A 491270-nucleotide genomic window follows, 5' to 3' on the forward strand; every position below is an offset into this window, starting at 1 on the left:
TAAATAGAACATTATGATGCTACACAGACATTATAAAGTTAAATACACTATAAGACCAAAGTATACAATACCAAAAATATCTATCACAAGAAGGTAGGGGACAACCCGTGCAGGTTTCCCAGCTCTAGAAATAGTTAGAGACAGTTGTTAGCTGCCATGTGGGTGCTGGGAATGAACCTAGGTCCTCTGAAAGAGCAGTCAGTCAGTGCTCTTACCCACTAAGCCATCTCTCCAGCTCCTCCTCTCTTTCTTTTTTGCAAGGTCTCCCCAATGTAGACCAGGCTGGCTGAAATTATAAGCATATACTATGGTTGCCCAGCTTGGGTCTCCTTCTCTCTTGACTTTTTTCAATTTTTTGACAGTAGTTTTACTGGTACTAATTTGATTATTCACAACTATGGTTGTGGCATGAATAAAATTAATACACATTGAAAAGTGTTTAAGTACTAAAAAAATTCAAGGTAGTTCATTCTGATCTTGCTTATAATCCAGATGTCAAATCTTTTTCCATAAATATGATTACCTCACATGGCGAAACTTGAAAAAATAAACAAATAAAACACAAGTGAGGACAGAATTACACACAACTTTTTGTTTGTTTTTTAATATCTGACATGCACCAGGCACTGTTACTACTCTGATCAGTAAGACTCATAGTTCTTGTCTGCAAAATATAGAACAAGTAGCTGGGTGGTGGTGGCGCACGCCTTTAATCCCAGCACTCGGGAGGCAGAGCCAGGGAGGCAGAGCCAGGCGGATCTCTGTGAGTTCGAGGCCAGCCTGGGCTACCAAGTGAGTTCCAGGAAAGGCGCAAAGCTACACAGAGACACCCTGTCTAGAAAAACAATATATATATATATATATATATATATATATATATATATATATATATATATATATATATATATATATATAAAGACAATAGTGGGATTTTTTTTCCTCTGACAACAGAACACCCATATTAAAATAATAGAAGAGGCCTGGTCTCCAAAGCGAGTTCAGGAAAAGCGCAAAGCTACACAGAGAAACCCTGTCTCAGAAAACCAAAAAAAAAAAAAAGAAGAGGAGGAACTTTTATCTAGTAGGAATGAAGATGTTAGAACCCTCAAGAGGCTACTGTAACATCTTAGCTAAGACCTGATGCATACAGTTAAACGAAAGAAATATGGTCAATTAAAAGGAACTGCCTATGTAAAGATCCAAAAGTAAGACCAGGTAGAGCTTTAGGAGAAAGTAGCTGGGTGCAGTATAATGTCCAGTCAGTGGGAAAAGAGAACGGGACAGTGTGGTGGAGAAATCCAACCTCAAGTAAAAAGACCTAACTTCTCATCTTTGCCATTCAGTAGGTGTTTAACTTTGGGGCGAGTCATTTCACGTCTGAGCCATTTCCTGATGATTAAAATGAGGTATTATCACATTTCCCCTCAAAAAGAGAGCTCTAAGATCAAATTTTTAAAGACACACGACAAAACCATAACAAGAAAGTGTGATTTAAAAATTGTTTAGCATGCCGGATGGTGGTGACGCACGCAGTGGTGGCGCACGCCTTTAATCCCAGCACTTGGGAGGCATCGGCAGGAGGATCTCTGTGAGTTCGAGGCCAGCCTGGGCTACAGAGTGAGTTCCAGGAAAGGCTCCAAAGCTACACAGAGAAACCCTGTCTCGAAAAACCAAAAAGAAAAAAAGAAAAAAAAATTGTTTAGCACAATGATGGCACACAGCACCTATAAGGCTAAGTCAGGAGGATCACCATGAGTTCAATACCAATACAGTGATACTGAGACACTATCTCAAAATTAAAAAAATAAAAGAAAAAGATATGTAGTCAACGAATTCCAGGAAAGACTAAATTCTACAGAAAGGTGACCACTTACCCAGACACACAAGAAAAAAGAGAGGAGGCATCTACCGGTTAAGAAAGATTTCAGTACCTTTAACACCAGTGCACACCATTAATCCCAACACTAGGGAGACAGAGGCCAGTGAATCTCTGAGTTCAAGGCCAACCTAGTCTACAGAGCAAGCTCCAGGACAGCCAGGGCTATACACAGAAACAGAGAAATCCTGTCTCGAGAAGAGAGACAGGCAGACAGACTGAGTAAGGCATTTATCAACAACCCAGGATAAGTAGATAGACCCTGACCTCTGATTTGAACCAACCAACCACTGCAAAAGCAGCAATTGGAGAGATTTGAGCAATGGAAATATTTTAAACTGTTCTGTTTACCAGTAATAATAGAATTGCTTTTAAATAATTTTTTAATCTTTTATGTATATTGAGTGTTTCACTGCATGTATGTTTGTACACTATGCATGGTACCCCCAGAGGCCAGAAGGCAGCTCCCGTTGCCCTCGAACTGTAGTTACAGATGGTTGTGAGCCACTGTGTGGGTTCTGGGAATAGAACCCAGGTCCTTGGCAAGAACAGCCAGGGCTCTTAACTGCTGAGCCATCCCTGCACCCCGCCCTAGAATTACACTTTTTGTTTTGTTTTGCTTTTTGTTTTTCAAGACAGGGTTTCTCTCTGTAGCCCTGACTGTCCTAGAACTCCAACTGTAGATGAGACCTGCCTCTGCCTCCTGAGTGTTGGGATTAAAAGCATACACTGCCACACAGGCTGAATTGTGTTTGTTGTTGTTGTTTTTCAATGAAACAGAGGGGTTTATTTGAAAGAGCTTAAAAAAGATTTAAGCACAGAAATTAACACAGAGTGCTCAGTATGTGTATAAGCATCTCATGATAGTTGCTTGACTGTGCTAATACACATTACCTCCCCGCCCCAACACACGCACCATTTTTTTGTTTTGTTTAAAATCCAGAAATGGCCTGGCGGTGGTGGCTCATGCCTTTAATCCCAGCACTCAGGAGGCAGAGGCAGGTGGATCTTTGCGAGTTCGAGGCCAACCTGGTCTACAGAGCGAGATCCAGGAAAGGCACAAAGCTACTCAGAGAAACCCTGTCTTGAAAAAAAAAACAAAAACAAAAATCCAGAAATGGAGATGGCTCAATGGCTAAGAGCTTGCTGTGAGGACCAGTCTGGATTGCAGCAATGACCTAACAGACTGGGTATCCCATGGTACATTCAAGTAGAGATTAAGGGGTAGGCACAGGACAGAAAGATCCCTGACATTTTGCTGGCTACCAGTCTAGCCTAGAAAATGCAAAGCTCAGGTTCAAGGAGAAACTCTACCTCAAAGGAATAAATGAACAAAGGACACCTCAGGCCAGGCAGTGGTGACGCACACCTTTATTATTCCCAGCACTTGGGAAGTGGCTTCCAGGACAGCCAAAGCTACACTAAGAACCCTTTCTTGGAGGGTGAGGGGGAAGAAAAAGAAAAAAGAGGACATCTCTTCTGGCCTCCATACATCCCTACATACATGTGCATACTCACACAAATAAATCTTAAAAGAAATCCACTGAGTTATTAGGAAGCTTCTGAGGTGGGAACTATTCCAGTATTTTGGGTGGGATTTAAGAAAAGGTCTCCCTATACAGCCCTGCCTTGTGTAGCACTGACAATGTAGCCAAGGATGATCTTGAATTCCTGATCCTCTTCCTTTAGCTACTTGAGTGCCGGCTGGAGTTATAGGCCCATGCTCATGCCCAGACTACAATGCCAAATCTTGATTGAGTGGCAGTGACACAGTATTGATATTTTTTTGATTACTTACTTAACTATATGATGTTTCATGTCCTTTTTCTATGTGTGATACTTCATCCAAATTATACTTCTGTTCAGAAGCTGAACAGAGACTATTTCACACCTAAGCCAGAGCTAATAAAGTCGTTCAGCAAACAGACCCAGCAATGCCAAAAAAGATATTTATGAAAGAATAGATTGATAAACATATGCAAAGTATTCAGTGCTACCTATGAAATAAAAGTACCTAGAACTGATTTCAAAATATTTTAAATGAAATGGAAAATGTAGATGAAAAAAGTTTTGCATATGATGGCATCTGAGCTAGTGATGGAAAAGACTTTCGGAGTATCTTTGAATTTTCCATAGTTTTTTCAGAATATTCACAACTTTAGTATACTTTTAGGAATGATAGGGCTATAAGATAAAAACAAACTCACTGCCACTGAATTTTTTCTTTCTTTCTTTTTTTTTCCCAAACAGCTTCTTACTATGTTTCCTATACTGACCTAGAATGCTCCAATTTCCTGCCTACGCCAACTTGATACTGGAATTATAAGTGTTGTGTCACCATGCCTACTTATGTTTTGTTTTCAATGTCCTAATATTTATTAACAAAAGAAATAAGCTCTAGGAAATGGCAGTATAACTTTTTATACTTTTTCACATGTGCTTTTAATGATATGGAAAATTACTATAAACTGCAAGACAGCATGTAAAACTCCAAACTCCCTTGAATGTATGGAGAACAACTGGAAGGGAACCGGCTAAAGTGGTAACAATGACTATACTTTAGATTTGTTTTCTTTAACCTGGAGTGGTAGCATACTTACAATCAGCTTTCAGGGGGCTGAGACAGAAAGGGTCCAAAGTTCCAACCTGCTCTACACAGAGACCCTGTCTCTACACACACACACACACACACACAAAAAAAATTCCAGGCCAGACCCGGTCCCCAAAAATCAAAACAACAAACTTTCTAGTATTTATACAACCAGTGTATCTAACTATCTAACTTTCATTACTGGGGATACAGGAAATGGGAAATCCTTTTTAATCTTCTTCCAATTAAGTTGCCATAAAGTTTTATATATATATGTGTGTGTGTGTGTGTGTGTGTGTGTGTGTCTTACCAAATTGATGGAAGGGAGCAAGACAGACCAGTGCTGGCCACAGTGGCACACACCTTTAATCCCAGCACTCTAGAAGAGGTATATCTCTGTGAGTTCAAGGCCAGTCTGGTCTACATAGGGAGTTCCAGGCCAGCAAAAGCTACATAGAGAAACCTTGTCTCACAAAAATAAGTAAATAGCAACAGACTAATTAGCACAGAGAAAAAGTAAATATAATTACAGCCAATGAATATTTATTTGAATTTCTTTGAAGTCCCATTTTTTGTGTATTGAAGAATGGTCTTTTTAGGGGCTGGAGTGGTTAAGAGCATTTGCCACTAATGCAGAGGACCTGGGTTTGATTCCCAGCACCCACATGATAGCTCACAACTATCTGTAACTCAAGGGGATCTGATGCCCTCTTCTGATCTCTGAGTGCACTGCGCATGTACAAGGTACACACACTATTTTATTTTATTTTATTTTTGGTTTTTCAAGACAGTGTTTCTCTGTGAAACAGTCCTGGCTGTCCTCCTGCCTCTGTCTCCCAACTGCTGGGATTAAAGGCGTGCGCCACCACCACCCAGCCTGTTATTTTCATTACGTGGTCCCTGATCCCATTATCTGGGAAATAGGTAGAAACAGAATGCTCGGATCTTGTGCCAGACTTAATCAGAAATTCTGGGAATGGAGAGCCAGCAATCTGGCTAAGGTTGCTTTCAGGTGGTTGTTTTTTAATAATTATAAGTTATATCCCCTAAATGTTTCCTTTTATGGAATCCATGTGGTCATTCTAATAATATATTCAAAAAAGTCCCTACGTATGTCTGTGGATCCTGAGTCAAACTGGAACTTGCAAGGGCATTAATGAACCAAGAACTCCACACTGTGGCTCACAGCTAGCTGTTAACTCCAGTTCCTCTTCTAGCCTCTGCAAGCATATGAAAGCAAAACACTATGCACATTAAACATTTTTTAAAATGTTTACTGAAGTAGAATTTAGGCAGACATGGTGGCTCATGTCTATAATTCTATCACCAGGAAGCGGAGATTACCATGAGTTTTAGGCCAGCTTTGGCTACTAAAGAGCTCTTATCTTAAAATGGAAGAAAGAAGGCTATTGCAGAGGACCCAGTTCAGTTCCTAGGATCTATAAGGCACTTACAGAGGTCCTTAACAATTATAAGGGATCCAGTGCCCTTTTCTGGCCTCTGAGGACACCAGGCATGCATGTAGTACACTTAAACACATGCAGGCAAAACACTCATACACATAAAATTAAATAAATAAATAAATAAATAGATAGATAGATAGATAAATAAATAAATAAATAAAATGTAGATTCTGGTAAGGACCAAGCATAAAAGGTATTCTATGCTATAAGAACTTAATAGGAAGCTCTGACCTGGGGGAAGACACTGTCATAGGGCTGGAGAGATGACTTGCTTAGTAAAGTGTTGGGGAATGGAGGAAGCCCTGAGTGAATGTGTAGAAACAGGTAAGTCCTGAGTTAATGTGTATTTCTGACATGGCATTGCCATGTCAAGAACCCAATGCCTCAGATCCATGGCATGGCATGGCAAAGCTCCTTCTCACGCCCCAGTAAGGCTCAGAGGAATGACAAAGCCTTCCTCTGGTCAAGTTTGAATGTTGAAAAAACTAAAAAACTCAGCTCCTTCCTCCAATTTTCCCCCCCAGACAGGGTTTCTCTGTGTAGCTTTGGAATCTGTCCTGGAACTCACTCTGTAGCCAAGGCTAGCCTGCCTCTGCCTCCCAAGTGCTGGGATTAAAGGCATATGCCACCACCGCCAGACTTTAAAATAAATCTTAAAAATAAAATGCTTAACTGGGCTTGGTGGCATACTCCTTTAATCCCAGCACTCGGGAGACAGAGACAGGAAGATTGCTGCAAGTTTAAGGATAGCTTAGCCCACAAAGTGAGTTCCAGGTCAGCCAGAGCTGTTACACAGAGGAAACCTGTCTCGAAAAAACAAATAAATAAAATAAAATGCTTACTGGGCATAGTGATATACACTTTAATTCCAGCACTGGGGAAGGCAGAGGCAGACAGATTTCTGTAAATTCAAGGCCAGCCTGGTCTACATAGTAAGTTCCAGGACAGCCAAAACTACATAATGAGGCCTTGTCTTGAAAAAGAAAAGATTTTTTTAAAAGACTTATTTATTTATTAAGTACACAGTGTGTTCTGCCTCATGTAAGCCTGAAAGACAGTAGAGGGCACCAGATCTCATTATAGATGGTTGTGAGCCATCATGTCGTTGCTGGGAATTGAACTCAGGACCTCTGGAAGGGCAGCCAGTGCTCTTAACCTCTGAGCCATCTCTCCAGCCCCCCCAAAAAATTTTTAATTTAAAATAAAATGAAAATAATATTAAAATAAAAGCATTCCAGAGAAAAAGTTAAGTAAGCATAAAAGATAATCCCATAGCCATCCATATACAAATGCAGAAATAGGAGAATTCTTGCTCGTAATAGAAGTGTTTACAGATTAAATTACTGTTAAATTGACATTGTTTTCTCTTTTAAAGTAAAAGGGAAGATCTTGGTAGACTAGCATTCAGCTCTGCCATACCAAAAGACTGCCAAATTAATGTCTTCGGGATGTCTTATACCGTAGTCATGCATGCTGCTATCTAGGGAAACCATTTTCCAGCATCAAAGAACCAGGGTAACCAAACTACTTATGACAGTAAACTGGAGAACATAGTAGCATTAGCAAAGGTAACTCAATGGTTCAAGGAACATGAAACAGTCTGTCTTTCTCTGCAGAAGTGAAGAAAAAAGACATAACAAGTTATCATTCCTTGGCACTTCCCTTCCCTTTGACTCTTTCCTGAACACCACTCTCTTGATAATTATAGTACTGCCACCAGCACTTTACCACAGACAGATTAAATTAACTGTGTTACATTCTCGTTTGTCCTTGGTGTATTCAGTTAACCATCCAGTAATGAGAGTTTCAATGATATAAATGGTACCATGCTATCTATGTATATGCCATGAAAAAGAATCATGCTTGGCTGTAGTAACATACTACACAGACAAAACTGAATTTTCTTTCAGTTAGATACCATGAAGCACAGGCAAAACAAGGACCCAAGAGGTTGCCTTCAATATATAATTACTGAAAATTGACTTTTAAGAGAATAAAATTGGGCCTGGTGTTAGTGGCACACATCTTTAATCCCAGCATTTATGAGACAGAGGCAGGCATGGATCTCTGGAGTTCAAGGCCAGCCTGGTCTACAAAGTGAGTTCCAGGACAGCCAGGGCTGTTACAGAGAAAACCTGTCTGAGTGGGTGGGGGGATAAAAGAAAAAAGTAAAAAAGTGTACCCTATCTTAATGAATCTTACTATAAGCCATAAAGGAGGAATCCTGGGAATCACATCTACACCTCCTTTACATTCACTCTGAAAATATCTAATAAATGAAAAACGTATGATGCTTTCAGTAAGCATTTTTCAAATCATTCCCTTGAATTCTCCTATCAGCTCTCAACAATCCCATACCAACATATTGTTTGAACCACTGCAGTGTCCTAACTGGTCACAAAACCATTCCTGCACTCTTCCTTGGTTTGTCTTAATTTAGCAATTCCAATTCTTTCTGTAATTCAGTCACAGATATTATAATCTAAACATACTATACCCTGTTGAGTTTCTGTCTTCCCACAACATTCATAATATTTTGTCAATATTTTAACTCCTTCACTTACATCTCTATAGTTAAACAGACCTTTTTAGTGTTTTAACTTCTTGAAAGGTCTCTCAAAAAATGTCAAATCCTTTCCAGTTTTGGGACTCTTTGTGTGTAATAATCACTCCTCCATTTTGCCTAGTTATCTCACCTCATTCAGGTCTCAACTCTAAACACTCTTAGCAAAAGTATCTCCTGATACTTCAGCCCCATTACTTAGTACAGACTAGATTAGGTTACTATTGCAGACTGCCTCCTGTATTTCTCTGTAGCCCTCTGCATAACCATAATTAACATGACTAGTACAAGCATTTGTTTAATGTTTGACTCACCAAAGTAGAGATCCCACGGCAAACAGACCATGTCTACTTTGCATATTACTCTACCCTAAGAGCCTCTCCATACAGTCTGATACATGGTTAAATGTTACTGATACTTTCTCATTTAAGACTTTCAATTAAGTGGTTCCACAACAGTAGCTTCAGATCTCAATATAAAATGCCATCTTCTCAGAGAACCTTTCAGTGACTACCCAATCTAAAAAAGTGTTCCTGACTCTACAAACATCTCATTACCCTTATAATTTCCTCAAAGTATTCAGCAGTACCTGACACTACAGTATTTGAAAATTTAAGTGTCTGGCTCAGCATAAGCACTCAACAAATAAATATTTAATTGAATGAATCTCCTGAATGAGAAAGATACTTTGGTAAATACTTGAAATTCATTCATCAGCAAAACATGAAAAAGTACCACCAACAAAGTTGAACAGTTTAGTAGAGCTTAACCAGACTGCCAACTCTGAATTCTAGCTCTGTCCCTTCTTAGCTAGATAACCCAGGACAAATTACTTAAGGCATTATGCCTGTTCCCAAATCTGTAAAAGGCAACATAGAATCTACCTTATTAGCTGGGCAGTAGTGGTGCCAGCCTTCAAGGAGTGGAGGGGTGGGAGAGGGCACAGGCAGGTCTCTGAGTTTGAGGCCAGACTGGTCTACAGAGTGACAGCCAAGACAACACAGAGAAATCCTGTCTTAAAAAACCAAAAAGCAAACAATCCACCTTAAAGGATGCTGAAAAATAAATTAGCAAATCATTTTGCTTTACTTAAAGACAAAGATACTCTTTAAAAAAAGATACAATGAGAATGCACTCTGAAGTAGGTAATTTCACATCACAGAGCACACTTATACAGACATAACCCACTACTTGACTAACTCATAAGATAGGTATATAATACACGTGGTATGTTTGTCCTCAATGTTATTATGACACATCACTGTAATCATTAACTGTATTGTATGGAACTAATAACAAAGATGTGTGTACATGGTCAGCACAGACACATTCTCTTTTCAAGTGTTGGTGGACCATGGCTGGTTGAATTAGGAACTCATAAAGGACAACTGCATATTCAACTAATGTGTGCTACTACTATCCAGTAATAATGAGCTATTTTTCCTATCACACTGTGATACTTCTTTTATCTTTATCTATAACTCTTTAAGGACAAGAAAGAATAGAATCAGCATTTTTACCTTTTTACATTTATTTATTGTGTGCATGTATAGGTGTAACGAGTAGCATGTACATGCAAGAGACCATGCAGATCTTAAGAGGGTATCAAAACCTCTGGAACCAGAGTTATAAGCAGTTGTGAGTCACATGGGGTGAGGGGGACCGCTAGGAACTGAACCTTCACTTAAATCTTAAAACTCACTGAAAAATATAGTATCTTGCTGGGCGACGTGGTGCATGCCTTTAATCCCAGTGCTCAGGAGGCAGAGCCAGGCAGATCTCTGTGAGTTTGAGGCCAGCCTGGTCTATGGAACAAGATCCAGGACAGGCACCAAAACTACAGAGAAACCCTGTCTCAAAAACAAACAAACAAACAAACAAAAAAGCCAGGCCATGGTGGCGCACGCCTTTAATCCCAGTGTTCAAGAGGCAGAACCAGGCAGATCTCCGTGAGTTCGAGGCCAGCCTGGTCTACAGAGTGAAATCCAGGACAGGCTCCAAAGCTACACAGAGAAACCCTGTGGGGGTGGGGAGAGAGAACGGCACACAAACCAAACCAAACCAACAACAACAACAAAAAACCAGTATCTTACTTAAAACCCAGGTAATAGTGCCTGCAATCCCAACACTCATGATGGAGGGAGAAGCAGGATCACTACAAACTTGAGGCCAGCCTTATCTACATAGTAAACCCTATTTTTTTAAGACAAATGTTAAATATATATTAATTTCTAAAAGTTATGTATAAGGGCCTGGAGAGATGGCTCAGTCGGTAAAGTGTCCTGCAAGCACAAGGACCTCAGTTTGATCTCCTGCACTCTGGTAAAAAGCTGAGTGAGCAAGGTGGATTATGTCTGTAATCCCAGCATTTAGAGGTAGAAGGTGTAGCATCAGTTCAATGTCATCCTCAGCTATATACAAAAATATAAAAGGTCTTAGACCAAGCTGGGCTACATGAGACCCTATCTCAAAAAAAAAAAAAAAAAAAAGGGGGTGGTGGTGGTGGTGGAAGATGGCTCCAATGTGAAAATAGCTGAATGTGGTCATGAACCTCTGTAAACACAAGGCTAAGGGAGGCACAAACAGGCAGTCTGGGAACTTGCTGGCCAGTCAGTGTAGCTGAAACCCCTTTACCAAAAAAAATAAAAACAGTGAGGACAGCGAGGAAGACATTTCAATGTCAACATCTGGCCTCCACACTTACATTCTAGGTGAGCACAACCGAAAAATATGGGTATGGGAACACACAAAATAGACAAAGCTAAGTGATCCAGGCCTCTACATGCAAGCATATACATGTACACAGCACAAATGTACACAAATACAAAAAATGTTCTTTATGGAAGGCATTTATAATTGAGATAATTTTGACACTGATTTAGAAAGGAAGAGCCATCAGTCACTCTAAGCCTCAAAACTATGTAAAATCCTAAGGAAGATGCTCGAAAGACACAGTATACTATTTTACTTGACACTGCAACAGTTCAGTCTAGTCTAAGAAGAGATATACTACACTAGTAAGGTGGCATGCCACGGGCAGAAATCACCTTACATAATTAAAAAAAATCTTACCAGGACACAAGCCACAAAACCTCTAGTTAGCCTTTCCACAAGACTTCTCTACTTTGCTAAAAATGTGAGAAGTTTTGTTTGCTGAAAAGGCTTTTCCTTTTCAACAATTCTATAAACTTTAAAAGTTAATTCCACAGGCTAGAGATGGCTCAGCAGTTAAGAGCACCTGCTGTTCTTGAAGGAGACCCAGGATTAGTACACTGCACCTACACAATGGCTCACAAAAGTCTGAACTCCAATTCCAAGGGATCCAGTACCCTTTGCTGGCCTCTGTGGTATTTGCACGCATGTGGTACACATACATACATGTAGGTAGATGCTTATACACCTAAAATAAAGCAAATCTTTAAATTTATTTTAACTATATGTATTTATATTTATGAATAAATATTTGATCAGGTGTGGTAGCACATGCCTTTAATCTCAGCACCCAGGAGGCAGAGGGAGGTGGATCTCTGAGTTCAAGGCCAGCCTGGTCTACAGAGTTGTCCAGGACAGCCAGGACTACACAGAGAAACCCTGTCTCGGGGCAAAGAAGAAAAAAACAAACACACACACACACACAAAATAAAATTTAAAAAAAGAAAGATTTTTATCTATGTATTATACAAATATTTATTTATATAGGTAGGTAGGTATTAGATAAGTAAATAGACAATATACATATACATATATATGTGTGTGTGTATATATGTGTATACACACACACACACACACACACACACACACATACACAAAATTTTTTTTCTGTGTAGCCCTAGCTGTCCTGGAACTCACTCCTGTAGAACAATGCTGGACTCTAACTCGGAGATCTACTTCTCTCTGCCTCCCAAGTACTGGGATTTAAGGCATGTGCCACCACCACCCAGCATAAAATCTTATAAATGGATATGGACTTACAGATATAAAACAAATCCCTGAAATACAGCTGACCAGAACATATGCATGTTAGATACATGCCAATACATGTCAAACCATTAAAAACTAATTATTTTATTTTGTGTAAATGTTTTACCTGCATGTATGTTTGTGAATCTTTGTGCTTGCTACCCAGATGATTAGAAGAGGATATCAGATCCTCTGGAACTGAAGTTACAGTTAGTTGTGAGCCTTCATGTGGTGCTGGGAATTAAACCAGGTCCTCTGCAAGAGCAGCAAGTGCTCTTAACCTCTGAGCCATCTCTCTAGCCTTCCACATCAAATCTTTTTAACAAGAACATTAAAGAAAAAGCCAGGGTTGGGTATTTAGCTCAGTGGTAGAGTGCTTGCCTAGAAGGCCCTGGTTTCGGTCCTCAGCTCAAAAAAAAAAAAAAAAGCCAAAGAAAGCAGGCAAAGCAGTTCACACCAGACATCCCAGTATTCATGGGGTTGAGGCAGAAGGACTGCCACAAGCTGCAGGCCACCCTAGGCTATGGTGTGAGAATGTATCTCAAAAAAGCAAATAAAGGAAACCTATAGCCTTTTCTCTAAGAGTGGAGATCACCAGAAAATGAATTAGGGAACTATTTACTCACTTTTCTTCCAAACAGTCTAAACACAGAGCCAAATAAAACCACATAAATTTTTCAGTAATATTCTAAGCCTTTCAGTTCAGCAGATTTCACATACAATTTTGTGGCTCTCCTCCTACCCCATTCTACAAACACAAATTCAAATGTTCAAAATAAATACATGGTGAATAATACTAATAATGGTCTCTATGACTAAGGAGAAAAAATAAAAACAAATTCTTAAACTCCAACAGAGAAACCCTGAGAGGAAAGCAGAAGTAAAAATATCCAAATGCATGTACAAGCTAATCCCTCCAAACTATGACAAAATTTTCTTTCCGTAATATATCTCATAAATTCCTTCCAAAAGCCAGGCGGTGGTGGCGAATGCCTTTAATCCCAGCACTCGGGAGGCAGAGGTAGGCGGATCTGTGAGTTTGAGGCCAGCCTGGGCTACCAAGTAAGTTCCAGGAAAGGTGCAAAGCTACACAGAGAAACCCTGTCTCGAAAAAAAAAAAAAAAAAAAAGAAAAAAAAAAAAAAAAAAAAAAATTCCTTCCAAAATATTAAGACACAGAACTTTATCAGCATCCAGTATTGTCCTCAATCAATCCCCTCAACAACCCTCCAAACTTATCAAACTGTTAACTTATTGAAATACCCACTGTTAACGTACCAAAAAAAAAAAAAAAATCCATAACTTATTAACACACCAGCTCAAAAACTACAAATTTTAAATAGTCAAATAATACTAATACTAATATATTGAATAAAACTATCCTTCTTTGGTTTGCTCCTAAAATTTAATTTTAATATAATACATTCAATTAGATTTACTACAGTATCAGTATTATCAAGTTAAGAATCTTACTTGGGTTTCAATCCACAAAAACCTTTGATTTGTAGATTTGCAATGATTTCTATAAAAGTTTATTTCAAAACAGGATGAATTACTACTTGACAAAAAAAAAAAAAAAAAATCCCAAGGTATTATTATACCCTCACCGGTCCTGTGGTACACAGAAAAGTCATCTAAAATAATTACTTCTAAAAGAAGGGAGTTGAAAATACTAACCAGTCTCTGGCTGTAACGAATCCTTTCTTCTTCAGGTTCCATCTCTCACTCTTCTGATGAAAGGTCTGTAAAGAAACTGCTCTGGGGCTGCCTTCCTCTTCCTTCTTAGGAACCAAACTGTAAAGGAAATGAACAGAAGTAAGAACTCATTCTCAAACTTACACTTTATTCTCATTAAGTTACAGGCTGAGAATCCTTTTCATGTGTTTGGAACCTTTACCCTCTTGGGCAAATGGTACCACACCTTCTCAACAGTAATCACATCCCAACTACAGAAGGTCTAAGCAAAAGGAGATTTGGTTTCAGTTCCTTAGGACCTGGTCACATCTTTGTTTCTACCCATAGGATCACAGTTAGCAAAACTCTCCTTCCTGGCAACATTAGCAATAAAGAAATAAGTAAGCAAATAGAAAGAAGAAAGAAAAAAAAGAGGAAAAGGCTCAGAACTTTTTTTCCCCCCTTCTGTTTTTTGGGTTTTTGTTTTGAGACAGGGTCTCTCTATATACCCTTGGCTGTCCTGGAACTCACCATGTAGACCAGGTTCACTTCAGAGTCACAAGAGATCTGACTGCCTCTGCTGAGCGCTGGGATCAAAGGCACGGGCCACCAAAACCAGCAAGGACTTCTATTTCTAAAGCCTGAGCGACCAATTGGAAGTACACACAAAACTAATCCAGATGCTAATCAAATGAGTTCTCAAACAAGTAATGACAAACTATGAGCACAGAGGGAGGGCAAGAAAAACTAGGTTTCATAGAGAGACTCCAAACCAATGTCCCATATCCTTCTAGTAGGGCTGTGCGCAATTGTTACCTTCCCAGAACTACCTACCCTCCACCTCAACTCAAGGTGTACAACTCGGAAACAAATTTGAGAGTTGCAATACGGAGGCAAAAACACCATCTGATCTAGATGGGTAAATAATAAATGAAACGACTGAAACATCTACTAAATAAAGACAGGCTGGCGCGTCAATCAATCCATAATACCAAGCAAGGGTTTTCATTTTTCTAAATATTCTTTCTCCCGGATAATGGCTTCCATTGGGAATGCAAATGCTTCCTCTCATAAGTACATTACGGCCACGTTAACGGAATCCTTTCAGAGGACCCGATGACATAGTTTGCGAGGGACACAGCCTGACCCCCTGGACCAGTGCCGCCGCCGGGGCTGGACGGGAGAGCGGCACACCTCTCCTGCTGCCCCGGGGAAACGCCGTTTCCACGGCTCACCCCTTGCAAAGAAATAAAAACTTTACATCCAGTCTTTAGATAAGACAGGGAACCAAACTTCCCAGGGCGGGGGAGGGGGGAGGGGAAATCTCACCGGGGATTTTGTTCTGGAGTTCTTGTCCAAGAGGGAAGAAGATTCCAAAAACAGAAAAAATTAAATCCCTAACGTCGTCTTCGGTTTTCCTGTGTACTAACTCAGAATCCAGAAAAGGGTCAGGGCGACCCGGAAAAGAGGAAACAGTTACTGAACCAAACCTCCTCTTCTGGCTTTACAGACTCGGCGTCCGAGGCGTTAGGAGAGCAAGCCCACTCGGCGACTCCCCCGGGCCGGCGGTCAGCAGCCCCAAGCCCGAGACCCGGGCCAGCCCGGCCGCGAGGAACAGCCTCCGCTCGGTGCCCGCGGCCGGCCACAGGCGCTCCCCAAGCCCAGGAGCCGCGGCCGATCAGCTGAGATCCACCCGGCCGACGCTCCCCGCGCCGCCCGGCCCCCCGGAACGCGGGCCCCGGCCCCGGGGGGCGGAGGGGGCGGGAACAGCGAGGCGCTCCGGCTGGGGGGCCCCCGCTGCCTTTGCGTCGTCCCCTAAGCCGGGGCTCCGCGCTGCGGGACGATCCCCCCCACCCCCGGCTACTCCCCAGTCGCAGAGGAGGGACTCCGGGGGATGGGCCCCCTGTCCTTGTCCTTCCACCAGAAGAGCCCCGTGCCCGGGAGAGAAACAGCTGCGACAGGCCCCGGAGCTGGAAAGGTGCTCTGCGACCCGCCGCCGCCGCCGCCGCTGCCAGGGAGGGGTGTTGTTTCCCTCACACAGGAGGATCCGCTGAAGCAGCCGCCGCCATTTTGAACCCGTCAGATTCTCACATACACACAGCTCCTCCGGGCGCACTGCGCAGGCGCCGTCCCCTCGCCGCCGCCCCCCCCCACGCCCGCCCCCGTCGCCTCTCCACCCCCACCTCCTTCGAGCCTCCCAGCGCCTCTTACCGCTCTCCGGGACACACGTGAACGCGCACGCGTCACTCCCCCCCCCCCCCCCCCCCCCCCCCGCCCCCGTCGGGCGCGGACACACCGCCGGCGCGCGCACGCGCGGACGCGTCGGCCTCGAATCGCCCGCGCCCCGCGACGCCGACGCGGTTCCCCGCCCTCCCCACCTCGCGTCGTCAGCGCGTCAGCCCGCCAGCCCGCCCGCCCGCCCGCCCGCCCGCCCTCGGGGCCGGCCTACCGCCCCCGCTCCCCGCCCGCCTCCTTCCAGGTCCCCAGCAAGCGCGGCGGAATGCCGGCGCCGGCGCCTGCGCGCGAGCGGCGAGCCGCCTCCGCGAGCTCCCTCCCCCCCCCCCCCCACCCCACACACCCGCACTCCCTGCACGCACTCTGCACACACACGCACACACACATGCACACACACGTGCACACACATGCACACACACACACACACACGTGCGCGCGCGCACACACACAACTTCGCCTGGGGCCCCGCCCAGCGCCGGCCAGCTGCGCCAGCCGCCCTCCCCCACCACTCTAGCGAGGGCTGTGACCCCCGACCCCCACAAAACACGACACCCCCCCACGCGCACCCCGACAAGCAGTAGGAAGCCTCTCCCCCGGCCCTGCAGGCGGCTCTGCCCTCGGCCGCCAGGCAGGCAGGCAGGCAGGCAGGCAACGCAGGGCCAGGCGGCCTGGGCCAGCGCAGCCGTTGGCCGTCTCTACGCGGGGTCCCCCCGGGGTCATCACCCTGGGAGCCCGGCCGACCCGGGCGCCGCGCTCCGGCCTGCTCAGACCGAGGGCCGCAGAGAGGCGGCGTCTTCCCGCCGGGCGCCCTCCCTCGCGCGCCGGCCGGCGGCCCGAGGCCCACCTGCTCGCCATCCCCGCGTAGGCCCCAGCACCCCCGCTGCAGGGCCTGGCCGGCCTGCGCTCGGGGGGCTGCTCGGGGCAGCGACCCGGGTCCGCCTCACCCACTCGCCGCCGCTCCGAAGGGGCAGGAACCGGGAGTAGGAGCATGTCTGTCCTGGGCTCGGCTCCCCCAGGGCAGCTCCCGACGCTTGACAGGGGTGTCCACAGGTGCTGTGCGCGAGAGTGGGATCCACGACGGCTCGGGGGCGGCGGCGGCCACGGGCGCCCGGGGAGGCGGCCCGGGAAGCCCCCGCTGCGGGCCACGCTCAGGTTTCCGTGGCGCCGGTGCCCTCGGCGGCCCGGGTGGGACGTGACCCCGCCCCCGGCGAGTCGGGGCGCCCCCCACCGAGAGGGGCGCGGGCCGCCCCTAACCCCAGGGCCGCGGCGTGTACGGGAGGCCCAGCCGGGAAGATGTCTCCCGTCGGTGTGCGCGGCTTCGCGCGAGGGTCAGCGATGGGGCAGCGGCGGCCCAGGCTGCCCGGCCCTGCCCACGAACGGGTGCCCGCGGCTCGACAGCTGCCCGACGGGCTAGCCGGCTCCGGACGTCGACGGAGCCCAGCCGGAGGTAACCGAGCAATGCCATGCGAGCAGCCCGACTGCGCTCAGGGCAGTTCCCCAGCCAATCTCGTGCTTTGAGGCCCGTTTAAATTGTAAATCCCACAAAGGACGGTGGCCTGGACGCTACACATCCAAGTGCCTGAGGTTGGCACCTTCCCCTTGCTGAGTGGTGTCACGCCAGTCGTGTTCTCCCTGCCTTGGTTTCCGATCCCGAAGAGTCTGAAATGGAAGAGGAAGAGCCCGGTGTATCTATCAACAAACGTTCACAAACAGCCTTTTAGGTCTTAGGAAGACGTTAGTGATCGACAGTTGGGGAAATGATAGGTTTTCCACCACAGTTTGAACTGGGGTAAAGACACTCCTTAAACCCAAAGTATTATTTAATAAAGCACAAAGTTTTGCTAAGGCACCCAGGATTTTTACAGACATTCTCTGCTTTGTTTCACATCTCTACTAGACAAGGGAAAGAGCTTTGTGTTTTTAAACCTGTTTAAAGATAGACAATTGGAGTATAAGGTTAAACCGCGGGCGTGACTCCGGGGAGAAAGAGAGCCGCAGCTCTGCAACTGTCAACAGAAACATCTCACAACAAAAACGATTGGTTAGCATGGGTTCATCATGCAGCCAGTCACTGGGCAAAGCCATTCTTTATTCTGATACCAGTTGCTTTTCAGGCTTTAATTTTTTAGGGCATTGCTAAGAGATAATTGCTGAGACTTTACCAGATTTAAGGCCTCTTTTAGTTTCCCAGGCTATAGTTAAGTATGTTTCAAAAGCGCTGTTCTTACCCAACTGTGGTGACTAGAGGTATTGCTAGGACTCCAGAGGCCGAGGCAGGAAGATTCCCATGAGTTAAAAAGCCAACATGGTTTAGATAATGAGTTCCAGGCCAACCTGGGCTACATAGTGCAACCTTGTCTCAACAAAAGGCAATAGGCTTTTACATCCAATGCCAGGTATAGCCCCAAAGACATCTGACTTTCTGTCACTATAAAACAAAATCTCAGCCACTTGTTTTAAAAGAAAATTTGCTTCTATCAGACTAGCTGACTGTTGGGCCTCATTGCTATTTGCTTTATTTAGTTCTCTTTATCCAGAAAATACTTAATACTTGGAGGCAAAAATAGAAAAGAAAAGAGAGGCCCCACATGGTACATATACCTATAATTCCAATACTGGAAGGTGAGTGATGCAGAAGGATTGTCAGTCTGAGCTATATAATGAGTTCAAGGCCAACATGGGCTATATAGCAGGACCCTACCCGAGAAGGTTAGGCTCTCTAGCTGTAACTCAGCTGTATCTCGCCCTTGTAGGGACCTTTGGTGAGTTTAATCCAGGTGTACTGAAAGAAAAACAAGGAAGGCTCTAGAACAAACTCAACCCATAGTATTTATTTTGAACAGAACTACAAGAACAAGGCTGGCCAGATTTCTTCCCAACTCCTTCCAGTTGAAAACCATTTGTTAACTACTCTGCAATAGGGAGTTGACTATCGAAACAAATACATCCAATGGTGTCTCTACAGGCTGGCTTTGTAACTATACCAAAGCAGATGTGCAGGGTACAAAATAGGCAGATGGCTAGTCGTATCCCCCCAGATCGTAGTGGCTCTGATGGGTATGGGAAAATCTAAGAGGACTATTGTTTAAAGAATCATTCTAGGCCGGGCAGCGGTGGTGCACACCTTTAATCCCAGAGCTCAGGAGGCAGAGCCAGGTGGACCTCTGAGTTTGAGGTCAGCCTGGTATACAGAGCAAGATCCAGGACAGGCACCAAAACTACACAGAGAAACCCTGTCTCAAAAACAAAAACAAACAAAAAAGAACCATCCCAGAAAGTCCAGAGCTAGGGCAATTCCCCAAGAAGGCCACTAGATCTTTGAACTAGATAGCTTCAACTGTGGCTAAAGGAAGATGAGATAAGTGGTTTGTGGGAAGGAAGAAAAATATTATAGAAGTCTTGAGAAAATGGTCCCTGTTTGGAATAACCTGGTGTCTTAATCTGTAAATTCATTTCTGCTTTTTATGCACATATGTGCCAATGTCTGTGTCTGCATTTGCTCATAGAAAGTAAGCACACCTACACACACACACACAATTACCTGTGAGTGTATGTGTAGAGTCACACAGGGGGTTGGGGGTTTAGCTCAGTGGTAGAGTGCTTGCAAGTGCAAGGCCCTGGGTTCGATCCTCAGCTCTGAAAAAAAAAAGTCACACAGTATACACTAGACCACAATCCTCAGTGCCGTTCCTCAGGGGCCATATACATTTTCTCTTTCTTCTTCTTCTTCTCTCTTTCTTCTTCTTTTAAAGACAAACTCTCCCACTGACCTGGAACTCCCAAGTAGGCTAAACTGGCTAACCTGGGAACTCTTAAGGATATGCTTGTCTATGTCTCTCCACCACTAAGATTACAAGTGTTCACTATGGCCCATCGATGGTGGCACACGACTTTAATCCTAGCACTCCAGAGCAAAGGCAGGTGGATCTCTACGAGTCTGCGGCCAGCCTGTTCTACAAAGCTAGTTCCAGGACAGCCAGGACTGTTGCACAGACAAAACCTGTCTCTAAATAAACAAGTGTTCACTATGAACACCCATCTCTTCTTACGTGGGTTCTGGGGGTCAAACACAGGTAAGCACTTTACCAACTAAGCCATCTTGCCAGCTCCAGTGTCTTTTTGTTTGCTTCCTTGCTTTTGAGACAAGATTTCTCTGTGTAACAGAACCCTGGCTGTCCTGGAACTCCTCTGTAGATCAGTCTGGCCTTGAACTCTCAGAGATCCGCCTGCCTCTGCCTTCCCAGTGCTGGGATTAAAGGTGTGTGCCACCAGGCCTAGCTGGCTACTATTTTTCTTTGTTTTTTGTTTTGCTTTGTTTTGTGTTGTTTTTTCATTTGAGACAAGGTCTCATTGTGTAGTCCTGGCTGGTCAAGAAGTTGCTATGTAGACCAAGGTTGCCAAAACTCAAAGAGATCTGCCTGTCTCTGCCTCTGAAATACTGGGATAATAGATGTGTGCCACTATACGGTTTTGTTTTCACAAGAGTAACACCCAGTAAATGCTGGTAAGAACATGTACCACTCTTGCAAAGGACATGGGCTTGGTTCCCAGCACCCATGTTGGCTGGCTCAAGACAACCTGACAACAGCTTCAGTGTGTCTTTACACCCACTTGGCCTCTACCAGTAACTGTACGCATATACACACACCACCCCCCAAGACACAGAGGCATCCAGATAACTTTTAAATCAATTAATAAAAAAAATCTGCAGGGCAGTGGTGGCGCACGCCTTTAATCCCAGCACTCGAGAGGCAGAGGCAGGCGGATCTCTGTGAGTTCGAGGCCAGCCTGGTCTACAGAGTGAGTTCCAGGACAGGCTCCAAAACTATACAGAGAAACCCTGTCTCAAAAAAAAAAAAAAAAGAAAGAAAAAAGAAAAAGAAAAAGAAAAGAAAGAAATCTTAAAAAATACCCAGGCCACCCACGTTTTTGTGTGTATTTGGGGAAACGGGGTTTAAGTACAAAACAAAAGCTTTACTTTTAACTGTATTAAACTATTTCCAATTTATTTTTAAATTTTAAAGAGGAAACAAGGCTGCCCTCAAAACAGTAGATCTGAACCAGAACAGAGAGGTGGTCTTGAGGATTCCCAGGAGGCAACATGATCATCAGTGGTTCAACAGCTCAGAGACAGAATGGCCACCCTGTGGTTTTCTGATACTCCTTCCTAATGAGCCCTGCTAGGTCTCAGTTGTGAAATGAATAACCTCTTGAAGTTTAGTGTCTACCACATAACAACTACTGTTCTTTATCTCTCTTTGTCAGCTAGAGTATCACCATGGAACCAAGACTGGCCCCAAAGTCCTAGGTTCAAAAGGTCTTCCTGCCTCAGCTTCCTAAGCAACTAAGGTAACAAGCATGTACCTTTTACTTTAATTAGATTTTATGTGTGTGTGTCAAGGCATGCATATGGAGACAAGGACAACCTTCCCCACCATGTGGGTCCCACAGAGGGAACTCAGGTTGACAAGCTTGACACCAATCACTTTCACTGAAGCCATGGCTGCCCTAGAACTCATTATGTAGACAAAGCTGGCCTGAAAACTCCTGGAGAGCTAACTATGTAGACCTCTTGAGTGCTGGATTAAAGGCATACACCATCACACTCAGCTTCTTTTTTTTTCTCCTCTTGGGGGTGAAGAGGTCTTGTATGTCATGGGTGTGTGTGCAAGTGTGTGTTTGTGTATGTGTGTAGGTTAAAGAATAACTTAAAAAGTCAGTTCTCTCATTCTGTCATGTGGTATGGAACTCAGGTTGTCAGGTTGACAGCAAACACCTTTACCCATTTAGCCATCTAGGAGGCCCTGTATTTTTGGCATCTAAATTTAAGAATAGTTTGCGAATTTTTGGCAGAGTACTTGCCTAGTAAGTAGAGTTCAAAGTTCCATACTAGCACTTTGTAGAACAGGGCAAGGTGTTGCACAACTATAATCCCAACACTCAGGAGATAGAAGCAGGAAGACCAGGAGTTCAGGGTTGTATTGCCTATATAAAGAGTTCAAGGCCAGCCTAGGCTACATAAGACCCTATCTCAAAACAAAAACAAAACCAGCGTTGAGTCAAGATGTTAGGCATTAAAGCACATTGAAGAGCGTTCACAGGATGTACAAGCCTTTCAGAGCTCAAGTTGTGACTTAGTCACAGCTGCTCTTCAGCCCTAGTCTCTCTTTCCTCCCCACACAGTGTGTCTGGTCTCTGTTTTCTCTTCCCTGCCATCCTTCTTCCCATCATTCTGTGCTATCCCTGCCTTCCCTGTCCAACATCTGACAGGCCTGTGTGCCTACTCTCTTTTACTGTGCACTTAAACAAGTGTTCTTGGGTTGGGGATTTAGCTCAGTGGTAGAGCACTTGCTTGCCTAGCAAGTGCAAGGCCCTGGGTTCGGTCCTCAGCTCTGGAAAAAAAAAAAAAAAAAACAAGTGTTCTTTAGGTTTGTCATGTAGTGAATACCTCCCTCTTATCTTTTTCTACCAGACAAGCTCTTTTGGGGGGTTAACTGAGCCACATGAGTATCATTCAAAGGCATCTGAAATCAATGTTACTATTAACACTAGGTGACCTAAAGGAATAATGGGTAATTTTCTTTTGCATCTGAAAAAAAGAATCTAAAAGGATTGGGGAGAAAGAAGCCAAAAATGCCCTGTATCATTGAACATGGATGACACTTTGTGGTGGTTTGGATGAGATTGGCCTCCTTGGGCTCATATATTTTCATGCTTATTCCCAGCTGGTAAACTGGGAGGATTAGGAGGTGTGTGCTTATTGAAGCAGGTGTACCACTAGGAGTAGACATTGAGGTTTCAAAAGCCCTTATCAGGCCCAGAGTTCCTCTCTTTGCCTGCCAATCAGGATGTAGCTCTCAGCTACTTCTCCAATACTATGTGCTTGCCACCTTAGCCATGTTCCCCACCATCATGGTAATGGACAAACATTTGAAACTGCAAACAAACTCCCAATTAAATGCTTTCTTTTCTAAGAGTTGCCTTGGTCATTGTGTCTCTTCACAGCAATGGTAACCCTGACTAAGACACACATGAAACTCATAAATTACATGGGATATAGTTGATAATTTCCTTGAGATCATGAGACTTCAGCTCTCCCTGGCCCAGTGCCTCTCTGCTGGTATTTGGCCTTTTCTACAGATTAGCCTCTCTTCAGTAGTGGATTGACTTTGGCTGTTGGGGCAGCTAGACCAGCATCTGAGATCCACCTGATATTTCCAGTTTTAGCTTCAGAACTAGGCTATCCGTACTTCCCGTTTCTAAGAGAAGTGCTACCCGCCATAGACCTGAGAATCCTGTATTAGCCATATCCCCTAAAGGCTACTTGTGCAGGTGCTTATCTGTATCTAGACCCTCCTAGCAGGTCAGACCTTTGTGTATCTTCTTCAAGGGCACAGACCACCCCTCCTTAGCTGCTTTTCAGGGACAGCCTACCTGTTTTGTGTTTTTAACCTCCTGCCCTAGCCTCAGTTTCCCAGAGTAAAACAGATTGCCCTATTTCCTTTTAGTATCGTTGTGGAGTCACTAGACAAAGACATGGCTATCCACTGTAATCTGAGAGAACATGTTTAAAAGAATTGCTGGTGGCCGGGTGATGGTGGTGGTGCATGCCTTTAATCCCAGCACTTGGGAGGCAGAGGCAGACAGATCTCTATGAGTTCAAGGCCAGCCTGGGCTACAGAGTGAGTTTCAAGAAAGGCTCCAAAGCTACACAGAGAAACCCTGTCTAAAAAAAGGAAAAAAAAATTGCTGGTGTTTCCTTTTTTGGATGCTAGGGATCAAGCCTAGGAACTCCTACATGCTAGGCAACTGTGAAACACCCTCAGCCTACGTGTGACACACATCCAGCCCTATCCTCTAACAAACTTTAGTTATTTATTTGAGACAGGAATGGAAATCTAAGGAGATGCACCTCATCAACAAGACAACAAGGGCAACAGAAGCAGATCCAAAGGAAGGCCAAATCAAAATAGGAGCTCCAGGCTGCAGCAAAACACTCATAACTGCAAAAACTGCGATATGAAAATCTTAGCTTGAACACAGTCCGTACTGTCTTGCAGTCACTTGCAGTCCCACCCAGAGAGTGGGAAAGATAGACTGAGCTAAAAGTAAAGACTTGAAACAGTTCAGAGTTGGATCACTTAGCAAGCGATTTTGTGTGTGTATGGGGGAGTGTCATTTATATACTTTAAATATAATGAATATTATTAATTAAGAGGAATTTTGGGGGGGAAATGTCTATAGAGATACAAAGTCTATACTACCACAACAAAAGCCATGTTCCGGGTTAGGGATGGAGCTCAGCTGGGAAGAGTGCTTACCTGGCATGCACAAAGCTCTATGTTCCATCCTTAGCACTTCATGAAACTTGGTGTGGTAGCACATACCTGTAACCCAATGCTCAGGACACAGATGCAGGAGGATTACAAGTTCAGGGTCATCCTCAGCCATGTGCTGAGTTTGAGATTAGACTGGGGTACCTGAGACCCTGTCTCAAAAAACAAGGCTGAGCATGGTGGTGCATGCCTTAATCCCAGTACTAAAGAGGCAGAAGCAAGTGATCTCTGAGGTGCAAGGCCAGCCTGGTCTACAAAGCCAGTTACAAACCAGCCAAGGCTACATAATGAGATCCTGTCTCAAACAAACAAAATAGCAAATGCTATGCTCTAAGGGGCTGGGGTGCAGCTCAGAGGTAGTGCTAGCTAGTATATTTGAGGTACTGCATAAACTGAGTGTGGTGGCCCACACCTGTAGTCCTAGCAGAAAGAGTTTAAATAAGGCTGTCCTCATCCACAAACCAGTTTGAGGCCAGCCTGAATCACTTGAGATCCTATTTTAAAACTCAGAAACAACAACAAAGCTGAGTCTTTGGGCTGGGGACTAGCTCAGTAGTTGAGCGCCTTCCTTGTATGTCTGAGGCCTTGGGTTTATTCCTGGGTACACAGAAGGAAGAAGGGCTTTGGTGTAGACTTTAAAGACTGACATTTTAAGACTAAATCAGGAGAAAAGCTGAGATAGAATGACAGTGGAGAACTTGTCCTCGGGGCTAGAGAGATGGCATAGTGGTTAAGAGCATTGTTCCTGCAGGGTACCCAGATTTGTTCACCAGCACCCATATGATGGCTAACAACCTGGATAACTCCAGTCCCAGGGCATTCAGCACCCACTTCTGACCTCCAAGGGCACCAGGCAAGCATGTGGTATGCAGACAAACGTGCAGGCAAAACAAATACATAAAACAAATTTTTTATTTTGGAAAAAAATAAAACTTGGCTGGCCTAAGATTCCCAAGCCCACCTCTTGGCTTGGTTTGCAGGAAGAGAGCTTCTGGTTGCTGACAGCTTTCCTTCTGCAGGCCGCGAAGGAACAGTTTCCTTGGAGAAACAGTAGTACATAAACCCTGTGCTCTACAACGCAAGTGCCTCTCAGACTATAGCCGATCCACACAACCTTGCAGGTAGGTGTTCAAATCCCTCCACCTTCATGCTCCTCCTGTCTTGCTGCTACTTTATGCATTTGTTTCTCTACAGTCAGGAGTAAGTATCTGCTCTGCCGGGCACTGGTAACAGTGGGAATGCATCCATGAACAAAACCTCTTCCTCCCCATGAGGCTTTCATTCAGATCAATTCCTTGTCCAGTTCTTACTAATTATATCAGTTTCCAGTGACTCCTTACAATGATGAATGTTCTCAAAGTGTGTCACATCTGATCTACAGAGTTGCAGGCCACCCAGCGCTACATAGTGAGACAATTTTACTGTGTAATGGGAGGGAGTGTCCTATTTCTACACCTCACTTTTTTATATTTGGAGCTGATTACAGGATTGATCCATCTATTTTGTGACTATATATGAAGCTGTGAATAAAAATGTATGCTTTACATAAATTGTGTGATATTTTGTTTGTGTTCTGACAAAGCTTGCCTGGAGATCAGAGGTGGAGCTAGCAACTAGTTAACTATAGAAGTCAGGCGGTGGTGGCTCACACCTTTGATCCCAGCACTTGGGAGGCTCACATCTTTAATCCCAGCACAATTAGGAAGTGGAGACAGGATCTTGGGTCCCCATTTGGTCTAAGGATTCATAGAGGTAAGAAGTCTCAAGCGGCTGCTGCTCTGCATCTCTGGTCTTTCAGGTTATTACCCCATATGACTCCTGGTTTGAATTGATAAGACTAATTGGGATAGCCGGGTGGTGGTGGCTTTAATCCCAGCACTCTGGGAGGCAGAGCCAGGTGGATCTCTGCAAGTTCAAGGCCAGCCTGGTCTACAGAGTGAGATCCAGGATAAGCACCAAAACTACAAAGAGAAACCCTGTCTTGAAAAACAAAACAAAACAAAAAAAGACTAATTAGGATCACACTTCAGTAAATATCAATTTCTATAATACATCTTTGTATTTATTTTTCAGATGGTTTTCCTAAAATAAATTATATATAAATTATAAATATAAATTATATATATAATATATACTTTAAAGATTTATTTATTATGCATAGTTTTCTGCCAGCATGTATGCCTACATGCCAGAAGAGGGCACCAGATCTCATTACAGATGGTTGTGAGCCACCATGTGGTTTCTGGGAATTGGACTTGGGACCTCTGGAAAAACAGCCAGTGCTCTTAACCTCTGAGCCATCTCTCCAGCCCCACTAAAATATATTTTTAAGAGTTTTTATAATCAATAAATTCAGAAAAGCATGTACAGGGTGTGGTGGTGTCTATCTGTAATCCCAGCTATTCTGGAGGCTGAAGCAAGAGTGCAGCCATTTCAAAGCCAGCCTTTGAAGTCCTTGTCTCAAAGTAAAGTAAAAACAAGCTGGAGGCTGGGTGATGGTGGCACATGCTTTAAATCCCAGCACTTGGGAGGCAGAGGCAGGCAGATAGATCTGAGTTCAAGACCAGCCTGGTCTACAGAGCGAGTTCCAGGACATCTAGGACTACACAAAGAAAAACCCTGTCTCAAAAAACAAAAATCAAAACTAAACACAAAAGGTGGGCTGGAGATGTTAGCTCAGTGATAGAACACTTGCTAATGTGTGAAGGATTGGATGTAACCCCCAGCTCTCCTCCTTCACTCCCTTCAATTTTGTCAGAAAAGTAGACATTCATAGGTAATTACTAGAGAGAATCTGTGGGACTTCTCTTTTCTGAACGCAAGTGACCCCTGGAGACTGTTCCCTCCTGCCCGTGCAATCACAGTCTGAGGCCTAGATGTTGAGAATCCTGGCCAAGGTCAGGCAGCTAGGTTAGTGTTGCAGTTGGGATCATAAACCATGTCTTGATAGCTGCTGCATTCAACTACTGCTGCTCCTCAAACTGATTTCATTTTCTCACCCACAGACCAAATATTCATTCATTTGGGCCAGATGGGGTGGCATAAGACTTTGAATCCCAGTACTTGGAATGCAGAGGCAGGAGGATTTCTGGGAGTTTGAATCCAGCCTGGTTTACAAAGTGAGTTCCAGGCTAGCCACAGCTGCATAGTGAGACCTTGTTTCAGAAAGAAGAAGAAAAAAAAAAAAAAAAAAAAGGTCAGGTGGTTGTGGTGCATGCCATCAGCACTGGGGAGAAAGAGGCAGAGGCAAGCAGATCTATGAGTTTGAGGTCAGCCTAGTCTACAGAGTGAGGTCCAGGACAGCCAGAGCCAAAGAGAAACCCTGTCTTGAAAACAAACTAACAAAACAACAACAAAACAAACAAACAAACACAAAACAAAAACCTGAGCTTAGTTAACTTGGAGAAACTACAGCCAATGATTGGGTCTGTAAATCTTACCAGGAAACTGACAGTTTATCTGAGGCAGAGACGTCTGGAGTTGAAATTGTATGACAAAAAGGAAGATTGGGGAGAGAAAAGGCACTGGTACACCCAAAAGGCAGCAGGCCGGGAGTAAAGTGGGGGAAGGAAGCAGTCCTGCGAGCTCCCTTGAGGCCTGACCAGGAGGCTTGAAGGAAACTTGAAGAGTGGACCCTCAAGGCAGAACCACCCATGCTCTTAGATACAAGGAAATGACAAGGTCAAGTTATGTCTCAGAACTCTGATACAAAAGCAGAGTGTAGCAGGAAAAGGTCTGTTCTTCCCACAAGCAGAAAGTGGCCCCACACAGGAGAGTAAAAGGAGAAGGGAAGAAATAAGATCCTGACATTGACCAGTGCCAGGAGGATACTGAGCCCAGGAGTTTAGGGTCAGCCTAGGTAACAGTGATGCGGGGAGAGAGAAGAGGGAAAGAAGAGGACTCAGCGAGATTTGTCCACACAGATGGGCAGTGGTGCACACACCTTTAGGGTCTCTGTGAGTTCGAGACCAGAGCAAGTTCCAGGACGGCTATAGCTACACACAGAGAGACCCTGTCTTGAAAAACAAAAAACGAAAAAATTGTCCACACATTTGTTGTATACAATGTGAAGGAGAGCCGGGCGTTGGTGGTGCACGCCTTTAATCCCAGCATTCGGGAGGCAGAGGCAGGCGGATCTCTGTGAGTTCGAGGCCAGCCTGGTCTACAGAGTGAGTTTCAGGACAGGCACAAAGCAACACAGAGAAACCCTGTCTTGATAAAACAAACAAACAAAAAACAAAAACAAACAAAAAAGGTGAAGGAGGGGGAGGGGAGGAACATGGGGACAGCTTATACCCAAAGGACAAGGTCACATGTGTGTGTGAGGGACTCTGAAACACCTGTTGGTTTTCCAAGGATTGGAAGGAAAAGAGTTGAAGGTTGGAGACAGCATCAGCAGGTCAAAACCACAGGAGACAGAAGGCCTGTAAGAAGGCCAGAATCCTGGGGGCTCTGGACGGGGCCGCAGAGCCCATTGTAGATGCCCTGTAACTGCTTGAGGAATTCATGGATATACACAGTGGCCACCAGAGGAAGCGGAGCCTGTGTGCTGGCTAAGAAGGAGTGATCAGTGAGGTAGAAGAGACAGAACCTAGAGGGCAGGGAGGAAGAGGGAGTGTGGGGATAGACGGGAACAAGTCTGGGTGTAACGGTTGTGGCAGCACTTGTGAAATCCCCCAAGCTGGAGGGGCAGGGTGTGGTGGGTGACACACTCCTTTAATTCCAACAGAGGCAGGTGGATCTCTGTGTTCAAGGTCAGCCTGGTCTACAGATGGAGTTCCAGGACAGTCGGGGCTTCTTAGACCCTCTCCCAAAAGAAGAAGAGAAGGGAGAAGAGGCGGGGGGCAGGGGCGGGGTGGGGAGACAGGGAGAGCAGCAGCAAGAGGAAGCCTGAGTGAGAAGAGGAGGAACATGAGCTTTCTGTTGAGGAGCTTGGCCGTGAAAATCTGAGGGTCGGGGATAGGGCCGGAAATACTTGCTGCTGCAGCATATGGAAGAGTTGGGGGCCCTGAGGTCCAAGAGTAGCATCAGCTAAGAATGGACAAATTGTCCTAGCTCGGGAGGAGGTTGCCATGGCTAGCAAAGGAGTTCATTTTGAAGATAATGGCATAGGAGACTGAAGGAATTTATACTTGGAAGCCTCTGTCTAGAATATTCCTAGATCAGTGTCAGGAAAAGGGAGTGAACTTACTCCTTTGCCCTGTTCTGCCATGAAAAGATGTGTCAAGAAGACCTTCGGACTTCCTGTCCTCTAGAGCTGTGAGGAAATAACTTCTGTTCTTTATAAAGCATCATGAACAGACTGAGACAGAAGGAGAACACAGTTGTCTATGTCTCCCCCTGACACACACACACACACACACACACACACACACACACACGTCACAAAACAAGATTTCTCTATGTATCCCTGGCTGTCCTGGAACTTGCTCTGTAGACTAGGCCTTGAATTCAGAGATCCACCTGCCTCTGCCTCCCGAGTGCTGGGATTAAAGGCGTGCGCCACCATGCCGGATGGAGAATGCAGTTGTATTCTTTGTGTGTGCCTGAGTATGTACCCTGTGCCCGTTACAGAAGCATGGAGCCATCACGTGGGTGCTGGGAATTAAGTCCAGTCCTCTGCAAGAGCAGTGGAAACGTAACTGCTGAGCCATTTCCCCAGCTCCGGCAATTCTCTTCTCTACAGCCATGTCATCATCACGTTGGGTAGCGTCCCACTTTCTGTCCACAGTCTGTGGACCCCGCTGAAGTGAAAGGCATGGGGAGATTTGAAACTCGGTGTAAGGGGTCACAGGAAGCTTACTGTCTCTTCTGCTCATGTCAGAGGTTCAGGAAGACTTGGGCAGATCCAGGCAGTCTGGAGGGACCCCAAACAAGAAGGAGAGCTGAGTTCAAAGCAGGATTTCCTAGCTCATAGCAACTGATGAATAGGAATTTATGTCTCCCTCTGGCCCAGCCTGTACCTTTCTGCCTATAAGCTTTCTACACAATCTGGTTCTCATCCCTATATTCTTGGTCCAGTGAAATCATAGGATTCTCACAACTTGTGACTCCTGCACCTACCATTATTTCTCCACGTGGTCAGATGGAGAGTCCCTTGGTCTCTGTGAAGCATGGGCTCACCTACACTCACCCTTCACTACCTACAAACAGGCTTGGGCCACTCTCCACCCATTCCTTCCTCTTCCTGCAAACATCAGCCCTCAGGCCTGCTTTTTTGTGTTCTCCTAGCCCTGCAGAGCCATCCTCCTTAGTGGCATTTGTTGCTGCTTTCTTGTTTTTGTTTTTTTAATTTTATTTTTTGTATGTATGAGTGTTTTGCCTGTATGTACTTCTGTGCACCGCACATATGTAGTGCCTGCAGAGGCCAGAATAGGGTGTCAGAGCCCCTGGAACTGGAGTTACAGACAGTTGTGAATTGCCATGTGGGTGCTGGGAATTGAACCCTGGTTCTCTGGAAGAACAGCCGGTGCTCTTAACTGCTGAGCCATCTCTCCGATCCTCTCTTGTTTCTCAAAGTCTGATATGCCCCATACCAAGTATTTGCATCTGAGCAGAATGAAATGCTGGAATGGTGAACTCTGGGTGACTGTTGGGAAGGGCCAACCAATAGGAACTAAGTTGGAGGAAAAGGAGAAAAGGTTGAGAAGAAGGAGCTGGTGGGAGTTGAAGTTCAAGATGGAATAGATTGGTCACCAATGGCCTCTGCAGTCTCTAGAAGAGACGGTCTCATAGACCGAAGGCAGGAAGTGGGAGAAGTGGGAGTGCTGGCCACTGGCAGGCCTTTGCTGGGGTGGAAGAGGTGCTAGTGAGCAGGACTAAAGGAACTAGAGTGAGACAGTGATGGAGATGAGCCTCCAGCTGGGGCAGAGACTCGGGGTAGCAGAGGACTCAAAGTGAGGCAGCTGATAAATCAGTATAAGCTTTGCCCTGTGATCATAAGGAAAGGATGGGGTTAGAGAAACAGCTCAGCTGTGAAAAGCACTGGCTTCTTTTGCAGAAGACGCAGATTCCTTTCCTAGCCCCCACACGATAACTCACGACTGTCTGTAACTCCAGTCCCAGGGCATCAGACACCCTCCTCTGGCCTCCAGGGGCACCCAGGCACATACATGGTGCACAAACAGCCATACATGCAGGGAAAACGAACACTGACATTGTAGACAAAAGGATAAAACTGGTGCTTGCTTCTCAGTCCCCGTCAACACCAGTCAGTGGTGCAGTTCCTACATGTGCCCAGTTTCTCTCTTGCAAAGGCATCCAAGATGACGCTGGCAGAATTTAGTCACCCCTCTCTGTGTAGGTTAGAAAGCCAGCTCCTCTTGGCCTTACCTGGTACACCTTTCTGGACACTAACTCACAAGCAGGTGGACTATAGGAAGTACGAAACAACAAGGATCCTATCCACCTAGTAATCAGATTGATCCTACTAAGCCATCAGCTGTGGAACTTCAGAGGTCCCTGGCTTTCCGCCTATGCCCACCACAACCACCACCATTACCACCATCACCACCACGACTACTACTGTTATTCCACATTTCAGACTGAGGAAATGCTGAGAGGTTACCAAGGGCCCGAGGTCATGTGGCTTTCATAGGGAAAACTAGGATTTGAGCCCAGGTAGTGGGGTTCTCAGGCTTGAGCTCCCAGGAAAGTTATTGAAAACTTTAGTTGGAGGGAATGCACCTAGGTTAGAGTGCTTATGTTGTGTGCATGAAGTCTGGGATTCAATCCTCAGCACTGCATATAAAAACTGGGCATCATAGCCAGGCTTAGTTAGTAGCACACGCCTTTAATCCCTGCACTAGGGAAGCAGAGGCAAGTGGATTTCTAAGTTTGAGGCCAGCCTGGTCTACAGAGAGAGTTCCAGGACAGCCAGCTAGGGCTACACAGAGAAACCCTGTTTTGAAAAACAAACAAGCAACAATTATGTTTTTTCCTCTATTAACCTACAGAAGGCTATGTGTGTTAAATGAGTGACATAAGAAAAATCTCACGGAAAGAGTTGGGGCCGCTGTTGTTCTGAGCGCCGGGTTGGTCTGAGTGTTGTTCTGAGGGCTGGGTTGGCTAGATGCAGGTTGAGGGCAGGGGTTCACACTAGGAAGAAGATTCCCTGGGCACCAGACTGGAACAGAGCAGAGCTGAAGGGGATGAACACAGCTGCTGGCCAGGAAATGAGTTGTCCCATATGAAAGGGTGGGGTGCCAGAGGTGGGAGTCCTCCTGTGCTGGGCACCACCAGCACTGTGTGTGAATAGCAGGAAGGTGTGGCCTCTTCAACTGGACCACAGTCCTGAGCAAGCTGGGATGACTGCTAGAGATAACAGTGCTTCCTCTCTGAAAGCTGTCCAGAAAAACCTGGAATCACCTTGCCAAGCCCTGAGACCGGTTTATTCCACTTAAATTCGGTTGCTTTGGCAATGGAACCCCACCGGCCAGCTCACACACCATTTCCCTAACCCACTCAGAGATCGTACCTGGTGGGCCAGGGATCGCAGGGGGGCAGGTTGTCATCCGGCAGGTGCTGGAGGGTAGCCATGCACAGGAGTTAATCCCAGCGGATTATAACGACACTAAACCCTCTCAATGGGAGCAGTTTTGAGAGAGAGAGAAGGCAGAGACAACTCAACATTCTCCATGCTCTAGACCCTGACCGGCCTTCAGTCTGGCGCAGAATGGAAGATCCCCCATCGGAGCAGGACTGCAAGTGTGTCAGGCTCTCTTCCATCCAGCTCTGCTGCCCACCTCACACACATCTGGTTATCCTGTTTTACGCTCAGCCCTGCTTCAGAGCTCCTGCAGTATGCTTCTGCCTGGCTTGGTCAGCAATCTCAACTCCATAGCCACCTTCCCACCAACCATCTTGGAGCCTGGCCCTTCCACAGACGACCGTAGACTTCACACAGGGATGCAGGGATCCACCTCAACCTACTGTGTGCTCAGATTACAAGTCTGTGCTACCACACTGCCTTATATGTTGTGCTGATCCAACTTGGCTAGGCAAGTGCTCTAACCACGGAGCCACACCCCTGGCCTTCACCGAGACACTTTTACACATGCGTGTAATGTATTTTGATCATATTCACCCTCCATTACCCTGTGTTACCCACTTTTGCCCTTTAGTGGGTTATTTATTTATTTATTTAAATATTTGAAAGCTGAGCATGGTGGCACATTCCTTTAATCCCAGCACTGGGGAGGCAGAGGTAGGTAGATCCCTGAGTTCTGAGTTTGAGACCAGCCTAGTCTACATAGAGGCTAGATAGTAAAACCCTGACTCAAAAACAGGCTGAGAGATGGCTCGGAGGTTAAGAGCACTGGCTGTTCTACAAGAGGTTCCAAGTTCAACTCCCAGCAACCACATGGTGGCTCACAACCATCTGTAATGAGATCTGGCACCCTCTTCTGGCTTTCAGGCATACATGCAGGCAGAACACTGTATACATAATAAATAAATCTTCAAAAAACAAAAAGCAAACCCAGGTGGTGGTGGCGGTGGCGGCGGCGGCGGCCTTTAATCCCAGCACTCAGGAGACAGAGGCAGGTGGATCTCTGTGAATTCAAGGCCAGCATGGTCTACAGAGCAAATGTATGTATTTTCAGGGTTTAGTGTGTGCACCATCCCATAGCACATCTGTGGAAATCAGAGAGTACCTTCAAGTTCTCTTGTTCCACTATGTGTCCTTCTGGGTGTGGAACTTGGGTTGTCTGGCTGAGCCATCTCACTGGTTTTCCGGCAAGATTTTCAATACCTGTCATCATTTATTCAGCTAATGGCAGGATTTGATAAGAGGGCCACTACTCTTGAGAAGGCCCTGGGAACTGTGATGCCAGCAGCCCAGAACCCCAGGGCTCTATCTAGACTGTCAGCCCTTGGGTAGGACAATGCCCCAGGGCTTCAAATTAAGCTTTTTGGAATAGATTGCTTTGGTTTGAAATCCTGGAAATGTTAGACAGCCATTGTTGATTCCAGGAGAAAGGAACCAGGATGGAGAATGAATGATTGAGCCCACTGGGGTTATTTACATCTCTATTATTTGTTTACATCTCAGTGACTGCTCCTTCACACCAGCTCCAGTAGGTAGCAGCCTGCTCCAGGATCAGACTCCCAGCCTTAGCATGCATAGTCATGTTGGCTGTGGGGAACTGGGCAGAGCAATCATGCAGCATTTAGTATTTGCTTTCTATCTATGTTTCTAGGGTCCTTGGTTTTCATTTTTTTTTTGTATTTGGTTGTTTTGAGGCAAGGTCTTTGTAGCCCCTGGTTGGCCTGGAACTCACTATGTAGACTGGGGTAGGTTCTTAGGTTCCTGGGCCTATCTCTGCCATTCCAATGCTGGGATTAAAGACCTGTGCTACAAAACTCAGCTCCAAAAAAGTTCTTTTTAAAAATTCAACAAGTCAGGAGAAAGCTTCATAGTAGTCAGAAGAAACCCCTTGGGTTGGTTTGTACTCTAGCTCCTCCTTCTGACCCATTCATGTTAATGTTCCTATTCTGGAGTGGGCCTTAAGGGCTGCCACACCCGTGAGGGAGAGGCTTCCACAAGAGGATCAGGGGGCTGAGGGGCTAGTGCTTGCCTAGCATATGTGAGGTCCTTGCCTAGCATTTTGAGGTTTTATTTCAGCACTGTAAAAGATAAATAAATGAATAATAATTTTAGGATAGTTTCATTTGTTTGTTGATTGTACATGAGCACACATTGGCTGAAGTGTGGAGGTCTGAGGACAACTTGTGGGAGTGGGTTCTCACCTTCCACGGCGTGAGTCCTGGATTATCAGGCTTGGCAACAAGCACCATTAGCTGAGCCCTCTTGCCAGCCTTGCGGACTTTTTTGGTTCATCTTGGCTGGCCTGGAACTCACTATATTTCCCACAGACTGGTCTGTGGGAAAAGTCACATGATAGAGACCAGCCTCTGCTTCTAGAGTTATCTGCTTTTTTGAGGCAGCAGCTGTATAACCAGGACTGCCCTTGACCTTGGCATCCTCTAGCATCAGCCACCATGTCTGGCTTTTCCTTATTTTTGCACTTAATATTTTCCTCTGTCCCATCATTCAGTTCTGGCACCACATCACACTTTGCTGCATGTTTGTTGTTTGTTGTTTTGTTTGTTGTTTGTTTGTTTTGGTTCCTTTTGTTTATCACAGTTTCTCAGGCTTGGGATTTGTTATTTTTCCCCTCATGTTTGTTGGTGATGAGAAAAGTCTTTGTGTAGGCCATGATGATCTTGAATACTGCACCTCCCAAGTGCTACACTTCAAAGCACCTACCGTCACACCTGGCTGACTCAGTTTGGATGACCTTGACAGCTCTAAGCAGGGCTTGTTTGAAATTTTTTTCATAACTGGACAAGGCTCTTGGAGTTTGGGGAGGAAGTTGGGTTTTTTGTTTGTTTGTTTGTTTGTTTTTAATTTGTGGTGAGACAGGGTTTCTCTGTGTAGTCCAGGCAGTCTTGGAACTTGCTTTGTAGACCAGGCTGGCCTCGAACTCAGAGATCCACCTGCCTCTGCCTCTGAGTGCTGGGATTAAAGGCATGCGCCACCACAGCCTGTCAAAGAAGGGAGATTCTAACACAGGTCAAGTGCTTTGTCAAGTTATTTACAAAGTTGTTACTTCTCCTTCCTCCTCATCCCTCTCTTTGACAGGGTCCCACTGTAACCCAGGCTGGTCTGGAACTCACTCTCCTTCTCTCACAAGCATAGCCCATCACAGGCACAAAATACCCTTCAGGCTATTGGCTGATAGAGCACAGAGTCCCAGTCAGATCTCTGAGCAGGGAAGGCATGGTGGTACATAGATGTAAACCCAAATCTTAAATGGCCATCCTGTAAATCCTGTCCCAAATAGGCTTCAAGGCTTGGCAGTAGTGGCACAGTCCTTTAATTCCCAGCACTGGGGAGGCAGAGACAGGCCTGGTCTGAGTTCAAGGCTAGCCTGGTCTATACCAGGACAGCCAGAGTTACATAGAGAAACATTGTCTTGAAAAACCAACCAACAAACAAAAAAAACCAAATAGGCTTCAAACATCTAACAGGCTAGTTTCAGCAGAAAAAAAAAAAAAAAGAGGTCTAAGTGGGTGTAGTGGAACACACCAGTAATCTTAGCAAATCAAGATCAAAGTCATCCTCTGGCTATATCCAAAGCCAGTCTGGGATACATGAAATTCTGTCTCCAAAAGGGAAGAAATGAAAGACTAAGCTGTGTGTGGACCTGCTGTCGTCTCCCGGATATTTTATCATGGTCTGGGACCGTCTAGGTGGGGCTTCCAATGGTGTTACACTGACTTGGAACTGATAGCAGGGTAATAAGGGTTCCATTGTGATCCTGCTAAAACCTCCTGAGATTTGAGCACAGGTCCAAACTCATGGGCCAGGGGTTTGGGGATAGTTGAGAGGAGTGGCGACTTTATCAGAGATGGACCTAGGGAGCGTGACAGTGACAACAGTACTCTACCAGGACATTCTTTTTTGACTATAGCAGGAAGGACATAGTATGGTGAATGCATAGTGTCGGAAAAGTGGAGGCTTCTGAAGTGGCTGACTATCGTAGGGCCAGATGAGAAGCATCACCTCCCGGCATGTTCTTTGCCACCGCTGGTGGGAGTATAGGAAGAGGAACATTCATGGCCCAGCCCAGGGGACTTTTTCCAGCAGCCCACATAGGTCTGTGTGGTGCTGGGAATTGAATCCAGGACTTTAATGCATTTTACCAACTAAGCTACATCCCCTACCCAATACAAATATTTCAATCATCTCCCCAAACTATGTCTCAGATGCTGGGATGGGTTGGGAGCAGGCAGGACTAGTGGCCCTCAGTCATTGCTCCCCTAATTTACATTAACAAAATCAGACTAGTCTGGATTACCTGGGGCCTATCCGTAGTAGCTAAATGCGAGGTTCAGATTCAAATAAGACTGTAGACTTAGTACAGCATAATGTTCAATCTGGGTTCATTCTAGACCGGCCAGATAGTCAACTCACAGGACCACGCTGGAGCTTGGGTGGTTTTCTTCAATAAAGCCTTACCCCTCGGGTGATAGCCAGTGGGGATAGTGTGCTATGAAATGAAATGCTGGGGCAAATCACACCTGTACAGGCTGACCTCCTGTAGCCAAGAAATGCTGCTCTCCTGGGCCTTGCTGCCCTCTACTGGTCCAGGTCCAGCTACAGTGGCTGAGACTCCCTGTCCAGTCCAAGCACCCAGCTCTAGCTGACCCCACACTGCCTTTGATACTTACTGTTCATGGTCCCCTGTAAAGAAATGTGGGTACCAATGGAGGCAGGAAGGCAAAGTGTCACTGAGATTGCCCGGCCAGATACAACTATAACACTCTTCTGGAGACAAATAGGAATAGCAGCTCCAGAGCAGCCCTGTTGCAAGTACAAGGTCTTTCATTCGGTAGAAAGTACCTCCAGTCCATCCTGTGGATCTTAGTGCCACAAGGCAGCTGTGCTGTGGACTGCAGAGCAAATGTCATGTCACAAGTCCTGCCAATTGTGATCTTGTCCACAAAGCTCTCATGCAGGACTGAAGACGGGCTTGGAGGACAAGGGATTGCTGTCTGTACTGGCATCCCCATCACAGTCAATGCTCAGTAGCCGTCAGTGCTGGTAGCAGGAAGGAAGGCTTACATCCTCATGTCCTCTCCTCTCAGAGGCTCCAGGAGGGCCGGAGTGCCCTCTCTCCTAGGTTGAGATGAGGAGACCAGCCCTGAACATACTCATATGCTTGCTGTGGTTTCTGGTTTACAGAGCCAGCAGCAACCTTGCACAATAAATAATTACATTTATTTTGCATTTCATAACTAGTTAGCAGTGTACACCAAGTGAATAAGTAAACAAACACTATTAGCATTAACTTAGATATTTTTTAACATGTATGGGTAATGCCTGCATTCAAGTCTGTGCACCACATGTATGTCTGGTGCCCACTGAGACCAGAAGAGGGTGTTTGATGCCCTAGAACTGGAGTTACAGATGGTTGTGAGCCTCCTTGTGGATACTGGGAATTGCTCTTCCAGAGAACCAGTGTTCTTAACTGCTGAGCCATCTCTCCAGCTCCACATTAACTTCTTTTGAGATAAGGTGGCTCTGTGAGTCAGACTGATACTGAACTCCAGATTCTCCTGCCTCAGCCTCTCAAGTGTTGGCATTACAGGTGTATGCGGCTATGCTGTGTTAACTCTTAATTCAAGCAGCCTTAAAAGAAGGAGAAGAAGCAGCAGAAGCAGAAGCAGCCAGTAGTGGTGACACACACCTTTAATCCCAGCACTTGGGAGGCAGAGGCAGGCAGATCTCTGTGAGTTCGAGGCCAGCCTGGTCTACAGAGTGAGTTCTAGGACAACCAGGGCTACACAAAGAAACCCTGTCTCAATGCCCTCTCTCCCCAAACAGGTACTATTCTTGCCTACAGTTAGAAATAAGGGGCTGACAATGGAGAGATGTGGATAAGGAAACTGAAGAGAACCTTAGTGACTGTAAGTTAAGAGCTAGAGTTAAGTATGGCTGCAAATATCTGTAATCCCAGTGCACAGGAGGCTGAAGCAGGGGGTTCTTCGCCGTTCAGGACAGGTCTGAGCTACACACAGTGAGTCTGTATCTCCAAACGGGGGGGGGGGGGGGGGCTAGAGAGATGACTCAGTGGTTAAGAGCTTGGGCTATACAATCAGAGTTTGGATCTCAGGGTCCACATAACAACCAGATGTCTCACATACACCTGTGACCCCAGGTCCAAGAGGGGACAGAGACAAGAGGCTATCTGGGGCTTTCTTGCTTCCCACCTAGCTGAAAACAAAAACAAACAAACAAACAAACAAAAACCCTGCAAATCCCAGATTTAGGGAGAGATATTACCTGAATGGAAAAGATGGCAAGTGATAGAGAAATGTCCTAATATCCTCTTCTGACCTCAGGCACATACATCCAACATATGGACACATACACAGGCATGCATAAGTAAATAAATCCATCTTAAAAAACACAGGAAAGCCCCAACAACAACAAAACACAAGATAACACAAGCAAGGTTACACAGTTGGTCAGCTGAACAATTAGGAGTTTTAAAAATTTTGTATTTGTGTGTGTGTATTTGTATATATATGTGTGTGCATTTGGTTGTATATATGTGTATTTATGTGTGTGTATTGTGTGTGTATATGTGTGTATGTGTGTTTGTAATTGTGTTTGTATATGTGTGTATGTGTGTGTATGTGTGTTTGTATTGTGTGTGTGTGTGTGTGTGTGTGTGTGTGTGTGCGCTACAATGTTGGAGATCTGGGATTTGGGGGTCATTAGCCTTGGTGGCAAGTGTCTTTACCGTCTTTCTGGTCCCTCTTTTTTTTTTGAGACCAGGTCTCACTCTGTACCCCCAGTTAGCCTCCAGTTTGTTACATAGGTAAGTGGACAAGGTGAGCTTTGAACTTGCAGCTTTCAGTTTCTGTCTCTCATGTACTAGGAGTATAGCCCTGTGTTAGCATGCTTGGCTCCAGAGCAAGGATTTAAAACTAGGAAAACCCCTTTCCTTTACCTGTCTAACTATTTCCCAGAAGCCTCTAACTGGGGGTCAGCACCCCCACTCTGCCAGTGTAGAGGGTGGAGCTGGCTGCTCCCATTTAAATCTCACTGTTCTCTGGCCTGGTCGCAGGGTGGCTCCCTGGCCTTCAGCTTCAGAATGCCTTCCTGGGTCTGGGAGTGCTCATCCTGGGAGGTGAAAGGAGGCCGGAGAGCAAGGAGGGGAACATGATCCGCACCTGTTACTTAGGCTTGGGCAGAGAGCTTTATGACTCAGTGTAGGCTCTGCCCTCTCCACCCAGAGGATGCCAGGGAGTGGCCTGTCCTGGAGGAGATGACTTGAGGTCTCCACCCCTGCCCCCTGCCTTCCAGCAGACAACCCGAAGGCCGGGCTGAGGAGCTGTGGTTTGTGCTCTTGGCAGCAGGGCTGGGTTCGGGGCAGTGTCTTCCCAGGTTGGGCCCTACTGTCAAGCTCCACTTACGCCGCCAGCTGGTTGTAGGGAACTAACTGGAGCGGGGTGGAGGAATTGGTGGGTGGGAAGCAGGACTTCCCACATCTCTGCCACATTCTTCCCCAGTCCTGCTGTCACACATGGGATGCCTGTGTGTGCTTGGAGACCTGAGATGCAGATCTGACGGGGAGATGTCTCCATGTTGAGCTCATGGCGGGACTTCTTTTTCTTTTTTGGTATTTCTCACCTCAGGGAGAGGCCACATTCTTCCCCATCTCACTTTTCCCACCCTTTTCCCAGGCCACTGTCATACGTGGCTTCCCAGCCCAGAAGCCGCCAAGCTCTGACTTGTCCCTTCAGCCTGGATGGCTGCGGTTGCCCAGCTTGTCTCCTGGCATCTCCCTCCACCCTCCAGACACTCTGCCAGAGCTGTCACCTTAGGGGATCCAGGATGGGAAGAAAGGCCCAGAATCCTTAGCAAGGGAATTTGCAGAGATCACACCAAGTGCTGGCCTGTGAATGTGTGCTCAGAGCGGGGAGTGAGTGGCAGGGCGATGACTTCTTGGAGAAAATGGTGTCTGAGTTGGGAACCGAAAGAATTTGGTGGTAGAAGGAACTTAGGACTGCACTACCTTGGTACGTCATGACTAGGAGGATGTGGGGGCAGCCTGGTCAAAGGCTTAGAGGTCAGTGGCCTGTGGGTGTGGCCCTGTGTGTGCAACTGGAGTAGGTGTGGTCCGGTGCTCTTGGGATAAAGCCAGAAGGAAGTGGGCTGGAGCCAGATCCAGAACAGCCCAAGGCACAGCTGGGGACTTTGGGTCTTCTGTGGGTGGAGAGATGGTGCAGGGTTGGTGCGGTGTGGCTTCTTGTCTGGCTTTTATGCTTCTTCTGGTACAAGCTTTGCCCTTTTGAGGAAGAGGAGAAAGGTGAGATTGGGAGCTGAGGGACTTGGCATGCCCCAGGCCACAGGAGGCAAAGGCTGGAGGAATGCTGCTCCACAGCATTCTTATCACCGTCATTGTAGTAGACGTTAGTGATGGGACACAGCGGGGCATGGTGGCACAACCAAGCCTGAGAACACCGCTCTTCCAGAGGACCCAGGTTTGATTCCCAGAATCCATTACGGCAGCTCACAGTCAGCTGTAACTCCAGTTCTAGGGATCCAGTACCCTCTTCTGGCTGCTATGAGCATCAAGCATGCACACGGTACACAGTCATATATGCATACAAAACACCCCACACATAAAAATAATGATGTTTTCTTAAATCTTAAAAACCAACCAACCGGGGCTGGAGAGATGGCTCAGAGGTTAAGAGCACTATGGCAGCTCACAACTGTCTGTAGCTCAAGGGATCAGGCACCCTCAAATAGACATGCATGTAGGCAAAACATCAATGCACATAAAAATAAATAAATCTTTAAAAAAAGACAACCAACCAAACAACAACAACAAAACTGGGGGGTGATGCACATCTGTTTTCCCAGCACCTTCAATGCAGAATAAAGGGGTGTAGAAGTTCAAGGTCATTCTAAGTTATATAAGTAGTTTGAAATAAGCCTATATTACATAAGACACTGTCACAAAGCAAAACAAAAAACAAAACAAACAAAACAACAACAACAACAAAACCTCAAGAGTTGGGGGTTGTAGTTACTGGTGGAGTGCTCATCTGGCATACCAAAAACTCTGGATTCCATGTCCAGCAGAGCATAAACTAGGTGATGGTGAACATTTGTAGTCCCAATACTTTGGTTATAGAGACAGAAGGATGAGAAGTTCAAGAAACTGGAGAGGTGGCTCAGCGATTAAGAACACTGGCTGCTCTTCCAGAGGACCCAGGTTTGGTTCTCAACACCTACAAGGCAGCTCATAATGTCTGTAACTCCAGTTTCCGGGGATCTGAATCCCTTTTCTGACCTCTTCAGGTACTGCATACAAGTGGGGCACAGACATACATGCAGGCAAAATACCCCCACACATAAAGTACTAAAAAAATATTTTTCAAAAAGTAATATATCATGAAGAACTTTGAGGACCAGGGATCTGAGTTATCAGGGATTCCAAATAACCCAGCTTGTTGTACTCTGGCTCCAAAGCCCTGGAGCCAGGTCATTCTCTTTCCAGTTCATTTTCATTTTCTTTCTTTCTTTCTTTCTTTCTTTCTTTCTTTCTTTCTTTCTTTCTTTCTTTTTTTTTTTTCTCGAGACAGGGTTTCTCTGTAGCTTTGGAGGCTGTCCTGGACTAGCTCTGTAGTCCATGCTGGCCTCGAACTCACAGAGATCCACCTGTCTCGGCCTCCCGAGTGCTGGCATTACATTCTTTTCTTAAGTAGATATAACCAGGCACCTCATCAGCCCAGAACCTGGGGTTGGTAGAAACCTGGTAAATTCCAGCCCACTCACCCCATTCCTACTAAACTCCTTGGGCATGGCCAGAACTGCTTTGTATTTTGGGTTTCTTTGTTTTTATTTGTTCATTTAGTTTTTTGTTTTGTTTTGTTTTGTTTTTTTTCAAATTACATTTCTTTGTGTGTGTCCACATGTTTACTGAGGGCAAGCACAAGTCATAGCATGCATGCAGCAGTCACGGAGTTCTCTCTTTCTACCACGTGGGGGTGGCAGTCGCCTCTGCCCACTGAACCATTTAGATGGTCCCCGATTTTTTGTTTGTTTGTTTTGTTTAGGAGACAGGCTCTTGCTTGCTCTGTAGCAAGTTTGGTCTTGAACCTGAGACAATCCTCCTATCTTCCTGGTGTGGGCTCAGCAGATGTCTCTCTTTTTTGGGAGGGTGGGGATATTGGGAATTTTTTTCCCCCTTTGGTCTTTGAAGAGAGGATTTCTCTATGTAATAGCCATGGCTGTCCTGGAACTCTCTTTGTAGACCAGGCTGGCTTCGAACTCACAGAGATCTGCTTGCCTCTGACTTCTGAGTAGAGTGCTGGGATTAAAGGTTTGCACCACCACTGCTCAAGCATGTCATGCTATTTTCTAGGCCCCTACTTCCTGTTCTGCCCCTGCCCCAGACTTTTCAAACTGGCTGGTTCTGGGTCCAGTCACCTGCTCTTTCAAACATGTCCCCAAAGTGGCTATGGTGACCCTGGAGAGCAACAGGAGCGAGGAGGCTGAGGTGAGGCTCTCTCAACAGAAAAAAAGGCAGTTTTGGAGTTTTTCTCCCTAAACTGTGAGCTCCTTGGGGTCAAGACACATTGGTATAGGCAGGGCCCAAGGTTGGGGTCCAGGGTAGACAGCTGAGGGCCAGGGTCCAGAGATGGGGTTGACAGATCTGATGTAGGTGTATTGGACAGTCCTGAGCGTAGTCCTAGCCCAACACTGTCCCCTCTGTGAGGTGGATGCAATGTGAGCTCTAACTTACCTACCCATGAGCTTTACATTGGGTAGTAGGTATATCATAGAAAATGACTGTACTGGTGTCTGGCACATGCTAAGGTCTTAAGTAAATATGAATTTATTATTATTATTATTATTATTATTATTATTATTATTATTTACAACTAATTCTGCAAGAAAGTGCTTTCCAGATAGCACCGAGATGCCTGCAAGGGCTGAAGGGGATGCCAGGGCCTAGCTGGAATGAGGTTTGAGCTCCTTCCGATCTCTTCTCTCACCTGTTTACATGTTTGGCTTGAATGAGTGATTCTCATGCTTGAAATCTTTTCTGAACCAACCATGAAACAGCAGCCAGAGCGACACTGGTCTGTTTTCCGTCCAGGTGCTCTGGGCTGAAATTGGAGTTTCTTCTGTTGTAATCTGAGTCGGTCAAAGCTTTTGGTAAGCTCCATCGACTAAATCCAAGCACGTATTTCTTAATGTCGCCAAGCCCTGAGCTGGAACAGACCCGGAACACCACATTATGTCGTGAACCTGAACCTTGGGTTGACACATATGATACTCAGTGAGAACAAGCCACCACCATCCAGTTCAGCAGCTCCACTGAAAAGCCCTCCAGGTGAGGGATCACAGTTCAGATAACAGGGCTGAGCCACAGCAGGTGAGTAGTAGTGGGCTCATGTGGAAAAGCCCACTGGGATGACAGGCTCCACTTTGGTTTTTCAGTCCAATTGCTCAGCTTCTAGGGCTGGGGCTATAGCTCAGTGGTAGAGTAATGCCTAGAATGTATGAAGACAAAAGTTTAGTTCTAAGTACTGCACACGTATAACCCTCCTCCCAAATCCACTGTCGGGCTACGGACGTGGCTCCTTCTTTCATCTTGTTTCAGCCTCTGAAGTCATTGTGATCACGAGCATACATCATGCCTGGCAGAGTTTTGTTGTAATAGAACAGCTTTTGCCTTACAAGTGTGACGACCTGAGATTGATCTCCAGAATACACATAAAAGTAGGAGAGAACCAAGTCCACAAAATTGACCTCTGACCTCCACACCTTTGCCATGGCAATATGTGCCCACATACACATATACATACACACAATGTTAACAATTAAGTTGATAAGCATATACAGAATAAACAATAAAAACAAAAAAGATGTGGGGCTGGAGAGATGGCTCGGGTTAAGAGCACTGGCTGCTTTTGCAGAGGACCTGGGTTTGTTTCCCAGCTCCCACATGCAGCTCACAACCATCTGTAACTTCAGTCTCCAGGGGCACCAGGCATGCACATGGTGCACAGACATACCATGCAGGCCAAACACTCAGACACATAATAAAAATAATTAAAATTTAAAGCTTGGCAGTCACAGAGTGGGTTTCAGAACAGTCAGAGCAACACAGAGAAGCCCTGTCTCTGACCTGCTGAGAGCCTGCTGGGGGCTGGGCCCCTCGGTGGCAAAAAACAAATTTTAAATAAAAAAATAAATAAAAACAAAACCCATTTCTATTAAAAAAAAAAAAAAAAAAAAAGGAATAGATGTGCTTATGTTTAAATTGGTAGACTTTGGGAGCCAGGGAGACAGCTCAGCAGGAACAGGCCCTGCTACCAAGCCTGAGAACCTGAGCTGAACTCGGACCCACACAGTGAAAGGAGAGAACGGATCCTTTCACATGTGTCATGGCATGTTCCCTAGCCCCACAAATAAATACATGAGAAAATAATTCTAAATTGGTAGTCTTTGAACAAAGCAGGTGGCACTCAGTATGTGTGGGCCTCGTGGTTTCCTGACAGATTCTGAGTTAGCAACCCAGAAACCCTGCCTGAGTTTCCAGCCCACGGCCCTGCAAATTCAGACTCTGGATTTCAACACCGACTCATTTGCCTTACAAGCATCAGCCTTACCAGACCAGACCCCGAAATCACACCAGTGTGAGCAGGTTCCTTAAAGCATAAAGTGTGTGTGTGTGTGTGTGTGTGTGTGTGTGTGTGTGAGTGTGTCTGGACAAACCTGACTAATATACTAGATGAATAAGATTGTGCACCTTGCCTGGTACCTGCCAAGCTCTTTACATGTGTCAGTCCTCATGACTACTTATGCTTGAGGTAATTTCTGATTGGCCATTTTACAGATGAGGCAGCTGAGGCCTAGAACTTTCCCAAGGTCTTAGAAGCGATGAAGTCAGGATGTGATTCTTAGCAATCTAGTCTAGGTGGCTGGGCTCTTCCTTACCTAGTAGTGTGTAAAGATACCCTGAAGCAAGAGTCAGGACACAAATAACAAGTGATGTTATTTTAATTGTCACACTTATCAGTAAGATGACCAGGGAAGGAGCAGGGTGTTGGCCCTGGCAGGATGGTTCCGAGAACCCTACGTCCTGTAGGGACAGCTCAGAGAATAGCCACAAGGTGGCGCCAAACCAGACTGCGCAGACCCGACTCAGGATGCAAGTCCAGGATTGGACATAGGGAGTCTATTAATGGTTCCAGAGCTAAGGGGTCTGGGAACCTTTTTTTTTTTTTTTTTTTTTTCTCAGTCCAGGGTTCCTAGGTCCAGAGGCCAGGCCTCAGTGGAGCCCATCTGTGGAGGTGTGTTTCTACCGGCTCAGCCTGAGGACTAGGTCCAGCCCAGTCAACCGAGCAGGTCAGCTCCTGGGTCTTTCTCCAGCTGAGGGAAGTGGGAGGCAAGGTGGGTTCCAAACCAGTCAGGTGACCAGGCAAAAACTGCGGGTAATCCGCCGCCAGAAGTTACGGCTGCGACTGCTCAGAGCCACCTCAGCCGCTTCCTGGAAGACGGCTTCCACGTTGTCATGGAGCCGAGCCGAACACTCCAGGTAGGTCACTGCTCCCACAGACCTTGCCATATCATGGCCCTGCCAGGGAAAAACAGGAGCTGCTATGAGTTGGGGGTGCAGGATGGAACGAACGCACATTTGGTCTCCTGGCAGCCTTTACGGGCATGCCAGGAACCTTGAGGACAAAAGTGGGAAGTGAGGCTTTTCGAGGGCACCCACAGTGGGCAACTAACCCGTGTGCTGCAGAGGAGGATCCAAGACCACATGGACCTCAGGGGCCCCGTTTGTGCTATACATATTCTATTCCTTCTTCTGACAGAACCTTCTAGAGAGTATCCTGCTTTCTGCTTCCAAGTGCTGGCAGTTCCTGACTGCCGACATCCTCCATGACCCCTGAGTGTGCTATACACCTGGCACAGTAAAGCAGTATCTTGAGTTTCCCTCCCCCGAGGCCCTCACCCCAAGGGCTAACTTCCTACCCTGTGGTAGGTCACAGGCTCCAGCCCATTCTTGCGAAGCTTGTTCACCAGCACCTTGTCCTTGCGAAGGTCTGTCTTGCAGCCCACGACAATAATAGGCACTCCTTTGCAGAAGTGTGTCACCTCTGGGTACCACTGCAAGGGAAGGAGTTGTGTGTGAGTTCTGACCCTCAGTGGGACACTCTTGGCTCTCTCAGTTAAAAACTCCCACAAGGACAATGAACAGAACTAACACTTAGGAGCAAGTACTCAGTGTAGTCTCTCATTTAAAATTTTCCGGGTTGGGGATTTAGCTCAGTGGTAGAGCACAAGGCCCTGGGTTCGATCCTCAGCTTAAACAAACAAACAAACAAATCCATGCCCTGCTTTAGGATGTAGCTCAGTGGGTAGAGTGCTTGCTTAGGCGTGCTCAAAGCCCTGGATGTTCAGAACCATGGCACTGCATAAACCCAGTCTGTAACCCCAGCACCGGGAAAGTGGAGGTAGGAAGATCAGAAGTTCAAGATCATCCTCTGCTACACAGAGGGTTCAAGACCTGAGACAAGAAAACATAGGGGTGTGTAAATAATTTTCTTTTCTCAATTTATTTTTTTAGGTTTTTCGAGACAGAGTTTCTCTGTGTAGCCCTGGCTGTCCTGTAACTCACTCTGTAAGCCAGGCTGGTCTGGAACTCACGGAGATCTGCCTCTGGGGTGCTGGGATTAAAGGTATTTGCCACCACTGTCCAACATCTTTCCCTTTCTTTTTTCTTTCTTTTTGAGACAGAATCTCTCTACCTATCCCTGGCTGTCCTAGAATTCACAATGTAGACCAGGCTGGCCTCAAATTCATAAATCTGCCTGTTTCTGCCTCCTAGGTGTGGGGATTAAAGGTGTGTGGTACCACACCTGGCTATAATTTTCTTTTTAAAAAAAAGTTTTATGTTGTACAGGCATTTTGTCAGCATGTATATCTGTGCAACATGTGTGCCTGGTGCCCTTGGAGGTGAGAAGAGAGCGTCTGATGCCCTGGAACTGGAGTTACAGGCAGTTGTAAGCTGTTATGTGGGTGTTGGGAATCAAATCCTCTAGAAGAGCAGCCAGTGCTCCTCCAGCCCCCGTGTGTATTTTTAGTCCCTCCTAGCAGGTTCTGCAGTTGAGCGCTCTGTATATATGCAGTCAGTAAGGCATAGAGGGTTTTATAATTTATCCTTGGTCACGTGATTGGAAACGGAGGGATTTGAGCCCAGGATGTGGGGCCCAGAGTCTAGCTTCTCTCTCCATCCCTAGCAAGGTAAGAGCTTCTTTGGCTACCTTCCAAAATGGGCCAAATATGCATTAATTAAAAGTAAGTAAGCCAGAGGTGGTGGCACAGGCCTTCAATCCCAGCACCTTGGAGGCAGAAGTATGATCTCTGTGAGTTCAAGGCCAGCCTGGTCTACCAGCCTAGCCTACATAGTGAATTCCAGGATAGCCAGGGTTAGCCAGATCCTGTCTCAACAAAAGAAAGAAAGAAAAGAAATTGCTGGGTATGGTGACACACTTTTAACCCCATGAACCCCAGTACTCTGGAGTCAGAGACAGGCAGATCTCTGAGTTATAAACCAGCCAGAGCTACATAGAAGACCATAAGTTTGCCTCAACAGGAGGGAAGGCCCCTAGAAGGCCACTAGGGCTGAGTTATTTTAGACTTGACCACACATCTGGGGCACCAGGGATTCAGAGGAGGTTTTTCATCTTCAGGAGTATGTGGCTGTTTGGTGGGCTACTTAGGAAAAGCTGCTAAAATTCTCTGGGTCCTAGAACTTAATGTGGCCGAGGTAGAGGCTCTTTATACCTCACTCACTATCCACCAAGTCTGTTTTAGGGAAGGGGCTACTGGGTGGCTCCATGAACCCAACTGTGAGACCTGGGCTGGGCTGGGCCTGTGGGAACCTAGACACCAGGCTCACCTCCTTTGTAGCAGTCGGCACTAGATCAGGACCTGTTCTTCCGGCTCTCCCGGTTCGTCCCATTCTGTTCCTCCTCTCCCACCAGCCTATGGTCTCCTCTCCCCTAGCTGGTCTGGCTCCCTGGGTGGCCTCCTCAAGTCCTTTGGCTGTACCCTACCCAACTGGCTAGCCCCACACTCCCTCCAGGGGACCCACAGATTCCATCTACCATAGGCCTGTGACTCGCCCCACCCCAGGCTGCTTCTCATCCTGGGGAAGTAGTGACTCTGCTTCCTGCTTGTTCTGGTCCAACTTCTCTCTCATCCATCAGCAAATCCTGGGGCTCTGCCTTCTAGGAGGATTTGGAGTCTACCCACTGCTACCACTGCATCCGAGGTACCAGTATCTCTCCTCATCCCTCATGCCCATAACAAGCCTGGTCCAGAGATGTGCTCAAGCAAGAGCTTTGAAGGAATGCATGTGGCCACTGCCCAGGCTCTGGCCCCAGAGTTGCTACTTTAATAGCAAGTGATTCAATCCAAGAATGACAGTATCTTGACTCTATATGGTTGTCATGAAGGTAATTGAACAAATAAATCCATGTACATGCTAGAACAGTGCCCACCACACAGCAAGTTCTTTTTGTTTTCCGAGACAGAGTTTCTCTGTGTAGTTTTGGTGCCTGTCCTGGATCTCCCTCTGTAGACCAGGCTGGCCTCGAACTCACAGAGATCTGCCTGGCTCTGCCTCCTGAGTGCTGGGATTAAAGGTGTGTGCCTCCACTGCCCAGCCTGCAAGTTCTTAATAAATGTTGTTGTTGCCATATCCTTATTTCTGTCTTTGCTTTCATTGCCCAAGGGAACGCTTGCTTCTGTGGAGGCCTCGGCAAGCAGTGGGTGAAGGGCTGTGCCGTGGCTGGGCAGAGGAACTCAAAGTATTGACCCTTGAGGGTAGTTTTGGAAACCCCTCTTGATTCTAGAGCATCATGAGAGGCTGCTATCAGCAGTAGAAGACATGGAGTGGGGTGCTGAGAGCTGCTAGAATTGGACTTTATAGTTCACGTGACCTCCAGCAGGCCCAGGCTAGGAAGACAGCCTCTGAGTCATCCGGCATTCTCAGCAGAGTCAAAGGGAAAGAACCAGTGTTTATCCTGTAGCTGAGGACAGGCCACATTTCTATGTGACCCCAGACAAGTTGCTGCCCTGTTCTGGGCCTCACGTTATCTATGTATATATCAAACCCAGCAGACTCATCTAGGGCCTGCCAACCTTTTTTTGTTGTTTTTGTTTTTAGACAGGGTTTCACAGTCTGGCTTCAAACTCCTAGAGATCTGCCTGCCTCAGCTTCCTGGGTGCTGGGATTAAAGGCGTGTGCCACCATGCCTGGCACTTTAAAAATTTTTTTCTCTATGTGTGTGGATGCTGTGCCTGTGGAGGCCAGAAGAGGGCATTACAGTTATAAACCACCTGGGACAGGAATTATAGTTAGAAACCACCGTGTAGGTGCCAGGAATCGAACCAGGTCCTCTAGAAGAGCAGCCAGTGCTCTTAACCTGAGTCATTTCCAAGCCCCAGCACTTAAGAAAAAATTTAGTATAATTTATATGCATGAGTGTTGTTTGTTTTGTTTTCTCAACACAGGGTTTCTCTGTGTAACAGTCCTGGCTGTCCTGGACTCGCTCTGTAGACCAGGATGGCCTTGAACTCACAGAAATCCCCCTGCTTCTGCCTCCCAAATGCTCTGATTAAAGGTGTGTGCTGCCCCCTCCATATATGAGTGTTTTGCCTGCATGTATGTGCACCACATACATGTCTGATGCCCATGGAGTTCAGAAGGTGTCTGATCCCCTAGAGCTGGAGTTAGGGATGGTTGTGGATGCAGGGAACTAACCCTGGGTTTTCTGTAAGAGCAACAAGTGCTTTTTATTATTTATTTATTTTTGTTTTTTTATGACAGGGTTTCTCTGTGTAGTCCAGGCTGGCCTCAAACTCAGAGATTCACTTGCCTCTGCCTCCCGAATGCTGGGATTAAAGGTGTGCGCCTCCACTGCCTGCCTCAACCAGTGCTCTTAACTACTGAGCCATCTCTCTAGCATCTTTATTATTATTTTAATTTATTTATTTATAATGTATACAATATTCTGCCTCCATATATGCCTGCAGTCCAGAAGAGGGCACCAGATCTCATTACAGATGGTTGTGAGTCACCATGTGGTTGCTGGGAATTGAACTCAGGACCTCTGGAAGAGCAACCTCTGAGCCATCTCTCCAGCCCCCCTCTTTATTATTTTTAAAAATAATGTATGTGTATATGTATGTGCCTGTATAGTCCAGAAGAGGGTGTCAGAGTCCCTGAAGCTGGAGTTCCAGGTGGTTGTGAGCGCTCTGACATAGGTGTTGGGAACTGGCTGTCTGCACAAACAACACATGCTCTTTTTATTTTTTATTTTTTTCTTTCTTTTTTTTCTTCGAGATAAGTTTCTCTGTGTAACAGCTCTGGCTGTCCGGAACTCACTCTGTAGACCAGGCTGGGGCCTCGGGGGCCTCGAACTCACAGAGATCTGCCTGCCTCTGCCCTTTAAGTGCTGGGATTACAGGTGTGCGCCACCCCCCACCCCCCAGATTTTTTTTTTTTTTAAGACAGGATCTCATTGTATTCCCGAATGGCTTGGAACTCACTATGTAAATCAGGCTGGCCTCTCAAACTCACAGAAATACACGTGCCTCTGCCTCCCTGGTGCTGGGATTCAAGGCACATGCCCAGCTTAGTACGCCCTCTTAACCACTGAGCCATCTGTGCAGCCCCAGGCCTGCCAAGCTTGGACAGCTGGCAGGGTAAAGGGTGATGAGCAGGGGCCTGAGGAGTGTTGACATTACGCTTCCCTCCCCAGCACCTACCCTGTTGGAGACATTGTCAAAGCTGTTTGGACTGGTCACATCGAAGCAGAGGAGCAAGACATTGGCATCAGGGTAGAACAAGGGCCGGAGACGGTCATAGTCATCTTGCCCTGGACAAAGGAGAGGGGTCACCCTGGTCTTCCTTCCCGCGCTCAGCACCTCCCCAACATCAGGGAGGGAACCTTAGCAGACCCGGGCTTTTAGAGGGTAGAATCAAGCTTTGTACATCAGGTGCATGTCCCCTGGGGTGGCTCGCTCTTGGCTTGCCTGTGAGATGTGGCAGCCTTGGCCTAGAGAAGTCCTTGCTGGAAAACCCTGTTCACTGAGGGCGGGCGAGGTAGAGGCCAGGCTTAGGAACCCACTTTGCCTTGTTTGTGCAGCGAGGGCAGGGGGAGATGTGATCCCAACAAAGGGGTTTTAGCAGGTCGACTATAAGAGGGCTTCTGGGTCTCCTTGAGTTTAGTTTTGAGTTAATCAGCCCATGTATGGGCAAGGCTGGGAGGCTGGAGGGCACAGACCAAAGTCAGGGGGTCTTAGAGAAGCTAAGTTCAGGGTACAAAGCTTGGGGAAGTTGGCACATAAAGGTGGAGGGTTCAGGTTCCTGGGGCTCCTCCTGATGCCAGGGCCTGTTTCCTGGAGCCTGGCTGGCCTCCCCGGTTCGGAAGCCACTGGGGATTCGTTTCTCTTTCTTGCCCCTCCTAAAGCCCCATACCTACCTGCTGTGTCCCATATTTGGAGGTGCACAGGTTTACCCTTCATTTGTAGAGTGACATTATAGCGCTCAAACACCGTGGGACTGTAGCTCTAAAGAAGAAGGGGGACAGTTAAGGAAGCTTTTGAGGGAGTTGGGGCAAGCCAGACCCCGGGAATACCTACATACAACCCCCTCGTTGTGGTTGTTTCTGACAAGGCTCCCAGTGTCACAGCGACCAGCCTTGGGGAAAAGCTTAGAGCCTGGTGTCACGAGCGTCCTCATCTTCCCTGGCCTTGTTTTCCTTGATTATAAAGGGAAAGATGAAGTCCTTGTGGTAGGGGCAGAATATTGCTACAAGGAGTCGATGAAATGATCCAGGCAGAGTACTTGGCACACAGCCTGGCACAAAACAAACACCCCATACACGCTGGCTACTGGTGTTAGCTTTGTCCTGTGTCCACGCGTGAGCTTTCATGTGTGTGCACCCCTTCTCCCTGGATGGCATTAACCCACACCTGCTTCTTCCCTTGTGCATTCATATATCCATCTAGCAAACATAAAGCCTTTCTCTAGGCCTAGTTCTGGGCACTGAGGATCCTAGACTAACTAAAAAAGACTCAATCTGTCTTGGGGAGCTCAGTCTCTCAGTTTCTTGGGGTCTCCTTTACTCCCCCCACCTCATTTTAGATAGGTTCTCATAAAACCCAGGCTGGGTTTGAATGTCTGGTTTTTCCATTCATAGTACCTATGTGTTGGGTTTAAAGGTATGCAACATCCTACCACCCCTGACTTGTTTTCTCCCTTTGGTTTGGGGTCTTGTTAGCCTAGACTACCCCTGAACTAATGGTAATCCTCCTGGCTCAGCCTCTTGAGTACTGGGATTACAAGCAAGCACCACCAGGCCTGCTCTTTCTTCCTGCAGGTCCAGATGTAGACCTCTCAGCTACTTCTCCAGCATGCTGTCTGCCTATGTGCTGACATGCTCCCCGCCATGATGATAATGGACTAAACCTCTGAACCTGTAAACAAGCTCTCAATTGAATGCTTTGTTTTGTAAGAGTTGCCTTGGTCATGGTGTCTCTGCACAGTAAAAGAACAATGACTAAGACAATTCCTTAAAAATTTTATTTGTTCAGTACAATTGATGTAATTAATATCATAAATATAGTTATTGAATGAATAAATGTAATCAATGAATAGCACAAATGTAATTAATATCATGAGTGTAATTAATGAGTATCATGAGTGTAATTAATATCTTGAATGTAATTCATGCCACTGAATTGTGAACTTAAAAATGGTTACAATTGCAAAAAAAAAAAAAAATTTGTTTATTCATTTATTTTGAGATGGTCTCTCAACATATCCCTGAAACTCACTATGTACATCCATCTGCCTCTACCTCTCAAGTACTGGAATTAACATGACCGGCTCCTTTATTTTAAAAAAAGATTTTATTGTATGTGTGTGTTTTTGCCTACATGAATGAGTGTGTACCGTGTGTGTGCCACATGCCCACGAGGTCAGAAGAAAGCAGATCCCCCAGGAACTAGAGTTACTGACAGCTGTGAGCCACCATATGGATTTGGGGTCCTCTGCAAGAGCAACGGGTCCTGAACCATCTCTCTAGCCTCCTTTTTTGAGCTTTTGAGACGTGGTCTCATTGTGTGACCCTGACTTGCTTGGAACTTGCCCCATAGACCAGGTTGGCCTAGAACATACAGAAATCCACCTGCCTTTACCTCTGCAAGCGCTCTACCACTGAGCTAAACCCCCAACCCTTTTTCCCGTTCTCTTTGAGTTGGGATCTTGCTACGTAGCACGGTTTCACTCAGAACTTAACAATCCTTTGGTTTTGCTTCCTGAATACTGGAATTAGAGACATATCACCACGTGTGGCTCCTCTCAATCTCTAAAATCCTAACAGACTCCTGTCACATACTCCTTGTCTCAGCCTGCCTTTCCTAATCCCTCCCATGCAGGCTCTGTTGTGTCCTCTCCTGAGTGGGTCACCCAGGGCACAGTGTCTGTGAGGGCTGGTCTTATATCAACTTGACCCAAACTAGAGTCATCTGAAAGGAGGAGCCTCGATTGAGAAAATGCCTCCATGAGAACCTGGAACTCGCTCTATAGACCAGGCCGGCCTTGAACTCAGAGATCTTCCTGCGTCTGCCTCCTGAGTGCTGGGATTAAAGGTGTGCGCCACCACTGTCCTGCAAGAGCAATATGTACTCTTAACCACTGAGCCATCTCTCTAGTCACGTTATAATTTTTTAGGTCAGAGTCTAATTTTGTAGTTCAGGCTAGTCTGATGGGAGTACAGGTGTACACTACTGTGCCCGTCATAACTCTTGGTGTGTGTATGTACGGATTATTGGGTTTTTGTGGGGATCATTTTTGTTTTCTTGAGGTAGGGTCTTTGTAGTCTTGAAAGATACCCTAGACTCACAGTGTACCCTTCAGCTCCTTATCTTCCCATGTCTACTTCCAGCTGATGGTGTTGTAGGTGTGCAGTACCACACCCTGCTGTTTTGCAGTTTCTTTTCATTTTTTTGTGGAGCTGAGGATCGAACCCAGGGCCTTATGCTTGCTAGGCAAGCACTCTACCACTGAGCTAAATCCCCAACCCAGTTTCTTTTCTTTTTAACATTTAGCGTGTGCACACGTGTCCTGGAATAGAAGTCAGAGGATGATCCACAAAGGTTGATTCTGTCCTCTCACCATGCAGAGGACAAACTAGGGATTAAACTCAGGTCGTCAGGCTCCATGGTTGGAACCTGTACCTTCTGAGCCATACATATCTCCAGCCCTTGTGCTTTTTGAGACAAATTCTTATTCTAGCTCAGGCTGGTTACAAACTCAGTGTGATCCTCCTGTCTCCAGGCGGTGGCGGCACACGCCTTTAATCCCAGCACTCAGTAGGCAGGCAGATCTCTGAGTTCAAGGTCAGCCTGGTCTGTAGAGTAAGTTCCAGGACAGCCAGGGCTACACAGAGAAACCCGGTCTTGAAAAAAGCAAACAGGCTGATGGTCCTGGGTTCTATAAGAAAGAAGGCTGAGCAAGCCATGGGGAGCAAACCAGTAAGCAGCACCCTCTGTAGCAGCTGCTGCCCCAGATTCCTGCTCTGCTTGAGTTTCTGTCCTGACTTCCTTTAATAATGAACAGTGATGTGGAAGTGTAAGCCAAATAAATCCTTTCCTCCCCAACTTGCTTTTTGGTCATGATGTTTCATTGCAGTAATAGAAACCCTGAATAAGGTAGTCCCCAATCCTATCCCAGGTCTGTCCCTTGCAGACTGGCTGGTCCCCCTGATTCAGAAGGCACTGGGGCTCCTTTTCTCTTTCCTGCCCCCCCCAAATCCCACCTACCTGCTGTGTCTCAGATTTGGAGGTGCACCCTCTCTACAATGGCTGAAGAGTGGACTGACAGGTTTGAGAGCTAGATGAGAAGCTAGGAACCTCTGCAGAGTGGGGCCTGAGCCTCAGTAACGACATGGGCCTAACTGCTACATCTGCAGTCTTTGGCTGTGAGCGGCCCTGGACCCCCTAGTCTTGTTACCGCTTTATGATTTGAAGCAGGGTCTCAAACAGCCAAGGAATGCTTTGGACTTATGACCCCTCTTGCTTTCAGCTCCTGAATGCTGCAAACACAGACAAGCTTTATGTAATGGTAGGGATTGAACCCAGGACTTTATGTGTGCCCGGTGAGCACTCGCCAACTGAGCTCTATCCCTAGCCCCTGATTGTTTGTCTTAAATTACATTTATTTATTGGGGAGGGGCACACTTGCCAGAGTACCCATGTAGAGCTCAGAGGACAACCCTCAGGAGTGTGTGATCTCCTACTAAGTGGGTCCTAGGGATGGAACTCAGGTTGTCAGGGTTGGTGGCAAGTGCCTTTACCTGAGGAGCCGTCTCCCACTCCCTCTCTCCTCTATTCTTCCCTCCCTCCCCTCTCTTTCTTAGACAGGTTCTTACTGTGTAGTCCAGGATGGCCTGGAACTTACTGCAATTTTCCCGCCTCGGCCTCCTGAGTGCTAGGATAACAGGCTTCACCTCTTGTATTGGACCCCTTACACTTCTATCACTTAGCTAGGGCTGGCTGGTGGGGTCATGTGGGGATCCCTAGTCTCTTCCTTTCCCATGTTGGGCAGGGGCTTTACCTGCCTATGACTCAGGAGGACTTCATGCCTGTCTCTCTGATGGCCAGAGTGCCTGCCAGTCCTCTGAGTCAGGCCCTGGCCAGCTGGGAGGGGCAGTCATAGTGACGGGTCAGTGTGTTCTCTAGGGCACCTGGGAGGTCATGCAGTAGAGGGTAGAGTAGTCACCTGGGGAAAAATGGAGAAGTCGGCACGGATAGTCTGTCACCCCCATACCAATAGGAGTGGACAGGAACAGACAAGGGCCACGCTGCCTTCCTGTCCCTCTTTACAAGCTTGGGTCCCTCCTCCCTTGGGCATTTTTCCTCCTGGAGGGGAAGAGAGCGTGAGAGCAGCACTGGCTTTGAGATCAGATGAGCTTCGTTGAGGACCGGGCCCTGATAGCTACCAGCGCTGTGTGGCCGTGGGCCTGCACCGTCACTGGTTAAGAGAGTGTCACCTTGGGATGCGAAGGGAAGACCTGGTCCAGCATGGATGGTCACTACTTACTGGTTGGCAGTATCCACACCAGCCCTATCCATCCCTCTGGCTGTTCCCTTTCCCATCCCCACCTGTAGCTTCTGGCCTGTGCTCTAGAGCAAGGAGCTGTCACTGTGGCGACCGACACTGACCCCTGCATCAGAGACCCCAATGTGGTCACCCACATACCATCCATCATAATAAATCAATGTAATTAAAAACAGACAGACTCGGGCTAGGGGATAGAGCTCAGAGCTGAGCTTCAGGATGACCCCTAACAAATCTCTTGGGAGACACAGGCCAGTGCTTCACAAGCCTGTGAAGATGGCCCCAGCCCACTGCTCCCTAAGGCTCTTCTCTTGGACTCCTACAACCTCAGCAGACCTCCAGAGGCTCTGAGGAAAGTGACTTGCCTGCCATACACCAGCTGGGCTAGGCAGAAGCAGAGCTGTCTGTCTTCAGGGGCTACACCAGCCACCTGCCTCTTCTGAAGTCACCAATTCTTGCTAGGGACATCAGACAGACCAGATGTGAGATGGAAGGGGCTGTTACCTTGTCACTGAGAAGTGTCACCGCCCCACCCCTTGCTTCGGAATGTGACTTTATCTCTACTTTTTGTGGTGTTCTTTGACCCCCCAAGCAGAAGTGCCTAATCTTATCTGTTCAGTTTTGCTCGGTCAGAGACATAAGCCCTGGCCTAGACTGACCCAGGACAGAGATGACTCAGCCCCGGGCCTGCCCTCTGGGGTTCACAGACAGGTGACCATTACAGAGGAGGACAGGGTTCCCCGGTAGGACGCCCACGGAAACTGGAGCAGTCTGAGAAGGACTTCAGACCTGGCTGGTTCTGCAGGCTGGGTGCTCTCTCCCACCTCCTGGCCCAACCTTGAAGGTTACTAGGAACGGTTGCTTTCTCAATGCCCGCTGAGACTTCTTGGGGACTGATGTCTCTCCCTGCCCCATAAGCTCTATTTTGCCCCTTCTGCCTTGAACTTGAAGTTGGGTCACAGCCAGTGAGGGTCCCAGAGGCTGCCCCACACTTCCAGCCTGTTCTCTGCCCTTTGCTGCAAGCCTGGAAGACAGGACCCTAAGCCTCCAGGCCGCTTGCTCCCTGGGCTTTTAGGGCTGCCTGAGGCAGAAGAGGCTGGGGCTGGGTCAGTAGACAGTAGTGGTGGCTTTAGAGGTCATGGAGTGCCCTGGGGATGGCAAGGCGACCTGAGCGCCAGTTCAGAGCTACCCCCATGTTCTGCTCAAAAGGTGCGACCTGTAATCGCAATACTTGGTGGCACCTTGGCTACATATTGAATCTGAGGTCAGCCTGGGCTACTTGAGCCCTTGTCTCAAAAAACAAACCAGCACTTGGGAGGCAGAGGCAGGTGAATCTCTGAATTTGAGGCTAGCCTGGTCTATAGACGGAGTTCTAGGATGGCCAGGGTTATATACACATAGAAACCCTGTCTCAGAAAGACAAACAAAGACACAACCAGAAGTAGTGGTGTTACACACCTGTAATCCCAGCACCATGGCAGCAGACGCAGGAGGATCATTGATTTTAGATGAACCTAGGCTACATAGAGGGATGTTGTCTCAGACAGAACAAAACTAACTTGATAACTAACTAAAAGTAACTAAGAAGGGCCTGCTCTCTTGCCAGGGACCTCCCAGATAAAGGGAGAATGAGGACAAAGTTGGTCGTGTCTGTCCCGTCCGGTCCCGTCCGTCCGTCCGTCCCCCCCCCCCCCCCCCCCCGTGACATTATTCTGCTCTTCTGTCACGCTGCTGTGCCCTGTAAAACATAGTTCACGGACTTAAAGGTGTTTCCATATGAAATCAGTATGGGCCCTGCGGTCAGCGTCACAGAATGTCTGATCCGGGACAGTGTTGCTGAGCCCTCCTCCTCTGTCTTGAGGTGCCCTCCTCTGATCGATGGCTGCCCAGTAGTTTCCATGGGCAGCACCTAGAGACCTGGAAACTATCTTCACTTCAAAATATGGTGTAACTGGTCAAAGGAGGTGATGTCAGCTTTGCAAACCACAAAACCAAAGGCTCTGAGCTGGGTATGGTGGCACATACATGCAAACCCAGCAACCCTCGGGGGCGAGAGACAGGAGGATTGAGCATTCAAGACCTATACAGTAACATCCTGTCTAAGAACAAAAACATAACAACCAACAGCTCACTGGTATAGAGTGCAAGCGAGCCCTGGCGCTGTTTGCCAGGTTCTCGGGAGGTTAGACTGCTCGGCTCTGCACAGTGCCAGAGGCTGGAAGGGACAGGAAAGGAAGAAGCTGCTGGAGGCAAACTCATGAGCACCTAGAAATCCCACTCCTCATGGAGGCCCAGGAAGTGGGCTCAGCCAATGAGCTTGTCCTGGAGGGCTCACAGTGACAAGCCCAGAGAGCCAGGCCGTACCAGGTACGGCACTGAGCTGTCCATCCCCTTCTGCCTCACCTTCCCAACTCTCTTCCCTCCTGGAGGTTGCTCTGAGAAGCCGAGACTTAAGAGTCAAAGCAAGCCATGAGTCGGACAGGGCTCTTCAGAGAGAAGGGTCTACGTTCCCCATCTTCCTCTCTAGGGAGAAGCATGGGATTTGCACCATAGTGGCCAGGGTTGGAGAAGAGCTGTGTCTCCCGAGGGACATCATTTATCAGCTTTCAGTGAGTCCTTCTTGCATGCAGACTTGGAGCTGAGCTCTTGACCTCTATCCACTCGCTCTCCTATGAACTCAGGTAGGGACTGTCAGTCCTAACTAACATGCAGTTAAGGAAACAGGCACAGAGAGGGTAAGGGACTTGACCAAAGGCACACAGCTGTAAGAGGCAAAAAGGCTTGGTTTGGCTGCTGCCAGTCTGCCTCCAAAGTCCTCACTCTCTTTAGCCCAGTTGTGACACATAGTGCTCTCTTAGGATTCGCTATTTCCCCAGGTGGCCTAATTCAGTCCCTGTGACACCCCTCCCCCAAGTGCCATTAGTCCCACTTCGCCCCTACTGGCTAAATCTGAAAAACTCTGCCTTCGACCCCAGGCACTGTTGGGGGACCTCCCCTCCCCCAGCGCGCCCCAGGAGGCTGGAACTGGGTAGGTATCTCGAAGGATTTCTTGGCAAACCCGCACACCAGCGCGCCCCAGCGCGGGGACAACGCAAGGCCAAGGGTGAGGGCACTCACCTCCGGGAAGGCCCCGTCGGCGAAGACCATCATCAGCGAGGTCTTCCCGCAGCCCCCGTCCCCCACCAGGACCACTTTGACCGAGCGCCCGCTCAGCGGCGCCTCCTCTCCCGCAGCCTGGGCCGCCTTCATCCCGGGCTGGCGGGCGGACAGCCGAGCGCAGAGCGGCGGGTGGTGCGCGGCGGGCTGGCTGCGGCGGGCGCGGGGCTGGCCCGGCGGGACAGGAATGTGGAAGGGGCGGGGCGGCGGGAGGAAGTGGGAGCGGGGCGGCCGGGGCAGGAGGCGGCCCGGGGGGCGGGGGACACCCAGCTCAGGTGAGAGGCTCTGACCCGGAGGGGGTGCCTTAGCCGGCCAGGCGTGCAGCGCTCCTGGGGTACGGCCTGCTGGCGTCCTGTTTGGTCATTCAAGAAACACTTTTGGAGCACCTACTGTGCGCCGTCACTGAGGCCACAGGGGTGGGCGGAGACCTATGCCTCCAGAGGGCACCCAGGGCTCCTGGGAGAAAAAACAAGGAGACCGGTAGTTGGAGAGGGGTTGGGGACCCGGAGGGAAGCAGCACCTGGCCTGGCCCATCGGTCATGGGAGGGAGGTGATCTTTTACGAGTGAACGAACGAACGAACGAACGAATGAATGAGTTTCTGTGCTTGGAGACCTAACAATCCAGACTTCCTCCAGATAGATGGAGGTCAGATGAGAAGGGAGTGGCCCGGGCATGCCCTTGTGGGTCGCTGCAGGACCGCTTGGGCCAGCACCAGGAGTCTTCAGTGAAGGTGAATTACTATTGTATCTCACCCAGGCAGGCAGTGATCTAGGGAAAATCGTGGCACCTTCCACCTATAGCGCTCAGAGCAGGCTCTGGCATGTGGCTGATGCCACGAGTGGTTCTTAGTATAATACTTTTAAATTTTGTTTTTGTGTGGATGGGTGCTTTATCTGCGTGTATGTCTGCGCACCACATACGTGCCTTTTGCCCTCTGCCCTCCGAAGTCTCGGAACTGGAGTTAGAATTATGAGCCACTACGTGGGTGAACCTGGGTCCTCTGGAAGAGCAGCCAGTGCTCTTAACCTCTGGGCCATCTCTCCAGCTCCTTGGTAAAATATTCAGTTAACCCTGATTGGTCTTCAGTTTCCGAGAGTCTGGGGGCCCTGAACTGTTCAAAGTCAAAACCTCTACTGTGAGAAGCCTAGAATGAGAGGCGGGAGGCCATCAGTGTGAGAACCACCTGGGCAGGGAGACAGGAACTCCTCACCTGGGGTAGACAAGGAGGACCTTCTCACGGGAGAGGCAGTCTTGAAGAAAAAGTGACAGAGGTGTTTCAGAGAGAACAGAAGAGGCTGGCCTAAGGCAGTCCCGCCCCACCTTCCCGGCGACGGGATAGAGGGCGGGGCTTGACTGAGGGGCTGGTGTCTGGATGGTGGAGCATTTTGGATTTCAGGAATACATCCAATATTGAACTGGAAACTTACTGTCCTCTAAGTCCCGCGTCCTTCTTTATGGTCGTACATATTTTTTAAATTTTTAGTGGGCATAAGTAGACTGGGAATGTAGCTCTTTGGCTAGAATGTTTAACTAGCGCGCCTGGGTTCCGGCCCCACTAGCGCACGAACTGGATTTGGAGGTGCAGGCTTGCAATTCCAGCGCCGGTGAGGTGAAAGTGGGAGGTCAGAAGTTCAGTCAGTGTCAGCTTGGCTATTCAGAAAGTTTAAGGCCAGCCTGGGCTAGATACCCTGTCTAAAAGAGGGGGAGAGGGGACTCCCTATCTCCCCAGACCTTGGGGCTGGGTGCTTACACGGAAGCTAAGTGGAAGGGTCAGACGTCTTTGGGTTTCACCTCCCACTCCGTCACTGGTCATGACATCATCCTCTACGGTATTCAAAGTCAGGTGAAAAGAACCTTCAGCCCTATTTGATCCTCGCTGTGTCCGAAGGAGGCAGTTTTCAGTTTCCCTTAGGGCGGCGCCCCGAGGTCAGCGGAATGGAGGGAACCTCCCCAAGACAGCTCCACCTTCTGGATGCCCCTTCCCCGAAACTGCCACAGGGCTGGGCAGGACTTGGCATGAGGCTGGGTGTGTAGCTGAGCAATGCCCAATCCGCGGAGTGGTGAGGAGGGGCCCTGTTCCCCCAACTGCAGTCAGCTGTCACCAGCCTGGGAGGCAGGTGGAGCCCCACCAAGGCTGGGGAGCTGAGAGTCAGGCAGAGGCGGTTGGCTTGGTTGCTATAGGGATAATCACTCTAATGACACACTTGACAACTGTCACACTTTACAGTTTCTCTGTCTACTCCTAAATAATAACAGCACCCACTGATGGGTGGTGGTTGCTATACAAGGACTGTCCACCAGGAGGCAGGAATTGCTAGCTCCATTTTACAGAGGAGGAAACTGAGGTCTAGAGAGGGTAACTCCTTGTTTAAGCTCCAATGATAGCTAAAAGGCCGATGGCACATGGGCCCAGGTAAGACCCTAAAGCTGCCCCCCAAATCTTACTTCTTGTACATTATTGCTGTCAGCTCTCACACTGTGAGGTAAGTTCAATGGATGGCCCTACATTTTGTTTTGCAGACTTGAGGGCTGAACCCCAGGGGGAGGCCTCTGCTTCGATTAGGCCATTAAGACCCAGAGCCAGGACTTGGTCTTCCCCATGTCGGGCCCAGCCTCATCATCACTCTGTGCTCAGGCTCCTGCAAGAGGCCTATCAGTCAGTCAACTGACCCATGGCCATCTGCCCTGGTGGCCAGGAATTTCCCCAAATCTGACATTGCTGGACTCTGGACTGCACTGTTTTCCTGAAGTTTATTTTTGGAGTGGTGAGGAGGCCTAGGCCACACAGTTGGCCTCACCAGGGTGCTGTTTGCTGTTTTTCTGTTTACTGTAGCTGCCGCTGACTTCCGGCCTGTGGGTGACTCAGCCCCCTCCAGGCCCCATCAATCCTGAGCCCAGAATTCTTTGTGAACCTTGTGTAACATGTGACTGCCCTGCAGACTTCAGCAGAGCAGAGGGGGTGGGGCCAGCATCCCTCTGGAATGTTGTTCTTGGTGATGCCGGTCTCCAGCAGAGCCGTGACCACCTCAAGAGCGGGACCGACCGCAGCTGACCCGTTTCTGTACCCCAGACTATCTCAGGCTGGCGCCAGCTGTGGTTCCGGATATTATGTCTAATTGACAGCCTGGCTGGACGAACACAGGAAGAGAAGAAAGGACAGAAGGAGGGGATTGAAAGAACCAAACTGGCCAAAAGGCTGTAACCCTAGTACTCAGGAGGCAGGCGGTTCTCTGTGAGTTCAAGGCCAGTCTGGTCTACATAGCAAGTTCCAAGCTAGACAGGGTTTACATAGACCCTGTCTCAAAAGTAAACAAATAAACAAAGAAGAGATGAAGGATAAATACTTATAGCATGTGACCAGGGTATTCTGCAGCCTCTACTTGCTCCAAGGAGAGACCCCCTAACTTTTGGCTCCATTTACTCATCCACCTCTACCCTCCCTGGCAGCTGGGCATCTCAGGCTGTTCTGATTCTTTGCTGCCACTGTGTGGCCGCTTTGCTCCCTGCAGGTTATTACCGGGGCTTTTCCCTGGGGTTCCTGGTGTGGGGTGCTGGGTGTTTGTGGAGATGTGGCCGTGCAGGGAGACCCGGGGTGCAGTTAAGCCCTTGTTTATGCACTCATGCCCCCCCTCTTAGTCCCAGCCGTCCGAGTCCAGAAGTCCTTGGATTCAGCCCAGACTGTACCACTCAAAACTTTGCCCTCACATAAACTGAGCACCTACTGTGTGCCCTCACTTGGTGCACGTCATTTCACTCTGCCCTTTGAAGTACATGATTCCTATGCACCTTTGAAAAATGAAGAAACAGAGGCCCAGAGAAGAGAGAAATTTAGCCAAGGTCTAGTTGGCAGTTAGATCTGGACATTGAGTTCCAGAGTTCATCCATACAGAACCCTCAAAAACTGTGCCAGGGTGGTGGCAATGGCTGTATTACAGCATTTGGGAGGCAGAGGCAGCAGAAACAGGAGTTCAGTGTTATCCTCATCTACAGATTGAGTTTGAGGCCAACCCAGGACCTGTGAGTCCCTGCCTCTAAACAAAAGGGCAGGGGGCAACTGGAGAGATGTTTCAATGGTTAAGATACTTGTTGCTCTTTCAGAGGACCTGGGTTCGGTTCCCAGCACCAGATAGATGGGGGCTCACAGCCAGTAAGTCCAGATTCAGGGTATTTTATCCCTCTTCTGACCCCTGTAGACACTGGGTACACACATGGTACACATACATTCATGCAAAACACTCACTCTTCATATAAAATAGGTTTTTAAATTAAAAAAAAAAAAGTCAGAGGTCTGAGGAGTGTTTTATGGGCCAACTTTGTCCAACACTTTATTTTTCAGTTGGAGAAACTGAGGCCCTGAAAGTGGAAGTAACTTCACACAGCAGGTGAGCAGACCCAGGCCTATGTCCAGTAGAACTCGGAAGGTGCCCCCTCCCAATCATCCTGTGGTGGGGAGTCCAGCTTCCCCAGCTGCACGGACCTCGGGCTTGGCTCTCTCCCCTTGCCTTGCACTGTTGGGCTTTCCCGCTAGGGAGGGCGAGCCTTACCTAATTGGGTGAACTGAACAGGAAGGAGCACTGTGGCGCCATCTCAGTGCTCATTAGACCCCAATTAACTCACTTTGGTGTCTGCAGGCACGGATAGGTGGGCTCAGGCAGGAGAGAGGGGGTAGGGCAGGAGCTGCTGTCATCGGTGGTGCCGAAAGGACTCGCCTTCCTCTTCCAATGGGCAGGCCTGCCTCCATTATGTTAATATTGCGTAGTTATTGACAGCCACACCTTTCCTCTTGGGTGAGTTCTGAGAGAGAGGGCCCAGGACTCTGAAGGCAGGCCCATAGGCCTGGGCAGGAGGAATAGGGGAGAGGAAAGGGTGGGAGCTTAGGGAAGGGGTCAGAGGGGTGGAGACAGGTAAAGAGTCATGAAAGGGGATAGGGGTGGAGGCACCGCCTCTGCCAGCCTCAGCCAGCCTGCCTTCCCTCCAGTAGCACCTTGACTTTTTGGGTGGGGTTGTTAGTTTCGAGACAGGGTTTCTCTGTGTAGTTTTGGTGCCTGTCCTGGATCTCGCTCTGTAGCCCAGGCTGGCCTCGAGCTCACAGAGATCCACCTGGCTCTGCCTCCCGAGTGCTGGGATCCGCCCGGCAGAAAGGAAGTGGAGGACTCCAAGTATGCTGGGATCCAGAAAGTTCCCAGCTGCCTTTCAGTGACTTCTGAGGGGTGGGGAAAAGGGCAGTGTGTCCTCAGGTTCGAACCTCAGCTTGCGAACCATGTGCCTGAACTTGAATCATAACTCTGTGACTTTCTGGCTGTGTGATCTTAGGTCCGTTCCTTAAGTCCTCTGAGTTCTGGCTTCCACATCTCTACAAAGGGAATGCCACAGTTGCCTGCCTTTAAGTGCTGCTGGACTGCAGGCTGAGCATCAGTTCTCAACAGCCTTGTATGGAAGGCCCTTTATCCCTCTCTGGCCTATGCTCTGCCTCCCTGATCTTCTGTCCCTCCCTGAGCTAGCAAGGCAGAGAACTCTGCCCACTGTTTGTCTCTTCCTGCCCTCTTCTAATGTGCTTTCCACTGGGCATGCTTTTCCTGCCTTACATATTGAATACTCAGCTAAGTGCTGCCACTAGGAGCCTTCCTTGACTTCTCCATCCCCATCTTTCCCTGCCAGGACTGGTACTGGAGACCTCTCTTCAAAGCTTGCCAAGCAGATCTATGATAGCCCCCTTGCCAGCAGCGGGGGAAGGATAGCACACAGCACCCCTGTGGGGCCCAGGGTCTAGGAGGTTCCCAGTGAAGATAATAAAATGACTCTAGGCTGAGCAGGGCTCCCTGTAAGCCCCCTTCCTGCTCCAGCTTTATTTTGGTTCAAGAATCATTCCAGTCAGCATTCTTGGTCAGCACCACAGCCATCCGGGCACACTGTCAACGTTTCATGCAGTACAGAAGGAAGGAACAAGGGGATGGAGGTTGGGGGATGTGGTCTGCCCTGCAAAGCCACTGGATTAGAAGGAGTCCGGGGCTTCCAGATGACAAGGCCTGGTCCAGCCACCAGTATTCACCTCTTACTCTTAGCCACAGGCTGAGAAGCCTGGCTCCAGTGGGGTCCGGTTGTGGCAGATGTCCTGCCTCCAGTCCTATTGACCTGTGTCCCAGTTCTAGCCACCCTCCCTTTGTTGTTGATGGTAAGCGATTAGACCTGGGTCTCCACGGTTCCTGACTGGATCTGAGTATCCATGATTCATTAGGGCCAAGGACCAGAGTCAGCCATCTCCTCCTCCGCCTCCTCCTTCTTTTTCTGAGACAGGGTTTCTCTGTGTAGTTTTGGTGCCTGTATTGGATCTTGCTCTGTAGACCAGGCTGGCCTCGAACTCACAGAGATCTGCCTGCAGAGCCCTCTTCTTATTACTCCCCATGGCCACTCTCCTTTTAAATCTGCAGGTGTCAGAGAGAAGAAGCCAAAAACCACCACTGTTCTAGGACTGACTACCATTACCAAATGACATTTATGACACCTAGAGAGAGATGATAACCCCTCTAACTCTGACCAGGTGGGAGTCAATAATGATTCTGGTGGTGAAGTACAATCTGACCCTTGGTTTCTGAACACCATTTCCCCAGAGTTTCTACTGGCTCCAGACTAAGGCTAAATATCCCTGAAGTCTCAGTGTTAGGGAACTTGACCTAAGATGCCCAGTATTCCTAGCGTTGAATTTAGGCCAGGGAGCTTCCTTTCAAGAGAGGCCTGGGCTGGGGGACATCAGCCAACACTGGTGGGTCTGTGCTGATTTGCATTGGATTCAGCATAAGGGCCTGGATCTGGGCCCCTGGGGACTTCTGGTTCTCTCAGTGGAGGGTCAGGATAGCCTTCATGTGGCCTATGGGCTTCTGTTGAGCCTGGTTTCCTGGCCTTTTCTTGTCCCCACTGCAGTGGGCAGAGGCTGTGTTTGGGATGGGCTAGTTCACGTCCCTTCTATTGTTTAACTGTTTACCACAACCCCCACTACCCTCCCCGCTAAATCTGGATGCTGTTTACTCCCTAACCCTCAAAGTGCAGCTACTTCCTTGTCTGAGAGAGCTTCCCTGTTTCCCCAGACTCCAGGGCTCCTTCCCAAGTACATCTGGCTGAGTGGTTACTTGATCAGCACTGAGCTGAGCAACCAGGATGGGAGAGGGCCATCTTGACTTCCTGGCATGGTGTCCTGGGTGCTATGTCTTATTAATGTTAGCCTGTCAGTACAGGGACTAGTCCCTCAAGACTTAGTAACAGCTAGCCTCTAAGAGAATTGCAGAAGGAAGGTCGGCCAGCTCTGAAGCCCATGTACCTCTGTAGACTAAGGGACATACTTCATTAGGCTCTCTAGTACACAGTTGGTCAGTCTGCTGGGTCCCCAGCCAGCTCCAGGTAGTCCTTAGTGGGGAAATTACCCGAGGTCCCCAGGTGAATAGTCATATCCATTCTTCTATGACAGTCTGAACAGAGGATCCAAGATGGCTGATGAGGACCCCCTGGGAGGTGGGGCAGCCCCGGTGTTCATAGCTCCAGCTGACTATGGAGAGGGCATCACTGGATAGAACTGAGATAGTGCCAGGTTCTGGTGGCTCTGCTGCCCATCTGGCCTGCCCTGGCTGCTAGTTTCGCCGGACTGGGTGCCACATAGACACAGGCCTACGCAGCGTGGCCAGCATCTGGTTCCAGTGTGTGGTGCCCATGCCGCTGGCTGCTGGCCCAATGATGACATGCCCCACGTTGTCCCCACGGCCATCACTGCTGCTCTCAGCCACTGTCACTCGGAGAGACAGGTCCTGGGAAGAAGGAGACATAAGAGATTGGGACCAGGAGCAGCTGAAGGGGCCTCCCTGGTTCCAGGGTCCCAACTTGTGCATACCAGGCCCTGTGAGGTGTGTACAGCTCTCGGAATCTTCCCACACAACTTGGGAGTGGAGGCTTGTCCTAGTACTTACAGATGGATAGCCAGCTATGATGTGACTTTGCTAAGTGCTAGAAGTGACCGTGGCAGCAGGATTTAAAACCCGTCCCTCACTTCTTTGTCCCTCAACATTTTTTCTTTAAGATTTATTTTAGCTTTGAGTTTGAAAAGAGGAATCAGCAGTGAAGTACACTTGCCGTTCTTGCAGAGGACTCTGGTTTGATTCCCAGCCCTCACATGGTAGTTCAGTAACTCCAGTTCCTGGGTATCTGAACCCTCTTCCGGCCTTTGTGGGCACCAGGTGCACTTGTTATGCACAGACAGATATACATGCAGGCAAAATACTCATACACATCAAATAATATAAACCCTAAAACATTTTATTTTAAATATGTATGCCTATATGGGGGCTGGATGTGCATGTGAGTGCAGTACCCACAGAGGTCAGAAGAGGGCATTGGATCCCTGGAGTTGGAATTACAGGCAGCTGTGACCCATCTGATGTGGGTGCTGGGAACAGAACTCCCTAAAAGAAGTATGTACTCTTCACCCCTGATCCATATATCCAGCCCTACTTGTCCTTGAGAGTGAGTCTCATGCAGACCAGGCTGGCTTTGAACTTGCTATGTTGTTGAGGCTGTAATTGAATTCCTGATCTTCCTGCCTTGGCCTCCCAAGTACTAGGATTACAAGTGTGTGCTCCCATATCAGGCTTAGAACTTAGGCTGTTTATATTTATTTATTTATTGTTGGTCTTTTTTTTTTTTTTTTTTTTCGCCTTTTTTTAAAAAAGGTTTTTATAGATAGGCAGTGGTGGTGCACGCCTTTAATCCCAGCACTTGGGAGGCAGAGACAGGTGGATCTCTGTGAGTTCGAGGCCAGCCTGTGCTACAGAGTGAGTTCCAGAAAAGGCTCCAAAGCTACACAGAGAAACTCTATCTCAGGAAAAAAGAAAAAAGATTTTTATTATATGTATATGAGTGTTTGCCTGCAGGTGACTATGTGCATCACATGTGTGCAGTGTATATGAGTGTTTGCCTGCAGGTGACTATGTGCATCACATGTATGCAGTGCCCAGAAGGGCCAGAGGAGGGCTCTGGGTCCCCTGGAAATGGAGTTACAGATGGTTGTTAGCTACCATGTGGGTGCTGGGAACTGAAGCCAAGTCCTCTGGAAGAGCAGCAAGTGTACTTAAATGCCGAGCCGTCTCTCCAGTCCCTTGCTTTGTTTTCTTTTTGTTGTTGTTTTTATTTGTTTATTTGTTTGTTTCTGAGGCAGAGTTTCTGTGTATAAGTATAATAGCCTTGGCTCTCCTGGAACCAGGCCTGTTTCTGCCTCCCACGTACTGGGATTAAAGGAATGTACTACCTGGTCCAGCTCCCTTGCTTTGTTTTTTTTTACTTTATTTTTTTAAGACAGACTCTTACTATGTAGCCCTTGTTAGCCTGCAGTTGCAGTTCTGCAGATCTGCCTGATCTCAAACACATAGAGATCAGCCTGCCTTGGCCTCCCGAATGCTGGAACTAAAGACGTGTGCTGCCATTGCCACCTTATTATTTATATTTATCTATAGTTTAGGCTGGCCTCAAAATCCCTACAGAGTGGAAGATGACCTTGAACTTATGATCCCCCTGTTTCCACCTCCTGAGTGAGTGTACCACCATGCCTGGTTTATGAGGTGTGTGTGTGTGTGTGTGTGTGTGTGTGTGTGTGTGTGTGTGTAACCTGTGTGTGCTGAACAAATGCTCTAGCATCTGGGCTTTGGGACTTGGGCCTGTGCTACCTGCTTCTTGGTCTCTAAAATGTGACAGCGTTTCCTACTCCATTGGGCTGTTCTGGGAAGAAAATGAAGTAAACATGTAAGTGGGGAGAAAAACCTAAAAACAAACCTCGTGACTCACTGCTGGCTCATCAACAGAGCACTCACAGGGTCTCACTGTCACAGCATCCTCATGTGAGGTCACAGCTGAGGGGTAAGGTTAAGTAGGAACATATTTGAGATGCTGGCCTGACTGTTCCTACCTCGTCCCTCAGCAGCTTCGAGGCTGGAGGGAAATGGCATTGTGTGTGACAAACAGGCCACAGGAGGGGGCAAATAGGTGGACTGTCCAGTAAGGGACAAGGTTATAATCCTAGGACCAGCCGAAATGCTGGAATGTTGCCTGGATTCCTAGATTTGGGACACCCAGAGTGAGGCCAACATCCAGCTTTTAAATCTACAGGGGCTGGCAGGGTAGCTCCATAGTCAAGTGTAAAGTGTTTGTGTAGCATACACAAAGCCTTGGATTCATCATCAGCACTGAAAAACAAAGAAATCCCCAAGAGCATCCCTAGGAGGGGACTAGGTGAGCCCATCCAGTCTCTCGGCTGCAGGGCAGACTTCAGTACAAGGACCAAAGGACTTTCTGATTGTTAGGCGTGCCTAAGGACAGAAAGGGACAGTGAGAGGAGGGGTGAGATCCCCACTCTGACTGGTTTGGCTTAGTTCTTTTCTCTGTGGCTCATTCCACCACCCCAACCCGTAGCCTGTGATAGCCCTGCGTGGGAGAAAAGATTGTAGTGAGGTCCTTGAAGTAGGACCTCTGAAGGTTTAGGCCCTCACCCCCGGCTCTGGGGTCACCTCTAGTTCATCTTCAGGCAGTGTGGTTCCTCAGAGCTCCTGCAGGAAGTCTCCCCTGACTACTAACGCTGGGGAAGGCTGCCAATGGGGTTTACAAAGTCTGGGGACCTCCCCACCTGTCCTTTGTAGGCAGAAAGCCTACACCACAGGCTGGCATGTAGTGGTGGGCTCAATCAGTGATTAGGAGGAGGTTGGCTTGAGGTCCCATGAGGCAACGCTGGAGGGATGCGTGGCCCAGAGTCCTGTGAGGACCCGGCACCTCTCACCTGTAGCACAATGGCAGGTACCGAGAAGATCATAGCTTCGTTGAACACTGGGTTGGGGTCGTCCCGCTTCACAGCCGTCTTCTTCTTGCTCATTTTCCTCCCGTCCTGCAGCAGGTACACTTTGACGAAGGGGTCTACAGGCAGGCATGTGGGGAGGGTCAGTAACACGCATGCTTGGTGTGGCCCTGTCTGCTCTGGCTCCACCCACTCCCTCTGATTCCCTGACCCTTGGCTATTGCCATTATCTCCAAAGTCCACGGTTTGGTATTTACTTATTTATGTTAAGAAATGGAGCCGGGCACGGTGGTGGTAGCAAGGGATTTTAATCCCAGCACTTGGGAGGCAGAGGCAGGTGGAACTCTGTGAGTTCAAGGCCAGCCTGGTCTACAGAGCGAGTTCCGGGAAAAGCAAGTCTACACAAAGAAATCCTGTTCTGTGGGGCTGGTGAGATGGCTCATTAGTTAAATGCACTGGCTGCTCTTCCAGAGGTCCTGAGTTCAATTCCCAGACAACCTGTAATGAGATCTGGTGCCCTCTTCTGGCCTGCAGGCATATATGCAATAGAGCACTCCTATACATTAAATAAATAAATAAATCTTTAAAAAAAAAAAAAAAAAAAAACCCAAATCCTGTTCTGAAAGAAAGAAAGAAAGAAAAGGAAAGAGGGTTGGGGATTTAGCTCAGTGGTAAAGCACTTGCCTAGCAAGCGCAAGGCCCTGGGTTTGGTCTTCACCTCTGGCAAAAAAAAAAAAAAAAAAAAAGAAAAGAAAAAGAAATGTAGCCATGCAGTAGTGGCACATGCTTTTAATCCCAGCAACTGGGAGGCAGAGGTAGGCAGATCTCTGAGTTCAAAACAAAAACAAAACACCCTCTCCTCCCTCCCCAAAAAAGAAGTTGGATCTCATTATGTGTTCCAGGCTGGTTCTAAACTCCTGAACTTAAGGGATCTTCCTACTTCAGACTCCTGAGTTGCTGAGACGAAAGTTGCAAACTACAATGACTGGCTTGATATATCATATTTTTATCTATCTATCTATCTATCTATCTGCCTATCTATCCATCATCTATCTATCTATCTATCTATCTGCCTATCTATCTATCCATCATCTATTTATCTATCATCTATCTATCTTCTGTCTATCACCTATCTATCCTCTATTTATCTATCTTCTATCTATCTATCATCTATCAGCCTATCATCTATTTATCTATCTATCTTCTATCTATTTATTTATCTATCTTCTATCTATGTATCATCTTTTTATCTATATCTATCTATCATCTATTTATCTATCCTCTATCATCTATCAGCCTTTCATCTATTTATCTATCATCTATTTATCTTCTATCTATCTATCTATCTATCTATCTATCTATCTATCTACTTATTTTTGGGTCTTTCAAGACTGGTTTTGAGGAACCGGGTGGTGGTGGCTCACACCTTTAGTCTCAGCACTTGTGAAGCAGAGGCAGGCAGATCTCTGAGTTTGAGGCCAACTTGATCTACAAAGTGAGTTCCAGGACAGCCAGACCTGTTACACAGAGAAACCCTGTCTGGAAAACAAACAAAAACAAAAACAAAAACAAAAAACGAAAGACTGGTTTTGTGCCACCACCATCTGGCTTATTTAAGATTTACTTTTAGGGCTGGAGAGATGGCTCAGAGTTTAAGAGCACTGGCTGCTCTTCCAGAGGTCCTGAGTTCAATTCCCGGTAACTACAGGGAGGCTCACAACCATCTATAAAGAGATCTGGTGCCCTCTTCTGGCCTGCAGTGCAGGCATGCGTGCAGACAGAATACTGTATACATAATAAATAAATAAATCTTAAAGAAAAAAGTATCTTGTGTGAAAAAAAGGGTTTACTTTTATTTTGATTTATCTATTTAAATTATGTATATAGTCAGTGTCTCTGCATGGTGTGCACCCTCTGCATGAGGGTGTCAGAGAGCTGGAGTTACAGGCAATTGTAAACCACCTGATGTGGGTGCTGAGAACCAAATTCCAGTCCTCTCCAAGAGCAGCGAGTGCTCTTAACCCAGGAGCGCTCTCTCCAGCTCTGTTTATTCTGAGAGAGCGTCTTGAATTTTTTTTTAATTATTTTTCATTTTACATACCAACCACAGTTCCCCCTTCCTCCCACTCTCCATCTACTCCTCAGAGAGGGGCAGGCCTCCCATGGGGAGTCAACAAAGCCTGGGATATCAAGTTGAGGTAGGACCAAGCCCCTCTCCCCTGCGACAAGCCCATAGGGAGTGGGCTCCAAAAAGCCAGTTCATGCACCAGAGATAAATCCTAGTCCCATTGCCAGAGGCCCCACAAACAGACCAAGGCACACAACTGTCACCCACATTCAGAGGGCCTGGTTTGGTCCCATGCAGACCCCCCAGCTGTCAGTCCAGAGCTCCCACTAGCTCGGGTCAGCTGTCTCTCTGTAAGCTTCCCCATCATGATCTTGATTCCCCGCCCATATAACCCCTCCTCTCTCTCTTCAACAGGATTCCCGGAGCTCAGTGCTCGGCTGGTGCTTGGCTGTGGGTCTCACTAACTTGTTCCTATCTCTTTCTTCCCTTCCCCTCAAAGAACAATGTGCCTAGGTGTGCACAGGGCTCATTACAGGGTGTTTAAAACACTTCTGTGTAGCACAGCGCTCACTCAACAAGCATAGCAGAGAGCTGAGCTACTCTTCAAAGATGGAAAAGTCACGTTTCCCCCACCCCCAGGGATGGGGCACATTGGTAGGCGAGATAAGAGCTAAAATCAAAGTCTCAGTTAATTGTTCTACGAGAAAACATTCCTCATTACAACCAAAAGCCTAAGAGAGAGGAGCTTCTTTACAAAGAAGGTAGAAGCTGGGTGTCAGTAGGAGGCACTCTGAGAGGAATGACTGGCTACTACCCAAGAACCTTCGGAAGGACAAGGCCTTTGTACTCCTAGTGCCTCACCCCACAGAATGCTAGGAGCCACCATGCCTGGTTTGCTATTGGGCACAGACTGACTGATACTAAGAGACAAGGTCTCACTATGTGTTTCAGGCTGGTTCAGACCTCCTGGGCTTAAGTATCTTCCTGCCTCCGCCTCCTGAGGAGCTGGGCCTGGAAGTGAACTCCACTGTGCGGAGCTGGATGTTGTCTTAAGGATGACCTTGAGTTTCTGATTCTCCTGTCTACACCTCCTGAGTACAAAGATTATAGTTGTGTATTACAATGTTGTGGTTTTTGTTGTTGCTTTGTTTTGTTTCAGAGACAGGGTTTCACTGTGTTGCGTAGCCTTGGCTGTCCTGGAACTCACTTTGTAGACCAGGCTGGCTTCAAACTCACAGAGATCCGCCAACTCTGCCTCCTGAGTGCTGAGATTATAGGGGTGCGCCACCGCTGCCGCAGCCGCCTCCGGGACCCAGGTTGTGTTTTATGAAGTGTGATTAGCTTCATGCATGCTAGACAAGCACTCTGTCAAGGGAGCTACATCCCCAGACCCGTTTCCCAGGTGAGAAACCCAAGATCTCATGGCCAGTCAAGAGAGGGCAGCCTACTGCAAATTTTCCTCCCCCCGTATTCCACGGAAGGTGGTAGACCAGATGCTTCTTTTTCTATTAGTGGCCTGAGCGCAGATAGCAGACCTGAGTGACTGAATTCCAGCACAGCAGAGCCTCACAGTGTGCAGTTCTGAGACACCAAGTCTTCCTGCTGCCTGGGGCCCTAGGCAGCCAAGTCCAATAGGTCCCAATAGGGTGTTTGATCCCACATGGCACCCACCCCAAGGGTTGGGGCACTGCTCCCCGTCCAAAGTCTAGGTTGCTGCTCTGTCTCTGACAAGTTGATGCCGACCCTCCGTTTCTTGTCTGGTCACAGCACCAGTGATGACTCCTGCCCTCAGAAACCAGTGCTTTCCCTTTTACTGGTACTCCACACCCAGGGCTGCTTGTCACCCTCCAGGGTGCCCATGTTTCTCCAGCGGAATTAACCTTTCCCCACCATGCCTGGCTCCTGAGCCTAGCTGAAGCCACAGGGCCCTGGCCCTGTGCCCAGTATATGCTCCCCCTGAGCCACATGGAGGAACTGAGAACATAGGCCCTCACCTGCTGTGGTCTTGTCATTGGTCCAGATAAGATTCTTGGCTTTCACCACAACCACAGTCAGCCGCTCAGCTGTGGGCAGGTAACTGAGGGACAGGAGGATCTCTCCCACAGCATCGGCAGCCTGTAAAAATAGGCATGACTCAGGAGTCTTCTGCCCTCCAGTGTCAAAGGGTCTAGGGAAAGGTGGATTCTTCCTTCTCCACTGGAAAGTCGCTGCTTTCGGGGTAACTCTTTTTTTGGGGGAGCTGAGGATCGAACCCAGGGCCTTGAGCTTGCTAGGCAAGTGCTCTACTACTGAGCTAAATCCCCAACCCCCTGGGGTAACTCTTAAACCTAGGCACCAGGCTGGCAGGATTAAAAGGACAACCTCCCCACCCCTGCCACACCAAGGAGCATGCACAGCCCCTCCCTTGCTCCGGATGTAGACCATGCCTTGGAAGGAGGCCCAGAGGTGGCCTGTCAAGCTGCCTCTCAAGTGAATCAATCAAATGCAGTTTTGTTCCCCCACTGGGGCCAAGGAAAACCTTCTAGGATTAGTGTAAAGAGATCCAAGTTGACAGCATTTGCTGGAGCAGTAGTGTTCCCTAGCATTGCTACAAAAGTAAGCTTCAGGCTGGCCCCTGTCTGAAATAGCCCGCCTGAGGGCCAGGCCTATGCATCCCTAATAGCAGCTTATAGAAATAGAACCTCTGATGATGTGGAGTCAGCAGAGATGAGGGGCTGGAGATGACTCAGCAGTTAAGAGCACTGGCTGCTTTTCCAGAGGCCCAGGTTCAGTCTCCAGCACCCACAATGCAACTCACAACCATATATAACTCCAGTCCGGGGGATTGGACATCCTCTTCTGACCTCCATGGGCACACACACACACACACACACACACACACACACACACACACACACAGACAAACCAGGCAAACACTCATAAGATTAAATGAAACATAAAATAAAAATAAATACTAAAAAATAAAAAAAAAAGAAAACTGAGAAGCAGGCTAGAGAGATGGCTTAGTGGGTAAAAGCACTTGCCATTAACCCCAGTGACCTGAGTTCAACACCCATAACCCACATGGAGAGAACCCAGAAGACAAAGGATCTCCTGACTTCTATATGTGTGTATATGCATGCCCATGCACACGTGCACACAGAAAACACAATAAATAGATAAATAAATACAATGTTAAAAATCAAAGAAGAGCTGTAAGCAGTGGTGTGCATAGGATGTTTTTGCTACCACATGCAGTGAGTTGTTTCCCGAGAGTGTCCAGGTCGAGGGACAGGAAAGTGGCATCTCTCTCGGGAAGTGGGTGTGTGTATTCTCTCCTTGGGTGGACCGGCAGGCCAAAGTGGGCGATACCTTATTCTGGTCCTGTAAGTATAGCCAGCCACTGAAGGGCTGCAGCAGGAGATCCAGAACAGACAGCTTCAGCTCCACCACACCGGTGCTCACGTTCCGCTCGTCCTCATCGATGCCGAACACAGAAAACCGAAGGCTCTTCTCCTCCAGGGCTGTGGGATCCAGGGGGACAGAGAACTTCTCATCGAAGAAGATGGAATAGGCATTCCTCTGGATCTACAGAGAGAAGGGACCGTGGAGGGGCTTTCTGGTACCCACAGTCCAATTCTGGTCCTCCTTCTGTGTTTAACCTTCCTTAAACATTTGTTTCCTTGCCTGGTGGTGGCCCACACCTTTAATCCCAGCACTCGGGAGGCAGAGGCAGGCAGATCTCTGTGAGTTCGAGGCCAGCCTGGGCTACAGAGCAAGTTCCAGGAAAGGCGCAAAGCTACACAGAGAAACAAACAAAATGATTTGTTTCCTTAATTTTGTTTGTTTTGAGACCGGTTCCCAAATAGCTCAGGATGAACTCCTGAGCTTTCTGCCATTAATTCCATGATGCTAGGATTACAAGCATGATCCTCCATATTGTACCTCCCCCTTTTTTTCATTTCTGAGACAGGAAGGATCTCACTATGTAGCTCTGGCTGTCCTGGAACTCACTTTGTAGAGCAGGCTGGCCTCGAACTCACAGAGATTTGCTTGGCCTTGCCTTCTGAGTACTGGGATTAAAGGCATGCACCACCACCGCCCGGCTGTTTGATTGAGACAGGATCTCATGTAGTCCAAGATGGCCTCAAATTTATTATGTAGCCAAGGGCAACCTTGAATTCCTGATTTCTCTGTCTCCGAAATGTTGAGGTCACCTTGAAGGTTTAAAAGCCTTAATGTCTCCTCCTTGGATATGGTCAACCCACAGGCCTGGCATTAGAAGCTTCCATAATTGAGTCCCAGTAATCCTCATCCTCACAAGATGCTGTGGCTGCACTGGCCTCTGTCTCTCCTGTCTGCCCAACTTAGCACAGCCATGGGGCAGGCGTACCGTGGGAGCCAGACAACTGTCTGTAGATAAACAGCCACTAACACCACAGCCCCCTGTAAACCCTGGCGAAGACTTTCTGATTGTCATAGGCTGGATGGATGAGTTGACAGATAGACAGATGGATGGAGTGACTAGGCAGGGCTGGGCATGCTTCATTCCCCAGCTCACTTCTGCTTTTGGATGCCATTGGCCTCCTCCCAGGAAGCTGTGGGCAGCCCTCGGGGAGGGGCATGTGAAGCTCTGCTTGCCCTTCCGTGGGGGGCGTCTGAGTCACTGCGCAGTGGTATTTAGAGAGCAGATCTCAACCCTGGCACCTTCTCTGAAGCTGAGGGGGATGTTTGACCTGGAGGCAACAGCACCCCACCCCCACAGTGAGACTGCTAGGCTGTGATGTCATGAAACCTATCTTCCTAGGAACAAAGTAGCCTCTAGTTACTTTGTTCTCACCCTTCTGTCTCTGCTGGGCTCTGGAAGGTTCTTCCTGTAGTCACTCTAGCCCAATGCACAAACCTGGAGCCATGTTGCCGCACAGAGCTCTGTCTCAGACTCTCCCAAACTTCTGTCCACCAGTGTCCCTCCTCAAGGGGCATGTCCTGAGTCACTCAAGGTCTTTCACGTGGCTCAGGACAAGAGCAACATAATGTGCATCGGGCTCAACAGCAGCTCTTCATGGCCTGAGAACTGCTCCTGACCACCTAACAAGGACTGAGCCCTTCTTCCTAATTGTGATGCTTATTTGACAGATGGGGAACTGAAATCAGCTGCTTTTAGTGACTTGCTCAAGGTCACACTGCCGGGCAAAGGTGGAACTTGGATTTCGACCTGATTTCTAACTACCCACTGCCACTGTACTGCCAGTAGAAAATCAGACCCTTGGTACCACATGTATAGAGAGCTGGTGGTTAGTTCTAGAATCTTCTAAAGTTACAGGGGTACTAGGGAGGGATGGGAGTGGAATATCCACCCCGGAGAGACAGCTAGTTAATGTTCGATGTGGCAAGTGATTGGACACATGGGTCTCCAAGAACTCAGAGACCCTTGGTTGACCTGGCCCATCTCAGAGGACTCGGGATCTGGACACCTACCAGCCTGCTGCTGGCCAGTGGGTATGGCTGTCAAAGTGTGGCACCTTGGAGGTATCCTGTGACCTCCTTGTTGGGTCCATCCCCTTCTTTCCTTTTGATTGCTGACTGTCAAGGGCTGTCAGCACGTTCCCTTGGTCTCTGACTTCCAGCAGGGTGAGCCACTGGGGTCACCAGAAGGAAACAGAGATCAGAGGAAGGATGAAGTTTCCCTGGGGCCAACCACACCCTCTCACGAAAGAACACAGGCCCTTTCATTTGGGGCCCAGAAGCTCCCTTTCTTCTCATGGTTTTTTCAGTCCCTGGGGTGGGCCTCTCTTCTTGTTCACAAACTCATGGAACCATGCCGATACCAAGGCCACTCTCCTCCACCCACTCCAAAGCAAATAGCAAATGAGCCTGTCAGTGAGTTCTCTCCTAGATCAGTCAAATGGGCAGGCCATCTTTCTTCTTGCCAAGACTCCATGTTGACAGATGTGGAAGTGGACAGTTACTCACTGTCCTTGAGTGATAGGAAGACTGGTACACAGCAGGGACACAAAGCAGGTTCTATGCCTGGCCCTTCCACTCTGGAGCCACAGTCCGATCTTCTCTCCAGCGCCCCCTGTCATCCTGTCTGGTACTGCAGATCTGCCCACCAGCTCAGATGTCAGCTTCCCTGGAGGACTTCAGGGAACCCAGCCCCACTTACCCGGGAGATGCCAACAATCTGTTCATCTGGCAGCAGACTGACGCGCATGAAGCAGGACTCGAAGGTGGCCTCCTCGCGCTCCAGGAGGTCCTTGCCTTGCAGCACTGCCACGTGGAGGGTGTGGGAGGCTGCATCATAGTCCATGCTCACCTCCACCTGGCCCAGTGTGAAATCCTGCCCAAAGGTGTTGCTCACAGAGGAAATGGAGTTCAGAGAGTCAGCCGACTGTGACTTGCGGAGAGTACCATAGGGGGCTAGGTCCAGTTCCCGGCCCATCAGCTCCAGGGGTCCCAGCTCACTGATGCTCTCAAAGGTGTCCTCGATACTGAGGCTGCCTTTGCGGCTGGATGGTCCTCGAGTGTTGGCCCGCTGGGCATTCCACTGAGGGGCTCTCTGTGGGTGAACAAAAGGGACAGAGAAGCATCACATGGGTCACAGGCACCATCTCTAGGAGATAGCACAAATGACCTTTGCATGTTTGTTCAAGGTACCCTGGGCTCTCCTTTCTCAAAACCAGCCGAGGGGAACTATTACTCGGCCACTTTGTTTCTTTCTCTCTAACACATTAACTGGCTACACACCTCAGGCTGGCCTGGGACTCCTGACACTCCTGCTTCAACCCCTGAGTGCTGGGGTCAAGCATCAACCACATCTAGCTCAGTTTCCTCTCCTTAACAAAAATGAAAGAAAGCATTTTCTTAAACTATTTATTTGTTGTGACAAAATTCCATACATAAAAATGTCAACTGCAATGACATTTATAAAGAGGAAAGCTGCTGCGTGTGGAGGAGCACATATACAACCCCAAGATTTGGAGGTGGAGACAGAAGGATTAGAAGTTCAAGGTCAGCCTCAGGTCCCAGCGATCTGGTCTCTAAACAATCACACAACAACAGCAATCTAAGTGTCCAAAAGAAGGGGTTAAGAGTCGTGAGTCACACCAGGCGGCGGCGGCAGTGCACTCCTTTAATCCCAGCACTCGGGAGGCAGAGCCAGGCGGATCTCTGTGAGTTCGAGGCCAGCCTGGGCTACCAAGTGAGTTCCAGGAAAGGCGCAAAGCTACACAGAGAAACCCTGTCTCGAATAACAAAAAAAAAAAAAAAAAAAAAAAGAATTGTGAGTCACAGTCACTTCACAGATGGCTGAGGAGCCTCAGAGAAAGATTATAAAAAACATAACACAAGGGCCAGTGAGATGACTCAGAAGGTATAGGTGTCTGCCACCAAGCCTGATGTCCTGAGTTGGACTCCCAGTGTCCACACGATGGAAGGAGAGAAATGTCTCCTACAAACTGTCCTCTGACTCCCACACACGTACCTGTATAGCCAAGGACAGCCTTGAATTCCTGATCTTTATGACTCTGTCCCTTGAGTGCTAAGTGTGACAGGCTGTGTCACCACACCCAGCCTCAGCTTTCTTTTGTTTTTTTTGAGACAGGGTCTCACTAGGTACTCCTGACTGGCCTGGAACTCCCTGTGCAAACCAGGGTAGCTTTGAGCTCACAAAGATCTGCTTGCCTTTACTTCAGAGTTCTGGATTTAAAGGCATGTGCCACCAACGAGCAGCCTTCAAATAGCTTTCTTAAAATCCTGACTCAGAGGACAGTCCTTTTGACAGTTTTCAACGTGTGTTGCCAAAATGCTTCTTGGGAAAGTTGTCCAATTTACACTCCCCCCAACAGAGTAGCAGGAGCCCACCAAATGAGTGAGCATCTGATCTGGTAACGGAGTCATGCTGTGCTCTCTGGAACTGTATGTGATGCCTGGAAAATCCTCAGCCAAGTATTAAATGATCTCAGACTCAGCAGTATATATGAGAACCTTAAAAATAAATCTTAGGGCTGGAGACACTGGGTGGCTAAGAGCACTGACTGCTCTTCCAGAAGACCCAAAGGTTCAGTCCACCTAGGACACCTGGTGGCTCAAGACCACTTGTATGTCCAGTCCCAGGGGGTCTGAGGTCCTCTTCTGGTCTCTTCAGGCATCAAGCATGCATGTGGTGCACAGACATATATGCAGGCAAAACCTTTATCTTGACTTTTTTTTCAAGACAGAGTTTCTCTCTGATACCCTGGCTGTCCTGGAACTAGATCTATAGACCTCAAACTCAGAGATTCACCTGCCTCTGCCTCCCAACTGCTAGGATTAAAGGTGTGTGCCACCACCATATGGTAGGGGAGGAGGATTTTTAAAAACCTTAAAACAAACAAACAAGCAAAACAAAAAAAAAAAACAAAGAAAAGAACAGCATTCCAAATGATGAAAAATTTTTATACATTACAGAGAGGCAGAGGCAAGAAAAGCATTACAAATTCAAGACAGCCTAGCCTGCATAGTGAGTTCTACAAAGACATGGCAAGACAGTGTCTTAAAATAAATCCTTAATAAATAAATAAGTAAAGTAGTTAATAGTTGGGTAGTAGCATTTGTGAAAATGTTTTTCTGTGTATTTTTCTCTATTTTTTACATGACAGTCTTAGAATTTTTGTTACATTATATATATATATATATATGTATATGTATGTGTGTGTGTGTGTGTGTGTGTGTGTGTGTGTGTGTGTGTGTATGAACCACAGCTTGTGGGAAGAGTCTGTTTTCTCCTAACATGGTCCCAGGGATTGAACTTAGGTCATCAGGTTTGGTGGCAGGTGAGCCTGTCACTTTGTCCTCTGAACCACGTCCCTGGCCCACATGAAAAGTCTTTTGAGACAAGATCTTACTGTGCGGCCTAGAGCTCACGGCTGTCTTTGACTCCTGATCCTGCTGCCTGAACCACCAAAGGTCTAGGATTATAGGTGTGCACTACCACATCCAGTCTCACATGATACAGGTGTGTCACATCTCACACAACAGAGGTATAAACTGTCACACCTTGTCTCATATGATAGGGGGTTGTTTTTAAGTTTTTTTTTTTTTGTTTGTTTTTTCTTCTTGTTTTTTTGAGACAGAGTTTCTCTTTGTAACAGCCCTAGCTGCTCTGGAACTCGCTTTGTAGACCAGGCTGGCCTCGAACAGAGATCCTCCTGCCTCTGCCTCCCGAGTGCTGGGGTTAAAGGAATGCACCACCTTTCCTGGCTAAGATTTTTTTTTCATTTAAAAAATTTTATATAGCCAGGCATGGTGGCATACAACTTTAATCCCTGTACTGGGGAGGCAGAGGCAGGTGGACATCTATGAGTTCCAGGAGATTCTGGTCTACAGAGCAAGTTCCAGAATAGCCAGGGCTATTACACAGAGAAACCCTGTCTTGAAAAACCAAAAATAAATAACAATTAAAATAATCTAAACAAAATTATATGTTATATGTCAGACATGTATGTGCCTGTGAGTGCAGGTGTCTGCAGAGACCAGAGGCATCAGATCCCTTGGAGCTGGAGTTATAGAGGATTGTAAGCTAACCTACACAGGTACTGGGAACCAAATTTGGATCCTCTCTGCCCACATGATAGCTTTTAAAAAAAAATTATATTTATTTATTTAGTGTGAATGTGTGTAGACACTTGCACCATAGTCTGTGAGTGTGAAGGTCAGAGGACAACACTCAGGGGCCAGCTCTCTTCTTCCATGCAGATCTCCAGGCTCAAACTCAGGTCATCAGACTTGGTGATAACTCCCTATTCACTGAGCCACCTCACCAGCCCAAGTAATAGATTTGTTTGTTTGTTTGTTGAGACAAGAGTTTCTCTGTATAACAGGCTGGCTTGGAACTTGCTCTGTAGACCAGGCTTGAACTCACAGAGATCCTCCTGCCTCTCCCTCCTGAGTGCTGGGATTAAAGGCTTGTACCACCACACCTGGCTTCAGCTGTGGTAGTTTTTAAAACTGTGATCAATCACTTACTCAACATCATTTATTCAACAAGCACAGAGCTAAGAGTTGACAATATGCAGGGGTATAAGATTGATGTGTTCCGCATTCACAGAGGGGGCGAGGCCTGGAGGCTGACCCTCAGAATGGATGGTGGGATGCAGATCTACAGGAGTGGAAACCTCACCTTCAGTTTAGCCTCCACGTAGGCCTCTCCATATTTTTGCTGCAGGTACCTGTAGTCGTAATTAGGGAACGGAGAGGGGCTGGGGAAGCTCCCTGATGTCCAGAGCTTCCACAGACTCACAGCTGCGATTCCAAGCAGTGCCAGGGCCCCTGCAGCGTAGACACCCACCTCCCAGCCTGGGGGGCTCTTGATGACTGCAACACAAGGACAGCCTGTCATTAGTGGGGTACAGTGATCACCAGGGAAAAAGTTGATTACTTTTTTTTTTCTGAGACAGGGTTTCTCTGCGTAGTTTTGGTGCCTGTCCTGGATCTCGCTCTGTAGACTAGGCTGGCCTTGAACTCACAGCGATCCGCCTGGCTCTGCCTCCTGAGTGCTGGGATTAAAGATGTGCGCCACCACCACCCAGGAAAGTTGATTATTATTGGTGGTACTTACATATTTTCTTTCTTTTTTTTTTTCTTCCTTTTTCCAGAGATGAGGACCAAACCCAGGGCCTTGTGCTTGTTAGGCAAGCGCTCTACCACTGAACTAAATCCCCAACTGGTACTTACATATTTTCATGTTTTATGTGCTTGTCTTTTTTTATTATATGGCTATGCATGAATGGGTGTGCATGAATGGGTGTGCATGCACATGTGGGTGTATGCACATGGAGGCCAAAGGTCAACCTAAGGTGGTGTTCTTCAGAAGCTGTCCACCTTGTTTTTGATACAAGTTCTGCTAGCTGGCCAGTGAGCCCCAAGGATGCCATGTCTCTGCTTCCCCAGTGATGGGATTACAAACACATGCCATCCTGACTTTCACATGGATGTGGGGAACAAACTCAGGTCCTCAAACTTGCATGGTAACTATTGTACTGATAGAGGCACCACCTCCTAAGGTCCTGTTTTCTGGTTTTTGGTTTTTTTGTTTTGTTTGTTTTTTTGAGACAGGGGTTCATGTAGCCCAGGCTGGCCTCAAACTTGCTATGTAGCTGAGATGACTTGAGCTCCCAATCCTCCTTCCACCGCCCAGGGCACCACCTACCTAGAGATACTTACTAAACACATTGCTTTGCTTTGGTTTTTCGAGACAGCGTTTCTCCCTGTAGCTTTGGAGTCTGTCCTGGATTTCACTCTGTAGACCAGGTTGGCCTTGAACTCACAGAAGTCCTCTTGCCTTTACCTTCCAAGTGCTGGGATTAAAGCTGTGAACCACCACTGCCCAGCCTAAACAAGTCTTATTTTTTAAAAAAGTGTGTGTGTGTGGGGGGGGGGGGGTCGGTGGTGGTGCACGCCTTTAATTCCAGCACTTGGGAGGCAGAGCCAGGCGGATCTCTGTGAGTTCGAGGCCAGCCTGGGCTACAGAGTGAGTTCCAGGATAGGTGCAAAGCTACACAGAGAAACCCTGTCTCGGAAAAACCAAAAAAAAAAAAAAAAAAAAAAAAAAAGCGAGGGTACAGCAAGATGGCTCACTGAGTAAAGGTGCTTGCCACCGACTGATGACCTTTGACCCCTGAGACAGCCTATGGGGAAGAACATAACCAACTCCCATAAATTGTCCTTAGTCCTCCATACAGGGGCCATGGCACTCCTACACATATACAAGCCATAATTAAATGAGTAAATAAATGAATATGCAGTAAATAAACATTAAAAATGAAAATCAAAATTTGTATTTAAAAAATTTTATTTTTTGCTGGGCAGCGGTGGCATCCAGGAACGAGCCCCTGTGGACACTGAGGGACAACTATGGAAGAACTGTTTAAGAGGTTGGAGAGATGGTTCAAACAGTAACCGGCCTGTTGTACAAGCACAAAGACCCGAGTTCAGATCCCCAGCACTGACATAACAGCCAGGTCTGGTGGCTGTGACAAAGGACCTGAGCCCAGGGGGAGGGAGAGAACAAGGCACCGAGGGCCAGAAGGGCTCCTTGCCTCTGCTCCCCAAAGTCCCACAGTCCGAAGGTCAGGGCTGGACCTTCAGCCAGGCATCCTCCAGCACTTACGCTGTCACTGATGAAAAGTCCCACAGCTGAGACACGCACCATCTGGGTTCAGGTACCTTGGCTGCAAGGTATATCATCACCATGTCACCAGCCTCTCTGAGCTTCAGTGTCCTCACTGAGAGAGTGTAGGTGACAAACGTCTCCCATTCAGTGGTCCCACCCCAGAGGATGTATTATTTGAAGGGGAAAAAACCCTAACACGTGTTATGTCTAGTGTGAGTCAGCCAGCTTATTTATAACAGAGGAGCTCTGAGAACATCCTGAAGGTCCCACCAAAGGAGCTGCTGGGGGGTGGCTGTTCTGTCATAGGCGGGGACATCATTGGCTTTTGAGAATGTCAACTTAGGTCATTAGGATGCAGGTGATAAGGGACATTACTAGCATTAAGAAAAAAATAAAATCACTCTCCAACATGATAGATTTCAATGTAAAAATCACACAGCATAGGGACAAAGGTTTGTAGACCAGGCTAGTGTTTCAATCAGTGTGTGCCAGGTGTAATTGCACATGCTTGGAATCCCAGCACTTGGGAAACGGAGGCAGGAGGATCAGGAGTTCATCTTCAGTTACATAGAGTTGAAGGAAATGTAAGCATAAACCCTTACTTATTCTAGATTTTTCCCTGTGATATAATAGAATTGGGGAGCCAACTGAAACCACAACTAAGACACCTACAGAGGGGCCCAGGCCCAGGCACATCAAGATCTGGAATGTCCTCAGAGTCTACAAACATGGGGTGAGATGGGAAAGTACTTGGTCAGCTGGGCCACAGCTGGCCAGGCAGGAACAAGGAGCTGTCTAAAGTTCCAGAAGAGAGGCCCAAGGTCCCAGGAGGATTATGGGAATATCCAGGGGCACAGCAGAGTCAGGCACCCCTGCATGTGAGGGTCTAGGTGCTGTACTAAATCTTCAGTGCTAGTCGGCAGAACTGGGGAGAGCTAGGGGTGGCAGAGGTAGAGTCAGGGAAAAATCCAGGCAAGTGACATGGAATGACAATTAGTCCACGTTTATTGACTAATTTTATGAAATTGCAGGAGGGACAGTGGGTGTGTCAATGGAAGTGAAGCCTAATCTAAGCCTACACATGAGGGGAGGGAGGAGAGGGACTCTAACAATAGCCCTGGCTGTCCTGGAACTCACCGTGTAGACAAGGCTGGCCTCGAACCCACAGAGACCCACCTGCCTCTGTCTCTGGAGTACGGGGATTAAAGGTGTGCACCATTACACCCAGCCTAGCAATAGCTCCCTCATCTTGTGCTAATCACCACTTCCAGGCTTTGCTTGAGCTCTTCCCATTGGCCCCTGAGTCCTGAGAACCATGACATCCCCATTTTTCAGATGACGAAGCTGATAGCAGAGGAGAATCTACTGATTGTCTGGCTCTGGATCTGCACTCTGTAGATTTCCACCTGAGACACAAGGGCTCAGCCAGGCAGAGCAGACAGTCACATCCAAGGAATGGTACAAAGTCTGGGAGCTGGGAGAGCTGTGTGACATTGTCAAAAGGCCACACCACCCTCTCTGTGTGAGGACCAGCGGGGCTGTAGATGAAAAGTGAGACTCTGGTTGGGGACTGAGAAAGGTGGCCACTGCCCCATCCTGAAGTTCAGCCCTGAGCCAGTGGGGCCCTCGCTGGAGTGAGAGCTGGTGTGATAGAGAACGCTGGACTAGGGAGTTAGGACATCTGAGATCACATCCTGACCTATTACTGTCCCTTTGCTCACTAAGGCTCACTCCTCTCATTGTGAATTGGGGGAGGGGACATCTGGAAGAAAGATGGCAGCCATGTATCAGCCATGACATCACCCACCACCTGGTAGCAGGGCTGTGGGAGTCTGACAGAGTGTCCAGGTCATCTCCTACCTTAGGACTATGTAGAATCATTGGAGAAAGGCAAGGGTGAGTCCCAGATTCTCGGCATCCTTGAGCTGGGCGAGTGTAGCATTGTCTAACATGGACAGATTCCAGGAGGGGCCCCAAAGGAATGGATTCTATGCCACAGACTCATCCTCAGAGAATGGTATATCAAGGGTCTCCCTGGGAACCCCTCATCTCAGACAGAGGGAACCTTTTAAACAGAAATGTTTCTTGGTGTGGTGGCACAAGTCTGTAATCCCAGCACTCAGCAAGTAGAAGCAGGTGAATCTTGAGTTCAAGTTCACCCTTGGCTACACAGAGAATTCAGGGCTGCAGGGCCGGGAGACGGCTCAGTGGGCAAGACACTGTGCAAGCGTGAGGGTGAGAGTTTAGATCCACAGAGCCCGTACAAACGCTGGTGTGGTGGGCATGACAAATGCCTGTAACTCCAGCCTTGGAAAGCAGAGACAGGGATTCCCCAGGGAGACTAGCCGAATCAGCAAGTTCCGGGTTTCGCTGAAAGACTGTCTGTCTGGACAAATGAGGTGGAAGAGCAGAGCAGTGATTCCAGACATCAACGGTGGCCAACGGTGCCACACACGTGCACACCACACATGTGCACAGACATACTTCCTATGTATGCCCACACGTAGTCAGTCACACACACACACACACTGCAAAACAATAGTTTTTTGAAGCCAGCTTGGGCTACATGAGACCATGTCTACAAAACAACAATAACAAAAACACACAAACCAAACCAAAGCAATAGAAAGAATCCACTGTAGTGAAAAGATGAGCAGACCCCAAATGGGCCCCCAGATGTTGTCCCCATGGCTGTGTGGCCTAAGAGAGAAGGCTGCCATTTACATCCCACTGACACCTCCCACCCCAGGCCTGGTGCGATTGCCTGAGGCTGTGTCCTTGGAAGTCTCGTCTGGCAGACTCACCGCTCAGATGATATTCTGTCACGTCCACGGCCATGATGTTCTCTGAAGTGACAGGGACTGAAAGGGAAAATGGAATCAGCCGTGAGCAGGTTCAGAGCATCACATTCCTAACTCAGTGGTGTGCCTGTCACATTCAGCTGCTCAAGAGTACTTGCCAAAATAGTTGCTACTCTGCTTCCCCATCCTGTGTCCCTTCCTCTTCTTAAGATTTATTTATGCCAGGCGGTGGTGGCGCACGCCTTTAATCCCAGCACTTGGGAGGCAGAGGCAGGCGGATCTCTGTGAGTTTGAGGCCAGCCTGGTCTACCAAGTGAGTTCCAGGAAAGGTGCAAAGCTACACAGAGAAACCCTGTCTGAAAAAAAAAGAAAGAAAGAAAGAAAAAAGATTTATTTATTATTGATCCAGATGTAGTGGTTCACAACTTTAATCCCAGTACTCTGGAGGCAGAGGAAGGAGAATTTCTGTGTGTTCAATGCCAACTTGATCTACAAAGAAAGTCCCAGGCCATCCAAAGATACACAGTGAGATGTTCTTCCTCTAAAATTTAAAAAAAAAATTAATTTTATGTGCCTTAATGTTTTGCCTGCATGTATGAAATACTGTGTACATGCAATACCCAAGGAGGCCAGATGAGGGCGTCAGGTCCTCTGGAACCAGTCACAGATAGTTGCTAGCTGTCATGTGGGCGCTGGAAACTGAACCAGCGTCTTAACCCATGAGCCATCTCTCCAGTCTCCTCCTCCCCTCTTTATTTATTTATTTTTGTTTGAGACAAAGTTTCTCTATGTAGCCCTAGCTGTCCTGAAACAGACTGGTCTGAAACTCACAGAAATCCACCTGCCTCTGCCTCCGAAGTGTTAGGATTTTAAAGGTGTGTGCACCATGTCTGTCCCCTCCTCCCACTCCATTTCACCCTCTCTCCCTCACCTCTCCCTTCTCCTTCTTGAGACTAGGTCTTACCAGGCTGGCATGGAACTCTCCATCTTCTTGGGATTACAATCACGTGCTACCATTTCCAGATCCAACGGTGCTCTTGTTCATGGTATTTTCAAAAACAGTGGATAAAAGCAGACCAGGCGGGCATGGTCGTATGGACTTGTAATCCAAGAACTCAGGAGGTTGAGGTAGGAAAATTATCATGTTGAGGACAGCCTGGGATATATAATGGAACCCTGTCTTAAGCAAAATGGTATTTTAACCTTTTGGGGAAAGGGGCTGAAACAGGGTCTCATGTAGCTCAAGCTGGCCTTGAACTTGCTAGATCGCCAAGGTTGGCTTTGAACTCCTGATCTTCCTGCATTTACCTCTCAAATGCTGGGCTTACATATGTGCTCCATTATGTCTGGATATTAAAACCTGTTTTTGAATGTGTGTGCAGTGTATGTTATGTGCGTATGTGTGTGGAGGTACACTAACTCCCGTGAGTACGTGTGAAAACCAGAGAGGTTAATGTCAGGATAGAGGCCTGGGATCCACCTGTCCTCTTTCTGTCTTTGTGTCCTCTGTCTCCCCTCCTCCGATCCCCTCCTGAACTCCTCCTCTCCCTCCCTGTCAATTACAGACACAATACCACATCCTGCTGCTTTTTGTTTGTTTGTTTTGTTTTTCAGGACAGTGTTTCTCTGTGTAGCCTTGGCTGTCCCGGAACTTGCTCTGTAGTCCAGTCTGGCCTTGAACTCACAGCTCCGATTGTCTCTGCCTCCCAAGTGCTGGGATTAAAGTTGCATACCACCACTGTCTGGCCACATCCTGCTTTTGCATAGCAGACACTTTGCTCCACCCCTACCCTTGAGTGGGGGGCTATCTATCTCCCCAGCCTCCCAGAGCCTCCTTTAAAGCATTCTAAAACTCATTTGGAGTTGTTAGATAAAGCACAGGATACCCATGGGCACGAAAATTTCAGATTCACTTTTAGGATAAGGTCCAAATACTCATGGGACATATTTATGTTAAAAATGATCCAGTGTTTATCTGAAGCACCAGGGTTAACAGGTGTTGGTGTTTGCCAGCCCTGCCTCTGCACCATCCTAAAGCAACAGCTGGGAATGGAGACTGCTCCTTAGGACAGGCCACAGTGCCTCAACTCAGGTTCCATGCAGCTTGGAAAGAAGTCAAAAGGTTGGATTCCCTCAGTACTCTACTGTCGACCCTCCCTGAGTGGGAGGCTTTCTTCTCCATCCACTCTTGTCTTCCGGGTTCTGTGAGCCACTGGGGTCTATATTATTCTAGGTTAAGACCTGGGAGCTCATACAAGCCATTACCTGGACTCAGATGCCGGCTTATTATTTCATTATTATTGTTGCTAAGAAGTTAATCTGGCTTGGGGATGTGTTTAAGTGGGTGGAGAGAGGAGGCTCTGGAATAGGAGACTAGAATGATCTGTACTCAGTTCTTTTTTCTTTTTTTCCCCCAGCATAATATTTTTATTATTATTTGGGAGTTTCACATAATGCACCCTGGTCACACTTACTTCCCAGTCCTCCCAGGTCCATCTCCCTCCTTGTGACTCACCCCCCAAGCAGAAGAAAAGAAAAAAATATGTACCAAGTCCAATTTGTGTTGCCCATATATTTACTGGAGCATAGTGAAACTCCCAGTGGCCAGCCCCTTAAAGAAAACAGTCTGGAGCCGGGCGGTGGTGGCGCACGCCTTTAATCCCAGCACTCGGGAGGCAGAGGCAGGTGGATCTCTGTGAGTTCGAGGCCAGCCTGGGCTACTAAGTGAGTTCCAGGAAAGTTGCAAAGCTACACAGAGAAACCCTGTCTCGAAAAACCAAAAAAAAAAAAAAAAAAAGAAAAAAGAAGAAGAAGAAAAAAAGAAAAAGAAAAAGAAAACTGAGTCTGGCTGGGCAGTGGTGGCGCATGCCTTTTAATCTCAGTACTCAGAAGGCAGAGGCAGGCAGATCTCTGAGTTTGAGGCCACCAGCCTGGTCTACAAAGTGAGTTCCAGGACAGCCAGGGCTAAACAGAGAAACCCTGTCTTGAAAAACCAAAAAATAAAATGAAAGAAAAGAAAAGAAAACTGAGTGTCTCCCCCTCAAAACACACACACCAGAAGCCATCAGCTGTGAAGAGCTACACTTCAGGTTCCCTATCACAATTTTTAAGAGTTCTCTTCAGTGACTTCCTGTCTAAATTGTTTTTCTTTGGGGAGGGGCTGTACTCATTTCACTCAAGGGTAAAGAAGGCTAAGTTACCTTGCCCCACTGCTGGGTTCCCAGTTCATAAGTGCGGGACACCCCTTACCTCTCCCCTGCCCCCAAGCCCCAGGCAAAGTAAGTGAGGGTGAGGTCAGAACCAAAGAAGTTTTTCTTGGCTCAGGGCACCTGTCTTCCCTTTCCAGCAAGAATTCTAGTTAGGAATGGCTGGCTCTTCTTAGAGTTTTATGTCAACTTGACACAAGCTGACGTCATCTGAGAGAAGGGAGCCTTGATTGACAAACCACATGCACAAGACTGGGCTGTAAGCAAGCCTATGGAGCATTTAAAAATAATTTATTATTCTTATTTTATGTACATTGGTGTTTTGCCTACATATTTCGGGGCGGTGTGTGTCAGATCTTGGGGTTACAGACAGTTGTTAGTTGCCATGTGGGTGCTGGGAATTGAACCTGGGTCCTCTGGAAGAGCAGTCGGTGCTCCCAACCACTGAGCCATCTCTCCAGCCCCATGGAGCATTTTCTTAATTAGTGATTGTTGTGGGAGGGCTCAGCCCAGTGTGGGTAGTGCCATCTCTGGGCTGGTGGTCCTGGGTTTATAAGAAAGCAGGCTAAACAAGCCATTTGGAGCAAGCCAGTCAGCAGCACCCCTCCATGGCCTCTGCATCAGCTCCTGCCTCCAGGTTCTTGCCCTGTTTGAGTTCCTGCCTCCGCTTCCCTCAGTGGATTGTGATTCATGATCTATAAGTCAAACAAACCCTTTCCTCCCCAAGGTGCTCTGGTCATGGTGTTTTATCACAGCAACAGGAACTGCATCTCTTTAAAGACAAGCCAGACAGGGGCTGGAGAGGCAGCTCAATGGTTAAGAGCACCGGCTGCTCTTCTAGAAGACCTGGGTTTTGTTCTCAGCACTCACTTGGCAGCTAACAACTGTCTGGAACTCCAGTCCCAGGGGATCCAATGCCCTTTCTTGACTTCCATGGGCATCAGGCACACATGCGCTACACATACACACATGCAGGCAAAACACTCATACATATTAAAGAATAAAATAAATCTTAAAACATTTTTTTAAAAGAAAGGCCAAAAATATTGTTTGGAAAAAACCTTAATTTTTAATCACATTTTATTTAGTTAGTTAGTAAGTTAGTGTGTCTGTGCGCATGTGCAGAGGTCAGAGGACAACTTACTGGAGTCAGTTTTCTGCTTCCACCAGTGTGGTCTCCAGGACTGAATTCCGGTCCTCAGGCTCGGCAGCAAGCACCTTCACCCCTGAGCCATCTCACCAGCCTCCTGTTTTGTGACAGAGCCTCACTCTGCAGTCTAGGGGGCTCCAGCTCACTATGTAGCCAAGGACTACCCGGAACTCCTGACCTTCCTGCCTCTACCTTGCAACTGCTAGAATTACACCTACTAAGAATTATACAATTTATTAACTAACTTTTTGTTGAGACAGTCTCACATGCCAAGCTTGGCTCAAACACCATATGTAGCTGAAGATGATCTTGAACTTCCAATCCTCTGTCTGCACCTCCTGAGTTCTGGGGTTACAGATATATGCCGCTACACTAACTTTTCTTTGATGTTAGGGATTGAACCCAGGACTTCAAGCCTACAAGGCAAGCACTCTACCACTGAACGACACCCCCAGTGCTCACTAGTTTTGAGACAGGGTCTAGCTATAGTGCACTGGTTGTCTTTGAACTGCTAGGCTCCGCTGGTGCCTGTGGAAGAGTTGGGACTTCAAGCACACACCCAAGTCTAGTGTGTTGACTTTTAAGTGTAATCAATTCACACGCACAAAGATGTCCACACGATTCAGGCACATTGGGCCTTGGCTCACCAGCCCTTCCAAGCATTCTGTAGGCTTTCTCTGGGACCAGGGTTCAGTGAGAGAGTGAAGCAAACTTTAGGCATGGGGGTGGGGGTGGATCTCTCCAGCCTGTGGCTTTGGAGCCAGGAAGTTGGTCCTGCACACATAGGTCCTAAGGTATGCGGTCTTGTGATGCAGGGCAGATGTTGGTTTGTAGCTGGCTTCTGGTTTCCTGATGTTGCTCCCGAGTTGATGAGATAAGAGTTGTCATGGTGATGGGAGGCAGTGCTAAGACACAAAGACTTCACCCATCTTGGCTTGAGTGAGCCCTGGGCTTGAGATCATAATAACAGCCAACCTCCCGGGGCATATCTAAGCACCACGCACAGTTCTAAACATTTATGCATATACGACCTCATTTAACCCTCTTAACAAGGCATCAAAATGGGCACTAGAATTATGTCTGCTCTGTAGACCAGAGTGCTGTGGAGTTAATGTGCCACATAGCTAAGAAGTACTGAACCTGGGCTGTCTGGCTCTGAGCTCCTAACCACTGTGTCTTACTGAAGCTAAGCAAAGGCTTTCCAAAAAGTTGTCTAAGAACTATAGGTTCCAAATGGCTTGCTGTAGAAGTCTGGGGCTGCCTAGGCCCCCAACAGAAGTGGCTTTGGACAGCAGTAAACACAGTGTGTACACATGTGCATTCCAGTCTGCCCCAGAGTGGCTGTGATTCTGATAATGCCTCTGTGGCACATCTGGCACAGGCTGGTAACAAAAAGGGAAGCCTAAGCAAAGCATGACACGTGCTTTACGGTGTGCGTGGGGCCAGCAGAACCTCAGAGGGCGCCAAGCTTCTGGCTTCTGTATGTGTGTATATGTGGAGGCTAGGGGTCAATCAGTGCTGCCCAGCTCAGACTCCACAATTGCCATGGGAACCGTGCTATCTGGGAAGGGATCAATGACCACTCAGCATACCCCCAGATAGAGCTCCCAGCTTTGCCCTGCCACAAAGAGCTTAAAGTCAGGGCACATCTGCTTAAGTAGAGGGAGGAAGAAATAGGGAATGTGCAAGATCCTGCAGGGGATCAGCCGAAACCCCAGGTTTGTAGTCAGCTCTGAGTTTCAGATTAGCCCTGATGCATGACTTCAGACAATTTTTGTAGTCTCTCTCTCTCTCTCTGAGCCTCAGTAGTATCATCCATAAAAGGGGTTCATGACTGGACTTGGAATGTAGATCTGTTGGTAGAGTGCTTGCTTAGCATGCAAGAAGACCTGGGTTTGGCTCTCCAGCACTGAACAAAACTGGGAATGGTAGTAGCCACCAGTGGTCCTAGCACTCAAGAGGTGGAGGCAGGAGAAAGTTCAAGGTCATGACCACCTAGTGAGGGTGACTGGAGGGTGGAATGAGAGGCGAAGGATGAGATGGCTTGGCAAATATTAGCTGTTACTGGCCTGGCCAAAGCACAGAAAGAGGCCCTGGCTCCCAGTCTGTGCAGAGCTATTTATCATGGGAGCAGGGCTGCCAGTCTGCCCATGTGCTGTTTAAATTAAAATGAATTGTACACTCTGCGTGTGCGTGTGTGTGTGTGTGTGTGTGTGTGTGTGTGTGTGTGAGTGTGTACGCGCGCGCATGTGCGCGCGCTTGTGTGTGTGGGCGTTTTGCATGTCTGTGTATTGTATGTGCCTGATATCCACAGAGGCCAGAAGGGGGCCTCAGATCCCCTGGAACTGGAGTTATGGGCAGTTGTGAGCCATCTTGTGGATGCTGCAAATTGAACCCTGATCCTCGGGAAGAGCAGCCAGTGCTCTTAGTCTCTGAGCCATCTCTCCAGCCCCTAAATTCTATTTTGTATGTGTGTACACATGATTGTGTGTGGATGGGAATATGTGTGTGGGTAAGTATGGAGGTCAGACGGAGGTCAACCTCAGGTTTCCTTCCTTGGGAGCTGTCCAACTTGCTTTTTGAGAGAGAGTCTCTTACTGGCCTGGGGCTTGAGGATTAGGCTAGGCTGTGTGGCAAGTCAGCCCCAGGAACTGCCTGTCTCTGCCTCCCTAGTGCTGACTTTTTATGTAGGTGCTGGAGATCAAAATCGTCTTTATTCATTCTTGCAAACGTTTTACTAACTGAGCTATCTCTCAAGCCCATGTTTTTCAATACAGGTTCTCACTATGTAGCTCTGGCTGTCCTGGAACTCACTCTGTAGACCAGGCTGGCCTCAAACTCAGAGACCCACCTGCCTCTGCTTCCCAAGTGCTGGGATTAAAGGTGTGTGCCACCACCATCCAGCTTCAAAATATGTTTGTTTTTTTTTTTTTACTGAGAAATTTTCATTTAAAAATGAAGTTCAGGTTGGGCGGTGGTGGCGCACACCTTTAATCCCATCACTTGGGAAGCAGAGGCAGGCGGATCTCTGTGAGTTCGAGGCCAGCCTGGTATGCAAAGCAAGTTCCAGGACAGGCACCAAAACTAAACTGAGAAACCCTGTCTCCAAAAAAAAACAACAACAACAACAACAACAAAAAAAAAAAACGGGGTGCTAGGTGTGTAGGTCAGTGGTAGAGTGCTTGTCTAGTGTGTGTGAGGTCCTTGGTTCTACCTGGGTGCTGGAAGAGAGGAAGGGAGAGGAAGGGAGAGGAAGGGAGGAGGCGTTTGCTACCTTCCTTGAACAGTGGTAGAGTACATGGGTCTGCACTGTGCTGCCTGCCCCGGTGGTGGCAGGTGTTCTGACAACGATGATATATATAGTCTCACACTCCTGGGTTCAGACCTGGCCCCTCCCACCTGCCATTCACTTTCAGAACCTGCTGGAAACATCCTTATTCATAAGCTAGACTTGGAATGAGCTCAGAGCGGTTAAAAGACTTGCCCAAAGCTAGCAAGTGTGGGTGTCTGTCTTGGGCTTCTGCTTCAGCAGCGACAAACCCCTTCCCAGAACTTCCTTCCCCATGCCCCCCAAATACTCTGGGCAAATCTTGTTATAATCCCTACTTGGTGGAGGAGCATGGAGAGGCTCAGAGAAGGAGGTGAGTGGGTCCAACATTGCCCAGCCACTGCCCAGGGAGCTGACAGTGTCCCAGGTCTGCCTCTGCAGCAAGTGCCCTTCTTAATGGCTTTAGTCATGACCCCCAGAGGCCCTTGGCTCCATCTCACCTCAGGCAACACCAGTGGGTTTCTATTGGCAGACCAGAGGTTGCGGCTTTGGCTAGGGCTAGGATGCTGACGAGGCATTTGAAGGCCAGGGCAGCTGGTGGCCAGAGCTGCCACTTTTGATACACAGCTGGGGCCAGCTGGGGTTGCTCCAGGTCCTCATCTGAGCTCTGTGCACCCTCCTCCTTGAGCGCCCCTCCCTACTCAGCCTACAGTCAGTCCCAGCATCCACTGCAGGGAGCAGTGTTCATTGAGAGGAGCTTCACAGTTCTGCTTAGTATCCTTCCCAATACCTTCTCCCAACATCGTGCACTAACGAAGCCTAGTGCATAATTGGTACCCACCAGACCTGGTGACTGAATAAATCACTGCATCCTCGTTTCATAGATGAGGAAGATGGAGGTCACACGCATCCCAACATAGCCACTTTGGGCCACATATCAGTGAAGAATAGCTCTGGGCCTAGAGGCACTGAGCCACCATGCTGCCTGCTGACCAGGCCTTGTGGGCCACTGGGATGGCTGGGAAGCACCAACATTCTCCTATGCTGGAATCTGACCACGCAGAGGCTCCCTCCTGAGCCTGTCAGAAAAATGGCTTTCCAGGAATTCTGTGTGAAGAACCAGGGACCCTGAGCTGAGTCTCTTCTACACCTCTTGCCCACTGCCCTCAGAACATGACCAGCACGGTGGTGGCTCCCTTTATCTCTACCTTGACACCAGCAGATAAAAAGAAGGATGGGAGGGACTGGGTGGGGAGGGGAGAGGGGGGAGCCTCAATCTTCTGGGCTGTGAGTTTCTTCAGGGACCTTTAGGTTTCAAAACCTTCACAAGTGCATCCCTCCCCCACAACACTTTCTGAGATAACCACATCCTGGTGCCATCCCCCAGACACCCGCAGAAACCACAGTACAGACTGGCTGGGGGTGGGTGGCGGCTGGGGGTGGGCACCTACTGTGTGCCAGCATGATACCAAGGGCTTGAATCGGGTTAGCTCAGGAGATCCCCCTGCAGCCCTGGAAATGGGGGGAGGGGTGGCCCAGCAGCTGAGGCTCCAGCTTCGCTAAGTGTGAGAAGTGACTTGCCCAGGGTCACTAACAAGCACTTAGTAGGTTGAGGCCAGGTTTGGACCCCAGGCTGGGAGCCACCACTCTTCGGGGCTGCTTGAGAAAGATTTCAGATCACCCTATGTGAGTGGGGGTAATTGTTATGGTAGCCTTACTGGGCCGGCTGTGTTAGTACCTAGGTGGGTCTCCTTGTCCCGTTTCTAATAAGAGCTCTTCAAACCCGCCACCCTGGCTTGACAGTCCAGGTGCAAGTTTCCCAGGGTCTTGCCTAGGATGTGGACTCGCCGACCTTTTGTAAGCGGAGACACAGTCACTTAGCAGCACCGTGGCCACCAAAGAGACAGGCTCAGGGTCCCTTCACCCACAGTGCAGTTTGCGGCCCCCATGTTCAGCCCCAGTCTACACACAGCCTCAAGGAAGCTGAAGATCCCTTTAGGCTCTTTTCGCAGCCTTCCTTCCCGGGCCTCCAGGAGATGAGATGCGACGCGCTCCCTACGGGGATGACAGTTCCTACCGATCCTCACACCCCTCAGGATATCTGGGGACTGGAAGTTGAGGAGGGAGGGACTGACCAGGGACCCTCCCCCCTCAAAGGGATGTAAGGCCCAGGCACGGGCAGTTAGGACAGCCAAAGTGCTGAGTGTGAGAGTGAGGGGTGTGTGCGGTGTTCGGGCTCAGGAGAGGCGTGTAAACAGCGGGGTGAACCGCGTGTGTGCACACGGGGGCCGGGCGAGCCGGCGCCAGGCGATGCGCAGTGTGCGGAGTGGCTGGGCCGGGCAAGGGCGCCCCGCGTTGCTCTGTGTCCCGCGTTGGTGTGCCAGCGCGGCGTGGGGGTGCAGACGCACGGAGTGTGAGGGGCCCTGGGTGCCGGGCGCAAGAAGAGGGACTGCGCGCGTCCGTCCGTGCCCAGGGCGCGTGTGCCTGCCGCGCTCTGGGGTTGGGCTGGGGTGCGTACTCACCCCGGGTTCCTCTGCTGGGGCCGCGGGTCCGACTCCGGGCTCTGGCTCTGCTCGGCTGCTCCAGTGCCGGCCTCCCGCCGTTGGCTAGCACAGGCTCGGGACCGCCAGCCGCTACGCCACCCCTGCAGTGTCGCAGGCACCCGCCTGGCGCTGGAGCCGCGCCTCACAGATCGGGGGCTCGGCGGGGCCCCGCGGCCGAATGGAGCAGCGCCGCAGTCCGGGCACGCTCCCAGGAGCCCGCCGCGCGCTCCCTCGCGCTCGCCCGCCTGCCCGCCCGCTCCTGCTTGAATTTAAAGTGACAACCCCGAGCGCTCTCTCTACTCCAGGGAGCCGAGCGGCGCTGCGAGGATCTGAGTCGGAGATCCCCAAGCGCGGGAGGGTCTTGGGGGGCCCGGGGGGGCGCGACCAACCCCGACCTCGCAATCGCGAGCCCGTGGACGTGTGATGGGGACCCTAGCGTGCCCACCAGCGGCGCCCCCGCCCCCTTTATATTGTTCTCCTTGTAGGCCTCAGTTTCTTTATCTGTAAAACGGACTCAAGGGAGCCACAAGAAAGCAGGCCAGCGGGCAGAGCAACAGTGTCGACACCAGCAGTGTCGCCTTCTCCGAATGGCTAGTACTCCCTTCCATGATTGAATTATGATTCTAGGCTATACTAGTTCAGCTTACCGACATCATCTCCTGTAAACTCCGCAAAGACCTCATCCGTGAGCACTCCACTTTTTTTTTTTTTTTTAAGGTAAGGCCCAGGGTGGATACCAAGGTCACAGTGCCAAATGTCAGAGCCAGAACTTAAACCTGAATCTTTGTGACTTCATAGTCATTCTTTTCTTTCTATCTTTTTGAGACATGATCTCTCTATATAGCCCTGACTGTCTCGGGATTCGCTATGTAGACCAGGCTGGCCTCGAACTCACAGAGATCCACTTGCCTCTGCCTCCCAAGTGCTGGGATTAAAGGCCTGTGCTATCACACCTGATTCAAAGTCTTCCTTTTTTAACCTCTTAAGGGTCATACTTTCTCTTCCAGAGGAATGAATGAATCATTCAGCGGTTATTTATGACGCCCTCACCCAGGCTCTCGGCACAGCGCCAGGCGTGGGCGATCCTCCATCTTCCGGGAACAAGGGACAGGTCCCTTCCCTGCCCGCGCAGTCTGGCAGGGAGACAGGTCGGGTATTAGGAGGGGCTGGGTGGTGCTGGGCGGGGAGGGGCGGGGGACAAGTGTTCCAGACACAGTAACCAGAATAGCAGGCTGGAAAGGCACCTAACTAGGCCTCAGGGAGGACCTGGGGTCTAGTAGAGAAGCTGAGACTCTCCCAGGAGAGCCAATATGGGAAGGCTGGGTTGTCTGTGAGCTGTGTGTGTGGGCACTGACTTCCCAGTGGAGGCTAGGATTGTGGTCTTTGTGGAGAGCAAACAGACAAGCTTGGTCCAGAAGACCAAAGAGAGGTTGCAACTTCACCCTCACCTGTAGGGGGTACTATCATTTCCAATATCTGAAAGAAAAAGTAAGGGCCATGGACGTTTGGGGCCATTTCTCATTTAACTAATTAATCTTCATGGCTGCTTGCAGCTTTGCTAAGACTGAACTCATGTTCTTTTTCTTTTCAATTTTAAAAATTATGTGCCAGACAGTGGTGGCACACATTGTAATCCCAGCACTCGGGAGGCAGAAGCAGGCGGATCTCTGCGAGTTCAAGGCCAGCCTGGTCTACAGGGTGAGTTCCAGGACAGGTTCCAAAGCTACACAGAGAAATCCTGTCCTGGAAAAACAAAACAAAACAAAAAACCATTATTCTATGTGTATGTTTGTGGCTGGATGTATGTATATGTACCCCATGTAAGCAGGGCCCTGTTCAGGAGGCCAGAAGAAAGTGACAGGCCTGTTGGAGCTGGAGTTGCAGGTGGTTGTGAGCTACCCCAGGTGGATGCTGGGAACTGAACTCTGCTTCTCTGCAAGGGCTCCTGAGTCCATTTTCTATGAAAACACGAAGGCCTAGCAAATAAACAACTAGGTCACTGCTTTGGGAGGGACTCGGGACTTAGGCAGACTTAAGGGCTTCTGTTGGAGGAGCCAAAGGTAAAATATCTGGTTCACTTCTGGTATAACTCCAAGGGGGCTGCTACACAAACTGAAATGACCTTGAAATGAAATCTTGTTTAAAAACCTTCATTAACCACAAACACATCCACACACACACCAAGAAATAAGACGAGAATGTTGATAGCAGCTCCATCCAAACTGGAGACCGCAAAAGCTCACCCACAGCTGTGTGTGCAAAGACACGGTGGTACAGCACCACCGTGAAGTACTGTGTAGCAAAGAGAAGGAACAAAGCACTCCACCAGTGACCGTGAGGGACTGACAAAGTTTTGTAAGAACACATGGCTGTTAGAGTCCATTTATATGATGGTTACAGACAGTAAAACTGTCCTCTGCTTCTAGAGGCTGGGAAGAGAGTTCCCTTGGGGCTGGTGATGCAGAGAAACTTGAGGAGGCTGCTAGAGTTTGGATATGGTTTGAGTGTGCTCCTCCAAAGGTTCATGTGATGGAGCTTGGCCTCCAGTATGTTAATATTAGGAGGTGGTGGGGCATATAAGAGCTATGGCCTGGGGGGCGGCTGATAGATGACTGGGGGTGCTGCTTTTAGAAGGGATTAGGTGTTTCTCAGGTAGAGCCTGCTTAGTTCTTGTGGTGGTTTGAAAGAAAATGGCCCCCATTCGCGCAGGGTGGCACATTAGGAGGTGTGGTCTTGTTGGAGTCGGTGTGGTGTTGTTGGAGGAAATGTGTCACTGTGGGGACGGGCTTTGAGGTCTTCTATGCTCAAGCTGCACCCAGTGTGGCACACAGTCTCCTTCTGCTGCTTGGGGATCAAGACGTAGAACCCTCAGCTCCACCTCCAGCACCATGTCTACCTGCATACTGCCATGCTTCCTGCCATGATGATAGTGGACTGAGTCTTTGACACTGTAAACCAGCCCAATTAAATGTTTTCCTTTATAAGAGTTGCTGTGGTCATGATCTCTTCATAACAATAGAAACCCTACCTAAGACAGTTCTCTTGGAAAGGTTATTTATAAAATCACAAGGCCTGCCCCTACCTGGTCTCCTGGGCTTTCTATCTTGCCCTGTAATCTCTCTGTCCCACAGCATGACATCACTTGCCATGATGTGACTAGTAGGCCCTCACCAGAGACAAAATCAATGGTGCCATTCAATTTCGATTTTTAAGGGTTTTTTTTCCGTTTTTATTTCATGTACATTGGTGTTTTTGTCTTCATGTATGTCTATGTGAGAATGTTAAATCCCCTGGAACAGGAATTACAGACAGTTGTGAGTTGCCATGTGGGTGTGGGAATTGAACCCTGGTCCTCTGGAAGAGCAGCCAGTGCTCTTAACCTCTGAGCCACCTCTCCAGCCCTCAATCTTTTTGTTTGTTTGTTTTTTGTTTTGTTTTTCGAGACAGGGTTTCCCTGTGTAGCTTTGTGCCTTTCCTGGAACTCGCTTTGGAGACCAGGCTGGCCTCAAACTCACAGAGATCTGCCTGCCTCTGCCTCCCGAGTGCTGGGATTAAAGGCGTGCGCCACCACTGCCTGGCGTTTTTTCTTTGTTTGTTTATTTTGTTTTAAGATGTATTTATTTATTTATTTATTTATTTATTTATTTATTTATTTATTATATACAGAAGAGGGTGCCAGATCTCATTAGAGATGGCTGTGAGTCACCATGTGGTTGCTGGGAATTGAACTCAGGACCTCTGTAAGAGCAGCCGGTGCTCTTAACCTCTGAGCCATCTCTCCAGCCCCAGTCTTTGAGTTTTTAAAATTATGAGCAACCCCCCCCCGCAGCTACTTTCCTCTCTCTTCCTTTTATCTATTTATTTTATTCACTTGCTTATTCATTTATTTAGAGCAGTGACTCTTTACCTTCCTAACGCTGCGACCCTTTAACACAGTTCCTCATGTGTTGACCCCAACCATGAAATGATTTTCATTGCTACTTCATAACTGTACTTTTGCTACTGTTATGAATCATAATGTAAATATCTGATATGCAGGATATCTGTTATTCCACCCCTGGACTCTAAGGGGGATCACAGCCTACAGACTGAGAACCACTGATCTAGAGAAAGGCTCTTACTATGTATCCCTGACTGGCCTGGAACTCACAATGTAGATCAGGCTGTCTTCAAACTCACAGAGATCCTTGTGTCTCTGTCTCTTGAGTCCCAGGACTAAAGGCATGTACCACCATGCCTGGCATACATATAACTAAAAATAAAAACAAACATTTAAAAATAAGAAATACAAGGCCAGCTTGGTCTACAAAGCAAGTTCCAGGACAGCCAGGCAGAGATATGACACAGAGAAAACCTGTCTCAAAAAAAAAGAAGAAGAAGAAGAAGAAGAAGAAGAAGAAGAAGAAGAAGAAGGAAAGAGAGAGAGAGAAAGAGAGAGAGAGAGAGAAAGAAGAAGAAAGAAAGAAAGAAAGAAAGAAAGAAAAAAATGAAATTGCATTTTTGTTTACAGTGAGTGTTTATGTGCATGGGTGCCATGGCATGCAGGTGGAAGTCAGAGAACAATTTATGGGAGTCAGTTCCCTCACTCCACTGTGTAAGTTCTAAGGTTCAGACTCAGGTCATTGGGCTTGGCAGCAAGTGCCTTTACTGATAACCAACTCACTGGCCCTCTCCTTTTTGTTAAGGCAGGGTCACAGCTCAGACTGGGCTTGAACTCATGATCTTCCTGCTTCAGCCTCCTGGGATTACAGTCATGTGACACTGCTTCTCAGCACCAACTCACATCTCTCTTATGCATTGCTGGACTAAGACAGAGGATCCTGGGGTGCTATTCCCAGCTTAGATCTCAATGCTAGTCTCCCACATGTGTTCCCCATGTGAAATCCCATGGCACCTACACTTTTCTGCATGTGTGATATGCTCCGACCTGGTGTGGCCACAGGGCTACACTGGAAATAGAAACTCCTTTTGTGGTCCACAAACCCTGGTGAGCTGCTCCTGCTGATCTTTCTCACCCACCATGTGCCATCCCTCTCACCTACCAACTTCCCACCTCCCAACCCTTCTGTTCTTGACACCTGCCAAACCATTTTCTGCCTCAAGACTCAGCATGCTGGTCACCCTCTCGGCAAAGTGTTTCCCTGGCTCTCACTGAGTTCTCTGTCTTGCTTTGTTTTGTTTTTAAACAGAGTCACTCTGTAGACCAGGCCAGCCTCAAACTCAGAGACCTGACCAGGCTGGCTTCACACTCATAGAGACCTGCCTGCCTTTGCCTCCCGAGCAAAGGATTAAAGGCCACACTCTTTCTTGTTTTTGTTTTTTTGAGACCTGGTCCCCACTAGCTGGGGCTGTCCTTGATCTCCTGATCCTCCTGCCGCACCTTCTCAGTACTGGCATTATAGGTGTGTCCTCCACTGCTAGCTAGAGTCCCTGTGCCTAGTTCTGTGCTTGGACCGACTTTGATGGTCTTCCTGGTAGAGCTTGGGGCACCCCCTGGCGTCTGAGGTAGCGCTGAGCATGGACTAGGTTCACAGTGGATGCTTGGTAAATGGATGAAGAGCTAGAGGAGAGAGGGGTGCTTGGACCCCAGAGTGGACAGCAAGAAGAAGGGATGGAGAAGTACACAGGTCGAGCTAATGGGGACACTGGGGACTTGAGACACTGGGAATTACACACAGTCATGCTCAGCACCAAGCTCTCACCCAGGGCCTAGAAACACCTCTTCCACTGCCAGGTGCACAGGTTGTTCCCAGAGGGCACTCTGCCTGAAGGATCCACACTCTGCTTGGGTCCCTGAGTGTAAGCTCCCTGGAAGCTCTTCATCAGTGCTTAGATTATGATGACCTTAGAGAAGGTGAATCACCTCTGACCAGGCAGGGACTCTGTGCTTTTGCAACTTCTTCAGCAAGAGGAGGTCCCGAGGGACTTGAGAGTCTAGGTTGTGGCTGGGCAGTGGCGGCGGCACATGCCTTTAATCCTAGCACTTAGCAGGCTGATCTCTGTGAGTTCAAAGCCAGCCTGGTCTACAGAGTGAGTTCCAGGACAAGCACCAAAACTACACAGAGAAACCTTGTCTCAAAACAACAACAACAGCAATAAAAACGAATCCAGTTTGTGGGCTGGGCAATGGAGCCAGATCACTGTGTTTCATTCCAAGCCCATCTTGTGAAAGAATCTTCTGACCTCCACACACTTAATTTGGCACACACCCACACACATAAACACAGTCACACAAATTAATAAATAAAATGTAATAATGACAAAAATAGAGTCCAGGTTGTGAGCCGGATGTATGGTGGGTCAGGCTTCTCAGACAGTGTAACCAGGTCCATGAAGAACAGGGGCACCACAGGTGAAAAGGGCCAAGGGGCTTCTTGTCAGACCCGTGGAGCTGTTGTGTGGGGCTGACCTACAGAGAAGACAGACTAGCCAAACCAAGCTCTGGAGCCCTGACTGGAATGTGGGCTCCAAGGTCAGTGCTCCGGTAAGCAGCTGGCCATTCCTAGCTCCTGCCTTAGCACCTGGGGCCACTTGTCTTCCGTACAGCCCTTGATGGCCCAGCTTTACAGTTTCCAACCTGACCTCTCAGATCAGGCAGACAGGAACTTGAAATTCCACGCCAGGGAGTTCCTGACTCAATGTCTTAGGGTGAAAGGAAGCTGTTGGGAGTGCTCACAGGCGAGAGGTGAACTGAATGGGCTTCTCTTCGTGTTTCCTTTGAAACAATAATAGTGAGATTTAGGCGTAGAGTGTGGCAGCACACTCTTGTAACCCCAGCTCCTGGAGGCAGGAGCGTCAGGAGTACCAGACGTTCAAGGTCATCCTGACCTCAGGGAGACTCCATCTCGAAACAAAACAAACAATAATGAAACGTATATAGCGTTTGCCTCTGTGTAAGGCTTCCTAGGTCATTATTTCACGTAATTCTCAAACTACTCAGGGTGAGCTATTTCCAGGCAAGTGTATAACTGACCCTGACACTGTGGAGCCCACAATCCTGGCTCAGAACCTGCCCCACTTTGTCCCCAATATGGCCTTTAATTCACAGTAAGCATCAGAAAGCAGGACGAAAATGGTGACATTTAGGAAATCTCCTAAAATTGTGACAGGTGTCATCTGCAGGTGTCTGGGCAGCCAGTTAGCCAAGAGCCAGAAGAAGCTTGGCAAGACAGAAGGGCATGAGCTCATGGCTGAGCTCAGGAGACTCTAGGGTACCAAGGCTCAGGTACTGCCCAGTTCCAGCTCCATCCCAATACCCTGTCTGTACACTGTCCACCTTTGGGCTCTAGTCTGTCCTGCACATCAGAGCTGGAACCTAGACTTAGGAGGTGACCACTCCAGAAATTATGGTGTCATCTTTTCCCCATGAGCAGGGGTTGGAAAGTTTCCATGGTGGAGGAAAGAAAGAGGGCCTGGGAGATAGCCCAGTGGGAAACATGCTTGGAGAGATAGAACATGTACTTCATCTCCTGCCTCAAGAGAACCTGATTTTGGTTCCAGCACCCACTTTGTTGGGTGGCTCACAATTTTTTTTTTTTTTTTTTTTTTTTTTTTAGCTGAGGATTGAACCCAGGGCCTTGCACTTGCTAGGCAAGCACTCTACCACTGAGCTAAATCCCCAACCCGGCTCACAATTTTTTCAAGTCCAGCTTCTGGGGACTACCTCCTCTGGCTTCTACAGGCACTTGCACTTACTTGTACACTCCCACACATACATACACATTGTTTGTTTGTTTGTTTGTTTTTGTTTTTCGAGACAGGGTTTCCCTGTGTAGCTTTGCACCTTTCCTGGAACTCACTTGGTAGCCCAGGCTGGCCTCAAACTCACAAAGATCCGCCTGCCTCTGCCTCCCGAGTGCTGGGATTAAAGGCGTGCGCCACCACCGCCCGGATACACATAATTTAAAAATAAAAAAATAATAAAACCAAGATGGAAGACTGGGCTGAGGAATAACCGCTGAGGCTGCCCCTGATCCCCTATGTTACGCACACAGGTGCACATACATGTATCTGCACATATAAGCATACACATACATGTGTGCACACACAAATCACACACACACACACACACACACACACACACACACACACACACATATTTGGGAGAGTCCTCCTGATGGTAATCCCTAGGGTTCTGTCATTTCTTTTTCTAGCCTGAAGATAACAAAGCATTTTCTCTCTATCTGGGTAAATAGTTGCATCACACTCCTCACCTGTCACTCAACATCACCATCCCTCAGGCCATATGTTTGAAGCTTCAGCCAGAATGCCCCACTCACGGTTCCCTAGACACACTGAACCCTTCCCTGGCTCCACACCCCACTCAGTGTAGTTCCTTCAGCTTGAGATTTCCTCCGTCTGCTTTTCCCCAGAGACCTCACACTCTTCTCCACCCTTCAACACCTTGTGTGTGGTAGCACACGCCTTGAATGCCAGCAAAGGCAAGTGAATCTCTGAACTCAAGGCCAGCCTGGTCGACAGGTCGAGGTCCAAGACAGCCAGGACAACACAGAGAAACCCTGTCTCAAAAAGACCAAGGGGGTGGGGGGGAAGAAAGAAAGACAGAGACGCTGTCCTCTGAAGCCTTCCATAACTGCTCAGACAAACACTTCTTCCGTCCTCAGCAGCATCTGTACCTCCTGCCAGCACAGTCATGTACACTGTCTATTCCGGAGTTATTCATTCTGTGCCTACTCCTACTGGATGCTGGGTATGTGAAGAGTTGATGTCATGTCTTACTCATCTCTAGGCTCCGGCATGTAGCAGGTGCTTGGCCAGTATTTTAAGACCAGAGCCAGGCATGGTGGCACAAGCCTTTAATCCCAGCACTCTGGAGGCAGAGGCAGGCAGATCTCTGAGTTCAAGGCCAGCCTGAACTACATAATGAGTTCTAGGTCAGCCTGAGTTACGAAGCCAGACCCTGTCACACACGCACAAAATCAAGAACCCGCACACCCACACCCAAAAAGTCCTTATGCGCCAGGCAGAGTTCTGACTCATTTAATCCTCCCAGCGTCCCCATGACAAGGTTTCCTTGAACAGCCCCTATTTACACGTCAGGAGCAGAAGCACAGAGACTAGGAAGTATGGCCAAGAACAAGCACTGGCAGATGGCAGAGGTGGGATTCAAACCAGTGACAACAGTGTAATGAGTAAGAAGCTGGTGAACAAGCATACCAGGAGAGGAACTCAAAGCATGAGAAAGCACAACGAGGGACCTTTGAGGTTGCTCATGGGGCAGGGGGTTGCTGCCGATCTGATGTCCTGGCTTTGATCTGTGGAATCCACACGGCAGAAAAAGAGACCTGACTCTCAAACGTTGACCTCTGATGGCCACACGGGCACCACCTCTCCCTCCCTCCGACTAAATAAACGTTTTCTAAAAAATGCAAAGGGTGCAGTATTTCTTCTGGATGGGGGAGGAAGTGCCCGGCACCTCTCCCTGAGGATTGAGAAGGAAACCCCTCCATCTAGACCCAGGCTTTTCATAGAGAAGCTGTCTTCCATCTCCCTCTCCCACTCTCTCTTATTACCGCCTCCCACTCAGGAACTGAGAACTCTGTGTAAAAATAGAAAACCTGGAGGAGTTTGAAGGGAGCACTGGGCAGAGAGCCCCACCCAGTTGTGACCCCCCCTGAGGGTGGTTGGAGCTGAGGTCCCATAGCACCTGATGGGGGGTGGGGCTCTGGCTTGTCTTGAGGGTGGCTCCTTTGGGATCATGGTGCAGTGTGTCTGGGCTTCCTGCTGGGTGCCTTTCTGTCTTCTACCTAAGGGACCACATCTGCCTCTCCACAAGCCCAGGTCTCAAATCCAGCATGCCTCTTTTCATGCCATGTGGCAGTGTGCCCCGTATTTCTTCTTCCTCCTTTGCACCCAGTTCATTTACTTCCTGGGACTCTGCTCTGGCTCACGGGAACCTAGTCCCTGCTGATACTGCAGCATGAATTCAGATGAGACACAGAGCGAGGTGTAGAGAAGCCAGGCAGAGTTTGTTACAGGATAATATGAGGTGCTCTGCAGGCTGGGAGTGGATAGTGATCAGAGGGGTCATTGTGGAGGAAAACACTTTTTTTTTTCTTCCCAGAGACAGAGTTTCTCTGTGTAGCCTTGGTATCCTGGAATTCTGCTCTATAGACCAGGCTGGCCTCAAACTCACAGAGATCCACCTGCCTCTGCCTCCTGAGTGCTGGGATTAAATGTATGTGCCACCACCACCCAGCTAATACTAAAAGTTTGGGGACAGAAAGCTTTCCTGAAGAATATTTTCCTGATCATATAATTAACAGGCCCATTTGAGTTCATTCAACTTATGGAGGAGCCAATGGTTCGTCTTTATTCTTTACCAGAAAGCTTCCTACTATAGTAATCTTAAGATCTTTGGACATAAAGTCATGTGTCCACCCACCTAAGGACAAGATGTAGCTTTCACTCTTTTCTCCAATAATCAAAGCCCTGTGTTTTCAGGTCCTAGTTTTACAAGCTGCTGATTATAAGGGATTCTATTATTAGGATTAATGACCTTCAAAGTATGCTAATGTCTGACTGGCTACCCGGCAATTTCCCCTACTTCTGCTGAGCCATCCCTAACCCTGAAAGAATGCCAGAATTCCAGTTAAAGCTGATTGAACCCACATAGTAGGTTTAGCAAAAACCAAAAACACCAGATAGCTATAAAGAACAGGGTCAGAGGTCAGAGACTGTCATGAGCGTAAGTACCATTCAGTCTCTCCTTTTCTATCTGCAGCCCACTCTAAAATAAAAATGCCCACACAGAACTGAAGAGCACTGGCTGCTCTCCCAGAGGACCCAGGTTTGATTCCCAGCACCCACATGGCAGCTCACAACCACCTGTAACTCCAGTCCAGGGGATCTGACACCTTCTGGGTTTTTTGTTTTGTTTTTGTTTTTGTTTTGTTTTTTGAGACAGAGTTTCTCTGTGTAGCTTTGCGCCTTTCCTGGAACTCACTCTGTAGCCCAGGCTGGCCTCGAACTCACAGAGATCCACCTGCCTCTGCCTCCCAAGTGCTGGGATTAAAGGTGTGTGCCACCACCGCCCGGCTCCTTCTGGGTTTTATTAGAAGTTAGTTCGGGGTCACAAAGAAAGAGATCACCACTCCAACTAAAGTGCTCGGCAGGGCAAACTTCATTTGTGATCATGAGGGTCTGCTTGGGAAGAGTGAATTGCCAAAGACAGGAAGTTCATTTGGTTTTTGTTCTAACTCAGACAGCATCTTCTCCCCATTGGCTAATCACACCTCACAGTCTTAGTTTAATTGGCTAGTCTGAAAAGAATTGGCACCCAGGAAATGAAGGAAAGAGAAAGGGATCGCCGCTCCAGGCCATCAAATTCCTGGAATACAACCACGGACCTTTGTGTAAACAAAGGTTTTACTGTGTGGAGGCATTCAAATATTTGCATAAAAGTCTCACCAGGTAGGGGAGAAACAAAGATTTGAAGTGCTCATCCTTTACACAAGTTTTATAGTATTTAATAGAAAAGATTCATACCTGATATTTCTTATACTTCTTAAGTCACTGCATACACATGGTGGACAGACATACATGCCCGACAAAACACCCATACACATACAACATCAAAATTAAAATTAAAAAAAGGAAGAAAGAAAATGCCCAAATCCAGTTCTCTCAGTTAACATCTAGAAGTCAGTCTGTCAGTGTCAAGAAAAGGCTCTGATTGGCTCCTCCAGAGATTGGTCCTGGTGTGATTAGAATGCCTGAAAAACCAGGATCATGTGACATGAACATGGCCACTGAAGGGCTCCAGCATGGCAAATACGGCTCTGGCAGGCCTTGCCCTCCCCCACTCCCTCTGCCTTGCTAAACTGTTAGATCACATCCCTAAAGCTAGCCGGCTAACTAAAGGTCTAGTCCCTTATTTGGCCACTTCCTCCTCCTGAGGCTGACTACCAAGGTCCAGCTATCAAAATATTGAAATCCAGCAATCAAAAGCCCCCTTGTGGGTGCCCTGATTAACATGTCCAACCAAAACAAACCAGCTCTGAGTGTCCCCTTTCCCTTTATAAACTGCCACTGCCCACGGGCCATGTCTGTCTCCTCTCTATCCAGAGACATTCCTTTGTTCCTCTGGGGCAAATAAACCTCCTTTGTGCTGAGAACTTGGTCCTGGCGTGTCCTGTGCCAACTTCCGGTCCCTTTGGCCACCACACAGAAGCCTAAATGATACTGATGGAAAGAAATACTTCCTAAAAGGTGCCTCTGTTTGGGGTGGTGGCCCACACCTTTAATCTCAGCACTCTAGAGGCAGAGGCAGGTGGATCTCTGTGAGTTCCAGCACAGTTAAGACTGCCTCAAATAAATAAATAAGTAAATACAGACAGACAGACAGACAGACAGACAGACGAAGGTGCTTCTGACACCTGCTTGTGCACCATCTTGCTCTTTTTGTACTTACTGAATGCCTTTTAAAACCCTGTTTGCACTCTCATCAAATTCGGCTCACTGTTTGAACTAGTATATTTGCTCACCTCTGCTCAACCAGCACATACCAGCCAGCATTCCACACATGCGTACCTGAACACACCAGGACCCCAGCATTCCACACATGCGTACCTGAACACACCAGGACCCCAGCATTCCATGCATGTGTACCTGAACACACCAGGACCCCAGCATTCCACACATGCACACTTGACTGCTTCAGTTCAATGCCTCAACCCAAAAGCTGTTTTCAGAGCCTGTCTTCTAGGTGTGCAACCTGTGTTCATATTTTTTGTGTGTGTTTGGTTCTTTTTTTGTTTGTTTGTTTTGTTTTGTTTTTCGAGACAGGTTTTCTCTGTAGCTTTGGAGGCTGTCCTGGAACTCACTTTGTAGACCAGGCTGGCCTCGAACTCACAGAGATCCACCTGCCTCTGCCTCCCAAGTGCTGGGATTACAGGCCATAAATTTTTTTATTTGTTTGTATTCTCTCTGTCCCACAACGTGACATTCCAGTCAGGGCTCCAGAGTTTGGTTTGGCTAGTCTGTCTTCTCTGTAGGTCAGCCCCACACAACAGCTCCACGGGTCTGACAAGAAGCCCCTTGGCCCTTTTCACCTGTGGTGCCCCTGTTCTTCATGGACCTGGTTACACTGTCTGAGAAGCCTGACCCACCATACATCCGGCTCACAACCTGGACTCTATTTTTGTCATTAATTTGTGTGACTGTGTTTATGTGTGTGGGTGTGTGCCAAATTAAGTGTGTGGAGGTCAGAAGATTCTTCCACAAGATGGGCTTGGAATGAAACACAGTGATCTGGCTCCATTGCCCAGCCCACAAACTGGATTTGTTTTTATTGCTGTTGTTGTTTTGAGACAAGGTTTCTCTGTGTGTAGTTTTGGTGCTTGTCCTGGAACTCACTCTGTAGACCAGGCTGGCCTCAAACTCACAGAGATCTGCCTGCCTCTGCCTCCAGAGTGCTGGGGTTAAAGGTGTGAGGCACCACACCCCATTTTCTCATTTGTGATTTTGAACACAGGTGTTCAGCATTTTCTTTCTTTCTTTTTTTTAAAGATTTACTTATTTATTATGTATACAATGTTCTGTTTGCATGTATCCCAGTAGGCCAGAAGAGGGCGCCAGATCTCATTACAGATGGTTGTGAGCCACCATGTGGGTGCTGGGAATTGAACTCAGAACCTCTGAAAGAACAAGCAGTGTTCTTAACCTCTGAGCCATCTCTCCAGACCAGCATTTCCTTTTTGTATTGCGTTCTGCATATGGCTGACCCTACCTCTCCTCTGTGCTAATCTTCTGGGGCTACTGGAACAAAACACCCAGCACTGGGAGGCATAAACAGAAATTGATCCTCCCACAGTACTAGAGGCCCGAAGGCTCAGGTTGGGTGCTGCGGGCACTGACTTCTGGGTAGATAGCTTCCTTATGGGTCCTCATGCGGCTCTTTTGCCTGTTTTCTTCCTCCTTTGAAGGTACCAGTTCACTCTCCCTCCCCTCCCTGTTTTGGTTGTTTGTTTTGTTTTTATTTGTGAGATAGTGTCTCATTGTATAGCCTGAGTGGCCTGGAACTTGCTATGTAGATGAGGCTGGGCTCTAGCTCACAGAGGTCATGTGCCTCTGCCTCCTGTGTGCTGGGGTTTGGAGGAGGATGCCACTATGCCCTGACTGCTTGGGTTTTATGAGACAGTCTTCCTAAGTGACTCAAGCTAGCTGACCTCATTGTACCCAAAGACACTGTTTCCAGGCACAATTCATGGGGGATTTATTCCAAGACCACTGCTAACCACCGTCTGGGCATCCAAAGACGTAGACTCTGGTTTCTTATATAAAATACCACACACTTCCTCCTGTGTGCTTTGACTCATTTTCAATTACTTACGTTACCTACACAATATAATATATATAAATACTTATAAATGGACACTATGCTGTAGTTTCTAGAAAATAGTGACAAGAAGGTTTGACTGTTCAGCACAGATGCCATTTCCCCTTAATATCCCCCTGGGTACATGTGTGTGGTGTGTTTGCTTGTATATGCATGTTATGCATGTTCACGTGTATGTGGGCATGTATGTGCACTTGTGTCTGGAGGCAGGAGGCAGATGCCAGGCGTCTTTCTCACTTTCCACTTGATTTAGTGAGGTAGGATTTCTCACAGAACCTGGAGTTCACCAGTCTGGCTATTCCAGCCAGCCAGCTTGCCCCAGGGAACCGTATCTCTGCTTCTAGAGCGCTGGGATTACAGGCAGGCTGCCTGGTTTCTGTGTGGGTTTTGTGGATCTGAACTCTGTTCCCCACATGTGCATGGTAAGTGCTTTGTTCATTGAGCCATCTCCCTTGATTCCCTTCCTGCCCAGTATTTTCATTCTGTAGCAGGTTGAATCCACACACAGACCATCTAGAGCTGGGACTTGCCTGTACTGTTGTCACATTGGGACAGAGTTTGCACAGCATGAATCCTCGTCCCTTAAGGTTGCTCTCTGGCTGCCTCCTCACTTTAGGTTCTTTATTTTAGTTTCTGTTGTGTTGGAGGAGACAGGATCTAACTGTGTAGTCTAGACTGGCCTTGAACTCTTGATCCTCCTACCTCGGCCTCCCAAATGCTGGGACTATAAGCATGTGCCCCCATGCTTCAGATGCTTTAGGTTCTTCAACCTGGGCAGCACCTTGTTCTACCCAGTCTGTCAGGACCTGTCTGTCACAGCCCTTGAGGACCATGGGAAGATTGGGTCACTGTTTTCCTCCACTATGAAGGACATTTGCATACTCTCCTGGAACACTATCTGAACGTCTTGTGCCAACAGGCCTGATGGATACTCCTCTTTTGGAACTTGGCTGCGATGCTTCTTGATCCCACATACTGTTTCTACATTGTCCCACGGCTGGCTTAAGGCTTCCCTCCTATGAATGGGATCTTGTGTTATCCTACAGATGTACCTGTATCATGATGGCCCTTTGTTGGGCCCCAGGCTCCTTTTATGATGACAGGGAGACTCATTAATTTTTGTATTTTTTAATTTTAATTATACACACACACACACACACACACACACACATATATATATATGTATGTATGTATTTTTGTCTGTGTACCACTTGCATGCCTGGTACTTGAGGAGGCCAGAAGACAGTGTTGGATCCCTTGGAACTGGAATTACAGATGGTTGTGAGTGCCTACATGGAAAATCAAATCTGGGCCCTCTGGGAGAGCAGTCAGTGCCCTTAACTGCTGAGCCATCTCTCTTAGCTCCTCATTTAATTTTTTTTTTTCTTTTTGAGACAGGGTCTTTTTATGTAGGCCTGATTGGCCTGGAACTCACAGCCTAGTACCAGGCTGGCTTCAAACTTAGAGAGATCCACTTGCCTCTGCCTCCCACATGCATGTACTGGGATTAAGAGTATGTGTCACTATACCTGGCATCCTTATTTTAAAATTTTGTGCCAGGCAGAGGTAGCACATACTTTTAATCCCAACACTCGAATTTGAGAGGCAGGCAGATCTTTATGAGTTCTAGGCCAGCCTGGTCTACAGAGTAAGTTCCAGGACAGCCAAGGCTACACAGAGAAACCCTGACTTGAAAAACCAGAAAGTAAATAAATAATTTTTAAAAACCGTACACTGTTTCATATAACCCACACATATCCTTCAGTATACATCCTTAAATCATGTCTAGATGATTCACAGCAACAAATACAATGGAATGCTACATAAATAGCTTTTATTATGTAATCATTAGTGTGTGTAAATATGGGAAAATACATGTGTGTAGGCCAGAAGGCCAATAGTGGGCTTCTTCTCAATCACTCCCCACTTTGTTTTCTTCTTATATATATATTAATAAATTAATATATATATATATATATATATATTTATTTATTTATTAATATATATATGGGAGGCAGAGGTAGCTCAGTGGTTAAAAGCACTGTTGCTCTTGCAGAGGTCCTGGGTTCAGTTCTCAGAATCCACCTGGTGGCTCACAACCATCTGTAACTCCAGTTCCAGGGGATCTAACATCCTCTTTGGAACTCCTTGTGTAACAGGTATGCATGTGATACATATATATGCATGCAGGCAAGCACTCATATATGCAAAATAAAATTAATCATAAAAGTATTTAAAATACGTTTATTTATTTGCATGCAGCTATATAGATGGGGCTATGCATGCCAGGGTGTGTGTGTGTGTGTGTGTGTGTGTGTGTGTGTGTGTGTGTGTGTAAGCTGTTTGACAGTCAATGTTCTCTTTCCACCTTGTTGAGTATGGTCTCTCCTGTTTTTGCCACTGTGCCTCATCCTCCAGGCTAGCTGGCCAACAAGCTTCTGGGTGACTTTCCTGTCTCCACACCCCATCTATGTGGGTTCTGAGGATCAGTCCCCAGTCATCAGGCTTACCAGGGTTAGCTCTTACCTGCTGAGCTGTCTCAGCCTGACCCTCCACTATCAGGGACTACAGGGGGCCAGCCCCTCCATAGTCCCCTCCCAGGGTCTGGGAAGAATCTACAACCAGCTGATAATTAATCTTTTATGAAAAGAAATGAATCCATGTGCAGGAAACTCCTTAGTCCATACACTTTATTCTACTGTGTCAGTTCTCTCTACACAGCCTCTATTCTGCTCTCATGCCCAGCTCCTTTCTTGCCTGATTTCTCTCTACATTTACCCACTGTCCCCTCTAGGTTCTATCTTAATTCCTTCATCTAGTTCTGTCCCTTCTAGATTCTCATCCACCTTGTTCTTTCCCCTATCAGCTCCTCTCCCGTCTCCTTCTCTCTCATCTTGTTCTTCCCCATCTGGCTCTTCCTCATCTTCCATCTCATTCCTCTAGTTCTCTCTTCTAGCCCTTCAATCTAGTTCTTCCCCATCTCAGTGTGTTCCTCTCAAGTTCTTACCCATCTAGTTCTTCCATTCTCTTTTCTCTTCTCCGTGAGGTTCTCTCCCTGTCTCCCCAAAATACCTGCCTTTTCTTTCCTTGGGCACGCGGTTCCCTGCCTCCTCAGGAATGTTGTTTTATCTCTCACCTTGATATGTGAAAACCTCTTTTGTTCTCAATCAAAGTGCTCTGGAGAACCACTAGGCCTCCTCAAGGCCAGGGGATGGTCTGAGCTTCCTTAGCACAGGAAACAAAGCTAGGCGGCTCCCTCCAGCTTGTCTCCTAAACTCTGCAGGGCAGTTAGTAACTTAGTAGGTTCAGCAGGTCAGGGGAGCTGAACTGTTTGCTAATTGGTCTGGGCATGCAAGATTTCATAGCAGAAGACAGCTGGAATATTAAAGGCTGGGTAACACCAAATATTCATAATAAATGGCTTGCCTTTTGACAGGCCCTTGGCTGGGCAAAGTTCAGCTTTAATACACAGCTGAATCTCTATGATATATTCTTGCGGCCCACAAGATTCCACCTTATGTTTTGAGACAGTGTCTCCACGGAACCTGGAGCTTTCCAATTTGGCTAGCCTGGCTGTCCCTACCTTCCCAGCTGAGTGAGTATAGGTGTGTGCCACACAGCCAGGGTTTTTTAATGTTAGTGCTGGGGACCAAACTCAGGAACACTTGCCAACTGAGTCAGTTCCCAGACCCTTTTCTTACTCTTCAGGGGAAAAGGACAAGGAAAAGAGTCTGTGCATGCTCAGTTTGGATGGTTATTTTTTGGATCTTTTTGATTCTCAATCCATTAACTTTGCATATGTCAACCCCGCCAATAAGGAGGGCTGACTGTGTATTCCATGGTATCAAAAACAAAAGACTGTAAGCATTTTTTAAACTTTTAACAAAGATGGCCATGAGAATGTAACTCTTCCTACCTCTCTAACAAGTGAGCTCAGCTCATAGGCCTGCAGTTCTGCCCAATGGTGGGCAAATCCTTGAGGTTGTCCATTCAACGTAGGTTACTTTCTTTTTACTTGGACTTCAGTCTTTTTTGAGTAGACCAGGCTGGCCTGGGACTATGTAGACCAGGCTAGCTTGGATTCAGAGATCTACCTGTCTCTGCTTCCCTAGTGCTGGGATCAAAGGTGTGGGCAAACCTATTTCCTGACTATTTCCTATTCCATCCTTCATTTTTGTTTTATTTTATTTTTGCATTGTTATTTTATTCATGTGTGTGCATGTGCATGTGTGTATACAGAGATACAAATGGAAGTCAGAAGACAATTTTTGGAATCAAGTCTTTCCTTCCACTCTGGTATTCAAGGACTGAGAGACCAAACTCAGGTCCTCATGCTTGTTCAGTAAGCACTGTAAACCCTTTCCACAGCCGACTCCTGGTTTCTAGTCCAGTCTAGGTTGTTTCATTTGACTACTTTATTCATCAATTGATTTTTTTAAGACCTCTGATGGGTCTTGAACCAGTTTGTCTCCTCCATTTTTTCTTAAAAAATGAAACAACCCCCCCCCCCCACACACACACATACAGACATTTGGAGCTGGCTGGAGAGGTGGCTCAGCAGGAAGAGAACACACTATTTGCTCTTGCAGAGGACCTGGGTTTGGTTCCCAGCACCCACGCGGTGGCTCACAACTGCCATAATTCCTGTATCAGAGGCTCTGACGCTGCTTTCACTTCCTTAGGGTGTGAGGGTGGTAAGGGGAGCCCTGTGGCTTTCTGAGTTTCAAGAGCCCAGATCCAGCCTCCCAATCTGTCTAGTATGAAATTAGACCCATCTAAGACTCTCCTGAAGCACCTCCCCAGGCACTGTGTGTTCCTGGGGAGGTACCAACCGAGACGGGCCTGTGGGGATGTGGGCTTGGGAGCATACCAGGCCACCTGGCAGCTGGATATAGGGAAAGGTGCCAGCCTCTCCACACACCCACTTACATTCCCCACCCCTGGCCAGCTGCTTCAAATCTTTGGCAGTGAGCCCTCTGTGGCTGCTGCCTCTTGCTTTCCATCAAAGGCTCCGATGGAGGCAGCTTGTACTCAAGGTGTTCTTGTTTGGGCATGGTAAAGTCTGGTTTGGAATCCAAAGGTAAATCTGGTCCTTCAAAGGTTCACACAGGAGTCAGTGAGATGGCTTGGCAGGTGGAGGTACTTGCTGCCAGGTTTGATCCTTGGGACTCACAAGGTAGAGGGAGAGAATCATCTCCTGAAGTTATCCCCTGATCTCCACACATGCACCGTGGCACAAAAGTGCTCCCCCACAAATAATGTAGTTTAAGAAATTAAAAAACCAAAACCAAACAAACAAACAAAAAGAAACAAATGGGCGCAGAGAAGGCTCAACAGTTAGGAGCCTGTGCTGCTCTGGCGGAGAACCTACGGCTAGTCCCCAGCACTCATGTTGGGCGGCTCACAACCTCTAACCCAGCTCCAGAGGATCCACCACCTTCTTCTGGACTCCCCAGACACCTGTATGAGTGCAAACAGACAGACACAGACAGACAGACAGGCACGCGCGCGCGCACACACACACACACACACACACACACACACACACACACACAAGTGCACGCATGCACGCGTGTGTGCGCACTCGCCACACCTCTCTAAAATGAAAAGTAACAAACAAACCCACATTCCAATGTCATGTCTCACAGCTTTAATCAAATTTTGGAGTTAGACACAGGAGAACTGAAGCAAGTTCAAAGCCAGCCAGGCCTACATAGTGAGACTCTGTCTCAAAAAGCAACTAACCGAACGAATGAAGGAACAAACCCCAAAGCAAAAGAAGCCACAAGCTGAGCAATGACTCCTCTCTCCCCTGGACCCAACTTCCCAGGAAACTGCAGACAAAGGCCAGGCAGGTGGCAAGGATGTGAGTGTCAGGTAGGTGGGGGTTCAGGGCAGAATAAAATGAGGAAACCTCAAAATAACTACAAATCAAAGGCACATTCGCCTACACAGCTCAGGCAAAGGCCCTATCCATCCTGTACTTTGCCCTGGAAAGGGAAGGTGCTTGCCAGGTTGTGGGCTGGAGCTCTTTCAGATATTCAGTTGGTGTGTGTGTGTGTGCGCGCGCGTGCGTGTGTGTGTGTGTGTGTGCGTGCGCGCGCAGCCCTCTGCATCTGCAGCATCCACACCCATGACTTCAGCCAATCAAGAGCAAACATTGCCTCATTGTTGATGTGAGCTATGGAGTGAGACCTGAGATGCTTGCATCTGTACTGAACATGTACAGCCATTTTTCCTTGTTATTCCCTAAGTAGAACACATCTGGACAGGACATGCCTTGCCCATGGAAGCCTGACGGGTTTCTTCCTTGCCCGTTACTCCTTTCTCATCTAGGGACAGTAAGTGGTAGCAGTGGCAGATCCGAAGAAGCCAGCACTCCTCTCAGAACACAGTTTATACACAGATCTTCCCTGTGACTCCTTATGACTCCTTAAAATAACCCACTGGCTTGGTCCTGCTGTCTCTGTTTCAAAGATAAGAGCAGAATCTTCTAGCATGAAACACACTAGGGCAGGCAAGACCAAGTCAGGAGAGATGCATTCCAAGTCTATCTGACCCTGGCCTAACTGCGTAGATGCAGAATACTTGTTCTAGCCAGGGACTCTGCCAGCACCCTCTCTCTGGCCACTTTTCCCTTTAATTTACTTTTATTTTATGTTCATTGGTGTTTTGTCTACATGTGTGAGGGTGTCAGACCCCTGGAACTAGAGTTATAGACAGGTATTAGCTGCCATGTGGGTGCTGGGAATTGAACCTAGATCCTATGAAAGAGCAGACAGTGCTCTCGTGGCTCCCCAACCCCCTGGCCAGGCCATTTTAAACACAAGTCTGCAGTGGTTTTCCTCTCTGGTTTCAGTTCTCATCAAACAGCCCACTCCTGACCCTCCAGGGTGTTTAGTACCCACAGGGGAAGTGACCCAGACTTCCCAGCAAATAAACCTGCCCACGGATTTCCATATATACAGAGGCAACTGTTTCCTCTTCCCACTGCTGGGAAGGGCTGGACTCTAAGCATCCCAGCCTGCTTCAGATCCTCCTGGTGGTGGGATCTAGGTCAGGAGTCCTGCGGAAGACAAACCTGCACTGTGGTGGGACAGAGCAGATGTAGCAACACAGAGTGACCGCCTGAGTCCCACCCACAAGTCTGGTCTGGGCACATGTAGTTTAGCTTTTTGCAGTGCTGGGATCAAACCCAGGGTGTCACACATGCAAGGCTAGCTGCTCTAGCACTGAGTAACTTCTGCTGCCCGGATGCTTTGGTTTGTTTGGTCTTAGTTCTTTTTGCTGCATGAGTTCTTGTAACGGGGGTTAGCCTCCAACTGACTGTGTAGCATGAATACCTGACTTTCCTATCTCTACTAGCTTACAGATTTTTGCCATCAGGCCCACGAGACACATTTTCTAAAAGTTATTTTATTTAGGCCAACCGTGGTGGCCCACACATTAGTCTCAGCACTCAGAAAGCAGAGGCTGATGGATCTCTGTGAGTTCCAGGCCAGCCAGGGCTACATAGTGAGACCCTGCCTAGAAAAAAAGAATTAGTATATGTACTTGTGAAAAACAAATAATCTAGGGTTCCTAGAGAACCATTTGGCTTATTTCACACTTTCCTAGGCAGGTGCTCTCATGGTGCGTCCTCTAGGGTTCTCTTTCTCAACAACACACTGACCTTGCAGTTTCTTGACTTTTCAAACTTGGACATCCCGTCACCTATTGACTTCACACTGTGGAAGGTAAAGACTTGTGCCTCATGTTCGCCTCCCCAACATACACTAGAATGTTCTTTCCCAGCCATGTTGACAGTTACACTAGGATTTGGTGTAATAAATGTTCACTGATTACATCATTATTATTATTATTTCAGGTTTATTATTTGTGTTTGTGTGTGCATGTGCGTATGCATGTGTGTGTGTAGGCCAGAAGAGGTCACTGGATTGATTCTCTGGGATTAGAGATACTGGCAATTGTGAGCTGCTGTGTGGGTGCTGAGAACCAACATCTAGTCCTCTGCAAGTGCTCATAACCACTAAGTCATCTATCTCTCCAACTATTGTTCTTTTTCTTAAATGACAACTATCATTATTATTATTATTGGAGAAAACACTCTTCTGAGCTCCACCCTCAGCTCCTGGAGACCCTAATCTGGAAAACAGAAATACAAGCACTTCTCACTTCTCCCAGGGGATTTTCCTTCCATCATCCTCAATGGGCAGCCCCAGGGAACCTTTCCAAGCTGGCCACTCCAGAACAGCCTGCTGTAGCTCCCCTGTGCTTCTCAAGAGAGACACTCTCTGTCTTCCCTTCTCTGGGTACCTCTGCACCCTCAACCAGCCAGGGGTACCTGCTTGCTTCATTCTCAGGGAGTAGATCTTCGAGGGGAGCTTGGAGTGGGCTTTGAGGGGAGCACTGTCTCTCATCCTGTCTGAGATTCTCAGTGCTGGGTGAGCCTTGGAAGTGTAGGGGTGTGTTGACTGCTTGTTCTGGAGCCATGGTGGGGCAGGATGATCAGTGGCAGGCACAGTGGGGAGGGTGCAGAGAGAAGCCACTGTCTGCCTTTCTCTCATACCCATTCCCGCACATGCATTGAAGGCAGACTCCTCCTGGGAGGTCCAGAGCTGCCATCTGGTCTGCAGCCTGCTGGGCCCACTCTCCCAGATCCTGAAAGCTTCTCCCTGGCACCGGTAGTCCTGCCAAGGCCAGGCACAAGGCACAGCCAAGGTGAACTGAGGACACATGCCAGGCTTTGAGTGCCAGACTTCCTCAAGGCATGCCTAGGGCAGGCACTCCCAAAGGCTGGCCCTGTGGGGCACAGCGTGTGCCCTGGCCCATTGCAACCCCAGGTGCCTCCAGCCAGGAGCTATTATAAAACTTATTTCCCAGAGGTGGATGGGAATTTTAGGAAGTGCTCTTGCCCTAGTTGTGTGTGGAGACCTGTCTGGAATGGGTGAACCCTGAGCTCATTAATGGCTCTGATGTTTTACATTTTACACTCCAGGAATCCAAGGACCCTGGGGGAAGAGATGGCTCTTCCTTATATTCAACAGATAAGGAAATCAAGACACAGAGAGGTTGAATGACCTGCTTGTTACTCAGCCAGCAAGGAGTAGGAACAGAATTCACCTTCCATCTGGCAGTGAGTGCGTGTGCGTGTGCGTGTGCGTGTGAGTGTGTGTGTGCGCGTGTGAGTGTGTGTGTGTGTGTGTGTGCGTGTGCGTGTGCGTGTGTACACGTTCATCTGTCAGGGGTCAACTTCAGGTGTTGTCCCTCCCTCAGGGGCCATCACCTTGTTTTTTGACACAGGGCTGCTGGTTTTTTTGTTTCTTTGTTTGTTTTTTTGAGCTGAGGACTAAACCCTGGGCCTTGCACTTGCTAGGCAAGAGCTCTACCACTGAGCTAAATCCCCAACCCCCATCCCCCCTTGGCTGTCCCGGAACTCACTCTGTAGACCAGGCTGGCCTGGAACTCACAGAGATCTGGCTGCCTCTGCCTCCTGAGTGCTGGGGTTAAAGGTATTCACCACCACATCCGGCTGACACAGTTTCTTACTGGGACCCATGGTTCATTTATTAGGCTAGGCTGATTGGCCAATGAGTTCCCAGGATCCTCCTGTCTCTGCCTCCCCAGTACGGGGATTACAAGCACATACCACTGCACCTGGATTTTTATGTGGGTGTTTGGGGTTGAATTCTGGTCCTCATGCTGGCATAGCAAGCCTATTACTGACTGAGCTATCTCTCCAACCCCGACCTTGGACATTTTACACACTTTGTTCTCTAACTCGATGATAAGGGCAAATTGGGTATATGTAAGGGTTCTCTCTTGGGATATAGAACCCCAAAGGATCATCATGCCCATTTTACAGAAGAGACAGTTAAGACCAGAGGAGGGTGGGCTGATGAGGTTCATTGTGTAGAGGTGCTTACCATGCAAATTTGGCAACCTGAATTCGATCCCTGGAACCCACATAATGATGGAAAGAGAAAACATACTCCAGAAAGTTGTCCACTGACATCTACCTGTGTGCTGTGTCATGTGTTCACACACATATATCATGCACAGAAACATGAGAGAGAGAGAGAGAGAGAGAGAGAGCATGCAGCAGGAGTGGGGAGTGAGCTCTGAAGGGGGGAGTGATTCTTCTGCTCGAGGTCAAGCTACCTGCAGGAAGGAGGGGCTTGGACTGTAGCTTTGACACCAAGGCCCTGGCCTCCTCAGCTCCTCTGACCGTCTGCCCACACTGCATCCCATTGTCTCCCTCAGAGAGGAGTTTTGGACATCCAGCACAGGCGACATAAGCTCTGACCTGGGAGCAGCAGCTCTGGCCCACTGTAGCCTCTCTTTCCTCCTGTAAGATAAATAGCCTTGTCCAGATCCACAGCCCTGCCCTGAGAGATGCGGGGGACACTGTTTTCTGTGTGCCTCACTGCTTCTCCATTAGCACAGCTGCGAGGCCCCACTTCCCCAGCAGGATTTCTTCCCCAGACTGCTGCCAGCCTTCTTCCTGGCAGGAAGCCGAAGAAGATGCCCAGTCAAGCCCAGAGCCCAGCCCGAGTGCAGGAATCAGGCCTCCTGGGTCCCCATGCTGCCCCCCGTGAATTCCGTTTTGTAGCAGAGCATCCGGCAGCTGTCTGTGATCCAGAGCCACACTGTGAACTGCTTGAGGACAGGAGCACTGATGGAACCCTGCTGGAGGAGGAATGTGTTCCCCAGAACTGAGCAGACTGAAAAGAGGCTGCTTGAGGACTGGGAGGCAAGCAGGGCAGACTGGAACATAGCGGAGTCCCAGCCCATCCGCTGTAAACGGCAAGAGCCAAGAGCCCTGGACATTGGCGCAGTGGCTCTTTCCACAGAAGCCAGAGGATGTAGAGCTTAATCCCAGCACTCGGGAGGCAGAGGCAGGCGGGTCTCTGTGAGTCCGAGGCCAGCCTGGTCTACAGAGCCAGATCCAGGAAAGGCTCCAAAACTACACAGAGAAACCTTTTTTGGGCGGGGGGGGGGGGGGGGGGGGGGGAGGATGTAGAGCAAGAAAGCCAGACAGATGCCTGCCAAGGGCCGTGGGCGTATACAGCAGGCAACAACTAGTGTTTGACAGTCGACCCACCAGATGTCTAATTCCCTGATGGGGAGCCCACCTGGCAAAGCTGTGGGTCCCTGGCTGTGGAAGCTGGTTGTTCTCTGTAACTTTCTCAGGGGCCACTGTGTGCCTCCCTAAAAAGAACAGCTGTGGGCTCCTGCCACAGCCCTTGGGTAGTGTGGGTTTTTGTTTTTGTTTTGTTGTTGTTGTTTTTGATTTTCGAGACAGGGTTTCTCTGTGTAGCTTTGTGCCTTTCCTGGAACTTGCTCTGTAGCCCAGGCTGGCCTCGAACTCACAGAGATCCGCCTGCCTCTGCCTCCCGAGTGCTGGGATTAAAGGTGTGTGCCACCACCGCCAGGCAGGTAGTGTGTTTTTATATCTTTGGGCACACATAGCTGTGGATGTTTAAGCTGTATAATTTTGATGTATAGAAATAATACTGGAATATTTTACATTACTCAGACTGACATAGGATTCTCAGTCTCAAAGAATTTTGCAAAGACCTTAGAACTAGTCCAAAACAGACTGAGCTGCCTCTACAGAGGCTAATCCCCAGGTGTTGTCTATTGCTAAATCAAGGCCAGATTGTTTACATCAAGACATAGTCCTTGCAGTAGCTCCCTTTCTGTGCATATCCTGACACAAATCTGTCTATGTCTGGGACCCCTTACCAACTTAGAGCTACGTGCGAGGGTCGATGTGGCATGACTGGTCTAAGAGAAACTACATGACTTATCCTGGGTTTTGAGAGTGAGTAGGGCCCTGAAGATGCTGTCAAACAGTGCAGGAGCGATGGAGAGAGGGGCTGAGGAGCAGCAGCAGAGGAGAGCAGGGCAGCGGTGGAGCAGAGAGAGCGGGCAGAGGAAGGTGTAGAGACAGATGTGGAGGCAGTGGAAGGGAGTTGGAGAAGCTGCTGAGTAGAGAATGGAAGGGATGAAGAGCTAATGAGGAAGCTGTGGAGAGAGGTTTTTTTTTTTAAAGATTTATTTATTATGTATAATTATATTATATATTATATTATTGTATTTATTATGCATACAGTATTCTGCCTGCATGTGTCCCTGCAGGCCAGAAGAAGGCACCAGATCTCATTACAAGTGGTTGTGAGCCACCATGTGGTTGCTGGGAATTGAACTCAGGACCTCTGGAAGAGCAGTAGGTGCTTTTAACCACTGAGCCATCTCTCCAGCCCGAGAATTTTTCAAGATGAAGTAAAGAGAAAGTCACCATGAGAAAGTGTCTGTGTTTCTTTATTTTGCCTCAGTAGAAAAGGCCTAGCCCTCAGACAAGAATGTTTCCTAAGGCCTTGCTACTCGGACATCTTCTTTTTACTACCCTGGAACAGATTGGGAGCTGGACTCTCGGTCTGTGGCAGATGCTGTCTGAGGGCAAGTGAGTGCCAGGCCCTGGCATGTGCCTCTGAATGGCCATGCTGACCATTACACGGGGAGGCCTTTGGAGGCCACAACCTTCACGTGTGCCTACACTGACGTAGAAGTCTACAGGTGGAGAATGTGTGTCCTTCATGAGGTAGCCAGCTAATTGGTTAGGAGCTACCCCCACCACAGCCAGCTTTGCCACCCCAGCTCTCTTTAGTCAGATTTGAGCCCAGCCTGACCAAGGTTCTGGTCCAATTCAGTATGGTCCCTATGCCTCCTCCTGGCACCTCATCAAATCTGGCAAGGTAAGGTTGTCATCTCCTTGGATGGATGGGAAAACTGAGGCTTCAAGTGCAGGAGAGTTTAGGCAGCTGTTACAGAGGCTGGCTTGAGGCTGTGTGGAAGTGAAGGACGGGCAAGGCACGAGGCAGGCACATGGAGGCAGGGGGAGGCAGGGAAAGGAGTCATTTGCAGCAAACACACGCGGTGCTTGAGCCAGGGGCATTGCTGTGTCTAAGACCTTTGCAGCAGCTTGTGCTTCCGAACTGCACCATAGCCTGTCTGATCTCCAGCCTTTGTCCATGCTGATCCATGCGCAATAAACATCCCCAGGGCACCTACAATGTAGCCAGCACCATCTGAGAAGGGACTTGCACAGTAAATGCAAGGAGAGGCAGCCTTGCCCTGCTATGTGCTTTTAGTCAGGACAGGCTGTGGCTGAAACCCCTATTCCCTGGCCAGTGATTCAGAGTGATAATGTCCCGTCTTACTGGGTGGCAGTGAAATCCCCCAAACACCCGAGATTGCTATGTCTTCTGTAACAATGACCCCAAATCCGAAACCTGAAAAGCTGTTCCAGGGGCCAGGCCAGAAGGTCGAGAATCAGGTGTGTGCAACTCTAGCACCTGGGAGGGAGAAGTTGGAGCATCTGGAGCACAAGGCCGGCTTTGGCATTCTAGTGAGTTTGAGGCTATAAGATATGCTGCCTCCAAATAAACAAACAGAGCTGGCAAGATTGCTCAATAGTAAAAGCATTTGCTGTGTGTCCTTGATGACCTGAGATCCAACCCCAGGACTCAGTGAAAAGAGTGAATCAACTCGGAAAGTTGTCCTCTGACCTCCACGTGTGCACTGTCATGAGTGCACACCCCCACACACACCCCACCCCACCCCCACCTCCACACACACGGATACAAATGCAATATTTTTTTGAGCTGAGGATTGAACCCAGGGCCTTGCGCTTGCTAGGCAAGTGTTCTACCACTGAGCTAAATCCCCAACCCAATTTTTAAAGTTTCAAAGCCAAGTTCCCAATGGCTGCCAAGGACACATATTGCCCAGGACCTCTTTTGTGCTTGGGTAGTCTTGCCAGGTTTCTAAGCTCTGAGAAAACAAGGAGTCCATCACTGTATCTCCTGGACTTAGCCAAGCCCTCAGTGGACCCTGTGCCAAGACATCAGGCTGGAACCTGAAGAGCTCACAGGACCCACCCGAAGGCCTGACACCTTTCAAAGAGCTCAGACCCTCTCCCGTGTGGTCCTAGGAGATCGCTTTGCCCTCTCAGAGTGAGACCTTGGACTCTGGACTCCTGTTTCACAGGAGTTGGAAGAGGTTCAGAGCTTACTTGTTAGTCACTAGGCAAATAATTTCTTCAGTTCAGTGGCTTTATTAATGTGTTCAACCTGTGTCAGATACTGGGTGTGTATATATAGGCAGAAGGTTTCTTCCCTTCTCTGGGCCTCTGTTACCTTCTGTCACACAGGGAGGGAATACTTCCCTGCTTCCTTCATCAGGATACAATGAGGCCCAAGGCAGCAATATGCATGTGTGGGCTTCTCAGGCATACAGCAGCCATAGTGAGGACAGTCCAGATACGGTCCTAGCCTTGGCAGGCTCACTGTCTGTGAGGGAGATCTGAGTCTTGGCCTCTTACTTGCAGGCCAAGGTGGAGCTTGGTCCTGTGAGCAGGCGATATTCAAGAAATTCTCAGCCGTGTGTGGCTTCACTGAACTTTGTCCTAGGAGTGGGTGGCTGGTCTGTGTAGGCTCAAGAGTGTTGCTGATACTCTCATTTCTGTGTGGGTCCCTAAGACCTTCATACCTGTCAGTCCAGGAGGCAGAGAGTTGAGTGCCTTCTCCTCAGCTCTACTGAGGTCTTTGTTAAGAGCTAGCTGCCAAAACCAAAAAGGGCAGCCACACAAGGCCTTGAATGATCTAGTGACAGAGACCTCCATGGGTCACATGACAAAGGTCGGAGCAGTTCAGAGTACAGGAAAGCCATGAAGAAGCAGATGAGGAGACCCAGGAGTGCAGCCGGTGGAGTGAGGGATGGTCACAGCAGCTCTATCTGTTGGTGTCCAGCAAGGTCTCTGGGGAGGTGGGTCGATTCAGGGTCACAGTAGGGAAGCTGGCGACAAAGCTCCTCCACCTTCTCCTCACCTGCTGGAAGACCCAAGTAAGGGAAATGACAACATAGGGGTGGGCTTCAGATGCTGTTCCACGCACAGCCACCAGGTGGGGGTAGATCCATGAAAGAGAGGCTCAGCTCCTGGTTGGGGGTGGGGGACTCTTCCCCGGGAGGCAAGGCCAGGAGGGGTGGGGAAGGCTACTCTTCTTCCCTGGACAGAGAGCAGACAGTAGCTTGCCAGAAGTTGCACTGGCCAACCTTGCCTCCTGCTCTAGTCACCGCCCAGTCCAACATAGTATTACATTATTCTTCTCAATACAGCTCTGAAAGGCTGGCATGGTGGTACATGCCTGTATTCCCAGCACTCAGGACACAGGAGGATCAAGAGTTCCAGGCCACTCTGAGCTAGAGTGAGACCCTATCTCAGACACACGGAGTTCTGACCATACCCCACCCGGGCCCCATTCCATCCTTCCTCCAACCCTCATTGATTCCCCAGTGCTCACAGAGAAAATCCTAGCTGCTTTCAGAAGCCCGGGTATTTTGCTTGGCTTTCTTCAGGGCAGCTGTGCTCTTAACCCTTTGCTGCCCCGGGTCCCCACTGTCCCCCATAGAACTGATAATTCAGTTTGAAGCCGCACCTGGTGGTATTGCCTCAGCCAGCGCTGGCTGCCTTCTCTCTGGGTTTGGATCAGCTGCTCCGTGTCTCCCAGGGTCCCTGGCAGCCGCTCCTGAACAGGGACCTCCAGCCCTTCTGTGCCATCAAGGCCCTGCGATCTGGACTTCTCACGGCCCTGTCTGAGGCTCAGTGCGCGGTGGAGTCGGCCCTCCAGGGACCTCCCCTGGGCCTCGTGGAGCTTCCCATAGCAGGGCCGGGATTCTCGAAAGGACTGACTGCGCAGGCTAGTCCCCATGTTTCCAGAGGCTATAACTGCTCTGTAAGCCACTAACTTTGTGAGATGGCCCGGTGCCTCCCCTCTTAAGGTGGAGGCAAAGGTCAGCACTGCTGAGGTGGCGGTCATAAACCAAAGGGCAGGTCACAAAGACCAAACACCTCTGAGTCATTTCCCAGTGGTCTCCTCACCCTGTGGGACTAGATAGCCCAGGCTGGCCTCAAACATATAATCCTCCTGAGGGCTACACTAGCTCCTACTGTCTGTCCTCTCTCTACAGGAGGCAGCCTACCCTTGGGGACCTTGGCCTCCTCTGCACTTGGCCTTGGCCATCTGGACCACTCAACTCATTGGCATTAAGTGAAGATGCTTCCACAGCAGAGCGGAGCACAGGACACCTTCAACCTGGATCTGTCAGATCATAAATACCAGAGTGAAGTTGGGTAAGGCAGTGGGCTGGAACAGCGGACAGTGCCTGTTTAATGGCTACAGACTTTCAGTTTTACAAGGTGACAAGAGCTCTGGAGGTCAGTGGCACACAGAAAAACCATGCCCCGTAGGGGCTGGGGAGACAGCTTATCATAAAGTGCTTGCTGAACAGGATCTGAGTTTGGCTCCCCGGGCCGGTGTGGAAAGGTGATGTGCAGCACACACTGCAATCCCAACACCAGGGAGAGACAGCAGCCTCCCTGGGGCCTCCTGGTGAGCTCCTGGTTCAGTGAGAGGCCCTGACTCAGTAAGGTGAAGGCGGTCAAAATGGATGCCTGGGTAAAGGCATTTGCCAAGCCTAACAACCTGAGTTTGAGCCTTGGGACTCATGGTGGAAGGAGAGAACGGACTCCCACAGGCTGTCCTCTCTCCGCTACACATGTGCTGTGGTGCTTACACTCTGGCTCTCAAGAACACACAACAAACAAACAAACAAACACATGTAATTTAAACATCTAAAAAGGTGAAGCCAGGCCTGGTGGCACATGTCTTTAATCTCAGTGCTTAAGAGCTACAGTCAGGGGAAATCTTTATTAGTTTGAGACCAACCTGGTCTACACAGCTAGTTCCTCACAAAACAAAAAAAAAAAAAAAAAAAAAAAGTAGAGAATGACAGAGAAAGATACCTGATAAAAACTTCTGCCTCTACCATGTAAGTCCCTCACACACATATACTACACAGAGACACAGAGAAAAAAAGATTCATAGTAAATATTATTTCACTATACCAGACTTTTGTTGTTTTAGACAGGATCTTATGTAGCCCAGACTGGTCTCAAATATGTCAGAGGATGATCTTGAACTCCTGACCCCCTGTTTCCACTTCCTGAGTTCTTGGATTACAAGTATGAGTCACCATGCCTTGTGTAGATAGTGATAGGGATGGAACGCAGATCCTTGTACATTCTAGGCAAGCACTGTACCAACTGAGCTACATCCTTAGCCTAGGAGAAAAAAAAAATGAAGAAAAGAAACAGGACAGCTCCTGGAGGTGTCAGGAGGCCTGGATTTTTCCAGCCTTAGCTTTGCCCTCAATATTCGAGCAAAGCACATGGTTAGGAGCTCAGGCTCTGGGGACCACTGTCTTCTGAGTGCACTGCAGTCTCACTGCTGGAAGCTCTGTGACCTTGGGTTACATCCTGCTCTGCTCAGTCCCCTCAACTGTAAAGGGACAAAGAACCCAGGCCATCGTGTGGACTAACTGGGGTGCACAGGTCTGGGACACTGCAAATGCTCAATTAAAGTGAGTTGGTGGCATTCATTCTTTTTTGTTGCTGTTGTTTTTGGCTTCTCTGTGTAGCTCTGGCTGTTCTGGAACTCACTGAGCTCCTCTTCCTCTGCTTCCCTCTACCTTCCTCTGCTTCTTCTGGCCTCAGCAGGCACAAGTGCTGGGATTAAAGGCGTGCACCACCACCACCACCACCACCACCACCACCACCACCACCACCACCACCACCACCACTAGAGCTCATGAGTGAGCTTGAATGCAGAGGACACTGGACAACTCTGGGGTGCCAGTTTTCTACTTGTACCAAGTGAGTCCTGGTGGCCCCTCTGCAAGTATGGTTGTTTACCCACCGGACCATTTCTTCAACTCATATATAAAATTTTTAGAAAATTCAAAGTGAATCCCTGACCTTCAGCATCAGCCTGTCCCACAAACCTGTTCTGAAGTGGACCCAGGCTCTTGTTACTGCTCCTCACTGTGTAGCCCTGGCTGGACTGGAACTCACAGAGATCTGCCTGCCTCTGTCTCTCGAGTGCTGGGACTAAAGGGGTGTGCTGCCAAGCCTGGCTACTGTGGAGACAGGATTTCCTGCAGCCCAGAATGGCCTCACACTTGAACTCCTGGTCCTTCAACCTCTACCCCTTAAGGGCAAGGATTACAATTGTGTACCATACACCTCTTTAGTCCAATATACCTATGCCCCTAGTGTTAAACCGCTCACACCCCTTTTCTGGTTTAAAGACTTCAGAACCATTAGCACCTTGTCCCAGTACATGTAGTCAACTCAGATCTCCAGTCTTCGGTCACACCCACAAGACTCTGGGGGGGTGCCTTTTGGAGCTGTTCCCTGCATAGGAATTCAGTGAGCCAGCTCCCCTCCACCCTGAGAAGCAGGGTGGGATGGTTCAGACCTGATGCTGTCTTTCTCCTGCCAGACACCCAGCTGAGTACACATTGTACCCAGGTTTCCCCTGCTAGATGCCAATCCTGCCACCCGCCAGTGGCCACCTAGCCTCTCTGGATCTCGGTACTCCCCTGCCTGTATCGTGGTAGGAAAAGAGGAACTGCCCGGGGAGGAGGGGTAAAGAGCTTTCCTGGAGTGTGCCAGGCCTGCCTTCTAGCCTCTGCCCCACAGAAACTTAGGGCTGTGGGACTAAGGCATGATCTGAGCTCAGAAGGTGCTGCTGACTCACTGGCTCCTACATCAAGCGCAGAACTGGAGAGTACCTCCTTGCTAAAAGTTTGGTCATTTTTGGTTTTTTGAGACACAGTCTCACACAGCCCAGCTGGAACTTAACTAAATAGCCAAGGCAAGACTTTGAGACTTTGAAAGTTTTTGAGACAAGTCTATGGAGCCTTGGCTAACCTGGAACTCATTATGTAGACCAAGCTGGTGTCAAACCTGGAGATCCGCATACCTCGACCTCCCGAGTGCTGGGACTAAAGGTATGCACCACCATCGATGGCTCTTTACAACATTTTTCTTTTCTTCCCCCCCCCCCCCCCCAGACAGGGTTTCTCTATGTAGTTTTGGTGCCTGTCCTGGATCTCGCTCTGTAGACCAGGCTGGCCTCAAACTCACAGAGATCCGCCTGCCTCTGCCTCTTGAGTGCTGGGATTAAAGGTGTGCACCACCACTGCCCGTGTTTTTTTTTTTTTGTTGTTTTTTAAGACTGTCTCACAGACCTGTTTGGCTTGGAACTCACTCTGTAGCCCAGGCTGGCCTTAAACTCACAAAGATCAACTGCCTGTCTCTCCAGTGCTGGGACTAAATTCCTGCACCGCCACTTTCTGCCCTCATTTGGTTTTTACGCATTATCTTTCAGGCAGTTTTTGCTGCTTCTGGAGCTAATCCCTCCATGGATTTCATCTAAACCTCCGGAGAGCTTAATGAAATTTAGTGGCTTAAAACAACATTAGTGGCTTAAGACAGCACACCGTTATTATCTCTTTGTTCCTGGGGGTGGGAGAACTGGGAGTGGCTGAGCCCGGGGCTGGCCTCTCAAGGGCTCCCATCAAGGTCTACAGTGCCCCCCCAGGTGCCCCTGGTGGCCCTGTGCTTCAAGCTCACTGACTCCAGGGCTGTTGACAGGCTTCTGCTTCCGAGGCCAAGGGCCTCAATGTCTCTTTGGCTGCTTGATCCTCTTCAAAGAGCCCTCACGACAGAGCAGCTTGCTCCAATCGGAGCATGCGTGAGTGAGGGCTGGAGCTGGGGCCACGACAGAAGCCAGGCTCTGGGCTGTAACACTGGAAGTGGTACTCATCACTTTCTGCTAGATTCTGTTTCTTAGAAGCAAGTTGCCGGGCCCGGCCTGCTCTCAGTGGGGAGGGCTGCACATGGAGGCTGTGCTGCGTAATTATTTTTAAATTTTTTATTAAAATTTAAATATAGCCAGGTGGTGGTGGCGTATGCCTTTAATCCCAGCACTCAGAGGCAGAGCCAGGTGGATCTCTGTGAGTTTGAGGCCAGCCTGGGCTACAGAGTGAGATCCAGGACAGGCACCAAAACTACACAGAAAAACCCTGTCTCAAAAAAACCAAAACACAAAACCAAAAAAATTAAAATATATATACAATATATTTTGAGCATATTCTTTCCCCTCCCCCAACTCCTCCTAGAGCCTCCTACCTGCTGTGGATATCGCTCTGTATAAAGAAAATGCTGTTTGGCCAGTGGCCAGGCAGGAAGTATAGGCGGGACAAGAGAGAAGAGAATTCTGAGAGGTGGAAGGCTGGGGGAGAGAGATGCTGCCAGCCACCACCATGACAAGGAAGATGTCAGGTAATGGTAAGCCATGAGCCACGAGGCAAAGTATAGATTAATAGAAATGGGTTCATTTAAGATAGAAGAAGTAGATAACAAGAAGCCTGCCACGGCCATACAGTTTATAAGCAATATAAGTTTCTGTGTGTTTACTTGGTTGGGTCTGAGCGTCTATGGGCCTGGCGGGTGAGAGAGATTTGTCCTGACTGTGGGCCAGGCAGGAAAACTCTAACTACACCTACCCATTCAACTTTATGTTCTTTCTCTTTCTTAAAAAAAAAAAAAAAAAGACCAAAAAGAAAAAAAAAAATCAAATTTAAAAACAAAACAAAACAAAACCAAGGAGTCTGTTTTGTATTGGCCAACTACTCATGGGCCTGGCCTGCTCTGGAGTGCAGCTGATAGATAGATCCAGTAACTAGTTCTTTGGTTTTGTCAATTTAGCACAAGCTAGAACCACCTGAGAAGAGGGAATCTAAGCTACAAAACACTTCCATCAGATTGGCCCGTGGGCAAGTCTGTGAGGGCATTGTCTTGATTAGTGACTGATGTGTGTGGTGCCATCCCAGAACAGGTGGCCAGGGTTGGATAAAACCAAGCTGAGTGAGCTGTGAAGACCCAGGCAGTTAACAGCGCTCCTCCACGGTCTCTGCTTCAGTTCCTGCCTCTAGGTTCCTGCCCTGACTTCCTGTCACGATGGGCTGTGATCAGGATGCATTAAGTCAAATAAACCATTCCTCTCCAAGTTGCTTTCTGGTCATGGCATTTGTCATGGCAATGGAAAGAAAGCAGACTAGGACAGCGGGGAACATCAGCAGCCTGGGGTCACAGGGTCATCCTGGAGAGTCCACTGCAGGGGCTTAGAACTCCAAACCCAGGGCACTGCTGAAGTCTAGGGCCTTGTTCTCTTTTGTTGCCTAGGCTGCTCTGGAACCGTGTAGCCTCAGTCAGCTTCAGACTTGCACAATCTTCCTGCAACCATCCTTCAGGGAAGGGGACAATTCTAGAGAGACACTGTGCTATCAGCCCATCACGTAACAGACCCCAAAGAAGAACATTTCTCTAGGAATCTCATGTTGGGCAGAAGGCAAGGCTGAAGGCCAGGTGCTAGCCAGAGGAGCAGCCTGCCTCCCAGGAAGAGATTTCGCTTAGCTTTGACAGTTTGTCTGACCAGTCTTGGCTCGGCCTCCCTAGTGCTAGGATTACAGATGGGAGCCACCGCCCAGCTAGGAGGATTCCAGTTTCCTTAGTTCAGACAACTGGTCTACATTTTTTTTTTTTTTTTTTTGGTCTGTTTGTTTGTTTTTTGAGACAGGGTTTCTCTGTAGCTTTGGAGCCTGTCCTGGACTAGCTCTGTAGACCCGGCTGGCCTCGAACTCACGGAGATCCACCTGCCTCTGCCTCCCGAGTGCTGGGATTACAGGTGTGCGCCACCACTGCCTGGCTAGTTTTTGGTTTTTAAATGCTCACAGAAAAGCTTGGATGGTTCTCAGGTTCAATACCACCTTATTACTTGGTGACAAGTGCCTTTACCCACCAAGTTTCCCACAGGTAAATCAAAGCGAATAGTAAACAATCACACTTGTACTGAAAAACTATTGCAAAGCTTCCGGGAACAGAGCACTTGGTGCATAAAGTTTCCTGTATGGGAGGGAGCTGAATTTACAGAGCCAAGAACACAGCATGTTCAGATGGGCAGGGGCTGATGTGGGTATGCCCTGCCTCCTAAGCTTCTTCCTCATCTGGAAGCCCAAACTCCCTCAGTTAACAAGCACAAAGGCATGCCCTGCTGCAAGCCCACTGCAGAAACAGGTCTGGGCAGAGGTCAGAAAAACTATCTGTACAACCAGGTCCCAGGCACTCCTTATCCTATGGGAGATCTTGGAAGTGCATTGTTCAAAGCTCTTCTAGGTTTAAGGCTGTGTCCTTAAAGATGCAAATGTCAAAACAAAGCCCTTTGTTTGACATCTGAAGTCTACACTTTTTTTTTCTTTTTCTTTTGTATTTGAGACAGGGTTTCTCTGTTGTTTTGGTGCCTGTCCTAGATCTCACTCTGTAGACTAGGCTGGCCTTGAACTCACAGAGATCCACCTGGCTCTGCCTCCTGAGTGCTGGGATTAAAGGTGTGCACCACTGCTGGCCGGCTTGAAGTCTATACTTTTTTACCTCATATTTCTCCAGGTGACCCAAGGTGACTGACTGATGGAATAAAAAAAAAAAAAAAAAAAAGCACAGCCCAGGAGTCCCAGGCTGTGGGATAGAGAGAGAGGGGTCACTTCTGTTCTGGGAGCCTCAGTGTCCACATCTGTCAAATGGGCACAGCATCCCTTCATACTTGACAGGGTTACTAGGTCAACCAGAAGGGTTGTGTCTCTGAGTAGGTTGGAGATTCATCCCTCTCCTCCATCTCATCCTGTGGGCAGTTACATGGCTGTGGTGAGGTGTCTACCACAGGCTTTGTGTACTTGGGCATTGAAATAGCAATGTGAGGGCAGAAATTTAATGTTCACTGTGGCAAAGGAGATGTTATGGTCACCCCCAATAAAATTGGGAGGCACTTTGGAAGTTACTGTCCATCCCTTTGCTTGTTGGGGGTCATATATTCAGAGGAAAGAGAGAGGATCTCAGAATCAGCAGAGACGTTTACAACCAAGGCTTCCCAGGGCTGGCAAAGGTGAGGGCAGGCGTGGTGGGGATGAGGATGGCAACAGGGTTAAAGGAACCTAAAAATCACAACAGGGGAACCATTGAGGTTTAAGTTCCTTCCAACCCTCAAACTGTCCCCAGGCAAAGGCATAGTCAGCCCTGCACAGCCACACAGTTTGCACACTGCACAACTGATGTACACTTGGGCAGGTGGGAAAGGCAACCTAAGCTGAGGGGCTCTGCAGGTGTCAGGAGGAGAAAGGAACCACCAAGAGGTGAGGATGGAAACTCGGGTTAGATTGGCTTCATCAACCTGGATCAAGACTTCTAAAAAGTCTGATATCAGAGCCAGGCACACCTTTAATCCCAGTACTCAGGAGACAGAGCCAGGCAGATCTCTGAGTTCCAGGACAGCCAGAGCTACACAGAGAAATCTTGTCTCAAAAAAGCAAAATAAAAATAAGAGCCCGATATCAGGTGGTTGAATTCTCAGCAACCACATGGCAACTTTTTTTTTTTTTAGGTTTATTATTTATTATGTATAGAGAAGAGGGCACCAGATCTCATTACAGGTGGTTGTGAGCCACCATGTGGGTGCTAGGAATTGATCTCAGGACCTCTGGAAGAGCAGTCGGTGCTCTTAACCTCTGAGCCATCTCCCCAGGCCACATAGCAATTTATAAACATCTGTAACTCCAGTTCTTGGGAATTTTTTTGCCCTCTTCTGGCTTCTGAGAACACTAGGCAAAACAGTCATCTACATAAAATGATAATAAAATAGTGCTTTAAAAAAGAGAGAAGAGGGTTGGGGATTTAGTTCAGTGGTAGAGTGTTTGCCTAGCAAGCACAAGGCCCTGGGTTCGATCCTCAGCTCCAGAGAGAGAGAGAGAGAGAGAGAGAGAGAGAGAGAGAAGCTCTCTCTCAATGGCTCCCCTCACATCAGCTTGCTTGCCCACACTCCAGCCTCAACCTGGACTGTAGCTGGTATTGGCTGTAGTTGGGCCGCCCTTCTTCAGTAAAGAGGTCTAGATATTCTGTCCCACGGGCCTCTGAGCCTTTGGGCCAGTTTCATTTACTCTAATCCATTGAACTTCTTATCATGGGCTAGCTTCTCTTTATCAGGGAACTACTGTTTGTCAAACTCAACTCTTCAAGAGGCTCTATTCAAAACTGATCAGGGGGTTAGAAGACAAAACCATATTACCCTCCAGAAGATGGACACACAAAAAAGCAAGATCCTTACAGGAGCCCCTGAGATGCTGAACACACTTCCCTCCCTCCCTGTCCTGGGTCCATATTCTATGTATCACGGCCAAACTCCTAGCCAAACCTGCCTCAGCTAGGCTCTGCCCCTTTGTCTGCTCTTGCTTTCTGTTGAAATCCAGGATTCCAGCCAAGTTCCCCAAGAACTCAACAATCAGTTGTGGGTTGGTCAGAAAGTGGGGGAAAAAAATCAGTAAAAAGTTTTCTGGGCTCCACCCCAGATTTCCTGGCACATAATGTCTAAGAGTGGGTGTGAACCCAGAAGTCAGGTTAGTTTTGTATTTAAATGCACCAGGAAGGTTCTTTTTTATGATTTATTTATTTTTATTTTATGTGCATTGGTGTTTTGCAAGCATGTCTGTGTGAAGGTGTCAGATCCCCTGGAACTGGAGTTACAGACAGTTGTGAACTGCCATGTGGGTGCTGGGAATTGAACCCAGGTCCTCTGGAAGAGCAGCCAGTGCTCTTAACCACTGAGCCATCTTTCTAGCCCTACCAGGAATGTCTTATCACCTCAAGAGTCTAGAAAATACTTCTGAGGTCTCTCAGTGTATCTCAACATTCACAAAAGACCCATCTGGAGAGCTTCTAAATGAGCATGGAAATATATGGGCCCTCAGTCTCTAGGGATGGCTTGGGTAATGCTGTTGGTGTTTCTTTTCTTTTTCTTCCTTCCTTTTTTTTTTTTTTTTTTTTTGGTTTTTCGAGTCGAGACAGGGTTTCTCTATGTAGCTTTGTGCCTTTCCTGGATCTAGACCAGGCTGGCCTCGAACTCACACAGATCTGCCTCTGCCTCCCAAGTGCTGGGATTAAAGGGCGCAAACCCTGTCTAAAAAAAAAATATAAAAAAATAAATAAAATTAAAAAAAAGAACTCAGCCGGTTATGGCAAAGCCACTACCTGAAGGGATCAAGGAATTCCTTCAGAGGAAGCCAAATTCCAAGAAGCATTTGGTGCTATTTGGCTTATTATATATCAGCTGTCTTCGGTTATGAAAATCATGTGTGCCTTCATAGTTTTCCCAATTGATTTTTCCCTAAGAACTGCTAACAGTGTGGACTGACCACTCTTTGGGCATATACATTCAAGGTATTTGGAGAACAGCCTCAGGAAAGGCTTCCTTCCCCTCAGCCCATCCATTTCTCCCCTTTCAGCACTGGAATAAGATATCTCCCTTAGCCACATTCAAGGACTAATAGAAATAACAGTCCAGACCACCACATGTTAGTCTCCTGATTTAAGGTAAATTTCACAAGGAGGCACCGCCTAGGTCAAGTGGACCTTAAGTAATAGCTTTGCACAACTTAGCTTGGACACTCCTTTTCTTACAGCCTTACTAACTTTATAGAACTCTAACTCCTTACCTAACCACATCTAGGAATATTTAGATAACCTTCTGTTCTGACGGCTATGCACAGCCAGAACCCCAGTTCAAGCCTCCCTGAAATTATCATTGGCAGCATCCAGGCAGGTCCATCCCCAGATGGAGGAAAATACCTTATCAGAGGTACCTCTGCACTCTCTAAGAACAGACTTAAGCATACAGATTACCTGTTTGAGAAGGCCTGGCAGATGTGCTAGTTAAGCTTAACTTCCTCCTTTCCCAAATCTTACCTCTAGTTCCAGATCTCCCTTTAACTATCATCAGAGGCATCTAGCTGTACACAGGTTGCCTAGCGACCGAGCACACTTCTCCCACACTGCAGAATAGCTTGGAGAGATAAGGGTCAAAGGGATAAAGAGGCAGTTTTATTTTCAGAGAGAGATGGAACTTAGAGGTATGAGGAGACAGAGAGGAAGAGAGGAGTGAAGAGCTTGAGGACAGAGAACTGAGAGGGAGAAGGAGGATTTTGACCGGAGAGAACGTGTGGACGAGATGGAAGATGAGGAAGAACCAGATGGGGAAGCACTAGCTGGGTAAGAACGAGATTAGAAGGACCTAGATGAGGCAGAATTAAGACAAGAGAATTAGGATAGAACTTAGAGGGTACTGTAGATAAAGTTAGAGAGAAATCAGGCAGAAAGGAGCTAGGCGCGAGAACAGAATTGAAGCTGTGTAAATAGGATTTTATTCCGGAGAAATAAAAGCAAGTGGACTAAAAAGCTCGGTGTGCTGAGATTCTATTTCCTGAAAAAAGTCCTCTCCTGAGCCCCTGGGAAGTATAATATTAAGGCTGTTCTTTTAATATGATACAAGACACTCACTTTCAGGTTCTGTCTTCATCAGTTTCTCTGTTCAGGTATAAGTCATCTGGGGTGGATGCAGGTGTCATGTGACCCTTCCAGGGACGACAAGTCATTGGCTCAGACCTCGATGTTCATAGGAACCAAGCAGAGCGAGTCACACTCTTACTCAAAGACCCTGTTGCATGGCCAGATAAACCTTTCTGAAGGACACAGGGATCCATACCTTATGTGTATGTAGTGGAGATTAGGTATAGACAGGAAGTGAAGAAATGATAGGTATTCATGTACGAGAAGAGTAATTAGGGCCAGTAATTAAAAGACTCAGTCACCATTAAATGCAATCCCTTTTCATGTGGAAATCCAGGTAGAGAAGGAGAGGCCTTTGCCCAAGGCCACACAGCTTTTAACTCTTTTCCTGACTTACAGAAAAAAAAGTTACAGGGGTTGGACATGGCTCAGTGGCTGAAAGCACATACTGTTCTTGCAAAGGGTCCGAGTTCGATTCTTAGTACTAATCTCAGTCAGCTCACAACTGCCTGTAACTCCAGCTCCAGGTGAGCTAATATCCCTCTGTCTTCATATGAAGACATACACGTAAGTAATGATAAAATAGTTTTTAAAAAGTTAGAGACTGTGTGAAGTAATGTGGGTCTCCAATCATAGCACTTAGAAGGTAGAGGAGTTTGAGATTAGCCTGGGCTGAATGGTAAGTCTCAAAAAACAGAAAACAAAACAACAACAACAACAAGAAGATATGGTCTTGAACTTGATCATTCAATAGAATAGACCTCTTGGGGTTACGTAAGGAGCTCTGAAGCAGCCAGTATAAGAAGCTCATCCATAAGGGCAATATGGGACCCTGTCTGAACAACAAAGAAGTGAGCTGCTATTCTTTGTTTTGGGGTATTGCTTTTTTGTTTGTTTTTTTTCTGAGGCAATTCTTAGGTAGCTCAGGCTGGCCTAAAACTCCTGATCCTCAGCTGAGTGTGGTAGCACACACCTTTAATCCTAGCACTCAAGAGGCAGAGGCAGGTAAATCTTGGAATTCCAGGCCAGCCTGATCTATATAGTGAGTTCCAGGTCAGCCAAGGCTACATAGGAAGAGCTTGTCGTCTCAGACAAGCAACAAACAAACAAAAAAACCCAAACCCAAACTTCCTGACCCTCCTGCCTTGGAGTGGCCAAGTGCTGGGATTGGCGTTTTGTATCATTATACCTAGCTTTTTGGTCACTGGTATTAGGAATATGAAGACTTTGATGCAATGGTTGAGACTGGCTCTTGCCCACCACTTTCTCTAGCATAACACCAAGTGCATACTAAGTGCTTAAAAGGAATATGTGAATCGGAAAATTGTAATTTAAGTCCATATCCTTTCACTAAATAGCTGTACCGGATCCATTCAGGGTAGGGGTCCTGCAAGACAAGATGAAAGGACGATCGAGAGGTTGGAGTTTTTTTTTTTTTTTTTTTTTTTTTGGGAGGACACACTGCAGAGGCCGACCTCGAACTCAAAATCCTCTTGCTTCAGTCTTCTAAGTGCTGGTATTCCATACCTGTGCCAGCTTGCCCAGCAGCCCAGTGGCAAGCTCTACATAGCAGAATCAGAGTCAATAAGCAATTATTGTTTAACGCGATGTTCTCATAATTCTTGATTGTCCTGTCAGGAAGTGGTTTATTTTTCTCTTCTTGGCCTTGAATGATGATGGACTATAGATTGTGTTTATTGTCTGGTCTCCTGTCACTGGAAGGCAGGACTTTCGCTTTGGTGACTTCTCACTCCTGGTTTGGCACAGAGCCCACATTATGAAGCTTTCCTTTCGTTAGTTAGCCAAACCTTCTAGAAAGTTAACCTTTAAGATCTGAGCTGCCCGGCTTTACAGATTAGGGAACGGAGCTCAGAGACGTGAAGCTGCTGCTCCAAGGTCACACAGAGGCGGGCTCCTGACCACCAACCCCACTCACGCAGCTACTACAGGACGCAGACACGCAACCGCGAGTGGTGCCCGCGCTTTCTCCTTCCTCACGCCCTTCCCTAATGCTTTTCCTGCGACCTCTTCTCTATCCGCTAACGTGTACCTGCGTCTGGCAGCGCTGCCCCAATCCCCGTGCATCTGTTATGATTGCGGTTCAAGAGACACGTGCTACCCCAGTGAATGAATCGCACGTCCCCACCCCCGCCACAGCCAATCAGGAGGAGCTGAAGCCGGACCACTTCCGCCTATTGCGGGCTCCGGCCACGCCAGACGGCCCACGTGAGGCTTACGAGAAAAGGGTGTAGGCGGTGGCGCGTAGGGGGTGGGCTCTCCACGCCTCTTCACCAATCAGCAGGTCCTCCGGAGACGCGAGGGGCGGGGCTGATGTGAGGCGCCAAAGCTTGAACCAGAGGGGTAGGTGGGTGCAGGGAGGAGTCCTGAAAGGGGGAGCGGTGAATGATAGACCCATTCATCCAATCCTAGGAGGGGTTGGGCTACATCGACCAATAGGAAGTCTGATGGGCGGGGCCGGCGCTGCAGCAAGTTCGGTTGCGCGGAGACCGCAGCTGTTCCCTGTCAGTGGAGGCAGAGGCCGTCAGAGGCGGCAGCCACGGTGTGCGGCGGTGGGGCGGAGGTGAGTGTCCGCGGCGCTCCGCACCTTCCTCTTCCTGCTGCAGGTCGCTGTGGGTGGGGACGCGCCGGCGCCGAGGACGCTTATGTAAGGGTAGCGCGCGCCAAGGCGGCGCGGGCTCCGCAAGTGACTGCTGGGGGAGACTGCTGCGGGCTGTGCGCGACGCGGCGCGACACGACGTGCTCAGTCCCTCCCCCTCCCCAGGCACCGGGTCGGCACGGGCCCGCCCCCCTCCCTTGTTCGGGGTGCCCGGGAGCCCGCAGCTGCTGAAGCATCCTTCAGGCGCAGGCGACTCGTCCCGCCCCCCGGTGGCTCGCATTGATTGGCCCTAGTCCTGCTCTCAGGGGCCCATTTTCCAGATGGAGAGACTGACGCTCCAAGCCCTAAAGTGCTTCGCGCCAGCTTCCTGAGGGCGCGAACTCCAGGCTGTCAGAATGGGGCGCCCTAGTTGTTCCCGGTAATACCAGATGTGTGAAACCCGTGCAGGGAACGTCAGAGAGACTTTTCCTTGCTCCAGAAGTCTGTACCACGTCTCCCAGGGAAGCTCCTGAGAGCCCCTGGGTTCCAACTTGGGTTCGGGTGTGGAAGAAATTCTGAGGCTCCTAAGATGCAGTGAGGTGTGCCTGGGCGCAGCCCGTTATTTCTATAGCTTACAAAAGGTTATGAAGTGCGTTTGGGGGGTGTGGGCACGAAAACCCTGGCTGTGAGGACGTGTGCTCCAGGTTCCTTCCAGAGTTACTTGCCCTGCGCTCTTTGAACGACTTGTTTTACCTTTGCAGGGCTCTTTCCTCACCTCACAAACTTAAGAGTCAAGCAAGATCTCTAGGTCTCTGGCAGCTTTGAAATTCTTAAAAACCTGAAGGTCTCTTAATTTTAAGAAAAAGGTCGGCCAAGGTTAATTACTACCATTCTCTGAGAAAACTGAGGCTCAAAGAGCCAACTAGCCGGGCGGTGGTGGCTCACATCTTTAATCCCAGCACTTGGGAGGTAGAGGTAGGCGAGTCCCTGGGTGTGAGGCCAGCTTGGTCTACAGAGTTCGTTCCAGAGCAGCCAGGACTATACAGAAACCCTGTCTCAAAAAACAAACTAGATACTTACTCCCCGGATCTTTGCCATGAGCCTTCCCAGTTGCTCCCTCACCCACTGCCTCCAGCAGTCCTGGCTAGCCTCCTGCATGTCACCCTTTCCCTGTATATGATGCAAATACTCATGCTGGGGGTGGGCATGCTGAGTCTTCTTGCAGCTAAAGCTTGTTGGTTTATTGTGCTTCACTGTTAATTCTCAACTTTTTTTTTTTTTTTTTTTTTTTTTTGGTTTTTCAAGACAGGGTTTCTCTGTGTAGTTTTCGTGCCTGTCCTGGATCTCGCTCTGTAGACCAGGCTGGCCTTGAACTCGGAGATCTGGCTGGCTCTGCCTCCCAAGTGCTGGGATTACAGGTGTGTGCCACCACTGCCCGGCTAATTAAAAATTTTTTTTGAGACAGGTTTTTTTTTGTGTGTGTAGCCCTGCTGTCCTGGAGCTCACTTTGTAGACCAGGGCAGCCTCGGATTTACAGAGATCTGCCTGCCTCTGCCTCCCGAGTGCTGGGATTAAAGGCGTGCACCACTCAGTCCCAGTGGATACTTTTACAAATCACTCTTGCAACTAAGGTTCTGGGAACATTGTGGAAGAGGAGATGGAAAGATTGCAAGAGCCGGAGGCAGGAAGTTTGCTGTGAAAAGATTGTGTTTCCTAGTAATTAATGCCAGAAGCTACACCATAAAATCTCGGCAACAAGCTGGGCAGTGGTTGTACACGCCATTGCTACACAGAGAAACCTTGTCATGAGGTTTAAAAAAAAAAAAAAAAAAGCCAGCCGGGCGGTGGTGGTGCACGCCTTTAATCCCAGCACTTGGGAGGCAGAGCCAGGCGGATCTCTGTGAGTTCGAGGCCAGCGTGGACTACCAAGTGAGTTCCAGGAAAGGCACAAAGCTACACAGAGAAACCCTGTCTCGAAAAACCAAACAAAAAAAGCCAACATGTGTGTATTTGTGTGTACATGTATGTGTTGGTGTGTGTGTATTGCCCCTCTGTGATAGGGACTTTGCATACAGAGGGGTGACACAATTCAATCATCCAAGTAGGAATGGCATGGCTGGAACTAGCCCTGGACTCAGGTCCTGCTGGCTGCCTCTCATGTTTCACCCCACTTTTGCCTTCTAAAATTGGTCTGTAACCGCTTATTGGCACTTTTTGGGCAGATCCTGTGCCTTCTGGCATGGATCTCTATGCAAGGCAGTAATCAGTAAATGTTGTATTGAATTAAATGCCCCAAACATTCTATTTCCTTTTGACATAATCGATCACGGCAACTGGCTCTGTGGACAAGTGAGATTCCTGGTCTGTGGCTCCTATTTTGCTGTTTATTGACTAGTAGCCTGAGCTGCCCACAAGTGAGTGGCCTTTGGAAAAGTACTCTACAGAGTCTCCAAAGTGGCTACATACTCCCTGCACATTCCTGGGGTGGGGGCTCTTAAACAGTGGGGTGTGCTCTTCAGTATGGCAAGGAGGGGCCTCAGCAAGAGAGGATTAGAGGAAAGTTGGGGGTGGTGGAAATAGAAGATGCACGGCAGGTCACGTAGGCCTGTGCTTCATTAGTGTCAAGTTGCACAGTGAGATAGGCCAGCATCAGAAAACCAGGAGCGCAGGTAGCGCTTGAAGGTTAGACACAGCTGCCTGGAGAACGTGCATCTGGAGCTGGAGGAGGGAAAGAAAGCACTCTGGAGGAAACAGAAACTGAGTTTTTGTTCTTTCATGTGGTTGCAGACAAGGGTTTTCCTTAAACGCTTATTGCATGTTGGCCCTTGTCAGAGTACAGAGCATGCCTTTTTCCTCTTTTAGTGCTGGGGGGATTGGGCCTTGGGTCCCATACATACTAGGCAAGTGCTATACCACTGAGCTGCATCCTGGTTTTGTTTATATTTTACATGTTATGGACGTTTTGCCTGCATGTATATGTATGTATTTGTACCACGTGCATGCTTAGTGCCCATGTAATGCAGAGGTGTCATATCCCCGGGAATTGGAGTTACAGAAGGTTGTGAGCTGTCATGTGCCTGTGGGAAGGGAACCTGGGCCCTCTGCAAGAACAAGTGTCTTACCACTGAGCCATGTTTTTTACTTTTTGAGATAGACTTTGAATCTGATTCTTCTGCCTCTGTACAGGCCTGTGTGCAACTCCAGTCTGAGGCAGAAAAACCACAGGTTCAAAGCCCCTATCTCTCTCATCAGTTATTGATGTTGCCCCACATTTTATAGACGATTGGGTGGCAGAGTAGCAATGCAGGTAGCAAGGTAGCCTTAGAGAACAAGTGGTTCTATGGCTCCCAGTGTTCCTGACACTCCTAGGTTCTCTGGGGAGCATCTGGAGAAATGAGAATAATATTTTTTTCCTCTTCTTTCTCAGCTAGCATCTGCCATCTGGAAAGCTGACACCAAGGGTGAGTTCTGAGCCTGAGCCCAGGCCATCATCCCATTGTATGGGGGTTCTCAAGACTCTGCAATCCTAGTACACACTCGTCTTTCAAGTTCAGTAGGTACAAAAGGCCACACTCTTGGCTTTTGGAAAATCTCCACTGCATCTTGATCTTTGAATTTGTTTCTGGGTTTTCACAGGAAGGTGACATCTGGTTCCCTGCAGACTCCAGTTGGCAGCTGGCCAGCTGCAGCAGGAGGCCCTTTTTTCTGGAAGGGTGTGGCTTGGGAAACTGGGCTAGGGATGGTTGCACTGACCTATAGGAAGCATCCCTTCTGTGCAGCCCTTGAGAAGACCCCATACTCAGACAGGCATCGTGGTGGCACTCAGCTGTTGAGAGCACTGGCTGCCCACTGAGCCTGGAGATGTATGCCGCTGATGGCGGGAGAGGTGGCTTTTATCCGCTAGTTGTAAAAAACACTTGGCCCACTTCTCTGACGCCTAGCAGTCACAAGGACAAGGGTAAAGGCAGAATTGTCCTTTTTTCTCCCCACCTACTATTCAGCAGCATTGAGCACTGTCCTCTATAATCTGACACTTTCTCTGTATAGCTCTGGTTGTTCTGGAACTGGCTCTGTAGAGCATGTTGGCCTGGACTCAGATATCTGCCTGCCTCTGCCTCCCAAGTAAAGGTGTGTACCATCATGCCTAGCAGACCTGACACTTTTTTTTTTTAAGTATTTATTTATTTTGTACACAGTATTCTGCCTGCATGTATCCATGCAGGCTAGAAGAGGGCACCAGATCTCATTACAGATGGTTGTGAGCCACCATGTGGATGCTGGGAATTGAACTCAGGACCTCTGGAAGTGCAGCCTATGCTCTTAACCTCTGAGCCATCTCTCCAGCCCCAAGACCTGACACTCTTAAAGCGTCTACCTTGGGGCTTTCTCTAGGTTATGGGTTCATCCTGAATTTTAAGGCACTTGGTTGGACCACACATCCTTCTCCAGTCCAGTCTCTGATTTGTAAGAAGAGATATTCTTTCCCTCCCTCTGAAGGTAGATGTGCTGCTCTCCCTGTTTTATAGCTAGGGACCCTGGGGACTTCGTTTCTTAACTTTCTCCAGTGCTCATGTTTATTGTGGAGTAGAGATTCTTTTGGACGGGGATTTTTCTTGGCTTTCTACTCATTGTACAAAGAATTTTCTGAGGGTATTCTCTCTTCTCGACCCATGAGTGGCCTCTCAGATTTTGTGTGTATGGGTGTTTTGTCTGTGCACTACATGCATGCAGTATCTGAGGAGACAGGAAGGTACCATATCCCTCTGGTTGTGTGTTGGTGCTAGGATCCAAACCAGAGTCCTCCGGAAGAGTAGCCAGTGCTCTTAGCTGTTGAGCTGACTCTCCAGCCTAGAACTGATCACTTTTGAGATCTTCCACATTTCCCTCGTCCTGCACCTTGGGTCAGTAGTGGGTGTTTTCAACTCTGCCAGAGTCTCCTTTGAAAGTCCATGGAGAAAAGGCAGACAGACAGGTACCTATTGGAAATGGTCTGTTCTGTGGATCTGTGACACACTCTACCATGTTTTCCATTCCATCCTCTTCTCTTTCTGCCTCTGTACACTAATTTTTTTTCTCTCCCAGAGACAGACTTCACTGTGTTTCATAGCCCTGGCTGTCCGGGAACTCACTTTGTAGACCAGGCTGGCCTTGAACTCACGGAGATCCACCTGCCTCTGCCTCCTGAGTGCTGGGGTTTAAGTTCTCGGTGGGCTACCTCCACCACCCAGCTACTAATTCTTAGTTTGGGGCCTAGTATGTAAGAAAATGAAGCCCAGAGAAGGTTCATGAGCCAAATCCAGGATGCTGATCCTGTGTTTGTTGTTTTTTCCCTTCATTTGTTTTTAAGGCTTTCATCTTTTATGGATGACAAATCCATCCCAAATCCATCAGTTAGAACAGAAAATTAGTCACCAAGAAAGGGCTACTCCCAGGTCATTTGGGTTGTCAAAGCATGTTCTGCTTCTGGGTTCCCAGGACCCTGCTACTTCCCGAGAGCTTTCCTTAGTTACTGTAACCAAGACTCTGTCATCTTAGCTGGAGCCTCTCCGCCCTGCCCTGCCGCTTTCTCCTTTCTCCGGGGGATCTCAGAGGGAGGTGGGTGTGGGCTGTTGTGATTAAATATCCAGCCAGAAGGCAAAACCCAAGTCTGTCGACCCACCTCAGCCTGCAGCTTGCACGTCGCTCCTCGTCTTAATTTGCCACCAGGGCTGGGGCCCAGGCCTGAGGTATGGCAAGGCTTCTGGAGGTACACTGCTCCAGCTGTGAGTGTGGGGTGGCCAGAGACCTGGCAGCTCTCTCCTGACCGACATGCAACATGACATCCCAGGCTGAGGCTTCAGGGAAAATTCCACCAGCCGGCTGTGCTGAGTCATGCTTCAGTCTCCTGTCTCCCTGGTCAGCCCAGGGTCTGTGCCACCTGCCTGACTAAGAGGATCAGGCTGTCACTTCTTATCTCTGCACTTGCTTTACACTTCCGAGTGTTTTCCCCACTGATGTGCTGTCCATCGATAAGGAATTTGTTAATAATGAAGTAAATATAGTATTTATTTTGAGAGACAGTCCTTTCATGCATAAGAGAACTGAGATTCCGAAAGCCTCAGTGTCTTGGTGAGCTTTGTGAGGTGGCAGGTGAGTGGCATGTTTGGGTGAGATTGTAGGTGCCATACTCTATCTGACCCATGGAGCTTTGAGTAATGCCAAATATTATTCATAGTGACTTTGGTTAAAAAAAAATTTTTTTTTTTTTGAGACAAGGTCTTGCTGTGTAGCCTTGGCTGGCCTCAAACTCCCAGAGATCCATCCTCCTGCCTTCTGCTGGAATTAAAGGGTTTAAACTTTGAGTTTTGATTTGTTAAAATTTAAAACTCTAGTTCTTCCTTTTAAGGACTTTTAAGTTTAATTTAAGTTTAAGTTCTGAAACTTTCCATTCTAGTTATGAGTTTAGAAAAACTTAATCACTTTGAAGGGCCCTTTGATTAATGTTGGTTTCTTTTGAATAATTCATTAAACTTACTTGAAATTTTTAAATTGAATTTATAAATTACAGTCACCTTCCCTTAATTATTTTATTATTTCTTCCAATTGCCTGATTAAAAACCCCTTAATATTTTAATTGCTCCTATAAATCTAATAAATTAAGCCAAATCTTAAATTTTTCTTAAGCATATTCCTGTCAGGCTTTATTTAATTATTTTTTAGTTTTGAAGTTTTCTTTTCTTTTTTTTTTTTTTGAGACAGTATTTTGCTGTTGCCTGGAATTTACCATGTAGCCCAAGCTAGCCTTGGTTTGTAGTGATCCTGTTTCAGCCTCAGGATTGTTGGAATTTACAGGCATGGAGTCCCATTGCCAACCCTGGGTGTTGGTGGCACACACCTTTAATCCCAGCACTTGGGAGGCAGAGGCAGACTGTGAGTTTGAGGCCAGCCTGGTTTACAGAGTGAGTTCCAGGACAGGCTCCAAAGCTACACAGAGAAACATTATTGGGGGTGGGGGATGGGGTGGGGTGGGTAAAGAGGAGAAAAAGAAAGAAAAAAAGGTATTGGGTGTGTGTGCACATGGGCTTGTACGGGTAAACAAAGAGTCAGATCACGCTGGGGCTGGATTTTCCGGATGGTTGTGAACAACTCCACATGGTGTTGTGAACCAAACTTGGGTCTTCTGGAAGAGCAATGCTCTTAACCATTGGAATATCTCTGACTCCTCCAACCCCCAAGTAACCACAAAACTGCTTTCTGTTCCTGGATATTGGTCTGCATATTTCTGGAATTTTCCATAGGTAGACTGTTGCAGGAGTTGTGTGTGCGCACGTGTGTGTGTGTGTGTGTGTGTGTGTGTGTGTGTGTGTGTGTGTGTGTGTGTGTGTGTGTGTGTGTGTGTGTGTGTGTGCGTGCGCGCTCGTGTGCGTGTGCGTGTGTACACAGGTGCGTGCACGCGTGTGCTGGTCAAGCACTCCACAACTGAGCTACATCTTCATACATCTGTTCAAGTCTTTTTTATGGGCACATATTTCTTTGCCTAGGAGTGGAGTGGTTAGATCACAGGTGCTGTTAGAGCCTTCCAAAGTGCTTACTCTATTTTATATTCCCATCAGTAACAGAGAGTTCTAGTCACTTTCCACCTTCCCCAGCATTGGCAATCACCAATGTTTTCTGTTTTCACTCTTTAAAATGTATATTATGGTAGCTCATTATGGTTTCAATTTAGATTTCCCTAATGACTATCATAATGTGGAACATTGTTTGCCATGTGGTCTTTTCTTTTTCTCTTGAGACAAGGTTTCTCTGTATAGCCCTGGCTGTCCTAGAACTCTTTGTAGTCAAACTCACAGAGATCCACCTGCCACTGCCTCCCATCTTTTTCTTTTTTAAGACATGTCTCACAGTATAGTTCAGGCTATGTATCCCAGACTGGCTTTGAACTTGTGATCCTCCTGCCTTTGCCTCCCAAGTGCCTGGAACTCACTTGGTAGCCCAGGCTGGCCTCGAACTCAGAGATCCCCTGCCTCTGCCTCCCGAGTGCTGGGATTAGAGGCGTGCAACACCACCGCCCGGCATGGAACTTTTTTGTTTATTATATTAAAAGGGTGCAGCATTAGGAATATATTATTATATTAAAAGGGTGCAGTATTAGGATTATTTTTTCCTGTTTTTATTATTTATTTATTTATTTTAAATGTTGAATGCCCTATATTATTAAAGGAGAGAGGAGGTCTTAAATACAGGTTTACAGCACAATGGGAGAACCCCGGAGGGCAGAAGTTCGCTACTGATGTTTTACAATCTTGCATAGAAGCTGTTAACGCCCCATATGCTAGATACAAAGACAAGGAGTTTCCCTTAAGCATTCAGGAGGGTGGAACCTGGCAGAGAATTAGCATAGGGAGGATATCAAGGTCAAGGTCAGCAAGCAAGGCAACAGTTACCCAAAATGGGGGCCAGGGTCCTACAGATCCCCCCATTTCACTAAAAGATGAGCTTCCGATTCACACACAGAGATTCCTTTTTTCCTTCCTTCCTTTTTTATTTTTGGTATTTTGAGATGGTTTCTCTGGGTAGCCTGGCTGGCCTGGAACTTGCTCTGTAGATTAAATTGGCCTGGAACTCAGATCCACCTGCTTTTGCTTTCCAAATGCTGGGATTAAGGCATGCACCACCGCTGCCGCTGCCTAAGCAAGATTACTTAACGCAAAATTAGTACTACCATGGCTTTAACTTTTTCAGCACATATGTACTTAATCCTAAATCTTTCTGGAATCTAGAAGCTCCCTAAATAAGGAAACAATTCTGAGATGCACATTACTTTCCTAAGCAACTTTTAGTACTTACTCTGCAAGTGCCTATTTTCCTCATAATTCAAGGACCCCTGGCCCAGATGAAATTAGGTCTTAGCTTTTCAATCTGGCTGCTAAGCAGATCTATGATTCATTGCCATTTTGACTCAGATAGGGTGGTTTTAAAGCCCTTGTGCCCTGCACAGAAACACTATTGCTAACTTCCCTCTCCACTTCTCTACCATGCTGAACCCTTGTGCTGGATCTGATTCATCTGCTTATGGTCTCACATCCTACAAAATAGGTAGAGCTTGGGTTCTGTGTAGCTGTCAGGGAGTCTGTCTGACACTGACCAGTTGCAAAATTCATGTCAGTGACTAGAATCTGGGCCTTGGTCTTTTAAGTCCAGGCCTGGCATTCCCTTCACTATTTCATACATATTTTCTTTTTTCCCCCAAAGAGAAAGAGAATGTGGAACTTAAGAATTCTTACTTTTTGGTCAGTCAGGCTTGGTCACTGAGAAGTCTTGGCGACTGGAATCTGGGTTGCCTTCAGTTTCTCTAGCTGTAGTGGGGATAACGTGGCCTCTCCCAGACCTCCCAGTGCAGCTTTACCAGCCTGTTGGAAGGGGCTATTACCATCACATTCTCATTAGAGATTGGAGCTGAGATGATAAACAGATGTAGGATTCTGTCTTGGTTCTTGAGTTGGTCTCAGGAAACTTGTGGGAGTGGAGGGTGGACCTGCCTGAGAATTATTTCTGCAGCTGTCTCTCTCTCCATGTCTGTGCTTTGTGACCTCATGTGGTTAAGTATGGAGGTCTACAGAGTTCTCAAGAAAAAGACCTTTGAGCTGGGGAGAAATTGGCAGGATTGCATTATAGATTCCTCAGCAGGATTTCCCCACCATAATTTGAGTATTTTTTTTGAAGAAATGTTTATGTATGGTTATTTTGCCTGCCTATACATATCTGTGTACCATTTATATGCCTGATGCCTGAGGAGCTTTCAACTTTCTGACTTTCTTGGGTGCCAGCAATGCACATACACACATAAAATAAACCTTAAGAAAAAATCATTGTCGGGTGACATTTAGCCTATATCCTTCTAAGAGTTTTGTGGTTTTAGGCCTTGCTTTTAGGTCATGGATCCATTTGAATTAATTTTTCTAGCCAGGGTTTTGTTTTTGACTGAGTTATCTGTGGTTAACCTATTTCCAAAAAAACATTAAGTGTAAAATTCCATAAATAATTTGTTACAAATTACCCACTGTTCTAAATAGCCTGACAAAGTCTCTTGGGTGTCCTAATCCTCACTGCCTAGGACACAAATTACCCCTTTGCTCAGTAAACCCATACTATAGGAAACCCACCTGTCAGCTACTTCACAGCCATCTTGGTCTTCAGCTCAATTGTGCTGGAATGTACAGAGCTTGAGCAAGTGGCCCTGACACTTGTATAGAAGCCTTAGATTATGCCACAATGCCTGTGCTGTCTAGTTTGCTTCATTCATCATGTAGATTTCACATTGTGTGATCTCACACCAGCACAAGAAAAGTGAGATCAAGCCAGGTGTGAAGTCGGGTATTGCCACCACCATCCTGGTGATAGTTCACACTTTTTATTTATTTATTATGTATATACATCATGTTTGACTGCAGGCCAGAAGAGGGCACCAGATCTCATTACAAATGGCTGTGAGCCACCATGTGGTTGCTGGGAATTGAACTCAGGACCTCTGGAAGAGAGGTCAGTGCTCTTAACCTCTGAGCCATTTCTCCAGCCCAATAGTTCACACTTTTAATCCCAGCTCCTGGGAAGCAAAGGCCAGCCCTCTACATAGTTTCTGCCTAGCCAGAGTTACCCTAGCTCAAAAACAAAAACAATGCAAAACAGGACCTGGAGAGATGGCTCAGCAGGTAACAGTATTTGTTGCTCTTGCAAAGGACCCTGCTCTGGTTCTACGCAACCATATGGCCGCTAAGAATGTCTGTAACTCTAGTTTCTGAGGATCTGAAGCCCTTTTCTGGCCTCTGCAAGAACTGTGCACACACAATTGCACAAAAATACATGCAAAATACCCATAGACATAAAAAGTAAAACAAAAACAAAAAGCTGTAAAACCAAACAAAAAAGATAAGCACAGTATAAGTTATGAGAAATTATTATTTTCCTAGCAGTGTATTATTCTAACTTCTATTTTACTAATTATTACTGTTAATCTTTTATAATGCCTAACCTAAAAATTAAACTTTATTATACTAGGTCTCTGTATAGGAAAAAACAGTTCAAATGGGGATCAGTACTTTCAGAAGTTTCAGTCATGCACTGGGCATCTTGGAATGTATCTCCATGGACAAGGAAGAACTAAATGGTGTTAGGGCCCAACTCCTGCAGGAATTTTAAACATAGTCTTTCCTTTCCTATGATTCGGTGTTCCTCCTTTAAGTAATGTAGGGATACTATGATTAAAAAAAAAATGTATGAGTGAAAGTGTGGGGAGGGACCAGGCATCGTGGTGTATGACTTTAATCCCAGGACTTGAGAGGCAGAGGCATAGGCATGTGTCTTTCTCTGAGTTTGAAACTAGCCTGCTGTGTTGTGAGTTCCAGGCTAGACAGAGCTACATAGTAAAACTCTGTCTTCCCAAAACAACAAAATTGTGTGTGAGGAGGGGATGGCTTGAGAGATGGCTCAGTGGTTAAGAGCATTTGCTGCTTTTGAGAGACTTGCCCACAGTGGGTGGCTCACAACTGCCTGTAATGCTAGTTCTAAAGAATCTCATGGCCTCTTCTGGCTTCCTCAGGCACTGCACACACATACAAACACATTTTTTTTTAAGTGTGTGAGAATATAGTTGGCCTTCCATGTTTTGGGTCCCACATCTGTAGATTCAGACAGGTTCTTTTCTTTGACATTATTCTCTAAGCAATATAGTATAGTAGCTGTTTTCATGACATTGATGTTGCCACAGGCATTATAAGTAATCTAGAAATGAAGGCAACAAGAGGATGTGTGGGGGTTACATGCACATATGCCCTTTTATATAAGGAACTTAAACTTTTGAAGATTTTGATATTCAAGATGGGACCTGGAGTGAATTCCTCCTCAAATACCTAGGGGTGACTGTCACTAAGTGACAGATTTTCTTCATAAAAAAAGAGAGATGTGCTATATCATAAGACAGGACATTTAAATAGAAGGAGGTAGAGATTAAAACTTAAAAAATATAAAACAGCAGTCTAATTTGAAAAGTGCAATCGGAAGTGTAGTAGATCAAATGACTGTTCTTACAGCAGAAATTGGGAAGTCACCAAAATGTCCACCAGAAGAAAGATGGTTGTTCTATATGCAGTCTGTTTGGAGTCATGTGATGTTGCCTTTAAAAATAGCTCCTGTACCCTAATCAAACTGTCATTCCAGTTTTATTACCATAGAACAAGACCTATGAAACTTTCACATAAAATGGGCTGTAAAGCAAAATCTACACCATGTCTAGTTTGGTTATATTATAAGGCTTCACTGAATGTTTTTCTGGACTTTCAAGTCTTTTCTTTCTAGTGTGCTTTAGTTTAGTTTTGATTTTGAGGTGGGGGGGATTGAACACAGGACCTTGTGCGTCCTAAGCAAACTAACTAAGCAAGCATTCCACTACTGAGCTGTACCCGAGCCCATTTTAATTTTTAAATAATCAACTCAAAGTATTTTTTATTTTTAAATGGAGAATATTCCTTCCTTTCTCTTTTTGTGATTTATTTTTATTTGATATGCATTGGTGTTTTGCCTGCATTTATGTCTGCATGAGGGTGTCAAATCACTGAACTGGATTACAGACAGTTGAGAGCTACCGTGTGGGTGTTGGGAATTGAACCCTGGTCCTCTGGAAGAGCAGCCAGTGCTCTTAACTGCTGAGCCATCTCTCCAGTCTCCCCCACCCCCTCACTCTCACTGACAGGGTTTCTCTACATAGTGCTGACTGTCCTAGAACTCACTATGTAGACCAGGCTGGTCTTGAATTCACAGAAATCCAACTGCCTCATCCTTCCACTATGCCAGGCTGAGAAAATTATTACTTTGTAATAGTACTTGGAGTTTAAGATTGAGTACAAAGTACTTTCAAGTTTGGCTTTTTAAAAAATCTGTTTTCTCTAAAAGTTTGTTCTGGAGACAACCCCCCTTACCCTTTTTTGTTTTGCAAGACAGAGTTTCCTCTGTAACTCTGGTTGTCCTGGCACTCTCTCTGTAGACCAGGCTAGCCTCACAGAGCTCCAGCCCTGCAGAAAAACTGTTTTTCTAAATGCCGCATAAGGTATTGTTCTCCAAGGAGCGGTAGAGTAAGAATGGTGAATTTGGTGAAAAATCTTTCCATTTAGAACTCTCTGGAAGTTAACCAGAAATGTGCAACAATTGAGGCACATTTATCCAAGAAAAATGACTGAAATATGTATTCATGTTTTCAACGAAAAATTATGAGACACACTCAAAAGAAAGAACCCATCAGAAGAAAGTGTCCCCAAGAAAGCCCAGGTAAGCCAGGCGGCGGCGGTGGTAACTGGTGATGCATGCTTGTAATCCCAGCACTCGGGAGGCAGAGCCAGTCAGATCTCTGAGTTTGAGTCCAGCCTGGTCTACAGAGTGAGTTCTAGGACAGGCACTAAAACTACACACAGAGACCCTGTCTTGAAGAAAAAAGAAAAAAGAAAGCCTAGGTAGTAGACTTTATAGACCAGTAAGTAGTTCTCAACCTTCCTACTACTGTGACCCCTTAATACAGTTCCTCACATTGTGGTGACCCCCCCCACCATAAAATTATTTCTTTGCTACTTCGTAACTGTAATTTTGCTACTGTTTTGAATCATAATGTAAATAAATAGCTGATATGCAGGATATCTGATGTGTGACCCCTAAAAGGGTTGTGGCCCACAGGTTGAGAATTGCTGTCTAGACAAAGGCTTAAAATGCTCCATTTTGGGCTGGAGAGATGGCTCAGAGGTGAAGAGCACTGACTGTTCTTCCAAAGGTCCCGAGTTCAATTCCCAGCAACCACATGGTGGCTCACAACCATCTGTAATGAGATCTGGTGCCCTCTTCTGGTCATACATGCTATATACATAATAAATAGACAATTAAAAAAAAATGCTCCATTTCAAATAAATCAAATAAAGGAAAATATGAAAACAAAAATCAAAAGACGGTTCTTTGAAGAGAGATTACCAGCATATGTTAGACTGGACAAGAGAACCACATAGGTGCTCTGGAGCCGAAACTGCCACTAGAGGGGATCCACAGCAGAGCAAGAAGATGCAAGAACCAGCAAACCCAAGAACAGGCCGATGGAGGATCAGGAAGAAAGATGCCTGGAGGGAAAGGAGCAAGACCTCAGGCAGGCAGAACACCATCAGAAGGGCATGTGAACCAACACACGGCAGGAATTCGAGAAAGACAAGACATGCTCAGACTATTGAAGAAATAATAATCAGAAACTTTCCAAATTTGATGAAGAATGATCTGCACATCTAAATAACTCAGTGGACTACAACTAGGATCAACTCAAAGGGCTCCACCCAGGTGTACCAGAGTTAAACTGTGAGGGGAAAGTGTAACTCAGCATGTACAAAGGGCCACCAATAAGTTCATTAGCTCATTTCTTCCCATGAGCCAAAGGGGCTGAAGGTAAATGTAAGTGCCTTATGAGGAAAAACTTTCAGCTATGATTATTTCATTACTTGAGTTGTAGATGGTCTGGACCTCCCATCTTTAGTAATGATTTGTTAGTTGGCATTCTAATAAACAATAGGTTAAACTCCCTTACATTTTTTTGTGGTGCTGAGACTTGAACCTCAAGGCCTTGTGTATGCCTGGCAAGCTTTCTAGCACTGAGGTGCATCCCTAACCTTTATTTTTTATTTTTATTATTTATTTATTAATTGGTTGGATTTTTTGAGACTGGGTTTCTCTGTGTAACAGTCCTAGCTGTCCTGGAACTCACTGTATAGATCAGGCTGGCCTTGAACTCAGAGATCCACCTGCCTCTGCCTGGTATTAAATGTGTGTGCCACCACTGCCCAGCTAGTAGTCTTTTTGTTTGTTTGTTTGTTTTGCTTTTCTGAGACAGGATTTCTCTGTGTAGCGCTTTTCCTGGAACTCACTCTGTAGCCCAGGCTGGCCTCAAACTCACAGAGATTCACCTGCCTTTGCCTCTGCCTCTCGAGTGCTGTGATTAAAGGCATGCGCTACCACCACCTCAAGAGGAAGAGACCAAATGTAAGAATTTAACAATGGCAGGTTCTCCCCTGACTATCAGCCATCCAAGTTCAACCAGATACTGGGATTTGAGGTCAGCCTGAGCTCCCCTAACACCGCCAATGCAGCTGGCTGTTTCCGTGTTGGTGCTAGTCTCTTAGTGTGTGTGATTTTATGGTTAGTGTTGTTTCTTGGAGCAGATCTCACCAGGATTGGTGAGAGCTGTAGTCTCTCTCTTGTTGATAGACCTCAGGTTCAGAGAGATTAAATGACTCATCTTTACTAGGCAGAAGCTCTCAGGGGACAAAATAATAGTTAAAGACTCTTAACTGGTTTTCTTTTTGATTCAAGAACCAGGCAACACTTAATTCTACAAAATAAATGTTCCAATGAGCCAGTGTTGTTTTTGTCTCTTTTTGGGGGCCCCGCCACCCAACTCCCAAATAAATCACTCACTTATTCTTACTTATGAATGCCTGGCCTTATTTTGGCTTAGTTTCTTGCCAGCTTTACTTAACCTAACTTATCCCATCTACCTTTTGCCTCTGGGCTTTTCCGTTCTCTTACTTCTGTAAATCTTACTCTGTCGCTTGCTGTGTAGCTGGGTGGCTGACCCCTGGAGTCCTCCTTCTTCTCCGGCTGCTGGATTCATCTTCTATATTCCTGGATTTCTTCTTCTATATCTTCTCTCTGCCTGTCAGCCCCGCCTATCCTTTCTCCTGCCTTGCTATTGGCCAGTTCTTTATTAGACCCTCAGGTGTTTTAGACAGGCACAGTAACACAGCTTCACAGAGTTAAACAAATGCAGCATAAGCAAGAATAACACACCTTAAACTAATATTCCTCAACAAGCCAATCTGGGGAAATTGGTTTATATACAGAAAAATGGCTGAAGACAGAAGAAACAAAAACCAAAGGCAAACTGGTCACTTTCAGTTTTCCTTGTGAGGTGGGGCCTTGGGACAGAACAGTAGAAAATAAATGATTGGTTACCATTAGATTTCTGGAGGAAGGCCAAGGGAGCCTCAGGGTTATTCCTATTGAAGCTGGTCTGTTGGCAAAATTTACTGTTAGTTCTCCAATCCTGATTGCTCTGAAGGTTGGGTCTGCGGCTTAGTTTTAGCTTAATGGAGCCTCAACACGAGGGATTCCATTTTGATTTTTAGTCAGTAGTCTTTGGGACCCAGTTCAGGAGCTTAGTTCAAAGCACTGGTTTCCTATCATTTTTTTCCCCCAAGACAGGGTTTCTCTGTGTAGCTTTGCGCCTTTCCTGGAACTCACTCTGTAGCCCAGGCTGGCCTCGAACTCATAGAGATCTCCTTGGCTCTGCCTCCTGAGTGCTGGGATTAAAGGTGTGTGCCACCAACGCCTGGCTTCCTATCATTTTTATTTAATGTGTCAGAACCAAATGTCTTTTTTCTTGAGGGTCTTAGCTGGCCACAGTTTACCATGTAATTGAGGATGGCGTGAGCTCCTGATCCCCTTACCTCAGCCTCCTATTTTCTGGGAATACAGGCATGTACCACCACACTTGGTTTAGCAGTCCAGATTTGTTTGCTTGTTTGTTTTTCAAGACAGGCTTTCTCTGTGTAGCCCTGGTCGTCCTGTAACTCTTTCTGTAGACCAGGCTGGCCTTGAACTTAGAGATCCACTTGCCTCTGCCTATTGAGTGCTGGGATTAGAAGCATGCACAACCACACTTGGCTCAATCCTGATATTTTACATAGGATTCTTAAAATATGTCACGTCTTTAGGGACATTGAGGTCATCCTTATGTGATTGTTGGAAGAGATCAAATGAAATAACTCATGTGAAGTGTTATAAAATTATGCCTTTACTTCTGGTAAAGTCACATTGGTGACTGTGTGAAAGGTCCCAGTAGGAGAAGCTACCATGGGAGACCCCATGGAGAGTAGACTGAGTACAAGGATCTGTGGGCTCAGGGTTATCTGGTGAGTAAGGGTGCTCAGGAAGAGAAGGCCCTTGAACTGTTGTCACAGTGGGGTGAGGAAGAGAGCAGGGCCCCTGGGCAGTGGCACCCTGGGGGAAGACATGCCAGCCTTGCAAACTGGGTCAGAAGTTCAGGCCATCATTGGCTATAGAGAAAGTTAGTTGTACATGAGCCAGCCTGGGCTACAGGAGACCCCGTCTTTTTTTGTTTGTTTGTTTGTTTATTTTTTTCTTTATTATTATGTGTTTTAAATTTTATACATCAGCCATGGGTTCCCCTGTCCTCCCCACTCCCACCCCCTTCCCCACCTTCCTCCCAGTCCCTCCCCTCCATTCCCATGTCCTCCAGGATCAAGGCACCCCTGGGGATTCATTTAAACCTGGTGGATTCAGTACAGGCAGGAGACCCCATCTTTAAAGACTCAAGTGTGGACCTGAAAGTGTTGGAAACCCTACAAAGGAAGAGGCTTTTCTTATGTCAATGCAAGAATACAGCTCTTATCTCAAGTTTACTCTGGAGCCTAATAGGAATGAGCGACTATGGCCCAGGAACACAGAAGAGGTTACACCAAATTCCATTTTCTAATGTGGAGCAATTTCACAAAGTTTTCATAATAACAGACAAAGTCATAAATCAAGACAGCTTTCAAATACACTGGTCGACATGTCAGAGAGACACTTATCAGTAAAACAGAAACCTAAGGCGTTGTCCCCTGCACATGGAAAAAGAGAAAAGAAATCTGAGGTGTAGACCTCAAATGCTTTCTATCTGATGACATTCTTAGTATTTAGGTTGGTGGAAGGTAGTAGTCTGCTAAGTTAATACACTCCAAAAGGGACAGGTGGAAGCAGCACACACCTTTATCCCAGCACTCAAGATGCAGAGGCAGGTGGAGCTCTGAGTTTGAGGTCAGTCTGGGCTACAGAGTGAGTTCCAGGACAGCTATGGCTACATAGTGGTGAAAAACCAAACCACCAACAAAAAAATACATTCCAAAATGTTTTTAATCTGTGAGTCATAGAATGTTAAGTCTGACACACAGGTGGACAACTTAGACTACTTAGGGGCGAAGGGTAGCCTGAATAAATTGTAATCAGGCTCTGGACCTGCAACCCTCCAACCTTACCACGTCATTGCATTTCTAATCAGTCAACCAGCCTTTGCAGATACAGCTTCTTTCCAGGAATTCTCTGTTAAGCTCATTACTGTATAGCACTCAGGAGGCCTTAGAGAGTGGTGCTGCTGTGGGGTAGCAGGTGCCAGGGCTGGTGTACATGGGGTTTGGGAAGCTTTTTTGGCACTCTACCACTGAGGGACATCCTCAGCTCTCATTTATTTATTTGTTATCTATCTATCTATCTATCTATCTATCTATCTATCTATCTATCTATCTAATTTATTTAGACAGAGTCTTTCTACATAGTCCTGGTTGTCCTGGAACTCACTATGTAGATCAGGCTGGCCTCAAACTCACAGAGATCCCCTTGCCTCTGCCTTCTGAGTGCTATGATTAAAGGTGTGCGCAACAACTGGTCCAACTATTTTAATAATGAATGTGGTTCAAACCTAGCACCTTGAGCTTGTTAGACAAGTGCTCTGCCACTAAGATACATTTCCAGCCCTTTAAAAACTTTTTTATTAGGCCAGGTGTGGTGGCCCATGCCTTTGATCCTAGCAAGCACTTGGGAGCCAGAGGCAGTGGCATCTCCTAGTTCAAGGCTTGGTCTATAGAGTGAGTTCCTGGACAGCCAGAGCTACACAGAGAAACCCTGTCTCTCAAAAACCAACCAACAAACAAATAAACAAACCCCACTACTTTTTTTTTAATTGATTTAACTTTTTAACCTTCATTTTTCATTTGTGTTCATATGTGTCTCCATGTGTGTACATGTATGTGGAAGTCACTATGTAGGAGCTGGTTCTCTTCTACCAAGTGGGATCCAGGGACCAAACTTAGGTTGTCAGTCTTGGTGGCAAGTCTCTTTTCCGGCTGAGCCATCTTGCCAGCTTCTGCTGCTTCTGCTTCTGCTTCTTCTCCTTCTCCTTCTCCTCCTCCTCCTCCTCCTTCTTTTATAGCCCTCTTTCCTATTTTTCTCCCATTTTATTCTTGATTTCCATGGTTTCTGTGCTGGGGATGGGAAGGGGGTTGGTTAGCTGAAATGACAGGTGGGTCATCAGCTGTCACTTTGAGACCAAAGTCACAAACTAGGCTATATCACCTGCATCTGGCCTGTTTGGCAACTCTCTCTCTCTGGCTGACTTGATTCTCAACTTAAGGGCATTTCTGGGGTAAAGGGCAAATGAGGCCATTCTTTACAGACTCCTGCCCACCTGGAAGAGTTCTCCAGCTCAGCCCACCCTTCAGGGCCCAGGAGACCTGTCACTTGTACAGTCCAAGCAAGAAGTCTCTGAGGGATCCTGGGCTTGGTTGGAGTAGAGTTTTGCTTTCTGGGTAGTCACATGAGATGGTGGAGTTGCCTCCACTCTAAAAACTGGTGAGACCAAGAAGCCAGGATGGCCCAGGCTAGTATTTCAATGACACCCTTGAACCTAACTGTAGTAACAGGTTAGTTACCAATGGTGGTTCAAGCAGTGTTTAACTTTTAAAATGTGTCTGATTTTTAGCTGAGTAATACTTAAATCTGGAATAAATATCTTGATGTATCAAACAAGTCCTCCTTTTGTTCTCCTTAGGGAGTGATTCAGTTCTCCCTATAGGCTCTCTGGCTGAAATGATCTTCTCCAGTCTTTTAGAGACATGTATCTGTTTAAAATAGAAACAGCAGCTGGAGAGATGGCTCAGAGGTTAAGAGCACTGGCTGCTCTTGCAGAGGACCCCAGTTTGCTTCACAGCACCCACATGGTGGTTAACAACCATTTAAAGACAGTTCCAGCAGATCTAACACCCTCTTCTGGCCTCCAAGGGCATTATATACATATAGCACACATAGGTACATTGAGGCAAACACTCATACACAAAAAATAAATCTTTAAAGAGATAAAGAAGAGATGTGGTTCTTTTTGCTTTCCTCCTTCTTCTCTCCTGCACATTCTCTCTGCTGAGGACCCTTTCTTTTATCGAGACCGTGGACGTGTTCTTTTCGAAACTCACTCACTGGGTGTGCCACCCTTTTCCACTGATGTAGGCTTCCCACTCTACTCCGGGGTATTTTGATTGGTCTTGCCGAGGAGCCCTTTGGCTTTTACCTCCTTTTGCTCCTAGCAATGGTACTTTTGTGAAATTCTTGTCCAGGGCTCCTAATTTGTGTGAGCAAGTGTTGCTCCAGGATAGAAGTTAGGGGAGAAACTGCTGGCCCACCTCGTCTAGGTTGCATGGACTTCTTCTTCCCACCAGCAGTGCACAGCACTCAGTATTTTGTGGTCTCCCAGGTGTGGGATTTGGATCTCAGAGCCATGTGAGAGGCACCTTGTAATCTCAGATTATTGGGTGAGTTATTTTCTGTCTCACTCATTTTCTGTGAGACGGATCCCAGTTGATTTCCCTGCAGATAGTTTGAGGGGGGGGGAATAGATGAGGTTTACTTCTGGCAGACTCTCACCCTGAGGTGTATCTTTTGGAAATCCCAACTGGACTTAGAGTAAGCTCTCCTTAGATTTCTCATCTTGGCTGGGCACTGGGGATATGCCCTGTGTCTTTTGGGGCTTTGAAAAAACCCAAAGCTCGGGTTTCCCTGGTTCTGCAAAGGCCCCAGGATAAAAGTGACAGCAGTCACCTGCCTCTGGATTTTTACCTCCTCTTATCTTCTGCCTGAGTGGGCCTGATTTCCTTGCTGACTTGCTTATACTTTTAAGAAGTATATGTGGTGTGTGCCCCTCCTCCTCAATACATATATTTTACCCACAAGTAGATGGACAGTTTAGTTTACCCTTCTGGGAAACTTCTTGCTTGCCTTCGAAGTCTATGGGCCCTGTGTCTTACAGCTCTGGCTTCCTTCCCAGGAGTCTCCAGCTCACAGCTAAATGGTGAGGCAGCCTCATCACAGGGACATGGTGGAGGCAGCTTGCGCAGCTTCTACTCAGAATTGTATAGAACTGCAATGTTTGGGCCTGCAAGTCTGATTCTCATGTGTCATAGATTTCTGAATTATATGAGAATTGGGGTCTTTGGATCCATTCACTCCTCAGGTTTGAAAGTTCTGTGGTTGATCCACTTGGCCTATGTTCCTCTGGCCTGGCCTTGGGGCTAAATCAACTCTAATTTTGGCTAGTATGGGCAGATTGCTTAGAGAACAGGCTAGTACAAAGGCAATGATTAGCAAGTGTCTGAGGGGTTTGTTTAATGAGATATCAAACCCTATATCAAACCCTGATCCCTCTTGTCCTTTGTTGTAAAGTCATAGTGATTTTTCTTTACAAATATTTTGCTACCTTAGCCTTTTGATTTCTGAAATTCCCAGAATTCCCATATTTTTTTCATTCCTGGGTGAAACCCATTATTACTCTAGTCATTATTATTTTCATTCTGGTCTCAGTAGAATGTTTTCTTTTTTCTTTCTTTTTCTTTGGTTTTTTGAGACAGGGTTTCTCTGTGTAGTTTTGGTGCCTGTCCTGGATCTCACTCTGTAGACCAGGCTGGCCTCGAACTCAGAGATCCTCCTGGCTCTGCCTCCTGAGAGCTGGGATTAAAGGTGTGCGACACCACCGCCCGGCTCATTCTTGTTTTCTAAAAACAATTTACATTGTGCTTACATCTGCTACCAAAAAGGCTTCCTGTTGTTTTCTATATACCTCCAGATGCCATCTTTTGTGTGTAGCCTTCTGCCTGTGATCTGGTTCTGGGCTGTTGTGGTTCCACATGGGTGGACCAGGCCACAGTCCAGAGAGGTTCAAAGACCTGCCCATTAGACACACCAGAACGAGGGGCAGCTTTTGCTTCCCATGTTTTTCTCAGGGAAGGAGGCAGTTTGGTTTGTCCTCTGGTTTGTTCTTAGGATCTAAATATTACTTCCCAGTCAGTGTTCTTGTTTCTGTAGAGTTCTGCATACTGATGATCACCGTAAAACAACGAACCAGCTTTCTTCCAGAATGCCTGCTGCTTCTCCGTTGTATTCTTTTCTCATGGTCCTTCCCCTTCACTTTTCCCTGTGCGTTTTTATTTTTGCTGTGTGGTGTCTCCTGTATATACACTAGGCTAGCAGGCTCGCACTATACCACTGAGCTGTATTCTCCGTTGGAATTAAAAACTATTTATTTCTGCCTTTCTATAAACTGCCTTCTGAGTCCAGCAGTTGTAACCATCCCCTTTTAGCATGTCCTATCTGTTGTGCTGCTCTGCCCAGTGCAGGCATCCATCAGCTCCCCTTGTCCTGCCTGCATGGTCTCTGTTCCCCTTGCCAGGCCCCTGCTCTCGACTTACCCTCTCTTCCCAGGGAAATGCCCTGGAAGGGAGGTAAGCCCCAGGCCTTCCTGACTTTTCAAAGATCTACCCCCTGCCCTGAGCTAGTTTTGATATCAGCTTGTTATTCAAGTTAGAGCAGAACACTGCTGCATTGCAAATTGATAGCATTAAAAAAAAAAATTATAGCTCCATGTAGTGGTTCAGGCCTTTAGTTTCAGCATTTGGGAGGCAGAGGCAGGTGGATCTCTGTGATGTAGGCTAAGTATACATAGTGAGTTATAGGACATAGTTACATAGTGAGAGCCTGTCTTAAAACAAAAACAAAAACCAAGCAAAACTAAAGTGTGTGTGTGTGTGTGTGTGTGTGTGTGTGTGTGAAGTCACAATGCCTGTGGAGGTCAGAAGAGTGGTGGCACAGATGGCATTGGAGCCGTAGCTGAGAGCTACAGCCTACAGGCCAATCTGATGGAGTATTTCCTCAACTGAGATTCCTGATAGAGTTGTAGCTCAGAGGTAAAATATGTGCTTAGTATGAAGCAGACCCTGAATTCAATGCTCAGCACTAAAAAAAGTAGATATTTAAAATGTAATACACATGTGAGTATTCACAGCATCATCATTATTACTATCGTCCCCAAATGGAATCGACCTGAAGGTTCATCACCTGATGAGTGGATTATTATTCAGCTGTAAGAACTGCCACTTGCTGCAACCTGGGTGAAGCTTGAGAACACGGCTGTCACAGGGGCCAGGCACAAAGGCCACATGCTGGATGACATTTCTGTGTAATACTAGGATGGGCAGAGAGCTAAAGCAGTGATTTCCAGGGTTGTCTGGTTTTTTAGTGTGTGTGTGTGTGTGTGTGTGTGTGATGAAAATGTTCTGAAGGAGATATTGGTGATGGTTACACAGTATTGTAAATCTATTGAAAGCCACTCAGTTGTGTACTTACAGTCTCAGTGGTGAAAACGTAACTTAAAGCACTTAACAGTAGTAGCAAAGTCAAAGTGTAACCGCCTCCCAACATACTTGTCTTTGTAAGCCATCTATGGTCATGTGTGTTCTTGTAACTAGAGTAAATGCAGTTTTGGTTGTTTTTTGTTTTTTACATTTTTTATTTTTGTTTTTTACTAGACAGGGTTTCTCTGTGTTACCCTGGCTGTCCTGGAACTTGCTCTATAGACCAGGTTAGCCTCGAACTCACAGAGATCTGCCTCTGCCTCACAAGTGCTGGGATTAAAGGCATGGGCCACAGCCCAGCAGTATAGCTTTAAAAATTTCTTCCTCCATTATGCCAAGCACTTAAAAAGCACTCTATAAATACTTATTGAGTTATCTGTGTTTGTTATTTTCTATTCATTAGTGTAGACACATTTCAGACTAGTTATAATTACCTATTGTTCTCACAAAAGGCAATATTCTTTAAGTGATGTGCTTTTTGGTACAGGCTGTCTATTTTTACATGTATAAGCTGTGTATATATTTTTTTCCTAGATGGAAAATAGCTGGCTGTTTTGATCACAAAGGCAGTATCTGGCAGAGATGTTCGGCTCTAGCCTCTCTGGACTGGCCTTTATCTTTCAGAGGTTTCTAAACAGTTCCACATCTGTACAGGATCCTGCTTCTTACTTGTTTGCCTGTTGTTCTTGTTCCTGTCTTCTGTGTCATCATTGGCTTCCCATTGGCTTCTGGGATACCTTCTCTTAGGCAGGAGCCCAGGATGGCATTGTTCTCTTATCCAGGAGTCATGTCCAACTGATTTGCAAATAATGAGGGAAAAGAGTTGTTGATATTTGATCCATCAAATCAGTATCCTTGATTCTTAACTCTTCTCATTTTTGCCTCAAGGTTTTCCAACATCCAAACCTGTCTGTTTCCTTTACCAATTTAAAGCACTCAGCTATTGCATATCTCTTGTGGGAAAGGAAGTAATGGGATTCTAGGACTTTTCCCTTTGCTGTGGTACTTAGTGTACATCTAGGTAAGATATGCATGGTTGCTGTTGTTTGCTTATAAAGCAAATGTTACTGACTTCTCTTTTTGGAGTTAATTGTTCAGGAATGAGCATCATTATCTGAACCCCCTTTGTAGCTAATAGCAAGCTTGAATGGGTATTTTATCTGAGCCAGGGGAAAGCTCAGGTAGAGAACTCTTCATAATGGTCTTTGCGTGATGATGATTGTTTTATTCATTGTTCTATCGCTGTGAAGACACACTATGACCAATGCAACATTTATAAAAGAAAGCATTTAATTGTGGGCTTGCTTACAGTTTCAGAGAGTTATTTCATTATCATCATGGTGGGAGCATGGTGGTGTGAATGGCACTGGAGCAGTAGCTGAGAACTACATCCTGATCCACAGGCAGAGAGAGAGAGAGAGAGAGAGAGAGAGAGAGAGAGAGAGAGACTGACAGACTCTGAGCCTGGTGTGGACTTCTTGAAACCTCAAAGCTCACCTTGAGTGACACACTCCTCTAACAAGGCCACACCTCCTAATCCCTCTCAAGTAGTAGCACTCCATAATGACCAAACATTCAAATACATGAGCCTATGGGAGTCATTCTTATTCAGACCACCACATCGTACTTTTTTGGCCTCCCTAGGCTTGTAGCCATATCATAATGCAAAAATGCATTCAGTTCTTCTTCAAAAGTCCCCATAGACTCTTAACTGTAAACCCCTGGAAATCAAAATCAAAAAGCAGACCATATACTTCCTACATAAATGGCACAGAGTATACATTACCATTCCAAAAGTGAGGAAATACTGGACCAAAGCAAGATGGAAAACCAGCAGGGCAAACTCCATTCTGCATCTCCAGGTCTGCTGTCAAAGCCTTCTTTAGATCTCCAGCTCCTTCCAGCATTGTTGACTGAAACACTTTTTTCTCTTGGGCTGCTTCGGCACTTGTCTACAGCTCTTTTTGGTGGGTATCCCATGACTCTGGCATCTCCAACATCTTAGGGTCTCCAACACAACCCAGGGTTCACCTTCACAGCTTCAATGTGAACGATCTCTTTAGGCCTCCATGTAGGGACATCCTTGACACATTGTCTGGCCTCAGTGGCTTTTTTTTTTCTTTCTAGCTATGAAAGGAGATTCCACAGCCTCCCCCTGCTCTTTCTCTCTCTTTTTGGTTTTTCAATACAGGGTTTCTCTGTGTAGCCCTAGCTGTCCTGGAACTGACTCTGTAGACCAGGCTAGCCTCAAATTCAGAGATCCACCTGCCTCCCAAGTGCTGGGATTAAAGGCCTGTGCCTAGCTAACAACCACTCCCCCTTTTTTGGGGGGGCGTGTGCCACCACCGCCCGGCTTCCTTTTTTGTATATTCCTTGACTCTATAGCCAGAACCATGGGGCTGGAACTTGGCCCCCTCCTTCAATTACATTTGCATCAGCTTTCTGTTGTTGATGGTTACCTTCACTGCTTAGCTTTAATTTCTTTTCACAAGTTGGAAGCTTAGCTGGATGGGGATCTTGCCAGAGCACTGAACTTAGCTCCATTATACTTTCTGGGCTCCTTTGCTCCTCAAATTGTACATTTTGTATTTCTCTTTGTGTAGTTTGCTCCTTTTCATTATATATTGGCATAAGAGTGATTACTAACAACCACATAACAAAGTCAATACTAGGCTGCCTTGAAATCTTCTCTGCCAATGCTATTAAATCTAAAACTCTTCCATTTAGCCTTAGGTAGATTTTTTAGGACAAGGGCAAAAGCAGCTACATCCTTTGCCAAAATATAACTAGATTTGTCTCGAGGCCACTTACCAATGATAAGCTTCTTGAACTGGGCCCCACAGTCCATCCTCAGCACTGTCTTCTATGCTCCTTCTGGGATGGCCCTGTTTCAAGCGTCCAATCACTTTTCTAGTCCAAAGTCCCGAAGTCTTCCATATTCCTCCAACAAACAGCATGGTCAAGACTATCATAACAATACCCTGTTATGGAGTTCAAATCCACTGGGAAAAGACCACAGACTTGATTCATATTATAATTAAATTAACTTATTAATTACTGCTATTGGGCCAACAGCCTTGAAGCCAAACGAGGTGTGTCAGGAGAAGAGGCTAGAGGAAGGGTTGTTAAAGGCGGGCACCACAGTTATCTCACTTGTGTGGATGTGTAGCTGAGTGAGCAACTGCTTTTACCCTTCTCAGCTGTGAGGAGCTGTCCCTCCCCCGTATATAGCAGTAAAGGAGCTGTCTCATTTCCGTACACGGCGATAAGTGAGTTACAAATTGGTTAGCTCATGGAAGTTTTAGAATTTGGAGGAGGGGCCAAGGAGGTAGAGTTGCTGGGACCTTGTCTTTTAGGAATTTAGACTAGGTATCTAGCACAAGATGGAGTTTTCCTTAGCCATCACAACCTTGGTTTCTGGTACTAACTCTGCCTTAGACATTGTTCTGTTGTTGTGAAGAGACATCATGACCAGGGCAACACTTATAAAAGAAAATATTTAATTGGGGTTTTGCTTACAACTTCAGAGTGTTAGTCCATTATCATCGTGGTGGGAGCATGGTGGCATGCATGGCACTGGAACAGTAGCCAAGAGCCACATCCTGATCTGCAAGCAAAGGGACTCGGAGAGAGATAACCTGGGCCTGATATGGGCTTTTTGAAGCCTCACCTGAGTGACACACGTCCTCCAACAAGGCCACATCTCCTAATTCTTGAAATAAAGGCTTGAAATCCTTGCATAAAGCCTTGAGTTCACTCCTTGATGACCAAGCATCCAAATATATGAGCCTATGGGGGCCATTATTTTCAAACCACTATGGTGATGTTCCCCCTCCAGCTTGTCCTATAGCTCTGGGCGTCCTTGTGTATAGTAATGTGCAATAGTAAAGTAGAATAATCCTGACAGCTGTAAGTAAGAGCAGTGACTAATTCATTCTGCTGTCCTGGGCTCCCTCCTCTCCCTTCTTTCATCCCCTCCCCACCTTTGGCAAAAGTTTTATGTAGTCCAGGTTGGCATCAAATTTTCTGTATGGCCAAGGATAATCTTGAACTTCTGACCCTTCTGCCTCTACCTCCTAAGAGCTGGGGTTACAGGTGCACCATCACAGCTGGTTTCTGTGGTACTTAGGATTGAACTCACGGCTTTATGCAAGGCAAGCACTCTATCCATTCTTCTTCCCAACTTTTAATTAGTGAATTAAAGACCAAGACTGTGTTGCCTAGGCTGGCCCTCAACTTATTCTGCAGCCTATTTTGGGCACAAACTTGTAATTGTCCTTCTGGCTTAGCCTCCCAGTGTTAGATTTCAGGAGTGCTCTGCCATACCTGGCTTTCCTGGTATTGCTTCATATAGTGTCTCTACTTCAAACCCAGGACCTTTTCACATGCTAGGCAAGAAGTCTACCACTGAGCCACAGCCCAGTCCTCTGCCTCTGCTTTCTTTGTTCCTTCCTTCCTTCCTTCCTTCCTTCCTTCCTTCCTTCCGTCCTTCCTTCTTTTCTTTTTCTTTCTTTTTGGTTTTTTGAGACAGGGTTTCTGTGTAACTGACCTAGCTGTCCTGGAACTCACTCTGTAGACCATGCTGGCCTCGAACTCACAGAGGTCCACCTGCCTCTGCCTCCCGAGTCCTGGAATTAAAGCCACCTGGCCTGCCCTCTGCTTTCTTAAACTGTCTTAGAGGTGTCACCTTGAGGAAACTGACCCTTCAAGGGGAATGCTTCTTCTCCAGGATGTGTCAGAGTTCAGACCTAGAATCTCTGACACTGTGCCAGCACCAAGCCATCCCTTTACCATCCTGCCCACAATGGTGACCAAACAAAGCATTCCCACCGCTGAAGGCCTGAGCTTGTGCCAGTCTCTGAATGGCAGCTGTTTCTCTGTTTCTGTGCTTGTATGCTTTGCAAAGCCTGTAAAGCTCTTTCTTCTCCCCTCCCCCGCCTACGTGGTGCCTGGAGGACAGGACAGGCTTTGCCGAGGTGCTTTGCTTTTTATCCATTTAGATGTTATCTTTAGTCTCTGTTCTTTTTTCATTTTCTCTCTAGAATGCAGCTTTTTGTTTGTTTGTCTGTTTGTTTGAGACAGGGTCTCATGTAGCCCAGGATGGCTTCAAATTTGCTATACAGTAGATTACTTCCTTATGTTGGGATTGTAGGTATATGCTATACACCCAGCTTTAGAATGTTCTTCTTAAGGACTATAACACAGTAAAGACAATCTTGCCCAAGGGTTTGAAAAAAATACAAAGGAGTTTTTTTTTTTTAGCTGGTGGCCGAGTTTCTTCTAAGGCTGTTTGCACACTTCTAGCTGTTCAGTGAAAGTGGGTTGTTTTCCTCACATGCACAGGAAAGAGGGTATAAATGGGTACAGTCTTCTGGCAACCCAGTCAAGGGCCAAGAAAAGGCATCTCCTCCTTAGCTACACTTCCTGTGCTACACACTGGTGTTTCTGTGCATTGAACAAATTAAGTTTGGATCTAGGCCCAGCTCTGTTGAGGAGAGAATCCTGATGTTGAGTAGAAGGAAGGGGTCAAAGGGCATGGCTACTTGAGGAGTGTGGAGAGAGAGGAACAACTTGAAGAATCAGGGTTGAGGCAAGCCCCTGCTTAGATCTGGTGTGTTGTCCCTTCCAAAGGACAGGCCTTCCAGTGATTGCCATTCCATCTGGGTCTTGCCCATTCTCCTGTCCGTCCATCTTCCAGAATTGAGTCTATGTTTATGGTTTTCCTTTCTTCCCAGCTATTAGGCAGAAGCCTATGGCAGGAGAAAGAAGACAGACCCTTCTGTTACACACTCTGCTTATAAGGAGTAGAACTTTCTATAGGTTTCTTCGGAGCCATTGGGGGGTTTGTGGAATCTGAGAACACCACGCCCTTGCTCTTTCCCATTCCACCCCACCCTTACTCTGCTCTTCCCTATCCCAGCAAGAAGCATGAACATGGTATGTTGTAGTCACCCTTACACACACACCTTTTGCCTGTCTCTGCCAGTTTGATTACTTTAGACCCAACCAGCCTTATTCTAAGACCATTTATTCATATATTCACTCAATAAGCTGTGTGTGTGTGTGTGTGTGTGTGTGTGTGTGTGTGTGTGTGTGTAGCTGAGGACTGAACCCAGGGCCTTGCGCTTGCTAGGCAAGCGCTCTACCACTGAGCTAAATCCCCGACCCCTCAATGAGCATTTTTTATGCAGACGTTGTTGTAACCTACATCTTCAAGACTCCAAACTGCTATTACTAAGCTGGTATCACTTGTCACTGATGCCCAGTTTTCATAAACCCAGGTATTCATCTTGAGTAGTAAACTAACTCTATTCTAAGAATTGTGGCCTGGATTTGGGTTCTGCTATAACACAGAAGAGCCCTGGATCAGGCTGTTCACTCCCATTCCTCATGCTTTCATCCCCTGCCTTGTTACCTAATTGCTCTTCTTAGCACATATCCTCAAAATGGTTCATTCACTTCTTCTGGCCCGGGACCCATTCTATTGTTCTCACTGCACTGTCCCACTCCAGACATCTCAGGAGTGTGTAGCATTGACCTGGGCCCTACAGAGTACTCTTTGAAGGCGAATTTTCAAACAGTTTTTTCCCCTTCCATTGTTCCTTTTGAGACTGCTTCTCAGAGCATGAGTCAGTCTACCTGGGCTGATGGTACCAGGCTTGGGAATCTATTCAGGAACTCCCTGACAGCTTCTTGATAATATGGGCGTTGGAGCCTCACTGGGCTTTGGCTGGCTGCTTCTCAGAGCTGCCCTCCTCAAGGAGCTCCTGAGCAGAAGAGCACTTCCTCCAGGCAGATGTTCTAGTGTTGCTGAGGTTACTGCTTCAACATGGCCGGAAGGGGGAATCTTTTCTTCAAGTATTCTCTCTCTCTCTCTCTCTCTCTCTCTCTCTCTCTCTGTGTGTGTGTGTGTGTGTGTGTGTGTGTGTGTGTGTAGTAAGAGACAATTTGTTAGAGTTGATCCTGGAGATCAAACTCTAGCTGTCAGGCTTGGCAGCAAGAGCCTTTTCCTGCCGATCATCTCCTCAGCTGGAAAGTTTGTTCTTTATTCTTTTGCTTCTGGTTCCCCTGTCTGTCTAATCCCCAGACCGTGTTCCCAAAAGACATGGTTAGAAGTAGACTGCCAATAGTGGAGTTGGTTTAGAGGGAAGTCATGGAGGTTGTTCACCTCCCTGCACAGGAGCTCCGTGGGTGGTGAGTGTCTCACTGATGCAGTTTTCTTTACAAAGCATTGTTGGGAGAATAAAAGAAAATCCCACTCATTGTTTCTGTCACATCATAGAGAGGATATGGGCTTCTGTGAGAGGATGGACTTGAGTACTTGACCAGAGATTTTACAATTGATTGTGGCTGCTCCATCTTGGACAGTAAGCAGCCCTTGGAGGACCTTCCGTGCAGCCTGCCCTGGGCTAGGAGTGGTGCTGCCAGGAACCCTGAGGCTGGGTAGAGGTGCCTGTCAACCCAGGTCACCTTAGCATAGTCCAAACAAATATCTCCTTTAGCGCTGAGAGTGCCAGCAGGTATGTGCTGATGAAGTGTTGGTGTCCTGAGCTGAAGTTTGAGGCAAAGCCCAGTGACAGTGGACAGCTGTTCTCACTCACTGGAAACCAGAATCAGGCTTCCCTGGCCTGGCCCAGTCTTCCTTAGAGCTTAGTTCTAGAATTCTACACTTTACCTCGTTTTCTTAGTTGCTAGTTCTCACATCCTCAAGTTCCTTTATCTTAGGTAGGAAAAGGAGAAGGCTTTCTGGAAACTTATGCTGATCTGCAGAGACCCTTTTCCTGAGCAGACCATTCCCATATGCATTCCTGTGGGACTAGGAGTTTTGCATTGTAATGGTTTACTGGAAGTCACAGAGGGCCAGGTCCATCGTGACTTTCTGCAATACCATCTCATTCTCCCTTTAGGTTTATTCCCATAACTATTTACCCAGTTGGAATTGACAGAAGAGCCAGCAGAGAACCTGCCCCTGCACAAAGGTCATTTCTTTTTGCCAAGCCCTGCCAGCCATAGTGTGCGTGCCAGCAGAGCTGGTGGCTCAAGTGCAGGCTGGCGGACTTGTTTGCGGGATGAGGGGCAGAGGACAGGACACGGGAAGGCTGTGGAGAGCTGTGAGGGGGAGGGGGAGACAGGGTAGAGAGTGCTTAGCTTGAAGTGCGGGAAGATGACAACAGTTGCTGGCACCAGGACTAAGAAGAAAAGAGACTGCCCCAAGTGGGGCCTTGGGCTGGAACCAGGCGTCACCCACCAGTGCGTGCTTGTCAGAGCCGGGACTGCTGCTTGGTTACCCTCTCTGCTCCTTTAGCACGAGACTTTGAGATGTGTAGTGGGAACCTTAGAGCCTGGCATCCTGCCCCCTGAGGTCCCTGGCCCATTTCCCCAGAGTTCCTCTGAGGGAGGCCACCAGCATAGCCTTTTGTGGGGTGGACTTGATCACTCCAGACCCTGATCTCTGTGTATCTGCCTGGCATGACGTGCTGTGCTGTCGACCTGGCTTTGGGCACTGCTGTGTAGCTGAAGGAGTAAGTTTCAGATCCCTGTGGGGAACTGGAGGGAAAGAAGGCCATCTCCTGTCATCAGAGAGGCAGCCAAAGGCCAGAGCCTGTGTAGTCACTGCTGGGATCGCACTGTGGGGACCAGCGCAGTGGCTCCTGAGCACACCCCAAGCCCAGGAGCGCCTCCAGGGGAGCCTCCCTTCCCTATAGCTATCTGCCTCCTGCAGCTGGCAGCTTCAGACCCGCAGCTTGGCAGGACACTTGAACCTTAGGCACTTTTCAAACTCAGTTTTCCCTCCCTGTGGAGGGAAAAAGAGGAGGCTGAGCAGCTCCTCCCGTTGCCTGCTGGGCCCATTGCTGCTGCTGCCTGGTGAGCTGGTGAGACTCTTTTCATTGGCCCAGCCGGAGGGCTTGCGGGCCTCCTTTTACCAGCTCTGGGTGGTGTCCCTATGGGTGGCAGAACTGCCCGAGGGGACTGAGCCTGTTTAGAGTTGAATTCAGCACTTCAGCTGTGGTTACCTTCCTGAGAGTTAGTTATCTGGGTTTGCTCTCAATTCATGTTGCCTGATCCTGGCCTCTTAGTGAAGTCTTCCTATGACTTTCTTCCTGGCACCTCACCTGTGGGCCTGACTGAGGGGTTGCTCCAGTAAGATGCCACACTCCAAACAAAATACCCTGTTCCTTAGTCGGAGTGGGCAGTGAAGGCCCAGGCACTCACTGAGGTTTGGTGTTTCCCAGGTGGCTGGATAAGTCCAGCGTGGGAACAGGAAGTACTTAGGCTTTGAATTCCTAACTCATTTTTGAGGACAGTCCTCATAACCCTTCAAACCCATGATTGTTGACTATAGTTTTAGAAGTACCACCACTGGCCTGAGAGTGGTTCCTGGCCCAGGCTACAATTCAGGGCACACTTGGAGTTTCTTCCTCCAAATGCTCTCAGTTCCCATCTTATGCCCTTTTGGCACATCGACCCTTTGGGATGCTCTGAGTTGTCCACCTGTGCAGGGATAGCTGTCCAATTATTGTGGCCTGTGTCTAAGCTCAGTCCCAGGTTGTGAGATTTTCTATATGGACCCTGTGTTACTGGGCTATCAGAATTGTATTGGCATAGTAATATTGAGTTCTTCGTGTGTACAGATCACAAAAAAATGTTTGCCTGGCGCCCCATACTTCTAGGGGTACCCTGTTCAGGGGCTGCCCATTGTGTCTTCTAGTTCTGCTCAGCAGCTCTGGGCCTGGACCAGGAAAGAGGATAAGGGCCTATTGTTTGTCCCTGGGGCCTGAATGGCACTTTGTTTTCCTCCTTCAGCTCTAGCCAAGTGGCTTTACTGTGGCTGCGGGTGCTGATATTACAGTCTCATCTCAAATAAGAAATCCATTCCCAGCAGACCTTACGATGCCTACTGAATATTATGGGCTTTGAGCCAACGAGGGGCCTTGTGCTGGTGGCTGCTGGGTAAGGGCCCATTATAGAGCCAAGAGAAAGCATCTTCCCTATCAAGTGCCTGGAGTTATTAACAATGAACCTGGGTCTAGGTGAGAGAAGTATTTGCAGGGAGGGCATGGTGAGGCCTGGGGGATGGACCAAGCTGGGGGCAAAGGCCGGAAATATGGGCTGTGCTTCCCCTTCCCTCTCTGTCCTCCTACCCTTTGTCCCTAGCCAGGTACTGTAACGCTGGTCCTCTAGTTGGAGGTACCTGTTTTGAGTGGAGGTCAAAAGAAGAGAAAGGTTGCGCAAGGTAGGGTGAGCTGGGATCGTGCTGTTGGATTTGGCAATCAGGGAGCAGCCTGTTCAGCCAGCTCTATGCTTGAACACCGTCCTGCAAGTGCAGGTCAGCTCCCACCTGGCCCTGAGAGCCACATCTGCTCACTGCCCTTCATAAGTCACACAACCGAGCTGGCTGTTTGCTTTATTTACTACCCCAGGACAGTAGGGAGTGCTGTTCTCACCCAGTGGTTCTTAGAGGGCTCCCCTGGCCCTTGCAGGTCCTTAAGCCCAGTTGAAGGGAGTCTTCAGGGCAGAACAGTTTTCCTAACAGTACTGACACATTCATTTTCTTTTCACCAATGATGTAAAATTAGGGGAGGGGAAACTACCGACACTCCTGCAGGAATCAGGCTACACATAGACTGTCCGGCCATCCCAGACCCTTGCCCTCCACCTCATGTAACATTAGCCTTAAGGAAGCAGTGAAGCAGATTCATTTAATCAACATACGTGCTGTGCTTGGGCACATATTCTTACCTTTCTGTGTGATAAAATGGGAACTAAGCATTCTTTTGCTAGCCATGGGGATTGTGTGGGAAGAGCGCTCATCCGAACCTATAAGTTGCACATTGAACTTGATGGGTTTTTAGAATGCACTGATGTAAAACTATGGTTACACAGATTTGAGTGCTTTCTAAACTTTTGTTTTTCCCCAAAAGTGAGCATTGATGAGTCTGTTGTTTCAAAGGAAACAGCTAACAATATATGTGGCCTGTGGTGAAGTTAGAGCTTGCAAGAACAAATTAGACTTTGTCTGTCCTGAGCTGGATGCCTCTAAAATACCTAAAGGCTTTTCTGATGACATTGACCTTGGTGGTGATATTATACAGGTGGCATTCTGTTAATTCATTTCAGTCTGTACTGTGTTCCTGTCTAGAAGAACAGCATAATTCAGGGAGCCAGTATTTTCCGGATGAGCAGCACATGAGATTACAAAATCATGTTGAGCAAAAAGACCTATTTAAAATTTGAGACAGGCCAGTGAATTTTAAAGTCACAGAGTAGGAAAAGTTCATGAGATTTGAGATTCCCTGTCATAGTGAACTGCTTGTCTATTGAGTTTGGATGTAATGTCAAGGGAAGTAACCTCAGTCATCAAGAGGTTATTAAAATATCTCTCTTTTGCAACTACATTTCTGGGTGAGTCTGTTTTCCTCATAGTCAACATCACAGTAGATTAAACCACCAGTACACATGTGGTAGGTGCTGGGGATTGAACGCAGGACTTCACACAGTTAAGTAAGTGCTCAATCTTCATTAAAATTTTGGTAATTTTTTTTTTTTTTTGTGGTGCTGGGGGTATAACCAGGGCCTCATATATGCTAGGTTAAGTGCTATACCATAAAATTAAACTAAAACCCTAAAATTTCTTTCTTTTTTTAAACAGCTTTATTGATATGTAATTTATATAAAATTTACTCTGTCTCTCTCTCTAACTGTTTTTTGAGACTAGGTTAGAATCAGGATTGTACAGGGAATGTACATTTAGTCTTAGCTATCTATTTTTTTGAGGCAGGGTCTCACTCTGTATATCAAACTGACCTGGAACTCACTAAGAAACTCAGGCTGGCCTCAGATTTGTGGCAGTTTTCCTGCCCCAACCTCCTGAGTTGTATGATTGTGGACATGAGCTACCATACACAGCCCTCCCACCCTCTTTTGATACAAGGTTTCGTTATGTTGTTCAGGCTGACTGATCTTGTACTCAAGAGCTCAAGCAATCACCCTGTCCCAGTCTCTCAAGCAGCCGGGACTGTAGGTGAAAACCACTGACTAGCTAGAATTCACCGCCCCCCGTCTGGTTTGGAGACTTGAACTTGCCATCCCACATCTCTGTCTTCCAGGTGCTATTATTACAGACTTGACTGGCAAAATTCAAGAGTGTGTAATTCAGTAGTTTAAAAGTCAGTGGTTTTAGTATTTTTATAGTGTTGTGCGGCCATCTTCACTATCTAATTTTAGGACATTCTTATCACTCCACAAGGAAACCCTGTGCCCATCAGCAGTCACTCGCTGTTCATCTCCCTTCCTAGCTTCTGACAGCTAGTATGTTCTTTATGTCCCTGGATTTGCCCATCTGGACACTTCATTTAAACTGGTGTATTACTTGTGCCTCTTTGTGTCTGGCTTCTTTCACATAGGTTGTTCTTAGGGTTCATCCACTTTGTAACAATATTTCATTTGTAAGTGTCTGAAATATTCATTGTGTGGCTGTCCGATATGTGTTAATCTTTTAGTAAGCTGATGGATGGATTGAGGGTTTCTACCTTTTGCCTATTATGAACAATACTACAATACTGTTATGATCATTTGTATACAAGTTTGGGGGTGGACTTATATTTTCTGATAGCTTGTGTATCTAGGGGTAGAATGGCTGGCTCACACAATAACTGCGTCATTGAGGGGCTACCAGACTCTTTCCTAAATGGCTGTACCATTTCATTCCCCGACCAGCAGTGCAGAAGAGTTTCAGTCTTCCCAGGTCCTCACCACCACTTACGCCTGTATCTTTACCATACTGATGACTGTGAAGTGGCCTCTCAATTTGTTTGATTTGTGTTTCCCCTGTGGCTAGGGATGTGGAGCATCCTTGTATGTGTTTATTGGCCATTTGTATATATCATTCAAAGAAGTATCTATGAAGATCAGCATGGCACTGATCTGTAGATCAGTTTAGGGTGTGTCTCCATAGTCATCTGTGAACATGAACTTGTTTCCTTTGGTTCAGACCTTTCATTTCTTTCTTTCTTTCTTTCTTTCTTTCTTTCTTTCTTTCTTTCTTTCTTTTGTTGGTTTTTTGAGATAGAGATTCTCTGTAGCTTTGGAGCCTGTCCTGGACTAACTCTGTAGGCCAGGCTGGCCTCGAACTCACAGAGATCCACCTGTCTCTACCTCCTGAGTGCTGGGATTACAGCCACCACCGCCTGGCCCTTCCATTTCTTTAAATGGTGTATTGTAGTTTGCAGTGTGTAAGTCTTCTTGTGGTGAGTCTATTCCTCAGTATTGCAGTGTATTTGTGTTACTCTGTTTAGATTTCACCTGCGCTGTTTGGCCTCCTCCTTACTTTGACTCTTTCTCAGCTAGCCTGAGGACAGTACTGGGTCTCCATAAGGCCTAGTACCTTGTAGCATGATGCCTCAAAGTAAGTAGTCCAGAGTTTATTTTTGTTCCTATTGATTCTGTGAAAAAGTCACCTTTCAAGCCAGAAGGTAGGGGCACACACCTTTCATCCCAGCACCCGGGAGGCAGAGGCAGGCAGAGCTCTGTGAGTTTAGTGCCAGCCTGCTCTACAGAGTGAGCTACAGGACAGCCAGGGCTGTTAGAGAAACCCTGTCTTAAAACAAAAAAACAAAAAACAAAAAACGAAAACAAACAAACAAAAAAACCCACCTTTTATCTACCGATGCTCAGGATGGTGGGGCGACTTTCCTTGAGACTGAGTTCTGGCTGATGGAAGCAGATGGAGAACAGAATTTTGATTTCACAGCCACTGCTCCCCCAGCCATCACCCTGCATAGGACTGTTGTTCTATTCTTAGACCCCTGGGGCTTGTGTCTAGGTCTCTGTCTCTTATACATTGTAGCCCCAAGCATGATGGAATGGCTGATATCACAAAGACTGGCAGGTGTGGGGGTCGCTGTGCTGGGCATCTGTAATGTGCCAGTCTCCCAGATATTGCAGAAAGCACCCTACACTGAGTAGTTCTCGTGGCAACTGCATAAAGTTATCTGATTGTTTTGCTTCTGTAGATCAGGGGACTGAGGCTCAGCAGGTGCCAGACATTCCCGAGTTGGTCAGGCAGTGGTGGCAGGTGGATCTTACTGTGTTCGAGGCCAGCCTGGTCTACAGAGCAAGTTCCAGGACATCCGGGGCTACACAGAGAAACCCTGTCTCAACAAGCCAAAAGGAAAAGAAAAAAGAAAGAAAAAAAGGAAAAGAAAAGAAATTCTGAAGTTGAAGAGCAGCTTAAGCATTGAACTTGTATTAGTCAGGGCTCTCTAGAACAGTGGTTCTCAACCTTCCTCTAATGCAGTCCTCATGTGGTTTGGTATATTAGTCAGGGCTCTCTAGAACAGTGGTTCTCAACCTTCCTCTAATGCAGTCCTCATGTGGTATATTAGTCAGGGCTCTCTAGAACAGTAGTTCTCAACCTTCCTCTAGTGCAGTCCTCATGTGGTAGTGACCCCAGCCAGAAAATTATTTTAGTTGCTACTTCACAACTGTACTTTTGCTACTGTTATGAATAATAATATAAATATTTTTGGAGGTAGGGTTTTCCAAATAAGTTGTGACCTATAGATTGAGACCAGGTGCTCTAGAGGAACAGAACTGATAGGATGAATATGTATGTATTAGAGTGGCTTGGCAGCAATGGCTATGTACCAACGGGAAGTCCAAGAATCCAACAGCTCAGTTCATGAGGCTGGATGTCCCAGCTGGTCTTCAGTATATGCCAGAATCTCAGGGAAGTAGGCTTTGATACCAGAGAAGGAATGGACTTACCAGTGATAGTGAGGGCAAGCAGGCAAAGAGCAAGAGCTCCCTTCTTCCATGTGCTTTATATAGACTGCCACCAGAAGGCATGGCCCAGATTAAAGGTGTATCTTCTCATCTCAAAAGATCCAGATTAAAGGTGAACATTCCCACTTCAGATGATTAATCCCAGCACTTGGGAGGCAGAGGCAGGTAGATCTCTGAGTTCCAGGCCATCCTGGTCTACAGAGTGAGTTCTAGGACAGCCAGGGCTACACAGAGAAGCCCTATTTTGAAAAACCAAAAAGAAAAAGAAAAAAGAAAAATACCTCATAGGTGAGGCCAGCTGAGTGGGTTTTAGTTAGTTCCAGACGTAGTCAAGTTGATAACCAAGAAATAGCCATCCCAGAACTGCATGCAGTTAGGATGATTCCGAAGCTCAAGCTGTGGTGCTGGGAGAGGGGAATGGTGAGTCCATATGAGTGGTCTTCAGGAGGCAGGGTTGAGGACTGGAAGGGTATGCAGAGGCTCTGTCAACACCAGTTGGGTTAGATCAATCTAGAAGCCTTTGTTCCCCGGCCTAAAACAATCACTGCTTGTCTAGAGGCCCCCTTCTTTGGATAGTGACACAGCAGAGGCCTGGAAGCCTCACCAGTGACCCCATTGCCCTGTGGTGGTGGGCTTGGCAAATGTCCCTGTGGTGACAAGCTGAGGGTGGAATGGCGCTGTGGTGCTGGGCTGTGGCAGTAGACACTCATTTGCACTTGCAGGGCTTGCCTCTGTCAGCACATGGTGAATTTGTTAAGTGTGGGCATCTTTGCTTTCTGTTTCTCCACAGCACATGATGTCATTTCTGTCCTGTAATGGAGTCTTCCAGACAAGTTCTATAAAAGAAATTCTCCGTCTTCTACACAGAAGTCATACCAGTTCAGCACCTCTTGGCTGGATTGGGGTGATGGGGTAGGCAAAGAACGTTGTCAGTAGAGGGTCCGACTGCCTTGGTAGAATGAGCAGCTTTTATAAGATGGACCTGACCTGGAGTGAGGACAGGAAGGCTTGGGACAACTACAAACTCTGTCTCTTGTCAGTGTTTTCATCCCTGGAGCTGAACTGGGATGTCTCACTCCTCACTCAGAGTCACCGACTGGCTGGCTGTGCCTGTTACACCAGTGTTGGCAGTATGAACATCTGAGCAAACACTTGCTGAGCAGCAGGGAATGACCTGGCCTCCCTTTCATGAAGCCAAACACATCCCTTTGTGTTTTTTTCAGAGATGAAGAAACAAACACAAAAATCCCCAACTACCTGAACTGTCTGTCTTCTGTATCCATGGCTTCTGCATTTAAGGGATCAAAAATATTGGGAAAATATGTTAATGTTGGTACTGGTGTGTAGTATGTTGTTAGTCCTGTGTTGGTTTCTGGCTGTGTCTGTGTTGAGCACACACAGACTTTTTTGTTATTATTTCCTAAACCATACAGCATGACACCTATTTGCATAACATTTGCCTGGTGTCAGGTATGAGTCATAGAGATGGTTTGCATGTATGGAAGGTGGCCAGGGAGTCACAGACGAGAAGCACATAATTTTTTGCAACCAGGTTTTGGTATCTGAAATAGTCTTGGAATCAGTCCTGTTTTGGACGATTGCAGTATGTTGGTGTTTTAGGGTATTTCACAGTTGGGGGAAAGGATTTGTTTATTTATTTATTTGCACGTGTGCTTGTGCTTTTATGAGTTTGTGTACCACGTGAGAGTGGGCACTCACAGAGGCCAGAGAGGGCATTGGATCCCTGGAACTGTGCTGTGTATGAGTCACTTGGTGCAGTTTTGGGGCTGGAACCTTGGTTCTCTCTAAAAGCACTAAGTGCTCTTAACTGCTGAGCCATCCCTCCAACCCCATATTATTTTGGGGGGTGGGGAAATGCTAGATTTTATGCATCAAAATTGAAAACAACAGAATGAGTGTTGGGCCCCTTTCTTCCCTTCCAGCCTGGTGTGCATAGTTTTGGTCCATCTGCCACTAGAACCAGAATATTACCCAGGTTGAGCCTGAGCATTGCCGGTATCCCGAGAGCATCCTGGGAAAGGGATATCTCCTTCTTGCCTGAGGCCTATTCCCAACCCAGAGAGACTCACCCTAGAGCTGGTTCCTTTTCCCAGCGAGATTGAGAGAATCAAGTCCTTTAGATTTGGACGGCAGGCATAACTAATGTTTATGCTCATGAGGTTCTCAACTCTTCCCCTCAGTGCAGTGAGGGTAATGTCCCATCCTATATTTTGCCCATGGTATGAGAATGAGAATGTTGTTGTAACATATCTAAAGGAATTCTCAAGAGAGTAGCCAAGATCTATTGTAGAAGTGTTTCCTCAGCCATCTGTGGTCCTAGGCCTTGCTCCTGGGTGGTGCTCAGGCTCTAGGTGACCAGACCCTCCAGCTCCGCATCCACCCGGTGACTCACCCCCAGCAGCAATTATCACAGGCCAGAGCAGCATTAGGAGCAGGGCTACTGTGGCTTCTCAGTGGAGCTTTCTAGATGTTCCTCTCATCTCATCTTCCTGGCTCAGCTCTGGTTTGAGTGACTAAGGCTCACCTTGCAGAATCAATGCTTTCTTGGCTTTGTCAAGATTTCTTAGTGGAAGCACTCTTCCTTGGTGGACAGGAAGGGAATCGGAGCTGATATTATCAGTTCTAACAAAAGATGAGAAAAGGTGGAGGCTTGACACTGCCAGGCAAGTCCTGGAGGGTTCGGCTTCCACTGGCTCTTCAGGAGACTGGCATCCAGACTGTGCCCACCTAGGACCCTGGCCAGGCTCAGGTCAACTTGTATTTTATCAGCAGTTTTTCTGGAAGTGGCCAGAACCAGGCAGGAGCCCTATTTGAGCACATACCCTTCAGTTCAGGAGGCCCCACAAAAGAGAACAGTGGGATGTTGACTGTGCTGCTGCCCCAAGGAACCTTGTCAAAGCTCAGCTGGGTGCTTTGTTTTTTTGTGATGGCTCCATGCCTAGTGGGAGGGCCCTTCCTGTCCTCGCTGAGTGGTCTTAGGGCCAATACCACAAAGGCAATCTTTGTAGCATGTAGCCTTTAAAAGGCTACTTGTTAATGAAATCTGGTACAAGCTCACAGGCCTCAGGTGACGTGGCCTGGTGAGGGATCGCCTCCTGACCCCAATGGGAGAAAGGACCATCATGTCATCTGTTCCCAGATGGACAACCTGAGGCGACATTCAGTCTCAGCAGGAAAAAGGAAGCTCCTTTCAGTCTTTCTTAGCCTTTTAGCTCTTTCTTAGTCTCCTCTGCTGCTTCTCCTGGACCAGCTACCTCATCTCTTTCCTAGCTAGATTTCCCAGTCCTCCTGCCTTTGAAAGTTCAAATGTCATTGCCCTTTACTCCTTTCATGGGAACCTACTGCCCTTTGGCAGCTCTTCTCCACCTGGTTTTGAGGCCTCTGTGTACACACACACACACACACACACACACACACAGCCATTGTTACTCTCCCTCCGGAACAGGTAGCTTTCTAGCAGGAAAAGGAAAGGAGATACTCTGGGGACAGGTTTTAGAGTAAGAGGTTGGACTAGATCATGGCTCGAGAGCCTGTGGGAACATCTGGGGTTGGAGATGTCAAAACCCAGCTTTGGGCAGAAGGAAATAGACTGTGGATTCAAAGCTGTGGGCCAGTCTGCCTTCGTGTAGTGATTGCTGTTGGTGGAAGGCAACAAGGGTCCCTTATGGAAATGGTAAAGCTGCTGAGGTCAGGGGAAGGTCTGTTCTCAGTCTAGCTCCAAGTCAGGGCCACCTGGGCTGTGAATAGAGGAGTCTGAAGCCCAACTTTGAGCTGGAGGGCAAAGGCCGGCTTTCTAAGGCACGAGGCCTCCTGGACAGCATTGAAAGTGCTGCCACAGGCCTGTGAGTAACACTCACTGCTCCATGTAGGGTGAGAGAGCTCTCCAATTTGCTTGGGAAGAAACCTTTCCCTCAGTTCAGGAGGAGGAGGAGCAGAGCCGATAAGGCCCCATGGCTTCTGGCTCTTTATCTAAACTGCAAACAGCCCAGATGCCTGCCAAGTCATGGGGTACAACTCAGGAGGTGGGAGGCTATGTGTGTGCATGTGTGTTCAGGAGGCAGATGAGGGTGGGGTGGAGGCCAGCATACCTTAGTTGTTTTCCTCTCTCTGTCCCCAACCCTTCCATCAACACTTTCTAGGGACTGTGTCTTTTCTCAGTGTGGGTTAGATGGGACATGAGATGTACTCCCATGGCTTTGTGCTCTGTTCAGGAAACCTATCATTAGGAAGGGGGTCTGAGGCAAAGATATAGTCTGCATTAATCTGAGTTAATCTGGAATGATCTTTTTGTTTTCCCCTGGAGACTGGACCAGTGACCTCATGCATGCTAGTTAGGTGCTGTCACTGAGCTACATCCTCCAGCTAGAATGATGCTGATTAGAATGAAATGTCAGTTTCCTACGGGCCCTCCTTTCCGAACGGTTCATCTCCAGTCCTAACAGGCCTCAGGTTTTGTGCAACGCTGTCAGGACTGAATGAATGAATTCTTCCCACTTTTGTGCCTGTCATTCCCTTAGCCCTGTGCATCTTCTGCTGGTACCACTGGGGCCTCTCACCACTTAGCGTCCACCATCAGCTGCCCTTTCTGTGGCTGAGTATTCCCATTATTACCTAGGGAATCCTGTTACCTGACTCAGATTTTTTTTTTTTAAAAGCTCTTGCCAGGTGACACTCCCGCAGTATTCATTTGCCCCTCCTCAGCCCACCTGGTTTGTTCATGCTGTGGTTTTTCCACCTGGCATTTCTGCATCCCATCCCTGGCCTTTGCTGTTCTAGGGAAGGTTTTGGGGTTTGTTTCTGTTGTTATTGTTGTTTGTTTTTGTTTTTGGACCAGAGCAGCTGGCAGAGAAAAGCTGTGAAGGGCCTGAGTACTGTTTTCACAGAGAAAGAACGGTTGTGGGCTTGAGAGCACGTGGCTCCTTTCCAGCTTGCCAAGAGCCAACTGTCTGTCATGGTTTTGCCTGTTACCTCTATGCTGATCCCTCACTGTGGCACCCCTTCGTACGGAGCTGATGGTCTTTCCAAGTCTGGCCCCAGCCTGGAAATCAGGCTTTGTGATGTGATTGATTATTAGTTGGTAGCATGTTTTATATCCCTGCCAAGTGCAGTTTACATAGATTCTCATATTTAATCTTCCCAAATGAATATCTGGGGTTGAGTTATTCCTGTTTTTCAGTTTCAGGCAAGTGAGCTTCCCCCCAGGCAACCTGGTTTATAAACACTGGGGGTAGGGATTAGGATTTGCTGGACCCTGACCTGACTCCTGCACAGGAGCTGTTGGGGGGTTGTTTTCTCACTCTGGTGCACTCGCTGAGCACGTGTTAGTGTGCTGTGAGCCATTGTGAGCCACGGTTTTCTGCAGTGGCCCTCCCTCTGTGACCCTTTGACCCTCCTCAGCTACATCACAGCTTCTTCAGCTCTTGCTCCTTCCACAGTGGTAATGAGGTACTTTCTCATGGACGAGTTGTTCAAACGTCTGACCATTGAGACTGTAAGTTTCTCGGAGACAGAGGCCATGCTTCATCTTACTCTCTATCCCAAGTGTGATATTAGCAAAAGGGCTCAATAAGATGGCTTTGATCACATGGAAGCTAGTCATCCTTTGAGTATGAATTATCATTTACAGCTGATGAAGAAACAAGACCAACAGCCAGCAGATGGTTTGAGATTTAATTTAGCTCAGTGGTAGAGCATTTAGGCCTGGATTTAGTTCCTAGCTTGGGGGTAAGGATGATAGACAGACATGGAGAGAAAAGATGGGACAGCAGGCAGTGGTGGTGCATACCTTTAATCTCAACACTAGAGAGGCAAAGGCAGGTGGATCTCTCTATGAGTTGAGTTCCAGGACAACTAGGGCTGTTATACAAAGAAACCTTGTCTAAAAAAAAAAAAAAAGCCCCCAAGAAAAAAATATGAGACAAAATCACAAACAGCAAGTTTATGAGAAAATGCTCAACATCAGTATTCACCAAGGAAATGTAACACGTCTACTCTCAAGAATGAAAGCTATCAAAGGGAAATAAAGCTGGTCATGTAGCGACACGCCTGTAATCCCAGCACTTTGGAGGTAGAGGCAGGAGGATTTGGAGTTCAAGGCTAGCCTTTACCACATAAAAAGTTCTAGCAGTAAAGGCATCCACTACCAAGCTCACCTAGCTATTTATTTATTTACTTATTCTTTACATTTATTATATTTATGTTTATTGGTATTTTGCCTGCATGTATATCTGAGGATGTCTGATCTTGAGTTACAGACAGTTGTGAGCTACCATGTGTGCTGGGAATTGAACTCAGGTCCTCTGGAAGAGCAGTCAGTGCTCTTAACTGGTGAGCCATCTCTCCAGCCTCTAGCACTTTATTTTTTAATTATTGCAAATTTTGGTAAATTTAAGATTTTTTCCATTTTGACCTCAGAATTAAAAAAAATATATTAAAACTGTATATTAAATGCATAAGAATAATTAATACATATAATACAATTTTTTTCTTTTTCCCCCTTTTTTTTTTTTTTTTTTTTTTTGGTGTTACTGTGTACTAAACTCAGAGCCTTACATGCATCAGGCAGGTGCTGTGCCATTGAGCTCTAACCATACCATGTGTGTAATGTATAAATCCAGTTACATATATCTACCTCCTCAAACATTTCTCATCTCTTTAAGGTAAAAACACTGAAAGTCCTTTCTAGATCTTTGGAATATTTAATGCTAAATTGTACTGCTGTAGCTACACCATTCTGGAACCACACAAGATTGCTTTTCTCTCTTCCAGTGTAGCCCAGCATCCACTGACATCTCTCCAGCCCTCCCCACTGTTTTCATCAGCCTCTGGAAGTCTCAACTTCCAGGAAGTCAGTTTTTCACCAGTATAGACTAGTCTTTTTGTGCTAGTTTATTTCACATAGCATAATGTCCCCAGTTCTATGTTGTCACCAGTGACAGGATTTCATTACTTTTCATGGCTGAATAATCTTCTACTATGTGTATGTAGTGCTGTTTTTATCACATTCCTCCACTGACCGACACCTAGGTTGTTCCCATGTCTTGGCTACTGTGAAGAATGCTGCAGCACACATGGAGTGCAGCTACCTCTTCTGATTTCATTTCAGAATCCAGTAGAGAGAGTGCTGGTTCAGACTGTAGTTCTTTTGTTCGTTTATTTTGTTTTTCTGAGACAGGGTATTGCTATGTAGTTCTGACTGCTCTGGAGCTTGCCATATATACAGTCCAGGCTGTCTTCAAACGCAGAGATCCTCCTGCCTCTGCCTCCTGAGTGCTGGAACTAAATGTGAAGGCCAGTGTGACTCGCCATAGTTCTGTTTAGTGTTTTAAAGCCTCCAGCATTGGTTTTCCTTGTCGTTGCACTGGTTGACATTCTCACTAACAGTGTGAGGGTCCCCTCTTCCCACACCCTTACCAACACTTCTTATTTTTGTTTTGTTGTTGTTGCTCTTGTTTTTCGGGAGGCAGAGGCAGGTGGATCTCCGAGTTCCAGGCCAGTCTAATCTGTAGAGGGAGTTCCAGGACAGCCAGGAATACACAGAGAAACCTGTCCTGAAAAACAAAAACGAACAACCACAACAAAAGCTGCACATTTTTATGCTCAGCTGGAGAGATTGTTAGCTGTTAGGAGCACTTACTGCTCTTTTAGAGAGTCCTGGGTCTACAAGGGGAAAGAGCTATTCCCTGCGTTCACTTCCTGTTCTCTGTAACCGTTGCTGTAACAGTCTCTCAAGCAGCCGGGACTGTAGGTGAAAACCACTGACTAGCTAGAATTCACCGCCCCCCGTCTGGTTTGGAGACTTGAACTTGCCATCCCACATCTCTGTCTTCCAGGTGCTATTATTACAGACTTGACTGGCAAAATTCAAGAGTGTGTAATTCAGTAGTTTAAAAGTCAGTGGTTTTAGTATTTTTATAGTGTTGTGCGGCCATCTTCACTATCTAATTTTAGGACATTCTTATCACTCCACAAGGAAACCCTGTGCCCATCAGCAGTCACTCGCTGTTCATCTCCCTTCCTAGCTTCTGACAGCTAGTATGTTCTTTATGTCCCTGGATTTGCCCATCTGGACACTTCATTTAAACTGGTGTATTACTTGTGCCTCTTTGTGTCTGGCTTCTTTCACATAGGTTGTTCTTAGGGTTCATCCACTTTGTAACAATATTTCATTTGTAAGTGTCTGAAATATTCATTGTGTGGCTGTCCGATATGTGTTAATCTTTTAGTAAGCTGATGGATGGATTGAGGGTTTTCTACCTTTTGCCTATTATGAACAATACTACAATACTGTTATGATCATTTGTATACAAGTTTGGGGGTGGACTTATATTTTCTGATAGCTTGTGTATCTAGGGGTAGAATGGCTGGCTCACACAATAACTGCGTCATTGAGGGGCTACCAGACTCTTTCCTAAATGGCTGTACCATTTCATTCCCCGACCAGCAGTGCAGAAGAGTTTCAGTCTTCCCAGGTCCTCACCACCACTTACGCCTGTATCTTTACCATACTGATGACTGTGAAGTGGCCTCTCAATTTGTTTGATTTGTGTTTCCCCTGTGGCTAGGGATGTGGAGCATCCTTGTATGTGTTTATTGGCCATTTGTATATATCATTCAAAGAAGTATCTATGAAGATCAGCATGGCACTGATCTGTAGATCAGTTTAGGGTGTGTCTCCATAGTCATCTGTGAACATGAACTTGTTTCCTTTGGTTCAGACCTTTCATTTCTTTCTTTCTTTCTTTCTTTCTTTCTTTCTTTCTTTCTTTCTTTTGTTGGTTTTTTGAGATAGAGATTCTCTGTAGCTTTGGAGCCTGTCCTGGACTAACTCTGTAGGCCAGGCTGGCCTCGAACTCACAGAGATCCACCTGTCTCTACCTCCTGAGTGCTGGGATTACAGCCACCACCGCCTGGCCCTTCCATTTCTTTAAATGGTGTATTGTAGTTTGCAGTGTGTAAGTCTTCTTGTGGTGAGTCTATTCCTCAGTATTGCAGTGTATTTGTGTTACTCTGTTTAGATTTCACCTGCGCTGTTTGGCCTCCTCCTTACTTTGACTCTTTCTCAGCTAGCCTGAGGACAGTACTGGGTCTCCATAAGGCCTAGTACCTTGTAGCATGATGCCTCAAAGTAAGTAGTCCAGAGTTTATTTTTTGTTCCTATTGATTCTGTGAAAAAGTCACCTTTCAAGCCAGAAGGTAGGGGCACACACCTTTCATCCCAGCACCCGGGAGGCAGAGGCAGGCAGAGCTCTGTGAGTTTAGTGCCAGCCTGCTCTACAGAGTGAGCTACAGGACAGCCAGGGCTGTTAGAGAAACCCTGTCTTAAAACAAAAAAACAAAAAACAAAAAACGAAAACAAACAAACAAAAAAACCCACCTTTTATCTACCGATGCTCAGGATGGTGGGGCGACTTTCCTTGAGACTGAGTTCTGGCTGATGGAAGCAGATGGAGAACAGAATTTTGATTTCACAGCCACTGCTCCCCCAGCCATCACCCTGCATAGGACTGTTGTTCTATTCTTAGACCCCTGGGGCTTGTGTCTAGGTCTCTGTCTCTTATACATTGTAGCCCCAAGCATGATGGAATGGCTGATATCACAAAGACTGGCAGGTGTGGGGGTCGCTGTGCTGGGCATCTGTAATGTGCCAGTCTCCCAGATATTGCAGAAAGCACCCTACACTGAGTAGTTCTCGTGGCAACTGCATAAAGTTATCTGATTGTTTTGCTTCTGTAGATCAGGGGACTGAGGCTCAGCAGGTGCCAGACATTCCCGAGTTGGTCAGGCAGTGGTGGCAGGTGGATCTTACTGTGTTCGAGGCCAGCCTGGTCTACAGAGCAAGTTCCAGGACATCCGGGGCTACACAGAGAAACCCTGTCTCAACAAGCCAAAAGGAAAAGAAAAAAGAAAGAAAAAAGGAAAAGAAAAGAAATTCTGAAGTTGAAGAGCAGCTTAAGCATTGAACTTGTATTAGTCAGGGCTCTCTAGAACAGTGGTTCTCAACCTTCCTCTAATGCAGTCCTCATGTGGTTTGGTATATTAGTCAGGGCTCTCTAGAACAGTGGTTCTCAACCTTCCTCTAATGCAGTCCTCATGTGGTATATTAGTCAGGGCTCTCTAGAACAGTAGTTCTCAACCTTCCTCTAGTGCAGTCCTCATGTGGTAGTGACCCCAGCCAGAAAATTATTTTAGTTGCTACTTCACAACTGTACTTTTGCTACTGTTATGAATAATAATATAAATATTTTTGGAGGTAGGGTTTTCCAAATAAGTTGTGACCTATAGATTGAGACCAGGTGCTCTAGAGGAACAGAACTGATAGGATGAATATGTATGTATTAGAGTGGCTTGGCAGCAATGGCTATGTACCAACGGGAAGTCCAAGAATCCAACAGCTCAGTTCATGAGGCTGGATGTCCCAGCTGGTCTTCAGTATATGCCAGAATCTCAGGGAAGTAGGCTTTGATACCAGAGAAGGAATGGACTTACCAGTGATAGTGAGGGCAAGCAGGCAAAGAGCAAGAGCTCCCTTCTTCCATGTGCTTTATATAGACTGCCACCAGAAGGCATGGCCCAGATTAAAGGTGTATCTTCTCATCTCAAAAGATCCAGATTAAAGGTGAACATTCCCACTTCAGATGATTAATCCCAGCACTTGGGAGGCAGAGGCAGGTAGATCTCTGAGTTCCAGGCCATCCTGGTCTACAGAGTGAGTTCTAGGACAGCCAGGGCTACACAGAGAAGCCCTATTTTGAAAAACCAAAAAGAAAAAGAAAAAAGAAAAATACCTCATAGGTGAGGCCAGCTGAGTGGGTTTTAGTTAGTTCCAGACGTAGTCAAGTTGATAACCAAGAAATAGCCATCCCAGAACTGCATGCAGTTAGGATGATTCCGAAGCTCAAGCTGTGGTGCTGGGAGAGGGGAATGGTGAGTCCATATGAGTGGTCTTCAGGAGGCAGGGTTGAGGACTGGAAGGGTATGCAGAGGCTCTGTCAACACCAGTTGGGTTAGATCAATCTAGAAGCCTTTGTTCCCCGGCCTAAAACAATCACTGCTTGTCTAGAGGCCCCCTTCTTTGGATAGTGACACAGCAGAGGCCTGGAAGCCTCACCAGTGACCCCATTGCCCTGTGGTGGTGGGCTTGGCAAATGTCCCTGTGGTGACAAGCTGAGGGTGGAATGGCGCTGTGGTGCTGGGCTGTGGCAGTAGACACTCATTTGCACTTGCAGGGCTTGCCTCTGTCAGCACATGGTGAATTTGTTAAGTGTGGGCATCTTTGCTTTCTGTTTCTCCACAGCACATGATGTCATTTCTGTCCTGTAATGGAGTCTTCCAGACAAGTTCTATAAAAGAAATTCTCCGTCTTCTACACAGAAGTCATACCAGTTCAGCACCTCTTGGCTGGATTGGGGTGATGGGGTAGGCAAAGAACGTTGTCAGTAGAGGGTCCGACTGCCTTGGTAGAATGAGCAGCTTTTATAAGATGGACCTGACCTGGAGTGAGGACAGGAAGGCTTGGGACAACTACAAACTCTGTCTCTTGTCAGTGTTTTCATCCCTGGAGCTGAACTGGGATGTCTCACTCCTCACTCAGAGTCACCGACTGGCTGGCTGTGCCTGTTACACCAGTGTTGGCAGTATGAACATCTGAGCAAACACTTGCTGAGCAGCAGGGAATGACCTGGCCTCCCTTTCATGAAGCCAAACACATCCCTTTGTGTTTTTTTCAGAGATGAAGAAACAAACACAAAAATCCCCAACTACCTGAACTGTCTGTCTTCTGTATCCATGGCTTCTGCATTTAAGGGATCAAAAATATTGGGAAAATATGTTAATGTTGGTACTGGTGTGTAGTATGTTGTTAGTCCTGTGTTGGTTTCTGGCTGTGTCTGTGTTGAGCACACACAGACTTTTTTGTTATTATTTCCTAAACCATACAGCATGACACCTATTTGCATAACATTTGCCTGGTGTCAGGTATGAGTCATAGAGATGGTTTGCATGTATGGAAGGTGGCCAGGGAGTCACAGACGAGAAGCACATAATTTTTTGCAACCAGGTTTTGGTATCTGAAATAGTCTTGGAATCAGTCCTGTTTTGGACGATTGCAGTATGTTGGTGTTTTAGGGTATTTCACAGTTGGGGGAAAGGATTTGTTTATTTATTTATTTGCACGTGTGCTTGTGCTTTTATGAGTTTGTGTACCACGTGAGAGTGGGCACTCACAGAGGCCAGAGAGGGCATTGGATCCCTGGAACTGTGCTGTGTATGAGTCACTTGGTGCAGTTTTGGGGCTGGAACCTTGGTTCTCTCTAAAAGCACTAAGTGCTCTTAACTGCTGAGCCATCCCTCCAACCCCATATTATTTTGGGGGGTGGGGAAATGCTAGATTTTATGCATCAAAATTGAAAACAACAGAATGAGTGTTGGGCCCCTTTCTTCCCTTCCAGCCTGGTGTGCATAGTTTGGTCCATCTGCCACTAGAACCAGAATATTACCCAGGTTGAGCCTGAGCATTGCCGGTATCCCGAGAGCATCCTGGGAAAGGGATACCTCCTTCTTGCCTGAGGCCTATTCCCAACCCAGAGAGACTCACCCTAGAGCTGGTTCCTTTTCCCAGCGAGATTGAGAGAATCAAGTCCTTTAGATTTGGACGGCAGGCATAACTAATGTTTATGCTCATGAGGTTCTCAACTCTTCCCCTCAGTGCACTGAGGGTAATGTCCCATCCTATATTTTGCCCATGGTATGAGAATGAGAATGTTGTTGTAACATATCTAAAGGAATTCTCAAGAGAGTAGCCAAGATCTATTGTAGAAGTGTTTCCTCAGCCATCTGTGGTCCTAGGCCTTGCTCCTGGGTGGTGCTCAGGCTCTAGGTGACCAGACCCTCCAGCTCCGCATCCACCCGGTGACTCACCCCCAGCAGCAATTATCACAGGCCAGAGCAGCATTAGGAGCAGGGCTACTGTGGCTTCTCAGTGGAGCTTTCTAGATGTTCCTCTCATCTCATCTTCCTGGCTCAGCTCTGGTTTGAGTGACTAAGGCTCACCTTGCAGAATCAATGCTTTCTTGGCTTTGTCAAGATTTCTTAGTGGAAGCACTCTTCCTTGGTGGACAGGAAGGGAATCGGAGCTGATATTATCAGTTCTAACAAAAGATGAGAAAAGGTGGAGGCTTGACACTGCCAGGCAAGTCCTGGAGGGTTCGGCTTCCACTGGCTCTTCAGGAGACTGGCATCCAGACTGTGCCCACCTAGGACCCTGGCCAGGCTCAGGTCAACTTGTATTTTATCAGCAGTTTTTCTGGAAGTGGCCAGAACCAGGCAGGAGCCCTATTTGAGCACATACCCTTCAGTTCAGGAGGCCCCACAAAAGAGAACAGTGGGATGTTGACTGTGCTGCTGCCCCAAGGAACCTTGTCAAAGCTCAGCTGGGTGCTTTGTTTTTTTGTGATGGCTCCATGCCTAGTGGGAGGGCCCTTCCTGTCCTCGCTGAGTGGTCTTAGGGCCAATACCACAAAGGCAATCTTTGTAGCATGTAGCCTTTAAAAGGCTACTTGTTAATGAAATCTGGTACAAGCTCACAGGCCTCAGGTGACGTGGCCTGGTGAGGGATCGCCTCCTGACCCCAATGGGAGAAAGGACCATCATGTCATCTGTTCCCAGATGGACAACCTGAGGCGACATTCAGTCTCAGCAGGAAAAAGGAAGCTCCTTTCAGTCTTTCTTAGCCTTTTAGCTCTTTCTTAGTCTCCTCTGCTGCTTCTCCTGGACCAGCTACCTCATCTCTTTCCTAGCTAGATTTCCCAGTCCTCCTGCCTTTGAAAGTTCAAATGTCATTGCCCTTTACTCCTTTCATGGGAACCTACTGCCCTTTGGCAGCTCTTCTCCACCTGGTTTTGAGGCCTCTGTGTACACACACACACACACACACACACACACAGCCATTGTTACTCTCCCTCCGGAACAGGTAGCTTTCTAGCAGGAAAAGGAAAGGAGATACTCTGGGGACAGGTTTTAGAGTAAGAGGTTGGACTAGATCATGGCTCGAGAGCCTGTGGGAACATCTGGGGTTGGAGATGTCAAAACCCAGCTTTGGGCAGAAGGAAATAGACTGTGGATTCAAAGCTGTGGGCCAGTCTGCCTTCGTGTAGTGATTGCTGTTGGTGGAAGGCAACAAGGGTCCCTTATGGAAATGGTAAAGCTGCTGAGGTCAGGGGAAGGTCTGTTCTCAGTCTAGCTCCAAGTCAGGGCCACCTGGGCTGTGAATAGAGGAGTCTGAAGCCCAACTTTGAGCTGGAGGGCAAAGGCCGGCTTTCTAAGGCACGAGGCCTCCTGGACAGCATTGAAAGTGCTGCCACAGGCCTGTGAGTAACACTCACTGCTCCATGTAGGGTGAGAGAGCTCTCCAATTTGCTTGGGAAGAAACCTTTCCCTCAGTTCAGGAGGAGGAGGAGCAGAGCCGATAAGGCCCCATGGCTTCTGGCTCTTTATCTAAACTGCAAACAGCCCAGATGCCTGCCAAGTCATGGGGTACAACTCAGGAGGTGGGAGGCTATGTGTGTGCATGTGTGTTCAGGAGGCAGATGAGGGTGGGGTGGAGGCCAGCATACCTTAGTTGTTTTCCTCTCTCTGTCCCCAACCCTTCCATCAACACTTTCTAGGGACTGTGTCTTTTCTCAGTGTGGGTTAGATGGGACATGAGATGTACTCCCATGGCTTTGTGCTCTGTTCAGGAAACCTATCATTAGGAAGGGGGTCTGAGGCAAAGATATAGTCTGCATTAATCTGAGTTAATCTGGAATGATCTTTTTGTTTTCCCCTGGAGACTGGACCAGTGACCTCATGCATGCTAGTTAGGTGCTGTCACTGAGCTACATCCTCCAGCTAGAATGATGCTGATTAGAATGAAATGTCAGTTTCCTACGGGCCCTCCTTTCCGAACGGTTCATCTCCAGTCCTAACAGGCCTCAGGTTTTGTGCAACGCTGTCAGGACTGAATGAATGAATTCTTCCCACTTTTGTGCCTGTCATTCCCTTAGCCCTGTGCATCTTCTGCTGGTACCACTGGGGCCTCTCACCACTTAGCGTCCACCATCAGCTGCCCTTTCTGTGGCTGAGTATTCCCATTATTACCTAGGGAATCCTGTTACCTGACTCAGATTTTTTTTTTTTAAAAGCTCTTGCCAGGTGACACTCCCGCAGTATTCATTTGCCCCTCCTCAGCCCACCTGGTTTGTTCATGCTGTGGTTTTTCCACCTGGCATTTCTGCATCCCATCCCTGGCCTTTGCTGTTCTAGGGAAGGTTTTGGGGTTTGTTTCTGTTGTTATTGTTGTTTGTTTTTGTTTTTGGACCAGAGCAGCTGGCAGAGAAAAGCTGTGAAGGGCCTGAGTACTGTTTTCACAGAGAAAGAACGGTTGTGGGCTTGAGAGCACGTGGCTCCTTTCCAGCTTGCCAAGAGCCAACTGTCTGTCATGGTTTTGCCTGTTACCTCTATGCTGATCCCTCACTGTGGCACCCCTTCGTACGGAGCTGATGGTCTTTCCAAGTCTGGCCCCAGCCTGGAAATCAGGCTTTGTGATGTGATTGATTATTAGTTGGTAGCATGTTTTATATCCCTGCCAAGTGCAGTTTACATAGATTTTCATATTTAATCTTCCCAAATGAATATCTGGGGTTGAGTTATTCCTGTTTTTCAGTTTCAGGCAAGTGAGCTTCCCCCCAGGCAACCTGGTTTATAAACATTGGGGGTAGGGATTAGGATTTGCTGGACCCTGACCTGACTCCTGCACAGGAGCTGTTGGGGGTTGTTTTCTCACTCTGGTGCACTCGCTGAGCACGTGTTAGTGTGCTGTGAGCCATTGTGAGCCACGGTTTTCTGCAGTGGCCCTCCCTCTGTGACCCTTTGACCCTCCTCAGCTACATCACAGCTTCTTCAGCTCTTGCTCCTTCCACAGTGGTAATGAGGTACTTTCTCATGGACGAGTTGTTCAAACGTCTGACCATTGAGACTGTAAGTTTCTCGGAGACAGAGGCCATGCTTCATCTTACTCTCTATCCCAAGTGTGATATTAGCAAAAGGCTCAATAAGATGGCTTTGATCACATGGAAGCTAGTCATCCTTTGAGTATGAATTATCATTTACAGCTGATGAAGAAACAAGACCAACAGCCAGCAGATGGTTTGAGATTTAATTTAGCTCAGTGGTAGAGCATTTAGGCCTGGATTTAGTTCCTAGCTTGGGGGTAAGGATGATAGACAGACATGGAGAGAAAAGATGGGACAGCAGGCAGTGGTGGTGCATACCTTTAATCTCAACACTAGAGAGGCAAAGGCAGGTGGATCTCTCTATGAGTTGAGTTCCAGGACAACTAGGGCTGTTATACAAAGAAACCTTGTCTAAAAAAAAAAAAAAAGCCCCAAGAAAAAAAATATGAGACAAAATCACAAACAGCAAGTTTATGAGAAAATGCTCAACATCAGTATTCACCAAGGAAATGTAACACATCTACTCTCAAGAATGAAAGCTATCAAAGGGAAATAAAGCTGGTCATGTAGCGACACGCCTGTAATCCCAGCACTTTGGAGGTAGAGGCAGGAGGATTTGGAGTTCAAGGCTAGCCTTTACCACATAAAAAGTTCTAGCAGTAAAGGCATCCACTACCAAGCTCACCTAGCTATTTATTTATTTACTTATTCTTTACATTTATTATATTTTATGTTTATTGGTATTTTGCCTGCATGTATATCTGAGGATGTCTGATCTTGAGTTACAGACAGTTGTGAGCTACCATGTGTGCTGGGAATTGAACTCAGGTCCTCTGGAAGAGCAGTCAGTGCTCTTAACTGGTGAGCCATCTCTCCAGCCTCTAGCACTTTATTTTTTAATTATTGCAAATTTTGGTAAATTTTAAGATTTTTCCATTTTGACCTCAGAATTAAAAAAAATATATTAAAACTGTATATTAAATGCATAAGAATAATTAATACATATAATACAATTTTTTTCTTTTTCCCCCTTTTTTTTTTTTTTTTTTTTTTTTTTTGGTGTTACTGTGTACTAAACTCAGAGCCTTACATGCATCAGGCAGGTGCTGTGCCATTGAGCTATAACCATACCATGTGTGTAATGTATAAATCCAGTTACATATATCTACCTCCTCAAACATTTCTCATCTCTTTAAGGTAAAAACACTGAAAGTCCTTTCTAGATCTTTGGAATATTTAATGCTAAATTGTACTGCTGTAGCTACACCATTCTGGAACCACACAAGATTGCTTTTCTCTCTTCCAGTGTAGCCCAGCATCCACTGACATCTCTCCAGCCCTCCCCACTGCTTTCATCAGCCTCTGGAAGTCTCAACTTCCAGGAAGTCAGTTTTTCACCAGTATAGACTAGTCTTTTTGTGCTAGTTTATTTCACATAGCATAATGTCCCCAGTTCTATGTTGTCACCAGTGACAGGATTTCATTACTTTTCATGGCTGAATAATCTTCTACTATGTGTATGTAGTGCTGTTTTTATCACATTCCTCCACTGACCGACACCTAGGTTGTTCCCATGTCTTGGCTACTGTGAAGAATGCTGCAGCACACATGGAGTGCAGCTACCTCTTCTGATTTCATTTCAGAATCCAGTAGAGAGAGTGCTGGTTCAGACTGTAGTTCTTTTGTTCGTTTATTTTGTTTTTCTGAGACAGGGTATTGCTATGTAGTTCTGACTGCTCTGGAGCTTGCCATATATACAGTCCAGGCTGTCTTCAAACGCAGAGATCCTCCTGCCTCTGCCTCCTGAGTGCTGGAACTAAATGTGAAGGCCAGTGTGACTCGCCATAGTTCTGTTTAGTGTTTTAAAGCCTCCAGCATTGGTTTTCCTTGTCGTTGCACTGGTTGACATTCTCACTAACAGTGTGAGGGTCCCCTCTTCCCACACCCTTACCAACACTTCTTATTTTTGTTTTGTTGTTGTTGCTCTTGTTTTTCGGGAGGCAGAGGCAGGTGGATCTCCGAGTTCCAGGCCAGTCTAATCTGTAGAGGGAGTTCCAGGACAGCCAGGGAATACACAGAGAAACCTGTCCTGAAAAACAAAAACGAACAACCACAACAAAAGCTGCACATTTTTATGCTCAGCTGGAGAGATTGTTAGCTGTTAGGAGCACTTACTGCTCTTTTAGAGAGTCCTGGGTCTACAAGGGGAAAGAGCTATTCCCTGCGTTCACTTCCTGTTCTCTGTAACCGTTGCCCTGGCTCACTGGCCTCTAGATCTTACAGCATGGGAAGACCCTGGCTCCAGGAGAACATTTGCATTTTAATTCAAGTTTATTTTGGTTCAATTAAGTATGTTTGGAACCTACACCAAAGCAGGCACCAGGCCAGGTTCTTTGGGTGGGAAAACAGGGGCTCTGACATTGAATGGAAGTAATGATTCTGGAGTTTCCTACTTCCTGTGGGTCCCTCTGAGCCTCATTTTTTTAATCAGTAAAATTCGAGTTGATTATATCCCCATGGGATTATGGGGAAAATTAAACGAGCTAAAAGATGCCTGGCTTAGAGAAGGCAGGAAATGAGAGTTCTTCTGCTGTGCCCCTGGAGCTAGCTGTGTATGCCACATTTACATGACAAAGATGAGGGGTGTAGCTGGGCAGCAGACTCCTCATCCTTCAGATGGCCCAGGAGGCCTAAGTTCTCATAGTACCAAACTCTTACCTCTACACTGCACTTTAATACGTCAGGCCCAGCAGAAATCAACAATAATTGTCATAGCAAAACTTGTGTACGTGAGTGTGCCCGCTCTCAAAACATTTTGGTTTTGCTCTTTTTGTTGTTTTGAGACAAGGGCTAGTCCAAGCCTAGAACTCCAGCTCTTCTGCCTCTGGATCCTAAGTGCTGGAAGTGTCACACACACACACACACACACACACACACACACACACACACACTCTTCACAAGCTCCCACTGTACTCACTCTCCTTGTGCTGCTGTCAGATGACACAGACCTAGTAAAACAAGCCACTTACAGCCCTGATTTTGCAGTTTGAGGTGCAGCAGCAAAACTTGCTTGAATTTCTTTTTTCTTCATTGTTTCACAAATAGAATATCTCTTGCCAAAGATCTTAGCAATTTCAGCCTATGATTTTTTTCTTAATAAGTCAAGAACTGTCACTTAAAGGAAGCATACCGAGGCCTCTCACCGCCCTTGTACTTGGGGCCGTTGGTAAGTAAGTGCTGTGCTACTGGGACAGCCTTTGATAATTTAGACTGCCAAGTGACTAGCAGGCGGGTGACATATGCAGCATGGATTTGCTAGACAAAGGGATGATTCAAGTCTACCCAGGGCCAACAGGACCAAGAGAAATATTACTCAGAATGCACTGATTAATAACTGAAGAATTGCCAGCCGGTGGAGGTGCACACCTTTAATCCTGGAGCTCAGGAGGCAGAGGCAAGTGGACCTCTGAGTTCGAGGCCAGCCTGGTCTACAGAGTGAGTTCCAGGGCAGTCAGGGCTACACAGAGAAACCCTGTCTCAAAAAACAAAAATAAATAAATAAATAGCTGGAGAGATGGCTCAGCAGTTAAGTGTGTATATTGATTTTGCACAAGATCCAAGTCTGTTTCTGTTATCCACCTCTGGCAGCGCACAACCACCTGTAACTGTAGCCTCTAGGTGATCAGAGGCCAAAGCATCTTCAGGGACCTTTATTTATGTGCACATGCCCACAAATACCTACTCTGTTACTGCTCCCTTGTTGGAGTAGGGCCCACCCACAGCAGCTTCTGGGGAAAGTGGTCAGCCATGGTCTTACTGCACTTATTTAAGAGACATGGTTTTGCTATGTTGCCCATGCTGGCCTCCAGAGTTTCCCCTGCTACCGTGTATGTGTGTGGTGTGTGGTGTGTGTGTGTGTGTGTGTGTGTGTGTGTGTGTGTGTGTAACACAGAGACACAGAGAGAGACACAGAGCCTGGAACTTACTATGTGGACCAGGTTGGCCTAGAACACTCAGAGATCACTTCTGCCTTCACAAGTGCTGGTAACAAAGCCCTGCACCACCACCCACCACATCAGGTACACTTCTGCCTCCAGTTTCCTTCTCTCTCTCTCTCTGTCTCCTTCCTTCCTCTTTCTTTTCTTTTCTTCCTTCCTTCTTTCCTTCCTTCCTTCCTTCCTTCCTTCCTCCCTCCCTCCCTCCCTCCCTCCCTTCCTCCCTTCCTTTATTTCCTTACTTCCTTTTTTCCTTTCTTCCTTTATAACTCTGACTGTCCCATCCTGGAACTCACTCTGTAGACCAGCTGGCCTTAAACTCACAGAGATCCACCTGTCTCTGCCTCCTGAGCACGAAGATTAAAGGCGTGAGCCACTAACTACCCCAGGATGCCTCCGGTTTCTTAATCATTCCTCTGAGCCTCCTGTGTACTGGGATAGACAGGTGTTTACTGCCGCACCTGGCTTACTTTTTATCTTTGTTGTTTTACTTTCATACATGATCTGTAGTTAGATGGAGAGGAACATTCCAGATTGGAAGTCATTTTTATATGACAAGTTTGAAGACATGCTTCGTACTTTTGTAGCTTCTCAAATTGCTGAGAAATGCCAAACCTTTCTGATATATGATTGCTCTGCCTGCCTCGGCACATCTCTCTGTCTACCCCGGGAACTCCTTGAATTGTTACTATTGTGTTCTCTGTATTCTCACCACTCTTTCTTTATGAAACTCACGTTATTTAGCTTTTGGATCTCTTGAACTGACCCTCTCATTTTACCCCATCCCTGGCTTATGTGCGGTTTCTTTGTCTTTTTTTTTTTTTTTTTTTGGAGCTGAGGATCGAACCCAGGGCCTTGCGCTTGCTAGGCAGGCGCTCTACCACTGAACTAAATCCCCAACCCCAGTTTCTTTGTCTTTTTGCTTTTAGTTTCTAGATTTCCTTTCATCTTAGCATCCCAACCCTTCTATTGATGTTTTTGTTTGTTTCCAACATACTTTTAATTTCCTAGTGCCCTTTTTCCTGAGTAGTTCTTTAAAAACACATGTAAAATATCCCATTGTTTCAGGGATATGCTCTTATTATTTCCCTGAGGATTTTAATGATGTGTTTTTTTCTTCTCCCTGCATAGACTGCTGCCTCTAAATTGCCTTTTTTTTTTTTTTTTCCTGCAACTTTCTTTCCAGAGTACAGGGGACTGTTTTGTCTTACAGTAGGTGACAGGGTGGGCTGTTTGTGGGGTCTTACATCCAGAAGTCTTTACTCTTACTGGTGTTCTAGAAATGGTATGCAGTATGGGGCAGGATAAGTCACTTACCCCAGCCTCATTTTCACAAGATTTTCAGCCCCTCCACTATGCCTTGTGTCCCAACTCTAGTCAGGGACTCCTTCTTTATCTGTCCAGAGGGTGAGTTCTGTTCTCCCTGGGGTGATTAAGAGAGTGTAGCTGTCTAACTGTTGGTTGGCTTTTACTCCATCCCATTGTTTGACACCTGCTCCTTCCCTGGTCGTCATGGAGTATGGGGTTGGTGGAGTAATCAGACTTTGGGGTTGTGAGGTCCATGAACCTGACCTATCCTTCCTGATCACGTTACTGGTATCACCTCTCCTGTTATCTCTGTCCTTGAGTGGTTTCTATCTTTAAGAAAATCTGGGGCTGGAAAGATGGCTCAGTGGTTAAGAGCACCATGTTCAATTCCCAGCACCCACATGGTGGCTCACAACCATCTGTAATGAGATCTGGCGCCCTCTTCTGTATGCATAATAAATAAATAAATCTTAAAAAAAGAAAGAAGGGTTGGGGATTTAGCTCAGTGGTAGAGTGTTTGCCTAGCAAGCGCAAGGCTCTGGGTTCGAAAAAAAAAGAAAGAAAAGAAAATCTGCTAGTTACAGTGGTGAATACCTATAATCTCAGGAGAATGGGGTGGGGAAGAAGACCTCAAATTTGAAGCCATCTTGGATTACATAGTAAGACTTTGTCTAAAAAACAAAAATCTCTTTCCTGAATTGTGTTGGGACTTCTGGAGGGAGAAGCATTGGAACATATAACTCAAACCCCAACAGCAGTCATGCAACAGGGAATGGAGGGACCATCTATAGGGAAAGAGGATAGTGATTTAAAAAAACAACAAAAACCATAGAGTAAAGATACAGGTGGGCTGGATGTACAGGATTCCAGAAAGTGGAAGGATGGTGGAGACAGGCTAGAAAGCAGGTTTGTGTTATCGTGAGCACAACCCAGAACTGCCAGAAGGACATCTTACCCATTATTGGCTCCTGGGTTGATGGTTACAAGGATCTTACAATAGTTCAGGTCATCAGAAGAGGGTAATGCAGGGGAGGTTTCAGAAATGGAAGGCAAGAAGATTGTGAGGTACTCAAGAGGTCCAACAATAGCATTTCTTGAGTAGATGACGGGGGGGGGGGGGGGGGGGAGGGCTGAAGGTGATGTTAGAATTCAGTCCTCGAGGAGATGGTGTTGAGAAAGACAGAGGGGCTGTTTGGCCTGGCTTATGTACTTGTAGGGACATGATGAAGGAGATGACGGGAAGGCAAGTTCAGCTACAAAATAGACAGATGTTTGTACATCAAAAAGCTATAATTTTAAACCCCCATACTTCAACTTGCAAAATCCTGTGGCTGGGAGGGAGCTATCAAGGGTAGAACGAGGAAGTTAGTCTCTTAGAAGACAGAAGGACAGTTTTCAAGTTGTTAAAAATGATCATCAAAACATTTTTATTTTGTGATGTGCTCAGGCTAATTAGCACTGCCGGTGGCTTCTGGGTACCAAATGCATCTACGCGTTGACAGAGGCCTGTCTCCCACCTTCGTTAGCTCTTCGCCTGTTTGACTGAGTCAAACCCTTTGTGTTCTAGGCTCTTCTGTAGAGAAAGGAAATTCTTTGTATGAATTCTGTGGTTAAAAGGGAAGCAGAGAAGGGGCTGTGCTCATTGGCCTGGCCCACTGTGGAGGTGTTCTGTCAGTGGTAGATAGGGGAGGTTGAGGAAAGGGCACTGCTGAGAGGGTTTGCTAATTCCTAGGGAATAAATATACCAGCTGTGGCCACTTTCCAGCTACTGACATGATGCCATTGAACATGGAGCCAGAAAGCAGTAGCACAGTCAGGTAGGCCAGTGAGAAGAGCAAGACCAGACCCATGGCTCCCTATTGGCAGCTGGTGATGCCAGCAGGACCTTGTCTTTGAGATGGTCTGACTTTCCTGAGCAAGGCTTCTCCCTGCTGCAGCCTCAGCCTCTCGAAAAGCCTCTGCTTTCTTCCCCCACTTCCTGCCTCATGCTACTTTGGCAGCACCACAGATCCAGCACTCACACTCAGCACTACTCCAAGTACAAAGAGCCAAGTGAAGGCTGACTGTGTGACAGGCAGTGGCCTAGGCACCTACATGCCTCAACTCATTTGATCCCTCTTTACCAACCCCAGAGGTAATTACTATTAACTCATACTTTATAGGTGAAAAAATTGAGTTTCAGAGGTGAAGCAGCTTCCTCAGAGTCTATAGAGCTGATTTCAACCCAGGCAGCTTGACTCCCAAGGGCTTAGGCACTGTGTTGGCCCTGCCATGTTACTAGTTGGGAATTCTCTCCACTAGTTTCTTGCACTGTCCCTGTAGGACCTAAACTCCAAAGGCCTGTTAGAGTTGCCAGACAAACTATAGGATACCTGGTCAACTTAAATTGTGATTAAACAACAAATAATTCTGCAGTATAAATATACCTTAAGTATTGCATGGGATTTACTTATATTTTAATGGTTTTTTTTTTTTTTTTTTTGATGTTTGTCTGAAATTCCTTTGTTTTGGCAGTGCTGGGAATGAATGAATCAGGGTCTTGCTGGTAGACAAGTACTCTGTCACTAAGCTACACCCTCAGCCCATTAAAGCCAGATTTCAGCCAAGCAGTTTACAGTTTATTTTACTGCTTCTGCTGTGGCCTAGCACATGTTTGTCTGTTTAAGATAGGGTATCATAAAACCTAGGTTGGTCTCAAATTTACGAACAACTAGCTGCGACTGGCCTTGAACTCCTGATCCTCTGCCTTCCCCTTCCTAGCACTGGAAAACTGGTGAGGTGTGGGCGCCACAGTGTGCTGCCCAGTCTCTGGCTCAGTGGCACTGAGCTTCAAACCTCTGATTCTTGGTACATTTTAAACTAGAACAGACCAAGTGTCTGACCCCCAACTCTTGTTCTTTGTCTTTAAAGAAAGGTGGTGGTGGCACACGCCTTTAATCCCAGCCCTCAGGAGGGAGAGCCGGGCGGATCTCTGTGAATTTGAGGCCAGCCTGGGCTACAGAGTGAGATCTAGGACAGCTACAAAGATACACAGAGAAACCCTGTCTTGAAAAACAATAACAAAAAAACAGAAAGAAAGAAAAAAAAAAAGAAAGACTATTAGGCCCAGGGATGCATGTGAAAATGGCTTGCCCTCTAATCCCAACACTTGGGGGGCAGAGGCAGGAGGAGCACTGCAAATTCCATGTTAGTCTGGTCTGCAAGCTCCAGACCAGCAAGGGCTGTGAAGTAAGACCCTGTCTCACAATAACAGCAACAGCAACGACGATGACCACAGCACTATATATAAACATGGCAGAATATAGCCAGAAAAGTGCCATGTGTCCCTCAGCAAGACAAGACGGTGACCACAGCAGAGATCTTGTCTGCCATTGGTCTTTGCTTAACACAAGTCACTTGACCTCAACCCATTCCTTTGGAAAGTGAGTTCCTTAAACTCCCTCAGAGGCAAGTGCTGCTGCATCTCTAATCTCTGTCTTTTGCTGGTCTCCACGAGCCAGATGTTGTCTTCAAGTTTGATCTCAGTGCGGCTTTTCCTCGTTATCCCTGCTCTTGGAGCAGCTGTGGCAGCAGACGGCTTACAGTGGGAGGCCACACCGTCTGCTCATGGGTCTGCCTTGGGCTGCTAGTCTTTCTGCCTTTTGGCTGTGCCTCCTGGACAGCGACACCTGTGCCTTGGCCTGGGTGTCAGAGTTTTCAAAACCGTGTCAGTCACTGGGTGATGCCCCTGGCCAAATACAGGGATGTTTTACAATTGGGACTGTCCCAGAAAACCTGGGCATTTGTTGTTTTGAGGAGGTGTTCTTGTCTTTTACCCGAGCCTGGAACTTGCTCATTTCTTATCTTCGTTCTCCTTCAACTCTTCCTTTCTCCTAATACTTGCTGGACATCTTCCATATAGGAAGGAGTTGCCACAGAAGTAATGGAGACTGTCTGGAATAGCAGCGTAAACATTTATTACAGACAGCAAAAAGAAAAGGACAGACAGGTCAGTGGAAACGTGGGCAAGTGAAGTGAACAGGCAGTTCACCAAAGAGAAAGGCCTCAAGAGGTGTCCATGACCGTGAGACCATCTTCAACTTCTCTAGTAGAGAGCACTGACAATGAAAGCAAAAGAGGAGGTTGGGGTTCAGTGACAGCGGCAGTGCGCCTGCCTGGCAAACATAAGGCCCTGGGTTGAGCTCCCAGCACACACAAAAATGAAATGATAAGACTAAAAATATAAAGAGAGTATCATTTTATACCTACAAAGTTGACAGAAGTCAAAAGTCTGATGTTGTAGGAGTCAGTAGTGACTTGCAGGATATATAGGAGTCCTGTTGTATGTACTTTAGAGGTTCTGCAAATTGCTAGAACATAGCTTTAGAGAGAGAGATTGCAATATTGACGTAGAAGATATACCAGTTTTCTGATGCAGCAGTTCCAACGATAAGTCTGTTTCTAAAAGAAATTTTTACATTCCTTTAATGGGGGTCAAGGCTTTTCCTTTTTCCTTATAAATTTTATTTTATTTTATGTGTATAGATGTTTGACTTCATGTATATCTGTGTACCACATGCATGTCTATTGCCTGCTGAGGCCAGAAGAGGTGGTATGATCTCTTGGGGCTGGACTTAAAGATGGTTGTGAGCTGCCATGTGGGTGCTGGGAATTGAACATAGATCCTCTGGAAGAATAGCTAGTATTCTTAATGCTGAGCCATTTCTCCAGCCACGCTTTTAAAAACTTTTGGTTTGTTTTGAGACAGGGTTTCGTGTAGTCCAGGTTGGCCTCCAACTTGTTATGTAGCTGAGGATGGCCTTGAACTTCTGATTGCCTGCCTTCTCCTTTTGTGTTGGAATAACACCACCACAGCTGACCATTTTTTGACATTTTTAATTGATTCTATTATGACTTTTCAATCATTCACAAAAACAGCAGATAGTGTATTGGATTCAGTCTGCCTGTCACCCTAGGTTTAACAATTAGTCTTATCGATCTGTGGGCTGTGGCTTTGGAGCTTTAAGAAGAAGCAATGATGTGTTGGCACTGTCGTGGTCTCTGTGAGACAGTCTACTGCTGTTAATAGCATAGACACCATGGTGTGAGCAGTGGACTTTGTTCTCACTTCCTAGAGTCTGGGGAGTCCAAGCCTAAGGTGTCTATATGGCTTCGTCTTGGTTCTTACACCAGTATTCTTATTACATTCAGGAGCTGTGCCCCGAGGACCTTTTCACCTTCCAAAGGTCACACCTGCTAACACCATCATGCTGAGGTATAGAGTCAGTCACTTTCGAGTGTGGGAGGCAGACAGAAATATTCAGTCAATGACTAGTGAGTGGGTCCTCATTTGATCATGACTCAAGTCTTTTATATAGAGTAGAATACAGCCACTGAAATTAACAAATTAACAAGAGGAAAATGAGAGCTGGGGGATCGTTCAGTGGTTTAATCCCAGCATAAAATAGACAAACCTAGTAATAATGATAATGACAGAACACTGTGTGTGTGTGAGAGTGTGTACGTGCGTGCCTGCTTGTATGAGAGATTGTGGGCTGGAGGTTGACGTCAGGATGTCCTACTCTGCTGCTCTCCACTTTGCTTTTTTGAGACAGGGCTTTCGTTGAACCTGAATTCCCCATTTCAGCTAGACTGGCTGAGCACCTGGGATCTTCCTGTCCCTCCCCACCGAGAGCTGCCATGCCTGGCTTTTTATGTGGGTGCTGGGGATCTGAACTCAGCCTCTAATGCCATTCCTCAGGAGCCATCCATCTCGTTTTTTGAGACAGCATCTCTTCCTGGCAGCTGAGGCTTGCTGATTAGGCTAGGTAGGCTAAGGAGCCCAGGTCCACTTGTCTCCACCTCCTCAGCGTTGGCATAGAAACCCGCCACCACATCCAGCTTTTAGACGGGCACAGGAAGTCAAGCTCAGGTCCTCATACTTTCATGGCAAACACTTTATCAACCAAGCTTTCTTTTCTTTTCTTTTTTTTTAGGTTTTTCGAGACAGGGTTTCTCTGTGTATTTTTGCGCCTTTTCTGGATCTTGCTCTGTGGACCAGGCTGGCCTTGAACTCACAGAGATCAGCCTGGCTCTGCCTTCCGAGTGCTGGGATTAAAGGCGTGCGCCACCACTGCCCGAAACCAAGCTTTCTTGACATCCAATTCATGAAAGATTTAGTTCATGTACCACTCCCCTCAGTCCCAGATATGTACCCCTTCCTCTCCCTGCAACCTTCCAGCATGGTTATAGGCATACTTTTTCATATTTTTAAATTATTCGCGTCAGGTAGTCACATCTGAAAGTGTGTGCTGTGGTAGTATTTCCTTGTCCCCACTGTGTTAGAGTGGGTTTGCAATCCCCCATCAGCCACCTGCTCTTCTGCTGTCTAACAGCCGCACACGGGGACACCTGAGCCTTCACAGTCTGTGACCTTGTAAATCTGCAGGTGACTCTGGAGGCTTGCTGGGCAGTGGCCCGGACTCACCAGTGGTTCCCTTTGCTCCTTCTGGTGGCAACCAGGGACTTGGCATGCCTGAGATCTGTATTTTATAGACATTTATTGATCGATTGAGACAAGATAAAAAGATGGAAAATTAAGGGGACATGGGAAGTGAAAAAAACCTCTCATTCCAGAGGCTGAAGTCTTTCACCAACCGAGAGTCAAAAATTACAGCATAATTTGCTGTTGAGGTGGTCTACATAAACACAATATTGTTTTGTTTTTTTTAAATAGAGATAGTTCAAATGAGAATGTTAAAATAGTAGTGAACTTAAGGCCTAACTGCATGTGGCAGGGGCAGCCTCTCTCCTTTCCTACCTGATATTTTCTGAGAATTTCATAAACAAGACTAGAAACTTTTATAAAGATAAAAATTAAAATTAAAGGGCCTTGGAGAGATGGCTCAGTGGTTAAGAGCACTTGCTGCTCTAGCAGAGGACCTGAGTTCAATTCCTAGGGCCCACAACTCACAACCGTCTGTAACTATTCCAGGGGGGTCTGATACCCTCTTCTGTCCTCCAAAGGCACTGCATACACATGGTGTATTTACATGCAGGCAAAGCACTCATACACATAAAAAAATAAAAATAAATAAACCAAGACTAGAAACTCCATTTACAGTAAAAGACATAAGACATGTCGTAACCCCTTGTGACCATGGTTTTACCTTATCAGAGTGTATTACCCTACCCAAAGTACTGAGGAACCAACCTTTGAACTCATTAACCAAAATGAGAGGAAAAGAAATTCCTTGAAACCTTTTGAATAATGGAGTTCGGGGGTTGGAAAGATAGCTCAGTGGTTAGGAGCATTTGTTGCTTATGCAAGGGACCTGGATTTAATTCCCAGCACCTACATGGCAGTTTACAACTATCTGTAACTCCAGTTCTGTGGAATTCTCTTCTGCCCTCCATGGGGCCAAGCACACACATGATGCACGTACATACATGTAAGCAAAACACTTATACACATAAATTAAAATGAATAGATCTAGCTTGCCTTTAATTCCAGCACTTGGGAGGCAGAGGCAGAGGCAGGTGGGTCCCTGTGAGTCTGAGGCCAGCCTGGTCTACAGAGAGAGTTCCAGGACAGCCAGGGCTACACAGAGAAACCCTGTCTCAGAACACCAACCAACCAACCAACCAACCAACCAACCAATGAATAGATACATCTAAAAACAAGAACAGTGGCATGTTAAGAACCATACAGTAGGAGTCGTGGCAGTCACTGAGACACTGAGGTGCGTCTCTGTTGAGAAGCCCCACCTACACTGCAGTGTGTACTGCTCTCCTCTGTGTTAAAGCCCATCTTGGTTTTTCTACTTTCTACCAGCTCATCCTGAAATTCTTCTCTGCAGTGAAGTCAAGAATTCTGGCTTCATCTGAGTAGAATTCTCAGAGAGCAGCCACTCCAGCTGCCACAGCTGGAGGCATGGAGTCCTGGCCCATGTCCCACGGCCACAGCCACGGATGGGGTGGTCTGACTGGGTGGGACGTCCCAGGTTGGAAAGGGCTTCCCTCAGGAAATTGGAGACTTTGGTCCAGGAGCCTGCAGCATCCCTGTTGAAGACTGTTCTATGCGACCTCTTTCCTCTCTGCTCAGAGGTGTTTTAGTATGCAAGACACCCACATCCCTAGAGATATGAGGTCTTAAGCTCAATGTCACCTTAAAAGAGGCCTCAATATGTGGATTAAGGACCTTGACAGGGGACAGGCCCTACATACTATTCCAGGGGTCCTTAGGAGAGAGAGATACACCAAGAAGGTGATGTGGAGGCAGAGGCAGGCAGACATTGAAGTGATGTGGCCACATGCCAAGGAGTCCCATCTGCCACCAGAAGCTGAAGAAGCAAGGGATGGGTCCTTTCCATAGACCTGCCCAGAAGCAGATTTCATCTAAAACGGATGCTGAGTTTCTGGCCTCCCAAACTGCAAAAGGATATATTCCTGTTGTCCTCAGACTTGAGGTTTGTCTTCACTTGTTACCACCGCCCTAGGAACCATTCAGCAGAGTGGGTCACAGAACTCTTTTGACATGGGAGGAAGTGGGTGACCTTCAGCCTCCCAGACTGCCCTAGGTTGTTCCTCGCTCCCTAGTTTTCTTCCTCTTTGGGATTCTCAAGTAGCCAGATAGTGGACTCTGTGGATGAGTCCTTTATTTTCTCCTGTTTTCCATAGGCTAGCCTTTCTGTGATGCTGTCCTGAACCGTCTTGTGATCCCACTTGTTACGTTAAAAACCTTTCTGTAGCTCTATTTTTAATTTCCTAGAGCTCTCTCTTGTTGCTTTTTAAAATAACTGCCGCCTCTTAATGGATGCAATCACTTTTCTTATTTCTCTGAGGAGATTAATTATAGTTTTTCTACGTGTCTGTTCTCTATATTATTTTTCTCTTCAAAATCACCATTAAAATATTCCCAACTTTGTTTTGGTGATTTCCTCAAGTATCCAGTGACATTTGGCTGTTCATTCCTATAGAAGACTGCAACCCCACAGTGTCCTGGGAGGTGTGGTCAGGTGAAGGTTGGAGAAGGTTATAGGTGTGGACAGTGGTCTTCTCTCTGGGGATTCTGGGTAGGCTCTTTCAGACATCTGCAGCAGTGGGACTGGGTTGGCTTCTGTCACCATAACAACTTAGAAAGGCAGTGAGCTTAAGAGAAGAGGTCTACTTCAGCTCATCCTTTCAGAAGTGGTCCATGACCTGCTGGGCCTTATGCAATGGGAACATGTGGCAGAGAAAAACCAGCTATCTCATAGCCAGGAAGGGAAACTGGGAGACCAGAGTCTCAGGATGCCTTTTGAGAACACCTCTAGGTGACCCAGCTTTCTACTGGACCCCACTTCCCAGAGACTCTAGCACAGGGGTTGTCAACCTCTGGGTCAATGACCCTTTCACGAGAGTCACACACTAGATGTCCTGCACATCAGATATTTACATTACAATTTATAACAGTAGGAAAATTACAGTTATGAAGCAGCAAAGAAAGCAACTGTAAGTTGAGGTCCCCACACCATGAGGAGCTGTCCAAGGGGCCCTAGAGTTAGGAAGTGCTCCAGCACTTCCATAGTACCACTCTGGGGGTCAGCCTTTCACACATAGGCCTGGGGACAGAGAGATCCAAGAGAGGAGCCTTCTGGCTGGCGACCCAAGAAGGCGCCTGCTTAGCGCTCTGTGCAGTTGTGGGGCTGCTGTCTCCATCTCACTCCTTGGTGGCGGGAGTTGCAGCTTCTCCAGGGACCAAGCCTCCCTCCTATCTTCAGAGAACACTGTTACCTTGGGCCAACAGCAGGACAGTGGGTTCCCATCACCAAGCTGTGCACTCTGGCCCTCACATCCTGGCGGCATTCCTTGGGCATGGAGCTCAACCTATGCTGCCAAAATGTCTGTCTCCACAGCTCTAGACGTGGAAGCAGAAGTGACCGGTGGTTCCGTCAGGCTATTGTGTGGGGCCAGAGAGTGAATGCAAAGAGCACTCAGCCACACAGGCACATAGGTGGGGTATTTGCTTTTACTGTTACTCCACTGGGGACTGGAGTGTCCCAGGCTGTGTAGGGAGAGACATTTGAGTATTCTGAATCCCTCAAACTTCAACTTGTCTGTGTTTGCATAGACCTTCCGAGTCACCAGAACAGAGTGCTGGGCTTTCCAGGGTCTGCAAATTCTCTTGCTGGGAGGGACTTTTCTTGAATTTGTTCTCTATCCCCTGCATCATGACCGGTAGTCAACATGCTGCCTGTCTTGTAGAACCCAGCCTCTGTTGTCCACTTAGTCTCTGTCTCTTGTGCTCTTTAGGAAGGAAGTCTCAGAGAAGGCATATGGATTACACTATAATCCCAGCCCTTGGAAATCTGAGACCGTAGGGGTTTGAGGCCAGCCTTGGCTATTAGTGAGTTCCAGGCTAGCCTGGACTACAAAGTAAGACACTGCTTCAAAAACAAACAAACAAACGTGCAAAAATAAGCCAGTCCTCATTGGGAATAGAAATAAACCCTCATGTTTGAGTTCTTACATCCTACTAGATCTTTCTGTGTTTTATTGAAAAGGAAAAGTCTTCTGAGCCCAGTGGGCCTTCTAGCTTACCTACCTTTCTCTTCTCTCCTGAACTTTCTGAAAGTTCTTGTTGAAACTTTAGGAAGCTTGATGGAGGCTTGACCTCCTTAGCTTTCCCCTCAGCCCTGCCTTCCCTCTCCTGACCCACCCCCTCCTACTCTCTAAGACAGCTCAGGCCATCAGGGAGCTAGCTCTGTGGTGTGGAATCTGGTGGCTGGTTTTCTCTTGCTTCTCAGAACCCCGTGCCTCAATTCTGCTCATCCCTCTTCTTTGGACCCCTCTTCCTCCCAGCAGCCCCTTGCTGGGTGTTGGCTATCTTTCTGTGGTCTCCTCTCTCTGTACCAACCCTGTCCACGGGTGTTTCCACACTGTCTCACTGGGGGCAACTCCCCCAGCTAGCTCCTGCCGAGTTCTCTACCCATTTGTCCTTTCCACCTGGAAACTAGCAGTTAACACCAGCCCTCTGGGCTCTGCAGTGAGCTCCCAGCTTCTACCTCACCTGCTTCTGTGATCTTTGTTGTTGCCATAATCCATCTTAACAGGAGCCCAGAGTCTGCCTTCCTCCCTGCCTCTTTGCTGCTCACCTAACAGGTGCTGTCGGTTCCCCTTTGTTTCCTGTCCAGTCACACTGCCTCTGTCCTCCCTGCTCCCACCTGCCTGGGCTCCTTACTCCCTCTCACCAGCTGTCTGGTCCCTCTCACAGGCATTGAACACCTTTCCGACTTGCCACCCACTTCCATTCTTTCCTTCTCAAACCCAGCTTCCTCAGACCCTGCAGACTGGTACTTGCCAATAGCCACGCTTCTACTCCTCCCTGCCAGGAAGCATCCCCTGAGGTGGGGGACAGCCCACTTTCTCTGCCAGCATGCAAACTCTTGACTTAGATAGAACTCAGGTGTCTGCCCATGGGCTCCTTTTTAGCATCCTTGTTCCCTGCAGTGACTAGGACACTGGCTAGGAGATTTACACCTGCTGCCCCCATCCCCACCCCAGCCTCCTCCCTCCCTCCCTCCCTCCCCCTGGTCTCCTTCCTCTGACATTCTTATCTCCCTTCATTAACTCCTCCCCCCTCCCTCCTTCTCTTCCAGGGCTGGTCTGTGATGTCTTTGCCCCAGAGGCCTTCCTGCTGGCTCAGCCCAACTTTCCCAGCAGCCTCACACAGCACAGCCACAGTCAGTCACTGTTCACCTCTCTTTTTGCTGCCTCCCACTCACCTTCCCCAGCTGAGCCAGTCCTAAATAGCTACATGTTCTAAAACCCAGCTGCAGCTGCAGCCTGCAGCAGGATGAGCAGAGGAGAGAAGGACACATTTGTTCTATTGGATGTGTTCCTAGCCCAGTGTTAGAGTCTGCAAGAGGTCTGGCCACCTGTGGGGACTCTTCGTTGATTTTCCAGGGTCATCACAACTAAGGACCAATTCTGGAAAGCTTAAAGCAACTGAGATTTTGGCTCTTAGATTTGAAGGCTAGAAGTCCAAAGTCTTGGCATCAACAGGACCATATCCCTCTGAAAGCCTTGAGTTCTTTTCTGACCTCTTCCAGTTTCTTATGTTTGTCACTGACGTTTGGCTTCCTAGGCTTGTAGACCTATCACCATGGTCACATGGCTGGATGCATCTTCATATTGTCTCCCATCTGTGTGTCTCACAAGAACACCAGACATGTATGGGCTAGGGATGATGGCATCCAGGGACTGTCAGAATTCCTTGGAAAGATTCCAGTTGTAGATGAGGTCACATGCTGAAGTACAAGGTATTTTCAAGGGACACAATTCAGTCCATGTGTCCTGAGCTTACCAGGCCCCAGAGCCCCTGAAGGCTTCTGAGAGTCCTGCTCTTATCCAGCCAAGGCCTTTCACCTTCCATCTTAGACCATGAAAGAGGAGCATATGAATGGAGAGCAAGCCAACATGACTGTCTGGAAACTTCCATCTGCCAACATCTGCTGTCCGCCTTGCCTTACTGCAGACACGGTCCAGTGAGGCTTTTTTTTTCTTTTTTTTCTTTCTTTTTTTTGTTTGTTTGTTAGTTTGTTTTGTTTTGAGACCTGGTTTCTCTGTGTAGTCCAGGCTGTCCTGGTCCTCACTCTGTAGACCAGGCTGGCCTCGAACTCACAGAGATCCTCCTGCCTCTGCCTCCCAAGTGCTGGGATTAAAGGTGTGCGCCACCACTGCCTGGCTGAAACGTGCCTTTCTTAGTTCCCACCTTTAGCCTGTGTCTGAGTCCATCTGGGCCACTTTAAGAAAATGCCGCAGGTCAGGGAGCTTGTAAACAACACACGCTATTTCTCCTAGTCTGGAGGCTGGGAAGTCTGAGGTCAGGGTTTCGGCATGTGGATCTGGGGCAGAAACAAACATCCAGTCTGCCAGGTGCTCTCTACTGCCTTGCCCTTTGTCCTGCCAACAGCACACTGAGCTCTAAACTTTGTGGAGGGGAGACTTGTATGCACTGTTAGCTTGGGTATACTGTTCCCAAAAGGAACTGTGCCTTATTAGTCTTCACTAAGTGCACCATGATATTTTTGAATGAATGTAAACTGCTACACTATTTCGCAAGCTTGCTGTATGGCCCGGAGTATTCATTCCTTGATTCATTCATTCATCATGCATTCATTCTTCATTGCCTGCCTCAAGCATATATTTAATTTTGGTGCCAGGCACTATGCAGAGTGCTATGGAGAGAGTAGAGGGATAGATAGGCCAAGAATATTGTGCCTGGGGTGCTCACAGTGCTCAGAAAAGGAGACAGATGGGTCAGCAAGTTGTAACATTAAATGCACCTTGCTAAGGATGTAGATTCATCCACAGGGAGCTGGCCTCAGCAGGAGCTCCATGGGTGAGAATGGGACAGCTGAAGGGAGATGGCTGACCAATCAGGGCTGCCTGAGCCGCTGGGGAGATGGGCGTCCAGGAAGACCTTTCTGTTCAGAGTCCTAAAGGATGTGGAGAAATCAGGGCAAGTGCCCTTTCCTGTTGGGGGGGGGGGTGGGCAGCAGGTTGGCAGTGATGGCTCCTTGCACCAGAGGGCAGTGTTGGCCCTGAGTTTGTTACCTTCCCTAAGGCCTGGGATAAAGCGGCTATCTCCATGCCAGCAGTGCCCTGTGCCCTGTGCCCTGTCCCCTTGTCCCCTTCCTGCTGTTCTCCAGGCCCTTTGAGATACCTTCTTACCTCCTATCTCTGAGTCTTTTTGCATAGATAGAATGTCCGTGTAGTAGCAGATCTTGGTCTTGCTCTTGCTGTAGCTTTTGAATGGAAGCTTGCTGAACACTGCTGGACCACATAGCCATTGGTGAGTGTAAGTGGCCCAGCTCTGCCCAGGGCCTTTTAGAGCCCTTGGGGCTCAAGCTGCCACAAGGTTCCAGTGTTTTGCTGAAGCTCAGAGGCCCTCCAGTGCCTGCAAACTGAGTGTTCCTGTTGTGCTGTTCTCCTGTCTTCTCTGTTACTTGTGACACCCCCTCAGCCCTACCCTCCTGCCCTCCATTCCCACTCCCCAGGGATCTCAGCCTCACATTGTCCTTTCCATGGTGCTTTGGCACCAGCTACTGTAGCCTAAAGCCAGACGTGTCCTCCTTTCTTCTGTCCCTTTGGCTGCCGGTTCCTGGGCCCCTAGCAGACATGTTTAGAATACTATGGAACAGCCTAGAGAGAGCAGCACATCCACCAGAGGATGGCAGCCAGGAAGGAATGCTCTGCCAAGACTTTCTGGTCACCCAGTCTGCAATTGCTCACAGTGGCCCAGGATGCCTGGGGTGGGCTGAGCTGGGGTCTGGGAGGAGGGAAACAGGCATCCTTTTGTTGGTTAGTTTGGGAGACTAGGGCCTGTTTCTGAGTTGTCCTTTCTTCTTCCTGCACAACTGGCTGCTTGCAAGCACGCTTGGGTCAGCACAGGTGTCAGGACCCTGGCGGTTCAGAAGCCACTTACTACCAGTGCCTCAGGCAGGAAGTCACCTGTCCTTCCTTGTGACCCTCTGCTAGTTACTCTGTGAAAGCAGACATAGTTAAGATCAAAGCCATGTAGTTTCTAGAAGGAATATCCCAGGGCCTAGCATTTGACTGCAGCACTGACAGGCCGTTCTGCCCGTTCCCCAGCCAGGCTGTTCTGTGAAGCAGCACCTCTCTTTGGCAGCACAGTGGCCATGTCACCTGCACCCAAACTGGCCTGACATGGACTTCTGTGCTGCTTCTAGATGTAGCAGAAAGTCTGCAAGCTAAATTTTAGGTTCGAAGGAGTGGGATTTTTAGGGCCTTCGGTGGTTTGCTGGACAAATTGAAACAGCACTGGCATTTCTAGGACACATGACCCTGGCACAGTTGCTGTCTTTGACGTCCAGCACAGAGTGCTGGTGGTGGCCCTGCGCTGTAGGTTTGTTTTAAATCATAGGTTTTCTAGTTTGGGTATTCTTGGTGTGTAAGTGTCTGTCATCTGTGTTCCTGATGGAGTCACAGCTCAGTTCCATAGTTGGGACTTAAATCCTATCATGTCAGTTGCTGCTCTGGAGGGCAGCATTCATGTTGGACCCAAACATGGCTGGTGTTAGTTAACCCTGAAGCGCCTGGTTAATGATCTGTAAGGAAGCCTCTTAAGGAGTGGATCCCTTAGAATCACCTGCTGGCACTGGGAATTTGGCATTTGCTTTGCACTGGAGAATCCTCGAGGGCAGCACAACAGATCCTGTCTAGAAGCTTCAGGCTTATGCAAACTCCAGGTGCATTGGTGCCACCAAGTAGGAGGGCTTTCCCTCAGAGGGTTTAAATCAGATTCTCAGTCACATTGTCAACCATAAGGACTTCATGTAACCATTCAACCAAGTACTCCCCCAGCAGGACACTGTGGGCTAAGTGGAAGCCTGCCTCCTGTTCCCACTTCTCTGCTCATGCCATCATTTGGAATGAGAGTGACAGGAGACACATGGAACAGTGCCAGCCTGAAGGGCTGAGTCTAGAAACACCTTCTGATAGGTGATAGGCTATTGTGAAGAAAGAGGTTAGTCACATCAGGATGCCAGGGCTTGGGCTTAGACAGGTTGTGTCCCCATTACTGCCCAAAGCAGGGATTCTGGGGAACCTGGAGGGCATTTCATGCCTTGGTGCCCATCCAAGGTCTTCTCACTATCCTGGGTATTCTGCTTCTCTCCCACCTGACCCCCAAGCTTTATGACATCCCCTGGGCTGTGCAGACGGTCCTGTCCCTTCATCTTGGGTGATGTGGTGAGGCTCAAGCACAACTTGGTCAACCTTGTTAACGGCTCTCTGGGACCATCTCAGACCCTCAAACTCAACACTCTAGTTAGCTATCAATGGGTCTCTGAGGGACTCTGATGGGACACTGTCCAGTGGACCCACAGCTTTCCTGCAGCAGGGTGTCTCTGGCTGATCATGATTCTGAAAGGTCTTGGTTGTAGGCCTGTGAGGGCAGTGGGATTCAGTGAGGGAAAAGATAGGTTAGCAATGGAGATGCTTCAGGAGCAAGGTGGTGTGTTCCCTTATCTGTGTTGGCAAGGCCTTGTCTTGTGTCTAGCATTGTGTTGAACTGGGGAGAAGCAAGTTGAAGCAGAGGTCTCCTGTGATTGTAGTGAACCATCCTTCAGGGCAGTGTGACCCTTGCCCTCCATCATGCCCAGCACAGCCCCTCCCAAGCAGCCCTCCTAGGCACCATTCTACCCTCTGGTCGACATTTTTGTGCCTTGAACTTCAAGTGGCAATATGTCCTAAATCCACCACATAAGTCTGCAGCTGCTTTCTAGCATTAGAATACTTGTCTTGTAATCCTGCCTATCCCTGTGGGCCCAGGGAACAGGCTCTAGGCTACTGCTCATCTACTTTCTGCATGACCCACTGCCCCGCCTCCCTAGTCCGGCCCTCCCAGGCAGCCAGTGGCCCATGATGGCCTCAGGAGGCGGCGCCCCTTCCCCTGATTTCAGTCTTGGCTAAAGCCCAGGCCTCCAGCAGCCTAGTGCTGGAGAACTTTGTATTCTGGGGCCAGTGACCTCAGGTGGAGCAGCCGCTGGCTGTGGGTCATCTACCACGTCTTCTGTGCAGCACGCCTAGGTGCTTAGCTGGTACCGGGTGACTGTTCCAGAACAGGTGCGGCTCTACAAATCTGACTCAAGTTCTGGGGTAGGTTTTTATATATGGTGAAAGCATGCTGTGTGCCTGAGGACTGGATACTTTGTGCTGTTTGTGTGTGTGTATGTGTGTATGCAGGCATACATGGGTATGCACACGCAGGTGTGACTCATATCAATGTCCTATTCAGAAAACCACAGAGGGATAGGAATGCCTTGGGGCAGTTAGCAAGAAGACCTTGGTGTGTACACATGTATGTGTGGGGGTGCTGGTGTGATCTGTATAGGGCTCTGGGAAGGTTGGGAGGATTTCTTCTCTATCCCTGCGTTCATGTGGAAGGAAGAAAAGACAGTGAGAAAGATTGACAACTGGCTTTTTGTTTGTTTGTTTTGTTTTGTTTTTTTTCCGAGACAGAGTTTCTCTGTATAGCTTTGGAGCTTGTCCCAGAACTCACTTGGTAGCCCAGGCTGGCCTCAAACTCACATAGATCCACCTGCCTCTGCCTCCCCAGTGCTGGGACTGAAGGCGTGCGCCACCACCGCCCGGCTACAGCTGGCATTTCTCTCTCTCACTCTTTTTTTTTTTTTTTTTTTTTTGGTTTGTTTTTATTTTTTCTGAGACAGGGTTTCTCCGTAGCTTTGGAGTCTGTCCTGGACTAGCTCTGTAGACCAGGCTGGCCTTGAGCTCACAGAGATCCACCTGCCTTTCCCTCCCGAGTGCTGGGATTACAGGCGTGTGCCACCACCCGGCAACAGCTGGCATTTTTAACCCAAGGTCTAGTACTTCAGGTGCTCTGTCTCAGTTGGACCTGAAATGACCTGCCTGGGTTGGAAGGAAGTGGCACCTGAATTTACAGAGGGCCAAACCACAGTGCTGGCAAAGGGAGAGCTGGGTCTAGACCAGGCAAACAGTGCAGGCAGCACGGGCCTCCTGGCCACTCACAGCCCTACTGAGAGGGACCGCTCCCACTTGCCCTGCTGTGACGCCATCTGAAAGGGCCTCACCTTTTCCTGCCTGTGAACATCTGCCAGGTTTGCTGCCAGCCCTGGCTCATGCTCCCCAGTGGCCAGTCACTCCGGTCTCAAGTTCAGGCTGTTTTTGCTGCCCTCTACAAGCACACAAGGGCTCAGAGGGGCTTTTTCCTCCCCACACACTCTACATGTTCTTTGTGAAGTGGGCTCGCCAAGGAGTCCCTGGGCCACCAAGATCATTTGTGAGAAGTAATGTTAAGTGTGTGTGTGTGTGTGTGTGGACTAGATGTACAGTTCAGTCTTCCATCATTGGGTGTAGTAGAGAGTCAGCCCTCTAAGAACTTGCCAGCTCTTCCCACAAAGTGACCAGCCTTTTGACACAAATCTAAAGTCTCTTTCTTTATCTGAAGAAGGGACTGGGGATCCTGTGTGGTAGAGAGAGGGGCAGGGCACCCAGATGGCCTGTTTGCTCACAGGATGAGAGTCAAGTGCTCAAGTGGTGGCAAGATCAAGCCACCAGGTGAGGGGCAGGAAGAGCCCCCAGAAACAGCTGAAACTTCCCAGGCAGTTTGAGAGCCTGGGTGCCGCTGGCAGACTGCTTGCCTCGGATCGGGTGGATCCAGCTGGGAAAACAGTATGGAGGCTCATGCCCAGCACTTGGGACATACCAACCTCATCTTGCTACCAGGGGGAAGCCCAGGGACTCCCCTTGCCCATTCTGAGCAAAGGTCTGCCTTCTCTACCCCCTCCTTCTTTCTTCTTCTCACTATGTAGCCAAGCCTTGAACTTGAGATTGTCCTCCTGCCTCAGCCTCACAAGAACTGGGATTACAAGTATAGTTTGTATTTAAAATGATTTAAAATTTTTCTTTACATTTATCTATTTTTGGTGAGGAGTGGATATGAGTGCCGCAGTGTTTGTGGGGGTCCTCTCCCCACCATGAGGGCTCCTGAGATTAAACTCAGCTTGTCAAATTTGGCAACAAGCACTTTAGCAGCTGGGTTATCTCGTTAGCCCCATTTCCTTTTCTAATTATAAGTAATATGCCCCCAACCTGGTCCCTAGCCAGCAGCCGTCTGACCTGTTGGTGGCCTGGAACATCATATCTTGGAGTGGGTACTCAAGATGAGTGAATGATAAGCCAGACTTGTCAGAAGTGGAGAAGTTTGACAAAGTAAAATTGGAGAAATTAAAAGTGAAGAAAGCTCATACTGAACTAATTCTTCCGTCAGAGAGAACTAGACAGCAGAGGAAGAGTGTTTAAAGAATCACGATGCGAGAGTCCTTCCTCAAACAACCAACACTGTCTGACAGCCCTGGTTTTAGGCTTGCTCCTAGAAACTGTCTGTAGACAGTTAAGACAGTCGCTGATGGCTTCTCTCTTCTGCTGCATGGTTAAACGTAACCAGGATCCACCAACCCCTTTGTTTGTTTAAAACTTACTCATTGATGCATAAATGCCAGACGCAGATGCTGACAGTATCTCACCGCTGATGACCACTGTGTTTATAGTCCTTGTGCCCCCCAGGAAAGCCAGCTTTAGCCTATGATGGAGTGGCTGCGTTGCTTTGCCTTTGTCCTGAGGTTACATGTTTTTGCAGCTTCTAATATGTATTTTCATTTCTAATGTAGCAATAAAATAAGTATAGTTATTAGTTTAGAAAATAATGTGTTCCCATTGGATAAAATATGGAGATTTTTGCATATAGAAATATATAGACGGATAAAGAAGAAAACACACACACTGCAGCCATTTAAGCCTATGGCAGTGAGGTGGCCCCCTGGCACGATCTCACCAGCTGTCACCCTTGCTCCAGAAGAAAAAGTCATGAAATGGTATAGTTTATCTTTCATTTTCAGCTCCACATTGTATCACAAACACTTTCCATGTTGTGAACACCCATGCAAAGCCATCACTGATGGATTGGTAATGTCTGTCCAGGACCTTCTTGTTTGTTGTTGTCAATGGTGCTGTTCCAAACACATTCATATACACATCTCAGTCCCTGTTTTGGAATATGGATATTCTGGGTTCCTAGGTTAGAAATGATCCAGCCAAGGAACAGAAGACCTACATTTTAAAAAGAAATTTTAACTTTATATTTTGATATTTAATATATTTGTATAACATATCTTGATCACACCCATCCTCACTCCCTTCCACTTTCCTCACACTCTCCCAACACTTCCTCTCTCTCTTTTGCATGCTTTTGTAGGTATTGTAGAAGCTTTTGTTTTAAAGGTAGGCATGGTGGCCCACACCTATAATCCAAGCCCTTGGGCTGCTGATGCAGGAGGATTATACAGTAAATTCAAGTGACCCTGGGCTATATTGTAACAAGACCTGGTGTCAAGAAATGAAGGAAACCAGCCTTTTGCATTGTAACCCAGACTGGCCTTGAACTCTTGATCTGCTTCTCTCAGTCTTTGAAGTGCTGAGATCACCAGTGTATATATATAGTAGGCCTGGCTTGAAGGCTCTGGATAGATTAAAACAGGGCTTCCAGAGTAGCTGGACAGGACCTGTGGGTGAGGCCTGTGGGTTTTCTGAGTTAGCAATAGTCTCCTTTGTGAAGCTGTAACTTCACAGGCCAGGGCAGCACCTTGCTGTGTTTCGGTGTCTGGATATCTGGTAAGGGCGCGAAGCCTCGTGTGCTGGGTGTTTGTCGCTGTCAGAGATTCTCCTAACCACTGACCAACAGCAAGATCAGGAAGTGTTTAAACTTCGTCAATGGTCCTTTATGTCCTTGTGCCCTTGTTGGAAATAGAAGTCCAGGGTCCAGTCAGCACCTAGCTGTCTTTTCGGCTCCTTTCATCTGAACTGATCCTGGAGTCCATGTCCCATATGAACTTTTACATATTTGTCTTTTGTTGTTTTTTGAGACGAGATCTCTCACATAGTTCTGGCTGCCCTGGAACTCCATCTATAGACCAGGCTGGCTTCAAACTCACAGAGATCCACCTGCCTCTGCTTCCTGCATGATTAAAGGTGTATGCCACAATGCTTGGCATTTTTCACATATTTTTCACATTAATTTCACATACTTGAAGCAATAAAAATAGTTATTATCTTGGGAAAAATAGTGTGCTCTCCCCTCACTGAACCAAATATGGGAATTTGGTTTAAGTTAAGCCTGGGTTGTGTATCTGAGGCAAGGCCTTGTAGCACTGTGGTTCCCATCTTGGTGGATAGCTTCAGGAGGCACCAACCATGTCAGTTTGGTGCTGGTGCTGGACCTTTATCTCTTAGTCAGTGAAGAGCTGGCCCAGTCTGTCCACACGGTGGTTAGCATTTGGCTCCACCAATTCCTCAATTCAGTTATCCATGGAAGATTGAGGTCCAAAAATATTAAATGGAAAGTTCCAGAAATAAACAAGCCATAAGTTTTAGGTGGTATGCTGTTCTGGGTGTGTAATGAAATCCTGCCGCCTCCCACTTCCTCCTGCCCACATTGAGAATTACCCTTTTGTGCAGAGTCTCCATGCTGTATTTGCTGCCTGTTTGATAGTTGGTGAGTAGTGTCTCAGTCATCATTGACTGCTGTGGAACTGCTTGTGTCTGGGTGACCACGGTTTTACCTTAGCGGCCCAAACACAAGAGAAACGAGACCGGCAGCTGAGATTTGCCAGGGGAAAGCTATTTGCGTTGTTTAAGTGAAAAGGTGAAAGTTCTTGAGTTACTGAGGAGAAAAATATATGCTGAGTTGCTGAGATCCACAGGAGAGAACCGAGAGAGAGCACACTCCATTCACATAGCTGTGTTACAGCATTTGTTACAGTTCTATTGGATTATTAATTCCCGTTAATCTCTAACTGTAATTTCTAAGTTAAACATTACTATGGAACATACATTAAAACAAAATTGTTGCAGCCAAATGTGATAATGTATTCTTATAATCCCAGTGCTTGGGAGGTAGAGGCCTGAGGATCAGGAGTTCAACTGTTAATGGAGTTTGAGGCTAGCCTGGGCTACATGAAACTTAAAAAAAAAAAAAAGCCATAGCTGCCATGGGGTTTAGCATCATCCAGATGAGACACCACAATTACAGTAAGGTCAAGATATAAGCTATTTTAGAAAGACTGGGACCTGGAGTCCAGCAAGTTGACCCCCACTTTTGAAGCCTGGAGCTTAGCAAATTGACCCCCAACTTTCATGTAGGTGAGTTAGATATTCCTGCCAGCCCTGGGTGCTGTGTGCTACCTGGGACAGACACAAGCTTGAGGACTGCCTCAGAGTCATCTTATTCTGCCTCTGGGAGGTCATGGCTGACCCTGGCTGACCCCACTGTCCCAGGCCATGAGCTCTGGCTCAGGACTGACACTAGGCTCCTGGCCTTCCTCCTTGTTCCTGAGCAGCTGTCTCTTTGTTGGCTCTCCCTCCTAGTCTAGTCGTAAAGGCAGGCCAGGGCCTTTTTGATCTGCAACATCCTCAGCTTGGATTCATACATTGCCTGTCATCATGCACCAGGTTTTCCTCCCTTGCTCTTTCCTTGTCCATGAGCTTCCTTCGCACCTAACGCTGCCCATGCCTCTACAGCCTTTCTGTGTTGGCCCATCCACTGGACAGGCTTCTTGCACTCCTCAACTCAACGTAACTCTTAGTGAATGTTGCCTGCTCTACCCCTACACCCTTCCCTGACTCCAGCCTGATCCCATGGCCCCCACCCTTAGTCAGAAGCTCTGTGTCTCTCCTCAGCCTCCAGGATGGTCTGATGGGACACCCTCTGTCTGTCCCTATCTCTGCCAGGATCTTTTCCAATCCTTTTAGATCTGCTCATGGTCTGAAGGAGGCAGTGACTATCATGTCTGTCCATGCCTTAAGTCTTCCTTCATGCAGAGCTCCTTGCCCTCCAGCTCCCGTCTGTCCGGCTGTCTGGCATGCTTTATTGTGCCAAGCTTGTTCCCTCAGGACCTCGGCGATCTCAGTGATAGTTAAGAAGCCACCTCTTTCTCCTTGGTCAGGTTCCTGCTCCTGTATTCCCTTCTCAGAGAATCATTTCTGATACCCAGCTGCAGTGACCATCTTTCCTCCAGGATATTCACAAAACACGCCCTTTGAGGCACGTGGTCACCACTTCTTTGATCTGCCGCTCTTTGCCGCAGGACCTCATAGGAGACCGGGCCCCCATGCCTGCCACTGCTGCTCTCCTCGCTTGCTCTCCTGTGGAAGACGCCTTGTTCACGTCTCCTAGTACCTACCTCCTCTGTACTGCGGGCTGTCCTGTGACATCAGGGTTCTTGCAATGTGTGTCTTAGTTACTGAGTATGCTTTTAAGTTAAAAAAACAAAACAAAACAAAACAAAACAAAACAAAACAAAACAAACACATTTACCTTTTACTAAGAACCAAATCATTCAGTTACAGAAAGGCCACAGTTTGAGTGGAAAGGCCAGATGCAGACTTGGGCCCTGCTCTGTCTTTTCCTTCATTCCTGGGCCTGGCTCTCTCTCCCTTCCCTCTCTCCCTCACCTGTTTCTCCCTTCCCCACCTCCATAGCTTTCTTTTGTTTTCGTTTTTGGTTTTTTTTTTTTTTTTTTGAGGGAATGGGTGAAGAATCACACTGTAGTTCAAGCTGTCCTGGAACTCACTGTGTAGCCAAAGATAGCCTCAAACCTAGTAATCCTCCTGCCTCAGCTTCCTGAGTAGCTGGGATTTAGAGGTGTGAACCACCACATCCAGCTGTGTCTTTCATTTATAAAATGAGTAGTCAGCTATGACACCTGTTTTGTGGTGTATAAGTTGTCTTCAGTTGATTTTAAAAATTAAGTTGCTGTATAACACACAATGCTGGGTTCCTGTCTCACCCAGTGCACAGTTCGTGGCTGTAAGTCAGTTCACGGCCACCATCGTCTACATCACTCTGCAAATCACAGGCCTGTAGCTGTGTCCCTGTTAATACAGCTCCCTACCCTACCTTCAGCTTGGAACAGTGCCCTCTCTCCCTCTTCCCCAGCCTGTCATACTGTCAAAATCACTCTAGGACCTACTGTTGGTGGAATCCCAAGGCATGTGTCTCTGTGACTAGCCTCTTGACTTGCCCTTTGAGGCTGTCATGAATATTTTGCAGTAGAAAAAGGTCCAGGCCTCTGTTTGAAGAAAGCTGTGTTTTAGCTGAGAGCCAAGGCCACCTCCTGAGAGAGCAGGTTAACAAGAACAACACAGGGAAGAAGTCTATATTGGATGTTGGTAGAGAATGAGGGTAGTGAGCCTGGGCACAGAGCATCAAGGTGCATACCGGGCCTGCCTGCCCAGGGCCACTCTGTAGCCTCTGAATGTAAATGTATCAAGTCTGAGGCTATTAAGTTGAGCTGAGCTCCACTGGGTTCGATTTGCTTGCTGTCCAGAGCTCCACCACAAATGGAATTAGAGATGGTATTGTCTTCTTGGTTGTCTTCTGAGGGTTGGGGTCCCTCTATCTTTCTGGATTTGGGGTGCTCAGTGCCTAGCCTGCTCTAACCTGGATTCTGATTACTCCTTCTCAGATGCTGAAGTTCCAAACAGTTCGAGGGGGCCTGAGGCTCCTGGGTGTCCGCCGCTCCTCCACTGCCCCTGTTGCCTCCCCAAATGTACGGCGCCTGGAGTACAAGCCCATTAAGAAAGTCATGGTGGCCAACAGAGGTGAGTACTACCATTATTCAGGGTTTGGGGTCAGCCTAGCCTGGCCTCCTCATCATTCTGTGCTGCCTGCCTGTCTCCTTTGTGTTTTCTCTGGACCCAGGAGTCTAACTGCATACCCTGCTTGTCCTAGGTGAGATTGCCATCCGAGTGTTTCGTGCCTGCACAGAGCTGGGCATCCGCACAGTGGCCGTCTATTCGGAGCAGGACACAGGCCAGATGCATCGGCAGAAAGCTGATGAAGCCTACCTTATTGGTCGTGGCCTGCCTCCTGTGCAGGCCTACCTGCACATCCCAGACATCATCAAGGTGGCCAAGGTAGAATCAGCTTAGCTTAGGAGATGCCAGGCTTTCCTGAGGCTGGGCAAGATACTGTGCTGTGCCCTGCACCCCCACCTATCAGTAGGATGTGTTCAGGGGCTGGAGGTGGAGCCCAGCACACCAGGTGTTTCTCCCACCACTTACAGGAGAATGGTGTGGATGCTGTGCACCCTGGCTATGGATTCCTCTCAGAGCGTGCAGACTTTGCTCAGGCCTGCCAGGATGCTGGAGTCCGGTTCATTGGGCCAAGTCCAGAGGTGGTGCGCAAGATGGGAGACAAGGTGGAGGCCCGGGCCATTGCCATCGCCGCAGGTGACACACAGCTCCTCCTGGGGCAGCAGAGAGGGGCCCTGTGAGAGTTTGTTTCCCTGACAAGATGTAGTAGAGATTTAGCCCGTTACAGAGACCCTATACCCTTCCAACAGGTGTCCCAGTGGTCCCTGGCACTGATGCTCCCATCAATTCCCTGCATGAGGCCCACGAGTTCTCGAACACCTATGGCTTCCCTATTATCTTCAAGGCTGCCTACGGAGGTGGGGGCCGTGGCATGCGGGTTGTGCACAGCTATGAGGTGAGCAGGACAGCACCTATGCTAAGGGCTGGGTGCCAGGCAGGCACCCCCTGTAGTGGGCTCTGGGAAGTGTGCAGAGGTGGTCACAGAGGGTACAGAGATGGTCCCATTGTCTGCCTGGCCTTGCCTGCCCTCCTAGGAGCTGGAGGAGAATTATACTCGAGCCTACTCTGAGGCCTTGGCAGCTTTTGGGAACGGGGCACTGTTTGTGGAGAAGTTCATTGAGAAGCCACGGCACATCGAGGTGCAGATCCTGGGTGAGTGGGGAGTTGTGTGAAATTGGAGAAGCCTAGATTTCCCTGGTTACAGCAGCCACCGTTGAGACAGCCAGTACCCAAGGGGCCAGAGGGCATGTAGGAGGAGGCACTTGGATTCCAGGAAAGACTGAATCCAGTTTTTTTGAATGCTCAGGAGACCAATATGGGAACATCCTGCACTTGTATGAGCGTGACTGCTCCATCCAGCGGCGGCACCAGAAGGTGGTAGAAATCGCTCCTGCTGCCCACCTGGACCCCCAACTTCGCTCACGCCTCACCAGTGACTCTGTCAAACTTGCCAAGCAGGTGAGGACATGCTCCTGGGGACATGAGCTCATTTTTGCAAATTTTCTTGGTACCTCTGTCCAGATTTTCTCATGGCTTAGGGGTATAGGCATTCTCTGTTGAAGGGAGAAGGAAGGCTTTGCAGGGAGGAAAGGGGCAGACATTCTCTTGAGGAGGAAGCAGTGCTTGCCATCCTCAGTGATAGCAGAGGTGCTTGGCTCCAAAGGAAGGTGTACTGGCCATTCCCTCTACTCTGCCTATATAGACTACCTTTTCTGTGGCACCAGCTCACCCTGGTCACTGTAAAGAGAACGAGAGTCCTTGGATTCTGGCAAAATTATGTATGGCATGTCCTCATTGCTGGCTCCTAACCTCCGCTGCAGCATAACCCATTCCCTCACTGAGGTATCTCTGCCAGTCTCTTCTGTTCGGCTGGTAGAGTGGATTCTGGGTATGGAGGTGGGAGATGTGTCCATAAGCAATGGCCTGCCCCAGTCTGGCCTGGGAACACTGGCCATGGCAGCAGGGTACCACCTGTGCCTTCCCACCACAGACTTCCCATCTCTGGATAGTCACACTGTCCCAGGTTGGAGCCCAATGGCATCCAGGTGCAGGCAGCCAGTGGGAACAGAGTGGTCTGAGACAAGGCTCAGCAATGTGAGCAGAGGCACTGTCGAGGTCTAGTAGAGCTGGGGTTGCCTCAGAGGAGCAACCTCACCTTGGTCTTGCTCTGTTCTTCAGGCAAATGCCATTAATCGTATCAGCTCAGACTCTAGGGAGTGGGTGTGTTATTCCGGAAGGACCAGAAGTGGAATGGAAGTAGGGTTGCAGTCCGAGTTAGCATCACCATTGCTAGTCCTCAGAGTGGCATCACTTGAGGTGATGGCCAGAGTGAGGACACTGGTCACAGATGACCGCAGAGTAGCACAGGAGGGAACTTCCTGAAAAGCCTTCTGTAGTGGGGAAGTGGACTGGCAGGCCCAGGACTTCAGGTCTGAGGGAGGAAGCAGCTTCAAACGCAACAGGGGAGGTCTAGGGTGGGTTGGGGATGTCTTCACCCAGACTTGCTGGTGTGGCCTGGCCTTAGTAGCTTCAGTGGAGCTGGAGCCTGTAGAGTGTTGAAGCGGAGGTCTGTGCTGGTTCTGGGTGCTGGCCACTGCAGGGGAGCTGATGGTAGGTGGCTGAATTGCTACAAGCTGTTCTGTTCCAGAACCTGTGTGCTGGGCAGACTTGTGTGGCACAGCCCTGCCCCCAGGAACCTCTATTTATGGGCCACCTCTGCAGGTAGGATACGAGAACGCTGGCACTGTGGAGTTCCTGGTGGACAAGCATGGCAAGCATTACTTCATCGAGGTCAATTCCCGCCTGCAGGTGGAGCACACGGTCACCGAGGAGATCACAGAGTGAGCACTGGGCTAGGCAGGGGTGAGGTGGGAAGGGGCTCTAGAGGGCAGCCCAGGCTTGCTTACTCTCACTTCAGTGGACCTAGGGACTCCACTAAAAGAATAACACGTGGCTATCGTAAAAAACCAACACAAAATAAAAACAACTCAGAGCTTACCCACCCCTCACAATAAGGATGCTAGGTGCTACCAGGCACTCCATGGGGCCCTCCTGGCTGTACTTGTGAGGAAGGGACCCATCACCCCATTTTTCAGATGAATGAACCAAGCCTCAGGGAGGAAGAGAATTATACAAGTCCACACAGTGGACTCAGTCTCTCCAACCTGTCTCCAGCACTGTGACATTTCTTATGTCTAGGCATAGCCTTTAGGTATTTTTTCCATCTTTGTTTATTATATAGTTTTATGCTGATTAGACATTTATATGGACTTAAAACAATTTTTTGAGATTTGTTTTTATTTTAAGTGTATGAATGTTTGTCTCAATGTGTCTGTGTATCACGTGTGTATAATGCCCATGGAGACCAGAAAAGGGCATAGATCCCTCAGGACTGGAATTACTGATAGTTGTGAGTGCTATGTGCATGCTAAGAATTGAACTCAGGTCCTCTGGAAGAGTAGCCAGTGCTTTTAACTGCTGAGTCATCTCTCCAGCCCCTTAGATTAAAAAAAAATTATATATTTTATTTTTATATGTATAAGTGTTTGCCTATATGTATGTATATTCCCCACAAGTGTGCCATATGCCTGCAGAGACCAGAAGATCCCCCAGAATTGAAGCTACAGAGGATTGTGAGCTGCTATGTGGGTGCTGGGAACTGAACTCACTTCTTTAGCAAGAGCAGCCGGTGCTCTTAGCTGCTGAGCGACCTCTCTAGTCCCTAGAATTTTTATTCTCTTTTAAAACTTGCTGTTTAGCCAGATGTGGCAGCAGCAGGGGCAAGCAGATCTGGCTAACCTGGTCTACGTAGTGATGGGTAGCCAGGGCTATGTAGAGGAGACCCTGTCTCAAAGCAAAACAACGAAAGGGTTGCTGTCTGTTGAAGGCATCCCCTGACCATTATTCTTTGTGAATACTTTCACCATCTGTACATGTAATAATTCTATTGTCCTGTTTTCTGTTGGACAGTGTATTGTTCTGGCTTTTGTGGTTCAGATTATGTCTATTAACATCTGTCTAAATTTGAGCCACGGCTTCCTAGAAAATTTGTACCAGAGTATTCTCCCACAAGCTTTGGATATAGACTTAGAAAATCTACTTATTTTTACAAACTGTGAAACTAGTTTTCATTATTCCAGGATACATATTTTGAGCCCTTTAAGTAGTAACCTTTGGCATTGGACCAGTTTACCTTCCATGGAACATTCCTGATCCAGTTTCCTCCTGGCCCCACTGAAGACAAATACCGCTGCCCAGTAGCTGCCTTTGCCTAGCGCATGTCCAGAAGCCCACACACTTCTGGCTCCCTAGTGGAGCCAGAGTCACAGAGACTCCAGCCACATTCCCTGGTCTATGCCTTGGTGCTGCTCTGTCAAGGACTTGCTTGCTCAGGTGTCAGGGCCCCAGGGCTTGAGCCATGTGCAGGTTGGGCTAGCTGTGGCTTCTCTGACCCTCAAGCTCTTCTGATGGGGGAGTACTACCATGGAGATCTAGCATGCAGGCAGGGTCAGTGGCCTGCAGAAAGGGTGCCATGGTGACCATCATCACCACTCTGCTTTCGCTTTCACAGGTGACATGGAGTATGCAGGCCAGTCTGCCAGTAGAGTACTGGCCACGAGCCCCAGACCCAGTGCATTAAACCTGGAGGGCCTTGTGGTAGCATTCTTTTCTTTTTTTGGTTTTTCAAGACAGGGTTTCTCTGTAGCTTTGGAGCCTGTCCTGGACTAGCTCTGTAGCCCAGGCTGGCCTCGAACTCACAGAGATCCACCTGCCTCTGCCTCCCGAGTGCTGGGATTACAGGCGTGCGCCGCCACCGCTCGTCTTGATAGCATTCTTAAGAGTGGCTGTTGTGCTTAGATGCAAGATTGTAAAACATCAGAAGCGAACTTCTGCCCTCCTGGGTTCTCCCGTTGTGCTGTAAGCCTGTATTTAAGACCTCCTCCCTCCTTCAGTAAACGGCATTCGGCATTAAAAAAAAATATTTCCAACCTACCAAAAAAAAAAAAAAAAAAGTGGCTGTTGCTAGCCGGGCGCTGGTGGCGCACACCTGTAATCCCAGTACTTGGGAGGCAGAGGCAGGCGGATCTCTGTGAGTTCAAGGCCAGCCTGGTCTGCAGAGTGAGATCCAGGACAGGTGCAAAGCTACACAGAAAAACCCTGTCTCAAAAAACTGAAGAGTTGCTGCTGCTCAGGCTAGGTTCACAAACTATGCAAACATGGAGAGCCTTCTGCTCTGCATGTGCCTGGGGAACATAGTGTCCTGACTATGTCTAACTTTGCAGGCCTCCAAATAATACAGCTCCCTGTTTTTATTTGTTTGGCTTTGGTTCTGTTTTGCTTTGATTTTTTTTTTTTTTTTAAGATGGGGGTCTCCTGAGGTCCACATTGGTCTCAAGTTTGCTATATAGCCAAGGGTGACCTTAGACTTCTAATCTTCCTGCCTCTACCTCTCAATGCTGAGATTACATACCTGGCCTTGTGATTCTCATTTTGCAACCAGCCCTCCCTTGCATACACAATGTAGCCCCCATGCTCCAAGAGTGGGTGTTCCAACCCTGTGACCATGACCTCTGCCTGCACTTCCAGTCTTGGTGTCATGTGCAAGCAGGAGTTTGCACATCTTAGGGCAGGGGCAGGCAAAGGACAGGGCTGTTGGAAGAGGCCATCAGGAGGGTGAAGGGCAGGTGGATATCTGTCTTCTGGAAGCTTCTTAGGGGGCTTGGGCAAGCAGGGCAGGCTGTAGGACCACCAGGTAGAGGACCCCAGGCTGTTTGGGCTAAGAGGAGGATGCAGCAGCATTGGCCTGTGTGAGTTACAGGACCCCTCCTCCCGGCTTCTCCTCATTCTCCTCCTTCCCTGGTGTCCTCCTCATTTGCAGCGTGGACCTGGTTCATGCTCAGATCCATGTGTCAGAGGGCCGGAGCCTGCCTGACCTGGGCCTGCGGCAGGAGAACATCCGCATCAATGGCTGTGCCATTCAGTGTCGAGTCACCACTGAGGACCCTGCACGCAGCTTCCAGCCCGACACTGGTCGCATTGAGGTAGGTGACTAGCAAGTGTGACACCAGCTCCAGCCTGGGTTGAGATTCCTCACAGCCTCCCATGGTGCCTAGGTCATTACCCAGGGGTCCAGGTGCAGCTGCTTAGAGCACATGGGAGCCCAGGACTGTCCTAGAGTGAGGGAAGACCATTCCACAGAAAGCTAGCAGAAAGCCATTCTGGGAATGGGGACAGCTGTGGGCCCCCAGATGTGAAGCCTTGGCCCTGATGCCTTGCTGGTCTCTATCCTGCCTTCTATCAGGTGAGAGGGGTGGCTGGCAAGGCAGGACCTTGTGGGGAGCAGAGGATTGGGATCTCTGTAGCAGGGTGAGCCGAACAGGAGGCCCCTTGGGAGAAAGCAAAAGACTTCTTTGGAGGGCAGCACTGAGGCATGGGAAGTTCACCTCAGTTCTGCCCATTTTCCCTCAGGGTTGGAGCATTTGAACTCAGGTGCTTGTCCCTTGCATTCCTTGTCTGTGGCTCCAGCCTGCTCCCTCTCCCTGCATGTCAGCAGCACTGCCTACCCGTCAGGGGATACAGGACACCAGAGGCACTCAGGGTTGGCACTAGTATCCAGGGTACAAGGGCAGCAACAATGAGCAGGAGCCAGACTCCAGAATTGCAAAAATGTCCAAAAGTAGTACGGTTGAGTGTGGAGCAGGGCTGGAGTGCTGGGTCAATTCTGACGGCCTTGAAAGCCCAAGGGCCACCATAGATGACCACCATGTTCATTTCTGAGTCCCTAGGGGGGTATCCCTGGGCTCGTGCTGCCTTATAGCCCTGGCTCTTTTGCCCTTGTCTGGGAAGGGGCAGCTGATGGCTTGGGGCTCAGAAGCGGCTGCTGGGCTTGCTCCTCTCCACCTCCACCTCCACGGCCAGGGGCTGGCTTTAGAGCCGGTCACCACAAGGTATTTTTAGCTGGTGGTTCCTGCACACAGCTGAGTGTCCACCCTTAAATATTGCATGAAGTTCTTTATTGAACACAGCTTGTGCCCTTAGCAGCCGAAGGGTGATGCTGAGGGTGTTCCCAGGCCAGTCCCTTTGGCCTCCTTCTCTCCCTGGATTTTTTCCCCCACCTGCCCCCTGCCTGTCCTGAATGAACACTCACCTGTGAGTGCAAGTCTAGCTACCCCAGACACCCGACCCCATCTGTGTCTGCCATTTCCCCTCTGCGTGTCTCTCTTGGGTTTCCTGGACGAGCTCAGGTGTTTTCTTCACTGTGCGTGTTCCCTCTCCATCTCCTTCCTTCCCTCTCTGTTCCTTCTCCCACCCTCCCTTCAGGAAGAGGGAATGTGGGTGGATGTGAGTCTTCCCCTCCCTCTCTCTTTAAAAACAAACAATAAACCAAGCTGGGCGTGGTGGCGCACTCAGAAGGCTGAGGCAGGAGAGTCATCCTAAGTTCAAGGCTAACCTAGGCTACATTGTAAATTCAGGCTGGCCTGAGCTACATAGTGGTGTTTCAAAATCGGAAAATGAACCATCCGAAGCCTTCCTTGGTCAGCCTGCCCGTCTCCTTTTCTTGCTTGTGGTCCTGTGGTCTGTGTACTTCTGTCTGTCCCAGGGCTGTTTGGTCAGGGATTGCTTTAGCTACTTCTTCCCCAGGGAGCAGCCGGCAGTGGTCATTGAGTGCTGCTCCTGGAATGATGGTGGACAGAGACTGGGTCTGCAAGGGGGGAGGGTGGTCAGGCAGGTGGTGGAAGGCCAGTGGGATGGGGCCCCTTCCTTCCCACCTGGGCTGCTGACTGGGCTGTGCATGAACCAGGAGCCTTTCCGGGCATTTCCTCCTCTGCCCGGCCTTGCTGCAGCACCAGAGCAAGCATGGACTCAGAAAGGCTGCGGCCTGCGTCTGTTGACGGAAGTAGGAAGAAACTTGACTGGTCAGGGATGGGCTCTCTGGATAGCCTTGAGCTCAGCCTTCGGGGGGGCCATGCTGGGAGCCCAGCTGACCTCCAGTTTCCATCCAGCTGCTGATTTGTACTTCCTTCTGGTGACAGGTTTTCCGGAGTGGCGAGGGCATGGGCATCCGCTTGGACAATGCCTCTGCCTTCCAGGGGGCTGTCATATCACCCCACTATGACTCTCTGCTTGTCAAAGTCATTGCCCATGGCAAAGACCACCCCACGGCTGCCACCAAGATGAGCAGGGCCCTGGCTGAGTTCCGTGTCCGAGGTGTAAAGGTGAGAGGTTGCGCCCTCCCCTGCCTTTGCCCACTGTGGGCATTTGGTCACATGTCAGGTGTGTGGCCTGCTTTGTCCTTGCCTTGCTTTCCTTGAGGTGGCTCTTAGCCTCAGTGACACAGAAACCTCTCTTAGCTGTTCTCAGACTGCTGGTGCCTGGACCCTGCTGGGTCTCTGTGTAAATATGGATCCCTGGGCAAAAGCTGTAGCCCTGATGGATGAGCTGAGACCATCTGCCAGTTCCCAGCTCTCCTGGCCTGGCATCTGGAGTGGTAGGTGCTTCAGTGTACCGAGAAATATATGAGGGACTGGGCCCTGGCCACAGTGGCTGCCTGACGGCAAGGGCCTCGGCGTGCCCATTACCTCCTTGTTAGGCTCCGCTTCTAACTAGTTTCTGCAGCTGAAGACACATCACAGCCAAGAAATGCTGTTGTCTTTTGAAGCCAGCACCTGCTCAAGTATTCTATGGGGCACCCTTGGGCATGGGCTTAGGCCCCCAGCCCGCTGAGTTCTTCCCTCCACTCCCAGAGGCCCCCAGAGGTGCTCGGGCCATGTGGGCAGTGCTGGTGCTGACCTCCTAGGCTTTGTGACCTCTTCCAGACCTTGACGGCTGTTAAAGCTTGCTGGCTCCCAGGCCCACTGTGAGGGCTGTCCTTATAATGGCCCGTCATCTTTCTCACCGTTCACAGGTCCTCTCAGGGACATAGTGGGCTTCAAGACCCATTGGAAAACCTTGTGGGAAGAAGGGATGTTTCAAGCCTGTCCCCACAGCCCATCTTAGGAGGGGGTCAGTGTTTTTCTAGAGGCTAGGGTCTGCATTCTGCTGTTTAGAGCTCACAGGCTGTTGAGGTCCATGTCACCCTGGGGGCAGAGGTATGCTGTAAAAATCAGCTCCCTACATCCTAGATTCACCGGCTCATGCTCTGGGGCCTGTCTTTCTTGTAGCTGACCAGGGTCGGAAGTGGTTGTTGGGTATACACTGAGCTGTCCCCTGTATCTGGTTGTGCCCTGATCTCTCTGCTTATTTTTTCCACCCTTAGCGCCAGGTACCCTGAGCACCACCTTATATCCCTGTCCTATATTCCAGTGCACTCAAGATCCCAGCATCCTCTTCCAAGGATGAGAACAGGGACAGCAGAGTCCATGCCCACAGAACAGCAGCAGGATTGGGGGCCTGTCTGTCCTTCCTGTGTACCTCCTACCTTATGTCTGCCCTCTCCTATGTCTCCAACTCTTGCTTACTTCCCTCAAGGACCTTAAAACAGCATTTCTCTAGGTCATGCCCAGGTATGTTTTGGTGTCAGGAGCCCTGGGTGTGTGTAAGCTTGGCTGCACACTGTGGACACAGCAGAATGTTCCTCAGGCTGCTTGGCAGGTCTGGGATACCAGTGTCTACTTCTAACTTCCATTAAGCACGTAGGTGCTTATATAAGACCCATCTCAACAGTGTGGCTCCACGGGTGTGGGAGGGCCGAAGCAGCTTGATATCAACAGGCTGTGGGGCCCAGCCAGGCATCACCTCACCCAGCAGGTCAAAGCCAGCTTTCCAGGAAAGCCCAGCATACAGTTGTGTATCTTCGAACAGCTGGGTGGTGCCATCTCACACAGGACCTTCCTGATGGTCCTGGACTCATGCCTGCCTTCTGGCAGGGCCAGCAGACACCAGCTCTTGACTGCTGCCCTGGGCTTCCCCTATAGGCTGGCTGCGAGTCTTGGACTAGGAGGACCACCTCTGCTGGGCCCTGGCAGCTTTAGCCTTGACACCAGTACTGGTCTATGTGCTTCTGATAGCCTCCCTCCCTCCCTCCCTCCTTCCCAGGGACCAAGCAGAATGAGACCAAAGACCTACACTGAAGTGTCCCCAACAATTTTATTATAAATAGAAACAAGACTCCCTCTTGGTGGCTGCAGCCCCTGCCTTGGTGGCTCTGAGCACCTGTTGGTGGGACCTGTCCCTTTAGTCTGGAGGCCAAAACCAAGGAAAGGGCTTGCTGTCCCACCAAGTACTTGGGGAGCCTGAGGTACTGAGGATAAAAAGCAGAGTGGGGCCCAGGGCCGTGCTGCCCACCCAGGCTGGGTGCTGCCACCTGGGCCCAACAGTGGCACTGCTCCTTCCTCAGGGCACAAAGAGGCTGCCCTCTTGTCACACCACACTCTCCTCCAGACGCTCTGTACTGCCCCCCATCCCCCGGCACCCAGCTCCCAGCAGACCCCCATGTACAGAGTGACTCCGCCGGGCCCAGGCTCCTCCCAGGCGCCTGGCATACCCGTAGCACCCACCAGTGTCTCCCAGGTCCAGGGAACAGCTGCGCTGGGGGCGGGGTGGAGGGCTCCTTGGTGGGTGGCTCTTGGGCATGGGGCTGGTGCCACCATTGGTCTGGGATTGGACATGGCTAAGTTTGAGTGGCAGGCGGCCATTCCCAGCTCCCCGGCCCCGAACCAGCAAGGCCACAGTGAAGACCAGTAAGGCGGCCACTAGGACCCCACCTACTGCCACAGTCAGGGTCCCGCCCAGCACATGGGCCTGTAGGGCATGGCACAGGGGTGTGGCTGGTAGCGTGGAGAAGTGGGCACAGCCCAGCAGTCTGGTGGCCGTGAGGTCGGAAGGCCCAGCAGCAGGTGACAGGGCCAGCAGGCAGAGGTCGTAGTCAGCACCAGGAACCAGGTGCTTCAGCAGGAAGTGGTGACTGGAGGCTGGTACGATCCTGCAGGCAAGGGCAGGTGGTCAGAGCCCCAGGGTGGGGTACAGCCCCCATTCCCATCTCTCACGTTTGCCCTAGACAGCCCCTCAGGCCTGAAAGGCCCTGTCAACACACACAGGCCTGTGCTCCCTCAGGAAGGCAGAGACAACAGGCATCCATATGTAGGATAGTGTCAGCGCACAGATAGGTGTATGCACTGACAGGCCTCAGGCAATAGGAGTTGGGGCGGGGTGGCACCAAGCAGACAGAAGTACCCGAGGGCGGGAGGCAGGTGCTTCAGCAGACACCTACACTGCCATTACTGATGGTCAGGAAGGCTGGCACACACAGCCGCACCTGAGACCCCCTTCCTCTGCCCCAAGCAGCTGGCTCAGCCATGCTCCGAGAGTGTAGAAGTTTAGAAGGAGGGCAGGCACAAGCCTGGAGGGGACAGGTAGGACTTGGGGACACAGGGCCAGCAGGGAGGCCTAGTGAACAAAGCAGGCTGAAGGGCATGTGCAGGGCCCATCCTCACCGGTAGATGAGGGTCTCGTCCTCGCTGCTGTTGTACTGGATTTGGAACATCCACACGGGGTCAGATGGCCGCCCCGGGCCCCAGCTCACCAGGCCGGAGGTGGCAGTCACCTCCGTCACTTGCACGACCGGATCAGACTCTAAAGTCCCCTCGCCCTCGGCAGCAGTTCTAGCAGAAGCAGCGATGTCCGAGGGCCCGGGACGGCCCCCCTCAGCACTGGTGTTCCCACCATGGGGCAAGGCCAACACCCGGAGCTCCACGCGGGCTGTGGCCTCACCAGCAGGGTTGGTGGCAATGCAGGTATAGGCTCCTGCATCTCCTGCGCCTGTCACCCCAATCTCTAGAGTGCCGTTGGGGAAAGCCCAGGCTCGTGAAGAGTTGCCAACCAGCCGGTCATCAGGGCCAACCCAGTGCATGGTGGGCACAGGGTCACCAAGGGCCCTGCACCGTAGAGTCGCCCGCTGGCCCTCTAGCACCCATAGGCGCTGTGTGTGACGAGCAATCAGTGGAGGCTCGCAAGAGAACTCTCCCTCAGGCACTGCCCAGAAGTAGCGTCCCGCCAAGGGTGGTGGGGAAGCGCAGGTTTCCAGGTCATCCGGCCGGGCCAGCCGCCTCAGCCACAGCAGCTCACAGTTACAGTGCAGTGGGTTCCCGCTGAAGCTCAGCACCAGGGGGGAGGGGGAGGCCTCAGCATCCCGACCTCGGGAGAAGAGTGGGTCAGGTGCCAGTGTGGCCAGGCGGTTGGAGGTGAGGTCAAGGCGGGAGAGCTGGCTAAGCTGGGCAAAGACACCTGGGGGTAGTGCATCGATGAGGTTATGGTCCAGGTTAAGGGTATGCAGGGCAGGCATGGCACCTATGCCAGCCCAGGGAACCTGGCGGAGATTGTTATAGGACACATCCAGGTCCTCGAGACTGTCGAGGAAGTCATCAAAGGCCCCTGGCGCAATGCGGCCCAGCTGATTGCCACTGAGAATGAGGTGCTGCAGGTTGACAGGCCCCCGTAGGCTGCTGCTGCCCAGCTCCACCAGCCTGTTGCCATCCAGATGCAAGGAGCGTAGGCTCTCCAGGTCTCCAAAGGAGCGGGCCCCAATGCGGGTGATGGCATTTCGAGACAACGTTAGGTCCACCAGCCCTGTCATGTTGCGGAAGTCAGGTGGTCCCAGTGCCTGGATGAAGTTGTCAGCCAGGCGCAGTTCAACTGTGCGCCGGTCCACGTTGGGTGGCACAAACAGCAGGCCTCGGTGGGCACAAAGAGTGCTGAGCGATTCCGACAGGTTCTGGCACACGCAGGGCAGCGGGCAAGCGGCGGCTCCACTGGCCAGCAGCAGCAATAGGAGTGGCGGGGCCATGGTGAGCTCCCTGTGGGAAAGGGCCACAGCCCCGGGCACAGGTGGGGCTGGGGCAAGTGCCCACTTGTGCCCAGGGCACGGTCCCAGGAACCAGTTTCCAGAGTCTGGACTGGGGAAGGGTTGAGTAAGAGGCTTAAGGGGGACCCCAGGGAGAAAAGATGGCTGGGGCTGCAGGCTCAGGCCCCCCAGAGTAAAGGTCACATTTCCCCAGCAGTTGAACAGAATCCAGGTACCAGGGACAAGGTGAGGCATGAGGCAGGAAGTGGAGGAGGGCCAAGAGCAGGGAGGGTCCCGGAACTTCCTTCAGGCATCCTCTGGAATGGGCAGCCCCCTCCCCCTCCGTGCCTTCCCCTCCGTGGCTGCTGAGGACGGCGATCCCCCAAATCCCTGGCGTGCACTGTGGCTCCTCCCCGGGCGGGCCTCCCGCTGTACCCTGCCGGGGCGGGGGAGGGGGGCTCACCTGGTGTCCATCGTTCAGGGGGCGCGGGCCGGCCTCCCCGCGGGCCCAGCCGGCCTCTGCCGACTCCAGGCCGCTCTCTCGCGGGGGGGAGGCCCAGCCCGCCAGCCGCTCGCCCTCCGGCCCATGGCGCTCGGGCCCTCGGCCCCGGCTCTCTCGGCTCCCGGCACCTTTTCTCCGCGCCGTTCGCGGTGGCGGCGGCGGCGGCGACAGGCAGGCGGGTGCGCGCGGGCGGACACGCGCGCCGCGGACACGCACGTGGAGGGCGGACCGGGAGGGGCACGGGGATCCACCCGGGCCCCGGCCCGGCTCCCGAGGTCACGGGGACACGCTGCCACCGCAGCGCCCACGGGTGGCACTCAGTCACGCCCGAGGCCCGGCCAGGCCCGTCGCGCTGCCCCACGGCGCTGCCGCAGCACACTCACCCTGGCACCGGCGCGCGCGCCCCCGGCCACCCTGGCGCCCAAGCATCCTGCGCTGCTCAGGCGGGCGCCGCGGCTCTGCAGACAACCAGACAAAGCGCCAGCTCGCAGGCCCTTTCACCATCTCCCAGAGACGGGTCTCTTGTCACATGTCTCTGGGCACCCTCCCCAACACGCCCACATATGCTCACACACCCACACGTTCCCGCACCCCGGGCAGGGCCGGGCGCAAACCCGCACGGTTGCTGGGACCCTCGCGTTTACAGACACACACTGAAGGTCACAACCGTTCTGCATCACCGAGTCACGTGAAGGATCCCCCCACAGGCCCCGGCCCGGGGGGCTCGGGTGGCGCCCCGAGCAGGGCTTCTGCGGGTGGGGCCTGAGGGCTCGGCCGCGGGACTGGCGTCGCGCCCCGCCCCACCGCGCCCCTCCCTCCTCTGCTGGTCTCCCTCCGCCCTGCCCGGCGCTCCCCAGCCAACCGGCCTCCGCCTCCGGCCGGATTGGTCTGCGCTGCGCGCTTTCCCAGCAGGCTGGCGGTGGCACGCTGTTTGAAGCTGTGCGTCAGTGGTCCTCCCCGAGTCGCTGCTCCGCCCCCCGTCCCCGCGGTGCCTCTTAGGGAGTGTGGCCCGAACGGTCTAAACTGTGAGGTGGCTTCAGAGCCGGGCCTTGGATGAGAGTGCTGAAACTCAGAACCAGGTTGGGCATCGCGGTTCTTGTTTGTCTCCACCTTCAAGAGTGGTTCATCTAGTTGGCATGGGGAGTTGTCACCTCCTACGGGGCATCTCAGCCCCTAGACTACCTGGGCCCTTCTTCCTCTTCCTTTTCCTCTGGTTCTCAGGAGCTTGTGGGTGGCAGGAATCCAGGGAGACAAAGGCTGGAGTCTAGTCCTGCTTGGTACAGCTGCGCAGCCTTGAGCAAGTTACTTAACTACAGAACAGTTTCCTAGCGGAGACCTAGGGCTGTTAATTGCCCGTATTATTCACACCTAAGGGAGCAGGAAACCGCGCGGCTTGAGGGGCTTAAGTTCTTGCCGCTGGAAGCCACTGCCTGGATTGTTGCTGTTGTTGGGACGCCTCAACTGTTATAAACAATTTGGATCTTTAGTCTGCTCAGCTGTGATGTGAGGCAGTGTCAGATACCTTTTCTTCCCCCAAAGAGTTCCCTTCACTCCAAACATACACGAGTTCTAGCATCTGCCATGTGTTGCCCTGTGCTGGGAGCCAGGTGGTTTCTGGCTCCGTTCCTACCACTCTGGAGCTTCCAGTAGAGGCGATGGTGGTGGGACGCTCTGAGGATCCTGGCTGGGTTCTTCAGGTGCTCTGGTCTCTATTGTTTTAGGGCATGGGCAAGTTTACAGGAGACAAGCAGGTGCAAGGCACTGATAACTGGGTCCTGCTTTGTAATCGTTAGTGACTTCCAGTCAGAAGCTGGTGGGCAAGGCCCCCCACTTGTCCAATCTGTTGGGCAAAGGTGGCAGTGTTGGGGCAGCTCAGGGGAAAGGTGTGGGCTGAGCAAAAGAGATTAAGAGTCTAGGATTTGTCATGGGACAGAGGTCCAGTGTACCCAGTCACACAGGAAGCTGGGGAGCCAGGGTAGAAGACAAGGCCTCCATCTACCAGATATTTGGGGAGCATGGGATCCAGGGCTCTTTGGGGGAACGTGGAGATGCTGGCCACCATTCCACCTAGCTCCAAAGACAGAGGCTCTCACCACGGGAGCAGCAGGTCCAGATCAGGGCATCCTAAGGACAGTGGTGTGTGAGAAGTGGCAGAGTAGAGGGGTCAAGGAGGAGTGTTTGGGTGGGCGCTGTTGACAGGACAGCAGGAGGCTGCTGTTGGAATCAGGAAGAGGGGATCTCATGATAGTGGGTTCAAAAAGCGTGGCTGGTGGGGGTTAAAGAGCAGTATGTGTGCTGATATAGGAGAGGCAGAGCTAGGTTCTTTGCTTTGGGGGGTGTTAGATCTTTGTAGACCCAAGTTAGAGGGGTGGCATTGGCATATGTTCTGGGGTGAGCAAAGATGGAGACACACATCTGGCCCCTGGCAACTTGAGGCATTGCCGGAAAGATGGAGATGAGGGAAGCCATAGTTCAGGGTAGTCTCTTCCCTCCCTTGAGCTGCACAGTGACCCTCTGCCTTTGTCTTGCAGACCAACATCCCCTTCCTGCAGAATGTCCTCAACAACCAGCAGTTCCTAGCCGGCACTGTGGACACCCAGTTCATTGATGAGAACCCTGAGCTGTTCCAGCTGCGGCCCGCACAGAACCGGGCCCAGAAGCTGCTACATTATCTCGGTCTGCCCACCCTTCCTTCCTCCTGACTGTTCCTTGTCTCCCGCCCCATAGCCCTTCCTTGTTAAGGCCCTGTGCCCTCATTTCTGTCTACATGGCCCCTAATAGGTTTCCACTGCCTGGACCCAAGAGGCCTGGGTGTCCCGGGGAGAGCCTCTATCCCAGAGTCTGCCTGCTCACTGCCCTTGACTCACTCTGCCCAGCCTGCCTTGACATATTGCCCACTTCCTCCCCAGGACATGTCATGGTGAATGGCCCTACCACTCCAATCCCCGTCAAGGCCAGTCCCAGCCCTGTGGACCCTGTTGTTCCTGTGGTGCCTATAGGTAGGTGAGATCCATTTTTACCAACTCAAGGGAGTGATGGGAGATTGCAGGGTGGGCATCAATGTTCTTGTCTGCCTAGGCCCACCCCCAGCTGGCTTCCGAGACATCCTTCTGCGAGAGGGGCCAGAGGGCTTTGCCCGAGCTGTACGGAATCACCAAGGGCTGCTGCTGATGGACACAACCTTCCGGGATGCCCACCAGTCACTACTGGCCACTCGAGTGCGCACACATGATCTCAAAAAGATTGCACCCTATGTTGCCCACAGCTTCAACAGGCTCTTCAGCATGGAGAACTGGGGAGGTAGCTAGAGGGGGGCTGGGCTGTTGGACAGTGCTAACTGAAATGAGTGCCCAACCCAGACGTCCCAGGACACTAGGGACAGAGGGGCCGGCAGTGAGACCATGAGGATGAAGGCTGTGTCCCACAAGACCCAGCTCCAGCCAGCGTCTGCGGAAGCCCTGGGCTCGAGGCTGCAGGGCGGATGGAGAATCCCAGCAGAGCCCCACAGCATCCAGGGGCCCGGAACCAAGAGCAGCCTCTCCTCTCCATCCTGGGTCTTCAGCTTCCTCCCTCAGCCCCGCCTTGTGGGCGTGACCATTCCCGAAGCCTCGGTGGGGGTTGGAACTTCCAGGCCAAGGCTGGGACGGCTCCCCACTGCAGGAGACCCTGTCCTGAGCAGTTTGAGGGGCACAAATGAGCCTGAGTTTCCCTGAGAATCGGTGGAGGGAGAGGCTGGTAGGGGCTAGAACAGGAGGAATCCTGGAAGTGAGCAGGCTATGGAGGGCATTGTAGGGTCCTTGTGACATATGGAGTGAGAGCAGCTTCTCTGTTCCTGTCCAGGAGCCACGTTTGACGTTGCCATGCGCTTCTTATATGAGTGCCCCTGGAGGCGGCTGCAGGAGCTCCGGGAGCTCATCCCCAACATCCCGTTCCAGATGTTGCTGCGGGGGGCCAATGCTGTGGGCTACACCAATTACCCTGACAACGTGGTCTTCAAGTGAGCCTGGGTCGGCTGGGACCACACAGCAGTGGGCTCCCAACTGCCTGACTGTGCCCTACGGCAGCTAAACACAAGATCGCAGAGGCAGAGCAGGCAGGGCTGCTGGGTCTCCATGGCAGCAAACACTGAGGGAGATGACATATCCCAGGAATCACTGCACAGAAGTGGGGCTGGAACCCAGGCCTTAGGGCCCTGCCCAGTGTCCCCATCAGCTACCTTTGCCAAGAATCTTCCTAACCCTCCAGGCTCAGTCAGGCTGGTCAGCTCTGTCAGCGACTATCGCCTCCTGGCCCAGGCTGACCTGGAAAAGGCTCTACTCCCCTGCCAGTCCAGCCTTCATTCCCAGGAGCTAGCAACTAGAGGGGACGTACAGGTAGGGTTCACCTGTTTTCTCACCTGCCAGGTTCTGTGAGGTGGCCAAGGAGAATGGGATGGACGTCTTCCGAATCTTTGACTCCCTCAACTATTTGCCAAACATGTTGCTGGGCATGGAGGCAGCAGGCAGCGCTGGGGGTGTAGTGGAGGCTGCCATCTCCTACACTGGTGATGTGGCTGACCCCAGCCGCACTAAATACTCGCTGGAGTACTACATGGGCTTAGCTGAAGAACTGGTGCGAGCTGGCACACACATCCTGTGCATTAAGGTACCAGGTCTTCTCTCTCATCTCTTCCTCTTGCCCTCCCACCATACCCACCATGGCCGACAACACAGGAACACGTCACATCCCTCCTCACCCTATTTCCTCCTCTTCATTTTTTAGGACATGGCGGGGCTACTGAAGCCCACGGCCTGCACCATGCTGGTCAGCTCTCTCCGGGACCGATTCCCCGACCTTCCGCTGCACATCCACACCCATGACACATCAGGAGCTGGGGTGGCAGCCATGCTGGCCTGTGCACAGGCTGGGGCTGATGTTGTGGATGTGGCAGCAGACTCCATGTCTGGGATGACTTCACAGCCCAGCATGGGGGCCCTGGTGGCTTGTACCAAAGGGACGCCTCTGGACACAGGTAGGATGGAGCAGCCCAGGGTTGTGCCCCTCTCAAAGCTGTAGCCGAAAATAATCCCAGCAGAGCCTGGGACACAAAACCCAGATGCCTCACCCTGCTCCCACCCGAGTTTGAGATGGGGTCTGGGCCAGGCCTGAGTCCTGGAAGGAGCCCAGCTCTCCTGACTCTGGCTGTCCTGCAGAGATACCCCTGGAGCGTGTGTTTGACTACAGTGAGTACTGGGAAGGGGCTCGGGGACTGTACTCAGCCTTTGACTGCACGGCCACCATGAAGTCTGGCAACTCGGATGTGTATGAGAACGAGATCCCAGGCGGCCAATATACCAACCTGCACTTCCAGGCCCACAGCATGGGGCTTGGCTCCAAGTTCAAGGAGGTCAAGAAGGCCTATGTGGAGGCTAACCAGATGCTGGGGGACCTCATCAAGGTGAGCAAGGCCCTTATTAACGCCCTGTACACTACACTCCTGCCTCTGTGCCTCATATTCTTATGAGCAGAGATCTTTCCTTTTCAGGTGACACCATCCTCCAAGATTGTGGGGGACCTAGCCCAGTTCATGGTGCAGAACGGGTTAAGCCGGGCAGAGGCAGAAGCTCAGGCCGAAGAGCTGTCCTTCCCCCGCTCCGTGGTGGAGTTCCTGCAGGGCTACATTGGTATTCCCCATGGGGGTTTCCCCGAGCCCTTTCGCTCCAAGGTAGGGAAGGCGCCTTATGGTGTGAGGCAGGGACTGAGCACAGCACCCGGCATGACCCTCTCTGCTTTGCTCCTCAGGTGCTGAAGGGCCTGCCAAGAGTAGAGGGCCGGCCTGGAGCCTCTCTCCTTGCCCTGAACCTGCAGGAGCTGGAGAAGGACCTGATTGAGCGGCATGGGGAAGAGGTGACCCCAGAGGATGTTCTCTCTGCAGCCATGTACCCCGATGTCTTTGCCCAATTCAAAGACTTCACGGCCACCTTCGGCCCCCTGGATAGCCTCAACACCCGCCTCTTTCTTCAAGGACCCAAAATTGCAGAGGAGTTTGAGGTCAGTGGTTCTTGTGTTTGCTCACGCTCAGCCCCCAGGTCTACAGCAGCCCTGCCAGAGAGCCCCAAACTTGGTTCTCACAGCCTTGTGAACTTTAGAGCAGAAATGGTCCTTGTGTGACCAGTGGCTAGGCCTCTCTCTACACATAGAACTAAGATCCAGTGCATAACTTCCCTGAGTCGGGGCCCAGGGCTGCTCTCCTGACTTTCTCCCCAAATCTGGTCTGCTACCATTTCTGCAGGTGGAGCTGGAACGGGGCAAGACGCTGCACATCAAGGCCCTGGCGGTGAGTGACCTGAACCGGACTGGCCAGAGGCAGGTGTTCTTCGAACTCAATGGGCAGCTTCGGTCCATTCTGGTTAAGGACACCCAGGCAATGAAGGTACAGTGCACCAGGGCCTGCCAGGTGGTGGGACTGGGCCTGACCTGCTGTCTGATGTCACCTCTGTCCTGTCTGCAGGAGATGCACTTCCATCCCAAGGCTCTGAAGGATGTGAAGGGCCAGATCGGGGCCCCTATGCCTGGGAAGGTCATAGACATCAAGGTGGAGGCAGGAGCCAAGGTGGTTAAGGGCCAGCCCCTGTGTGTGCTCAGTGCCATGAAGATGGAGACTGTGGTGACTTCGCCCACGGAGGGCACTATCCGCAAGGTTCACGTGACCAAGGACATGACACTGGAAGGCGATGACCTCATCCTAGAGATTGAGTGACCTTGCTTCCGACTGGCAGCCTGGCCAACCCTACCCCAAACCTCCCAACAGAAGCTGTGCAGCCAGGGCAGGCCCAGGCCAGCCAGGCCCTGAGAGTAGGAAGGCCAGGCCCTTGAGGCCTGTCCCATGGGACACTACCTGCAGTGGCCCATTCCCTTTACTGTTCGTTCGTGCTTTCCTTATGGGCAGGCAGCTGCTCACATACTCATCTCTTGCCAAATCGGGTCTGCTCCTGTGGAGACTACAGGTGTGCAGCAGGTGGCTTTGGGACCTGGGGGAGGGGGTTTAGGGGTTCTACCTCTGGGGGTAGGGGGAGACCTAATTCGCAGGTCCTGGGAAATTTGCTCAATAAAAGTGGCCTTCCCTTGCCCTCCACACTAGGTCATGTACAGTCTACCCCATCCCTAATGCTGTCCCCAACCCGGGGCAGTATGGGTGCAATTCTCTCAAATTCTCAAGAGAGCCAAGTCAAATCTGTTTTCCTTTTTTGAAATAAGCTTCCTGGATTTCAGGAAAGTGGACCCCTTTCTTCCCAGTGTTCTCAGGGTCTTGGCATGTGACTTTGGGTGAGGACAGTCAGTGGGGCCTAGGCTGCATCCTCTCTGGACCTCAAGATCTAAATGTACTACCTACCCCCTCACCTCCCAACCGCCAGCTTCTTCCCAGGCTGGAGAAGAGCTCCGCAGCTGGGCAGGTGTGTGACCGATTCTCCCTCCACAGCTGTGAGTGTGGCTGTGTCCGTCAAACTGGGGTGGGGCCGGGGGAATCACTGGGGAATGACTACATGCCCATTTTCTCTCCTCAATCACCAGCTCAGGGAACAAGTTTCAGAACAACCTTGAACATGGGAGACTTAAAATGACATTCACAAATTAAAAAAAGAGCAAAAGGAAAAAAGGGCTAGTCAGGAAAACAAGAACCACTGCAGAGCGTGGTGAGCAGGTACAAGACTGGGGTCCTAAAGAACCTTGAGGTGCTGTGTTGCTTGACAAGAGTCCTTGCCATGCTCAGGGCTCGGACCTTGGTCCTGGGTGAGGCAGAAACCCTACTCCTGGGAGTGGAGAAGGGTCCTCTTGTGCTCACAGGGTCAGAGCTGTGGGAGCAAAGGTGCAGGCCCCACAGTGAGATGGCTCCACCTGATACCTGCTAACTCAGCCACAGTGCAGGAAAGAGTGAACCCAGCCTTGGCAGCTAAAGGCCCCACCCTATCCTTTGCTGTTGGGACTTGCTTGCCAGGCTCACCTGTCCAGGTTAGTAGTGTTCAAGGTAGCCAAGAGAGGAGGTGTACATACTCCCAAGTGTTGGCCTGGCTCCTCACCAAGATCCAAGTACATTCCCAAAGGTTCAAGACCATGCTACCCAAGTTAAATCTCTTTAATATCCCAATACAAAGTCTTGATGCAAAAAGACAATGAGAAAACCCTGGGAAGTTGGGAGGAGGGGTTTTATAAATAAACCCACCGAGCAGCTTTTCGGGGGCGGGGGGAGAGCTAAGAGGAGCAGCAGTCCAAAGAGAGAGTGCTCCTAGGATCTGTCCTTGTCCCTCAAGTCCAGATGCTCCTCAGCTCCTCTTTGAGAGGCTGCACCCTTTGGATATCTGCTCCTTTCTCTTGGTCCCTGGGGTTCAACTAGCTCTGGCTTCAATCCCCTACAAAAATTCCTGAGATCTCGGGGACCCCAGCCAGCCCCTCCCCTGCAGTATTTCTTGATAAGGAGGGGCTGGAGAGCCCATCAAGAGTTCACTGGAGTATGCACAAGAGTGATGGTCAGGAGCACAGCAGGGTCTCTGAGGCTCCTGTCCGTTCCAAAAGCACACACAGAGGAAGGCTGCCATAGAACTTGGGGTCCGTCAGGGGCTGAAGCAGAAGCAGGAAGAGTCCCACGCCAAGAGCATAGCCTGCCAGCAGTGGCCACTTCTGTGGATGCTCCAGGGCTGCACACACGGCAGGGAAACCCATGTAGTTGCAGAAGGAGTGGCAGAGAACAGGCCCTATCAGGTGTCCTGGAGACAGGAGAGATGCAATGTGTGAAGCAGCCCCACCTGGAGTTAGTGACCCTTGTCCCCTCAACAGGACTCAATGACACCCCCCCCCCAACTCCACACATTCATGTGCCCCATGTCATGACCTCTGCTTCTACCCTTCAGACCTTAAAAGGCTGAGGGCCCTGGCTTAGTCTGCCTCAAGGACTGGTAGAGCAAACTGTCACATCCACAGTATTCCCTTCTCCCACCCACATCTGTGGGCCCCTGGAGATCCAGGAAAAACCGAGGACCAACCTGTGCGGATGAAGAGGAAGGCCGTGTAAGCACCAAAGACAGCAGTGTAGGAGAACTGGAAGGCTGGAGATGGAGGCCGTGAGTGACCACACATGCGCCCACCCTGCCCCAGCACTGCACATCCCATAGCTAGAGACCACCCTTTCCCCTCGGCAGTGGCTGCCTGGCCACCATCTTCTCTGTACCCACCTCCAATGCTCAGTAGTCCCCATCCAATCTTAGAGCCCTGTGTTTCCAGCCCTTTCTGTAGAGTGGCTGTCAGGGATATCACACCCAACCCCCAACTGTCCCGGGCAAGCTCCCCAGGCTCACCTGCAGACAAGAAGATACTCCCCACACTGCTTTGGCGGAAACGTAGCTGCTCAATAATGTGATGAAAATGGGCTGGGAGGAAGAGGAAAACCACACTGTATTCCTCTGGCCGGCTATTAGCTCCCCCCTCACCCTAAGCCCCATGTTTAGACCTCATGCTGGGAACATCTTTGCTGGACCAGTTAAGACTCACCAACTCCAAAAAAGAGTGGGCAGGTGAACACAGCAGGGCCCAGACCTGTGCATGGCGCTAACATGGGCAGCATGCAAGCCCGGAACACCAGCTCCTCTGTCAAGGGTGCAATAACTTGGTTCCGTAGCCAGCGCATGTCTGTGAGGCAGCGGGCCCAAGAACGAGGGGCTAGGGTAAATATTCAGGATAAGTAATGTGATGAGTGCCTAGTTACTGAAAACAGAGACCCACCCCCTGGGGGCCTCTCCACAGATTTACTCTGGCCAAACTCAGGTCAGGAGTCCTGAGAATCAGAATGGGAAGGGAGCAAGCCTTATCAGACCGAATTACATACAGCATCTTCAGACAACGGTAGATGGGGAGTCATGGTAAATTCTAGAGACACCAAAATTTAACCAAGGACAGTCTCTTTTTTTGGGGGGGGGGGGTTGAGACAGGATTTCTCTGTGTAGCTTTGGAGCCTGTCCTGGAACTTGCTCTGTAGCCCAGGCTGGCCTTGAACTCACAGAGATCCACCTGCCTCTGCCTCCCAAGTGCTGGGATTACAGGCGTGCACCACCACCCAGCCCCAAGGACAGTCTTTAGGGAAGCCAAAGGATGGAAAAGTGCTGTCTGACCCACATCAAGTACTGTTTTGGGTCCTGAGAGACCTCCTTAAGTATCAAATTTATAAGGTACCCAGCGATATGATCCATTTTATTGCTGAAGAAGCACACCCAGAGAGGTGACGTCTCACCTCTTCAGTCCAGATCACACCATCTCACTGACTCCTTTCCCCAGTGTCCTGGACTGCCTGTGCCTACCTTTTCCTCAGTCTTGAAGACTCACCCAGGACAACCTTCAGCCCATCTGTCAGGTCACACGGGCAATCCATAGAGAGCTGCATCAGTGGACCCAGGAAAAGGATCTGGGGGCGGAAAAACAGATCAAAAGAATGACCACAACCCCATGACCTTGCTCACACCAGTGCCCTTGGTCTGCCTCATGAGACCTCAGGTTTCCCAGCCATGCACACCAGGGAGCTCAAGGACCATATCCTAATTCTTGTCTGCCATCTGCCAAAGGCTGGACACAGGGGCATTTCATTTAGTGACAACTGAATAGGAAAAAATGAAGCAGAACTCACCATAGTTAGCAGCAGGGGCAGCAGAGCTGCTGGGAAAATGCCCTCCAGCCTGAAGCCCATCAGAGTGAGCAGTGATGTGCCTGGCTGAGCCACAGGAAAAGGGGCATCAGTGATGTTCCCTCCCACAAAAAAACGTTGGATTCTTTCCCTGATTGCCCTGTGCCCCGCCTCCTTCGCACCTGGATGCCAGTGAGTTCCCTCCAGAGCAGCACGCAAAGAGGGGACAGGCTGGAGACCACCAGGACACTGGTGAAGCGCCGCTTGATGACAGCAGGGTGGTCCCTAGGAAGGGAACAGTAAGTTCAGGGGGCCCTGAGCAGCTACTCATGTGGTCCCACCCCCGTCCGGCCCAGGCCCCGCCCACAGCCCCGCCTCGCGGGGGCGCGGATTCCGGCCGCGCGCGCAGCCCCCGCACCTGGGCAGCTCGCTCTTCCACACGTAGAGGCTGCCCACGTAGGAGCAGGCGAGGCTGAAGCAGGAGAACACGGACACCCAGCAGCACAGCCCCGGGCCCAGCGCGGCTGACTCGGGCTGCCGCTCCGGCCGCGATACCGACAGTAGGCGCAGCCCGTCCCCGCCCAGCGCCGCCATCACGCCCGGACTCGTGGCGCACAGCAGTGACGCGCTGCGTGGATGACGTCAGGCGGCGGCGCGAGCTGCCGGCTCCCCGGGGCGGCCCTCCCTTAGCACTGTGGTCCGCACGCTGTGCTTGCCGCAGCTTTATTGAAGCCCAGAAGGCATGACACACGTGTCCCGGGCTGCTTTGGCCCGCTTCTGTGATCCTCAGTAGCGGGCTCTTAGAACCTGCGCCCCGGACTCAGCCACTCGGACAGATTGGAGACCTCTTGCAGCCACAAGTCCTGCGGGAGCAGAGGAGACAGTGGTGAGGACTCAGCGGCAGCGGCCCAGGCCCGCACCCACCCCGCGCTCGCCGTAGTACCTCCAGGCCGCCGGCAGCGCTCGCTGCGTCAGCCGCCCGGGCCCTGCCGTGCGCCGCTTGGGCCTGCGATCCTCCGGCACTTGGGGAGGCCACGGTGGGCTCGTGGTGACCTGTGGCAGACTCTGGAGGGCTCAGATCCCTGGCGGGGCACAGAGCTTGCGACTCTTCCCTGCCCTGGTTAGGGCTTCTCTTGAGCTTCTTGTTTTCTGCTTGCCCGCTGGTCTCTAGGAGAAGACAAGTCCATTTCATCTTGCTCCCGCAGCTTTGTGCTAGTGCTACAGAGAGTCTTCAGGCATAGTTCTAAATGAGATCTCCCATTCCATCCTTCCAGAGAAAATCTTTCAGCGCCCAGCCTTCCGTTAGCATTCCCAACCCCTTAGCTGGACCTTGACAGCGTGCATCTGTAACTTTCTGCAGATTGTGCAATATGAATTCCAAGCTCCGATTGCTTCAGGCTGAAAGCACCTCAGTCTCTCTGGTGTTGTACTAGGCAGTTGCTAGAGGCAGCTTTTTGTTTTTGATATTTAAACAAGCTCTCATGCCACCAAGGCTGGCCTTAAACTGATCATCCAGCCTCTATCTCTCAAGCTGGGATTACAGACACGTGTCAACATGCTTTAGCCCAGTGATTCTCAACCTGTGGGTCACAACCCCTTTGGGTCAAACCGCCCTGTCACAGGGGTTGCATATCAAGTATTTAATTATGATTCATAGCAGTAGCAAAATTACAGTTATGAAGTAGCAATGAAAATCATTTTATGGTTGGGGGGGTCACCACATTAGGGTTGCATTGCAGATTTAGGAAGGTTGAGAACTACTGTTAGCTTATCCATAACAGGTCCACTTGTGGAAGGGGAGAGGAATCAAACTCAGGTCTTGTCAAACAGGCAAGCACTCTGCCACTGAGCTACACCCCCAGCCACTCAGGTGCAAATTCAGAGTGTCTTTGCCTTGGCCCATTCCTCCTGAGCAGGTCCTGGGAATGTTGGCCAGCAAATGCACTTTTCTTTAGAAAAAGCTAATGTGCACACACTAGTAAGTACAACGCACAGACTTCTAGTAGGAATACATGCTGCTGCTCAAGACCCAGGGCACACCCAAAAACCTGGAGCCTTACCTACAAGGGACTCCAGGCCGATGTTCCCATGCCAGCCTTCGGTATTCTGGGCGGAATGCCTTTTCTCTGGAGTTGGGTGCTTTAACAATTAGAAATTCCAAGTGAGTTTTACAGAAGTCTGAATGAGCCATAGGAGACATGTGCCTGGTGGGTTGATTTATGAGGATGTTCTTCACCTGGAACTCCCTTTTCTCCTAACTCAGCAGTCTCTACTTGGCCTCCAACTTTCAAAGCATCCTGCTTCTGTGGACCCTTGGGAACTCACACGCTAGCCATTCCCAGCATATCTGTTCTTCCCTGAACTTCAGATACCCGCTGACAGTCTGCCTCGTCTCAGGCTCTGAATTATGGCATTGTTCATCATTTTACGTGCATGTGTCCATCTTTCTACTCAAGATTTATTTTTACATATCTGTGAATATGTACATGTCAGAGGCCAAGAGAGGGCCGTCAGGGCCCCTGGAATTGGAGTTCCATGTTTGCGAGCTTCTGATTTGAGTGCTGGAACCCAAACTTGAGTCTGCTGCAAGAGCAGCATGGTTCCTCTTAAACACAGCCATTTCTCCAGCCCCTCTTTATGTAGTCTTGGCTGTCAGGAACTTGAGAGGCAGATCAGGCTAGGCTCAAACTCACAGAGATCCTCCTGCCTCTGCTTCTTGAGTGCTGGGATTAAAGGCATACATCATAATGCTTGGCTATGTCTATTTTAAAATAAATAATCGGGGGTGGGGGTAGGGGACAGGGTCTGACCTTGAAATATCTGATCATCTGTCTCTCCTTATATATACATAATTAAAAGGAAATCATGAAAAATGAGACCTTACATAGCTCAAAAAGTGCATGAGAGCTCCAGGTACAACCCTAGCACTACATAAAGCAGCAGAGCAGCACACACACAGGTAATCCCAACACACAGGAGATGAAGGCAGAATGAGTTCAAGATCATCCCCGATACATAGGAAGACAAAGGCCACAGAAAGATAGAAGTCTTAGATGCACGAGACCCTGCCTCAAAAGCAACAACACAACCCCCACCTGCAATTTCTACTTCAGAGAACACCATGGGGAGAGTGAAAAGTGAAACAAGAACTGGAGAGCGGGCTGAGGCTCAAAGGAGAGGGAGGCTGGGGCTGACTGCAGTTCAGTGGACACAGGCTTGCTTCCAGTGGGAGGGAGGTGTCCTGGAGTTTGGTGGAAGAGGGACCCAGCACCTTTAAAGTTGAACGCTTTAAAATGATAAGTCTTAGCCAGGCAGTGGTGGGGCACTCGGGAGGCAGAGGCAGGAGGATCTCTTGAGTTCCAGGACAGCCAGGGCTACACAGAGAAACTAAAAAAACAAAACAAAACAAAAAACACCACAAAGGTAATCTCAGCTAAGAATTATGTTACGTAAAGTACATTCTATAATATACTGCTTCCCCCCCCCCCCCCAAGCAGTCTCACTGTGCAGCTCTGGTTGTCCTGGAACTCACTCTGTAGGCCAGGCTGGCCTCTGTCTCCCAAGTGCTGGGTAAAAAGTGCGCACTACCACACCTGGCATCCTCATCAAAATTTTTTATGTCATAGAAGCTGTGCAGTTACAATCCCTGCTTATCATTTCTGGAGGTGGGTTCCACAATCTCCCCCATATACCAAAATCCTTAGAAGTGTGTGCCACCATTCCTGGCCCACATCGTTTGTTTGTTTGATTTTTTTTTTTTTTCCCCCTGAGACATGGTTTCTCTGTGTAGTTTTGGAGCCTGTCCTGGATCTCGCTCTGTAGCTCAGGCTGGCCTCCAACTCACAGAGATCCGCCTGCCTCTGCCTCCCGAGTGCTGGGATTACAGGCGTGCGCCACCACCGCCTGGCTCCTACATCGTTTATTAACCCAGTTCTAACCTGTATAATTACGTTCCCAGGAACACACGAAGGACAGAGCGCCCCAGAGACAGTGTGCAGTTTCAGTTTGCTCTAGCCCGGGAAGTCTTGTGTAACAGACACATCTTTCTCCTTTGCAAAACTGGTTTTACGGAGGGATGACCCACCTGAGATGGAGAGCACTGGGAGAGCCTTGCATACTGGTCGACGTCTGGGCCCTGAGAGGCAGCCTAGTCCTCAAAATACAGCTCCTTGGATTTAACACTGTGGAGCATTCAATTCTAGTCTGCACCCTAGAAAGCCAACCTTTCCTTAGAGAACTGCCTATTTCTCCTTAAACTATAGATGGGTTAATTCTATATTAGGTGAGTTGGCTAGTTACCATGGAAACAAAGTGAAGGCCCACAAATGGAAGAATCTGACCTAGCGCCTTGATCATGTAGTTTATAGCTGAAGCCACTGGGTGCCACTGTTGTGCCAGCAGTGAGTCATCACAAAGAGGCTGGTGCTCCAGGGAAGGAGTCATGACAGGATCTAGGTGCGCTCTTCCCTGGCCTTGCCACTCAGTCCTACAAAGGCACAGCGGTCAGGCTTTGCAGCCCTGCCGGCTGTTAGCTGGGTGACTGGCAGGCTAAGTTTCACAGTTACGTTATGGATAAGATGGAAAACGAAGACCTAACTTAGAACATCTTTGTGCAGAATGAGGTGGAAATACAGATTAGGTGCCCTGTAAATGCTCCTTTCTGCCAAGGTCATTGAGTTCCCTAGCCATCTGCCAAGTTAAGTGGGCTATGGATGGCCCTGAGGCGGTGGGCCATCACTAGAGCCAGACAGGGTAAAGAGGTCAGACAGATTCTCTGAGGTCTCACTGGGATGTCAGGTCCACACAAAAGCTCTTCAGAAGCAGACACACACCTAGATCCTGAGGGGTCTTTCCGGGTGCTGATGATGGCTCATGCCGTATTCTCAAGATGTGCCTGGTCGCAGTGACCTGGATTGTGCCCCTTCCCCACATGTCCACACCCTAACACCAAGTGCCTGTGAATGTGAGATTATTTGGAAAAAGGGTTTTGACAGGTATAATCAAGGATTCAGAGATAGGACCACACTGCATGCTGGATTCAGGGCAGGCCCTCCTAAAGCCGAGAAACAGTTGGGTAGAGAAAGGCTAGGTGAAGATGGAGAACTGGAGTTATGTAAGCCACAAACTAGGAAACCAGAGAGAGGATTCTCTCCCAGTGCCTCTGAAGGAAGCACAGCCCTGCTCACACCTTGATTTTGGACTTCTGGCTTCCAGAACTGACAGAATAAATGATGTTTTAAGTCGTAAGTTTCTGGTAATGTCTTTCGGCATCGCTAGGAAACTAATAAGTAGTTATGAGGTTTACATGCTTGAGGTGCGGCCATTGGCTGCAGACAAGTATGACGAAAGTTGTGAAGGGAGCAGTCGAGCCCCACTGAAGAGAAGGGGGGCAAATCCAAGAAATCTCAAGATCCTTCCATGCCCGAGCACCTACATTCCCTGCCCAGCCAGGCAGACCGAGGTACAAAGGGGAGAATAACAGAGGGCACGCTGAAGGTCCTGTCCTTTCAGAAGAGAAGGAAGAGAGAGATGGTACAGTTTGAGGGTTGGAGAGAGTGCAGCAGGGAAGGGCGCTTGCTCCTCTTGGAGAGGGCAGGACCACATGCAGCTCCAGCTCCAAGGAATCACGTGTGAATTAAGTCCTCCCTTTATGGTTGAGCAGAAGCCGACACACTCTTCACACATCCACCATGGTGATACACATGGCGATACTCAGGCTGCTTGGCCACCAACCTCTAGACACAAGATTGTTCCCAGCTTGGGGTTCCAACAAACAAAGGTACTATGCACAGGATGCTCCAGATACTGTGACATAATGGGGTAGCTAGGGCAGATGGGTATATATGTAACTTCTAAAGAAACTGCCAAATTGCCTTCCAAAGGACTTCCCTACCCTGTCTTTTGAGACAGGGTTTCACCATGTTGGGCCTAGGCTAAATGATCCTCCTACCTCAGCTGCCAGAGCAGAGCTGAAGCTACAGTCGCATGTCACCATGCCCAGTGGCCTTTGTATTCTCAATATCTATGGCATTTGAATTTTCATACTACTAATAATGAGCTTATGGATTTATTTGCAGTTTAGATGTTTTGTATGGGAACTTTTATTAAATGTGTGTTCACTAGAACTCTTAAAATATATTCTGGAGTCCATGGCCATTTTTTTTAAAACCAGAAATATGATTTCTTCCATAGGATTATCCTGTGTCACAGAGGTATTTACTCTTAATGAATTGCCCATTTCATCACTTTATGTCAAATGTACGGCCAAATAGCTGTTCCTTCCTGATAATTAAAAAAAAAAACAACCCAGATGCCATATCACTAATTTCTGATAGTAGCATCTTATGGCTTAAAAAAATCCAAGGGGAGGCATTCTTTCTTCTTTCTCTCTCTCTCTTTTTTTTTTTTTCCTCCGAGACAGGGTTTCTCTGTAGCTTTAGAGGCTGTCCTGGAACTAGCTTTGTAGACCAGGCTGGCCTCGAACTCACAGAGATCCACCTGCCTCTGCCTCCCGAGTGCTGGGATTACAGGTGTGTGCCACTACCGCCTGGCCAAAAAGGCATTCTTGCTATGCAGCTCAATTTGGTCTTGAATTCACTATATAGTCCAGGCCTGCCTTAGTCTCCATGTTCCTGCCTCACCCTCCTGAGTATGAGGATTACAGGTGTGCACGACACATGGAGCCTTCTCTTTTTATTCTGGTTTAGCTGGTTACCCCTTTATTAATATTCTCAGTGCAGTATACCTGTTAGTCTCAGTGTTTTTTCTTTGTTTTTAGTTCATATTAATCTCCACTTGGCTCTTTATTATTTCATTTCCTCCATTGTGCAGCTTGTTCTTCTCATCTAGTTAAAAGCACTGGAAGGTTGCTGGGTTGAGATTGTTCTTTCCTTCTAGGTATTACAACATTAGCTGTAGTCCGTTAATTTCAATCATTTGCATTTCACTTAATTAAAATACTTCTAACTTTTTTTGCTTCATGTTTACCTCATTTATCATTTATTTTCTAAACACTTTAGAATCTTCTAGATGTTTTTCTGTGGTTAGTTTTATTTTAGTAGTTCTAATGTGGTCAAAACATACTTAGAGGCTGGTGGTGTCACTGAGTGTATAAAGAGCTTGCCACCATGTCTGGCAGCCTGAGTTCCATATCTTGAGCCCAGGTAGGAGGGCCCTGATTCCTGCAAGCCAGCTCTCTGATTTCTACATATGCACTGTGGCAAATGCCACAAATAAATGTTAACACACACATACCACAAACTTCAGAGCAAGATGGTTCACTGGGTAAAGGTACTGGCTGCCAAGTCTGACTACCTGAGTTCAGTCCCTGAAACACACATGGTGGACGGAGGAGCAGCTTCTGCAGGCTGTCCCCTGATCTCCACACATGCACCACAGCATACATGCATCACACAAATAAACAGACGGAGTCAAAATAGAAAGCTTTGTGATTTTAAATTTGTTTATATCGAGAGATAGCTAATGGCTGGGAATGTGGTCTTCTGGTTTTGATATCTAATGATGGGGAATATGATCTTATCTGATACAGAAGTATGTAATGGCTGGAATATGCACTGTTGTGATTTAGAAGTATGTAATGGCTGGAATATGCACTGTTGTGATTTAGAAGTATCTATTTGATAGAATATGCTTTATCCTGCTGAATGTATTCTATGTTCTTCCATGGTTGGACAGAGTACTTTCATGAACATCAATGAGGTCAAATTGATTGATAGCACTATTAAAGTCTTATACAGACTTACTGATTTTCTGTCTGGCCGTCTTATCAATTATTGAGAAAAGTATGTCAAAATCTCCAAGCATAGCTTGGATTTAGCTCTGTGTCTTTAGAGTTACTTCATTTTGTTTCTTGTATTTCAAACCCTTCTTAAAAGGTCTGTGCATGTTTGGGACTGCAGACGGCCCTGGGCTACGGGGGTTTGGCCTGGGCTTCACAATGGTGGGAAAGCACCTTCAGACGGCCTTGTCGTTCCCCCTTTCTTTTTTGTTTTTCGAGACAGGGTTTCTCTGTGTATCCCTGGCTGTCCTGGAGCTCACTCTGTAGCCCAGGCTGGCCTTGAACTCAGAGATCCACCTGCCTCAGCCTCCTGAGAGCTGGGATTAAAGACATGTGCACCACCACTGCCTGGCCCACCTCCTTCAGTATAGCATTTAGTATATTCCATGAGCTACTGTGTAAAATTGGCCTTGTGTTTAGATGGTTTTTCCAAGATGGAAGCTGTTGTAAGTGTCTGAACACATTTAAGTTAGACTGGGTTATGATAGTCAGCTGTATTAAATGAAATTTTACTTCTGATGATTTTAACTTATCATTGTAATGTAATCCAACTGTAAGTTGAGTAGCATCTATAGTGTCTTCAGGACAAACATTTCATCGGCATGCAATTGTAGGGAAAAGGGTCTGGCTAGAGAAACCCACCCTGACCCTGGAGCCCAGAATTAGGGAAGGATGGCTCAGATAAAGCCAGTGAGAGAAACACAGTTTAGTTCAGATCAGAGCCATCTCTGCCCCTGTCCAACTGACTTGTGAAATCAACCAATCACAGAGCAGGACAGCAGAATCCTGGCCCTAGGGCCCAGGACCAGGGAGAGAAACATAGCCTGTGTTTGGGACCTGAATGAACACTTTATCCCCAAACCCAGAACCCAGGAAATATGCCCTGACTCTGAAACTAGTACCAAAATAACACTCTTGGCCCCTAGAATCAGAGTCAGTGAAAGAAATGTGCCTTGGCCTTAGAAGTAATATCAAAAAGCCAAGAAAGGCCAGTGAAAGAAACACAGTTTGGCCCTGAAATCAGGGCCATCTCTGCCCCTTGCTCACAAAACTGGCCAATCCCTGGGCAGAAAATAAACTAACCAATCACAGTTGACTCCACCCCCTAGACATCCTATATAAACTGCCCTGCCCAGTCAGTTGTGAGCTGTTATCTCCCTGGTAGAGGCAGTTACTCTCCTGGACTCCTCCTTCCCAAATAAACCTCTTTCTCAAAAGAGTATTGGGTGAAGACCTTCATTGACTGGTGAACAGAATGAGCAAGGGGGAGCTGAACAGAAGATCCTTGCTGGGATGTCCCATAGTGGACTGAGCAAGAGGGAGATCTGGGATGTCCCATAGTGGACTGAGCAAGAGGGAGATCTGGGATGTCCCATAGTGGACTGAGCAAGAGGGAGCTGAACAGAAGATCCTTGCTGGGATGTCCCATAGTGGACTGACCAAGAGAGAGCTGGTAACACTGAGCCAGAGATTGTGGCTCTCCATGAGAGGAGCAGGATTGCTGTGTCCTGCAGGGAGACCATACTGGCCCATCACACCACATATATCCTGACTTTCCCAAAGAGTCAGGATACCCTTCCTTGCTGAAGCAGTTCCAGGCCTGACTCTCTTAAGAAGTCAGAAAAACCTTCCTTTCCAGTGTTGGGCTCTCTCCTTGTAGTCCATCACAGCTGTGCTAAACAGCTCCAGGTGTCTTGGACACCTTCAGGGCAGAGCTCTTGTTCTAAGTAGCTCAAGGTGTCCAGGATACCTCGTCCTCTAGGGCTGAATTGTCTCCTTACAGTTTCAGCCATCAATTTACTAACATTTTGGTGCCACAACCCAGGACACCAAACCCAGAGTTTTTGCAGTTTACTTACAGAAATGACCCTCTTTATGAGTATGTGTGTGATATGAGTGTGAGCATGTGCATGCCACAGCATGAATGTGGAGGCCTCCCTTGTGGGGAGTTCTCTCCTGCTTTATTTTGAAGGCAGGGCCTCTCTCTCACTGTTTCCGCTCTGCTGTGTCCTACTCCAGGCTAGCTGAACCACAAGCTCCCAGGCAACTGAGTCTCCCGCCTGTACCTCCCAGCTTGCCATAGGAATGCAGAGATCACAGATACACTACCACAGAGGGCTCTTTACATGGGCTCTGGGAATGACTCAGCTCTCCAGACTTTCTCAGCAAGAACCTGAGCCATCTTGCTGACACTGAAAGGACCCTACTTATCCCGCATAATATTTTCCACTCTGAAATTTACTTTGTCTGATGTTGACAATAGCCTTTCTAGCTCTACTTTGTGTTAATATGGTGTACATTTTCCTGTGTGCACATGCCCATTCGTGTGTGTGTGTGTGTGTGTGTGTGTGTGTGTGTGTGTGTGTGTGTGTGTATGTGTGTGGGGGGGCATGGTGGACTCGTCAGAGCTGATAAGAACCTTGACTGCTCCAATTCTCTTGCTTCCTTTCTCATTAGATGCTGGGCCTTGCTGTCCATACTCTGTAACCACCAGAGTTTTAAGCACCTATTCTTAAGTATTCTGCCATAGCAATGTCAAATGGACTACAGCAGTACCCGTGGGTTTCCTCAGGCAGACGGCTAAGCTTTACCTGGACTGCCTCCCTTATTTGATGGCCTCCATACTCTTCTCTAGATGGTGTGTTGGGGTAATCATTATTTTGTTTGAATAAAAAACATTTTTTTCCAGTTGGGCCACGGTGGTGCATGCCTTTAATCCCAGCCCTCTCGAGGCAAAGGCAGGCTATCTCTGAGTTCAAGGCCAGCCTGATCTACAGAGTGAGTTCCAGGACAGCAGGGCTATACAGAAAACCACTGTCTCAAAAAAAAAAAAAAAAAAAAAGAAACAGAAAAAAAAATTTCCCCAATAGGATATGGTGATACACAACTTTAATCCCAGTACTCAAGAAGCAGAATCAGTCAGATCTCTATGAATTCAAGATTAGCCTGATCAACACAGAGTGCCAGGCCAGCCAAGGCTATATAGTAAGACCCTGTTCTTAAATTTTTATTTTGCTTTCCATTTCTCAGAAATGACCATTCCATTTATTGCCTGATGTTAAGGAGCCATCCTGACAATCCCTCCCTCTCTCCCTCCCTCCCTCCCAGAAGTGACAGTGTAATGATTTAATCTTTAGTCTCTTTTGCTTATTCAATTTATATTTTGTTTTTAAAAAAGTCAAAAGAAGCCGGGCCTTTAATCCCAGCACTCAGGAGGCAGAGCCAGGTGGATCTCTGTAAGTTCGAGGCCAGCCAGGTCTACAGAGTGAGTTCCAGGACAGCCAGGGCTACACAGAAAATCCTGTTCTGAAAAACTAAAAGGGAGGGAGGGCTAGCCAGAAAGGTGGGCTTTAGTTGAACAGTTTATTACCAGCTACATCTGGAATGAAGGCACACAGAATTTTCTAGCTAGGATCTCTCCTTGCTAGAGGACCTGTCACCAGAGGTGCTGGGGTTCTCTCACCTCCTTGAGAGTAGAAACTTCAACTGCTCTAGACCTCCAGCATGCAGAAAGGAGAACTGCTAAAGGTAGATTTTTATTAAACAAAACTTCACAACAGTGATCTCAGGTATGCATTATTATTATTTTACTGACATAGAAACCAAAGCTCACAAAGGTTAAATCATGTTTGTAATGATGCCAACAAAGAGTCAGTGGTAGAAATGGAACACTGTAGCAGGAATTGTTAGAAGTGCTTATTAATAAAATCAAACCCAGAGCCAGGTACTGGGGTGAACGCTGGAAGATCAGAGAAGCAGACACCTCGTCAATTCCTCAGCTGATCCTGTTTCCTCAGACTGGAAGCCTCTGAGTCCTCATCCAGAATGGGTCTCAGCTGAACTGCTGCTCAAAGCCTAAAAGCTTAACCAAGGCTCTAGTTCATGATTTTCACACCTTATACACCTTTCTGCTTCTGCCATCACTTCCTGGGATTAAAGGTGTGAGTCACCATGCCTGGCTGTTTCCAGTGCAGCTTTGAACTCACAGAGATCCGGATGGATCCCTGCCTCCCAAGTGATAGGATTAAAGGTGTGTGTGTGCCACCATTTTCTGGCCTCTATGTCTATCTAGTGGCTGTTCTGTCCTCTGACCCCAAATAAGTTTATTAGGGTGCACAATATTTTGGGGAACACAATATCACCACAGAACTCAGTATCCTCCATGCTCTTGGCTTCTACAGAGCACTTGGTTCTGGAATATTTCTCTGGGCCAAGGCATTTTTGCTGAAAGGCCAGCAGCCATACAATCTGAAGCATTTGTACTCATCTACCCTGAATTAAGGGTTCCCACATCAAAATGGGAGATTTCCACTAGAATATTGAGTATTATCATTACACTTACCTGTTCTGTGTCACATGAGCAGTGGTGCCAAAGTCGGTGCTGGGTGGTATCATAAAATATTCTATGCAGTTTGGTCCCAAATTCCTGTGTGTCAGCTGCCTGAAATTCATGAGAAATAGAAGGTTCTGAATTCACCACTGGAAACCAACTGGGAGGCACTGCAGAGGCCGAGGAATTCACCACTGGAAACCAAAGGGGAGGCACTGCAGAGGCCGAGGAAGGCAAGAGATGGGTGTTCTCTGTATTTACAGCTCTGTCTCTATGGAGCATGGAAAGGCAGAGAAGGGCCTGAGATACTTGGTATGTGTCTCCCATATGTCCTCCCACTTAGCAAGATCCTTCAACCAAGATAAACATCCCAGAGATCCCTCTATCTCATGACTGGGTTGTCAAAGATTCTCTTCCATAAGATGATCGAGAAAGCAGTGATTCCACTGAGGCTGTGGAATTCCTCAGTAAGGCTGAGGAAGAGGTAGGAGGTCTTCCTTGGAAGACAAGCCTTCTGGAGAGAAGAGAACCAGAGAACACAGTCTGCATCAGGGCGTATGGATCAGCCTTTGATGCTTTAATACAGGACTGTAGGATATCAGAGTTAAACACGAGGAATCACCTGAAACCATACAGTAATTAAAGAAATTTATCCTTATGTGTGTTTGCATGTTTGTAAGCCATGTGTGTGCAGGATCCTGCAGAGGCTAGAAGAGGTGTCAATTCCCCTGGGGATAATGTGGATACTGGAACTAAACTTGGGTCCTCTGGAAGAACAGCAAGTTCTTTTATAACAGCTGAGTCATTTCTCCAGCCCCTAACACATTTATTTTATAGACAAGAAATTGAAATTCAAAAAAGTGAACCACTCAAGATCAGGTAGGACAAAGCCAGGGCCACTCCTTACCCCAGCACCCACATGCCCAAAGATGAAGTCATGACTCAAAGGCATTTGCTTATGAAGGCATTATTCTTTGTGTCACTAGTTCAAAGCACTTAATCTAGGAAACAAGTGTGGATAAAACAAGATATCACATAAAGCATTAACTGAAGCACTATTTATATACAGCAATAAATGTTTCCAACTTAGATGCCCAAAATTAGAAGATTAAATTACTAGATTAAGTAATGAAGTATACTATTTATTAACCAAAGCAAATTCTAACCCTTTTGAAGTTGGTAAAATGCTATTTTATATACAAAAATAGTTATTTGGTTTTAACTATGAATATGAGATGTACAAAAATTAAAATTATAGTGATACATACTAGCATTTAAGTTTTTCTATGTGTTATGTTATCTTTCAAGAAAAAAAAAAAAGCACATAAAAATGAAGGAACAGCCAGGTATGGGAAGCAGAGGCAGGTGGAGCTCTGGGAGTCAAGACCAGCCTCATCTACACAGAGTTCCCGAGCAGCCAGAGCTTGTCTTGGGGAAAAGACAGCATCGACAAATAGGGAGTCTGTGATCTGCTCCCAACCGGTCACCATCTAATCCCAAAGGGAGGAAGGGAACTAACACATGCTGAGAACCCATCACACATTTTGTATTTCCAGTCTCAGTTGCTCGGCCACTACAACAAACTTTCATAGACTAAGAGGCTCACAAATGCTACAGGTTTCTTTTCCACACTCTTGGCTATCTGAGATCATGGTATGTGATGGTGACTGTTAATGTTAATCGTCACCTTGACAAAATTTAGAATCACCTGGATGAAAGGCCTCTGGACAGACCAGTGATTATCCCGATTACAGTAACTGATGTGGGAAGACCCTTTTGTTTTGTTTTGGTTTGGTTTTTCGAGACATGGTTTCTCTATGTAGCTTTGGAGCCTGTCCTGGATCTCGCTCTGTAGACCAGGCTAACCTCGAACTCAAAGAGATCAGCCTGGCTCTGCTCCCAAGTGCTGGGACTAAAGGCGTGCGCCACCACCTCCCCATGACCCTTCTTAATTGTAGGTGGAACTGTTGGTTCCTCATCAGGAGATCATGAACTGTATGAAACGGGGAAGCGAGCAGAGTACTGGCATGCACCCACACATTCACTGCTGTGTGTCTTAGAGTTTCTATTTCTGTAGTAAGACACCATGACCAAAGCAACTTGGGAAGAAGATAGTCTGTTTCATCTTCAACTCTCAGGTAATAGCCCATCACTGAGGAAGCCAGAGCAGGAGCCATGGAGGAACACTGCTTACTGGCTTTCCATGGCTTGCTCAGTCCACTTTCTTATATACCCCAAGACCACCTGCCCAGGGGTAGCACCATGCTATCACATCAATCATTAATCAAGAAAATGTCCCACAGGCTTGCCTACTGAGCTGCTGTTTTCTCAGTTGAGGCTCCCTCTTCTCAGATGACCCCAGCTTCTGTCAAGGTGACCAAACACGAACCAGCACACTGTTACTCTGACTACAGATGCAGGGTGATCAACTGCTCCGAGCTCTCGCTGTCCTGACTTCCATGATGAACTGTAAGCTGAGGTAAACCCTTCTCTCTCAGGTTGCTTCTGTCAGAGCATTTTAGCACAGCAGTGTTAGAGACCAAGGTCAGGTCTCAGCACAGTTGGGGCCTTTTCCTGTGTCCCCACACTGCAGAGGGTCAAGGGTTTCTTTGGAGCCTCTTGATATTTTTTTTAAATTTACTGGATGGGGTACCATGATGCATGTGGGTGACAGAGTACATACAACCTGTGGGAGCTGATTTTCTCCCTCCACCGTGTAGCTCCCAATGATCAAAGTCAGTATGTCAGGCTTGGTAGCAAGTGCCTCTACCCATGGCCACCTCACCAGCTCGTGAGGCCACTTAATTAAGAATTAGTCCTGGCCAGGTAGTGGTGGAGCACATCTTTAATCCCAGTGGCAGCAGCAGGTGGATCTGTGTGAGTTCAAAGCCAGTCTGGTCTATGGAGTGAGTGCCAGCCAGGGCCACACAGAGAAACTCGATTACAAAAAACAAACAAACTAATCCTGTTGTGGGGTATTCACAGAAAAGACTGCTCAGACATAGGTGTAAGCCAATAGAAAGTCTTTATTAGCTGGCTGGTGACTACACTGGGTGTTCAGGATCCCAGTGTAGCACTGAGCCTTTTTCAGGGTGGGCACACAAACCATGTTCTGGACTGACATACTTCAGTTAACAGGAACAGTTAGCCAGAGGCAGAACTACAGAAGCTTAAAAAAAACAAAACAAAAAAAAAAAAAAAAAAAAAAAAAAAAAAACCCACAAGGCTAGTACTTTGAGAGATGTCACCAGAAGTCTTTCATTAGGTCTTTGCTTTAGTTTTGACAGATGGTGCTGTCTATGTGCTGAGCTTTATAGCCTGAATGGTACTTCTACCATGGAGTCAGTTGTGCTAAGGTCTGGTGCCTGTTACAATCCCATTCATATGACCACCTCTCAGAGAACAAAACAGCCAACTGAAAAGCACAACCTCAACTCTTAGAAGTTTCCTTTAGGCTGCACACCTTTGATCCCAGTACTTGGGAGGGAGAAGCAGGAGGGTATCAATGAGTTCAAAGCCATCCTGGTCTACGTAGTGAGTTCTGGACTTTTTATATAGACCCTGTTTCAAAAAGAAAAACATTTGCTTTGTATGCATGTGTGTGCACACAAGCATGTACAAGTGCACACCTATACATGTACAACCACAGAGTGCATGTGTGGAGTTCAGAGGACAATTCCAGGAGTTATTTTCTTCAACTATATGGGCTCCAGGGATCAAACTCAGACGCAATCAAGTTTGGCAGCAGGTACTTTTACCTGAGATATCTTGACGGCTCCAAAAACTTAAAAATATCTTGAGCTAGGTATGATAGCCTAAGACCACCACGTTGAGGGTTAGGATTTCAACATGTGAAGTCTGGAATGATACAAACATTCAGACTGTAGCCTACATTTCGCCACCAACCTATGAGGGGCTCATATTTTCCCCCAACTTTTAAACAAGTTTCAGAGAAGTTAAATGTAGACCTAACTCCACATAGCAAGGAAATGAGTCAAGGATCAACTGACCCTCAAACTCTGATGCCGAACTACATCACTCACTCACATATACACGGCACTATGTCTGCTCGGTTATGTCTGTGTACTGTGTCACCATGAGGGAGTGGGGCATTCTTCCACAAGGTTGAGCTGGGAATTAAGGGTCTAATCTAGCTTTCTCTGAGCTAGTTGTGTGATCTAAAGAAAGTATAACTTTCCTCATTTATAAAAATGGTATATTTACCACTATCCTTCAACAAATTTCTTTCTTTCTTTTTCTTTTCTTTTTTTTTTTTTTTTTTTTTTGAGCTGAGCTAAATCCCCCATCCCCAAATTTCTTTTTTAAATAATTTATGTTTTGAGACAGGGTTTCTCTACATAGCCCTGGCTGTCCTGGAAATCATTCTGTAGACCACTTGAACTCAGATCTGCCTGCCTCTGCCTCTCAAGTACTGGGACTAAAGGGTGCACCACCATGGGTGTTCTGCCTGCTATCTGTCTGTGAACCACATGCATGCCTGGTGCCTAGAGGCCAGAAGAGGGTATTGATGCCCTGAAACAGACAGTGATGAGCTCCCATATGGGAGCTGGGCATTGAACCCAGGTCTTCTGGGAGAGCAGCTCTTTTTTATTTCGGTTTTTCAAGGCAGGTAGCCTGGCTGTCCTGGCCTAGGCTGGCCTCAGAGAGATCCTTCTACCCCTGTCTCCTGAGTGCTGGGATTAAAGGCGGACACCGCCACTATCTGGTAGGAGAGCATCTCTTAACTGCTGAGCCATCTCTCCAACCCCAACAAATACCCGGAAACGCTCAAAGCTGGTACCAGCTGGGAGAACACTCTAGGTGTCTCTCTCAGCACTGCAGGTTGTAGGCCTGCTGCAGTATCACTCAGCAGTGTTGACCCCTCTGCATTTGCTAACCTCAAGAGCCTGGAGGCATGTCTTCCTGAAGCTGCTGCAGGTGCTTCCAGTCAGCACACTCATGATGGAGTTCACAGCCACAGAGAGGGATCCCTGCAGTCTCTGATGAGCCTGGAGTAAGGAGGAAACATCAGTCCCAGAGCACTGGCTCCGAGAATGCCAAAGGGGCAAAGATTGCAGTTGAGACAGAGTACCAACAGTTCCATCACCAATATTAATAAGATAATGATGTTGTTCTCTGTTGTGACAAGGACTCAACAATTCAAAAGACCCTCTTCCATAGAGATGGCTTATGATTTGACACTGGGTAGTAATCAGGGAACGTAGCTCAGTTGATAGAATGCTTGCCTAGCATGCACGAGACCCTGGACCAGCACAGAATAAATCAGGTGTGGTAGCACACACCTGTAACCCCAGCACCCTGGAGGTGGAGGCAGGATGGTCAGAAAGAAGGTCAAGGGCTGGAGAGATGGCTCAGCGGTTATGAGCACTGCTTGCTCTTCCAAAGGTCCTCTGAGTTCAATTCCCAGCAACCACATGGTGGCTCACAACCATCTGTAATGAGATCTGGTGCCCTCTTCTGGCCTGCAGGCAGAACACTGTGTACATAATAAATAAATAAATAAATAAATAAATAAACCAACCAACCAACCAACCAACCAACCAAACAAACAAATAAATCTTTAAAAAAAGAATTTATTTTAAAAGAAAGAAAGAAAGAAAGAAAGAAAGAAAGAAAGAAAGAAAGAAAGAAGGTCAAGGTCATTTTCCACTATGAGTTTGAAGCTAGCCTAGACTATTCCAGTCCCTGTTTCCCAAACAAACAAAACAATGAAACAGATATTTGGCACTGGAGAGGTTTGGTTCCCAGCACCTGTCAGGCAGCTCACAGCCACCTAACTCTAGTGGCCTCTATCCACACACAAACACAGAATAGAAACACTTTGCATGTTTGTTTCTATGTGTTATGACAGGGTCTCACTGTGTAGCCCTGGCTGGCTAGGAACTCACTATGTAGACTGTTAGGATCCTGCCACTCCTCCAGCTATATGACTGCACACGCACAGGTCAGTAGCCAAGCAAGGGGACTTACGTCTTAAGTCATCCACGCACAGCATGGTCATTCGTGGCTTAGCGCTGTAAAACCACCTGCGCATGTGTAGGGAAATCCTTTAAAAAGCCGGTCACAGACTCCTCCCCCTCCTTCTCTCCCGGCACGTGTCTTTCACAGGCCTGGTCATTCTCTTTCTGCGCTCCCTCCCCCCAATAAAGCTCTGATACTGGGTTTTGTTGTGCCTCGTGACTTTTCTTGCACGATACCAAGTGCCATATTTAAAACCAACATAGACCAGACTGGCCTTGGCTTCAGAGACCTGGGATTAAAGGCATGTGCCACCACACCCGACTTTTTTTTTTTTTTTTTTCAAAACAAGGTTTCTCTGTGTAGTCCTGGCTGTCCCGGAACTCACTCTGTAGACCAGGCTGGCCTCAAACTCACAGAGATCCACCTGCCTCTGTCTCCCAAGGGCTAGGATTAAAGGCATGTGCCGTCACTGCCCAGCACACCCGACTTTTATTTATTTTTATGTATATGGGTGTTTTGCATGAATATTTGTGTACCACATGTGTGCCTGGTGCCAGCAGAGGCCAGAAGAGGGCACCAGATCCCATGGAACTGGAGTTACAGACAGTTGTGAGCTGCCTCGTCGTGGACGCTGGGAATTAAACCAGGTCTTCTGGAAGAGCAGCCAGTGTTCTTAACTGCTGAGCCGCCTCTCCAGCTCTAAAAACAAATATTTCAATGTTTGCTTTAGACTTATTGTTTGAGTGCATGATCTGTGTAGGTTGCACGTGTCGCAGTGCATGTGTGGGGGTCGAGGAACAACTCTGGCGAGCTGCTTCTCTCACTCCACCTTTGTGAGTCTCTGGGATCAAATGCAGTTGGTCAGGGTTGTGTGGCAAGTGCTTTGAGGCAGAGTCATCTCCCTGGCCCCTTTGTGGCAGGGTCTCACACTACTGTTGCTACATGACTGCACACGCCCTGCTCAGTAGCCAAGTCAGGGTCCTTACGTCCTACATAATCTGCCTGCTGCGTGATCACACAATCTACACACATGAGTGGTGTAGCTATGTGAGCCCATATGTGCATGTGCAGGGGAATCCATAAAAAGCAGGTCACAGACTCCTCCCCCACTTCTTCCTCCTTCTCCTCCTTCCTCTCTCCGCACATGTCCCTCAAACAGGCCTGAGCACACCTGTCCCCCTAGTAAATTCTCATAGTGGGCTTTGTTGTGCCTTGTGGCTTTTCTCTCACGGAAAACAGTGCCACTTAATGAATAATATTGTGCTGCTGCATAAAGCTAACAACTAGCCAGGCGGTGGTGGCGCATGCCTGTAATCCCAGCACTCGGGAGGCACAGGTAGGTGGATCTCTGTGAGTTCGAGGCCAGCCTGGTCTACAGAGCTAGTCCAGGACAGGCTCCAAAAGCTACAGAGAAACCCTGTCTCGAAAAACCAAAATAAGTAAATAAGTAAGTAAGTAAGTAAGTAAGTAAATAAATAAATAAATAAATAAATAAATAAATAAAACTAACAATTATAGCCTAGGCTGGCCTAGAAATCACTCTGTAACTCAGGCTGGCCTTGAACTTTCAGTAATCCTGCCTCAATCTTCCAAGTGTTATGATTACATACAGAAGCTACCAGATCCAGCTCAACTTAATGTTGGTTGTTTTTGTTGTTTTTAGTTTTAAACTTTGCTCTTCAGTTGGCTGTTTTTTCTACATGGGGTAGGGATAGGAAATAGGAAATGCGTTACCAAAAGTGCACAGATTGGAAGAACTCAGTCTGGGCAGAAGCAAGTGGGACATTATGAAAGAACTGGGAAAATGAGGAAAGAGGGTAAGGTTTACTGAAACAGCTCGAGTATATGTGGGATCAATATGCAGTAGTGCATGCTTATAGTCCAGCGCTCAGGAGGCAGAGGCAGGCAGATCTGTGAGTTTGAGGCCAGCCTGGTCTACAGAGTAAGTTCCAGGACAGTTAGGGCTACACAGAGAAAACCCTGTCTTGGAAGAAAAAAAAAAGTAAGAGATATGGTAGCCATGTTTTTTTGTTATTTCTGTGGCTGCTCAGGCACACACTGGTCACTGTGGCCTAAGTGAAAGCTTAACTCCCTGTGCAGATGCAGCATTAGGACCTCACTAAGGTGCAGAATAGAATCGAGGGAGACTGTGCACTCCCCACTTGACGTTTATTACCTGGGCAGCCTGGCGATGCCGCTCCAACACCTGATCCACGGCTGACTGGATGGAGTCTTGCACTGTGCTGTGGCTCTCTGAGAGGATGGCACTGAGATGAGCTGTGAGCAAAGTATGGAGTCCTGAGAGGATGAGAATGTTGGGATCCATGAATGAGGATGACACTGTTCAGGACTGCTGTCCACATGCTATGTGTTAGGACTGGGGCTGGGGTAATGCCTCTTCAAGGAGCTAATTCCACCTCTCTACAAATCACTGATTTTCAGAGACAGCCCCTCTCAACTCCCATTTGCAAATAAAAGCAAGCTTAGCTTAAGAAAATTAAAGTGAGTTACATTGCTTTTGAAGAAACAAATGCTTAATCCACGCTATGAGCCATGGCAGTGGTGTCTTCCAAAGGAGGAGGAGGCCTCTAAGGGGGTCTGGCCTTCCATTCCTACTCAAGCATCACTGAAGTGAGCTGCTGCTGTCAGCAGTGTGTCATTTCCTTCCAGTGTGGTGAAGAAAAGGCTAAAGCTTTAAAAAATGATTTAAGTTAAAAAAATTTAAAAAATGGAACCGGGCGGTGGTGGCGCACGCCTGTAATCCCAGCACTCGGGAGGCAGAGGCAGGCAGATCTCTGTGAGTTTGAGGCCAGCCTGGTCTCCAGAGTGAGTTCCAGGAAAGGCGCAAAGCTACACAGAGAAACCCTGTTTCGAAAAACTAAAAAACAAAACAAACAAACAAACAATTTAAAAAACGGGATGAGGGCTGGGATGCTGTTCAGTTGGTAGAGTGCTTGCCTAGCATGTAAATAGCCCTGGGTTTGATCCCAGCACCACAAAAACTGGGTATAGTTCCAGCACGTGGGAGGTGGAGGCAGAAGGATAAGGAGTTCAAGAGCATCCTTAGTTGTCCAGTGAGTGGGGCGGCCTGGGGACATACAAGACCCTGGCTCAAACTAATTAAAAACTAGGTGAAGTAATCATAGTCACCTCTGCTAGCCTCACTCAGAAACCGGCATGTGGGGCTGGAGATGTGGCTCAGTAGTTAAGGGCACTTGCTCTTACAGAGGACCAGGTTCGATTCCCAGCACCTACGTGGTGACTCACAACTGTCTGTAACTCCAGTTCCAGGGGATCCAACTCCTGTTCTGGGCCTTTGGCCTAAGGATGCTACACACCCATGTGGTATATATACATACACAAAGGTGAAACATTCGTTCATACACAACACACACACAGATACACACATACAAACACAAACACACACACACTTTAAAAAAAAAAAAGTCAGAAGGAACAGTTCCTATCACAAGGCATCACAATGCTCTCCAGGGAGAGAAAGTTATATATGACTTAAAAGGAATCTGGAACTAGAAATAAGTGAACACAGATTAAAGGTCATTTTTTATCACCAACTAGTGATGATGAGGTAACTTCACTCTTCTTGCTTCTGTGCAGAAAATAGCTTTTCTTATATGTTCTCTCAGATATGGTGTCTACACAAACTGGGGTCATGTAAAATGAAGTATTCTGAAATACACACGCAATGTTCAAAGGGGAATACTGCTGTTGCTATGGTGATGAAACACGCAGATTCTATTTTATATACTCTGGACCCAAGAAGAACCCAAGAAAAATGAGAAGTTTTTGAAGGCAGACATTTAATTAAAAAAAAAAAAAAAGTTATTCCTAAAACTGCTCCTACCACCAGATGCTTTTGGCACTGTGGCAAAATAAGGAGTTAATCATAGAAGTTACCATGACAAGGTGGGTGGGAGGCCAGCCGACTGATTTTTTTTAAAGACACATGAACACAGACTAATTCTGCACAATCTGTTGCCTAAAGCACAGAGCTCTGGAGAAGGCATTCAAGGAGGTGAGGAAGGACGGGAGACAGGTCAAACTCACCCTTGCTGTCTCTCACCGTGCCTCCTGCAGGGGGGTTAAGTCACCTGCTCTAGTCACCATGTAGCAGTTCTTAAAAATTTATCATTTTTTTAAGATTCAAAACTTCATGTTTATATATATATGTATGTATATATGTTATGTATATATGTATACACATGCCTCCAGGTGCCCACAGAGGCCAGAAGAGGGTGTCAGATCCCCTCCTGGAACTTGAGACACAGGCACTATGAGCCACTTTACACAGGTGCTGGGAACCCTGGTCCTCTGCAAGAGCAGTACTAGCTCTTGACCACAGAGCCATCTCTTCAGCCCTAGCAGTGATTGTCGTTCTGAGACAGGGTTTCACTGTGTAACTCAGGCTGGCCTGGAACTGGCTGTGTAGACCAGGATGGCTTCAAACTCACAGTGATCTGCCTGCCTGTCTCCTAAATGTTAAAATGTATGCCACATACTGGGTGGTGGTATTGCAAACCTTTAGTCCTAACACTGGGGTGGGGAGCAGAGGCAGGCAGATTTCTGAGTTTGAGCCCAGCCTGGTCTACAGAGTGAGTTCCAGGACAGCCAGGGCTACAGAGAGAAACCCTGTCTTGAAAAAAAGAAAATAACAAAACAAAAAGCATGTGCCACCACACCGGATTTTCTTTATTTTATTATGTTTTTAGCAGTGAATTTTTAAGGTGTTTTCCCCTTGGTTGTTGTTCTTGTTTAGAGACAGGGTCTTTCTGTGTAGTCCTGGCTGTCCTGGAACTCACTTTATAGACCAGGCTGGCCTTGAACTCACAGAGATCTGTCTACCTCTCCCTCCCGAGTGCTGGGAGTAAAAGTGTGTGCCACCATTGCCTAGCAGTAGTGAATTTTTAAATCTAAAACTGAGTATAACTACTGGGAAGTTGCAAGCCTGTAGAGATATGCTACACAAAGGTGTATAAATTATCCCGGTACAACAAAAATGATAAGTCACACTGTTTTCAAAGCATCTGAGTTCTTTGGGTATGTTCAATAAGACTCGGAACATGGTGTCAAACTCAAATTATCCTCTGGCAAGCATTTTAAAAATACCAGAAAGTAACAGATCTTAAGTCTCAGGTGGGCACTTAGCCTCTGAAGGGCCTTTGATATCACCTAGTTTAACAAGTCATGTTAAAGATTGAAAAGGGAGGCTCAGATGATTTATGTGACTTGATTTTCAAACGTCTCTGAGGAAGCTGGAATCAGAGCAAACAGGAAAGCCGGATGTCCTCTCCACTGTTTGCCCGTGCACACGCCCCAGAATCCTCACCAAACTCCCCTCACCTGAACTTCACAAACACGGGCCTCTTTTCTTTCCCATTCTCTTCTTCTTAATCAGTGAGGCAGGGGCACCAAAGAACCTTGGCTTCTCAGTTGACAGCCTGAGCCCAGGAAAGCAGTGCTTCCTCCTCAGGGTACACACACACCAGGACAGCGGGAAGAGGCTTGGAAGGTAGGCAGGATCAATCTCATATCTGACAGCGCTTCTCACTGCATTATAATCAGTCTTGTCTCACCCACAATGCAGTGGAAACTAATGCCACACCACAGGAACACAACGAGGGCAGAGCCCCACAGCTCACAGAGCAAGGGGTACCTAGAAGGAGGGGTACAGGTCTTTCCGGAAGCGTGTCTAGGTGCCATTTCTTGTAACTTTCCTCAGTTTAGGAATGTGTTATTAACTCTTAAAACTGACTTCCCAGGAGGCTGGAGAGATGGATGGCTCAGTGGTTAAGAGCACTGGCTATTTTCTTCCAGAAGACCTGGGTTCAACTCCTAGCACCCACATAGCAGCTCACAATTGTAATTCCACTTCCAGAGGACCCAGCACCTTTATACAGACTCATCAATGCAAATAAATAAATCGTTGAAAATAAAAACCTTACTTCCCAGGGGCTCCTTGGATTAAAGCATGTGATTAAAACACTCAAAGGCTTCCAAATTTTACCACATCTGAAGATCACCTGAGAATCAAGTTATGGAAATATATGTTTCAATCATTCTAGATTTTTATAATATATAGCAAAAACAATAAATTAATCTTGACCCAGGAAGCTGTATATCTCCAAATAACCTAGGTGATTCAGATATTTGTTTCGTGGCCCACAAACTGAAAGCACCATGCTACCCATAAGGAAGAGAACCTTTCTGATAACAGGTTACTGTGCACCTAACAGACACATATCAAAGCACCCCTAACTGCACTTGAACAAAAACAGGCTTCTTCCCTTGACTCCATCTAGAAAGGCAGTGATAATTCTTTTTTTTTTTTTTTTTTTTTTTTTCCTGAGACAGGGTTTCTCTGTGTAGTTTTGGTGCCTGTCCTGGATCTTGCTCTGTAGACCAGGCTGGCCTTGAACTCAGAGATCTACCTGCCTCTGCCTCCTCAGTGCTGGGATTAATCAGTGCCCGGCTGATAATTCTTTACAGATTACACAAACACCCAATTTAGGCAGATATATGCATTATGCATATAGCCCTTTTTTTATCCACTTAGCACTTGGCACACCCAACCTGGCTGCTGCATTTTTCTACACATACCCCAGATTTCCACTTGCTGGACTGGAAATTCACTGTGGAAATCCACAAATAGGAAAAGTAGCAGAACCGGTCCCTTTGAGTCCATATCCTGAGACTGATTCCCCTCACTGGATTCCACTTGATAACTCACATCTGGAAGTACCAAATCTAAATAAAAAGACAAAAGAGAAATTTGCAAGGTAAGCCCCTTATACACTAAGTGACCCAGAACCTTATCCTGACCAAGAAGGGACTACTAGGCCTAAATTCAAACATTCAGTTCCTCTCTTGAATCTGCTCCTCTACCCACATTATGGAAACAAAATAATAATGACTTATATGAAGAACATTAAAATAGCCATGTGTGTAAAATACAAAGGAAATAGCACCCCTGTGCTTTTGCTATGGAAGCATTACATAATAAATTCATTTATTTCTTGTATAACTTGTTTTGTTTTGAGAAAGAATCTCACCATGTAGTGCTGGCTGGCCTGAAACTTGATATGTAAACCAGGGTTTGAACTTAGAGTATTCACCTACCTCTGACTCTAAAGTGTTGGGATTAAAGGTATGGACCACCATACTTGGCCTTGTGGACTTTTCTTAAAATAATTTTTAAATTTTATTTTATGTGAATTGATGTGAGGGTGTCAGATCCCCTGGAACTAGAGTTGCAGATAGCTGTGAGCTACCATGTGGGTGTTGGGAATTGAACCCAGGTCCTCTGGAAGAGTAGCTAGTGCTTTTAACCATGGAGCAACCTATTTAGCTCAAAAAAATTTATTTTATATATCAGTATTGTGCTTGTATGTATGTATATGTATCACATATGTGCAAAGCCTGTAGAGATCAGAAGAGGGTATCAGATCCTCTAGAACTGGAGTTACAGGCAGTTGTGAGCTATCATGTAGGTGCTAGGAACTAAACTCGAGTCCTCTGCAAGAGCAGCAAATACTCTTCACCACTGAACCATCTCTCTAGCCTCTTCCTGTGGACCTTTCTAAGGTAGGTGTGGCTAGTAAGAGTCAGAGAAACTTGTCCAGTATGAGCTTGTGAATGGCAGAACTGAGTGGTAGATCTAGCCAGATCAACTCAAAATCTGTGTTCCTAAGTACTAGTCACACCCTTTAAGGTTCCAAAGGGTAGTCCCACATCCAGATCCACAGTGGAAAGTATCTCCTGTGGATCCTAGTTCTGTCCTTTGAGAACTGAAGGAAGGAGCATGGTGTGGGAGCATGCTCCTATAATCTTAGTACTTGGGAACCAAACACCAGTACAAGGAGGGCTACAGCAAGTTGAGGACAGCCTATGCTATGGAATTTGACAGTGTGTGACCCTGTCTCAAAGAGCAAAAAAGAAATGGATGTGAGAAACGAGGGGAGTTTTCTGTATTTATTCATTTGCAGAGTTAACTGACCAAAGTTACGACACAGTGAACTGTAGAAACAATGGAAACCAGCAAAGTCTAAGAATGAAAGAGAGCAGCAAAGAGTGAATGAAGGCTGGGGCTGTAGCTCAGTTGGTAGAGTGCTGCCTTGCATACATAAAACTGAGTTCATCCCCAGCACTGTATAAATCAGGCCTAGTGACACATGCCTGTAACCCAGCACTTAAGAGGCAGAAGCAGAAGGATTAGAAGTTTTCAGGGTCATTCTTGGCTTCGCATCACGTTGGAGGCCAACATAGGCTACAATAAAATTCAATCTCAATTGTTTTTAAAAGTAAGATCCCAGAAATCCAGTTAGGTCTCCCTTCTAGTCAAGACCCATGACACCCCACCTGTTAAGACTGCAAATTGTTTCCTCTCAAAACTACATACTTCCAGAGACTGTCCAAGGATGCTTCCTCTCATCCCACTCTCTGGATAACTGTGTTCTCAAGGACAAAGACCCTTCTCTGGAGGCTGATTTCTTAGATACCCTCAAGATGCTACCTTATCCCAAGATGCAGCAATCTTTTCATGCTAGTAAAAATCCTAGAACATCCCTTTCTCTACTGGCCATTTTCTATAGGGCTCAAATACTCAAACTCAGAACTGTAAACCTCCAAGACCGTCACCATGGTTGCAGCTGTATTTATTGATCCAGTTATTAACCATTCACTTTCTAAAAAGTATGCTAATTGTCTTCTGTGTATGTGTTGTGCATCCATGTGCCATGGTGCATATGTGGAAGTCAGAAGACAACTTGCAGGGTAGATCTCTCCTTCTACCTTGTGGATCCCAGGGATAGAACTCAGGTCGTTAGGGCTTGATAGCAGGTACCTCTGAGCCATCTTGCTGGTCCTAACCCTTCAACATTTAGTACACTTACCCAAAATTAACTTGGTTGGACCCTACATGAGTACCACAGCCAGCTTTCTAGGTTTCATGTTATTAGAGCTGGTGTTTGTGTTGCATTTGATCTCTTCTAAGTAGTTTCCTGTGCACTAACACTCATTTAAACAGACATGACTTCTCTTCCACATACAGAAGAGTCTTTGTCCCTCATCTTCTGTCCTAAAGCTTCCAAACGGACAGATGAAAGTACAACGTTTGCTCAAGAAGGGCCCTGGGAAAAGCATGAGAAAGAGAGGTACCAGAGGAAGTGAGAAAAGTGTCAGACTCCATGACAAAGCAGGCTCTCAGTGAGCTATGTGTGGGACACACTGCCTTGTTCTAAGTGGGCTCTCAAATGCGGTCAGATCCCCATTCTCTTGTCAACCAACATATTACTAGGTCCTATTTTCACAGACATCTGCTTAGATATTCATTTCTCTAATTCTTTGGGTTTCTAAATTTTGGTGCAAAATGTAGATACATACCTGTATCCAAATTGAGATCCAAACTGGGCACCATAAACAAATTGTGTTTCTTCCAGTCAATGAAATAAGAAGTATCTCTGAAGACAGTGGTACTTGGCTGCTCCTGATCTGATATCAGAGGTAGACCCAAAGGTCCATACAGAAATATGTATAGCTGCTAAAGAAAACTGTCAAACTTTTCTTACAACTATGTACTCATATAAAACAAACTTACATACTGGCCTGGTTCACACTCCTAGGAATATACACATATGCTATACAATTGCATATTTAGCTTTTACCACAACAAAGACAGGCATGATGCACTGGAGATCTACCAGAATCCTCAGACTTACTTTTGCAGGGTATTAATGAGTGACAATTTACTGATTCATCTTAGTCAGCTGATCATAAATTAGAATGGTACTACAAGCTAAACACAATGCTAGGATCTGGAGGTATGAAGATGAGGAATTAGATTCAGCATCTGTGCTCAAGTTTTACTACATTTTAGTATGGTAGACACTTAAAACCTAGTAAACTTCAGTACGAGGTAGAGCATGCTTGGGTAGGACTGCATACAAAGGGGTATTTTCTAGAAAAGAACTGAGTGCATTTGGATTGAGGGAAACTTCCTCTCACTTTTCCAACCCTACTTTGCACTAAGACAAAGCCCTGGAAATAATCACTCTCCTCTGGATTTTTTTTTTTTCTTCTGAGACAGGGTTTCTCTGTGTAGTTTTGGAGCCTGCCCGAGATCTTGCTCTGTAGACCAGGCTGGCCTCGAACTCAGAGAAATCCACCTGCCTCTGCCTCCCGAGTGCTGAGATTAAAGGCATGCGCCACCATCCTGGCAACTTTTGCTTTCTTATGCTCATGCCCTGAATAGGGTTTCTCAATATGTATCAGCACTTGACACCTGGAGGCAGATGTTCCTTGTTGGGCAGGGGCTGTCTATATACTATAGAATAAAACGTTTTAGAAAGTCACAGAACAAAGGGAGGCTGAACTCTCAAAGTCTCCTTCACAGACCCCAGCAGGCATTAGCACAGGAAGTGAGGCCATCACACTCATTGTCCAGCATCAGAGGACCTTTGAGTTGCTTCACATATAATGTGAAGAATTTTAAAAAACAGAGTTTCTAGAGTCCACGCATATGGTTGTCTTATGATTGGGTATTTTTTCTGCATATCCCTGGCTGTCCTAGAATTCGCTCTGTAGACCAGGCTGGCCCTCAACTCAGAAACCGCCTGCCTCCACCTCTTGAATGCTGGGATTAGAGACATGCACCATCACTGCTCAGCTGGTGTTTTACTTTTTTTATTTTTTAGCTGAGGATCGAACCCAGGGCCTTGCGCTGGTGTTTTACTTTTAAAAATCATTTTCACTTTATTTGTATGGGTGTTTTGTCTGCGTGCTATTTGGCTCATGCATGCAGTGCCTGTAAAGGCCAGAAAGGGCATCAGGTCCCCTGGAACTGGAGTTACAGACAGTAGTGAACTGCTATGTGGGAGCTGGGAATTGAACCCAGGTCCTCCGGAAAAACTGCCAATGTTCTTAACCACTAAGCCATCTCTCAAGCCCTACCTTCCTTTAAGGCAGGGTTTCATGTAGCCTAGTCTAGCCTCAAAACTATGTTCATAGCCAAGGATGGCCTTGAACTTTTGATCCTGTATTCACCTCCTGAGTGCTGAGATTACAGGTATATACCACTATGCTCAGTTTATGTAGTACGGAGGTCCAAATGCAGGGCTTTGAGCATACTAGTCAAGCACCCTACCGACTGAACTATATTACTAGACCTTAACTGGACACTTAAAACCATTTACATTTAATATGAACACAGCCATGGTATTAAATCCCCTTGTTAAATGTTTTCCATTTGTTCTCTTTACTATTTTTGGACTCTATTTTGGATTGAGAATTCTATCTCAAAAAAAAAAAAAAATAAAAGAAAGAAAGAAAGAAAAAAAGGAAAGAATAAAAGCTTTTGATCAAGCAATGTCAAAAAAAAAGAAAGAAAGAGAATTCTTACTCTGTTTTGACACATTTGTCATGACTCATTGCTTTAGGCTTTAAAATTTTAACAGAAGTCAACAGTTGACATATATAGAAGAATCCAACAATACACTTCCATTTCTTCCGGATTGGCTCCATGTTATTGTTGTCAAGTAAGATTTGGAGGTGGGATATATATTTTTTATATATATATATATAAATATATATACAATATATATATATATATATATATATAAAAACATGAAATTGTCAAAGAATACTTTGTCTTTTGGTTTTTCAAGACAAGGTTTCTCTGTGTAGCACAGGCTATCCTGGAATTTACTCTGTGCTGGCCTAGAACTCACAGAGATCTGCCTGCTCCCACCTCTTTAGTGCTAGGATCAAAGGTGTACATCACCACCATCTGGCTACAAAATAAGAATTTTAAAGGATTTCATTAAGCATTTTTATAATACTGCTTGTTAGTGAATTCTTGACTCTTTTGAATGCCTGAAAAAGACTTAATCTTGAATTCACTGGTTTTTGTTTGGAGGTGGGAGGGTTCTGCGGGGAGGTTCTCACTCTGTATCCCAGGCATTTTCCAGCTTCAGGATCCCATGTTCTGGAATTATAAAAATGAGCCCTCGACGGGCATTGGTGGAGCACGCCTTTAATCCCAGCACTTGGGAGGCAGAGGCAGGCGAATCTCTGTGAGTTCGAGGCCAGCCTGGTCTACAAAGTGAGTTCCAGGAAAGGTGCAAAGCTACACAGAGAAACCCTGTCTTGAAAAACCAAAAAAAAAAAAAAAAAGCCCTCAGGACCAGTCCTTGTCTTCACTTGTGTGTTTGTGTGTGCATGTGCAGGTCAGAGGACAACTTGGCTGTCATTCTTCAGATACCATCCATCCTGTTTTGAGACAGTGTCTCCCTTGCCTCAAATTTGTCAATTAATTGAGGCTGGACAGCTCGTGAGCCCCAAGGATCCACCTATTATTCGGGAAAATTCAATGTGATGCCAGGAGATGCAGATTTCTCCATTTAGCCTAATGGGAGGGACTGTCCTGGCTTTGTGTAGGCCAGCACTGCCTGCGGAGCTCTGAATCTGTGCACTTCTCTTCAGTTTCCTTGTAAGCTCTGGCAGCCTGGCTCTCAAATCATCTCCTCTCAGATCCCCCAGACTCTAGGTGAGCATACCTGCCTGCTCCACAGCCTGGAGGTTCTCTCTGGCAGTCTGGAAAGGCAATCTAAGTTCTCTCTTTAGAACACTGTTCTACACAGCGTGTTATATAACAGCCTTATTATTTGCCTTGACAAAAGAGTGGTCATCTACTTTGGGTTGAACAATTTTTTTTCACCCATAATTTTGGGGTTCTGTTTTCTAAGGTCATTGTAGAGATCACACTGGGATTAAAATAATGGTAATGGAGAAAAGGACAGCATTTACTTTTATCATAAAAATTGGCTGATAGGAAAATAGACAGCAAAGCTTAGGTCTTTCCACATCTTAGCTGCTTATTGACGTGTCCTTTGCCTTACAGAAACTTTTCACTTTCATGAGGTCCCATTTATTAATTTCAACTTTTGTGCCTGTGCTATTAGTATTCTGTTCAGGAAGCTGTCTCCTGTGCCAATATATTCGAGATTATTTCCCCCTTTCTCTTCTGACAGGTTCAGTGTATCTGGATTTATGTTGAGGTCTTTGATCCACTTGGACTTGAGTTTTATGCAGGCTGATAAATATGGATCTATTTGCAATCTTCTACATGCCAACATCCAGTTATGCCAGCACCATTGTTGAAAATACTTTCTTTTTTCCATTGTATAATATTGGCTTCTTTGTCAAAAATCAGGTGTCCATAAGTGTTTGGATTTATGTCTGGATCTTCAATGACGTGAGAAACAAAGGGCTGACTGTAAAGCATGGTGGGAGACTGGTGAGGCACAAAGGAGGCGAGGAAAGACCCCCAATAATCAAAACTATGTGAATAACATTAAACACCTATGGTTTGCAATGATAAGTTAAAATATTATTGCCAATCAGTTCTAGTAGTGGTGATATACACCTCTAATCCCAGTACTTGAGAAGAGGCAGGTGGTCTCTGTGAGTTCAAGGCCAGCCTGTCTGCAGAGCTAGTCCACAACAGCCAGGCTACATAGAGAATCCCCGTCTAGAACACATGTAAATACTGATAATCAGAATTTCACTTGTCAAGTCACCGAAAGCCCATAATGTCTGACGGTGCCAAGCTGACTATCTGCACATGGAAGGTCACCTGGAAGCTGCACACCACCACAAAATTGAAGCCATTCATGCCTACACAACACACACACACATTTATTTTGTATGGTAGTGCAACATGATGTGGTCATCTACAAAATTCCCATTGTTACAAAAACTTAAAACTCATGATGTTTTAAGTAAGTTTCCAACTTTGTGCTGGGCCACATTCATAGCTACCCTGGGCCACATGACATTATAGTCATGGGTTGGACATTCCTGTATGAAGAGCTTCATATGGATTATAGTTCTCCACAAAGCAGGAGAAAAAAAATCAACCCATGAGATACTTTCATCTTTACTTTAAAGCTGAGGAAGCAAGAGCAAGGCTGGTTAAACCAGTTGCTTCTATCACACAGCATTGCCACCCCCATGTCCCAGTCTCAACAAGACACTATAGAACATTTTTACTCATGGGATAAACCAGGGGTGGTGGTTCACATCTATAACCCAAGCACTTGGGAGAAGGAGGCAGAAGGATTGTAGTCTAAGGGCATCCAAAGCTACTGAGTTTGAATCCGGCCTGGAATATACGAGATCCCATCTTAAAAACAAAGAAGCAAAACCACTCCTTCTCCAGGCTCTCCCACTTCAGTAATGAATACTGGTTTCCTTAAATTAAGTTCTTCAAGCGTTAACTCTTGCCTTTCTACACACGTAGTTTGAACTCAGGACTTACTAGCTCTTATTCCACTTCACTCACATGTTTGGTAGTCACGACTTTTCTCCTACAGCACTCTGAACAGGCTCTTGCCAAATCCTTCAGTGTTTCCCACCGTAGAGAATGCAGGTCACATTACTTAGTAAGGCATACAAGACCCACCACACTGGATTCCAACCATTTTTTCTGGTGTCATCTCTGCCTTTCACTATCTGTTGTATTCAGTTCTTTGGCAAATACTTCAAGCCTAGCATTCACACTGGGTTATACTTTTATACAGTCATATAGGGTTACAGATATATAACTCATATATAAATACTTGCCTAAAATTAGAATTAAAAACTCATCTTCAAAGGCAATTGGGTAGAACCTGTCCAAAGGATATGGAAACTGAAGCAATCCTGTTCAGTTGGCTGGAGAAGCTCTTGGGGCTGGGGCACAGAGCTGCAACCGGAGTCAGTGTCAGTTTGCCCACTGACGCCGCGTTGGCCGTGCCGTCAGGGATGGACAGCACTGCTGGATGTCCGAGCACAGGGTGGATTCTGCTGCAGTGTGACCCACTGGGACTCAATTTTGGCTTACTATTAAAAAACATATGAGACAAATTTGACTTTTTCTTCAAGAAATTATTTAATGGGCATTTAAAATTCCTTAACTGCTCAGTATACACATAGCCATACGCCCTACCACATTATCTTATCTGTAGAAGATCAGAAAAAAATGGCATTCCAAAGACTACATCATGGCTCCTGCTTTTGTTGTCTCTCATGATAGTTTCTTTGTCTCAAATTGTATTCTCTCCATTGCAATTATACTCTATGGTTCTAAGCATATATTTCCAAAACCATTCAAAGATCAGTATTGTGTGTGATGACTATGAGCAAATGGCCTAAAACTGGCCCATGACCCTTCAGAGGCTGCCTCTGGGCACACTACACGTTCCTCTGTGTAGGTCAGAGGTTGCTGTCAGGTAAGAACAGCGAGAAGAATTAGTCTCTCATCCTCTCCAACAAAGAAGGTGGTTGATTTGCTCCCCCACACGCACACAGGTCTCTTCTAAACAAAAGATGAGAGGAGGGGGATTGGAGGGAGGAGAAAGGGAGAGAAGAGGAAAGGAAAAGGCAAGGAGACCATTTCCAGCTTCTACCTCACATAATGCTGAAAGTCCACAGCAAGAGTGATGCCATTGGACAGTCTCAAAGTCGGCTCGTTCTCTACCCTGCAAAACAAAATGAGGTCACCTCTCCACTCAGTCTCTAGTTGGCTCATGACTACTACCACCCCGAGATCACTGGAACTCAGCAACCAAAGACCAAAAGGAAAACCACACTTTCAAGCTCATTCCCCTCAGTGAAAGGGAGAAACATGTAAGGTTAGGAGAAACATATTTGCTTGTTAAAAGCTAGTATAGAGGCTGGAGAGATAGCTCAGTGGTTAAGAGCACTGACTGCTCTTCCAGAGGTCCTGAGGTCCTGAGTTCAATTCCCAGCTACCACATGGTGGCTCACCCTCTTCTGGCCTGAAGACATACATGCAGGCAGAACACTGTATACATAACAAATCTTTAAAAAAAAAAAAAAAAAAAAAAGCTAGTATAGAATAAGAAAATGTGAGGGTTTCAGGATTAGTTTCAAAGAGATTTTGGACTAAGAAATCAAACTGTAAACCTGTTGTAAACACAGGGTAATCATGCTTAAAAATCATTTAGAGCCATAAAATCATTTACAGACCCAAAGATCTCTGCAGAATGGATCCCATTCACCGTTAAACTGAAATTAAACTTGAGCTGCAAAACAACAAATGAAGGATAAGATTTCATACTAGTCAGGACAGCGATTTAAAAAAAAGTCCACACACCCAACCTGCAGGACCAAAATAGGCCTCAGTGGAGTGCAGGGATCTCAGGGAACCACCAGAAAAGGATTGAAAACCTCTCCTCCCCCACAGGCCAGAACCCACCAACACTGAAGCTTCGGAGACCAAAGCCCCTCCCACTGGCCCCCACAGCACCACACAGAACCTGAGAGTCAAAGGGAATCTGAGAACTTCATTTACCACTCAGCACAGTTATGCAAGCAATTCACTCCACAGACGCGTACTTCTTACTTTCTGTTATTTCTCACACCTGCATGTATGTCTTGGGATGCTTTTGCTTTTGTTTGTATTGGTCAATTTGGTTTTGGACTGTTCATGCGTCTCCCTCGGCTTACCCCCAGGCATGCGTTACGATGCTCTTCACCTGCACCTCCTCTTATGTCCCTCTCAACTCTCTTCCTCTCACCCTTATCTTCTCATTGCACATCTTAGCTGCAATCTCCCAGATCTACAACCCCAACTCCCCTCCAGCTTCTTCACCTACATCAGTTATTTCAAGGTCTCATCCTTAATTCTGATCCCTTCCCACTCTCCTTTTCTCCTACTTCTAATCTTTTGAAAATTGACTTTAAAGTTTGTAATGATTTTTATATATCCATACTGGTGCAGTGACACCAGAGGCCAGACAGGGTGTCAGATCCCCAGGGGCTGGTTACAGGTAGTTATGAGCCACTTGATATGAATGCTGGGAACTGAACTCAGGTCCTCTTGTAAAAGTTCATACTGCTCACCGTTTTACAAAAGATTAGAAGTGGGAGAGAAAACAATGTGTGCTTAACCACGGAGCAATCTCTCTTGCTCCCAAATCATCATTTCCTGACGAAAATCTCAGTAGAATCCATACTATTCTTGGTTGTTTATCTCTAGCAATTATGGAGTAAGGGGCCACTGTTGTTAACTGGCTAGAATGGCATTTGCACAGCAGTATAAAGCTGTGGTTGCTCTTCCAGTTAATATCCAAGAATATAGACTCATGCCAGGCACCCCTGAGCTACTGGACTAGGTACTAATCTCTGAAGTACATATTGAACTCTATCACATCCAAATCCTGCTTGAAGCAATATAGCTGATTTTAAAAAAAAAGCAATGAAATAACACCAGATGATAAATCCCAGACAGAATGACTATAAGTGCTCAAAGACACAGAGGGATGAAATAAGAACAGCAATGGATGACATAAAAGAGGGATTCCACAAAAAGAAACACTGAAGGAAAACAAGCTGACACTGGATAGAAAAAATCATAGCAAGTCAAATAAAAGAACTCTGGGAAGTCTCTGCAACATAATGGGTCATGGAGAGACAAAGTGGAAGAACTGGAACAATTAATTCAACAAGGACAGAGGTAAAAGGAGAAGAAAATACCATCAAATAGCCAGCCAGCCAGCCAGACAGAAACACACACACACGCACGCACGCACACACGCACGCACGCATGCACACATAAACCACACCAGAGTAACAGTTAAGCAAGAGAAGAATAGGAAAAACAAATACTACAAAATCAATGAAATGGCAAGAATCAATACATACTTCTCATTAATAACTCTGAATATTAATGACTTTAATTCCCCCCCAAAGGAAAAGACTAGTAGATTGGGCCAAATCTAGGAACCATTTATTTGTTGGCTCTAAAAACTTCACCTCAAAAGACAGATACTGCACCCTTAAATTGAAGGACAGAAAAAGGTGTTCCAAGTAAATGGACTTAGGAAACAAACAGGTGTTGCTGCTATAACATCTGACTAAACAGACTTCAAACAAAAATTAGAGAGAAAGCCGGGTGGTGGTGGCACACACCTTTAATCCCAGTACCCAGGAAGCAGAGGCAGGCGGATCTCTGTGAGTTCAAGGCCAGCCTGAGCTACAGAATGAGTTCCAGGAAAGGCACAAAAGCTACACAGAGAAACTGTCTTAAAAAAAAACAAAAAACAAACAAATAACTAGTGAGAAAAGACACATGAAGCCACTGATTAAGGAAAAAAATATGTCAGGAGATTATAACAATTTAAACTTGTATGCTCCAAATACAGATGCACAGGATTTCATACAACAAATGTAACTAGATGTAAAGTCACAGATTAACTCCAGCACAATAGTGGTGGGTACAAATGACATCATAGACAACAAACTTAACAGAAATCTACAGGATATTCAATACTCAAAATTGCAAGATACAGAGCAGCCTATGGCCCTTTCTCTGAAATACAATATAGGTTAGGATACAAAGTCTTAACAAATACAGGAAAACTGAACTAATTCCCTATGTTCTATCTGATCACAATGGACTAACACTTCACACCTACAAGAAAAACCTAGAAATACAGACTCATGAAGAGCGGACAACACACTACTGAATGATGAATGGCCCTTGAAGAAATCAAGAAGGAAATCAAGACATTCCTAGAGACAAATAGAAATGAACACAACATATTGAGATGTGTGGGACTATAGTCCTAAGAGAGAAGTTCAAAGCTTCAAGTGACTCCATTAAGAAATCAGAGCGGGGGTTGGGGATTTAGCTCAGTGGTAGAGCGCTTGCCTAGCAAGCGCAAGGCCCTGGGTTTGGTCCTCAGCTCTGACAAAAACAAAAACAAACAAACAAAAACCAGAGCAATCTCAAGTGACTTAACAAATGCCTTACAGATCCAGAGGAAGAATAAGCCCCACTTATGATCAGGGTAGACGTTAATTACATTAAAACAAAAAAATCCTTACAGTTGGGTCTTTGAGAAGATACATAAAAGATAAATTAGATATAAAACTTTAGACTCAAGGGCTGGGCAGTAGTGGCTCACACCTTTAATCCCAGCACTCAGGAGGCAGAGGCAGGTGGATCTCTATGAGTTCATGGCCAGCCTGGTCTACAGAGTGAGTTCCAGGAGAGCCAGGGCTACATGGTGAGATCCTGTTTCAAAAAAACAAAAACAAACAAACAAACAAAAAACCAATCAAACAAAGGAAAAGCAAAATAAAAAAAAAAAACTTTAGACTCACAAAAATAGGATAGAATATTTTATTTAAATTTGCCAAATAACAAATAGAATAGATATTGTAACTATAATTCTTGCTTGATAATGTTTTGTTATATGTAATTTTACTATGTTAAAATGAAAGACATTTAAGGAATTGCTCAACATCCCTAGTTATCCGGGAAATGCAAATCAAAACGACTCTGAGATACCACCTTACACCTGTCAGAATGGCTAAGATCAAAAACACAGAAGACAGTTTATGCTGGAGAGGATGTGGAGCAAAGGGAACTCTCCTCCACTGTTGGTGGGAATACAAGCTTGTACAGCCACTTTGGAAAACAATATGGCGCTTCCTTAAAAAATTGGGAATCCAACTCCCCCGAGACCCAGCTGTAGCACTCTTGGACATATACCCAAGGAATGCTCAATCATACCACAAGGGAATCTGCTCAGCTATGTTCCTATCAGCATTGTTTGTAATAGCGAGAACCTGGAAACAACCTAGATGCCCTTCAACTGAAGAATGGATAGAGAAAATATGGTACATATACACAATGGAGTACTACTCAGCAGAGAAAAACAATGACATCATGATGTTTGCAGGCAATTGGATGGATCTAGAAAAAATCATCCTGAGTGAGGCAACCCAGACTCAGAAGGACAAACATGGTATGTACTCACTCATAGGAGGATACTAGATGTAAAACAAAGATGACTAGACTCCTACACAACTCCAGGGAGGCTACCTAGAAAACGGGACCCTAGAAAAGACCCAGGGATCACCCAGTGATAGAGAAATGGATGAGATCTACATGAACAACCTGAACAACAGTGGAAGTAATGAAGGGCAAGATTTGAGAGAAAGAAAGCTTAGGGGAGCAGGAGATCCCAGCTGGATCAAGAACAGAAAGGGAGAACGAGGAATAACAGACCATGATAAATGAAGACCACATGAGAACAGGAATAGGCAGAGTGCTGGAGAGGTCCCCAGAAATCCAAAATGATACATCCTCTGTAGACTGCTGGCAATGGTCGAGAGAAAGCCTGATCTGACCTAGTCTGGTGATCAGATGACTAAACACCCTAACAGTCGTGCTGGAACTCTCATCCAATAACTGGTGGAAGTGGATGCAGAGATCCTCAGCCAGGCCCCAGGTGGAGCTCCAGGTGTCCAACTGGTGAGAAAGAGGAGGGACTGCAAGAGCGTGAATTGTTGAGACCAAGATTGCAAAAAGCACAGGGACAAATAGTCAATCAAATGGAAGCACATGAATTATGAACCAACAGCTGTGGAGCCCCCAGCTGGATCAGGCCCTCTGGATAAGTGAGACAATTGAATAGCTTGATCTGCCTGGGAGGCATCCAGGTTGTGGGACCAGGACCTGTCCTTAGTGCATGAGCTGGCTGTTTGGAACCTAGGGCTTACACAGGGACACATGCTCAGCCTAGAAGGAGGGGACTGGACCTGCCTGTACTGAATCCACCAGGTTTAAATGAATCCCCAGGGGAGTCTTGGCCCTGGAGGAGATGGGAAGGTAGGGGAGGGGATGGGGGGAAGGTGGGGGTGGGGGCGGGACGGGGGAGGACAGGGGAACCCATGGCTGATGTGTAAAATTAAAACATAGTAATAATAATAATAATAATAATAATAATAATAATAAATGAAAATCTTCCTTTTTGATTAGACAGAAAAGGGGGAAGTGCTGTGGGATGGTCTTTCTGTATGCTGTGAATATGTGTTGCTACCATTGGTTAATAAAGAAGCTACTCTGGCCTATGGCAGGGCAGGTTATAGCCAGGCAGGAAATCCAAGCAGAGATATAGGGAGAAGAAAGTAAGTAAGGGAAGACACTGTGGGCTGCTGGGAGAGCAAGATGTAATGGAACACAGGTAAAGCCACGAGACACATGGAAATATATAAATAGAAATGGGTTAATTTAAGATAAAAGAGCTAGTTAGCAATAGCCTGAGCCATAGACCAAACAATTTGTAATTAATATAAGCCTCTGTGTGTTTATTTGGGACTGAGTGGCTACAGGACACAGGAAAACTCCTGGCAACAGAGAAGATTCAAATGAATAAAACTAGAGATAAAAAAGGAACTATTACAACAGATGCCTACGCAATTTAGAGAATCATTAGGTCTTATATTTTAAAAAATGTATGTTCTTCTAAACTAGAAAACCTAAAGCTCATGATCTACCAAAATTAAACCAAGGTGAGCCTTGCATGGGGGTGCATATCTTTGATTCCATATTCAGGAGGCAGAGGCAGGCAGACTTTTGAGGTATGGCCAGCCTGGCCTACATCACAAGATCTACACCAGTCAGGGCTCATCAGTGAGGTTCTTGTTTTAAAGAAACTATAGATAAATTGATTCTATTTAAAGAATGAACAACTTCACCTTGTGATGAACTATGATGATTTTTCGTAAAAAATGCTTTATAACCAGACAGTCTGTCACCAAACGTCGAGGACTTTCATGAGCCTGTAACAAGTAAACACAGTCTGTAACTCCATATATATAAACCCAACAGCACAAATAAGTTAAATAGGTATTTCTTCCTATAAAAGTAAATATTCAGGATATCCCAGCCCACAACTCCAATGGAAGCCCTTGCTCCACCAAGGCCAAGCTGGCAACCAGAACCCCAGGTAAATGCCCTCCCCCAATTCTCTTGGTGCCTGCCCAACCCCCCCCCAATCAGCCCTCCCCTCCTTGTTACCACATCCTGACCCCCAGAGGACACTCGGCTGGACTAAAGGATACACCAGCTGCCAGAACTTTAGCCCCCAATTCAGGTGGAAACTCCCTGCTTGACCAGAGGCCACCCCAGCCATCAGAAGTCCAGTCTCCAGCTAGGGTGGAGACTGACCTACTCAACCCCAGGACACTCCAGCCAGAAGACCAGAACGGAAACAGATACCAAGGGAAGAAAACAGCCATCCAACAAAGGCAAACTTGGAAATTGGCACCTAGACCTATAATCACCTCAAATCAAGATGCCTAGATGCCAGTGTAAGAATACAATTGACAACAGCTGGGGCAATATGTCACCACCAGAGCCTAGCTATCCTACTACAGCAAGCCTGCATATTCCAACACAGCTGAAATGTAAGAAAACAACCTTAAAACTAACTTTATGAAGATGATAAAGGAGGAAATTAATAAGTCCCCCCCCCCTATTTTTGCCAGAGCTGAGGACCAAACCCAGGGCCTTGCACTTGCTAGGCAAGTGCTCTACCACTGAGCTAAATCCCCAACCCCAGTAAATACCTTTAAACATCGAGGAAAAGACTGAAATTTGGATAAAATGAATAAATTCCTTCAAGAAAGCCAAGAAAAAACAAACAGTTGAAGGAAATGAATAAAACTGTTTAAGCCCTGAAACTGGAAACAGAAGCAATAAAGAAAACACAAACAGGGAATTCTGGAAATGGAAAATCCAGGTAAGTGAACAGGAACTGCAGACAGCATCACCACAGCAAACATCACCAATACAAGAGTTGGAAGAGAGAATCTCAGGCATTGAAGATACCATAGAAAAAATAGATACATCGGTCCAAGAAAATGTTAAATCTAAAAAATTCCTGACCTAAAACATCCAGGAAATCTGGGACACTATGAAAAGACTAAACCTAAGAATAGTAGGAATAGAAGGAGAAGAATCCCAGCTCAAAGGCCCAGAAAATATTTTTACAAAATCATATAAGAAAATTTTCCTAACCTGAAGAAGGACATGCCTATAAAGGTATAAGAACCATACAGAACACAAAAAAATTGGACCAGAATAGAAAGGCCTCTCATTGCATACTAATCAAAACTCTAAACATTCAGAACAAAGAAAGAGTATTAAAAGCTGCAAGGGGAAAAGGCAAAGTAACATATAAAGGCAGAGCTCTTAGTATTATCCTGACTTCTCAATGGAGACTCTAAGAGCTAGAAGGGCCAAGACAGATGTCCCGCAGACTCCAGGAGACCACAGATGCCAGCCCAGAATACTATACCCAGAAAAATTTCCAATTACCATGTATGGAGGAAATAATACATTCCATGATAAAGTCAAATTTAAACAATATCTATCCACAAATCCAGCCCTACAGAAGGTACTAGAAGGAAAACTCAGACTCAAGGAGGTTAACTACACACATTAAAACACAGGAAATAATCTCACATTAGCAATATCAAAAGAAGGGAAGCACGCGTGCACATGCATGTACACACACACACACACACACACACACACCACCACCACCACCACCACCACCACCATCAACAACAACAAAATAACAGAAATTAACAAACATCATTGGTCATTGATATCTCTCAGTATCAATGGACTCAATTCCCCAATAAAAAAAGACACTGACTAACTGAACAGATGTGAAAACAGGATCCATCCTTCATACAAGAAACACACTTCAACATCAAAGATGGACATTACCTCAGAGTAAAGGGTTAGAGAAAGATTTTCAAAGCAAATGGAAGCAAGTTGGTGTGGCCATTCTAATACCTAACAAAATAGACTTCAAACCAAAAATAATAAAAATAGATGGGGAAGGTAAAATCTACCAAAATGTTCTTTCAATTCTTAATATCTATGCCCCAAATGCAAGGGCACCCACATTTGTAAAAGAAACACTATTAAAGTTTAAATCACACTTAGACCCTCACACATGGATAGTGAGAGACTTCATTATCCAACTCTCATCAATGGACAGGTCATCCAGACAAAAACTAAACAGAGAAATAATGGAACTAACGTTATGAACCAAATGGGCCTATCAGAATCTATAGAACATTCCACCCAGACACAAAAGAACACACCTTCTTCTCAGCACCTCATGGAACATTCTCCAAAATTGATCACACACTTGTTAACAAAGCAAGTCTCAACAGATACAAGAAAATTGAAATAATCCCTGCATCCTAATAGACCACCATGGATTAAAGCTGGATTTCAACAACAACAGAAACAACAGAAAGTCTACAAACTCATGGAAACTGAACAAATCTCTACTGAATGACTACTGGGTCAAGGCAGAAAGAAAGAAAGAAATTAAAGTCTTCCTAGAAATCAACGCACAACACACCCAAATTTATGGGACACAATGAAAGCAGTGCTAAGAGGAAAAGTTCATAGCACTAAGTGCCTACATAAAGAAATTGGAGAAATCTCACACTAGCAATTTAACAAACCCTTATCCAAACTAGCTAAAAGACTCAGAGAGGATATCCAAATTAACAAAATCAGAACCTAAAAGGCGGACATAACAACAGACACTGAGGAAATTCAAAGAATCATTACATCATATTTAAAAACATGTTCTCTGGGAGGTGAGGGAAGGGACTGGGATAGGTTGAGGGAGGAAATCTGCAGTTGGGATGTAATGTATGAGAGAAGAATAAAAGGTTTTTTTTGTTTGTTTGTTTTGTTTTTTAAGGGAAAAAAGGCCTGGAGAGATGGCTCAGAGGTTAAGAGCACTCACTGGCTGCTCTTTCTGAGGTCCTGAGTTAAATTCCCAGAACCCACATGGTGGCTCACAACCATCAGTAATGAGATCTAGTGCCCTCTTCTGGCCTGCAGGCATACATGCAGACAGATCACTGTATACACAATGAATAAATAAATCTTAAAAAAAAAGAAGGGAAAAACAAAACTGAAAACCTGTATTTCACAAAATGGTAAAATCTAAAAGAAATGAATAATTTTCTCAATAGATATTACTTACCAAAGTTAAATCAAGATCATATAAACAATTTAAACAGACCTGTAACCCCTAAAGAAATAGCAGTCATTAAAATTCTCCTAACCAAAAAAAAACAAAAACAAAAACAAAAACAAAAACAAAAACAAAAAAACCAGTGCCAGACAGTTTTAGTGCATAATTCTACCAAACTTCAAAGCAGAGCAAATGCCAATACTTCTCAAATTGTTACACAAAATAGAAACAGAAGGAACATTGTTAAATTCATTTTATCAGGCCGCAGTCACCCTAATACCCAAACCACACAAAGATTCAACAAAGAATGAGGATTATAGAGCAATTTCCCTCATGAACATAGATGTAAAAAAAACAAAAACAAAAACAAAAACAACAACAATAAAAAAAAAAACCTCACTGGGGATGATGGTGGCGCACGCCTTTAGTCCCAGCACCCGGGAGGCAGAGGCAGGTAGATCTCTGTGAGTTCCAGGCCAGCCTGGGCTACGGAGTGAGTTCCAGAAACCCTGTCTCAAAAAACCAAAAAAAAAAAAAACAAAACAAAAAGAAAGAAAGAAAGAAAGAAAAGAAAAAACCCAATGCTCAATAAAATACTTGCAAATAAAATCCAAAAACATATCAAAAAGATCATCCACAATAATCAAGTAGGCTTTATCCCAGAGATCCAGGAATGGTTCAACATATGACAATCAATCACTGTAATCCACCATATAAACAAACTTAAAGAAAAAAAAATCATATAATTATCTCATTAGACACTGAAAAAGCCTTTGACAAAATCCAACACCTCTTCATGATAAAAGTCTTGGGGAGATTAGAGATATAAGGACATACCTAAACATAGTAAAGGCCATTTACAGCAAGATGACAACCAACATCAAAAAACAAAAACAAAAAACAGAAACTCAAAGCAATTCCACTAAAATCAAGGACCAGACGAGGCTGTCCACTCTCTCCATATATATTCAATATAGTAATTGAAGTTCTAGCTGAAGCAGTAAGACAACTGAAGGAGATCAAGGGGATACAAATTGGAAAGGAAGAAATCAAAGTATTGTTATTTGCAGATGATATGATAGTATACATAAGTGTGGTGGTTTGAATAAATACGGCCCCCATAGACTTATGTGTTTGAATGCTTGGCCCATAAGAAATGGCACTATTAGGAGGTATGGCCTTATTGGAGTAGGTGTGGTCTTGTTGGAAGAAGTGTGTCACTATGAAAGTGGGCTTTGAGTTCTCATATATGCTCAAGCCACACCCAGTGTGAGCATTCACTTCCTGTTGCCTGCAGATCAAGATGTAGAACTCTCAGCTACCTCTCCAGCATCATGTCTACTTGCATGCTGCCTTGCTTCCCACCATGAAAATAATGGACTAAACCTCTGAGAGTGTAAGCCAGTCTCAAAAGTTTTCCTTCATTCGAGTTGCCATGGTCATGATGTCTCTTCATAGCACTAGAAAACCAAAGACATTAAGTGACCCCAAAAATTCTACCAGGGAACTCCTGCAGCTGACAAACAGCTATAGTGAAGTGGCTGGATACAAGATTAACTAAAAATCACAGCCTGGCTGTGGTGGCGCACGCCTTTAATCTCAGCACTCGGGAGGCAGAGCCAGGAGGATCTCTGTGAGTTTGAGGCCTGCCTGGTCTACAGAGCGAGATCCAGGACAGGCACCAAAACTACAGAGAAACCCTGTCTTGAAAAACCAAAAAAAAAAAAAAGAAAGAAAGAAAAAAATCAGTAGCCTTTCTATATACAGATGACAAAAGAACCAAGAAATCAGGGAAACAACATCCTTCACAATAACCACAAATAATATAAAATATCTTGGGGTAACTCTAACTAAGCAAGTGAAAGACTTGTATGATAAAAACTTCAAGTCCTTGGAGAAAGAAACTGAAAAAGGTATCAGAAGATGGAAAGATCTCCGATGCTCATAGATCAGAAGGATTAACTATAGTAAAACGGTCATCCTACCAAAAGCAATCTACAGGTTGAACACAATCCCCATCAAAATTCCAACCCAATTCTATACAGACCTTGAAAGAACAATACTCAACTTCATATGAAAACAAACAAACAAACCAGGATAGCTGGTTTTTGGTTTTTCGAGACAGGGTTTCTCTGTGTAGCTTTGTGCCTTTATCCCAGTTTTTAATTGGTTTATTTGTTTGTTTTTTTAAATATCTAGTTCCTTGAGTTCTTTATAGCTGTACAATAAAAGAACTTCCATAAGTATCACCATCCCTGATTTCAAGCTGCACTACAGAGCTATAATAATAAAAAACTGTGGGTCTGGAGAGATGGCTTAGTGATTAGGAGCACTGACTGCTCTTCCAGAGGACCCGGGTTCAATTCCCAGCACGCACATGGCAGCTCACAACTGTCTGTAACTCCAGTCTCAGGGGATCCGACAAAAAAAGTCATAAAACCGCATAGTATTAGCATACAGACAGACAGGTTGATCAATGAAATTAAATCAAAGACCCAGATGTAAAGCCACACACCCATGGACACCTAATTTTTGATAAAGAAGCCAGAAATATACAGTGGTAAAAAGAAACATCTTTAGCAAATGGTGCTGGTCTAACTGGATGTCAGCATGTAGAAGAATGCAAATAGATCCATATCTATCACCCTGAACAAAACTCAAGTCCTAGTGAAAGACCTCAACATAAAACCAGATACACTGAACCTAATAGAAGAAAAAGTCGGGAATAACCTTGAACACATTGGCACAGGAGATAACTTCCTGAACAAAACACCAATTGTGTGGGCATTAAGATCAACAATTATAAATGGGACCTCACAAAACTGAAAAGCTTCTGTAAAGCAAAGGACACCAGCAATAGGACAAAATGGTAAAAGATTTTTACCAACTCCATATCTGGCAGAGGGCTAATATCCAAAATACATAAAGAACTCAACAAACTAGATATAAAAAAAACCAAATAAACCAATTAAAAACTGGGGTACAGGCACAAAGCTACACAGAGAAACCCTGTCTCAAACAAACACACAAAAAAACAAAACAAAACCCTGGGGTACAAATCTAAACAGAATTCCCAATAGAGGAATCTCAAATGGATGAGAAACTCTTAAAGAAATGTTCAATTTTCTTAGCCATCAGGGAAATGAAATCAAAACTACTTTGAGATTCCATCTTACACCTGTCAGAATGGCTAAGATCAAAAACACAAGTGTCAGCTCATGCTGGAGAGGATGTAGATCAAGGGGAACACCCCTCCATTGCTGGTGGGAGTGCAAACTTGTACAGCCACTATGGAAATTAATATGATGGTTCCTTAGAAAATTGGGAATGGATCTAACTCAAGACCCAGATCTACTACCCCTGGGCATATAGGATGTTCTATCCTACCACAAGGACACTTGCTCAATTATGTTCATAACAGCTTTATTCATCCTAACACAGTTTCCCCCTTTCCCATTATAAACTGTCATTTGCTTATGGGCCACATCTGACTCCTTTCTATCCAGAGGCGGTCCTTTGTCCCTCTGGGGCAAATATTCCTTCCTCCTCTCCCTTGTTCCCTTCCCCTTCTTCCTAGTCCTATCTTCTGTCTTTGTCTCTTATTCCCTACCCTTTTTCCCTCTGGGGCAAATAAATCTCCTTTGTGCTGATAACTTGATCTTGGGGTATCCTGTGCCTACATAGGTCCTTTCAGTGGGAAAGGGGGATGTCTTTGACTCTTTTGCCTGTACTTGGGACCCTTTTCCTCCTACTGGGTTGCCTTGTACAGCCTTGATATGAGGGTTTGTGCCTAGTCTTATTGTAATTTGTTATCCATATTTGGTTGATATCCCTGGGAGGCCTACCCTTTCTTTGTAGGGAAATGGAGGAGAAGTGGATCTGGGGGAGAGGGAAAAGTGAGAGGGGGACTGGAAGGAGTGGAGGGAGAGGAAACTGAGGGCAAGACGTAATACACGAGAGAAGAATTTTTAAAAAGTGAATTTTAAGGACAGTTTTTGGATGGCTATCCATGGAGAAATAACTTGAAAAATGAGAAAAGTACCAAAAAATAGAATATAGGGAATTGACACAGGTGGGAAACCTACTTCATGAACTTCAAGGGACAGATGAGTCAATGGTCAATGTAAACTTACAATGTCAAAACCACTTTTTGGAACATAGCTGAAGTAATTAAGACTGGAGATGAGAAAAATAATTCTATCTTTACTGTCCAATGTGCTTTGGGATGATCTATATTAAGCTGAAGGGAAGGGCTGGGGAGATGGGCAGTCAGTAAACTAAGTGTCTTGTAAACATGAGGATGAATGTTCTATAGCAGTTTCCTGGAGACTGAAACTGCATGGAATAAGATTGTACAGGGAAGCTCCTTAAGACAGAAGTAAACAACTCAAAATAGCTCCAGGAAGTCCCTGAAACTGATCAGATGCACTAGGCTCCTTTCTCCCCAAGAACAGACAAAGACTACTGAGAGTCACCCTCCGACTAGCACAGCCACCTGGGAAATCAGAGACCAGCCAAGCATTCTGAAAGAAACAGAAGCTAGCTGAGCTGCTTGGGAGAGGTTTAGGATAACTGAGCCACCTGGTAAGGGTACTCTCCAACCAGTTGAGCTGCCTAAAGGCTGTGCTAAGAGCTCCAAGTTTCCAGTTTTTTTGAGCTGTCACCCATGTTAGGGTAGGCTTTGGTGATGTGGCTGTTTTTGTGTCATTTTTGCTCCTGTAAGTAACCCCTTGCTCCTATTTCTCTAAGTAACTCCAATAAAACCCATTGGTTCACCAAAGTTGGACTTTTATGGTAGCCTTACTTGGGTCTGTTCTGGATTCCCTGTCTGGTGTGAGTAGATGTTTGTGTATTGCATCTCTCTATGAAAAGTTTGTCATACAACATAATTGGTGGCCAATAGGGACATGACAAAACTAAATATGAGTTAGGGAAGAGTGAATGTATAGTCCTGGCTATGGGTAGCAAAAGGCATCTATGATAGAATGCTGTGGGATATCTCTCTGTATGCTGTGAATATGTGTTACTCCCATTGGCTAATAAATAGTTGCATTGGCCTATGGCAGGGCAGGATGGAGCCACATGGGAGAATCCAAGAGAGAGTGAAAGGAGAAGAGAGTAAAAGGAGACACAAAACCACCATCCAAGGAGCAACATGTAACAGGATGCAGGTAAAGCCATGGAACATGTGGCGATACACAGATTAATAGTTATGAGTTGAGTTAAGTTATAAGAGCTAGCTAATAAGAAGCCTGAGCTATAGGCCATACAGTTTGTAAATAATATAAACTTCTGTGTATTTACTTGGGACCAAGCGGCTGTGGGACTTAGGTGGGAGAGATTCATCCCGACCATGGGGCTGGGTGGACCTGAGAAACATGGGACCTTGGGGCTTGGTGGGACCAGAGAATCTTCCAGCACCAATAGAACTATACAGGTGAAGACAACCAAGCCTTCCCAAGGGTAGGTAATTATTCCCCACCCTTGTACATTTTGTAGGGTGCATTTCCTGAAAGCAAAAATTAGGGGTGGAGTTGGTTTGCCCAGCCTGAATGACAACAACTATGGCTACAGTGCCAACCAAGGGCCAAATCTTGGATACAGAGAACATCAGGTACAGCAAAGGTGAACAGGGCCAAATTCCTCCTTGGCCTTGGATAGAGCTGAGAAGCCTGAGTCAGGCCCACTGAGTTCATCAAGGGAGGAAAAATATAGGGAAGCTCTGTGAAAGAACTCCAGGATATGAAAATGTAATGGCTCACAGAGAATGAGGAGTAAAGAGAGCTAATTAAGTCACTGCCTCCTCTCCGTGATATTCTATCCAACCTTGATCTGTGGAGGAAGCTATGGATACAAATGGATGGAACCTTTCATCATATATTAGACCTTGTTGTGTTCGACTTTAGTATCTTCTTAATTGTGAACTTTGGGGATGCTCAAGCAGATGACAACAGACTTTCAGAGTGATTCACCAAGGTTATCTTTGTAACTCCACTATTTGTTATGGGTTAGTAGTTCAAGATGTTGCCTTGTCCTGTCTTCTGGAAAAGTTCTGCTATACATATGACATAGTGCTAACTTCTCAGTGCTTTGCTATTTGGAAAGCCATTGAAGAGACATGTGAGTGCACCTAAAGAAGCAAGCATGAGGCATTAGTTCACAAAGAGTAAATAAGGATATTTTGCCAAGGGAGCAACAGATGCTCCTAAAAGCCATAAGATTGATTGAAACTCCCAGTGCCATGGGTTGGTTACTTCCCTAGGGGCTGTTGGCCGAGGAGCCATGGTTGCTGGTTGCATCCAGAACTGAATGGTAAGAACCTATTGCTGAAGACATTGTACACCTCAGTTTCAGAATTTGGAGAAAGCTAGGGCTAGGCCCAAAATGTCCCCCTTTTCCTGTGAGCTAGTTCTTATAGTGCCAGAAGTTGCTACTAGGGATATTGGGGAGGATTAAAGCCAAACACCCTCCTTAAAAAAAAAAGATGTATTTATTTATTATCTATACACAGTGTTCTGTTTGCTTGCATGTACCTGAACATCAGAAGAGGGCACCAGGTCTCATTACAGATGGTTGTGAGCCACCATGTAGCACATGCTACAGGCCAAGAGTTAAGAGGAAGCAGGAATATTCACATTTTATAGAGAGGATCATGAAACTCTAAGTTAATTATTTGTTCAAGTTCACAGGTAGATAAATGGCATCACTGGGATTCAAACCTGTATCTATCTCCCTCCAGAGCCCATACGCCACTATATGGTTCTACCTCTCTAAGAATGTCCATTTTTTGTGATTATAGCAATATATACTCCACTATTTTTTCATGGAAAATGACAAGTAATGCCTACCTGTGACTACTCAATTTTATATTTACTTACTCACTCACAAAACATTAACATATCTTATTTGCATATATGGGCCTATAGAAATAAAACAACCTACAAAGTAGAAAGGTCCATAGTTCTAGGAGAAATAAGTAATTCATATGACAATGTAAAAAGTTTCGTAATTTAGATATATGAGATTCTAAACAAACACAAAACAGGTACTGTGTCTAAATCAGATGAGAACACCAAGCAAGTTACATCAGGTCAACAGAGAATAGTGTGTTGTTCCCTTTAAGAGCTGGTCACAGGCTGGAGGCTGCACTCTGCTGTGGTTGGTAAAGGATCCTAAGATGTGTAGTATGTAAACTTGCCCAAAAGCCATACCGTGAAACCAAAAGACAATTGTAAACTCCCTTAATATCTGGAATGAGACCCTCCACTCTAGGCTGACTACTCTGAGAAATCACCAGTGATTGACTGGGCTTGCTACAGGCCAATGTGACCAAGGTCAGCTTGGTAAATGGTTTTGTAAAGATGTTTAATGCCCTGAAGATTCCTGTACCCAGAGATAAATATACTATCCTGGTGGATACTGAAGGAAAAGAAGATGTGCAGAGCTGTGCCAAGTTCATGTGTGAACTGAAGGTCACGATCCAGGAATATGAGAAGTAGCTTGAAAAAGTGAAGAATATAATTCTTCTAATTGGATGGTCATAAGTCTTCTCAGAAATCAAGTTAGACAAGAAATATCCCTATTGGCCTCACCAACAGGAGACAGAAACAGACAGACAGTAAAGCCTTTCACACATGTTTGTCAGAACCTCAGTACCCAAGGTCTGGCCTTACTTAAGGGCTATTATGAAAAACAGATACTTCCAGCTCTGGGGAACGGAAACCACTGTTTAGCTGAGTGTGGTGGCACACTTCTGTAATACTAGCACTGGGAAGGTGGGGCAAGAGGATCAGAAGTTCAAGATTATCCTCAAAATTGAGGCCAGTTTGTGCTACATGAGACATTTTAAAAAAAAAGGGTATGTTTGATTATATACTAGAAGTTCCTTTTTAAATTTTTTTTTTTACTGGTATATAGTAATTATACATAATGATGTGTTTCACTATGACATCTTCATATAGGTATATGGTGTATTTTGATTACAGTCATCTCCATTACCATTTCTTATACTCTTTCGGGCCCCTTCCCTTTCCCATCCCTCTTCCATCCCCTAATCCCCCTTCAATGTCCATGTCTTTTAAAAAAGTGAACCAGTGAGTTTACTAACAGTTACACACAGAAGTATCACAACAAAGCACTGCCTATACTACCAAAGAAAATGTCTCTCTCCCTTGCCCAGCCACCATTAACTACTTATAGGTCCTCAGGGAGGAGTGGGACCCTGTGTGCTCTGTTTAGACGTTTATTTTAGTAATAATTTATTTGGCTTTTGTTTGTTTTGCTGTTTTTGAGACAGGGTTTCTCTGGAAGGATCTACATGTAGTGGATAGCCAACCCAGCATTGGCCTGGAAGTTCCAACCCCCATTGAGGCTTCAGTAATGATCATGCCCACAAGGCGGGGCAGAGGAGGGAGCCAAAGACCGAGGATCAGGAGGAGGTCGCTCTCTTGGTTCGGGGCTCTGGACGCTGGAGGTAGACCGAGCAGAGTTCTCCAGAGAACACCGCCGGACTGCGCTATACCTTTGCCAGACCCTGCAACCTATCCCTTCATTTGTAAGTTACCCCACAAAATAAACCTCCCTTTTAACTACGTGGAGTGGCCTTAATAATTACACCAATATCTACACTTGGCTGTACAGTATGCTTTGATCTAGCAAGGAGGAGGTCTTTTGCCCCACCCCTTGGTATTGTTATAAAAAGCCCTTTTGGGGGTTGGGGATTTTAGTGGTAGAGTCCTGGCCTAGCAAGTAAGTGTAAGGCCCTGGGTTCGGTCCTCAGCTCTGGTTTAAAAAAAAAAAAAAAAAGTCTAAAAAAAAAGCCCCTTTGTAGAGACAGAAGGAGCCAGTGAATTTTGATCCAGGTCCTCCTGAAGCTATCCTGTGTTTCTGTCTGTCTCCTCTCTGCTATCATTCTATCTAAAAGTTTCTTATTCCTCTCTCCTCCTCATGGTAACCCTTTAAAAGGTGGGAGGCTGGGAGCCCACACATGGCACCAGAACTAAGGATTTGTTGGGTGCAGAGGAAGTGGGAGTAGGAAAACCCCATGGAAGCAGTTGGACATGTCCAGTTTTGTATGAAAAAGGTTAAGGTGGTGGAATTTTATTCTTCAGGAGCAAAAACTGCATATAGAAAAGCAAGGCTGTGTAGCAAGCATCTCTCTATCTAGGTTTCTCTATAGCAAGCATCTCTCTATCTAGGTTTCTCTCTCTCTCTCTTTTTTGGTTATTCGAGACAGGGTTTCTCCTTGTAGCTTTGCACCTTTCCTGGAACTCACTTTGGAGACCAGGCTGACCTCGAACTCACAGAGATCCACCTGCCTCTACCTTCCAAGTACTGGGATTAAAGGCGTGTGCCACCACTGCCCAGCCTCTCTCTCTCTCTTAATTTCTATCTATTAAATTGGGAAAAAATATAGGGCTTAGGCATAGGAATATTGTGTAGGAGGAAATTTGGGGTAAGAGTAGAATTTCCTTAGTGCTAAACCTGAAAACAGCATCCAGGAACAAGCAGCCCCTGTGGATTTAGCAGTCTAAGAAGAAAAGCCGAAATAGGGCAGGGAAATAGTAAGCAGATGTTTGAATATTCACTTGTAGAAAGTTTGAAAACTAGGGAAGTTAAGGTAGAATTCAACAAGTACAGAGGTTCTTGGAGTTTGTAGAGGGATTGTGTCCTTGGTTTTCCAACTATGGGACTCTGGACACAGACTCCTGGAGGAGAATCAGAGTTGAAATGCAAAAATAGTATGAGGAACATAGGCCAGAAAAGATTCCCATGGAAGTTTTTGGCCTGTGGGTGTTAATTCAGGACAGCTTAGATCTAAGCCTTGAGCAGCGGGGGGATTTTTCCCTGAGATAGACATGGATAAGACAAAACCCTCCATTCCACTGGCAGTGCCACTTGATGAGAACACTTTTACATCATTCAATCAGGGTCAGCTCCCTTTGGACCATGAAGCAGAGTTTAAGGAACAGAAGTCTTGGGATGAGGCAAGGGAGGAACTAAAGGGCTTGAAAAACTTAATAATTTCTCTTTCTCAACAACTGGAAGCTCTTTGGTTCTCTCCTGCCCAGGTCTCTTTTTCTTCTGTAGGGGCGGAATTAGACTCACCTGAGGAGTCATCTATCAGAATGGGAAAGTCTCACATAATTTCCCCGGTCTAAAAACCTCCCATAACATGATAAGCCCTGGCTGCTAGCGCTGTGTCTCCCTTCAAGCCAGTATCCAGGAGGCAGCTAGCAGAGAGAAAGAGGTACAAGGCCTTCAAATATTCCCCGTAATTGAACAGCCAGACGCTCAGGGTAATATAGTGTGAGAGAAACCACGGCTCACAGCAGCTGGGTTTCCTCCTGGAGCCAGCGCTGCTTGAGAGCCGTGGCTCACAGCAGCAGGAAGAACCTTGAGCCCCTGGGGCAAGAGACAGTTGAGAGTGCTCAGGCCTCAGGACAGGGATTGTAAACGCCTGACCAGAGCTGGCAGCCAAACTCAGTTTCTGTTTGCTGGCTGCACAGAAAGCTTTCTGAAAGTAGCTCTGTAGCAGCCTAGTTGCTATGACAACCACCTTCACCCCAGGGCAGCTCTCCTAGGGAAGGCTAACTGAAAGTGCCGCTGTAACTGAGAGTCAAGTTTCAGTGTTTGTTTGAACTTAGTTGATTCAGGGGAACTGCAATGAATTTGGGTAAAGGGACTGCCTCCTGGCCAATGACCATCTGCCACTGGGCACACTTCCACCAGCTCCAGAATGGCTAGAAATACCTGGTGGGGAAGGTGGCTTATCTGGGGAGCAAGGTCATCCCAAGTGTTACAGCCCTCTGGCAGCAGCACTCACCAAATCCTGGGATCAAGGGATCTGGATACAAAGACTAGAGCCACTGATGAATTAGGCTCTGATTTCAAACTTTCAGGGGAACTATAAGACTGTTATTAGAACTGACTTTTCTGAGCTTTTGCAAATCTCAGAAATGAAACAGTTTTGAGTTCACCTACAATTTTAACTGTGGTAACTCATGATTCATGTACTCTCTGTCTTGTTTGAAGAAAATGTAAATAGTTCTGTTAAGAGATCTCTTTTAGATGTTTGCTAAAGTTTGAAAAGTAGGGGTTGGGGATTTTGCTCAGTGGTAGAGCACTTGCTTAGCAAACGCAAGGCCCTGGGTTAAGTCCTCAGCACCGGCAAAAAAAAAAAAAAAAAAAAAAAAGTTTGAAAAGTAGTCCTATAGAGAGTTTGCTTTTTGAATGTAAGAATTATAAATATGTATAGTAATATTCATACTAGAATTATGTTAATCTGTTGATATTGATGAACCATGGTTTGGTGAAGCTAAGGGAATCTAAGTTTGATGCAGTTGCATCAGGAGTTTATTGATTTTTTTTTTTAAGATTTATTTATTTGTTGTTTACAGTGTTCTGTTTGCATATATTCCTTCAAGCCAGAAGAGGGCACCAGATCTCATTACAGATGGTTGTGAGCCACCATGTGGTTGCTGGGAATTGAACTCAGGACCTCTGGAAGAGCAGTCAGTGCTCTTAACCTCTGAGCCATCTCTCCAGCCCGGAGTTTATTGATTTATTTGATCCATTTCATTAAGAGTTTATTGAGGGGCAGTAGTGACACATGCCTTTAATCCCAGCACTCAGGACACAGAGGCAGGCAGATCTCTGTGAGTTTGAGGCCAGCCTGGGCTACAGAGTAAGTTCCAGGATAGGCACAAAGCTACACAGAGAAACCTTGTCTCGAAAAACCAAAAATAAAAATAAAAATAAATAAATAAAATTTTAAAAAAAGTTTATTGAATTAAAAAAAGGGCTTGGCACAGCTACTGTTATAGACATCTTAGGCCCATCCAAAAAGGGCATTCATTCCATCTTGGTCATCTTCTACTCCTTTACTGGGGGGTGTGGCAGCCATAGGGATTGCTGTGGTTGTTCCAACTACTTGCCAGCTCTTAGTAAGGACCTCAGTCAGAGCTGAGTTAAGCTCTGTACTTTCCCCTGCCAGAGGCTGGTAGTCAGGAACAGGCAACGCTCTTCTTGTTAGCTTCCAACTTAAGACAAAGTATACTTGATGGAGAGTGTATCTCAAGGATGGGTAAGGTTGACTAGGGAAGAATGACCTAAAGCAGGCACAGTCTATCTGTGGGGTCTGAGGGGATCTTTATTATATTAAAAAGGGGGAGCTGTAAAGACCCACAGAGGTTTTCTAGTGAGAACTTACTCAGGATCTAAGAATCTGAGCTTGCTTTACCCAGCAGGAGTGAGTACATAAGGGGATAATTTGACCATGGGTGTGGTTACCAGGTGTGTAGTGGGTAGCTCTTCCAGCTTTGACCTGGAAGTACTACCTCTAGTGAGGCTTCTGATAATTGCCACACCTACCTATGACCTTCCCCTGGGGCAGGGCTGAGCCAGGAGCCAGGAGCCCTTAAGACCCAGACCTGCTGGCCTGCTCGGTTCCTTGAGATCCTGGATGCTGGAGGGCAGAATGAGTCAGAGTTCTCCAGAGAACCCTGTTGAACTGCACCTCACCTCTCCCAGACCCTGTAAACCAACCCCTTTACTGGCTGTAAGTTACCCCAAAATAAACCTCCTTTTTTAACTACATGGAGTTGCCTTGATAAATGCCCACATTATAGGTATTTGGAAGGATCTATACTTGGCTGTGCAGTATGCTTTGATCTAGCAAGGAGGAGGTGTTTTGCCCCACCCCTTGGCATTGTTATAAAAAGCCCTTTTGAAGAGACAGAAGGGACCGTGGATTTTGATCCAGGTCCTCCTGAAGCTATCCTGTGTTTCTGTCTGTCTCCTCTCTGCTATCTTTCTATCTAAAAGTTTCTTATCCCTCTCTCCTCCTCATGGGAACCCTTTAAAAGGTGGGAGCTGGCCTCCCACATTACCCAGACTCATGCAGGGAATCATATAAACATCCAAGTCACTTTTACATAAGACATTTCCCAGAGATTAATTTTCCTTATATGACCAAGTTAAATAGATCATTTAGTATAGTCTTTTCATGGATGTCTCAATTAGTGTTTGCTGTAAATCTTGCTACTCGACCCTACACACACACACACACACACACACACACACACACACACACACGCACGCACACATACAAGCACACACACAAGCGCGCGCGCACACACACACACACACACACACACACACACACACACACACACACCACCTAAAATCCTACAATGGAATCTTAGGCACTCTCTTATCACTCTCTTAATTTAAATACCTTTTAAATAGCTACATTATAGTACAGACAGAGATGCAATGGAAATGATGCTTTAAGGAAGTCCTTACTCCTTTGAGACTAATACTACCTGGCTATACTATTTTTACCTCTCATCTCCAGCATCGTCTTATTCCTGGTCAATAAGCTCACAGATCCCCTTTGTACTTCAAAGTCCGACTTTCACATACAAGTATATGGCCAAGAGTTAGGAGTGTTGCGACAGACTGCTCGTCCAACATGCTTGAGGTCCTAGGTTCCATCCCCAGCATAGCAAAAAGGTTTTATTTGCTTGTCAAGATGATCACACTAAACAATTCATTCTTAATTCTCTGACCTCTTCAATGACCATGACCTTGATTTCCACTCATTTTTAGCTATTTCCATAGTTATATATCTTAGAACTTATTCTATAAACTTTAAACCAGTTCTAAATCTTCCTATTATTGCAACCCTTTAATATAGTTCCTCATGGTACAGTGACCCCAAACCATAAAATTATTTTGTTGCTACATCATAACTATAATTTTGCTACTGTTACAAATTGTAATGTAAATATCTGGTATGTAATCCCTGTGAAAGGGTCATTTGACTTGAAGGGGTAATGACCCACATGTTGAGAACCACTGCTTTAACCGAAATGCCTCACTCTAACTGGAAAAGATACACACCAAGGTATTACCAGAAGCTTCCTTGATAAGGCAAATTATATATAACCTAAATATTATATATACTCTAAATATTTGATTTAATCATACTTATATTTTCTTAGGGAAACAGTTTTGCAATAGGAAAAAAAGAGAAACTTTATTATCTAATTCTTTCAAGTGTTATAACCTCTTCTTTATTTTTTTACCTTTTAGAGCTTTATTGGGAGGGAGAGGGAGAGGGAGAGAAAGAGGACCACAGAAACAGAGAGAACACGTGGAGGGTAGAGAACGGGAAGCTATAACCTCTTTTTTAAAAAATATTTATTTATTATGTATACAGTGTTCTGCCTCCATGTATGCCTGTATGCCAGAAGAGGGCACTAGATCTTATTATAAATGGTTGTGAGCCACCATGCAGTTGCTGGGAATTGAACTCAGTACCTCTGGAAGAGCAGCCAGTGCTCTTAACCTCTGAGCCATCTCTCCAACCCCATGTTATAACCTCTTATGTGTAGAGTTTATCTGATCTAAATTCAAATCTACTTTTCAATATCATTAAGACCTCTAGACCTGAACCCCTTCTGGTTGGGTTAGGTGTCCTTCCTCTGTGCTAGGACAGTACTCAGTGCTTACCTCATTATGGCATATATCACAATGTTTGGTAATGTTTGTTGACATGTGGGACTTCCTTTATATTCCATGTTCCTTAAGATCAAATAACACATCCAGAGAATGTGTAGCAATAAGACCTAGCTCAGTGTGACTAATTTGAACAGACACGGGCTTCAAAATGAATAAATACTGAACTAGCATTGACCTACATGAATCAGACAGTTTAAGTTCTAATTCTTCCACTTTCACATGACACTAAGAAAGTCATCCCAGTTCTCCAAATCTCAGTTTTTTCATCTGTAAAGTGGGATGATAATCCTTATCCTATCCATTTCATAGAGGTGTCAGAGGTTTAAATATTTGTAAATGTCAGTCATGTGAGTTATTATTTGTTCAAATTGAATCACATGCTTTCATTTCTTAGCATTGCTTTCCTTGGTTCACTGGAATCACCTTTTTATTGCTTCTTGACATCAGCAGTTTCAGAGCTGACTAACCATTAATTGCTCCAGATTGTTTACTTTTCATTCCCCTAAAGAAGATAAGGCACAGTCAGGGTATCCCAATGCTGTGCCTGTTCTTTCCAGAAGGAAGATGCAGTTATTCAATCATGAAGAGATGCTTCCCAGAAGACTTTGCTTTTTGTTTGTTTTTGAAACCAGTTCTTATATAGCTCAAGCCAGCCTAGAATTTGCTATGCTGCTGAGGATGCCTTTGAACTGATCTCTTCCTGCCTCCACCTTCCAAGGCCCTAATTGCCAACGTGACTATTTTCAGACATAGCACCTTAAAGAGTTAGTGAAGGTTTTCTTTTTTTTTTTTTCACATGAAAATAGAGAGATCTCTTTTACACACACTAAGGAAAGGCTATGTAAGGACTGAATGACAAGATACCAGTCTGCAAGCCAGGAACAGGCCTCAGCAATTCTGAAGGTACCCCACCCCCTCCCATCACCCTGTCTCCAGAGTTCAGTTGATCCCGGTCCCTTAGTCCCCAGTGTACAGGGATTACAGATGCAAACATCACACCTGACCCAGATGGCATCTTGGTCTTGGACTTTCAGCTCCAGAACTGTGAGAAAATAGATCTTTGTTGCTAAAGCCACCTAGTCTGTGGTATTTTGTATGGAAGCCCAGACTAATGCAGCTCCCAAGTCAATTAACTATCAGCCTCTCAGTGGGACGAAGACTTCAGCGTTTTGGAAGCCCTAGTTCATCTAATGTCTGCACAGCATCTTTATTTTACTTCACCTTCAAACTATGATGGGACCAGGCTTTCTTTTCTGTAATTGTAATTGTGTAAAAAAAAAAAAAAAAAAAGTCAAATGATCAGAGTGTATAGAACCACAACAAAACTTACCTTAAAAATCATCTGGAATGGTGTTCTGCCTGATGTATCTTGAGAATGGTCACCCTCCTCTGAAGCCCAAGTCAGCTGTGCAGAGAATCGGGGCAGCACAGGTTGTATTTCTATATGAGAAGAAATGTCAACAAATCAGAACAGCAGTTTGGGTAAGCAACAGAATCTGTGGTATATTTATTAAACTGATGAGCCAAGAAGGCCTTCCCCTGATGAAAGATTACTTGCAAAACATAAAGTATGGGAACTGGTCACATATCAGCAAATTGTTTCAATATTTAGAATTACTTTCTATAGGAAAGATACCTAATCTCATATTTTTAATTTTTTAGAATGTTAAACCAATCTGAAATTTCAGTTTTCACAAAATCATGTCCAGTGACAGACATTATGGCTGACAGTCTTACATTTTTCAACAAATCAGTTCATTACTTTATAAATACAAGTCCATTAAAGGAACTAATTTAGAGCTGAAAACTGAAAAATTTGAGAATGACTATTTCAGGCATGTGCTTTTTGAAATATTGCAGTCCTTAACAAACTCAAATTCTCATCAATTTAAAAAATTAACTACTTGATGTTTTGTATGTGTTGACTCAGAGTTAGCTTTCCACACAGCATCTGTGAGTCATGGATTATCTACAACAAAGAGAACACCAACGTAGTACCATCTTTCTTCTCTATTTCCTGAACTTGAATTACAAAAAAACCCCAAACAAACAAACAAACATCCCTCTCATTTTATAAAATATCCTTACTTCTTAGTGCAGGAACAGTAAAGAATTAAGCCACTGTAACAAGTTAATTCAACTTTAAAAGCATAATAGCAATAAAAACACCTTGAAATAATAGTACAAGTATTCAGATTCATATCTAACAGTGCTTTAACTATTAAAAAAAGTATGGGTTTTCATAAGATAAAAATATAGACACCCATCTTCATGGGTAACATTTTTCTTGTCATTGTGTTCTTAAAATCTAATACAATCACAAAGCCCTGGATAAAATGACAGCAAGGTTATGCTACACTGAAGCTCAGTGACCTTCTATTGAACCCGGATACTCTGTGTCAGTCTTCAGTTTACCATTGACTGACTGCCTGACTTACAGAAACCTCCCTTTTCTGATTCAATTACTTTTCTGTGAAATAAGGATCAACTAACTGTTCCTGAATCCTGTGTCTCTTTAAATTAGTAAGATAGCAGAGAGATGAGGGAAATGTCAATGTAGAAGAAAAAGGGTTGTTAAATATCTCTGAATTCTTTAGAATAATCTTATACATTTAAAAGAAATTGTGTTAAAAAATAAACAAATTGTGTACTTTAAAAATGTTTACTCCAGGGCTGGAGAGATGGCTCAGAGGTTAAGAGCACTGACTGTTCTTCCAGAGGTCCTGAGTTCAATTCCCAGCAACCACATGGTGGCTCACAACCATCTGTAATGAGATCTGGTGCCCTCTTCTGGCCTGAAGTCATACATGATGTATATACATAATAAATAAGTAAATCTTAAAAAAAAAAAAGTTTACTCCAACCATTTCATCCTACATACCAAAAAAGAAATGAGCAAGCAAACAAGTTATGGATTAAATAGAAAAAGGTGAAAGAATCTGAAGAATATTATTTCAAGATAAGTTGAGCCTATGTTGAAATCTCATGTTCCTGTTCAAACATATATTATAGAACAAATATTTTTTAATTTAATAAAGACACAGTCATGGTGGGGAAAAAAAGAAAAATGTAATAGACCAGAAATGGAAGGCAAAAAGCAAGAGGGCTACTCACTACTAAGCCTGACAACCTGAGTTCAATTCCCAGGTCCCACGTGATGGAAAGAGAACTGACTCCTACAAGTTGTCCTCTGACCTCCACACCTGAACCAGGCATGAATAAACACTGCCTACTCACTTGAGGGATGGCCAGAGCAAAGGAAAGCTGGTAGCCACATCACTGATGTGTGACAAAGGCCTTAACCATGTGATATAAGCAGTCACAGGACTCAGAACTATACAAGTTATTACCATTAGGAGCTTTGCATGTAATTACCCATGTCTATAACTTGTCATTACAATCTAAGACATACAATGTGCAAGGCAAGGGCTCAGCAGCCCTGAGAACTTTTGACCTACCAGTTGTCAACATGGGATGTATTCAAGCTAAACAGATCATGGACAATGAATTCTAAATTACCAAGCAACAAAGCTTGATACCATCAAAACTATAACATAGCAAACAACAACACTTGTATCTGAGGAGTTAGTAATAAGACATTTAAAAATAAATATCTATACCTTCAACAAAGAAAAAAAAGCCATAAAACAAGAACTCACTGTAATAAATAAACCAAAAGTAATGGGAGAAGCCTTATTAGAAAGCTTAGGGGCTGGAGAGATGGCTCAGAGGTTAAGAGCACTGACTGTTCTTCCAGAGGTCCTGAGTTCAATTCCCAGCAACCACAGGGTGGCTCACAACCATCTATAATGACATCTGATGCCCTCTTCTGGCATACAGGCAAACATGCAGACAGAACACTGTATACATAATAAAATAAATATTAAGGAAAAAAAAAGCTTAGAACTTAAAGATATGATGTTTGAAATCAAAACCTTATAAGTGGGGGTCTGGAGAGATATATAAGTGGTTAAGAGCACTTACTGCTCTTGCAGAGGCCCCAGGTTGGACTCCCAGCACCACATGGTGATTCACAACTATCTGTAACTCCAGTTCCAGAGCATCTAAATATTCTCTTCTGACCTCCACAGGCATCAAGCACTCATGAGATATACATACATACATACATGCAGACAAAACACTCACACATAAAATGAATAAATAAAAAATAAATATTTTTATATTATATTTATATTTTAAATGAGAATAAACTAAAAACAAGTTAGGATATGATTTTAGCAATATTATTCACAATAACCCAAAATGGAAACAACTCAAGTATTACCAAATGATGAGTGCTGGCTTAACACAATGTAATATATCATTTCGACTGTAAAAAGAAATAAAATACACTGTGTTCTGGCTAGTCTTAACGTCAGCTTTACACACAAACTTTAGTTATCTGAAAGGAGAGAACCTTAACTGAGAAAATGCCTCCATAAGATCCAGCTGTAAGGCATTTTCTTAATTAGAGATTGATGGGGGAGGACCCAGCTCACTGTAGGTGGTGCCATCTCTGGGCTGGTGGTCCTGGGTACTATAAGAAAGCAGGCTGAGCAAACCACAGGGAACAAACCAATAAGCACTATACCTCCATGGTCTCTGAATCAGCTCCTGCTTCCAGGTTCCTGCCCCGTTTGAGTTCCTGTCCTGACTTCTTTTGAAGATGAACAGTGACATGAAAGTGTAAGCCAAGTTAACCCTTTCCTCCTTAGCTTGCTTTTTGGTCATGTTTCGTTAAAGCGATAGAAATCCTAGCTAAGACACACTGTAACATGGGGAAATCCTGAAAAACCAAGCTTAGGCAAAGCACCAGACATAAAAGGCTATGTATCATACAATTCCATAAAGTTCAAAATAGGCAAACCAATAGAGAAAAAAGAAAAACAGATTAATGTTGCCAAGGCACAGGGATTGAGGGCAAGTAAGAGTGGTTACTGTTGGAGTCAGGGGTTTTTGTTGTTGTTTGTTTGTTTTTTGGTTTTTTGAGACAGGGTTTCTCTGTGTAGCTTTGCGCCTTTCCTGGAACTCACTTGGTAGCCCAGGCTGGCCTCGAACTCACAGAGATCCGCCTGCCTCTGCCTCCCGAGTGCTGGGATTACAGGCGTGCGCCACCAGCGCCCGGCTGTTGTTTGTTTTTTTAAGTGATGTAAATACTGGAATTAGATAATACTTATGATTAGATAATTATTAAGAATATAAGAAAAACAGGTAAATTATAAGCATCAAAATTGTATATTATGACATCAATTAAGAGAAAAAAAGATAAAGGACATTAAGATAGATCCAAGAAAAATACTGATAGAATTATAATAAAACAAAGATATAAGAACTATTTGAGCCAGGCGGTGGTGGCGCACGCCTGTAATCCCAGCACTCGGGAGGCAGAGGCAGGTGGATCTCTGTGAGTTCGAGGCCAGCCTGGTCTCCAAAGCGAGTTCCAGGAAAGGTGCAAAGCTACACAGAGAAACCCTGTCTCAAAAAAAAAAAAAAAAACAAAAAACAAACAAAAACACTATTTGAATGAGCTAGCCAGGTACAAAGAAGTCTAGTTTTCTAATAAACAAAACAGGGCTGGTGTCTGGCTCCATAGGCTAAAGATGCTTGTTTTGCAAGCCTGGCCACGTGAGTTATATCCTGGATTCCATACTGGAAGGAGATACTAGCTCCAGAAAGTTGTCCTCTGACCTCCTCATGCATGCCATATCACATATGCTCCCACACTCCCACACTGTTGTTTTTATTTTACTCTTTGCTCTTTTGGGGGGGCCCACCACCTAGCCCCAAATAAATCATACACGGAGGCTTGTTATTACTTATGAATGCCTGATCTTAGCTTGGCTTAATTTCTAGCCAACTTTCCTTAACTTTGCTTATCCCATCTATCTTTTGCCTCTGGGCTTTTTCTGTTCTCTTACTTCTGTAAATCTTACTCTTACTCCATGGCTTGCTGTGTAGCTGGGTGGCTGGCCCCTGGAGTCCTCCTCCTTCTCTCTCTTATTCTTCCTTTTTTTTTTTCTCCAGATTTCTCCTTCTATTTACTTATCCTTTCTCTTGCCTCGCTATTGGCCATTCAGCTCTTTATCAGACTATCAGGTGTTTTAGACACCATAACACAGCTTCACCGAGATAAACAAAAGTAACACACCTTAAAATAATATTCCCCAACATCACATAATAGACATGGTAGCTAAAATTCCTTTCAAGGGGCAACTATGCAACATCTGTCCTTCTCCTAAGGTCGCAACAACAAACAGCCCTCTCACGCTCACTCTGGAGACGCAGTAAGTTTAGTGAGCTTCCTCACAGAGCATAAGTGAAGGGTGTGAATACTCCCCACCAACAGGCTAAAGCCTTTACCCAGTAGGGATGATGGCTTTCCTGCATCCACATAGATGGATCCCCTTTTTCCTTAGCTTTCCCCAACCTACATACTTTGAGCCCCTCCCTGAGGCTGAGTGCAATTAGAGTTCCTTACAACAGGTGGCTGGAGCAGCTGAATACTCAGGTGAGTTCTCACGACCCTCTCTGCCCCTGGGGGTGGGGGGTGGGGGGTGGGGGGTATAAACAGTCAACAAGCCCAGCTGGGATAATCCTTTTGCAAGGGGCACAGCTGAAATCTCTAAGTAGGGAGTTGGTTGACTTGGAGGATAGTTACGATATACACATACAAAAAATACAATAATAATACAATAAAAATGACTATAAAAGCCAAATAAACCTATCCCAATGAAACTCTAAAAGATAAAGAACCCTAAAAGCTAAGGGAATCAAATAAATGAGTCAAAAGGAACACAAGCTAGGTCCAGGGGGATAAGGGTACTTGCTCAGAGGATAGGGGTACTTGCTGGGCAAGCCAGGTGACCTGAGTTTGAGCCCCAGCACTACTTAAAGGGGAAGGGAGAGAACCAACTTCTCGGCATCTTCAGATCTCTGTATGCCACTGCATGCACTACCTCTGCCGCCTCACCCCACTCTGGCAACTGACACAGTAATATGAGAGGTAGAAGAGGAGACAGAGAGTGAAGTCGGATTTCTCATCAGCAAAACTTAGTGCAAAAAGATAATCTGGTACTTACACCTTCAAAGATAAGAAAACTCCCTTTGATTCTAGACCTTCTTCCCTCCCCACCTCTTTTTTTAAAGTGTTAGGGATGGAATTCAGGATCTCACAGATGCTCTGCAAATGGACACTGGACAACACTCTCAATTTCTTTATATGAACTTTAAACATTTTTATTATGTGCCCATAGGCCAGATTAGGGTGTCAGGTGTCCTGCTCTGTTAGTTTCCAACTTATTCTAATGCAACAGGTTCTTACTCTGAATCTGGAGCTAGCTCAGCAGCCAGCAAGCCCCAGATAGTTATGAAGAATGACTTTTTACATGCGTGCTGGAGATCTGACCTCACGTTCTCATTGAGCCACATCCCCAGCTTCATAGGGACTTTCTCCCCTCTCCCTCCCTCTCTCTTGTTTTGTTTTTTAAAAGGCTGTCCTGGAACTCTCTCTTTAGACCAGGCTGGCCTTGAACTCAGAGATCTGCCTGCCTCCTTCTCCGGAGTGCTGGTATCAAAAGCATGCACCACCACCACCACCTAGCTCCATATGGACTTTTAAAACAGGTAAACTACCATTTAAAAAAAAAAAAATACGGAGCCGGGTGGTGGCGGCACACGCCTTTTCGGGAGGCAGAGCCAGGCGGATCTTTGTGAGTTCGAGGCCAGCCTGATCTACAGAGATCCAGGAAAGGCGCAAAGCTACACAGAGAAACCCTGTCTCGAAAAACCAATAAATAAATAAACAAACAAATAAATAAATAAGGAACTTTGGGCTGGAGATATGGGTCTCAGCCATCAAAGGATAGGCTCACAACCAAAAATACAATAAACAAAACCAAAAACCTCTTCTGGCAACAAGAGCTCAGTAGAACACATGCTTACCACTTATGAGGCCTTTGGTTAAACTCATACGCCATGGAAAGAAAAAGGAAAGGAAGGGAGGGAGAGAGGGAAGGAGAGAGGGAGAGGAGAAGTTGATTGATTTTAAATATTTATCTGGGTCAAAGAGGTGGTCCAGCAGGAAGGCTCTCGTGGCCAAGCCTGGTGACTCAAGTTCAACCCCTGGAGCCCATATGGTAGATGGAGAGAGTACACTCTGGTAACTTGTCTTCTGACCTCCACATGTGCATCACAAACACAATTCAAAAAAATGTTTACTATTAACAAGTCCTGATGCCAGGTACTACTAAACCAACCAGCACAACCATTTTAAAAAGAATTGACATTTTTACAGGTACTACAAAGGGAGAAAATGAGACATTATCAATATTAAACTACCTCTTCCTATAGCCCTCTAATGATTAAAGTTGATGGGAAATTTTTAATTGTGTGACAGTGTAAACACCCACCAAGACCATTTATTGGAACCTCTCCAGCAATGAAGGCACAGAATTTGGAGATTGAACGACATTGAGTCAGAGGAATTTGGAAAATGTCTTGATTTTCCTTGAACCTACCACTTAAAATGTATAAAAGCAAGACTTAACAAGATCAAGATGACTGGTCTGACAAAATAAAAATCAGCATCAATAAAATAATAATAAATAATATAAAAATAATAAATAAAATCAATATCAGAGGGAGGTAATAGGATATAGATTATAACTATACATTGCCTGATATAAAATTGTACAAGCCAGATGTGGTGGCATATACCTGTAATTCAGTGGTTCTCAACCTGTGGGTCACAACAACTTCAGGTTGCATATCAGATATTTATACTAGGAGTCATAACAGTAGCATAATTATATTTATGAAGTAGCAACAAAATAATTTTATGGCTTAGGGTCATCACAGCATGAGGAACAATATTGAAGGGTCACAGCATTAATAAGATTGAGAACCACTGATGTAATCCTAGCACTTAAGAGGGTGAGGTCAGAGGATTTCTTAAGTTTGATCTGGCATATTTGGTGAATACCAGGTCATCCAGGACTATAGAGTGGGACCCTATCTAAGAAAAATAAATATTAAAAATGGTATGGATCTGCCAAAGCCTCTCCTGCTTCATACAGGTCATGACCTACCAAGGGCTCAGCATTGCTACCAATGCTCGACACCAGTCACATGATCCTTGCTGAATCAGTTTCCTTCTTAATTCCGTAAACACAGTCCGGCTGAGCCTTACAACTGAGCACCATTCCCCCATCCCCAGTTTCCTTAGTGGGGCCTGCCCTCTGTCTGTTGTTTTCCAGTCTCTAATATTCATAGGGACCTCAGCTGGAGATAAACGGGGATGAGCCATTGCCAGGGACTGATTTCCCTCATGTTGCCTTAGATTGTGAAACCTTTGTCTCAAGGAGGGGTGGGTAGTTATATTGCTCAGCTTTTCTGCTCTGCAGAACTTGAATTGATCTGATCTGCCCCCATGTCCTACAGCCTCACAAGTCAGGTGAGGAGCTCCTCCACTGCTTGTCTGAAAGTCTTCTCCAGCTTCAACAGCTCTGGGGCTGAGTATCTTCTGATTATCAGTCTGCACCAGCAGCCCATTGTTAAGACTCCATCAGCACGCTAACTCACCGACCTCCTCTTTCTCTGTATTAACTCTGTGTGGAAGGTCAGACCCAGGGGAGTCTGTGGTCACTTCTAACTCTCCCTTCCTCACCACTATCTGGCTCCTTGCCGTGGCGTGGTCTAGGTTCTAGGGTCCTAGGAGGGGCTTTGTGTTACTAGACTAATCTGGGCCTTCTAGCCTTAAAAAAAATGCAGACCATCATGTCCATTTCTTTTAACCAATTTACCCAATAAGTCTAAGTGTGGTGGCTACCAACCTCTATCCCTTTTTGCTGCAGTCCCTCCCTCATCTCTGCAATCTTCCTCCAAACTGCCACCTCCGCCTCAGATAGGTGTCTTCTTACCTCTATCAGTGGCCAAGCTGCCTCTGCTCCCCTCCCCATGTGCTAATCCCAGGGCATGTAATGCTTGCTCTAAACCTTTGGCAGTTCTCAAACCATCTCCATGATCCCAAGGAGGACCCAAATATCATGCAAGCACTCCAACCTATCCCACCTGGAAGAAGACTGCCATCCTGGGAATTCTCTCACCCCAAATCCTATGTTTGGTGGCCTTATCCTTGTTACCAGTCTCACTAATCTCTGCACTGTCCATGACCTTGCCACAAGCTTTATAGGGACAAACCATGTTGAAATTTTCTCTGCAGGTAGGTGCATGCCTTTAATCCCAGCACTTGTAGGTGACGGCAGTTGAATATCTAAATTCCAGGCCAGCCTGGTTTACAGAGTTCCAGAACAGCCATGGCTACACAGAGAAACCCTGTTTCAAAACACCAAAAAATAAAAAAATAAATTTCTGCAACCCCCAATGTACACACACACACACACACACACACACACACACTTCAGCTATTTATCTCATTCTCCATATCAGAGACAACACCACTGTTCTTTCCAAACCCATCCTCAATTTTTTCTTATCCTGCTGACTATGACCCAAGTGTTGCTAAAATTCCTTCCTAGGGGGTATAGACATACATAGCATCTACCCCTTCTCCTAAGGTCCCAACAACAAACAGAAGGATGATTCTACCAAAGTTCATTCTGGGGAACCAATGAGCTTATTGGGTTTCCTTACAGAGCACAGATGGAGTTACTTACAGGCGTTTGGATGACCCTAGAAATTCTGTCTGTCTGTCTGCTTGCCTGTCTTCCTTCCTTCCTTCCTTCATTTATTTATTTATTTTGTCCAAGACCTTAGTGAGTGACCACATCATCGTTGATGAACTTCTTGGGTGGGTGAACTCTGTGAAATACAGTCATGATCACTGATCCCTCTACATTTTAAAGTAGTGAATGAAGACTAGATGCAAAATTTCTGAAAGATAGGTTATCTTGCTGATTTTCCTTTTCAAAGTGTGTCTAGGGTTGTTTTATAGCATAGAATAATAGCCAGTATAAATAATGACATCTGAAAGATCCCTTACAATAGCTTTAGCTTGACTGCTGTAATGCCATTTTGCAAGGCTTAAACATAAAGAACAGGATATCTGCAGTTCAGGGGAAGAAGGCCAAACAGGAGTTCATAACTATAGTCAGCTACCCGGCCTTGGGAGAGAAACTGTTGAGTCAAAGCAGGATATCTATGATGGGCCACCTGGCCTTGGGGAATAGACAGTTGGGCTAGGAAAACACCACTATGCCCTAGACAAGGCCAAGTCAGTCACACACATCCAAATTCCGAGATGTCCCCAAGTTCACCCTGGCCTTATTTGAATCAACCAATGGGAACCCTGTAACTATGCTTCTTGCCTCTGTAACATGCTTCTGCTCCTGGGATCTTATAAAAAAGTCCCCGTTTCCCTAGGAAGGCGCGCAAGTCCTCCGAGAGACTTGTCGCCCCAGGTACCTGTGTATTCAAATAAACCCTCTTGCTGTTTGCATCTGATGGATGGTTTCGGTGTGTTCCTTGGGTCCGGGGTCTCTCCTGAAGGAAGATCCCCCCCCCCCCCGGGAATCTTTCAATCAAACCACAGTCACCTAAAGAGTGTATCTGTGTTGTCTTAATTAGCCTCTTTTTAGAAATGCAGTCATACTGCCACTTTATTTACTGGTGCATTCTTTGCAAGCATTATAATGGTATGCTAAAGTACAGAAGTCAGGCCCAGCAAACCATGAGTTTGTTGAGTCTCTTGAAGGAAAATAAAATAGCAACTGGATTACAATTTTTGCTGCCATCACAGGTTTCATTCACTATGTAGCCCTAGCTAGCCTGAAACTTCCTAAGTAGGTCAGGTTGGCCTTGAACTCATAGAGATCCACCAGCCTCTGCCTTCTAAGTGTTGGGATTAAAGGTGTGCACCACCAGGCCCAGCTTTAAATCCTTTTCTTATAGAAGTAATATAGTTCATTTTAGAAAATTAAGAAAAGGATGCTAGATATGGTGGCTCACACCTATAATCACCACTCAGGAGACTGAGGTAGGATTGTATGTTTAGGGCTAGCCTAGACTACATAGCAAGACCCTGTCTCAACACAAAACTGAAAGAAAAGGTGAAAATAGAGGAAAGGGAAAGCAACAACAAAGCTTCTTTGTACTAGCAAGATGGCCCAGTGGGTACACTTCATCGCCAGTCTCAAATTCAGACCTTCATTCCATCTCCAGGATCTATGGTGAAAAAGATAAAGTCAACTCCTGGAAGTTGTCCAGGATGTGTGCTGTAATATGCATGTGCTCATACTTACAAACATACACAGACATTAACAAAAATAATTTTAAAATGTACACAACAATAAATGTTAGCATCTTATTGTATTTTTTTTCCTCTGAGACAGGGTTTCTCTGTGTAACAGTCCTGGTTGTCCTAGAACTCGCTTTGTAGATCGGCTCGCCTCAGACTCACAGAGATCCACCTGCCCCTGCCTCCCAAGTACTGGGATTAAAGGTGTGAGCCTTTAGTATGTTTTTTAGAATCCCCATTCATATGTATTTTGATACAGTTGTATTCATAACATGTGGTGATATACTGTTCCCCCTAATAAACTTGCCTGAGGATCAGAGGACAGAGCCAGCCACCAGATTAGACACAGAAGTCAGGTAGTGGTAGCACACACCTTTAATCTATCACTTGGGAGGCAGAGATCCATCTGGATCTCTGGAGTTCAAGACCACACTTGAAACAGAGCCAGGCAGTGGTGGCACACACCTTTAATCCAGTACTAGGAAGCACACAGACTTTAATCCCAGGAAGTGATGTCTAGGCAGATAGGTATGTAAGGTGTGAGGAAACAGGAACTCACTCTCTTTAGACTAAGGATTTCATAGAACTAGTGGCTGGCTGCTCTGCTTCTCTAATCTTTCAGCTTTTACCTTGATATCTGGCTCTGGGGTTTTATTAAAAGACCATCCAGATTCGAACAACAATAAACATTTACAATATATCCTATTGGTTTTTTATATAATGTTATATGTATTTTCATATTATGGCATAGTCATCTAGTCATTATTTTTAATGGCTAAACTGTTTATGCAGATGTATCACATGGCCCAGTTCAATAATAGAATATCATGCTCAATATTTAATCCCTAGCACTAAGAAAGAAGATAGTACCATAAATTAGCCATGTTCTGTTAACAGGCATTTAGCTATGTTCATACTCGTCCCACCCACTTCTGTTAGCATGAACAGCAGAACACTTCATACTGTGTCCTTGAGCAAGTTATTTGATCTTTTAAAGACACCTACCTCATAAAGTCGTTTTGGGAATAGGTGAAATACATAACGCATAATGCATTCGGCACAGTGGTTATTCTGAGCATGGTTCTCAATACATGCTAATTAACTTTAACAACTCTGGAATTAATATCTTAATGCATTCAGCTTTTTATTCCACTGAAAGTTTTGGGACTAACTAAAGTAGAATTAAGTTTATCAAACTCCATATATATTTTTATGGTTCTTGAAATTGCTTTTTTTAAAGGTGTGTCATGTAATAGTAGCATTTATAATTTAGATGAAAGTTCCATTATACTTTGTTAGCAACTGGGAGCCAAGCCTGAGGACCTGTGTTCAATCTTGAGCCCTACCTGGTTCAAAAGAGAAAACAAACTCCTGCAAGTTATCTTCTGCAATCCACACATGCACTGAGGCATGAGGTGAACAAACATACTTGCAAAAATAAATTAAACCATAGGAAGAAATATTAAGGAGGGTGCGGAGAGATAGCTCAGCAATTAAGAGCACTGGCTGCTCTTCCAGAGGCCCTAAGTTCAATTCCCAGCAACCATATCGAGGCTCATAACTGTCTGTAACTCCCAATGAATCTAATACCATCTTCTAGCCTCCCTGGATACTAAGCACACACATGGTACACAGACATGTATGCAGGCAAAATACCCATACACATAAAAAATTTAGATTAAAAAAGAAATATTGTCAGGAAGTGGTGGTGCACACTGTAGATGTAATTCTAAATGGTTTTATTAAATAAGAAACACAGAGCCAAATGCAGAGTTAAAAGCCCAAGAGGTCAGAGCAGTAGCTAAAAGCTGAGACTAAAACCCTTTCTTACCATCTGCTGCTGCTGCCATCCTTCCCCTGAGAAAAAGACCTTCTTCCTGTGTGTCTTTTTATTGACTTTCTGTTCTGCCTTCTCATTGGCTGTAAACCCAACCACATGACCTCGTCACTGCCTGTCTATACCAACTTCCAGGTCTCTATGGTTCGTATTGAGATTAAAGGTGTGTGTCTCCAAGATGGCTATGTCCTTGAACACACAGACTCTGCCTGCCATGTGATCAGATTAAAGGCATGGGCCGTCACCACCCGGCTTCTGCTATGGCTTGCTATTGGCTCTGACCCCCAGGCAACTTTATTAACATACAAATAAAATCACCATATTTCCTCCTATTTTCATAAAAAAAGGAAAAAAATTATAATATAAGAAAAACTATATACAAAAAGTACAATAACTATATACAATATATACAAGCAATAAATACCTAAACAATGTCTAGTCCATTTGCATTTGACATATCCAGAGAAAATAATTCCATTATCTATCCTATTTGGTAAGTCCAAAATGTACCTGATTCACTGTCTATCCTAACTTATATTACCAACAGAACTTTCTTATATCTTTCAAATTTATACACTTACTCTTTAGTGAGTTTCTTTTCTGAAATTCTTTATTATTATTATTATTATTTGTGTTTTAATTTTACACATCAGCCATGGGTTCCCCTGTCCTCCCCCGTCCCGCCCCCACCCCCACCTTCCCCCCATCCCCTCCCCTACATTCCCATCTCCTCCAGGGCCAAGACTCCCCTGGGGATTCATTTAAACCTGGTGGATTCAGTACAGGCAGGTCCAGTCCCCTCCTTCTAGGCTGAGCATGTGTCCCTGTGTAAGCCCTAGGTTCCAAACAGCCAGCTCATGCACTAAGGACAGGTCCTGGTCCCACAGCCTAGGTGCCTCCCAGGCAGATCAAGCTATTCAATTGTCTCACTTATCCAGAGGGCCTGATCCAGCTGGGGGCTCCACAGCTGTTGGTTCATAATTCATGTGCTTCCATTTGATTGACTATTTGTCCCTGTGCTTTTTGCAATCTTGGTCTCAACAATTCACGCTCTTGCAGTCCCTCCTCTTTCTCACCAGTTGGACACCTGGAGCTCCACCTGGGGCCTGGCTGAGGATCTCTGCATCCACTTCCATAAGTTATTGGATGAGAGTTCCAGCACGACTGTTAGGGTGTTTAGTCATCTGATCACCAGACTAGGTCAGATCAGGCTTTCTCTCGACCATTGCCAGCAGTCTACAGAGGATGTATCATTGTGGATTTCTGGGGACCTCTCCAGCACTCTGCCTATTCCTGTTCTCATGTGGTCTTCATTTATCATGGTCTGTTATTCCTTGTTCTCCCTTTCTGTTCTTGATCCAGCTGGGATCTCCTGCTCCCCTAAGCTTTCTTTCTCTCAAATCTTGCCCTTCATTACTTCCACTGTTGTTCAGGTTGTTCATGTAGATCTCATCCATTTCTCTGTCACTGGGTGATCCCTGGGTCTTTTCTAGGGTCCCGTTTTCTAGGTAGCCTCCCTGGAGTTGTGTAGGAGTCTAGTCATCTTTGTTTTACATCTAGTATCCTCCTATGAGTGAGTACATACCATGTTTGTCCTTCTGAGTCTGAGTTGCCTCACTCAGGATGATTTTTTCTAGATCCATCCATTTGCCTGCAAACATCATGATGTCATTGTTTTTCTCTGCTGAGTAGTACTCCATTGTGTATATGTACCATATTTTCTCTATCCATTCTTCAGTTGAAGGGCATCTAGGTTGTTTCCAGGTTCTGGCTATTACAAACAATGCTGATATGAACATAGCTGAGCAAATGCCCTTGTGGTATGATTGAGCATTTCTTGGGTATATGCCCAAGAGTGCTACAGCTGGGTCTCAGGGGAGATGGATTCCCAATTTTTTAAGGAAGCGCCATATTGTTTTCCAAAGTGGCTGTGCAAGCTTGCATTCCCACCAACAGTGGAGGAGAGTTCCCTTTGCTCCACATCCTCTCCAGCATAAACTGTCTTCTGTGTTTTTGATCTTAGCCATTCTGACAGGTGTAAGGTGGTATCTCAGATTCGTTTTGATTTGCATTTCCCGGATAACTAGGGATGTTGAGCAATTCCTTAAATGTCTTTCAGCCATTTGAACTTCCTCTGTTGAGAATTCTATGTTTAGTTCTATAGCCCATTTCTTAATTGGACTGTTGGGCATTTTGATGTCTAATTTCTTGACTTCTTTATATATTCTGGCTATCAGCCCTCTGTCAGATGTGGGGTTGGTGAAGACCTTTTCCCATTCTGTAGTTTGTCACTCTGTCTTGTTGACCATGTCCTTTGCTCTACAAAAGCTTCTCAGTTTCAACAGGTCCCATTGATTGATTTAGTGAGTTTCTTTTCTGAAATTCTTAACAAGGAAAACTGTAACTATCTAAACTTTTACTAACTATAGCTATCTAATCTTCAACTATAACTATAACTAATTTTCAACTCCCTCTGAGACTCAAGAAGAAATAATATTACCTAACAAAATAAAAACAGGAAGTGCACACAAGTGGCTTCCAAAAAAAATGTGAGTTGACAGAAACAGCCAGCTGCCTGGACAGTCACTTGAGGTTTCTCTGCAGTGCTGGGGCATCATCTTCAGCCTATAGGCTTAGCGTATCTGACAGACTCATTTGTGAAGTAGGATGTACACAGGTGAACAGTTCGACCTCACATTTGGTGAGAGCAGTCCATGTACCAGAAACACCTGAATTCCACTAGTGTCATGTCATGATTCAGGATTTTAAATTCTGGAAATTGTTGATTTTTTTAAATTCAGCTGTCCATTCTTCTTGGCTGTGTGTGTGTGGGGCTTCATCTCGGCATCCCGTTCTTCTCTGCATCCCTTTCTTCTCAGCTTGTGGGTGGCTTCAACTCTTTTATTAAATGCCAGTCTACTATTGAGAGGTTAGACTCCATCAGCTTAGTTACTCTTTCAAGAATAACTGTTTCATCTGCTGTTCCACTGCACATCAGAAGTCATTGGTCCACTGCCAGTTCAGCTGCCTTCAAAGAAAGAGGCTCTGTACCTTTTCCAGATTGCAAAGGCCACTTCAGGGATGGTGCCATACTGTCCTGGACTCAGAAGATGCCTTTCATTAAAGCCACAACCACACTTGTCTTGGCAAGAATCTGTAGCCCTTTGTTTTGTGTCCTGTCTATTCATTTTGTCCTATTTGTCAGCAGTAAGTTCAAGGATACTTTGTAGTCCAGTGACTAACTTTTGCCACAATGAAAGTTAACTCCATATGCAGTTTCTTCTATGCCCATATTTTCTCTGAAGTAGATTGGTACTGCCAGGAGCTGACATGTCTCATAGTCATAAAACAGGGAAAAAATTTCTAAGTTATTAAAACATTTTAAATGCCATATTCTGTAGATCTCTGAAGGATTTGAAGATGACCTGTCTATCTAAAATATAACTGCTCGATCTTGAAAACACACCTAATATGACTACAAGTTCGATTGTAATGTCTAACTACTAACTTTCATTTCTTTATATCCTAATAGTTGGTAATAATAACATTCAAGGATCAGCAAATTGCATTACATTGTTAAATGAATGGTATAAGTACAATATCTTGAACAAGGTTAGAAATATACAGCTACAGCACACCTTTAATCCAAGCATGGCAGAGGCAGCCAGATCTCCATGAGTCCAAGGCCAGCCTGGTCTACAGAGCAAGTTACAGGGCAGCCAAAGCTACACAGAGAAACCCTGTCTCAAGAGACAAACCAACAGAAACCCATTTATTTTAGTTTGTTTGGTCAACCTTTATAAAATCTTTTCCAGCGTAAGGCAAATTTGGCAGGCAGAAACTCTTTAGAATGTATCAAAAACTTGGTCTCATCTGGTTTAATAGATAACTAGCCATTTATGAAACCACAAAATTCTTCTCTTTAAACTTAGGATAACAAGCTGATGTAAGTCTGGATTTCCTCATCTCTGAAACAGATAACACATCTGACCTACCTCTCAAAAAATGAATGATGTCATGTCTTGTTTAAAGAATACGAGAGCTGGGCATGGTGGCTCATGCCTTTAACCCCAGCACTAGGGAGGCAGAAAAGAAAACAGAGTTCTGTACATTTGAGGCCAGCCTGGTCTACATAGTACATAGTATGTTCCATGTCAGGCAAGGCTACACAGTGAGATCCTAAAAAAAAAAAAAAAAAAAAAAAAAAAAAAAAAAAAGGAACAGGAGAAAGTTAATCATCATTTCCATAACAGACCTGGTTAAAATCTGATTGAATTGAATTATGCATCTTTCCATGAGAAAAATGAGACATCCACAAAACTGCAAAAATTTAAAATTCTATCAAAGACTCTAAGTTATGAGCTTCTATTACAGAGAAGAGAGACTAAGGCTGTAAGACAGTGCCTGGGGACAGGTGTTAGGTAATTTCTCAGCCTTAGAGTTGTTGACCCTCTAAGGTATTAAATTGTAATAGAATTTTAGTCTCTGGATGTAAGAATTCCAGATTTGAAAATTCAAAGGTTGGCCATTATAAGATGCTCTCTCAATGTTGAACATGCTTAGCTCTACCAATCATTTCTCGTTGACTTTCCAAATAAGCTAATGAAGAGGGCAAAATGAAACATTTAGTGGGGAGAAAGAAATCTGGGACTGTAATAGCTCATTGGAAGAGCTCTTCATTGGCATTCATGAGAGGCCCTGGACCCAAGCATCACAAAACAGAAGAAAGGCTCCACTTATGGCGCGGCAAAGCAGTCTTTACTTACAAAGGCTACCATTCTTGTTTGTTTCTTTAATTTAAAAGATAAACTTTTCTGACTCAGAAAGAAGTAACTATTTTTAAAATGCCTAGGCAAACTGGATAGAGTTAAATTATGTCAATAAAAACTGGAGGACTGGTGGTGAAGCCCAGGAGTGTTGCTCTTAACTTGGTGTGTTCAAGGTCTTGCCACCTATCCCCAGAACTGCAATAAGTAATTTAAATGAGACTAATTATAAACATGGGACCAGGAGGCTTTTTTTTTTTTTTTTTTTTTGAGCTGAGGACCAAACCCAGGGCCTTGCACTTGCACGGCAAGTGCTCTACCACTGAGCTAAATCCCAACCAGGTATTTTCTTTCTTTTTTTTTTTTTTTTTTTTTGGTTTTTCGAGACAGGGTTTCTCTGTGTAGCTTTGCGCTTTCCCTGGATCTCGCTTGGTAGACCAGGCTGGCCTTGAACTCACAAAGATCTGCCTGCCTCTGCCTCCCGAGTGCTGGGATTAAAGGCGTGTGCCATCACCACCCGGCATTTTTTTTTTTTAAAGATTTATTTATTATGTTTATAGTGTTCTGTCTGCACGTATCCCTGCAGGCCAGAAGAGGGTGCCAGATCTCATTACAGATGGTTGTGAGTCACTATGTGGTTGGTGGGAATTGAACTCAGGACCTCTGGAAGAACAGAGAGTGCTCTTAACCTCTGAGCCATCTCTCCAGCCCCCCGGTATTTTCAAAATATAGGTAAGAATGCCTTTGCTATCTGTCACCCTGTTAACTAGCAGGATTCACATGGCTGGTCTGGCTATGGCTGGTCTGGCTGGCTAGGCAGCTGTCCATCACCCAGCTGAGTGTCCCTAATATAACAGACTGCTCTTCCCTGCTAGAACCTCAAACAAGCCCTTACAAAGAGGCAAATGGATAAGCAATAGACTATGAAGAGACAGCAGTAAGGTGAGTTCAGACCTACGGATGGGGCTTTTCTCCTCTTACCCACTTCACCACCCCTTTTTCTCTTCCCAAGTAGACATGATAGGAAGCAGTTCTTTCTAGAGCCAAGCAATTTCAACAAACTGGAAAAAAATCATGCTTTACTAAATAGACATATATTATAGAAGCAATTCAGCAGATAATGTATATATAAAGTAAATGATAAGTAGAATTACACACAAGTGAATAAGTATAAATGTTGAACAGAATTTACACATTTAAATGTAGGTATGAAAAACTCTAAATACCTAATTATCTATCTTAGTGACTGTCTTAGTTAGGGTTCCTATTGCTACGATGAAAAGCAAACTGAGCAGGAAAGGGTTTATTTGGCTTAGATAACCCGAGTCACCATCTATTGAAGAAAGCCAAGGCAGCTTAACCAAATTGTTTACCTGGGAACAGGAGGAGGGTTGCTGCTTACTGGCTTGCTCCTTCTGGCATGCTCAGTCTGCTTTCTTATAGAACCCAGGACAGGACCACCAACCCAGGGATGGCCCTACCCACAATGGGCTTGGCTCTCCCAGTCAGTCAGTAATTAAGAAAATGCCCTACGCCTGTAATCCCAGCACTCGGGAGGCAGAGGCAGGAGGATCTTTGTGAGTTTGAGGCCAGCCTGGTGTACAAATTGAGTTCCAGGACAGCCAGGGTTGTTACACAGAGAAACCCTGTCTTGAAAACACAAAACAAAACAAAACAAACAAATAAACAACAACAACAACAAAAAGAATCTTGAAAAACCAAATAAATAAAAAGGAATGGCTACATCAAATAGCAATTTAGGAACATATGTTACACACATTTCAGAGTAACTGCCAAACAGAATAGTTTATTTGACAAGCTATTCCATTGGTGTTTAGCAGGCATGACAGTGATGGAGAAAGAAAAAGAATGTTTTCAGTACAAAAACAATAAAGTTTAAAAGAGGAAAAGCAAAAACTGGTGAGTCAGCTCAGTGGGTAGGTGTCTGCTGCTAAGTCTGAAGCCCTGAGATTAATTCCTGGGGCCTACATGCTGGAAGGAGAGAAATCCTGTAAACTATCTTCTAACTTCCACATGTATGCCAGGGCATGTGCATCTCTTCCCCATCCTACACACACACACACACACACACACACACACTCTCTCTCTCTCTCTCTCTCTCTCTCTCTCTCTCTCTCTCTCTCTCTTAAAAAAAGCAGGAAAGCTGTCTGAAATTAACCTAACTAGAGGAAGAAAGGCATACTTGTGATGGAACTTTGAGGACTATCTTCTGGGTTACCACAAGAGATCTGTGAATGAAGCTCCCCAAGAATCCTGTCACACCATATTCTATTTTGGGGGCTGTCTCTCCTTTCTATCACTTCATGGCAAGGCAGATATTCAGTAAAAGTTTATGGAATAAAAGCATGAATCATTAGAAACTGGAGAAGGATAAAAGGAAACAAGCCTAAAGAGGCAGGACACTTGGGAGTTGCCTTGGTCCACTGTTTATTACCTCAGTGTAAAGTATGAGCCTGGCTTGTAGAAAGTGATCTGGAATGCCTGGAGAGAAGGCAAGGGGGTGAAGACACAGAAGCTGGGCTATTCCAGCAGTTCAGCTCCCTTAAAGAAGAGAGGAACCTTATTCAGGCACTGACAGAAATCAAGGAAGGGATGCAGAGGACAGTGTGGTCACACTGAATTCAGAGGTATACCACCAATTCTGAAAGACAGACAGCCCTTTAGCATTTGGACACAAATGATTAACAAATCAGCTGCCAGAAACTCCCTGATGAAGCTAATTAAACAGTGTAAAGACAGTGGACTAATTTAAAGCAGTTTGCTAACAGTGTTACAGGAATGTTAAATAAATAATAATAGTAATAAAGGCATAATTAATGACGCATAAGCCAAGGAGCTAAGGGATTTGAGTCTTAGTCTTGGCCAATTTCCCTTGTGAGCTTCACTGAGCAATTTATGCTACTAATTAGTATGAATAAACAGCATTATGGAGTGGAGGTTAGCATTATAAGCCCTAACAACTGAAGAATTAAACTGAAGTTGGCTACCAAATATGACTGACAATGAACAAATGATTCAATTTTTGCAGAATACTTGATCTATAATATTTCATATTTTGTACAAAGAGCCACTCACTCTTTATCATAGTAATATAAAAATATATTAAACAAAATTGTTTGAGCTTTAAAAATTGATAGTTAAATCTAAGCCACTATGACACTATCTAAATTTTGTATTAGTTTAAAAAATGTGATTGTTCAATAAATGATACCTGATGCCTCCTCCTTACTAGTTACAATGGCAATAAACAGACTCCTTTGTTTTGCGGGTTTCTCATTTTTCAAAGCACTTTCACAAACATTAGTTGGAGCAGCCTTACCTAAAGTCTGTCCACTCCTAGCACAAGCACATTAAGCATGAGCTGATGTCACAGAAAACCCTGTTATTACCTTGCCACTGCTCCTGACATAGTAGTCCCTGTCTGTACGGACTTTCTACTTCTTTCAAAGGACTTTCGCACATATCAGCTAGAGCAGCGGCATTAGCAATGAGCTTTCCATTCTTTGTATCATCCCATGGAAACAATCCACAAAAGAAGAGCAGCTAACAATAAGAGAGACGATTTTGAGGCAACTGATCCATGATTCTTTTTTAGGAAGGGAGAGGGTTGGGTTTTTGAGACAGGGTTTCATGTAGTCCAGGTTAGTCTCAAATTCACTAGGTATCCAAGGATGTCTTTAAACTTCTGATTCTGCTGTCTCCACTTCTCAAGTGCTGTGATCACAGGCATTTACCACCATGTCCAGTCATAACCCATGACTCTTGAACTTGGATTCAGATCTCCCAAAAATTTGGAATCGAAGTAACTCTTTAGGAAAGTAAGTTGATGCCTCCTTTCTTCCAGGATAGCATAGGAGGCAGTAGGGCAGAGTGATTAAAATATAAGTATGAACTGAGATGGGAATACAGCTCAGTTGTAGTGTACTTGCTTAGCACCTCATAAACTGGGCATGGTTTCTCAAAAACAACAATGAAGAAATATAAGTATATGGGCTGGGCATAATGGCACATGCCTTTAATCCCAGAATTCGGGAGGCAGAGGCAGCTGGATCTCTGTGAGTTGGATGACAGCCTGGTCTACAGAGCAAGTTCCTAGGACAGTCAAGGCTGCATAATAGAGAGACTATCTCAAGAAACCAAAAACAAACAAAACTCTTCTGTAATGAGCACAGGCCTAAAATGTAATAAATTTTCACTAGAATAATCTCTGTGATTATCACTAAGGGAAGAACATTCTACTCAAACTTTCACAGAATATCTGTTCAGGAGCTAAAAGAAAAAGTCCTTTAAGGCCAGCTTCTACCTGAGATTGTGTCTCCATAAAAATGTTATATCACATTAACATAACAAGAATGGTTTTATCCTCATTGTCTTTTTAAAAATTAGAACTTGGGTTGTATAAACAGAAGGTTTCCTTCCAGGGAAAACACTCCAGTTCTAAGAGCAGTTTATACCCAAGTTTAGCTACTATGCAACCTTGAGTGATAGGCAGTCACGCTGCTCTCTGGGAAAAGTGGGATCTGCTGCTTCTCCAAGCATGGCCTGCCTCCATGGGTGTGGTTAGTTGTCCCCAAAGCCTATTCACTACAGGTACTAGGAAACGCAAATCTCAATAATGTTGGTGTGAAGGAGAAGAAAGGCAAAATTAGATGCTTGGTAACAAACTAGTAAATAACTACCAGAAACTGCAAAAAGATCTAGATATTTTCTTCATAAAGTTGCAGATCAGTTCCTATGAAAACTTTAAATAAAAACTCATTTTCATTTAATTTGTAATTTAAATAAACATTGATGATTAATGTCATTCTAACCCCCTGTTCAAACTATCAAAATATAACTAGCAGAATAAGGTGTCTAGTTATAAGTACCTGTAGCATGCACATAATCAGAGTATTAAAAGTAAAATTCTTAATTTTTAATTTTTAAATTTTTAAAAAAATTTTAATTTTAATAAGTGTTTTGTTTGTATGTGCATCACAAGCATGCCTGTGATTATCAGGTGCTCACAGAGGATAGCAGAGGGAGTTGGGTCCCTAGAACAGAAGTAATAGATAGTTGTGATCGAGTTCCAGGTCAGCTACACAAAGAAACCCTATCTTGAAAAACAAACAAAAACAAAATAAATTTTGTTCCTAAACCATACCAATATTGACATATATTTTCGACAGATAATATAAAGAATAATATTACTACATTACTACCAGAAAAAAACATTTGTGGTACATTTCTTTCTTTTCTTTTTTTTTTTTTTTTTGGTTTTTCGAGACAGGGTTTCTCTGTGTAGCTTTGCGCCTTTCCTGGAACTCACTTGGTAGACCAGGCTGGCCTCAAACTCACAGAGATCCTCCTGGCTCTTCCTCCCGAGTGCTGGGATTAAAGGCGTGTGCCACCACCACCCGGCCCATTTATGGTACATTTCTTATTTGAATTTTACATGAACAAATCCTCTTTTATATCTGGAAAACTTCTGCCTGAGTTGTACAGAGAATAGTCAGAAAAGCTACAATTTCCTGGATATCATGTCCATTTCTGCCGCTATTCAGTTTTATTGCTCCAGTGGGATGGTCAGATAAAAGGTAGGATAAAGTATTACATGAGACATACATATACTGAAAAATGAGTGTCTGGGGCTGGAGAGACGGCTCAGGGGTTAAGAACATGTACTGTTCTTCCAGAGAACCTGAGTTCCGTTCTTGGCACCCCTGTTGGGCAGCTTACCACCACCAGCATCAGGAGATCTGACTTCCACTCCGAACCCTGCAGGCACCCACATACTTGTGGTATACACATAATTGAAAAATAAAATGTATTTTAAAAAAAATCCTAATGTTTATCTGAAAGTCAAATTTAAGTGGGTAGCCTATATTTTTATTTACTAAACCAAGGAATTTTATCTTTCAGAATAAATATATTTCAGAAAACACCAACACCAAATTCATTAACAGAAAGAGATTTAGTCTCTTGGAAGTTAGGTAACTGTTTACCTTGTAGAAACTTCTTGAAGACCAAGCCACCATGAACACTTCCTGTAGAAGCAACTGTAAGAAAAAAATACAAAAAAAAAAAAAAAAAAAAGTAAAACAAGTAAGTAGATTTGACTTTAAAATATCAATGGGTCTCTGAAAATACGGCTTTTAGACATGGAATATTAAAAGGACCTTATTAATGAGTTCACTATAAACAGAGGGCAGAATAAGTACTCTAAGGTACAATGAACACGTGGGGGTTGGTGATAACCAATGGCAATTCTTCTCACCTACATTTAGCACCTATAACCAATACCAGGACTGTTCCTTTTAGATGCTGTTATACTTGAAAGAAAAGGATTATGGAAAACTCTAAACTGCAACTATTGATCAGCGTACACAATGCCATAACTAACATTTGAGTGTAAGACACAATTAAAACATTGGCCCTTTTTCAACCAATTTGACTCTGAAATAGAAGATATTTTGCCAGTCAATTGGGTTAAGAATTATTTGTATGGGGCTGGAGAGATGGCTGAGAGGCTGAGAGCAATGACTGCTCTTCCAGAGGTCCTGAGTTCAATTCCCAGCACCCACACGGTGGCTCATAATCATCTGTAAGGAGATCTGGCACCCTCTTCTGTGTACATAATAAATAAATAAATCTTTTTTAAAAAAATTATTTGTACCTAGATACCTAGATTTCAAAGAGCCAGGTTTTTTGGTCCTCTTTTTAAACTGAATTTAATTAGAACTTTACCTCCTCTTTTCAGCATCCTAGAGGCTGGCCTCCCTAACCCTGATGCAGGGAGAAGCTGGTCTCTGAATATGCTGAAGTATGAGCCTCTGTGACAAAAACCAAAATTGTCTTTTAACAAGTGGGTGTAGTGAATCTAAACACAGACCATTGAGACGACTACCACTCCTCTCTCCCTTGTGTAAGACATGCTAGCTGTTAGGCCTTCACCCTTTAAGGTGCAAGATTTGACCACTCTAAGAGCAAAGACATATGATTTTGATATTGAACAAAATTGAGGTTTCTTCAACAAAGAGTTGGAAGAAAAACTGGAGGAATTTACCACAAAAATATGAAAATAGGGGAGAAAATTTTAGAAAAAAAAAAGTTCCACAAATCCACTATCTAAATAGAAATTGCTGTAGAAGAACCACAAACAAAACTTCCTACACCCAGGGGCTGGAGAGATGGCTCAGTGGTTAAGAGCACTGACTGCTCTCTAAGAGGACCTGGGTTCAAATTCCCAGTACCCATGGGGCTGGAGAGATGGCTCAGAGGTTAAGAGCACCGACTGCTCTTGCAGAGGTACTGAGTTCAATTCCCAGCAACCGCATGGTGGTTCACAACCATCTATAATAAGATCTAGTGTCCTCTTCTGGCATACAGGCATACATGGAGGCAGAACACTGTATACATAATAAATATTTTTAAAAAATACCTTAAAAAAAAAATTCCCAGCACCCACATGGCAGCTCCAGTCTGTAACTCCAGTCCCAGGGGACCCAACATCCTCACATAGACATACATGCAGGCAAAACACTAATGCACATAAAGTAAGAAAAAATAAATTAAAAAAAAAAAATTCCCAGGCCGGGCGATTGTGGCACATGCCTTTAATCCCAGCACTCGGGAGGCAGAGCCAGGCGGATCTCTGTGAGTTCGAGGCCAGCCTGATCTACAGAGTGAGTTCCAGGAAAGGCACAAAGCTACACAGAGAAACCCTGTCTCGAAAAACAAAAAAAAAATATAAAAAATTAAAACAAATTCCCACACCCAAAGTACACAAGGAGAACGCTGAGCACCAGGCACATTGCAGGAAAACTGACCCCCGCAGGCCACAGGACTGTGGATTTTCAGAAGCGTGAAGGTCAGCAAGTGTTGCAAGTGCAGAGCAACTGTGACAATAAGACTAAGTCCAGGCCAGAAGAATGGGAACAGAGGCAATTCATGTAATTTCCAAGCCTAGTCTTAGAAATCTTATAAGCTTTGTTCTCCTTCTCCATCCTTAGCTGAATGAATAGATATTAGATGGCCTAGGGGAGCATGAAGCCACAAGACTGAAATATCTTGGATTCTACTTTAAAACAGATACATTCCTGTACATATACATCACCTGGTGGTAAAATAAAGGAAAAACAAACATCCATATGCTAAATAACTGAAATTTCAAATTTTATTATATCTAATAATGCAAAGATAAAGTATTACATAAGCTTGCAGGGAGAAAAAGAAAAATAGGTCATATACAGAATAATCATAAAGACCAGAATTTTCAATAGCAACAGTAGAGTTACTAAACAAACACTGCAACATCATCAAAATTCTGAAGAGAAATTAATTCTGACTTAGAATCCTATTTTCTGACAAACTATCAATCAGGTATGGAGTGAAGACATTTTCAGAAATACAAGGTCTCGAGAGATTTACCTCCCCAGCCGCCTTTGTCAGGAAGCCACCACAGCCTAAGAGCCATCAAAACAGTATGGGCTGGAGAGATGGCTCAGAGGTTAAAAGCACTGGCTGCTCTTCCAAAGGTCCTGAGTTCAATTCCCAGCAACCACATGGTGGCTCACAACCATCTGTAACGAGATCTGGCGCCCTCTTCTGGCCTGAATGCTGTATACATAATAAATAAAGCTTTAAAAAAAAAAACCAAAAAACCAAAAAACCAGTGAGTACGCCAAGAACTAGAAAGACTGGAATTCAGAAAACAAAATCCAACACAAAAGGGAGACAAGCAAGAGCCACCTACAGAAACCTCCAAAATAAATAGCTCTGTACAGCAGAAAGAGAAGGCATCAAAACTAGAGCGGGCTGGAGGCCATCGTGGAGGCTCAGGTCTGCAACCACGCAGAAGAAAGTCCAGGCCTGGGCTGCAGCGCGAGACCTTCTCAGAAAATCAAGACTCACATTGTGGGTCCCCAGCAGCACATAAGCCAGTGTGCCAGCATACACCTGCAATTCTAGCACTCTGGAAGGAGAGGAAGGAGAAGCCCAAGTTTAGGGTCACCCTTGGCTACATGTTGAGTCATAGGCCAACCCGGGCCACATGAGATTCCATTGAAAGTAATAACAATGCCTTAAAAAACATTTAAGGGTCTAGAGAAATGGCACAGCAACTAACAGAGCTTAAGCAGAGGTCAGTTCCCAAATGGACAGCTCACAACTTCTACAATCCCAGCTCACAGGGAGCCACACCTCCAGCCTCCTTGGGCACTGGCAGTCACAGGCACATACCTACACACAGAAACACACAATTAAAAATAAACCTTTTCACTGGGCGGGGGTGGCGCATGCCTGTAATCCCAGCACTTGGGAGGCAGAGGCAGGCGGATCTCTGTGAGTTCGAGGCCAGCCTGGTCTACAGAGCTAGTCCAGGACAGGCTCCAAAGCTACAGAGAAACCCTGTCTCGAAAAACCTAAATAAACAAATAAATAAATAAATAAATAAATGTTTTCTAATGGAAAAGATATTACAAATATGTTTAGAAACCGCTAATATTAAAACAATAAATATAGTTAAAAGTATTAGCCTTTAGGAGGGAGAAAGTCAGAGGGCTGGGCTATCTCATAGCTCTCTTGGTGTGTGTGTGTGTGTGTGTGTGTGTGTGTGTGTGTGTGTGTACACATACCATCTGGGTGTATATGCAAGAAATTGTGTGCATGCATTCCTGTGAAGGCGAGAAGTTGATCTTGTGTTTCTTCCTTAATTATTTCTTTACATTATTTTTCCCCTTCTTTTCATGTGTATATGGTATTTGAGTATGTGTATGTGCATGCATTTGAAGGACCAAGACTGATAGGAATCTTCAATTGCTCTTCCATATTCTATGAGGTACTGTCTTTAGAACCCTGAGCTCACATACATGGCTAGTCTCACTAGAAAAGACTGTGACAAATTGGAAACTTTACATAAACCATGACATGCATCAGGACAAAACAACAGAGAACTGATGACTGTCTTCCTCTACTTACTAGATATTGCACAGTGCAGAGAATTCGGCAAGTGCTTTGAGCTCAATGCTTCTATGGAAATCATCAGCTGCCCTTCTAGCCAGGAGCCCTCTGCCAGTCCCGTTTCAGACTTCCAGTGAATTATTAAGTATCTCAAAATCTGAAAAGAAAGAACACGATTCAAATAAATTCAAATAAAACACCATCTTTAAAATCATGGTCCTAACGAATCTGTAGGACACAGTTAAAACTCTAATACAAAATACTGTATTCCTGCTTATGAAATGTCAGTTTACATCTGTTCCGAGCACAGCATCATATCTAAACACACATTCACAAAAAAAAAAAAAAAAAAATAGTTGGGAAGTGACGTGAGTAGACGGTATAATTCAACATAATGCACACCAAGACAGGAAATTAAGAAGGTGAGCTGCTGGGTAAGTTCATCTGGAAATGAACTAAAGAAAAATTAAACAGTGGTTTGTTTGTATCTTCTCCCCCAAGTAGAAGCCAACTATGAAGAAGAGTGGCAGCTAATTATGAATCATCTTTGCTAGTCTAATGAACATTTTCTTTCTTCTTTTTTTTTTTTTTGTTTTTTTTTTTTTGTTTTTCAAGACAGGATTTTTCTGTTTGCACCTTTCCTGGAACTCGCTTTGGAGACCAGGCTGGCCTCGAACTCACAGAGATCCGCCTGCCTCTGCCCCCTGAGTGCTGGGATTAAAGGCATGTGCCACCACTGCCTGGCTCTAATGAACATTTTCAAGGGTCAGAATGAGAGAAAGCATGCTGGAGAGAGCCGGGAGGGAGGTGGTGGTGGTGGTGATGGTTGTGCACACCTTTGACACCAGCACTTTGGAGGCAGAGGCAGGCAGATCTCTATGAGTTTGAGGCCATCCTGGTCCAGAGAGTGAGTTCCAGGACAGCCAGAGCTACAAAGAGAAAACTTGTCTCAAAAAACAAAACAAAACAAAACAAAACCAAACAAACAAAGAATACTGGAGAAGGGCTGGAGAAATAGTTCCATGGTTAAGAGCACTTGCTGTTCTTATAGAAGACCAGGGTTCAGTTCCCAGCACCCACAAGGCACCTCACAACTTTCTGTTTGCTTTGCAGACCAGTATGGCCTTGAACTCAGATCCACCTGCCTCTACCTCCTCAATGCTGGGATTAAAGGCATGAGCCACCACACCAGGCTGACAAGATTTATTTTTATGTGCATGAGTGTTTTGTCTGTGTACACTTACTGCCCACAGAGGTCAGAAGGCAGCATTGCACAAGGGTGCTCAGAATCGAATTTCAGGCCACTGCAAGGGCAACAAGCACTCTAAAATATCTCAGCCAACACTTTTTTCTTTTTCTTTTCTTTTTTTTAAGGCAGAGAGTAGTAAAATTAGGGAACTAAGATCCTGATTTGTACCAGAGTTCGTGAAGACAGTTTCCAGGCACTTCTACAACCTAACAGCTTCCTTCACATTATCTTCTGATTTCCTGTGCGCCCTGTTCAGATTTTTCCAGCGGCTTTATGTATAATGATAGCAGTTGGGGAAAGAATGCTGGCTGGTGAGTCAGAGCCCTGGGTTCTATCCCAGGTTCTGTCATCAGTAAAATCTAATCCCACAACTTCCTTTGAGGATGACAAAGACGACGGGAGGCCCACGAATATTCTAAGTCATCTCAGAGCCTGTGACTCTTCACCTGTGCAGTGTCTTTAGCTCTGGAGCCACGTGCCCCATGGGGTTGTAAAGTTCAGCAATGACGTGAACACACGTTGCGAGTGGGCACCAGGTGTTCATTCAGTGCCATCTTCCAGAACTAAACAGTCCGCGGTCCACAGCTTTGAAGGCCCTAGGACGAGCCTTTGGAGTCAACCTTCCGTCCTTCGGCCCGGACGCTGCACCTCCCGGTGGCTGCCCCGGAAGTCGTATCACACCTTGTCCTCGTGTTCCCGTTTTACATGGACTGGCGCCTCCGTGCCTACCATCTGACTCCCTGGTCCACCCGTTCCTGGCTGCACACCTCCTTCCCGCCTTTCCAAGCCCCGTCTCCACACAGGTGGGTAGAAAACGCTGGGAACCGAGTGGGCCGCCTTCCCTCTCGGAACCCGGCTCGGCAGACACTGTAGTCCGCGCGCGACCTTCGCGTTCCCGGCGGCGTCGGGCGGTGGTGTCAGCGCGCACGAAGGCAAGCCCCATACGCTGGTTCTTCACAGCGGCCCCACGACGGTGGTGGACAGCCAGCCCAGCACCTCCCCACCTCGGGCCTCACGCCCTCCCACAATCCCAAAGAAAGCGCGACTTAAACTTTTCTAGCCGCCATTTTCACGGCATTTCCTCCTCCTCCTCCACTCGGGGCAACGCCGGACCCCTCGGCGCAGACTTTGGGGGCTCCTCGCCACGCCCTGTCATCAGAAAAGTCTCTTTCTCTCCCTTCCCAGCATCACCTCGCAGACAGCCAAAGCCGTCCTCTCCATTCTCAGGACAGCGGCCGCAGCCGCCACCTCTTCCGCAGCTACGGCCTCAAGCCGGGCCAGCGCGCCGCCGCCTGCCCAGCGCGCCCGTCCCTTCCCGCCCGACGGCGCGGTCGCCCCGCCCCCGGGCCTCGCGCCTGCGCACTGCGGGAGCCGCCCGCGGCCGCCCGCACCCGTAGGCGCCTGGGTGGGAGGACAGGTGGCGGAGCTGCCAGGGTTGGAGGCGAGCCGGCCAGAGCCGGGCGAGGACTCCTCCTGAGGAGACGTTCCCACGGTCTCGCCAAGACGCGGCCCTCGGCCCTTTTCAAAGCGCTCTGACCGCCCTCCTCGGCGTCCTCCAGGGCCCGTCCCTGGAAAGCTGCGGCTGCGCAGTGCAGGATGCCCAGGCTGGCTTAGACCCCAGACGGCTTCGCCTTCTGTTCTGAGGGCGGTGCCCGGGACCAGACTCTGCTTCCCACATCTAACAGAGGGAAATATGGGTGGCTCATTAAATCCGAGTTTTAGGTAAACGAGCTTTTTACCCCATATTATGTATGTCGTGCAATAAGATTTGGGATAGATAAGAAAATTATTTTGAAATTCAAAGCTGGGAGCTGGGGGGCTCTGTATTATATCTGGCAACCTGTCCCCAAACCTCTCCCCAGTCTATTCCAGGAGGAATCGAGGAGCTTCCCACTCTCCGCCAGACCCTTCCTTCCCCCTCCTTGACTTCACAAAACTGACAAGTTTTGTATGGCTGACAAGCAGCTCTGAGTGTCCCCAGCTGGAAGTCCTACAGGGCTGCAGAACGGGCTCCCTGCGATGGACTTAGGCTCACAACTACCGAGAATCTGACAGATTGTTCCCTGGGCTGCCAAGAGAAGACACTGGTATGAGAGATTCTTGCCTGGCAACGAGTTACCCAAGGAGAAGGGTGGAACAGGGTGTTGGCTGCTTTCCTTCGGAGAAATTCTTCCACTCCAGAAGCTGGGATTGGACAGAACAAGCTGTGGAGCTGGCAGCGTGCCTGCCTGCCCAGCACACAACCTTGGCGACCTGAATCATACCCCTGCCCAGTGTGCTCCCCATCTTGGTGTTCACGCCTAGACATACTGGAGAGGTGGCTTTTATTTCTGGAATATTCATTTTAATCATCAGAATTAATAAAATAAAAAAAAACTGACATTTGGGGAGTCACTGGAGGCTTTCCCTCCTTTCCATATCTCTTTTAAAATGTTTCCCATTGAAAATGTCAGCTCAGCAGGAAAGCTCCGCCTTGAAAATCCCACTGGAGACAAGGGTGGAGGACAAGAGCTAATGGCAGAGTACTTGAGGTGAGCTGGTCGTCTTGGCTATCAGCCCTCCTCCTCGGAGTGAGCCTCAGGGATAAAGGTGCAGGGAACACCCAACACTATCCTATGTGTAGGCATGTACCTAACAAAGGATCCTGGGAGAGTGCCTTCACAGTGAATCTAGACCAAAGTGGGGGGCAGGCCTTTGCTATGAAGGTTTACCCTCGCGACTCCCGTAAGTGTTTATTCTCATAATCAGGCAAGGTTTGATACAGACTCGACATTTGCTGAGCCCAGACTCTGTGCTATCCACTCTACTTCTGTGTAGCTTCACTTGTTAAAAGTAATCCTTCTGTGTAACAGGTATTATAAACAATGAAAAGGAGGCTCCAAGGAGAGGTTAACACTCAGTTTGTGAATGTCAGAAGCAGAAACATCTCGTAAGTTCTCTTTACACTCTCTACATCTACTCAGTGTTTTTCCCACCTGCCTTGCTGTCTGGGAGTTCTGCAGTGTGACATTAGTGATGTTACCATGAAATGAGGACCCCCTCTGCAAGATCCAATGAACCAAGGCAGTGATACCCTCCTCTCCCCACAAACCAGGACTTGACTAAGCCATGGCTTCCCCTCACTTTTCTTACTCGTCAGCCTGTATCTCCACCCTTTTTGGATCTAGTAAGTAATATGCTCTTGGATACCACATTATGAAACCATGTTTACTCAAATTCTTCCCTCAGGCCAGTAAATGCTACAGTCAGAAGGGATTGCTGAGGTGACCACCTGTCTTTAATAGATTAAGATGTGTGAGGCCCAAGAAATTAAATGGCCTGACTAAGGTAAGGCCACTTAGTTCGAAGGGTCGACTGAGAAGTCTTTGTAGTATTTTCAGCCTGACCTTTGCTATTTGGAACCTTACCTGAAGTGTCCTCCCTGGTGTGGCCTGCTGGTTGTGTTGTGATCCCTCTTCCAACTCAGGGATTGGACTCAGGTTTCATGTCGTCTTTGGATAGTGATTGTTCTGAGGCAAAAACCCTGTCTGGCCAGTAAAACCCTACCTTGAGAGCCCCAGATTGACTCTGAAGCCCCCCAAAGACAAAAGGGGGGCTTAATGGAACTAGAAATATCATAAGCAATGCTGCCAGACAAGCAGTGACATTTTAGGGACTGGTAAGCTGCCTTTCCCTTTTCTTTTCTTTTTTTTTCTTTTTTCTTTCTTTTTTTTTTTTTTTTTTTTTGTGGAGCTGAGGATTGAACCCAGGGCCTTGCACTTGCTAGACAAGCGCTCTACCACTGAGCTAAATCCCCAACCTGCCTTTCCCTTTTCAATGTGTTCTCTAGACATATTCCAAACACTTCTTAGGTTGTACCTTATTCTCAAGTTCTTCCAGATCACGTGTACTGAAAGAAGCCAACCTTAAGAATTTAGATGGAAAATATCCCTAGGCCCCACTTACTAAACTATTGTGAAATAAGGTTCATTTGAGGACTTTCTCCCCTAGGAAACAAGCAACTATTACAAGAGGCTGTTTCCCACATAGACAATGAAAAAGGGTTAACTGCTTCTCTCAGGTCCTGAGAGAAGTCTGTCCCCCACCAGCTCCCATAACCGGGTTTCCTGAAATGGAGCAGGTCCCAGGTGCCTCTCCACTAATCACATCCTTGCAAATGGGGCCATGAGCTCAGATTAGCTCATCCCTTCACCTTCTTGAGGCCTTCTCCACCTGGAGCACAGAATCTGGGGCAGCCTCACCACTGACTTCCCATCAGGGGTCAGATAGACATGCGCTCACAGAGGGAAGTTAGTTAGGGAGCACCAGAGGTCATAGTGGTGCTGACTTCCATACCAGTTCACAGTTATGACATCTGTACGAAGACTCACGGACAAAGGACAGCACCGAGGTTTACATAACTCCTTTCCTCTTCGCCCCCATTCCCTGTGCTTTTCTTCCTCTCCTTCTTAAAATGACTGGCTCTGGTACAAAGTGGCTTCCTGTTTCTCCCAGCTGAGTCACCCTGCACACAGGCTGATTTCTCCTGGACCAGCAGGAGATTTCATTCCTTTCCTTCCCGTATCAAGTCTCCTGTGCTGGAGGGAAAACACCTACAAAATCTATCACACTGGTTCATCCTTCCATAACTGGCTTTTCACCCTCTCTGTAAACAGGGCTAGATTTGTCCCGCCAGCTGATACACACTAGAAAAGAAGTTGGCTTTGTGGCTGAGAGTCTGGAAGCAACTGAGTAACCTGGTCACATGTGGCCAAGGAAGCCTATTGATAGGAAGGTCAGACAATCAACTGGATTTTAAGACAAGTAGGCTAATTGGGACAGAGCTTCATCTTGTAGGAGCCCTGTTAGGAAGACTTTAGTGCCAAAGTTCAGTCTTGGGTCAGTCTTTCAGCACCGCCCCAAGAACACAGGCCTACACATCTTAAAGCCAGTACTGGAACTCAGCTGGCTTTTCCCTCATCGCTGAAGGGGACTTGATTTTATGCATTCAGGTTTTAATGGCTGCCTTCTTTTCCTCCAACTTCCATTTTCACGGGTTGAAAAGAGGCTGTGGGATCAAACATCTACCAGGGTCAACATGTCTAATTCCTTCCCATTTTACCATGTACTTTAGGTGTTATGTTCTAATTTTCCACAACTAAAATAGGAAAATTCTCCAAGGAATATAGTTAAAATAACATCTATGAAATAATTTGAGTTAGGACCTTTAAATTACAAGAAATTTTAGAGGTCATTTAATCCAGTATTTCCCAGCCAGAGAAGCAATGTTTGTTCCAATTCCTTCCCTTCACCCCACCCCACCTTCTGAAGAGCCACTCTCTTCCCTCTGTCTTCTCCTGGTGTCCAAGGTAGAGAATTAAGCTGGGAAACAGTTGACCTACTTCATCTCCCCGTTTTGTTCAGTGGTAAGCCATCCCTCACTTAAGCTGATATCTAGTTTACTTGAATGTCTTGTTACGAAGTTGCCACCACAAACCATTCCACTTTGGAAAGCAGTGGTTTGGAAGAGTTTTCCATCACAGGGACTACCATCTCCCCCCCCCCCCCATTTCCCCATCCCTGTGTCTTCCACTCATTAGTCACAAATCTGTCCTTTGAAACCACTGAGAATCCATATAATCCCCATATGAAGGGCCCTGGGGAATACTCGGGACAGCCATTGTTAACCTGTCATGGTGGCTCAGACCTGGCCTGAATGATTGGATTATAGATGACCTGAGCTTGGCACACATGTTGTATCCCTAAAACATTGTATAAACCAGTTTTGTGTGAGTCAAATAATTTTAGACACACAGGGAAGTTGACTACTTTAAAACCCTGTTATCAGTTCTTTCATACACGGAAGTGGGGGCTGGGCATTGAACCTGGGGCTTTAGACATGCTAGGCGAGCACTCTGCCACTGAGCTACAGCACACTTCCTCAATTCGCTTTTTAGTTTTGAAACAAGTGTGGTCTACGTTGCCCTGGTTGGCCTTGAGGTCACTTTCTAAGCTAGGTAGGCCATGAACTTGCATCTTCACCTCAGCCCCCCAAGCAGCTGGTAGTACAGGTTAGACCCGGACAATCATTATCTAATGCAGCAATCTCCCCTATTCGACTTTCATTCAAGTCTAAATTTTCATGCATTGCGTTTTCCTTATGGGAAATTTGCCTACATACAAAATAATGACAGCAGGCATAGCAAACACTGCCGAACGCTTATCTGCCACCTGGTGCCTCACGCCTGGCATATATCATTTAATTTCTCACTACAGTTTCCTTCTGTAAAATTATCCTAATTATTTATACATGAGGAAATTCAGCCTTAGAGAAGTTGCATACCTTTGCTAAGGTCATTCAATTAGAAAGTGACAGGCCAGAGTTCAAACAAGGCCATAGAGTCTTTACCATCAGGAGGAGGCTTCAGATGCCAGTAACGGTTGGAACACCTAGGTAAACCACAATATGAGCAGACTGGGCAAAGATAGTGAAAACTGACCTAAATGTCTACAACTTCAAAGATATCCATAAAACGGACTCTTCTTGGATATGGGCACTGTGAGTTTCTCAGAACAACTCACATATTCCAGTGCAGCCTGACGAGCCCTCAACAACTTCCCTTCAGCTACTGGTATTAAAGAGATGCTGCCAAATTTTATTTCTGGGGTATGGCTGAGAGCAGACACTTTTTTTCCAGGGGTTAATGGCATGAGCTTTTTAGAAGAAAGAAATGGCCCACTATTGGCTGGTAAAAAGTTACTGGATACCATGGTTGATCCCAGCTCACTCCTAGATGGGTCAAGATCGTTCAGATGAGCCCAGTTTTTAATGGCATTAGGTTTTTAAGTTAAAAATAGTTTGGCAGGGTTGGAACATAAGTAAGTGCTGTTCCGAATCCAGACTGGGCAGAGATAAATGGCTGGGATATCTCAGTGTCCTCCATTTAGTCAATGCCAGCCTGCAGTCAGAGCATCACTTAGAGTAGAACACAGCCCTTGGGGTTCCTAGGACCCCAAACTTGCCTACATTGTATAAGGAAGCTTAAGGTGGGGTTCTTTTTCAGTCCTCTATGCCCTACAGCAACTGCCCCCACCCGTCAAAAGCCCATCGGACTCAAGCGTTACCTGCAGTCTCCTGTGCAGACTTCCTTTCAAACACATGTCGACCCTTTGCACATCATGCCCAAAGCTGTCAAGCATGTATCCTGGTCTAGGCTAGTTAGTTAATTAAGCCAGTGCTCTGAAGGTGTGTGCTCCCCTGGGAGCTCACCTTTTTAACCTTTCCTTGGGCAGCAGGCTTATTTACAATCACAAAGCAAGGACTCATGTGGGAAAGGATGCAATTTTCTTTATTTCTATGAATGACAGAAGGATGAACCTGACCAAGTCAAGACAACTCACTCAGTTCTAAGCTTTAAGCTCTGTCTCTGAGGATCCTCCTACCTGCCTATTCTTGTGGTTTTTCTACTTAAGGGGTCATACATCACTGTAACGTCAAGGAAGGAGCATCAAGGCTAACTACCACTTTTCTGTCTTTCTTGCCTGATAACAGTGTGTCTGCCTTCATTTGATCATGGCCATTGGATCCTGAGACCACTGACTCTGCAGCAGCGATCCCTCCCAGAAGGCTCCTGTCGTCTTGGTCGGGCGGAAGCACAGTAATGATGCCTAGTACCACCATAGCTCATCCTGCTACTACTGAACTTCCATCTGGAGCCTGGCCTGGCCTTTCACACACTAGCATCCTGGCTTCTGGGTCCCATCACGTCCCCACACACCCACCACACACCCATATATACATCTAAGGGGAGGGGTACCAAGGAACTTTTCAGAATTTCCTCCAAATATCGAGGAGCCAGGGAAATCCAGGGTTAGGGGATGCGATGGAAGAGCAGGGCAGAGTTAGGAGGGAGGGTTACACCAGACTGTCTTTGCCTGCACAGGTCTACATGCCTGACAGTGCTGGTCTACACGGACAGTTTGACTAACACTCTGAGGCAATTGCCTGCTACTGGCATCAGGTATTTTGAGAGACTGTTTCTTCTTAAGAGTTCCAGGAATGAAATAGAGTCCTGGCCTCTTCTGTCCACTACTGCTATGTGGTGGGTATTGTGTTCCCCGGAATAAACATATCTGGGGTCAGAGAACAGACAGCCACTAGAACAGAGCCAGAAATGGTGGCTAGAAAATGGGAAGAGTAAGCCATAGCAGAAGCTGGGTGGTGGTGGTATACACCTTTAATCCCAGCACTTGGGAGGCAGAGCCAGGTGGATCTCTGAGTTCAAGGCCACTTTAGAAACAGCTCAGCATGGTGACCTACCCCTTTAATCCCAGGGAGTGGGGGCAGAAAGAAAAAGGTATATAAGGCGTGAGGACCAGGAACTAAAAAAGAAAAAGCATGTAGTTAGTTTAAGCTTTGGAGCAACACAGTTCAGCTGAGATTCATGTGGAGAAGGACTCAGAAGCTTCCAGCCTGAGGAAACAAGATCACCTGAGGAACTAGCAAGGTGAGATAGCTGTGGCTTGTTCTGCTTCTCTGATCTTCCAGCATTCACCCCAATAACTGGCCTCAGGTTTGTTCTTATTAATAAGAACTCTTTGAGATTCATACTACACTGCTAAGCTGGGCCAAAGGAATCAGATGCTCTTGCTCTTGTGCCCTCAGCTTTTTCTTTTTTCTTTCTTTTTTTTTCCCCCAGAGCTGAGGACCAAACCCAGGGCTTTGTGCTTGCTAGGCAAGGGCTCCACTACTGAGTTAAATCCCAACCCCAAATGCATCTTTTTTTATTTTTTTTTTTTTGAGACAGTGTTTCTCTATGTAACTTTGCGCCTTTCCTGGATCTTGCTCTATAGGCCAGGCTGGCCTCAAACTCACAGAGATCTGCCTGGCTCTACCTCCCGAGTGCTGGGATTAAAGGCGTGTGCCACTACCGCCCGGTACCCTCAGCCTTTTCAAGACTGCTCCAATCCCAGAAATTATATTTCCTATGTGAAAATCCACATGTCTTTTCCAATCCAACAGATGATGGCATAGTCTCTGAACTTTAGGCTTATCAGATCTGTCAGACTCTTGAGAAGCTTCTGGAGAAAAACTTGAAATCCCTTTTAAGCACCTGGCTCTTACAGCTGAAGAGCCAGGTTTCTTAAGAATAGTATCCTGCTGTAGATTTGATTTTGAGAGAAACTCTGTGCTCCAGCAATATTCCTGTCTCAGCCTCCTGAGTAGCTAGCTGGAACTATAGAAATGCACCACTAGCATGGCTCTGGAAGTTTAAAAGCCAAAGATGAGGAGATATCTCAGCCAGTAAAGTGCTTGCCTTGCAAGCAGAATGACAAGTTCTGAGTTCAATTCCCAGAACAGATCTTAAAAAATAGATAGACAAATAAAGCTCATCATGGTGGTATCTTCTTACAATCCCAGCACTGGGGAAGGCAGAGACAGACAGATGGGGGGGGGGGTGCTCTCTGACTGGCTAACTTAGCCTACATGCTGAATTCTATCTAGGCCAGTGAGAGATTCTGTCTCAAAAGAAACTGTAGGAGTACAATTCAAGACTGGAGTCATGTGAGAAGAATTCTGAGTGCTTATGAGAAAACTCCAAGAGAACAAGACAAGAGTTTTGTGACCTCATGTTTTCAAAGCACAGAATTGGTTTACATTGGTGCACACCTTTAAACCCAGAACTCGGGAGGCAGTGGCAGGCGGATTTCTGAGTTTGAAGCTAGCCTGGTCTACAGAGAGAGTTCCAGGACAGCCAGGACTACACCCTGTCTCACCCCCCCCCAAAAAAAAAACCAACAACAACAAAAAAACCAACCCAACCAAACAAACAAAAGCATGGCTGTGCGCAGCTTGCCCTTATGATTGTACTCTTTGCTCATGTGACTCCTCATAACCTTCAGAGTATAAATTGTCTGATGCTCTGAATAAAGTTGGCTATTGCATGAGACTTTAGTCTGCCTCATTTGTCAGCTCCATTCTCCCAGGTGCCCCAGCTGCTAAAGTGGTAAACACAAACAAACCAATGGTGGATGGTACTTGACAAATGACACCAACATCTGTCCTCTGGCCTTGTACACACGCATACACAAATACCTGTGTTTGCACAGATGTTCACATAGGCAGTTGGGGAGAGAAGAAGGAGGAAGAAGAGAAGTTAGGAGGAAGGAGGGAGGGAGGGAAAGAGATAATGAGAAGGAGATCACAAAAAATAGGAATTTAACTCAGATATTCAGGTATCTTGGTAGTGAACCTATGCAGAGCGCAGTCCATGTATAAAGTTCTTCCTGCTGTTTAAATGATGGAACACAGATTGGAGATAAAATGATTGGGAAAGACACTGGGGATATGGCTCAGTGGTAGAACATCTGCCTACCATGCATAAGTTCCATCCCCCATACTCTAACACTAACAAGGCCATACTATTTAATATGAAAACATTCAGTTTAATCTAGTTCCAATACAGAATTATCTTCCCTCCCAATGTCTTCTCTGTCATGCATCAGTTTGTTACACAGATATCTACAGGCCTATGAAATGATGTGTTATCTTCCCTCGTGGTGCTCACAGCTTGAAAGGGAACATGACCATTGGGCAATGATGATCCAGTATGGAGTTTTGGATGATACAACACTATAATTCCAGAACTGAGGCAGAGGCATGAGGATCATAACTTCAAATCCCACCATAGTCTACACATTTTCAGGCTAGTCTGTACTAATCCTGTGGCTTGCAGCAGATCTTGTCTCTAACAAAACAAAATGTGATATATTATTTGAAACTGTAAGAATGAGTAAACATTGGCAGGCAGGCAGAGTGGCGGGGCGGTGGCCGAGACGCAATTGTAATAAAAAAACAGAAACTAAGAATGAGTAAACATTGAAAGAATTAAGAATGATCTAGAAGAAATAGCATGTCCAAGCTGGCAGTGGTGGCACACACCTTAATCCTAGTACTTGGGAGGCAGAGGCAGGCAAATTTCTGTGAGTTCGAAGCCAGCCTGGTTTACAGAGCTAGTTCCAGGACAGCCAGGGCTACACAGAGAAACCCTGTCTTCAATAAGAAAAAGGAAAAAAGAAAAAAAATATCATGTCCAAATGTTTTTTCCCCATGTTTTTGACAGAATCTGTAACCTAGGCCAGCTTCGAACTCCCTGTGTAGTCTAGTTGGCCTCAAATTACTTGCTGTGCCTCCTCCTGCCTCTGCCATTGAGTGCTGAGATTACAGGCCTGTGCCACCATGAGTAGCATGTTTAAAAATCTCACACATGTTGGGAAAATATCTAGAGTTTCATATGATTCTGATATAAGTTAAGGAGAGATGAGGTAAGGCCAGGGAAGTACACAAGGCATGCAAACTCTGCTATGAAGCCCCTAAGGATTTCAGCAGGTGAATGTTCTCTGTCAAACTGATGGATTAATGATGCCATTCAAGCTGCCCAGTGAATAAGGTAGTCCAGGAAAGAAAAATAGAATAAGGACAAGCCTAGACAAAACACCACCACCATCAGAAACAAGTGATAAGCAGAGAAGAAATGACCACAGGAATTGAAAACAAAAACAAAACAAACTACAACAACAAACCCACACGGGCTGTGGAATATTATTTATTTTATTTTATTTTATTATTTTGGTTTTTAGAGACAGGGTTTCTCTGTGTAGCTTTGTGCCTTTCCTGGATCTCGCTCTGTAGCCCAGGCTGGCCTCGAACTCACAGAGATCCACCTGCCTCTGCCTCCCGAGTGCTGGGATTAAAGGCATGGGCCACCACTGCCCGGCATGGAATATTATTTTAAGATGTGTTACATTTGTTTAATGATACAAAGATGTGTTGCATTATTTTATGTTGTATTTGTTTAACTCTATGAAGCTGTGTTACTGTGCCTGTCCAAAACACCTGATGGTCTAATAAAGAGCTGAATGGTCAATAGCTAGGCAGGAGAAAGGATAGGCAGGGCTGGCAGGCAGAGAGATAAATACAAGGAGAAATCTGGGAGGAGAAGAAGAAAGAGCAAGAGAACAAGGAGAGGAGGCGGCTAGGAGCCAGCCACTGAGCCACACAGCCAGCCACGGAGTAAGAGTGAAAGTAGGATACATAGAAGTAAGAAAGGAAAAAGTCCAGAGACAAAAGGTGGATGGGATAATTTAAGCTAAGAAAAGCTGGCAAGAAATAAACCAAGCTAAGGCCAGGCATTTGTAATTAAGAATAAGCCTCCGTGTGTGATTTATTTTGGGAGCAGGGTGGTGGGCCCCCCAAGAAAGTAAAAGAGCCAAAAGAGTGAAAAATAGCCAACAACACACACGGCAGCAGGGACCCCATAGCAAGGAGAAGAGCTCATCATGCCAAGAGGGGCAACAACTAGCAACTAGAAGAGGAATAGAATCGTGGATGGCCATTTTGTAGGCAGCCCAGAGGAGTAAAAGATCTGGGTTGCATGAAATCAATCACAGGGATTGTAGATGTAACCGTCTTGTTAAATAAGAAACTCAGAGCCAGTTGCAGAGTTAAAAGCCAAGAGGTCAGAGCAACAGCTGAGAGCTGAAAACCTTCCCTTCACTGCTGCTGCTGTCCTTCCTCTCCGCCAGAGACCTACTTCCTGTGTCCTGTCTTTTTTATAGACTTTCCCTTCTGCCTTCTCATTGGTTGTAAACCCAGCCACATGGCCTCCTCGTCACTGCCCATCTGTACAGACCTCCAGGTCTTCTATGGTTGGTATTGAGATTAAAGGCGTGTGTCTGCCATGCTGGCTGTGTCCTGGAACACACAGAGATCTACCTAGCTCTGCCTCCCAAGTGCTGGGATTAAAGGCGTGCGCCACCACCACCACCCCCACCACCCCCCCCCCCCCCCCCCCCCCCCCCGGCTTCTGCTCTGGCTTGCTCTGACCCCAAGGCAACTTTATTCATATACAAATAAAATCACATTTTTTTTTTTCAGAGCTCAGAACTGAACCCAGGGCCTTGCGCTTGCTAGGCAAGCGCTCTACCACTGAGCTAAATCCCCAACCCCTAAAATCACATTTTACAAATAAAGTATCACCACAAGGGATTAGGGAGATCACTCAGTGTGTGATCGCTCACTGTACACACAGGAGGACCTGAGTTCAGATCCCCAGCAGATGTCTGAATGCCAGGCATGGTGGCAAAGTGTCTGTGACCCCAGAACTGGGGTATTTCAGAAACAAGCAGATTCCTCTACTCAACCAAAACCGAGAACTTCAGGTACAAGAATAGATTTTCTCAAAAAGTAAGATGGAGAGAGGAGGAAAGCCAATGTTAACTTCTGTCCCCCACACATACGTAGACTGAATTTCATGTGGGCATGTTAGAGAGGAAAGGGGGCTTGTTGAAGATGGATTGAGCAAGTGGAAGGAGGGAGGTTCTATTTTCTGATACGCAGTATGACCAGGTTTGTGTGTGGGAGACTGTGGGTATATTTGTGTGCCCATGTGTACATTAAATCAGTCATATCAAAACATCTTTCACCTCGAATCTCTACACTGATGTCTTTCAAATGGATCTCCTAAATGCAGATGACTCCAAACCCATGTATAATAACTGCCTAACCAATATATCTGTTTGACTCAAAGATACTTTAAACCCAAGGTTCCAAAAACAATAGTCTCCCACTTTTAAACCTGGTCCTCCCTCTCTCCTTCTGCTTGCCCATTCTATCCTTCACAACCCTTTTCCTCTCCAACAGAGCTGTGTACAATTCATTTCTACCCACATCTTACCAGTCTTCTTAACCACCACCCCCTGAGTTCCATCTACCTCTCTCCTTCCAGTGCCAGTGTAGTGTCCCAACTGGCTTCTCTTCCAAACAGACCTCCTTTCCACCACCTCCACACACACCAGCCAACCTTTTTGAAAAACAAAGGCACCCATCTGACTTCCTTTTTTCAATCTTTCAATAGCCTCCAGGACACTAAAGGTTTAAAAAAATCAAAATTCTTTAAACGCTATAGATATTTCTGTTAAAACCCCAGCTCTATGCCTTCCCATTTTAGTGAGCCTAGGTAAGATGTTCTATCAATGTCTCTACTATCTTATCTGTGAAATGGGCTTAATGTTTATCTCTCCATGTTCCTAAAGGAGTTAAATAAGGGGGCTAGAGGGACGGCTCAGAGTTTAAGAGCACTTGTTGCTCCTGAAGAGGATAAAGATTTGGTTCCCAGCCCCCACCGGGTAACGCAGAACTATCTGTATCTCCAGTTCCAGGGGAATCTAATACCTTCTGGCCTCGGTGAGCACCAGACACAAATATACATACATGCAGGCAAAACACTCACACATGTAAAATTTTTAAAAATACCTTTTTAAAAAATTAAATGAGATAGGCTTGTATTCAGGAGGCAGAGGCAGGAGAGTCACAGCAAGGTGGGTGGGGGGGAGAGCGGCTGGGTCTACATAGTAAACTAGTTAGTTCCAGGCTGGCCTTGGCTACATGGTGAGACGCTGAGAGAAAGGAGAAGGAAGAAAGAAGGGAGAGAAGTAAGTGTAAACTGCAAGAACAGTCTTCAATTAGTGTTAGTGACTGCTATTACTATTCCCCATCCCTGCTGTGTCCGCCCTTCTCACATCCCATCTCAGGGGGCGTGTTCTGAGGAGTCCTTTTATCCTCTCTCTACCCAGGTTACGGCTCTCCGGCTCTCCGTTCAAATCTCCTATAACATCTGAAGTCTTCATTCATAACAAACAGACTGTACTTTGTGGCTATAACTAAGCAATCATTTTATTACTGTCTGTGATCCCCACCCACCAGGGGGTCCTCCAAGATTCCAGCACAGTACCTGGCACATAAGAAGTCATAACATTTTTTTTTTTTTTTTTATGAATGCTTGATAAAGCTGAGGAAGTGGAGCCAATGGGTGTAGATGACTCAAGACAGCTCTATCTCAGGGTATAATACTGGCCAAGCAAGCACAAGGCCATGGGTCCGTGCGACAAAAGGAAGAAGTGGGGATGATAACAATAGAGGACATCAAGGTGTCCTGCCTTTTAAGCTGGTAGATAATTAAGCATGTTTAAATGGTCACCAGAAGGAGTGAGGGCCCTGATGGTTGGCAGGGTTGAGACTCAGAACAGGAACCAGAAGAATCAGTCTTGGAGGGAAGAAGAGAAAGACACCTCTTCCGTGGTACAGAAAGAGCAGAAAATTCAGCTCCAGATCTAGGTGTCCACAGCCAGGACCTTCCTGTGAGTAATCGTGCTTAACCTAAGCAGGAAACTTGAATCCTCTGAGCAGCTCAGCATGCTTGATGGATATCACTCCATTCACTTTTGCAACTCACAGGAAAAGGAAGCAGAGGTTCTCCTTGTCATTGACTGGACTGATTTGCTACAGTGCAAAATAACAAGTTTCCAGAGCAACGCAGTCGCAGAGCTGAGGCAAGTGATCTCAGTATTCTCTTCACTGAGCATGCTTCCTTTCCAAATTGGGAAACAGTACAGTGAAGTAGGATGTGATAAAATAATGGCTGCCATGGACTGAGTGCTTACTATGGGCGGAATGCCATTGCATTACTTTACCTGCAATAATTCACTCGACCCTCACATCTCACAGGTGAGGAAACTCAGTCGGAAAGAAGATAAGTACATATCTAAGGTCGTACAACAAAACTAGATTTTATTTATCTGTTTGAGACAGTCTCCCACTCTCTAGTTACTCTCCTAACCTTCACGATGCGGCCTCCTGAGCACTTGGATGACCTGTGTGAACCACCACTCACAGCTCCTGATTAGATCTTAATCTCGGCGAGTCTAACTCCAAACCCTCTGCTGCCTTCCTCCCCTCAGCCCTCCAGGGCTAGGGATTCAACTCAAGGCTTTGTGCATGCAGGGAACTGATCTTCCTCTGAGCTACCCCCACCCCAAATCTATGCTTTTGAATATTCTGCCATACTCTTCCTCCGAACAGACTAGGAATTAGAAGACAAGGAGTCTCTACCATGAGTTAATTCTTCCACTTAGGGGTCTAAATAGCATTTTGTTAATCAATAAATTAAGGATGAAAATTAGAATGCTTATATTACAAGGCTTTTGAAAGATTTGCAGTGCTGAAAATGGGAGATTTACAAAAGCTATTATTTATGTCAATTACCCTTGCCTCCTAATGGCTATAATCTAATAGGCTGTCACTGAGACCCCCAGTTCCCAAAATCATGAGTAGCAGCAATAAATAGTTTCCAGTTTGGTGGTCAGCTAATTCCCATCCCATGATCAATTTTAATGTCCCTGACCAAGCTTCCACAGTGACCATTATGTCACCGTGGCCTCTTTCTTCCTGAACATCCAGAATACTCGGACGTCACTCCGGGGGAAACAGAAGCTTATGTCCTCTCCTGATTCCATTGCCTGAAGAAGAGTGATGTAGTTTTTGTTTTGTTTTCTTTGCAGTCCTGGCTGGCCTGGAACTCCCCTATTGAACCGGCTAGGCTGGCTTTGAACTCACACAGGTTTGCCTGCCTCTGCCTCCCAAAGTGCTGGTATTAAAGGTGTAGCACATCCAACACAAGTGACTGTTGTTGTTTTTTTAATTATAAATACCCTGAATTACAGTTTACAAAACTGTACCAAAAGAAGACTAAATTCCAGTTTAATGGTATAATCTCAGGTCAGATTAGCAGTCTTTAACAAAACCTCCCAACCCCCCTCCCCACTGAATGTATGTATGAGGAAAACCAAGGCCAGGTAGATGAAGCAATAAACTGTTGAGTAGTGGTAACAAGATTGTGTTTTACCTTGCAGATTTTTAAAAGTACATTTAACACAATGATTTCACTTTGTAAAAATCATACATGTAGCTGTCTTAGTTATGCATACCTTTCCAGGAAAAAAAACAAAATGCTAAAATTTGGCTACCAATAAAACCATTATAAACAAGTAAGCCCAATAATTCACAGAAAGAGCATCCGTTTTGTTGGCCTTACTTGTCCATTTCAGACATTCCCCGGGTTTGAAGGGGCCTACCTCTTCTCTGGAGTATATAACCCAAAGTCTCTACAAAATCCATCCTGTTTTTCAGTTGTTTTTTTTTTTTTTTTTCCTTCTGGTTCCTCCCTGAGCTTAGCTCTCCAATCTGGAAGAACAGTACTTTCAGAGCTGGAGTGGGGGTGGGAGTGTCACATGACATAACGCACTTTTAGCACCCACTGCGAGCACCCACTCTGTGCATTTGCTCTGATGTGGGCATATTTCCTTCCTCTCCTAAGCAGATAGCAGCTCACCTTGGTTAATGCCATTAAACCGTAGACCACTCAGCTGCTAATAAACCAAGAAGAAACCCAGCCGAGCCAGGCCTAGAAATGTCCATCCCTGCCCCCAACCCCCTTAAGACAGTGACTAGGCCAGAATTCTCCTGGTTGATAAATGAGAGGAGCTGAGGAGCCGCTGTGATGACGGTTCCGAGAATCTGATTTGTGAGAAGGCGAATCTCCAGGAGCACCATGGAGATGCTTTTGGAAAGCGGGCCAGCCTACCTGCCGGAAGGAGAACGAGAGAAAGGGCGCAAGGCAGAAAGAAACGCTTAAGCGAGATGGCCCGGAGGTGCTCAAAAAGGGACATTTGAAAAGGAAACGGAGGCCGCATCTCGGGGAAACCTCGGAGGTGAGTGACATTCAAAAGGGCTGCGCATCCCGGCAAAGGCGCATCATCAGAGACAAAGGTGGAGTGTCCAAACTGGGAAGAAGGAGCCCGGTTAACTGTGGGTGGTACCCGAGGACCGGAAGGTGGGGGTCAAGCGGGGCATCCACGCGGAAGACCGTGGGGGGTCGGGAGCCGGCCCGAGGAGCGGCCGTCCTGAATTTGCCCCGGGGAAGGTCAGCGACCCCCGGCCGGGGGAACCACTGTAAGAATCGAGAGGGGCCGCGGTTGCCATGACGCCCGGCGGGGAGGGGGTGCCTCGTGCCCCGCCCCTAGCCCCGCGGGGCCCGCGAGCTCCAGATGGTCCCGGGCCTCCCGCGGGAGCCCGCGGCCTGCGGCAGGGGGAGGCTATTGTCCTCCTTCCGCCGCGCCGCAGTCCCGCCGCTCGCGCCCGCGCGCAGCCGCCACGCGCCCCGCGGCCGCCGGCCCCGCGCGCCCCCCGCGCCGCTCGCGCCCAGTGACAGCGCCCGCCTGCCGTGCGCCCCGCGGCCGCCCCGCCGCCGCCGCCGCCTGTGACCGCCCGCAACCACCCCCCCGCGACCCGGCTGTGGGCGCGGCGACGACCAGTGCGCCCCGGCCAGCCGAGCTGCCGCTATCCGGCCAGCGCTCTGCACCCAGGTAGGTGCAGCCGGCGCCCCGGCCCGCTTTGTCCCGGCCGGCAAGGAGGCGCGCTTTGTGCGGCCGCACGCAGGCGGTGGGGTCGGTCCTGGGGAGCCCAGGAGGGAGGATGCGACGCCGAGTACTCGGGTTCTGTGCGGGCCAACCGGGTATCACGGAAGACCGTGGGGGTCGAGGCTTGGGGTACGCGGACCTGTATTGGAGCGCAGAGAAGAGTCTGGAAGAGTTGGGCTGACAGACGCACTGATGGATCGGGGTCGCCTGGGCTCGGAGCGCGTCTAGCAGCGCAGGCTTTTCGTGGTGCGGCGGTTCCGGCGGTGCACCGGCCGGCGCCGGTCGTGGGACTGGGAACGCGCTAGGGTCTGTCCGGGGCCTGTGAATACACAGCTTCCTCCAGCTCCGCAGCGTGTTGGCAGCTGGCTGTTGGGCTTCCGTGGGCTTCTCCTCACCTCTGTGGTAGCTAGCTCCATGTTGCCCTTTAGGTCTCGCATTGGTATGATCACGGTTTGGTGAAGATGACTGTAGCTGCTAGAGAGGATGAGACCTCTTCAGTTTGTGAGGAAGCGTTGTGTAAGGTGTTTCTGGGGCTCTACATTTACAGGGCTGTGGAGTCTGCCTGTCATACAACTACCCAGCAAGGCTGCCTGGCTGGGGTTCCAGTTCACCATCCATTTACACCATCCGCTCTGGCTCCAGCCTACTGCACCCCTGTATCCATCCCCATGACACTGCATGCTTGTCTGAGATGCAGGCTTGCCCTGTCCTACCATGATTTCTCCGTGGGCTGCTTCTCAGCCCCCGCGCCCCCCATTGCAATTCCAATTTTGAGAGCCTGGGTTTGTAGGCATTGTCAGTCAGTATCCACAACCCGGTTTCTCTTGAAGGTGAAGAGAGCAGAGTGAGTTCCCTATGCGTATGTGTGTATCTCAGCTTGAGCGTGGGGCAGTCAACCTCTTGGCATGTTGAGAAGAACCCAGGATCAATGGTTAAGGAGGAGCTAAGATGGAGCTTAGGCCTTTCTGGTAAAGAAACTGATGTAAGCTCAGGCTTAGGGGCGGGGTGGTAAGGGAGGAGATATGAGGCTGAATAATTATGCCCCGGGTGGAGGATTTTTTATTTATTTAGGTTTTAGACCAGGTGATCTTCCTGGCAGTTTCTTGGGTGCAGGGATCACAGGTGTGCAGCACCATGCTCAGCCTAAACAGCAGATTCCAAAGGAGAAAATGAAAAATCCATGCATCTTCCCTAAATTTCTCACAGCAGAGCCTGAGCTTTCTCAGGAACACTGCCTAGGAGAGAGGTTGGGCTTTGGTTTTCCTTCTTCTTGTCTCTTCCCTGGAGCAGCTTTCTCGAGCTTTCTCGAGCACCGGAATTTCACCGTGACTCTTTCCCTTTTCTCTCCCTGCCAATCCATCCTTTATACTTGGAGTCGGATGAGAGTTTTACTTTGCTCAGGTCCCTCCCTGTCTGTCCTAATGTGTTATTCACCCTCTGGTCATGGCTGTAGAGCCCTGCCCGCTCCTTCTCACTATCAATTCGGTTTGATTAGCTCTAGAGTCCACTTCATTTCCATTTTTGCTGTGGTGGCCTGGGGCTCTGGCTCCTGTTCTGAGAGGGAAGAGGTTTTTAGTTTAGCTAGAAGTCATCTGCAGGCACACTCACCCCTGGGACTTTCTGCCTCCTCAGAGTTTCCCTAAGTAGCTCCAGCTGCTGGCTTGGTCAGTGGCCCTCTGAGTACGCTCCTTTCGTGAGCATCTTTTGAGCCACCTGGGAATGAGTTAAATATGCAAAATCCCAGGCTCATTCCAGATCTGCCAAACCAGAAATGGGGTGTGGAGGGAAGTAGTGATCTGTTTCAGTGGCCCAGTACTCAGGTCATGTGATTTGTATTTGCGACTCCCCTGTCCGATGCTAGTGCTTAGCCCTGAACAGGGCTCTCCCCTCCCATCTCCATTCTTCCCACGTGTGTTTTCTTCATCCCCAAGAAAGACATCGATCCAATAACCAAAATAAGAATGACAGTGAATTCATGTGATATCTCTTTATTGACTACCTATTCTGCTGGGCCCAGAAAGAAATGAGAGTAAGATCGGGAGAGCGAGAGAGAGAGGGAGAGAGAGAGAGAGAGAGAGAGAGAGAGAGAGAGCGAGAGAGAGGGAGGGAGGGAGAGAGAGAGTTAAAAGTGGAACAAGCCGAGAACATAACAACTAACGGTCATAAATGTGATAAGCACACTACAGCTGCATTCAGAGTGCGGAATGAAGCAGGAGGAGGAAGGATCACGCTCTAAGGGAGGTAAAGAATTAATCTGGAGCAGAATGTCATGAGAGGGGGAACTAGAAGACAAGGCAGGGCAGGAAATAGGGTTTCGAATCAGTGCCAGGGGTGGAAAGTGAGAGAGGCCCCACTGCCTGCAGGACCAACCATGGCCAAGCAGAGTCTGTGCTGCAGTACTGTGGGCAGAGGTTCTAGCAAGACCTCTAGCCCGAAGGAGGTAATGCTGTTCTGACACTAACCACCATGTAAGCCTCTTGGGCCTGGCTGAGGTCAGTGGCTAAGGATGAGGGAGTGCAGGACTGTAATCTGGATTAATGGCACTCCCTTCTGCCAGAGTTCAGGAATCCTTGGAGGAGAATAAAATTGAGGATTCTCCATTGAAGGGGGATGACAGTCACATGGCTGGGGGTTTGCTGGAAGTCATGTGTAAGGGGTGATCTAGGTAGGGAACTCTCAAGCAGAAACCGAAAGACCCTGGAGCTGGCAGCTGTGGGAACACAGAAAACATATTGTACAAGACGATGGGGGTGGGGCGGGGGTCCAGACCTAGAACGCTTAGAAACGACTGTCAAGGCACAGAGATGGGGCTTGTAGTGGGGTTCTTCCTATAAAAGGAAAATGGTATAATAAACTAACGAGCGGGAAACTGGGTGTCGAATGGGATTGCTTTTGCTGAATGGTCTGTGGAGAGATTGTTTGGGTTCTCACACCCTTCCTTCAGCTGAACTGAGAGTTGCGGCTGGTTAAGAGATTTTAATTCCAAACACAGAGTAGGGCCAAGGCCAATGCTTCTGAGTCAGACTATTTTCCGTTCGGAACCAAAAGTGTGGGGGGCTGGTTCAGGTTGTGCCTGGTTTATAGTGTTCTTTGCTCACAGTGATTCAACTCTGCCCTACAATTTAGTTTTATATAAATATTTACAGAGCAAATCCAGGGACTCTGTTGGTGGGAAATGATGGGAAAAAAGTCCTAGGCCTAGTGGAAAGCAAAACTCCTTGCCCATCTATAGGGTAATGAAGGACCAAATCTAGGAACTGGAGACCTCTGTTCTTCACAGCTTGGCCTAGCTAGCTTTTAACTGTCAATGTGATGAAGGCTAGAGCCATCTGAGAGCAAAGTCCCCACTAATGAATTGTCCAGAGGAGATTGGCCTGTGGGCATGTCTGTGGGGGACCGTCTGGATTGTTAATTGAGTTAATTGATGTGAGAGGCTCCAGTCCACTAAGGGCAGCACCATTCCCTGAGCAGGTGGTCCTGGGGTGTATTTTTTAAAAAAAAAAAAAGCCAACTAAGCATGTCCCTAAAAGGAAGCCAGCTAGCAGGACATTCTTCTGTGGTCTCCGCTGCTTCTGCTTGAGTTACTGCCCTGATGTCCCTCAGTGATGGACTGTGTGCGACTTGAAAGCATAAGCCAAATAAATTCTCAGAGTGTTTTATAGCAGTAACTCAAAGGAAAGACGAACACACCTTCATGTTACTCCCAGGAAAACACTGGGGCAGCCCTGCCCCTAAAGAGGGCCGTGTTCAGCTCTTCGGAACCAGCAAATGACGGTAGCTAAATTCTGCCTTTGTGTGCCCATGTGAACACATGATCCTTCCCACCTACAGTCTCACCACCTTCCCCAAGCCATAAGAGTTCTCCTTACCTCCTTCCTTCCCAGATCAGGTTGGCTTTTTTTTTTTTTTTTTTTTTTTTTTTTTTTTTCCTGAGACAGGGTTTCTCTGTGTAGCAGCCTTGGCTGTCCTGGAACTCACTCTGTAGACCAGGCTGGCCTCGCACTCACAGAGATCCTCCGGTTTTAGCCTTCTGAGTACTGGGATTAAAGGTGTGTGTTACCACCACCCAGATGGAGTAGTTCATGACTTTAAACTGTCATGTGTTGAAGAGATATTAGGAAAATAAAAAACTGTGGGATTTAGCGTTCTGTTAAAGTTATAATTCTCTACCACCTATTCCTTTGAGTGGCTAGTAAATGTTGTTTTACACCAGAACTTTGGACCTTACAGACTTAAAAAAAAAAAAAAAAAAAAACAACTTCCCAGCAGCTAATCTGAAGCTCATTTGAGGACAGAGTGTGTTTGCTTAAGTTAAGGTCATAAACAGTATTGGCAAGTGTACATGGTCCAGATACCATAGTCTAGGCCATAGAAGGCTGGGATGAGTGCTGGTCCCTCAGGGCTGCTGGAGGGCCCCAGGATGGTCAGGGGAGATGCCAATGTTCTCTGTACCAGAAGCTATGGTGGAGAGTTGGGGGTGGTGGTGGAAAGATGGCTCAGTGGTTAAAAACAGTGGTATTCCTTTCAGAGGACCCAGGTTCAATTCCCAGCACCCACACAGCTTACAACTATCTGTAACTCCAATTCCAGGGAATTCAGAATCCTTTTCTGCCCTCTCTGGGTACCAGGCAAACATATGGTACACATACATACATGCATCAAAATATCCATAGCCATAAAACAAAATTTTAAAAGCCTTTTTCAAGACAGAGTTTCTCCGAGTAGCCTTGGCTGTCCTGGATCTCGCTCTGTAGCCCAGGCTGGCCTTGAACTCACAGAGATGCTCCTGCCTCTGCCTCCCGAGTGCTGGGATCAAAGGTGTCTACCACAACCGCCTGACTAAGATCCTCTTTTTAAAAAATAAAAATGAACCTTGCTTCAAAAGCTAGTACTTGCCTGGCAGTGGTGGTGCACACCTTTGATCCCAGTACTCAAGAGGATCTCTGTGAGTTCGAGGCCAGCCTGGTCTACAAAGTAAGTTCCAGGACAGCCAGGGCTGTTACACAGAGAAACCCAGCCTAGAAAAAAAGAAAAGGAAAAAAAAGAAAAAGGTAAAGAAAACCACAAACAAACTGAAAGAAGAAGGGTATGATGAGTGACATCCTCAAGGCGCTCTTCACCAGCCACGTCTTCTTGTAGGAACAGGAAGCCACCCACCACCATGAGCAGCACTCTGTCACCCACAGACTTCGACAGCTTGGAGATCCAGGGCCAGTATAGTGACATCAACAACCGCTGGGACCTGCCTGACTCAGATTGGGACAATGACAGCAGCTCAGCCCGCCTCTTCGAGAGGTCCAGAATTAAGGCCCTAGCAGGTAAGGAAAGGCAGAGAGGGGCAGGGAGGTGATGAGATTGGTGGAGGTGGGTTTATGAGCTTCGAAGGGAGAATCTTCTGTCTTTATGGGAAGACTGACTTCATTTTCTTAGCTGCTGCTCTGAAGCAGCAGGTACAGACCCCCTGGTCCCCAAACCCAGCTTCAAGGTCAAACTCCCTGCAATGTAGAGCATTCCTTGGCTTCCTCGTCCCCTAGTCTAGAGATGCCACCCACTTTATCCCTGGAGGTGCCCTGCTGCATGGATGAGCTTACTTTCATGACCTAAGCCCCGACTGAGTCAGGTGTCTGTCCCTACTGCCCTTTGCCTTTCTACTCTACATTTCTGTCCCCACCCTCCCTCCCAATGTGCCATCCCCTTTCCACTGTCATTTCCCACACCTGTTCCCGTCTGGCCTGTTATCTTCCCGGCACCCTCTCCACCTGTCTTTCCTGCTGCCTGTTACTCCTATTATCTTAGTTACCTGTTCTCTCCGCAGCCCTCCCATCCTCCCGGGGTTTGCTCTCCGCCCACCCCACCTCCGCCCCTGCCTTCCCCTATGGCCAGGGCTCTCCCCTTGGCTGTGCTGGGCACAAACAAACCAGTCTGACAGGCCTCTCTGCGTTTGGGGGGGGGGTGGTGGTCATGGCAACAAGAGGGCAGCTGTCACCTGCCACCACCAGCCAGTGGCTGTTTGGGGATTGAGTCACCCACACACCCTAAGGCCACCCACCCAATCTGCTTTCCACATTCATCCCACCCTCTTCATAGCTACTGACCTGCCCATGGCCTAGCCAGTTCTAGTCTGAGAGATTACTTCCACTTAAGGAGTGATCGCCTGGTGGGGTGGAAGAGATCTGGAGGCCTTGATGATTTTTACAAATACAGGTTCTCAAGAAAAAGGAAGTCCAGAACCTTTAGACATATAGTTCAGAACTCATGGTGTTTAAAAGCTTGCCCAGGAAATGAGACTCAGCCAGTCCAGCACCAGAAAATGGTTACAGCTTGTGGGGTTCATGGGTCACTTTCTCCTGGCATCTCACTGGCTGGGCCTGAAGGACTGGCTGATGAAATACTCATATTGGTATTTCAGTAGTGCAGGAAGACAGGAAATGTGGGGTATGGGGAAGTGTGCCTGGTTCCCTGGTTTTAGATTTGTGAACCCTCTGGTACTATCATTGATGTCATTGTGCACATGCTACCTAAAACCGTCATGATACCTGCAGTGATACATACTTCCCAGAACAGCCACTGTGTCTGTACAGGTCACATGGCAACCAGTGTGACTGATCATTATATCTATGTGCACATGCTACATGCTACCCAGCAAATTTTCCAGGTCTAGCTCATATGACAGGTGCTACTCAGGGTTCTCATCATGTCTGTAAGCATGCCACGTAGTACTGCTACCATGTCTGAGCATTTGACACATGCTTCCCAATATCAAACTCTGCACACAAGACCTGTGCCGATCAGGACAGTCACCATGTGCACGCACATACTACCCAGTGCTCTCCTTGTGTGTTTGTCCCCCACCCCACCCCCTGCTTGAGGCTGGGCACCCCTGAAGAGGCATCTCTGAATGGGCTTTGCTTTGCACAGTGCCACTCACTCAGTAGGTGCCAAATAAATCCTAAATGATTAAAGATGAGGAGGAACATGCCTGGCAGTGGTGGTGCATGCCTTTAATCCCAGCTCTCGGGAGGCAGAGGCAGGCGGATCTCTGTGAGTTTGAGGCCAGCCTGGACTACAGAGTGAGTTTCAGGAAAGGCGCAAAGCTACACAGAGAAACCCTGTCTCAAAAAAAAAAAAAAAAAAAAAGATGAGGTGTAGGCACCAGTGACAAAAGCCGAAGGCCAGGAAGAGGTAGGAGGGGCGTGGATAGCTGTGTCCAATACTGGGGTGGGAGCTGGGGTGTTGACCAAGGAGCTTGGTGGGCAAGGAAACGGGCTGGTACTAGAGGGCAGTCACAATACTTACTCCCCAGAGGAGGCCACAGAAGTCAGCACACCTGGCTTCTCTTCTAGGATCTCCAGTGTTTCTCTGCTCTCAGGGCTGAGATCAAAGTTCAGATGTCCTGAAACAAGCCCACCCAGGGACGCTCAGAGAGGTCTTCCCACCGCAGACCTTCTGAAAACCGGAGTTTGCTTTGGGGCCTCTCTGGCAGGTTTTCCCTACTCTTGGGCAACTAGTGGCCTGCCGAGCAGGTCTCTGGGTGCTGGCAACTCCCTCCTCCGCCCCTGCAGGGCCTGGCCAAGCCCCAACTGGCTCCGCCTCCTGAGCAGCCTGCCCCTCCCCCGCCACTGTCCGACCTGTTTGTCTGGAGCTGCCTCTGTCTCCTCTCCCCACAACCAGGTGTGTCCTACTCACTGTCTCTGAAGCTCAGGCATCCCATAACTTTCTCTCCACTCCTTGAAACTCCCCGCATCCTTGAAACAACTCCACCCAACCAGGTACAGAAGCCTTGCTTTGGATTCCCCCAGCACAGGCTCAGGGGACACACACTCTTGGCCCTGCCCTGGCAGGGAGCATGGACTCTGGGCCACAGGCTGAGTAGGAGGCAGCAGGCACCATGAGTGCGAACGGAGTGGGCAGGGTACACGGAAATGGCCTGAACGGGGCTGGTGAGTTTTACTATGAGGCTCTGGAGGGGTCTCAGAACCCTGGGGGCGCCCTGCTGTCACCAGCTGCCTTCATCAATCCTGCTCTGTATGCCAGTGTGCTGGAAGGACGCTTCAAACAGCTTCAAGGTGAGTTTCTCTGGGCAGAGGGGAGCCTGCTGTGCCAAAGGGGACCCGGGATAGGAAGAGCTAGCATGCCCAGGACCCCATGCCTAACACTTCCTGGGACTCAGTGTTTATGTTGAGGGACAACGTGGTGAAACTTAGGGGAAATCATTGTAAATAGCCAGAGAATCCAGGCTTGAAGACAACTGGAATCCCGCTGAATGAGACCGGGGGGGGGGGGGGGGGGGGTGAGGTGGGGGTGGCATAAGGGGTGTGACCTTGAGGTGCCCTGATGGGTGCAAAGGTGCTAAGGATGAAGGAGCTTTTGGGTTCATGTCATCAGCTAGAGAGGCCATAGCAGTCCCCCCTGGTGCCTCGTGGCTCACCCTCATAGTTGGGCCATGCTGGCCTTGTTAAGGAAGGAGAGAAGCGTGGGCTAGAGGCCTAGGGCCTAGAGCTTTTATGTGTTTTCCTGGGCTTCTGAATGGCTGTGAAGGGGGGGGGATATGTATTAAATGGACAGCATGTGTCAAAGGAGAGGGTTTGTACACACAGGTCTCATAGACGTCTGAACAGGAATGTTGTCTTGGCACAAATAGGTTTATTTCATGGTATGTGTGTTTAGGGATGTTATGGGTGTCTTGTGATGCTACACTTTGGTGCCTGGCTTTACTAGGTCTTTCTAGGCACTGGTTCCACTTTTAGTCTACCTGTGTGTCCCACGCCAGCATGCCTGGTATCAGGGAGGTCTCCCTGAATTCAGTAATTGCCAGATGACTTCATCTGTCCTCGACTCATATAGGGCCTGGAACCCTAAAAGGGGCCCAGAGCCACCATAGGCACCACAAGTGCTAGGGGGTATCCCACATGGTGATTAGGACCTCGGGTTTGGCATCGGCACAGGAATTGGAGGTGAGGAAGTCAGGAATGGCCTTGGGTGTGTGGCTGTTTTATGGGGGAGGGGCACAGGAATGTGAAATTAAGGGATGAGTCTAAATTTCTGAGGTGCTGGTGCTGAGATGGAGGTACATATGACTCTGCACACTTACCACTTGGGCAGGGTCCCCACATGGGCTTTCTAAGGGCAACTGGCAGGAATCCTCATCTCCAAAGTAGTTGACAGTAGAGAGCTCACTTGGTCCCTTTCCATTTACAAAGCCTGTGATCATCAGTTCCCTGTGGGACCTGACAGCGTCCCTTGTCAGGAGCCTCCCCCGCCCCCCCCCCCACTAGGCTACCAGGCTTTGCCCACCTCTCTTGGAGGTTGGCACTCAACTCTGCCTGCACCGCGCTCCTTGAACTTGGAAGTTCTTATTTGTGTTTATTTGATTCTGTTTGTGTTTGAGACAGGGTCTCACTGGTGAGATCCACCCTGGCTGGTCTGGAACTCACAGAGATTGGCCTGCCTCTGCCTCCCAAGATTAAAGGCCTGCACTACCATGCCCGATTATTCTTATACCCTATTTCTTATAAATTATTTCTGAATCTTGAGGTAATAGTGTCCTAGGTCTGGACCCTCTACAGCCAACTCTGCAGGGCTGCCTCAGAGTAGAGTAGCCTACCTTTGCTGCACATGACCCAGAACAGGGAGCTGCCTTAAAAGCCCACACAGCCTCTCCACTGTGGCTCCAGTTGCTGACCACCTGGGAGATCTGCTATATATACAGGCACACCTTCCTTGTCCACATCTAAAGGAGAAGGGGAGCCTGCCTTTATCAAAGCTCCCCAAGAGGGAGCCACATCCCACTGGACAACCACTAGATATATCATACCCAGTAGCTCATTTAATTGCTATAGTGACCCAATAAAATAGGAATATGCTCATCCTACAAGTGGAGAAACTGAGGCATTGAGTAAGTTGTCTAGTGTTTTATCACTGTTACAGCATGAAGCCTAGCCCAGCCCTCCCTGGGCAGTTTCTTCTCTCCTTTCTTCTTGAGACCTTTTTTGTCTTGTCTTGCTTTTCTTTTCTTGTTTGTTTGGTGTCCCCCTGCCGCCCCGCCCCCCCCCCCCCCCAGGGTTTCTGTGTGTAGCCTGGCTGTCCTGGAATTCTCTGTAGACCAGGCTGGCCTCGAACCTGAGATTAAAGGTGTGAGCCGCTGCACCTGGCTTTATCTTGCTCTTCTTATCCTTTCCTTTGCTCACGAGCTCATCCCAGCCTGTTCATTTCTTAGCTGTTTAGATTATTGTTTGTTCTGTTGGACATCCCTAACCCTGCCTGATCCCAGTTGTCACTTAGACTCTCTTAGGCATCCCATCCCACACATGCCTGTTAGTGTTTAGAAGCAAGCATACTGTCCTTGAAGGACAGGAATGACTCCTTGTCACCACTGCAGATGAACGAGAAGCCGTGCAGAAGAAAACCTTTACCAAGTGGGTGAACTCCCACCTGGCCCGGGTGACATGCCGGGTGGGAGATCTGTACAGCGACCTGCGGGACGGGCGCAACCTCCTGAGGCTCCTGGAGGTGCTCTCGGGAGAGACCCTGGTGAGTTGGGATAATGGACAGAAGAGGGAGCCTCAGAGACTGGCCAAGAGAACAAACCACAGGGGGTGCCATAAAGAGCTGAGCAAAATACCATGGCTCCTCTGCCTAGAGGATGGTCTCATTCCCAGAGGCTTTGCTACATGGATTACATGGGAGCCATGCTTTGCAGAGACAGGAACAGTGGCCCCATTGAAAACATTTCTTCTCCCACCCACTCTGGGTGTAATTAATTCCCTTGGGAATCTTAATCTGCACAAGCCTCATCTGTAACCTTGCTTGGGCTCCATGACCTCTGGCCTGGCCCTATGGCTGGACCTGTGTTCCCACAGGGGATCATGGGAGGTATGGGGCAGGTCGCTGAGAAACTCAGGAAGAAAGAAAGCCATGGTCCCATGTCACTGTACCCTTCACCACCCATAGCCAAAGCCCACAAAGGGCCGGATGCGGATCCACTGCCTGGAGAATGTGGATAAAGCCCTGCAGTTCCTGAAGGAGCAGAAAGTTCACCTGGAAAACATGGGCTCCCATGACATTGTGGATGGAAACCACCGCCTGACCCTTGGGCTAGTGTGGACCATCATCCTTCGATTCCAGGTATCCTCCAGGTGTTAGCCAAGGTGTGAGCTGTACACCAACCAGTACTCTACCCGTTACCGATTGTCCGTGACAAGATAAATACAGAAATTGAGGGGCTGGGGAGATGGTCCAGGAGTTAGAAGCACTGTAATGGCTGCTCTTCCAGAGGACCTGGGTTCAATTCCCAGCACCCATATGCAGCTCACAATCACTTATGACTCTAGTTCTAGGGGATTTGATGCCCTCTTTTGGCCTCTGAGAGCACCAGGCACACACATGGTGCACAGACAAACACACAGGCAAAATACCCATACACATAAAAAATAAAATAATAATAAATACGTTTAAAAACAGCATATGGAACTTTCTAGAGCAGTTTGCATTGAAGCATATCCAGATGTGCAGGTGATGGGGTGTCTTGTCACTTTCCATGTTATACCCTGTCATCCCAGCTCCTCTAACTGTGCCTGTCATTCCCCAGTTGACCTCTCTCTCTCAGCTCTCAGAAAACACTCATTCACCTGCTCACACTCTTCACGTGGAGGAACCAGCCCCCTTCACTCGTAGGCACTTCCACTCCACTGATGTCCTTCGTCAAAATCTCTGAACCTGATAATGTGTGTCACTAGCCTAGGAGAGAAGGGCTCAGCTTCTGTCCCATCACATGGCATTCCTAAAAATCAGTTTTCCGTGACTTTCTCTGAGTGTCTGGTATCACCAAAGCACCACTGGGGAGTTACGCCTATTTGCTGCTTTCTTAGATCCAAGACATCAGTGTGGAGACAGAAGACAACAAAGAGAAGAAGTCAGCCAAGGACGCTCTGCTGCTGTGGTGCCAGATGAAGACCGCAGGGTGAGGTGGCCCAGGAGCATGGCCGTAGGGGTTGGCCACACTGAGATGGACTCTCAGGTTCACAACCTGCCTGTTGGCCTGGTATTGCGCAGACCAGGGCTCTGAAGCACTCACTGTTTTTTTCCTGGTCTTTCTTTGCAGGTATCCCAATGTCAATGTGCACAACTTTACCACCAGTTGGAGAGATGGGCTGGCCTTCAATGCCATTGTGCACAAACACCGGTGAGAAGACAGGTTTGAGGAACACATGAGTTGGTGACCCAGGAGCACACAGCAGAGGCCAGGAGAGTGGCTGAGTTGTAGTGTAGCTGTAGAGGGAAGAAATGCAGGGAAATCCCAGTCTTTGGGAGGCAGAAGCAGAACAGCAAATTCAAGGCCAGTCTGGTCTCGAAGTGAGTTCCAAGCCAGTCAAGGCTACATAAGAAGAGACCCTGTCTCCAAAAGAAGGAAGGAAAAAAGGACGTGGGAGAGGAGCCAGGAAGTAGGATGCTATACCAGGAGTGGGCTTGGGGTATTTCTAACCAGGAATGAATTTACATTTTTTTCTTTAGGCTCTGGCATGCTTTTGATGTATTCTGTGTTGTTCTCCCCGACCCCCAGGCCAGACCTGCTGGATTTTGAGTCCCTGAAGAAGTGTAATGCACACTACAATCTGCAGAATGCTTTCAATCTGGCTGAAAAGGAACTCGGCCTGACCAAGCTCCTGGATCCTGAAGGTGGGCCAGAGCGCTGCAAAACAGGTGTAGGGAAGACAGAGGCAAATTGGTGGTTGCCAGGGAGAACCAGCAGCAGTGGAGGGATTCAGAAGTTCTGGAATTAGGTGGTAGCAGTGATTTCCACAACCTTGTGAATACACTCCAAGCTGCTGAACTGTATACTTTTAAAGGATAACTTTTATGGTAAGAAAAGTTGTGTCTCAAAAAAAGAAGAAAGAAGGTACCTGTGAGCTGGCTTATGCTTACAATCCCAATACTTGGCAGGCAAAGGCATAAGCTTAGGGTTTTGTCACACACACACCCCCCAAGACGGTTTCTCTGTGTAGTCTTGGTGCCTGTCCTGGATCTTGCTCTGTAGACCAGGCTGGCCTCGAACTCATAGAGATCCACCTGGCTCTGCCTCCTGAATGCTGGGATTAAAGGTGTGCACCACCATCATCTGGCTAGGGTTAGGAATTTAAGGCCAGCCTTCCTATATAGCAAGTTTGAGGGTAGCCTGTGCTGCAAGAGACTACCTCAGAACAAACACAGTTTGTATGAAAAAGGGGAGCCCTGCCTCAGAGAGAGCTCTGGGCTGTAGGTTCTTTCAGCCCAGAGCACCTGTATGATTTAGAGGCGATCACTTAGCCTGGCTTAGTTTCCTCATCTCCAAAATGCAAAGACCAGAGCTGGGAATGAAACTCAGAGGTCATTGTGCACATTCTAGCACCACAAAAAAAAAAAAAACATTTAAAAATAAGAGAACTCTGGTTCACATGATCTCTGATTTATTATAAAAGTCTACGGTTTTAGTTAAGCTGTGCAACCTTTGGTTCTCACCAAGAACTAGCCATGGTCAATTGTCCCTGCTGACTGCCTCCCACTGTTCTATGGTCAGTTAGGGCCACTGGGCTCTTTGTTCCTGGTGCTGCACTACACTTGACATACCTTACTTGTCCTACCAACATCCCTTTGCCGTTATTATCCTCAGTTTACGGAAGAGATGGGACCTTTAAAGATCAGGTGACCTGCTGAAGGTCATAGACCTGGTACAGCTGCGAGTCAGGTTCAGCCCAGCTCTAGAGCCTGTTTCCTCCTCTGCCTCTGCAGGGCAGAGTAATCTGGGTGCAGCCAGAAAAGGGAGGAGAGCCAGACCAAGAGTCCACGTTGGAACCATTCCTTCTTAGCTTGTCTGGCTGGTTTGATTCTCTCTCCCTGATTTCCATCCCGCTGGTAGCCCTCTTAGTGGAGGATGACAAGCATGTCATTCAGCTGTCATTCAGAGTGTCTGGGCTACTTAGAGACAGAAGCAGGCTAAGTGCAAAGTTCCTTGGAAAACATTTGCAAAGCATGGCTATTCTGCAGGACACGGGACTAAAGTGAAGGCTCCTGTGGACTTGACTAAGATGACTTCAGGAGTTCCAGCTTGCCATGGTGTTTCCTGAAGGTTCTGAGTAGTGTGAGGAACTTTTGAGGACTAGTGTGGCCTAAGTCAGATGGCCCAGGGATCCACAAGTCATTGTCAGCTGTGGTTGTGTGGAGGGAAGGCTTGGTTTGAGGGATATTTACCTTCTTGGATCTACCCTTGGCTGAACTTTAGAAACCAGATTGGAAACAACAGCAGTGACCATGCCCCGAGATGATACAAAGAGCTGGTATCTGTCCTGTTATAGTGCACCCAGGTTCAAGAGGCTTAGCTTATAGTTTCTGTCGCTCAGTCCATTGACATTGTAGACATTTTTCTAGCCTCTGGGGACCGTGGTCCACCAGGTGGGATGCTGTTTCTTTGCTTGCTTTAATGTGTATCACATACACTGAGTAAAAAGTCTCCAGGGCTTCTGGATTTCTCCCCCTCTGCTTGGCAGGCCCTTCCCATACCTAAGAGAAAGTTGGAATAATTGAGTTGTTCTCAACTTGTGGGTCATGACTCCTTTGGGGAGGGGTGTTGAACAATCCCTTCACAGGGGTTGCACATCAGATATCCACATAATGATTCATAACAGCAGAATTATAGTTGCTACAGTTCTGGAGTAGAAACGAAACTAGCTGTGTGGCTGGGGTCTCCACAGCATGAGGAGCTGTACTGAAAGGGTCGCAGCATCAGGAGGGTTGAGAACCACTGCGCTAGAAGATCTGAAAAAGATGTGTTAGCATTGGAGGGCGGGGGCCCCAGCATGAGGTGAGTCAGTTAGATTTTAGGCCTCCTTCTGGAAGGGAAGCAGGTTCTGATGTCCGCCTCACCTGAGATGGTCCTCTTCCTCAGACGTGAATGTGGATCAACCCGATGAGAAGTCGATCATCACCTACGTGGCCACTTATTACCACTACTTCTCCAAGATGAAGGCCCTGGCTGTGGAAGGCAAGAGAATCGGCAAGGTACCCTTATTGTGAGACAGCAGGCGTAAGGGCCAGAGGAGGCCTGCCTTCGGTCTTACTCCCTAAAACAGGGCAGGGTAGAGCTATAGCACTGGGTAGGACACCCACTTACCTGTCTCCTGTCCCACAGGTCCTGGACCATGCCATGGAGGCAGAACATCTGGTAGAGAAATACGAGTCCCTGGCCTCTGAGCTGCTGCAGTGGATTGAACAAACGATTGTGACCCTCAATGACAGGCAACTGGCCAACTCCCTGAACGGAGTCCAGAACCAGCTGCAGTCTTTCAACTCCTACCGCACTGTGGAGAAGCCACCCAAGTAGGTGTCTCCTGGGCCCCACCCTGCCAGAGCATGCCTGCCCAGAGCTGTGCTCACTTGAGAGAGAGCCTAAATGAGGGTGGCCTTTTGGGAGGGACATTTGGCAGTACAGAAATGCAGCCAAGGCTCATTTCCCTCAGCTCAAAGTGCTGGAAGCATCCAAACAGTGCAGTTGTTCCAAAACACATTTTCTAATGACTAGCCATTTTTAAAACGCATGCCACGGAAGAATGATTGCCATGGCATGTCAAGTCAGTGCACTCCATCAGATAAAATTACTGGTTGCAAGCCAGCTGTGGTGGCTCGTACCTGCAAATCCCAGTTTCTGGACATCTGAGGCAGGAAGATTGCCGTGAGTTCTGAGGGCAACCATATTGAGTTCCAACCTGAGTATCAGAGTTAAGACCCTGCCTGAAGAAAGAAAAAAGTCCTGGTTGGGGTCATGCAGCACTGTAGTCTCAGTGTGGGAACAAACAGGACTGGACCTGACAGGCAGTCAGCAGCTGGCGGGATGATGTGGCTGATGTAGAATGAGCATCACAGAAGCAGTTAGCATTCATTCCTTCATGTGTAGGATTGCTGTTAACAATTCTCTATGGCACATACTTGGGGGGGGGGGAGGGAGAGAGGGAGGGAGGGAGGGAGAGGGAGATGGAGTTAATATGTGAACTCCAAAACTAATATTCATCTAGAAGACAACTATTCTATGCAGCCCAGGGAAAGGTGGGAGGTACCCTTTGCCTGGAAAATCCTTTTCTGGGCATTCAACAAAGATGTAATCTCAAGGACACTCCTCAACATGACCTTTGTAAAATAATGATAATGTCATGAAGCAACCACTGAAAATAGTATCCCTCAAAATGAGTTTGACATAAAAAGATTGTCGTAGTTGAAGAAGTGGGCTACAAGAGTTCGTTGTAAGCCACAGTGGACAAAGTGGTAAGCACCCAAGTTTAAGGTGCCTGGTTCAAATCCTGGCTCTTCCACTCAGCAGTTGTGTTGGACAACTTATATAGCTTGTCTGTGTTAAGTGTTCTTATCTGGAAAACAGGGGTAAGAGGATGTAGACAATGAGAAGTTACCATATGCTAACGCTGGGAAGTCCTGAGAGCCAAGGTCTTGATTACAGCTGCTGCGCTGTGGATCCCTGAGCTCTGTTTACACTAGCTCCCCATGGTGCAAGGAAGGAACCTGCACTTCCATGGGTAGCAACAGTCACCACGTCTGTGGAGCTTTTGGTTACTTTAAAATGATGTTTCTGCTGGTCTTGGAGTTGCAGATTTATAATCCAGACTTCAGAAAGATGAGACAGGATGGATAATCACAAGCTCAAGTTCAAAGCTAGCCTAGGTAATTTTATGAGACCTGTGATAAAACAGAAAGATTTTTTCTTTTTTTTCTTTTTTCTTTTTTTGAGACAGGGCTTCTCTGTAGCCCTGGCTGTCCTAGAACTCACTCTGTAGACTAAGCTGGCCTGGAACTCACAGAGATCCACCTGTTTCTGCCTCCAGGGTGCTGGCAGAAAGTTTTCTTAAAGAGGTGGAGATGTAGTTCAGTGGTAGAGAATTTGCTTAGTATGTATGAGGTCCTGGGTCCCACCTCCAGTGCTGCAGTTAGTAAATAAATAAATAAATAGATAGTAAGAAAAATAAAAAAATGTTCTTGGGCCAAGCATAGTGATGCACGCCTGTAACCCCAGGTCTCTAAAGGCTAAGGCAGGAAGATTATGAGTTCAAGGCTATCCTGAGCTACATAGCAAGACCCAGTCTCAAAGAAAGAAAGGAAGGAAGGAAGGAAGGAAGGAAGGAAGGAAGGAAAGAAAAGAAAAGAAAAGAAAAGAAAAGAAAAAGGAAAAACAAGGTGAGGGTCTGGCATGGTGGCACACACCTTTAATCCCAGCCCCCAGGAGGCAGAGGCAAGCGGATCTGTGAGTTCAAAGCTAACCCAGTCAATATACTGAGTTCCTGGGGACTGGAGAGATAGCTCAGAGGTTAAGAGCAGTGGCCTGCTCTTCCAGGGTCCTGAGTTCAATTTCCAGTAACCACATGGTGGCTCACAACCATCTGTAGTTAAGTTGGGTCTGGTGCCCTCTTCTGGCCTGCTTGCATGCATGCAAGTATAACATTTGTATACATAATAAATGAATCTTTATACACACACACACACACACACACACATTTATACACACACACACATACATATACATTTATATACACACACATACATACATATACATTTATACACACACATACATACATATACATTTATACACACACACATACATATACATTTATACACACACGCACGCACACACACACACACATACATACATATACATTTATACACACACATACATACATATACATTTATACACACACACGCACACACACATACATACATACATATACATTTATACACACACACTCGCACACACACACATACATACATATACATTTATACACACACACACGCACGCACACACGCACACACACACACGCACACACACACACATACATACATACATACATATACATTTATACACACACGCACACACACAATACATACATACATATACATTTATACGCACACACGCGCACACACACATACACACATACACACATATACATTTATACACACGCACGCACGCACGCACACACACGCGCACACACACACACGCACACACACACATACATACATATACATTTATGCACACGCACACACACACACACACGCACGCACAAATGCACACACATACATACATACATATACATTTATACACACACGCACGCGCGCGCGCGCACACACACACACACACACACACACACACGCACACACACGAGTTCCCTAGAAAAAAGGAAGAGGAAAACCGAAGTATGTCCTTTTGGTTTACTTGCTAGTATTTTTGGCGTTCACACAAAACACTATTTGCAAGAAGAAAAGCAGCATGAGTATTCTGTGGTGTAGAGCCAAGGTTTTGGGCCCCTTTTGGTCTTTGCCTCTACTCTTGACTTGGTTTCTGCTTCAGGTTCACAGAGAAAGGAAACTTGGAGGTGTTGCTCTTCACCATCCAGAGCAAGCTGCGGGCCAACAACCAGAAAGTCTACACGCCGCGTGAAGGCCGGCTCATCTCTGACATCAACAAGGTCCATGCTTCCCCCTTCTTGACCCCGCCAGGCCCTGATACCCACTACCCACACTCTCAGACATGACTCTGGAGCCTCTCATGATTGTGGTCTCTGCCCACTTACTCTGTAAATAAGTCAGACCTCAAGTCTCTTGTCTTCTTCAACATGCCCCCATTTCACCATCTCTGCTTCTGCTTTATGTTTTTCAAAAACAGAATTAGACTAATTCAGGTAAACTAAGGTTTACCCACAGAGTCCCACCACTGCAGACAAAGCAGGCGTTTTCCATAGATGACCTCATCTCTCATCCAGACGCAAACATAATGCATAATACCCAGTTATTATGTGGGTTCACAATGTGCCTGGCACCTCTCCCTTTTTCTCATATTTTCAGGCACAGGTGCCTCACTGATCCCATTCCATGAACCCACTAGACCAAGTTTCTGTGGTACTCACCTGGGCCCGGGCCCTGCTGACCTCTACCCTGGTCCCATTGTCCTAATCCAATCTCTACCTCGCAGGCCTGGGAGCGGCTAGAAAAAGCCGAACATGAGCGAGAGCTGGCCCTGCGCACGGAGCTGATCCGCCAGGAGAAGCTGGAGCAACTGGCTGCTCGCTTTGACCGCAAGGCTGCCATGCGGGAAACCTGGCTCAGTGAGAACCAGCGCCTCGTGTCCCAGGTAGGACTCAAGTTCCAGGCACATCCAGGCCGGTGGGGAGAAATGGGAGAGAGGCAGTACCAGTAGGGATTCCTGCAGGGCAGGAAGATGATAAAACACAGTGTCTGTCATGCAAGAAACTGGGGATGTGGGGGCCCAAGGCTTACCCAGGAGAAAAGACAGTGAGGCAAGCTGAGGTGAGCCAGAGGGAACAGAGAGCTGCTACCTAAAGGGGGCATCTGGCCGCCAGCATGCTCTGGGGGACAGAAGGAGCAAGCAGAGGTGCTGCCCCTGGGTTCCCAACCTTGCCCTCCCTGCCTCCTCCGCAGGACAACTTTGGGCTGGAGCTGGCTGCAGTGGAGGCTGCAGTACGGAAGCACGAAGCCATCGAGACGGACATTGTGGCCTACAGTGGCCGGGTCCAGGCAGTGGACGCCGTGGCTGCAGAACTGGCTGCTGAGCACTACCATGACATTAAACGCATTGCAGCGCGGCAGCACAATGTAGCCAGGCTCTGGGACTTCTTACGGCAGATGGTGGCTGCCCGCCGTGAGCGGCTTCTTCTAAACCTGGAGCTGCAGAAAGTGTTTCAGGACCTGCTCTACCTCATGGACTGGATGGCAGAGATGAAGGTAATGGCCATTTGTGGCATGACTCAGCCGGCTGGGAGTCCTGAGGTGTGGCTGTCTACCTCACTCACCCCCTCAGCCCATCTCTTTATGGCATGTACTAATGCAGAGCCAGCCCTCCTAGTTCTGAGGACAAAAGGACACATGGCCCTGCGGGGCTCCCAGCCTAGGGGCAAAGAGGCTGATAAAACCATAGACACCATAGCAGGCGGTTCCAAGGCCTGGGGGCACTGGAGCAAGCCCCTTTCTAAGAGAAGGACATTTGAACTGAGGCAAGGAGCCAGCCCAGAGCACTCTTGATGAGAGCAGGTTCTGGTCAGAAGGGGTAACGAGGCTACAGCTCTGGGCTCTGCAAGTGGGGCACATGGAGCTTGCAAAGGTAGACCAATGGCTACAAAGCGGGGCTATGGCTGACTCCTTTAGGGCCCCACGGGCTTGGTCAAGGAATTTGGATTTTATTCAAACAGAATATTTAAAGGATTTCAAAGAAAGGAAGAGGTGTGATTCCACCTCATATTATAAAAAGGTCCTTTGGGCTACTATGTGCAGAAGGTCTGTGGGCTGCAAGAGTGGGAGCAGAGAAACAGGCTGCCATCTTCTAGGGGAGAGGTGTGCTTGAGGGTGGGTCTGGGAGGAGATACCGAAGACTGCCGGCATAGAACCGTGACACTAGTGGGTATCTTTGATTCTGGAGCTGAGATGACTCACAATAAAAATTCCAGAGAAGGATTTAATAAGAAAACTGTTCCATGGGAGGGCAGTTGAGGATAAAGAACCAAGTGTGGGGACTGAACTCGGGTGTCCCTGTGTGTGAGAGTGCGCAGGTATGCTCACCCGGATGTAACATGGAGCTATCTAAGGAGGGGGAAGGGAGATGCAGTGAGCTTGGCATGCCATGGTAGGGTGCTAGACAGTTCTCAGGCGGGCACTGGCATGCCGTGTGTGTCTGGCAGGGCCGGCTGCAGTCTCAGGACCTGGGCAAGCACCTGGCTGGAGTGGAGGACTTGCTGCAGCTACATGAACTTGTGGAAGCCGACATTGCAGTGCAGGCTGAGAGGGTGCGAGCAGTCAGCGCCTCTGCCCTGCGCTTCTGTGACCCAGGGAAAGGTGAAAACTGGGGGGTGGGGGAGCTGGATGTGGAAGGACTGGGAAACAAGGAATAGGCTTGTCACTTGGGAAAACTTGGGGGCAGGATCACTGATGGGTGGGTAATGGTGGTAGCTAGATCCCAAGGGGAGACCTACCAGAGTGAGCTCTGGTGATTCATGACGAGGGTGGCTAGGGAGCAACGGAAGCTCTGGACCTCTGGCTTGCTTTTTTCTTTTCAGAGTATAGGCCGTGTGACCCACAGCTGGTGTCAGAGAGGGTGGCCACTCTGGAGCAGAGCTATGAGGCCCTGTGTGAGTTGGCAGCAACTCGAAGGGCCCGTCTGGAGGAGTCACGTCGTCTCTGGAGGTTCCTCTGGGAAGTGGGTGAGGCTGAGGCCTGGGTGCGGGAGCAGCAGCACCTCCTGGCCTCGGCTGAGACAGGCCGCGATCTGACCGGTGTCCTCCGCCTGCTCAACAAGCACACAGCCCTTCGGGGTGAGATGAGTGGCCGTCTGGGGCCCCTGAAGCTCACCCTGGAACAAGGCCAGCAGTTGGTTGCCGAGGGCCACCCTGGAGCCAACCAAGCCTCAACCCGTGCAGCAGAGCTCCAGGCCCAATGGGAGCGGCTGGAGGCCCTGGCCGAGGAGCGGGCCCAGCGGCTAGCACAGGCTGCTAGCCTCTACCAGTTCCAGGCAGATGCAAATGACATGGATGCCTGGTTGGTGGATGCACTACGCCTGGTATCCAGTCCTGAGGAAGGGCACGATGAGTTCTCCACACAGGCTCTGGCCAGGCAGCACCGGGCCCTTGAGGAGGAGATCCGAGCCCACCGGCCCACACTGGATGCCTTGAGGGAGCAGGCTGCAGCCCTGCCACCTGCACTGAGCCATACACCTGAAGTTCAGGGCAGGGTGCCCACTCTGGAGCAGCACTATGAGGAGCTGCAGGCCCGGGCGGGTGAGCGTGCACGAGCCTTGGAGGCAGCCCTGGCCTTCTATACCATGCTCAGTGAGGCTGGGGCCTGTGGGCTCTGGATAGAGGAAAAGGAACAGTGGCTCAATGGGCTGGCCCTACCTGAGCGCCTGGAGGACCTGGAGGTGGTACAGCAGAGGTAAGGCCTGCCATTTTTCTCGAGATGCATCACCTGTGAGCAGGGGGCCTGGTGCAGGGATGTAAGTACCACTATAAACTGCCAGCAACATCCCTCTAAGCTTTAACTGTATTCTTTGAGTCGTAACTACCATCTTTTTATAGGGTTCTGTTGTTGTTTCTGTTTTAGTTTTAGTATGTATGTTTTCAGAGATGTGTTTTATGTGCTTGAGTGTTTTGCCTGTATGTCTGTCTGTGCACCACCTGTGTGCCTGTGCCTGCAGAGGTCAGAAGTACTGAGACGAGAGTTGCTCACCCCTGCTCTTTGCTTCCCTCTCTGATAGTCCTCAGCCTCTCTGGACTGCCCTGACCTCTTCTACTCCTTTTATGACTTCTCTCAATGTATCCTCTGAAACTGGGGTTACTGATGGTTACATGAGCCTCCATGTGGGTGCTGGGAACCAAACCTATGTCCTCTGCAAGAGCAACCATTGCTCTTAAACAATGAGCCATCTCTCCTGTCTTGTTTTTAATATATTGAGACAAGGTTTTGCTCTAGAGCCCAGGCTCGGTGAACATGCAACAATCCTCCTGTCTTAGCTCCCTGAATGCTGTGATTACAAACATGTGCCACCATGCCCAACCATACTCAAAAGTAGAGAACATGCCACAATAAACCCTTGCGTGTCCATCTCCCAGATTTCATTATGTGTGGACTTAAAATAGTGTGATTGAAAGCTAGATATGGAGTATGCCTGTGATGCCAGCATCCAAGAAATTATGACAGCCTCTTATAAGTCTGAGACTAGTGTGAGCTGTGTAGCAAGTTCCAGGGCAGCCTGGGATACATTGTAAGACCCTGACTTAAAAGAACAAGTTTAAAACACAAAATAGCTGGGCTGGAGCTGTGGCTCGGTGGTTAATTAAGAGCGATGCTTTTTCTGAGTTTGTTTCCCTGCACCCACATTAGGTGTCTCACAGTTGCCTGTGAGTCCAGTTCCAGGGGCTCTGACACCACCTTATCTTGTTTCTGCTGGTAAACGACACACACACACACACACACACACACACACACTATATATATATATATATATATATATATATATATATATATATATATATATATATATATATATATATAATTTCAATATATTAAAAACAAACAAGCAAACAACCTGGGTTGTACCCAAAGAGCAGTAAACCTTACAGTCATTTAGAACGGGCATCTTTTTCTCCTCCTTTTTTCTGTCTTTCTTTTTTTTTGAGAAAGATTCTCACCATGTAGCCCTGGCTATCCTGTAATTTGCAATATAAGCCAGGCTGCCCTTGAATCACAGAGATTTGCCTTCCTCTATCTCCTTAGTGCTGGGATTAAAGACATGCTACCATGAACAGCCAAAAGGACATTTTTATTGAAGTTCAATACCATTATCACATAAAATAATCTAACAAACTTTCAAATTTCCTGGAACTTTTGAAATGTAAGTAAATGTTTTTTAAGTTTTTAAGATCTCCTATTACAGTGTGGGCTTGACAAACTATAACCCTTGGGCTAAATCCAGCCTGCTGCCTGAGTTGTTTTGTTTTGTTTTGTAAATGAAAGTTTTATTGGAGCAGAGCCTGCCCTCCCCTTTATGGATCTTTGTGGCTGTGTTCCTCCTGCCTAGTTGAGGACTGTGGCTCAGACTGTGACTCACAGAGCAAAAGTATTTACTCACCTGGCCTTTTACAGAAATGTCAGGTCCTCCCTGCCCACGAAGACATTGTAGTTCACATCTTTATGCTTAGACATTTGTTTTTGGTTCTTTTTAGCTCGTAGTAGCAGGATGTGGCATGGGTAGGTGGTTGGGGTAAGAGCCCCAGGAGGAACGGGGTGTTGAGTCTGACTTGCTGTAAAGTACTCCTGACTTTGGATCTTCTCTGTTTTTGAGCAACCCTACAGTGGTTCATTTTTCTCCTTGTTTTGAGGGAGCTGGGGGCTCTGACCTGCAGGTACTGTGGCCCTTGTAGACTAAGAGGCTGGGGCAGAAGGTTCATGCTTAAGTGTAGCCAGTCTTTCTCTGTCCCTCAGCCAGCTCCCAAATCATGACACAGACTTATTATTAATTGTAAAAGCTCAGCCTTGGCTGAGGCTGGTTCCTAACTAGTTCTTATAACTTCTCTATGTGGCTCAGTCACCTTTACTCTGTGCTCCCCATCCTGCTTCCTCTCTGTCTCCTGGAGTCTCCACCCTTCTTCCCTGGGTCCTCTGCGCCTGGAAATCCTGCTATTGGCTGTTCAGCTTTTTATTAAACCAACCAGAGTGACACATCTTCATAGTGTACAAAAAGATTATTCCACTGTGGGCATCTAAGGGAAACTACCTGGGTACCTTGCTGCCTCATATCATTCAGGACCTACTCTTCCCTTGCCTCAGGTTTGAGACTTTGGAGCCTGAAATGAATGCCCTGGCAGCACGGGTTACTGCTGTAAATGACATTGCTGAGCAGTTGCTGAAGGCCAATCCACCAGGCAAGGACCGCATCATTGGCACCCAGCAGCAGCTCAACCACAGGTGGGCTTGAGGTGGGGAGGCAGCCCCAAGGAATAATACTAAAAAGAAAAAAAAAGCAAATTTACTTACTAGGCAGTGCAGATGGCAGTTGGAAGAAGAATGAGGTCGGGTCTGGAAGGGTGGCTGAAAATGAGGAAAGAAAGCTAATTGGAATACGTTGAGAGAAGAGAAGTCATAAAAGAAATAGAAGAGGAGGCTGGAGAGGTGGCTCAGAGGTTAAGAGCACTAGCTGTTCTTCCAGAGGTCCTGAGTTCAATTCCCAGCAACTACATGGTGGCTCACAACCATCTGTAATGAGATCTGGTGCCCTCTGCTGGCATGCAGGCAGAACACTGTATGTGTAATAAATAAATAAATCTTTAAAAAAGAAAAAGAAAGGAAGGAAGGAAGAAATAGAAGAGGTCAAGGCAGTCCAGAGAAGGTGGGAACTAACAGAAAAGGAAGCAAAGAGCAGGGTTGAGTAACCCTTCTGACAGTGGAAACAGGAGGTGTGTGCAAAGAGCTGTAGGAAGAGGTTTCCAGGTACCTGGCCAGGGCAAGGAAGCTAAGCCCCTTCCACATGTAGACCTTTCCCCTACTCACAGGTGGCAACAGTTTCGGTCACTGGCAGATGGCAAGAAGGCAGCGCTGACATCAGCTCTGAGCATCCAGAATTACCACCTAGAGTGCACAGAGACCCAGGCCTGGATGAGAGAGAAGACCAAGGTCATTGAGTCCACCCAGGGTCTGGGCAATGATCTGGCTGGTGTGCTAGCCCTGCAGCGGAAACTAGCAGGCACTGAGAGAGATCTGGAAGCCATCTCTGCCCGGGTGGGTGAGCTGACCCAAGAGGCAAATGCCTTGGCTGCTGGTCACCCAGCCCAAGCCCCTGCCATCAACACCCGGCTTGGAGAGGTACAAGCTGGCTGGGAGGATCTTCGGGCCACCATGCGTCGCAGAGAAGAGTCCCTGGGTGAGGCTCGGAGGTTGCAGGACTTCCTGCGCAGCTTGGATGATTTCCAGGCCTGGCTAGGCCGCACTCAGACTGCTGTAGCCTCTGAAGAAGGGCCAGCTACCCTGCCGGAGGCAGAAGCCCTCTTAGCCCAGCACGCAGCCCTTCGGGGAGAGGTGGAGCGAGCCCAGAGCGAGTACAGCCGCCTCAGAACCTTGGGCGAGGAGGTGACCAGGGACCAGGCTGATCCCCAATGCCTCTTCCTCAGGCAGAGGTTGGAAGCCCTTGGAACCGGCTGGGAGGAGCTGGGCCGCATGTGGGAGAGTCGGCAAGGCCGCTTGGCTCAGGCCCATGGCTTCCAGGGGTTTTTGAGAGATGCTCGCCAGGCTGAGGGCGTACTCAGCAGCCAGGTAAGAGCCCAGGGAACACAGTCCCAATTAGGAAGAAGAGGAAAATAGGGAGGGATCAGGGGAGATACAAAAGATAGTGGCAGACGGGTAGGGCAGTACTAGTGGTTGGAGTGGCTGAGCAAGCAATATAGGCAGGAAGTACATACTAGAAATGTGGGTTTTTAAAGATTTATTTAATATATGTACAGCATTCTGCCTGCATGTGTTCCCTGTCAGCTAGAAGATAGCACCAGATCTCATTACAGGTGGTTGTCAGCCACCATGTGGTTGCTGGGAATTGAACTCAGGACCTCTGGAAGAGCAGCCAGTGTTCTTAACCACTGAGCCATCTCTCCAGCCCCTAGAAATATGTTCTAATAACGTATTTTGTATGTTATTACAGTGGTTCTTAACATTCCTAATTCTGGAACCCTTTGATACAGTTCCTCATGTTGTCATGACCCCCCATCATAAAATTATTTCATTGCTTCTTCATAGCTATAATTTTGCTACTGTTACGAATCATAATGTAAATATCTGATATGCAAGATAGCTATATGTGACCCACAAAGGGTCACAACACACAGGTTGAGAAATGCTGTGTTACTAGAATATAATAATTCTAACAAAATTTTAATGTAAACATAACCAAACTGACTTTAAAGGAAATGAAAAGCCTGGCTAGTCCTGTAACTATTACATAAATCAATAGTTACAAATAAGATGGAACAGGATTTGGACTGGTAAAAGTCTTCCAGCCCAGTTAGTTGCCTTGTAACATTGTAAGATCCCCACATTAGTGGCCTCGCCTCTGCCCTGTCTACAGAGCCATCTGGACCACCTTGTTCCTCACCAGGCTGGTCCCTATGTACCTCTGGGCAAGTCTTCTCAGAGGAGTAGAATCTACATGCTATGGGAAGTGAGCTTGCTTCTGTCTATTTCACACAGGAATATGTTTTGTCTCATACGGAGATGCCAGGGACACTTCAGGCTGCAGATGTGGCCATTAAAAAGCTGGAAGACTTCATGAGCACCATGGACGCCAATGGAGAGCGCATCCGTGGACTCCTGGAGGCTGGACGCCAGCTGGTGTCCAAAGGCAACATCCATGCTGAGAAGATTCAAGAGAAGGCAGACTCCATCGAGAGGAGGTGTGATGAGGATAGTGGACAAATGAGGAACTTGGGGGAAAATAGTGGAAAAGCGGGTGGTCTAAAGCTTGATACACCAGAGAACTGAGTTCATCTGTGTCCAGGTGAACTGACAGACAGAAGGGAGTTGGAGGCAGATGACCAAATAAAAGAAGATCAGAGTGGTTGGGCAGGCTGGACCAGGATCCCCGAGGGTCTTGTCACATTGAGCCAGATTGGAGCCTACTAGGGTGGCAGGTCTAGAATCAAATCCCTTGGGTGTCTTTGTGGACCGCTGAGGGACATGATCCACATAGGAGGAAGACTGGGTCTTCCAGGTGAGTTAAGGTCATGGTCTCATCCTGGGTTGTCATTGCAGACACAGAAAGAATCAGGAGGCAGTGCAGCAGCTTTTGGGCCGCCTTCGGGACAACCGAGAGCAGCAGCACTTCTTGCAAGACTGTCAAGAGGTGAGACAGTTCCCTGCATCCTGTAGCATCTCCTAGCTGTTCATCACACACACTCACACACACACACACACACACACACACACACACACACACCCTTCATGGCTTCCTGTGGAGTCTTCTGCGTCTCCTAGTTCATCTGCCCCCACCACTGCTTCCCTCTAAAAGATCTCCTTCATTCTTGCTTTATGTTTGCACCAGCTGAAACTCTGGATTGATGAGAAGATGCTGACAGCTCAGGATGTGTCCTATGATGAGGCCCGCAACCTGCACACCAAGTGGCAAAAGCACCAGGCATTCATGGCTGAGCTGGCAGCCAACAAGGACTGGCTGGACAAAGTGGACAAGGTAACTCGTGTGGCCAGAGCCACAAGACGATGAGCCTCAGAAGCTGCTTCTGGACACATCCTGGGCACATCACAGGTCGAGGGGGCCTAACCCCAGAACATAGTTCTTTCCAAAGGCCAACGCTGATAAAGTGGAAAGTTAGGGCTTGGGGATGAAGTTCTGCCAGACAGAACGTCAAGCAAGTGCAGTATATTAGCCAAACTGTGGCTTGGGTTCAGTGTCATAACTGCTTCTGGATCTGCAGCTCCACAGCCTCTTCTGCTGTGCTGTCTGCAAACATCTATAAAGTGCTGACAGGAAACACTTCAGGCTTTGTAGGCCATACAGCTTGTGTCCCGCTCCTTCTGTCTGCTGTCATGGCACAAAGGCAGTCATAGAAACTAATGGGCATGGCTGTCCTCCAATAAAACTTTCTTTATAAAAACAGGCAAGGGGGCAGATTTTGTCCATCTGCCATGGTTTGACAACCATTGTTTTTATATGTTATCATTCCTGGGACTTTGTCTCCCACACACCTCTGCCTCAATTGCTGAGGATAAGTGACTGTTTGCCTCTACTCAGCAAATATTCCTAGAGATGGTAATGTGAGCTAGCGTGTTGCTAGGTGGTACATGGCATATCAAAAGACGTTGTTCCTCCCTCCAGAGTGCAGTAACTGGGGAGAGGAGAGCGATGTTTGTGTTTGTCCAGCAGACACATACTCAGCACCGTATGCAAGCACTGAGACGGAAAGGAGGCGGTGCTACCACTAGTTCAGACTTCAGGGAAAGACGCTGCAGCCAGGATGTGAGGTAGATGTAGACAACTCGATCAGTTCCAGAGCGGAAGGCTAGTCTGGTGACACAGGCCTGTAATACTAACTACTAGCTACTTGGGAAGCTGAGATAGGAGGATCCCAAGTTCAAAGCCATCCTGGACAACTTAGTGAGACTCTCTTTCAAAATGAAAAGTAAAAAAGGGCTGGAGCTGGAGCTTTGCCTACTAGCATGTCCAAGGTCCTGTGTTCAATGCCCAGGATTGTTAAATAAGTGAAAAGATCCAGAGTGGAATAGAGTGGGTGCCAAAAGGTAGAATCCATTCAAGCCCTGACCTAAGCTGAGTACAGAGGAGTAGGAAGGCATCAGGGCCATCTGTGGAAGGTAAGGAGAATCATGAGCAAGCAGCAACATTAGGTTCTGGGTAGAGCGAGTGATAAGCTGAACCCCGGAAGTGTGAGGAGGAATGAGGAGGAAGTCAGTCTGTCAGAGCACAGAATGTATGACAAGGCTCCTGCAAGCCAAGGCAGGAAAAGTGTCCTGGGCAATGCGGTCAGCAAAAGCCTGGACCACTCTGTAAGGAGTGTGCTAAAGGCCGTGAAGCCACACAGCCAAGCTGGCCTTTGACCCTCTTCATCCCGACAGCCACATAAAACACCTGAAAGCATCTGACTTTATGGTCTCAGAAGCAGACCCTGAAACCAGAATTTTGGAGCAGCCCAACTTCAGGAGAGGTGGTGCCACAAAACAGCAGGAGGGGAGTGGAAAGATGGGACAGAAGAGAGGGTATGCTGGGTAGACTTGTAGCTCAGTAGTAGAACATGTACATGGCATGTGTGAGGCCCAGGTTCTATCCCCCGTACCACAAAGGAAGGGAGGGAGAGAAGGAGAGGAGAGTTATCATCGTGGCAGGCTTGCCACCAGGTTGTTGGAGCTCAGAGCTACTGGGGCACCCTGGGAGACAACACAGACTCTGAAACAGCATTATCCCACCACAGCATGAGGTTGCTGATTAGTCACCTCCCAGTCTGCCATGGGGTGAAGGCACTTCATTCACCACCCATGCTTCCTGTACTTGCACAGGAACAAAAGTCTTCAGGCTGAAGGACTAAACATGGGGAGACCATGTGAGATTTGTTTGCTGTAGTGCAAGAGAGAAGACACAAGCTAAGGAACATGACCACAGATGATTGAAGTCCATGTGCACCGCAACACTAGGAGCTGCGAGCAGCAGGAACCCAAATAAGGAAAGATTGCAAGTGGTTTTTAAGAATTCCTTTAGACAGGGTCTTGCTGTGTAGACCAGGCTGGCATTAAATTCACAGCAACCGTCCTGTCTCAGCCCCCCAAGTGCCAAAATTCCAGGCCCAGCTCACAGTGGCTTCCTAGGTGAGAGTCAAATTGGATTTTGACAAAGGAGTGGAGTACAATCAACAAAGAAGGGAGTCTAGAAGGCTTTAGAAACCTCGGAGAGTCTGCTAATAAGCCCGCCTCACACGAGAAATTAGAACTACTTGATACACTCAATGCTCTACTGTCGGGGTCCCTGTCCTGTGATCAGCCTGCAACATTAAGTGGTGTCTAACCCTGGCATTTAGACTCCTTTGTCTTGTCACTTAGGAAGGGCGGGAGCTGACTCTTGAGAAGCCAGAACTCAAAATCTTGGTGTCAGAGAAGCTGGGAGACCTGCACAGGCGCTGGGATGAACTGGAGACCACCACCCAAGCCAAGGCCCGAAGCCTTTTTGATGCCAACCGGGCAGAGCTATTTGCCCAAAGCTGCTCTGCTCTGGAAAGCTGGCTGGAGAGCCTGCAGGCCCAGCTGCACTCAGATGACTATGGCAAGGACCTCACCAGCGTCAACATTCTACTAAAGAAGCAACAGGTATGCAGGGGACCTTTGGGAAGAGTGAACAGTAGGAGAATGGAAGAGGGTTCCTAGCTCTGGAAATTCAAGAGGGGGGGCCTGGTAGATGACATAATTTAGCATGTCTAACAGTGATTTCAACTAAAGACTGCATTACAATGTACAGGACTGTGTGTCAGTCTGGGCAAAGTCAGGAGCCAGGTCACATCAATACCTTGGACAGGGAAACTTTAGTTTAACAAAGGTATTCATTAGTAAAAGATGTTAGTACTAAAGGGGTTGTCTCAATCTGTTTTTTGTTGCTACAATAAAATATCCGAGCCTGGGTGATTTATTTTTTAAAGTTGATTCTGGCATGCAGTTCTAGAGGTTCAAGGGCATAGCACCAGTATCTGCTCAGTTTCTGAAGAAAATCTTGTACTGTGTCGTAAGATGACAGATGAACATGATGAAAATGAGCTCGTGTGAAAGAGACAAAACACAAGAGGCAGCCTCACTTTACAACCTGCTCTTTAACTAATCCAGTCCCATGGGAACTACATAAATCCCTTAAATGGCCTACTAACCTCTTACAGGCCCCCCTTACTGTCTGTCAACACTTTATCTTGAGGACCAGATTTCAGCCTAAGTCTTAGAGGAAATAAACCATATCTAAGTTGTAGTAAGTCTTAAACAGAATTCTACAGCAAGTGTCGGAAGACCTTTTCTCTGTAAAGAGACAGTAGGGCCAGCAATGGCTCTGTGGATGAAAATGCGTATCACCAAGCCTATTTGAGTTCCATCCCTAGAACCTACATGGTGGAAGGAGAGAAACTGCCCCTATACACCCACAAATAAATAAAATGTAAAAACCACCACCACCACCACCACAACAACAACAACAACAAAAAACCCAAACATTTTCTATAGAGCCAATTGATAAATATTTTGCATTTTGTAGGTCATATGATCTCTATCATAGCAATTCAACTTTATCATGTAAGAGAAAAATAAAAGCCACACGCACAATACATAAGAGGAATGGAGCTCAGCTCCAATATACTTTATTTACTAAGTAGGCTATATTTGCTGATTCCCTGACCCTAAGAATCCTGGAGTGTAGAGCCCTGGACCTGGAGGGGAAAGAGCTACTAGATCCCTTGTCTGTGGGCAGTTTTGAAAGCATGCTTCCTCCAGTGCATTGTGCTGTGCCTTTAGCGCCCTCTTCTGACAAGGCTGGCATTGTACCAGTTGGCAAGGAAAGAAAATGCACTTGGTCTAGTTTCAGCATCTGAAAGTAGGGCAGGAGTGGATTTGACAATGAATTCATAACATGCATAGTTGTCACACAGTCCTGGGATGCGTGTGCGTGTGCGTGTGCGTGTGCATTAGAGTTTGGGACTGACCTATCCAGACCGAAAGAGGTTGTTCTCCCCAGGTAATCAGGAATCATGACTGGCTTGATTGACATAGGCTATGTCCTCTGAGTGCGAAGGTGGAAATGTGGCACTGACATCTTTTCTCCTCTGTGTTTGTAGATGCTGGAACGAGAGATGGCTGTGAGAGAGAAAGAGGTGGAAGCGATCCAGGCCCAGGCAAAGGCCCTGGCCCAGGAAGACCAGAGTGCAGGGGAGGTAGAAAGGACCTCAAGGGCTGTGGAGGAGAAGTTCAGAGCCCTGTGCCAACCCATGAAGGAACGCTGTCAGCGCTTGCAAGCCTCCCGAGAGCAGCATCAGTTCCACCGGGATGTGGAGGATGAGATCGTAAGTAACCAGGCTGGCCTGGAACAGCAAGCTACTCCCAGCTGTGTAGCTCTCTAGCCTCTTTCTGGGCACTGGGGAGATGCCCACAGTGCTCCGTTCCCTCTTCTATGTTGAGGGTGTTCCCTCTAAGGATGTTCACAGATGTTCTGCAAGGCCCTCTACACTAGAATGAGATGGCTGCTCCCTACACACACAGCTGTAACTGTAGGTAGCTCCTCTTTGCACCTCTATTAACTTTTTCTTTCTCTCCAGTTGTGGGTGACTGAGCGGCTACCCATGGCCAGCTCTATGGAACATGGCAAGGACTTGCCCAGTGTCCAGCTCCTCATGAAGAAGAACCAGGTGAGGCAGAGGGCAAGGGTGAAAACAAGGTTCCTGAGAGCCTCTTCAGAGCTTTGTTTTCCCCTTTTTTGGGGTGATGATGGGAGGTGGAAGATGGGTGCCATTGTTTTAAGACAAGGTCTTACTATGTGTCCTTGGCTGGCCTTGAACTCACAGAGATCCCCTTTTGTCTGCTGAGATTAAAGATGTATGTATGCTGCCATGTCCATTTCCTTTGTTTTCTCCTATGACAGGGTTTCTATGGCATTATCTTGTTGCTAAGTAGCCCTAGACCTGGTGATTTAACTTTCCCTAGCTCAGGAGGGTAGCCTCTGTTGGTAAGAAAGCATGAGGATTGAAGAGATATAACATTCTGTCCCTAACCTGGCAAGAGTCTGCAAGAGGATTCAGGAAGGAAAAGAATATAGGGAGGGCTCCAGGTAGAGGAGGTCTAAAGGGATAGAGGCTTGGGGTTCCTTTTGCAAGCTTTTCAGTGTATTTTCTGGCTGGGACAGACCCTGCAGAAGGAGATCCAGGGCCATGAGCCTCGGATTGCAGACCTCAAAGAGAGGCAGCGTGCTTTGGGAGCAGCAGCAGCAGGTCCAGAGCTGGCTGAGCTCCAGGAAATGTGGAAACGCCTGAGCCATGAGCTAGAGCTTCGGGGTAAGCGACTAGAAGAAGCCCTTCGCGCCCAGCAATTCTATCGTGATGCTGCAGAGGCTGAGGCTTGGATGGGTGAGCAGGAGTTACACATGATGGGCCAGGAGAAAGCCAAGGTGAGGACCAGAGCAATGGTGGTTTGTTTGACAAATTCTTCCTGCCCAGGACCCTGCTGTCTGATTTCTCCTTTTCCCTCTCCCAGGACGAACTGAGTGCCCAGGCAGAAGTGAAGAAGCATCAAGTATTGGAACAAGCCCTTGCCGACTATGCCCAGACCATCAAACAACTAGCAGCTAGCAGCCAAGATATGATTGACCATGAACACCCAGAGAGGTGAGTGTGTGAGTATCAAAGGGCCTAGACTCTGGAGGAGAGCTGGTTCTGGAAAAGTGTAGGAATTGTGGCATCTTTGAACCATGTGCATACAGAATAGATTAGAAAGTTGTGGGAAGCAAAGGACTTGGCAAGCAGTTAGGGACATAGGAGACAAAGCCCCATGGAACAAGACATTCTCTCTACCCCTGCAGCACAAGGCTAACAATCCGCCAAGCCCAGGTGGACAAGTTGTACGCCAGCCTGAAGGAGCTGGCAGGAGAGCGGCGTGAGCGTCTGCAGGAGCACCTCCGGCTGTGCCAGCTCCGCAGAGAGCTGGACGACCTGGAACAGTGGATACAGGAGCGGGAAGTTGTGGCAGCCTCCCATGAGCTGGGCCAGGACTATGAGCATGTGACTGTGAGTGCCACACAGATCAGCACCAGGAAGCATCAGGACCCACAGGGAGACCAAAGCTTTGGTCCAGGCAGAGTGCTGAGGGTGGGGACATTGAGCCAGACAGAGAAGGCACTGTTCTTATGGGTTTTGAGTTATATAACTTGAACAATTGTGCAGAAAGAGGGGTATGGGGGTGACCGCAGGTGAGGACAAAAATAAAATTGCTACTCTTTCCAACAGACCTCAACAGAACAGGGTGAACTTCAGATTCTTTGCTGTGGTTAGAGGTTTGGGCCCTCTGGTACAGAAATCTAGACCATAGTTAGGACATCCTTGTTAAGGGTTAAAGGTTTGAAGTGCCTCTAGGTGCCTTTAGGATGTCAGATGTCATATAGAACTGTGGTATTATGTCACCCTAGCCATATGCACCCTGGGGAAATTCCTCAGTAATGGCATTTCTCAGGATGTGTTCTCACTGTTAAGCAACATACAAGTGTAAATTTAAAGCTGCCACACCTGTTCACTGACCAGTGGGTGCTCAGTTTTGGGGAGAGAAGTGACTGCTCCATGAGGCAGTGACCTCACACACTAGGTCTCATCCCTGTCCCTACAAATGCTTCCTCCATCAGATGCTCCGGGACAAATTCCGAGAGTTCTCCCGGGACACCAGCACCATTGGCCAGGAGCGCGTAGACAGTGCCAATTCATTGGCCAATGGGCTCATTTCTGGAGGCCATGCTGCACGGGCCACTGTGGCCGAGTGGAAGGACAGTCTCAATGAGGCCTGGGCTGACTTGCTGGAGCTGCTGGACACAAGAGGTCAGGTGCTGGCCGCTGCTTATGAGCTGCAGCGTTTTCTGCATGGGGCCCGTCAAGCCCTGGCACGGGTACAGCACAAGCAGCAGCAGCTTCCAGATGGGACTGGCCGCGACCTCAATGCTGCTGAGGCCCTGCAGCGCCGGCACTGTGCCTATGAGCATGACATCCAAGCCCTCAGCACCCAGGTCTGACCCTAGCTGGACAGGTGGGGAAGGGAAGGCTAAGGAGGAAACTGTTTGGTGGGAAATGGGAGGAGGGAAGTTCATGTGTTTTGGAGAGGCTGGGAGGCTGGCAACCATGGAGGGGCATTTGGAGATAAGGTTAAAATCGCTCCAGGAATGGATAATCAGCGGCCACATTCAGGCTTATTTTATAACGTGTATGTGCATGCATGCATCAGCACACATACCTCAGTGTATGTATGGAGGTCAGGGGACAGCTTTGGTTCTATCCTTGCACTTTAGGTTCCAATAATCAGGCTTGGGCAAGTGCTTAAACTCATTGAGGCATCTCGCTGGCTAAATTCACAGTTGTAGCAAAGACCCATGACTTTTTCCAGGGGTTCCAATGGCTGCAAAATCCTTCATGCTATGCCCAAACCCACCTGTTGATGCCACTCAGGCCAGACTTCTGGATTTACAAAATTAACACAGAGCATTCCTTCAACCTCATTTGACCAGTTAGCCCTCAACCTAAGTCTACTCTGCAGACTGCACCTCTTCTTCTAGTGATTTTTCAATGCCCCTTATACCTTGGATAGGATAGCTCAACTTGATTTCAGAATCCTATCCCCTGGGGTAGCCTGGGCCCCAGATGAAGTCCAACAGGACAGAGGGTGGTAGGTAGAGCTCTGAACCTTGGTTCTTCCTACCACGTCTTTGGCTGGTGAAACAAACAGGAGGTAGAAAGCAGTGCAGGAATGATTGTGGCTTCAGCTCCTCTGTCCCAGCTCTGCCTGACTCAAAACTGGGTTCCCACAGGTCCAGCAGGTTCAGGACGATGGCCACAGGCTACAGAAGGCCTATGCTGGAGACAAGGCCGAGGAGATTGGCCGTCACATGCAGGCAGTGGCTGAGGCCTGGGCCCAGCTCCAGGGAAGTTCCGCTGCCCGCCGTCAGCTCTTACTGGACACTACGGATAAATTCCGATTCTTCAAGGCTGTCCGGGAGTTGATGCTTTGGATGGATGGGATTAACCTGCAGATGGATGCCCAGGAGCGGCCCCGGTGAGACCCACAGTGCCTGGCATCCTCCACGTTATGCGATACTACTGGTGGCTGTGGTGGGGCTGGAGCAGCTGGTAATACCATCTTTGTATTGGCCTAGGGATGTGTCCTCTGCAGATTTAGTCATCAAGAACCAACAAGGCATCAAAGCAGAGATAGAGGCCAGAGCAGACCGGTTCTCCTCTTGCATTGACATGGGGCAGGAGCTGCTGGCCCGGAGCCACTATGCTGCTGAGGAGGTGGGTGAGACCTGGAAAGAACCTGGCCAGCCACACTGAACAAGGATCATTCCTGAAATTTCTCTTTCTGTTCATTTTGTTTGTTTCTTTGGTTTTAATTTTTTGTTTTGTTTTGTTTTTTGTTTTTGGTTGTTGTTCTTTGGGGTATTTTTGTTATGTTTTGAGACAGGGTATCACCATGTAGCTCAGGCTGGCTACAGTTCTCTTGCTGTATCCTCCTAAATAAATGCTGGGCCACAGGTGTGCACTATCACACTCAGCTTTGATTTTTCTTGTCTTCTGCTTCTTGTCATTCTTTCTTAGCCAGAATTCTTTCACCGTCCTCTCCATGCTGGCAGAGATTTCTAACACCCCCTTCTCCTCCCGGCCTGTTCCCCTCTCCTCTTGACATTAGAAACCATTGCTGAACTTCAGTGGCTCCCAGAGACTTTGGAAAGGCCCTGTTAGTTCCTAAGCCATGCCTCCCCCCCGCTCCCCAGATCTCAGAGAAGCTCTCCCAGCTACAGTCCAGGCGCCAGGAGACAGCTGACAAGTGGCAGGAGAAGATGGACTGGCTGCAGCTTGGTGAGCCACTGTGGGAGTGTCAGCTGGAGGGAGGGGGCTTGTGAGAAAGGCCTTGGCATTGCCTATCTGTAGTGGCCACAGTGCATGATATCAGGATCCTGGGTGTGGAATTCCAGGATCTATACTTGGTATTGACAGTGCTCTGGGACAATGGTTTCTCTGTCCCTGTACTTGAAGTTGCCACTGCTACCGCTTCCCGCCACTACACACTCTAATTTCCACCTCTCTATGACCACCCCACCCCCCCACCCCCCCCCCCCCCCGACCATGGCAGTTTTGGAAGTGCTTGTGTTTGGGAGAGATGCAGGGATGGCCGAGGCCTGGCTCTGCAGCCAGGAGCCATTAGTTCGAAGTGCAGAGCTGGGTTGCACCGTGGATGAAGTAGAAAGCCTCATCAAGCGACATGAAGCCTTCCAGAAGTCAGCAGTGGCCTGGGAGGAACGTTTCAGTGCACTGGAGAAGCTCACTGCGGTGAGGACTGTGGGACCCCTGAGATACCCGGCCCCAGTGCAGCCCCAGCCTGTTCTTGTTACTCTCCAGAATTTCTTCTCTTCCCCATGCACTGCTTCTCTGTGGGTGGTCTGTCACATGACCACAGACGTCAGTTAGCCTGGGTGCTACTGAGAACACTCTGCTTCTTGCCCTATCTTCTTTGAGATTCTCTTCTCCGTCCTTCCTGTTTTATTGGGCTGAGACATTTCAGCTTTTCTCCTCGCCGTGAGGCTTGCTGACCTCAGCATTTCTTGGCAGCTGGAAGAGCGGGAGAGAAAAAGGGAGGAGGAGGAACGGAGGAAACAGCCCTCTACTCCAGAGCCCATGGCTAGTCGGCCTGAAGGGAGTCTGGTAGACGGCCAGACAGCTCCTGACACTGCCTGGAATGGGTAAGAGCTAGACACCTGGGCCAGGAGGTTGAGGCTGAGCCTAAGCAAGCCACAGATAATCACTCTGTGTCACATTTGATCATTCTAGAACCCAGTCACAACTGCCACCATCCACCCAAGCACCCAGTATTAACGGGGTCTGCACAGACACAGAGTCTTCACAGGTGATTTCATGTCCATGACCATTCCTTTCCACCCTGCCAGCCCCACATCCTCACAGCTTCTTATCTTTGCAGCCCCTGTTTGAACAGCAACGACTTGAACAGAGCAGTGTCCCAGAAGGGCCTGTGAGTCTCTCTGGAGGGGTGGATTTTGGTACCTGGGGGATAAAGGGACAAAAGAAGTGGGTAGGGATCCTGGGTATAAAGCTCAACAGAAGCTTGGGCTGGGAGACCAGCTCTTGGCCATAAACTTCCTGACTCCAAGGCAAGGTACAATGACATTGTTTCTCCCCCCCACACACACAGGGATCTGGCACAGGGGACGAGTCCACTGGGCCCCGGGGAGAGAAGCAGACCCGGCCCCGGGGCCCTGCCCCTTCTCCAATGCCCCAGAGCAGATCATCTGAATCAACCCATGTTGCCACCTTGCCCACACGAGGCACTGAGCTCTCTGCTCAGGAGCAAATGGAAGGGACGCTGTGCCGCAAACAGGAGATGGAGGCCTTCAACAAGAAAGCTGCCAACAGGTACCAGGCCTGGCTGTGCGGAGCCTGCAGCTCTCAGGTTTCTGCTTCTGAGGAGAGTTTCCTGGAAACCTCCTAGACAGACAGGAGAACACTTTATAGGAGTTTGTCCTTTGGGAAAGGGTTGGAATTCAGGACTCTCATAGGCTCAGAGGAGAGCCACAAGTGACCTGAAGACTGTGTTGTGGAACTTACATGTTACAGGTCCCACAAAGTCCACCAGTCGACCTATCTACCAAGTTTCTGACCCTGCCATCTCTCTCCAGGTCCTGGCAGAACGTGTACTGTGTCCTTCGGCGTGGGAGCCTCGGCTTTTACAAGGATGCCAGGGCAGCTAGTGCAGGAGTGCCATACCATGGAGAAGTGCCTGTCAGTCTGGCCAGGGCCCAGGGCAGTGTGGCCTTTGACTACCGGAAACGCAAGCATGTCTTCAAGCTGGGGTAGGAACTGGGGCTGCTCTCAGGTTGGGATGGAGAGTCAGAAATAAGGCAAGGTAGATGAACCATGAGCAAGGTCCAGAGGGAAGGAAGTTATCTGAAGAGAGCACATGAATGGAGCTGCTATGCTAGATGCTTGGGTACATTAGTGGGTGGAAAAGAGTGGAAAGTCTGGGTCCTGAGTCACACTAGAATGGAGGAGCTAAAACACAGGCTGAAAAGTTTCCTTGGATGGGACTGTGATGGCAGATGCCAGCTCACCCTGGCTTCCAGGGGCCTGCCCACTGCCAGCAAGAGCCTACCTTAACATTGCCCTCTGCACTCTACCAGAAAGAGTCTTCTTTGGCACGTCTGCAAACCCTAAAACTATGAAAAATGTATAAACATGATCTGGCCTTGAGGACTGTGCCCTCCCAATCAATCTAGTCATGGGAGAATACTGAGCTCACAGAAGCACTGACATGTCAAATACGGTTCTTAGCTCTGCCCTGTGCCTTCTCTCCCAACAGCTTACAGGATGGCAAAGAATACTTATTCCAGGCCAAGGATGAGGTGAGCCTTCCCCTGTCCTGCTGTTCTCTCTCTCCGCCAGCATTTTGATTTATGAGACAGGATCTCACTCTGAAGGCTTGGTTCCTATTCCAGAATGGCCTTGAACTCATAGCAACACTCCTAGCTCAGCCTCCTGAGCTTGTGTTCACAGGTGTATTGCCACCATGACCAGCTGAGGCTCCCTATCCTAAAGGGGTCTTTTTTCTCCTTCTAAAATGAGGTCAATCTTTTTTCTACTTAACTTCTATCATACTTTCCTTCTGTCTGCCCCCTGCGGCCCCAGGTCAGAGTCCTTGAGCATGCGCTGATGTCTCCCTGTCCCTTACAGGCAGAGATGAGCTCATGGCTGAGAGTGGTGAATGCAGCCATTGCCACTGCATCCTCTGCCTCTGGAGAGCCAGAAGAGCCAGTGGTGCCCAGTGCCAGCCGAGGTCTGACTCGGGCCATGACCATGCCCCCGGTGTCACAGCCTGAGGGCTCCATCGTGCTTCGCAGCAAGGACGGCAGAGAAAGAGAGCGAGAAAAACGGTTCAGCTTCTTTAAGAAGAACAAGTAGTTGGGGGGCAAGACTCCCAGGCCAGCTCCTTCCTTCCATTAAGGAAACTGCCAGGGACTATCGACAGAGCCCGCCCTCTTGTCGGGACAACAGCCTGCTGCTAGGGTCTGCTGCTAAGGTCAGCCCATCACCAGGAACTGTCACTGGGGACAAACAAGGGTTCCCACAAACAACCTTCTCTTCTGCTATTTCATTCAGCTGGTGGTGGGACCCAGGCAACCCCTAATATCACTCTTCCCCACCTTGTCACCTCTTCCCAAGCCTTATGCCTCCACCCCACCATGGTGCAGATACTGTCACCCTCAACGTGGGCTATGTGGGAACCATTGTCCCTGCCTCAGGGTCATTGTGCCACCATAGCTAGGGTGTGCCATCCACCATCCAGTTCCCTGCCTCTGGGGTCAGCCAGGACCCTCTCAGAGCTGAAGCAGGACCCGAGGGCAGGAGCACCAGAGGATGGAGTCGGAGGCATTGAAGCCTTCCCTGCCCATCCTGCGTCACCCTCTGACTCGGGGGGCTGCTCCTCCAGCCACTCCAGGTGGCTCCCCAGTGTGAGTTGTTCAGGAGTAGCCACATCCTGGAGTCTGCCCAAGGAGGTGATTAAACAGCTCAGCTTCTCTCACTGCCTCTTGGTGTGGTTACTTCCCGACCACAGCCTCTCCGGTTCTGGTCTCCTGTGTCAGATATCCACTCTACCCCACCTTCTGAGCCTCAGAATCGTGATCCTGACAGCCTCCCTAGCTCACTCAGTCTCCCCATGACAGTGATCTCTTTCACTGGATTGACCTATGCTAAGCCTCTGTTTAGACCAAAGACATTCACTATGGTTTGAGTTGTTGTTCATTAATAGTATTCATGTTAAAAGTCAGGCAATTACTCTGCTTGGTGCACTTTTCTTTGTCCTTTAAAAAAGCTGTTTAGTTTCTTGCAGTGCTGGGGATGGAACCCTGGGCCTCATGCATGCTAGGCAAACACTCTACCACTGAATGCCCGAACACTGGTCTTCACTTTCAAGTCTCTCAGTTATTTTCAATAAGAGGTGATGGGGGAATGTCACCACAACCTAGTCTCAGCGCTGCTCAGCCAGAAGTGGAAGATGAGCACCCTACTTTCTGTCTTTCCCATAGAATCAAGGGAGCTCACACAGACTCAGAAGAGTGGCGGGTTCCCACTTCCTGAACTCTAGAACAATGCCACCCTAGGAATACCTAAGGTACATCCTGAGCATGTAAATAAACACACAATATATTCTAGAAATGGAGAAAAGTATTTTTTCTTAAAGTTTGCAGTATTTAAAAAGGAGGTATTAAAGTTGGAAGTTTTGGCTCTATTTGACTCAGAAAAACTAGCCTGTCTTCAGCATAACTACCCAAGGGCCCTAAGCAGCCCGGACTGACTACTATCAGTCAAAACAATGACCAGCAGAGTCAGGTGTATACAGGCTAGGGACTAGCATCACATAGCCCAGAGTGGGCTCCATACATCAGATCTGGCACAGCTGATCATTCACAGGGTAATTATCCTTTCTCTTAAGATAAGTGGATTCAATACCCCACAGTAAACATGCATCAGTACAACAGTAACAGCCCCTCCACAGACAAAACAGTCATCAAGAGGACTCAGACACCTGTTCTCGTAATTCAAGGACAGCTGTGAAACCTCCCTGCTAGACATGGGAGAGTTCTTATGGAGGGCTCAGATTATGTGGCTCGGTGAAAAACAACAATTGAAAAGTTTAAAAGCAAATGTGGTATGTGTGGGAGAGAGAGATTAATGGAGAAATGATGACCTCTATCTAAAAGGTAACAAGTAGCGTCACCAACTGCTGTGTTCCTGCAGAAACGTCATTGTACAGAATGAAAAGGAAAGACAAGAATTAGGTGAGAATCATCTACACATGTGGCAGCTACTGAAGCTACTTCATGGTATGATTCCATATGGCAGGATGGAGAAGAGGGTTAGCAGAGGGCTAGAAAGCACGTCTTCAGAAGTGAAACTTTGGAATATTGATGGAAGAGAGGAAAGATAGTAGATGGAATGGGACCCAAGGGGCACAAAAACAGTGTTAGTGTTGGCCCTGCATACTGGTGGGAAACAGATGGATAGGCTACATAGGAATGAACTTGTTCGCATTTTTACTGAACACCACTGACAAGGGTAGATTTAACTTGTGTTGACCCACATGGTAGCCACTGGCCACATGGGACTACAGAGTACCCCAAATGTGGCAAATCTAAACTTTGATGTGCTGAAGGTATGAAATAACAGATTTCCAGGGCTTTACGAGGAACTCTAATATCTCAATTTTTATATTGAATACATGTTGAAATGTCAAAATTATTAAAATAGATTTCAAATTTTTATATTTGGATGTTTACTGAAAATTGTATTTATTTATTGTGGTGCTAGGTATGAAACCCAGGGCCTTGTGCATGTTAGATAAATGCTTTACCATTGAGTTTCACCCATAGACCATGTTCCCAGTTCATTTTGAATTATCAACAGTTCATTATATCTCCATTAGCTAGCACTGTTCAAAATGGACCACAGACCTAAACATGAAAGATAATGGGAATGGAAGACAACACAGGCTAGCCACATGACTTGTGGCAGGAGAGGGCATCTTAAAGGGAACACGAGAGCAGTCTATGAAACAAAAATTAATTTGGTTACATGTGAAAAAAAAGATTCACCCTCTGTCCAGAGACAAAGATATTAGTGGAAAGACAAGATATTTGAAGCCAATAAGAAATATTTACAAGGGGTTGGGATTTGGCTCAGTGGTAGAGCACTTGCCTAGCAAGTGCAAGGCCCTGGGTTCGATCCTCAGCTCTGAAAAAAAAAAGAAAAATATTTACAATATGCAGCAAAGTCCTACATCTCAACCTGAAATACAGGCAGAAGAGAGGAGCAGGGAATTTATATGAGCACAAATCCCAAGACTTTAAGAACAAGAAGGTATTTTCAAAATCATTAGTCAGGAGACAAAAACAAATCAAAGCAAGTTGGGAATAATACCTTACACATCTTGGACAAAAATTAGGAAGCTGGATGTCAAACTGTGATAAAGATGATAGAACAGTGTCCCTTATGTGCTGCAAATAAGTGCTAGCAGAGCTTTCTGGGGACTTGGCACACTTAGACATGTTGGTTTTATATACCCCAGTGGCCCAACAACTTAGCAATTTTACCCCTGGATTTACATTCCTCCACATAACTAGAGCACACACAGACTGCTATTCACAGCCTAGTGTATGATGCTGAGGAACTGAGGCAATTCTAGCAACTTATCTCCAACAAAGGGAGGTGAAATGCATGGCCGAAGCAAGACTATCACAGAAATAAGACTTAACACATCACACTTGAAGGGGAAGCCAAGAAATGATTAGCTACATTTACATTATCTATACAAATGTACAATGGGTGAACCTTGTTTAGGACCAGCCAAGAAGCCAACTATAAAATGGATTTGTGACAATCTACGGAAAATTTGAACATAAATATTAGATGATATTGACATAACACACAGGGTGGCAGTATAGTTTAGAGAAGGTCCCAGGGCTTGGTCCCCAGTACTATGAATAATAACAGATTGTGAGGTACTGAGAGACAAAATTACATTGTGTGTATAGAAGTCTGGGTGAAATGTTGAAGCTAGACAAAAAGGGTCCAGAGAAATTAATCACAAGTCTACATTTGTGGGGTTTTGTTTTTGTTTTGTTTTGAAATTTTCCACAATAAGGAGTTTTAAATGAATTGAAAAAAATACATGCCTTAAAAGGCATGTCTCAGCCAGGCGGTGATGACACACGCCTTTTTTTTTTTTTTTTTTTTTTTTTTTGGTTTTTCGAGACAGGGTTTCTCTGTAGCTTTGTGCCTTTCCTGGAACACGCTTTGGAGACCAGGCTGGCCTCGAACTCAAAGAGATCGCCTGGCTCTGCCTCCCAAGTGCTGGGATTAAAGGTGTTGGCCACCACTGCCCGGCTTGGCACATGCCTTTAATCCCAGCACTCGGGAGGCAGAGCCAGGCGGATCTCTGTGAGTTCCAGGCCAGCCTGGTCTATAGAGTGAGTTCCAGGAAAGGTGCAAGGCTACAAAGAGAAACCCTGTCTTCAAAAACAAAAACAAATCAGGAAAAGGCATGTCTCTGGGGCTGGAGAGATGGCTCAGCAGTTCAAACAATTGCTGCTCTTGTAGAGGACCCAAAAATGGTTCTCAACACTCACACTGTGAAGCTCACAGGTACCTATAACTTAAGCTTAAGGGGATCTGCCACCCTCTTCTGGGTCTCTGTGGGCACCTGCACACACATACCATACATTTACATAGACACAAATATATATAAAACTTGCTTTTTCTCAGCAGGATTTCTCTGTGTCGCCCTTGCTGTCCTGGAATTCTGTAGACCGGGCTGGCCTCAAACTCAGAGCTCTACCTGCCTCCACCTCCTGAGTGCTGGAATTAAAGGCACGCGCCACCACCACCCAGCTCACATAATTTTTTTTTTCAATATTAAAAAAATAAAAGAAAAGAAAAACCAGAGACTAGAAATGCTAGCACAAACTTGTAATTCCAGCACTTGGGAGGCTGAGGTAGCAGGACTGTGAGTTCAAGCCTGATCGGGATTACATGGCCAGTTCTTGGCCAGCTTCGGCTAAACAGTAAGGCCATCTCAAAAATTAAAAAGGAGTGGAATGAAAATTTTAGAGAAAGATGGTAATTGTTAACAGAACATTAGTTGTGGAGACCTCAGGAAATTTGAGAAGGACAGAATGCAAAGTTGTGTGATCGCAAAGTGAATTTCAGGACAGCCAAGGGTACAACAGAGAGACTCTGTTTTGAAAAACAAAATAAAAAATTTTAATTTAAAAAGTGTGTGTCTCTTATTACATTTGGGAAGACAATGGCTTCTGAAATGACTGGGAAACATGGATTTGGTGAAAGAAATGTTTCCAAGTAGCTTGGGGAACTGGTCTTTACAGTATTGGAGGAGCTAGTGTTGAAACTATCACAATGGGAAATGGTGTCTAACAACCGTCCTAGTGCTTCTACTAGGAGGTGCACATAACCCACCGATCTCTCTACATGGCTACGCTTTGTTGAATGAGGTAGTGACTAAGCCACCTAGCCAGCACCCTGCTGCCGCCAGGAGGTGCCCTTGGACCGCATCTGAAAGTCAGGAGCCTGACAACTGCACCTCTGGCAGCCTGGACTGGACGTGGAGCCCCTCGCTCGTCCCAATCACATTCCCAGACTGGGAATCTCTCTGGACTTCTGCACCACGTATTTTTCGGGAGTGCTCACCACATTTCGGGAATCATGGCAGATACACACAACGAGAGGGAAAGCCCAGCCCACGTATATTCATGAATAAACATGACAGCTTGGATAGAGAAATGCCTTCCTCAGACCTAACCGGTCACAGATCATCTTTCCGCCCCTCGACTCTCAGGCTCCATTTCCTCGCCAAAGCACAACTGCAGAGAAAACGAAGCTGTCTTAAGGGAGTTCTCGCTCCCTCCCTCAGGTTCCGATGTGTGCCTGGACTTCGGAGCGTCGCCCTCAGACGCCAGGGAGGTTGAGAACCCCCCGCTAGCGGGACCAGTGAGACAACCCTTTGTCATCTGCCTCCCTCGCCAGCGGCCGAATAGCACGATCCTTTGTGATGGTTAGACTCCCCGGGCTCCCGGTTCCGCCAAGGCAGTGGTTGCTTCCTGAGCCCTTTTGACGCGCCAGCCGCGACCCTCTCCCAGGGAGGCGATTGGCTAGCCGGGGCTGACCTCCGCTCCGCAGTGCCGTCACCACACGGCCCCGCCCCCGCGCGGGGGCGGCCACTTGTGTGCGGCGGCCGGATTGGTCGCCCCGCTCCTCCGCGGGGGAGGGGAGGCGGGCGGCGCGCACTCGCGCGTGCGTGAGCTGGCGCGCGAGAAAGCGCTCGGTCGCGCCGAGGCTCGAGCGGCCGTCGCCATTTTGTAGGGTTCTCTCTGACGCGGGACCCGCCGCCACCGCCGGCACCACCCGGAGGTAGGAGAGATGCTGTGGGTGTGTGGGGAGCCGAGAGCCGGCCTGGCCGGACCTCGGGAGGGCCCGGGTTCGGGGCTGCTCATCCTCGGAGGAAGGTCCCGGGAAGACAACGGAAGGAGGCGGGGCCCGGCTCCGGAGGGGGCGGGGCGGGGGTCGGGCAGAGTCTTTGTTGGGACGTGAGCTGAAGGTAGGGCTGCCGAGGAAGGGGTTCAGGTGTGGGGCGGAAGAGAAAGCGGGCTTTTCGTTCTTAGTGTGGTGGGAGGTGATACCGCGCTGTGACAGGCGCACGGATTTCCCTCCAAAATCTTGTAACTAGGGACATTGAGGTGTTTCTTGCTTTCTGCTTGGCGTTTTCTTCCCCGTGCTAAGCCTTGAAAGCAGCCAACCTTGCAGATTAGCTGTGCCTGACCTCACGGCGATGTTGGACCTTGTTGTGCACTCTACCCCCCCCCCCCAATCTTATGTTGGCATTGTCACACGGCTTGCACACTACTTAGGAACAAACTGCTGTTCCTCTCTCAAAAAGAATAACTATGTGAGGGTCGGGAAGGTATTAATAGTGGGGCCATTAAATGGAAATGCTGCAGCGCTGTGCCATGTCTCACTTCACGCCTGACTTTTGAAATCTTGTTTGTAATTTGCCAGGCTCTTGTCAGGATGGTGAAGCTGTTCATTGGAAATCTGCCCCGGGAGGCCACAGAGCAAGAGATCCGCTCACTCTTCGAGCAGTACGGGAAGGTGCTGGAATGTGACATCATTAAGAACTATGGCTTTGTGCACATAGAGGACAAGACGGCCGCTGAGGATGCCATTCGCAACCTGCACCACTACAAGCTGCACGGAGTGAACATCAATGTGGAAGCCAGCAAGAATAAGAGCAAAGCTTCAACCAAGTTACATGTGGGCAACATCAGCCCCACGTGCACCAACCAAGAGCTTCGGGCCAAGTTTGAGGAGTATGGCCCGGTCATCGAATGTGACATCGTGAAAGATTATGCCTTTGTACACATGGAGCGGGCAGAGGATGCAGTGGAGGCCATCAGGGGCCTTGACAACACAGAGTTTCAAGGTGAACTGTTCTGGGGCTTGGGTGGCAGAGCTTCGTGGAGTCTAGCTCAAGGCAGAGGCAAGAACATAAGACCATGGGGCCGTGAGAGCGGCTTCCTCCATTGCCTTTTAATTGAAATGAATAGATGATATTTACCATCTTAAGTATAATTTACTCTTAGGGAAGTAAACATTTCCCATTATGTTTGCAAAGAGATTTCTCCATAACTGTGTTGGGTCACAAACTGTGGGCTACTTTCTCTGGTCTTCATTCACTTGAGTGCTGCTAGAAATCTAAGCTGCCTGGGCAGGGAGTGGGAGAAAAGGGCTGGAGACTCAGTTGCTGCTCTTGCTCTGATGCTTTGAATGATGGATGGTAGCAAAGAGGAAAAAGAGTATGTAGAGGAAGCACTGTATGAAAAATCTGTGATATGCCCAATTGGAGGAGAGTGTCTAAATTTGTTGAGTCTGTGAACTACAAGCAAAGGCAGGAAAGATACCATAGGTTCTTGTGCTCCACTTATCATTACTTACCTCTAACAGGTTAATTTTTTTTTTCCATAGAAATTCAAGGTTGAATGGGAATGATGGTCTTGCTTCTGGGGAAATTCCAGTGAGGGCATCATAGAGCTTACTGTATTGCTTACATTGACAATAAGTAACTATGTATTATCATTAATACCACAGGATCTTGTCTGAAAACCCTGGAATTATGTTACTATAGTAGCCACAATCTACATATAGCTAGTGAATTTAAATTCATTGAAGTCTCCGGTGTGGGCATATTTCAAGAATACAGGAGTCATAGGGGGAAATGGTTACTGTATTGGGAAATGTATTAACAGACCCACACTGCAAGAAGTTCATGGTTAGCACAGTCGACAAGGCTTTTATTGAGTGTCATCTGGTTCCTAAGTCAACCCCCCCCCCTCTTTTTTTTTTGCCATAAATACCACTAAAAAAGTTAAATATACAAAGATCCTCTGCTAACCCTAGAAAACAATGAAATTATGGGGAAAAGGGAAAGTTAATCAGAAAAGTCTAAGGATCCAAATAGTGAAACTTACTAGAGGTTCACTATTGTGTATAATAGTTTCATCACTGATGCCCTGGCCTAAGCCTAGGGCACAAGTTGTTGCCTTGTGTACCCCTCTGTGCTCTTCTTCATTATTAAATAGTGATCTCTGATGTGGCTCCTTCAAAGAATGACAGTGAGAGTAGAATGAGATGGTAAGTACATTTTGCCAATAAAGGCAATATATAATGAAAGATGAGCACTATTTGCAACTATGAATTTTTCCTACTCTGGTTAGAAAAATATTCAAAATGTGATAGTTAAACTCTCCCACCCCCACCCTACCCCATGACAGGGTTTCTCTGTGTAAGTCCTGGATGTCCTAGAACTCACTTTGTAGACCAGGCTGGCCTCCAACTCACAGAGTTTAAGCCACCACCATCTGGCTTAAACTTTTTTTTAATTTTTACTTTTACTTTAGAACAGTGCTACCACATTTCAACTGAAAAATTCCTAATTACTCTCACTTGCTATGGAAGGTGGTCATGGATGGACGGGAACGGAAGGAGTTTTCTTGCCCCACCCCCCACCCCCTGGTTCTGGTATAATCTGAGGGCCTACGAATGCTGGGCAAGTGCTCTACCATTATCCTGTATGTTCCCATCCCTGAAGAAGGGTTCACTTATCAGGTAACAAAATAAATGGGAAAAACTTAAAACCAAGTACTAACTTTGCAGATAAATTCTCATAGTATAATATTAAATGCCCTTTTAAGTTCTAAAGGAAATGGGGAAATAGGAGTTAACTTAGAGGGATGGGTCATGTGGTTTTCTTGTTTGGTTGTGGGGTGCTGAATATTGAACCCAGGGTCTTGAGTATGTTATATACACAGTACCCCTGAACTATGCTCCTTGACCATTATATTTGTTTAGTTAGTAACAAATATAATTACATAAGAAATGGGGATCTGAATAATGCAATAAAGGTATTTTATTATATATGTACATATATAATCACTTCCATAGAAAGTACAGACAATAAACTGAGTTGAAAAAGAGGAATCATTTATTTGGCTTCACGTTCTCTTTCTGGCTCTTATGAAGAGTGGTTTACTCCAAGTTATACATGCAGATATATTTGTAATGAGCTATTTTTTTTCCAGGTGGCAACAGAAAATTTAGTATTTGATATGAATTGTTTGTTGAGACAGGTTCTTGACATATGGCCTAGGCTGGCTCTCAAACTCAAAATCCTACTTCAGACTCCTGAGTGCTGGGGTTGTATGTATAATTCTGTCACATATCTTACAGAAAATACAATCTAGATGCCAATTTGACATTCTGTCCAATTTAAAGTTTTTTTGGTCTAAAAAGTGCCACTTTGAGCATCATTTGAACCTTTACTTCTATGCATTTATTAATGGTTGTCTACAATTTATATCTTGCATTGTATAACTTCTAAAGACAGAATCTGAGTTTACCTGGGTCTTTCAAGATGTTTCCTCTCCACAGGCAGCAGTGAATGCAGTTTGAATTGGAAACCATAACGATGCTGTTCCCAAGTAACCATCCGGGCAGCTGAATTGGGAAGGATATGTAAGAATTTAGGGGTGTCGTTTCAGCATCAATTGGTCATTAGTATGTCAGCTACATCTCCAGTCTTCTTTGGACTCTGACCCAAGATAGAATTAGAATTTATAATTAAGTTTCCCACCTTTTAGCATTTTAATACTCTCTTTTGTTCCAGCTTTCAAGAGAAAATACTTTAGTGGGCTGGTTTTCTGGCAAATTTCAGTAACTTGGAGGTTTGAGAAAATTTACGAGTTCCATCTGTCTATCTAGTAGAGTAGCAAAACTTCTGTTTCTAAAGATAACAGAGAAATATAGTACTGTTTCAGAATTTGAGATTTTAAAATTGAAAGCCCTTGTAACCTTTGGAAAGACTAGGTGTAAAACAATGGAGCCACCTATCCTTTTTTATTACATGTGTTTTTAGCTCTAGGTCAAAAACAAAAACTTAACTGGCATCCTTTCCACAACTACAGAAATAGATTTTGCCACGAATGTTGATGAAGTAAAGCACTCTCATCCTCTGAAGTGAAAAGCAGGAAGAGGGCTGAGACTTCAGTAAAAATCACTGTATTTGTCACTATATCTGTTTGAAAGCCAAATGGCTTTTAACCCTCTAAATTAGAGAACTCTATATATGAAGTATAAATGGGGACACAATGTTTCTGATAAGTATGTAGCAAGCACTGTAGCCCTTAATAACTATATGATTGGGAATACTTAAAATCTCAGATGGCCACATGCTTTCAGAGAATTAATGCCATCTGCTTGCTGTCTGTCAACTGCATCATCAGTGGTCTTGTGAAGACTGTCTACTAACAGCTGGGTCACAAGCTTGAGTACTCCCCTTCCCCCAAGACAGGTTCTCTGTAGTCCTGGCTGTAGACCAGGGGGTGGCCTCTGCCTCCTAAGGGCTGGGATTAAAGGTGTGGGTCACTATACCCATCCCAAAATGTTGATCTTCTTTTACATGGGACCACAGTCTCTAAAAAGCTAGTACTGGGCCAGGTAGTAGTGGCGCACGCCTTTAATCCCAGCACTCAGGAGGCAGAGCCAGGCGGATCTCTTTAAGTTTGAGGCCAGCCTGGTCTACAGATCAAGATCCTGGATAGGCACCAAAACTACAGAGAAACCCTGTCTCAAAAAACAACAACAACAACAAAAATAGTACTATTTTTACTTTATTTTTGTGTGGTGCTGGGGATGGAACTTGGCTTTGCACACAGGAGCCAAGTGCTCAACCATTGAGATGCATGTCCAGCCCCAAAAGCTGGTAGTTTTAATATCTAACTCTTCTAAGAGGCTTTGCTCAAATAGTTCTGATCCTGAGGAAAAAACTAGGGGTGGGGTTGAAATCTACAGAGGTCCTTTTAATTCCCACAGGTACAGATGAAGCCAATGATAGCCAAGTATGACTTGAGTACCCAACATAGCACCTGCACACATTCCTGGAGAAACATGGTGGATAAAAGATTGCTGTTGAACTGGGAGTGTTGTAGGGTTTGGGGTGATGCTGTGCTGGAGGTTGAGCCCAGGGTTGTCTTACATGCTAAGAGGCGTGTGCTTTTTCCATTGAGCTTAGACCTAACTGGAGGTGGAAAAGATGCCTTCTAACACCACTGTTAAGCGAGGTTTTGTTAGGTATCTAGCTTGATTTGGAAGTAGTAACGTAAGTCTTAGTTAAAAAAAAAAAAAAAAAAAAAAAAAAAAAAAAAAAAAAAAAAAAAAAAACCAGCAAATGACTAGTCTCTAAGAACTATGATGTTTACTTTTATTTGGGTGAGGGAAAAAGTGTTAATGAGTAATAATAATTTTAATCTGTTTCCTCAAGGCAAACGAATGCATGTGCAGTTGTCAACTAGTCGACTTCGGACTGCCCCTGGGATGGGAGACCAGAGTGGTTGCTATCGGTGTGGGAAAGAAGGACACTGGTCCAAAGAGTGCCCAGTAGACCGTACAGGGCGTGTGGCAGACTTTACTGAGCAATACAATGAACAGTATGGAGCAGTGCGCACGCCCTATACCATGGGTTATGGGGAATCCATGTATTACAACGATGCCTATGGAGCACTTGACTACTATAAGCGCTACCGGGTCCGATCTTATGAAGCTGTGGCAGCAGCCGCTGCAGCTTCTGCATACAATTATGCAGAGCAGACCATGTCTCATCTTCCTCAAGTCCAGAGCTCAGCTGTGCCCAGTCACCTCAACTCCACTTCTGTTGATCCCTATGACAGACACCTATTGCAGAACTCCGGCTCAGCTGCCACCTCAGCAGCCATGGCTGCCGCTGCCCCTTCCTCCTATTATGGAAGGGACAGGAGCCCACTACGTCGGAATGCAGCTGTGCTCCCTGCAGTTGGAGAGGGCTACGGTTATGGGCCAGAGAGTGAGATGTCTCAGGCTTCAGCAGCGACACGGAATTCTCTGTATGACATGGCTCGGTATGAGCGGGAGCAGTATGTGGACCGAGCACGGTACTCAGCCTTTTAAAAACTGGAGGTGAGAGTTGGGTGAATGTGGTTGAAATTTGAATTTAGTTGCCTACAAGAGACCTTTGCTTCACTGGAGAGCCAGAACACCAAACAAAACCCTACCCAAAATATACAAATTACATGTTTTCAGTATTTTCTGTAGTTTCAGCCACAGGTTTATTTAGCCTGTTGAAGAGTTAGTATGATTCCAGTGTGTTACTTCTCAAATAGTAACAAGCTCAGTTAGTGAAAATATTATTTTAAAAGTTGTAAACAAGCCAGGCAGTGGTGTCACATGCCTTTAATCCTGGTACTGGGGAGACAGAGGCAGATGGATCTCTGAGTTTGAGGCCAGCCTGGTCTACACAGTGAGTTCCAGGACAGCCAGAGTTACAAAGAGAAACCCTGTCTCAAGAAAAAAAAACCAAAAAGGAAAAAAAAAGTTGTAAGCAGAAACATGGTATGGGGTAGGGGGTTGGAGTGAGGTGTGGGGAAGCTAACATATATTGGCCCTTTGTTGTATAAACAGTTATTTCCTCATTTAGGAAAGAACTAAGTCTCAGAGAGCATCAGTACTTTGCGTATGGATCATCTGGTAAAATGAGAGGTAGAGCCAAAATTCAGACTCAGACCTTAGATTCATACTTTTTCCAGCCAGGCAGTTTTGGCACACACCTTTAATCCCAGCCAGCACTTGGGAGGCAGAGGCTGGTAGATCTAAGTTTGAAGCCAGCCAGGTCTACAGAGTGAGCTATAGGACAGCCAGGGCTGCAGAAAAACTCTATCTTGAAAAACCAAAACAAATAATAAAATCAATATTCTTCCCACTACTAAACTGCTGTGGTGGCGGTAAAGGGTACATTAGGGAGCTAGTAATGGACAGCACAGTGAGAATTTTAACCCTTTAACTTCAAGGGTTTCCAGTTTGCTAATAAAACACTTCTTGGAGTAGCACATGGTGGTGCATACCTGTAATCCCAGTACCAGACAGGATGAGGCAAAAGGATTACAAGACGATAGACTAGGTTACTTAACGGCAAGTTCTAGCAAAGTCTAGGAAACAGAGCAAGACTCCGGTCACAAAACACAAAACCCAACTATTTCTTGGGTCATTAGCATTTATCAAATGAAGTTCTTAGGTGTGTTACTTTTTAAATTAGATAAAGCCCTAATGTTTTAAGACACTTCAGTTCTCAATGTTTTCAGGATGTGTTCCAAGAAGTCCTTCTTCTAGCCCACAGCATGGTTTTGTGGGCATTTAAGCCCTACAAAGATGTAGCCTATGATAGAATTCCTGTTTCTTTCGGCAATTTTTTTTTTAAGGGAACACTCAAGGAATTAGATAAATTGATAATTTCTGATATATATAAAATCTTGTAGGTGGCGACACTGGAAATTTAATGTTCCCCTATTTCAGGAAGTGTGTACAAAGAGTGTTAGAATGGCAAGAATTGGGGCTATTCAGAGACAAGTAAACTTCATTAGAATGGAAATGGCATTTACAACATACAGTTCTCTCATGGTTTTCCTTGTACTTTGAAGTTGAGCATCACTTGAGTTAGAACCCCTTCAATGCGGTTAAACAAATTACCACAGAGACACCAGTGTTCCCAACTTATCCCGACTTCGTATGTTAAGAAAACAATGGCATGTATGTTTGTTAAGTTATATGCTGTAGAGTTGTAAGACTTGGGATTTAAGATCATCATTCAGTCATGTGCTCAGCATGTGAATGGAGCTTGCTATTAATTTCTACAGCTGGATCTACCGTGAGATACCTCTGATAAAGTTAGTATTAATCTATTAAGATAACTTTAAGTATGTTTAAAAGTTAAATATTAAATTAGTATAATATAGCCTTTAAGGGTACTGTTAGGACATTTTAAAAGTGCATTTTAACTTCAGTCAGTAGCTGTTCAACTAACCTCTTTTTAGTGATGACTTTTAAAGAAACTTACCTTCCAGGTGTGAACCTCAAATGGACTGAATAACCCTGAGTTGGTTGCAGTCCCAGGAGCCTGATGTTAATGAGGCTGCCAGGATGAAATACTCTACAACTGTTGGGGATCCAAATTCAGGTCTCACCCTAACAGAACTGATCCAAGAACATCACAGCTTTTGAAGTCGATTGGCACAGATCAAGACCAAGATTTGGCCCTGTGTCTGTATTAAGTAGAGGAGCTTGGTGTGAGTTAACTTTTTTTTTCCCCCAGCCATTGGTGTCTGGAGTTCCCATCATCAATGGAGGAATTAGACAGTCTTAGCAGTGGTTTCTTCTTTTGATTTGTCAAGGGATATTTGGTCAATTAGAAAACTACTGCTACTATGGTTCTGAACTGACAGTGTGCCATGTAGATAACTTAAAGGGTGACTGACTAACTGCTCTTTGAGACTCTATCTAGTCTTTGTGACTACATTTTTTAAAAAAATGTTTTCTTTGGAACATTTGTAATGTAAAATTGGGCTGGGCATGGGTGGTGGATGTCTGTAGTCCCAGCTACTTAGGATTGCTTTAGAACAGAAGTTCATGGTCATCGTGGGCAACATAATTAAATCCCATCTCTTAAAAAGGAAAAGAGAGAAACTGACTATATCTGATATCTTACCATCTTTTGCTTCTTTTTCCTGGACAAAATTCCTACAAAATTAATCTGTAGTCATTGAAAATGTGTACCTTCCTTGAAGCAGTGGTAGCCTTCTACTACAGGGGTTACCTAAGTTAAGACAGGAGAAAGCTGAGTTTGCATCTTGTACAGCATACAGCTGTAAGCAGGTTCCTAGATGTAGCTATTAGACTCCTGGGTGATTTTGTGGGATACACATTCAACCCAGTCTGACTTGATTTTGTTTTGTTCTTTTGTTTCTCCCTCTCCCCCCCTGGAATACAGGACGGGACCAGGGCCCTTGTACTCGGAACCAGGCTGCTCTCCAGGCATTGTGTAAGCCTCTTGTGTTGTGCTTTCTTTCAGGTAGGATAATTGCGGACTGAACCCTCGGGCTGCGGTCATATATGAGAACTTGGTCCTCGCGGTCCCCTTTGCCGGGATGTTTCCATTGCTTCATGTTTCAGTAAACAAAGGAATTTGTGACCAACTATGTTTCTTTTCTTAATTCTGAGTTGACTCTCCTTCCTCGATGCTAGTTGTCTGTCCTTTATTCTCAGCCTCTGAGCAGCCCTAGGTAAGGGTCATGCTGGCGTCCCCCTTTCTCCTGTACAGTGGAGCCCCTCGTAATCTTGCTCTCCCTAGGGGTTGAGCCCTTGGTCCCGCCTTCCTGCAGCACCTCCTCTCCCTTTAAGATGACCATGTAGTGGCGAGCAGCCTTTAACTCCTGTTAGCTCTGGACTATAACACTGAAGCTCAATTTCTGAAGTTGCTAGGACCGTTGGGGTTTTGTTGTTGTTTCAGTTTGATTTGTTTGTTTGTTTTGTTTTTTTGTTTTCCTGGTTTTGTCTGACCTGTGATCGTGGTATAGCATTAGCTGAAATTTAGCCTTGTTTTATTCCACTCCTCCCATTTTTTTTTTTTTTTTTGACAAATAAATGTTTCTAACACTTGATCTTTTCCTAATTGAGTGACTGTTATTTACCACTAGTGTCTTCTGATTCTCTTTCCCGGTTGTGCTTGAGCTATAGAATTCAAATGAGTGAATGCCTAAAATGTAGAAGGCAGTTGAGTGGAGCAATATGGTTTCAGAAATAGACAGCTGAGCAAAGTTAGCTTGTGTCTTGAGACACTGGTCACTTTCGCGCAGCCGCTGGCTAGGCTCCTTTCTCCAAATAACCAGAGCTATTCTACAGCGGACCCAGCGCACTGGTGATAGAAGCCCCAAAGGAAATCCTGTGTCATGAGAAGGCTAAGCTAGAGTAAATCCCATCAAGTGGACTTAATTTAACATCATAGTGTGCTGAACAGGTAGCTCACTCTTTAGAAGCAAGCATTTCAGTTCCTAGCACCCACATGGTGGCTTACAACCATCTCTATATACCTCCAGTTCCAGGGGATCTGATGCCCTCTTCTGACCTCATCAGGCACCAAGCAGGCACAGCAAGGTACATAAATACATATATACATACAGCCACTCATACACTCACAAAAATTTTTTTAAAAATATTTTTTAGAGAACAAACATTTTAGGCTTGGATTAACACCCTCCCCAGAAGGCTTGATAAAACACTCCCTCTGCCCCCCCCCAATCACTCTCCCTTTCACCACTCCTGTGTTTTGTGACAAATTGTCTCTATGTGGCCCTGGCATGTGCCACAGAGCAGACCAGTCTCAACTTGTGTAGATCCTCCTGCGTCTGCCTCTGCAATCTTGGGATTAGATAGAAGTCATCATTCCTGGATGCTTTATACTGTGTTTACTGGGGGAAGGAGAGGTGCTGGAAAGACAGCTCAGCAGTAAGGGCACTGACTGTTCTCCCAGAGGATCTAGGTTTGATTCCCAGCACCCACATTGGTGGCTCACAACTGTCTGTAACTTCAGTTCCAGGGAATCTGATGTCCTCATCTGACCTCCAAGGGTACTGCATGCATGAGGCAAAACATCCATATACATAAAAATCTCAGTAACTTAAAAAAAAAAAAAAGAAAAAAGCTAGGCATATAGCTACATGGTAAAGCACAAAGCCCAGGGTCAGTTTCCTCTTTCTCCCACCAGCAAAGGCAGGGGAGGGAGTGTGTGTGTGTGTGTGTGTGTGTGTGTATTCATGTAAACTGACTTAGGAGCTCTTAAAATGACTTCTCCAAGTATTCATATTTCTGCTAGGATTATGCTTTAGCTAAAATGAATGTGAGATTGATTTTAGCGGGGGGGGGGGGGGCATGGGAGGAGTCGTTTTTAAGACAGGATCTGTAGTTGACATTAGTCTTGAAATCACTATGTAGCTGACACTTTCCTTGAACTCCTAATCTACCCCCTTTAACCTCTAATGTGCTAGGATTACAGGTATGCACCACTACTCCTGGGTCAGTAAGGCAGTTTTGCTGGATCAGAAAATATACTTTGAACAGAGAATAGGCTGAGTCCAGCACATATACCTGTAATTCCAGCACTCCGTATAAGAGGACTATCAGAAGCTGGAGGTCAGCTTTAGCTATATAGCAAATGAAGATAGCCTGAGCTTTGGGACCAATCTCAGAAAAACTCAACCATTTCTCCAGCCTCTCTTAATTTTGAAGTTTTATTTATTTATTGGGGGGAGGGAAGAGGGAATGAATGTGGGTGCCTGAGTGCCAGTGCAGGAGCACTCGGGTCAGAAGAAAACTTGTAGGGTGGTTCTGCCCTTCTACCATAGGTTCTAGGGATCAGGCTTCTGCAGCAAATACCTGTCTAACTGGCCCTTCTAAAAACTTTAACTTGAAAAAAACAAAGTTGTGCAAAGTGCACATGAATTCAAGGCCATCCTGGTCCACAACTCAAGTTACAAGATAGTCAGGCTACACACACAAACTCTGTCTCAAAAAAGCAGAAATAATCTTTTTTTTTTTTTTTGGGGGGGGGGGTCTGTATATGTATATACACAGGCTGGAATAAGAGGTCAATACAGGATATTTAGCTAAATTAGCTGGCCAACCAGTCCTAGGATCTTCTTGTCTCCCCTTTCTACATCTCCCAACTCTGGTGTTCACCTCAGCACCCAATTCTTCCAAGAGTCCTAAGGATCTGACCTCTGGTCTTATGGCTGAGCAATAAGCACTTTAATTTTTGAGACAGGGTAGCCTAGCCTCATTTTAGGCTCACTATATAGCTTTAGAGGACCTTCATCTCCTGATCATCCTGCTTCCTGAGTGCTGGGATTATACGCATGTACCATTGCACTTAGTTCTATGCAGTCCTGGGGATCAAACCAAGGACTTCATGTGTAGTGTGCAAGCACCCTACCAACTGAGCTACATCCCCAATTTAAAAAACAATTTTTTTTTTTCTTTTTTAGCATTTCAATTACCCCAGAGTGGCCTCTTAACTTGCAATATGGCTAAGGCTGGCCTTGAACTCCTGATTCTCCTGCTTCTAATCTCCCAAGTGGTGGAATTAAAGGCATAAGCCTCTAAAACTAACCCAAGTTGTTTTTTGTTTTTTTCTTCTTCCATGAGACAGGGTTTCTGTGTAGACCAGGCTGTACTGGAACTCAGAGATTCTCCTGCCTCTGCCTCTACAGTGCTGGGATTAAATGTGTGTACCACCACCACCTGGCCCAAGAAAAATTTTAAGTCAACACTTTGAAGGTCTTTAGCTCCTATATATTAAAACTGAATGATGGAATAAACCTTGCGTAAGCTTTACTGTAACCTATACAGAAACGGTGGCATGAACATTCTGATTACATGTGAAATTTTCAGAGATCAAATACTGAACCTTGTGTGTGCCTAATGTACTTGCCCCCTAAGTTAATCCCACCCCACCCATTCTACTTTTTTAAAAAATTTTTTTAAAGATTTATTTATTTATTATGTGTATAGCATGTCCTGCCTGCAGGCCAGATGAGGGCACCAGATCTCATTACAGATGGTTGTGAGCCACCATGTGGTTGCTGGGAATTGAACTCAGGACCTCTGGAAGAGCAGTCAGTGCTCTTAACCTTTGAGCCATCTCTCCAGCTCTCACATTCTACTTTTTAAAAAGATTTTATTTTACGTGAATGGTTGTTTTGCCTGCATGTGCCTAGTATCTGTGGAGGTCAGAAGAGGGCACTGGATCACCTACAACAGGCATTGTAGACAGTTCTACCACATGGGTGCTGGGAATCAAACCCCAATGGTCTGCAAGAGCAGCCAGTGCTTCTAACAGCTGAGCCATCTCTCCAGCCCCTTGGACTTCCTTTGAGATGGGGTCTTGCTCACTTTGTTATCCGGGCTGTCCTCAAACTGTCACCACCCGCTCTCATGCTTTGTTACAGAGTATACCACTTCTAACTCCACATATTTGATGCTTAATAATTTTCTGACTTTTTGAGTAGAGGCCAGAATGACAATGTATAGAAAGAAGTCCATGCCCACACTCCAATTAGCAAATGAAGTACAAAAAGCTCGTATTAATTGTAACCTTCCATAGAAAGGTAGGACTACCCCTGTTATCACACAAACGAAATTAAGACAAAGCCACTGATACTTCTTTGTGATTGGTATGCATACTACCAGGCAAAACAATAAAGATGTGTAGCTATCAAGCCAAACATGGTGGTGCACACCTTTAGTCCTAGGACTTGGGAGGTAGAAGCAGGAGGATCTCTCTAAGTTTGAGGCCAGCCTGGTCTAAATAGAAAGCTCTAGAACTCGGTCTCAAAAAACAAAACAAAACAGAAAACCAACAAAAAATGTGCAGGTATTGACCACACCAGAATCTCAAGTGGTACTCTGTGTTAGGTTTTGACAGACAAATTTAACATGGTAGGTAGTTTAATTTATCTTGATCCCCTTCACCCTCAAATCATTGGCAGAACATGCAAGGAAAAAAACCTATATAAATAGTTCTATAGCGCCATGGCCAGATAAGACTTGGGAAAACTTGTATTGAATTGTTCAGTCTGCAGCCACATGTAAATCTTAAGTATTTAAACTATATCTAGTAGTACTCAGAAATTCAATTTTCAAAAAATTTACATTCGCACACGCCTTTAACCCCAGCACTCGGGAGGCAAAGCCAGGTGGATCTCTTAAGTTTGAGGCTAGCCTGGTCTACAGAGTAAGATTCAGGACAGGCACCAAAACTACACAGAAACCCTGCCTTAGGGGGAAAAAAATACATTTTTTATGTGTATGTGTGTATCTGTGTGACTATATGCCATGTCTAGGCAGGTGCCCATCAATGCCAAAAGAGAGCATTGGATACCCTGGAGCTGTAGTTATAGGTTGTGAGCCACCATGGGGGTAGGGGGGAGATGTGAACCAAACTCAAGTCCTCTGGAAGGGTAGCATGCTAAGCCATCTTTCCAGCTCCATAAAACTTTATATAATCTAAGAGGCTAAGGACTACTATAATTTGATAGTAAAATTATATTAAGAAATTTTTTCCTTTCACTTCTCCGTAATAAATAAACCTTGAGAAAGGCTTAAGTATTCAGCCAGTTAGAACTGCCAAGGAGTAAACAGATGTTTTTATTTCTAAACTTCAGTTCTTCCATTAGAAGCTGCACATTGTAGGTACAAATTCCTCTCATTAACCAAGATGAAGTTTCTCAACATAGACTTTCCAAGTCCCATGAGACCTCTCACTCTAAATGCTCCTGAACTTTATCTGATATTTGAACTCCTGCTCTGTACCAGAATATGGTGATCAATGTGTACCTACTAAAGAAGTGAACCTTAATTCAGTTGTGCTAAGCACTGTGAAAGGCCAAATATACTCTAATATATAAACATCCGAGTCCTATAGAGGGCGGCTATCCCAAATGAAGGGGAGGGAGACACACCCATCAGCCACAAAGGTAGCTCTGAGGACTGAGCAAAGTTGTGGAGGAAACCATAAGAGTAAGTGATGGGAGCCACTCATGCTGAGCCTTGTAGAAGACTGTGAAGGATTTTTTTAGAAGACACAGATTTATCATAAGCTCATTAATTTTTCTTTAGAGATCACTGATGGAAAAGAAAAGAACAGATCGTAGATGAGGTCTAAAACAATACCTTGTAGCTAGGAAATGGTTCACAGATAAAAGATTATCAGGTGGCAGTCTGGGGGGAGGGCTTAAATCTCTGAAATCGATCAAGCTGACTTTTATATTCAACAGTGGCTGAGCACATGCTGTGGGCCAGGCCATGTCTGAATGAAATAGTAGAGAACACGGGACGACAGAGTCACTTGGAGATCTTAGAGACCACTGAGATGAATATAAAAGGTAGGTTAGGAACACAGGTCTGAAATCAAATTCTGGGTTAATAGTGCATTGCTGCCACCACTTACTTAAAGACTAAGAATGGAAATCCTGATGATGTGAACACACTTGCAATCCTAGGACTTGAGAGGTAAAGGTAGCAGGATCAAGAATTTAAAGTTATCCTCTACTACACAGTGAACTCAAGGATAGTCTGAGTTACAGACTATCCTGTGTGTTGGCTGTGTGAGGCAGAGCCCTGGGTACTGACCCAAGCGAGGCTCAGCCATAGCAGCAGCATTCTGTGAAACACACATACAAGGGAAAGTAAATGCTGACTTAAATTTTTTCACTGTCTGGGAGAAAAGCAGCCAGGTTCCGTGAAAACTTCCTGGTGTTAGTGCAATGCCTTTTTGGGGTTGGGATGGGAGCACAGAATTGCTAAGTACTAAGGCTCAGCTCTGCTTGGCACAAGCTCTTGTAACAAAGCCTTGCTTCATCTTTTAGGTCTGCCTGAGACAGCCTTTGACCTACTACTTTCCTCTGATTTCCAGCGACACAGTGAAGACAGGCACAGAAAAGAAAGCAATGTACTGCAAGGAGCTTTTCCCAAGGACAGAAAGAGGTTGGTTGTCTGCAAAATGCCACCCCATCCTCCCAAAGGGAAGCAGTCTGCCTAGGTTTGTGGCTTTTCAGAATTTCACTCAGTAGGATCCTCGGGGAGTTTACTGTTCTTGGAAATTTGAAAAGGAAAAGAAAACAAAAAACCCAACATATCCCAGGGAAGAATCACTTATTTGTCAATCTGTGCCTATGTCAAGGGAACTCAAGTGCAGGAAACAGAATCCACTCCAAGAACTCACAGGATGAACAAAAGATTGGCAAGGTGAATTCTAAAGAGTGCTTCAGTTTGATGGACCTTTAAGGATCCAGACCAAATAGAATTCACATATCCACCATCACCTCTGCTAATCATAAGACCAAATGATTGTATTTGGCTCTCCCAGTAATTAAAGGAACTAAAGTTTAGGAATGCTAAATGATTTACTGTACCTTACAGTAAAGAAAAGCCCCCACTCCAATTCCTGGTGCTTGTTTACCTTAGGAAACCAAAGGACAAAAAACTGAAACACCTATCAGCAACTGGCAAAGGTCCTGAAAAGCTAGAATCCTGCTGCCATACACACATTAGAAAGAGTTCTCGTTCTTCATATATCAAGGCCAACTAGGCAGCTGGCAGTGGCTGGAACTATCAAGAGGGAGACGTGAACCAGGTGTAGTGGCACATGCCTGTAATTCCAGAACTTGGGAATCAGGAGCAAGTGGCTATCTGTGACTCTGAACCCATCCTGGTCTACATAGCGAGTTCCAAGACAGCCAGAACTACAGTCTTGCCGGGCGGTGGTGGCGCACACTTTTAATCCCAGCACTCGGGAGGCAGAGCCAGGCGAAGCTCTTTGAGTTAGAGGCCAGCCTGGTCTACAGAGCAAGATCCAGGACAGGCACCAAAACTACACTTAAGAAACCCTGTCTCAAAAAACAAAAAAAGTCTTGAAAAAAATAAAATAGGAGAAATGAAGCTGCAGGCAGGACCCAGGTCAGTCAGGCTGAGGGAAGCAGCTCTGCCGTTAGGTCTTGCATCTCCAAGTAACAGGGCACTCCTGGGGCATGTCATACTTCCCCTATTTGCTCTCCAAGAGACAGGGCACTCCTGAGGCCTAAGATACATCCACATATTTGCCTTTCTAGGGTGCTGTTTGATTTTTGGGGGACAGGGTATTTATTATTGTATCTCAGGAATTTACTATGTAGACTTGGCTGAGATCAAATTTGTGGCAGTCCTCCTGTCTCCCAAGTACGATATTCAAGGGGTAAGCCATTACACGGAGCTTTAGATTGCTAAACTCTTAAACTCACTGGCTGGGATAATTCTAGCCTACAAGTGACCATCCTTGAGTCCTGTAGTACTACTCTAGAATCCAGAATCTGGTCCTCGAATGTCATTCAGGTTTTTTTTTTTTTGTTTGTTTGCTTTGTTTTTGTTTTTGGCATACAAATGGATGCTAAGGCAGTTAAGAGCACTGTCTGCTTTTTAGCAAGGGGAAATGGTACATACCTTTAATCCCATATGCTGGAGGCAGAGGGTAGGAGAGTCTCGAGTTCAAGGCAAGCCTGATCTACATAGTGAGCATAACGACATCCAGGACCTACAAAGAGATGCCACCACCAACAACAACAACAAAAATAAAAGAACACTGGCTGCTTTTGCAGAGGACCTGAGTGACACACCCATACACACACCACACATATATATGCATGTAAAACATAGTTTAAAAAAGAAATGAACCAGCTGGGGTAGAAAAGGCAGAGGTGGTATATTCAAGAGATAGTTTCCATAAAATATTTACTACCAACTGCCCATTTTATGTGTTGCAGGAAGTAAATTGGGCTTGTAGTGGTTGGAGCTCAGCAGTAGAAGCTGGGGCATATATTTTTATTTTTATATATTATATATATATTTATACTAGGGCAGAAAATTTCCTATCTGTCTCCCAGTTTTATGAAAATAGTCAATGAATGAGCAAAGAAATTGGTCAAGTACCACAAAATACACACACTAGGCACACGTAGCCTTTAGCCATTGCCAAATGTCACAGCTGAGATGGAGCTATCCAGAAAAATACTGATCTAGAGGGAGATTGTAAAACAGCCCAGAAGACTGAAGAACAGGCAAATATAATCATAGCTCACCACCCCCACCCCTTGGTAAAATATAGGACTAAATCTAGTGTTTTAGTATGCCATATGCCAAGTACTCTTGGACTTGTTAAGAGAGAGTCCTCTGCTTGAAACTTATAAGTTCCTAGGCTGGCCTTGAATTCACTCCATGTAGCTCAGGCAACCTTTGAACTTCTGACCCTCCTACCTTAAGTCTCTTGAGTGATTAAAGATTACAGCTATGTACCAGTAAGTACATATTATTCTTCTTCCCAACAGCCAGTAAGATTTACTAAGGATTACTGTCTGCAAAGAGAAATTACAAATATAGTCAGGATGTCTTGGCACTAACTGAAGTAACAGGCAGGGCTTTTATCAGCTCACCAGCCCCAGGAAATACATACTTGAGAGTGCAGATTTGTCCCTTGAACTATGGGGTTGTGACATGGAGTGGTATAACATTAGAAAGGGCACCGACAGATCCAAATGCAAAGGGAAAGGGCACCGACAGATCCAAATGCAAAGGGAAAGGGGGATCTAACATGTTTCAGAACATCAGTGTAGTGTGCCTGAAACAGTAGAGCAACAACAAACTGAGCTGGAAGGCTACAAGAGGGTGTATAGTGGAGGGAGCCTAGAAATTGAGTTATATGACAAGTTGTAGAAATTAGTTAATTTGAAGCATCACACAAACAAGAAGGTCAAATGAGCAATAAGACATAAATCTGAAATTTTTCCAGGAGAATCTGAGCTGAAAATGGGGAATTTCTGAATATAGCAAGCCCTGGCTCATGTTAAGTGTACTGGAGACAGGAAGATGACAAAGAACAAAATGTAAGAGCTCTCTGGAGCCTCCTATATCAAGAGGTCAGAGAGGGAAAGAGAAAACTCAGAAGAGATTGGAAGGGCCCTGGAAGACTATATAACTATGTTAAAGCTAAGAACTGATCAGGGGTTGAGATTAACTTCAAAGCACCACACAGTTTTTGTAGACAAAAATGACCTTCAATTTGATTGTGGTGATTATCACCACCACTTGTTAATGTGTGTTTGTCAAAATGTTTTGACCTGCACTCAAAACCAGTATAGTGCATTGTATGAAATTAAGTGAATTAAGCCAAGTTTAAGACAGTACACCTGTAATCTCAGCACTGAAGAGGTACAGGCAAGAGGATCACAAGTTCAAAATCATCTTGTGTTATATAGGGAGTTCAAAACCAATTTGGGGAGAAAAGTAATCAGCAGGCTTATTCAGCAGTGTGTTGCACTTACTTGCCAGCCAAAATATGCCTACTGATACAGTAACAGCACGACAGCTATGAGGAGGACAGTTAACCACTTTCCGATTGGTCAGAGCCCACTCCACAGAAGAGAACTCTCACCTAGTCACAGAACCCTATGACTGGGTAAGTCATAGGCCCTAGAGAGAAAGCTACTACTGTTGTTTTTAGCATTCATGTTTATGCCCAAATAATGCTACTGTCAGCTTTGGTCAAAGAAACTTCTTTTTGCAGATGACAGCAATTGTGGTTGAGACTTGTTAACGGGTCAAGTATGAAGAATTAACTATGTTGAATACTCAGCCCTAAATGGGACATGTTATACTTACCATCCAGAATTAAGGAAATATCAATGAAGAGGGCACATAAAGAATGTTAAGAGCTGGGTGGTGGTGGTGCATGCCTTAGTCCCAGTACTCAGGAGGCAGAGGTAGAAGGATCTCTGAATTTGAGGCGACCTAGTCTACAAAGAGTTCCAAGATAGCCAGAGCTGTCATACAGAGAAACCCTATCTCTCAAAACAAAACAAACAAACAAACAGAAAAGGAATGTAAGAATGAGGGGAGATGGCATTGGGAAATGCTGTCTTCCTGACCTGGATGTTAAACTAATGAACTCACAACAGCACTGATTACTTCATTAAGGCCTGTACAAAATTGGGACTATCAACATTCCATTATATTATAGATCCTCATCAGTAATATTGCTAGGGGAGGGAGACACTTTCTTCAGTTACCCATGCTGCTGTAAGCAGTCCTAAATAAACTTTCTGAGACCAAAAAGAAAAAACACCAAGTAGAAGGGTAGAGAATTAGATGGGAAGAAGAGGATGAAGGAGAGCTGAAGAGTAACAAGAGAAGAGAAGTAAGGGGCTGAAGAGTAGACTCGGGCATTAGGAGCTGCTTACTGCTCTTGCAGACTAAGGGTTCCCACACTTAAACTGGGCAGCTAACAACCTTGTAAGTCCAGCTCCAAGGGATCTGATGTCCTCTGCTGGCCTCTGATGAGACTGCATTCATGTGCACATAACACACACCCAGACACACATTAATTAAATCTTTTAAAAAGGCAGTGCAAGTAGTGGTGAATTATGATCAAAATACATTATATACATGTATGAAAATATAATGAAATCCAAAATTGTACAGTTAGTATAGACTAATAATCTTTGTGCCTTTAATTACTGGTCCATCTTTTTTTTTTTTTTTTTTGCCGGAGCTGAGGACCGAACCCAGGGCCTTGCGCTTATCTAGCAAGCGCTCTACCACTGAGCTAAATCCCCAACTCCTACTGAGCCATCTTGACAACCCTTGTTTTTAAATGAACAAGTATCAGGAAGTAATGAGACAATGTAAAACATGCAGATATAATAGTATTGGAATCCTGAAGGGAGGACAAAAGTATTTGAGAAAATAAACACTTTTAATTTTTATGTATGTGTATGTGTGTGTGCTTTGGAGGCAGAGGTCCTGAAACTTATGGGTAGTTGTGGGCTACCTAATGTGGGTATGTCAAACCATCTCTCCAACCCCTTGAGGACAACTTTTAAGATCCTGATCGTTTCTCTGTGTAGCCCTGGCTGTCCTAGAACTCACTCTGTAGACCAGGCAGGCCTCAAACTCAGGAGATCTGGGTTTAGTGGCATTAGCTTCAGCAATCTAGAAAGCTGAGGCAGGAAGATCCTAAATTCAAGGATAGCCGAGGCTACAGAGAGTTAGCCCAGTTAACTTAGCCAGCCAGACCTTGTAATAAAAGTCTGGAGATGTATGTGTTCAGTGTTAGGGACATTACACTTAGCGTGCACAAGGCCCTGGGTTGATTTACTCAATACCAATTTTTCCTTAAATTTACATCACATTACTACTCTGCCTAAAACCCTGCAACACAAATTCATCCCATTTTTAAAGGAGGCCTGAAATGATCAGTCCCATCCCTGCCACCTTGACCATTCTTGTTACCTCCTTCCTTACTGTTGTTATAAGGGGCCAGGTATATGGAGTCTCTGCTAAAGCTATCTTACCTATAACTCTCTCCCCAGGTATCTGTTTGCCTCTCATTTTAAATCTTAGCTATATTTCTTTCTTAAAAAAAAAAAAAAAAAAAAAAAAAAAAAAAAAAAAGTTAGACCTCGCTTACTATAAAACCATGGACATATATAAAGTTCTCCAGTTCTCCATGTCCTCTAACACTACTATGCACTACAATGCTATACATCTTAATTCTCTTATTTACTGTATTTACTGTCTTTAATATAAAGCTTATTTGGATGACGGAGCTTCCATTAAGCCTTGGTGGCGAAGATATCATGTAGGACAAACAGAACAGTCTTTTAAAATGAAAAATGACACGGCTTAGTGAAGAGCCAACTCTGGAGTGGTTGAGAAAACTCAAGGAAGGGCTCTGCCTTTTATCCTGACAACCCGACTCCATCCCTAGGACCCATACTGAAGAACCAACTCTTACAAGCTGTCTGCTGACCTCCACATAGATGCCACAGGACACACAAGCACCCTACACATACAAAAAATAATGTAAAAAACAAAACACTGAAGCAATAACTGGAAAGCAAACAATAGAAAAGGTTTTGCTACAAAAAGTAGCAAAGTCATGGTTTCTCTGTTTAACAGCCCTGGCCATCCTGGAACTCAATCTGTAGACCAGGCTGACCTCGAACTCACAGAGATCGGCCTGCCTCTGCCACCCAAGATTAAAGGTGTGCACCACCACCACAAAATCTAAAATATTTTTTTTTAAAGATGAAGAGGCCAAACATGGTGGTATACAGCTTTAATACCAGCAGGGTATTAAGGGGCCGAGGCAGAATCTCTGCTAAGTTGGACATTGGTGTGGTCTACATACCAATTTCCAGGACAGCTAAGGCTACAGAGACCCTCTCAAAAAAAAAAAAAGAAGGTGGATCTGTTTCAAACTCTGGCCTCACACACATACAAGCTTTTGCATGAACCCCTTCCTCAACACACACAACAGAAATGTGGCTTCAAGTGTTTGCTAGAATTCATAAAGCCCTAGGTTCAGTCCCTAGTACAAAACTAAATGTAAAAACTATGTTCCTGATACAAACTAGGTTTGCATGTTGCCCACCAAAACTGTAAACTATTACTAGACTGAGAAGGAACAGGTGAGGAGAGGAAATGTTACCCAGTATGACTAACAGGCCCTATGGATTCAATTCTGAAGAGCAGACCCTGGGCATTATATGATAATTGACCTAGGAAGAACTCCAGGTTCTGACAGTAAAATCCTTAACCAAGTTCCTCCAGAAGATAAAGCATCCTGAATTACACAAGTCTATTAACAATCAAAACACTCCAGCCCAATTTACTCCATGCCTGATTCTGCCCCCAGAGGTTGTATGTTAAATTGATCTAGAGCAGTAGTTTCCCTGGAGATGAAGGTGTTAATTACAGGGTAGGAGGCATCCTTCATTCCAAACAAAACAAAACCAAAAAAACACAAGCATGGTAGTGCAGGCCTTTAGTCCCAGCATTTAGGAGGCAGAGGCAGGAAGATGTGAGAGTACAAGGTCAGCCTAGTCTACAGAGCAAGCTTCAGGGCAGGTCTATATAGAGACCCTACCTCAACACCACCAAAAATAAAAAGCCACAATTCCCTAGCCATGCTGTAGCTGAAACTTTATTATTATGTATGGATGTATACATATATCAAAATGTACACATGTGAAAGCCAGAGGACAACTTTCAGCAGTCAGGCCTCTCATTCCACCAAAGGATCTGGGGATTGAACTCAAGTTAATCATCTTTAACTCACTGAAACAACTCACTGGCCCTTTTTAACTAAATGATCATCGAAATAGCAAAGTCAGCCACTCACCTCACACTGTTTATCAAATAAATTTAAAATATGGGACTAGAATGAAAACTCAGGAGTTAAACAATTGCTACTCTTTTGCTGAGGACCTGGGTTTCATTCCCAACATCCCTATGGCAGTTTACAATGGCTGGTAACTACAGTTTAGGGGGATATGATGCCTCTCTTCAGGCCTCGAGGGTAACACGCACGCACATGCAAAATAAACAAAAATTTACAATGTAAATTGTACAGAAGTGTAAAAAGTGGAGCTAGTGAGATTACTTAGTGGTTAGGAGCACTTACTGCTCTTGAGGGGACCTGTCACCCACATAGTGACTTACAACCATCTATAACTCGTTTTAAGGAATCTCATGCTCTTCTTCTGACCTCTGAAGGCACTAGGCATGAACATGGCACACAGACATTCACGTAGGCAAAACAAATACATGAAACAAAAATAAATCTTTTTTTTTTTTTTAAAGGAACAATATTCTTATGGTCAAGTACAAAAAAACTCCCAGTCTAAGGCAAAACACTAGTTATCTGAAAAGGCTCAAAGCTCAGATACTATGGATATCTAAAACTTTCTTACCTGACAAAATCATTAAGTGAAATATCAAAAAACTATCATTGATACCCAATCCATATATACCAATTTAAAAACAAGGTGGAAGTTACACATAAAAAGATTTAAAAAAAAAAAAAAAAAAAAAAAGCTAAGCATGACCACACAGGTCTGTGGTCCCGAGCACTTGACTGGCTGAAGCAGGATTACAAACAAGTTCAAGGTTAGCCAGGGCTAACAGAGGGAGATCATGTCTCAAAAAATTGAAAAGGGAAACGTGGGTGGCATATTCCTACAATCCCAGCACTTCACTGGCAGAAGCAGGACTCCACTTTCACGCCTGACTGGGCTACACAGCCAGAACCAAAACTTGAAATTCAACAGGCTCTTGAAAAATGATTCACTTCACCTGTTATAAAAGCAGATGCAGAGGCAGGTGGATCTTAGTGAGTTTGAGGCTAGCCTGGTCTACTTTGGCAAATTTCAGGAGTCAGGACTACAGAGGGCCCTGTCTCAAACCACATGCCCCCTTTCCTTTTTTTTTTCCTTATTTTGTGTATGCAAACACACACACACACACACACACACACACTCTCTCTCTCTCTCTCTCTCTCTCTCTCTCTCTCTCTCTCTCTCTCTCCCCCCCTCCCTCTCCCTCTCTCTCTCCCTCTCTCTCTCCAGGCCTGCAAGTCCTCCATAGTCTCTGGTGGGCCAGCACCATGAGCTCCATTTGGACCAGGTATGACCTGTCAACCTCTACATTCTCTTCTGATGGAAGCTGAATATACCACGAATGTTATGGAAACAATAAAAAGCTATTTTGGAGAAGATGTAAGATGGTGCTGTATTTGAAGCAGAAAAATTAGTTCTTCGGAAACTTTAGGAAGGCTCCAAACTCTTTTTAATGCTGGTATGACAGGAGTACATTTACTATCAGATGCTTGTTCCTTAGCAGAGCTGGAAGAGCAGCATCCAACTTTATATCTACCATTTCTCTAGATTCTAGATGTCTCTACTAGAGTCTAGAACATCTTACGGTCAAGAGTGGTCATATATGTATATGCTTATACACATTATGGTGCAACTAGACCTTTGGGCTAGTTTCATGTTGAGGTCTTACAGTAAGACAGAGCTCTGTAGTACTGACCCATCAGGTATTTCATATGGTTATTGGGGCTGTGCCAACTGGCAAAGCCAGGAGAGCTGCAAAACAGAAATAGAAAAGCTTCAAAGGAAAGAAGTGACCCTCCATGATGTAAAGAAGTTGCAAAATGATTTATATCATAAATGATATAGTTAAGGATAAAGCTTTTGAACTAGAGTTCAGCTAGGTTGGTGAACTAACTACAGAAAGATATTGTCCTGAAAGATACATGGGAGAAAAGAGAAATGTGCTGAGGAGTCTTTGAAGGAAGATGAGTCAGATGATGACAATATGTAACATTCTCACTCTCTTGTTTTATATTTCTGTGACTATTTCAGGTAACACCATGAATTATACATACTCACTGGTCAATTTCATTAAGTATCTGTCTTAGAAGCAACAAAAACTATGTTAGTTGTAACAAGGTAATGCTAGGTTAAAATGTGTCCCCCTCAAAATTCATGTTTCAGATTGTAATCCCAGTGATGATAGGGTCTTTGGACAGTAAATAAATACATTTTAAGGACAGAACTTTCATATAAAGTATTTAGTAATCTTGTTAAGACCCCAAAGGTCCCTCACCTCATTTTGCCATATGACAACACAGTAGTAAATAGCAATCAGCCAAAAGGGCTCTTACTACAACCACTAGCAAAATACTTTCTTACACAAATGGCCTTTAGAATTTACAAATTATTTTCTGCCTCTGCAACCCAATTGGTTGCTTGCCTTTATTTTTTTTTCTGAAAGAGTTACACCATGTTATGTTCCCCTGGCCTGTCTAGAGTCCCTGAGCTCACCATCCTCCCAACCCTCTGATGCCGTGTGCTGGAGTGACAGGTGTGTTCAACACCCAGCTCCAGGACTGGAAATTGAACCAAGGGCCTCCTGAACACTCTACTACTGAGCTCTAACCCAGCCCAAACCCCAGTTATAATCTATCAGGTCAGAAAGATTTAAATGTGGGGTGGGGATGTTCATAACAAAACACTTACTAACCCAGCAGATGAGCATATAAACTGGATTGACTTCAAGGGGAAGCATGACCTACAGAAAACCATAACGTGCAATCTCAGCTCTTGGAATAGTTTACTGTGATCTGCTGATGACCAGAACTTCAAAAACAAAAACCCTACTGTAAATCTGCATTCCTGCCAGCGCACCCCTTTACCTCCCCCCTCCTTTTTTTGGTTTCTGTGCGTAGTCTGGCTGGAACTTGTTCTGTAGACCCAGGCTGACCTTGACCTAAGAGATCTGCCTGCCTCTAATTCCCAAGTGCTAGTATTAAAGGTGTGTGCCAACGCCTGTCTCCCTGTCATCCTTTTTAATATAAAATACCACTTTGCCTTTTTTTTCCCCCTCCCTTGGAGACAGATCTTGGGCTGTCCTGGAATTCATTATTCCTTGAGAATAATCTTGAAAACTTGATCCTCCAGCCTTCATGCTACAATGCTGGATTATAGGCATATGTCCACTATACCTGGCAAACAACATTAATTTTAAGGCACACCATTTCATGCTACTAGAACATAAAACTGTCAAAACTATGATACATATGTATACTCAAATTCTAGACACATTGTCAAAATCATATTCTAAGGACTTAAATACATTCAGTAATTCATTTAATTCCATTAATCTTTTTTCCTCTGAGACAAGCTCTCATTTATGTTACCCAGGCCAGCCTTGAATTGACAGACTCCAAGTTTCATCCTTCTAAGTAGCTAACAGGCAAATGCCAGTTTTTGTTTTGGCAATATTGGGGCTTGAACACAGAACCTTTTGCATATTGTGAGAACCCTTTACTGTGGTGTTAAAAATCCCAGGTTCTGTGAGAAAGGATTTTACAAAGTTGTACAGCCTTGTCATCAAATGTAATTCTACTTCATCGTTCTGACGAGCTTACAGCTGTGTATGTACCATGCCCAGCTGATTTTTCCTTTTCCCTCTAGGCATACTCCAGAGATGTGCCATGCTGGAATTCTAGCTCTCACACTGTCCCTCTGGCTTTAAAGTAAAAAATCTTCTGAGTTTTTGTTTCCAGAGATGTAGCCCCAATAGCCCTTAAACTTGCTGTGGAGAACCAGGCTAGTCTCAAATGTGCAGCCATCACCATGCCTCTACCCTCCAGCAAAAATCTCTTGTTGTACACTATGTCTGTTCTTTAAAATTTCACAAATCTACAAGTACCTCACAATGCTCTATAACTTTTACAAATCTACAAGTACCTCACATTGCTCTAGTTTAGTTGAAGTCAGCAAGTAAAAGCCATCTTCCTTCCCTTTTCCCTTTGGAGAACAGTTTAGACCAGAAGTTCTCTTGGTTTTCCAAGACAGGGATTCCTTGCCTTTCCTGGAACTCACTTGGTAGACCAGGCTGGCCTGGAACTCAGAGATCCGCCTGGCTCTGCCTCCCGAGTGCTGGGATTAAAGGTGTACGCCATCACCGCCCGGCTTAGAGAAGTTCTTCTATACTACAACTCTGTACTGAATTCTGTACTATTGCTTTGGTGTCCCCGCTTTGTTGTATAGCCGAAGGCTATTAAGCATGTGAGATATAGAAATTCAGGCACACTCTAAGCACTTTTTTTGACTTGACAACTTAGACAAAACTAGAAGAGTAGTAAAATGCTAATTCAACTTTTGAAGTTCACTTACCACTAAGTCCTATACAGAAGAACCCAAGTGAGCATCCTTAGTCCAAAGAATTGTCTTAGCACATCACTACAGAGGGCATCCATCGTCTTTACTTCTTGGGCATACTATTTTCCTGCTAGAAAGTCATTCTTGACACAAGATGTTCATGTTCTCAAAGGCATCATCAGTCATCTTAAGGATATGGTATAAGCTTAAGGACCTTTTATTCTTACCAATTAGTGCAAAACATGGTTTGACAAATGTATGAGACACTGAAAATCCCCCTCTTCCCTCTCCAGAACCAACTGCTTCTGTATTTCTAGCTATTCCTTTCTTGTTTCTGAATAATATGTTCCTAATTTACCATTTGGCACTTTTAAAATCACCTTCCAATTTCTTTATGGTCCCTCTACACAGCTGGCTGTCCTGGAACTAGACCAGGCTGGCCCTAAACTCACTGAAATCCACCTGCCTTTACCTCCCAAGTGCTGGGATCAAAGTCATGCACAACCATACCCAGTTTACCTCTCAATTTCTAATGAACAGAGTATCGCTCTTATACACACTACCCAACCCATGCTTCATTTGCTGCCACCATGATAAACAGTAGGACACTGCTATGGATTCCATGTGTCCTATCATCCATATACATTGAAATGCCAATCAAAGTAGAAACCTTAGTAGAAGTTGATCAAATCACAAGGGCAAAGCCTTCACAAATGAACTACCATCTATAAGAAACCAGAGATAGCTGGTAGTGCAGGCCTTTAATCCCAGCACTCAGAAGGCAGATCTGAGTTCAAGGCCAGCCTGGTCTACAGAAAGTATTCCAGGATAGCCAGAGCTACATAGAGAAATCTTGTCTTTAAAAAAAAAAAACCAAACAAATAAAAAGAAAAGAGGGATCTTTCAGCCACATTGAAACCAACAGAATAGAAGTTAGCTATCTGCTGGCTTTGTTTTTGGTTTTTTGTTTGTTTTCTGATAGGGTTTTTCTGTATAACAATATCCACCTGCCTCTGCTTCTGCCTCTGCCTCCCAAGCACTGGGATTAAAGGTATACACCACCACCACCCAGCTTGCTATCGGCTGGACTTAGAAACTTTCGACTTTTCAGTTTCAAAAACTATAACCAATTTCTATTGTGTGTATATTTATGGTACTTTGCTATATTACTTCAAACTAAGACAAACCACTATTACAGCTGTCACTCTACATAGTCTACACTGGCCTGGAAACTTAATCAGTATGTACTACTATGAAGTCCAAACTGGCTAGAATTCAGTCATCCTTCTTCAGCACCCTATATGCCAAGATTATAGTTATACACAGTAGAACTTCCTTGTAAATTTTTTCTTCTCTAATTAAAAAAGCTGGTAATTCAGCTTTTAAATCTCCAAATGAACCTCCAATTTTCAAAATGTTTAAATACTGTCTCTGAGAAATTTCCTCCTGCTCCAATCCAGCCTACTTACTCTCTAAACAAACCAGAGAATAGTCCTGGGACTGCACTGCCATCATTCTAGGAAATCAATCTTTAGCTCAGCATGACCTCATGCATTAAGAGAAAACAATGATTCCAACAATTGGAAACAGCACTTAATTCCCACAGCACACATGATCTACACCTCTCACTATTCCTTCCTCCTGAAGTCCCCATTAGTACTAATGCTGAGGAAGAGACCTGAACTTGGCATTACCCAAGTCAACCGGGCTTCTGAAGAGTCCTGAAAATTTTCAGAGTCAATCTTTTGGTCTAATGTTTAAGATATAGCTCAGAGGAAGAGCACATTCTTGAGTTTTCATGAGGCCCTCTGAAGAGCCCTTAGTGCCTAGGACCTATGATCCACTAAGAACCAGAAGGGATCATACCTTCAATACAAAATAAGTTTGACCACTCCAATCACCCTTTTCCCTCCCCCAAGATTAGACCAACTATCTCCATACCCAAGATTGGGAACTGGGGGTGGAGGGGGTTCACAACAGCTACGGGAGGCAAAGTGAGATTAGGCTTGACACCCTATTGATATGCATTCTCCATATACCCCACACCTGGTAAACAATGAATAATCAGTGAAGTTCAAGGCCAGCTCACAGATGCTAGTCATTATCAGTGAACAAATGAATGATAGAGTGCTGAGAGGAAATGTGTTTAACTTAAATTGAAGCATTTTTCTTGAAACAGAGGAGGTAAATGATGCCAGTACTATCTTGTCTACTTACACAACAATGTAGCCTCGTGGAATACTCACTCACTTGACTGGAAAGAAACTTCAGATCAAAACAATTTCAAACCACTCTAATGCTGGAAATCAGTTATATTCAGTTTCTGCAAACTCTTGAACAGTTTGTGTTAGCCTCTAACTCAGTGGTTCTCAACCTGTAGGTTGCAATCCCTGGGATTAGAATGGCCCTTTCACAGAGGTTGCATATCAGATATTTACACTACAATTCATAACAGTAGCAAGATTAGTTATGAAGTAGCAATGAAAGTATTTTTATGGTTGGGGGTCACCACAAGAACTGTATTAAAGAGTTGTAGCATTAGGAAGGTTTGAGAACCACTGTTCTAACTGGTTATGTAGCTACAATGACCTGCAACTCCTGGTCCTCCTGCCTCCACCTCCCCAGTGCTAGACTACATAATTGCACATCACATAGTGTTCTGCAGTGCTAGAGCTCAGGCCCAGGGCTTCAAGCATGTTAAGAGAGCATACTATCAACAGAGCTACATCACCAGTCCTGATTCATAATTTTCAACTCACTGTTTTCCCATTGCACTTCATAAGGGTTTTCCAGCAAGTTAATGAATAGATTTTTGTTTGAATCACATTCTGTAGTGTGGTTAGTTCTGGAACTCTGAATCCCTTCAGCTTTCAAGAGATTACATGCTGCTGAGATTACACAGTAGGTCATCACACTCAGCTAATAGCTTTCTTCCTGTGTGTGCACATGCATGTGTACCACAATACACATGTGGATGTCAGAGGACAACATGGATAAGTTGGTTCTCCATCATGTGGGTTCCAGGTCATCAGGCTTGGCAATAGATAGATACCTTTACCATCTAAAGCAGAGTAAGAGTTCAAAGCCAGTCTGGTTGTATACATAGCAAAAGCACATTTTTTATTTAAAAAAAAGAAAAAAAGCTCTGAGCCAGCACAGACTGATGAAAACATTGCTAGGCTGTTACAGGATCCAGTCTCTTAAAACAAAAAGATGAGTCAGGTAAATCTTAATCGTACTGCATGTTTTATGTTTTAATAATGTAAAACTCAATCACAGTGTAGTATGTATACCTTTAGCCCCAAATACTCAGAAGGTAAGGCAGGTGAACCACTTGAGCAACATGGTGGAAAAAAAAAAAAAAAAAAAAAAAAATCACCCAGGTATACTCTGACAAGTCAATAAAAACAAAGAAACCATTTAGACAGGAACTTTCACTTGATACTCAATTTTACTCATTTTTGAGGCAGAGTCTCATTCTCCTGGAACTCACTATATAGACCAGGCTGGCCTTGAACTCCAAGATCTGCCTGACTCTGTCATCTCAAGTGTGGGAATAAAAGGTGCGTGCCACCATGGCCAGCTCCAAGTGCTAAGAACTAACATCAAAGGAACATGCCACAAAGCAAGATTTGATGTATCTTTTATTTCTGCCTCCCACCCCATCCTACAAAAAAAAGCTCTAAAATCCCCAACACCTGGGTCATCATCTGTCCTCAAATCTGTTGAATTAATAAATATAAGTCTCCATCTTGAGACGTACCATTTCCAACTCACATCAAGAAATTGTGCTAAAATTCATATGCACACAACAGTAATTGGATCTATTCATTCAAGAAAAAGGGACCAAACAATATAGGTATGGACCTTTCTAAGACAGGCAGCAGTGGCAAAGAAAACAATTCAGCCTGGAAGGAAAAACTTGCTAAGAAAAACTTTTTCCAGGAAAGACTGAGGAGCAACACATACATCACCTAGCACAGGGTCTCACATCACAAAAAAATTACCTTTGTCCACAGAGTGCTGTCACAATCCCAGTCATCTATAAATTAAAATGAATCAATGGAATAGAAGCAGTTAGTAGACAATTTTGAAGTCGGGTCCCAAGTCAAAAGCGGCTCCTTTCTCATCTTTATTTCCTTTTATTCTTATCATTATGACCCCTTTATTAAAAGCATGCCTGGCATAACAGTAGGTACTCAGTACCAAGTAAATGATTGAGACATGGCTCTATATATGCTGAAACATGGAAGACAAACTTTTAATAAAAACATGATACTGCTGGGCAGTGGTGGAGCGCGCCTTTAATCCCAGCACTTGGGAGGTAGAGCCAGGCGGATCTTTGTGAGTTCAAGGCCAGCCTGGTCTCCAAAGCGAGTTCCAGGAAAGGTGCAAAGCTACACTGAGAAACCCTGTCTCGAAAAACAAAAAAACAAAAACAAACAAACAAAACATGATACTAAAGCAGTGGCTCCTCACTGCATTCAAACACTTGTCCTAACTGTTGATAATAAGTCTAATTAATGATTTATAAAGGAGCTGTCGGGCCCTTTATACCTCTCATCTAAAGTCGTTAAGTACAAGCTAGGAGATGCTTGTGGAACTCATATAGAGTCTTGTTTTTGGCAGAATCATATGAACGGTGAAATGCACCATAAAGTAGTCAATGGGTAGCAAAACACACTCTGGTGGGAGCCATACCTTCATTTTTCCCAAAGAAGAAAGCTACCTCTTCCCTCAAACCTTCACCTCTTTCCTGGAAGTAAGTCAAGGGAGATATGTTGACTGTTAACAGCAATTACAATTATACATAATGATTATTCCTCAAGGCCAGTAAAGATCTACAGCTCTAAACCACTAGTTAGTTGGCTTTATAACAAAAAGTGGACCAGTAGTAAATGTCTTCATTGAAACAAGGATGCCTAGTTCAATTCTTCTGTACAACCTCTCTTCCCTTTAGTACCTTAAAAAAAAAAAAAAATTAAAAGCCTCTACAGTGTTTTTCACCCAAAGCTAAATAGCTTAAACATTCCCCACCTTCTGTTCAGGGTACAAATAAACCACCCAGAAACAAGACCAAACAAGAACTTTCTCAAAGCACACATTCCCTAATTTGAAAAACCATTTATTTCACTGGAAAGTGATCCCAATCTCTAGGACTAGCCTTTGGGCCAAAAATGAAAACCCAGAGCAGTGATTCTCAGCAAAGTCATTCCCACATCAAATACCTGCTATAGTCAGGAGGCAGGGAACAGACAGCAGAGCCCCCACCAGTTTCTGCACAGGAGGCATGCTGGGAGAACAGAACAGAACACAAATGGGAAGCTACAGAAGAATGAACAGGAGAACAGGATATGAAGCAGAAGAGAGGAATAGGAAAAAGAAAGTCTGAACTTAACAAGGTAAAATAAGGTCCATGGTTCCTGAGGGACTGAATGCACAGAGCCGAGAACGTCCCGGAGATGGGGTACCACGAAGGGTGTATTCTCATGCACAACCGCAGCTCGGAATTTCAGCCCACACACATCCCACCTGAAAGAGAGCACAGTACAGGGCCTTTACAGCAAAGCTCAAAAGGGCCTTCCCACTTAGAAACTTCAAAGCACATCTTACAAAGTCATATCTTAATATTTAAGTTTACTTGTACCCTTCCTTAGTGTCGACATAATCTCTAAAAAGGGAGGACATCTTGAAGGTCAGAATCGTTGGGAAGGCTAAGCAGTCCTCTAGTAAATAAAGGCCTCTCTACATGAAACAGCACATTTCTCATTACTTCCAATGCTAACAGTATCAGCATTCTCAAGAGAATTCCACAAACTCCGAACAGAAAAAAGGGAAAGTTCCAATAAAGCCTCTGGGATTAAATAAAAGTCAACAACAGTATGTTTCAACCTAAAAATTACTGCCAAGGACACAGTATGATTCAAGAAATAGAAAAAAGTTGAACAAGTTTGAAGGTTTATATGTATCCTTTTTAAAAGAAGGCACTGGAGAATGTGTAAGCTCCATCAAGTTACTCAAGTTTCTCTTCCAGCACAATCCTAGTCAATGAACCCAATCAGTCAATGGACCCGGGCAAGCCACATTTCTGCCTTAATTTGTAAGATGACAAAGTACCTGTACTACAAGATTAAAGATCTGTAACAATGTCAGGGACACAGTAGGGCTCCTCAAAACTAAAAGAACTGAAAAGTACTCCAAGTACAACAACCATCCTAAAAGCCTAGAGCCCAAAGCTGACAAGAAGCATCAAAAGAGAATGTATTCGAAACAGAAGCACCATCATGGTGATAAGCACCTATTTCAGCACTCAGGGTTTAAGCACAACTGCCCAAGTTAAGGCCAGCATTAGGCTACAAAGTGAGATTCTGTCACTGTCAAATGGACTCAGGTCAAGTTGTTGAGTAGTAAAGGTCCTTAACTGATGGGAAGATGAGGAAGTGAGGTGGTCATGATGAAGTTCCTAAGCCTAGATTTCAACATTACCCAGGAATAAACACAGGTATGCATGTAAACTTATACTGCCATATTACCTAAGTGGAAAATGTCAAACCCAGGGTCAAAAACAGAAATAAAATCAAAGGCTACAACACAACAGAATAAAAGATTAAAAGTGGACTCTAAAGGACATGAAGCTGGACTGAACAGCTAAGTTGGACCTCAAAGTTCATGCCAGACTTCCTTACTGTGAGAAATGTTTGCTACCATTCTCTGCCTCAATTTATCACTAATTAAATTCTTTAAGTGCCTAAGATAGACTTTTGAGAACGTGAGAAAGATTCAAGATTAAGATGATACCATTTTGTAGGTCTTCATAGGATTTGAACAAAAATAATCAGTTAACTAGTTACGAACTTTATCATTAGTGATCCTATCGGACCCTTTCACAGGATAATGAAATACAGCAAACTCAAGAAAGAGAAAAAAAGAAAAAAAAAAACAAAAAACAAAAAACTAGTGCCCCACAGCTAAGAAATTCAGCAGATTCTGAGAAGCTGTGCACCTAAGTCTGAATGTCTGGATCCCAGGTCATTTACAGAAGCACACGGACTTGACCCAAAATTCACCAGTACACCACTGTTTGTTGTTCTAGACACAAATATAATGAGAATGCCTCCCACTATTAGAAGCCCTGGAAAAATAGGCATGAGAGCAAAGGATATTTACTTCAAACTTCAGCATTTAAGGATTTGTCTGTAAACTGAACCATCTAGTAGTAACCTCACACTAGCCCTGCAAAAGGCAATCAAGGAGGGCAGCCTAACTGGAGCCCTTTGAGGCCACAGGAGGGATGACAAAACCAACAGGGGGCACCCCCCACTCTCACCTCAAACTTTAAAAGGCTGAGTACCGCGCCCGATCCGCGTACTGCTCCCGCTCATACCGGGCCATGTCGTACAGGGAATTCCGCATGACTGCTGAAGCTTGGGACAACTCATTGCCATGCCCGTAACCGTAGCCCTCTCCAACAGTGGGGACTGGGCCTGTAGCGCGACGCAGGGGGCTCCGATCCCGCCCGTAATATGAAGTAGAAGCTGCAGTACAAGCAGCTGCAGCAGCTGCTGCTGCAGCAGCAGCTCCTGAAGGCGGCAACAGATGTCTATTGTAGGGATCGAGAGAGGTGGAGGTGAGGTGACTGGCCATGGCTGTGTTCTGGACTTGTGGCAGCTGGGACAGAGTCTGCTCTGCATAGTTATATGCAGAGGCAGCTGCAGCTGCCACTGCCTCATAGGACCGGGCAGCACGGCAGCGCTTGTAGTAGGCATCTAGCGCTCCGTACGCGTTGTTGTAATACAATGAATCCCCATAACTCATGGTGTAAGGCGTACGCACTGCTCCATACTGCTCATTATACTGCTCAGTCAAGTCTGCCACGCGGCCCGAACGATCTATTGGACACTCTTTGGACCAGTGCCCCTCTTTCCCGCACCGATAGCAGCCGCTCTGGTCTCCCATCCCGGGCGCAGTCCTAAGCCGGCTGGTGGACAACTGCACGTGCATTCGTTTGCCTTGAAGAAACAGACGCAAGAAGGATTGCTATCACAAAGTAATAGCCCAAGCCCCTACCCCAGCCACTGGTCACAGCAATGGCTTTCCCTAAACAACTCTGGTGTGACAAATTGTCAAAAAGACTTTCTTTGGGGGAGGGGGAAACTCAACATACAGATTCAGTATAAATGGCCTGATTTCAAGCAAAGGGTAACCAGATGAACAAGAAATATTATAGCTATCTATACCAGCTTTCTGTTTAAGAATTCTACTCTTACTCAAAAAAGGAGAGATTTCATCTACTGCCAAGTAACTGGACAAATAGCTACCCCAATGGCCCAATACAAAAGAAACTCAAACTGAGAGTGCTCCAAAAACCTGGCATTTCCATCTTTTATATCAAGATTGCATTAAGTAGGAAAAAAATGTTGAGCCAATTTTATGCACAGATACCCCCAAATCAAAGAGATTCTAAAGTTACCAACTTTAGAATGATCAGGATTTGTTCCAAAGCTGAGCCTGGCAGCCAAGTTTCAAGCTAGATCTCTGGACTAGTTGTGAATTAAGGAAGTCTGGGGACACAAGACGAAGGTCTTCTCTTTAAACTGTTCTTTCTCATTTAATAATCATCCTAATAGGGATTATCTACAGTTTGACTCTCCAGTCAAAGTCAAAAGAAAATTGGGCAAGCTGTCAACAAACACGCACACAGAGGATGTGCATTTTAATAAAAGAAAACGAGAAAGGTACAAGGATAACCCCAACGTCAGTGAAACAAACTGCTCAGGAGACTTACAATGCTTTCTTCTTCAAGATGAAAAGAGCTGGCCATGGCGGCACACGCCTGAAGAGTGAGGCGTGAGGCCAGTTAAACTGGAGCTCGATCTGAGTTACATACAGCCCGTCTCAAATATCAAGTAAGAATGTGTAATTCTAAGAACATGCTCCAAACACAATCTTTCTTCGGAAAATCGCAATTGGTATTTTGAAAATAAAAAATAGCTCTAAAAGCCCTAATAAAAGAAAAGCACCAACTTTTAGAATAAAGGTTAAATTTAAAATTTCAATCTTTCACCTAAGAAATTTCTACTAATAATGTCATCAAGTTTACTGGCAAATGAATTCAAAAGGGATCTAAACCCAGCAAAATCTTCACAATGTAATGACTCCAATGCACCCAAACACATGTTAAAGAGGTAACAGAGAAGGGGACTGGAAGGATGGCAGTGGTTAAGATCACTGGCTACTTTTCCAGAGAAGTCAGGTTCTATTCCCAACATTCACATGACAGATCATAATTACCGTAACTCCAGTTTCCAAGGGATCTGATCCCCTCTTCTGGCCTCCAAGGTGCCAGGCACACATGTGGTACACATATATACATGCAGGCAAACTCATTAAAAGAATTTGACTGGAGAGATGGCTCAGAGGTTAAGAGCACTGACTGCTCTCCCAGAGGACCCGAGTTCAATTTCCAGTACCCACATGGCAGCTCACAACCATCTACTACAAATCCAGTTCCAGGGGATCTGAAGCCCTCTTCTGGCCTCCTGGGGTACCAGGCACACGAGGTACACAGAAATTCATGCAGGCAAAACACATATACATAAAAGACTTTAAAAAATGATTTTAAAAGTGACTAGAAGGCTGGGTTCTCTAGCAGCAGAAAAGTGGTAAATAATTTCACCTGAAAAATCAAAATTAGATCCCAGAAAATTAGAAAAGGAACGAAGAGACAAAACACAAAAATAAGTAAAGCTTAATAAACCTAGGCTGCAAATCATCAAAAGAACAAAGATAGGCAACTGGGAATTTACAGGTTATAACAGACTACCAGGACATTTGGAGGGGTGGGGGAGAACCAACGTCACGGGACTTTAGGACATAACAAATTACCAAAAAAAAAAAAAAAAAGCAATAAAGAAACAAACAAACACATTTAAGACATAAGAGTCATTCATTGATAAATGCCGATATATGAATCAGTATGAATTTGTTGATTCTGGTGTCTAAAAAAGGAACTAAACCTTTTAACTTTAAAATCAGTTTTCTTCAAGTAGGCAAGCAAAAAAGAGAATATACCCAGCTGTAATAAACTGAAAGGGAAAGGACCAGTCAGGTAAATTATCATTATTCAACACACACAAAAAAAACCTCTAATCAATTAAGAAATCAAACAGAGGCAGGCATGGTAGAGCACGCCTTTAATCCACTCAGGAGGCAGAAGCAGGCATACCTCTGAGTTTGAGGACGGCCTGCTCTGCAGAGCAAGTTCCAGGACAGCCAAGGCTGTTGTTACAGAGAAACCGTTTCTCAAAATAAAACACACACACACACACACACACACACACACACACACACACGGCTTGAGGAACACACCTAGACGAGGCTGGAGGCAGGAAAATGGCTTGAGCCAGGAAAATGGCTTGAGCCCAACCTGAGTAAGAAGAAAGGAGGGAAGAGATGGCCTCCAGTTGTTGCTCAGGAGCAGAACACTTACTAGCATGTGGAAAGCCCTGGACTCCATCTCTAGCACCATATTTTTTTTAAAATGGCATTAAATAGTGTAAAATTAACTAAACAGGTTAGCATCAGAGCCCAAGTTTCAGATAACTGTAAAAATACTTGTCCTCAAATGGACCTCATTGTCGTCCATTGTCTGTCCCCATCCCCCCCTTACATATGTAACTGCCACCAGTAGACACCACCTCTTTTGTGATTAAAGTGCTGGAAAGTCTCCAAAAACCAGGTATCATGCCAGAACCCTCCACAAAAGCAGTCTTTGCTTCCAATTAAGTTGTTGACAAAGTAACTCTCAGCTTTCCAATTAAAAAAGGAAAGCAAACTAGACCTCCTGAGAAATGTGTGACATTTTTAATAATGCACAGCAATGCCCATGACACAGGGCACTTGTCACATGGGGGGGTGTGTGTCGTCAGACTCAGAAAGGTTCAATTTAAAGGAAATGAACAAAGATGACAGTAAAGCACTGTTCAACAAAAGGAGCATTGAAAAGAACCAGCCACTACTTTGTTGTGTTAGTATAGCCAGAACCCAGATCTGAAATACAGTTCCTGGGGATCTGCACACATACTGTGCACATACACACCACACTCAAAAAAAGAAAAGACAGAAATACAGTTAGGGGTCTGGAGAGATGGCTGAGCAGTTAAGAGCACTTCCTGGTCTTCTAAAGAACCTGGGTTCAAGTTCCTAGCATCTACATCATCATGTGGCTGACAAGCACCTGGCTCCAATTCCAAGGGATCTGACACCGTCTTCTGATTTCTGTAGGCCACACACAAATATCTCAAAAATTTCTGTGTATTCCCCCCCTAAGAAATATAGCTGTGAGTTCCAGGACCATTCTGTAATTTGGAAGTTCATCAGAACCTTAGGAAAAACTTTTTCTGACTCTTGGAACCTGGAAGCAAGGGAGGAGTTCAAAGCTCAGCTGGCAATTCAACAGTCATTTAAAGGCCACTCCCCCACCTCCCACCCCCAGAGCTGAGGACTGAGGTCCAAACCCAGGGCCTAGCGCTTGCTAGACAAGCGCTCTACCACTGAGCTAAATAAATCCCCAACCCCTAAATGCCACTCTTGACAAGAAAGTTTTGATCTTAAAATAAAATACCTTCCAAATCAATTGACAATCCACAACATTCAAGATGCCCTGTGGGCACAAAAACAATTCACCTAACCAGGGCTTCATGGTAACACCCAAACTATCCCCACAAATGTCTAAACCAATGTACTCCTACATGCACATGAAACCAACTGGAAGACATGCCATTATTGCTCCAAATCCCAATGCTTCCTCCCTTGACCCTTAAAATCAGTCTTCTAATGCTAAGTGGTTTTCAAAATGTAACTCCTTGGCACAGATGTAAAGCAAAACGTTAGAGCCAGAACCTTTTAAAAGCTCATTATCTTTACTGAAAAGCACTGGGACAAGAGGGGAAGCTTAACCCAAATTGTCCCTGACATGTTGCTTTCTCTGGATTTTCCTCTCTCAAGTGCAACACAATGGTGATGCTGTGTTGAGCCAATGAATCAGAGTGAAGCTCCTCCTTCTACAAAAACAGAGGGGAAAAAGAAAAAGCCTTCAGAGAAATGTCTTCTTTCCCCCTTTTTTTGTTTTTGTTTTTCTCTGTGTAACAGCCCTGGCTGTCCTGGAACTCACTCACTCACTCTGTACACTGGGCTGGGATTAAAGGCGTGTGCCACCACTGCCAGGCAGAGAGAAAGGATTTCAAAACAGGCTCAAAAGCCTTAAAGGTACAAATGAAAACCAACTTCTCGCCCCCAATCCAAACCACCATTCTCTATTTTAAGATATTCATCACCTACTTCCTTCATTGTTTCTGAAGGCTTCATAAGAAAGAGGTTGAGGGTCAGTGGACTCGACTCAGGGAGTAAAGAAGCCCTTGTCACCTAACTTGCCAGGCCTGACCACCTAAAGTTCCATACCTGGGGCCCATATGGTAGGAGAGAAAAGACTCCCCTAAGTTGGCCTCTCACCTCCATTCGCATGTTGCAGTGCGTGCGCACATACACACACACACACACACACACACACACACAAAATAAATGAATAAACAAAAAATTTTGCTGAAGAAATGCATTTCCCAAACCCTTTTTTATCCATCTGCTTCCTAATAGCCTTGTGTTGAGCTCTCTCCTACCAAAAGAGAGTGATTCACCTTGAAACTCTGTGTTGTCAAGGCCCCTGATGGCCTCCACTGCATCCTCTGCCCGCTCCATGTGTACAAAGGCATAATCTTTCACGATGTCACATTCGATGACCGGGCCATACTCCTCAAACTTGGCCCGAAGCTCTTGGTTGGTGCACGTGGGGCTGATGTTGCCCACATGTAACTTGGTTGAAGCTTTGCTCTTATTCTTGCTGGCTTCCACATTGATGTTCACTCCGTGCAGCTTGTAGTGGTGCAGGTTGCGAATGGCATCCTCAGCGGCCGTCTTGTCCTCTATGTGCACAAAGCCATAGTTCTTAATGATGTCACATTCCAGCACCTTCCCGTACTGCTCGAAGAGTGAGCGGATCTCTTGCTCTGTGGCCTCCCGGGGCAGATTTCCAATGAACAGTTTCACCATCTCCACACAGCCTGCAAGTAAAAAGACAAAATTTTTAAGGGAGGACCTAAGTTCACAGCAACTATTAAAAATGATTAATTAAATCACTACTAACACCTCCTTCCACTCTAGCATACAGTTAAAAAAAAAATCTCTTCCCGGTGTGCCCACACTCACATCTCCAAACAGTAACCTACGGGGGAGTTCAACAAGAGAACCTGCTATACTCCTCCCAAGAACTTTTATTAAAGAGGTAGGTCTCTAACAGGGCAGTCTTTTGTTAGACAAAGGGATTTTGTGGTTCTGGACATCAAACTTATAGCGCAATACATTATAGGTAAGTGCTCTGCCACTGAGTGTTCATCCCCTGCCCCCAGACAAAGAGGAAAAATAGGGCTGGAAGTTTTGAGTATAAATGAAAAAATACATATACTGAGCATTTCAGCCCACTGTGATGACCATTAGCGAACAGGATTCGAACTACTACACTTGCTAATTAGCTCTTCCTTTCTTAGCAACCGTTTCCGGAAACGTGGGCCTTGCAGTAGCTACGTTCAGGAATTTCCTTTGAATAATCTCAACCAGATAAAAAGCATGGGAAATACAGAAAACACTCGAGTAGGGGAAACCTTTTGGGGGACACATCATTACAAAGGAGTTCCTACACAAAGAAAAACCGCCTGCTGAAAGATGGGTGCTGTAGATTGGTTAACAACAATGCCCTGGGGCACGAGAAATTCTCATGTCGAAATCTAAACGTCATCTAGGCGGAAACCCCAAAATAGGAAAGCGAACAAAGTAGAGAATACAGTGGGCAAAAGGAAGGTACTCCAGGGACCGGGGGGTGGGTGGAGGCTCGGGGGAGGGCTGCTTCGGGCTTACCGCACAAAGTCGAGGACCGAGGTCGGCTCAGTGGCGGTGCGCGGGCCGCGACCCCACTAGGACAACCCGACGCCCAAGGGAGTCAGGCAAGTTTAACAGAGCAAAGGACACAGCAGAAGGACTCGGAGTCTCTCACCACATGGAAATCTGCAGGCCGTCCTCCTCGCAGCGCGGACGGTTCTGATAAAATGCTAAAATGGCGGCGGCCACAGCAGTGACTCTGGGTAGAAAGGGGGCGTGAACCTACCACCGGATTGGACGTTCGGTAAAGTAAAAGGCGGGCGTTCCCGGAGATCCTCTTCCTGATTGGTTACCGCGAACGCCAATTACCTGAGAGGCCAGGAAGAGGTGGAAACGTCAGTAATCCGGAGCTTTTATACGAAAGCCAATGAGTACCCAGCCTAGTGAAACCGAAGCCACTGATTGGGCAAAAGGTCCACGTGCGGGAGGAGCTACAAACGTAGATTTCTTCGAAGTATGGCCCGCCATTAGGCAGAACAAGCTAGACCCTGAGTGTGGCAGTTAGTGGCTTCATGGCCCCAACTTTGTTAAGCTTTCACATTCCATCACTTCCACTTGCACACCCTGACAGTATTCAGTCCTCTAATCCAAGATTTCGCATCCCCTTTCAACTGAACGCCACTGCACCCCGCAGCATGGATACTGCATCTGTCCAGTAAACACAGACCTCCGTCCAGCCCACACAGACCTCAGGCAATAAAGAGCCGAGCGCCCACCCCTACTTAAAAACAACCTCCACCCTGGGCAATTTCCACTTTAGCCCCCCGGAGTCACACAGCTACCCAGAAATTTAAGTAGCTGAGAAATTCTACAACAGTCCATGGATCCAGCTTCAATTACGGTGTAATAGCCTAAATGAGCCAGCCAGAGACCTAGGAGTCACTGGGGTTAAAGATCCCTCTAGGTAACCGCCTCCCACCACCCCAAATGGTGTGTAAACATTAAACTGACCCTCAACCCAACCTCGCCCCGCCAAGAGAAAAACAAAACAAAACAAAAAAGCAATAGCAAAAAACGGGAACAGCAAAAGTTTGATTTTGTTTGATTTTATTGGGTGCCATTAACCAGAGCTGCAAAAGTTTAAACTCCCTAAAACTGACCTTTAAGAAAAGACTTTGTCACAATTCAGCTGTAAACAATACAAACGAACATTCTTCACAGGGTCCAATTCCCTCCTCACATTTTTCTCACCCACTGGCTGCTTCACATAATCCCATACTCAGTGAGCAAGCAACTTTAGTCATGACCCTTGGCAGAGCAGCTTTTGAAGATAGGGATAAAGAAAGGTAACTCAAACATGAACAAGCAGAAAGCAGGGGAACTTCGTGAGGACAGGATGATCAGGAGTGAAATAACAGACAGCATACTACCATCCAACATACACACACACACACACACACACACACACACACACACACACACACGGGGGGGGGGGGGGGGGGGGAGGGAGAGGTGGGGAGGGAGAGGAAGGACAGGACAGGACAGGAGAGGAGAGGAGAGAGGGAGGGGAGGAAGGGGAGGAGAGCTTAAAACAAAAAGCACAAGACAGAAAACAAGCCTAACTCAGTAGCAGAAAACTAGTCAATAATTTCAGTATGGGAAAAGGTATCTTTAAAAAGTTAAAATATAGCTGGGTGGTGGTGGTGCACACCTTTAATCCCAGCACTCGGGAGGCAGAGGCAGGTGGATCTCTGAGTTCAAGGTCAGCCTGGTCTACAGAATGAGATCCAGGACAGGCACCAAAGCTACAGAGAAACTCTGTCTTGAAGAGACACACACACACACACACACACACACACACACACACACACACACCACAGCGCCAGGCAGTGGTGACACAGGCCTTTAACCCCAGCACTTGGGAGGCAGAAACAGTCGGATCTCTGAGTTCCAAGACAGCCTGGTCTACATAGCAAGTTCCATGACAACTAGGACTACACAGAAAACTGTCTTGAAAAGAAAAAGGGGGGGGATCAAAATATGACATTAAATATGGCCATGGTTCATTTCACTCTGATGCACCTGAGACTGATTAAAGGCCACCTGAGATCAGTAATCAATACAACCAGTTCTACTGTCCTGCACTGGATCTTTCTGAAAAGGTCTAACATTACCACAACTCAATATGCATCTAGAAATGCATATGGTATAGAAATCCTTTTTTCTCAGTTCATCTTCTAAGTTTTCTTAAGCTGAAATTCCTGAAGAAGAAGAAGAAGAAGAAGAAGAAGAAGAAGAAGAAAAACCCACCTGCAATAGCATACAATTCATCCCCTATACTAGAAGCTACAGGTTCAAAGGTAGAGACTGGTAACAATTCAAGGAATCACAATTCATGCCACTGTGCAGACATCAAGACCACCAGACCTCACCCTATGACCAACCCCCAAATCGAAATCATCTCCTTAGTTTTAAAAATCTATTACAGTTGACCAGGCAATACCATGAGAGGCAGGGGCAGTTTAGTCTCTGAGAGTTCAATGCCAGCCTGGTCTACATAGTTAAGTTCCAAGCTAACCAAGCCTATATATAATTTGACTGTCTAAAAGAAAAATGGAGGTGGGGGGGTAGGTGTTCAAACTTCTTCATGGACTAATGATCTACCCAACCAGGTTCTTGCTACATTCTCAATCTGCTTGATCACTACCAGCCCTCCAGATAAAGACTGGTTTTTATAGTCCCTACTACCCACTCAGAATAGAAAATTCTTTCTTCAGATCTCTTACTGGCCACCCCATCTAAAGGCATGCACCCTGACTTGCAACTCATTTCATGCTACTTTTGCACATAATTACTATCGCTTGAAATTCTATCTTGTTCACTTTCCATGTTATATGCCCTCAATTTTAGAACTACTCTGGTAACATTGAAAGACACTCAAATATTTGCTAAGAAACTAATGCATGAGAAAACTTTTTGATAACCAGAAGGAAGGAAGTGATTGAATTTTCAGTATCATGTTAAGACCTTGGGACATAGGTATGCTGACTGGAGAGGTATATGCTCAATGATAAGAGCCTAACATGTGTGAGGACCTTAAGTTTCGAATCTCAGAACTTCAAGGAAAAAGTTACCAGTATTGTAAACATACACCCTTACTCTTATCACCCAGAACAACAACATTCCAATTTCTTTAAAAACAAAATCTGGTAATCAAGTCCAAGGTGGCTTTTCATCATAACTTTGATAAAAAGCAAAATGAAGCCTTAGGTGAAGAGGTTAACTATATATAGATCAAGTGTCTTCATAATGATGTCTATTTACCCACAGCTTACTCACAGAGTGTATAATTTTCCCTTAAAAAATTTAGGCACCTAATTCTCAGACCCTCTACCTTATCTATAATCCCACCCACAGAAGCACTTTTACTGCCTGAGCCATCACTGTCCTGGAATACTACTTTTAAATCTTGTCTGTCAGCGCTAGGGATGTTGCTCAGTCACAAAATGCCTGCCTAGCAAGGACCTGGGTTCATTCCACAGCAACATAAAAAAAATTCTTAGATGCCTTTTATCTGACCTCAAACTCATGGATCCTCCTGCCTCATCTAGTGCTAGAAATATAGCTATAAGCCAAATCATCCGTCTAATAATTTACACTTTTATTAAGTAACTGGCCCCTAACCCAAAAATGAGTTACAAGTTTGACAAAAGTTCAAATTAAAAGCCAGTATCCCTCAAGGATGTTCACAGGGAGCCAACAGGCTAACCCCAACCAAGTGTGCCTGCTCCAGCCCCACTGCTAGTTATACTAAACTACCTCCTTACATTCAGACTTCTCTCCTTGTCCTGCAAACTTGCTTCCACAAACAAAAGAATGTGGTCCTAGGGCACCAAATAGTGTCATCAGAGACTGGGGGAGGGGTGACCAAAATTGGTGTGGTCTAGCAGCTTAAGTCACTATTATTTACCACTCAGCAAAAACTCAGATTTCAATGACTTGTATGTGCTGCATTCACACCTATATCCAAGTCATTTGCACAACTAAGTGCTTCACTAGGTCATTTCAGTGTCCCCAAATTCTAATGTCTCATTACTAAAATTAATTTCTTTTTATGGGTATGTGTATGAGCCTTTGGGTATTTATGTGCACCATATACAGGACTGGCAGAGGGCACAGGATGCTCTAGAACTAGAGTTAAGGGTTGCTGTGAGCTGCCAAGTAGGTTCTGAGAACCAAACCCAGTCCCCTTTGCAAGAGCAGAAAGCACTCTTAACCCAGGACATACTCAGTTGGTACAATGCTTCTAGCATGAAGGAGTCCCCTGAGTCATTCAAATCCCAAGCACCATATACACTGGGCATGGTGGTTCATGTCAGTAACTGTAGCACTTGGGATGTGAAGACAGAAAGATATGAATTCAAGGCCATCCTCAGCTACATATGGAGTTGGGAAGACCAACCTCAGGTATGTAAGAGCCTGTCTCAAAAAATAGAGAAAAAAACAAAAAAAACAAAAGGCTGAGTAAGTATGGTGGTGTTTCCATTACAGCTTTAATTACGGCACTCATGAAACAGAGGCAGGCAAACAGCTGAGTCTGAACTGAAGGCAGCCTGATCTACCTACTGAGTTCCAGGCCAGCCAGGGCTACACAGTGACACCCTGCCTCAAATTTAAAAAGGAAAAGAAAAAAAAATGCTGGGGGACAAATTTGAGGCAGAAGTACTTACTGACATGTCCAATTATCACACAAAGAGGTAGATTCAAACTCAAACCTGAGACAAGTCTTACTGGAGAATTCTTAGTAGCAAGTTTTCAAATCAAATCCCATTCCCAAAAAAAAGTATTCTCCAGCTACTGACACATCCTCTTCTCCTCCCCCACCTACTCTTTGCTCATTAACTGTACCCAGTTCACAGATCTCTCTAGTTAACCCAAGACTAAGCTACCAAGCACTACTACTGTCAAGCTTTAAATACAGATTTCAGATGACTCAGAGGTAGACCTGTAATCAACTTTAGGTTTTCAAAAGAAAGTCTTAATTTAGCATGTTTTTAAAATAGAATTTAAAGATTAGTTTTCTGTGTGCTATTACCCAAACTTCTATTAAGTAACACTAGTCCATAAATCTGGTCAATGTATTTTCATTATGACTTTACCCATTCGTGCTACTCTATTTCCACTGACTTGGCCTCTTAGGACAAAACGCGTGCGAAATCAACAGACTGTGGAAGGACTCTGACACAGCTGAACTGGGGATGCAAGGGCCCAGGGGGCTGCGTGTGGAGATATGATCAGAAAAGTAGTACCCTCCTCATTGACAGTCTCTCATTACCTCTATTTCAAGAAATAGTCTCAGGCCACCCAACAGAATTGAAATCAAAAAAGCCAAACCTCCGAAGAGGACAAGCTGACAAGGCTAGAAGCCTCTGTGTAGTCTTGTCGCACTTCTCCAATGGCCATGGTCTAGAGGTGATATGTATAGAAGTTGAATGTTCTGAAGATATAAGGAAAATCCATTTCCCGCAAACACTCATTACAGTTCTGTCCTCCCACTCACCAAACCCAACTATCCCCAAGTTGTAAGAACTTGAAACTCAGAAATATATAAAAAGCAAAGTATGAGTAGGTTATAGAATTAACATAGATGAATATTTTAACTAAAAAGAAACCGTTTTTAAACCATCTGCAAGAGAAAGGAAAATGACATGATCTGCAGCTCCTTCTGGCTTGAGTGAGAACCCCAGGGCTGAGGCAACAAGGCATCAGGATTCAAAGATGGCTGACGGCTATGCTGATCCAATAAGCCAGATCACTTTGACAGTCTGGGCTGCAATAAAGACCATTAACACTGGCCCTGGGAACACATTAAGCCGGTTTTTTTAGGGGGTTGGGATTTGTTTTTGTTTTTTGCAGGAACCATGGAATTGTGACTGTGGCAGAAGAATATTGGAGAAAAAGGAAAATGACAAAGAAATACTGCAAATACATAGGCCACAATCCCAGCCCTATATTCAACCCTCTATCCCCCACAGTAGTCACGCCGAGCTTGTAACAGCCCTCAGATCATTCTACCATCACAGAGAAAAGTATTAAGAAACCCAACTTCCCACTCTCTCCCAGTTCTGCAGAGGAATGAAAATGAGCAGCACAGCACCTGAAGGCAAGGCGGTGAGCAGAAAGAGAAGCAAATAAAAGAGCCATGACCCCAAACTTCCTGAGTGATCTCAGCACAAATAAGAACTTGTCATTTTGAGGCATTTTTACATGATGGGCAGAAGGAAGAAGACATTTTGGGGCAAGCTACCATCACAGCCAAGTTCCAATGAAGGAGGCAGAGAAAACCCACCCAATCTATCTGGCAGGCACGCGCGCGCGCGCCCGCGCACACACATGCGCGCACACACACACCACACACACACACACACACTCCTTTTGCTAAGTCGTGTTGATCCAGCAGGCCCCCAGTATCTCCAAAGCATCCTTTCCCAAGAATTATCAGGTTTCTGTTATCACTCCACTTAAGCAGTCTTCTTTCATCTCCCCATCAAGTTCAAGCCTCCACCTCACCCCTTGTTCTAACTGCCCAGGTCTTCCACCCCTCTCCCGGACAAGCTCTAGAGTAAAAGTGTAAGAACTTCCCATTCTTCCCCCAATCTCAGCATTCCTACTTGATGTGTCTGCACTCCAGCCCCTTCTCATGAATATAACACCTTCAGACATAAACCCAGCAAGAAGACATCTAAAACCATAATAGATGCAGACGGGGAAAAGGAGTCTCAGGTGTTGTGATGACCGAGGTTGGCAGGACACAGGAAGGATGCTCCATGGTGAAGTTCAACAGGCGAAGTACCAGGATTGGCCAGAACGCCCCATATGCTTCAAATTTTCCTTGCCCCTCATTTCTCCAACCACAGGGCAGTACCGGATAGTGACATCACCCCACCCCACTATGGCTCCTTTCCCTAGTCCCAGCCTCAACACTGACTCAAGCCTACTGCCTGGATTCATTAGCTTTGTCAACACTGCAGCAACCCATTACCCAATCCCAGTCAGATCTCAACCAGAACCACCCTGCTTTTTTTGCTTTTTGTTTTTTCCTGAGCTGGGAAAAAGTCATGGACATTAGTCAAACATAAGCAGAGGAAAATGGGCATTGTTTACTAAATTTTGATGTGATCAACTGAAACTGATGGTTAGAAAGTCCAACCACTTGGTCTGAACTCTCCAGTTCTACAGATGGATGGCACTCTATTTAAGACAATGAGCTTACTCCCACTGGATACGAGGGAGTCATTCTACTTCCCATTCAAGCACGTTTCCACGCCCACTCTGGGTCTTCAGGCTGCCTTTCTTCTAGCTGCCATGTCTTCCTGGATGTCAAACTGGCTCACCTGACACTGAGTGCAATCAAGACAATGACAACCAGGTTTCCAAACCACAAATCGCCCCAAGTTTTATTTGTAGTCCATACAAAAGAGAAAAAAATTAAGGTTTCTAACACCACCTACTTGGGGAGATAGGGACTTGGGACTATGCCAGTCACCATCAGCTAAAACTTCAATGGTAAGCAGGGATTTGGACACATACCAACTGACTGTCCCAACAGGATCTCAGTCTCAACAGTCTCTACAGAGGACAATCACGGCCCCCTGGACTGCTGGCATAGCTTGGCCCATAGGAAATGGTTAAAGTAACCTTTTCCTGGCCTCCCTCACATCTAAAAAGAAAAACGCACCACCTGACCACCTCAGCTGCAGGTTGTATCACCCTCCAGACAACCTTAAGTATCGCGCAGAAAAATAAAAGGGAGCCAGGAAAAAATAAAAATATAAAAGAAATATCCATTCTGGGGAGATGGCAGGGTAGAGGGAAAACCGCAGATCTAAAGCCAGTAGCAAGATGTGCTGCTGAGGCAAAGAAACAAAGCAGGTCACTGCCAAACACAAAAGGGTCCTCTCCTGGGGAAGGCCCACAAGATACCATCGGGAGAGGGATGAGACGAGGGGATAACCTGGGTCTGCACCCTACCCTACCTCTTCCCCTCTCTCCCTTCCTGTGGTGCCCCATCCCCAGGATGGCCCTACATGCGGCGCTGGTAGCCAGAGTGCATCTGAGCTGCCCGCAGGTAATCATTATAGGAGCCCGAATAGCGTGCGTAATCGGAATGGGCATCGGGCAGGCGACGGTAATCCAGCGAGGACTTTGTCGGCGAGCGGCGGAACGAAAGCTGCGACTCTGATAAACGGCGGTAATCAGAGAGCTCGGCTAAACGCCGGTCGGAACCATACCTAGTCGAGAGAAGAAGACAGTTGGTGAATGAGACAGTTGAGGGGAGGGCTCCAGGTGGGCCTAGGGGAGATGCCACTGGGGACAGGGAGGGTGTTATCAGATTTGTCTCCAACTGTTTGGTTTCCTTGTCAGAAGGCTCATCATCCTATCCAGGCCAAGAAATCAAACCTGGGTTCAAGCCAGCGGGAAACCAAGCCCTCTGCTGAAGCTCTCCCTTCCAAACTAGTCAAGGTGAATTTTGGTCTACATTCCCAAACAAACTATCCCCATTCAGAGGCCCTGCACAAAAGACCTTGGTTCATCAACAGAACGACGGACGAGAAGCAGGGTCCCCAACTTCCCAGGGTGAACACACCTCATAAGCTTGCCTTCAGCCAGTGAGTGGCAAAATGACTACTCTTTCATATCTACCCCACCGAAACCAGGACAACAATGGGCTTAAGGATCCTTCAGACAGGGGGAAGCTATGAGCCAACCCCACACAAAGAGGCTCCAATGGCACAACAGGCCATCCTAGAATGGTGACGTTTCCCGGCCCCCTAGGTTGTTAGTATCAACCCAGAAATGTTCAGACACTCACCCTCATGACCTTAGGACAGCCCACAGAAGTAAGACCAAGGGAGGGCCGATGGCTCCTGTTTCCCTCCCATGCCAACCTCAGCCCCTTGCCCTAAGCCCCAGCTGGGGGCTGAGGCGGGGGGGGCATACAGTACCTTTTCGACATGGCGACAGCCTTTTTGTAGGGATCGTCGTAGCTGGCCCGGGGTGGGGAGAGGCGGGTACGCTCATAGGGCGGCGGGGTGCTGTTGGCGTTGGCAACGGCCCCCTGGGACATAGACAGGTAGGCTGCTGACGGCTGGCCTGTCCCATCGTAGGCACTGCCCGGCTGGCCACGGTAGGAGGCAGCAGCCTGGGGATGCTGCTGAGCAGCATAGGAAGCAGCCAATGAGGCTGACGACTGAGTGCGGTAAGGAGCTGCCAGGGTGGCAGAAGGCTGAGCCCCATAGGCAGCTGCTGCACCATAGGAGCCAGTGGCCGCAGCAGCAGACTGAGCTCCATATGAGCCTGACAGGCCCATCGATGCTTGAGCCCCGTAACTATTCAGCTGGGTCTGAACAACTGGTTGAGCCCCGTAGGAACCAGCCATTGGGGTAGTGGCTTGTGCAGCATAGGCAGCTGGCTGGCTAGCATAGGCAGCAGCTGTGGCTGGCTGTGCCACATAAGCAGCAGGCTGGGAAGAATAGGAAGCAGCCTGTTGTGCAGCATATGGGGCAGACTGGGCACTGTAAGAGGCTGAGGGCTGGGCACTGTAAGAGGCTGCCTGGGCTCCATAAGCTAGTGAGGTGGCTGCAGACTGGGCACCATAGGTGGCTGCCTGAGCCCCATAGGAACCTAGGGAAGAAGCTGCTCCCTGTGTGTTGTAGGAAGAAGCTGCTGCACGAACCCCATAGGAAGAGGCAGCTTGGGCGCCATAAGAGGATGGCTGGCTACCATAGGAGGCAAGGGAGGATCCCTGAGCCCCATAGGAGTTAAGCGAAGAAGCTGCAGCTGCCTGACCCCCATAAGTGGAAAGGGCTGAGGCTGAGGGCTGGGCTCCACCATATGGGCCAAGTGAGGAAGCTGCAGCAGCAGACTGGGAACTAGGGCTGGCCAGCTGACCCCTGTATGGGGCCCCAAGGGAGACAGAGGGCTGAGCACGGTAAGAGGCTGCCTGGGCTGTCATGGGCTGAGTCCGATAACCAACACCCAAAGAGGCAGAAGGCTGGGCCCTATAGGCAGCTCCCAGCGACACTGAGGGTTGGGCCCGGTAGGTGGCTGGCTGGGCCGTCAGAGGAGCCACATAAGAGGCTCGAGGAGGTGAACGGCGCAGGGGGCTGCGGTCGCGACCAAAGAATGGCGGTGTGGGCTGACGGGCTTGCCCATCAAAGCCACCAGTGCTGTTGCCAAAAGCCTGTTGGTAGTCGAAGGTGGCAGAGAAGCCACCAGTTCCAGGGAATGCTGTATCCCCAGCCCCTGGTTTCTTGGTCTTGTCCCCAGACTGGATAGCCAGGGCAGGCCCCTTCTTCTGCCCCTTGGTTGAGAGTTCCACGTTGATGCGCTTGCCCTTCACTTCTTTGCCGTTGAGCTGCGCGATGGCGGCTTTGGCATCTGCTTCCTTCTCCATGTGAACAAACGCGTAGTCTGATAAAGCAGCAGACAGAGGGTTAGCAATTAGGGGGGCAGGGCATGCTACCTGTTGGGTCCCAAACTGGACACACAACAGCACCCAGCTGTTGCCAGCTACAACCAGGCCTCCAAACCCTCCTCTACGTGAATATGCCATGAAATGCGGCTGATGAGTAACAAAGCTTAACTGTCTCAAGCAGTCACCTTTGACTATGACCTTCTTCCCTATCCCCCTGCCACCTCAATCAACTAACTTTCTGTGAGAAAAGGAAAAGCAGAGATGAACTACAACACAGGATAAAAATCTTCACAGCTTCTATAAACATAAACCAGCAAGCAAACACAGAAAGCATTTCTATATCACTCAATTTCTCAGTGTTCTCAATTCAAGCACATCTAATAACCTCTTACCACTCACATCTGAAGCTAAGAGCTTAAAACACTAGAAACAACCACACACATTTTGGCATGTCTCAATTCAAAGTGTAGGTCCAATTAGGAAAAACAGAGTGACTGCAAGAACCAAGCATTCACAAAATTCCTCCTATGAAACATTCCCCTTTTCACATTACTTTCCAGTTTTCACATCCACTTAACACATACAGGACCTCTCAACAAACCTGCGAGGCAATAGGGAAAAGGACCATCATCTTTTCTTTTAGGCAAACATGCTCAAAGTTTCTATGTGGCTTGCTGTAAATCAATGTATTAATGCCAGGACCAAAGCCCCAGCTAGCTCTTCCAGGCCCCTTTGTTTCAGCCCTGAGAAGAAGTCTGTGGACAGGACTACATTGTATGACTAAAAATATTAACTTGGACAAAAGCTAGACCTTATGAATGTCAATAAGATATGAGAATGGGGGGCTGGAGAGATGACTCAGAGGTTAAGAGCACTGGCTGCTCTTCCAGAGGTCCTGGGTTCAATTCCCAGCACCCACATGGCAGCTCACAACTGTCTATAATGTAGTCCCATGGGATCCTATACTTTCTTCTGATATGCAAATGTACTTGCAGACTAAACATAAATAATCTTTTTAAAAAACAGATATGGGAATGGAATCTAAGTCCACATTGCTTCATCTGCCATTTCCTCTTTAAGGGACAGAAGAATGAATACCTTACCCTTAAAAAACTGTTTACTGGGGGTTGGGGATTTAGCTCAGTGGTAGAGCATAAGGCCCTGGGTTCGATCCCCAGCTCAAAAATCAAACAAACAAACTGTTTACTGGTAAGGTTTACCCTTAAGGGGCACTTGCTTTTATGGGGGGGGGGGGGCAGCAGGGCCAGGGACTGAACATCGGAAGGGTCTCTCAGTGCCAGTTGTGTTAGGAGGAATTCTAAGGCAGGGCACTGATCTAAGAACTCTAACCATCTACAACACAGGGAAACTTTAAAGGGAGAAATTCTTGATAATATCCATACCACAAACCATCATAATGCTATCAGCAGGATATAAAGAACAATGAAAGGAACCTGTCCTTGAGAAATAAGGTTCTGCCCCAACTCCATTTTGGACCTATGGCTACTTTAAGTAACGCAAGAGTCAGGACCCAATCTTTGTCCTATCAGTTCAAGAAATGAAGAGTTATCTGGATGGAATTACTAAGGCTCTATTTTTATAAAAACAGATTATTGTGAATGACCTCCAAACAAGTGTCCTACTTTTAGGACTTCATTCTGAGATGCCTTATCTACATTATTCCTATAGTCACCTCCCAAGAAACAAAAGGCAAACGCCAAGTGCAGTACAATGTAAAGGATCCTGAACTGTACTACAAGGCCCAGCTTTAGATCCATTCATCACTGACTTGTGAGGTGATCCTAGAGAGCTTACCATTTATTCCCCATTGGAAAAATTTACCCTACCAACCTCAAGTAAGAAGACAGAAATGCCTTACAGGTGCAAATGGACGTAGATAATGGAGAATTATGACAATTCTTCAAACCTAAACTAACCAGAGGTTTATCTCCCTAGAAAATATTACTTTTCATCTATAAAAAAAATGCCACAGAAACTTGAAAACTGCTTTATACAATAAAAGAACAAAATGAGGCTGGAGAGCTGGATCAGCAGTAAAGAGCACTTGTTCTTAGAGGATCCAGATTTGGTTCCCAGCACCCACATGGGTGGCTCACAACCACCTGTCTATAACTCCAGCTCCAAAGAATCCCACACCCTCTTCTGAGCTGCATAGACACATATATGCAGGCAAAACATTCATATACATAAAGTAATACTTTTTGTGAAGGGGGGTTCGAGACAGGGTCTCACTGTGTAGCTCTGGCTGTCCTGGAACACACTATGCAGACCAGGCTGTCTCCAACTCACAGAAATTGCCCCTGCCTTTGCCTCCTGAGTACTGGGATTAAAGGTGTGCACCATTATGCCAGGCTTAGTTTTTAAGAACAAGATGAACACCAAGCTTGATGCTCCTAGTTCAACAAATGCTAGTCTTCAATGACCCCATAGTCAAAAACTGACTTTTTTAACAATTATGAAAGGCTAAATGTTCCTTTGCACCTAGCCACAGGGTATTTGATTGGTCCTTTGATTCCTGATCTCCATTTTGGGGGTTAATCAGCTAAAAATAGCAGTTGTGGCCCGGCGGTGGTGGCACACGCCTTTAATCCCAGCACTCAGGAGGCAGAGGCAGGCGGATCTCTGTGAGTTTGAGGCCAGCCTGGTCTACAGAGCAAGTTCCAGGAAAGGCGCAAAACTATACAGAGAAACCCTGTCTTGAAACCCGCCCCCCCCCAAAAAAAAGCAGTTGTGGTCTAAGATATCTTTTAAAAACAGATCAGGTGTGGTAAAGCTTGCCTACAACCCCAGCACTCAGGAGATAAGACACAAAGAAGATGAATTAGAAGCCAACAAGAGCTACAAAGACACTGCCAAAAGGGGGGGGGGGGGCTGAACTCGCCTCAGGAATGACAAGGGTACCCGGAAATTGCAATGACAGGCAGAAACACCCACTCCAAATGAAAACATCAAGATTAGCTGGAGCTTAAAGGTAGATCGGGAAAGAGACAATCAAACACCCTGAATGACAAAGGAACCTTACTGTTTCCTTGAACTTTGTTCCCTCACTATGAAACCCTGGCTGGCATAGACCAGACTAGCCTCCAACTCATAGAGATCTGCCTGCCTGACTCGCAAAATGTTGGAATTAAAGGCACACAATGGGAGCCGAAGAGATGGCTCAGTGGTTAAGAGCATGTTCTGTCCATTTATATCAAGTGGTTCACAACTCCCTGTAACTTCAGCTCCAGGGGATTCAATGTCCTCTAGTTCTAGACTCCACATATACACATAATTTAAAAAATAAAAATAAATCTTTTTTTAAATTTATTTATTATGTATACAGTTTTCTGCCTCCATATATGCCTGCATGCCAGAAGAGGGCACCAGATTTCATTACAGATGGTTGTGAGCCACCATGTGGGTGCTGGGAATTGAACTCAGAACTTCTAGAAGAGCTGCCAGGGCTCTTAACCTCTGAGCCATCTCTCCAGCAAACAAAAAATAAATGTTAAATAAGTAAATGAATAAAGGCATGCACCACCATGACCACCCATCCATTTCCTTATCATTCTATTCAAAAATGAGCTAGGAAAAACATGTAACAAAAATTTCAATGGGTTTACAAGAGAAATTAGATCTCCCATTATCTACACCTTACACATGGTTTTGAGTTTAAAAAAAAAAACAAAGTGCTACCCAGCATGTGATAGCAGCCCTATAATCCTAGCAATTAGGAGGAAAGGTAAGGAGGACCAGAGGTTGGAGACCAACCTAGATTACTCAGTGAGGCCTGTTTTAAACAAACAAAAAAAGCTTAAATTAAGTGGCAAATCAGAAAATTGAGGTTTAAGAACTGGCAAGGAGGAGTGGGGAGTGGTAGTGGTGAACACCTTTAGTCCCAGCACTTCGGTGGATCTCTGTGAGTTCGAGGCCAGCCTGGTATACATAGTGAGTTCCAGGACAGCCAGTGCAACATAGTGACACCCTGTCTTCAAAACAACTCAACAAAAAAAGACTTAGGAACTGGGATGTAGGTTGGGGATTTAGCTCAGTGGTAGAGCATTTGCCTAGCAAGGGCAAGGCCCTGGGTTTGATCCTCAGCTCCAAAAAAAAAAAAAAAAGAACTGGGATGTAGCACAGCGATGGTGTATGCATAGCAAGTATAAGGACCTTGGTTTGACCTGCCCCCCAATACCACAAAAAAAAAGGGAAGGCAAAGGGAGGAGGATGGAAAAGGAGGCAAAAGGAAGACAAAAGGAACAGTACTTTCAAATGAGCCATAATGAAGGAAGGCCTCTGATACAAATACAGTCAACTTTTATCAGGAAATGTCTAAGTCTAATCTTAGAAGGAAGGAAGTGTGAGGTGGGCATCGCAGTACATACCTACATTAATAGCTTGTAGGAGGTAGAGGTAATTGAGATCAGAACTTCAAGGCCATTCTCAGCTACATAGCAAATTCAAAACCAGGTTGGGCTGCATAAAACACTGTCTCAAAAAAGGGACAGGGACTGGAGAGATGACTTCTGAATTCTCTACAAGACCAGTAGTTCTTGGAGAGAATCCAGACTCCACATCCAGCATGCATACTGTGGCTCACAACCATCCCTAACTCCAATTCCATGGGGTCAGATGTCTTCTGACTTCTGTGAGCATCAGGTATGCATGTACCACACTTACATACATGCAGGTACATTATAAAATAGACCTAAAAGAGTGTGTATGTGCATGCTGAAGATGTGCCTCAGTTAGCAGAAGCCCAGAAAGTCTGTCACCTAGTTTATGAGACTGCACAGGGCTAAGTTTCATCATCACAGTACGCAGCCAAACTCAGTTCTGTCAAAGACTCTCAGAACCCAACCACTACTAGGACGACAAAGAGACACTTGCCTGGTGAACTGCTTTAAAGAAACCACTGCATTAAGATTAGCAAGTAGGGCCAGGCAGTGGTGGCGCACACCTTTAGTCCCAGCACTTGGAAGCAGAGGCAGGCGGATCTCTGAGTTTGAGGCCAGCCTAGTCTATAGAGCAAGTTTCAGGACAGCCAGGGCTACACAGAGAATCCCTAGAGGTGGGGTGCAGGGGTGGTGGTGGATGGGAATGGGTGTGATTAGCAAGTGATGTTTTCAGGACCTTCTATGGTGTGATGGCACCATAATCTCTCTAGCGCCAAAGCTAAGAATACTAGAAACTGAGCTTTCCCCCCCAAACAAAAACTAAACACTTTTAACTTAATTTACAAAGCTGTATACAGAAAGAATGGCTGACAAAAAAAAAAAAAAAAAAAAAGGTATTTCTGATATTCAGACCTCCCTTGAAAACTGTATGCTTCCTGAAACTGTTCATCTTTGAACATTCAACAGTATATAGCTGTGGAGAATAGTTATTGTTGCTATGGGGATTTTTGTTTTACAAATCATACCTAAGCTCAAGTAACCAAGCAACTATATTTTTCCCTGTGAAATAAAACAGAGCTGGCCGGGCTGGAGAGATGGCTCAGTGGTTAAGAGCACTGGCTGCTCTTCTAAAGGTTCTGAGTTCAATTCCCAGTAACCACATACATGGTGGCTCACAACCATCTATAATGAGATTTGGTGCCCTCTTCTGGCTTGCAGGCATACATGCAGATGGAACATTATATACATAATAAATAAATCTTTAAAAAAAAAAAAAAAAAAGAGCTGGCCATTCCATATAAGATCAAGCCTTTGTACTTTTCCAAGACTTGACAGCTCAATCAACTGTCCATCCTCAGCCTCCCTTCCCAAAAATGAGTAACGTATTTATAGAGCCAGTCTCTTCTAGTACACTCCCAACTTTAAAAATCTTTCATCCCAGCCAGGTGGTGGTGGCGCACGCCTTTAATCCCAGAACTTGGAAGGCAGAGGCAGGCGGATCTCTGTGAGTTCGAGGCTAGCCTGGTCTACAAAGCGAGTTCCAGGAAAGGCGCAAAGCTACACAGAGAAACCCTGTCTCGAAAAACCAAAACTCTTTCATCCCAAAGGAGAATGGCATCAGTGGAAGTATGTTCAGATCCTCACACCAAATCTTTTTTTTAATCAAAATATAGTCTGTTATATCAGCCTAGAGTAGTTCTACTATAAATATTTGTTTCCAAAAGAAAAAAATGCACAAAACTTTCTAACTCTCATAGGGAATCCGCCTAGAGTTCACATCATATGTGAAGTTATTACCAACCACCACCCTCACGGCTGCTTACTGTCAGCCCCAAAGTCAGGCCAACTGCTGGCCTACCTACCATCTGAGAAAGCTTATTGATCCGTATGAATTCCAATGGAGACTATCCCTTGAGGTACTGAATTCTGGATTTCCGCTCCAGTGGCCAGCCTACCTAAACCCACAGAAGGAACTAGACAGGTAAATTAAACACAACACTAAGCACTCACACACCCATCCTTTTGCTGGCCAAGCACCCACAGTGACACCTCTTCCACTGTCATTCTAGGCAGAAGTAAAACTACATGCACCAAAGTCTGCTTATTAAAGTCTGCAAGACAGTCTCACTCCACATATAACCTGAGTTAAGAAACAGAATGCAGTATCCATGCAGAGTAAAATTGTGTTCCTAGTAATGCACACCCTATGACCCTTTAAACACGCCCCCATTACAGAAAAGACAAAGTATGGCCCAAACTGTGTGACTTTCCTGGATAGCAAATGAACTATTTGATGAGAATGAGCAAGCATCTACACCCGCATTTATTTCCTGTCCTCAAAATTTCCCACAGGGCATGAGCAGATATGAATCCAACAGAAGTAAGGCATGAACAGGACATCACTCCCAGGTTGCACTGTTGAAAATGACAGGGCAAAGTCAGCTCTGATTAGTGAAATAGACACTGGCCTGGGTTGTCCCATAAAATCTTGCCAACCCAAAAAGAATAGCATTTAGGAGATAAGCGGTAATAAGACTCTAAAATGTGTCTCAAAAAGACACATTTCCTCAAAGAAAATGAAAATCTAGGGAGCTGTCCTAAGTGCTATTCAAGTAAGACTACGAGTAAATGATGTTTAGTTCAAGTTTAACAAGAGACCCCACAAGCCTCTCAACGTCCCCCAAACCAGAGCCCTTGGCAATCTCACCAAGCCTATAAAACAGATGTGCCCTGAGGCACCAACTGGCAGGTAAAGGCTATGGGGGAAGGCTTCATAACACAAGCCCACTTCCACATGCAAAAATAAACAAAATTAGGGCTTTCAAGGGGGGGGGGGGGGGGGGGCTTGCGAGAAATGGACAGCACAAAACTGCCAAGGCTAACCCACCAAATACTGAAAGGCCAAATGGGTTTGGAAAAGGCCCTTCTGGTACAAGCAGATCCATGACAGACCATGCTAATAAAGACTGCAACCCCAGAAACGACCAAGGGCCCCGTTACCTTCCGCTTGGGAATATTCGTCAGGAAGGAACCCCAGAACAGGCCTTGGGGCTTTAGCCCCCACCTTTTTTCCCCTCTTCCCTTGATCTGACCGATGTGTGGAGAGTAAGTGGGGAAGTGGCGAAATCTTCCCCGCTCCATGGTCCGGTTGGTGCCCGTCACTTCCCAATTTCAGTTTGGTACCAGGCCCTTGCAACCAGGAAAATGCACCCCCGCCCCAACCCGGTACACTCGCAAACCTCTGGCGCGTCCCCAGCCCCCGTGGCTTCGGCTCGCAGTGGCCACTGCACCCGCCCCAGCCGACTCCTCCCACTTGATGAATGCTGCCTGGACCGCAGGGGAGGGTGGCTCCACCCGACTCGCCCCCAACACCTCCGGCCCCGCTCCCGCGCACGTCCCCACCGTTCCCAACCGCAAGGACCAACCCCCGGGCAAGGGGCGTGGCTAATAGGCTGGGTGCACCGCGCGTCCCCTCCCCCCGAGCGCGCTCCCGCGTTACCTTTTACCACGTCACACTCGATGACGCGTCCACGGCGCTCGAAGAGGCTGCGCAACTCCTGGCTTGTGCATGCAGCCGACACATTGCCCACGAAAATCTTCCAAGTGTTCAAGGGCCTTGGGCGCGACATCTCCACCACGAGCGCGCGACCGGGACGCAGCTCGTGGCCATGCAGGGCCTCGATGGCGCGCACCGCGCCAGCGCTCTCGCGCATGTGCACGAAGGCAAACTGTTTCATGACGGCGCAGCTCATGACCGTGCCGTAGGGCGCGAAGAGGGCTGCCAGCTCCTCCGGCGTCGTATCCGCCCCATCGACATTGCCCACAAAGATCTTCATTTTGCCGCCGTAGCCGCCTTCCCGGAGAGACGGGATCTCTCCTACAGCGACAGGCAAAACGTCCGAACGGCCCGCAGTCCTCCACAGGAATGGCTGGCGGCCGAGAACCCCGCCGCGCAGGCGCTCTCACCGAGCCAATTGGAGACTGCATCCCGCGCCTACAGCAGCCAATCAGAGAGCTTGAGAGACGATGCTCTTTGACGCAGCCAATCCCAGAGGGCCTGGAGCCCGCTTGTGGTCGGAGGGGGTGGAAGAGGCACGGAGGCGCGCGGCCAACCGCCGCCGCCGGGGGAGGGGAAAGGAGGGCGGGCGGCGAGGGAGCGCGCTCGGGCTGAGTCGGCAAGGCCTAGTCTGCGCAGCGGCCTCCGGCCGGGGTGTGGCGAGCCGGCAGGTCCCCGAGGAAAACTTTGTTGTCTCGGGGAAGTCAGGGCTCCTGCGTTCCAGCTGCCTCGGCCAACCCCCGAGTGCCAGGCCTGGCGGGAGAAACCGGGACCAGCGCCTTCGGTCCGGGATCAGGAACCGACTCTGCAGTCGGCAGCCTGAGCCGACCCGAGGAGGCGCCTGCCCTGAGTAGGTCGTCCTTGGCAAGCACATTACTTGGGGTTGCTGAGGCTCTGGAGGACTGTGCAGACAGTGGAAACTGAGCGTCTGTCCAAACCTGATGGCATTTCCAATGGAGAAATACAGAGGTGACTGTTTATTGTGCGCATGAAGATTGTCACAACGTGATGTTTCATAAAATAGAAGAGCAGTCATCCTAAGGAGGCCAAAAGTTGGGGCTTAAAAAAAATACGGGGGTTGGGGATTTAGCTCAGTGGTAGAGCACTTGGCAAGCGCAAGGCCCCGGGTTCGAGCCTCAGCTCCAAAAAAAAAAAAAATATGGAGAGCCGGGCGGTGGTGGTGCACACCTTTAATCCCAGCACTTGGGAGGCAGAGGCAGGCAGATCTCTGTGAGTTCGAGGCCAGCCTGGTCTACTAAGTGAGTTCCAGGAAAGGCTCAAGGCTACACAGAGAAACCTTGTCTCAAAAAAACAAAAAACGGAGGGAGCCATGCGTGGTGGCCCACCCCCTTTAATTCCAGCACTCTGGAGGCAGGTGGACTGTTGGAGGCCAGCCTAGTCTCCATAGTGAGTTCCAAGACAGCCAGAGCTATGTAGAAACCCTTTCTCAAAAAACTACAAAACCTTAGAGGGGCCGGGCAGTGGTGGCGCACGCCTTTAATCCCAGCACTCAGGAGGTGGATCTCTGTGAGTTCGAGGCCAGCCTGGTCTACAGAGCTAGTCCAGGACAGGCTCCAAAACTAGACGGAGAAACCCTGTCTTGGAGGGAATATATATATATATATATATATATATATATTTTTTTTTTTTTTTTCCCCTGGAGCTGAGGACTGAACCCTGGGCCTTGTGCTTGCTAGACAAGCATTCTACCACTGAGCTAAATCCCCAGCCCCAACAAACAAAATTTAAACAAGTTGTCAATAGCATAAACTCATTAACTATTTGTCCACATTTTCACTCACCATATTACACATCTTCCATATGGAGAGGGCCAAGAACAAAGCACCGAAGAAAATTAGAACCTAAACTTTTGTGGAGTTTATTTATACATTATAGTGAGGAAAAGACAGGCAATAAGGGAAATAGTGCCAATGGTGGTAGCTCACCCTTGTAAGCCCAGCACTTCAGAGTCTGAGGCCAACCTGGTCTATAGAGTAAGAACCTGTCTCCATAATTCAACAAAGAATAAGTCAACACAGCGTGTTAGATAGTAATGAAGACTTGAAATAGCCAAGGAATAATGCCAGTCAGAAAGCACAAGCCTAAAAACCCTGGGAATGGGAGCAAGTCTGGCTGGTTCAAGGAAGAGCCAAAAGCCGATGGTCCTGGAGTTAGGCACAGTGACTAATAGAGCAGAAAGGAAAAGAGCTGTGTGATATCCTGTGGGTCATCGAAATAATCACCTTTTACCCTGAAACTGGACCTTTATAGAGAACATCAGACAGAAGCAATGTGGTAGCAAAGGTTGCATGGTTGTGAGTGTTCTGGCTGCTCCTGGGCAGCCAGGTGGGCAAAAACAAATGAGAACAATTGTTTGCACAGGATAATAATTCCTACTGCCAAAGTCCAGGACATGGTGGTGTGATGAATGTTGCCATGGCAGAATAAAATGCAGTCAGAAGCTGCACCGTGGTGGCTCCCCGGTTTAATCCCAGCACTGGGAGGGAGAAGCAGGCAAGTCTGAGTTCGAGGCCAGCCTGGTCTGCAGAGTTCCAGGACAGCCAAGGCTACACAGAGAAACCCTGTCAAAAAAACAAAAATAAGCAAACAAACGAACAAAAAAACCAAAAGTGGTCAGATCTTGGGTTCTTTAGAGCCCTTGCCATACATGATTAGATGTCTGTTGTGAATGGAGTCAAAGGTGACCTGGAGCACATGGAAGCATGGAGTTAGCATTTACTGAGATAGAGAACATTGTGAGAGAAACAGGTTTTTTATAAATGATCAGAAAGTCAATTTTCACTCATTATGGTCTGAATGTTTGAATTCCCCCCAAATTCATATGTTGAAACTTCGCTGTTGTCATCGTTTTGTCTTTCCAAAAACAAGGTTCCATTATGTGTAGCTCAGGCTGGCCTTGAACTCAGAGATCCACCTGTCTCTGCCTGCTGAGTGCTGGGATTAAAAGGCTTGCTCTACCACACTCGGCCTAAATTGAAACCTAATCACCAGTGTCATGGTATTTAATACATTCTTTTACTAGTTGATAAAGGAAAAGAGATCATCATAGCCAGGATATATATTTAAAGAGTTAGACTATCTACTGCTGAAAAGGAGGAAGAAGGCACACATACATTCTGTTGATAGTGTGGATTTTACCTCCTTCCAGAGAAATATTCATCACTCCCAGCTGGAAAGACTGCTGTTCACCCCAGACAGAGCAAAGAAACAATCTCATCCATGTCCAGCTTGGTGAGCCCATAAGTTTATTTGTTACAGGAACAGAGGTGTTACAGGAACAGCTTGCAGTCCTGAAGAGCCCCCCTCAAATGAGTGACAACTCATAAAATTGGCATCAAGGTGGCCCCTTGCCCAACTTGCAGGGAGCTGTGCCACTAAATGGTTTCCCTCCCCAGCAGTTGCTTACCACTTAAATTACCTTGGGTTGGGAGGCGCTGGGGATGTAGCTCAGTTGGTAGCATGCTTACCTAACATGCAAAAGACCCTGTGTTTCATCCCCAGCACTATATACATTGGACATAGTGGTGTACCCCTGTAATACCAGCTCTCGGGGAGGGGGTAGGAGGATCAGAAGTTGAAGGTCATCCCAAGTTGTAGATAACCTGGGATACGTGAGACCCTATGTCAAATAAATAAATAAATAACCTTGGGGAGGGGCCTCTGGAGTCTTATGGATTTCTTTACTTTTTTTTTGGGGGGGGGGAGCTGAGGATCGAACCCAGGGCCTTGTGCTTGCTAGGCAAGTGCTCTACCACTGAGCTAAATCCCCAACCCCCTTTTACTTTTTTATATGTATGAATATTTGCCTGTATATGTCCATGCACCACCTGCATGGCGTGCCAGTGGAAGCCAAAACAGGACAGACATCATGTCCACTGGAACTGGAGTTACAGATGTTTGTGAGCTGCCATGTGGGTGCTGGGAGTCAAACCCTTGTCCTCTGGAAGCTCTCCCAGCACTCTTAATTGCTGAGCCATCTCTCCAGCCCTTGTGGGTTTCTTATTCTTGTGAGCTCCCCTTTCCTTCCAGGAAATCATGTTTCAATCTAGAGGAAACAGCTCCACAACAAAGTATAACAGAAACAGGCCATTTTAGCCATATTCAAGTATACAGTTCTGTGGTATCAAGTCATTGACATTGTTGTACAGACACCGTCTACCTCCAGTGTAGTCTTACCTCCCTCAGCTGTCCTGTCAACACGAATCCATTCATCCTCTCCAGTCCTTGAAACCACCGTTTGATTTTCTCTGTGTAACTGAGGATTTTGAGCACTTCAAAGAAGTAAATTATACAAATATTTGTCCTACTGTGACAGATTTATTGTACTTAGCATAATGTATCCAAGCTTCATATTATAGTGTATCAAAATTCCCTTTTAAGGCTAAATAATGTCCTATTGCATGTATACCACATTTTCCTTATCCATTGCTCCATCAGTGGACACTGATGAATTTTGGCTATTATGGATAACGTTGCTAAGATCATGAGTGTACAAATACATTGAGGACCAGTGAAAAGTCTCAGTTGGTAAAGGTACTTACTACCAATCTGATGACCTGATTTTGCTCATACACATGAAATAATCAATCAAAAAATTTAAGTAGAGCTGGGCATGGTGGGCACATGCTTTTAATCTCAGCACTCAGGAGGCAGAGACAGGCTTATCTGTGAGTTTGAGGCCAGCCTGGTCTACAAAAAGAGTTCCAGGACAGCCAGGGCTGTTACACAGAGAAACCCTGTCTTGAAAAACCAAAAAACAACAACAACAACAAAGTTAAGTCAATTATTTGCATACTCAAATTGTTTTAAAATAAATTTTATAATTTATTATTAGTGCATATTTAATACTTCTTTTATGTATCTTTATGCCAGGAGCCTCATGGGAAAAAAAAATAAGCCCTGATTTAAATAGCCTTTGAGGGTCAGTGAAATGTCTCAGTTGATAAGGGTGCTTGCAACCAGTCCAATGACCTGAGTTTGCTCCCAAGACAGCATGGTGGAAGGAGAGGACTGATTCCCTCATGTTGTGCTTGGACTTCTGCACACACCTCCTACTCCCCCACACAGATACAAATAAATGTTAAAATATATATACAGCATTTAAGCCCCTGCCTCCTGAATGCTGGGATCCTTTGATTTCACCCACGTTAGGCATGGCCATGTGACTCACTCTGGCCAATGGAAAGTTAGAAGTGCTATTTGTCCTGTCAGTCCTAAACGTTAAGAGCCAGGACATATTTGACAAGGACTTTTCCTTCTACTAATAGTGGACATGATGAGCTGGAGCTTCTGTTGTCCAGAATGACTTCAGGGGGCCTATCATGGCCTGTACAAACACCCTAACCATTATTAAATGTTTTTTGTTTTGTTTTGTTTTTTTGTTTTTTTTTTCCCAGAGCTGAGGATTGAACCCAGGGCCTTGTGCTTGCTAGGCAAGTGCTCTACCACTGAGCTAAATCCCCAACCCTGCTCAAAGGTATTTCTAAGCAAGTGTTCTACCACTGAGCCGTTCTCCTAGTCCCATGAAAGGCATTTCTAATAATACATACTTCATGTGAAGTGCTTTTGATGAAATACGTTTTCTGGTCAGCCTCAACTGCTAATCAAATGGTTATTATTGCCATTTTACCACTGGTAGTGCTTTCTTTTTTCTTTTTTTAAGATTTATTATTTATTATGTATACAGTGTTCTGTACTACATGTATGCCTGCAGACCAGAAGAGGGCACCAGATCTCATTACGGATGGTTATGAGCCACCATGTGGTTGCTGGGAATTGAACTCAGGACCTCTGAAAGAACAGCCAGTGCTCTTAACCTCTGAGCCATCTTTCCAGCCCCCCTGGTAGTGCTTTCTAAAATTGTGAATAAAATTAAATGCAATGAATTCAATGTTAAGATTTTGTTTGTAAATGAGATAAACTGAGTTTTTCACACACAGATTCAACCACCCATAGACTGAAAATATTCAAGCAGGGTAGGTAGAAATGTAAATACAGTACTCAAGTATGAACTTCTTTTTTGGGGGGGGGCGGGGTCGGTTTTTGAGACAGTGTTTCTTAGTGTAGTTTTGGTGCCTGCCCCAGATCTCACTTTGTAGACCAGGCTGGCCTCGAACTCACAGAGATCCACCTGCCTCTGCCTCCCAAGTGCTGGGATTAAAGGTGTGTGACACTGATGCCCAGCAAGCATGAACTTCTTAAAAAATAAATGTAAAATAATCTTGAGGAAAAATGTATCCTATAGCCTTTGTCTTTGACATTATTCCCTAAGGCGTGCGTGCTAATGTTTATATGCAAAGCCATTCATTTGATTGGGTGTGATAATGATTTAAAGAAAAGCCTCCGGGTTGATTTAGCTCAGTGGTAGAGCACTTGCCTAGCAAGCGCAAGGCCCTGGGTTTGAGCCTCAGCTCAAAAAAAAAAAAAAAAAAAAGAAAAAAGAAAGAAAAAAAAAAAAAAACAAAAACAAAGAAAAGCCTCCTAAACTGTGAGTCAAACTTTATATGGGGTCACGCAACAATGACCAAAAAATCAACTCAAAATCATGAGTCGGACTGTGAGTAGTGGCACACACCTTTACCCCCAGTACTCAGGAGCAGCAACAAGTGGATCTTGTGAATCTGAGGACAGCCTGGTATAGATAGCAAGTTTCAAGCTAACTGGGCTACACAGTGAGACCCAATTTTAAAAAGTGTGTGGGGGGGGGGATTTAGCTCAGTGGTAGAGCATTTGCCTAGCAAGGGCAAGGCCCTGGGTTTGGTCCTCAGCTCTGGCAAAAAAATAAGTAAATAAAAATAAAAAATAAATTAAAGTGTGTGTGTGTGTGTGTGTGTGTGTGTGTGTGTGTGTGTGTGTTGGCATGGGTAGGAAGTGGGACTGGAGAGATGGTTCAAAGTTAAGAGCATTTACTGCTCTTCCAGAGGACCCACATAGTAGATCACAACCATCCCTAACTCCAGTTCTGACGAGGTATCAGATAACTTCATCTGAGCTCTTTAAGCACCAGACACACACAACACTCATACATACAACAATCAAATTATTTGCATACTAACGTTGTTTTAAAATAAATTTATTTATAATTCATTATTAGTAGTGTTTGATTTGAATACTTATTTTATGTACCTTCATACAAGGGGCCTCATGGAAAAAAATTAAGATGAATTAGGGCATATTGGAGAGGGGCTGGAGAAATAGCTCAGTGGTTAAGAGTACTTGTTGCTCTGACGGGGAATCCATATTCAGTTCCTAGTACCCATATGGTAGTTCACAACCATCTGTAACTCCAGTTCAGAGGTCAAATGATCTCTTCTAGCCTCCATAGACACCAGTTATGTATGTGGCACATAGGCAAACACATTTTTTCAGATCTCTTAAAGTATATGGGAGAGCCAAGCCTGATGGCACATGTCTTTAATCTCAGCACTCAGGAGACGAGCAAGTGGATCTCTGTGAGTTTGATTCCAGCCTGGTCTACAGAGCTAGTAGAGGGCTATACAGGGAGTCCCTGTCAGAGAAAGCACGTGGGAGGGCGGGCATGCAGAGGTTCATTGCAAATACCTTACCATTTTCTGGCACTTGAGCATTCATGGATTTTGATAATCTATGAGGGCCCAGAATCCAAACCATGTGGATACTTTAGTCATTAATGTAAATGTGTTTTCAACTACATTTAGTAACTCACTTTACCTCTAAGAGTACCGTGCACAGGATGCAAATGACCAGGAAGTAGGGAAAGGGGTCCCAGGCCCCAAGCTTCAAAAAATTGGCACCCTGGACCCAAGGGGAGAAGTAAAAACAGCAGAACAGCCAGAAGGAACAGGGTCCAAGGCCTGCCACTGCAGGAACCTCGAAGCAGGAAAGAGGTAAGGCCTGGGAATTGGGAGTGGAGCCAGGAGGCTCAAAGTCAAGCTATAAAAACCACTGCCTGGTTCTAAGCAGGCAGCAGAGGGGACAAAGTTTGTGGTCTGACAGCTCACCCAATCATGAAAACAGCTTTGTCAGGATGAGCAAGCCTGACGTGGCCCACGGAATGCTGCTAGGGACAGAATAGATAGCAGGGAGCCTGAATCTAGGACCCACAACCATTCCCGTTGTGGTTAGCAGCCATCTGCCAAGAAGAGACCTTTGTTGGGATTCCCTCGAGCACTCAGGCTCCTAGCCACAGCCTCCTTAACCTGTACATCTCAGGTTCTGTGCCATGCATTGTTCCTTAGTTAGGCTGAAAGCAGGGCATGGTCATTTTAGCATTTGGGAGGAGATTAACTGAGAGTAAAAATGGGGGCTGGAGAGATGGCTCAGCAGTTAAGAGCACTGGCTGCTCTTCCAGAGCTCCTGAGTTCAATTCCCAGCAACCACATGGTGGCTCACAACCATCTGTAATGAAATCCAATGCTCTCTTCTGCTGCGCAGACATACATGCATACAGAGCACTCATATACATAAAATACATAAGTAAAAATAAATAAATCTTGTGCCACACAAGCTTGAAGACCTGGGTTCAGATCCCCATGATCCATATAAATGCTTGGGAGATGGAGATAGGAGATTTGTGGAACAAATTTGGCATAGCCAAATAAGCAGACTCTGGGTTCAAATGAGAGACTCTGCTTCACTAAGGTAGAAAATAACTAGGGAAGACACTGGATGTTGTAGTGAGAGATCTCAGAGCATTGCGTCTTGCTTGAGTTCCAGAATGTTAGCACCCAGGCTTTGGACCGCCTTTTGTAACTGTCCTTTGTGATTGCCACCTTTGCTTGAAGTGTTTATTACCTGAGTTCTTCCTGAAGGAGTCAGGGCCTTTGCAAAGCTTAATTATGGGATGACTTAGAAAACCAAGATGTCTCATAGCTGAAAACTGCTTGGGCAAATAGTTCCTTCAAACAACTCCAGATAAGAGGGTTTGCTATTTGGAGGCTGGGCGGTGGTAGCGCACGCCTTTAATCCCAGCACTCGGGAGGCAGAGCCAGGCGGACCTCTGTGAGTTCGAGGCCAGCCTGGTCTACAGAGTGAGATCCAGGAAAAGCACAAAGCTACACAGAGAAACCCTGTCTCAAAAAAAAAAGAGAGGTTTTGGTATTTGGAAATTGACTTGCTAAGAGGTGTAAATTGTGTAACAATAAAAGAAGGTTTTTGTGAAGCAATGGGTAGTCAATTCACCAGAAGCTGGCTCCCTTGCTGCTCTGCTAAGCCAAAATTCATCTTGGAGTGACCCTAATTCTTCCATGGGCCCATGCAAAACAGAACACCAACAGGTCAACAACTTCTCTACACATGCATGCACACAGCCATGCATACCACATACACACACACACAGAGTAAAAGAAAACAACTTAAGATGTTAAATGTTTAAAGGGGAAGGGACATGCATCATAGGGGACTCAGGCATACCTTGATTCCCAGGATAGGAGGCAGCATGGCCACACCATGACCTGATTTGGGGATTGCAGGGTGCCTGGATCCTCCAGCAGCTCTCGGGCTTTTTCTAGGCATCTGCCTCATTCCTCTGGCTTTTTGGCCTGGCTTTTTTTTCTGATACTCAGTTGACGAGGAAGAGAAAAGGGCCATGCTTTCTCTGTCCCCATCCACAGAGAAAAGAGACCTAATGCTAGATCACAGATTTCTTGGAGACACAGGCCCAGGTTGGGTCAAGAGTTCTTTTATGCCGGGCGGTGGTGGTGCACGCCTTTAATCCCAGCACTCAGGAGGCAGAGCCAGGCGGATCTCTGTGAGTTCAAGACCAGCCTGGTCTACAGAGTGAGTTCCAGGAAAGGCTCAAAACTACACAGAGAAACCCTGTCTCGAAAAACCAAAAAAAAAAAAAAAAAAAAAAGAGTTCTTTTAGTTCTATTCAGTAGTAGTGAGGAACTTAGAGAAATCACACACAAACATGTAACTGCTATGGCCCTTTATCATGACTCCAAGGAGGATGAGGAATATTCAGGATATATATATGGACTTAAAGTTAGTTTGGTACCAAATCCAATGGGTAGCTCTGGATGCAGACAGCAGAGAGATTCTACTCACCAAGCAAGCCCATTCAAGGACACAGAGACACAGAAACACAAAGTACTATATGAAAATAACTATTTAATTTGCTAAGGATACAGCAACCCCTACCCTGTCCCCTCTGCGGGTAGACATTCAGCCGGGGGACAAAATAACCTGAGATGAGGCCCTGATCAGAGGTGAGCAGGGGGCTGGGCTGAGGAGTCTTTTCGGCCTTCACCAGCAATGGGCCTGCCTCGCTCCTCCCAGATAGTGAGGCCATCACAGGAACAGATCTGCTTGGGATTCTGGAAGAGGCCAGCAGAGCGTGCTATGATGCCACAGGCCAACCTGTGGAAGGATGTATGATCAGCATGGGCCTTCTCTAGGCCTCCTCAAGGTTCCATGTGCCCTATTGGCACATCAGTACCTCCTGCTGGGAATGGCAAGACTCACCTCTTGCCAGAGTTGCCTGTGATCTTGGATAACGGATGGTTTCCCCGGCCCAGGTCATCTTCTCCCTCATCAATAACCAGGCTGCGGCCAATCACATCCCACACCTTTGAAGGGAAACAAAAGTCTTGACTCCACTGTTCTTCGAGGAGGGCCCCCACATTCTTCCCATCTTACCTTCAGCTGTTTATCCTCTATCCGGAAGGTGGATCGGCCGTCAGCCTCAGCCAGGATGTTGCCCAGATCTCCCCGGTGCTGGAATGAGACCCCACGGGAGAAGGGGAAGTTACACAGTCACAGCTGCTATCGTCTGTCTTCCCAGCATCTGATTCCTCATCCCATCTCCCCGAGCTTCTAATTTCCTCCTGCAGGTGTCGTCTGGAAGGACTCCAAGATCCTGGACACTCCCTTCCCTGGGAGTGAAATCCTGGGCAGAAAGCCACCATGCTGACAAGAACCAGCATTCTCTGTTAAACTCAACTTCTTTCCCTATGAACCCGCTGTCTACCTGGCTTCCATTCCCAATTAGCTAGGTTCCTGTTCCTTCCTAAGCCCAAATGTCCAGTTGCTCTGGAAGCCCTAGGTAAGCCTCCATTCTCCAAGGCTTAAGTTGGCTATGTTTGGCTTTTCTGACCACCACAGTGACCAGCATTACTTTCCTGACTTCCAGCCTCAAGGAACAAGAGGGAAGAAATATGAGTGGGCAAAGAGATGGCTTTGCCCCCTTCTCCCTTGAAGGTCACAAAAAGGTCACAGAGGCTAGGGGAATGACTCAATGGTTGTTATGCAAGTATGGGACCAGAGCTCAGATTCCCAGCAGCCATGTGAAAGCTTAGCACATGACCATAATCCCAATTCTAGGGATGCAGAAATAGGTAGATCCTGGGAGCTCACCAGTCAGCCAATCTAGTGAAAACAGCAAGCATCAGTTTCTGTGAAGAGACTCTGTCTCAAACAAATAAAGTGAAGAGCAATAAAGAAAGAAATGGAAGTCAACCTCGGGCCTCCACACACGTGGACAGGCCTCCCCAGACACAGGACACACACAATGTGTGTACTCCCCAGTGCAGACAATCTGCCAGCTACAGTGAGCAATGTACACACTCCCCGCTTTTAAAAGCAGAACAGAGTAAGGACAACAGATACTGAGTTTTGAGGTAACAGGACCCAAGTGGTAAGCCACAGAAACCTACATCTGTGCAAAAAAAAAGAAAAAAAAATCATTTCCAAACTGATTCATGAGCAGACGCAAATGCCTAGGTTGGAGTGAGCTGGTTCCCAGTCTCACAGCTGAGCAATGAAGAATGTCAATGGCTTCTCTGGTCACAGTGGTGCACACCTTTAACCCCAGCACTTAGGAGGCAGAGGCAGACAGAGCTCTGTGAGTTTAAAGCCAGGGTGGTCTAAACAGAGAGTTCTAGGACAGCCAGGGCTACATAGAGAAACTACATCTAAAAAAATACCACAAATAAACAAACAAAGAACAAATAATCTCTCCCACTCAAAAAAACAAAACAAAACAGAAATTTGGCTTCTACATTATCTGATCTAGAGGAACAGTTGGCAGGCACCTGGCATTTTTTTGTCACACTGCCATATGCTAAAGAGAGTTCAAGGTAGGGAAGATGACAAGGACCTTGGCAACTGTTTCTGGGGTTGAAGAATAAGCCAGGCAGAACGACCTTGCAAGGGAGTCAGGGAAAACAACCTTTCATTCCCCCCCTAACAACTGGTCACAGAGGCCTTCAATGCCACCCCAGGATGCTGGGCCCAGCCTGTACTTTTAGCTCCTAAAGAACCAAGAAGGGAGCTGGAGAGATGGCTCAGAGGTTAAGAGCACCGACTGCTCTTCCAGAGGTCCTGAGTTCAATTCCCAACAACCACATGGTGGCTCACAACCACCTGTAATGAGATCTGGTGCCCTCTTCTGACCTGCAGTCAAACATGCTGTATACATAATAAATAAATAAATATTAAAAAAAAAAAAAAAAGAACCAAGAAGGGTTTCCACATGATGCATGGCAAGGGTCCTTTACATGTCAGAAGAATCCCATAGTATAGCAGAAAGGACTAGAGAGAGTGAGAGGGGAAGGAACCTGGGAGTCTGTTAGCAGGTATGCAGGAGACAGCCAGGCTTGGATGTAATTTCCCATGCTGATTTTATTTTATTTTGTTATGGTTTTTCGAGACAGGGTTTCTCTGTGTAGCTTTGTGCCTTTCCTGGAACTCAGTCTGTAGACCAGGCTGGCCTCGAACTCACAGAGATCTGCCCGCCTCTGCCTCCCGAGTGCTGGGATTAAAGGCATGCGCCACCGCCAGGCTTCCCATGCTGATTTTAATTCCATCTGGACAGGCCAGGTGCTGCTGACACCCAGAAGAAACTTGCTGAATACCATGCTGTCCCCACTACTCCATTCTTGCTCAATTTTAGTCCATTTTCTGGAGAGATGGCTCAAATGGTTTAAAATTAAAATAATTTTAGAGTCTTATACATGCTATATATAATGCTCTACAAATAGGCTATACCCATAACTTTGGGTTTTATTTTTACCTTTATTTCTGTGTGTGTGTGTGTGTGTGTGTGTGTGTGTGTGTGTGTGTGTATATGTGTGTCTGTGTGTGTGTATGTGTGTCTGTGTGTGTATGTGTGTATGTGTGTGTGTGTGTGTGTGTGTGTGTGTGTGTGTGTGTGTGTGTGTGTGTGTGTGTGTGTATTGAAGTGAGATAACTTACAGGAGATAGTTTTCTCCATCATGTGGGTTTCTGGGTCAAACTCAGGTTGTCAGGATCAGCAACAAATGTCTTTATGCCGTTTTGTTTTTGTGTTAGAGATGGGGTCACATGTAACCCTGAGTAGCCTTGAACTTATGTAGCCAAGGCTGGCCTTAAATTCCCAATCTTCCTAACTCTACCTCCCAAATACTGGGATTACAGGCATGTGCCACTAAACCCAGGATAATTCTCTTTAGTTTTATTTCCTTGGCCCCTTCTGATCCCATCCCAAGTGGGGTCTGAGGACAAGGACTGATTTTTGCCTTTAGGGATGTGTGTGCTGTGTCGTGACTTGGCTGGTTTCCCCTGCTGGATCTCATCTCACCCCTCATCTCACCTCGTGACATGGAGAGCTCCTCGTCCTCACCCTTCAAAACCCTTCCTGTATTCACATTCTTTATGATTTACTCACTTTTGTGTGGACTGGATCAAGTATTTCCTGGATTAGATTACAGCATGAATCTGACTTCCATGTTGGATGCCCTCTCATCCTCTCACTCATGTGTCCTGAGAAACACCAGCTGCTGCTGTGTGGTGAGCTGCTCTACAGAGAAGCTCATGTGGCAAAAGACTGATGTCTGGCCAACAGCCAAGGCCTGCCAACAGCAACACTGACTGCAAGCTGCCAATAGCCATTGGGAAGTGGATTTTCCCATTTTGAACTTCTTGACTGAGCTCCAAGACACTTTGAGCCAGAGGCACCCAGGTTTCTGCCCCCGAGAAACTGGAAGATGATAAATGCTTGTCACTTTATGACCCAATATTAGTGGCATTTAATTCAAGGCAACATAACTTACATACTGAGCAGAAGCATGGCATTGTGCAATGGACCAGACAAAAAAACAGTTCTATCCCACCTCAGAGCAGGGTGGAAGAACTTTGATCATTAGAAAAGTGTGGAGCTGGCCGGACGGTGGTGGTGCACGCCTTCAATCCCAGCACTCGGGAGGCAGAGCCAGGTGGATCTCTGTGAGTTCGAGGCCAGCCTGGTCTACCAAGTGAGTTCCAGGAAAGGCGCAAAGCTACACAGAGAGACACTGTCTTGGGGAAAAAAAAGAAAGAAAGAAAGAAAAAGAAACACACAGGCTGCCGGTGGTGGTGGTGCACTCCTTTAATCCCAGCACTTGGGAGGCAGAGGCAGGCCTGGTCTACAGAGTGAGTTCCAGAACAGCCAGGGCTGTTACACAGAGAAACTCTGTCTCGAAAAACCAAGAAGGAGGAGGAGGAGAAGGAGGAGGAGGAGGAGTAAGTGGCAGCTTCAGAAGCCACTGTGTAATTCTGTACCACTCATTAGATGCCAAATTTTGTTTTTATCTAAGTTGTTCTATTAGTAATAAAGACTTGGAAGTCAGATATTGGGGTAAAAACCTGCTAGATCAGAGAAACAGCAGAGGAGCAACCAGCTGACCTTCCTTTTTTGACCAGAGACCCAGCAAGCTTGTCTCTCCACATTCCCCAGACCAAAAAGACCAGGAGTCTCTAAGTACCCCCCCCCCTTCCTGAGCATCTTCTCCGCCCATTTCCCTGGGTCCTCCGTAATTTCTATGGCTAATTCTTGTCAACCAGTCACTGGCTCTGCCCCCTGACCCAAGGTTCATTCTATTAACACAATCTCATAGTTTCACAGTGATATCAAATATCCAGAAACACTATGTATCCCTAATTGGCTTGGTATCACTGGGTAGACTAGGCTAGATTCAAACTTACAGTGCTCTACTTTTCTTTGCCTACCAAATGCTAAGATTAAAGTGTACACCATGATGGCCAGCTCTAAAGATTTATTTATTTTTATTTTACTCTATGTATATATGTCTATATATATGAGTATAGCACATTGTGTATGGGTGCCTGTGGGAGCCAGAAAAGGGTACTGGATCCCCTGGAGCTGCAATTACAGGCAACTGCGAGCCACTCAACATGGGTGCTGGGAACTGAACTCAGATCTTTGGAAAGAAAAGCAAGCATCCTTAACCAGTGAGCCATCTCTCTAGCCCCACAATTCTAAAAAATTTTTATACATTACTGGTTAAGCATTCCTAATTAAAAATAACCTAAACTCTTATCAGTCTTAGAATTTGTAACATCTAGATATGGGATCTGTAACAGGAATGCTCAACTTGTACCACAGTTCCACAGGATTGGGATGCCCAGCTTGTACCATGGTTCCACAGATTTTTGTGCCAGGAAGTTGTGGACTGACACCAAGACAAAACGCAGGACACGTCATCTCAACACTTAAGAGGTAGAGGAAGGAAGATCAAAACTTCATCCTGGGTTACATAACAAGTTTGAGGCCAGCCTGGACTACTTGAGACCCTATCTCAAACAAAATAATAAAATGATAGAAAATTAAAACAATCTTTGGAATCTTGAGAGGATCTAAGGAGGAACTGGGAGTTTTCCAGCTCCTGGAACCAGAATTCACCTTAGGCCTTTATCTCCAAGTACAGGGTAGAGACACACTCCCCTGAGAAAGGAGGTTCTAAGAGATATGCAACAGAGAACTAAGGAACATAAAATCTCTGAGCAAGAAAGCAATGTTCTTGTGTTGGCTAATTTTGATTATATATTTGATTGGATTGACAAACACTTAAGAGATATGTAAAGCACACTTCTGGATGTGCAAACCATAAGGGCTTTGACATAATCAATGGATTAATCCCTTGATACATTCATGATAGCTTGGCATTATTGAGAGATGGTGAAGGGTAGGAGATGGGCCTTGATTGGAGGAAATTGACTCCTGGGGAAATGTCATTCAGGGTAGTATCTTGCCTGTCCTCTTCCTGTGACCCTGTTCTCTGTTTTCTGGCTACCATGATGGGAACTGTTCTCTCCACCACGACCTTCCTGCTCAATCAAACAATGGGATAATTACAGCACAGATACAGTCAGGTAAGACAAGATCACTAAGGTGGCAGGAAAGTCCCTGAAGACAGAAGAATTCTACGGTGGAAAATGAACCCCCACTGTTACTGGGAATGCAGCTCAGTGGCAGAGCACTTAGCTAGCATGTGTGTGGCCTTAGGTTCCATGCCTAGCACTAGAAGAAAGGAAAGGGCTGACGGAAGAGGGGATGAAGGGGGCAAGGAAGGAAGAAGAAAGAAAACGAAAGAAGCCCCAAAGATTTCTGCCAAGAGTATCTTTCTATGCAACCATAGAATTCCCCACTAGACTGTAAACTTCCTCAGGGCAGGCACTGGGCTGTACTGTATTGTATGCCTAGGACCTTGAACATAAGAAGTATCAAGTAAAGTTACTAAGCTAATCAATCAGATGAGAAGGAGAGACCCACACACAAAGCAGTCAAAGTCCAAGACCCAAGAACTGCCTGCCTACCTCTGAGTCCTGGATTCTCTCTATGCCCAAACCCAGCCCAAACCTACACTTACCCGATCAGTGTCCTGAGGGCCCCCATGAGATGTTCCATCAGGGTTAAAATGGTCCCCACAGCTAAGGATGAAAATTAGCAAATAGGTATCCAAATAATAGTGTCTAGGCCCTCTTCTCTGACTACCTTATTCAATCACTCATTCATTCATTCAACAAACAGACCTATTCTATGCCAGGATTTGGGCAAAGAACATAGAAACTAGTACATGGATTATGCCTTCCTTGAGACACGGAGTGGCAAACAACCAATCATGTTACAGAAGACACCAATAGACACGGGGCCTCTCCTCCCTGTGTCTAGAAGTCATCCTCTGATCTTGATTCCAATCCTCTGAGGTTTCCTATGCCACTTAACCCCTTTAAGCCTCAGTTTCCTCATCTGTACACTGGGCCTATGTCTATGTGCCCCCACTAGAGTACTTTTGAGGACAGAAAGTGAAAGTGTGTAGCTACAGGGATGTTACAGATGACTTACCTATTGCAATCCCTTGTGAGATCCCCATACTGATGGACATGGAACCCATGCAGCCCAGGCGGCAGGCCATCAACGGTTCCCTCAATCAGGCAGAGCTCAGAGGTCAGCTGTAGGAAGCGGACCACACCCTGTATGGCGTTCTGGCCCTCCAGAATGGCTACTGCTGCTCCTAGGTTCTCTGCAAGGTATGAAATGCTCACTGTCTTTCCATCTCACCCAGCCCCTGATGGACCAGCCTGACTCTGTTTTAAGATTAAAAGCATTCTGGTTACAAGGTCAAAATAAGTTCACTCCTGTTTTCTGTAAAACTTGGGTTTGACCATGTATTGACCCAGTTTCTGGAATCTGACATGTTCTACACCCTCCACGATGACCTTCACCTTGATAAGACAAAATGTTCTGCCAAATGATTTTTATATATTCTACCAAGTTACCAAAAGCCTTGGAACCCTCCTAGTCTTGCAGTTTTTGGGGGGCTATATAAGCCCCGCTTTTTCTTATGTTCAAAGCTATCTGAGAATCTCGCTTTAGGGAGATAGCCCTGTCTAACAGAAAATAAAGCTTGCTTAATTCGACTAAAGAATTTGGGTAATGGTCTTTACTCTCGTTCCACAGGATTAACACCCTGTCCTTTCAGCAGCTTGGACGGGCAGGGAAGGAATCTCACATAACTTCCATAACTCCCCAAAGTCAATCCAGCCCAATCCTGAGACTCCTGTGGTTAGATTTACACCAGGCCTCGCTCCAGCCCTTCGACCCCAGAGGACAAGGCCAACACTACAAGCAGTCACTCACGAAACTGACTGCTGCCCATGCCCTTGAGTACAGCCTGTCTCCCTGTGCTTTCCAGGAGTGCTTGCACCTCCTGGCTGGGAAGAGTGGTCTGCACCAACACCATTTGGTTCTCCAATTGCACCTCCACACTCTGGACACCTGGTAGAGACAGAGGGAGAGGTCAGCAGAGGGCTAGCATCACATGGTAGCACAACATTTCCCCATTTTACAAAGCTTCATATGGCCAGAGGTAAACCTGGGAGCTTCCTTCTATTATTAAAAACTTAGGTGTGGTATTTTTGTAAGTCTGTGTGTGTGTGTGTATGTGTGTGTATGTGTGTGTGTGTGTGTGTGTGTGTGTGTGTGTGTGTGCAATGTGAGGAGTGGAATTCAAAGGCCTCTCACACACTAGGCAAGTGACCTATCGCTCACTGAGCTACACTCCAGCCCATTTTTTGAGTTCTTATTATATGTCAGATAATATCTTACGCTGGGCAGTGGTGGCTCACACCTTTCATCCCAGCACTCAGGATCCCAACATCTCTGTGAGTTCGAGGCCAGCCTGGTCTACAAAGCAAGTTCCAGGAAAGGTGCAAAGGTACACAAACAAACAAACAAACAAAACCCCCAGATATTATCTTACTTTTTGGTTTATTGAGGCAGGGTCTCACTAGGTATCCCAGGCTGGTCTGGAATTCAATATTTAGCCCAGCTTGGCTTTGAACTTGAGGTGACTTCTCTGCCTCAACTTTCTGTCCCACCACACCTGGCTTATAAATTTTAAAACATAGAAAATTCTTTTCTTCTTTTTTTTTTTTTTTTTTTTTTTGTTTGTTTTTTTGAGACAGGGTTTCTCTATGTAGCCTGTCCTGGAACTCACTCTGTAGACCAGGCTGGCCTCAAACTCACAGAGATCCACCTGGCTCTGCCTCCCAAGTGCTGGGATTAATCTTAAAAGTAGGCTAACTGCCGGGCGATGGTGGCGCACGCCTTTAATCCCAGCACTCAGGAGGCAGAGGCAGGCGGATCTTTGTGAATTCGAGGCCAGCCTGGACTACAGAGAGAGATCCAGGACAGACTCCAAAGCTACACAGAGAAACCCTGTCTCAAAAAACCAAAAAAAAAAAAAGTGGGCTAACTCTATCAGCATTGTTAGTAATGGCTGAAAGCTGAACATTACCCAAATGTCCATCAACTGCCTGAGAAGATATGAAGTACAAACACATGCTGCAGCATAGATGAGGGTGTCATTCTGCTACATGCAAACCAGCCACAAATGGCCACATGTAGTATATGATATCGACAAGAAGTAGACTAGAGGAGGGGGGGTTTGGAATAGGAAGGTGACAGAGGATACAGGATTTCTTTAGAAAGTAATGAGTATATGACCAATAGAGATGTGGGCTGCATAGCTCACTGAATGAATTAACTGAACTGTATACTTCAAATGGGTGAATTTTGTAGCATGTGAATTTTAGCTCAACAAAGCTTTTACACACATTAAGAAAGAGGAGACCAATGCTCCATCCTGAGAGCTGACAATGAACATGTACAATGAACTAGGTCTCTTTTTTATTTAAGATTTATTATTTATTATGTATATGAGTGCTTTGCCTACATGTATATATGTGCACCATTTGCATGCAGTACCTGCAGTGGCCCTAAGAGGACATTGGATCTCCTGGAAGTAGAATTACAGGCCACTGTGAGCCACCATGTGGGTGCTAGAAATGGAATCCAGGTCCTCTGCAAGAGCAGCCAGTGTCTTACCACTGTGACATCCCTCCAGCCCATTAAGCCCTTTTTGATGCGTTTTACCTACACGGCTTCATTTCATAGTCACAGTAACCCTGGGAATTTACCTCTGTTTTACAGATAAGGATATCAAGGCACAGAACAAGGAAGCAATTTATTGAAAGTAGGTAGACTACAGAACTGCAACTCAGTCCAGGGAACCTAGCTACAGAGCAAAAACAATTAACCCAAACCTTCTACTCACCCCTAGCCCAGGCTTCCTAGGACTCCCCAATGCCCCCCACACACACACATTATACTGTAATTACCACCTCACCTGCTCTGACTACAGTCCTCTGTATGTTTTGGAATGGTAAGAGAAAATCTAATGGAGGAGCCAGTCCACTAAAATAACACATTCTGGCCTAAGCTTTTCCAAGATATAGTAGGGGCTGCTACTTCCTATAAAACATTCTTGCTGGAAAAACAGACAAGCAGGACTTCAGTTGGACAGAGTAATTTCAAGGCTTCAGCAGGTTTTCTTAGGAATCAAAAAGAGACATTTTTTCTTTTTTCTTTTCTTTTTTTTTTTTTTTTTTTTTTTTTTTTTTTTTATTTGAGATAGGGTTCTCTTGCTTGTGCCTGTCCTGGAACTCACTCTGTAGACCAGGCTGGCCTCAAACTCACAGAGATCCACCTGGCTCTGCCTCCCAAGTGCTGGGATTAAAGGCGTGCGCCACCACCGCCCAGAAAAAGAGACTTATGATAACCATGTTTTCTGGTCTGAGTAAGTGAACCAGTTTGGCTTTCTCATAGCTGGGCAGGAGAGTTTTGAGCAAGAGAGTTGCCCAAGGCCTTGGGAATGAGAGCCTTACTCTCCTCTCTGGGGCAAATGGGAGGAGCTCCAACTTCACATCTGCCCTACAGTAACTGTGGCCTCTCTTTCTCTCTATCAAAGCACGGATTGGCCATACTCCAAAAGCTACCAGTTAAACAGAACCTCTGCTCCGCTGGAGACACTACCTTCTGCTAGTGCAGACTGAACCAGTCAAACAGAGCCTTTGCTCTGCTGGAGACACTACCTTCTGCTAGTGCAGACTGAACCAGGGATTTAAGAGGGCATAGTTACAAAGCATTTTGCTCTGTCCTTCCCACATCAAGAGCACAGTGTCAACTCCTCCTGGGAGTTCTTGGGTCTCGGAACAGACCCTATGCCCAGGCCAGACTATCAGAAAACCTTATCTGCTGTATGTGTAAAACACATTCAGGCCTCAGCACTTATCCTAGACACCCCACTTCTTCTTAGCCTGCTCAAGAACCCTATCTATGGGCTCCCTGTTTTCTTTGTTGATGCCTTAGTACAGCAGTTCTCAACCTTCCTAATGCTGCATGCAACCTTTTAATAGTTCCTCATGTTGTAGTGACCCCCCAACTATAAAATTATTTTTGTTGCTACTCCATAACTGTAATTCTGGTACTGTTGTGAATTATAATGTAAATATCTGATATGCAACCCCTGTGAAAGGGTCCTTCAGCCCCCAAGGGGTCACAATCCACAGGTTGAGAACCATTGCTTTAGTATCTTGCCAAGGTGGTTTTCTTTGTGTGTATACATGTGTAGTATGCACGCAGGTGTGTATGCATGTTCCAGAGTCTGGGGGCATATACTAGGTTGGTGCATATGGAGGCAATATGTCTTCCTTGATTGCTCTCTTACCTTTTATATTGAGGCAGGTTCTGTCACTTGAACCCAGAGTACACTGATGTGGCTAGTCTAGCTAGCAAGCTTGCCCTGGGATCCCCTTCTCTATCTTCTGATTGCTGGGACTACAGGTGGGCTGCCACCCCTGTCTGGCATTTATGCAGGTGCTGGGAAATCTCGTACTGATGCAGCTAGCACTTTTACCAGCTCAGCCTAGCCCCAGCAGGTAAACTAGTTTTGGCACAAGAATGACAGCTGGAAGCAGAGAAACAACTCTGCAAAGTTGTCCTGTGACCTCCACATGCATCAGCCCCTCCCACAAACACATCATGTACAAATTCACTACCAATAAATCTTTAAAAATCAGTTCCAGGCTGGGCATGGTGGCACACATCTTTCATCTCAGCACTAGGGAGGCAGAGGCAAGCAGATCTCTGTGAGTTGAAGGCCAAATTGGTCAGGACAGCCTGGGCTATGTATAGAGAGACCTTGTCTCAAAAAAAGAGAGAAAGAGAAAATCAGCTCCCCAGTCTCCCCCTAGTATGCCTCCAGGCTTTTCCTCTTACAATCCCCTGAGATTGTGGGCGGCGGTGGCACATGCCTGTAATCCCAGCACTCGGGAGGCAGAGGTAGGTGGATCTTTGTGAGTTCGAGCCCAGCCTGGTCTACAGAGCGAGATCCAGGAAAGGCACAAAACTACACAGAGAAACCCTGTCTTGAAAAACAAAAAACAAAAACAATCTCCTGAGATTAACTGGGCTCTCACTACATGCTCAAGACTTGCATCAACGAACTCATTCTTCATGACAATTCTGAGTTATGAACACCATTCAAACACTGTAGAAACAGAGGCACAGAAAGGAAGCATGAGCCAGGCAGTGGTGACTCACGCCTTCAATCCCAGCACTCAGGAGGCAGAGCCAGGTAGATCTCTGTGAGTTCAAGGCCAGCCTTGTCTACAGAGTGAGATCCAGGACAGGCACCAAAACTACACAGAGAAACCCTGTCTCAGAAAAAAAAGAAAAAGAAAGCCATTTCCAGTGTCCTGAAGATGACTGCCTTTCATCTTTCTAGTTGTGCTAGGTTGCAGACTTCCTGGCTTAAGCTCCCTAAGTTGGGCCAAGACTGCTGTTTGCTTTATCAGAACAGCAAGACCTCAGGAGTCCCTCAGACTGCCCTCGATAGGAGGAGCTATACTCTTGCGGCTCAGCGGGCCCGACAGGCAAAGTTAGAGACAGCTCTGGCAAGGCAAGCTTGAGGCCTGCACTCTAGGCTCTGCCTCTGGGTCTCTGTGTGACTCCGAGAAGTTTCCTTTCGTTCTCTAAGTATCTTTCTGAATCTGCATAACGGGAATAAGGCTAAACACAAACCTTTGGGCTGATCCCAGAAAGCTTTATTCTGCTCTTACCTGTCACCCCTTGCAGGGTCCTGCGCACCGAGTCCACACAGCTCTGACAGGTCATCTGCACTGCAAACTCCAGCTGTAAGGGCAGCAGGGCTAGGTACATGTCAGGCATTATCCTGATTCACCACCTTCCCTCTGGGCACCCGTCAAACATGACTTCTGTTCACATTCCTTCACTATCTCATGAGCATTCCAGGATGGTGGTCTCACCGCCCCACACCCACAATGCAAGAGGCAAACCTATCCTTACCCCGGGATTTCATCCCTCCCCAAGAGCCTGCTCTTTCTTGGCTTCCCAAGATAACGAGCACCCCAAGGGCTGAAGTTATGCGAGGCTCCACACGAAGCTTCCACTCACCGCGCACATTGTCCCACCGTCCCCGGAATCCGAAGCCATCTGGGATGTAGTCAACTGCCTGAGCAGCAAAACAACTAGGGTCCAGAGACCAACACCACTCAGTCTTGTGGGGTGGGCGGAGCCTCAGGAGCCACCCTTCGCTCCACCTCCTTGGCGCGTGCGCATGCTAGGCCTAGGCCTACCGGCTGCGCAGGCGCATTGATGCCATTGGCTCTGGTTCCCTTAGTAACCATTTGGCGTCCTCTACCGGCTCAGCGGCGCCACCTGCGTAAAGATGGAGCCACAGAATCAGGAGCCCGACCTCAAGCTGGTTTACCACCGGTTGCTGAGTCCGCTGTCGCTCTTCCCCCGCAAGGCGACACCTTCAGAGCCTCCGAAGAGACGCTCGCAAGAGGTCTCGACTTTGCAATCTGTCCCGCTCGCGAAGCTAAAAGTGGGGCCGTTGTGCCGCCAGGTATCGAAGCGGCTAGCAGGCAGCGGGCGGGCGGCGCGGGTGACTCCCAAGGATCGACTCCGACTCACCCAGGTTATCCTAGAGGAGCTGAAGTGCAGCTGGCAGGAACCTCCTACAGAACCTATTTTGAACTACGAGAACAACCAGAAGCTGCGGAAGCGTTTGGAGTCCTACGTGCTGATCTGTAGCGAGCAGCTCTTCATACGCTACCTGCACCTGCTGGTGACCCTGCCGGCCACTAGGAGGGTCTTCACTGAATCAGCCACCCTCAGCCGGTTGGCAGCCAACCTTGCCAGGGATTGCACAATCTTCCTCACCAGTCCCGATGTCTACCGCTGCCTGCTGGCTGATTTTCAGACCCTGCTGAATTTAGAGCAGACCCAGAGAGGCCTATCCAAGCTTCGCCCCCCAGTCTGTCCCCCTGGGACTTTCAAACTCTGTCCAATCCCCTGGCCCCACAGCACCGGCTTGGACCAAGTGCCATGCTCTAGCCTGAACCTGAACTACCTTGTCCAACTCAGCCGCCCATGTGATCTCCCCAGTGAGCCTGAACCTGATCCAGTGAAGGAGCTGAAATCTATTCCCCAGCTAAAGGGTAAAAAGCGGCTCCTCTGGGTGCCCTCCGCAAAAAAAGAAAAGGAAGTTGAAGTGAGTTCCGCACAGATGGTACCACTGCCTAGCCATTCTCCTCCTGGCAGTGAGATTTCCCACTTCCCCACTTCACCAAGGCTCCTGAGGGGCCAGTCCATGCCCTGTCTTCGTGAAGGGTGGAGTCTGGCAGATGAGTTGGGTCTCCCTCCTCTCTCCCCTCATCCTCTCACCCCACTGATCTTGGCTCCAGAGAGTAAACCACTGCTGTTTGGGGACCTGGCGGCTGAGGATCTGAAGCAGAAGACAAAGATCATGGCAATGGAGTGGGCTCGCTACTCACCACTGGAATCGGGCCTGCCGCCACTCCTCGGGGTCCTTACTAGGCGCCTAACTGCCCAGCACCACATAGAGGACCTGCAGCAAAAGTTGAAGAGCCTGCAGGAAGAAGAAGCCTCCGGACAGTGGGATTTCCGCCCCCCCAGAATCACTCCACTTCACCCACAGCCAATGACTATTACTTTGAAGCTACAAAATCAGGTCGTGGTCCAAGTAGCTACTGTGCAACTCTCCGACAGATGCTTTTCTGACACTTTCCACGTTGAGGGGGCTGGAGTCCTATACAACCATCTGACTGGGGAACTGGATTGCAAAGCCATCGAAGAAATGGATTCTGACCGTCTTGTTGGCAATAGCACCAAAGAGGTATACAAGGAATTGATGAGCCGAGTCTCAACTAGTCACCTCTCTTTTGATGAAGGACCCCAGATTGAGCCCTCGGCAGATAAAGATTGGTCCATCTACCTGTCCTCTGCTTTTATATACCAAGATAAACATACCCCTGTCATCAACCATGATCTGGTTGGACTTTATTCCAAGAGATCAAGCACTCAGCAGTTGTGCCCCGAGAAGACGCCTTCTCCCACATTACTCCAAAAGGGCAGAAGCTGGGACAAGTGGTCAAACAAGACTATATGGATGAATTGGTGGAAAGCCTCTGTGTCTTCGGAAGACTACTTAAAGTTCCTCATCACTCAGGAGACGGATTTCCTCCATGTCGTCTTCCAAATGTATGAAGAAGAGGCTTCTGTGGAGATACCGGTCCCTGCCAAAGAGTCCCTGGAGATTCAGCACCCTCCTCCCCTGCTGGATGATGAAGAGCCAGACTTTGTCCCTGGAAAGTGGGATTGGAGCTCAGTGATAGAGGACAGCTCAGCACCTGGGAAAGCCCACATCCTAAATCTGCAGCAGCGTCTAGAACGACTGTGGGTCGTGTTGGAAGTCCCTGACCAGAGCCGGCTGAACATGGTCATTAAGTACAGCTCCAATGCACGCCTGCAGCAGCTACCAGCATTGATCAGGGCCTGGGAGCGGGTCCTGAAGCCCATTCAGACACGGGAGTTGTTGCTAGGGAGACTGGAGTGGTTTGAACGACAAGCTTCCGACCCCAACCGGTTCTTCCAAAAGCCTGATTTGATGCTGAGTCGACTCCTGGAGGAGAATCGGATCCGGAGCCATATCCGAAGGAAGCTCAGTCTAATGGAGTCTTCTTTGATTTCCTTGCTGGAAAAGATAGAGTTAGTGTTTGGGGAGCCAGTGACCTTCAAAGGGCGGCCTTATCTAGAGAAGATGAAGCAGGACAAAGTGGAGATGCTCTATTGGCTCCAGCAGCAGCGGCGGGTTCGCAATCTACTCCGGGCCCAGAGAGCCTTCCACCCCATTCTCACAAGAAGCCGCAGCCAGGCTTTAATAGCTCCTGGGAATAGTCCTATTGCCCGCTAAGGAGACTGAATATCCTCAAAGCCCTTCCTCACCCCCAAACACCCAGACACTCACATAGACCTCTCAATAGCTTTAGAACAACTATGGATATTTCTGCAAGGGACTGAGTTCTTTGTCTTGGCATTCTAGATAAAAGGATTCCCCAAACCTGGTATTCCATGTATGTCAACAGTGCTGCACAATACATCCAGAATCCCTTATCAGGTGGTCCCTTGGAGTTCATTATAACAGAGAAGGTCAGACAGAGCAAGTCATGATCTTGAAAACAATTCAGTTTAGTATCACTATCTTGCTATATTAAATTGGCTGATTAGAGCTCCAAGTCACTCTTGTTTAGGCTCAATAGCATAATACTTAAGTGCTACAGCTCCGATATTAACAGATGTATGTAAATCCTGACTGCATGGCTTAGGTCAAGTTGCCAAACTTCTTGTCAAATGAGGAGTTAGGTCCTAGTTGTCACTTCTAGTGTTTACACATTGTTGGCCCGGCTGAAACTTTTTTTTTTTTTTTTTTTTTTTTTTTGAGACAGGATTTCTCTGTGTGTATCCCTGGCTGGAATTCACTCTGTAGACCAGGATGGCTCGAACTCAGGGATCCGCCTGCCTCTGCCTCCTGAGCGCAGGAGGACTAAAGGCGTGTGGCACAACCACCAGCTTAAAACACCCTTAATTAGATTTTTACCTGTTAATAAAAGCACTTGGTATAGCAAAGTGTGTACTGAAAAGTAAGTTTCTGGGGCTGGAGAGACAGCCTCGTGGTTAAGAACACGTACTGCTCTTCCAGAGGACTGAAGTTCAATTCCCAGCATCCACATCAGGCAGCTTGCAACCATGTGTAATTCCAGCATCTGACACTCCTGGCATCATCTGGCACCTGCACATATGCACACAGACATACACATGCACACTCAAACCTAAGTGGTGGCGGTGGCGGCGGCGGTGCACGCCTTTAATCCCAGCACTCGGGAGGCAGAGGCAGGCAAATCTCTGGGAGTTCCAGGCCAGCCTGGTCTACAGAGCAAGTTCCAAGACAGCCAAGACTGTTATACAGAGAAACCCTGTCTGGAAAAACCAATAATAATAGCAACAACAATAAAGAACAAAAACCAAGTTTCTCTTCTACCCCCAATCCTCAATTCCCTCCTTGCAGATAACAATTGCTGTCATATTCTGTATTTAGCAAATATTTGTTGAACATCCACAAGGTGTTAAATTCATAATCAAAAAAAAATTTTTTGTTTGTTTTGCACTCAGTTCCAGGGAATACAGTCATCATGGAGGGAAGGTATGATGACAGGCACAGGGTTCGGTTGGTCACATTACATGTACAGAGAAAGAGGAAGGCTAAATCTGGGCAAGCTGCTGCTGCTGCTGCTCCTCCTCCTTTTCCTCTTCTTCTCCTCCTCTTCCCCTCCTCTTCTTTCTTCTCCTTCTTTGTTTTGTTGAGACAGGGTCTCACTATATAGCCCTGGCTGTCCTGGAACTTACTATATAGATCAGACTGAACTTAAATTCACAGGAATCCACTTGCACCTGCCTCCTGCGTGCTAGGATTAAAGGTGTGCACCACTATGGCTGACCTATCTGTAGCTGAAGTTTTCTCCAGTCTTGCCTGGGCCCACAGCCGCTCAGACCCAAATAAACACACAGAGGCTTATATTAATTAAAACTGTTTGGCCTAATGGCTCAGGCTTCTTGCTATCTAGATCTTACATCTTAAATTAACCCATAATTCTTATTTATGTTTAGCCACGTGGCTTGGTACCTTTTCCCAGTTCTGCCTTCACATCTTGCTTCCTCTGTGTCTGGCTGGCAACTCCTGACTCAGCCTTCCTGTTGCCAGAATTATTCTCTCTTTGTCCTGCCTATACTTCCTGTCTGGCTACTGGTCAATCAGCATTTTATTTATTAACCATTCAGATCAACACATTCACAGCATACAGAACAATATCCACAGTGCCTATCTTTCTTCTTTTTATGCAGCCCAGGACCCTTGTCCTTGGAATGATGCTACCTCATTTAGCATTGCCCCACCCATTCAATCTAATCTAGATAATCTATCAGACATGTTCAGAGACCTGTCTCTTTGGTGACCTTAGAGCCTATAAAGTTAACTGTATTAATGATGATGCCATCAGTAAGTGAATTAAAGAGCTCCTCTCTCTCTGTCTCTCTCTGTCTCTCTCTCTCCCTCTCTCTCTCAGTTTTTTGAGATGGGGTTTCTCTGTGTGTAGTTCTGGCTGAACAGACCATGAATGTGGCATTAAGCACGTGGAATAATACAATGTTCAATGGTGAGTACTGTGGGGAAAAAGAGAAAAAATAGTAGGGAAGAGGAAATTAAGGGTGAGTAATATTTTAATTAAGGTGATCAGTGAAAGCCTCACCAAGAAGACAAAATGTGAGCAAAGGCAGAAGGTGGAAAATAACGCCTGTAGACACCTGAGAGAACATTCCTGACCACCATTGAGGAACTAGCTCCAAATCAGCAATGCTCAGGCTGCTCCAGGGACAGCAAGATGTCCTGAGCCAGAGGAGGGGAGTAAGAGGAAGAGGTAGACCAGACAAGGTTATTGCAAGATATCAAAAGGCAGGACGGGAAGATGACTCAGCAGTTACGAGTGCTCACTGCTCTTCCACAGGACCCAAGTTCAGGTCCCAGCACCCACATCAGGTGGCCCACAACCTCCTGTAATTCCAGTACTTGGGGATCCAATGACCTCTGACTTTATCAGGCTCCAGGCATACACACAATGCACATAAACTCATGAAAACACACACACACACACACACACACACACACACTTCTTTGTGTATGCACACATGCAGGTATATTGTGGGTGTATGTTTAGACGGGAGGTCAGTTTTAGGTGCAACTGTTTAGGAGTCCTCCACTTTATTTTTTTGAACAGGGTCTCATTGTCCTGAAGCTCAGCCAGTCAGCCAGATTCAGGGCCAGTGATCCACCTACCTCTGCCCCCCAGCCCATGCCTAGCTTTTTATATAAGAGCTGGGGATCAAACTTAGGTCTTCATGCTTACATGGCAACACTTTACCAAGTTGCCCCATATTGGTGAAATTATTAAGGCAACTCCACGTAGGTAAAAGGGAGGTTTATTTTGTGGTGTAACTTACAAGTGAAGGGATAGGTTACAGGATCTGGGAAAGATGTAGTGCAGTCAGGCGGAGAACTCTGCTCTGCTCGGTCTACCTCCAGCATCCAGGATCCAGGAACCAAGAGAGCTCCCCCATCCGGGTCTCGGGTCTTCAGGGTTCCTCTCTCGGCTCTGCCTTGTAGATGTGACAGTTACCAAAGCCTCAAAGGGGGTGGTATTTCCAGATCAAAGCTGGAACGGCTACCCACTACAGCCTTGGCTTGCCGAGAACTCATTATGTAGACCAGGCTGGCCTCAGACTTGCAGAGATCAGCCTGCCTCTGCCTCCTGAGTGCTGGAATCAAAGATGCGTACTATCACACCCTGTTTCCTACCTTTTTTTGAGGATGTCATAATGAAACCTTTATTGTACTTACTTTTTTTTTTCATTTTCAAGATTATAATAAATTACATTTTTTCATTCCCTTTCCTCCCTCCAAACCCTCCCATATACCACTCCTTGCTTGCTTGCTTTCAAACTCATAGCATCTTTTATTACTAATTATTATTACATGCATATATGCATATACATGCAGATTCCTAAATATAACTTGCTTAGTTTACATTAAGTTATTTGTTTTTTGGTTGTTTCGTTGTTTATTTTTGAGACAGGGTCTCCCTGTTATACAGCTCTGGCTGCCCTGGAACTGGCTGTATAAACCAGGCTGGCCTCAAATTCACAGAGAAGCAACTGCCTCTGCCTCCCAAGTGTTGGGACTAAACATCATACCTGACTGAGTAACATTAATTATAAGTATGTTTTTAGGGCTGACAATTTGGTATTAGACAACCAGTTGGTGCGCTCCTCCCTGGAGAAGACTGATTCTCCACTCTCGCCTTTCCTCAGTTGCCTGTGGTTCTCTGTGTAGGTCTGAGGCCTTGTGGGCTCTCCCTGGCTCCCTACCCCCATTCACTTTAACATGTCTATTAATGTTGTCTTTGTTCAGCTCATGTTTAGGGAGTCACATTGGTAAGACTTTATGGGTATAGTTTCTAAGGATACTAGAAGACACAATCTCACAGAAAACTCTTTGTAAGATTGTAAGAGCAATATTTTCACCTCTTCTTTCAAAATGTTCCCTGAGCCTTAGGTTGGGGAGTGTTTTTTGTAAATGTATCCATTTGGGACACATCTCTACACAACTCTACATTTTAACTGGTTGTGATGTTCTATATTACTCTCTGTTTGTTTCAAAGAGAAGTTTCCTTGATGAGGGGTGAGGACGACACTTACCTGGGTATGATGACAAATGTTTAGACTGTGGTCAGGGATGATGCTGGTTTAGTAAAGTAGTGGTTGTAGGTTCTCCTCCAAGATCCTTGACCTCCCAAGTCCTGAGTAGCTAGCTGGCTAAGTTTCCAGCACCAGGCATTGTTCCCCTCTTGTTCAGTGGGTCTTAAGTCTAACTAGAGAGCTTTTGGTTACCACCGAGGTGTACATGTCGCCACTGCACCGTTGGGGTTATCATGCCATGCTTGTTGATGTGGAGCACAGGTGTCATAGGACTGCTGGTTGCTTCCCTCCTTCCATGGAACCTTGCATGGATCCTCCTGGTATAACATGAAAGCTGGTCCTCAGGAAGGAGACATTCAGGTCATTTCCAGCTCAGAGGCCTCTGGACCCTGTTTCTGAAGAGTATGGTGTCTTTAGCAACAACAGGGACTCACCTTCCACCTCTGGGGGCCAACCAAGGTCGATAGCAATAG

General features: G+C 46.6%; 14 protein-coding genes across 34 annotated transcripts in view; 5 read left to right on the top strand and 9 right to left on the bottom strand.

The window, feature by feature from the left end:
- Kdm2a (lysine demethylase 2A) overlaps positions 1 to 17850 on the bottom strand; it is an 83189-nt gene extending 65339 nt beyond the window's left edge. Inside the window, exons 1-2 of one of the 2 annotated variants that reach the window (XM_036201140.1) lie at positions 17205 to 17850; positions 14129 to 14245 (exon numbers count right to left, since the gene is read on the bottom strand). In XM_036201140.1, coding sequence (XP_036057033.1) covers positions 14129 to 14170 — 42 coding nt within the window. In that variant the 5' untranslated portion in view covers positions 14171 to 14245; positions 17205 to 17850. Of the gene's footprint in view, positions 1 to 14128; positions 14246 to 15454; positions 16254 to 17204 lie in introns of those variants that run through there. The other variant, XM_036201131.1, reaches the window with a different exon arrangement.
- A 28431-nt stretch (positions 17851 to 46281) lies between these two features.
- On the bottom strand, positions 46282 to 60747 carry Rhod (ras homolog family member D). Its single transcript, XM_036181325.1, has 5 exons — positions 60558 to 60747; positions 52798 to 52885; positions 52082 to 52191; positions 47276 to 47410; positions 46282 to 46874 (listed from the first exon to the last, which is right to left on the bottom strand). Exons 1-5 carry the CDS (start codon positions 60687 to 60689, stop codon positions 46707 to 46709), a joined length of 633 nt encoding a protein of 210 aa, XP_036037218.1. The 5' UTR covers positions 60690 to 60747; the 3' UTR covers positions 46282 to 46706.
- Positions 60748 to 66924: 6177 nt separating this feature from the next.
- On the bottom strand, positions 66925 to 98835 carry Syt12 (synaptotagmin 12). Of its 3 annotated transcripts, none has more exons than XM_036201174.1 (8): positions 98563 to 98835; positions 88420 to 88476; positions 83624 to 83817; positions 79631 to 80023; positions 76837 to 77052; positions 75480 to 75600; positions 71403 to 71536; positions 66925 to 68391 (listed from the first exon to the last, which is right to left on the bottom strand). In XM_036201174.1, the coding sequence occupies exons 2-8, from the start codon at positions 88451 to 88453 to the stop codon at positions 68218 to 68220; spliced, it is 1266 nt and encodes a 421-aa protein (XP_036057067.1). In that variant the 5' UTR covers positions 88454 to 88476; positions 98563 to 98835; the 3' UTR covers positions 66925 to 68217. The 3 variants fall into 3 exon arrangements, with proteins under 3 accessions (XP_036057067.1, XP_036057076.1, XP_036057084.1); XM_036201183.1 differs by lacking the exon at positions 98563 to 98835 and adding an exon at positions 89381 to 89613; XM_036201191.1 differs by lacking the exons at positions 83624 to 83817; positions 98563 to 98835 and having other exon boundaries at positions 88420 to 88477.
- Positions 98836 to 127740: 28905 nt separating this feature from the next.
- Positions 127741 to 128718, bottom strand: C1H11orf86 (chromosome 1 C11orf86 homolog). Its single transcript, XM_036178011.1, has 2 exons — positions 128446 to 128718; positions 127741 to 127839 (listed from the first exon to the last, which is right to left on the bottom strand). The coding sequence occupies exons 1-2, from the start codon at positions 128716 to 128718 to the stop codon at positions 127741 to 127743; spliced, it is 372 nt and encodes a 123-aa protein (XP_036033904.1).
- A 13072-nt stretch (positions 128719 to 141790) lies between these two features.
- Pc (pyruvate carboxylase) lies at positions 141791 to 245929 on the top strand. Of its 3 annotated transcripts, XM_036201217.1 has the most exons (22): positions 141791 to 141882; positions 145325 to 145358; positions 225324 to 225459; positions 225590 to 225774; positions 225924 to 226089; positions 226203 to 226348; positions 226488 to 226605; positions 226760 to 226911; positions 228175 to 228293; positions 231332 to 231494; positions 233487 to 233669; positions 241265 to 241409; positions 241643 to 241732; positions 241812 to 242033; positions 242574 to 242730; positions 243137 to 243377; positions 243495 to 243744; positions 243926 to 244170; positions 244258 to 244437; positions 244515 to 244763; positions 245005 to 245145; positions 245224 to 245929. In XM_036201217.1, exons 3-22 carry the CDS (start codon positions 225324 to 225326, stop codon positions 245470 to 245472), a joined length of 3537 nt encoding a protein of 1178 aa, XP_036057110.1. In that variant the 5' UTR covers positions 141791 to 141882; positions 145325 to 145358; the 3' UTR covers positions 245473 to 245929. The 3 variants fall into 3 exon arrangements, with proteins under 3 accessions (XP_036057110.1, XP_036057119.1, XP_036057128.1); XM_036201226.1 differs by lacking the exons at positions 141791 to 141882; positions 145325 to 145358 and adding an exon at positions 173637 to 173701; XM_036201235.1 differs by lacking the exons at positions 141791 to 141882; positions 145325 to 145358 and adding an exon at positions 191380 to 191402.
- On the top strand, positions 233676 to 241257 carry LOC118592376. The gene is made up of 2 exons (XM_036201264.1): positions 233676 to 233941; positions 234757 to 241257. Exon 2 carries the CDS (start codon positions 238485 to 238487, stop codon positions 239388 to 239390), a length of 906 nt encoding a protein of 301 aa, XP_036057157.1. The 5' UTR covers positions 233676 to 233941; positions 234757 to 238484; the 3' UTR covers positions 239391 to 241257.
- On the bottom strand, positions 235521 to 239574 carry Lrfn4 (leucine rich repeat and fibronectin type III domain containing 4). 2 transcript variants are annotated; one of them, XM_036201255.1, is made up of 3 exons: positions 238695 to 239574; positions 236886 to 238244; positions 235521 to 236374 (listed from the first exon to the last, which is right to left on the bottom strand). In XM_036201255.1, the coding sequence occupies exons 1-3, from the start codon at positions 238703 to 238705 to the stop codon at positions 235813 to 235815; spliced, it is 1932 nt and encodes a 643-aa protein (XP_036057148.1). In that variant the 5' UTR covers positions 238706 to 239574; the 3' UTR covers positions 235521 to 235812. The 2 variants fall into 2 exon arrangements, with proteins under 2 accessions (XP_036057148.1, XP_036057140.1); XM_036201247.1 differs by having other exon boundaries at positions 236886 to 239574.
- Positions 245930 to 246828: 899 nt separating the features above from the next.
- Rce1 (Ras converting CAAX endopeptidase 1) lies at positions 246829 to 250195 on the bottom strand. 3 transcript variants are annotated; one of them, XM_036204216.1, is made up of 8 exons: positions 249797 to 250195; positions 249561 to 249663; positions 249382 to 249461; positions 249084 to 249162; positions 248256 to 248423; positions 248063 to 248134; positions 247751 to 247813; positions 246829 to 247474 (listed from the first exon to the last, which is right to left on the bottom strand). In XM_036204216.1, exons 3-8 carry the CDS (start codon positions 249439 to 249441, stop codon positions 247239 to 247241), a joined length of 678 nt encoding a protein of 225 aa, XP_036060109.1. In that variant the 5' UTR covers positions 249442 to 249461; positions 249561 to 249663; positions 249797 to 250195; the 3' UTR covers positions 246829 to 247238. The 3 variants fall into 3 exon arrangements, with proteins under 3 accessions (XP_036060109.1, XP_036060105.1, XP_036060110.1); XM_036204212.1 differs by having other exon boundaries at positions 249382 to 249465; positions 249797 to 250037; XM_036204217.1 differs by having other exon boundaries at positions 247751 to 247853; positions 249382 to 249465; positions 249797 to 250037.
- Positions 250144 to 338644, bottom strand: C1H11orf80 (chromosome 1 C11orf80 homolog). The gene is given in 17 exon segments (XM_036204200.1): positions 250144 to 250545; positions 251439 to 251517; positions 261519 to 261617; positions 266405 to 266515; positions 269665 to 269786; positions 274107 to 274253; positions 276888 to 277035; positions 282188 to 282383; positions 282950 to 283021; positions 283533 to 283588; positions 289056 to 289139; positions 308232 to 308341; positions 331763 to 331816; positions 335736 to 335874; positions 338158 to 338423; positions 338426 to 338578; positions 338581 to 338644. Coding segments are annotated over 17 exon segments (2247 nt in total). The 3' UTR covers positions 250144 to 250198.
- A 15423-nt stretch (positions 338645 to 354067) lies between these two features.
- On the top strand, positions 354068 to 395653 carry Sptbn2 (spectrin beta, non-erythrocytic 2). 3 transcript variants are annotated; one of them, XM_036201314.1, is made up of 37 exons: positions 354068 to 354552; positions 360400 to 360578; positions 365639 to 365790; positions 366211 to 366384; positions 367128 to 367219; positions 367361 to 367441; positions 367820 to 367935; positions 370178 to 370290; positions 370421 to 370608; positions 373634 to 373751; positions 374255 to 374413; positions 374722 to 375024; positions 375975 to 376128; positions 376350 to 377220; positions 379615 to 379752; positions 380337 to 381093; positions 382021 to 382223; positions 382582 to 382672; positions 382871 to 383017; positions 385393 to 385656; positions 387156 to 387380; positions 387633 to 387722; positions 388217 to 388477; positions 388564 to 388694; positions 388889 to 389093; positions 389702 to 390076; positions 390872 to 391116; positions 391217 to 391355; positions 391835 to 391919; positions 392194 to 392390; positions 392670 to 392800; positions 392889 to 392964; positions 393052 to 393087; positions 393268 to 393488; positions 393752 to 393925; positions 394432 to 394474; positions 394803 to 395653. In XM_036201314.1, exons 2-37 carry the CDS (start codon positions 360422 to 360424, stop codon positions 395028 to 395030), a joined length of 7140 nt encoding a protein of 2379 aa, XP_036057207.1. In that variant the 5' UTR covers positions 354068 to 354552; positions 360400 to 360421; the 3' UTR covers positions 395031 to 395653. The 3 variants fall into 3 exon arrangements, with proteins under 3 accessions (XP_036057207.1, XP_036057197.1, XP_036057217.1); XM_036201304.1 differs by having other exon boundaries at positions 354069 to 354552; positions 393037 to 393087; XM_036201324.1 differs by lacking the exon at positions 354068 to 354552 and adding an exon at positions 355079 to 355206 and having other exon boundaries at positions 393037 to 393087.
- A 5266-nt stretch (positions 395654 to 400919) lies between these two features.
- LOC118592446 (RNA-binding protein 4B) lies at positions 400920 to 410714 on the top strand. 2 transcript variants are annotated; one of them, XM_036201429.1, is made up of 4 exons: positions 400920 to 401054; positions 401700 to 402123; positions 406516 to 407186; positions 410128 to 410714. In XM_036201429.1, exons 2-3 carry the CDS (start codon positions 401712 to 401714, stop codon positions 407175 to 407177), a joined length of 1074 nt encoding a protein of 357 aa, XP_036057322.1. In that variant the 5' UTR covers positions 400920 to 401054; positions 401700 to 401711; the 3' UTR covers positions 407178 to 407186; positions 410128 to 410714. The 2 variants fall into 2 exon arrangements, with proteins under 2 accessions (XP_036057322.1, XP_036057330.1); XM_036201437.1 differs by having other exon boundaries at positions 400937 to 401054; positions 409124 to 410687.
- On the bottom strand, positions 403570 to 460908 carry LOC118592411 (RNA-binding protein 14). 9 transcript variants are annotated; one of them, XM_036201415.1, is made up of 4 exons: positions 460452 to 460895; positions 440842 to 441264; positions 435477 to 436158; positions 433258 to 433681 (listed from the first exon to the last, which is right to left on the bottom strand). In XM_036201415.1, the coding sequence occupies exons 1-3, from the start codon at positions 460786 to 460788 to the stop codon at positions 435485 to 435487; spliced, it is 1434 nt and encodes a 477-aa protein (XP_036057308.1). In that variant the 5' UTR covers positions 460789 to 460895; the 3' UTR covers positions 433258 to 433681; positions 435477 to 435484. The 9 variants fall into 9 exon arrangements, with proteins under 9 accessions (XP_036057271.1, XP_036057308.1, XP_036057264.1 ...); XM_036201371.1 differs by lacking the exon at positions 460452 to 460895 and adding an exon at positions 442251 to 443551; XM_036201364.1 differs by lacking the exon at positions 460452 to 460895 and adding an exon at positions 442115 to 443551.
- Positions 460909 to 470598: 9690 nt separating this feature from the next.
- On the bottom strand, positions 470599 to 483740 carry Ccs (copper chaperone for superoxide dismutase). 2 transcript variants are annotated; one of them, XM_036201450.1, is made up of 8 exons: positions 483583 to 483740; positions 483228 to 483300; positions 478405 to 478542; positions 477610 to 477787; positions 477134 to 477194; positions 471147 to 471224; positions 470973 to 471076; positions 470599 to 470867 (listed from the first exon to the last, which is right to left on the bottom strand). In XM_036201450.1, the coding sequence occupies exons 1-8, from the start codon at positions 483619 to 483621 to the stop codon at positions 470711 to 470713; spliced, it is 828 nt and encodes a 275-aa protein (XP_036057343.1). In that variant the 5' UTR covers positions 483622 to 483740; the 3' UTR covers positions 470599 to 470710. The 2 variants fall into 2 exon arrangements, with proteins under 2 accessions (XP_036057343.1, XP_036057349.1); XM_036201456.1 differs by lacking the exon at positions 478405 to 478542.
- Positions 483741 to 483856: 116 nt separating this feature from the next.
- On the top strand, positions 483857 to 486406 carry Ccdc87 (coiled-coil domain containing 87). The gene has a single exon (XM_036178025.1). The coding sequence runs from the start codon at positions 483857 to 483859 to the stop codon at positions 486404 to 486406; it is 2550 nt and encodes an 849-aa protein (XP_036033918.1).
- The last annotated feature ends 4864 nt before the right edge of the window (positions 486407 to 491270 follow it).

This window comes from Onychomys torridus, chromosome 1 (assembly GCF_903995425.1).
Source record: "Onychomys torridus chromosome 1, mOncTor1.1, whole genome shotgun sequence".
Taxonomy (NCBI): domain Eukaryota; kingdom Metazoa; phylum Chordata; class Mammalia; order Rodentia; family Cricetidae; genus Onychomys; species Onychomys torridus.

Excerpts from the sequence above, each read along its gene's own strand:
- Rhod (XM_036181325.1), bottom strand. The coding sequence starts at position 60,689 with ATGAAGGCGGCCCAGGCTGCGGGAGAGGAGGCGCCGCTGAGCGGGCGC. Across the intron at positions 52,192-52,797 it reads CCAAATATGGGACACAGCAG|GGCAAGATGACTATGACCGT; the intron begins GTAGGTATGGGG and ends TCCTTTGTCCAG. Across the intron at positions 46,875-47,275 it reads AGCCTGTGACCTACCACAGG|GGCCATGATATGGCAAGGTC; the intron begins GTAGGAAGTTAG and ends TTTCCCTGGCAG.
- Syt12 (XM_036201174.1), bottom strand. The coding sequence starts at position 88,453 with ATGGCCGTGGACGTGACAGAATATCATCTGAGCG. Across the intron at positions 83,818-88,419 it reads GACAGAATATCATCTGAGCG|TCATCAAGAGCCCCCCAGGC; the intron begins GTGAGTCTGCCA and ends CTTGTGTTGCAG. Across the intron at positions 80,024-83,623 it reads ACGTGGAGGCTAAACTGAAG|AGAGCCCCTCAGTGGAATGC; the intron begins GTGAGGTTTCCA and ends GTTCACCCACAG.
- C1H11orf86 (XM_036178011.1), bottom strand. The coding sequence starts at position 128,718 with ATGGGGACTAGCCTGCGCAGTCAGTCCTTTCGAGAATCCCGGCCCTGC. Across the intron at positions 127,840-128,445 it reads GGCTGAGGCAATACCACCAG|CAGGTGAGGAGAAGGTGGAG; the intron begins GTGCGGCTTCAA and ends TGGGTCTTCCAG.
- Pc (XM_036201217.1), top strand. The coding sequence starts at position 225,324 with ATGCTGAAGTTCCAAACAGTTCGAGGGGGCCTGAGGCTCCTGGGTGTC. Across the intron at positions 225,460-225,589 it reads AGTCATGGTGGCCAACAGAG|GTGAGATTGCCATCCGAGTG; the intron begins GTGAGTACTACC and ends TGCTTGTCCTAG. Across the intron at positions 243,378-243,494 it reads CACACATCCTGTGCATTAAG|GACATGGCGGGGCTACTGAA; the intron begins GTACCAGGTCTT and ends TTCATTTTTTAG.
- LOC118592376 (XM_036201264.1), top strand. The coding sequence starts at position 238,485 with ATGAGGCAGGAAGTGGAGGAGGGCCAAGAGCAGGGAGGGTCCCGGAAC.
- Lrfn4 (XM_036201247.1), bottom strand. The coding sequence starts at position 238,486 with ATGCCTCACCTTGTCCCTGGTACCTGGATTCTGTTCAACTGCTGGGGA. Across the intron at positions 236,375-236,885 it reads GACGAGACCCTCATCTACCG|GATCGTACCAGCCTCCAGTC; the intron begins GTGAGGATGGGC and ends CCTTGCCTGCAG.
- Rce1 (XM_036204217.1), bottom strand. The coding sequence starts at position 249,972 with ATGGCGGCGCTGGGCGGGGACGGGCTGCGCCTACTGTCGGTATCGCGG. Across the intron at positions 249,664-249,796 it reads TGGAAGAGCGAGCTGCCCAG|GGACCACCCTGCTGTCATCA; the intron begins GTGCGGGGGCTG and ends TTCCCTTCCTAG. Across the intron at positions 247,854-248,062 it reads GAGTATCTTCTTGTCTGCAG|GGTGGGCGCATGTGTGGTCA; the intron begins GTGAGCCTGGGG and ends GTGCTGGGGCAG.
- Sptbn2 (XM_036201304.1), top strand. The coding sequence starts at position 360,422 with ATGAGCAGCACTCTGTCACCCACAGACTTCGACAGCTTGGAGATCCAG. Across the intron at positions 365,791-366,210 it reads TGCTCTCGGGAGAGACCCTG|CCAAAGCCCACAAAGGGCCG; the intron begins GTGAGTTGGGAT and ends CACCACCCATAG. Across the intron at positions 393,489-393,751 it reads AACAAGAAAGCTGCCAACAG|GTCCTGGCAGAACGTGTACT; the intron begins GTACCAGGCCTG and ends ATCTCTCTCCAG.
- LOC118592446 (XM_036201429.1), top strand. The coding sequence starts at position 401,712 with ATGGTGAAGCTGTTCATTGGAAATCTGCCCCGGGAGGCCACAGAGCAA. Across the intron at positions 402,124-406,515 it reads TGACAACACAGAGTTTCAAG|GCAAACGAATGCATGTGCAG; the intron begins GTGAACTGTTCT and ends TGTTTCCTCAAG.
- LOC118592411 (XM_036201348.1), bottom strand. The coding sequence starts at position 460,788 with ATGAAGATCTTTGTGGGCAATGTCGATGGGGCGGATACGACGCCGGAG. Across the intron at positions 452,549-460,451 it reads CGAGTGTGACGTGGTAAAAG|ACTACGCGTTTGTTCACATG; the intron begins GTAACGCGGGAG and ends CTGCTTTATCAG. Across the intron at positions 450,367-451,080 it reads GCTGTCGCCATGTCGAAAAG|GTATGGTTCCGACCGGCGTT; the intron begins GTACTGTATGCC and ends TCTCTCGACTAG.
- Ccs (XM_036201450.1), bottom strand. The coding sequence starts at position 483,621 with ATGGCTTCGGATTCCGGGGACGGTGGGACAATGTGCGCG. Across the intron at positions 478,543-483,227 it reads GACCCTGCAAGGGGTGACAG|GTGTCCAGAGTGTGGAGGTG; the intron begins GTAAGAGCAGAA and ends TGTCTCTACCAG. Across the intron at positions 477,195-477,609 it reads CTCACAAGGGATTGCAATAG|CTGTGGGGACCATTTTAACC; the intron begins GTAAGTCATCTG and ends TTTCATCCTTAG.
- Ccdc87 (XM_036178025.1), top strand. The coding sequence starts at position 483,857 with ATGGAGCCACAGAATCAGGAGCCCGACCTCAAGCTGGTTTACCACCGG.